The 403,828-nt window shown below is 36.2% G+C and overlaps 12 protein-coding genes across 16 annotated transcripts; 7 read left to right on the forward strand and 5 right to left on the reverse strand.

Annotated features, from left to right (window-relative positions):
- Positions 1 to 442: 442 nt before the first annotated feature.
- Positions 443 to 1,555, reverse strand: LOC134851422 (uncharacterized). The gene has a single exon (XM_063867497.1). The coding sequence runs from the start codon at positions 1,474 to 1,476 to the stop codon at positions 769 to 771; it is 708 nt and encodes a 235-aa protein (XP_063723567.1). The 5' UTR covers positions 1,477 to 1,555; the 3' UTR covers positions 443 to 768.
- Positions 1,556 to 12,158: 10,603 nt separating this feature from the next.
- On the reverse strand, positions 12,159 to 13,141 carry LOC134851287 (uncharacterized). Its single transcript, XM_063867301.1, has one exon. It carries the CDS (start codon positions 13,124 to 13,126, stop codon positions 12,344 to 12,346), a length of 783 nt encoding a protein of 260 aa, XP_063723371.1. The 5' UTR covers positions 13,127 to 13,141; the 3' UTR covers positions 12,159 to 12,343.
- A 27,777-nt stretch (positions 13,142 to 40,918) lies between these two features.
- Positions 40,919 to 41,534, forward strand: LOC134851776 (uncharacterized). The gene has a single exon (XM_063868005.1). It carries the CDS (start codon positions 40,930 to 40,932, stop codon positions 41,515 to 41,517), a length of 588 nt encoding a protein of 195 aa, XP_063724075.1. The 5' UTR covers positions 40,919 to 40,929; the 3' UTR covers positions 41,518 to 41,534.
- Positions 41,535 to 47,050: 5,516 nt separating this feature from the next.
- LOC134851794 (serine protease 41-like) lies at positions 47,051 to 375,958 on the reverse strand. The gene is made up of 3 exons (XM_063868025.1): positions 375,945 to 375,958; positions 48,159 to 48,345; positions 47,051 to 47,360 (listed from the first exon to the last, which is right to left on the reverse strand). The coding sequence occupies exons 2-3, from the start codon at positions 48,307 to 48,309 to the stop codon at positions 47,197 to 47,199; spliced, it is 315 nt and encodes a 104-aa protein (XP_063724095.1). The 5' UTR covers positions 48,310 to 48,345; positions 375,945 to 375,958; the 3' UTR covers positions 47,051 to 47,196.
- On the forward strand, positions 111,852 to 113,463 carry LOC134850891 (protein RCC2-like). The gene has a single exon (XM_063866665.1). It carries the CDS (start codon positions 111,855 to 111,857, stop codon positions 113,307 to 113,309), a length of 1,455 nt encoding a protein of 484 aa, XP_063722735.1. The 5' UTR covers positions 111,852 to 111,854; the 3' UTR covers positions 113,310 to 113,463.
- LOC134850890 (uncharacterized) lies at positions 113,618 to 169,763 on the reverse strand. Of its 4 annotated transcripts, none has more exons than XM_063866664.1 (9): positions 168,646 to 169,763; positions 166,329 to 166,962; positions 165,809 to 165,916; positions 147,452 to 147,679; positions 146,605 to 147,150; positions 146,058 to 146,292; positions 115,483 to 115,604; positions 114,995 to 115,170; positions 113,618 to 114,409 (listed from the first exon to the last, which is right to left on the reverse strand). In XM_063866664.1, exons 2-9 carry the CDS (start codon positions 166,425 to 166,427, stop codon positions 113,902 to 113,904), a joined length of 2,022 nt encoding a protein of 673 aa, XP_063722734.1. In that variant the 5' UTR covers positions 166,428 to 166,962; positions 168,646 to 169,763; the 3' UTR covers positions 113,618 to 113,901. The 4 variants fall into 4 exon arrangements, with proteins under 4 accessions (XP_063722734.1, XP_063722732.1, XP_063722730.1 ...); XM_063866662.1 differs by having other exon boundaries at positions 168,196 to 169,763; XM_063866660.1 differs by having other exon boundaries at positions 166,329 to 166,979; positions 167,900 to 169,763.
- On the forward strand, positions 176,948 to 181,647 carry LOC134851143 (uncharacterized protein DDB_G0283357-like). The gene is made up of 3 exons (XM_063867096.1): positions 176,948 to 178,288; positions 178,516 to 178,684; positions 180,794 to 181,647. Exons 1-3 carry the CDS (start codon positions 177,064 to 177,066, stop codon positions 180,852 to 180,854), a joined length of 1,455 nt encoding a protein of 484 aa, XP_063723166.1. The 5' UTR covers positions 176,948 to 177,063; the 3' UTR covers positions 180,855 to 181,647.
- On the forward strand, positions 246,213 to 256,425 carry LOC134851032 (endoribonuclease ZC3H12A-like). 2 transcript variants are annotated; one of them, XM_063866913.1, is made up of 7 exons: positions 246,213 to 246,379; positions 251,048 to 251,333; positions 251,771 to 251,948; positions 252,455 to 252,576; positions 252,798 to 253,026; positions 253,455 to 253,682; positions 254,204 to 256,425. In XM_063866913.1, the coding sequence occupies exons 2-7, from the start codon at positions 251,066 to 251,068 to the stop codon at positions 255,570 to 255,572; spliced, it is 2,394 nt and encodes a 797-aa protein (XP_063722983.1). In that variant the 5' UTR covers positions 246,213 to 246,379; positions 251,048 to 251,065; the 3' UTR covers positions 255,573 to 256,425. The 2 variants fall into 2 exon arrangements, with proteins under 2 accessions (XP_063722983.1, XP_063722984.1); XM_063866914.1 differs by lacking the exon at positions 246,213 to 246,379 and adding an exon at positions 250,314 to 250,973.
- Positions 296,747 to 309,237, forward strand: LOC134851115 (four and a half LIM domains protein 2-like). The gene is made up of 7 exons (XM_063867051.1): positions 296,747 to 297,116; positions 297,487 to 297,630; positions 298,143 to 298,360; positions 298,796 to 298,932; positions 306,967 to 307,117; positions 307,521 to 307,728; positions 308,745 to 309,237. Exons 1-7 carry the CDS (start codon positions 296,902 to 296,904, stop codon positions 308,917 to 308,919), a joined length of 1,248 nt encoding a protein of 415 aa, XP_063723121.1. The 5' UTR covers positions 296,747 to 296,901; the 3' UTR covers positions 308,920 to 309,237.
- LOC134851283 (calbindin-32-like) lies at positions 322,551 to 354,762 on the forward strand. The gene is made up of 6 exons (XM_063867294.1): positions 322,551 to 322,789; positions 326,672 to 326,910; positions 333,663 to 333,755; positions 334,135 to 334,342; positions 353,377 to 353,474; positions 354,307 to 354,762. The coding sequence occupies exons 2-6, from the start codon at positions 326,701 to 326,703 to the stop codon at positions 354,382 to 354,384; spliced, it is 687 nt and encodes a 228-aa protein (XP_063723364.1). The 5' UTR covers positions 322,551 to 322,789; positions 326,672 to 326,700; the 3' UTR covers positions 354,385 to 354,762.
- On the forward strand, positions 367,363 to 373,921 carry LOC134851881 (uncharacterized). The gene is made up of 4 exons (XM_063868156.1): positions 367,363 to 367,856; positions 371,178 to 371,230; positions 373,550 to 373,585; positions 373,806 to 373,921. Exons 1-4 carry the CDS (start codon positions 367,666 to 367,668, stop codon positions 373,919 to 373,921), a joined length of 396 nt encoding a protein of 131 aa, XP_063724226.1. The 5' UTR covers positions 367,363 to 367,665.
- Positions 375,959 to 382,138: 6,180 nt separating the features above from the next.
- LOC134851418 (uncharacterized) lies at positions 382,139 to 402,873 on the reverse strand. Its single transcript, XM_063867494.1, has 7 exons — positions 402,425 to 402,873; positions 401,902 to 402,013; positions 390,276 to 390,427; positions 389,747 to 389,878; positions 388,593 to 388,726; positions 386,608 to 386,735; positions 382,139 to 382,335 (listed from the first exon to the last, which is right to left on the reverse strand). The coding sequence occupies exons 1-7, from the start codon at positions 402,718 to 402,720 to the stop codon at positions 382,204 to 382,206; spliced, it is 1,086 nt and encodes a 361-aa protein (XP_063723564.1). The 5' UTR covers positions 402,721 to 402,873; the 3' UTR covers positions 382,139 to 382,203.
- Positions 402,874 to 403,828: the final 955 nt, after the last annotated feature.

Genomic DNA, 403,828 nt, shown 5'->3' on the forward strand with positions numbered 1-403,828 from the left:
CCTCAAATTCAACAAATTTTTTGTATGATTTGACTTAAGATTAAATTGAGCCCAAATATCAAAGCATGATGCAAGATACTTGTGTTTGTACAAACAGTCCAATACAAAACATTACGGCCGAAAATAGTCCCAAAAATGATATCGACACTCAAAAAAACAGTTCCGTAAAAACAGTCCTTTAATAAATCCCAAAATCAGCCCAAAAAATTCCACTGATCAAAGTGATAAATGTCTCAGAAATGGAAAGTTCTCTCGGATTGAAAAAATTTTGTTTCTAAAAAACCCAAATGATAAAAGTTAGTACAACATAGAAATTAAAACTACCTAAATAACAGCATCATACACTCAATAAATTCAACAATTCGTGACACAGAAAAATTTAACGCAATTAAAAAATGATCTCTTCGTTTAATTTCCAAAAAGATTTGTGGACCTTGTAATTCTTTCACTAAAATGTCTGCAGTTTCAGAAATTCAAATTAACCAGCAACAGTTTTCTTAAATTGTAAAAGCCAAATAATTTATCCTATTTTCCCATATAAAAAGGGGGATCTTTCACTTTCTTGAAATCCCTTGTATGCTTGAAATGTATCACGTTTTTTAAAATTTACTTTTCTATTTCATTTAGGGTCCTATTAATATTACTAAAAGATTCTAAGGCACGGAACTTGGGATGAATTTATAAATTCAAACTCTGGGCACTTTTTTTAATAAACTCGAAATGGTTCTTGAAAGTGCATCTTCTTAACCATCGTTAAAAGTTATCAGTTTAACTCTCGTAATGAGGGTAATATCCTGGTTGATATCTTTTTCCGATTATGTAATCGGGCATCATTATGTCACTCAACCCTTGTGCCTCCGCCTTCGTAAGAGTGAAATTTACACTGTCCACGTTTTTCTCCAAGTTCTCAATTTTGGCAGTTCCTGGAATTGGAACAATATCATCACCTTGAGCCATAACCCAAGATAGAGCCAGTTTAGAAGCTGTACAACCTCCGCCTTTCCTAGCCGCCATAGCTTCAATTTTTTCGACTCGTTTTGCATTCTGCTGAATTGCTTCTTGTTCGAAGCGAGGGTTATCCAAGCGCCAGTCACCATGTTTTAGCTCTTCCCTCTTTTTAAATTTTCCAGTCAAGAATCCTCGTCCCAAAGGCGAATAGGCGACAATACCGATTCCCAACTCACGACATGTCGGAATAATGTCTTTTTCGACGTCACGTGACCACAATGAATACTCAATTTGGACAGCTGTGATTGGTTGAATTGCATGTGCTTTTCGAATATTCTCGGCCTTTGCCTCACTTAAGCCGACTCCTTTGATGACGCCTTCTTTGATCAACTCTTTCATAGCTTCCATACTTTCTTCAATCGGAGTTGCAGGGTCAAGTCTTTGCATGTATAAAATATCGATATAAGAACCTAGCCTCTCAGCGGCTTTTCGACCTTCGTCCACGAGAAAATCTTTCTTACCGCACATTGCGGGTATGTTGTTCTTGAAAGCAACTCCTGTTTTAGTAGCAATGCAAAGATCTTTCCGCTCTTCCGGCGTCAACTCTATAAGGTGGACAAGTTAGTTTTTAGGCTCCTTGTAGGTAAACATTTTAGAAAATTAAAATATGTATGATACGCGGGCAAAGAAAATGATGGGGGGACGCGAGCAAAAAAGCCACTTTGATATCGGCAGAATTCAGATATAATTCCTTGGTCATGACAACTCTCTCTGTTTCTGAGAATTATTCTCGCTGACGAATATGAAATACCATGTTTAAAATTTTACTTTTTTGGTTTTTAAGTATTTCAAGAATTTCAATAAATTTAATCCGGAATTAAATAATTTCCGGAAGTAAATGTTTCATGAGCCTAAATCTAAACGATTCCTTTTAGGAATTTTCCCAGAAGTGTCTCGTTATGTCCAAACCCGTAAACGAAAGACGAGTCAAACATGGTCACGCCCAGTTCACGTGCCCGCCGAAGAACCTTCAGAGCGTCATTGTCGGAAAAATTAGGGTCGTCCATCTTGTAAATTGATGGCTCTAATGACATGCATCCGTAACCGATTTGTGAACAAGTTGCACCACAGCCCAGTTCAATTTGTTTCATTTTGAATTATCTCTTACTTTTCCAATTAGAGACTGAAAACAGCGCAAAAGGACAGAAATTTGAATTGATCAAAAACGACGAGCGGAATTTGATTCGAATTAGTTCAATGTGCAAATAAAGAATTATATGATTTTGCTTACTTATGCTCCGTTGTTTAAGCTTGAGCAAACTCAAACATGTTCAAATTCTTGCGCTTTTAGTTTGGGCTGAAATGTCAGACCGGTTTAGGCTTTCAGCTCTGGAAACAACGGTACAAGCTTTAGTTTATAACGATTCATAACGAACATATCGATTAAACTATTGAAGATAATGATCGTAAAAGAAATCAGACTGCTTGCATCAGGGCAGAGCCCTGAGTTACCAAATGCGCATTAAGATATCTGAAGTAAGTTTCCCAGTGATAGCCAAAACAAATGATAGCCATCAGTAATACAAAAAATGGCACTAGAATGGCGCCAAACGGTTTTCGAAGAGGGAAAAAAAGTAATCAATACTATTCATGGTACCTGAAATTTTGACTGTTAACACAATAACGACTGCAAAAAAGTGCACCGACGAACTTCATTTTTAATTCATCAAAAACTTCAATCTCAACAAGATTGCTCGTATCGCGGAGAAGCACTTGGCTCTGAAATTCGTAAATTTCGTTTTAAAAAATGAAAAAAGTTTCATGACTCATGAGTGAAAGAAAAAACCCTTAAATGCTGTTTCAACTGCTAACTGATGAAATTTAGATTTCAGAGACGTTTGAAAACGGACCATTTAGTCTAAAGACGTTTTCTCAGGCTTCACTCTGGGATATACTTGTTACCAATATTGTAAGCTAGTCTACAAATTTGTGATCCTAATAACAATTTCAGCAAATTATTGTTACGACTTTCGTAACAAAAATAACAGAAAATTTGTGCTCGGGTGGTTTTCTTAATCTTTAAACAAACTTTGACTTTTTAATTAAGAATTTTTGACAGAACTTTTTTTATATATATCAGCCAAAAGGTATTGTTGTCTTGAGTTCAAATTTTAAACGATATTTTACTTGTGATCATTTTTCATAATTTATGATTGCTTGAAGATAGCCATTTTTGCAAATTTGGGACAATTAACGCGCCATATAGTTCGCGCTATTAACGTGTAAGCGGAAATATAATCCCTCTTAGAAATCGTTTGGTTGAATTGGTTGAAACAAGGTAGTTACCATAGTTGACTTTCACTTGGAGCAAAAACTATCACTTTGTTTTTTATATGGCGTGTGGTTGGATAATTTTAGTATACTATTTTTTATTTTGTTTCTCGAAAAAAATCATCTTTATTAAAAGCTAACACATAGATTTTAAAAGACAGTCGGAACAATGAGGGCTTTGCCTTGATACGAGCAATTTTGTTGTTATTATTGTTATAAGTCACATGTATAGGCTGTCAAACTCACTGGTAGTGTTTACTGGTTGTCAACTTTATCTTACTATTTATTTTTAAAATTGGATCTATTAAGCCCGCTTGACTGCACGTAGAATGAGCGGAGCTCTTAATAATTTTGAGGTTGTTCTTTGATTGGCTGGTTGTTTTTAAACACTACTAATCTCAAATTATTGTCGAGAAAAAATAGTAGAAATTTCTAAACAAAAAAAGATAAATTATTTCATGGCTTTGGGTCACCCTGAAATTCCCGACTTAAAACAAATGCTTTCACAATCGAGCAAACTTCAAAAAGTAGGCAAATACTTTGACGTTTTTCAATTTCAAGTTCAAAGTTAAGTTTTATTTTAACAAAAATTGAAAAAAGTTGACAAACTAAACTGTGTGATAGAGGGGTCCAAGAAAATAACCGGGTACTTTATGTAAACAGAGAGCCGCAGAATTGTTTCGTTTTTTGCTTCAGGTTAATTACGTTTCAGAAAAAGTTTAAAAACGACCTACTGGTGTGTATTGATTATTTAATTGCTATTTTAGCTTAAAATAGTGTGATTCGGGACACCTTTCTCACATTTGGCTTTTACTGGGACCCCTCTAGTACCGACTTGTACCGACGAACTTTGTCTGTATTTCGAATAAAATGTACACAAGCTCTGTTCAATGTTTTAACTGAAAGCTCCTTATTCCCCGAAAAAACAATATCTATAATAAGAAAAACTGCCTAATTTTTGAACTGTTTAATAAAGAAAACGAAAAGTAATTTCTATTTAAAAAAAAAACTTTTCTTTTGCTTTTGTTTCAAGTGGTGAGATTGTGAGATGGGACTGATTTGGTTATTAAAGTGCGAAAATCGGTGACGGTTCATGGCTAAAACAACCTATTCACGGCTAAAAGAGTGTTGATAAAATTTAACTCTACAGTTTAATTTTACGAGTTTTCTGTGAGTTTGTCAAAAATGGGCGGAAAAAACAGGCTAATCCATAGTTCATTCCCCTCCTGTCTTAAATAATTGGAAAATTAACTCAAAACAAAGAGACAAGTATGACATTTAAGTCTCTGAAAAATGCAAGTATGCAAAATGGGTCCCGCAATTTTTGAAAAAAAAATCAAAACTACCAGCAAACATTGTGTAAACTTGTTTCACAACATTTTAAGCATAAAAAAGTCCTCCAGGGAACTATCTAAAATTTAGGCACTTAGCAAGCAAACTTGTACCAAAGAAAGAACTACACAATTTCACATGATAGCGTTTTAAATGATAACTATCGTTTTCGGAGCTTGCTTTTGATAAGGTTAATAATTAAGTACAGGTATGTAGGTTTCTGTCTTTTTATTATTGCAGGCAGCAATTTAGCAAGCGGTGTCTGATGGTTCGTTTTGCGGAAAATTACCTCATTTTGTTTGCGTATTTGCGTGATTCCGCCCGTTTTTAAATGCAGAATGAAGTTCAGACAATTGAGAAGAGAATTTATCGCAGAGAATTTAAGAAGAGATTGAGAAACATCTGAGAAGAAAATTTAAATAATTACGACTGCCCTTTAATTGGTCTCGGATCGTTTTTGGTAAATTAATTTTAGGCGAAACTATGAATTTTGAGCTGATAGTATCAAAACTTAAGTGTTAAAATTGGAGTCGTGTATGGTTTGAGCTGATAAAATAAATTAGCTGCCTCAATTCAACTTGGAGCGATTTTTCAGTGCTGGATAATCAAACAACCAGTTTTCGGCACAAATATGGCAGTTTACTATCGTTGTGCCCAAACTCGGCTAGCAGCACGCAGAGCAAGAAATCGATCCCCCGTGGAACCAGAATTTTGTAAAAGTGGGCCGAATAAACTACATAGCATAAACATTCCTCACCTTCTTCGAAAATGGTTGCTTCATCCTTGCTTTGTTTTTTTTTCGCTGCTATTTTTGCCCATACGTATTTGCTGGAATCAAATATTTAATTTAGCGTAATCAATTGTAAAATATTACATTTTTCCTAGTTTGAAGAAAACTTTTGAAATATCAAAAAAACCATCAATTTTGAAAATTTTTTATATCTGGTTTTTGTGAAAAATTTTGAAGACATTTTTTCAACTGCCATTTCTCAAGAGTTAAAATCATTTGAGCGGTCTCTTCCAAATACAAAATTAGCAACCCTTTAGATTACTCCGACACTCTCGAACTGGGGTAGGATTTAAATTTTTGTGCAAATTTATAAATCTAAAAACGTCATATCTCGGAAACTGAAATGATTTGAGTAGTCATATTTGGAGACAAAACTTGCAACGCTTGAGAGTATTTCATAAACACCGCTCAGTTTAGAATTTCGAAGTTTTTGTAAATCTAAGTTTTCTAAAAAAAATTTGAAAAAATTACATAAATAATCAAAGTTATATCTCGAAATCTAAAAAAAATGGGAGTCATTTTTGGAAACAAGGTTTGCAAATCCTGGGAAAAATTTAAGAGCGCTTCACTACAGGGTTGGGAGTTTTAGACTTTGTTAATTTGTGTATATCAAAATTTTTTGAAAATTTATGATGAAATCATTTTAAAAAATGCCACATCTCAAAAACTAAAACCATTTTGTGAAATTTTCTAAAACCAAGTTCCAATTTTGTGAAAATCCGAATTTGTGAAATTTTTTAAAACTTGTTTTTTTAAAACTTTTCGAAAAACATCAGAAAAAAAAGATGGGACTGGACCTGTAAAACTTGGATGTTGGACTTGCAATCCCTGAGTTTACCCTGATAGCGCCTCGCGACAAGAATGGGAATTTCACTTTTTGTGAAAATTGTCATATCAAAGTTTTCCGAAAGCTTTTGAAAAAATTACAAAAATTGTCGTATCTTCTAAACTAAAAGGATTTAGGTGTTTTAATATGGAGTCCAAATCTGCAAGCCCTGTTGATTCCTGACCGTATCCAACTATTGTGTTGCTAATTTCAAACTTAAAACCAAACATAAAACCACTGAAAATTCAAACTAGAAAATCGAGAAGTTCTTGAGCATTGGAATACACAATAAAGCTTAAACGTGAAAAAAAACTCTTTCGTTAAACAAGCTAAAATAATACTTTGAATAATATAGGAAAATGCAGTGACACTTTTAACGCCATTTTACTGTCTCGAAATTTCTTTAAATGGGCGAAGTTGTTTAATAAATTTGTCAGTAATTATAAAACAGGGGTTCTCTCATTGGCTTTTACAGCAACAATGCACATACGACGGGAATTCATTTAAACCAAAAACAAAAAATCGATTACGTATGTAACAGATATTCAATAAGTCAAAGACTACGAAGCCGACTATTTTAAACTCTCGTCTAAGTTCGCCAGTGGGCCGTACCCTCTACTGGCATGCTCGCAACACGTTGGCGCAACTGCGGCGGTCACTTTTCTGCTGTATAGTTATATGCTGTTTTAATAGAAGACATTTGGTTTAGACATTCGGTAATATCATAGGCTCTTATTTGGGTTTTTGCTGTGCTCTTGGTTTATTTAGAAACAGTGTGTAGACTTTGTGTTGGTATATATAAGTTTTTAACCTGTATCATTTTCGGGTTCGTTTCGGGTTCGTCTGATCTCTGTTCTCAAAATAGCGGCAACCTTTCAAAATTCGAGATTCTTTCACGCTAGCTGTTTTTGTTTGTTGTTTTTTGATAAATATAAAACCACACAAAAGTGACTCTCATATCCCGTCATCAAAGCTGGTGGAATTTTGAACTGAGTTAATCCACAAAGAGAGTTCATTCAATGAAATAATTCACATGGGGGCTATTGCTAGCAGGGGGTTATTACAAAAAAGCCTAGACGATTAGTTTCGAGTCGATTGGAGTAATCATAGGACCGACTACGTTGCCTCAAATTCATTTGGGTTGATTTTGTGCGTATTTGGAGAGTGTTGTGCCGGTTTTTGAGTTGAATGTCATAGGTAAGTTTCTCCAAGCTTGCTCAAGCTGGACTAAATTTGCCAAACTTACAGTTTTCAAAAACCAATAACCTGTTTAAAATGATTACTGATGAGCTATATTTCTATTCAGGGTATCAGTGTCTTTTCTAAGGTATATAAGTTTCTTGACAACTAATATTTCCAAAAACTGGTCTGTATCACAAAAAAGAGCCAGAACTCTATCATGTTGTTCTACTTTCTTCTAAGATTGATAAAATGTTGACAAAATATATATAGGATTAATTTATTGTCAATTTAATCGTCAGCCAAAAATAAGTTGGTCAAATTGTTCTTCGCCGTCGCTTAATGTTGGGTTGGTGACTGCTATAAAACTAGTTCTGCCAAATTTCAAGTTTGCTTTTTATCCGCGCTTCTTGTTTTTTTTTCATTGAAAATTTACATGGCAGAACATTGTTGAATGAAAATTCTTTTGGCATTACGGTCTTGAGTTTCATCAATAAGTGGTCGTATTTGAAAGTGGTTTGCTCTTTTGACATTTCACTTTGAACTCGCGTGTACGCAACTCCGGTTCTTCAAACAGGCTAATAAGTAAATATATATTTACTCTCAAGTGTGAGAGTAAATATATAAACAAACAATTGAGTTCAACTAGAACAAAATGACGGAATATCCATCAACGCTTTTGGTTTGAAATTTTTTTATATCTGGCTTTTGTGAAAAATTTTGATGAGATTTTTCTAACTGCCATTTCTCAAAAGGTAAAATCACTTGAGCGGTCTCTTCTAAATACAAAATTAGCAACCCTTTAGATTACTCCGACACTCTCGAACTGGGGTAGGATTTTAATTTTTCTGCAAATTTATAAATTTAAAAACGTCATATCTCGGAAGCTGAAATGATTTGAGTAGTTATATTTGGAGCCAAAACTTGCAACGCCTGAGAGTATTCCATAAACACCGCTCGGTTTAGAATATCGAAGCTTTTGTAAATCTAATTTTTCTAAATAAATTTTGAAAAAATTACATAAATCATAAAAGTTATATCTCGAAATCTAAAAACATGGGAGACATATTTGGAAACAAGGTTTGCAAATCGTGGGAATAATTTAAGAGCGCTTCACTACAGGGTTGGGAGTTTTAGATTTTGTTAATTTGTTTATATCAAAACTCTTTGAAAAATTATGATGAAATCATTTTAAAAAATGCCACATCTCAAAAACTAAAACAATTTTGTGAAATTTTCTAAAACCAAGTTCCAATTTTGTGAAATTCCGAATTTGTGAAATTTTCTAAAACCAGTTTTTTTAAAATTTTTAAACTTGACCGTATCCCACTATTTTGTTGCTAATTTCAAACTTAAAACCAAACTTACAACCACTGAAAATTCAAACTAGAAAATCGAGAAGTTCTTGAGCATTGGAATACACAATAAAGCTTAAACGTGAAAAAACTCTTTCGTTAAACAAGCTAAAATAATACTTCGAATAAATTAGGAAAATGCAGTGACAATTTTAACGCCATTTTACTGTCACAACGTAAGCTGTCTCGAAATTTCTTTAAATGGGCGAAGTTGTTTAATAAATTTGTCAGTAATTATAAAACAGCGATTCTCTCATTGGCTTTTACAGCGACAATGCCCATACAACGGGAATTCATTTAAACCAAAAACAAAAAATCGATTACGTATGTAACAAATATTCAATAAGTCAAAGACTACGAAGCCGACTATTTTAAACTCTCGTCTAAGTTCGCCAGCAGGCCGTACCCTCTGTTGGCATGCTCGCAACACGTTGGCGCAACTGCGGCGGTCACTTTTCTGCTGTATAGTTATATGCTGTTTTAATAGAACACATTTGGTTTAATGAATTGTTGGCTACAAATTTAATTTACCGGAAATCGATTTAAAGAATTTGGGTAAAAGTGCGAAGGATTTTTCTTTTTAGCAAGTAAACGCTAGTAAATGGGAACTCAGCTTGCATACCACACATATCAGTGTAGGAGAAAATGAATGGCAGTCAAATTCAGCTCAACTTGAAATTTTTCTCTCTTTTTTTGACCCCACTCCTCTGTTACTCAGGCTAAGAAAGGAGTTTCAATTAGTATTATAACTTGATTTTATTGCAGGATATAACTTGCTGGGTGCTATAATGCTAAAGAGCCAAATATTTATGGTAAATCATCACTGGAACTTCTGTCTGTATTTTTTCTTAGAACAACTTGAGTTTTCTTGAAAGCAAATGCTCAAAATTGCTATTAAAAACAATTGTAACACATTATTTACAAAACCGCATAAGCAGCGAGCATTGTTCTATTAAAGCCGCCACATTAGTGCATGACAATTAATCAACATGCTGAGCATTGAGCTATAAGAAAAAACAAAAACTAAACTACCATTATAATTGTTCCGACTTTCAGAAAACTGAATATTTATGGTTTTTTCATTCAGTCAATTTTTGCCGATCGAAATAAGATTTTTCAACAAAATTTTTTTTATACCTCATTGAAGATCTAGAGAAGCGTAATTAGTCCTTTACTTACAGTACCTTCACACGATTACTCAGTTCTGCCTGCTGAAAAAATAGTGTCTCTACGGGGCACTATTCCTTTGAGGTTCTCTAACTGATCTCGTCAGCTTCAAGAATCACTGTTCTCACTGTGACGAGAACCAATTATCTACTGTCTCTGCTATAACTGTTTTCTTATTCCGAGAACCAACTTTTCAACTCACAAGCAATAAATGTTCTGACTCTTGAAGGCTCTCCGGTATACTCCAAGTCCTTGAATTTCTTCACACCTTGTTTTATTTAGTTCACGCCAGTCCTATCAGTCATTGCATCCGCTTAAATCACTCGTCCTTACATGGTTTATAACTATGTCCCTTCTCGTGTCAGCACTGCTACTTGCCAAGTTCGGTTTCTTTTATCAATCTCTTGGCGCTTATTAGGTACCGGGTGTGCGGTAGTGTCACATTTCTACCAAGCAAACAAATCTCTTATAAACCTACTCAATTATTTCCTGACCTCCGTGAAATTTAATCCTCGAATTCAATTCATCTCTAAACCATGCTAGATTTACTCTGAACCATGCTATGTTTATCTCAAAGTTTTTTTTTTCGTTTTTGTTCTGACCTTCCGGGGATATGGGAAACCCTTTTCATGGGTAGCTTATTCATTTTCGACAATACTCGTTTCAAATGCCGACTGCTTGCTATCAAGGGAACGTAGTTTGACTATTAGGGGTCAAATAAGGTAAAGAAGTCACCCCCGGTAGCCAAGTAAAATTCTTGTCCATTCATTTTAATTAGAAAACTTAATAAATCTCGAGGTCCTACTAATACCAATTTTGTCTGGGACTACTTTTCTTTGAGTTGCTATTAATAGATCATTCGTCATACTCAGCTGAGCCCAATATTAAACAAGTCCACCTTGAATTTATTATGCCTCTCAACGGTTGCTATGTAAAAATATCCTTATCAAATACTGCTTTAGTCTCCAATAGATACATTTCCTCCCAATTATTAGTAAGGTGATCAGGTTCTATTTCCAGGGGTTGGGCGGAAAAATATCCCTTTTTCTGGTGTTAATCCCGGGGTTTTTATTGCAACTTTTGAGTCAAAACGGCCAAAGTTCAACATAAGGTCACCTAGGGTCACCCGGGGTCAATCTTTCATATTTGGTTTCAGAATTGTATGGGGATCCTACCTATCAATTACCATACATATCCCATTAATACTTCCAAGTTAACCATTTTACAAGGTTCGATATCACTTTTCCCAGAAAAAGGTTATTTACACCAGAGGAATTGTCAGAGGGGTTTTACTCGCCAGGTTTTTTTTTCGGATGGTGGGGACTAATATCAATTGTCGCTACAATATCAGTATGACTTTGCAAAGGGTGTTTTGCAAGTTCTAATAGTTTACGAGTCAACCGTTGAAAATAGTTCAAATAATAACACAAGATTTATCTTGCCACTACCAATCATTCCTCCAAGTTTGGGCTCCCTGCATTCTTTGCGGGCCGAGAAACGACTCCCAGAAGTTAGGGTTGGAATTCTTTGTTTTTGGGCATGAACTGGAAATGGGGTCCGGGGTCTGGACTTCTAAACTTAAGTTTCCTCAACTAGGCCTGTAACATACTAAAATTTGAGCCCAATAAAGCCGAATTCCGATAGAAGCACTTAATCTTTTTGGGACTGTTATCACTTGACCCCATGTGTCTGAGTTTTTTTATGCAGGGGTCAAATCATCTCTAGCACCGCCTCTCTGAATTTCATGACATCCGCTTTCTTGGTACCCTTTTGGGGGTGCGGGGGGGGGGGGTTGGACGGTTTTGTTGTTTATCTATTTTCTGGAATAGGATGGACTATGCCTTCGAAGTTTCGAACTATTTGGGGCGTGACCCTTCGTTAGCTGTACTACTTAACTTAATGACTTATCAATCTTCCGCTCAGGTTACTATGGCATGTAATACAGTAAAATCGTTAATTCTGCAGACTTTAGCAAAATTAATTGCCTGTTGCAGAGCTTCAAAACTTTAACTATCCATGAAAAGAGAGATAATTTATAAAAAAAATTAGTTTGTAAAATATAAAGCAATGTCAATTTTTTATAAACTTTTTTTGTGATTTGCGGAGCTTATAACGTTTTTCTGTGAACTGTCGTACAAACTTATGACAAAAGAATCAAGAGTGCTGCCACTGCTCAATTTTCTTCTCACATCGAAAGCGACAGAAAAATTATCCCGAATTGAAAAACAAACATTAACACAATTTCTATTAAATTAGCAGTTGTTGTGAAAGCACTATATAGCTGAATAGGTCAAAAGTAAATAATACTTCTATTGGAAAAAGATTTTAAGCTTCAAATAATTATTTGATTAAGCATTGATAGAGGTATATAATTGCTATATAACCCTGACTACACTTTTGAAGGCAAATATTCCATTAGTTTTCGTCATGAGTGTAATGACCCGCTTCATATCTGCGGCCTATGACGTAATCAGGCTTCATTATTTCACTCAATTCTTGTGCTTCTTCCTTTGTGAGCGAATACTTCACTGCGTCAACGTTTTTGTCCAAGTTCTCAACCTTCGATGTTCCTGGAATGGGAACAATATCCTCGCCTTGGGCCATTACCCAAGCTAAAGCTAGCTTTGAAGCAGTACAACCATCACCCTTTCTAGCTGCCATGGCTTCAATCTTCTCAACCAATTTCGCATTTTGTTTCATCGCTTCCTCTTCGAATCTAGGGTTGTTCAGACGCCAGTCACCCTCTTTCAAATCTTCTCTCTTTTTAAAACTACCAGTCAAAAAGCCTCGGCCTAACGGCGAGTAGGCGACAACTCCTATTCCTAATTCACGGCAAGTCGGAATGATTTCCTCCTCAACATCACGTGACCACAGCGAATACTCAATTTCAACTGCTGTGATTGGCTGAACTGCGTGTGCTTTTCGGATCGTTATGGCCGACGCTTCACTCAAGCCGACTCCTTTGATCACCCCTTCTTTGATCAACACTTTCATAGCCTCCATACTTTCTTCAATCGGTGTCCTGGGGTCGATTCGGTGAATATAGAAAATATCGATATAAGATCCCAATCTCTCTGCCGATTTTCGCCCTTCTTCTACGATGAAGTCTTTCTTGCCGCAGACATCCGGTTTGTTGTCCTTGAAACCAATTCCAGTTTTAGTTGCGATGCAAAGTTTTTCCCGCTCCTCGGGCGTCATTTCTAGAATTTTGTTTTAGACATTTAGTTTCAGGCTCCTATTTCGAAACTGCTCGAGTAAAATAAGTTATACTCGAGCACTTTTGAGTAAAATAAATTATACTCGAACACCGATAAACATTGAATTTCATTCAACGCTGAAATTTTCAATATTTCAAATGAAATAGTTTGACCATGATAACTTACTTTTTGAAAATTGCAAGACTTTGCAAATATTTTTGCAATTTCGGGCAGTTTTTGAAAAGCTTTGGACAAATAAGAGTTTTGAAAAAGTTTTTGGTGTTTTTAAGATTGTACTCGCTTTGGTTTTGATACGATCAGTTTAATGTTTACTTAAGAGTCTAAAACTAAATTAGTTCCTTTCAAAAATTTCCCCATTAGCTTCTCGTTGTGACCGAATCCGTAAATGAAAGCCGAGTCAAACATGGTCACGCCCAGTTGCCGTGCACGACGAAGGACTTTCAGTGCGTCGTCGTCGGTGTAATCCGACTTGTCTGTCTTGTAAATGGCTGGAGATAGCGACATGCATCCGTATCCGAGCTGTGAACAAGTTACACCGCAGCCAAGTTTAGCTTGCTTCATTTTATATTCTTCAGTTTTTTTCTACTTGATCAGACTAATAACGTTGAGCAATTGAGATTAAATGAAAGTTGAAGAAACTCTTGGGCGGAGTTTTTGAACCAAATTGAATTGGCTTGCTAATTTTAAATAGTTAAACAAAAGAGGGTAAATAATATGCCCACTTAAACTCCGTTGTTTGAATTTGATTAACTTTAGAGTCAGCTATACTCTTAAGCCCTGACTATTTTTGGTAAGAATTAGATAGTACGGAAATTTACCGCCGAAAATTTGCATGTCATTTTAAGTCCTATGGCATTTGGTTGCCTACTAGAAATTTGAATGTCATCTTAATATGACTTTAACCTTTAAAAACAGCCCTATAGAATCTTTTTCACGTTCGATCAGGAAATTAAACCATGAACTGTTAAAACTAACACCATCAGGGGTGGATTTCGAAATTTTTCGAGGGACGGTAGATTTAAACAAAACTGGATTTTTTTTGTTGACTAAATGCATTTTCCGAGCTAAACAAAACTAAAGGCAATTTTACGAAAGTGTGCCAAAAAACGCCGTCTATTAGAATTGAAATAATTGTTCCGACTTTCGTAACGAAAGTAATGGAAATTTTGTGCTCGGGGTGGGTTTTTTTTCTTCAGACAAATTTCGGCTTTTTAACTAACCTTTTTTGACGGAATTTTTCTGTATCATTCAAAAGGTATTGTTGTCCTGAGGTTAATTTTGAAAAAATTCACTTTTGATCATTTTTTCGGAATTTGATGATGGTTTAAAGATTGCCATTTTGGCCAATTTGGGACAATTAACGCGCGATATGTTTAGCGCTATTAACGTGTAAGCGGAGATTTAACCCGTCTTAGAAATCGTTCCAAATTCGTTGAAGGAAGCTAATTTTCCGTAATTGATTTGTTACTAGGAAGAAAATCATTCACTTTGTTCTTAATATGGCGTGTGGGGGGTTGATTTTCATAAAAAAATCTCAAATTCTGAATTTTTTTTAAAAAATTTTACGTTTATTTTTTTTTGATGTTAATACTGCTTTTTGAAGACTTTAAAAGGCAGTCGGGACATTCAGGGCTTTGCCCTGATGCGAGCAGTCTTGTTGAAAGTTTTTGACCAATTAAATAGTTGCTACTTTTAACTCGCGCTTTTCCTTAAAAACTACTGTAGTCCAACACTACTTGTTATTCATTGACAGTAACAATTGAACAGGGATATAGGGCTTTGAGAGTTTTTGAACTTTTAATCACTTCTTTTTGATGAGGTTCAGACGTATTTGGTTCAAATAACTATCGAATAAGAGAGGCATTTAAAGATAATAAACAGCGTGCACTCAGCCGATTTTTAAGATTCGAAAGTGCTTTAACTCCCCTACTAACTCAAGTAAAAAAAGTTTTAACTCCCCTACTAACTCAAGTAAAAGGAAATTTTCTCAGGCCACGGAAGGGACAATTTCTATTCAAACTGCTCAAATAAGAGAAGTTAACAGTCTATGAAAAAAATGACTCCACTTTCGATGCAATTGAATGCAAGCAGCAACCAAATACAAACTCGACCGAATAAAAACTTTTCAAAAAGTCTTCACGTCAACCGGAAATTCATTTCAATCGCAAATTTTTGTACCCTATACCTCTACCACTTGTTCAACAATAATTGCTATGAATGTAACTCTTGATTCAGTCCATTCGAATCTAACCTTCTTACTCAGTCAAAGACCTCAAAAGGCAACTGAATTCGGCCAGCTGGATATCGAAGCCACAACCATGGTGGATCTGCAGACGTCGAGATTGTTCAGCTCTTACCTCACAACGCAATTTCTACACCAATTTAGCCGATCTAGAGTCCCTTGCTGAAAGTTATGTCCATATCGAGTTGGAAGGAACAAGCTATCAAGTATGCAAAAACAAAAAAAAACTGAATCGAAAATGACGAAAGTTTGATTTACGAAAAGGACTGACATCGGCGCACGAGCTATTACAACATCAGCTGTAAATCACGCTTTTTCAACCCAGTGAAAGAACCAATTCAACAAAAAAGCGGTTTTTACTATAGATGAGCAATGCTCAAAATTCAAATTTAGTGCATCAAAATTGGACTATTTGGTAAAACTTTAGGGCCAGCTTGGGTTCTTCTAGAGCTGTATAAACAAAATTTTTCTAACGTTTAATTGCAACAAAATTAATCGAGAATAAAAGTAAATGAACCCCAAACTCAAGTATGTACTTAGCAAAGAGAGTAGCAGGTGTCATCACCTCTAAGATTTCAGCATAATCTTAAATTTTAGATCTAACGACATAGCTGTTCTAATCGGTGGTGAAAATAGAACTTTAACAAAACTAAGTGGTACATAGATAATGACCCAAGAACAGAAATAATACATAGTAATTTAACGTTATATGCAGTACACGCTCCCTTGATTCCCTTACAAAGATGTTGACAATGTCAAATTTCTAATTTAAAACCTCTAATTTTGACTTCTATGCTTCGATTTGATTTGCATTTATCAATCTTTTTTTTTCAGTTGGGTAACAAACAATAATGACATACTGTTTGAAATTTTCTCTCGCCTTTAGGGACTTTGTTCACACACAATCACTTTTCTGTAAGCCAGTTCCGCCCACAAGTATCCTGCTAAAAAATTTTCGGAAAATTCCGTGTATGTTTAATTGTCAAATAACACATTCATACATCAAAGCAACCAACAATATGTAGCCATTCCATCGGTAGATCTAGAACTTTCTTGAGGAGGGGGAGGGTCTTCGTATATTTTCAAGATATTTTTTTCGACTTTTTATTGGCCAAACAAATTGTTTTTCCGAGCTCTCTCAAACCACAATGAAGGCCTTTTTTCACTCAAATTTCTTCTTGGAAAGTTTTGACCTAAAAAAAGCGTTTTTCGGCGTGCATATTTACTGCCCACCCCTTCCCAAAATCCGCTCCTAAATGTCTTTAAAACCATGGCTCTTCACAATGTCTAACACTGGTTGACACAATTTTTTACACTCTCGAACTTCAAGTGTACTGGAACCTGATCTAAACTATATTTTATGATTGGATAAATTAGATATTTTACCACTGTAAAGTATTTAATATTAACCAATCATGATCCATCTAACTAACAACCCATTTATTTGTAAGTGCTGAAATTACTTGTAATTTCAGCACCAGAGAGATTTGAATTTAACTTAGAAATTAGTTGCCTCTCCAAGAGAACTTCAGCAGCCGCAATAAACCAGTATACCCTAGATCTATTGAGCCTAGCAGAGATTAGTTAAACAACCTGAGACTAGATAGTATAAAAGTAAGATTAGGATCGGTATTAGACTAAGAAGTTGCACGAATCTATCCGGCCGAAAATAAGATAGCGTGACGAGCAGACGGTGTACCCTATCCGAAATTACTCTATGAGTTAACCACATCGGTCCTAACTCATCTGGTGCGACCATAAGTCTCGAACAAGACCTTAATAGCTTAGAATTAACCAAAAATAGATTAGAATTTAGACAAAACATTTTCAAAATGTTATACGACGATAATTTAATCGAAATGTCTCTACGACTCAATAGATCAGAGCCAATATTCCGAACGATATTAGAACTACCCGGAATTGGAAGAAGACCTCGAACCAGAGACGACATACAAAAAAGTAGAAACTTACCAAATAGTTATATGATAGTACGGCAAAAGCCAACACAAACTTTTATATTTAGAATCTTATTAGCAATGAATTTAGATTTTCATTTGCAAACATAAAATCTTGAAGTCAATATTCATGATCATTTCAGGCGCTAAACAAAATTAGTAATATACAATAACGATTGACAAAAAGATCTCAGATCGTTTTCCTAAATTCTGCAGTATTATATAAAACATGTTTGGAAAATATTTTTTGAAAACCAAAACAAAAATTAGTAGCATGACAATAAATTGTTAGTAATCATAAAATCATCAGTTGTCCCAGTTTCATCACCTAAGCATAACAGCAATCATAAGCTCACTAATATCATTAAAACACTAAATCTTTTTCTTAAACAAATTTAAACCATTTTAAACTTAAATTCACTTAATTTTAAAATCAGATCATCAAGGCTTATCCTTGGATCTTAATTAATTTTCTATTTCACTAAATTTAAAACTTGATCATCAAGGCCTATCCTTGGATCAAAAAGAACAATTTTGTTCTCCCCCACCCACTTAGCAAGTGTCTAACGACCTCAAACGTCGATTCACTATCCAACCCTTTCAAAAAACCTAAGACTAATAGAAATTTTTGAACAAAACTAATCATTCAAATTAGGATAAACAGTGAAGAACTTCGGTTATTCATCCTTCACTTGAACCCTCCTCTTACCAGACCCAGGTTAAATCTTAGACTTAGTAAGTTTGAAATAGTATCTAACGAACTACTTGCGTTCTAATTATACCTGAACCTTGTGGATCGATTTACTATTCTCCAACCCTTGAACACAATCACTACCCCTAAGTAAGATTAAGTAAGTTAACACCTTAGCTTATATTAGCCACGAGAAAGTAAAAAATCATTCTTCGGAATCGATATACTTTTCTCTCCAACCCTGAACAAATAGACCCAGGTTAAGCTAACCAAAAAATCGTAAGGACTAACAGTTTAAGAAAGTAGAAATCATCTAACAGCTTTTTGCATCCCTCATCCTAAACCTTATGTCATTTAAAAATCTAGGAAATAAACAAACAATTGTTTTACACAACTGTGAAATAGATAACAAAAAATACGATCTTGTAATCACACCTCATACACAAACAGTTGGATATATTAGAACAAAACGACTAACAATAAAAAGAAAAATAATAAACAAACAAAGACAAATCACACGAAAAAGATTTTCAAAAAATAGAAACGCATTTTCAGAATCAAAAGCCAGCAATTTAGATGAACTTTGTAAATTAAAAGAATCAATTGATAAAAATTGTCCCATTCACGATCAATTATATTTTTCCGACTCAGAAACAACTTCAAATTCATCAAAAAGAGGAAAAAGAAGAATAAAAAAGCAATATAAACACAAACCAGTACACTTGTATAATTGGAATCAACCAATTAAACACATTGATAGTTACTTATTAACAGTCATTAAACGAAAAAATGAGCCAAACACACACTCCAAGTGAAGATAGTCCAGATGACGACGATATCTACCCCTTCCTCGTAGATGCACCCGATAATAGAGGACAACACGATCTTTGCAAGTACTTACTCCTAAATTTGTTTGAACCCAGAATTAGCCCATGTAAAGCAGAGTTCCCAGATGTAAAAATCAAAAGACAAATTATTGATCATTACCTGAAAGATATATGTAATTTAACACAACAATACCGAATCTACACCATAGAAACCATAGAATTCAGTATACCAAACCCGAATCACCGCAAATATGTAATTCAAACAGACGATCTTGACTTAGAATTTTCAAAAGTATTCTTAGATTATATAAAAAGCATACAATATCATAACTCACAAAGAGCAAACTCCATATTTACTAATGAAGTTTTTGCAATAATATATAGTTATATTTCAATATTAGAAAACGAAATCCCAATCCCAAATGTCTCACCGACAGAGACATCCAAACATACAAAAGTACGACATGAAATCACACTATTTTCAACTTTCCTACATATAATTAAAGAAAATTTCACTAAAGACGAAGTTTCACAACATACAAAACATGACTTACAAAAAATTTTGGCATGGTTTACAATAGATTATTTCACACATAATATAGATTTAATTTCACAAGCAAGAAAAAATTTCAGACCTCAAAATTCAAACGATGATACCGCCATCACAGAACAATCAGACTACGTTTGGGACCCCAAATGGTCTCATCATGCATTCATAAATATCCCACATTCAATCTCAAGTCAAGCAATAAGTACAATATCTTATGCAAGAGATTATGTAAGAGTAGTACCTTTAACCATTGATGCAACACCATTAAACTACAATACATTTTTACCTGATACGCGAAATAACAGTTTAAATTCAACCGTCATACACAATGAAAACCTCAATCGAACTAGGAATCTTACACAACAAGATATTCAAACACCATCACACTTCATAAATGAAGAAATCGTCCAAACAACAACAACTACACAACAAAGTATTTCACCGATACGTCCAAATTTAACAACACCAAAAAATACAAACACTTCACTAGCACAAGTAACCTTACAATCAACCGTTAAACCTTCGGTTGCTCCAAAATATTCACAAATGGATTATCAAACATATAGACCTATGACAGTACCGTCAAAAACACGAAGAACGTTCACAAGAAACACTTTTGCAGAACACAATTATAATTACGCACATTCATCAAAAACAAACTATCCCCCACGAAAAAATAATAATAATCAGATAAGATCTCAATATTGGGATAACCCTATGGCAACAACCAACTCAGTAAATTTTCAAACTAACTCACATCCTCCACAGGATCGTAGTGAAAATTACCCATTCTTTCAACAAAATAAAAATAAAAAGCAAGCACCTCATCATACGGATTATTTATCTTCCGATGATGATTATTTACAACCAGATATATTTGCACCATATACTCAAGAATATCGCGGACAAGGAGTGCAAAAACCACATGCATATCATAGAATTTTTTCTCCATATCCAACAGATACACAAAATCAACAACCAATACAAATGCAAAACCCAACTAATACACAATCTTTTCAACCAATTCAGCCACAAAACCCAATGATCACACACTCGTATCAACCAATTCAAATGCAAAATGAAATACCACTCCCATATTACCTTCAACAACACGAAATAACAAAAAATCAACTTTCAAATTTTTCACAAATGCCAAATGCCGCAGAATCACTACAAATGACAATGAATCCATACCTTATGGGTGGATCATCAATAACATCAAACAAACAATTAATGGTATTCACAGGAACAGACCCTGAATATTCTGTAGAAGATTATTTAAATGCTGTAACAGCAAATTTAATTTTAAATATAGGACCTGAACCAATTAATACACAACTACATCAAAATTGGATACATCGACGCACAGCGTTGATACAAACAACCTTAGATGGCGCAGCCCAAAAATGGTTTTCAGTATTGCCAATAGAAATAAAATCAAATTGGAAAAGATTTACACAAGATTTTTCAAAAATGTTTGACTCCGAAAGAAATAAACAACACCAAAAAGTTTTATGTAATGAAATTCGTAGATTACCAAATGAAACCATCAAACAATTAGCAGTACGTATCGAAACACTAGTTCGAAAAGCATATTCATTAAATACACATGACTACAAAAACACAAAGATGACAGAAATTTTAATGATGACCTTAACACCTCAATTAAGGAAAATAGCAATAAAAAAGAGAGCATCTCATCCTTCCTCAATTCGAGAACCCGATTTAGATTTTCGAAAACTAGTAGACAAACTAGAGCAAGCGGAAATCACAATGAAACTTGAAGAAACAGAAAATCTGAAGTTACAATATGTTAATCGAATTGAAACAAATACCACAAATATCAATAACATACAGGAATCAGGTACAGACCTCGTTGAAAAAATCACTGAAATACTAAATATTTATGAAAAACATCCAAACTTTAAAGGCAAACCATGTTTCAAAAAATGGTGTAATTATTGCCGACGATATGGAAATAGTATTTCTGAATGTAGACAAAAACAACAGGATAACCAAAACAAACCTCAAAAATATAAAGAACCAAATAAATCATTCTATCAATACATGAAGAAAGATCAAAATCTACCAAACAAAAATGTGTACAGCAACAACAGTTCAGGAAAACCACTTCCGAACAATACCAATTACACGAGAAATCAATCACCATATAACTCAAGTTATAGAGGAAGATCACCAGAACGAAGAAATACACAAAATTCTTCACAAAATCATTACAATCGACCAAATAGTCGAAATAACTACTCCAGATCAAATTCAAATACAACAAAATTTGTTTCTAGATCTAATTCTCAATCAAACACAAGAAATAAATACTATCCAAACAATCAATCGCGAAACTCATCATATAATAGAAATAGAAACTATTCAAATAATCGAAATAGAAGTTATTCGAACGACCGAAATCAGAATTACCCGAACAATCGATCAAGAAATAACTCATATAACAGATCAAACTATCACAGATCAAACGATAATTATCAAAACAGATCACGAAACAATTCACAAAATCGACATTCAAGTTATAATAATCGATATAGAAATTATTCTCAATCACCACATAGAAATAATAACCATTATAATAATTCTAAACATCGCCACAGAAGTAGTACACCCAAACATCAAAGACATATTAATCAAGTACAATCAAATGAAGAAACAACATCAGACCCCCCAGGTATTGACGACACAGGAAATAACGAACTACAACTAAATCAAATAAACTGTGGATCATCAGACACAGAAAGTGATACAGAAAACACTCTCTCCATAAATATGATAGCAGTCGAAAACGACTACGAACCTATTATATATGAACAACCTTTTTCATCACATATATATGAAAATCAATTAGAACTCCTTCACAATTATTATATTGAACCCATCCATACTACACAAACGGCACAAGAAGCTAACGAAATCAACACTGTAAATAAAACCAATGAAAATGACAAAACAAAATGCTTGAATACAAATCACATCTACCAAAACGTACAAAAAGAACAACCCAAAGAAAAAATTTGGACAATACCATTTCTTTTAGAAAGTCCAAGAAACAAAGAATTTTAACCACCAGATCTTGAAATTGATTTTTTAATTGATTCAGGAGCAGAATCAAACATAATTAACATTCCCACATGGAATGAAATCAAAACATTACACCCGAAATTAACGCCTCTTGCAACCTCCAGTAAACTAGCAACAGCAGAAAGATCAACATTAGTAAACTATGGAAAAGTTCAATTATTTTTTCTCCCCACAAGAACAATGGAGCAAAATAAAATTTTAAACAAACCATTTAAACAAATATTTCATATCACTGATATTAAACACAATATCATTGGAATACCATTTATTTCTAAATATATACCAACAATCAACATCTTGAATAGTAAAATACTAATCAAAGATAAGTACACAAAAACAAAAAATACAGCCCTAACATTTTTTCAAAGATTAAATAAACAACCACCATTCTTTTCAAAATTTTATCCAATTTATAACCAACAACGAAAACACCTGAAACCACTATCAGGAAACATATATAATTTTTCAATAAAACAAGTTCACAAATATGATAAAAATCAAAATAAACAACAACTCTATATGTCAGACTTTGAATTCAAACCTATCCACAAGTTTTTCAAAATCACAATTTCATCCATAAAATATTTGAAAAATACGAATTCAGATATCATTTCGTTACATGTATACAACAATACACCGTATCAAGTAACATTACCCTTAGGACTTTTAGGATATTGCGAAACCAACGCTACAATATCACCAATACATGAAAAAGCATACCGCGTAAATAATATACTCCAATTATTAGATATTTGTCAATCCACAATTCTTAACGAAGAACTATCCATAAATAATATAATAAGTAATGAAAAAAGAAATACAGATTATTTCACAAAAACCCCATATTTCAAACCTACATTCAACATAAATAACTATACAGAGGATCAACAGAAATTTTTAACAATGTTTAACTTTCAACATTCACAAATAACACAAGACGAATTTGATAAGTTAACCAAACAGCTAATAAAACATTCATCAGTCTATGCAACATCCAAATTTGATGTTGGCAAAATTAGTTCATCCCTATATCTCCCATTAAAACCTGACGCAGTTTTCAAAAAACAAAGAGCAAGTAAAGTACCAATTCATTTACACGATAAAGTGAACAGATTACTCGATATTTTAGAGCAATACAAAATTATCTCACCGGTAAACAAAGAAGAACAACCAAGGGTAACACATTTATCAACCCTGTTATCATCCTAGCAAAAGGAGAATCATTAAAAATAGTTCTAGACGCTAGATATCTTAATTCACTAATAGAAGAATCAAAATGCAATTGGCCTATTGAACCAATACAAGTTATTTTAACAAAAATAAACGGAAAATACTTTACAACCGCAGATATGACTAGTGCATACAATCAAATGCCACTAGATGAACAATCGCGACGCTTAACGCAATTTGTTATTGGAAATCAACAATATGAATTCAACCGCCTATTCTATGGAATATCCATAGGACCAGCAGCATTTTCAGCTTTTATGAGTAAAATTTTTAGACCACTAATACTTAAGAAAAACGCAATCACCTATTTAGACGATGTTTTATGCAATCACAGACAAAAGAAGAAATGTTTACAGTTTTAGAATACTATCACAAAATACTTCAAAACGAAAATCTGAAGGCCGCCCCCGACAAGTCACACTTCTTTTTAACACGAGTTAAATTTTTAGGACATAATATAGAAAAAAAGACAATAACTCCATTAAAATCACGCATTGATGCTATTCAAAAACTTCAACCACCAACAAACAAAAAGAAAATCCAAGAATTCCTTGGAATGTTAAATTTTTTAAGCAAATACGTTTATAAAATACAATTATATTTAAGACCATTCTATAATATCCTCAGACAACAAAATAATTTTGAATGGAATACAGAACATCAAACACGATTTGAAGAAATTAAAAACTTCTGACTGAACAAATTTTAAATACAATTCCAGATCCAAATCAACCATTCTATGCAATGTGCGATGCTTCAAATTTTGGCATCGGCGCAGCATTATTACAATCCCACAATGGTACAAATAAAATGAACCTTATATCAGCAAATTCCCGATTGTTTACTCAAGCAGAGCTACGACTCTCACTTTTAATGAGAGAATGTACAGCTACAATTTATACACTTACAGAATATGAATTTCTGATACTTGGATCAAAACATCCAACAGTTCTATTCACAGATCACAAGCCAATCATTTTTCTCTTTACACAAAAGTCAAACCCAAATCACCGAGTTTATAGATTTCAATTAATTCTAATGAAATTTCCAAACTTACATATAGTTTGGACAGCAGGAAAAAACCTTGCATTACCAGATACATTAAGTCGAAATACACCACCTGAATTACTTACACGTAAAACTACAGTTGAAATACCCAAAAATATAAAATTTTACCTTGCAGAAAACGAAACATCACCCCGACTAGAATGCAAATATGCAGTAAAAACCGACGTTGAACAATCACAGATAAATAACCTACAACACTTCCCACTTTACTTAGATTGCCAAAATAACCACTACGAAATTGATCTACTTGGAATATCAACTTTCAAACCAATTCCATACTCACAATGGATAAAAAATAACACCCAACAAAAAAGAGTAAAACAACACTCGCATAAAAAAGACCTTTTTCCGTTAATTGAAAAAGAAAATTTAACTGATAAAATAAATTTATCAGGACCACAAACAAACGATTCAAAATACACAATAAATCAAGTTTTTGACCTCCATGACCCACTTGACACAATTCCTTTATCTCAATTAGAAATTGAAAACATTTTTCTCCCCCCAACAGATAAAATTACAATTAATACCTTGAAGCAATATCAAAATCTTGACCCAGTAATTAGACAACTATAATCATGGCACAAATATAAAACTAAACCCGTAAAGGCAGATTTTAGGAAATAATTTTAGGAAATAAAACACTCCTCCGATATTTTCGAAAATTTAATAATACAACAATTAATGAAAACACAGACCTTCTAGAATACCAATTAAATGAATCTACAGTTCCTTGTCTCCCCTTAAGTATGATTCTCATAGCTTTTAACATTTCACATACACAAAACATTAAAGGACACTCTGGATCAGAGAAAACATAATCAAATTTTATACAAAATTTCTATTTCCCAAATGCACCAATTTGGATAAAAGTACTATGCAATGATTGTATAGTATGTCAGCTAAATAAACCTTATCCAAATCAAAAACAAATAGCACAAAAACAAGATTTTAAAGGACAAAGTTTATACTTTAACCATCGTATCTCATTCGATACAAAAGGACCAATTTCACCATCATCTGAAGGAAACTCCTACATTATGGTAATTGTTGACGCATTTACACATTATGTAGCACTTAACCCAGTACCACATTGTAACGCTTATTACGCTTACACAACACTTTATGAACACTGGATAGCCAAGTTCGGACCACCCGAAATTTTAGTTACAGACAACGGTACAGAATTCATAAATAATGAAATCATCACACTATGTCATTTATATAACATCAAACACAAACCACGTACATCTCATGCACCTTGGACAAACGAAGGTATGAACCGTTCACTACAAGAATATCTTAGATGTATCATAAATGGAAATGACACAAGATACACCGAATGGTCAGCAGATGTAAAACTATTTCCCTTAGCATATAATTCACAAATCACGACAACTCTAGGAATTTCACCATATGAAATGGTTTTTAATCAAAAGCCACGCAAACCAATTATGTTTAAAGCAAACTCTTATAAAAATGCACAAAGTCATTGTCAACCGAATAAAGACTCAATTTGTTATAACCTACCTTTACACACACATGATGAAGATCTTTTTCATCACCCACAAATTCTTAAATTAGCCTCCGGTACACACACCGAATGGATTTTAAATAGAGATAAAAAACACAGTAAAATTTACCAAAAAGTAACAAAAAATTTGTTACTAAGGCAAAACATTAATGAACAAATAAATTCACGCTTTACACCAGCCTCCGATTTAAAAATTGGAACAATTGTTTTAATAACTAATTTTAACACTCAAAAAGGAATTTCTAAAAAATTACAACCCCTTCGTAAAGGACCATACCAAATAATTGCCAAAACCACTGACGTAACATATAAAATCACCGACTCAGACCAAAAAGAAATTGTTCAGCATCGAAACAATCTATTACCTTATTACCCAAAAGAATACGCACTACGCGAACTAACTCAATTATATTCTTTCACAGGTTTAAAAGTTATTCAAAATAACCCACATACGGAAAATGAAACAAAAGAACAACATGACATTCACCTCGAAAACCAAAATAAAAAATCAACTACAACGAAAATCAATACAAAAAAGCTATTTCAAAATATACATCAAAAAGAAAGAAAAAATAGAAAAATGACAGAAAAAATTATACCCCAAGAACAATTAGAGAAATCAGAACCTAGAGAGTCATCACGACTTAGAAATCAACCACGCAAAAACTACAAAACATTTATTCCACAATCTAAAATATTAAAGAAAGTTGAATTTCAAAAACAACTTTAATTTTACAAATCAATAATCTTTGCGCCTCTGAAACATTTTAAACTTTCATTTTTCAAAGTAACATGCTGACAACCACGCAGCGATTCTAGTTCAAAATTAGCCAATAAGATTCATTCAATCCGTCACCTCCTATAACTCTAACACAAACCAATTAGACGAAAGATATTAAACTCCAGGCATATCTATAACTATAACTTTGCGACCTGCAGGTCAAAAATAAGCAAACCACTCCAACTTGACAAGTAAAATAAATATCACCATAATATCATAACCCTCCCTTATCTAATAACCCAAAGATCAACAATATTTCCCCAACTCAGACCTCAAATACCCCCCAAACAAAAATGTTAAATTAGCCTAAAGTAAAAGAACGACCATAATAAATTAGCCTAAAGTATAAAAACTTCTAAAAATACCCCAGATCACTTGACAAATAAAAATAAAGTAAAAGAAGACCTCCCGAACACCATAAAATTCGCCCCCAACAATTTTTCACAAAACTCAACCCACTTGTCAAAAAACCAATAAATAATTCGACCACACTTGAAAATTGCCCCAAACAACAAAAAATATTCGATCAAGAAGCCATTTCTTCAATGCTCTTCTCTCGATCAGTCAACTTAATACTCAACATTTTCATAAACTTTTTAACAATATTTAAACTTTTATTCATATTTCTTTTTGATACCTTTGAAGCTTTTGTAATAATCATTTTTTGCAATATTTTTTTAATTTTCTATTCCATATTTGAACTATACCTCCAACTCTCAAAAGCCATTGACCATATTCGCAGGTACGAGACACAAAACTTATCTAAATGATACGAACCATTTTTAGTAGAACAGATATTTTTTTACTATTTGTAATTTTTATAACAATTTTATCATCCCTCATCTTGACAATATGCAAATGTATAAAGAAGGCAGTCATAACATTCGCCTTAGCAACAATCCTTTTAATCCTTTTTCTAGAAGAATACTACAATAAACATAAATTGTTTCACTAAAAGAAATCAATAAAAAACCCTCAAAAATTGCTAACCAACAATCACACAGTCAGTCTTCACCGACATCATCCCAAGAAAACCCGACACCACCTACAACTACCCAAAACCCCCAAAAATCTACACGAATTTCTTTCCAAGATAACCCATATACCTTTGAAGAACGACACGCTCGCTTATCTGAACCACTAGAACCAGTTCAACGACAAGCACCTCTAAGTGAACCAACATATAACTTGTACCCAACACTTCCACAAGAATTAAGTAGAATACGAAATCTTAGTCAAAATCAAAATACAGTTGAAATAAATAGACAAATTATACATCCACGGCGAAACAGAAATTTTCAAACCCCCCGAGTTCATTTTGATATACCCCAATCCCCATCACAAAGTACTCCGGAAAACCCAGTTGGTATATTACCAGAAACCCCTACGCTTCTTTCACAGCGTAGCACCTCAAGTCTACCCTCAGATTACTTAGGTTCAACACCAACATCTGAACAAATCCGTGAAAATCCCTTTAACCCTCCAAACCAAACATCACGACTATCATATTGGACAACACAATCATTCACACAAGGTGAACCCAATTTAATAAATGATCCAATAGATATTTCTACCGATACAACAACATCATCATCACTACCAGAAACATTGTCACTACCATCAACACCATCAATAAGCCAAATTTCACCGACTCCTTTCCCTTTAAATTTCCCAAATAATCTCGACGCTAGATATCGAGAACAATCATCAACAAATATCCCTCTAAGATTAGACTGGAATACATTCACAGCACCCCACCATTATTTGGACAGCACCCAGAAAGTAACCGACTCCACAACTGGGCACTTAATAGATTACAATATAGACAAGATATCCACGAAGACATTCGTGATCATAACATCCAAATACTCCAACAGAATAGTCTACAATTAAAATTTGAAATCACAGTTAAATTAAACAACATTGCTCAACATCCTTACCCATTAAACCCACCAAATATAACAGCTCAATCACTACCACCACCATTTATTACAACTGAAGTAATATATAAATACGACAGATATACCAAAAAGACAATTGGTTACATCACATTTTATAACCCATATTCAGGATTATCATACACATGTATATTCTAAAAATATTAATTTTCTCCAACTCTTTTTTCTAGTAATTTCCGATCAGATTATAAATCCCTCTCCCCGCACAAGACCCCAAGAGTTATTAGTCACACATTACGATTGTGAAGAAAATGAACAAAAAACACTACACAAATATGCAATAAATCAAGTATCACAATGCGAAACAGAACCACAAGCTATAGAAACTAAAAATGTAATAGCGACACTCTATTCAAAAGCCCGAGCAACAACAGTTATAGGATACAAATTCACAGCAACATTTTCCGAAAAGAAAGTACATTGTTCACAAGTCTCAAATGGAAATAAAAACCGACTTGACCACGAATCATTCTACCAGAGTAATATCGAACGACTTTTACATCTCAATCCCGAAGATTGTAAAAACGAGTTACTCAGACTAAATATCACAAGAAATAAAAACACCGACAGAAAATTAGTATATTTCCAAGTTTTTTCAGATTCTGTACATCAAGCAGAACTTGAAAGATATCAAGGACATATAAAACTAGATGAAAAATACCCATACAACGGCGCACACGGAAGATTAACTTATGACATACACGATAAACACTGGATACCACACATTGGTATAAATAACCCATCAAACTGCAAAGCAGACACAAAAAATAAAGGATATCAAGAAATAATGTTTTTCGATTGGAAAATACAACTCGAAAAAATACAACTCACACGAGATTTATCTGACAACACAATGAGCTATCAAGGAATTAGATTACCTTGTAAAAGCGATCAAGGCTATTGTGACCCTACAACACGAACACAAGCAACTATTGTTTGGTTTCCCGAAGATACATGTACAACATTTCAAGCAGCAAAAATACACGCTCGAATGATAAAGTTTCACGAGAAATATTTTATACAATCAATTCCATATGAACAAGTAAATCCATCACGAAAGCAAAGTACTGATTTTAGAAACATCCACAAACTAGAAAATAAAATGACACGTTTTCAAATATATCAAGAAACAGAACTTGCAAGCAAATACAGAAACCCACTTTACAAAACAAAATACTCTGAAATATTAGTTGAATACGAAAAAGGTTTCGACATGACCACTGGAAAAATAAAAATTGACCCTTATGCCACAGGTCATCCTCTAAACGAAGGAACATCATATATACCAGTCAATTTTCAAAAAAGTAATGGTCAACCAGGTGGACATCTAAAGCCCCATGACACTAGAAGCACACGTTTACAAGAACTATCACTAATGAATAATTCTTATTTTGTTAATATCCACTATGATATTCACTTAGATATGAAATTATACTACACAATTAGCCGAATTTTCCAGGAAATGTCACTCTCTGAATTAGAAACACTTCACCAACTATGCGAATTAGAACGGACACAAATCCTACAATCACTTGCACTAGCAGTATTAAAAATACCCTACGCAGGATATTTATTATCAGGAAATAGATCAAATTTTTTAGACTACGAAGGAAACATTTTATGGTTTTATACCTGTACCAAAAAAAGTATCACCACTATATGTTTTTGAAGATAAACGATGCTATAAAAGAATCCCTATCTTTTATAAGAATAAAGTAAATTTCGTTGACACACTTTCAAGACGAACCTATTTCTGGGATACCGCAGTCCCATGCGGATCAGAAAATAGCCACAATGTAGTACAACTGAACCCTGATGAAGATAAATATTACCTTCTTACCCCATACCCCACATTAATTCAATCACTCAAAAAATTTTCACCTGAAAGCATTAGAGCTATTGCTCGAAACCCAAATATCGATTTACAATCAATTGGAATATATTCAAAATCCGATATCCAACATCACATTAGAACACTACAATTCCAAGAATTATTAACACAAATGGACACTATACAAAGACAATCAATTGATCAAAACTTACTCAAACTTGCCGAAACCGCAGGATTTGCAGATATCTATACACAAGATTATAGCGGATATTTTAAAGACATCAAAGACTATATATATATCTAAACGGTGAAAAATACCGACCACAAGATATCTCACCCATAAATATTTTTAGCTTTGTCACACTAAAAAATGAAATTCTTGATTTTCTAGGAATGGCCCTATTACATCTTAGAAAAATTAACTATTTTATACGCAATGTTTAACTTTATAGGATTTCTTTTTTCACTTTTAAAAGGAATCTATAATACATGCGCTATACACACACAAGTAAATAGACAAGCAAGTGTAGCACGCATACTATTTGCAGGATTTTTTGGAATTTTTTCATCATCAATAAACAAAATTCTTTTAGACGCACAAATAAAAGAATATAACACAAAAATAGCGACAAGACAGAACACGTACGACGCAGAACATAATAATATAGAAAAAACGCCTACAGCACCACAGTTACCACCCCTACCACATAAACATCCATTATCCCTAGTCCCACGAAATTTTCGAAATTTAGCACTAACACATAATCCAAATTTTAGACCAAACATATCGCAAAGTCCCATACAACATATAATGACACATCATTCACAAGATGAAAATACATATGAACAAATTATCGAACAACCCCATACCACCGCTTTTCAGTCTCAAAATAATAATTTTTTTAGCCCACGATGAGCCGACAACTTGGATCCCTACACCGCTCAAATTCCCATCCAACCAACCTCAACACTCCAATTACAATAATTCCACTTTTTGCTTTCCCGCCACCCGATTTCCCACCTAGTAATATAACATCAGGCATGAATTCAGACACTAATTCAAATATTTCAGTTTTATACTCCATTTCACAACTCAATAACCCTAATATTGAAACCCCTGATGAATTTGCAGACTCCGAACCATCTCCATCCAATAATTTTCAAACCAACTCCTCAGTTTTTTCAAAACCCCCTTTTCAACCAATCCCACCAAGTAACCAACTCCCATCCATTTCTACACCCTCTTATGCTTCACAAGTCACCCCAACCTACTCTTCATTTCATTCAGACCGATCAGCCAATTCTCCAGATATTCCCCAAATCTCCCAAGAAATCGATAATTTTATCACCCTAGAACAACAACTATTACACCCTAACATCCCCACTATAAATCAGATTTCTTCCACAATAGAATCCTCAAACCCACCTACCCCTACACCCTCTTCAGCTTATTCTGCATCATTAGCACAATCATCCACTTCCACCGAATCATCAAAAAGCACTAATAGAGCTTATCGCACTTTTAAAAGTAAAATTCCCAAACCATCCATTCCCAACCAAACCAGGAACAGCCCGTGAATATTTTAATCATCCACATCACATTAACACGAAAGATTTTCTAGCAATCACCTTACCTTCATTTCCAAAATATACAATAAATACACCTAACGACACTAATGACACATGAAGTTTCGTAGATGAACATGTTTTAATGCCCACACTTCATTGGACAGCTTATTATCATTTTACTAACCCACTTTGCCTACCACTATCTAGTACTCATGACGACATAGAAAAGAACAAAAATATGTTATATAGACTCACCGCAACACTAACACCTAGACAATTTACTTATGTAGCATATAAAAAATTACTAAAAACACTCACTGCAACCCGAGCTAACAAATTTACAATAAAAAATTACGACCATAATATCATCCGAACTAATCAAGACCAATTTTTAGATGAAGATCGCTTCGCTATCCCACAACTAACAGAAAAATTCTTCATCAAAACATCATATGTATTCACACTTAAAATGTTTGATAGAAAATATGATCACATCATTTCTGAAGCACTAAATGATATTCAAGCTTACGAAAGTTTCACAGAAAAATTTCAATTATTTTCACTAACCTTCCACTTCCTTGCACCACATGAACGCGATTTGCACTGCTCACACGACATTATGTTACGCACTAAACAAACCCACACATATACATATTATCGCTTCATACAAAATCATTTTGACCTACACACTCCATCAAGACAACCACACCACCGTTTTCAGTTTCTTAACTCTAAATACATTTCACCATTTTTTCTTAATTTCACATATTGCATCAAAAATACTAACCTTCACGGCATCCTCCGCAATTATGATCCCATAACCCAAATGTATATATTTTGTCCCATCACGAAGACCTTTAACGCAGAAGAATCCAGACCCTTCCTTATCCCACATGAATTTATCCAACCTATAGAAATCCCAATATTAGAATTCATCCACAATACTAAATACAATCACAAATTATATAACCTCATTCAAAACACACCTTATGAGTTTGCAGTTGGCACTGAAGAACTAAAAACTATTAAAGCACTTCAATTGCTTTGGCCACTGCTTCAGACTAAAAACATCATTCGCATACTAGCAAAATTACTAACAAACTCCGACATAATACACGACATCTTCCCCCACGGTTTTTTCCCCGACGACTAACAGGTAAGTATAATTTATACATATTTTTCACTAATAAATTTGAAATAAATACTAACCATTCTTTATTCATGTCTCATTTAGATTTTTAGTCTTCATCCCACGATTATCTGCAAAAAACAGAAAAGAAAAATAAAGAAAAATTAACTTGTTAAATTTCTTCTAAAACTCTATTAATATTTTGCACTAGATAAATATAATAAAATTCATACCAATGTAGTAAATTAATTTATAAATTGTTTCCCCAAAAGCAGTAATTTTAATAATGATGAAAATTTGTAACTTAATTTTTCCCCAAAAACTAGCAGTAAAATTAAAATTCTATGTAGTAAATTGATAAAACAAAAATGCAGTACTAACCTTTTGATATTTTCATTCATTCGCACAAGAATTCTATCCAAATTCGCACAGCTCGCCCACGAAGAATTGTTTAAATAATGAATTTCAGTTTCAAGCTTTCACACTCAACAACTCTAACACGCGATAACAAGTTTCAAACTTTCCTTTAACCCGGTTGGAAAGGAATTATATACTAAACAAAACTAACCAACGCAGCTTACTAAACACCACAAATCATAGAATAACAGCATGACTAAGAAAAGAAAACCAACGGTACCCAAACCGGATTAACCCATATTAAAACTGGATAATTTATTCTTTTTAAGACTATTATAAAGTCTAAGAAAGAAATAATAAAACACAAAAAAGTCGAAAGACAAACCCATACCAAAAACAATTTGATTTTTAAAAAAAGGACACAACCAACGAAACATAAGAAAAACCACCATAAACCCAACATAAAATGTTACCACATAACGAGACCTCTCACAGAAACCGCACGAAATCATACTCCCACTCCTGGCCTAACCCACCAGAGAGGACGTCCTGAGCATGCTCTATAGCCGGCCTAACCCACCGCGCTACATCCACGCTTTGTGACCACACTTCTATTTTTAATAAGAGGTACTCAAGGGTGAGTAACTCTTCAAAATAACCGAACTAAAACAAAATGCTTTTGTGAAAACAACTAACCAAAATCATAATTAAAAATTGAACTAATAAAAATTTTTATAAACTATACCTTGCAGTATATAGATCAGCACACAAAAACAAAGACGAACATCCAAAGACAAAATGACCCCACTACACTTAAAAAAGAATGGCCAACCACAAACCGATATGCCGTCCACAATCACAAACTCAAAGGATTTAGAGTACGACTTGACTTCGCAGAAAAGGACTTCATTGAACTAGACCAATGACCACCTCGATGTTCAAGTATACGTACAGATCCGAGTTACAAGGCATTCCCTCCACGCACAATCTCCACGCCATTCCCAGACGAGGTCGAACACAAAAGAAGTTCTCTACAAAAAAAAGAAAAACCCGTCATAGCCAACCATTCTGAAATCAGATTGATTTCATTGGGAAACACCATCGTTGTCATAAGAAGACCAAACGATTGATGCCCCTTACTCCAGCGGCCTGGAACTTCTCTAACAAGAGAAACCGGACAAGAGTACGATGTTCGCCATCATCCGTCCTTTGAATTGCAGAAAGATAATACTAAAAAACTCTGTAAAACCCGGATGGGTGGAACCTGATCTAAACTATATTTTATGATTGGATAAATTAGATATTTTACCACTGTAAAGTATTTAATATTAACCAATCATGATCCATCTAACTAACAACCCACTTATTTGTAAGTGCTGAAATTACTTGTAATTTCAGCACCAGAGAGATTTGAATTTAACTTAGAAATTAGTTGCCTCTCCAAGAGAACTTCAGCAGCCGCAATAAACCAGTATACCCTAGATCTATTGAACTTAGCAGAGACTAGTTAGCAACCTGAGACTAGATAGTATAAGAGTAAGATTAGGATCGGTATTAGACTAAGAAGTTGCACGAATCTATCCGGCCGAAAATAAGATAGCGTGACGAGCAGACGGTGTACCCTATCCGAAATTACTCTATGAGTTAACCACATCGGTCCTAACTCAGTACTTAACATATTCTAAAAATCAAAATCTTCTATTCTTGATTCTGAAATGCCAAAAATTTGTTCGGTCATTGATACTTCTTGTCGTATTCGAGCTCTAAACGAGTAATAATTTGGTCTGTTTTGCGAAATACCAACTGACCATTTCAGCAAACAACGAACCATTGTTATTTTTTTGGGTTGTTTTCTGTTATACGGCACAAAAAGTATTCTTTCAGCAATTTTGAAAGTTTGATCATGATGCTCGAATCTGGTTGTTTGAAATTAATATCCGTCAAAAGAATTCTAAGTGTGTTCAATGAAAACATAAGCTTAATTAACAGTTTGATATTTTAAGCCGTATAACGGAAAAGACCTCCTTTTATATAGTGGCGATTCGAGGAGTAAACTATTGAGCGAGAACTGCGAGTACAAAATCAATCAAATTAGACTTAACAAACAAAATTTGATTTAAATGTTTGCATGTTAGAAAGTTGAAAATTGAGTAATTAAAAGGAAAAAGAACAGTACGATAAAAATAATTTCTCACTCGAACCTAGCTCAAATTGCACAAAATTAAGGGAAACATTTCATGAAAATTACCTGAACAGAGCTCAAATAACGTGAACAAATTGTGATCAAAAACATTAACTGGAGCAAGAACAATGAAATAAAATTTAACAAGGAGAGATAAATCGTAAGAACCAACAAGCAAATGTCAAAACGTACGTATACTTTAGAATGAGTCACTGGTTGAATTCTATATACCTAATTTGGGATTTTTCATGAACATTTTTTTGGAACGATTAAGAGCCAATTTTATTTAAACAAAAACATTTAGCTGACGTAGATTTATACCACTGGTAAAATGTGTCGAGAAGCTCTCCCGTACCGAACTTTTTGGCCATAATCATATCTGATCATTGTAAAATCATGCAAAATTCATGTCTGTAACAGATGTGCAGCATGTCTATATTCGGCATGCACATACCTGCATCAGACCTGCATCAGGTGTGCTAACTGAAGATATGCTCACACCTGCAGCATGCATGATCATGCCTGAACTGAACATGCTCACACCTGCATGATACATGATCATACCTGAACTAAACATGCTCACACCTGCAGGATACATGATCATACCTGAACTAAACATGCTCACATCTGCAGGATACATGGCCATGCCTGAACCGAATATGCTCAAATCGGTATCTTCAGTATTATAAGATAATTAAAGAAATGGTTAAATTGTAACAACATCATAAACTCAGCTTGATAATGTGACACTTTACTTCAAATTTTTAGTTTTTTTTTCAAATTTTTTCTGACATCGGTGAAGTTTTTGTTGAAAATTTACTGTAGTCGTTAGATGCATCTTTCTTTAATTGCCAGCAGGGAGTCGTTAGTAGCGGGGCGTGTGGATACTTTTCTCTGTTTCCTGTCAACATAAAACTAATTGTTAGTCAAAACTTCATCACTTTAAATAAATGCTTAACAAATAAAGTTAGACAAAAATCATGCGTTAAAAAGTAGTCGCATATTTGTTTTTAGTTTTTTCAATGAGATTAATAGTATCAACCAATCAAATCTTTTTAATTTATTTGCAATTATTGCGGCTACTGGTTTGCGAAAATTGAAGGATTATTGGCCAAAAAATTTTGTGACGAATTGCTTCAATTCAATGCTTTATAGTTCAAACCGGGGATTCTTAGTTTTTTCGACTATCCCTCCCGTTGATCCCCTGAAACTAACCTGACGTCCTCTTTTTTGGGATGTAGATGCGACATAATTTTCTTCATTTGAAGATATTTGACTCGAGGAGGTAAATTTGGATAAGCTCATTTCAAAAAAAATCTGAAAAAGTGAATTTTTAACAACAAAGACCAATTATTCAAGATACGAAGTGAATTTGTCAAGTTTTCAGTCAGTCGTTATCATGTCTGCGACAGGTATGAACATGTTTCACTCAGGTCTGATCATGTAAGATCCAGGTACGAACACGTCTGTAGAAAAATACGCATGCTCACTTGTGAACAGCCCTGCATAATGGGGGAACAGTCCTGAGAATATTCTCTCCCCTGCTAAATGGATGATCAGCCGTGAAATGGCACAAAAAGTTCAGTACGGGCTCCATTTTGAAAAAAATCTGAATCTAAACGCTGAATTTTAACATTCTCAGCTGATATCGTATCATTCTCAGCTGTGAAGATCCTGTTTAGTTCTGCAAGAAAACGAAGTCTGAGATGCATATAGTTAAGGCAAAACAGAGGATCATGCCAAATATTTTCAGTTGGTTCTAGACAAAAATGACGACGAGATCAGGAGAAGCCCTCCACCCCAACACTCAGAGATAACTTGCTGTCGGATAACTTGGGAAAAACTATGCACCATTTCAACATACGAATTGTTGCAAATTGTCAGGTATCCTGAGAATGATTCAATTGTCAGGTTACCTGCCATTTTGCAGGAGATCTTCAACAATTCGTGGGTTGGAATGGTGCATGGTTTTCCTCAAGTTATCCAACAGCAAGAAAGCTCAGGGGTTAGGGTGGAGGGCTTCTCCTGATTTTGTCGTCATTTTTGTCCAGAACCAACTGAAAATATTTGGCGTGATCCTCTGTTATGCATTGATTATATGCGTCTCAGACTTCGTTTTCTTGCCGAACTAAACAGGATCTTGTTGATCACTTTCAGATTCAAATTTGTTGTTATAATTAAGCTGACTTTACCGTTTGAATTTTTAAATGTCATTTTTACTTTCCTTAAATCAAATATATTTTTTTCTTTTTTCAGAAGAAAAATATCAAATCATGAAACCGTAAATTTGTCTTCCGGTCCAAAAAAGACGTCGATTTAATTTCAAAACCGGAAAACCCAAAAATCACTCAACTAAATTGTCAAAATTTAAATCTTCTAGTCACTTTGCTTTTCAATCTGAATTGCAATACAAAATTATCCTCCCCACCCTAATTTTTATGACCCTTCATTTTAATTGACCAGGATAAAAACAATTTAGAACTGGAGATTTCGAAAATAACGTCTAGCAAGTCAATTGTGCTCTAAACATAACTAAAACTGAAGACTTGATTCATTATTCTCTTCACCTCAAAAACCACACAATTAAAACAAGGAAATTCCAACAGTCGAGTCATAAAGCTGTGAAATTTTTGTTGATGACGGTGACTATTACATGAGAGTAAAAACGTTTTTCAACAACTTTTCGGCCTATAATAAAAAGAATTAGAAGAACCCCATTTCAAGACAAGTTTTTGCTGAAGAAGACTAAACCTAAGCACAATTGCGTTTTATCCTCTCTATATTCCAGGCAAAATTAGTTTTTTTAATAATGTTTTAATGAAGACTTCTTCATATACAATACTGGAAAAGAGTGAAAACCTGATTGAAGTATATGAGAAACCATGTTTTCTCTTCCGAATGACCTTTTCCTTTTTCCCCTTTTTTCTCTCGGGTATTACATTAGTATTATTTCTACGATGGTACGAGGAGGGGAGAATCATATATAGAGAACAGCGTCCATTTGACTGAACGTTTATTTAGGCGAACGTGAACTTTTTACTACCCTAACAAATCAAGTGGTTTTCGAAACTTTACGAAATATTAGGCTAATTTGTTTTTCATCTGAAATCACTCCCAGTTAAAGCCATTTACGCTTGCTAATAGGCACACAAGCTAATCGCTACTACCCCGTCGTTTGTAGCCTAAACATCGATTCGGCAAACAAGCAAAAAAATCAAAAGGTGTTGCAAACATCCGGAAAACAGCTTAACTAGTGCACATATCCGACTTTTAAAAAAAAAAAAAGTATGGCGAAGATCAGATTTCTACGGTTTGCTTAAAATTTGCTACTGTGGTCGAATGAAGTCTGATCGTCGCGGTCGCACCAACAGGGTGTGGGAAAATTAGAGCGAGTTATCGCCGCGAGAATATACCCATTGACGACCTTAAACCGAGAGTCGGCTAAATTGGAACTGGATAATTGACTACGGATGTTTGGTATAGTAGATGTTTGACATCGAATGTTTTCCCTAGGCCCGCCCAGGTCATACAACGTACTCGTGAGCTATAATGGGAAAAGTCATATTGGAAGAATGCAGGCCCGCTTCTTCACTTCTACAAATCAAAAGTGGTGGAGGGATGACAAGCGACATTCAATCTAGAATTTTAGATTCTGTCCAGACATGGTGCATGTTTCGTTTGGACATGGCCATGTCTGAATCAAGGCTGAGGCAGGTATGGATTTCGTCACGACTGCAGACCTGCTCAAGGCCTGATTCAGTCCTAGAACAGACATGGGTCAGATCTGAACCAGATCTGAGCAGACCTGAAAAATTCTTGTTCCAGGTCTGAATCAGGCCTTAATCAGATCTGCACTTGAGGCACAATCTATACGTGCCTCCGTCCTGATTCAGACATTCCATGTCCAAACGAAAAATACAACATGTCTGGCAGGATCTGAAATAGGCAAGATTTTAAGATGCTCAGATCAGGTTTCCAAGTTTTTGTTAGGTACGAGTTTTTTTATCAGTTTGTTTGGTCAGTAGAAACAAGAAACAAACAGTCAGTGTGAAGGTTTTCTCTATGATTTGTAAAATTTACCGGGAAATATTAAAGTAAATTGTAATATCCTGGTTGACATTTCATAATCCAATACGTTTTATCTTTAAAAACAAGGTTTCTATTCAATTCAACTTTCTTCAAGCGGACCAGGTTCTCTTCAAATTGAGATTGAGCAAATTTGCTTGCCAGGGTTATTTTGTTGTTTACCTTTGCTAAATCTTCAGTGTAGCAGTTCAATTTTTTGTCATAACTTCATTACAATAAATCCGTTTGACTATAGGCTTAATAATCGGAACTACTAAAACAAACGAAAATGCAGAAAGCAAAACTAGGCAATATGACCTGCTCAAAACTTGGGTTCGGATGTATGTCGTTGACTCCGACTTTCTACAAGTTGGACAAACAAGATTTCAGCGAGGAAGACGCTTTGAAAATCCTCCAAAAAGCGAGAGAACTCGGCGTTACTCATTTTGATTCGGCTTTCGTTTACGGGATGGGCAAAAACGAGGAGCTACTTGGAAAATTTCTCAAAGAGCTGAAACCTGAAGAACGGAAAGAATTTTGCATCGCTACAAAAACTGGAGTCCTTTTAAAAAAGGAAGATAGTCGAATTTGCGGCGAGAAAAATTTTATTATCGAGGAAGGTCGGAAATCAGCTGAAAGGTTGGGAACCTACATTGATATTCTATATTTGCACAGAATTGATGTAAAAACGCCGATTGAAGAAAGTATGGAAGGTATGAAAGAGTTGATCAAGGAAGGCGTGATCAAAGGAGTCGGCTTAAGTGAGGCGTCGGCCACGACAATCCGAAAAGCACATGCAGCTCAGCCAATCACAGCAGTCCAAATCGAGTATTCGCTGTGGTCACGTGACGTCGAAAAGGACATTATTCCGACATGTCGTGAGTTGGGAATCGGTATTGTCGCCTATTCGCCTTTGGGACGCGGTTTCCTGGCGGGTAACTTCAAAAAGAGGGATGACTTACAAGAGGGTGATTGGCGTTTGGATAATCCTCGGTTTAGTCCAGATGCCATTGAGCAGAATGCTAAATTGGTCGAAAAAATTGAAGAATTGGCCGCTAGAAAAGGGGACGGTTGCACTGCTTCAAAGCTAGCTTTGGCTTGGGTGCTGACTCAGGGTGATGATATTGTTCCAATTCCAGGAACTTCGAAGCTGGAAAATCTGGAGAAAAATATGGAGTCACTGAAATGCGAACTAAGTCAGGATGAGATTAAAGAGTTAGGCGATGTGATTCCACCCGAGAGTGTTGTTGGTAACAGATATGAAGACGGTCATCACACTTATGACAAGAATTAATTCAGACAAAAAAAAAGATGGTGAAACTTTTCCGATAGATTAGTATAAATTATGTGAAATTGCATTCTTGTCGTTTTTAATTTGAGCGTTTTTATAATTTGAAGTAAGTCATTAAAATTGCAACTGTTAAAAAATGGAGTACAAACACTTTCAATTAAAAAAAAATCATATTTCTTTGAACGATATTTATATAGTTTCCAGTTTTAACTATGATTTTTAATTGTAAACATGGGCAAATTTAGGTGGGTGGGACATTCGTATAAAGGGTCCTCTACCTATAGTACTAATTGATGACGTGTTTTTAATCAAATTACAAATTTTTGTACAGGTATCTATTGCGCAAACAGAGAAAATTTGGCTAAGCATGACGCAAAGCATGACCTTCCAAGATATTTTTTGGCAAAAAATCTTTTTAAAAAAAATAAAAAGAAGCTTTAATTACCGATGCAAGAAAAAACCTTTCCGCAACATTAGTTTTTAGCTTTGAATCAAACTTAACCAGTAAGTTTTTCACATTTAAGTAATTGTCCAAAGTTTCAATTGTCAAATTGTTCCAATGGTCCGATTGTTATTTTTTGAACCATAAGAAACCAGCAATACACTAAGAAGCTCTTCACATCATGGGATTCTCAGACGTAATTTCGAGCAAATAACTCATTCGGATTACATTCGAGTTAGCTGTAGTTACCTGTTGAATTTTTACACATTGCTGAATGAGTCTGCATGAAGATTTCCTTAAAGAGTTGTAATATCATTTTAGGGTACCGTGCAAACATCCGATGTGTCAAATATCCGAAAAACCAAAAAGTGCTGCAAACATTCGAAAACCAGCTTAACTAGGGCAAACATCCAATATTGTTTAAAAAGTAGGGCAAACATCCGATTTCTACTGTTCGCTTAAAAGATGCTGTTTTGGCCGATTTTCAATTACAAACCACAGAAAATTTGGCCAACACTGAACCAATATACGTTTTTTTTTCACTGAACCAATATGAGTTTTTTGTCAATAACACCAGACTAAAATGAGTCTTGTAACTAATATTAAAAACTCTTTGCTAATATTAAAAACTCTTGGTTTTCTTATAACTGTTATCCCAGGTACAAAAGAGATGTTTGACGTTTAGTTAAAAAAAAGCAACATACTTAAATTTGGAGAGGCAACGTGGAAAGTAAAAAGAATTATTTTAACTCATTTGTTTGCTGATTTGTTAAAGGCAAAATGGTCTCTCTCTTGCTTTTGAGATTCTTACGTCATATTATTACAAAACTATTACATCAGTTTGGATGTTTGACATATCGGATGTTTGCACCATCCTTTTACAAGTTGCGAAATACACTTACAACTTCTGTTGCGTTATGAGGTATGAACTTTTAGATTCATTGGTAGGTTTGTAGATGGGTTATGCGGTCTAAAAATTAGACGCCCAGCAAATTAGACCTGAACAAGAAAAACGAACTTAAATTAAAACTACAATTATGAGAATATTTACTGACTATAATTAACTTAGTTCGAGCTTGCTAAAATTTTGAAATGAGGCAATGCATTTCAAAAACATTTTATAATAGTTGGATTATAGTTCTATAAATCATTTTTAAAAAACGCCACCAAATCCATCTCCAAAATTTTTGTATAATCCACAAGCAAATATCTCGAAACGCAATTTTTGTATCCATAATTTATGTTGCGCGGATTGATGGTTATATACCAGCTCCTGATGATTTTATTTCTATTCCTGATTATTTTGTTGTTTCAACCAATCTTGTGGAGTCAAAATTTTTTAAATTTGTTTCCAACCAAATTTGATTAACTCAGGAAAAGCCACAAGGAAGTCAAATGTGGCATCATACTAAATTCCTACTGATCGTGACCTGGATTCTTAAAAAAAAACATAATAAATCTGCCTCAGCTTCGCAAAAAAAAAATTCAGGCTAAATTAAACGAAAATGGACTAATTTAGACAAAACTGGCTGACAATCAAACTCAACTTGGCTACAGACTCAGCAGCTTTATAGCTATCGATATTTCGTTTTTCTTTAACTGTTCTCACTATCACTAATAACAATGACTCAGACACTTCCCAATTTTTTTTCAAAATTCGAAAAATTTTGATCGTTTTGTTTTTCGAAACCTTCTTTTTCAAATATATGTTTTCTTGAATTATCCTTTTTAAAATTATCTGCACTATTTGCACAGCAACCGGCTAATCTTGTCCCAACAGTTGTTAGTTTTTCTCAAGTTTTAACAATTTTAGCACAGTTGGTGATAGTTTTATACACAATTGCTTCTGGTTACAACCAAATTCTTTTCATAGTTTCGTCTTTTTTGACTACCGTCTCATCCTAATGATTGATCGCTGTATTGCTAATTTTTCCCACATAACGATGTTTTTTGTTCCGATCATTGAAAATGGGAAGGAGCTGTGTATTCGCATGTGTTTTAGTTTTTGTTTTCGACGCACAATCAGCTACCATAAATGATCAATGATAGATCATGCTAAATCCCTTTCAGTTGTGATTCGAACGACCTTTAAAAAGTTTTTAAAAATTTTTAATATTGTCGAGAAAAACCGGTTTAAAATTTTTGATCTTTCGTCTAATTTCGAGCGAGTGAGCGGGCTTACATTAGCTTATTTATGTTTCATTTAAGCCTTGAAAACTCAGTTTCACTCAGATGAAATTAGTTCTTAGAATTTTAATCTTCATCTTCATCAAAAACTTTAATCTTCATCAAAAACTCGAATTGAGAACAATTGAATTGAGAACAAGGAGCCAACCCTTGTTTGAGGATTCCAACTAACAATTTTTTTAATACAGTGTAACTGAAATCCTGCAAATGTGTTTCAAAGAAATGTTCAGCGGTTGCGATGAATCTAGGATCTTGTAAAAAATTCTCTGTAAATTGATTAAGGGGGCCCGCAACGGAGCTTAATGGATGACAATCGCATATAATGGATTTTTATTGACAAAAATATTGAACAATATAATCGATTACAGGTGCCACTTTTAAAACTTAAATTCATTTTCAATAGATTATAATCGATTTTTTTAATTAACAGCATATCTTAAATAGGATTTTAAAAAATTTGTGAAGACAATTTTCTCGATCGCCGACAATTGGCGGAATAAAAAACACCACACCGAGCATAAATTTTCCGTTTTTGAAACAAAAAGCGACAAAAACGACAGTGTTATCAAAAAGTTTCAAACCAAAATGATGAGCATGATGCTCAGAGTTGAAACATAGAAAAACATCGAACAGAGATGCATAGAACAACTGGAATGTTTTTTGAAAACCTTTTGATGGTTTTAGAAATGCTAATTTTTTTGTGCGATTGCCGGGAGAATATGCTTGCACTAGATTAAAATGCGGATGGCTTGTTGCTCGAATGATACTTTGATAGTTTCAATACGCCAAAAATTAAAGCGTGGACAATTATCTGTACTCATAAACGATCCAAATTAAATTGAAGCAAGCTAATTGGTCTAATTAATTCCACACACTTTTCAAATTTTAACACTTCAAACTTGATCGTTTCAGCCCAAAAATTGTACTTTGTCAATAATTCAATAACCAAAAACAATTTGAGGCCACCTAATGGGCAGTCAGAGTTTTCAGCGCTTTGTCTTGATACGAGCAGTTGTTTTATATGATTTAAATAGGCAAAAAAATATGAATAGTTGACTAAAAATATAGATAAAAGACTTGAAACAGGATATCATAGTAATAAATTTTCAGAATATAAATGATCGTTCATTTTTAGTTTTGACCTCCCTCATTTTTATTATTTACAGAAAACCTTTTTCATTTGCTTCCCAAGAATGGCACAAATAGAGAACTTAGTTTATTGTTCCAACTTTCGCAACCAAAGCAACGGAATAATTGCGCTCGTGGTGGTTTTTTTTTCAGACAAATTTCTACGTTTCAACTAGCCATTTTTAAACAAAATTTCATTATAAAATTCAAGAAGTATTTTTGTCCTGAGATTAAATTTAAATTTATTTCACCTGTAACCATTTTTTGGAAAATTAGGGGGGTTTAAAGATTGCCATTCTGGCCAATTTGGGACAATTAATCTGAGATTTATTTCGCGCTATAAACACGTGAGCGGATGTTTAATCCGTCTTAGAAATTTTTCCAAATTGATTGAAGAAAGTTTATTTGCCATAGTTGTTTTGGTACTAAACTTAAAAATTGCTTGTACTTTATATGGCGTGTGGAATGATGATTTTCACGAAAAATCTCAAATTGACGAAACAAAACTCATTTAACTTTTATTACATTTAATTTTTTCATGTTATTACTGACTGCCCCATAGACCTTAAAAGGCAATCGGAACGTTCAGAGCTTCGCCCTGATAGGAGCAGTTCTTAATGGAAATAATTTGCTTGCAAGCTTTGCGCAAAACTTATGAATTGAGATTATGATTGCTTGGTATTTGAAGAGCAGCAGTTTCAGCTGACATTGGATGCTTTTTAATTCATTACAACCCCCCGCGATCAAACTTCAGCGTTATCACCAACTCCTGTCAGTGTAAAAGAAACAAGACTGTTCGTATCAGGTTGAAGCCCTCAATGTTCCGACTGTCTTATGAGGTCTATGAAGCAGTAATCGTTTTAAGAAAAATGATTAATTTGTCGGAAAAAAAAGAAAACACACAAAATTTTTTTCGAAGCATCACCCCACACGCCATGTAAAGTACAGAGTGATAGATGCTCCTAGCAACGTAGAAATTGTGACAATTAGCCTGTTTTAACCATTTTGGAACGATTTCTACGAGGGATTAAATCTCCGCTTGCGCGTTAAATGTCCCAAATTGGCCATAATGGCAATAATTAAACCCACATAACTTTTGGAAAATGATCGCAGGTAATACATCTTTTCAAACTTGCGCTCAAGACAACAATATCTTTCGGCTGATATAACAAAAATTTCATCAAATTCCGCTTAGTTAAAAAGTCGAAATTTGTCTGAAGAAAAAAAAAATCACCCCGAGCTCAAATATTCAGTTTCTTTCGTTATGAAAGTCGGAACAATAACAAATAATATCAAACATTTCTTAATACGGCTTTCATATAGAGCTCTATAAATCGTTAAATAGTTGAAATACATTGAATTAAAGTATGCACACGAAATATTTAAAGCGAACGAAACAGTGGGCAAATACTAATACCACCAGAAGGCTCCGACCACGAAGACAGTTGCCACAAACGAAAGTCATTCGGGTTTGAGTGATGGATCAAGGAAAAACCCTTTCAGTCGTCATTTGATTGATCTAAAAAGTTTCCAAAAAGTTTTCTCAGTGTCGAGAAAAACTAGTTTGAAAGTTCGAAATGTTGTGTTTGTTTAATTGGTAGCGATTAAAGTCGAGCGAGCAAAAAGCAGTGAAAAAAAACTGTCAAAACTTTTCGTTTCTCGTTTTTATCCGAGAAAAATTTTAGCGCTTCGTTGGTATCACAAATCCAATAACTCAAAAAAAAGAACCTAAAAAAAGAAAAAAATAGATTTATTTTTCAAAAAATAATAATTCTGTCGATGCTTTTTTTTCATTGCGCAAAGATAACAGGCGTTTTCTCTCTATATAATATAGATATATTACTCTGGTCGGAACCTTCTCTGCCAAGTACATTTTAACCAGCAATTCCTTTAAATGTGACCATATGCATTTATAATCGATCCATCTAAGAATATTCAGTCATAGTTGTCTCTATCCATTCTGAGTAGTGTGACACATTGGTGAATACTGCGGGGGAAGATGTACAGCTGTTGTGTCCCCCCATGGCCCTGCTTACAACCCCACACACGTTGAAGGACCCGTCCACGTTGTCACACAGCAGGGGACCACCTTGATGAGAAAAACGAAATGAATAAGTACGAAAACCACTCATTATTAAAAATGCACATTGTTTTTTTCTGTCTCAAAAATTGCCCAATATTTAAAAAAATAGAAAGCATTTAAACAGCTTATTCGGAGGCAAAATTAGGTGCGTTATCTGCTTTAAATATCTCTCAAATAGTTGTAATCTTGCTACAAACTGGGCGTAAAGTCTCGACTCGGGAACATACGTCGACTGAGAATAAACCGCCGAAGTATGAGAATAAACAGCAGACAGCAGCAGAATCAGGGGCGGATCTAGGATTTTCTCGAGGGGGGGGGGGGGCGGCGGATTTTCAAAAAATTTTCGAAACTTTGTCGACCTTTTTTTTAGGTCGACGAAATTGATTTCCCGAGCTCAAAGCACCCTTTCGCCAAAAAGTCCCTGTTTTGGCCAAAAATTTTGGCGCCGCAGACAAAATTTTGAAAAAACATGCCAAAAGGCGGTTTTTAGGCTTTTTTGGAAAGTTCTTCCAAAAAAATCGCATTTTTTCGGCGCGCGCTCCCCCCTTAAATTGAGTATATATTGACGCCGAAGGCACTTTTAGAAAAATTTTAGGGTCCGTCAGACAAAAATGGATTTCTCGAATTAGTTTGGATCGGCAGGGGTCGAATCCTTGAAGGAAGGCGTTGGCGGACGCCTTCCTTCAAGGATTCGACCCCCTGCCGATCCAAACTAATTCGAGATATAAGCGGTTGCAAAATAACAAAAAAGCAAACAAATAAAATCAATATCAAATATTTTTTGGATGTTTGAGAATTTTATACCTGAGTCGCCGCCACAGATGTTGGAACTGGAGTCCCCCGCACAAATCTCCAGACCTGGTTTGTAGAGCAGATTATACTGGGCACAGTCGTGCAGCTGGAGAGCCACCTCATTGAGAACTGGACTGGAAACCCCAGCCGCCGAGTGAGTCATGCCAAAGCCGACCAGAGTGGCGAAGTGGCCATCCTATCCGAAAAAAAATCATTGCTTCTAAAGAAAATTATAAAAAAGTTGGAACGGAAAAAAATTCAAAAGAGCAAATTAGCTATTTCAGACAATTTTTGCATGCAAAAACGATAAAGTGATGTAAATAGTTGAACTGATAGAATTATCTTAGAAGAGCTACACTACAGTCAAGACATCAACAGAAATTACCACTGAAACAAACTAAACGTCGAAAATTATTAAACCAGAGTCTAAGCTCAAACCCAGTAAACACGGTTTGTTAAAAAATTAGGATAACACTCGTAGATGATTAAGAGTGGCAACTTAAACTAAGACTAGATTAAGACTATGGTTGGTTAAGATTCCTACGATAAAATGTAGGCTTTTATTTAAGACTAAATAAAAGACGGTGATGCTATCTAAAGTAAGAGATGTTAAAAAGATTGAATTAGTTTCGGTTGATTAGTTGCATATCATAAAGGATAGTGCGCAAATTCCAAGTCTACCAAAAGCCGTTGCGCTTTTGGCAGGTGTATATAAATTAACAACGTAAATGTCAACGATCAGTATAGAGGTTAAATGATCAAACAATAATACTTTTTACATTCCCCGCGAAAATTTATCTAAAAGCTATTACTTTCGCCTCGCAAGAAGAAAAAAGAAAGTAATTAAGCGCTCGGGTGAATGAACAAGTGGGCTCAATTTCCAAGACCCCCAAAAGTGGATCTGAATTGCTAGAGACATAATCTTGGTAAAGCACCGAGGGCCAAAAGAGCGTATTTCATACTAACAAAAATTTAATACACGGTTACTAGGTCGAAGGAACGGGTGTACGGTTCGGGAAGGACCGTGCGAACAGGCCCGATGGGCCGGAAGACGTATTCTTCAAGTAATAACACAAAAGAACAAAAACAAAGCACCTTAGATCAAATAGCATGATTTCGTCAGGTAACATTAAATATAGGCCAGTTACTGTGGACGAGCAAGGAACTGGAATAGCACTGGGGTGAGTGAGGCAGTAAGGTGGGCAGGGAAATATCCCCGAAGGCAGGCCAAAATAAGAGGCAGTACTAAGATGGATAGATCTAATGGTTATCCAGTGGTAGCACCCAATGGGTCAAAGAGAACTTTAACGACATTCAAGCGAGGTTATGGGGCTCAAATAAAGCTTTAAGTGTTATCAAAGTAATCTAAGTTTTTGGCGTATTATGCGAGCACTGGAAGTTTATAAGACTCTAAAGGCGATGGAATGTTAAGTAACATTCAACAATAAACAGGATACTAGAGTACTAAGAGTTTTTAAGAGTTTATGAAAGTTTATGATAGCATCTAGACTGAAACTCCTACTTCTCATTCGTTTCCCGATTTGCCGCTTTGTTAATTGTCCATCTCCTTAACTCCTCCAGCGTCATTGGCCGTCCTAGGAGTTCTATCGCCGAAATGATAGAGGAAGTGTTCAGCCAGTCGGGGTCAGGTACAATGTGAGCAGATGTTGAAGATGAGGTTTCGGAGGGTAGGCCCGATGGGTCAAATTGAGTGGTACGGACCTCAGGACTAAATTTGACCTTCTTACGAGGAGTATGTTGGTTATCTGCTACCGAGGGCTTTGGATCACTTGGGTAGGCAGAGCTTTCTTCCCGCAAGTGAATTATCGTGGGACGCGAAGATGAGGGTGGTGTTAAGGTTGTCAGGTCTACTAAGTCGACTTGGTGGCTTTCCATTTCTACGGTAGTTGCTTCTATCGTTGTGTAAGCTGGGGCAGGACTAGGTGAATTAAATAATGGGCCGTCCTGATCTTCATTTGTTAAATCGACTACACTGGTAAACACTCTTTCGCCTAGCATCTTGGGAGGCTGTCTAGTTCGCATAGGTCTAGTGTTCTGTCGTGTAAAGATTTCTGACAATTTCTTTGAAGGTGGTGATTTCGTTGGAGATGACACTTTCCTCTTCGCGGTACCGGACAGTTTCGGTTTTTTAGTGGCAAGGTCAGAGTGTAGTTGCTTAGATTCCACCTCCGCCATGGCGATTGGTTCTACACTAATCTCGGTAAATTCCCGTCCAGGGTTCTCCGGAAGAAGCGGCTTTTCTTGATTCGGTTGATTGGCCTCCTCCATAGTGTCCAAGAGAACCAACTGTAGGTCCCTTTCATTATCACCAGAATCCAAGTCGATCAGGGGAATCTTATCCGACTCGACCTTCTGTTCAACATGGTCCGGTTTTTCTGGCTTACGATCTGTTCGGTCGGAGATTAGGTGTTCATCCGATTTTGTAGCTTCGAGTAATGTTTTATCCTTGAGGTCTTTTAGCGAAATTAGGTCGCTAGCATTATCGTCTGAAATCTCTTCATGTGGTTCGATCATCAATCCAGGTTCATTTACGCAACTTTTTCGAAGGTCGGATTTACCCGACGGGCTTGATTCTTGGTCACTTTCAAGGCCTATTGGGATTCTCAATCTCTTCCTCTGTTCTTCTTCCTCTCTGAGAAGAGTTTCTCTAGAGCTGTTCATGGCCGCGTTTCGCCTCGCAATATCAAGCTCTTTGAATTTCCAATGGAGGTTTCTTTTCTTTTGCGTCGTTCTTGAGCTTTTAAATCCGACATTTCTCGGCGGTTTTGTAGTTTTCCTCAGTCCTTTAGTCGCATAGAATCTAACTAGTTGATCTCGTTTTCTCGGGCTGGGTTTCTTCTGGGTGCATTGTCTTTTAATGGCTAAATCAGATTTACGTATTATTTTACCATTTTTTAAGGTAACTGTGTGGTCTGACTCCCTTACAATTTCATCCTTGAGTACTCTATAGAATGGTTCACTTTTCGTTCTATCTTGGACTTTTCGATAAATAATGGTCTTACCCGGCGGGTTATTCAGTATTGAGTCCTTTATGCCCAAGGCATCTCTCTTTTCTGCCCGAGAAAGCACTTTTACTGGGGATCCAGCACTGGTTGGTACGTATCTCACTGCATTTGAGTTATCCTCCGAGGGCGATGAGTTTTCGTCAACATCTCCATCTTCTATATCATCGGGGGCGTCCCAGTCGTATCTTCGCTCTCGGCTCATTAATTTTTTGCCCTTATCTATGCATAACAAAGTTTTATTCCAATCAAGGTTATTCGAAGAGGGTGATTTGACCAAATTATGCCAGATGGTGTTTGGGGATCTACCAAAATGTGCTTCGAAGGGAGAGCAGTTAAGCGACTGTTGAGTTACTGTTCTTAAACATTTTATTATTTTCAAAAGTGCAGATTCTAGCGAAGGTTTTGGACGTTCTTGTGCCATAACCAAGAGTCTTTCCTTAATGGTTCTGATTAGACGTTCCACTAGTCCGGTAGCTCTATGATCACCCACTGGGCTAAATATCACTTTTATATTGTGATCGTGGCAGAATTCTCTGACTTCCTTGGAGATAAAACCAGATCCATGATCTGTTCTAATGCTTCTAGGTATCCCGTGTAAAGCAATGTTTTTACTAAGGAAGTTTATGATAGATTTTGCCGATGTGCTGGATGTTATTTGAGCTGATGGGAATTTTGAAAATCTGTCCACGCACACTAATATGTATTTTTTTGTTCCCCATACTAAAGGTAACGGATCGGCGAAGTCTAATTCCATTTCTTGGTTTGGCTCTTCGACCGTTGGGAGTTTCCCTAGGGTATTGTGTTTTATAAGAGGTTTCAAGTTTTTACCTGCTTTCACGCACTCAATACAGTTTTCGCCGTGGACTTGAATTTCGCGGTAAATTTTCGGCCACCAGATGTATTGAGTTGCCAGACTTTTCATTGCGAACTGGCCAGGGTGAGCTTCGTGTAGTCGGTTGAGCATTTTCGATCTTAGGCATGCTGGGATAACTAACCGATTGTCCAGATAAAGACATCCTCCGCTGACATGCAAATTATTTAAGTACGATTTATAGTAGTTTCCCAGTTGTAGAATATCTTGTTTGCGGTCTTCCTCAATTGCTTTAATTATCTTTTTAAGAACTAGATCTTGTTTTGATAAGAGCGACATAAATTTTGAATCGAATATTTCTGGTCAAGAAAAAGGGAATATACTGACTGTTTTCTTTTTACTAGGTGATCTTTTCACGGGATTATCCGACGGGTTACTGGTGCTTGGTGTTAAAGAGTCCATGTTTTCATTAGCAATAAGTTCTTTCTGTTGGTTAAATTCAATTTGTTCTGCCATTTCTTTCAGGATGTTAAAATTCGTAAAAAAGTCGTTTAATTTGCAAGATGAGTCACACTGTTCTGTACGCGAGTGAGAATTTTGGCACACTGAAATGTTGGAATAGTTAGCTATCACTTGGAACGTTTCAGCGGCATTAGCAATTCATTTCTCACGTTCTATTTCTTGACTGGTCATATGATCTGTTGACTGGCCAATCGTGTTGCAGGAAGTGACGTCATGTGCTAAGAAATGTTGAGAGAATTTATTTCTTATTTGCGACCACGAATTTCTCGGCATTAGGTGATCAAAACCTAGGAGCGTACTAATCTGATTTACTGAAGCGATAACAAATTTTTCGTCATCCAGAGAAACTGGTACGGGTTCACCCGATGGGTGTCGGGATATATAATCAACAAATCCCATATCTTTACCGGGTAAATATTCGACGGTAAAGTCGAACGGTAGTAGTTTGTCCGCCCAACGGGTGAGACGTGATTGGGCCGTTTTAGTATATTTATCGTCTTTCAGTGCTCCTATTAAGGCTTTGTGGTCTGTTAAAATTGAGAATTGTTTGCCCAGTAGGTAATTTTTGAAATGGTCTAGTGCCCACACTAATCCCAGTAGTTCGAGTTCATTAGTGCTGTATTTTAATTCGGCAATATTCAAAAATCTGCTAGCGAACGCTACGATCTTCCAATTCCCCCGATGGTCCTGTTCGATGGACGCGCCCAATCCTAAATGTGAGGCATCGCATTTCACTCGAGTGTCCAGTTTTACATCGAAATGATGGTTCGTCACCGTATTACAAATTTCTTTCTTGATTTTTTCAAACGCTTCCGTGTGTACTGTAGACCACTTAAATGGTTTATTTTTTTGCATAAGTTCTCTAAACGGTGTTGATAGGGACGCTAAGTTTGGTATGAACTTATTAAATTGATTAATCGATCCCATTAATGATCTGATATCTTTGATACAGTTTGGTTCCTTCAGGTTTCTGATTGCGTCAGATTTATGTATTAGTGGTGTCGTCCCTTTTGCGTCGATTTTAAATCCCAACCATTCTATGTTGTGAGTTAAGAATGTGCATTTTTCCCATTTTATGGCTAGTCCCTCGTCATCTAGTGATTTTAACACGTTAATGACTAGCTTTTTATGTTCCTCCTCGCTACCCACGGTGGCGATTAGGATGTCGTCGAGGTAACAATGGGTATTTGGTAATTTTTCCGTCAAACGGTCCATTATGCGTTGAAATTCATTAGGCATATCGCCTAGTCCGTAAAATCCGGTTTTAAAACGGTAGGACCCCGTTACTTCTCCCCCCCCCCCCCCACAATGTTAAAATTACACTGATTACTTTCCTTTTTAGAAAGCGGTATTTGACTGTAGGCGTATTTTAGATCAATCGATGAAAACCAGATGTTTCTTTCATCGTGGCCGCTAATCGTAACTGCTACGTTGTCAATTAGTTCGAATGGGTTCGGCATTTGATATCCATTACGAAATATCTGTTTATTTAATAGTTTTGAGTTCAATGCTAGTTTGATTGATCCGTCCCTTTTTGCTGTAATCACGATGGGGGAGATAAAACAATCTTCAGAGCATCTAAATAATTTTTCGATGTGTCCGTCTCTTAGTAATTGGTCAATACATACTTTGACTTTAGGGAGAAGATGGATCGGGATACGTTTCCCTTTCACCTGTATCGGTTTTAACGGTTCGTTAAAATAAGTATTAACTACGTAGTTTTTTGATCTACCCGTTCTTTTTATGAGATCTGAAAAGTGTTTTGATATGTATATTTTAAACTCACTTTGAGATGGTGTCTCTTGGCTTTGATCCTGTTTGTTATCCGATGCGAATTTTATTTGGTTGACGTTTGTCCCAATGGGTGATGCTTTCTGGTCTTTCCATGACTTTGGCCCATTGGGTGGGGGTTGTTTCTGAAATACTACGATTCCCAGATTCGGTAAGATTTCGTTTCCCAGTAGATTTTTTTCAGCCCCTTCGGTGATGAAAAGTTTTTGGTCATTAGCCTCCCATCCCTTCGATCGGATTCTCACTCGAACTCTTCCAATAATGTTGATTGTACTCCCGAAGCCCTGGTATGCTTTCTTTGTTATTTCGTCCACAGATTCTAGTTTTAAAAATCTATCTCGTATCTTCAATTCGTGTAGTAGATCTTTTTTCATGAAAGAAACTGGACTTGCTGAGTCGATTTGAATTTCAGTATAGTAAGGGTTGAAATTTCCCAGAGATACCTTTAGTGTCTTTTTCAGTTCTAGTCCTTCGTGGTTGAATACTGTTCTCACTCCGCGCTCTATTTTGTCTTCTACAGCATTTATTTGGCTATCTGTGTCTACAGCTAGAACTAAGAAATCGTCTCAGTTGACCTCAACATCGGGATTTTCCTGCGGGTTGGCCCGGGTATTTTCGTTTTCTTGAGGTACTCGATTCTGTTCGACGATGTTCGTTTGTGTTCTTGCTGAACTCCTGCAATGTTTAGCAAAATGTCCTTTGCGTCCGCACGTATTGCAGTTTCTATCTCTGGCAGGGCATGTGGTTAAATGTCCTTTTTTGAATTGCTGACCACAGTTGCGGCATTTGTTATTTTCAACGATGTTTAGGGTTTGTTCATTCTTTACATATTGTGGTCTTGGTACTGCGTTATAAGTTGGGAATTTTAAGTACTGTTGATGGACTTTAGTACCTTTTTCGTGAACTAATACGTAAGATAGTACGTTTTCTGGGGTCAAGTATTCTATGCATAGTTTCTTTTGGATCTCGACATTTCTCATGTTTGTGATGAAAATGTCTCTTACTAATTCTGACTCGAGTTCCCCCAGTTTACAATTTTTTGCTAGTTCAGAATTTATTTCGTGGAATTTTTCTAAGGACTCATGTTCTTTCTGTCTTCGGCCAAAAAATTTAAATCTTTCGTATGTTAAGTTTGTAGTGATCGTGAAGGTAGTTTTTAGTAGTTCCCAAAATTCTGCGAAATTGATATCCAGAATTCTTTTACCAGGGTTTTTATGAGAGAAGCATTTCTGTCCTTCTTTTCCGAGTGCTAGGTATAACTGTGATTTTAGCTTCTTGTCAATATCTCCGATTTGGAGTCCGTTAAATTTTGCGTTATCTTCCGCCCTTCTCCTTCTCACTTCTTCGTTATAATTTTGTACTGCTATTCTGTGGTGTTCTTCTTTTTCGGCCCGACGGGCTTGATCATCGGACGGGTCCTGTGGTTCTGCCGTAGGGAAAGTTAATTCGTTTCTTATCGGTGGGTTAATTACATCTTCGATGTCTACGGAATCTTTCGCAATAATTGTCAATTGAAACTTTTCCGACCACCTTTCCCAGTCGTGTTGATTTTCGTTTGATGAGTTGTTCCAAAAAAACTCTAGTCCTCGTAGGTTCGATTCGTTAGACTGCGCCATGTTAAAAAATTAGGATAACACTCGTAGATGATTAAGAGTGGCAACTTAAACTAAGACTAGATTAAGACTATGGTTGGTTAAGATTCCTACGATAAAATGTAGGCTTTTATTTAAGACTAAATAAAAGACGGTGATGCTATCTAAAGTAAGAGATGTTAAAAAGATTGAATTAGTTTCGGTTGATTTGTTGCATATCATAAAGGATAGTGCGCAAATTCCAAGTCTACCAAAAGCCGTTGCGCTTTTGGCAGGTGTATATAAATTAACAACATAAAGGTCAACGATCAGTATAGAGGTTAAATGATCAAACAATAATACTTTTTACACGGTTGTCAATCACATTCCAATGCCGACAAGGCATACTAGGGGCAATCTTCCAGCAAACAAAGCTAAATATCGGGATTTTTTTTGGTAGCTTCTTTACGAAACTTTGTTAGATCTAGATCCAGTTTTTTCTTAAGGTTTTTATTACAAAACTCTTTCAAAAAGGTTGAGGTCAGGGCTATAGAGGTCATTCGAGCAGAGGAACATTGTTTTCCCGCATTAAATTTTTCGTCGTATGAGGTTTCGAATTGTTTTGTAAAAAACATATGTCTTTCTTGGGAGCAGAAAATTTAGAAAACTTTTTTTGGTGTAAAGTTCGGCAATCATTTTAGAAAGAAAAGTCTCGATACAGCCGCCAAAACCAATGTATGAAAAGCAAAACCAGACTATGAAATTTTCAATCCTCTCAATTTGGGTGTCATCCGATGCTCGGATCTCAAATGGTTCAATTGACCGTATTCAAAAACAGATTTTAAATTTTTTGTATGTTTTCGTTTTCGAAGTTTCTCAAACATTTCCTCGGAAAATATAACAAGGCTGCAGACAAAAATTGAATATCGAATGGCACAGGATCTTCCTTTTTCTTTTTGTTGTGACGTCGAAAAAAGACGTAACTTTCCGTTAACAAAACCCTGCTTTTCGAATGTTTCGTGAAATCGTGATTCTTGAAACCGGAAACTTGTAGTTAAATGTTGCTAATGTTTTTTAGCAACTAGTTTCCACACTTTGTGTTATTTGTTAATCTTCAGTAACGCTTGTTTTTTTGAAGCAGCGAACTTTGTGTTTTTTTTTCGTTTTGAAAACAACTCTTTTTGTCGTTGTAAAACATCATAAACGGTAGATTTTGATTTTATGACAACTTTTCTTTTGTTTGCAGCCAAATCCTGATTTTTATTGCATATTCGTGAAATAAATGACGTCTTCGAAACTTCAGCTTTGTCCGAAAAACTTCAAAGTTGTTCGGCTCCAAGTTTTGCTTGAGTAGAAAGGCACTTTTTGTGTTATTGATTTCTGCTCTACCACTTTTTTAAATTTTTCCACTAATTTTGCATGCATAAGTTGCCCAAAAATTGGAAGATGGCTTTTGAATGGAATTTGTTACAAACTTTGCAATTGTATGAAAGTGGTATAGAGAATTGCAGAAAGTTGAAGCAGATAAAATTAGTTAAAAGAGAAAATGACTTACTTCAGACAATTTTTGGACAATCAACTGTGGAAAAAATTTCTACAGATACGCTGGTTTTTCTCATAAGAAATCAAATTTTTAGGTTTTCTGAAGCACCGAAATTGCATGCAGCAAAACTCTGTCATAATGGTTGCTCTTTTAATTGAATCTGAGTTCTTCAGAGATTTGGTTAAGTTTTTTAAAATTATAATTCAGGACAATTTTGATTATCCCAATTAACATCAAAAACTTAGCAATATCTTTTTGGTCAACAAATTGGAACAAATCTGATTAACAAACAAAACTGCTCATTTGGACTCCAGAAAACAATTTTTTTCTCATACCAGCACGTAAAAATTCTCTAATGAAATATAATAAACCGAGAAATCACGATCGAGGATTAGGGGTACTCCAGATTACCGAAAATGCCAACAGTTTGGAACTAACAATAAAAAACTTTGTCTCTCAGAATAGAAGCATATCCCTCAGTTAACTAATTGGTACTGCATGTCTACTATATCAATCGACGTCAAAAATCAGTCAACAATTTTGATTTGCAAAAATTAGATTTTAGCCGAAAAGACTCAAAAAATAGTAGGTTAAAAGCAATGAACACTCATCTAAAATATACCTTGACAAATGAAGACTGGCTCTGCTGCGGATCTGCTGGACTAATAGACATGCTCCTGGACTTTTGCTGTCCGGCTGTGAAGAAGAGCATTCCCTGTTGCCTCTCAGCTTCTGACGTCAGTCCATCCCAGGTGGAGTCGATTTGCACCAGGGCGATGTCGTTGTCTGAAATTGAGTGAAAAATTGCGCGTTTTGCAAAACTTACACAGCAATAATTACATGAGCGCAGACTCAAAATCATTAAAAACCCTAATCCTAGTTTGAGTTTTGCATCAGAAAATAATTATTCGAGTTGAAAAACCTAAATAGTTTATTAAAAAATTTATAAAGATCTTCCCTGGCAGAAAAGCGATTTTTCACATTTTGCCCAATTTTGAATCATCATACAGGTAACAAACGAATTCTCATTATTCGTACGACTTAGAGTGCAACTTTGACCCGAACGGATTTGACCCGAATATATTTGACCCGAATAGATTTGACCCGAATGGATTTGACCCGAATGGATTTGACCCGAATAGATTTGACGCGAACGGATTTGACCCGAATGGGTTTGAGTGCACTTTTGACCCAAATAACAGAAATTGACGCACACATTTCGTAGGAGTTCTGGACATATTTTGGATGCACGTAGATCCTCTTCACTTTGTACAACTTCCCTGTGAAGTCGGCATACTGGGAGTTCTTGGATGACCCAGTGGCTACGTAGAACATCTGTGGGTTGAACTGCTGGTTCTCGAAACAGTGTCCAGCTGCAAAAAATCACGTGGCTGCTCCTAATTTTCTGTATTACATGTATTTAGGTTTTTTCATTAGCAATTGCAATAAACGCTTTATGTTTTATTTCTAACTTTCTTTTCTAAAGGGTCCAAAATTACTAAATTGCAAACTGATCTGCGTTTTTTGTCATAAAATCTGTTTTCTGCTGCTGGCAACAAACAGATTCGAGCTTTATAATCCAAGTTTCAACTGAAAAGTGAGTATTTTGTGCTCATATGAAAAAGAACTGAAACAAGTTACTTGTAGCATTGAATTTGTATACTAACCGGTAAGAACCCAGAATTGATCCAGCACCACTCCGCCGCACTTGTGATCAAATGACCCCACTTCACAGGTCCCTTTTCGGATCTCATCTACACAAACTTTACTCGAGGGTCCAAACGGCACACAGCCAGACCCGCATCGCCCGATTGAAGCGAAGAAGGGCCACTTGTTCCCACTTTTCACCTCAATTCCCCCTATTACCCGCTCCTCAATTTCTGCTTTCTCTCCGCCATCTGCGAAAGGATTTCTGGAGTGGTTCCAATGGTCGCCAGCATCTACTGACCGGCCTATAAATTGATCAATAAACCAACCCCTAGCTAAATTAGAGCTATTTCTCTTCGAGATGATCTTTTGTCCATTTTGGGAATCTGGTCGGAGAGTGTTGTACGCGGGACAACCGCGTGCGTTGCCGGAGTCTGCAGACACTGACCACGGCGACACGCAAACTTCCGGTTTTTCCAGGCACTCGTCTATAATCGGTTGATCAAAAGTGCAGAGAAACTGTTTCTTGGACTAAAAACAAAGAGAGGAACTAAATCTTTTCGAGTCAATAATCAAATTCAAGAAATTTTTCAATGATTTGTGCCGAAAGCTTTTCCTTATACCTCGAGTTGTATTAAAATTATCAAGAATTTGTATATACTTTCATAAAAATCAAATGTAATTAAACTTTGTCAATGTAATAATAGTTAAAAAAAAACGAATATGCAATAAATGAAGTAAGTAACTAAGTACCACGCAGTTAGGAGTACTCTGCTCCTTCTTGCCATCAAAGTACGTGCAGGTGGTTACAGTGTAACCACCGGTCGATGGTTGCAGTCCAGAACCCTCGAACCAGTATCCCAGCTTACTCTGCAGCAGGACAAACAAACAAATATCGTGTATACACAATGCAAAACTCCAACATACGAAACGCGTTTAACTCTCAACAGTTTTACGGTTTGTCTAACACTCAGTGTTCTATTTGAAAAAAAAAACGTTTTTAAAATTGTCGCGAGGAAGTGAAATTTAGCAAGAAGAAGTTCAGTGTTTTGAACCCATCTGTTTTTTGTGCCTTAAGTCTTAAATCAATGGCAAATTTAGCCAAAATTGTACGTAACAATTCAATAAACAGCTGAAAATGTGTGATGTTTGGGCAAAAAAGCCTTTTTCGCTTGTGAAATTTCTCACATTCAGCACAGCTTCTTGTTTGGCTTGGGCTCTTCCTGCAATCAACACTTGGGAGACAGTTTGGTAGAAGGATGCTTCCTGGGAATTGGCCAGACGACCTCCACACACCTGGCACTTCCTACGAGCCTGGTAGAAATTCACGCCCACTTCAGAATTCGAGTCAGAGTACTTGGAGACTAAAACAAAACTAATAAACTATTCTAATTCTATATCTCTATGTAGAATTACTGTACATAAACTTAAAAAGACTAAAACTATTAAAAGGAAGTATGTGAATTAAGAACGTTAAAAGAACAACTGAACTTCCAAACATATCGACCAATGGTCGTAACTAAATTGGTTAACAGGTACTGTGACCGTGAAAGTAGCCCTGTGAGTGTCGGGTGAAGAGGAGAATACTGAAGGTGACACCCCTGTGTCGTCTTTTTCTAGAACCACGTCTATAAAGCGGCGATTTCCGTAAAACTGTGGGGGCCCACATTTCTGCGTGGTCTAGAATTTCGAGGCTTTATCATCGGGCTGTCCGTAGGCTCCGGAGTATTGTCTACCAGTATTGGGTTGTCTTGCGATCCTTCTGTTGCGGTCGAGTCGTGGATGATAACGATCTCCCGGAGGTCGGTGTTCGCTGGCATTTCTGAGCTCGGGTGTGGAGATTCGACGGTACCTGTAACATTTAGGCCCTGGTTAGATTCCGAATGATGGCTCTGAGGTATATTGTTGTTGGTCAAATCGTCGAAGTAATCATCGATTATCACGTCCCACGAATCTAGGTTTAAAGAAGAAGAGGAACCTGAAGAGATTCTTGAAGAGTCTTGAGTGGCCACGCTCACAGTCGGTGCACTAATCCCTGCTCTGGTGTTGAGCGTTCTTGAGGTGCCTTGACCCGAATGCCCAGAGGGTGTCGATACAGCTTTCTTTGGTGGTGAAAGTTTCCTTTTCCCAGCTAAACTCGAATGGGTATGAAGTTTATGCCCGGTGGGTGTCTGATTCACTATTATCTTTTTGGGCCCAGGGAGTATTTTTCCTTTTAAAGCCAGATCCGACTTACGTAAAACGTGACCGTTGTCAAGGGTTATGGTGTGTTCTGAAGAATCGATGATATCCTTCTTAACCAGATTAAAATATGGATCCCTATTTTTCCTGTTAGACAACTTTCTATATAAGTTACTTCCCATGACTGCTTTTCTTTTTGCAAGAGATTCTGAAGTTTGATTAATGTCGTCCGGGTTTGTATTTAGAGTGATTGTCCTAGATAGTGACAGGTTGTCTTCTGGGTCTGACGTGTTGTCCTTTTCCTCGTCCAGATATCCATCTTCTGCCCTGTCGTGGGGTTCCCAGTTAGTGGCCCAATCTTTGGACATTATAGCTTCCCCTTTATCTAAATGGTCAATATCGGACATAAAATTTTTCCACCTAGTGTTCGCTAATCTATTAAAATGTTTTTCAAAAGGGGTACAGCCGATCGCGGATTGCTTCGAGATTCTTAAATTCCAAATGATTTTACTCGATCGACTCATTTAGTGACGGCTTGGGTAATTCGAAAGTCATTGCCAGTAGTTTCGATTTAATTGTGTAAACTAATCTTTCCACTAGCCCATTGGATCTGTGGTTGCCGACTGTGCAGTAGATAATTTCCAGAAGTTTTTGCAGAAGTTTTTGAAATCATGTGATAAGAAGCATTACCCATGGTCGACTCTAATTTTTCTTGGGAATCCGTGTAGATGACAGTAATCGTTTAAAAATGAAATTACATTTCTCGTAGAAGTGTTGTTAACGATCTTGGTCGAAGGGAACTTTGTATATCGGTCAATGCAAAGAAGGATGTATTTATTGTTACCCCAGAACGCTTCCAACGGTACAGCAAAGTCAAGATTAATTTCTTCGTTCGCGTTCGGGAGTTTCGAAATATTTTGGGTGCCTAGTAAAACTTTAATTTTCTTACCAGTTTTTAGACATTGGCTACATATTCTCCCGTGATGGTAAATCTCCCGATAAATGTGCGGCCACCACAAGTATTCGCCAAGAGATTTCATCCCAAACTGTCCTGGATGAGTCTCATGAAGCATCGAAATAAAAGTTCCCCTGATAGTAGCTGGGACGACTACTTTATTATCGAGGAGAAGTAGATTGTCCTTCACGTGTAGATCTTTGGCATAGTTTTTCATGTATGCTCCGTGTATGCTCATTGGTCGATTCGTCTTTATCGTCTCGATCAAGTCCCACAGCACCTTATCTTCCCTGGTCATAATCTGAAGCAATTTCTTTAAGCAGTGGTTTTCAGGGGAAATTGGTAAGTTTAGGTACGCCTTGTATCTTCTTACGAGGTCTGCGTTATCGGGTGAAAGTCGGTCATCTCTGAATTTGAGGGCGATATTATGTTCTTCGGGGATGATCAGTAGAGGTTCATTCACTTTATCCATTGGAAATTCTAGTCGTTTTTCGCTAGATGGTATAAATTGTCTGTTTACTAAAACAAAATGTAAAAGGACTTTGTCAGTAAAACTTTTAAAAATAAATTTCGAATTATCGACAGGTTGACAACTTGTAGTACAATTTTCTGTCCGAGAATGATGATTGTGACAAATTTTGATCGACTGAGCGATACAAGATACGATAGCAGCAATGATTTTGAGATTAAGTAAAGCTAAAGAGCTATTCAACCGATTCTGACCAATCACGTTGCTTGAATTTTTGTTTCCCGACGGGATTGTAGTAACCCAAGAATTAGTATTTACAGCGACCGCTGGTCTATCTACAGTATTTACAGTAACAATTTTAGAATATTGTTTATTCAATAAAATGTTCTGAATTTTGTCGATTGAAGCGACTACAAATTCGTCGTCATAATGGGAAATTGGGAGGGCTTTGCCCAAAGGAAGTCTAGATAAAAGGTCTGTAAAGCCCATTTCCTTTCCTGGTAATTGCAAAATTTTAAAATTGAATGGTAAAAGTCTGTTCACCCAACGGGTCAATCGACTATGCATCGTTTTGTTTCCGTGGTTTGCCGAAAGGGCTGATAATAATGCTTTATGGTCTGTTACTATTTGAAATTCAGTTCCGTACAGGTAGTTTCTAAAGTGTTTTGTTGCCCATACGACTCCCAGCAACTCAATTCGTTGATAGAGTATTTCATTTCATGGTTATTTAAAAATCTGGATGCAAACGCGATTGTTTTCCACTGGTCGCCCTGTAATTGTTCTAGGGTCGCACCTAATCCGTTGTGTGAAGCATCCGTTTTCAGTCTTGTCTTCTCTTTTATATCAAAGTGGCTGTTTTCTGTGATATTTATAATTTCCGCTTTTAACTTCTCAAACGCTATGGAATGGTTAATTTCCCATTTGTAGACCAATTTTTTGTTTAGTAGAGGTCGAAGGGGAGAACTTAATGTCGATAAGTTAGGAACAAATTTTACGTATTGGTTTATCGAGCCGAAAAATGAGCTGTGCTTCGGGGTTGGTAAATTTTTTATTGCGTCTGCTTTACCGAACAACGGTCGTACTCCATTGCCAGAGATTTGGAAGCCAAGCCATTCGATATTTGATTTTAACAAAATGCGCATTTCCCCCAATTAACTGCCATGTTGTTCTTATCTAATATTGATAAGATTTTATACACTATTGATTTGTGTTCTTCCAAGGATCCACGCGAGGCTACCAGGATGTCGTCTATGTAACAATTTGTGAAAGGAATATTTTTCAACAGTGAGTCCATGACCCGTTGGAACTCATTAGGCGTGTCTCCCAGTCCGTACAATACCGTTAAAAATCGATACGTTCCGGTAGTTTAACCCCCTACTATGCTAAAATTGCACTGTTTACTTGTTTGTTAGCATAGTTTAAGTTGGCTATAAGCGTTTTTCAGGTCTAGATTACTAAACCAAACTCGCCCGTTGGATTTTTCTGAAATTTGAAGAGCCACGTGATCAATCAGTTCATGGATGTTTGGCATTTGATACTTATTTTTAAAAATTTGATCGTTTAATAACTTGTAGTCTAACGCCAGTTTGATCGAAGAATCCTTTCTCCGAGTAATTACAATTGAGTTGATAAAACAATCTTCGTCCCATTTCTCTAGTTTTTTAATGTGACCTTCTTCTGTTTCCATTCTTTTTAATTCTTCGTTCACTCCAGCGAGTAAATGGAGTGGGACTCTTCTCCCCTTGGATTGTATTGGTTTAAGAGGTGAGTGAAAATGAGTTACTTTTCGGTCGTTAGGTTTTTTTTACCACTCTAGTGAATAGATCTTTGAACTCGTTAAAAATCTTGTCAGATAAAGGAGGTAAGTTTTTGTACTCACTCTCGAGTGTGGGTTGGTTGACCATGCAGATTGGTTGAGGGCATTTCCTCTGTGTCACTTCTATGCCCAGCTTGGGTAAATTGTCGTTCCCCAGAATGTTTCGTTCGTTTCCGCCGGTTATGAAGAACGGGGTTTCTTTGCTGATCCACCCGTTGGACTGTGCTCTGGCAATTATTTTTCCCAAGATATTGATCGTGTCGTTGGTGAATCCGCAGTATAAATCTTTTATCCTTTTCTCCAGTGCGTGTATCTTGAGGTTCGGGTATCTCAGTTTAATTTCGTGTAATACATTCTGTTTTAAAAAACTTACGGGGCTTGCTGAATCTACAGGTATGTTCATATTTACAATCATAACCCAGCCGATGCCTAAGTTCAGGAGTTTCTTTGTTTCGAGACCGTTTTTGTCGTAAATAGTCCTAACGCTCAACACCGAGAAATCGTCATCGTCACTCTGTCCGTACTCGTTCCACGCATTTATAACGTGAAACGATTCTTGGTCTTCCGTCCACGAGTTTTCCGGAGGTGTGTATGTACAATTCTCAGTATTTACATAATTATCTGATGCAGTATTTACAGTTGGTCTCTTATTGCGTGATTTACATAACTTGGCAAAGTGTCCTCTATAATTACAATTTTTACAGGTAATGTCCTTCGCTGGGCAAACGTTTAAGTGCCCTTTCGTAAATGTATTCCCACATTTCATGCACGAGTTACTCCGTTCAATGTTTACGCTCGGTTCCTTTTTGATCTGATTGTGATTATTAAAAGATTTAAAAGTTGTCCCGTTGGTCGACGACCGTGACATATTTGTCAATTTCTGGTGATTGAAATATCCCTTTTTCACGATTAAAGCTTGATTAAGTGCTTCCGACGGGCTTATGGTTGCTGATAATAATTTCCTCTGGGTATCTCTGTTCTTCATATTGCAGATGAAGATGTCCCTTATCCATTCCGCCTCTTCAGATTCCTTGATGTTGCACGTGCTAGCCAGGTCCGTAAGGGCTCCCCAAAATTGTTCGTACGACTCGCGGTCTTTCTGCTTCCGATTTAATAATTTATATCTTTCGAACGTAGTGTTAGGCGGTTTGTTAAATGCTGCGTCTAGTAGAGTCCAGAACTCGGAGAAAGTTATTGCTAAAATCTTGACTCTCGGGTTCTTTTGTGTAAATACTGTTTCATCGCGTTTTTGTTCCTGCTCTCTCTCTGTTGGCTCTTTCCGTGTCCGACTCGCTGCCTGTTGCTTGTTCCAAAATTGGTATTTGCGTCTCTGGTATCTCTGGTCCATGCAGACTCTCTAAATCCAGATTTTCTTTGGCAATGATCGCCAATTGGAATTGGTCGCTCCATTGGGTCCAGGCATGCGGTGGCTCTAGTGTATGGTTAGGCCAAAAGGGGGGATTTCCACGCACGTTCGAATCATTTGACTGCGCCATAATAAACTATTCTAATTCTATATCTCTATGTACAATTAATGTACAAAAACTTAAAATGACTAAAACTATTAAAAGAAAGTATGTGAATTAAGAACGTTAAAAGAACAACTGAACTTCCGAACATATCGACCAATGGTCGTAACTAAATTGGTTAACAGGCATTAATTAAATACCGAAGGTCATTTAAGACACTAAAACAAATCACAACAAAAATTACATTCTTGCTATCAGAAAAGTCAAAGAACTTTGAAAACATAAGAAGACTTTGGCGACAAAAAATCTCGACGTACGAACTGTTCCACTCATGAAGATCCTATTTTCCAGAGAATTTTATTTCAAATAATTTTAGGCATTTTTCTTTAAGTTCTTGGCAGAAAATTGCCACTGTGAGGAAACAAAAGGTCAGAATAATCTGTGCTACTTGCCAAGTAAACGGCTATCCCAGTTATTGAATAAATATTGTTACAAAATACGTATTACTCTCACATGCAAGTTCAACTTTAGAGTGTGATTTTTTGCGCCTGGGAAGGCTTTTTTTTTCATTTTAGATTGCAGCTTGTGCTTCGTATCAAAATAATATCGGAGGTTTTGCTCGCAATAATAATCTCAAACAAGCCCAACGGCCATTTTTTCATGCTTCATAGTTTTAGAATAAAAACTCAGAAGTGGAAAACACTTTTTTTTTTAATTTAGTGGTTAAAACTTATAACTTACGGTTCAAAAATCAGGCAAAAATCTCTAAGTTAAAGTCAAATTTGTATCAACAGAAAAAAAAACACTACACTGACCACTGAACATTTCCTTTCTTCTAAGTTGGAGCAAAAACAATTCAACAGTGTAAACGTTATTGTCAGTGATGCTGTTATCCATCTATAAAACTTACCAATCTAAATTGACAACTAACTTCAGCATTTCTCAAAATTTTTAAGATATTAAGTATCTGCTTTTCAAAATCTGCTTTCATTTGGCATTTAAATATCTTATTTTATCGATATACAACAGAAGTTTCAAACTGGGGCGTCTACCGTGTTAAAATGGTTCATTACTTTATAATAACCTTCACTTTTATTAAAAGCCATCATCGTCAGCTCTGTCCTGTTAAACAGCGCATGCATAAAACAAGCAAAACTAATATAGGAGGAGCCCACCAATTAAAAAAGTTTTGGATCAAAGAGTTTTTAGCTTCTCCTGCATTGGTAACTTCCTAGAATCTTTCTAGCATTGGCATTCCTAAATTGGCCAAAGTCATTTTGAAAACTTAAACTTGCTTTAATATTCTCGAGGAGGTAGAAAATTAAGATGTTGACTTAAGACAAAGTAGACAAGTTTGAAAAACCGTCCTCATCCTAGCAAACATCTGAAATGGCCGTGATATTCCTTGTTCCCTGGATCAGCTCTAGTACCCAGAGCTTTCTTAAACTATTGATTTTAATGTAACTTGCATTAGCCTGTTTGCAAAGGATCGCCCGAGATTCAAATATTTAACTCGTTTTTAATGCAGCGCAAAGAATGGAAAGATGATTTAAGTTTTTGGCAGAGTTACCAATATAGGTCAATGACGGAATCTGATTGGCGAATTCTCTGTATAACTCCTTGTAAATTTTCTGCAGTTCAGAGTCAGAGCCAACTTTAGCCGCGTGTCTCACAATTCTCAGTGCTAGCAAGCCACATTGGGCTACGTAAGCTTCCCCGTCTGGCTCGCCTATGAATTGAGAAGATGTCTGCTGGCAAAAGTAAGAGCTTGGAAAATTGGAATCTACATCTTTCAAAGACGGTAAATCGCTCGCAGAACTGAAAATGGCCGAAAACACAACAATTAAAGACGCGGAAAGGATCATTTTGTCAACTTAATTTTTAACGAGAGGCTGAAATTTTGACAAATTTTTTGACTGGTCTCAAACAGAAAAAGCCAATCTGCTATTTCAACGACAGGAGGCGGTGACATTTAGATCGGACATTTTGCGTCTTTTAACTACAAAGACTGCCCAGACAAAAACATATTGTGTCCCAATTAAAAACTCCTGTCTCATAAATGGTTATTTTTTCACTTGAAGGAGAAAAATTTATGTCATCTAAAAATCGATCACATTATGGAATCTATCATACATGGGAAAGACGAAAACTTGGATTCGGTTTAAACGACGATAGCCGCTTGCTGTGCAAATATCACAGAATGTTCCGACCATACTCATGAAAAACTATAAACAAATTTTTTTTAAACTTACTGTAGCTTATTGTGCGTGGTATACTAAAAGCTTCAGAACGAAAAACTGATACAAAGTCATATTCGACACTCTTAGGAAAATAGGCAAGATGGACAACAGTGTTTGCCAAATTATGACCAGAAAACCAAAAAAAAATCATAAAAAATTCAAAAAAACCTTTCTAAAAAACTGTTCTAAAACATTTCTAAAAACATGTAAAACTGAAGTTTTATCCCGAAAATTTCAGGCATTGAATTAAAATTTCATGTTTTGGTCTTCCTTCTATAAAAAATTTATTATTCGCTCGAAATTAGACGCTTTATTTGCTCGAAAATCTAACGGTTTTTCTCGACGTCGGGACAACTTTTGGAAATTTTTCATTTTTGTTGGAATCACGACTGAAAGGGCTTCATTATAATAAATCACTGGACCCAGACAAATTGTTATTAGCGGTACCTGATTTTTTGTGGAAAAAAAAGAAAATTTAAAAAAATATAATACACCCTAATACAAAATTCCTCCCCATTTTCAACGGTCGGAACACTGATAAATCGAGGAGAGCACGCATTATTGTATGAATGGCTGTAATACTAAACTGAACTTTCCATTTTGTCACCAATTCAATCATTTTCCAGATTTCAGCAAAACTTACGAACTTAAACTTGAACAGAATTTTGAAGACATCGGATCTTGCTAACTAATCCTCTCCATTGAAAAGCGAAAGGAGGATTTTTGCTTCAACTTCGACTTCACAAAACACTGTAGAGGTTCAATTTCGATGAATTCATCTGCAACACGAAAACGCCAAGGTGCAGAAAATGCAAAAGTTGATGCTTTTTGTGCTTTTCAAAAAACTCAAATAACAAAAGCAGCCGACGAACTGTTGGTCAGTTCATTAATTTGTCAAGCTCAGATATTTTTCAAAACTCTTGAAATAAAATTTTGGCTATCTTGGCAAGTTCTTGCCGGAGCAGATTTTAAGATATCAAAAGTTTATTGAAAATTTTGAACACTTTCGGAAAAAATGGCGAAAATATTCTTGGATATTTTCGAAGATTTGCAAAAAAGGTGTACAATTTTACTTTTTCAATTTTCTGAAGATTTCAAAATTTGCTACCAAGTTGTTAGAGATTTATCTTAAGTTTTCTTATCTAAAGAATTCAATGAAATAATGTTCCAAACAAAAAAACCATAAGACATTAAATCAACATTGAAAATGAAAACTCTATTGATGGTTATCGGTTCAAAAGCCATGCTACGTCAAGCGATAACATCCATGAATATCAAAAATTGAAACGTATCTGAATCAAAATCTGAATTAATTGATCTGAATAAGAAAAATCAACTCATGAGTTTTTGACAATAAATACGTGCGCAAAGTTTTAGAGTTTCCTGGTTGGTGCTGCAATATTGAAAATTTGCAATTAAAATTTTCAGAATTTCCTGACAAATATCAGATTGAAAGCAACTTTCATCAGGTGGTTGAAATATTTTATTAAATCATTTGAATCATATAGCAATCAAAGGAGCATTTACTTAACAATAATCATAAATTGTTATTGCAAAAATGTTGCCTTAAAGCATAGTGCGAATTCAAAAAAAGTGTGAATTCAAAAAAGCTTTTGTAATTAAAAAATCATTTTGCCAGACTAAAACATAGAATTTCTTGATTAATGTCCGTTTGAATTCGGTTTTAGCTTTTCCGCAGTTTTTGGATGCAGTGGCCGATGCCAAGCACCCCAGACACAAGAAAGTGTTATCATGCGTGAAGCGGAAAATGGGGTACGCTCCAAACGCTCTCCGAAAACAAAATAAGCACCGTGAAATCTATCCGGAGGAATGAAAAACCTTCGGTTTGAGAAACTCTGATGTAGGATTAGTTTGCGTCAAGTTATTTTGACGTTAGCCGCAAGCTTCTCCACGCGGAAACATAAAATGTCTTGAAAATTGAGGTACCCTCCGAACACCCCATAAAAAGAAAAAAGCACCTGGAAATTCATCCGGAGGGATAAGTACCCTCCGATGAGGAACATTTTGAAGTAAATTTTATTCCCTTAGATACCATATGAAGTGCGATTTTTTTTCCTATTACAAAAAAGTAGATCTATGGACCCTCCGATCCGGTTGCCTAGTTTTGACACTTAGGTACACTTCAAAGAGGAACCCTCTGAAGCAACTTAGATATCTCTGAAACCCCCTAGAACTGGAATGGAAGATTGATTACCCTTTGAATGGAAATATTCGGAATACTTAGAAGGATTCACACGGAGACTCATGATAGTTTCTACTTTGGGTGTATCACGAGTACCAGAAAATTTTTTGAATTGTTGGTTTGGTTGTGCAATTGTATTGAGCTATTTAATCACACAAAAGAAAAACTCGATGAGTGTGATAGGTGAGAAAAACTCATTTGAGAAATAAACTTGATTGTCCTGTACTCTCGTGCACCTGGATTGTCCGAAAGTGGAGGAGTTTTTGCGTGGATCAATTTTTGGTGTAATTTTTTGATCAGAAGTTGCTTTGAGGTTTCTAATTTTGGTGTATCAGGAATACCGGAAAATTTTTTCGATTTGTTCATTTGGTCGTGTGATTGCCTTGAGCTACCTAAAAGAACAGCTCGGGCAATCCGCGGACATGTGAAGAAAACCTCGGTGAGTGTGATATGCGCAATTGAGAAATGAATTGATTGTAACCGAATCTTGTGCACTTCTATCTACCTCCCCTTTCAGACACGAATAGACCCGTTGATTCGTCTTAGCTTAGTTTTAGTTTTTCTTTTTCTCTCAAAAAATGTGTTAGTGCTGGTCTTGGGCACTGTTTTCGGGTCAGTTATAATAAAAGCAAAAAATTGATCAAATAAATTGTCTAAGGAGGCATTTAGAATAGCGAAATTTAGCGCGAGTAGTACACGGAAGTTTAAGACGAGACGTAGTCGATCCTCTGTGGTCTGAAGTACTTCTGAAGTTTCCCCTAGAAAAACACCAATTGATGATTGCTATTATCTGTAGTAATGGGGATGAAAATAAGAAGCAAGGGAAGAGTAGATAGCAATCAATGGTAAACCTTTGAGTAAGCCCAACCCAATGCAACCCGTAAGATAAGAATGCTTTTTGCTGGTCCTGTACACTGGCGTCATAAATTTTTTTCGTTATACCAAAAAAATAAAAAGGATCAAACTAAATTTTTTGAGGAGGCTTTCGAGATAGCAAAAATTAGCACTGGTAGTACACGGAAGCTCAAGACGAGACATAGTCAACCTCTGAGATAAGTACCTCTGAATTTTGTCCTGGTAAAACACCAATAGAAGAGTGCAGAGATTTTCTTAAGGATCAGGATGAAACTGAGAAGCAAGGGAAGCGTAGACAGCGATGGATGGCAAAACGGTTGATTAAATCTTACCCAACTCAACCCATTCGAGGGGACGTTGATCCAACCGGAAATTCACAATTTCAACAACATCAAAAAACTTATTGATGACTCTGAGCGAGAAAGTCAAATAATCATGCTACAGAGGGCGCCCTCTGAATGTTCCGGAGGCGATCAAAGAAGTCAAAGCATGAGTGAAGTCGGAACCAGAGAAAACGGGACTTCATGAACAACTGGAAAACGTAGAAACGCCCATGAAGGTAGACGAGGAATACGCACCAAAAAGCAGGGGCTTGGTAATGATTGTGACCTCTGAAACAAGTTTGGAATGACTAGAGAGGGAACCAAAAATTTGTTGCTGATATTTTTTGCAGTACTTCGAGTAGTGAAGAATCTGAGTGAACAATCAGAAGTTTTTTTTGTTCCACTGGACATTTATGCTGATTTAATGAACGAAACTTATCCCAACCAGGAATGGAGAGCAGTAAGGGCATTACACGTGACTTGAGGCACACGGTTGACGAAAGTAGCTGGACAAAACATGGAGGACCACGGCCCTACCCGATCTTGATAATTGCAGATGACATCAACATTAAAACCAACCTCGACTATCACGAGAGCGAAAGATCAAATGGGATAAAACTAATTTAGACAGGAGGAACTGAAAGACGCTACAGTAGAATGCTGTCCATAATGGCTGTGAAGCATGGGCTCCTACTGATCTATTTTGGTGGTGACTAAGATCCGATTAGCAGCACCCAACCAAGAGCTATCTATGTGGCTGGTAGAAACCCGAGCAGTTCAATTCAATAGACATGTTAATCTCTGGATGATTTTCCTAATGGTCGAGAATTTTGACGAGTTCGAACAAATCAACCTGGGGCGCGACATGAAAAATACGAATAATCGACTTGCACGATGGACCCGGAAGGGAAATATGAAAAAATACCAGTTATAAGATCATGCGAAACAAGGCAAGGGTTTCGGTATCATTAGACCGTAAATTTGAATTAAAACCAAATCAAGCTGTAATCGCAGTTTTTAGAATGCGAAATTTAAACGAGCTTTGTAAGAAAAAACAGGAGTGATTAGTTCCCAATCAAAAAGAATAAGCTCAGTGATTTACTTCGAATGCGTTCATGACATCGTCTTTGGTGTAAAAATTGGTGCCATTTTTATCGGGCAGTGGAGGTGGACCTCCATTTTGTGTCGTACCACCATCATTAACCTTGTGCCTCCAATAGCTCTCATGCTATTGTTTTAGGTGGAGCAAGATGATATGTGTTGTTCTAAGTTGCAATTTTCACATAATTTTTTTTTCTGTTCATATCATCTCGTGGCTGATACCAACCGTAAGCCATGCTGGTATTCTCAACACAGCAATTGCCATAATTGCTGGAAGAGCTCCCGATTGGATTAGCATGTACTCTCGCAACTTCATACAAAAATCATCTGACTTGGGAGCACAACACTTTGACAAGGTGAAGTGACTTGCGGGATTGATTTTTAGTTCGTCGCTCTTTGCATCGTCCATAAATTTGGACGTAATAGCTAAAGTTCTCTATGAAATCTTTTCTGCTTTTTCGGGATGAATTTCTTCAGAATTTCAAGGTCGTTAAGTAACTCATCGTCAAATTAGCGCATCTTTCCGATTTTCGCCATTTCTTTGTGTCCTTGTACAGTGGAGCCAAAACAATTCATTAAGATCTCGTTGATCGTCCGTGCACTGTCATGTTTGTTCGCCCTCCTCGATTTCACACTGTTCATGGCCATTTTTTTCGAGGCTACACATAAATGTGCTGCATTTCTGTTCCTTCGATAGGCTCTCCTACTCATTGGAGAACACCTTTACCTGTATTCTTAAGTCGTACAGAAAGTATGATATCAATCTATGGAGGGGGGCTTGACAGTGACTGTACTGTAGTGACCATTCAAAGAGTTGCGAACTTCCGAGTTAAGCACATTAATTCGGACCCAGAAGGGTAAAATACTTTAGGTACTACTATTTATACAACCCGTATCAATATTCCTATACCGTTTTCCAGTAAAAAAGACCCTAAACAGACGACCAGTTTTTAGAGTCAAAAAAGTGATAATTTGACCCCATTCCAAATCGCAACTTTTGAGATATTGAAACTTTTGAAACCGAAAAAAGCGCTAAGTCTTTATTAAAAAATCATCCATCTCTCCCTCTCACCTTAATCTCCGAAAACTAGCTTTTTATTGGAAAACTCGCAATCGAAGGTAATCTTCGTTTTTTATAACGGACGAGCCTAATTTACCTCCCATTAACCTGAGTATAAAAACACATAACCAAAAGATGTGCTGCAATGGTTTCAATGATACCCAAGATTTGTTGTGGATGTTGCTCCCGTCGACTTCTGTTGCGTCTGCAGAACATCAATCCGCTTGTCGCCCAACCCTTCGGTCAGCGACAAATTTATCTTATTGCTCAAACACCATTCTAGATGGCGTAATTAATATACAACTAAAACACTTAATCTCCCAATCAGAAATGATATGATTTGCTCTGAAACAGCAACGAAAAAGACAATCGAGTCTAACCATATCCGAAATCAGTATATAAACCGGCATTTTTTTCAAAACTATTTTTAGTCTTTTTGTTTTTGCTTACTGTTTTTTTGTTCTTTTTTGTTTTCGGAATTTTATAGTTCATATTAAAATTTTGTTAAGTTTTACTTTTTTTAGTTAGCTTTGGTCCCAAAGCTGTCGGAGAATCAATTTTATGACTTGTCGCTTGAGCTTCTGACTCCTGCAATACTAAGTTAGAAAGCTAAAACGGGCTGGTCGGAGAGTCCGAGCCATCTGGATAGCCCAAAATACAACGAAAGAGAGCTTAACTAGAGCATTCGCTCAGAGTGGAGGCTACGTTGCTTAAGCGTTTGCTGATCATGATGATCAAGTGTTTTACCAAGCCCACCCACAAGAGCCAAAAACAACTTATGTAACAATTGCCACGAAAATACACAGCGAGGGAACCTGGAAAAAGTCCCTATTGTCAACTGACGGGAGGTCAAATGCCCTAATTTGATATGTTTCTGACGTCTTCACTTAGCCAGCTGTTTTTGGTATGTTAAAGGGTCAACGAATGCGATCTAATGCTTAGGTTAGAGGTGAACGAATCTTACTTAGCTTTCAACAACACGCAAGTCAGAGTCAAATAGCTGGATTTCGAATCCCCAGACAACGTGTCTATGACTGAAAACAGGGGTAAATACCATTTTTAAAATTATATCTAGTGAAAATTGCATATCGAATCTATTGGAAATGGATTGAAACTTTTCTCGCTCCTAAATACTCATCCGCTGAAAAGAAATCTTGGTTTGGCATTCAATTCTTGCGTTCAGGGCATCACTGTAACTGAAAAGTCTATACAATTTGATTTAAAGTTAGTGGGGTCTCCAAATCGACTACTCACGAATCGTCAAATTAGCGCATCTTTTCGCTTTTTGCGATTTCTTTGTGTCCTTGCACCGTGGAGCCAACTCAATTCATCAAGATCTCGTTGATCTTCCATGCACTATCATGTCTGTTCGCCCTCCTCGATTTGACACTGTTCAAGGCCATTCCCTGGAGTTTACACGTAAAAATTCTGCATTTCTGTTCCTTCGATAGGCTCTCCTACTCATTGGAGAACACCTTCAACTGTTTTCTTAAGTCAATAGGGCCATCTGAGAGTCCTTAGTGATCTTTGTTTACCAGAAGTGGACAAACAAAACAAATGAAAGCGTCCAAGTTCATGGACGGTGTAAAGAGCGATGATCAAAAAACCATGATATACTCGATTGTTGAAATAATAATTATGTCGTACAAGTGTCCACTTTCGGGAAAATTCTTTTCTGTTTAGGTTTTCTGTCTCTCGCTTGATGGTTTCTATCTCTTACTCCACTGGGAGATAAGACTTTACGTCGTATGAATGTTTCATGTCCATATTCAGCTGATAGGCACCGGGGTCTCTAAATCCACTTCTCCTTCCAAATTTCCGTGAATTGAAAGGGTTCGAGTTCATTTCGAATCTGCCACTGAACTTTCCGGCTCCACTCGTTTCTGGGAATAACACTTGTGTCGTAAGTATGTTTCAAGCCCTGAAGCTTCTTTTTATTGGTGTTCAATGTATAACGCTCGCCTGTTTTTTTATTCTATTCGACTGTTCCTTTTCTACGTGATTTTTCTATGCAAATATGGCAACTTCTACTTTCCTGAGAAACATCAGGTCTCAAATCCAGAAGTTTATTTTCCAAATTCTGCAAAACTCCAGATCCTTCTATTTTTCCATTTTCCATTGTTAACGCGTTGTTTGACATTGATGTGATTAAAGTTATACTCGATAAGGGTTACGTTTCTTTAATACAAACAAGTAACTTGGTACGAGAAGAAATTAAATTCTGTAACACTAAAAAAATTCTGTCGAATGTAGTTTTGTCATTTTTGTGCTGAGTAAAAAGCGGCGTTTGTAATATGTATTGTCATAGATATTCTATGTTTTATCAAGCTGCTTGCCCTGGGTTCGACCGTACCCATGCTCAGGTTTTCACAAAGCTTGCCTAGAAAACTTTCCGTTTTCGTGTTGGGGCCCACCGCGCGCTGTGGTTGAAAAAGATAATCATCGTCTACTAAACCTTTTATCCGCTCGTCCGCTTCAGTGGCAACCGTACCATAGTTAAGAATCGATCCCGCACTAGATGTAAGAAGGGGGCTAGGGCTTCTACAAGCGTTACGCTCTACAACAGCTGCTTACCAACAGCCCGTAGAAGGAGCGTCGAACCTTCTGGTCGCTTCTGATGTCCTGTAGGGTTGTCCAGAGATGTTCCAATAACAATTGCAATCCATTTTTGGAGTTATTTCCAAGGCTAATAGTTATTTGTAATGAGGACTTTCTATCAATCAATTGTTGCATTTAGTTGCAATTAACGGGCTTTCTCAATTAAAACATATTTTCAAGAAAATGATTTTTTGTTCTGGATTTTAAAAATTATATATAATTGACTTCCGTTTTTCCCCATAGTCGGATGTTTTACTAGAGGAATAACTGACCTTCCAATCTTAACGGCAAATGTCGGTGTCATTCACACACTGAAAGAACTTCCAGGCTAGGTTAGACCTACAAAACTGTTATAATAAGTATTATCAATACGTGTAATTATTGCCAATTAATTGCTTGCTTTAACATCAATTAATGGGTTAATAAAAAACTGCAGTCAATTACTTGCATCCCATTAATTGCAACTACCTTTTCCCCCTATTAGTTTTTTGAAAACCCCTGGAGGTGTCGTGGTTTTAAAACAGAAGAATTGTAACTAAAAGATAAAATCTGCTCTTTAGGGCATTCAGATTTCAATTCCTAGAGAAAATCCCTGCACGTCGCACCATAATGTCTTTTCCGCACACGCATTTATCCGTTTACAAATTGTGAAGCCTAATTAAAAGCCAATGGCGATTCTGATCATGTAAATTTATCAGTAGTAGTAGTAGTAGTAAAAAACTTAAATCTATATGCGTGGAGTCACAAAAAAGAAAATTACTATGACAAATGGAAAAAAAAGACTACTGAGCGACAAATTTTACAGTGACACCTTATCACTTGATATAGAAAGAACAAAAGTGAGAGTTGTTGAAACGAAAGATTTCAGACAAAAGAAAATTTCGAAGCACCAATTTGAAATTTTCAAAAATTGGATTAAAATCAAGTACTTTACGGCGGATTAAAGCATTAGTTCGAGCGCAACTAACAAAAAATATGACGTTCGATCAGAATGATCCAAATGCGTGTCGTCAGTTTATTTTTGTTCCGAACTTTTCAGTGGGAAGATTTGCTGTTTTGGACGAGTAGTAGTATTAATAGTTGAATTGAGAGAAATTGGAGAAGTTAATTTGGATGACGAAATAATTTCTAAACTGTCGAATTAGACGTGCATGAAACGTAGCGCGAACACTGAAACCGCGAACATCAGACAGCCAATATTCGCTGACATGATAAAGACGTGCGACTAATGAGAGAGACAACAGAAATTATAGTCGAAGAAATTGTCAGAAGAACGTTCCGAGATGTAACGATTGTACAGCTACAATCGTTACGGGGCAATTCCCCAGACAAAATCGGATCCGACCCTCCCTTTTGTTGCTGTTAGATATAAAGTGTTAGAAGTATTTATATCAAACAGAATAGTTACGATCAAAACTGTGGCTTTTCCTGTTGCCTGTACTGTAGGGTTGTTTGAGTATTTAAGCACATTAATGCTAATTTGCGCTCAATCCGGATGGGTCAACTGATAGTAGTAAAAAACTGATCCGCCGACAGTGCAAGGAGCAGCAGGAAAGGTCTCACGGGCAACAACAATCGACTGCTCGGTATCGTTAACAAGTTTTGTATTCCTTTTGGTACAGAAAGTATGATATCAATCTATGGAGGGGGGCTCGACAGTGACTGTACTGTAGTGACAATTCAACGAGTTGCAAATTTCCGAGTTAAGCACACTAATTCGGACCCAGAAGGCTATAATACTTTAGGTACTACTATTTATACAACCAAAAAATTTTCGGACCCAGAAGGGTATAAAAGTTTAGGTACTACTATTTATACAACCAGTATCAATATCCTATACCGTTTTCCAGTAAAAAAGACCCTAAACAGACGACCAGTTTTTAGGGTCAAAAAAGTGATAATTTGACTTCATTACAAATTGCAATTTTTGAGATATTGAAACTTTTGAAACCGAAAAAAGCATTAAGTCTTTATTAAAAAATCATCCATCTCTCCTTCTCACCTTATGAAATGGGCACCTTTGAAGACGAAGGAAAATGCTCTATTCTACTATATGAGAAAGCAGCAGCGTATATGCTAATCCAAAATGAAGAAACTGGATAAAAAAATCGAATTCTACAAATTTAGTTCAAATCGTGACTTTTGTAACATTCGCCCGGAAGTACATACCGACGGAAAACGAAGCTAGGTCCTGAGAAGACTGGCTAGCTTCTAGACACAGCTTCACATGCTTTTAACCGTCTCTACCAAAGTCAGTTCAATGAGTGGTCCATTAACATCGGGTCAATGTTACAACCTAAAGGCTATCGACCAAACCGCGCAAATTAACATAGTTCCATGAAAAAATAGTCACCTTATAGCTGGGTGTGTACCCCCAGACGACGAGGTCACTCCCGGGCTATTGCCACATTATCATATTGTTTTTTTTGTTCAGTAGATAAAAATCATCATATCCATCGGAGATGGATGAAATTTTTCCCTCAACTCCTAGCTTCTCTTACTCTGAAGAATGAATTAGATGTAAATGTGGTTAAAATTAATGTCTAATGTCGCTCCCAAAACCCTTCCGTAATCTCGAATCCGGTCGAAAAGCTTTCTTCTTGACGACCAGGAATGGTAGTATAAGCCTCCCGTCAGCCCTCTTGATTCTCGGAAATTTCACATTAACGATTATAGCTGTAACGATTGGAACGCTCTTCTGATAATATCTTCGGCTATAATTTCTGTCGTCTCTCTTGTTAGTCGTATTATATCAGAGAAAATTGTCTGTCTGATTTTGGTGGTTTCAGTGTTAGCGAAAAATAAAATCGTTTCGTGTCATGCACGCCTAATTCGAAAATCTAAAAATTATTTCGTCACCTCAAATTAACCTCTCCGAATAATTTCAATTCAACGATTAACACTACTACTCGTTTAGAAGAGCAAATTTTCCAACTGATATGTTCCAAGCAAAAGTTCGTTCACGACATGCATTTCGATCATTCTGGTTGAATGCCACATTTTTAGTTAGATAAACTCGAACTGCAAATGCTTTAATCCGCCGTAAAGTATTTGATTTTAAACTAACTTAGGAAACATACAAATTGGTGCTGCAAAATTTTCTTTTGTCTGAAACCTTTCATTTCAACATCTCTCAATGTTAACCTTTCTATATGAAGTGTCACTGTGTAAATTTTGTCGCTCATAAGTCTTTTTGTTTCCTCAATCATAGTGTTTTTTAATAAATGTGTATCCACGCATATGAAATTAAGATTTTTACTACTACTACTACTGATAGATTTTGAAGGTCGGAATTGCCATCGGATTTTGATTAGGCTCTAAAATAAGGGAATGGCATAAATGGATGTGCGGAACAGACAATACCGAAGATGGTTGGCATGGCCATTCTTGCCTCAAAAGTGCAGGGAGATTTTCTATGCATTCAAATTCTTTTTTAAAGCCACGACACCTCCAGGGGTGTTCGAAAACTAATAGGGGGAAATTTAATTGCAATTATTTGGATGCAAGTAATTGACTGCACTTTGTTTTCTTGACTCATTCATTGATGTTAAGGCAAGCAATTAATTGGCAATAATAACACGTATTGATAACACTTATTTTAACAGTATTGTAGGCCTAATGTAGCCTGGAAATTTTTTCAGTGTGTGAATGACATTGACTTATGCCGCTAAGTTTGGAATGTCAGTTAATTCAATTTAAAAAAACATCCGACTATGGGGCAAAAAGACGGGGAAGGTTGTTAAAAATCTATCGTAAAATGCAGAACAATCAATCGTTTTCTTAAAAATATGTTTCAATTGAGAAAGCCCATTAATTGCACTTAATTATATAATTAATTGGCAGAAAAACCTCATTACATTTAACTGATTGCATTGGAAATAACTCAAAAATGGATTGCTAGTAGTTTTTAAACAACCCTGGACACCTCTGCAAGTAATCAGAAGCGACCAGAATGTTCGACTCTCGTTCCACGGGCTGTTGATAAGCAGTTCTTGTAGGGCGTAACTGTTTTAGACACACTAGCCCCCCTTAGTGCGGGATCAGTGGGTAACCCTGGTACGGTTATCGCTGAAACGAACGAGCGGATAAAAGATTTAGAAGATGATGGATATCTTTTTCAACCAGTAGGTTTGGAGATTCAGGGCGCGGTGGGCTCCAATACGGAAATTTTTCGTAGCAAGCTTTGTGAAAATCTAAGTATGGGTACGGTCGAGCCCAGGGCAGGCAGCTTGTTAAAACAGAAAATATAGTTGACAAGGCCCATTGCAAACGCCGCAATTTTACTCGGCACAAAAATGACAAAACAACATTCGACAGAACTTTTTTTAGTAACACATATTTTAATTTTTTTTCTCGTTTCAAGTTACCCCCTCGTATTGAGGAAACGTAATCCGTATCGAGTTTAAAATTAATCACATAAACCTAAAACAACGCGATAGCTATGGAAATTGAATAAATAGAAAGATTTGGAATTTTAAAGAATTTTTTGGAATTTAGGTTTCTAGATTTGAGACTTCATAACTCTCAGGAAAGTAGAAATTGTCTTATTTGGATAGAAAAATCACGTAGGAATGGAACAGCCCAAAAAAATAAAAAAAACAGATGAGTGAGAGACACTAAACACCAATAAAAAGAAGCTTCAGGGCCTTGAACACTCTTACGACATAAGTTTTATTCCCCAAAACGAGTTGAGCCGGAACGTTCAGTGGCAAATTCGAACTCAAGTCGAACCCTTTCAATTTACAGAAATTGGGAGGGAGAAGTGTATTTGGAGGCCCGATGCCTATCAGCTTTATACGAATGTGGAACATTCGTACGACGTAAAGTTTTTTTTCTGCCGGATGAGTAAAAGATAGAAACCAACAAGCGAGAGACAGAAATTTTTACAAAAAGGAAGTTTCCCGGACGTGGACACCTGTACGACACAACTGCTACTCCAAGAATCGAGTGTATTCTGAAGGTTGAGTGGCAGGTTTGGGATCGAGCCGAACGCTCTCGAATCCAGCAACTGGGATGATTTGAAATTAAGATTGAGTAGTAGAATTGAGGCCCGGTCCCCTTAATTTTAGCATGGGCGAGGAAAAGTCGTACGGTTTAACGCTACTGGGATGTGAAACACTCGTACCACACGAGTGTTTTCCCCCGAAGCCAGTCGAGCTGCAAAGTTCAGTTGTAGATTCGTTATCGAAGCGAACCCTTTCAAATGCGGAAATTGGGAGGGAGTAGTGGAGGCCCATTTCCCATTAGTTTTATACGGACGTGAACACTCGCTCAACCTGAAACCTCCCGTAGCCGCAAGTTGGAGGGAGTAGCGGAATTGGAGGTTCGGTGTTAATTAGGTTTGTACGGACGTGGAACATTCGAACGACGTGAGGAAATTTTTTACAACGTGAAGTGTTATCTCCTAGTCAAGTAAGAGATAAAAAACGTGAAGTGAGAGACAGAAAACACAAGTTAAAAAAAAGCCTTCGGACATAAACACCAAAATGTCTCGAGTGCTTTTTCCAAAATGGAGTGTAGCCTGAAAGTTCTGTGGCTAATTAGGGATCGAGTCGAACCCTTACGGACCCGGAAATTGGGAGGATAAGAAATTAAGAGAGAGTAGAGGGTTTGCAGGCCCGGTCATCTTTATTTTATTATGGACGAGGAACAATGGTACGGCTAGAATACTTTTTGTCTTTCGCTCGAAACAATCGAACGAGAGACAAAAAATATTAGTACAAAAAGCTTCCGGACATGGAACACTTGTAAGAGAAGAAGGTTATTTCCGAATCAAGCGGAACCGAAAAAATTAATGACAGCATGGGTTTTGACCTGAACTCTCACAAAATTCTAATTGGAGAAGAGAAGAGTAGTGATTCGTGATTATTGTAGTTGGAAAATTGAGTCGTGATTCGTGAATAGTGGATTTGGAGACCCTGTGCTCACTAGTTTAAACCAAACTGTATAGACTTTTCCGTTACAGAAATGCCCTGAACGCAAGAATTGAATGCCAAACCAAGATTTCTTTTCAGCGGATGAGTATTTAGGAGCGAGAAAAGGTTCAATCCATCTCCAATAGATTCGATATGCAATTTTCACTAGATATAATTTTAAAAATGGTATTTAGCCCTGTTTTCAGTCATAGACACGTTGTCTGGGGATTCGAAATCCAGCTATTTGACTCTGACTTGCGTGTTGTTGAAAGCTAAGTAGGATTCGTTCACTGCTAGATCGCAGTGAACGAATCGTTCACTCACATTAGATCGCATTCGTTGACCCTTTAACATACCAAAAGCAGCTGGCTAAGTGAAGAGGTCAGAAACATATCAAATTAGGGCATTTGACCTCCCGTCAGTTGACAATAGGGACTTTTTCCAGGTTCCCTCGCTGTGTATTTCTCGGCAATTGTTACATAAGTTGTTTTTGGCTCTTGTGGGTGGGCTTGGTAAAACACTTGATCATCATGATCAGCAAACGCTTAAGCAACGTAGCCTCCACTCTGAGCGAATGCTCTAGTTAAGCTCTCTTTTGTTGTATTTTGGGCTATCCAGATGGCTCGGACTCTCAAAACAAAAAGACTAAAAATAGTCTTAAAAAAATGCCGGTAAACCTCCGAAAACTAGCTTTTAATTAGAAAACTCGCAATCGAAGGTAATCTTTGTTTCTTATAACGGACGAGCCTAATTTACCTCCCATTAACCTGAGTATAAAAACACATAACCAAAAGATGTGCTGCAATGGTTCCAATGATACCCAAGATTTATTGTGGATGTTGCTCCCGTCGACTTCTGTTGCGTCTGCAGAACATCAATCCGCTTGTCGCCCAACCCTTTGGTCAGCGACAACTTTATCTTATTGCTCAAACACCATTCTAGATGGCGTAATTAATATACAACTAAAACACTTAATCTCCCAATCAGAAATGATATGATTTGCTCTGAAACAGTTAGTTGACTGGTTTTGTCTCATCGGTTCTTTGTTATTGGTCCCGCTTCAGTTTCAGTTTCTTTTAAATACAAAAGGTTTTGACCAAGATCTGATGAACGTGTTGAACTGACTGCTTTTTTGGGTCTGTACAATTATATATCCCCTACCCATCCACCTCTCCTCGTAGTCTAGTAACAAAAATTCCCATCCACACTCATTTTACTATTCGGCGAGGAGGGGATGTGTGACAGTCGGTCATATTTGGAAGTTTGACCTTGAGAAAACGTTTAGTCTTGATTTTGGGGTGAAATGCAATTTTTCAAAAATTCGAATTGAGCATGTCTCGCTCAAGTTTCTCACGACAACTGAAAATATCAGAATAATAAGATCAGAAGAATCGAACTACAATCGCGGGAAAGTAGTCAAGATAGCAGCGGGAAATTGCTATTTGCATTTTCCGATACATAATTCGAACGAAAGTAGAGCTGTCTTATTCGTCGCAGGAGACAGAAAACAATCGCGAGTGAAAAGAGAGTAAATTCAAGCGGACCAGAGTGAACCTTCGTTGGAAAGGTGGACAACCGAAGTCTCCCAATGGTCCAGACCATAAACTTATTTCTTGAGCTTAAACTAATTCAGTACAAACTTAATTACCCATCATATCTAGAGTTGCTTTATAGTTTAGTTACTCAATTCTAGAGGTCGTGTTGGTATGTGAGTACCAAATTTAACTTTCTTGAGTGTATTTTTTATTGTTATGTTGAATTAGGGAGAGTTTTTAGGTTGATCCATCTGAAATGGATGAAAGGTCCACTGTCTAGTAAAACGTAACTAGGCATAAGGTTCCGACCATTTTTTCAATGGCTCTCGTGTATTTTAGGTATTTTGAGACCTAAGAATTGGGGCGTTCTTATTTTCTAGAGTGGGGGTGTTTTGGTAGTGGCCTTTAAGCTGTAACAACGGTTTTAGTCTCATGTCGCAAATGAACCGAATTGGCTCCGACTGCTTGAGGTAGAAAAACACAAAAGATAGTGTCCCTGACTCTTGAGCCAATGGTTATAGGGCCTATTTTTCTTTAACTTCTTATGTGACTTAAGCAGGCGACTGTTTCATAGTGTTTTTATGGCGCTCCTGGGTGTTTTTACGACATCAAGACTACGGGATCAAACCCACCTGACACAGCTCCGGGCTAGATGCCCATTCTAGAGTACCGGTGGTACGGTTCAAAGAGAACATATTCACCTTCTGGTTGTACCGTGATAGCTTTTTAAGAAAACTTGAGAAAACTTCCCGGTGCGCATTCCGAAGTGAGGCCTAGCTAACCGAGTAAGGGGGGTCACCAGGGGGACAAAAAACGAGTAAAAGGGAAAAAGCGAAATAAAAAAACCAAAAAAGAATAGAAATAGGAACAAAAAACCATAAAACATAAAAAAGACGGTGACTTTGAATTCCAGATTAGGTGGATCAAATCTTTATATTAATTAAAATAGTATATCCATACTGTTTTCCAATAAGACCGATGGTCACGATCAAATCAGCAACGTTTTATAGGTGCCCAAGTGTGGGGCGTTGTAAGGTTTTCAGATAGCTTTTGATAGCAGCGGACCAGTAGGAGACTTGGTTGGAAGAGGTGCCCAGCGAAGTGGTAAAATGGACAACAAGGAGGCTCGACCACTGGGAGACTTGACTGGAACCAGTCAGCAGTGTGATCAAAGTAGAACGGGGCAAACGGAAGAAGGCTTAGAGAGGTTCTGTTTGGTCAAACGGGTATCGTTAAAATCCAATTTACATTTTAGGAAATAGGTGTAAAATTGAATAAGCGAATACCCACTGTTTTGAGGAAACGTTTTTACTTGAGCAGAGCTTGGAAACAGGTTCTACCGTTTTCTCTCGAGAGGTTAAGCACCCATCGCGCTTAGGGTAATTTTCTTTTCGGCTTAAGTGGGGGGCTAGACAGGGGGAAGGTTAGAACGGGGGCTGGTTAAGATAGAGGTTAGTGGTTGAAAATTGTAAAATTGAAAATTGGGGGACACATTATAGTAACTACACAACCGAAACCGTTACATTAGTAAACACAGAGTCTGGAACGATCCCTCTTTAGACTCAGAAGACGCAAGGATATCCAAATTTAAGATCGAATTAAGGTAGGTAACGTGGTCGGATCGGGTAAGGTGATCGGAAATAGACAGTTTTTACAACCCAAGAGGAAAATACCTCATAAGACCGTTAGTAGGGGAAGGACAAACGCGTGACAATCAGGTACCAGACATTTTTTGCGAAAAGACCACATTGGTTGCCTTTGAATTTTGGGTGTACTCACCATATTTTTTAAAATATTTTTTCATTTTTGTTTTTAATTTTTACGTTTTCGGATCAAACTTAATTGGGTTTTAACAAATTGGAAATCAAAAGGCACTTGTTAACAAGTCGTATTTCGACTTGCGTCGGATTAATAAAGGGAAAGTAATTTCAGGGTGGTTAGCAGGTAAAATTTTGATTAACAAGATTGGGTTTTGGGGGCTTTTTAATACTAGAGCTCTAGAGGTGGTACTGGGATAGTGGATCAGAATTTCCAATACTCGACACAAGGTACAGGGGAATTCATCAATCAGACGAAGAAACACTTGAGCTACGAGATTGGAAGATGTGCAAAGAGTCTAGCCGGCGGTCTTGGGATAGTGATCTAAGTGTCCCAACACTCAGTCTTGGGATAGTAATCTAAGTGTCCCAACACTAAGAAACAAGAGATCAGATTGTCCCAACACTCGAGCGAAGTCTCCTAGGGGGATTCAGAAGAGGTCCTGGGACAGTACGAAGTGTCGCAACACCCGAGCGAAGTCTCCTAGGAGGGTTCAGAAGAAGTCCTGGGCCAGTACGAAGTGTCCCAACACTCGAGCGAAGTCTCCTAGGAGGGTTTAGAAGAAGTCGTGGATCAGTACGAAGTGTACTAACACTCGAGCGAAGTATCCTAGGAGGGTTTAGAAGAAGTCCTGGGACAGTAAGAAGTGTCCCAACACTCGAGCGGAGTCTCCTGGGAGGGTTCGGAAAAGTCTTGGGACAGTACGAAGTGTCCCAACACTCGAGCGGAGTCTCCTGGGAGGGTTCGGAAAAGTCTTGGGACAGTACGAAAAGACCCAACACTTGAGCGAAGGGTTCTAGGATGGTTCAGAAAAGTCCTTGGACAGTAACGAAGTGTCCCAACACTTGAGAGAAGGGTCCTAGGAGGGTTCGGAAAAGTCCTGGGACAGTAACGAAGTGTCTCAACACTTGAGTGAAGGGTCCTAGGAGGGTTCAGAATAATCCTGGGACAGAAACGAAGTATACCAACACTTGAGCGAAGGGTCCTAGGAGGGTTCAGAAAAGTCTTGGGACAATAACAATAGTCCCAAAAAGAACACGAAGGGTCCTAGGAGGGTACATAAAAGCACTAGGACCGCACCAAGGTGTACCACGACCCCATCAAAGCATTCCAAAACTAGAACCAAGGGTCCCAAGGACTGAAATTGATTTAGATTTAAAACTTATTTAGACTAATTCGACTGATTTTAGTTTTTAACACATTAGGAAACTTTTTTAAAAATTTTCAATCGGATTTTGCAATAGGGACTTGTAAATATTAAAATTGTAAATAAAGAAAATGTATATAAAAATCATGAAGCGGAATAGGGTATCAATAAATGAAAAAAGAGTACCATGACAAAAGCAAAATCAAACCTCGTCGCAACGGAAAGCCACACTATCAAATCAGAAAGTAATGAGAAATAATATTTCAGTGAACATGGTCAATACAAAAAGCGTAAAGGAACACAAGGTCAAGGAGAAAGCTATGGAAGAACCAACTGTAATGGCTAGAGAAATCAATCTTGAGACACCAGATCAGAGTATTGACCGAGTGGAAAGGAAAACGACGGAATCGATGCCAATGCCAAATGCAGAAGAGCAAGAAAAGAAAACGATAGAGTTCTCACCGATTGACAATGTGGAGGAAACAACAAGCAACACGCCGGAAACGATAAAAGACGATTCTCAAACAAAATGAACGTCGTTCACACAGAGGATTGCAGCGATGGTCGGAATGAAACCAAAAGAGAAAGAGGAGGTGATGCCAACGACCGAGAAAGGCAAAACATTTGGGACAATTTCCGCAATTACAACAGAGGCCAAACAAGACGAAGAGCAGGTCACACATGGAGCAACAGCTAACCAAGAAAAAATAATTTCGCTTGAGCTGGGCGAAGTTGGCGCAAATTTGGCAAATTTGGCAAATTTGGCGAAGTTGATGGCAAAATTGGAGCAAATCGACAAGAAACTGAAATACAGCGAGGAGGCCGCCAAGATCTAAAAAGGAAATACGACATAACAAGAATGAGAACCTAGACAACTGCTTTAACCTGGCAAGGGAGACGGATGAGAAGCTACAACAGATGTCAGTCAAGGTAGAGGCTACCGACAAAGAGCGAGAAAAACATATCAAGAATGATATGGAAGTAATGGAGATACGGTATGACACCGTGAATGAGATGTTGGGGAGTCTAGAGACGAGAATGGATACAATGGGCAAGGATCATGCTGAAAATTCTTGTGCCATACAGTCCAAACTGGTTGCTGTCTTGAGGAATAGCCCAAGATAAATCAGTGGTGGAAAAGCCATCCGGAACTAGAGTTGATTTCATAGAACCACAGCGAAAGAAACGGGAATCCACACCGTTAGCACGGATCGATATTACCATGGCGTCAGGGGGATAAGGAACGCCATGAAGGTGGGAGCCTCAAACTCGACAAGGACGACAGATGAGTCAAAATTACATACGGGTGTACAACCGGATACCATGACGTGGGCCAATACCTGGGAAAGGATGCACAGGACGCTTGAAGCATTCGCAACAAAGAACATAGACTCAAGTGACAGAGGCAGTGTCACATCCCGGAAAACCTTCAAAAAACCCAAGAAATTCAAAGACAATTCGGATGGTTGCATTGATACATGGGTTGAGGTAATGAGACTACATCTAGAACAAGATAACTTGAACGACGAAAGGCAGGCCTGCACGGCAAGATTTAGCAATTTAGAAAGCACCGCACTAAAATGCGTGGTAGCAAAGAAAGAGGAGGAGCGTGATACAGCAGACAAAATTTTCGAGATACTGTTGAACCGATTCGGATCAGGGATGAAGGGTCATCACGCGATGATGAGGTTTGAAAAAAAGACAAAGGGAAGACGAGTCAATCGATCAATTCCTAGATGATCTCGAGAGCTTGAGAAGAAGAAGCGATCAGGAAGAGTCGACGAACAGAAGAAACTTCGGCATTACTTCAAAGTTCATTGACGGGGTGAGAAGTGACGACCTGAGGACGATGCTGGCAACGTTTTAAAAACTATCGAAGGATAATGCACCGACCCCAGAAGAGATGAGACAAAAGTCAAGAGAGTACATGTTAATGAAACCAAAAAAGTACTCATACTTAAGGTTAATGAAGGCAGGAACATAAAAGGGGGGAGCCAGCCACAAAGGTCGTCATGGTACAAGCCTAGAGACGACATGGACAAACGTAGGTCTTGCGCAAATTGTGTTTCAGTGGATCATCATGTGGCGCATTGCACGACATACAAGCAGGGCATGAAGAGCTTGGGATACGCATCGGAAGAAGAGGACAACAATCAAACGAAGGAACATGAGTTTTACAGTGGCTTGATCATCAAGATAGGCGCGAGATGTTTTTCTGCAATCAAGAAGGCCATTTCAGAATGGAATGTCCTTTGTATTGGGAGGCGGTGAATAATCAGAATCAACCGAAACACAAACTAGCACTGGCCGCAGTGCAAAACAATAGGAACAGACAAGCTGAAAATGATTTGAACAACAAAGAAGCAGCAAGTGGTGAATTATCAACAAAGACAGTAAAGGCCGTGACACAAAAAAAAGATGCCACGGGAGCCGAGAAGAGAAATTCTCTGTAGATAAACTACGAGAGAGCAGCTGCAGAGGCGGTTAACAAGGCAAAGCAAGTTTTGGCGACCAAAGAAATCGAACAACGGCTGAAACAGGAAATGGAAAAACAGAGATTGAATGAAACGCTCTGTATGACAAGATCAGAACCATAGACCGGAGAAAACTCGATGAGCAGGGGCAATTGTAACACTTTGAAGATGGTGACTGGACAACCATTTGGCATCACGAAAATAGGGGCAAAAATGATGTCAATAATCACAGTGGGTGGCCACGAAGTAACAAGAAATCTGAGTGAACCGAGTGATCAGACAAAAATGCACATAGATGTGTACGCGGAAAACTTCAGTGCAATAAGCCCGCAAACTCCTTCTAGAGCTTTAAGGGCATTACTCACGAGAGGTGGTAGTAAATCAGTTCGCATAGACAACAGATACGCGGAAGCCTATGGTCCACATGAGGTCATTTTGAATATAGATGGAATAAACATCTACACAAAAACGATGATAACATGTGATGAGCATCTAGCCGGGCAAATCTATGTTGGCGGAGAGGAACTCAAAGTGAGATCCATTGGGCACTGTGCTATTGCTGGGAGAGATGCCATGCATCTGGGAACGGAAGCAGACGTGTCTGCACACTTATTGGACATAAGCGGAAAGAAGACACAACTGCGTGGGTTGTTGGACACGGGAGCTGTCTTGAGTGAAATACCAATTGAGACTTAGAGAAGAATGGGATTCGGTAAAGATGACCTGATTGACTCAAGAATACGGCTGTCAGCGGCAAACAAGGGGGCGCTTCGGGTTATGGGTACGACACCAATAATAGCCCTAAACCTGGGGGAACGCAATTTGTGGATGAGCTTTTTGGTGATGGAGAATATAGATGAGTCTGACCAATTCATTTTATGCAGAGATTTCATCAGGAATTTCGATGCAACAATTGATCGTAACAATGCGATGTTCAGGATTCGGAACCAGGAAAGGAAGTACGTATTTAAACCGGTAAATTTGATAATGGCGAATGAAAATAAGGCTCTAATGTTCTTGAGTAGGAGGGTAATGCTGAAAGCAAATGAGGCGGCAATAGTAAGTTTACGGATGAAAAAATATAATGAACTCAGCGACAATAAACAGTATGTATAAAACGCAATCCAAACAGTCAAAGTGCTGCTATTTTAGGAAGATCCTTCTCGATAACCAGAGTGGCCTCTGCGTCAGTGTCTTGTTGAATACGCTTGCTATACCAATCACAATATAGAGGGGGAGGAAGCTAGGATACACACTGCCCGCAAAAACTAGATATGAAACGATTGAAAATGTGAAAGAAAATTTGTATCTTGAGAAGATTGAAGAAAATAAAAAGTTCATCAGGTCTTGTGAAGTCACTTAAGTCAGAGGCAGACGATGGACTGTCGAGCTCTTCGAAACTTCCAGAAAGACCCACGCTAGAGGAATTGGAAATGGATAAACCAGTATTACCAGAGATTGAACATTTAAGAGGAAAGGTAACAGACGAACAGCTCGAAGCCATCAAGGACGTTCTAGATAGGAATCAGGGTGTTTTTTTGAGACATAAGGCAGACATTGGATACTGCAACTTTGTTGAACATGAAATAGGTACGAGAAGAACCGGCGGTGCCGCATAGGGAGGGGCGAGGCGTATGACCCCAAACAAATCGGATGCTTGTAGAAAAGAGATAGATACCCTACTAGAGTATGACATGATAGAACCATCCCAGCCACCATGGGCGTGTGGAGTAGTGATGGCTAAAAAGAAAGGAGACCAACTTAGGTTTTGTTGTGACTCTCGATATCCGAACTCCGTCACGGTGAAGAATGCATATCCCATAACTAGGATAGATGAAAGTCTCTCAAAATTTGGTGACGCAAAATTTTTATCATTCATGATCTATGGTCGGCCTTTTGGCAGGTACCACTGAGGAAGCAGGACAGAGACAAGACTGGTTTTGCTTGCGAACTGGGATTGTTTCAATGGAAAAGGATGCTTTTTGGCCTCTGCAATGCGACAGCCACCTTCCAACGACTAATGGCACAAGAGCTGACGAGCGTAACAAAGAAATATGGCAATTTAGTAATGTGCTACGTAGATGACGTGGTGATTGCAATACCCACTCTGGAGGACCACATTGAAATACTGGACGAGGTGTTTGCTTGTAAGAAGAGAGCAGGACTGAAGTGCAAGCCATCGAACTATAAAGTTTTCAAGGACTCGATCAAAAAACTGGGAAGAATGGTGGACCAGACCCAGATGCGGTAGAGCAAGTACTAACTTGGAAATTGCCAAAAACAGAACACCAGTTGATGAGCTTCTTAGGTTTCGCAAACAACTACAGGGAGTTCATCAAGGACTAGGCAGACAAAGTATATCCAATGCAACAACTCATGAGGCACAAGGGTAAAAAGTTCACGTGGAATAACGCAGCAGAGGAATCATTTCAAAGAATAAAAACGGAGTTGTGCGAAGCACCAGTGCTGGGTATGACCACGGAAAAGGGAATGTACGTGCTGGACACGGATGCATCGGTGGTAGCGATCTCTGGAATATTCCACCAAGAACAGGAATGGAACGGAAAGACAGTCTTGAGACCGATAGCTTACGGGAGCAAAGTCTTGAGTTATACAAAGATGAAGTACGGAGCATGCAAAGCGGAAATGTTCGCGGTAGTCACCTTTGTTGAAAAATATAGGGCATACCTAGGTAGCAAGCAATTCAAGCTGCGAGTCGACAACAGAGCATTCAGTTGGTTAAAAACGTCCTCAATGGACCAGAGCTACATCGGGAGATGGATAGTGCGCATGGATGGTTACAACTTGATTATTGAGCACAGAACAAGAGACAAACATCAAAATGTCGACAGCTTGAGCAAACAGACGGATTTTTACGAGAGACAGGAGCAAAGGGAGGCCGACAGGCCGAAAATCAAACATGGCTTCTCATTTATGGACAAGGAGACGTATGACAGTCTCTCACTCACAAGGTGGCTTGACAAGTCAGGGAAACCAATAGAGGACCCTCCCGAGCTACCAATAGAAAATGAGACGAAAAAAATTCTCAAGAAGAAATCGGGGATGCTCAAGTCGAAGATAGTGAGGGAAACTCTAAAAGCAAAAAGCTGTGACCTCGATGAAGTGGAGACAAGAAGGGTGACGATAGGAGAAGATCTGAGGAGACTACTCGAGAAACTAGCCGACGATAAACCGGTAGCCCGGAACAATGATGAAGACAAACCAGAAGTCAACATATTGAAAAGAGGGGAAGCGGCTCAAGGCGAGGACTCAACAATATGGCAACTTGGCGACAAGGAAATTTTGCGGACATTAGTTGAGAAGATCCCAGAGGACATTCAAAGACAGACCACGCTTCGGAAGAAGAAAGTGACGTACAAGAAGGAAGCCGAACACCTGGGACCAGATCAAGAATCCTGGGAGTGGTCAAAACCGGAAGGAGACAGTGAGGAAGAGAATTTGTCCGGGGAGTCGGAAGAATGGGAGGATGACTCAGAGAAGAGTGGTGATGATCAAGACAGTCTTTGCATGATATTAGCAGAAGAGAAAACGATGAACCAAGACAGGGAACTGCAAACAGACTCTTCCGCAGGAACTTACAACCTAGAGCAACAAGATGCGAACGGAGGAGAAGAGCTTGAGAAGATAGCGGTGTCGAGGAACCATTCAAGGAGCTATCGTGCAACTCAAACGTCAGGACAAACCTGGAACCGGATGATGACAGGGAAGTCCTGAGAAAGACAGTTTGCGATAAGCTAAAAAAACGACATCCACAGTCCCCGGAGAACTGAATGGTCAAATGATGGTATTAAGGGAACAGGTCAAAGCGAGATACAGACTATCGGATCTGATACGAGCCCAGAAGAATGACAAGATGACGAGCAATCTCTCCAAATGGATCTGGACTGGGGACAAGGAGAAAGGAGTAGTTACAAGATCTTGTGCCAGTTCTACAAGGAGAGAAGGGATTTACTCTATCATACAGCTGATAGTGTGGTAGCCTGCAAGAGGAAAGATGAGGAAAAGATATTGCACAAGCATAATCTCATCATATTACCACAGCTACACCAGACGGAAGTGTTGTTCAGATCGCACGACCAGATGGCAAGTTACCAGTGCAGTCACTGGTTCCTAGCCTGTCTCCTAATAAGCTAATACCTTTTACTATTTGCTTTCTTATATCCACTTAAGTTTTTGGCAAAAATAGTACCCCTCCGGTTCGACAAAAACAGGACCCCTCCGGATTGGCAAAAATAGTACCCCTCCGGATTGGCAAAAACAAGACCCCTCCGGATTGGCAAAATTGAGACCCCTCCGGATTGGCAAAAATAGTACCCCTCCGGATTGGCAAAAAAAGGACCCCTCCAGATTGGCAAAATTGGGACCTATCCGGATTACCAAAATTGGGACCCTCCGGATTGGCAAAAACAAGACCCCACCGGATTGGCAAAATTGGGACCCCTCCGGATTGGCAAAAACAGGACCCCTCCGGATTGGCATAAACAGCTTTTCCGGGACTTTTAAAATATTCATCCTATACCCTTCCGGGTAAGTTCTCCGATGCTGTTATGCTGTAGGAACTAACTAGGAAGGATGTATTTTCTGTCCAAAGACCATTCCGGATTAAAGCTAAACCTCCTATTTGACAATTCACCTTAACTGTGAAGGGTCTTATAAATAGCCTAATATCGACTCGACTATGGTTTTCTGCTTTCCTTAGCCTTCCCTTTTTGTCTAGAACAGCGTAAAATTGCCATAATCAACCGTAACTACCCTTTGGTAGGGATGTGAGGGCTTTCCAAAAATTTTTTTTAAAAACGTGAAGGGTCTACATTCCCGAATTAGTGAGTTTGCTAAAAACAGTCTTAAAAATTTTTCACGGTTATTTTTTGAATAATTGATAGTTCTATGAGTAAGCTCACCTAATTTTTGATCTAATGGTACTAAAATCAACTGGATTTGTCCAGCTGTTCCAAAGTTTTTAACCAAAACGTCTTTTTTCTAAAATCAAAAAAATTTTCTCTCTTATAAGTTCCGCCTAACTTTTTTTCGCAATTTTGTTCTTTTCGACCTAAAAATTATTGATCCGAGCTCAAAAGGCCTCTACTTGTCTAGTTCAATGCGAAAAACCCGATCTTAAACGTTCCAGCTGAAAAAATTTTCCAAAAAAAATGCTATTTGGACCCTTCCGGATTGATGAATCCACTAAATCAAACACGTTAAGTTCGATTTCACTGTAACCCAGAAGGTTATTGGCAAACCGGTTTTAAAACCTGTTGATTCCTTTGTGAAAGTTATCAGCAAAACATTTTTTACTGTCCTAACTCAAAAATTTCAAAAAAAAATTTCTTATTTTGTAGTGTTTTTTTTTCAAACCTCAAGAAACTTCGGTTTTTGGTACCCAATTAGTTCCAACCACTTCTGAACAAAACCTCATCGGTTCTACCTATTATACTAGCACAATTTCAATGTACCTCACTACTTCAGCGCTTTTTTTTTGTTTCAAAAAAGATCGATATCTCAAAAATCGCGATTTGTGGGGGGTCAAATTATCGCTATTTTGACACTAAAAACCGGTCTGCTTACTGTGTTTTTCACTGACAAAAGGTATAAGAGTATTAATATAGGCTGCATAAATAGTAAGACTAGTATTATTTTACCCGTCTGGGTTTGTTCAATACCCGAATTAAGGTGTTTAACTCGAAAATTCGCAGTTCGGTGAAGGGTCACTACAGTGCAGTCACTGTCGAGCCCCCCACAGATTAATATCATACTTTGTGTACCAAAAGGGATATAAAACTTGTTAACGATACGCAACAGTCGATTGTTGTTGCCCGTGAGACCTTGCCGGCTGCTCCTTGCACTGCTCGGCGGATCAGTTTTTTACTCCTATCAATTGAACCATCCGGATTGAGCGCAAATTAGCATTAATGTGCTTAAACACTCAAACGACCCTACAGTACAAGCAACAGAAAAAGCCACGGTTTTGATCGTAACTATTCTGTTTGATATAAATGCCTCTAATACTTATGACAGACTTATAACACTAATGAGAAAGTTCCAGTCATAAACAAGGGCATTGCGCAAAAACGATACAGAAATGTTTTAAGCTCCGATCTGTGACTTAAATTTTGTTGTTTGGTTGTATTATGGTGATTTTTGATTTGTTAGAGTAGTTTTGATGAAATACCGTTTTTGACAGCACATTTCAGGTAATGGGAAACAGCTGCGCATACTTCGATCACATTTATCAATACAACTGGTGGAAAGCGAGACTGAATTCAATCTTTGTTCCTGGTTTGAATTTTGGTTTCCTTCTATGTTCAATCGTAGTTCATTTGGTAAAAGGGAGGCTTTACGCTTTATAATAACAAATTGGTTCAAAGAATTTTAGTTGTTAGATTTCCCAGCAGGATGAAAAAAAACCAGTGATCCAGTTTTTTCAAAATGGGTAGTGTTATTTCGCTTGCGATCAGCAAGCGTTATCAAATCGGAATTTAGACTTTTTATTGGGTTCACAACTAGCTAAACAAAATCACCTCGAAATCATAAAGTTTAAATTGAACTACTGGCTACTAGTTACTACTGAGTACTGGTACATGTTATATCTAAAACTAAAACCCATAAGATAATTAATTTTAATATCATTTTTATATTAGTTTTTTTAATTAATTTTTGTATTACTTTTCTGCTCAGGATTTTTGGCTTCATGCTGGTCGACTTAATCTCCGTCGGTTCAGTGTCCGATTTGTGTAGTCCTAGTTTGTTCAATACCCGAACTAAGGTGCTTAACTCGGATATTCGCAGTTCCGTGAAGGGTCACTACAGTGCAGTCACTGTCGAGCCCCCCACAGATTAATATCTTAATTTTTGAACCAAAAGGGATACAAAACTTGTTAACAATACGCAACAGTCGATTGTTGTTGCCCGTGAGACCTTGCCTGCTGCTCCTTGCACTGTTCGGCGGATCAGGTTTTTACTCCTATCAGTTGACCCATCCGGATTGAGCGCAAATTAGCATTAATGTGCTTAAACACTCAAACAACCCTACAGTACAGGCAACAGAAAAAACCACGGTTTTGATCGTAACTATTCTGTTTGATATAAATGCCTCTAACACTTATGACAGACTTATAACACTAATGAGAAAGTTCCAGTCAAAAACAGGGGCATTGCGCAAAAACGATACAGAAATGTTTTTGGATAGAAGCTCCGATCGGTGACTTAAATTTTGTTGTTTGGATGTATTATGGTGATTATTGATTTGTTAGGGTAGTTTTGATGAAATACCGATTTTGACAGCACATTTCAGGTAATGGGAAACAGCTGCGCATACTTCGATCACATCATTCTATACAACTGGTGGAAAGCGAGGCTGAATTCAGTCTTTTTTCCTGGTTTGAATTTTGGTTTCCTTCTAAGTTCAATCGTAGTTCATTTGGTAAAAGGGAGGCTTTATGCTCTATAATAACAAAGTGGTTCAAAGAATTTTAGTTCTTAGATTTCCCAGCAGGATGAAAAAAAAACCAGTGATCCGGTTTTCTCAAAATGGGTAGTATTACTTCGCTTGCGATCAGCAAGCGTTATCAAATCGGAATTTAGACTTTTTATTGGGTTCACAACTAGCTCAACAAAATCAGCTCAAAATCATGAAAGTTTTAATTGAGCTTCTGGCTACTAGTTACTACTGAGTATTGGTACATGTTATATCTAAAACTAAAACCCATAAGATAATTAATTTTAATATCATTTTTATATTAGTTTTTTTAATTAATTTTTGTAATACTTTTCTGCTCAGGTTTTTTGGCATCATGCTTGTCGACTTAATCTCCGTCGGTTCAGTTTCCGATTTTTGTAGCCCTAGTTTGTTCAATACCCGATCTAAGGTGCTCATCTCGGATATTCGCAGTTCCGTGAAGGGTCACTACAGTGCAGTCACTGTCGAGCCCCACACAGATTACTATCTTACTTTTTGTACCAAAAGGGATAAAAACTTGTTAACGAAACCCAACAGTCAATTGTTGTTGTCCTTGAGCCGCTTCTTGTCGCTCCTCGCACTGCTTGCCGGATTAGTCTTCTTTTCTAATCCCAAGACCCTTCCGGATTGAGCGCAAATTAACATTAACGTGCCTGAATACTCAAACAACCCTGGAGTACAAGCAACACAAACTGGCCACAAAGTTTGATCGTAAAGATCCTGACTGAAATAAACGCCTGTAACAACAATATATCTAACAGCAACAAACGGAAGGGTCGGGTCACATCTCATCTGGAGGGATGATTTCTACTGATTTTATACTTTTTTTACTTTTATTGTTTTTTTCGTTCATTTATTTGTTTTTTCTTAGGTACTATACTACTTTTTGTTTGGTTTCCTGTATATCGTTAATTGTTTTTGGTCACAAACCTCTCAGGGAACGACGGGACGGCCAATCCCCCACCCTTCCTGGAACGTGAATTTTCGGTCTTAACTAGGTTAAAACGCTATTAACGGGAATCCGGAAGGCTTCCGCGTTCCAAACTACCCTTCCGCCCCGTTGATTAGGGCCTTGTTATGAGCATCCCCTCGGCGCGGAGTGCTCGTCAATGGTTCTGCCGGTCATGAAGTTAAAAAGAATTACACCCAGGAGCGCCATAAAAACATCTATGTAAAATTCGCCCGGAAGTCATATCGACGGAAAATAAAGCGAGGTTCTAAAACGACTGGCCAGCGTCTGAACAAAGCTCGTAGTTGTTGCCGCTGAGACTACTGTTGTTCTGATTTCGCAGTTTCAGTGTGTGCGAAATAATAAAAGGTTACGTGTCTTTCACGTCCAAATCGATTAGCATGTCAGTCAAAACTAACCCCTCCCGATTTGTCTGATCGTTGAATTAACGTCACTAATTCATCAAAACCATAAATTTTCCCAGTTAGATGTTCCAATATAAATCGGAATGCGAAATTGCATTTTGACCATTCTGGTCTTTTGTCACAATAATGTCTTTGGGGGTCGAGCCTCCGATTCCGTGCTTTTTCAGTAATAACGTCGTTATTACTCCCAATTCGTGGCACGGGAGGGTTCTGCTCCTTCCTTCCACACTGAAGCCTCCTTTCAGTCTATGGTCTCCAATTAGTTGTCTTATCGTGCGCGATTGTCACGATAAGAGGCTTTGTTTTTTATATCGTTCTCGTTCGACTATCTCTCACTAATTCGGTTGTTGTTGTGTTTTTTGTCCTTTTTTAGTCAAAAATAGACATTTCCGCATTTCTCAGAATCACATCTCGTCTGGAGGGATGATTTCTATTGATTTTACACTTTTTTAATGTTTTTGGTTTTTTCGTTCATTTATTTGTTTTTTCTTAGGTACTATACTACTTTTTGTTTGGTTTCCTGTATATCGTTAATTGTTTTTGGTCACAAACCTCTCAGGGAACGACGGGACGGCCAATCCCCCACCCTTCCTGGAACGTGAATTTTCGGTCTTAACTAGGTTAAAACGCTATTAACGGGAATCCGGAAGGCTTCCGCGTTCCAAACTACCCTTCCGCCCCGTTGATTAGGGCCTTGTTATGAGCATCCCCTCGGCGCGGAGTGCTCGTCAATGGTTCTGCCGGTCATGAAGTTAAAAAGAATTACACCCAGGAGCGCCATAAAAACATCTATGTAAAATTCGCCCGGAAGTCATATAGGATACACACTGCCCGCAAAAACTAGATATGAAACGATTGAAAATGTGAAAGAAAATTTGTATCTTGAGAAGATTGAAGAAAATAAAAAGTTCATCAGGTCTTGTGAAGTCACTTAAGTCAGAGGCAGACGATGGACTGTCGAGCTCTTCGAAACTTCCAGAAAGACCCACGCTAGAGGAATTGGAAATGGATAAACCAGTATTACCAGAGATTGAACATTTAAGAGGAAAGGTAACAGACGAACAGCTCGAAGCCATCAAGGACGTTCTAGATAGGAATCAGGGTGTTTTTTTGAGACATAAGGCAGACATTGGATACTGCAACTTTGTTGAACATGAAATAGGTACGAGAAGAACCGGCGGTGCCGCATAGGGAGGGGCGAGGCGTATGACCCCAAACAAATCGGATGCTTGTAGAAAAGAGATAGATACCCTACTAGAGTATGACATGATAGAACCATCCCAGCCACCATGGGCGTGTGGAGTAGTGATGGCTAAAAAGAAAGGAGACCAACTTAGGTTTTGTTGTGACTCTCGATATCCGAACTCCGTCACGGTGAAGAATGCATATCCCATAACTAGGATAGATGAAAGTCTCTCAAAATTTGGTGACGCAAAATTTTTATCATTCATGATCTATGGTCGGCCTTTTGGCAGGTACCACTGAGGAAGCAGGACAGAGACAAGACTGGTTTTGCTTGCGAACTGGGATTGTTTCAATGGAAAAGGATGCTTTTTGGCCTCTGCAATGCGACAGCCACCTTCCAACGACTAATGGCACAAGAGCTGACGAGCGTAACAAAGAAATATGGCAATTTAGTAATGTGCTACGTAGATGACGTGGTGATTGCAATACCCACTCTGGAGGACCACATTGAAATACTGGACGAGGTGTTTGCTTGTAAGAAGAGAGCAGGACTGAAGTGCAAGCCATCGAACTATAAAGTTTTCAAGGACTCGATCAAAAAACTGGGAAGAATGGTGGACCAGACCCAGATGCGGTAGAGCAAGTACTAACTTGGAAATTGCCAAAAACAGAACACCAGTTGATGAGCTTCTTAGGTTTCGCAAACAACTACAGGGAGTTCATCAAGGACTAGGCAGACAAAGTATATCCAATGCAACAACTCATGAGGCACAAGGGTAAAAAGTTCACGTGGAATAACGCAGCAGAGGAATCATTTCAAAGAATAAAAACGGAGTTGTGCGAAGCACCAGTGCTGGGTATGACCACGGAAAAGGGAATGTACGTGCTGGACACGGATGCATCGCTGGTAGCGATCTCTGGAATATTCCACCAAGAACAGGAATGGAACGGAAAGACAGTCTTGAGACCGATAGCTTACGGGAGCAAAGTCTTGAGTTATACAAAGATGAAGTACGGAGCATGCAAAGCGGAAATGTTCGCGGTAGTCACCTTTGTTGAAAAACATAGGGCATACCTAGGTAGCAAGCAATTCAAGCTGCGAGTCGACAACAGAGCATTCAGTTGGTTAAAAACGTCCTCAATGGACCAGAGCTACATCGGGAGATGGATAGTGCGCATGGATGGTTACAACTTGATTATTGAGCACAGAACAAGAGACAAACATCAAAATGTCGACAGCTTGAGCAAACAGACGGATTTTTACGAGAGACAGGAGCAAAGGGAGGCCGACAGGCCGAAAATCAAACATGGCGTCTCATTTATGGACAAGGAGACGTATGACAGTCTCTCACTCACAAGGTGGCTTGACAAGTCAGGGAAACCAATAGAGGACCCTCCCGAGCTACCAATAGAAAATGAGACGAAAAAAATTCTCAAGAAGAAATCGGGGATGCTCAAGTCGAAGATAGTGAGGGAAACTCTAAAAGCAAAAAGCTGTGACCTCGATGAAGTGGAGACAAGAAGGGTGACGATAGGAGAAGATCTGAGGAGACTACTCGAGAAACTAGCCGACGATAAACCGGTAGCCCGGAACAATGATGAAGACAAACCAGAAGTCAACATATTGAAAAGAGGGGAAGCGGCTCAAGGCGAGGACTCAACAATATGGCAACTTGGCGACAAGGAAATTTTGCGGACATTAGTTGAGAAGATCCCAGAGGACATTCAAAGACAGACCACGCTTCGGAAGAAGAAAGTGACGTACAAGAAGGAAGCCGAACACCTGGGACCAGATCAAGAATCCTGGGAGTGGTCAAAACCGGAAGGAGACAGTGAGGAAGAGAATTTGTCCGGGGAGTCGGAAGAATGGGAGGATGACTCAGAGAAGAGTGGTGATGATCAAGACAGTCTTTGCATGATATTAGCAGAAGAGAAAACGATGAACCAAGACAGGGAACTGCAAACAGACTCTTCCGCAGGAACTTACAACCTAGAGCAACAAGATGCGAACGGAGGAGAAGAGCTTGAGAAGATAGCGGTGTCGAGGAACCATTCAAGGAGCTATCGTGCAACTCAAACGTCAGGACAAACCTGGAACCGGATGATGACAGGGAAGTCCTGAGAAAGACAGTTTGCGATAAGCTAAAAAAACGACATCCACAGTCCCCGGAGAACTGAATGGTCAAATGATGGTATTAAGGGAACAGGTCAAAGCGAGATACAGACTATCGGATCTGATACGAGCCCAGAAGAATGACAAGATGACGAGCAATCTCTCCAAATGGATCTGGACTGGGGACAAGGAGAAAGGAGTAGTTACAAGATCTTGTGCCAGTTCTACAAGGAGAGAAGGGATTTACTCTATCATACAGCTGATAGTGTGGTAGCCTGCAAGAGGAAAGATGAGGAAAAGATATTGCACAAGCATAATCTCATCATATTACCACAGCTACACCAGACGGAAGTGTTGTTCAGATCGCACGACCAGATGGCAAGTTACCAGTGCAGTCACTGGTTCCTAGCCTGTCTCCTAATAAGCTAATACCTTTTACTATTTGCTTTCTTATATCCACTTAAGTTTTTGGCAAAAATAGTACCCCTCCGGTTCGACAAAAACAGGACCCCTCCGGATTGGCAAAAATAGTACCCCTCCGGATTGGCAAAAACAAGACCCCTCCGGATTGGCAAAATTGAGACCCCTCCGGATTGGCAAAAATAGTACCCCTCCGGATTGGCAAAAAAAGGACCCCTCCAGATTGGCAAAATTGGGACCTATCCGGATTACCAAAATTGGGACCCTCCGGATTGGCAAAAACAAGACCCCACCGGATTGGCAAAATTGGGACCCCTCCGGATTGGCAAAAACAGGACCCCTCCGGATTGGCATAAACAGCTTTTCCGGGACTTTTAAAATATTCATCCTATACCCTTCCGGGTAAGTTCTCCGATGCTGTTATGCTGTAGGAACTAACTAGGAAGGATGTATTTTCTGTCCAAAGACCATTCCGGATTAAAGCTAAACCTCCTATTTGACAATTCACCTTAACTGTGAAGGGTCTTATAAATAGCCTAATATCGACTCGACTATGGTTTTCTGCTTTCCTTAGCCTTCCCTTTTTGTCTAGAACAGCGTAAAATTGCCATAATCAACCGTAACTACCCTTTGGTAGGGATGTGAGGGCTTTCCAAAAATTTTTTTTAAAAACGTGAAGGGTCTACATTCCCGAATTAGTGAGTTTGCTAAAAACAGTCTTAAAAATTTTTCACGGTTATTTTTTGAATAATTGATAGTTCTATGAGTAAGCTCACCTAATTTTTGATCTAATGGTACTAAAATCAACTGGATTTGTCCAGCTGTTCCAAAGTTTTTAACCAAAACGTCTTTTTTCTAAAATCAAAAAAATTTTCTCTCTTATAAGTTCCGCCTAACTTTTTTTCGCAATTTTGTTCTTTTCGACCTAAAAATTATTGATCCGAGCTCAAAAGGCCTCTACTTGTCTAGTTCAATGCGAAAAACCCGATCTTAAACGTTCCAGCTGAAAAAATTTTCCAAAAAAAATGCTATTTGGACCCTTCCGGATTGATGAATCCACTAAATCAAACACGTTAAGTTCGATTTCACTGTAACCCAGAAGGTTATTGGCAAACCGGTTTTAAAACCTGTTGATTCCTTTGTGAAAGTTATCAGCAAAACATTTTTTACTGTCCTAACTCAAAAATTTCAAAAAAAATTTCTTATTTTGTAGTGTTTTTTTTTCAAACCTCAAGAAACTTCGGTTTTTGGTACCCAATTAGTTCCAACCACTTCTGAACAAAACCTCATCGGTTCTACCTATTATACTAGCACAATTTCAATGTACCTCACTACTTCAGCGCTTTTTTTTTGTTTCAAAAAAGATCGATATCTCAAAAATCGCGATTTGTGGGGGGTCAAATTATCGCTATTTTGACACTAAAAACCGGTCTGCTTACTGTGTTTTTCACTGACAAAAGGTATAAGAGTATTAATATAGGCTGCATAAATAGTAAGACTAGTATTATTTTACCCGTCTGGGTTTGTTCAATACCCGAATTAAGGTGTTTAACTCGAAAATTCGCAGTTCGGTGAAGGGTCACTACAGTGCAGTCACTGTCGAGCCCCCCACAGATTAATATCATACTTTGTGTACCAAAAGGGATATAAAACTTGTTAACGATACGCAACAGTCGATTGTTGTTGCCCGTGAGACCTTGCCGGCTGCTCCTTGCACTGCTCGGCGGATCAGTTTTTTACTCCTATCAATTGAACCATCCGGATTGAGCGCAAATTAGCATTAATGTGCTTAAACACTCAAACGACCCTACAGTACAAGCAACAGAAAAAGCCACGGTTTTGATCGTAACTATTCTGTTTGATATAAATGCCTCTAATACTTATGACAGACTTATAACACTAATGAGAAAGTTCCAGTCATAAACAAGGGCATTGCGCAAAAACGATACAGAAATGTTTTAAGCTCCGATCTGTGACTTAAATTTTGTTGTTTGGTTGTATTATGGTGATTTTTGATTTGTTAGAGTAGTTTTGATGAAATACCGTTTTTGACAGCACATTTCAGGTAATGGGAAACAGCTGCGCATACTTCGATCACATTTATCAATACAACTGGTGGAAAGCGAGACTGAATTCAATCTTTGTTCCTGGTTTGAATTTTGGTTTCCTTCTATGTTCAATCGTAGTTCATTTGGTAAAAGGGAGGCTTTACGCTTTATAATAACAAATTGGTTCAAAGAATTTTAGTTGTTAGATTTCCCAGCAGGATGAAAAAAAAACCAGTGATCCAGTTTTTTCAAAATGGGTAGTGTTATTTCGCTTGCGATCAGCAAGCGTTATCAAATCGGAATTTAGACTTTTTATTGGGTTCACAACTAGCTAAACAAAATCACCTCGAAATCATAAAGTTTAAATTGAACTACTGGCTACTAGTTACTACTGAGTACTGGTACATGTTATATCTAAAACTAAAACCCATAAGATAATTAATTTTAATATCATTTTTATATTAGTTTTTTTAATTAATTTTTGTATTACTTTTCTGCTCAGGATTTTTGGCTTCATGCTGGTCGACTTAATCTCCGTCGGTTCAGTGTCCGATTTGTGTAGTCCTAGTTTGTTCAATACCCGAACTAAGGTGCTTAACTCGGATATTCGCAGTTCCGTGAAGGGTCACTACAGTGCAGTCACTGTCGAGCCCCCCACAGATTAATATCTTAATTTTTGTACCAAAAGGGATACAAAACTTGTTAACAATACGCAACAGTCGATTGTTGTTGCCCGTGAGACCTTGCCTGCTGCTCCTTGCACTGTTCGGCGGATCAGGTTTTTACTCCTATCAGTTGACCCATCCGGATTGAGCGCAAATTAGCATTAATGTGCTTAAACACTCAAACAACCCTACAGTACAGGCAACAGAAAAAACCACGGTTTTGATCGTAACTATTCTGTTTGATATAAATGCCTCTAACACTTATGACAGACTTATAACACTAATGAGAAAGTTCCAGTCAAAAACAGGGGCATTGCGCAAAAACGATACAGAAATGTTTTTGGATAGAAGCTCCGATCGGTGACTTAAATTTTGTTGTTTGGATGTATTATGGTGATTATTGATTTGTTAGGGTAGTTTTGATGAAATACCGATTTTGACAGCACATTTCAGGTAATGGGAAACAGCTGCGCATACTTCGATCACATCATTCTATACAACTGGTGGAAAGCGAGGCTGAATTCAGTCTTTTTTCCGGGTTTGAATTTTGGTTTCCTTCTAAGTTCAATCGTAGTTCATTTGGTAAAAGGGAGGCTTTATGCTCTATAATAACAAAGTGGTTCAAAGAATTTTAGTTCTTAGATTTCCCAGCAGGATGAAAAAAAACCAGTGATCCGGTTTTCTCAAAATGGGTAGTATTACTTCGCTTGCGATCAGCAAGCGTTATCAAATCGGAATTTAGACTTTTTATTGGGTTCACAACTAGCTCAACAAAATCAGCTCAAAATCATGAAAGTTTTTATTGAGCTTCTGGCTACTAGTTACTACTGAGTATTGGTACATGTTATATCTAAAACTAAAACCCATAAGATAATTAATTTTAATATCATTTTTATATTAGTTTTTTTAATTAATTTTTGTAATACTTTTCTGCTCAGGTTTTTTGGCATCATGCTTGTCGACTTAATCTCCGTCGGTTCAGTTTCCGATTTTTGTAGCCCTAGTTTGTTCAATACCCGATCTAAGGTGCTCATCTCGGATATTCGCAGTTCCGTGAAGGGTCACTACAGTGCAGTCACTGTCGAGCCCCACACAGATTACTATCTTACTTTTTGTACCAAAAGGGATAAAAACTTGTTAACGAAACCCAACAGTCAATTGTTGTTGTCCTTGAGCCGCTTCTTGTCGCTCCTCGCACTGCTTGCCGGATTAGTCTTCTTTTCTAATCCCAAGACCCTTCCGGATTGAGCGCAAATTAACATTAACGTGCCTGAATACTCAAACAACCCTGGAGTACAAGCAACACAAACTGGCCACAAAGTTTGATCGTAAAGATCCTGACTGAAATAAACGCCTGTAACAACAATATATCTAACAGCAACAAACGGAAGGGTCGGGTCACATCTCATCTGGAGGGATGATTTCTACTGATTTTATACTTTTTTTACTGTTATTGTTTTTTTCGTTCATTTATTTGTTTTTTCTTAGGTACTATACTACTTTTTGTTTGGTTTCCTGTATATCGTTAATTGTTTTTGGTCACAAACCTCTCAGGGAACGACGGGACGGCCAATCCCCCACCCTTCCTGGAACGTGAATTTTCGGTCTTAACTAGGTTAAAACGCTATTAACGGGAATCCGGAAGGCTTCCGCGTTCCAAACTACCCTTCCGCCCCGTTGATTAGGGCCTTGTTATGAGCATCCCCTCGGCGCGGAGTGCTCGTCAATGGTTCTGCCGGTCATGAAGTTAAAAAGAATTACACCCAGGAGCGCCATAAAAACATCTATGTAAAATTCGCCCGGAAGTCATATCGACGGAAAATAAAGCGAGGTTCTAAAACGACTGGCCAGCGTCTGAACAAAGCTCGTAGTTGTTGCCGCTGAGACTACTGTTGTTCTGATTTCGCAGTTTCAGTGTGTGCGAAATAATAAAAGGTTACGTGTCTTTCACGTCCAAATCGATTAGCATGTCAGTCAAAACTAACCCCTCCCGATTTGTCTGATCGTTGAATTAACGTCACTAATTCATCAAAACCATAAATTTTCCCAGTTAGATGTTCCAATATAAATCGGAATGCGAAATTGCATTTTGACCATTCTGGTCTTTTGTCACAATAATGTCTTTGGGGGTCGAGCCTCCGATTCCGTGCTTTTTCAGTAATAACGTCGTTATTACTCCCAATTCGTGGCACGGGAGGGTTCTGCTCCTTCCTTCCACACTGAAGCCTCCTTTCAGTCTATGGTCTCCAATTAGTTGTCTTATCGTGCGCGATTGTCACGATAAGAGGCTTTGTTTTTTATATCGTTCTCGTTCGACTATCTCTCACTAATTCGGTTGTTGTTGTGTTTTTTGTCCTTTTTTAGTCAAAAATAGACATTTCCGCATTTCTCAGAATCACATCTCGTCTGGAGGGATGATTTCTATTGATTTTACACTTTTTTAATGTTTTTGGTTTTTTCGTTTATTTGTTTGTTTTTTCTTAGGTACTATACTACTTTTTGTTTGGTTTCCTGTATATCTTTAAGTGTTTTTGTTCACAAACCACTCAGGGAACGACGGGACGGCCAATCCCCCACCCTTCCTGGAACGTGAATTTTTGGTCTTAACAAGGTTAAAAAGCTATTCACGGGAATCCGGAAGGCTTCCGCGTTCCAAACTACCCTTCCGCCCCGGTGGTTAGGCCCTTATTATGAGCATCCGCTCGGCGCGGAATGCTCGTCAACGGTTCTGCCGGTCATGATGTTAAAAAGAACAATACCCAGGAGCGCCATAAAATCATCTATGTAACATTCGCCCGGAAGAACATATCGACGGAAAATAGTGCTAGGTTCTAAAACGACTGGCCATTGTCTAAACACAGCTCTACATGCTTTTCACCGTCTCTGCCAAAGCCAGTTCTTTCGGTGGTCTTCCTAATATGGGGTCAACAAAAAACTTTACTGTTTCCGGCTTCGATCAGAACGGCCTAATTAACTTAATTATATGCAAAAATAGTGAGCTCATGCTTGGTCTCAGTATCCCCAGACCACAAGGTCACTCCTAAAAACAGGGTTGCTACTCATTTATCATATTACTAATGTTTTTGTTCAGTAGATAAAAATCAACATCTCCGTCGAAGATGGATCAACCCTTTCCCTTATTTCCTAGCTTCTCACAATCTGAAAACGAATTTAGATGTTAATTAAATTCAACTCAGGACATTCAGGGAAGCTAAAAATTTGTATAAAACAGTTCAAGTTCCAATCCCGAGACCCTTACAGATTCTGGAATCCGGAGAAACAACACTCTTATTTCTTTCCGGAAGGCTGGACACGTCGTTCCAACACCCTTCCAGTTTCTTGTGAACTTCACCGTAACGATTGTAGCGGCACAACCGTTACAACTCGGAGTGGTTTCTGACAATTTCTAACCACAGTTTCAATCTTCTGCCGTTTTTTCGTAGTTGTTGTCGCTGAGACTACTGTGGTTCTGATTTCGCAGTTTCAGTGTGTGCGAAATGATAAAAGGTTACGTGTCTTTCACGTCCAAATCGATTAGCATGTCAGTCAAAACTAACCCCTCCCGATTCGTCCAATCGTTCAATTAACGTCACTAATTCATCAAAACCATAAATCTTCCCAGGTAGACGTTCCAATATAAATTGGAATACGAAATTGCATTTTGACCATTCTGGTCGATTGTCACAATGTTGTCTCTAGGGGGTCGAGCCTCCGATTCCGTGCTTTTTCAGTAATAACGTCGTTATTACTCCCAATTCGTGACACGAGAGGGTACTGCTCCTTCCTTCCACACTGAAGCCTCCTGTCAGTCAATGGTCTCCAATTAGTTGTCTTATCGTGCGCGATCGTCACGATAAGAGGCTTCGTTTTTTATATCGTTCTCGTCCGACTATCTCTCACTAATTCGGTTGTTGTTGTGTTTTTCGTCACTTTTTTGTCAAAATTGGACATTTCCCGCATTTCTCAGAAATAGACTGTCTGCAATCGAACTTTCGAAAATAAAAGATTCCAGAATATTCTAGCCTCCTTTTCAATCATACACGATCACTAAGGCCTCTTATGTCTTTTTCGTGCTGCGAAGGAAGGTTCCGCTGTGCCAATCCGGTGGAATATCACATATTTTAAAACCTAAGTATGGGGGCGTTCTTATTTTCTAGAGTGGGGGGGGGGGGGGTATTTTGGTGGTGGCCTTAAAGCTGCAACAAGGGTTTTAGTCTCATGTCGCTTGGCTCCGACCGCTTGAGGTAGAAAAACACAAGAGATAGTTTTTCTGACTCCTGAGCCAATGGTTATAGGGCCTATGTTTCTTTAACCTCATATGTGACTTAAGTAGGCGACTGTTACAATGGTGATTTAGTGGGATTATTCAAAGAAGTTTTTAAGAGGCCAATTAATGAAACTTTCCAGTTGCGGTAATGCCTGTACCTTTAAAAGCCAAGCAGAACCATCCAGGAGTTGAAAATCATGCAATAGCCCGAATTCGACGCTCATCCTCATTTAAATCAAAGACTAAAGTTAAAACAGCGGTGGCAATTTTGTCTGTTGAAAAGAAACAAAAGCCAGCAATTCACTTGGGGACTCCTTTCCGAAAGACTAAACTGAAGGTAACTAAATGCAAACCATTTACTTTCGAACATGGAGTTGAGGCCGAGCCAAAAACTATGAAAGCTAAAACGATAACAGTGGATATAAAACAAGATGCTACAAGTTCAGTTCAACGAGATAAATTAATTTCGATGGAAGTCGACTCAAAAGAAAACAGTAATCATACTGCAAGTACAAATGAGAAAGTTCCAGTCAAAAAAAGGGACATTGCGCAAAAACGATACAGAAATCTATTTGGATAGAAGCTCCGATCTGTGACTTAAATTTTGTTGTTTGGTTGTATTATGGTGATTTTTGATTTGTTAGAATAGTTTTGCTGAAATACCGTTTTTGACAGCACATTTCAGGCAATGGGAAACAGCTGCGCATACTTCGATCACATTATTCAATACAACTGGTGGAAAGCGAGGCTGAATTCAATCTTTTTTCCTGGTTTGAATTTTGGTTTCCTTCTAAGTTCAATCGTAGTTCATTTGGTAAGAGGGAGGCTTTACGCTTTATAATAACAAAGTGGTTCAAAGAATTTTAGTTGTTAGATTTCCCAGCAGGATGAAAAACAACTGTGATCCAGTTTTCTCAAAATGGGTAGTGTTATTTCGCTTGCGATCAGCAAGCGTTGTCAAATCGCAATTTAGACTTTTTATTGGGTTCACAACTAGCTCAACAAAATCAGCTCAAAATCATGAAAGTTTAAATTGAACTACTGGCTACTAGTTGCTACTGAGTACTGGTACATGTTATATCTAGAACTAAAACCCATAAGATAATTAATTTGAATATCATTTTTATATTAGTTTTTTTAATTAATTTTTCTATTACTTTTCTGCTCAGGATTTTTTGGCATCATGCTTGTCGACTTAATCTCCGTCGGTTCAGTTTCCGATTTGTGTAGTCCTTAGCCTACACTACTTATATACAGCTATCGTGTGCGTTACATGTAATTTTACCAGCATAATTTTTTGCCGAAAATTACATGAAAAAATCTTCGTTGTAACATCGTTCGAAGTTCTTTTTGCTACTTTTGAGCGTTGCGGTCTTTCATCCTACAAGTGGAGCTTCGCCTCTGTGTTAAAAATTATTTATGATAAAATCTATTATCTATTTACTTATCTACTTCCACTATATATTCAAATGCGGGCTTCACTATCTCGCCATGTTTATGCTTTTTCAACGTATTGTTTTTGCATGTTTAACGAAAGAATTTTTGCACGTTGAAGCTATACCGTATTTTGCAATGGTTAAGAATTTGTCTTGCAATTTTCCAGCTTGACTTCAATGTTTTGTTTTTGTCAAGTTTGAAATTAGCAACCCTAAAGCGAGATGCTGCCAAGGTTACCCTAGGGGCTGCAAATCTTGCATCCAAGTGTGACTGCTGTCAGTTGTCAGTTGCTGCCGAGGTACTCTTAGGGGCTGCACAGCTTGACCGCAAAAGTGACTGCTCAAATGCTTTTTCTTTTCGAGATTTGAATTTTTTCAATGTTTTTTTTTCAAAAAAAAAAAACGAATTGTAAAAAGTGTTCTTTGGCTACTCTTAGAGGTTGCAAAGATTGTCCCCTAGTTTGGATGTTCAAAATTATCTTAATTTCTGAGATATGCTGTTTTAAATCTTTTTTCAAACATTTTCTGCAAACTAACGATCTAAAAAAGTTTCTAAGCTCGAAATACTCAACTTTATCTTCTTTGAAAATTGCAATTTTTCAAATATATACTTTTTAAATTTTGAAATTGTTGACCCTTTGTGTGGTGATGTCAGGTTTCTATCAGAGGATGCATTTGTGGCCTCTCCTCGTAATATTATGGCTCAAATTTTTTTAAGGATTTTTTCTGATATTTGAAAATTTATTGCGATGGATTATGAAACCCATTTATGAATTTGATGATTTTGCAATTGAGCTTGTTTTAATTTTTGTTTAAAATGGAACGTGCAGTTGTATGTTGTCGACTATTTTAGATTTTCCCTTTCTAAGATCTGACACCCAATAGTTTTGGTGATTTGACCATTTTAGTTAAGAAGACCTTTAAGTAAAAAAAAATTTTTTTTTGTTCAAATTTTGAAATTAAAAGCGTTGTCGGATTGCCACTGGATGTCTTTTTTTTGGCCGAGAGGGCAGGTCGTGAGACTCAAGGTTTCGAGATTGCAGTTTCGAAGCCCATACGTCGCAAAGCTTGTCTAATTCGAGACTTATTTCTGTTTTTTCTTATGTCACTTTATAAAGCTGCTTTTTTGTCGTGTTCTCGCTAGTGTGTGCGACGCGCAGCTTCGCTTCTGTCATTTATTGTTATTCTTTATTATTGTTCCTACAACTGAAAATGGGAAGAAACTTAGTTCAGCTTTTTTTTGAAAGTCAAAAATTGCATTTTTTCATGAAAAAGGTTTTTTGGATACCTTGTTCAATGAGCGATGAATCATTAGTTCACGCATCAAAAAAAACTTTGGTGTATGATTGATACCTCAATAGGGTACAAGAAAGTGGTAATGTCAAATTCGTAGAGCACAAATAGGGGTGATCCGCTGAAAATGTATCTGAAAGACGGACGGATATGCTTGGATCAGCCTTTCCCGATACTGCGATAATTTTTCTGAAGTTTTTTTTTGGAATACAACAATACAAATCATGATGGTAATCTGAAGTGCGTTAAAATGTGTTATTGTTCGTTCCCAATTCGCGAAGTGGTCGGGGAGCAATAATTAAAGAGCCGGCCTGGAATTTGAGTTTTAGTACTTTGTGTAAAAATATCTTCAGATATAAAATGCCGGCGCCGAAGCGAAAGTCCGAGAACGGGAAAACAGCTGCAGTTGGTAAAAAGGCGAAGGGTGGGAAGGAAAAAGCCGAAGCAGAAGAAACTAAAGTCTACACTTTGCAAATTAGCAAAGGCAAAGGGGACCCGAATCAATCAGAAACTGGAATTTTAATATCCGGTTTGATGGTGTCTGAGCATATTGGTCGCGTAAGAGATGGAGTAAGCAGCCAATGTCTATTTTTACCTCACAGAATTTCTGGATTAAATTCAGTTAAAATTGACCAAATCGTATCTCATTGTTCTGCGGCTCACGCTGTGTTAATATCGAGCAATAACGAAGTGTTTGTGATGGGAAGAAACGAAAATGGTCAGCTTGGCATTGGAAAAGAAGGAAAGGGAACAGATGTTCAGTTGCCTACCAAACTTGATCAGAAGTTGTTTGATGACCAGAAGATATCAAATGCAGCTTGTGGTAAAGGACACACTTTGTTTCTGTCAACAGAAGGAAATGTTTTCGCGTGTGGCGATAATTCTCAAGGTCAGCTTGGGATAGGCGGTTCCCTTACAAGTATGACTCGGCCAAAGAAACTGAGTTTTGAGCCGACAGTTAAAATCGTCGCTTGTGGTCAAGCATTTAGCATGATCGTAGATATTGCAGGCGGTCTTTATTCGTTCGGTTTCTCGGAGTACGGGCAACTGGGCAATGGTTCAGATGGAAAAACTCTCGGAAAAGCGAACAAGTATGTTTTCAACAACGCACTGAAGCCAGAAAGAGTGATCAGATTTGTCATGAAAGGTGAGAACGTCAAAGAAATTCGGGATGTTGAAGACGTATCGATCAAAATGGTTGCTTGTGGCTACAATCATACGATTGCGTTGGACACTGAAGGACGCATATTTACCTGGGGATGTGGCTTTTACGGCCGGTTGGGACATAACAGCACTGTTGACGAGTACTATCCTAGACAAATCATCAGCTTCTTACATTTCAAGACATGTGAAATAACAGGTATTCAAGCTAGTTCAACGTACACTCTTGTAAGTATGGCCCACAAAATGATGTATTTGTGTGGTCAAATAAAATCTTCATCGAGCGCAGCTGAAATGTACTTCAAACCTGTCATGGATATTTCTGGATGGCGAGTGGACAGTATTGGCTGTGCGAATAAATCGATCCTAATTGTTGCCGACGAGAAAGCAATTGCATGGGGTCCTTCGCCTGTATACGGCGAACTGGCCCTGGGCGATGGAACCGACGGAAACACGAAGTCTTCGGCTAATCCCAAAATCATTCCAACTTTGGAGAGGTTCGTGAACAAAAAAGTGGCTTGTGGAAATATGTTCACGATTTTCATGGTCGACTTGAGCAGCAAAAAGGAAAACGAAGAGGAAAAAAGGAAAGAATTTGAAGAAAATGTGAAAAAGTTTAACGAATTTCCGCTGTATTGCGGCTTTAAAGAATAGCTGACTGTTTTTATCGTATGATTTCAATTGTCGTTTTATTGTTGAAAGTCTCGTAATAATTCCGATTTGATCTCGTGAATTTGAATTTGTGCAATAGATCTTTTCTCAAGAGAATTTTACCAGTGACCTCTATTTATTTCGTCTACAATTGTAATGAGTTCAATAAGAATTTTAATCTGTCTTTTTTGTGTGTTTTTGATGCTATTTATTGATGTCTGAATTACAGAATTTTGTCTGATGCGTAAATTATGAGTTTTTGTTTCATCGTTTTCTCAAAATTGCTTATTCGAACCAATAGATGGAGACTTTTTGCTCTGTATTTCTTCAAAAATATCAATATAGAATTATGTGCAGATTATCGCTGTTGTCATTGAAACAGCTGAAACACGCTTTTACGAAAACAGAGTTTTGGATATTTGCTGACCAATTTTTTATTGAATACTCCTTAACTAAAAAAACTTGATTGTTCAAATTGATTTAAAGGGAGTGAAAGTGATCAAAGATTGAAAAATATGAATAATTATAAGCATTACATAGCACCATCTAAGTGAATTTCAAACAGTTACATTTTTCGAGCTTTCAACTACTATTTTCATTCTATAACTTCGTAGAAATTACTGGCACTGTCGTCATTAGGAGAATGAGTATTATGTTGGCTCAGCCGTTTTCCGGTGCCAGTGAAACATTGAACGCTTCGTGGGGCTATTATGTACCTCGAGTAATATTCTTCCTGACTCATATTAGACACCGCTTCTTCTGATTCGGTCGTGACGTCATTGCTATCGTAAGTTACGATGTGCATATTGGCCAAACATATCTCTCTGTCTCTTTTGAAGTTCCGGTAATCATAATTAGTCATCACAGGTCGACCATTTTGAGGAGTTTCAAAATCGGTAGCTTTTGAAGTGACGCTACCCGAAGGAAAACAGTGAGGATATTTTTCGTGCATTCGTCGTTTGAGTAACATGACGCGAAGTTTGTCATCGTTGTCATTTGAATCGCTGTTTCCGCAAGAGCGAATTGAGGATTTTTCCTCACTTTCAGAAGTGTCACGTTGACTGAAGATTGAAGAGCAGTCGTTGATTTCTTTCTCTTTCAGTCTAAACAGCAGCCAGTCAATTCTGAACTGAATAAGTTGCGCAGTTTTGACTACCGAGATCCAACGCATTAATTTGTAAAATTTCAGTGCATTTTAAGTTATATATATAGAACTCGATTCATTTTATGAGGAATTTCATCTCGACTTTGGTAGGAAATATTTTCATCCTTTTCTTTTCTTTCGAAATTACATGTTAGGAAAATGGTTGTTTGGTTAGTGTTTCTGATGGATGATATCGTTAAAGCATTTAATTTGAATGTATTTTTTGTTTTTCAAAATGTACACCTCAACTATCGTGTGAACCTTAGCAAACACGAAAGACGCTCATTAGCCTTCTTGGTTGTAACTCTTTTCGCTTCCCCCCCCCTTCCCCCACATTCCAAAATGTTCTATTTTTTTTTAGTTGTCTGTGTTATTATGGCTGAGTGCATTATACTACAAGAACAAATATTTTCATAAAAGCTTAGTTGTTCACCATGCATAATTTCATTAGATTACGACAACGTAAAAATAGTTTTTCAAAGCTGAAATTCAAATTGTGGGAGTGGAAAAGAGCCGCAATGTGCAACGTCAAGTTAGTTAGTACCTAATGTAGAAGTTTCGTGGAAGTGACGAAGTGCAGTTCTCTTCCATGTCTCTATAGGCAGCCTTTCCTTGTCCCTCAATTCCCATTTTGTCCCCAACTCCTCCCCCTCCCAAATCCGGATACTCTCTAGTGTACTTCTGGAGCAGTCTGTACTTCCTACGCATCGGCACTGGACTCTGTAAAATGGAAGTGATTTTATATCCGTCAAATGAAATAGAAAATGAGAGCTTAATCTTTCAGTTATTTCGATAAAATAACATGAATATTGATATAAATATTGTCTCGACATGGTTATGTAAATGTCTACCAAAATGGCCAAAGTGTCTTCCAAATTCAGTTCCTAATTTTTCAAGATAGTCTATATATTTAGGATGAATGTGTATTCTATTGAGGGGGCATCAATGACTATAAATTTAGGGCGAATTGTTATTGTTTTGAGGGTTGGTATGAATGAAACATGTGACTTGGGTCCCTCTCTTTTGCTGTACCTGTATGGGTGTGGTGTGCATGCTGGCACTTCGCTCCACACACCTGTTGAGTCTATCCAGACTACCACTCACCTCCCCCAACATCCCATTCACAATACTCAGCAGGTCCCCAACCGACACTTCTGAAAGGTCAAAAACAATATGAATTATCATTAAGAGTCGATGAACTTAGTTCACACTCTTATATAGGTCGCGATGATTTTTTTTGTTTTTTTTAGGAAAAGTATTAAAATTTGTTCACGCTCAAAATTTACTTCTTTGCTGTTTGACTTGTGATTTCTTTTCAAGTTCAATGCATTTCGACTGTTAAAAGAAAGGCAAACTCCACTATTGTACAGCGGAAGTGTAAAGGTCACGACGAAAAAGGTGATCGACTTCTACTTTCGAAAGTGGAATTTTACCAGCGAAATAAAAAAAATCACCTATTTAACTGTCTGTTGGCTATGTTCTTAGAGTTTTTTCTGAAAAGGAAATCATCTTATGTTTGAAGGAAATGAAATAAAAAGCGATGAAATAAAAAGCGAATAAATTATTCTAGCGATTGGTCATTGTCGGTTGAAGATCCTATTTCCTCAACCCCTCTGAAAAATCTGTTCTACTCTCACACCAACCGATTGTTTTTTTTTTTCATGCTTCTATATTTCATGGGTTTTAGCAAATAAATCAAATTCAATGATTTCTCATAACTTCCGCTCAATTTTTTGTAAGAGTTAGTTGCTCAAAATTTGTCTAATGGGTTTTTCGCCTAATGTAAATGTGGAAGTATTAAAATGAATTGTTGGAAGCAAATTTTCCATCCATGGTTTCGCTTTTAGTTTTATTTCAGGTCCACTTGTATGGTATAACAACTAAATTGTGATGGATTTCTACGGCGGTCGAAGCAACTCAAGGCATCTAGACGGTGCCATGGGAATGCATTCGGCAGTCGACAATTCCTCCCCTCTACGACGAAAAGCAACGGATCCTTCGCGTCTCGGACCCATGTCGATTATAAATAAAACTGAACCTTCATTCAATGGTCATGTTCCGCGTTCGTCGACTTTTCATGACATTGAGTTCGAACCGAGAGCAATAATGACTCGAGAAGTCGAATATAGTCATGAAACTCCGATTCGAGAAAATTATTCAAAAATGCGTCGTATTCGGAGTCCCGAACCAACTCGAAGCATCGGCGAAGTTATGGCTGGAGTTTACTACAACACACTGTCGGATAAGGAATTATCGTCGGAAAAACGTATCTTCAAACTTGTTTCGATTCTCAAAAAACGAGCGACATCGTTTTCTCTTGACGCTAAGCAATTGCAAATGTTAGTTGAAAAGTTTCTCGATAAATTGATAGCAGATAAAAATTGGTCTGCGATGACTGTTGAGAAAGCATTGCTTTTATGTGCTACTTTAGATGAAGATTTTGATGAAAACGTCGAACTGTGTGATTGGTTCGAGTGCAAATTTTGCGAATTAGCTCACCCTCCTGGAAAATACATTTGCACTATGTGCGGTGAAAAGTTTCAACACGAAGTTTTCCTACAAGCCCATAAAATGACATCTCATAATAGCGCTGCAGTGATCACAGGAATTGCTTTGGTATGTCAGGCATGTAATGTTAATTTCAACGAAGATCCGAGGCAACTTGCGATTCATATACGAGAAAAGCATATGTGTCCCTATAATCATATTGAGTGTCCGAAAAAGTGCGGCGAGTTAGTTGTTGAAAGACATATCGAATCGGTTTCGGATCATATAGCTGAGAAGCATGAATGTTCGGTGTGTCATGATCCGATCACGAGGAAAAACAGTGATCAACATAGATTCACATTTCACGGAATTTCTCCGGATTTAGTTAAAAGTGTCAATAAAATTTTGTCAAGTTCAAGAAAAGTTGACATTGTTGAAAATGCGCCAAAAGGTCAAGAGTTGGTCATTCAAAGGGAAATTCCGAAGCACGAAATCAATCAAGCTGTTCTGGAACAACTTGACGATACAGAAGATGAAGATCCGGATAGAGGAAAGTTCTCGAAATGTTTGGATTGCAGTTTAAGAGTCCCGTTTGGAGGTTATAAATGTCCTGATTGTTCTCAAATGTTCATGTACAGAGTGCAGCTTTTCTTACATTTTCGAGATTTTCATCGAAAAATGTCGAGTTTCTCGTTGTCATGTGAAATTTGCGGAGATCTTGCAATGTCTCTTAATGCGCTTTTAGTTCACGTTATCAAAGAAGAACATGCATGCAAAAGTGAACATTTGCAGTGTTCTTACGGATGCGTGAACTTATTTGCAAACTTGAGTGACCTTGCGATGCATAACGATGAACAACACGAATTCTTTTGCCCTCATTGCAAAAATGTTGTAGCTGTGCAAAGCAAATCGACGCATACTAAAAACTGCGTCCGAGGAATTAGAACGATAACTGACGAATCAGAGACCCCGCCGGAAAACTTGATGGAAAAATGTGTAGCTTGCTTGTTTCAATGTCCGCAATCAGTTGCTTACATGTGTGAAATTTGTGCAAGTTCAACAACAACCGGTAAAGTGGCTGAATTTGTCGATGAAATAGAATGGATGGCTCATATTTTAAAAGAGCATAAAGAGCAAAGTGCGGCGTTTAGGCAGAGAACTCTAACTTGCGCTTTGTGTCCGGAAACTTCTAATGATGATGCTTTTGACATTTTGTCCTTTTTGCACCACAGAAAAATGTTTCACTCTATTTGTGACACACATCGGAGATGTCCCAACCGACCATGTAGTGCAATACTGCCCGAAAAGGACTCAGAATGTTCCGAGCACTTTAAAAGTGGATGTATTTTCAAATTTGATCTTAGTAAAGCTCGAAGAATTGAATTTGAGAATCCTACTTGGAAAAGTTGCAGAAACTGCACTTATGTTGTGAATGTTAAAGCATTAATGTTCTGTGATTTGTGCACGGATGCACCGTGCGCACCTTTCGTAACTTCAACTGAATTCGCACTGCATATGGTCAAAACGCACGGAATGATGACTGACCGCTCGTATAACTGTGCGCTTTGTCGAACAGAGTTTGGCAATATCGATGATTTTGCTCAACACAGAGCTATTTTTCATAAGTTTTGCGTTCATCATTTAGTATGCCCGAAAACTGAATCGTGCGCATTTTTATTCGGGCTGGAGTTTGACGGAACTTTCCATGCGAGAAATGATAACTTTTGTGCAGTTCAAATCCCGCACGGACGCAAAAACCGAACCAAGTATTGCAATGTGTGCTCGGCTTTTTACAAGATGACCCTCATCAATGTGTGTTATTTCTGTTCTGACCGACCATCTTTTGTCTCGGATAACGAGTACCTTTTTCATCTGCTAGAGGTACATGGTCGAAAGTTAGCGGGGAAAATTGCTTGTGCTGATTGCAGTATGACATTCGATGAACCTTTAAGTTGGAACCAGCATTCAGTAGCAATTCACCAACGGTGTATTATGCATAAGTTCTGTCCAAATAGCACAGAATGTTTCACGGTTTTCCCAAGGAGTGAAATATCGTTTGAGCATGCGTGTAGCTATGAAAACGTAGTTCAAACCCCGATGATACCTCTAGTTAGACCTTCGAGACCTCCGTTGCGACCGACAGTCACGAGACGTCAGATGTTGCCGGAGCCCTCAGTGAGAGTCACTCAAATGGAAATTCCAAGCGCAAATAGCAGATCGATGATGAGTTTTCCCCCGCCTCAAGCTTTGTTCGGACCCTTAAATGTCAGGCCTCCGCAGCCAATTGTTCATAACCCGCCTGCTATGGTTCCTTCGAAAAAACCCATTCCCCAGAAATCAACCAGCAGTCCGCCAAAAACTGATGCTAAAGTGAAACAATCATCAGTGGCTCCAAAAGATGACAAAATGTCGTACACTGATAAGCAAAAAGCGTACACGAATTTGTTGAAAACAGCCAAAACTGTGTTTTACTTCTCGCGAGCAAACTACGAAGCGCAAGCTGACCGAAGCGTGAACGCGAAATGCAGCACATGCAAAGATGCTTGGTTTTTGCATGTCTACGACGCCCATGTGCATGCTGATGCAGTACATGGTATTGAGCACGATGAAAATGACATGTTCGAATGTGATGTTTGCTCTGAGAATAATAAGTTTCGAACCAAAACTGCAAAAGCAATGACTGAGCATCGAAAACAGTTCCATGAATTACCAATGCTCTTGCTGTGTCCTAATTTAGAGTGCACTAAGTTATTCGAATCTATAGAAAACGTGAGCCAGCACAAAGGCATGTCAAATCGTTGCATGCAGTTTTTTGACGAGGTTTTCACGTGGACTCATAAAACAAAACGAGGTACAGCAATAAGACCGATTTCTCAATTTAGAAAACAACAGTTTATTGTCAGCTGTGACAAGTGTCCATTGGAGTATAAAGTGTCTGATGCTACGAATTTTGCACATTGCAAAATTTGTAAAATAAGGCCTGTTTTTCTAATGGACGATGAAAGGTTCTGGCACATGGCCACGAAACATCAAAAAGAGAGAACTCATCAAAGTCGATGCCAACTTTGTCCGAGCTCAGATGAAAAGTATGGGGCCAAAGAAAAAGGTGATCATGTTTTGTCTCATCACGGAATCTGTTCGGAGCATTTTGTCTGTCAAATGAATAATTGCTTTTTTATCACCTCGGATCTTGCGGAGTATGAAGCTCACATGAATGGCTGCATGGATCACACTGAGCCTCACAATTGCAGGTTATTTGAACCCGGAAAATGGAAATCTGTGCTGAATTCTTTAAATTCAACTGATCTTGGTTCGCATGTAAAGGCGATGCCATCTTCGCAAACTGATTCTAAAACGAATGTAGTTGCTCTAAGGTCGTTAGTTGATTACGAAGATGAATTGACAATTGAAGAAGAAATTGATGGAAATAGCGATCAAAATGAGGTCAAAAGGTCAAACTGGGACGATATGATGAGTGATATGATTATGTACACTGATGAATTGATGGAGAATAAAGAATCGGATTCGAAAGTTCTAGAAGGTTCTGGAAGTGTGATCAAACACGAAGAGATTGAAAAAGCTGGTGATGCAAACAATGCTGAAATTGGGACCAACGAAAGTAACGAAACCAGAATGAAAAATTCGGCAGCAACAACAGATGAAACTAACAGTCAATTAAAAACAGAAGAAACAGTCGAGAATAATATGGACGAAGAAGCAGAACCTTTTGCTGATTTTGACGAAAATGAAGGGCAAATCAACGAATCAATTGAAGAAACCATAGAATCTTTTGTTGAAAATTCTTGCAGTGAGAACGAGCATAATGAAGCAAGATGCTCTGAAGAACTAGATTCAGCTCTGGACGGCGCGCTAGAAGCTGATGGTACAAATCAAAACACAGCTGAAGACGATGAAAATGAAAGAGTATATTCACCAAATGTGAAAAGAGAAACTTTAGAACAAGAAAATCAGGAGGCTTGACGAGAATTTATGTGAAACCTCTAAGAGGCCTAATATCCTCGAAAGATCTTGCTTATTGCAAGTAAACTTCATGTTTTTGCATGTAAAGACTGCATTACTAATTAGTTTAACTATTAAATATTACTAGTTAATGTAGTGTGATGATTAGCAAATGAGGATATCCTCGCACGGCGTATCGCCTATGCTAATTATATTCAACTTCTTCATATTAAAATCTGATTCGGGAAATTTTGGCAATTTTTAATGAAGGAAAGTTTCGAATTTTTAAAGCTGAAATCTATGTTGCCAATCTTTCATAAATCGGAAATTTCCTGAGCTCATTTTGTTAATATATGCGTAGTTTTGTATCATTCATTCACTCGAATAGTTTTGTTGAAACTGGTTTTCAAAGTCATATAAACTAATAATAGCGATTATAACCAACTAGCGTCCTCGCTAGCGATCTATTATTTTTTTATTTTTCATTTTTTTTGAATGTTGATTATTATAGGTGAAGAGGTTTGATTGCTTTTGTAATCAAATTTTTATGCTTTCGGACGATAGCTGAGTAGCCCGTTCTTCGCAAAAAGCGCTTTATTGTGTCCGATAAAAACTTCTACTGTTTCCGATTAAGAAAAAGGTTCAGCGATTAAAAGCTCAAGTATTTGAATTACGGTTCTTCTGGTTTCGTTTTATTTGCTTATGGGATCACATCTAACCAATTTACGTTTTAGCAGTGGACAAGTATGCTGGTCCGTTTTTTTTGAATTGGTAAGTAAAATTGAGCGTTATTTTTAGAGCTGGAACTGCATCCGCGCCTGATATTTATTATATAATCATATGGTAAAAGTCTAGTACAACATAATATGTTTTTCAATCAGTGGGCTTGGTTTTAAATCTCCTCTTTTGATTTTAAGTACAATTGAACGAAAGGTTTTTTTTCAGGAAAAAGTCTTTGAATCGTACAAATCGGAATATATACTTTTTTTAGGGTTAACAGCTTGTTTAAAAGAATCACCAGTTCATAATGAATTAAAATTTCCTAGCGTCTCCGACACGCTAAGTCTGAAGGTAACGAATTTGCCTTGGACAACAAAGGCCCTGGGTTCGAATTTTACCTGACGTGTTTTGTCGGCTTAGTTGCCATGTCTTAGATATTTTTGCTGCTCGCTTTTTTCATTGTTGTTGCTTTTAGTGTTTTGATTACTCCTGCAATTTGTAATTTCACTAACCTTGACGTATGCTTTCCTTTTTTATTTTTTTTTCGCCTAAAAACTTCATTCTGCCAAAAAACTTCGACTTAAATTTTATCGAGTTAGTTGCTTAATGTTGGGTTTTTTCAAAAGCAACAGTTTTATGCTCCCATCCGGATCGCTCAAAATGCTGCAAATTGTAAAATACATTTTATTTGAAAAAGTTTTTCATGAAAAAAATTTTTTGTATCCGGTTCTACTTCCGCTCGATATTTTTTTCAGTTTTCATTAAACGTCTTTTATTATGTTTCTAGACGTGTTTAATTCTAAAAGATTATCATTCCAGACAGTTGTGGTTTTTCGAATTTTTTTTTTCGTTTCTCGGACTGTTTTTCAAATTTTTTATATGATACTGAAAGTAGTGCGAAGCTAGGCTTCGTCTCTGTGTGTAAAAGTCAGTTTATATATTTTTTATTATTTTCTGATTTATTTTCAAATTTACGTCGAATTCATTTGTTTAATTATGGGTGAAGTACGCAGCACTGAGTTTTCCAGCCATATTCTTGAAAAATTAAAAAAAAAGTTTTAAATTATTAATTTCATTTTTTCATATGAAAGGCTCTCAACTAAAGACTAGGTTTTAAGGTTTTCCTATATTTATAGTAAAAAAGGCATATTGGAAATATTTTTCGAAAAATGACTAATAAAAAACAAAAATTACAAAAAAAAATATATATTTTTTTCAATTTGCAGAAATTTTGAATTCCCAAGATGGCGCTAAAAGAACTTTGAAAACTTAGTTTACCAGATTTTTTATGGCTTATTCATAGCTCAGTTACTACTAAGTTGCTACCCTTCTTTTGTTTTAAGCCTGATTGCTCGCTTTACTTGCTTGAAAATAGACGGTAAATCATAAATTTCAAATCGGTTTTTCTCGACAATGGGACAATTTTTTGGAAATTTTAAAATGTTCGAATTATGACTGAAAGGGTTTTAATATGATTTATCACTGGTCGGAACAGTAAATAAATAGAGCTTATAATCAATCAATAATTTTACTCTTGCGATTAGCAAGGGTGTTGCAACGGGGTCTTTGACTTTTTGCCCGTAATTTACTTTGTTCACGGGATGACTGAAAATGTTGGTCATCTCCTTCTGTTCTTTTTTCAACGAACATACAATTTTTGAGCACGTCTGATTTTCAAATTCACTTTCTATATAAAATTTATTTTTAGAACTCTATGAACGTAGTGAAGAATTGTATATATAGGTCGTTGTGGTTTTCTTTCAGGAAAAAATTACTCTTGAGTTTGATTTTTCGGGGTTTTTTTTTTAAATTCATTTCATTTTTTTGTTAAAAGAAAGGCAAATTCCACTATCGAACAGCAAAAGTGTTACAGTCACAAAATATAATTTATATATAGTTTCGAAAGTGGATTTCAATTTTCAGATTTCCCAGCGGAAAAAAAATAAATTCCCAGTGTTCAAGTCATGGCTGGACTACTAATTTTTCCAGCCCTTTTCAAATCGACGAAAAAAATTTTGGGACAAATTGAATTGACTGATTTTCGTAGTTTTAAGTTGTTTTAATTTTTTATTCGGTTAATAATTACAGCTGATGTTTTATCGGCTTAGTCAACTTATTTCGTGACGTCTGACCGGCGAAAATATATATTTTTTCTAAAAACATTGCTTGTAGTGTAATTATTTCAAGTTTTTAAAACCCAATCAATCAAATTTTTGATTCAGTTTCTAGGTTTTGAGCTCAATTTTCTACCCACTTACCCTCGGTTTGGTGGCGAATTGATGAATATGAAATTCTTATTTTATGCTTGTGTCCCTTAATCAACTTGTACAAATCACTTCATAATTTACACTTGCGAGGTCAAGTGTCTTATAATTGTGAATTAGACTTTTCTCCGTAAACATTTTTTCTTACACTTTTGTAATTGAAATGAATCTTGCTTTAGTATCGATTCTTAGCAATTTACACTCCCCTTCTCACTTGACCTGGAGGTTAAGTGGTTGTATATGCAACTTATGTTTTCGGCTGGACCTTTATTTTTCAGTGTCTGAAATTGATTTTTTTTGCAACGTAAGCAGTTTTGTTTCGTATTGTCAAGTGTCGTTGATTAACTTCTGTAGTTTTTAAATTTTCTATCCCTGACTGATATGTTTTCCGTCTTTTTTTGCTTACAAATTTTATTCGGCCTAAATGGTTTCGGCTAATTTTTTGTTAACTTAATGAACCTGTTTGGCATCGATTTAAGGATTAAAATGATTATTTTTAATTTGAATAAATCAAGTTGGTTGGTATTATAAAAGTGATTATTATTAAAAGTTAGTATTGTAAGTAACTTATTAAATGCTCAAAATTTCTTTTTTGAGCAGTTTTCTGTGGCATCTCTTGTTTTCGGATCAATTGGCGTCAAACCACATGTTGTCTGATTACTGAACGCTCATAATCTATTTACACCTGCGATCAGCTTAGTGTATTTTTACGAACCTTCTTGTTTTCTAGCCTAACTCGCAAAAACGGCGCAAATACGGTATTCACTTATTTGGAAATTTCACTGTAGCATTGGAAATTGCATTGCATCTTTTCTCTGCTTTATTTGTTGTGGCTAGTGTTTGGCGTCAAATAAGTTTCCGTGGCGGAGTGGCTAGTGAATGAGTCTTTTAACCTGTAGTTCGTAGGTTATAATCTCAGAGGTAGACGACTTTTTGCTAATTTACTTATTTTAATTTTTTTGTTGAACTTTATAGAGCTGCTTCGTGTTCTCGCAAGTGTTTGCGAAGCGAAGCTTCGTCTCTGTGTGAAAGCTTGCTTAATGCTAGTGTTTGAGTTTCTCGTCAAATTTTCGGGGATTGAAGTTTTAATTTTTAAAAATGATTATTTATGACAAAATTTCTCTCTTGGTATTTTTTGTTTTCGGATCATTTGGATTCTAATCAGGTCTTGTTGGCTTATTAAACACTCGGGAAATAACCTCAGATTGTTTAATGCATGTGGTTGTGTTTCTTGTCTGTGTTTTTGAGATAGAATTTATCGTATCTCCAAACAAAATGTTTATATTTTTATAACAATAATTTTTGGGGACATTTTTTTGTTTTCGGATCAGTTGTCGTCTAACCACGTGTTGTTGGCTTGGTGAACGCTCATAAAATTTTAAAAACTTGTTTAATGCAAGTGGTTGTGCCTCGTCTGTTTTTTTTTTGAGATTGAGCTTTTCGTAATTCCAAAAAACTGTTGATTTCCTTCAAGTTTGTTTTTCGACTTTGCTCTTTCCATCTCACACTCTTATTGGTAGCTTGCAATGCGATGCTTTCGTTGTATTGCAAGTGAGATGAAGCTCCGCATCTGTGTAAACCTCTGTGTTGCATCTGTGTGAACCTTAAAAGCTCTAGGCCCCCTTCCCAGTTGGTCTGAAGGTAACGAGATTGTCTTGCCCCTTAAATTTTGGGTTCCAGTCCCGCTCGGATTTTTTTCTTTGAAGTTGAAATGTTGAAAGTTTTTGCGGGAAAAATTGAACGTTCGGCTTTTCGCTTGATTGCTTTTGTTTTGTCGGTTTAGTTCTGACAATATGGGTTTTTGTCCTGTAAGCAATTTTCACGATAGTGGCAATTGCTGTTGAAAAACTCCTGTTATTTGTATATTTACTTAGACTGACTTGTATATTTTCTCTTTTTTTACGCGCGGCCTCGCAAATTTTGACTTGTTTTGTCGGCGTAGTTAATTTATTTTGATTTGTTTGAAGTGCAGAAATAGATTATTATTATCTGGAAGAATTCAGGTTCTTTTGTGGTATTAAATGGGCGTCTACTCACATATTGTCGGCTTAATGACCGCTCGGTAACGATATAAAGATTATTTAATGCTGTTGGTTGTGTGTCTCGACCGTTTCTCTAAAATAAAAGTTTTCATTTTTCAAAAAATCCTCGACTTTTGTTATCCGTTGGTTTGTTTTGTTTCTTTGAAAAACAAAAGATGAACAGTGCTCCAAAAAAATTAATAGTTCCGGTTTCTTTGGGTACATTGACGCTTTTCATTTGTCTGTTGGCTATGTTTTTAATTAAAACGTTGTTTTGAACCCTATCTGTTACTTTTAAGTCAATTAGTTGACCTTTTTCCGACCACAAAGGTATTTTAGTTTTTTTTTTTTCGAACGCAAGTGAGTAATATTACAATAGGAAACGCTATTATACAAGTCGTGAAAAACTTAGTTTTACTCCAGCAAATATAGAGTTTTATATAGCGCATTTCATAATGCTTTACATAGCGTTTTCTTTGCAAAAACAGTTGAAAATTGAAAAAAAAAAGAATAATCTGCTAAAATATCTTGAGTTAGGACCGAGTTGGTTAACTCATAGAGTAATTTCGGATAGGGTACACCGTCTGCTCGTCACGCTATCTTATTTTCGGCCGGATAGATTCGTGCAACTTCTTAGTCTAATACCGATCCTAATCTTACTCTTATACTATCTAGTCTCAGGTTGTTTAACTAGTCTATGCTAGGCTCAATAGATCTAGGGTATACTGGTTTATTGCGGTTGCTGAAGTGCTCGGGAGAGTCCAACTAATTTCTAAGTTAAATTCAAATCTCTCTGGTGCTGAAATTACAAGTAACTTCAGCACTTACAAATAAGTGGGTTGTTAGTTAGATGGATCATGATTGGTTAATATTAAATACTTTACATTGGTAAAATATCTAAATTATCCAATCATAAAATGTAGTTTAGATCAGGTTCCACCCATCCGGGTTTTACAGAGTTTTTTAGAATAGTTCTTCTGCAATTCGAAGGATGGATGATGGAAGTTGGTGTTTGGCGAACATCTTATTTCTTCTGTTTCCTTTTTGTTAAAGAAGTTCCAGGAAGCTGGAGTTAGAGACATAAGACGTTGTGTCTTCTAGTGACAACGACTAAGTCTTCGCAACAAACTCAAATCTGATTTCAGAATGGTTGGCTATGTCAGGTTTTTCTGTTCTGCGTGGAGAACTTCTTTTGTGTCTGGTCTAGTTTGGGAATGGCGTGGAGATTGTGCGTGGAGGGGATGCCTGGTTACTCGGATCTGTACGTATACTTGAACATCGAGGTGGTCATTGGTCTAGTTCAATGAAGTCCTTTTCTGCGAAGTCAAGTCGTACTCTAAATCCTTTGAGTTGTGATTGTGAGTGGCATATTGATTGTGGTTGGTCATTCTCTCTCGAGTGTAGTGGGGTCGTTTTGTCTTTAGATGTTCGTCCTTGGTGTTGTATTCTGATCTATGTATTGCATAATGTAATTTACATTTTATAAAACATTTATTAGTTTAATATTTTTTAATTATGATTTTAGTTAGTTGTTTTCACAAAAGCTTTTTGTTTTAGTTCGGTTATTTTGAAGAGTTACTCACACTTGAGTAGCTCTTATTAAAAATAGTGGTGTGGTCACAAAGCGTGGATGTAGCGCGGTGGGTTAGGCCGGCTATAGAGCATGCTCAGGACGTCCTTCCTGGTGGGTTAGGCCAGGAGTGGGAGTATGATTTCATGCGGTTTTTGTGAGGGGTCCTGTTATGTGACAACGTTTTATGTTGGGTTTGTTGTGGTTTTTCTTATGTCTTGTTGGTTATGTCCTTTTTCCAAAAAGCAAATTGTTCGTGGTATGGGTTTGTCTTTCGACTTTTTTGTGTTTTATTATTTCTTTCTTAGACTTTATAATAGTCTTCAAAAGAATAAATTATCCAGTTTTAAACTGGGTTAATCCGGTTTGGGTACCGTTGGTTTCCTTTTCTTAGTCATGCTGTTATTCTATGATTTGTGGTATTTAGTAAGCTGCGTTGGTTAGTTTTGTTTAGTATATGATTCCTTTCCAACCGGGTTAAAGGAAAGTTTGAAACATGTTATTATATGTTAGAGTTGTTGAGTGTGAAAACTTGAAACTGAAATTCATTATTTTAAACAATTCTTCGTGGGCGAGCTGTGCGAGTGTGGATAGAATTTCTGTGCGAATGAATGAAAATATCAAAAGGTTAGTACTGCAATTGCATTTTATTAATTTACTGCATAGAATTTGGAAATTTACTGCTAGTTATGGGGGAATTTTAAGTTACAAATTTTCATCATAATTAAATTTACTGCTTGTGGGGAAAATTTTAGAAATGAATTTACTGCATTGGTATTAAATTTATAAATTTATAAGTGTAAGAGATTAATAGAATTGTTGAAGTCTGTTTGATGAAATTTGCGATCTTTATTTGTTTTTTGTGGTTTTTGTAGGTGATCGTCGGATGAAGGCTAAAAATCTAAGGAAAACATGGATAAAGTATGGTGAGTTTTTTAATATTTCAATTAGTTAGTTATATTCATTTAATTCATACTTACCTGTTAGTCGTCGGGGAAAAAACCGTGGGGGAAGATGTCGTGAATTAGTTCTGAAGTTGTTAGTAGTTTAGCTAAGATGCGGATGATATTTTTAGTCTGAAGCAGTGGCCAAAGCAATTGAAGTGCCTTAATAGTGGTTAGTTCTTCAGTGCCAACTGCAAACTCATAAGGTGTGTTTTGGATTAGATTATATAATTTGTGATTGAATTTAGTGTTGTGGATGAATTCTAAAATTGGGATTTCTATAGGTTGTACAAACTCGTGCGGGATAAGGAAGGGTCGGGATTCTTCGGCGTTGAAGGTCTTGGTGATGGGACAGAAGATGTACATTTGGGTTATGGGGTCATAATTACGAAGAATACCATGGAGGTTAGTGTCTTTAATACAATATGTGAAATTTAGGAAAAATGGTGAAGTGTATTTGGAATTAATGAATTGAAAACGATGGTGTGGTTGTCTAGAGGGTGTGTGTAGGTCAAAGTGATTTTGGATGAAGCGATAATAACTATATGTGTGGGTTTGTTTAGTGCGCAACATAATATCGTGTGAGCAGTGTAAATCTCTTTCGTGTGGTGCAAGGAAATGAAAGGTTAGTGAAAATATTTGGAAGCGTTCTTTGAAACTTTCGTATGCTTGTGTGTCTGTTAGTGCTTCTGAAATAATGTGATCAAACTTTCGGTCGAAGATGTTTAGTGTAAATATATATGGTGTCTTGATGAAAAATTTCTCGGTAATTTGTGGATTAGCGAAGCGATCGTCGTCTAAGAATTGATCTTGGTTAGCTCTGATGATGTTGTGATCATAGTATTCGAGTGTATATTCGTTAGCTCTAGGTGCAGTGTGTGTTTTTAGTGATTTTTTATATCCAACGTAAGTAAATTGTCTAGCGGTTAGTGGTGTAGTGAGTCGATATAGCATGTCCGTATTTCGCTCTATATCGATGTGAGTGTTAGATAATGGTAAGCAAAGAGGGTTAGTAAAATGATAATATGAGGTCCAAGAGAGAGTGGGCATTAAAACGTATTCATCTACGAAGTTGCGTGTTTCGTTAGTGTCGTGGGGGGTGTTTAAGGTGTATTGTGGGAATGAGGGTAAGGTGATGGCTAAAAATTCTTTTGTGTTAGTATGCTTGGGGTGGTTGATGTATTCACGGGCTGTTCCTGGTTTTGCTGGGAAAGGATGGTTGGGGAACTTTCTTTTAAAAGTGCGGTAAGCTCTATTAGTATTGAGTGAAGATTCAGTTGATGTGGATGATGGTGCTAATGATTCAGTATAATTTGAAGAGGGTGTAGGGGTAGGGGGGTTGGATGAATTTATTGTGGAGGAGATTTGGTTTATGGTTGGGGTATTAAGGTGGTAGGGTTGTTGTTGAAGGGTAATAAAATTATCTAGCTCTGGGGAGATTCGGGGGGTGTCTGGAGAATGAGGTGATTGGTCAGAATGGTATGAGGAGTAGGTTGGGGTAACTTGGGAAGCATAAGAGGGTGTGGGGGTGATTGGGTCAGGGTTATTGGATAATATGGGTTGAAAAGGGGGTTGAGAAAAATTAGAAGAGTTATGAAAATTATTGGATGGGGATGGTTCTGAGTCGGCAAATTCATCGGGGGTTTCAATATTCGGGTTATTGAGTTGTGAGATGGAATATAAAACTGAGATGTGTGAATTAGTGTCGGAATTCATGCCTGATGTTACATTACTAGATGGAAAATCGGGTGGCGGAAAAGCAAAAAGTGGTATTATTGGGATTGGAGAGGTAAGATTGGTTGGGTGGGAATTTGATCGGTGTAGTGATCCAAGTTGGCGGCTCATCGTGGGCTAAAAAAATGATTATTTTGAGACTGAAAAGCGGTGGTATGGGGTTGTTCAATAATTTGTTCATAAGTATTATCATCTTGTGACTGGTGTGTCATTATATGTTGGATGGGACTTTGTGATGTGGTGAGTCGAAAATTTGGATTATGTGTGATGGCTAAATTTCGAAAATTTCGTGGGACTAGGGATAGTGGATGGTTATTTGGTAGGGGTGGTAATTGTGGTGCCGTTGGCGTTATGTCTACATTGTTATGTTCTTCGTCGTATGTATTTTGTCGTGTTGCTATTTTTGTGTTATATTCCTTTATTTGTGCGTCTAAAAGAATTTTGTTTATAGATGTAGAAAAGATTCCAAAAAATCCTGCAAAGAGTATGCGTGCTACGCTTGCTTGTCTGTTTACTTGTGTGTGTATAGCACATGTGTTGTAGATTCCTTTTAAGAGTGAGAAAAGAAATCCAATAAAGTTAAACATTGCGTATAAAATAGTCAATTTTTCTAAGATGTAGTAGGGCCATCCTAGAAAATCGAGGATCTCATTTTTGAGTGTAACAAAGCTAAAAATGTTAATTGGTGATATATCTTGGGGACGGTATTTTTCACCGTTTAGATATATATAATCTTTAATGTCTTTAAAATATCCGCTATAGTCTTGCGTGTAGATATCGGCAAATCCTGCGGTTTCTGCAAGTTTGCGTAAATTTTGGTCTATTGATTGTCTTTGTATAGTGTCCATTTGTGTTAATAATTCTTGGAATTGTTGTGTTCTAATGTGATGTTGAATATCTGATTTTGAATAGATTCCTATTGATTGTAAGTCTATATTTGGGTTTCGAGCAATAGCGCGAATGCTTTCTGGTGAAAATTTTTTGAGTGATTGCATTAATGTGGGATATGGAGTGAGAAGATAATATTTATTTTCATCAGGGTTTAGTTGTACTACATTGTGGCTGTTTTCTGATCCACATGGGACTGCGGTATCCCAGAAATAGGTTCTTCGTGAAAGTGTATCCACGAAATGTACTTTATTCTTATAAAAGATAGGGATTCTTTTATAACATCGTTTATCTTCAAAAACGTATAGTGGTGATACTTTTTTAGTACAAGTATAAAACCATAAGATGTTTCCTTCATAGTCTAAAAAATTTGATCTATTTCCAGATAATAAGTATCCTGCATAGGGTATTTTTAATACTGCTAGTGCAAGTGATTGTAATATTTGTGTTCGTTCTAATTCGCATAGGTGGTGTAGTGTTTCTAATTCGGAGAGTGACATTTCTTGAAAAATTCGGCTAATTGTATAATCTAGTTTCATATCTAAATGAATATCATAGTGGATATTACCGAAATATGTAGTATTCATTAGTGATAATTCTTGTAAGCGTGTGCTTCTGGTGTCATGGGGTTTTAGATGTCCACCAGGTTGTCCGTTGCTTTTTTCAAAATTAACTGGTATATAGGATGTTCCTTCGTTTAGAGGATGACCTGTGGCATATGGGTCGATTTTTACTTTTCCAGTGGTCATGTCGAATCCTTTTTCGTATTCAACTAATATTTCAGAGTATTGTGTTCTGTGAAGTGGATTCCTGTATTTACATGCAAGTTCTGTTTCTTGATATATTTGAAAACGTGTCAATTTATTTTCTATATTGTCTATGTTTCTAAAATTTGAACTTAGTTTTCGTGATGGATGGACTTGTTCATATGGAATTGATTGTATAAAATATTTTTCGTGAAATTTTATCATACGAGCGTGTATTTTTGCTACTTGAAATGTTGTACATGTATCTTCGGGGAACCAAACAATTGTTGCTTGTGTTCTCGTTGTAGGGTCGCAATAACCTTGATCATTTTTACAAGGTAATCGGATTCCTTGATAGATCATTGTATTATCTGATAAATCTCGTGTTAGTTGTATTTTTTCGAGTTGTATTTTCCAATCAAAAAACATTATTTCTTGGTATCCTTTATTTTTTGTGTCTGCTTTGCAGTTTGATGGGTCATTTATACCAATGTGTGGTATCCAATGTTTATCGTGTAGGTCATAGGTTAATCGTCCGTGTGCGCCGTTATACGGGTATTTTTCGTCTAGTTTTATATGTCCTTGGTGTCTTTCAAGTTGTGATTGATGTACAGAGTCTGAAAAAACTTGAAAATTAACTAATTTTCTTTGGGAGTTTTTATTTTGTGTGATGTTTAGTCTAAGTAATTCATTTTTACAATCGTCGGGATTGAGATGTAAAAGACGTTCTATATTACTTTGATAGAATGATTCATGGTCAAGTCGGTTTTTGTTTCCGTTCGAGACTTGTGAACAATGTACTTTCTTTTCGGAAAATGTTGCTGTGAATTTATAACCTGTAACTGTTGTTGCTCGGGCTTTTGAATAGAGTGTTGCTATTACATCTGTGGTTTCTATAGCTTGTGGTTCTGTTTCACATTGTGATACTTGATTTATTGCATATTTATGTAGTGTTTTTTGTTCATTTTCTTCACAATCGTAATGTGTTACTAATAAATCTTGTGGTCCTGTACGAGGAGAAGGGTTTATGTTTTGATTTGAGATTACTAGAAAAAGGAGTTGGAGAAAAATTAATAATTTTAGAATATACATGTGTATGATAATCCTGAGTATGGATTATAAAATGTAATGTAGCCAATTGTGTTTTTGGTATATCTGTCGTATTTGTATATTACTTCAGTAGTTATAAACGGTGGTGGTAGTGATTGAGCTGTTATGTTAGGTGGATTTAATGGGTAGGGATGTTGGGTAATATTGTTTAACTTAACTGTGATTTCAAACTTTAATTGTAAACTGTTTTGTTGGAGTATTTGAATATTGTGATCACGGATATCGTTGTGAATATCTTGGCGATATTGTAATCTATTAAGTGCCCAGTTATGAAGGCGGTTACTTTCCTGATGTTGTCCAAATAATGGTGGAGGTGCTGTGAATGTATTCCAATCTAGTCTTAAAGGAATATTTGTTGTTGATTGTTCTCGATATCTGGCGTCGAGATTATTTGGAAAATTTAAGTTAAAAGGTGGTGGTGAAATCTGGCTTATTGATGGTGTTGATGGTAGTGATAATGTTTCTGGTAGTGATGAGGATGTTGTTGTATCCGTAGAAATATCTATGGGGTCATTGACTAAATTTGGTTCACCTTGTGTAAATGAATGTGTAGTCCAATATGGAAATCGTGATGTTTGGTTTGTGGGGTTGAAAGGATTTTCACGTATTTGCTCAGATGTTGGTGTTGAACCTAAGTAATCTGATGGTAGGCTTGAGGTGCTACGTTGTGAAAGAAGCGTAGGGGTTTCTGGTAATATACCAATGGGGTTTTCTGGAGTGTTTTGTGATGGGGATTGAGGTATATCAAAATGAACTCGTGGAGTTTGAAAATTTCTGTTTCGTCGAGGATGTATAATTTGTCTATTTATTTCGACTGTATTTTGGTTTTGACTAGGATTTCTTATTCTACTTAGTTTTTGTGGTAGTGTTGGGTATAGGTTATATGTTGGTTCGCTTAAAGGTGCTTGTCGTTGAACTGGTTCTAGTGGTTCTGATAAACGAGCATGTCGTTCTTCAAAAGTGTATGGATTGTCTTGAAAAGAAATTCGTGTAGATGTTTGAGGATTTTGAGTAGTTGAAGGTGGTGTTGGGTTATCTTGGGATGATGTCGGTGAAGACTGATTCTGTGACTGTTGGGTAGCAATTTTTGATGGATTTTTGAATTGTTACTTTAGTGGGAAGGTTTATGTTTATTATAGTATTCTTCCAAAAAAAGAATTAGAAGGATTGTTGCTAGGGCAAATGTGAAGATTGCTTTTTTTATACATTTACATATTGTCAAAATGAGGGATGATAAAAATGTTATGAAAATTACAAACAATAAAAAAATATCGGTTCTACTGAAAATTGTTCGTATCATTTAGACAAGTTATATGACTCGTACCTGTGGATGTAATCAAGGGTTTTGGAAAGTTGGAGGAATAGTTCGAGTATAGTGTAGAAAATTAAAAAAATGTTACAAAAAATGATTAGGATTATTAGAAAAGATTCAAGTATATCAAAAAGAAATATTATAAAGGTTTCAAGTATTGTAAAAAAATGTTTCAGATTTATGAGTATTTGAGTAACTGATTGAGAGAAGAGCATTTAAGAAATGATCTCTTGGTCGAATATTTTTTGCTGTTTGAGGCGATTTTTCTAGTGTGGTCGGATTATTTATTAGTTTTTTGACAAGTGGGTTGAGTTTTGTAAAAAATTGTTGGGGGCAATTTTCATGGTGACTGGGAGGTCGTCTTTTTCTTTATTTTTGTTTGTCAAATGATCCGGGGTATGGTGAGATTTTTATACTTTAGGCTAATTAAAATGTTCATTTTGTTACTTTAGGCTAAGTTAACAAATTTGCTTTGGGGGTATTCGTGGTCTGAGTTGGGGAAATATTGTTGATCTTTGGGTTATTAGATAAGGGAGGGGTACGGTATTATGGTGATATTTATTTTAGTTGTCAAGTTGGAGTGGTTTGCTTATTTTTGACCTGGAGGTCGTAAAGTTATAGTTATAGATGTGCCTGGAGTTCTATATGATTCGTCTAATTGGTCTTAGTTTGAGTTAGAGAAAGTGACGGATTGGATGAATCCTATTGGTCTATTTTGAACTAGAATTATTACGTACTTGTCAGCATGTTATTTTGAAAAATGTAAATGAAAAATGTTTCGAAGGTTTCAAGATAGTGAAGTATAATGTTGAAATTACTTTTGAAATTCCACTTTCTTTAAAATTTTAGATTGGGGGATGAATATTTTATAGTTTTTACGTGGTTGATTTCGGAGTCTTGTTGTTTTTCTATTTTCTGATTTGTCGATTTGTTCTTGGGGTATTATTTGTTCGGTCATTTTTCTATTTTTTCTTTGTTTTGGTGATTCTTTATGGTTTTGTGTATTGATTTTGGTGGCGATTGGTTTTGTGTTTTGATTTTCGGTGGGGTTATCATTTTGTTCTGTGTTTTTCAGATGTGGTTCATTTTGAATGATTTTTAATCCTGTGAAAGAATATAATTGAGTTAATTCGCGGAGTGCGTATTCTTTTGGGTAATAAGGTAATAGGTTGTTTCGATGTTGAACGATTTCTTTTTTGTTTGAGTCGGTAATTTTATATGTGACATCAGTGGGTTTTGCAATTATTTGGTATGGTCCTTTTCGAAGGGGTTGTAATTTTTTAGAAATTCCTTTTTGTGTATTAAAATTAGGTATTAAAACAAATGTTCCAATTTTTAATTCGGAGGCTGGTGTAAAACGTGAATTGATTTGTTCATTAATGTTTTGTCTTTGTAATAACTTTTTTGTTATTTTTTGATAAATTTCATTGTGTTTTTTATCTCTATTTAGAATCCATTCGGTGTGTGTACCGGAGGCTAGTTTAAGAATTTGTGGGTGATGAAAATGATCTTCATCGTGTGTATGTAAAGGTAGGTTATAACAAATTGAGTCTTTATTTGGTTGACAATAACCTTGTGCGTTTTTATGAGAATTCGCTGTAAACATTATTGGTTTGCGTGGCTTTTGGTTAAAAACCATTTCGTATGGTGACATTCCTAAAGTTGTCGTAATTTGTGAATTATACGCTAAGGGAAATAATTTTACATCTGCTGACCATTCGGTATATTTTGTATCATTTCCGTTGATGATACATCTAAGATATTCTTGTAATGAACGGTTCATACCTTCGACTAAGCCGTTTGTCCAAGGTGCATGAGATGTACGTGGTTTGTGTTTAATGTTATATAAATGACATAGTGTGATAATTTCATTATTTATGAATTCTGTACCGTTGTCTGTAACTAAAATTTCTGGTAGTCCGAATTTTGCTATCCAGTGTTCATAGAGTGTTGTGTAAGCGTAATAAGCGTTACAATGTGGTACTGGGTTAAGTGCTACATAATGTGTAAATGCGTCAACAATTACCATAATGTAGGAGTTTCCTTCTGATGAGGGTGAAATTGGTCCTTTAGTATCAAATGAGATACGATGATTAAAGTACAAACTTTGTCCTTTAAAATCTTGTTTTTGTGCTATTTGTTTTTGATTTGGGTAAGGTTTATTTAGTTGACATACTATACAGTCATTGCATAGTACTTTTATCCAAATTGGTGCATTTGGGAAATAAAAGTTTTGTATAAAATTTGAATATGTTTTCTCTGATCCAGAGTGTCCTTTAATATTTTGTGTATGTGAAATATTAAAAGCTATAAGAATCATACTTAAAGGGAGACATAGAACTGTAGATTCATTCAGGTTATACTCTAAAAGGTCTGTATTTTCGTTAATTGTTGTGTTGTTAAATTTGCGAAAGTATCGGAGGAGTGTTTTGTTTCCTAGAATGGTTGAATCTGCCTTGACAGGTTTAGTTTTATATTTGTGCCATGATTTTAGTTGTCTAATTATCGGGTCAAGATTTTGATATTGTTTCAGTGTTGAAATTGTAATCGTTTCTGTTGGAGGGAGAAAAATGTTTTCAATTTCGAATTTAGATAAGGGTATTGTATCAAGTGGGTCGTGAAGGTCAAAAACTTGATTTATTGTGTATTTTGAATCATTTGTTTGTGGTCCTGATAAATTTATTTTATCAGTTAAATCTTCTTTTTCAATTAGTGGAAAATGGTCTTTCTTAGGCAGGTGTTGTTTTGTTCGTTTTTGTTGGGTGTTATTTTTTATCCATTGAGAATATGGGATTGGTTTGAAAGTTGATGTTCCAAGTAGATCAACTTCATAATGATTATTTTGACAATCTAAATAAAGTGGGAAATGTTGTAAATTATTTATTTGTGATTGTTCAATATCAGTTTTTACTGCATATTTGCATTCCAATCGGGGTGATGTTTCGTTTTCTGCAAGGTAGAATTTTATGTTTTTGGGTATTTCAACTGTTGTTTTTCGTGTAAGTAATTCAGGTGGTGTATTTCGACTTAAGGTGTCTGGTAATGCAAGATTTTTTCCTGCAGTCCAAACTATATGTAAGTTTGGAAATTTCATTAGAATTAGTTGAAATCTGTAAACTCGGTGGTTTGGGTTAGATTTTTGTGTAAAGAGAAAGATGATTGGTTTATGGTCTGTGAATAGAACTGTTGGATGTTTTGATCCAAGTATCAGAAATTCATATTCTGTCAGTGTATATATTATGGCTGTACATTCTCTCATTAGAGTTGAGAGTCGTAGCTCTGCTTGAGTGAATAATCGAGAATTTGCTGATATGAGGTTCATTTTATTTGTACCATTATGTGATTGTAATAGTGCTGCACCGATGCCAAAGTTCGAAGCATCGCACATTGCATAAAATGGTTGATTTGAATCTGGAATTGTGTTTGAAATTTGTTCAGTTAAAAGTTTCTTTATTTCTTCAAATCGTGTTTGATGTTCTATGTTCCATTCAAAGTTATTTTGTTGTCTAAGGATGTTATAAAATGGTCGTAGATATAATTGCATTTTATAAACATATGTACTTAAAAAGTTTAACATTCCAAGAAATTCTTGGATTTTCTTTTTATTTGTTGGTGGTTGAAGTTTTTGAATAGCGTCAATGCGTGATTTCAATGGAGTGATTGTTTTTCTTTCTATATTATGTCCTAAGAATTTAACTCTTGTCAAAAAGAAGTGTGATTTATCGGGGGCGGCCTTCAGATTTTCGTTCTGAAGTATTTGGTGATATTTTTCTAAAACATTGAACATCTCGTCTTTTGTTTGTGATTGCATAAAAACATCGTCTAGATAGGTGATTGCGTTTTTCTTGAGTATTAGTGGTCTAAAAATTTTGCTCATAAAAGCTGAAAATGCTGCTGGTCCTATGGATATTCCATAGAATAAGCGGTTGAATTCATCTTGTTGGTTTCCGATAACAAATTGTGTTAAACGTCGTGATTGTTCATCTAGTGGCATTTGATTGTATGCACTATTCATATCGGCGGTTGTAAAGTATTTGCCGTTTATTTTTGTTAAAATAACTTGTATTGGTTCAATGGGCCAATTACATTTTGATTCATCTATAAGTGAATTGAGGTATCTAGCATCGAGAACGATTTTCAATGATTCTCCTTTAGCTAGTATGATAACAGGGTTGATAAATGTGTTGCCTTTTGGTTGTTCTTCTTTGTTTACTGGTGATATAATGTTGTATTGTTCTAAAATGTCGAGTAATCTGTTCACTTTATCATGTAAGTGAATTGGTACTTTACTTGCTCTCTGTTTTTTGAAAACTGCGTCTGGTTTTAACGGGAGATGTAGTGATGAACTGATTTTCCCAACATCGAATTTTGATGTTGCATAGACTGATGAATATTTAATTAGCTGTTTGGCTAATTTTTCGAATTCGTCTTGTGTTATTTGTGAATGTTGGAAATTAAACATTGTTAAAAATTTTTGTTGGTCCTCTGTGTAGTTACTTATGTTGAATGTAGGTTTGAAATATGGAGTTTTTGTGAAATAATCCGTATTTCTGTTTTCGTTATTTATTATATTATTTATAGATAATTCTTCATTAAGAATTGTAGATTGGCAAATATCTAGTAATTGGAGTATATTATTTACGCGATAGGCTTTTTCGTGTATTGGTGATATTGTAGCGTTGGTTTCACAATATCCTAAAAGTCCTAAAGGTAATGTTACTTGGTAAGGTGTGTTGTTATAGACATGTAAGGAAATGATATCTGAATTCGAATTTTTCAAATATTTTATGGATGATATTGTGATTTTGAAAAATTTGTGAATAGGTTTGAATTCAAATTCTGACATATAAAATTTTTGTTTGTTTTGTTCTTTATCATATTGGTGAACTTGTTTGATTGAAAAATTATAGATATTTCCTGATAGTGGTTTCAAGTGTTTTCTTTGTTGGTTAAATATCGGGTAGAATTTTGAAAAGAATGGTGGTTGTTTATTTAATCTTTGAAAAAATGTTAAGGATGTTTCTTTTGTTTTTGTATATTTATCTTTGATTAATATTTTACTATTTAGTATGTTAATTGTTGGTATATACTTCGAAATAAATGGTATTCCAATGATATTATATTTAATGTCAGTGATATGGAATATTTGTTTAAATGGCTTATTTAAAATTTTGCTTTGTTCCATTGTTCTGGTGGGGAGGAGAAATTATTGGATTTTTCCGTAGTTTATCAATGTTGATCCTTGTGCTGTTGCTAGTTTGCTGGAGGTTTCAAGAGGTGTTAGCTTTGGGTGTAAGGTTTTTATTTCATTCCATGTGGGGATGTTTATTATGTTTGATTCTGCTCCTGAATCAATTAAAAAATCTATTTCAAGGTCTGGTGGTTGAAATTCTTTATTTCTTGGGCTTTCTAAGAGAAATGGTATTGTCCAAATTTTTTCTTTGGGTTGTTCTTTTTGTATATTTTGATAAATATGGTTTGTATTCAAGCATTTTGTTTTGGTATTTTTATTGGTTTGATCTGTAGTGTTAATCTCATTTGTTTCTTGCGTCGTTGGTGTGGAATTTATGGGTGTAGTGTAATAATTTTGAAGAAATTCTGATTGATTTTCATATATGTGTGATGAAAAGGGTTGTTCATATATGACAGATTCATAGTCATTTTCGACTTTTATCATATTGATAGAAAGAGTGTTTTCAGTATCACTTTCTGAATCTGATGATGTACAGTTTATTTGATTGAGTTGTAACGTATCAGTTACTGTGTCATCAATACCTGGAGGGTCTGATGTTGTTTCTGGGTTAGACTGTACTTGATTGATTTGTCTTTGATGTTTAGGTGTACTACTTCTGTGGCGATTATTAGAATTATTATAGTTATTATTATTCCGGTGTGGTGATTGGGAATAATTTCTATAACGATTATTATAACTTGAGTGTCGATTTTGTGAATTATTTCGCGATCTGTTTTGGTAATTATTGTTTGGTCTGTTATAGTTCGATCTATTATATGAGTTATTCCTTGATTGACTGTTCGGGTAATTCTGGTTTCGGTTGTTTGAATAACTTCTATTTCGATTATAGGAGTAGTTTCTATTCCTATTGTATGATGAATTTCGTGATTGGTTGTTTGGATAGTAGTTATTTCTTGATTGGGAATTAGATCTAGAAACAAATCGTTGTGTATTTGAATTTGATCTGGAGTAGTTATTTCGACTATTTGGTCTATTGTAGTGATTTTGTGATGAATTGTTCGTGTTTCTTCGTTCTGGTGATCTTCCTCTATAACTTGAGTTATATGGTGATTGATTTCTTGTATAATTTGTATTGTTCGGGAGTGGTTTTCCTGAACTGTTGTTGCTGTGGACTGTTTTGTTCGGTAGATTTTGATCTTTTTTCATGTATTGATAGAATGATTTATTTGGTTCTTTATATTTTTGAGGTTTATTTTGATTGTCTTGCTGTTTTTGTCTACATTCGGAAATACTATGTCCGTATCGTCGGCAATAATTACACCATTTTTTGAAAGATGGTTTGCCTTTAAAGTTCGGGTTCTTTTCGTAAATATTGAGTATTTCAGTGATTTTTTCAACGAGGTCTGTCTCTGATTCCTGTATATTATTAATATTAGTGGGAGTCGTTTCAATTCTATTAACGTATTGTAGTTTCAGATTTTCCGTTTCTTCTAGTTTCATCGTGATTTCTGCTTGTTCTAATTTGTCTACTAGTTTTCGAAAATCTAAATCGGGTTCTCGAATTGAAGAAGGATGGGATGCTCTCTTTTTTATTGCTATTTTCCTTAATTGTGGTGTTAAGGTCATCATTAAGATTTCTGTCATCTTTGTGTTTTTATAGTCATGTGTATTTAATGAATATGCTTTTCGAACTAGTGTTTCGATTCGTACTGCTATTTGCTTGATGGTTTCGTTTGGTAATCTGCGAATTTCATTACATAAAACTCTTTGTTGTTGTTTGTTTCTTTCGGAGTCAAACATTTTTGAAAATTCTTGTGTAAACCTTTTCCAGTTTGATTTTATTTCTAGAGGTAGTACTGAAAACCATTTTTGGGCTGCGCCATCTAAGGTTGTTTGTATTAACGCTGTGCGTCGATGTATCCAGTTTTGATGTAGTGGCGTATTAATTGGTTCAGGTCCAATATTTAAAATCAGGTTTGCTGTTACTGCATTTAAATAATCTTCTACAGAGTATTCAGGGTCTGTTCCTGTGAAAACCATTAAAGGTTTGTTTGATGTTATTGATGATCCACCCATAAGGTATGGATTCATTGTCATTTGTAATGATTCTGCTGCATTTGGCATTTGAGAAAAATTCGAAAGTTGGTTTCTTGTTATTTCATGTTGTTGGAGATAATATGAGAGTGGTATTTCATTTTGCATTTGTGATGCTTGATACGAGTGTGCAGTCATTGGATTTTGTTGTTGAATTGGTTGAAAAGATTGTGTATTAATTAGATTTTGTTGTTGAATTGGTTGTTGATGTTGTGCATCTATTGGTTGTGGAGAAAAATTTCTATGATTTGTACGTGTTCTCTGTATTCCTTGTCTACGATATTCTTGAGTATTTGGTGCAAATATATCTGGTTGTAAGAAATCATCATCTGAGGATAAATAATCCATTTGATAAGATGTCTGTTTTTTATTTTTATTTTGTTGAAAAAATGGGTAATTTTCACTGTGATCCTGTGGAGGATTTGTTTGGAAATTTATTGAATTAGGTTGGGTCATTGGGTTATCCCAATTTCGAGATCTTGTATATTGGTTAAAATTTCTTTGTGGTTGGTTATATGTTTTTGATGGATGTGTATAATTATAATTATGGTCTGTAAAGTTGTTTCTAGTGAATGTTTTGCGTGTTTTTGATGGTATTGTCATGGGTCTGTATGTTTGGTAATCCATATGTGAATATTTAGGGGCAACCGAAGGTTTAACGGTTGATTGTAAGGTTACCTGTGTTTGTGAAGGATTTGTATTTCTTGGTGTTGTTAAATTTGGGCGTATTGGTGAAATACTTTGTTGTGTAGTTGTTGTGTGTACAATTTCTTCATTTATGAAGTGTGATGGTGTCTGGATATCTTGTTGAGTAAGATTCCTAGTTCCATTGAGGTTTTCATTGTGTATAACTGTAGAGTTTAAACTATTATTTTGTGTATCGGGCAAAAATGTATTATAGTTTAATGGTGTTGCATCAATGGTTAATGGTATTACTTTTACATAATCTCTTATGTAAGATATCGTACTTATTGCTTGACTTGAGATTGATTGTGGGAAGCTTATAAATGCGGGATGAGACCATTCGGGGTCCCAAACATAATCTGATTGTTCTGTGATAGCGGTATCATCGTTCGAGTTTTGGGGTCTAAAATTTTTTCTTGCTTGTGCAATTAAATCAATATTGTGTGTGAAATAATCTATTATGAACCATGCCAAAATTTTTTGTAGATCGTGTTTTGTATGTTGTGAAACGTCGTCTTTCGTGAACTTTTCTTTAATGATGTTTAAATAACTAGAGAGTAGTGTGATTTCATGTCGTACTCTTAAATGTTTAGATGTTTCTGTCGGTGAGACATTTGTTATTGGGATTTCGTTTTCTAATATCGAAATATAACTATATATTATTGCGAAAACTTCATTGGTGAATATGGAGTTTGCTCTTTGTGAGTTATGATATTGGATGCTTTTTATATATTCTGAAAAAACTTTTGAAAATTCTAAATCAAGATCGTCTGTTTGAATTGTATATTTTCTATTATTATGGTTTGGTGAGGTGAATTCTATGGAGTAGATTCCATACTGTTGTGTTATGTTGCATATATCTTTTAAGTAGTGGTCTATGATTTGTCTTTTGATTTTTACATCTGGGAACTCTGTTTTACATGGACTAATTCCGGGTTCAAATAAATTTACGAGTAAATTTTGACAAAATATGTGTTGTCCTATCAGTATCTGCGTCTACTATAAAAGGAAAGATTTCATCATCATCTGGACTTTCTTCACCTGGGGTGTGCGTTGAGCTCATTTTTTCGTTCGATGACTGTTAATATGTAATTATCAATGTGTCTAATTGGTTGATTCCAATTGTATAAATGTACTGGTTTGTGTTTATACTGCTTTTTTATTCTTCTTTTTCCTCTTTTTGATGAATTTGAAGTTGTTTCTGAGTCAGAAAAATATAATTGATCGTGAAGTGGGTAATTTTTATCTATTGATTCTTTTAGTTTGTAAAGTTCGTCTAAACTGTTGGTTTCTGATTCTGAAAATGCGTTTCGATTTTTTGAAAATCTTTTTCGTGTTATTTGTCTTTGTTTCGTTATTATTTTTCTTTTTAGTGTTTGTCGTTTTGTTCGAATGTATCCAACTGTTTGTGTATGAGGTGTGATTACAAGGTCGTATTTTTTGTTATCTATTTCACAATTGTGTAAAACGATTGTTTGTTTATTTCCTAGGTTTTTAAATGACATAAGGTTTAGAATGACGGATGCAAAGGGTTGTTAAATGGTTTCTATTTTCTTAAACTGTTAGTTCTTACGATTTTTTGGTTAGCTTAACCTGGGTCTGTTTGTTCAGGGTTGGAGAGAAAAGTATATCGATTCCGAAGAATGATTTTTTACTTTCTCGTGGCTAGTATAAGTTAAGGTGTTAACTTACTTAATCTTACTTAGGGGTAGTGATTGTGTTCAAGGGTTGGAGAATAGTAAATCGATCCACAAGGTTCAGGTATAATTAGAACGCGAGTAGTTCGTTAGATACTATTTTAAACTTACTAAGTCTAAGATTTATCCTGGGTCTGGTAAGAGGGGGGGTCAAGTGAAGGATGAATAACCGAAGTTCTTCACTGTTTATCCTAATTTGAATGATTAGTTTTGTTTAAAAATTTCTATTAGTCTTAGGTCTTTAGAAAGGGTTGGGTAGTGAATCGACGTTTGAGGTCGTTAGACACTAATTAAGTGGGTGGGGGAGAACAAAGTTGTTCTGTTTGATCCAAGGATAAGCCTTGATGATCAAATTTGAAATTTAATTAAGTAGAAAATGATTTAAGATCCAAGGATAAGCCTTGATGATCTGGTTTTAAAATTAAGTGAATTTAAGTTTTAATAAAATTTTAAATGTGTGTAAAGGAAAGATTTAGTGTTTTGATGATATTAGTGGGTTTTTGATTGCTGTTATGTTTTAGGTGATGGAGCTGGAACAACAGGATGATTTATGATTACTAACCATTTATTGTCATGCTACTAATTTTTATTTTTATTTTTCAATAAATATTTTTCAAACATGTTTTGTATATTACTGCAGAATTTTAGGAAAACGATCTTAGATCTTTTTATCAATCGTTATTGTATATTAATAATTTTGTTTAGCGCCTGAAATGATTTTGAAGATTAACTTCAAGATTTTATGTTTGCAAATGAAAATCTAAATTCATTGCCAGTAGTATTCTAAATATAAAAGTTTGTTCTGGTTTTTGCCTAACTATCATATAGCTATATGGCAAGTTTCTACTTTGTCGTATGTCGTCTCTGGTTCGAGGTCTTCTTCCAATTCCGGGTAGTTCTGTTATGGTTCGGAATATTGGCTCTGATCTATTGAGTCGTAGAGACATTTCGATTAAATTATTGTCGTATAACATTTTGTAAATGTTTTTGTCTAATTTCTAATCTATTTTGGTTAATTCTAAGCTATTAAGGTCTTGTTCGAGACTTATGGTCGCACCAGATGAGTTAGGACCGAGTTGGTTAACTCATAGAGTAATTTCGGATAGGGTACACCGTCTGCTCGTCACGCTATCTTATTTTCGGCCGGATAGATTCGTGCAACTTCTTAGTCTAATACCGATCCTAATCTTACTCTTATACTATCTAGTCTCAGGTTGTTTAACTAGTCTCTGCTAGGCTCAATAGATCTAGGGTATACTGGTTTATTGCGGTTGCTGAAGTGCTCGGGAGAGTCCAACTAATTTCTAAGTTAAATTCAAATCTCTCTGGTGCTGAAATTACAAGTAACTTCAGCACTTACAAATAAGTGGGTTGTTAGTTAGATGGATCATGATTGGTTAATATTAAATACTTTACATTGGTAAAATATCTAAATTATCCAATCATAAAATGTAGTTTAGATCAGGTTCCAATCTGTTGATTTTTTTCTTTTTCTGTTAGTCACTTTTGAGGACAACTGTAGTCGATTTCTCTTTGGATGTGGTCGGACTTTTCTATTCTACTTGCACAGCTACTGGCTTATCTTGTTTTCTATTGCAAGTGATTTTAAAAATGTCTGTCAACCCTTTCCGCCAATTTATCTTAATCTGTTTTTTTCGACGGAACATGTCCCCTAGGAATGGTAAGTTGTTTGGTTTCGGATGTGTTTTATGAACTCATGAATAGCTTTTTAGCATATTGGATCTTTCTCATATATTTAAACAATTCAATTTGCTGCATGTTTCTTCCATAAGATGAATAACGTTCTAGCATAAATGTTTCAACCAGAAATAGCTAAGAATAAATTTGGTAGTCAAATTTAAATATCATATTAAAGACCTTTTTTCCGTAATTTCGGATTCTTATAGAGGATGTCTGTTTCGACAAAAAAATTCTAATTCTTTTTATGTTTCCAGACTATATAGACAAATTAAACAGAGGCTTAACTCTAAATTTTTCTACTACTATTTTAACGTTATTTAAGTTATTATAACCAATCATTCTTGCGTTTTTACACCTTAATAGTCATTTCTAGTAAAAAGTAACAGAAAAATAGACAAAAAAAAACTTTTTAAAATCAGTGTAGTCGGATAATTCTTTGCTGTTTGCACAGTCTCCGGCTATCCATAATACCCCATAATACCTTTTCTCTTCTGATTTTGATTTTCGGTGTTCTTCAGTTCCATTTTGGCGTCTCTCAGTTGCTCGTTAGTCCTACTGTTGTACTGCTGCTCTCTCTTCTTAATTAGACCCTTTCTCGTTTTCATTACAGATAGTGAGTCTTCTTCGGCCACTTCCTCATAGATGCCACTGCTGCTATCTTCACTGATCTCGGGTGATCTTACAGTCCAAATTGGAGGATCCAAGTTTTGTCCATGCTGAAATGAAGGAGCTTGAGCTTAAAACTTGGTACTTTCATTTTTTCTTTTTTAGAACTCCATGTCATAAGTTATCGGAAATGAAGCTGCTTTTTTGATGACCAAATATAAGTTTGAAAATCAAAAGTCCAAAACTGAAGTTTTGAACGGTTTATTGTTTTTTTTTGTCATGGCTTCAATTTAACTGTATCAATTTCAGTGGATCGCCACAAATCACTTGGCTGCAATTTGTTTGAGATGGTTCAACTAGCCTAATTGGGAAAAATTGATTCAAAAGTTTGCTCATCAAATAAAAGCGCATAGTTTCCATACCTCTGCCGACAAGGGCAAAATACACTCTTGTTTGGGTTCATCCATTTTCATGTCTTGCATCTTCTTAAAAGACCTCCTGGCCGGCTCGTATCGCATCACAGGCTTCAGGTTCTGACGTTTGTCTTGTTTAGGAGTAGTCTGAGTTGTTCTGTCTGTCTTTTCAAACGAGGCACTCGAATCGCAATTTGGATTCGGACCTATAGCCTCTTTGTGTACTTCGACCTCGGTTGTATTATGTTCGGTTACCACAATCGAAGCACGTCGCTCAGTGTTTTCAGGATTTAGTTTTATCTTCTCTGAGATTTGCGTTGTCATTTTTTTGGTCGGCGGATTCGAAGATGTCCTCCGACTGACCATGTGTTCGCTTTGAGTATCATACTCAGAGCTGGAACTGTCCTCGCGTGCGGGATAGACCGGATCTATCACGGCACTGGCTCTGATAATGACCGGCTTAGGCGGACCAATTAGGACGATCTCGTCGGAGATGTCTGATTCTTCGTCCTCTGTCGTTGGAAACTGGGAACATGACACGAGTCTTCTGATTTCCTAGAATATATGCATGAACTCTTTCCTGAATATGATAAAGTATAAATTATTAGGGGGTAAGTTTTATTTAAATAGTTTATGCAACTCTTAGGCCTCTAGTAAGGAAAATTTGAATCAAAATTCACTTAATCTCTTTTTTGGCTCTGTATAAAGTGATATGAGCCAATCCACTGAGTCACACTAAAATGATTCCTGTTTCTAGCGGAAGCCATTCATCAGGTTTCGTAAACTTTTTGGAGTTGGCACTGAGTTCCAATTTTAATTTTTTGGACGATTATGTTGGTTATTGTTAGCTAGTTACCTGTGAGCAACCCTTGGTTAGAACCATAGCAGCTGTCTGGAAGTTTTTGATCTTCAAAGGGGGCGTGGCCACATATTTGTCCGCTATTTCATTTCCCAACACCTCTGTATCCTTGACCTCAATTGAACCTTTGATCTCGTCGATAGACGATGGTTCGTTCTCGTCTGAAGATTCGTAACTGTCATCATTGGTAGAAAACGAACTGCAAGTAACCAGTTTTCCCAGCTCCTGAAGCGGGCAATTATGGCCAACTGATTTTTGAATTCTCATCTACGCATTAGGAGTTTGAGTTCCATTTAAATATGAATAAAGGTTTGGGTTTGACGCATATTTTCATTTGTGTGAACTTGTGTTTATTTCAAAAATGCATTCAACGTTTTTGTTCCGACCATAGAAAATGGGGAAAAACTTTGTATTCGGTTGTGTTATAGTTTTTCCACGCAGAATCAGGTACCACTTATAATCATCGGAGTGGGTTGAGGGTTGAGTGATATATCATAATAAAAGCATTTCAGTCGTGTGTCGAACAAAAAATTTCCAAATCGAGAAAAACCCGTTTGATTTTAATCTTATTGTTATTTTCACCCTTGCGATAAGCAAGGGTATTGCAATCTTGTATTATATTTTTTCCCGTAGATAACTTTGTTCACTGGATCTCTACTTGTAAAAGATTTCCACTTCTAGCCAAGTTGAGTTTTTAACAGCTTTTTGTTGTAGTTCTGGGTCTAAAGCTGAAAAAGTTTTCAGATTTTAATACAGTTCTGGGTCAAAGCTGACAAAGTTTTCAGATTTCAATACATGTTTTGTAGGCTTTATGTAATTCGTTCCAGTTTATGTCGGCTTATTTGCCGGTTTTTTTTTTTATTTATGTAAAGTTTTTAATAATTTTTTTAAATACTTTTTCGATTCAATTTGAAGAGTGTTAATATCGTTTATTGTAGCGTACCCATAAATGGCACGCTATTGATAGCCATGAAATAAGTGCTATATTAGAAATTGATGTCATAAATTATTAATGTTAAAATCCCAAGCATGCAGTTGAACAAGTTAGTGTTTATTAAAAGTAAATAGTGAGTTATTAGTTGGGACATAATATTGAATATCGAGCTAGCTGAAAGTAATAAAGTTTACTAACCAAAAAAAAAAAAAAAAAAAAAAAAAAAAAAAAAGTTTACTAACCAAAGTTAAATTCAAACAGCTGAGAAAGTGATAGAGATAGAATCCATGCTGTCGGGGCCCATGCGTCCGTATTGAGATACTGCTAAATCAACTCCAGTTAATACCATTCAATAACATCTAGAAACCATGCGGGTTAATTAATAAAAGCAGTGCATTACATGGTGATAGTTCGCGAACGACAGTACAGTGACAATCTCCACTCATCCAGCTAGACGAAATCCAGCTAGACGACATCTTGAGGGCGAGCTGAAACAGTAGATCAAGCGCAGCAACTGTGTCAAATCAGAAATGTGAACTTACTAATGAGTGTTTTGTGATTCTGTCAATTGAGGAAACTACATTCAAGTGAAGTAACTGGAAAACTCGAGAACTTTCGTCTCTACAAACTTGTAGGTCAAACTATTAAGACTCTTGTGCTATATATTAGTGAGAAGTATTAAATTGGTGTGCGCTCAAATCAAAAAACATTGAAATCAATCATGATCATTGGAAATCATTGAAAATTGGAGGAGCGTAAATGCAGTAGATTGAAGCTTAAAGACGGAAAACTCTAAAATCGAAATCAGCATTAGCATTGAATTAGCCTTACTAACAATTTTAACCGCGCTGTGCTAAAATATCAGCTTTTTCGTGATAAAACCAACCCAGTTCGTTCATATAAATTTTATAAATTGTTCAAACCTAACTGAAAACAGACTGAAAATCATAAAACTGTAAATGGCGCACGCTCAAATCTCAGTTAACCCGTACGGAGGGACGGATACCGAAGATTTTTCACAATTCGAACAACTCTTCAACGGATTCATCGGAGTCGCAGGCGTATTACCGGCTCAACAAGCGAATTTTCTACAACTCCACTTGCGTGATAATGCACTTCGTTTCTACCAGACATTACCAGATGCGACTAGAGCAAACGTAGTCGACAGCTTAACAGCGTTGCGCGATCATTTCAGTAATCCGCAACTCCAAGAAGTCCATGTCTTGAAATTGGAACAGCAAAAATGCGACTTAAAGAAGGATACGCCAGAAAACTTCTTGGTGACCTTACAGAAAAAAGCGCAAAAAGCGTACCCAACGCCAGAAATACCAATTCCTGACCCAATTGATGCAGCAGCTGTCAATGCCGCATTAGAAGCAGCACGACATGCCAGAGAAACTGCACATCGTCAAGAACGGTTGGACGCAGTAAGGGATCATCGAGACGCACAAATTCGAAGACTGTTTGTAAAAGCTATGCCTGGATGGCTTCGTGCAAAGCTCATGGAACAGCCTGCGGGTAACACGGTACAAGACCTTTGTATGTATGCAAGGAGACAGCTGGTCATCCGAGATATGTGCAGAAAAGAAGATTATCCAGAGGATGGATTTAACGAAATAAGTGAGACTGTGTCTGATAATCTTATCAGCGCCTTATCGAAGCTTACTGCGACGCAAGAAGCTATGGAGAAGCAAGTGAACGAAATTCGAACTCAAATGAACGATAGAGATCGTCAAGAAGCATCGACATCCGCACAGCGATCAACAAATCAGCAAACGCAACAACAACAACAAGAACAGCAGCATCAGCAGAATCGTTTCCCAAATAATAATAGTGGTTTCCAACGAGGATTTCGTGGAGGAGGTAGAGGTTACCAGCCGAGACAACCCTACTCCGGACAATACACGAACGAATACTCACCCAGAAATCATTATAGTAGAGGGAATAATAACTTTAGAGGTCAGTACCTTTATCAAAACAACTTCAGATCCGGATACCAAGGAAGAGGAGGAAACTTCCGAAGTCCTTACCCATTCCCCCCTGGGAATCAGCAGCAATGGCCTAGGAGACCATCGAATTACCAGAATCAGAATTACCAGAATCAGAATTACCAGAATCAGAACTACCAGAACCAGTACCCACAATCGAACCACTTCCAACAGCAGTCAGTCAACCAACAGCAAGCAACAAACGTTGACATTCAAGCCCCAAACGGCCCGTATATGCCCGTAATTCGATCAACCCCTGTGCTCTGCGATACATGTGGTTACCCTAACCATACCGCCAGTCAATGTTATATGAGACCAAAACCTCAAGGAAGGGGACAATCCTTCCCATTCCAAAATCAGTCAAAAAACTAATAGCGCCACCGAGTCAAGAGTCAGAACGAAAAACCGAAATAAACGATACCAAGCAAAAAACACCTAACGCTAAACCGAAAAGACGCCAAAAAAACATAAAAACTTCAAAACGTTCACGATTGAATAAATTGGGGAAAAATGAAGCCGAAAATAGTAATTCCAATAAAAAGCTATCAAATGCATTTCCACACGAAATACTTGATTTATATGCTGTTATACCGGAAAGCGACAAAACACTTTCTTATGTCAAACTTCAATTCGCACCCAAAACCTTTAGGCGCGCCCTGGTCGATACAGGAGCGTGTGCAAATGTTATATCACAGACAAATTTCAACGACCTCAAAACGGATAAATTCTTATATCAAGAAATAGTGACACAAAAGTCGAAATTGAAACGAGTACGAATGGCCGGAGGTCAACTTGTACCAATAGAGATCGAAGCAACAATATGTTTCAAAATTGCAGCAAAAACGTTCACGGAAATTTTCCTTGTGTTACCAACAGCGAATTCAATGATACTAGGAAACTGTTTTTATAAAAAACACGACGTACAAATTTGTCCGAAATATGATCTTTTGAAATTTCCCGATGTAACAACTCAAATAAATGAAATCAAAACCCCAAGTTCTAAACGACATAAAAAACAAGCGCTCCGAGTACCAGTAATCCTTTCGAAGAAATACGTTATTCCGCCGCAGAAAACGGTGCTTTTAGAGTGTTTTACCGAGATCGACATTAAAAATACTATCGGAACAGTTGTACCAGTCCCCGAATTTGAAGACGAATCCAATATTGCGCTAATGTCATCAATCAGTGAGACTACAGATGATAGCAAACTGTATATTTCAGCACTTAATGTAACCGATCATGTAATAACTTTGCCGAACAAGAGCACAATCGCAAATTTTTCGATCTTAACATCAACAGACATGAAAAATATCATCCCAATTGACCCACAAACGTTGGCTTTAGCAAAAATGACCAACCCGGAAAATGTGAAACATGAAATCAATCAGCTCATTCAAGTGAATAAATCAAATGACGTGAAACCTATCAAACCAAAGCCAGAGTATGAAAAATTTTGGTTCCCGACACCGGAAACGTGTGAAAACCCTAACATTCTTACCCCAATTCAACGGGAGATCTATGACCAGATCCTCCATTTTAAGAATCTTGAACTTTGTGAACCGAAATCAAGTGACCATGATAGATTGACATTTCTAGATCAATTCAATTGGGAAAATTCCGTGTTGACAAATGAGCAAAGGTCACAAGTGGAACATTTACTTGTTAAATACTCGGATATATTTGCCAAACATCGATTTGATGTCGGATACAACTCGGAATTGCAAATCAAACTAACACCGGAACACCAACGACCTCTGTACACACAAGGTCCGCCTACGCCTATCCACCTACGAAAAGAATTAACAATTGAACTTGCACTTATGCATTACTTTGGCCTTATAACGACATTATCACAATCAAAGTACAGTAGCCCATTGTTTGCTCACCGAAAGCCATCAGGAAAACTCCGCATGCTTATTGATCTAAGAAGAATAAACCATTCGCTCAAGAATGATTATTTAAACACGAACTTTCCAATCTCAAATATGACAGATGCCTCAAATCATTTTGCCGGAAAGAACTTGTTTACAAAACTTGATTGCTCACAAGCATACCATTGTGTACAAATGGCAGATGACATTTCGGTTCAATTGTTGGCATTTAACTTTTCATCACGAACTTATGCATACAAATGCCTAGCGCAAGGTCTAAATAAGTCAGTAACGGGTTTCAGTTCATTTATTCGGCACTACTTAGATCCATGCCTAGCAGGGGATATGTGTACACAGTTCATGGATGATATAGGAAGTGCAGTGCACACGTTTGATGAACTAATTCCGAACTTGTCAAAAATCTTTGAATGTATTCGAAAATCAGGACTCAAATTGTCCCCAAGTAAATGTGAAATAGGTACGCAAAAAATGAAATTTCTAGGAAACATCGTAACACCAGCAGGAGTCTCACCAGAAGAGACCAAAATCCAAAAATTTCTACGTAATATCAGAATGCCACAAACAGCGAAGCAAGTTAAGAGACTAATCGGCTTTGTACAGTTCTTTAGGAACTATATGCCTAGCCTTGGTGATAAATTGCTACCGTTTTACAAGCTACTAAAGCAAGATGTTGAATTTCGAATTTTAGATGAACATCGCAAAGGTCTCGAAGTTCTTAAACACGATCTTTTGCAAGCAACAACCATAACGTTAAGACTACCAAAACCTGACTTACAATATGTGATCCTTTGTGACGCGAGTTGCCATGGAACAGGATTCGTCCTCATGGTCGAAGATTATGTAAATACAGAAAATAAAGGCAAAACAAAGACGTATGCACCTGTTTCTTTTGGATCACGACTTTTTAACGAACCACAGCTCAAATTCTCGATTTACTATAAAGAATTCCTAGCCTTATATTTTGCCCTAGATCATTTTGCACATTTCATATGGGGCGCCTCAAAACCCGTTATAGTTTTGACAGACAACAGAAGTCTAACGTCATTTTTTCAATCGAAATCAATACCACCATCAGTTTGGAACTTCCTAGATCGAGTTTTAGCATTTAATATTGTCATAGCACATATACCAGGCAAAGCAAATTATGCAGCCGACTTTTTATCACGCATGCAGACTGACCCGAATGCATCTCTTTCCCTACGCTTAACAGATAAAATACCGGTCCGCGAAATACATATTGATTCAACGGCAAAATTACCGGATGCATCACTCAATTCGATAGAGATAAAAGAGGCATTCTCCGACCAAGTAGTAATGACCAATGAAATACGCCAACAATTAGAGTCGCTGGGTCTTCTTGAGACTTACATGCTAAAACAAAATAAAATCGAAAATTCTGACGAACTGGAGGCGCAAGCGTTTGTACGATTAGTCGGACCAACAATATCAGCAATTGATTACCCAGACCCTGCAGACTTATTTTCGGATTTGAGTGACAGAAGCGAACCACTGGATCTCAAACTTGAGCAAGAAAAAGACCCTGATATTCAGGAGGTCAAGAACTGGATAACCGAAAACAAGATACCAGATCTGAAGTATGCTAGTAGCCGACGGAAAAAATATGCTAAACAAATCAACCGACTCGAACTCAAAGACGCAATTCTTTATAGAAAATTTTTCAATGACACTGGACAAGTTAAGTACCTGCAATACTGTCTACCGAAGCACCTGTGGCAAGAAGTTGTGTATCGCCTACACAATTCGCCTAGTGGTGGACATATTGGCATGGGAAGAACATTGGAGGAATTTAGAAAACGATTCTACTTTCCAGGATTCACAGAATTTTTCGTGAACATAATAAGGAATTGTCTCACTTGCTTACAATTGAAAAAATCTTCGAGCAGGTACCAAACACCGCCGTTGCAACCGATATCTTCATTGCAGTCATTTCCAGGAGAAATGATGCAAATTGATATCGTAGGACCATTCCAGTCACCAGTGTATAAATTTGTCCTAACGGGAATCGACGTATTCTCTAAATACCTTTTCGCAATGCCACTTACGAATGTGTCAGCCGATACGGTTGCAAGAGAACTGAACAAAATCTTCTTTACTCATAGTTACGTACCGAAACGAATTCTAGCAGACCTCGGAACAACGTTCACGTCGAAATTGATGCACGAACTTGCATCGCTGTTGGAAATCCAAGTGAGCCATGCTACCTTAAAGCATCCACAGACAATTGGACTTGTTGAAAAATACCATGGAGCACTCAAAAGGATCCTTAAACTCAATACAAACGAACAATGGTCTGATTGGCATAAGTACGTTCCATTAGCAACATTTATTCACAATACATCGTACTATTCATCAATTGGATGTAGCCCTAGTGCAATCTTCCATGGACGAGACCCAATCAAACCTTTAGATCTTCGATTTTCAACCAAAGCACTAGAAGCAATCTCAGTCGAATCAGATTTTGTAACCGCTCTGCAGGATGCAATGTTAGAGAAGTTCAAAGAGACTAAACAAAATATAATTGATGCATACCAACGCTATCGTGGATATTACGACCAAAAAGCATTAGCACAACCACTCAATCTTCACGCATTCTGTTTACTTCTTAACCCGAAACTGACAACTCAATCCGAATTCGGAAGCCATTCCAAACAAGTCTGGATACCACTTTATCGAGTCGAAAAAGTACTGACAAATTCGAATTATCTTATAAGAAAAGTTGGAACTATTTATACACAATGTGTTCACCGAATTCGATTGAAACCAATCGTGCCTCAGCAAGCACCAGATGATTTGGACAATCTTGACCCGACCACGTTTATGACAGACCCCTCGCTGGGAAAGTATCGAGGCGAACCGGAACTTTTTGACGAATGCATACCACAATTACTCGAAGATTTTCATAACCCTACAACGGAGGAGCCGTCGCAGATTCAAGGTCCATCAAGTGTACAGCTATCCGTGCCACTAGGAGCAGCACCAGGTCCTGTAGTACCACCACCACCACCACCGCCGCCACCAGTTGTTCCTGCGCCACACCCAGTGGTAGCACCAGCGATACCCATCGTGGCACCACCACCTGCAGACGAAGCTAACGAGCAGATCGATAATGAAGATCCACACCGCGATATCCAGTTTCCAGACCCGGATGCACAGCCAAACAATGATGATACGCTCAATCTTGATTTGCTCTTCCAAGAACAGGAGCCTATACAAACAGAAAACCAGAGACCTCAACGACAGGCCGCGTTTGAAGCACGTGACAGAATTCACGCCCAACAAGTACAATTTAATAAACGTGTCCAGCAACGTGAAATCACACCACCACCGTTAATAGTACGACGATACGGAATGCGAACGCTCGGAGGACATGAAAAGGCACCAACCACATTTACGTCACGACATAACGCAGCGGCGCGAAAAAAGTCGATCCAAGAACAAGCCGCTATCGCAAACGAAAACCTAAGTTTAAATCGCGAAGAAAAAGGAAACGTGATAAAAAATAGTGTGAAGCGTGCGAAGCAGTCATTATTAGGACACCGACGTAGCGAAAACCGTAATGACCAAACAGAGGATGGACAAGGACCATCTACTCTAAATTCAATCGAAACACCGACGAACATTGTCATCGGAAGTGGTGATATCCTCAGATTCCCTGGCCCAATTGCACATTGCGTATCGAGCGATTTCGCGATGGGTAAAGGATTAGCAAAACAGATAGCAGCGGCCTACCCTGAAATCAAATCATCGCTTTTGTCTATCGAAAACCCCCAAATAGGATCCTCGATCGCATATTTCGAACCAACCAACAAGAAATTCATCTATAATTTGATCACAAAAAATCTGTATTTTGAAAAACCAATGTATTATCACATGTCAGTCAGCTTGTGTCAACTACGAGCGCAGCTAAATCGTCACGGAATAAAGGAAATTGCATTACCAAAACTCGGATGCGGACTTGACGGACTCAGTTTTGAAATAGTTTATCAGATGATAGCGGACGTCTTTTACAACACGGATATCAAAGTATATCTCTACATGTAACCACAAACCTAACCTGCTTAATACGCTACTTCAACAGTGATCTGATAGCAAAATCTGAACGACCTGATGAAGAAGACGACACAGCCATGATGAAACTGATGAAAGTGATGAATATGAGTAGTCGTCTCCTCTAGAAATCTAGAACAAAAACGTAGAATTAACACGATTTTGTGTATGCCGTATAAAGATCATGTTACAGCACATTGGATGACACCATCTCCATGGCATCACTCCAAAAACCACCACTCAAACAGTTCATTGAAGAGTTATAATGAATGAAAAAAGCGTTTTACTGCGAAATTTATGGAAAATTCTCAAAATATCTTGAATTGATGCGCAAAAAACTTAACAAAATACCTGAGCAGCCCGTATACACTCCCCCCGTTCACTTGGGTGGTTACTGGGACAGCAGCAACATTCACCGAGATAAAAAAACGGAAAAAACTAGATAAAAACGCTAAAAAATGAAAATTTGAGAAAAAGTGACTGAATAAAAATAGTCGTAAAGTCCTTAAAAATAAAATCAGACACGCTTACTGGGGCCGTACGCTCACACTGCACAGCGACCAAACGGACATTGCGAAAATGAGTGCAGGAAAGCGAATTTTGACAACACCTAATGCCCAGAATATCGGAAAAACCGGAAAAAACACGAAAATCCCCGACTTTGAAAATCGATAACTTCCGAAAAAATAACTTTAGGCCGAAAAACTCTTCAACAACGGTAGGTTATCGACCCTTCCCCGTCGATCTAGCATGGTTAGAACAAAACTGAGAAAGAAAAATTTTTTTTCCGCTCCCATGCATATGACCATATTTTGAAAAAATATCCGCAAAAAACACACATGCTGACTATCGTAGACCAAGCCTAACAGTCTGAGATCGCGTACGGGAGCTCTAGAAACCCTCACGAAGCAATTAGAGCAACATAAAGACTAAATTATACACAAATAAAATGAAAATGGCAGTTTGAATCTGATATGCGAAAATTTACGGGAATGAGTTTTTACTCAGAGTCCTCTGCGGACCCATAGTCGACCAACGGGCCACCACGGAGCCTTTTACGAGCCTTGGGCTCAATCTCGCCGCCCACTTTGGACGCGTTAAACTTGCCAGCCGAACTAAACGAGATATATGGAAAAAAAAAATTTGAACGAAAAAAGACGATAATCACGCAAAACGAAAACGCTAAAGACCATTAACGCACCTGTTTTCGGGCACATCGATTAGGGGCTCAGTATGGTAAGGAGCGCCAATTCTCTTACATGACGCTTGCAAGAAAATGCACCCTCTCGAACCAGCGACTTCATCGCTGCAGGCGTACCGGAACCAAGCACCGTCATCTTCATATTTCCAATACACCATGATGTCTACTTCGAGAAAGACGGCGGCACCAAGAAACTATAAAAACGATTCACTACTAAAAAGGAGCAAAATGAAGGAACCAATGCCCAATTAACGAACACATGAAGTATATCTACCCAGTGATCGCCTACAGCCAGTTCATTGTTCATGTAGTAGGTGATCTCGAATATGTTCGGGACATATCCGATTCGGGCCTCGCAAATATCACGGAAATCCGACTGCAACATTCGCCTCCCAATCAGCTTACGGATTGGCCGACACTTATCCTTTGCTGATGAATTTTCTGAAACATGAATATCAAGAAAAAATTTCGAAACAAAATTACATTTTCCGAAAAACAATGTGTTGAAACTATGATATTACTTGATTTTGTCCCTACTATCGCGTAAAACAATGAGGAGAACACACAGCGGCCGGCGCCCTCCGCATTAAGGGACGATTCGGGGCCGTTCGGGATGCCAGGGACGAACATCACAGTCGGCAGCCCGACCATTTTGTTGCCACGGAACTTATAGCCAAGTTCCTCGCACAGGCTTCTTTTGCGTTCTGTGCCAAGTGCCCTACACTTAACGTTCCCGGCTGAATAGTACTTGATAAAGCATTCGTGACAATTACGCAGAAATCTAAATCCAAGAATTCAAATTTGAAAAAAAAAAAAAAAATCGGAAGGAGAACATTGTTTTTCGCGATACTAACTCTTTCACACCAGCCGCCATCCCACCTAGATGCATTGGCACGAAAAGACCCTTTTTCCTCGCACATGTAACCAAGGTTTCAATATCCTTCACGTGCTCGGGCTTCGACCAATGTAATCGGTGAAGGGCACGTGCGATATCCTCCGGAGTCGCCAACTTTAAGCTCGTCTTACGGTCCACTACTCTCCCATCATCATCTAGTCGAAGGGATCGACTAACTGACCGCAAATACTCCATTTCCTGGCCAGTGTATTTCGTTAGCGCATTGCGATCATTATTTAAGAAAAATTGCAAAGCCTCCAACTGTAATGATTCCATTGTTCAATTAATCTGAAGAACAATTTTGTTGATTAGATTGAGCATTTTGTAAATTTTGATCTAAATGGCACATCGTCAAACGAAGCACCAGTTCGCACTTCATCAAATTCAGCCATTTACCAAGGAGTGTCACTAGTTTTAACCGGTGGCACCTGAAGGTACCTTTGGAAAAAACTAGAAACTTTTCTTACAGTAGTTACTAATCATTTGAGAAAAGTCACCTATAGCCGTAAAAGCCATCAGATGCCCTCTCAAACGAATAACCGGTCAACTCAAGCACAACACCCTGTGGTTCCTGAGAAGGAGCCCTGCGGATGTTCTACTCAAGTATACGACCGATCACGAAAATCGAATTTTAATTTGAAATGAACGAGTCAACATGAAATCATGAAATGACGAATGATGTATACTTGCCAAAACAGAAGAAAAGTTATCTAAAGCAAAAAACCTAGGTTGAACGCACACCAATATATATATTAGAGTTCGGAAGTTTAAAATTCGAAAAGTAAGCAAAGAAGTAAATTAAACTAAACTAAAACAAAAACAACCTGCCTATACGGCTAATTCTATTGAGAGTTCACGTAACTCAGTTTTATTTTGTTTGTACTTCACCGCCGGCGAAAGAGCACACACCCGACAACAAAAAGCAGCACCCAGGCTACGAAGACGGCCACACACACAAGCCAGGGCCCAGCAGCCTCACTCTCCGCCAAGGGAGGGCACAGAGCAGAACGCTGGGACCACAAAGGCCCAGCGGCAGAAACAACGTAACTGCCATTACGGCAACAAAACACAGAAGTGTTGCCAAAAGCAACAACAAAGCACATTTTTCAACAACTGAAAAAATATCTTAGTTAACATTCAGACCAACTCAAGTACATTTTACCTGTTGACACTCAATTTAAAAGAGTTTAAAGCTAAAACAAACAGAAAGCAGTTATTCACTTATTGTCTACTTATACAAACTTACACATGCATGACTTGAATTTTGACACTTGTACCATTCTTAACCCTCTAACACCTGCTCCACAGCGGACATCACTTCGGCCGGTACGCGCGAACTTAGGGATGTTATCAACATATTGTTGAGATCGGCGAAGAACAACGTCACGTGTTGAACTCCGTATGACGTCAAGGATGCATAAAACACCCAATCGTCCAAATACCTAGCCAACACATTTGCCAACCTAACTTCTAAATCCCATATCTTGTCCATAATCAAATCTTCAACGGCCTCAGACACATTTTTTGGAAGATCGTCCACCCAAAAATCAATTATGAACTGGGCACGAAGTTCTAGAGCCAATTGGAGCTGCATTTTTATTTTCAGTCAAAGCGGCGATGTTAAGTTCAATCAAACTGGCGATATTCAAATATAAAGTTCAAGATATATTTACAAACAACCAAACAAATAAACCCGATAAACCATTGTTAAAGTAAATGTCACCGAAAACCATATTTCTACCAATTTGGAACGATCACCAAACATCCTGTTCATTTGGTACAATTTGGCACAAAGTAAATGCCACGACACCCACCAAATGGATTCGACAAACGAATTATATTTTGACAAGTTTGACCTGACGACAACCGAACAAAATATAAGCCTTCAGAAATTACCATTTTAAACAACTTCATGAATAGCGAAGAATTTCAAAATCTAGTGCACTCAATTCAGAATTCAGAATTATTGTCGGAAATTCCCTACAACATTGATCTAATCGGTTTTGGCGAACCCCATCTGAATTACTCAGGTGAAGTTCACTCAGTGTACTCTTGTGAAGATCATTTAATCCTGATTATCATTGCCTACTCAGTGGGTGATTCGCGTATGATAGTTACTTGCCGATTCAATACGATCTCAGAATTCGAAAACATCAACTTTGAATTACAGACAAACGCCTTCCTGGGACTCCAAAACACCAACTACTCAATAGTTTATGAAACATCATCCTAGCTGTAAGTCTACGTCAATAGTCATGATCGAAGCCACCACCCTCATTGTTCTTGTATTTCTTGCCAACACATCTTATGCGAGCGAATATGAAGATGCTTTGAAGACGGGAATAATTTTTCATAAAGATAGTCAGATCTTACTAGCCGAAAAGTTTATCAACGCAGAATTCCTAATTCCATTCCCAAGTTACAATTTCACGATCCAAGATAATGTAACGCAACTTCTTTCCATCTTGTCAACGAAATGGAAATCCAAATCAACAGATTGTAAACTCAGTTTCGCGAAGACATTCAACGCCAGTGTTGATTCTTTCAATGTCGACTGGATGCTCCGAAAGCTCCAGGTTGAAATACAACTAGCACAAAAAGAAGTTTCGACTATCAAAGTTGAGACCTCTCATTTCCTATTCAACGAAAATGACGAAGATCAATCACGAAAAAGACGAGGAATAATGTCAAAACTTGCCGCCATCGCAGGAATCGGACTTTTCGGACCAGGAATCTTCATGGACGATTCATCAAGTTGCGGACTATTGGGAATCTTTGGCACTTGTCAAGACAACAGCCGCGCCAATGCACAGAACATCAAGGAACTACATGAGTTCACTACTCGACTGACAGACCACGTAGTCGAATTTGAAGAACAGGTCAATGAAAAATTCTTTCTGGTTGCTGACAAACTCGCGGAAGTTAATGCCATCCAGCAGGAAATGATCCAAAATCAGCAGGAAAATTGGAAAGTGATCGAAGACCAGTTTAAGGTCATACAGCACAACTTCGAAATCTTGCGCGATTGTGATCAGTACCTGTTCTCGAATCAACAATTGAATTTCAATTTTGATACTGCAGCCTCTCTCCTCTCTCTTCTGTACTCAGATGTCAAGAGTTACAGGGCAGCGCTGTACGCTTTTAAGACGAACATTATGAATGCCATCCCTACGCTTTTAGACAAGAGACTCACGATGTCATTGGTCCCCAGAGACTCTCTGATAGCAATCCTGAATTCAGTTTACGACAGCCAAAAAGACGCAACGGACAGACTGACTCTAGCCATCCCAACAACCGAGCTTCACTCGTACTATGACGCAAAACTGCTTCGAGATGTTGTAACAGTTGATGAAGGCCTGCTAATGACACTAGCGATACCGATGTCGTCCAGTCTAACTGTCTTTTCGGTTTATCGAGCTCATTTAATCCCGATGCCACAGCCGGGACAGAAGGATGCAATCAGATGGAAGACCGAGGGAGACTACTTCGCAGTCTCTGAGAACGGAATGGAAACCTCAGTGCTCACACGAGAGCAGTATGAGAAATGCCTCGGTTCATCAAGGTATAGGATCTGTCATCAAACCATGCAGACACAGATGAGCAGATCCTCTTGTCTATCTAACTTATTCTGGCCAAACCCTGTAGCAGCCTTGACGGTCTGTGAGACGGAAAAAGTCATTCTGCCTACGCCGGAACGAGCCACGAATTTGGGATACGGTATCTGGCTAATCACATCAGCCTCTTCGTCATTCTCTTTGTGGGAGTACAACCTGCATGAGGTTCATACTCCATCCCGCAGAGAGCATTCAGGATGCAACATTTGCATCATTACTTTGGATTGCAGGACGCAATTAACAACTAGAAATATCAAGATCAGACCAGATCTGGAAAGTTGTGACAAAATTCCAGCAAGACGAATCAATGTCACACTGTCTGATCCATTGGAACACCTACTCTCTACAATTCCGGAAATTAATGAGTTACCATACTTCGAATCAAAAACGGACGCCGGAATTAGACTTTTGGAACAAGTGAAAATAAAACTTATTGACAGCCCAATAGTCACGAACATGGAACAATTGGACGAGATTTCAAAACCAATCGCCGACGGAATGAAACTTTTGAAACCAACCTTAACAGAGAAACTCGAAAGCTATGTACCAATAAAACTTTCACTGACACTGACCGTCATAGTTTTCATCGGAAGCACACTACTCCAGTGTTTGTGCACTTATCTTTTTCATCGATTCAAAGCAGTTCGAGACATAACCCCACAATTTCTAAAGACCGCTTATGGAGATATACGAATAAAGCCAGTAGTCGCAATGGACATTGATGAACGCGACAGAGATGAAAAAACAGCTAGACTTATGGAAACACGAGCGGAATGGCAGAATAAATACACGATTCTAGACGTAATTGACGACACGATTGCAGTACCACAACATCACAGACAGATGGAGGATGCAGTACTAAACGACGAGACACTATCAATGCAGGGAAGCAGAATAGACATGAATAGAACGAGATCAATGGGCGAAATCTCAACGACATCACACCAAGGAAAGACTTCACGAAACTACAGCGGAGGAATGAAACTGACTCCTAATACAGGAATCTTAGGTGTGAAACCTCCTTCTATCCAAATAGGAGCTCAATACAACGAGGAGACGACCTGAAGTATAGGAAGACTGAGATGCGAATAAGTTGCCATTTCATCTTTCATTACTGACACTGATTATATCATTTAATTGACCATGACGTTCCCAAACATTGATTCTATGACTCAAGTGGTGGCTTAATTGTAACCTGAATCTCATAAGTGCTAGCAGCACTATTTATTTTCCCTGAACTCAAGTTCTAATTTAAACTTACCTGTTTAACCTTAATTTTATACATTTGTGAAGTTAAAATTTCTTTAATACACAATTCGTGTATGTAAATTTGATAACAGAACCAATCCATTTGAGTGTATATAGTTTAAAACCTTTATTTTATGCACATTTGGTGTACATCAACCAGCTTTAACCCTGTGCCTAACCTAATTTAAAGCCGGTTTAGTTTGTTATTTACCCATTTATAAAAGTAAATTTATAGAAAATTTATTCAGTTAAATTGATTTAAAATTATTGAAATTGAATTATACCGTATAACTTTTAATTCGTTCCTAAAATTTATTATGCTTTTAACATTGCAGTTTCCCTTTGAAATGCAACTAAATGAAATTACTACAGTTTGAAGTTAGAAACTCACCAAATTTTATGTAGATACTGTATTTAAATTGTAACCCCGATGCTAATAACAGTCGCCAGGAAATAATTCGACAGTGTAAGTGTAGCGTACCCATAAATGGCACGCTATTGATAGCCATGAAATAAGTGCTATATTAGAAATTGATGTCATAAATTATTAATGTTAAAATCCCAAGCATGCAGTTGAACAAGTTAGTGTTTATTAAAAGTAAATAGTGAGTTATTAGTTGGGACATAATATTGAATATCGAGCTAGCTGAAAGTAATAAAGTTTACTAACCAAAAAAAAAAAAAAAAAAAAAAAAAAAAAAAAAGTTTACTAACCAAAGTTAAATTCAAACAGCTGAGAAAGTGATAGAGATAGAATCCATGCTGTCGGGGCCCATGCGTCCGTATTGAGATACTGCTAAATCAACTCCAGTTAATACCATTCAATAACATCTAGAAACCATGCGGGTTAATTAATAAAAGCAGTGCATTACATTTATGGGTGTTTTGTTTTCATACACGCAAACGATTTTTTTGAAAAGCAAATTTCTGTTTGAAAAGACAAAGTTTGAAGTGGTTTTTGAAAAAAAAATTGCATTAGTAAAAAGTTGGTTTTTTCGGTGTCTGTTTTCTGATTTATTTTTTTGCTTTCCAGCATCTTGGCGTCATGAATAGGTTCAGGCAATATTTTAAAAACTAAAAGTGTTTCAAACAAAGCTTAATTCCCGGAAAGTTTTTGGTTGCAATTTGACTAGCTTTTTTGGTCTATTAAGGTACTTGGCGAGTAATGCACAAGATGGATGCAAGATTGCGGTAGTTTCTGGCTGAAATTTTTTGAAATGTTTTTTTTTTCTATTCGGCGTCGTCTTGTATTGTTATCTATTTTTTGTTGCGATTCAGCTCTTTTACCATTGCGTATTAACTTAATGATTTCCTAATAGTAATACAGTCTCTAGGTAGTATAGTAATTTCATTTCAGGGTTTTTTTAGGTTTTCTAGAAATTCTTTTCTGTGGCAATAGTTTTACAGTTTGGTATTCTATGATTTTCAGTTTTGTTATTTGATTTTGTTTTAGTTAATAGCAAACCTTTGATAATGCTTTTTGAGAAATCCGTTTTTTTCTTACGGTCATACACTTCCGTTAGTTCCAAGATTTTTAGCCAAGTTTTGTTTGGATCATTATTGTTTTTTGACCTAAATTTCATTTTTATCTGTTATTAATGAAGGAATTGAATTTAGTTTGAGGAGCATGAATTATTGCTGGAAAAATGAATTGTTGGTTTTCTGTTTGTTCGCTTAAGTTTTGTCGGCTAAATTGTCATAACTGATTTTGCTTGTACTGTGGACGATTTTCATTGTAGTTGCAAGTGCAAGTGTTGTTCGTTCTAGTTTCAGGGGAGACTTGAAGTAAATTTTAAAAATCATAAAATCGTTTTTCGGTTCAGTTGTTGTCTGCTGAAAGATTGTCGGCTTAGTTGCCACATCACTGATTTTTCTTTGCTGTAAACAACTTTCATTGTAATTGCAAGTGCAACTGTTGTCCATTGTTGTTTAAGGTGGGACTTTATTTGTAAAATCTTTTTTTTTCGGCTCAACTTGTGTCTGCACAAAGATTGTCGGCTTTGTTTCTTTTCGTAAATTTTGTTCCGTTGTTGCTGTTTGAAAATCAAGTTGTCTGGCATGTTTGCATGGAATGAACTGCTGTCGAGACCCATGAAAGCTTATATGACCTAGTTTTTTTTTCAAAATTTCAAATTTTTCGTCTTATGTTTTTTTTTAATTTTTGTGTTGTATCGCAAGTGGAGCGAAGCTCCGCTTCGCCCCTGTGTGTAAGATTATGGTCGTAACATTCTGTGCTACTTGCTCAGCAATCGGTTATCCTTGTTCAAGTTATTTATTTTATTTTGACCATTATACTTCGTAGTGTAAAACTTGCCCAAAGTGTTGTGTTTGGCGTTATAAGCTGTCTGTTGACTCGTCTTTTAGATCAACTATCATTTTTACTGGCCTCTCTGAGCCGCTTAATGATACATTTTCAATATGTATTTTTTGCTAAACTTTCTCTTTTTGTTAATATTTTGTCTCCAAGCTCACGTTTTGTAGCGAGCATCAAGTAAATGTATGTCGTTGATTTACCTGTGCTGCTTCTCCGGCGATGGATACCAACACTGACTCAGATGGCGGGTCCTCCCCATCTTCGTCATTCACCGCGAACTCACTGCAAGTCAAGATACGGCAAAACTCCTGAAGCAGCAAAGATAATTTTCGATCATTGGAAAGGAGATACATTCTTGATTTTTCAGTTGAGATTTTTTTGTAATGATTGTTGTTTGACCTTTTTATTACTATTGGCTAGGGTTGGTTTGATATAGCAATTCAAACACTGATAATGATTGTCGGAAGCAAGCTAAGTAGTTTATCTAACAAATCACATTTTTCTCGGAAAGTAAATACTTGAATGTCGGTATTTTTTGCCATCTTTGTTAAAATCTAGCTTCTCCAGAAAACTGTCAGAATAAATTTGTGTGTGCTTGAACTTTTTTGAGAACAAAACTCATATATGCCTATCTGTGTTGGTTGTTTGGCATGGGACAATATATTTGGATTTCAATGCAGAATTTTATGGAATTTACTTAAATGTATTTTGAGTACTAACCTTTGCAGCGCCGGAAGACAAGACAGCAGTTGCATTTTTCATGTCATTGAGGGAAACAGTTTTGGGTATTTTGTCTTTTCCTGTCTTGCTTTTTTTCATATTATCCCGTGTAATTCTTTAATTTTCTTTCCAGATCGCAATGATAAAAGTAAAGATGTTCTTGTATAATGATGTTTATGGATAAGTCAGTCGGAATTCCTTCTTTTTGTTACTAGTTGACGGCTGGATGAAGTCTCTAATGTCAACGAAACGACTGAATCAAGTGATTAATCCAACAAGGGATAATTGACCCTTTCAAAGTTTTTCCCGAAAAATAAATAATTCTAATTCTTTTTATATATAACGAGCAAAATTGTTTCTTTTTTTAAACCTTTATAGGTAACACGTGACTGTAATAGGAAGTGAATCGTTATTTTTTATTCTGTGGAAAGCTTAAGCTTTCTTTCTTTGAAGTAATGATTTATAGAGATTGTTTTTGAAGACAAAACAGGTTCAATTATTTCTGTATCTTTGTCTGAATGGCGGTGTTGGTCTGAAAATAATAATAATAATAATATCTATGTTAAGAATGTTCAGTCATCAAAGCCAACAAGAAGTAGCGAATTGGATGAAATAGTTATGGCGTAAACAAGATCTAGACCAATTTAGCTGCTAGGGATAAAACTCTAGTCGGGCGGAACGTTTGCACCCAAATAAACATGCGCCCTTGTCCGTTTCAACTTATAGACTTTAATATATAAGATCCTTCCTTAAAGCACTTTGAAGTTTACAGTTGAAAAGCCTCTTTCTCAGTGAAAAATTTCAGTTGTTTTTTTTTGAAAAGGCATCTCAAATTTGTAAATTACTAAATAAGTGATAGCCGGTCGGTGTGCGAATTGCACAGAAAGTTCCCAGCACAATAATAATAAAAAAAAAACTGTTTCTTTTTCCAAAATTTGTTTTTTATTCGTGATGCGATGAGAGGATCTGAGCAAAGCCTAGAACATGTGCGTAATCAATATTAAAAGTAAATTAGGCTTATTCGTACAAAAACATAGGACAGTCTTCCTCAAACAATGAATTTAAAAAAAAAACAATAAAAAACTTAATCTGGTTTTTGGAACGTTGTTGATTGTTTCAAAAAAATCTCTGAAAATGGCGCTAGAAAAAACTTCGAAAACTAAATTAATTGAAGCAGAGGCGGATTTAGGGGGGAGGGCATACGCCCTCCCTCCCTCAGGGATTCGACCCCCTGCCGACCCAAAGGGTCTCCTCTTTGTATTATTTTGAAATATCCATTTTTGGTGACGGACCCCAAAAGTTTTCTAAAGGCGTCTTCGGCGCCAATATATACTAATTTTGAGGAAGGAGCGCGCGCCGAAAAAACGCAGTTTTTTGTCCAATTTTTCCAAAAAGTGGCCAAAAACGTCTTTTTTGACCTGTTTTTTCAAAATTTTGCCGAATACCAAATTACTCCCCATTTTCACTGGTACAACAAAAACTAATTTTGGTTCCTTGTAAAATTAGTAAATTCACCTTTTTCTTAGGAATCCTCGCTAATTTTTCCAAATTAATTTTTGTCGCATATTTACTTTGAATAGCATGAAACGAAAATTCAGCAATTGATGCATAAGCGTCAATCCAGATTAAATCTTATCAGGAAAAATTTTTTTACGATTGGGGCGAATTCGCAAATGGTGTTTTCTGTAAATGAGAATTTCTACTGTATGAAAAGTGAATTTTCCCTTCTAATCTGTTTGCCTTTTATCTGGGGGCTGGTGTAAATTCTGTTCAACACTTCTCACCAAATTCAGTTTAGCATGTGCTGCATTTTTGTGGGATCTAATTGCATGGCTCCTCGGGGTGTTTTACGACAACGTTTGTTTACATAAGTGGCTCTGGCGTAAACATAACGAAATCAAGTGAATATGTTTGTTTGTGTAGGAAACCTAACTCTTTTTTATTTCAATCCCAACGGTAAAGCATGATACTGGTAATTACTATATTTTTTCAAGAAGGAGGAATTAATTAATTTAATCAGATTTCCAAGTGGTCCGAGATATCTCTGAAATAAATAAGCCTTCTCCGTAGCGATCGAAAATTATCGCATTTCTTTGTTTGCAACGCCCTTTTGAAATGTTATTTATACTTCTGAAGAAAAAAACTGTTTGATATTCTCGCGTTTGATCAATTTTATGTTGACCGATTATCAAAACAAAATTACTCCATTATAATCATAGAACAAGACTGCTCGTATATCAGGGCAATGCCCTGAACGTTTAGACTGTCCCTTAGCTAGCTGGTCTCGAATAATTTTAAATAAAAAATGATGAATTACAAATTTTGGACTGCCAATAGGAACAATGTTGAGTGCGGGATGATTCGCGTTGAACTTAAATAAAAATTGAGCACTTCCAATCGCATTTAGGCTAGTGGCAAGCATACTTGCATTGCTAACCCAAAAATTCCCGGGTCGATACTTATACGCAGTCAAGTTTTGTAAAATTGGACTGAATAAAAACACCAAGCATATATTCCTCGCTTTCTTCTAAAGTCAGAAAATAGCAATGATATCCGTGCTGTGCGAGTATCACACTATTTTCCGTCGAAATTGATTTGGAAAAAAAGTTAAAAATCGAGAAGTATAAATTTTAGTTTTGCAGTTTTTTGTTGTTACTTCCTGTTGTTTTTTTCTACAAAGGGCGATTGATTAAGGTGAAAAATGCAGAAAGAGGGGTTACTATAATTAAATGAACTTGAAATATAGCGTTTAAGTTCTAGTAGAATTAATGTTGGGAGGTCGTATAATTTCGTCGAATTAATTTGTATAATTTAATCTGAAAAACGAATTATTTAGTTAAAACGAATTATCTGAGGTCGAATTATTTCGAATAATTTAATTTGAAAAACGAATTAACTTTCTCAACACTGAGAGAACTTTTTATGAAACGGGTGTTGTACCGAAAAGAAACTCGGATGGCAATTTATTGCTTTTGAAACTCCGTTAAGTTTTAGGACTTTGAACAGACATTGAAATTGGCGTAACATTCAATCTACTTTTTATGCTTTTGTATTTATAATTTGAACACATGATGAAATAATTCAGCTCAGTTAGGTCATTCTTCAGACCAATTTCGATAATCGAAGTTATGATTTTTAGCGGACATCTACGCCTCGAGCTCTCAATTTAAGATATTTTGTGCCTGTATGATATTGTTCCGACCGTTGGTTGCCTGTATGTTATTAATCTGAACGGTATTCGGGTGTTTTATTTGTTTTCCACGCAATATCAGGTACCACAAAGAATTATTGGACTGGGTTGAGTTATATATCATATTGAAACTCTTTCAGTCGTGATTCGAGAAACTTTTAAAAATTCCCAAAAATTTTCCTAGTATTGAGAAAACTCGGTTTGAAATTTAATGTTTTTCGTCTGTTTTTGAGCGAGTAAAACGATCGAGTAACGTTTATTATATATGAAAATTGACAGTTAACGCTGAACAAAAATCTGATTTTACTAAAAAGAAAACGTATAGTTTTATAAGATTCATTTTGCGCGTCTATAGTAAAAAAAAATCAAAAATCTTTGATATTTTTAGTGCAAAAAATTGAAAAAAAAGTTGTAATGGCTCATGCCTAATTGACTAAATTTCTACGTGTTCTCATAGTTCTTTCAGATAAGACACCAACTTGAAAAAAATTTAGTTTTGAGAAGGTTGTCGGAACATTTTTTTGTGCTATTTGCGCAGCTACCGGCTATCCTTGTTATTTCTCTAATTTTGCATAAATGAGTTTCTTAAAATTATCAGATTGTACTAATTTTTGCGCACTTTATCTTCTATTCCTGTGGTTTCTATGCATAAGCGTGATTGCAGCAACTAACAAGCGCTCAAGAATATTCCAAATTGAATCGAAACATGTTAAATTGTCCAAATGGTTCTTCACTAGATGCAAATTACATCAATTAGAACTCGAATCGAATGTAAGTCTAGACATTCCGCAAGTGAAATGACTTTTAAAAAAGTGTCGAAAAAACTCGAAAATATCAGGCAGGGAAAACGTCATAAGGGTCAATCGAAATATTCCAGGCTTGGCCGTGAGACAAAAAGATGTTTTATTAATTAAAAATTTTGTTCTATTCTATCAAAGAAGGTGAAATTTCACGTTTCAAGTTTTTCCAAGTATTTTTGAATATTAGGTATAAGCTCTTAATTAAAGTAAAATCTTTAATTTTTTGCGCCTCGCATTTCTTGTAATTATAAATCTGCTCAGAAAATGCTCTTTATTTTTGGTTTCAAGAGTAAAGATAGTTTCCCGATTTATAATGGCTTTATGGAATATGGTTAGATTAATAGTTATCAATATATAAAAAATAGAAAAGTGTCAAATGAAATAATTTTTGCATGATTCATTATGGTTTTTTGTCTAGCTCGTACGCAGCGGGTTACTCGTAAAATCATTCCCAGTGAAATTGAAGCAATTTGAACAATTTGCTGTTTTTTTTTGCTCTTCAGAATGTATAGTGCACTTTTTGACATTGCAAGGGCTATCTTTTCCTTAGATATTGCGGTGTAATTTTTGAGCTAGGCAAGATTTTTTGATGCAGTATTTTTTCGACTAATTATCAGCTCTCGTTGCATACTTTCTTGTCAAGTATTTATGGTGTTTTTTGTCTTAAGATTTTCTAACCGTTCTGATAGCTAGGTATTTTAAAGTCTCTTGTAATCGAATATCTTGATAAAAACTTGAGAAAAGACCATACTTTTTTGTAGTTTTTGAAAAATCTTGTTATTTCGATTAAAGTAGAAGTAACTCACCCCTTTCACAATTATATTTTAGTTGCTCTGCTAAGTTTTCTCTCATTCAGTTCATTAAATTTTTCAGCTCACTAAATTTTAATAATCAAGCAAACAGACAAACTATTGCCGTTAAGTACTTTTATTTATGAAAAAAGCTATTTGAGATCGTCTATTGATTTCTAGATCTTGCTGAAGTGAGTTTCTCCCTGTAATTAGGGTTAACAAAAGACGGTCGATAATAAACGCCAGAAGAGAGAGAATCAAATGGGGATAACTTAGTTTCTGTAGATTAACTTCAAATCAGCAGTGCATTAAATTAGGTTACACTCCATAAAATGGGGGCTGTTTTTTCTACTTGAATTTCAATTTGGAGTAACTTTTCTACGTGAATTGGGAGGTGACTTGGGTAAAATGGGTAATCCCCCTCGGTTTGACTTTTAGCTGGCTGAAAATTGACAATTGTGATAGATTAAAAATGATGGATTTAAGTTGGGAGGGTCTAGCTAGGGATTGTTAGTCGAAAGTTGAAGTTTCTCAAGTTAGTAGCCAGAAGTATTTAGGAGGAAGTCTCTTTGATGAATTTTATTTTTTTATTCTACTATTTGAATAGTGTGAGATACATGCGAATGATTAATCGATAACCTCAACAAAAAAAAACAATTTTAAAATACGTTTTGTGCAAAGTGATTTTTCGCGTTTTAGATCAGCTCAAACTATTTGGTATCTTGTTTCTAGAAAAAAAAGAGGAAAGTTGCTTGCCAGAATATTGATTGAGCTTCTCTGGAAAAGAGTAAGCGATTTGAAATCTGAGGTTGCGTTTTCAGGAGTGTAATGTAGATAAGAAGACATGGAGAAGTCATGACGTAAATCTTAGCTGATTAAGAAGGAAGCAGTAACTTTTCCAATTTAGAAGTTAATAAAACACCTAATCCTGTTAAATCCTTGCTGAAATGGTGATTTGAATCGATAAGGCAGATAATATTCAGCGTAATGTAGCTCTATAGTGTGCTCTCATAGGAGACAAAAATCTATTTTGTATTTTGAGGGCGTGAAGTTGGATTGACCTAATAATACTAGAGTGATCCTATCCTAGGCTTCTAATATTTCGGTCATGTTCTTAAATCAATTTTCAACTTGTGGCAAAGCTGCTAAAATATCGTTTTATGGAGATGATGATATCACTGATTATATTTTGATTATATTTAATGCTACATTCCTGTCATGGTATTCGTTTTTTGTATAGCGGCAATTTGTTTTTGTGTAATCGTTTTGCGGTCACGGAAAGTGAAGTTTTCGTGCTTATTTTCAGTTTGGTTGGTAATTTAAATGCATCTCCCTTGCCAAAAGTTGGAAGACTTGAGAAGATCTTACTGTTATCTCAGTCTTCAAGACATCTTAGAAAACAAAGCATTAAAGAAAATTGTTCGTTTAGTGGGTCCAACTTATGATTATTTTCATAGTTTTCGACTTAAAAGGGAATTTATCTACATGAATAAATTGTTTAAGTAAGAAGTTGCTTTTATCAAGAAGCCTTTTGCGATCGTCAAATTCATCTCTAAAATTGAAATTATGTTTCAAATTGTTCAAAAACACTTTTTTCGGTGCGGGAAGACTGATTATTTTAAATAAGCAATTGAACGGTTGTCGAGCTGTTGAACAAATAAAATTCCGTTGATCAAATAAATCTTTATTTTCAGGGACGTAATAATCCAGTCCAGTTTTTGAAAAGGCGTAATCAACCATCGTATCAAATTAAAATTGAATTTTTCAGCTGCTTAATTCGAGTTTTGCTGATATTTTATTTTGATTCATTTCGCGGTTTTTATCTAGTTCTAATGTCTATAATTAAATTTCTTCGTAATGCACATGCAATATTTTCCATTGGGAAGAAGATACGGTCGTTCAATTTTGCCGCTAGGTGTTCAGTTATGCTAAGGGATCGGTGTCGGTTATTCAATTTCCTTTTAATAAATAGAGCAAGCAGCACAGTATGCCTGTCAATTTTTGCAGAGGTAAAACAATATAAAATGGTTGTTTTTAGTATTAAGTGACAATGAACGTAGTGAAGACGCTTATATGGGTCGTGATGGTGTTTCTTTTTTTCCAGAAAAATTTGATCTTTCGTGTTTGGACTTTTTTTCTAATGTTCAATTCATAAATTTTGTCAAAAGGAAATTTCCACGTGTAATGATTTATTTTATATAGAATTATTTTAATACAAATTGAACTATTTTGTTCTGAAACAAAGTTTTTCGGTTCTTGTATATAGGCATTTTTAACTTTGTCTCTTGCATTTTGTTTTTGTTGAATATCAAGTACCACAGGGAAAGCTTCATTTCCCTATATTTTATTTTGTGCTACTCAGTCCTTCTAAAAAAGTAAGTTGGTGAGGTATTATTTTAAATAAGCAATTGAACGGTTGTCGAGCTGTTGAACAAATAAAATTCCGTTGATCAAATAAATCTTTATTTTCAGGGACGTAATAATCCAGTCCAGTTTTTGAAAAGACGTAATCAACCATCGTATCAAATTAAAATTGAATTTTTCAGCTGCTTAATTCGAGTTTTGCTGATATTTTATTTTGATTCATTTCGCGGTTTTTATCTAGTTCTAATGTCTATAATTAAATTTCTTCGTAATGCACATGCAATATTTTCCATTGGGAAGAAGATACGGTCGTTCAATTTTGCCGCTAGGTGTTCAGTTATGCTAAGGGATCGGTGTCGGTTATTCAATTTCCTTTTAATAAATAGAGCAAGCAGCACAGTATGCCTGTCAATTTTTGCAGAGGTAAAACAATATAAAATGGTTGTTTTTAGTATTAAGTGACAATGAACGTAGTGAAGACGCTTATATGGGTCGTGATGGTGTTTCTTTTTTTCCAGCAAAATTTGATCTTTCGTGTTTGGACTTTTTTTTCTAATGTTCAATTCATAAATTTTGTCAAAAGGAAATTTCCACGTGTAATGATTTATTTTATATAGAATTATTTTAATACAAATTGAACTATTTTGTTCTGAAACAAAGTTTTTCGGTTCTTGTACATAGGCATTTTTAACTTTGTCTCTTGCATTTTGTGTTTGTTGAATATCAAGTACCACAGGGAAAGCTTCATTTCCCTATATTTTATTTTGTGCTACTCAGTCCTTCTAAAAAAGTAAGTTGCTGAGGTATTTTGCAAGGTGCTAAAATGTATTACCCGGACAAAAAAAAACTAGTTGAAATTTTTAAACTCATTTTTCTCATTTTACGATGAAATCAGACAAAAGTTATGAGAAAAGTGGGTTATCGTTTTACCAGTTTTTATGGTAAAGTTTCTTTTGAGAAAACGGAACCAATTTTTTTACCCCTAAAGCGTGTTATTTTGGATCCAGTCAAAGTTCACGCTAAAAGTACTTTGTCAATTGATGAGCAAGTTATGTCAAAGTGAGCTTTGTATGTAATGCAACAAGTTTCTAGACGGGTATAAGCTTTAAAAATCTGTCCAATTATATAAAAATTTTAAATAAATAAAATGGCATTTTACAATATAAAATTTCATTTCTAGGATTTGAAACATTTCAACGTTTTGCGCAAGCTTTTACGAAAATTTGTTAAACCTTTGTTAGGCTACAAAAGAAGCTCAATTTGACAGAACTTTCTCATCAATTGACTTGGTAGTTCTCGCGTAATTTTTAAATAACTCGAGATTTTGGTGTTAATGTGTTCTTTATGGTTGTTTTTTAACCTATCATTAACCTATCATTAATTTAATCGAATTTGTATAAACTGGACGATGACTTACAGGAGGCTGAAAATAACGTTGAAGTTGGTTAATATTAATAGAATTGCGAAAATAATGAACTTTGTTCACTCACATTGCAGGTTCAATTTCAATTTTTTGTGCCATCGATTGTCATGAGTAACAAAATGCTTCAGAAAAAGCTTTTAATCAACAGCAGACGAGATGAAATCTGACTATCGAAATTTAATACTTGAAATTTTATACGGATGAAGATGGTTACCGGAATAAGGGATTGTCTAACGAAGAGCTTTTGCCGATTTATAACAAAGCGAATTGAATTAAAGCTGAAGAAATCGACTTTACTTGTAAATCTAATTTCAAAAATGTTCCCTCGGGATTTTGTAAGTCAAAGAAGGCGCGATTTGACTAGTTGACCGTCAGCTAAAATAGTAAATAAAACAACGCCAATTACAATTCCCTCACCTCGCTTGGGAAGATTAATTTTAAAACGCCGCAGTTGTCTTTTGTGTACAACTGTCTTTGATTAAAAAGTAATGGTCAGTGTTTTTAAAGCCCTTTTTGTTCTCATGATTTTAGCTACTCCAGAAAACATGAACAGAAAACGCGTGAAATGCAAGCACACTTATATCACAGCAGAAATACTGCTACAATCATATAAACTTTCTGTTTTTCCTGTTTAAAAAAATATGTTCTTGAAACTCGTTGAGCCCGGAAGAGCACAAAATCTCAAAAACAAACTTTTGTTTAAAAGACCAAAAACTTTTTTTGATAGATTTCTTGCCCTTTTTATGCTCGCTATCACAACTCCAAGAACATTTTTTGATAAAGTTAAGTCGCTGTAATTTGAATTTCTTTTTATCTCAAGGACGTTCGTCTAATCCCGATTCTGCTACATGTGACATTGAAGAAACCTGTTCCCAGAGGCGTTTTGAGGTCCTGTCCAAGTGATCTTGGGCTAGATAGAAGTTGAATGGAATGTTAAATTGAAGCACAAAAAGCAGATGCTAATTTACCGTAACTTCCACGTGCCTCGGGACTCGCCATTGTCTTATTCAGAAGGAAATGAGGTCCATTAAGTTAGGTTTTAAAAAGAACATTACTTATGGAGTAACTTAAAGTGGGTGAACAAAATCGAATAACTTGGATTAACTTAAAATATAGGTCTGTCTTCATCTTATAAAATAGGATATTTGTGGGGTCGAAATCAGTTTTTCGTGGTTTGGAAGATGTTTCCTGTCTTTACTGTGTCTTTAGGCCCGAAAGTTTTCACTACATTTGGTAATAATTGCCATGAATAAATATCTTTATTTTTTTCATGGCAATTATTACATGAAAAAAAAATTTATTGCTGTAAGACACGCCTAGAATTCGATGTTGATTTTTTCGTTAGTCTGAAATCAAGTTATTTTTTTCAAAGGTTTGACTAAAAAAGGTCTACGAGTTGTGTCTCCCTAATTTTTAGGTCTACGTGTAGTGGAAACTGAAACAGATGGGTTATAATAAAATGATAATATTATAGGTGATAATAATATTATAACCATTATTAGCAACGCTTCTTAAACCATATCTTTTAAATGGTACATGACTATGGCAATGATTTCGCCCCCCCTAAAATTCCAGAGGTTGATTTTAGCTTAATATATCCTCATCAGTAATTACTGGGCTGTTTTCAGATCAGATTCGACTTTAAGATCTTAGTTCTACTAGGCTTTATGCTGATTAATTAACCGAATTAATTAAGTGCGGACAGACCAGAATTTTGAAAGATTATAGAGAGTTGCAAAAAGTTCGGACAGACCTTATTAATTAAAAAGAGCAATCGTACCAGTTTGACAGATTTTTGCATGCAATTTTTTTTTTCATACAACCTTGAGACACAAAATCGGACTGAAAACTTAGATTTTGCTTGCAAAATATTTCCAAAAGAGATCAATTGCTCTTTTTAATTAATTTTGTCTGTCCGAACTTTTTGCTTCTAATTATATGTAGTATACCAGTCTAATCGGTCAAACTAATTTGATTGTTCTTTTTTTCATTCCGTTTTTCAAATACCGAAATTAAAATTTTGACTTTTGTTTCTTTGTTGCCTACTTTTTCGTACAAAAACAATTTGCTTAGATTTTTTGAAGGTTTCCCAAAACGCATAAATATTCCTGATATTTTTTTGATAGTTATTAGATTACCGATTAAACTACCGTCTTTCAGTGTTATAATGTCTGATTCCATTGTTACTGAGATCGACCAGCAATCGCTATCTGCCCCCAATGACAAATGCGACTTGAACGGAAATATTCTCCCAGAGACTGACAACTCAAATAACGACGACAATCATTTGGAGAACTTAAAGAATAAATTTTTTCAAAGCGAACAACTGCATTGCGGTGGAGATGTGAAAAGCGTGAAAACTACCCAAGAAGCTGTGAAAAGTCACGTGACCGATAATGGAAATGTTGAAAACAAAGCGCCGAATGGAGAACATGTGAGCAAGAGTAAAAACGAAGATGAATTGGTCGAAGAAAAATTGGACGCTTCTGAAACCGAAGTTGAAGATAAAGATCAACAAGCTGGCGCTTCGGGAGGAGGCGGTTCAAGTGGAATCGAAGGAACGTCGGATATCTCGGACACCCCGCTGACCGACACGACTACAAACAAAGACGACAACGAGGTTGCGACGAAAGAGACATCGGCGGCGAAGAAAAAGAAGATCCGAGTTAAAGTTACAGGTCGACCTCACTCGGCGAACAGTTCGCACAGGTACCGAAACGACAGAAACGGATATGGTAGTGATCGACGAGATAACGGGCACCAATACAACAATTGGCACCATGGATCCAATGTTCCAGGCGCGCTTGGAGGTTTTATAAGGTCTTTCCAAAGACAAAACGGTAATTACAATGGATACTCGAACCAAATGAGCTTCAACAACCGAGTGCCTAGAAATAATTTCAACGGGGGATATCCTAATCATGGACCACGATACGATCATGGACCGCAGCGTATTAACTCACACGGTTATTACAATAACAACCGATTTGAAAATGACAAGCGTTTTGATAATAACCGATATGATAACGGCAGTATGAATAGAAGTTTCCAGAACTCGGGTTACCAGGGACCGAAGCCGTACGTCTCAAATCCGCCATTTCCAGTGCTTAGACCTATCGGGTTTAACAATAACAACAACCGAGGCGCGAATGGTGAACGTGATTCGGATCGTTGCGAGGAGCTAGTCAAGACAATTGACTATAACGACAACGGAAATGTGATTAACATTAAGGCTTCTTTGGCGCCGTCGGCTCTGACTAAATTGAAAGAGCAGAGCTCGTTTCAACTGAAGGTGCGTCTGCCTGCTACAACTCCCTTGTCAGTCGTAAAGCGAGTGTTGTGTGCAAAGTTCTACTTGACCAAGATGATGTATGCGGCCAAAAACTCGACTGGTTAGTAAATTACTTGTGGTTTAACGGCGGACGTTCAGCATATTTCGATAGGAATTATTCGATAGGAAACATTCGGTTCTTTTTAGGCAAGTGCAATTGTCGTTTTGAATAAGACCTAACAATTTTTATTCTGACAGGCAAATTTCGCCACTGGCACGCTTTCATAATTCGAATAGGGCTCAGGATCAGTTATCGTAACTGCCCAGTATTTGATTTTGTTGTTTCAGACCGGAACGCGATGTTCTTCCAGGACAGTGGCTCCATCTTCATGGAGAGCAGAGGGAGGAAAGTGGACCTGTTGTCCACGTTGAGTGTGGAGGAGTTCCAGTTGAGGTGTCAGAACCAACCTGCTCTGTTCCTCTCGGAGTCGGAAACACTTCACACCATGTTGTACAGGTGAGGAGGAGAGAAACTGAAATCCAATTTCAAACGAAATCAAAGAATATTTCATTAAGTGGCTTATTTTTTTCTGAAAGCTTTTCAAAATTAATCGGCATATTGAACTAAATATGGAAACTTGGCAATTATTCTGTTAAATTTTGAGGCTTGAAAGTTGGCATTTTGTTTGACTCAATTATGCTGTTGCCGTTTTGTTTGTGGTTACGAAGTGAAGCTTCGCTTGTGTCCATGGAAAACATGGGTACACTCTTTGACAATAAATATCAAATTTTAATGATGTCAACCAAGATTACCAATTCGGTTATTTAGCCATACGGTTTTATGATTGGAGGGATTGCTTGTTTCAGACACAAAATATGTGTTTTACGGTAGAACTGAAAAACTCGAGGAATAGGGCAATTTTCTACCATTATGAGGTGTCCGTCAAAAAAGAGCAAGAAAAAAACATAACTTAGATTGTATGTTTTTGTTGTTTGATGGAAAATTTTTGTTCACGCTCAAATTTACGAATGTTGACTTCTGAGTTCATGCCTAAGTTCAGACTCTTACACAGGTCGCGATGATTTTTCGTTCTGGAAAAGTCTTAGAATTTAATCAGGCTCAAATTTATTTTCACGGTTTGACTTTCGATTTCTTAAGTTCAGTTTATTTCTTTTAAAAGGAAGGCAAACTCCACGATTTAACAGCGGAAGTGTAACGTTCTTGAAAAACGTGATCTACCTTTCATTTCGAAAAGGATTAAAATAATCAGATTTCTCAGCGAATCAACAGCTTAACCTTTTGATCCAATTTCTCAAGTTGGGTTTTTATCAGAAAAATGTCAATCATAAATTTTTCTAGTTAGAAGGTCATCTATTCTTTTTGAAATTCGAAAGTTGAAGTTTATTCATTCAATAGGTCAATTTTTTTGTTCTGCGCTCATTAATATTTTCCGACTGTCAGTTGGCTTTGTTCTTACCACGTTTTATTTCAGCTTAATTATTGACACTTTTTTGCTTAGTAGCTCCATAATGCATTAAAAAAGGAACCGCTTGCATAACAACGTGACTAGCGAGGAAAATCATAGCAAATTAATGCGACGCCTTATGCTTTTCCACTGTCAATGGACGTAGTGAAGACACTTATAAAGGTCGTGATGATTTTTCTGGAAATTCTTTCGTTTTCTTCACGTTTAATTTGATCTTTAGCGGACAGACTTATGGAAGTTAAATTCCAGTTTATTTGCTGAAAGGAAGGAAAATAACGCTCTGCGGTTAAAAAACCGGAAATCACACAAAAAATTTGAATGATTTAAATGTGAATTTTTGAGTTATAGATTTAACAGCATGATTTTGATGAGTTTTCTCACTTTTGATTCAAAGCGCACTAAAGTAATATATATTTTTGAAATTCGAAAGTGCATTTCTCCAAATGTCTGTTGCCTCTTTTTCAAATGCTGCTTATTGTTCCGACCATTGAAAATGGGGAGGATCTTTGTCTTCGGGTGTATTTTAGTTTTTTTTCAGGTACCTCAAATAGTCATCGAAATGGGTCGACTGATATATCATATAAAAGCCCTTTTAGTCGTGATTCGAATGACTGACGAGCTTGGTCGGAAATTTAAAAATTTAGAATATTTTCAGAGTTGAGAAAAACCGGTTTGAAATTTTTGATTTTTGGTCTAATTTCGATCTAATAAGGTCACTAAGGCTCACAATGGCTTAGTTAAGATTAATTTAAGCCGTGAAAACATAGTTTTACTTTTGTGAAGGTAATTTTTGTGGAGTTTTTTAGTGCAATTTTATGGAAGAGTTTCAAATTTTTTGTTTTTTCGTTTTTCTCATCATTTTTCCAAAAAAATTGTTTAATTGATGTATTTTACTGAATCTCAAATATGCCTAAGTTCTTTCAGATCTTTTAATCACAGCATGAAGAAAAAAAACGACAATTCGAAAAAATTTGTATTTTTTTAAGACTGGTCGGAAAATTCTGTGCTACTTGCACAGTAATCGGCTATCCTTGTTATCAGTTGCTAAGGGTTGTCGCCTCACTTGAATATTTCAAGAAAATTATGCCCTGCCTCCTTTTCCAAAACGTGTCAACTGATTCTCTGGATCACTGTTCTAGATATCCCTACCTGCAAAGAGGAACTCCAAATGGGGGAGAAGTGAGTTTTGTGTTGCGATGAAGAGCAGCGTGAAAATTTGATGATTGCCGATGAGTGGACGAAGAATCAGATATTTTGAACTTCAAAGATGTAATGAACTTTTTGGTTGTTTTTCGGCGCTATTGTTTGTTTTTTTGAATACTTAGGTACTTACAAATACCTACCCGTGAATTAGAAATTGATGTGCAATGATGCAAATAAAATTGAAATAGAAATACAGTCATAGTGCTCTAGAATTAGAAAAAAAAATACTTTGGTTTATTAATACAGTTGAATGAAATACTGAGTTCGAGGATTTCATGTATACGCTACTTGGAAGTCGTTAAATTGTCACGAGATATTGATTGCTATGCGACAGTTTTGTTGTAGGCTGTAACATTGAATTATAGTTTTTAGGGTTTTAATCAGTTTTTTTTTGCAGCAGCGAAGTTTAAAACTGTACTTGAAATAATTGACTGCTTGATTAATTGAAATTAAATTGAATTGTTATTGAACCTTGTAACTGGATTTAATGTGCTAAATTTGACTCGATGTTTTGGAATTTAGTCGAAGACACATTCCAATTTATCGAAGTGTTACCTTAGTGTGTTTTTTATATCAGTTGCCTATTAATGTTTAGTTATGATACAGTCATACTTGAGAATTGTGCAATAAGTTAATGCGAATTATAGTGCTAAAGCAAAACTTTGACGAATACCAAATAAATTTGAAGCAGTAACTTGTGTTAATACCAAGATTTGAATTTTATAGCATTCTGAGTAACAAAGATGAAAAGATGTTAACTTTTTATTGGTTTTCAAATATGAGCTTGAAAAAAGATTCCTGTGAAAGTGCCATGGCCGACTCTTGATGTCAAAGCAGCTTCGTTGAAGTGCTTCTTAATTAATCGGTTGCAGTTCACGAGACAGTACGTAGATTTCACATTTTCAGCAAAGTAATAGTTAATTCTCTTGGCATTAAATCCTTCAATTCGTTAAATACCATTTTTCTGACAATGAAGTGGGAAGAAAATTGTTCATGAAGTTTTTAGTTGTATCTTTTTGCGATGGAATACTTAATAGCACAAATGACGTCAAATGGTCAAACATTTTCCAGACGCTTAATCTACTTGCATGCATCTTAAATATCTTCAAAACATTCTTGGCGTTGCGAAAAACCGCTTCGCAAACAAAAGAATGAATCTTCGAGTAAAACGCGGGCAGAGCAAACAATATTTACACTTGCGATCAGCCGTTTTTTCAAACCTAACTCGCAAATAAGTGTTCATTGATAGTAGAAAGTGTTCACTTATTTGGTGGCAGTTTTGCATTAATCTATAATCTAGCATTGGAGATGTCGAAGCATCTTTTCTGCTATATTTGTGGCGGCTAGTGTTTGTGATGTGTTAAGTGTGAGAGGTTAGTGCGTGAGACTCATAATTTCTAAGGCGCAGATCGAATCCGAGACCTAGCCGAATTTTACTAATTTTAGGCCTATTGCTACTTTTTCCTGTCTTTTATAGAGCAATTTTAGGTCGTGTTCTCGCTAGATTTCCGAAGCGAAGCTTCGCCTCTAATAAACAAAAACTTCAAAGCTTAGAAATATCAGTTTTGAGAAATTTTCAGGACAATATTTTTTTGGTTATCGATTTTACTAGCGTTTACTAAAAATTTCAGGCTGTGTTTTTGTCTCCTTTCTATACAAGCACTTAATAAACAAGACAGGAAATAGTTCTAAATTTCCAGAGCAAATATTTTGATCTAAAAACATTCAAAGTAGGCGCTGTATTTTGAGGAGCTGTATTTTCAAACCCGTGTTTCTTGACTTTAGGAATTTGGATATTTTTAAGAAATAGTTTTAATATGGTCTATAACTCGACCCTTTCGGATGATTGTTCGTGATACCTGATTTTACATGCTAAACCACTCGAAGACGAATTTCCTAAATTTCAAATGTCAAAGTTTTTAAAACTTGATACTTTTTGAAATTTGGATTTCGCTTAAAAACAAAAATCCCTCAAGAAAATATAAACGGAGAAAAAGAGGCAACGTAACGCAATCGCGACAAGACAACTCTATTCATTGTTTCGGTGTCGTGCGTTCCTACTCACTGATAAAGAGAATAAACTTAGTACAAGCTGAGACAAAGTCTATCTCCATCACGACAATTGTAGAAATCAACCAACTTAGATTGCCACATTTTGAATAGCTGAAAATAGTTTCAGAATATTTACTAACTATTTAGAAATAAATATTCTGAAACTATTTTAAGCTGTTCAAAATGTGGCCATCAAAGTTGGTTGATTTCTACAATTGTCGTGATGGAGATGAACTTTGTCTCAGCTTGTACTTAAGTTTATTCAAAAGTGCAACAACCCAATTGATAGTTTATTTTTTATTGCTTATTTAATAAAGAACTGATAGTCAAATCCAGAAATAGGGGCGGGTTAATTAACAAAATTTTATATAGAGGGTATCTTTTCGGCTTTTTTTCTCTTCACCTCACAAAAGATTGTTGTAATGGTGTAAGAGTAGTTTTTATAAAGTTAAATACACAACCAAAAAAGTTATTTTTAGCCTAATTAGTCCCCATGCTAAGTTTTTGAACAATCCGAAAGTGTGATTGATAATTTTATTGTGAAATGTCCAGGTGGAGCGGGAAAACCCCTTCCCCCTTAAGTGACCTACCGTAAATTTTTCCTCGAGATTCATATTGTTTTTGAAGTTTGAAAATTGATTACGCATAAAAATGTTGATAACCTCAAGCTTAAATACCGGATTTTTATCCTCTAAATCGAATGGGGGATTGCACGGTTGTTCCTTTTTGTCCTTGCTGAGTGGTTTCATTATCTCACAAATCACAGAAAGAAGATGCGTCCACAGAAAGAAGATGCGAAGAAACGGTTATCATGGCGTTCAAGAGTGACGAAGCTCAACAGTACTGAATGTGCGAGCGTTCGACACTGCCAAAAACATTGTCGAACATGTAAGCGTACTACACAAAATGTTTAAACCATTTTTTTCAGTTTTAAATTTATACATAGATACTTGTCAAATTGACATACTCATCAAAAGTGTGTTAGAACGGGTTGAATTGAGCTAAATTTGTATGATTAGTATCGCGTCTTACATTTCTTTTATAGATTGATATGGTTCGCATAGTGAATACACGGCTTGCCATTTTTTGAAATCAAATTAGTCAACTTGAAGAAATTTCGTATCGAATTATTTCAATTATGTGATAACAATTCTTGAAAGAATTTCGGTTCTTTTGAATAAACATTTTTTTTGGACTGTTGCAAACTGGCATTCGAAAACTGCCCCAGCGGCTAGTAAGTGACTCGAAATTGCACTATTTGATCGAACTACAATTTGATCGGATTAAAGCAAAAGTTTTTAACAAAGGGTCTTAAACAGCTCCTCCTCTATGTAGTTGTAGATGCAACCAAATGTAGTTCTAACAGTCGGCAAATGATAGACAAGGATAACCGATTACTAAGCAAGTAGCTCAGAGTTTTCTGACCACATTCATAAAAATCTATAGAAAAAATGTTTTTAGTTTTTGTTGTCACGTTTGGAACAACAGTGCATTAGACATAATTAACTACAATTTTGTTTTAAAACTGTGTAATGAACATAAAATCAAGAAGTTTTTATCTGTAAACTAGGTTCGAAAGACAGGCAAAAGTAAATTTTCACTACTCAGAGTAAAACTTTTAGTCTAATTTTGGACAAATAGGTCTTTTTAAGGCCTACACGCAAGCTTTAATTGCTGGAAAAAAAACTAAAACTCAAAAACTTAAAACCAGTTTTTCTCAACCATGGGACAACAGTTTATTTTGTTAACGAATAAAAACGCTTTAATATAATATATCACTCGACCCATTGCAATTTTTACTTGTGGTACTTGGTTTTGCGGCTGAAACAAAACAAAAAGAGATAAAAAACTTAAACCTTAAACACTCACAGACAAAAGAAGACATAAAGTGAAGAGTGCTAGACAATGTCAAAAATCTCAAATGAACTAAGAAAATGAACTCACGAACTAAGAAGTCAAAAATCTCGTCAAAAATCTCAAGTGAACTAAGAAAATGAACTCACACACTAAGAAAATGAACTCAAATTTCGTGCAAAAAGAACTGCAAATTTATTAATAAAAAAAAGTTTTTTTTTATAAATTTAATTATACCAGGACCAGCACAAACTGTTCTCAATTTTTTTAGTTGAGCTAATTTACTGACCTCGCGTGCCCTTGCTTTAACACTGTCTGTTTTTTTTTCTAAGGATCGAAAAACTTATAATATGAAATGTATTAATATACATTTCAGAGGATCAGATTTCTGATCTAAGGATCAAAAAACGGATAAAAATTATTAATGAACAAATCGTTTCAAATTGAATTGAGGCAAATTTTTGGTCTTGTTGGTAAAACTACGAGACGATGAAACCAGCATTGTGTGAGATGGGATGAAATGTGGAAAAAAAAATGAAAACGAAATGTTTTTTTTTTATAGATTATGTGAGCATTTTTTCAATCAAAACTTTTGAATTGGTCTGAAAACGCTGATGTCAGAAATTTCATAACGTTTTCTTGTCTCCACTTTTCAAAAAAATGTTGAATAATTAAGCTTGATTGTTTTTTTATTGATTCAAACCTCGCAATGATAGTTTTACCAATAAAATATGCACCATTGAAGATATCGACTCCAAATTAAAAAAGAGTTTTTAATTATTGTTTTTGTTTGTAAATTTCTAGGGGTTCAGAATGCGTTGGGCTAATCTATACGTGCTTTGAAGATTGTACATATGATGCTGATAGCATAACGCAATTTATTTATGCATGGCGATTATTTTGCTCAATAAAATCGCTTCAAATTGAATTGAGGCAAGCTAATCAGTCGTAATCATTTTGCACTTCCCAAATTTTGACATTTGATTTTCGATACTGTCAAAATTTTATGGTATTCAAAAATTCTTTGACTAAAAGTTTTTCAATACCGATTAAGGAGCAGTTTTTATATAGGAGCAGATGATCTTATTCTGTCTGTTCTTTCGTTCTACGCTCTTTTGTTTTTGGCTGATCAGTAGTATTGTATCGTGTCCCGGATCCTAAGGGGGGGTCCTTCCTAAGGGGGGGGGGGGTCCTCACGTAAAGCAAAATCCTAGGAAAGGGGTCCTTAATTTTTTGGAGGACCCCTATCCTAGGATTTTGTAAATGATCGCAAGTTCCCACCCCTAAAGTAAAAGACCCCCTCCTTAGAATCTTGTTAAGCTGAGCTCAACAACCGGGACGCGATACAATAATTCCTTCTAATTCCTTTGAAAGCGGTCCCTTTTCCCGCGATAATTAAAATTAATCGTCCTAATTCCTGAACTTTTCTTTTTTCGTCCTAGTTTCATGTGGATATCATTTCCTGGCTTTCTTTCTTTTCGTCAAAGATTTGTCATGCTATTAAAGTTTGTTATTCAAAACAAGCCTAAGGATTTCACACATTTGTTTGAATTAACACTTGGTTTGCGTCTACTAGTTTATTTGCCTGAAGCTATTTATGTTAAAACAGTGATTGAGCTCAATACGAGTATTTATTAGTTGTAAATTGGTAAAAACCAAAACATATACAAGTCGAAGTATAAAAAGGACGAACAGTAAAAATCATCTGAAAATATATGTTTCAGACTTTAATGTTTATTGTTTTGGTTTTCTTTGCGCTGTTTTTTAGATGGTCGTTCTTCTGAAGCTTCAGATAAAATAAATGGGTTTTTTATAGGGGGACGTTCACGGACTCGGCTACTAGAAGCTTCTTCTTCTTCTTGCAGCTCTGCTTCTGAGTAGGGCCGCTGTAAAAATCCCCAATCCGGAAGTGTAAAATCGGGAGAACTGTTATCAGTTTCATTGTATGAGTTGGCCCACTCGGTGTCCATGTAAATGTCTTCTAGAAAAGCATTTTCTTCAGCGGCTTTATGGACAAAGGGCACTGTCGAAATTCCGTCGAAAAGTAGAAAACGTTTTGAGTCGAATGGTGATAATGCAAGTTTGTTTTGTTTCACTGTCATATTGGTGTGACCTTTCGAAACTATATTATAGTTGTACACTCTCATTGTTTTTCCAGTGAATAATGTGTCCCTGAAGGTTTGGTGGACCAGTTCTCTCTGTGCACTCCGTTTAATTCCTTTGGCACTCAATTTTTGAGTGCCTTCTAAACAGAAGCAAAATTATTATTCTTTTCTACAACGTTGGGGATAGCTTCATTTCACTTCAGCAACTCAATTTATACCGAACAAAATTTGATTCATTTTACCAAAAAAGAGGAGAAGACTCTAAGTTATGATTAAAAAAGAGGAAAAAAGAGGGAATATGTTGTCAGATAAATCAACGTTTAGGCAACATTGTATAATGTTGCCTAAATCAGCTAAATGCCCATAGTTTAATGCAACAAATTAAGGGGTGTAGGTAGGTTGGTGGTGGTATTTTTGTTCTGTAAAAGGTAGGAATGGGGGGTGGAAGGGTGGCATAAATTTTATTTACCATTAAGGACGACCGAGTATAGTTTCGGTTTTAGGGCGATGAATTCTCTGATCGGCTTCCCACCAGTCTCGTCTTTGAACTTCAGCACAACTTTCTTGTTGGTATCCTCGAACAAGAAATGGTCCTTATCGTAATTTGAAAAGTCGAAATCAGCTTTTATTTTCTCCAAGTCTCGGTAAACGTCATCAGTTTTTATAGCGTAAATAAAGCTATCCGTGTCGGAGTAAAGGAGTTCCAAGTTTAGATTTGGTTTCATTTTTTGATAATGAAACTGAAACATGAAACGCTTGGCGAGGTCTAGGATGGTCGCACCAACTATCATAGGTTTATCCCACAATATTTTTGTTACTGAAAAGCTAATTGTGGCTAATTGATCGTCAATGATTTGAAAGCTTTTCATTGTGCTCAGAGCTGTTTTTTGTAAAAGTTCTCTCTCATTCCTTACAATCTCCAGCTTCTTTCTTCCTAACTTAGACTCCATTGTCTTACCGAAAGCTGAATTAACAATTAGCTTGTAGAAGTTCTCCTGGAGTTTATTTACCGCGGCTTTTCGTAGGCGGGTGTTGAGGTCGACAAAGGGTGCCATCCAGTGACTTTGGCGGAACTGAAGAACTTTTCCGAGGTGAGTTATTTTCATTCCCAGCTCATGGTACAATTTTAGGGTAAGGTAGTGCAAAACATAACCTTCTTTAGGATGCAAGGTCTGTAGAAACATTGGCACTTTTGGCAGTGTGGTGATTCCCAATTTTCCCAACATGTCGACTTGCTCGTTGCTCATTGCACCGATGTCCACTACTTCACGAGAGGGGGCAAGGGGGTAATCAGCAAAGAAGTCGTGAAGCTCTTCGGGTATGGTTAAATTGACTTCAACTATATAACCCCACTCTGAGGTTTCGCTGGTGAGCAGTATGTCTGCCAGACTTTTTTCAACTATTGAAAAATCGTTTAAGGGCAAAGGGCAGTGTTTCATTATCCCCCCGTACAAAATGTTTGCATCAATATTGAGGATGTAGCTTGATGGTTCTGAGGGCGAAAAATCGTCGAGGTATTTATTGTTTGCTTTGTAAAATCGGCGCGCGTAAACCGACGACATGCCTCCTCGTATCATTCGCTGCACAAGGTCTAGATGTTCACGGTCCGTTAAGAGTTTCAGTTCGGGCTGACAAACTTATAGAAAGGCGTCCCCGGAAAGGTTACTTGCCGTGAAGTAACAGGCGCAATCCAGCCCGTATGTTTGATAGCAAACTTCACGAAAAGCTTCGAAAACGGAAGCAAGCAATAGCACATCTGTAGTCAAGTACAAGTCGTGGTAATCACCAAGTGAGCCACACTTCAGTTCGGTGAAAACTTTAAGGGCATGATTGTACTCGCTTCTTGAAACACTCACATCCCCTCCTGTTAGACTATTTTTCCACATTGCTCGTGGGGGAAGGCGAGTTTCTCGGAATTTTTCGAATGAGTTGAATTATGAGTAGGGGTAATGCCCTTTCTGTTTCAACAGACTGACTTTTTCACGTGAGTGGCCGAGTTTTTCAAAATAGTTCTCCAGCAGAAAAAACTTTTCGTTGGGCAAACTATTGACAAGTTTTGCCAACGATGCTAGCATGAACCTATACGAATCGATTAATCTCAGATTTTCGTAGAGTTTTTTGATTTTTCCGTTTTTGTCCGTGTACGTTTTTATGTAGACTGAGATTGTCAAGGATATATATTTTTCTTCAGATGCGGGTATTACGGAAAAAAGTGTTTTCCGAATCGCTTTTTGCCAGCGCTTTGATTATAAAGTGTAAATCATAATTTGACAAATTATGAGCTACCACTGGAATGTAATTTGTTGTTTTTCTATTAACGTTACACTCATTGTGTGCCCAACCCAGAAACTTGTTGGTGTAATGGCAATGATCAAGTACCACTTGATCATTAGCGGAAAAATCATTCTCGCATATCCAACAAATTGTAGCATCTTCCCGTTCCTGGTCTGTTATACCAGTGAAAGTGTAATATTTCCTTTTTTTTACGTAAATTTGTCTCGCTAACGATTCAAGGGAGCTAATTAGCTCTTCCATCACATTCGGTCCTCTTTTAAGCTCAAACTTTAACAGGCATATTTTCCCAAATTCGATTACTGCTAACGCGTAGCCGCACGGTTGATGGATTTCAATTGTTTGCGTGCTAGATTTTTGCGGATCAGGTTGCGGTCCGTATACTGGTAAGAGCAGTGACTCCAAATCAAAGTAGATTACTCTGGGTACGTACCAACGAGCTGTTAAGTTTTTGAACTTGTGGTCATCTTTTCCCGAATTGGGCATTGTTATGACAACATCTTCGTCTTGGTAGCACAGTTCTTGATGTCTTCTCAGAGTTTCGAATGAAGCGCATGTGTGGAAACATTTGCGACAAATCTCAGACTGAAATCGGTGCACTTTGTGCCGCACGTACTCGACCAGTTTCTGGAGATCACTTATCAACACATAGTGATATTTTGATCCATCTGTCAGCAGCAACAAGTCCACAATCAGGCTAGTAGTGAATTTGCTCGATACTCTTATGGGCAACAATTCGCCATCGTTGTACCTGAACAGAAAAATAATTTTTATACCTAGGTTTGGAATGAAATAAAAAGGGTGTTTGAATAGGTGAAGAACATTATTGAAGGAATTTTAAAATTTTTAGAAGGCAATTAGAATTTTCTTACCGGAAGACGTTGATTTGACAATTGTTCAACTTTTCAAATCTGTCCATATCCATCAGACCCATTGGCAATTCGTATTCCCCATTGATTTTCACAATTCCTTCTTTGTCGAGATTGTAGGTTGAGACTTTGTTTTTCTCCAGCCACCGTCTAGATGTGGGGTAGAGGGCCGGCTCATTCACATTGTGATATGCGGCAACAAAGCAGTAGAGAAAGCCACGGTCATCATCTTTAGTGTTGATATTTGTGAGCAGAGTAGATGCTGCGCTGAGTGCATCAGGTAGCTCGAGGTAGGATCCTGCTCTTATTGGTGAGAAGGCCGCGAAACTGATTTGCAATTTTTCAATTCTGTCAAGAATCCATCCGCTACCATGAGAAGAGAACGAATTGATTTGGTTGACCATATGTTCAATCAGTTCCAAGAATTGAACCCCAGCTATTCCCTCGAAGTACACTGTCAATGTCTTAGTGTTCAGAAACAGCATGGTCCTTTCGAAGTTTCCACTGTCCCCGTCTTGCACAGTGGGAATTTTGATCAATCCCACTTTCACGTGGAATTGCACCTTGTTCGGACCCTCTTTGACCCTTTCCAGTATAAGAGCATCTATTTCCTCCTTGTTTTGCATCATGACTTGAAGCAAATCCATTTCTTTTTCACCAACTTTGAGATCGTATCGACGCAATTTGCCTCTGAACGCGCTTTCCGTTGGGGCAGCGGAAGACGTCGTCTCAATGCCGTCCCAAACTGGCAATGCGTGCTTCTTCAGCAAGTGTTGTCCATAGCTTTCCGCGGTGAGAAATATTGTATGGCAATAGATACAATGACTATTCGAAGTCATGTCATGTACCAGCTCGACGTGCTCTCGGGCTTCCGACAAATTCTCGAATGACTCGAGACACTCATCGCAAACAGTTTGAGGAGGAGGGGGAGGAAGGATCTTGTGAACTTTTTGCTCATGTCTTCTCAAGTTCCTTTTAGAGCTCAGTATTTTTCCGCACTGCTGGCAAGGAACAGGTGTCGCGATAGAAGTAGAGTTCGGCATTGTTTGTTGAAGTTACAAACTTGTTGAAGAATTCAGGAAAATTTCAAGAAGTAGAACTGGTTATGAAAAAGCAAAAGCGAGAAGTGACTAGCACCAAAAAACTTTGCGAGTAAGGGCAAGTAGAAGCCATTAACGAGAGTTATACTTCGCCGTCTTGACAATAAGTACTTTCCTTTCCAAAAACAGGGTTTATTCTAGCTTTAAGCTCTATATGTCTCATCACCCTGCTCAAGTGCAGAGGTTTTGTATACTAAAAACTGATTCATTTACAGCCTCAAACTTTTGCTGTTAATTTTAAGGGTTAGCGATAAAGTTTTGGCTTTTTTTAGGGGACTGGTTTAGACTTTCAATTAACATTTCAGCACTAAATTACAAAATTTAAAGCTTAGAATGATTCAGATAGAGCCTAAAACTTTTTCTGACTAATTTTAACCGTGAAACAGTAATTTCCTAATGATTTCAAGCCCACTTCTTGGTTTGCGTAAATAGGTATAATAAAAAGTAGAAACATGATATAAAAGTATTCAGAAAGTGAAGCCCTCAACTAACTAATTAAGTTGAAATAAACTAGTAAACTTAAAAAATGAAAATTTTGCAAATTTGACACCTTGATAGTTACCGATGCATGATAAGCATAGATTGTCATTTGAATGTGTAAAAGATATCGGAATCAAAGTTTCCTTCATGTCATTCAGTGTCCCGTGAAACATTTCATATCATGTCCTTCGAAATATTAAGGCATGGCCGTTTGGTTTAAGGGGCAATAGCTAACCCGGCGTTGCTCGTCGCTACGCTCCTCGGGAACGCCTCCCGTTCTGTAATTTCAAGTGAATTTTTTTTTTCAAAATAAAGGAAAACCTCAAACTTTTTATGTTGTGAAAAAAGGAAAAGTAATGTTTAAAAAAGTGTCTTTTAAATCTATCAACAAAAAACCAGTAAGTTTTGTGGGACCTCGAGCACAGTTCTACTGGTCAAGTTCGAAATTTAAAAAACATAATTTTTTAACTTCTTTTTTCCTTCATTTTTAGCTTGAATTATTCGTTCTCGTTTTAAATTCAAGTGAATGTGGTTTGAAATTTTTAGGAGCTATCTGATACGTAATTAGGACAAGCGTAGAAATTTAAAAAAAACAATTATAGCCCAATCAATGAGAGTAGACGCTTAAAAATTTGTGATTTTTTGAGAAAATCTGATTTTTGTGAAAATATTGAAAAAAAAAATTGGGAAAAATTTTTTTCTCTCCAAATCCATTGAAACTACCCTCAATCAATTTGCCATGAATTTCTGAGCAGTGTTAAGGGTCATGTTCATTTTTCGAAAAAAAAAACATAATTTTTTTTTTTCACATTTTTACCAAAAAATTGTCCGTTTTACACCCAAAACATGTATATGAATGTAATATAATGCAGATTTATGGCTTAAAACACTCTCTGTTACTTTGCGTAAGACCTGGCTAACCCCACCGGGCACAAAGTTTGATGAGAGAGAGGACAGAGAGTGTTTGATAAAAAAGCCAAATAAATATGGTTGGACTACCAACAAGAAAATGTTGGACCCTTCCATATTTATCTTTCTTTTGAAAAGAAAGCAATATCCCGAAAAGGATATTCCAAATGGGGTTCACTACTGAGCAAGTGTATTTATCTCTCTCTCTCTCTCTCTCTCTCTCTCTCTCTCATTCTTTCTCAAACAACAATTTTAGCGTAAAATTATTCTCGATTTGTGATTTTTTTCTAGTTTTTCTCTAACATTTTGCTGAAAACTTTACGGGGCAAACTTTAATTGATCTATTAAACAAAATAAAAACTGAGACAAAAAATATACACACAGTAATGTTAAAACAGCTTAGAAGTCAAATCAAACAAAAATGAAAATATAAAACCTTGGAATAATATTTGAAACAAAGGAAAGTTTTTTGTTTAAGTTATTAGAAACCTCGAAACTGTAGTTTTCTCTTTTTTGGCGCATAGCAAGCTGCATTTGGAGGAGTGCCTTGAATGAGATCTGGGGTGACTAGATCAATTGTCTCCGCACTAGATGAAACCCGAGCATCCGAATAGGAAGTTGATTGTTCTGGAGTTGAAACTGCTCCCCTAACAAACGACTCGGGAGACATTGCTGTCGGAATATCCCAGTACGCTTCGCGCTCTGCATAATCACGAATACATCCCTCCTGATTTTCATACAACGGCATTGAATCGCAGTCATACGCGAAGAGAATTTTTCTTGGAGACTGCTCGAGCGAGGTTGTGTCGTTTATCTCCGTCTTTTCTAATGCCGGATAGCTCTCGTGAATAGTGCAACTCTCGTACATTCGTTTTCGATTCTGTCTAAGTAGATCGATGTGATCAAGGAGGTAGTTCGGTAGCATGATTTGACTTTTTGTAGTCCATTCCTCGTTTTGATTCTCGTCGTTTTTTCGGGGAGCCAAGTCATTGAACGGACTTGCTGTAGACGGAGAGACTCTCTCTTTCTGTTGATGGATGACTGCAATCGACTCTCTCGTGTATGTTTGGTAAATAATTGTTCTTTCTCGATCAGACACTGAGATTATTTGTAAAGGACTAGTCATGACTTGAAGAGGTTTAAAGTTTTGTTAAAATGAAATGACTGAACTACCGAAATGAAATTGAGAGAATGAAAAGTATGAAAAGTTTATTAATGAGAATGAGATCAGGAAAGGGGTGGCATAGTTCAATTAGGTCAAAGCTAATAACTTTTTAGGCGAGGCTATCAAATTTTATTCATTCTTTTAAGCATGACGCCTGAGGTCATGTTAGGAATGAATGTGAAAACCCGATTTTTTAGATTTATGTGATAGCTTTATTATAGTGGCTACGGGCGAAAGCACTCAAAATCAAGTTTTCATGATAGTTTGCCAGACATTCTTTGTTATGCTGTTAGAAATTCATTACCATGATTCATAACAGTCATTAAAATAACCGTCACAATAAATAACACTAGAAGATTTTTAGACAATAGCCGGGGGAAAAGTAACTAAATACCCATATGAAAAGAGGTTTATCGTTAAAGAAATTATATCCTTGGTGATTAAGTCTTATCAATATGGCTTAGGGCGCTCGTAAACGTTATCACCTAAATTTTTACTTTGGGAGCGCATGATCTGTCTCGTATACTGTGATCAGTCATTCTTCAACGTTCCACACTAAAAACTAGTTGGTTGTTATTCATTTATAATGTACGCTTCTCTTGACACGGATGTAGACTATTTCGATGATTTTAGGGATATATCTTCGAATGATAAACGTTTAGTTAGAGTCGGTGCAAAAACATTCGCACAGACCGGTACTTACATAACTATCAAATTGTACAAAAAAGACGAAGAGGGAACTTTCAAGTATCGACAAGGAATAACTTTGTCAACTGGTGAATTCGAGTTCTTGGCGGACAATTATACAAAAATCAAAAGGTTGACGAAAGCAAAAAACTGCGACGTGACTGAAAAACTTAGAAAAAAGCGAAACAAATCTAAAAAATCTTCATGCTCTGAAAAGGAATGCGAAAGTGAAAACGATGATAACTGTCGGGTTGTGTAACATCAACTCGTTATTCGATTGAAACTTCAAAGCAATGGTTGAAGCAATGTATGAGCAATCCCCTGATTATTTCAAACAGTTCCGTAAAAATTACAAATTTTTCATCCTGAATCATGAACCCAACTTTTCAGGCTTCGCTTCAAAAGCAAATTTTGCAGTATCCTCCCATTCGAATAAATTAGATTTTTTGCAACCATTCGATTGACAACGAAAAACATTATCATGTGCTGGTCGAATTTACGAAAGAGTCTACCGATTTACTTAACAAGATGACTTCAAAAGCCTTCGTTGTTCCTTGTCTTCTCTCTACATTCAAATATTTAATTTTGGGTTGCTCTAACTATAAATTGTCTGGCCCTCTGATGGAAAAACTGAAAATAGCTGTGAATTATAACTCCATCAACAACTTAGATGTTAGTGGTGTTCCAGTTCGCAGACGATTGCCTCAAGTTTGCTTCGGCTCGCAGACTAAATCTGTTCAAACTCAAACTGACCTGATTACTAACGTAACAATTGAACGCTTTACTAATATTTTGAATGGTGAAAACGCTGCTGAGTTTTCTAAAATAATTGACATAATTTTAAGTGGGTATGGTTGTATGGAAATTGATTCAAACACTTTGTTTGTGAAATTTATCATGGAGAAGAAATTCAAGTTTTAAATATTGGTTTTCTTTCGCTCTTGTATATCAAAAAAAAAAATGTTACTACACAAGCGGTAGGCGTTCCCGAGGAGCGTAGCGACGAGCAACGCCGGGTTAGCTATTGCCCCTTAAACCAAACGGCCATGCCTTAATATTTCGAAGGACTTGATATGAAACTTTTCGCGGTTCACATAAACTTGCAGAAAAAAACTTTGTTGTTAATAAGAATGAATTGAAAAAAATACGAATTTATAAATTTTACAAAAACATCAATAAATTAATTTAGAATAACATATGTTTGAAAAATCTTATCAAATCATGATCATTAAGTTTGAAACCTATTGGAAATTTGTTTGTAATTATAACATCAGCAACATAAATACAATAAAGTCCGCATAGCACTGAATCAGCTGATTGTATTGGTTTTTTCAACAGTAGTTGATTTCCCTCGTGAATTGTACGTCGCATATTCTTGTACACGAGGGGATAATCACATAATCGTTTACCTAGAGGATCTGCGAAGAATATCTGTCCTCCAGCTTGAGCAAAAAGCAACCAGTGGGTTCCAGGTTGATCCGATGGTGAGGCATCCATAATCATGAACGTATTATCGTTTTTCAGTACTGAAGAGCATGGCAAATCTGCTGGAAAAACACCTCTGAAGCGATGTTTCAAATGTTTACAACGGTTAATAATTTCTACTAGTTGAAGATTATCCATGTCTATCTTAGGTCATAAGAGTGTTTTTGGTAATTTTTCTATCTGAACGCACATAAACTGTTGATGCACGCTCTCCCATAAACAATAACTCGACGTTATTACCGAGACCTGCGTCAAACTTGAGTTCGAGCGAAATAGTGCAATTGGTCAAATCAGGATGAATAAAATCGTGTGAAGCCTCCTGAGTAGACGTGGGATCAAAAGCCATAATATAATGATTATCATAATTAGCGAGACTGATTCCATGACTAGTGTTTAAAACAAAATCAAGAGCCTCAAGCGTATTGTAATAAATTCTTTTATTGTCTGATGTTGAGATGGGAGTTCCGGCAATGGGTAGACCGTTTCTGTACACAATGATCTCATTCAACCCAAATTTCTGGTAATGAAAATGGTTTGTTCTATTAGTACCCAAATATGCTTCGTTTATGCTCATTGCTACTATCATTCTTCGAACAGGTTCTTTTGCAAAAACATCCTCTTGTCGCCAGCTTTGTACTCCTGCAGTTGCGAGAAACGTTTTTGGTACTACTTCGATGTAATTGTAAATTGCCGGGTTCTTCAACAAAGTTGTTTATATTGATGAGAGAACATAGTCAGTCACAGTCATCTTTCTGACATAGAGGTTAGCTTCGATTATTTGGACCTTGTAGTGTTTAGCTGCATCTTCAGATATGACAACAAAATCAATAGGAGAACGTCTAAGAGACAATCTTATTGTCACACCGCTAAGTAGATGCTTGTCACACGACAAAAAGTCGCAAGCAATTTTACCAAATAGCTTCAGCTCGCTCGAGGCCGCAACGAGACCTTTACGCTCCGTAACATCATCAGCTCTCCTTCCAGCACCGTCAATGGCTGATGGATTTTCTTCATAATAATAACCTTGACAAGCCAACCATGTTTTCTTGGCATCATTACCGTATGAAAACTCGGTCTCAATAAAGCTTTTATGGGCAAAATTAGCATTGGTAGTTGATATTTTTTCACCATTCAGAGACAGTGTACACTCAGAAAAAAATGAAGATAAAGGATTGTTAACAAAACACGGCGTATCTCTGTTTGCCGCCTCTGTAGCATGCGTTCGAAGCACGTTTCAATTGCTTCGAACAATTCGTGCAACTATTTCCAAACGAGTACGTTGAAGATCGATGAAATTATTTCTGTCGCCGAGTACTTCAAACTCGAGCATAGGACCATCAGGAGAGTAGGAAGGTCCAATTTTTTGGGTAAATGTATTTTCAAAAGTGACAAGTAAAGGCGGTTTCTCAAATAAGTCCAAGGAGCTGCGAGTTGCTTCACTCGGGATTAAATTAGAAATCATTTTTAACCCTTGTAAAGAAATCGGAGCGACTTCTCTGTGCAGTTCGTTTTCTGGGAATGACGCGTATCGTTTTTCGTTTAAACGCCGTCGTTCTTTTCGGATGACTTTTCCGAGATCTACTTCCTCCTCCTACTTGCTTTTTGATTGTTTTTCTAACGGTGCTTTTGAGTGCCTGCTTAGGGCTTTTTCTTTTTGTTGCAACTTCTATCAGTTCTGGAGCTGCCTGAAGAAGTAGTTCTTTTCCGATTTTTTTAGCCGCGGGTATCACAAATTTTCGAGCCAGTGGAAGTGCGACTCTTCCTATTCCCAAGGCTAATGCACCGAAGCCACTGCCTCGTTGTCTATAATGCCCCGAGAAATGTGGTAGGTTTGCTTGGTTGTGGTAATATGAATCCATTTTGATCAATTGCTATACTTTTGAAATTTCAAAGTCAGAACAACTTTTCCCCCTCCAGCGAAAGGAACAAGTCCTCCAGTTTCTGTGCGCAAGTTCACAGAAATATTGGAAATATTATTGATCAAAAGTTTTTTAAAATCCAAATTACTAAACACTTTACGATGATTCGGTTCAATTGTACATGCGTAACCGTTTTTCACTCGACGATTTGTATCAATGACTCGTAAAAGGGGTGCTTTTGTGTCTCCGACTATTTGATAATGAATTATGTCCAGATAAATAAACATAAGCTGAGTACCAGCGCATACATCAACTGGATAGTCAGCAATAAGATCTTGGGTAGAGAATGTGCTATGTTTCGTGCTTCCTTGTTTGTAACCTATATGATAACCAGTTCCATCTCTGACGCCTTTGAATCCAAGTAGGCTAGGAATTTGCGGGCTTGAAAAAGTTATACCTTCCCAATAATGCAGCCATAAGGAAAGATGTTTGGTTATTGGATCTATTACGTAATCTAATTTCTCTAATTCTGTCTTTCGACGAATCTCGTCCAGTATTTGATCAATGCTCGTATATTCTCCTTTTGTTATTTTTGCTGTTTCTCCAAGGTAAGGTCTGGAGATCTTGTCTTTCTCAACTTTCATGCTTGCTATAACCCGATCTTTTTTGTAGTACACAATGATGTTGTCAGTTACGTTGTTTATCTGAGTAGGGAAGGTAATTTCTGTAACTGCTACTCTCCATTCACCTTGCAAATTTATTTCTTCACTCAGGAGATTTTTGAAGTTGGCCAGAGTGTTATCTTTAAAAACGTTCATTGATGCAGATGAAACTAGGGTAATTGTGAAGGAAGGGGGAACATTATGGGTGAAAAGGCTGTTGGAAGTGCCCTCAGTCATGATTGTCCTTCTCCAGAACGCGAATTAGTTCAGACTCGTAAAATTTTCCCTCAATCGGTTCTCTGTTAGAATCAATCAAATTGTATGTTGGGGGATTTCGTGTTGGTATGTCAAAAACTTCAAACACTTCATCGGTGAACGATTGTTTGTAACCCTTGCGAAAACGTATGTCTACTTTGGCAAGTCTAACATAATCACCAACATAAAGCTTTTGACGTCGAACTAACTTCAAAGACTGTTCTGCTCTTAATGAAATCAGGCGAGGAACATCTTTTTTAGTTACTTTATTTGGTGCAAGATTTGTGACACGATTTGTTCTCGAATTAATTGCATTGACAAAATCTTGCAATTTGTCAATGTATGAGTAAGTCCATTTATCCTCCAAGTACTTATAAATAAGATTTTTCAAGGAACGGATATTTCTCTCAGCGAATGCGGACTTTTTCTCGCTCTCTGTGCTATATGTGTTTATGCCTTTCTTTTTACATAATGCTTCGAAGGACCCTTTAAACTCTGTGCCCTTGTCCACCCATACTTTTTCCGGTTGTTTTGTCGTTATCATTAGTTTGAACGCTTCTGCTGTTGTAGTAGCATACTTTGATTTCAAGGGTTGCACTCTGAGATAGCGGGACATGCAGTCAACGGCAACAAGCAGATACTTAACATCATGGTTGTTCTGGGCAAGTTTATCAACAAAGGCCAGATCTAATGACCAGATTTCGTCGATATCGTAAACTATGACCTTGAGTCGCGGCCTTTTTCGGATCACAGTTCGATATTTGGTGTAAGCAGGTTCAGTATGAAGGAAATGTTTAACTTTCTTTCGCGACAAATTGCTTGCTTTTATCAAGTTGTTCACACTACCAAATAACGCGGGACCTTTGTCACTTTATTTAGTTTTCAACAATTTTTCTTCAATCTTGGTAATTTTCCCATTGTTTTGTTTGCGCCTTTGTCTTTTCTGACGTTGGAGAATCTGAATCGTTATGGGGCGTTCCGTATGAGTCAGAGCCTTCTTCTGACTCTTTTTCACGTTTTTGGTTTTGGGTTTTTCTATTACCGCTGAGACTTTTTCGTTTGTGTTTTTTACTTCTCTTAAGGTTTGCACTACTTTTTTCCTGCCAAGTGGGCGACGTTGAGCGGGTTCTTGAGAGTCCGGGTTCTCGTTTCTCTTGAGCGTTAATAGGCGCTGACTGAACCGCGTGTTTGGCATTTCGATTTATTACCAGGTTTTCATTCAAGTTGAGAGCAGTTAAAATGTTAATGAACGCCGGATTGTGTAATTTTTTCGTTGGTTGTTGTATGTCGTATAAAAATATTGTAGCTTTAAGTCCTGTTGGTATTTTATCTACATATATCACCTCATTGTCACGGTTTATGGTTACTCTTTCTGAATTTTCTATGATTTCAAGTACGGTTTTTGCTCTAACAAATTTTTTGTCTTCTAAAACTTGTAACTGTCCTAAAATGCTTTCGGTCTGTCTATTGTGTTTCTCTTCTAGTATTTCGTCTTTAACACGTTCGACCGGTACTTCTTCATCGTCCGTTAACAGTTTAAGCTGTTCTTGTTGGGGCTCAACATTATCCGTAAATGTTTCCTTCGTTGCAGTAGTCTTACTAGTTTGTGGAGGTAATTGGGGTCTAAGCCGGTTAAGATAGGACAGTTGAGCATTTTTATGTTTAATATTATTATCATGAAGAACACGTGCAGCATGTGGCTGCTCTTTAACATATAAGTGTTTCGGAATTAGAATGAATTCTTCAGCAGTCATCATTAAGTTGTGAGGTACTTGTAACAAAAATAAAGTATTTGTCGAACTAAATGGAAGCCTTCTTTACTTAAAATAATCGCACTTTTTTTGACAGCACTGGTTTTTGGAGTTATTAAGTATTTGTATGCTGTCTCGAATCGTTCGATGTTTGCGATTTTAACGGGTACGTTTCCATTGACTACATTGAGCAAACATTCACAAATAAGTGTTATGATCTCACGATTTGAAGTTTTTCTAATTAATCTTCTTAGCTGGTCAGGTTTCAGTTGTACCATATGCCGCAGAATAGATAAGTTTTTCTTTTTCATTTGTGATTGGAGTAGTTTCTGCTTCAGATAAGGGTAAATAAAAAACTGTTGGCCCAGGTGGTGTGATATTTGAACAATATCTCAAACAATCTGATGTACGGGGGTCCAAGTCGATTAGAAGATGTCCAAAAGAGTCTCTGGTAGCTAATTCGTAACAGTTTCTCAAAAATTTTGATACATTCAATTGTCTTCCTAATAGATCTAGTTGCTGAACGTCGCGAGGCGATTTGAAGAGAATGATGTGTGAAGTGTTCAAATCAATCGTACGCGACCATCGACTTTGTTGAAACAAGTTATGCTTAACATATATTACATCTATCCCTCTTTGTCTACCCGCTGTCGCTAACCTAACAAATTCCTTGTCATTATAGATGTCTTCACATGAATCATCGAAAACTAGAAGAACGTTTTCTAATTTTCTCACAGATTCGAATCCGTCGAATTTCATGAACTCCACATTCACTTCGCGAGAAGACACTTTTTCTGAGAATGCAGGTTGCATCTCTTTGTAAAGATATAGAACGGTTCCAAATTTAGGGTAAAAAGTATTTCCCATCAGAAGTTTCAAAATTAACTCAGTTTTCCCGGATCCTGAAGGTCCCACTATCGCCATAAAAATTCTTGTCGAAGTATCAATCACTTTATTCATAATCTTGGGTTTGGTAGTACGTAACCAACCAAGCCTGATAAAATCGAGAACCAAACTGACGTTTCTTCGCAACTTAATTTAGTGAAAGAAAGTTTGAGAATGCAGAAAATTAGTAAAATTAGAATTACTACCATTTGCGCAACAAAAACTACTTCAGACCTTGGCAAAGTTACATTGTTACAAAACTTCCATGATTTTTTTCACTGTTTGTCTCGTTATAAACAAACTCTGTTACTAATGTTGCGTCAGGTTCATCTACTGCTGTTGTTGCTTCTGACATTTGAGAAACTATTTATTCTACAGACTGTGTTAGTTTTTTTCTCTCTGTGAATGAAGCTTGTAAAAAATTAAATTACTTTTGAGAACAGTAAAAAATTTCATAACGTGTGAAATCTCGATCATTTATGTCATGCATTTCTAAAACAAAGTTTGCTGGGATATTTGCAGTTTTTTTGTAGTACATTATTTTCTTCACAGTATCCTCTTTCACAATCGTCTTAATCTCATCTGGCAATTCACTGCTGTTTAGATCCATCTGAACTCCTGGCTGACGTTTGGGTACTAAGACTAGTTCGGGAAGATATACTCCTCGCTTGCTGGCTAACATTTCTGATAAACTTGAATCTCTGGAAGTATACAAATTGATCAATAACTGGAAAAAACCTCTTCAACGTAGACAACTCTTCTTCGGAAATTATTATTTGCTCCTTCCTCTGAACAATTTGGCCACTGCAATCAATACGCTCTATTCTCGTTAATGAAAATTTAATATCACCCTCTGGAGTCATCCACGCACAAAGCATTGAATTTGGTGATAGGTATGTCTCCACTTTCGCTGATCTCTCGCTGTTGTTCATTTTTCAACCAATCATAAAAAACCTTGGTTTTCTTCAGGGCACAATGATTCCTGGAGTTGTAATGTGGAATATGTTTATTGCAACTTGGATAATTTTTAAAATATAAGTTTTCAACCCGAGGACAGCCCAAATCATCTAGGTTTTCAATCTTTCGGTCCAAGTACTTGGCTAAAAATTATGTCTTTTCTTTTCCTTTAGCGTAAAAAACGGCACCGGGATTTCTCAGCACAAAACTCTGAAGTATTTGATTCAAGTTTATATAAAGATAATCACCGTTTTCCCAATGGAGACCGTGTAAATAATTTGTTAACCAGTTGTAAGCTTTTTGATCAAGCTTTGGTAGTATATTGAAATTCACTGGAGGTAGGAAAATGAGTCGATCGCTGTAGTCTGAAGTTGTTATTGCTAATTCTTTAACCACAAAGGCGTTTTTCTTGTAACGAAAGCCTTCCACGTCAAGCACAACTGATCTCTCGCCTAGCATTCTAGTAAATGATAAACTTCTGGTTTTTTCAACTTAATGAAAAGGCAGAACGCTATTCCACTCAAATGTCCCAATAAGCTGTTGTTACAGTTCCAGGGCAACATGTAACAGTACGTGGGACCCTGTTGATAAAATTCGTGTATAAATCCGGCCGCATCGTGCAAAATAGCGTGCAATCGTAAAATTTTGGAATTTTTCAAGTATTTGTCCAAGGAAGAGTTATCAATACCAATCAAGCCACCATAAGGTCTCAACTTAATTAAAATGTCGTAGTTAAGGTTATCAGAACTAACAAAAAACAGAGAACATGCAGCTAGAAAATAGTTGCGTCGGTTAGAATTATCAGGATAAGTTTGTTTCAAAGACGTATAAATTTCGTGAATTATTTTCAAATCAATAGGAGTTACTCTGCTTTTTTGCAATTTCATTATTTATTTTTTCCAACACCTCTCCAACCTGCTGAATTTCAAGCCAGTGGAAATAAAAGTGACCTTGCAAATACCATTTAGTCTCATTAAGATAACGGTGGTAAATAATTAAATAAACCACCGGAAGTTTTTTGTATTTTGATAGCTTGTTGAAACATAGACGGATTTTTCTCTCCAAGTCTTTATCAACCCTTTTTGAGGTAAAATCGAACGAATAGTCGAATACGTTTTCATAATCAGCAAAATTCAAATCGCTCACAGTACCATACTGTTGTTTTGTAGAAATGCACCAAGAGATTTGTTGAAGCTCACTCAAATAAAATTGTTCTTTGAAAATTAACTCGTATTCTTTCTTTGAAATTTCCTTTGCCCTTTCGAGGAAGACGACGTAGCGTTCATTACTAAATTTGAAAAATGAGTTTTTTTCTGCGGTTGAAAACACTCTTAATTGTAAATGTTCATTATCAATATCTTCAGTACACCAAGTTCCCTCTAATTTCATTTTTCTTATTTCAAAATTTGTCAAATTTATCATTTGGTATATTTTGCCCAGAAACGGCCGCCGCCTTTTGAGAGTAATTTCAATTTACTGCCTTTTCACCATAAAATTTAGGTCAAGTTAAGGAATTAGTTTACTGCTGCCAACAGTTAAGCTAACGCTGCCAAATTGGCCGGCGCATTTTTATTATATACCATAAAAGTCAATTCCCCGTTCACTAACAAATTTCAACTAGGTCGAAAGTTCATTTGCCCGAAACAAATATAACAATTAATATGATTCATATAATTAACCAGGACCAATAATTAGGACCCCAAAAATTGGAATTAGAAAGAATTTTGTATCGTGTCCCTTGTTGTTAAGCTAAACTTAGCAAGATCCTAAGTAGGGGGTCTTCTGCTTTTTGGGTGGAAAATTTCTTTCGTTTACAAAATCCTAGGATAGGGGTCCTCCAAAAAATTAAGGACCCCTTTCCTAGGATTTTGCTTTACGTGAGGACCCCCCCCCTTAGGAAGGACCCCCCCTTAGGATCCGGGACACGATACAATACTACTCTGATCTAACTACCCATCTTTCATTTGGCTGTTTCTCGGAAGTTTTTTTAAATTTTTTTATTATTAGTCCTTCGGTGTGGATAAACACTAAGTCCTCTTCCCGGACAAATTCCCTGTCGCTGTCCATCCATGGTTTTGTGCATGTCGCGTCCTCTCTCCAATGAGAGTCCAGGTCAAACAGTACCTACCAAACTCCGTTCGCAATTGTGGGAGGCATCTCAATCAATTTCTTTTTCACCTCATCCAAATTGATTGAATCAATTATGAAATCGTCCCCTATCGGTTTTATGTCATACAGTTTTTGGTATATTCGGAGTTTCTGATCTTCACCGTGAATGGCTTGTCTGGCTTGACCGACACTGGCACTTCCGTCTGATCCGGGTCTCCCTAATCATCTTTGACATGAGAATTGTCCCGTGAATCAGTCTCAATCAGTTCAAAAATTTGGACATTTAATGCTGAATCACCATTGCTCTTATCTCATTTGCCTTTCGCGCTCACTCCACTCGCAGGTCCGTTTTTAGACAGTTTCTCTCTGCGATGGCCCAAGAAGCGCACCGATACTCCAGTGAAGCATTGCGTTTTCTCAGATTTTCGAGTTAAAAGAGAACTTGCCCTTTTGGTGCTCTTCGGCCATCCAAACTGATCCCCTCTATTTCATCAAAAGCTTCCTTGATCCTTTGGGCAAGGATAACTTTTTGTAAAACCAACACCTGCATGTGGTTTGACACGATTTACCTGCTCGTCATACTTCTTCCGTTGTGAAATTAGAGCTTGTGCCGTGTTCCTGTGACACAAAATGCTGTGCTCTCGCTTTCTAGCTATCAATTCCCTTACTATGTTTTTGGAGACATTTTCCACCCTCATACGTCTCGAAACTGACTGAGTTGAAATGCTCGGAGCAAGAAATTTTGTCCCTGGAGACAGGCACATATAACGCGGCAGATGACTTGGAGATGATAACTGTGTCGAAACGTTCAATGAGCCTATTACTGCAAAAGGAAGCAGTAAGGATTCACCCAGGACCATTCAAAGAGGAGACTAAGCCATTTACAAAGATTTGTTGTGCCACGATGGAAGGACGCACATCAGTCTAATGAGCTGAACAGTCATCTTAGGGTCATGAAGACATACTGGAACGCAAGATACAGACTCTCAGACTTACTAAGAGCGCAGAGAAATGACTGTATGACGAGTAGCTTGAAAAGGTGGATCGAAGACGGGGCACCAGACAAAAGAAATCTGGAGCAAGATAGTTACCTGATCTTGAGGTAGTTTTATATGTAAAAGGAGAAACGGTTGTATCTCAACAAGGCTGGGATCATTGCCTTCAAAAGGAGAGAAAAGGGTAAAGTTCTGTACAAATATAACGCTATGGTGTTCCCGAAACTCTATCAAACGGAGCTATTATTCAGGTCACATGATCAGATGGGGCATCAAGGGATTGATAAAGTATACCAGAGGATGTTGAAACGCTTCGAATGAACTGGGATAAAAAAAAACGGCATCAAAATTTAAAAAGGGGTCACGGCATGTCAGTCGTGCCCACAGATGAAAGATCCTAGGAAATTGAAATTCCCATTGCCGTCAATCGAGTCGTCCGAGTTTAATGACGTGGTGCAAATTGATCATCAAAAAATATATAGAACAGAAAGTGGTTACAATCAGGTCTTTGTGATGATCGACCACTTCACCAAGTACGCAAAGGCATTGCCCTGCAAAACGGCCTCAGCCGAGGAGACTTGCAATCAGCTGATCAACACTTGGATAGCTAGACATGTATTCCCGATGACATTCCAGACAAATATTGGAACTGCTATTGTAGGTGAGCTTACTAAGGAGCTCATGAGACGTTCGCAGGTAGCACAGCCTCACTCTAGGACTTATCATCCCCAGACAAATAGTTTAGTGGGAAAACAAAGGGTGCTGAAAGTGTTTTGTTCCCCATACATGAATGGTTGGGATATAAATTTGTCACAAGTAATGAGAGCCTACAACAGTACGCATCACTCTATTACAGGAATTAGTCCGCACATGATGCTGATGAGGCATGAAAAGGCTCTGCCCTTGACATTGACATTCTCTTACCCCGAATATGAAGCCAAGAAGACATCGCCGCAAGTCTATGTAAGAGTTAAGATATGACGGCAGCAGGGGATCAATGACTTGTGTAGACGCAATATGCAACCAGCTCAGGCGAGGCAGAGGACAAAGTTTGACAAGAAAGCAGCCGGTGCATAAACTTACTCAGTAAAAGACTACGTGTGCGTTTTTCAGAACGTGATCCCACTGAAAGGTACTAACAAACTCCTAAAAAATTGGAGGGCGCCGTTGATGATCACGGAAGTACATCAAGAGGGATTGATGTTACAATCCTAAAGAGGACGACAGGATAAACCTGAACAGGAGAATGGACAATCCTGTGGGTCTAAAATAAAAAAACCGCATCACAGGAATCAGACATTGTCGATCATCATGAAAATCATGGCTTGACGACCGTTCGAAACCAGAAATTGAGTTGGATGAAGAACAACACCTGTCATACCAGCAAAAAATGACGAACCTGCGCTTCTTGCAGTGGTCGAACGAAATGACGTCAGACCCCAAAGAGACCAGTGTCTCGATTCAGGACGTAAGCCGCGAAAGCATGAACTACATAAAGAATGAGAAACCTGATCCTTGCTGGGCAGCCCAGGAAGGGCCATTGTTCAACTCTGCGTCCAACCTCAACTTTATATCCGGTATGCGATCGACGGGCACCTCGATGGATATTTTTGTCCAAGGAGTGGTTGTAGGAATGACCCACACTGAAAAACTGTTTAAAAAAATTAAAAACTGCAGGAGAAACAGGAGGTTTAGAAACAGAAACAGATGAGGGCTCTGAGAAATCAGATATAGGGAGAGCAGTAGAGTCATTTTTAACTTGCCGTGTGAATACTATAGTAGCATGATACTAACAGATAGCAATTTAAGTTTACGGATAAGACGTGTGCGATAGCTATCACCGCAGAAACGCGTTTTAGAACAGCATTATCAGCTGACTCTAGGAGGGAATACAAGAACAAAGAAAGTTATGCAAGCAAAGTAGGGGGTGTAGCATCTTCGCCACCAGCGGCTTCGCAGAGACCAGCGAAGTATTTATGCTTCTTGGTGACGAGGGCGGTGGCGAAACAATAAGTAGACCCCGAAGATTTTGTTTTATCCCCAAAAAAGACTGAGAGAATTTTTGTGGAGAGGGGAGTAAAAGAACTCTCGCTTCCTGTGTATGACCCAAACAAAGAGAGACTGCATCCTCGGGAGCTGTACGCGCTAATGCACGTGTTCTTTTCGGATACTAACATAGAAGTGTATCTACACAAGAAATTTTATTTAGGCATAGGTTTAGTGTATATTGTATCTATGTGTTATGTGCTATCATAATAGGATTATAGGTTTGGAAGGGTTAGTGACCACGAATGCTCAAAAAACACTTCCAGGAAAATATCTAAAGCGTGAATTGTTCACTTGTAGGTCAGTTTCCAAGATTTTAGATTTAATTGAACTTTAATACATCTTAAGACCAAAAACTTTTTAATCTGACTGTTTCAACATAATCCTTTCAATGTGAAGTTGGAGCAATATTGACAGATGTGACAGTCATGACCTTGTTTCTAAATCCTGATTGATCGAACTTAATTTCTGATTTCAACCTTTGCATCGGAAAATTAAATCAACTTAGCCAATTCAAACAACTGAACGAGCTGAATCATGGACATTCTTGACGAATTAATGGGTTTAGCCGAGGCCTACGTAGCTCCAAATATAGACGAGCTCTATCGTCGGCTAATGGAAAGAAACAACGCCCAGGATGACATACAGAAGTAGTCATGTTAACAGCTGCTCTGACGAACATCCTAGGGCATGATAACCGTGGAGACCATCCCACGGAAGTCTTGCTCATGGCAGCTTGGGGCCAGCAGAAAGTGTTGCACCGCCCAAGCCTGCGGATCATGAGGTTGAGAAACGGAGCGCTCTCTGGAAGCGACCTAGCGAAGGAACCTGGGTTGGGTACTGCAAGAACGTACCAGCCTGGAGAGATGCTTCTCCCAACCAGGCCTAGGCCCGGCTTGCAGAGCAGACATCTAGCTTTTCGCCTTTTCGAAATTTTGTTTATTGTTTTTGGAGACACTTACTATTCATTTAGAAAGGCTTGAATGGAGAAAATATTTGAAGTTTTCCAGCCTGAATAATTACTTTTAAACAACTAAGGGGATTGTTCACGTTGTGGAGCCAAGAAAGACTTGGATAATCTCTCGAAGAGGGAGATTGTTTTATTTTTCCTTCTAACCAGTGATTCCTAATTTTAATATTCAGGACCAATAACATCTAGAATTTCTGAAGGGAAGAAACATGGTAGGATAAATTTAGTTTGTTGGTAGGCAGGACTGTCATGCGTCCCAACACATTTTATCCCAACCCTAGGAGACAAAGATATTTTATCCCAACCCTAGGAGACAAATCAGAAAAGATATTTTATCTTGGGTCGTATCCTCTGAGTGCAGATTAGTGAAAGTGTTGGAGGGCTATAGCGATGTAGTATGATGCCATTTGTGGTACGTAGTGAGTCGATATGATGTGGATGAAATTCGTTTGGTGCATGATGTAAATTCCGTCCGATGGCACTTTACCACTCTGATGAGTTACTCTAAGTTCAATGAGGACATTGAGACCGGACAGTCTGGGGAATATGTGCGATTCGAACAGAAAGATTTCGAAAAATGCATGTCATTTACGTCATTAACGGCAATTTTTGGAGCAGTCCAGCGGGAAAATTTACTGTTTTGGAAGATTAACAGTGTGGTTCGTTGACTTGAGCGAATTCAGAGTGTAGTCAATTTGGATTGATGAATTTAATTTTAAAATTCCGATTTAGGCGTGCATGACACGTAACAGTTTTTATTTTCGCAGCAACTAAAACCGCGAAAACCAGACAGAAGATTTTTGCTAGTCAGAATTAGACGTGTGAGAAATACAGCGAACAGGAATAATTACCTTCATCAAAATTTGAAGAAGAGCGCTCCGAGTTGTAAGGATTGTAGCTGCACAATCGTTACAGAGCAGTTCACAAAAATCAAAAGGGCAGACGGTAAGATTTGCTACCCTTCCTGATAGTGAAGAAGACGTTTCTTCACTCAGACACAAGAATTCTGAAGGGTATCGGAGAACAACTTTAGACTGTGTTTTAACAATATTCATCTTCCTGGATTGTCCTAAATTGAATTAAGTTAACTTCAAAATCTTTTTTCAGAGTATGAGAAGCTATGAGATGAGGGAAAGGGTTGAACCCGTTAAAGAAAGTACTCCGCGCCAAGCGGATGCTCTAACTTAGGCCCTTAACCAAGAGCCGGAAATATGGTTAGGAGCGCGGAAGCCTTCCAGATTCCCCGATTTATCTTTTTAACGTACTTAAGTGCGAAAATTCACGTATCGTGAAGGGTGGGGAGATCGCCCGTCCCGTCATTCCCTGAGCAGTATATGAACAAAACATTAAAAAATATACCAGCAACCAAACAAAAAGTAGTATAGTACCCAACAAAAAACAATTTGTTCAACAAATAACCGAAAAAAAGTTGAAAATAGTAAAAAATTTTAATATAGTAGAAATCATACCCACAGACGAGATGCGATCCGACCTTCCCGTTTGTTGTTGTTAGATATATTGCACCTATCCATTTCGAATTTTTTGGGAAGATCTTCTAATAAGTTTCTGACATGTCAGTCTTTTTTAATCTTGGATAACTGTTTTTTTTTGAATATCGAATAAAGATGTTGATCAGTGCTGGGCATCTAACAAAAAGTTCAGCATTGGTCTTCGTTAAACAAGCTTTTGAAACTTGAAATTATTTTTCATCGGTTTGTCTGCTTTAACTTTGGATGCATATGGCATATTGGTTGATGTCAGTTTCATAATTGTTCCGAATAATGGATATGAAAAGCAGAAGGTCGTGTGCTTTTCGATGTATAAAGACAAGCGGAGAAGTCTAAGTTTTAACAGTCCTTTCGTGTATGGATTATACGAGTAAACATCCATTTCGTCGGTGTCCGCTAGATTTTTTCTTAAGTTTAAGGTTAGATTTGGTGTGGTGTGTTACTGACGCCCCATAAACTCCCGTCGGTACAACATATCATGTGCAGGCGTTGAGCCTCGACGTAATTGGACCTTTTTGAACAGAGTACGTTTCAATCAGTAAAAGACCGATAATAACTTATGACACAGCTTCGATGCAATAGCTTTACATGAAAAAGTTGTGGTAGCAAATATTCCTAAATCTTTTTGTTCAGTTTCATTTATCAGGAGGTTTCCTTTGATATGGCCCTCTTACTCGTTTCTAAAATTAACCAGAGTGTTTTCTCCAGCATTGAGACGCATTAGGTTGTTATTACACCAACGTTTGGTTGACGCAGTAGCATTATCTAATTCCCTTTTGCTTGTAGCAATAACCTTGAAGTCATTGTATCCGAAAGATTTCTTTGAGTTAATATTTTTCTGTAGATGATTGATGGGTATTATTAATGATAAAGGTTAGTAGTAGTAGTAGTAGTAGTAATAAAAGACTTGAATTCACAGTTAAGGAAGTATAATAAATACTAGGTGGAATTTATAGATCAACGATTATAACAACACAGAACAAGATAATAGAAAATTATGATCGGCAATTCAAACAAAAACATTTAATTAAAAAAGTACACAAACTGCTTGGGTTAGAAGAAAATCGTTTTCAAACCATAAATTTTAAAGTCTCTCGAGAAAATGGGTACGGTAGACTCAAAATTTCAGATTTTCAGTTTTATAAGTTCGTTTGCAGTACGGACAGCTCTGATGAAGAAGTTATTGTCAGATTTGAACTGTCTTGTATGTTTAAATGCAAACTGAATTACACTAGCAGAATGAGTGCAGTTTGTGGACTTAGTCTGTTCCGATTCAACCGTGATGTTGACTTTTTGGTGCCGAACTTTCCATAACAAAATGACATCAGTACAAATAAGCAGATAGGAAGAATGTTGAGCATCTGTAGGAAGCATGTTGATAGCGTTTTTGAGTCTGCGAAGGCTGTTTTTGAACGTGACCATGCAATAGAGGTGAGCTAAAAAGTAACAGGGATAGAATTAATAATCGATAGAGTAAAAGTTTACGTTGCTGTTCAACTTGAAAAGGCATATTTATCAGTGGAAAACTAAAGGTTTTGTTGCTTTTGGCAAGTTTGAGGTCAATCTACAAATTACAATTGAGTTCGTTAATGATAATCAGGCGCAAATGTTCAATTTCCTCGACAAACTCAAAGGAAGCGTTATCCAAAGAAAAAGTGTATTGTGGATGGCCAAAACACAAAGTCTTTTTTACTGAAGGATGAAACGAAAGTCCATTTAACTTTGCCCATTCAGGAAAGTAGTAGAAGAGTGAGCTGATCAGGGGGGGGGGGGGGATGGTTGCTGACCCCCATGTATTAACACAAGATATAGAGTATCCAGTCAACGACCTATGTATTAAGATAGGAAATAGATTTCGCTATGTATTAAGATTGGGAATAGGTTTCCCAATGTATTAAGATAGCAGGTTTCAGATGGTAAGTTTCAGAAAAATATTTGGCGTCGGAATTTTTTTAGCCCGATTTTGCCGATACTTGCGTTTCTTAGCTAGCTTCTACGGTTTAGATGTTTTGTTTTATAGGTTTGATTCAACGAGAAAACTATCTAAAGCGATAGTGAACCCTAACGAAACTTCGAGAAAAAAATCAAATTTTATGAAAAAAAAAGTTATATTCAAAAGATGAAGTATATAAATCACTGCTTCGTTTAATCATTTTACCACAACTTTACAGTTAGTTAATCAATACTGAATTGAATGCTATTACACTATCAGTTATTTACAAGTTCAAAGGTCTTGTGTGTATTCCGTCGTCCTGAACTTGTCTTCTAGGGTAAAAGTAGCTCAATCTCTTCTTTGTTTGCTCGATTGTAGCAACCATATGATTAATGGTTCTAAATCTTCTGTTTGTTGAGATCAAGTTGATTGCTTTGTCGAGTACTTTCCTGTATTTTTCCATAGGACCATCACCGGATTCCTCTAGATTTCTTTTATTCCATCCTTTGCTGCTAAACTTCATTTTGTCTGATTTGTTGTCTTAGCAATAATAAGTCTTGCTGCATAAACATAGCATCTCCGTACACCTAAACTTTTCTTTGAACAGACCAGCTCTCGTTTATCCTGCTTCTTGTGAACGCTACAATATGTTCGTGGAAAAAAAATTGTTTTTGAATCTGCTTTGATTGAATCTCGGCAATCTCTCTCTCTCAATATTTCCCAGTCACCTTTTTTCTCCGGACGAATACAATCATACAAATTTTCCTCAGCAAGAGCAAAATACAGCGAATCCGTGTCCAATTCTAATTCGTCGAACTTATTTATATCACAAAATTTGTCGAAAAACTGCAGAATGAAAAATCCGACTATTATAGGTTCTTTGTGCTCAATTGTTGACTTTAATAACTCAATCTTGTACAAGTCTTTCTGAACGGTGTTCAATCGTTTGAAGAGTGATTCATCAATTGCTTTGTGTGTTTTCTCATCATTCAAATACTTTGTGATCGTATGTCTTGATCTGTCCATTATCTGGTTAACGTAGGATGAATTACCTAAAAGCTTCATAGTCTCTGCAACAACACCGGATAAAGGGTTCTCATCTCCTTCCCTTCTAGCATCAACAACCGACTGAACAAGCTTGTTGAAGCATTTTCGAGGGAGATACTGTACAAAGCGGTAAACTTTTGTACACTGTAAGCCAAGTTCCATGTAGAAATTGAAAAGAGGAGTAATGATAGAACCATTTTCTAGTTTGAAAGATATTAGCATTCGCTGGGGATGCTTAAGAAGATCATTTTCAATGGCATAATTTTGTATATATTCCCCAATGTCATTTCTTCCAACTTCAGTGTTTTTAAAAATTGGAGGAAAATTAGAAAATAAAGAATCAGTAGAGAGAGTTCTTTTTTAGGGAAATTTGGATATGATTCTTTATTTTTTCGTTCGTTTTGAAGTTTTGCCATCATTTACATTCCCACATCTCTTCGATTTTGTATCCTTTTTTGCAAATATACTCACGTCTCCAGTCATTCATCTCTCTCTTTTTGTTTCCTCTCTCAATATCTTCATCGCTAAGTGAGGGACGAGTCTCCTGGCAAGGAAAAAAATGGCAATAGCATCCCATTGCTTCAAACACTGTTTTGCAGTGATGGCAATACCCATCTACATTGAAACAGTCAATTTTTTTTTATTTCCAGATGTGTGGAAGCTCTCAATTCTGCATTCTGGTCTGGTTTCTTGGTAGTAAGACATGACCATGTTCTCAAAATTGCGAGATCGGTTATGTCTAGCCTTGATTTTGGCATATCGGAATCAAACTCCTATCTTGTGTACAATCCTGTTGGCATGTCTTGGCACATTGAATAGGGATAGAGCTGGCTCGCATCAATTCCAACAATTGATATGCAGACAATTGATGAATCCCTGATAAAGGTTTTGTCCACAACAGCTTTTTGCGTAAACACAATTCATGGTCCACCCGTCATATCCTCTCTAATTTTCTCGCACAAATCCCTATCCCTTTCGCAAAAAGGGTAGAATTTTTTATTGGTTGATTTGTGCAGACAAATATTTGCCAGATTTGTAAGAGTAAATCCAAGTTTTAACATATCAATTTCTTTCTGATGATAAAACTGAACCATTTTTTGCATTGCTTCAAGGGTTGGAACAACATCTTTGTTGTTGTACCACTGCAAAAAATCTTTAAATGTAGTCTTTCCAGGTTTCTGCCAAATCTCTTGTAAATATTTCTAATTATCCGATCAAGATGCGGGTACTGACTTGATTTGAAATTTCTTTAGTGCTTGCTGCTCATCAAGTCCACTTGACTTTAGGTTCTGGTAATCCTTAAAGTCTTAAATCCTTAACTATCAAGAGGGTTGTTGTTTCTCAGTTTACTGAAAAAGGCTTCGTATGGAGGCAATTCTCATTCTCGAGCTTGTCTGAACTGTCAAACCACTCATATTGGAAAAAGCCTTTTGTCTCACTGGCTTTGTAAGCTTTAAGAAAGGAGTCTAGAGATGTTGCTCCACCCAAAAACTCTATGATATCGAGAAAATGCATATCTCCAAACTTGAAGGATATGAAATCGTTAGCTTTTTTGATAACCATTGGTTCAGCTTCTTTATCGTTGATTAGGCAGGAGGAAATCAGATAGCTATTGATCAAGTTCAGATCATATCTTCCACTGGTAAACCCAAATACAGGTAAAGTGTTAACATATCTCTCCAGATTTTGTTTCAAATCAATCAGCTGATTTTTCTGCATTCTCAAAAACTGATTTGACATATCAGTTTCCTCTCTATCCTCAATACATTCATCTTCGTATTCAAAATTTTCAGTTGGATGATTTTGACATCCTTTATTCAACTCTTGGAAATTGTTTGACATCCGCTCAATCACTTCTTTTTCATTATCTTGAAATTTAGTTCTCATTTCGAGCTTACCTTTCTCACACGAAAGTTCGAGTTTGATTACAAAATCGATAATAAGCTTTTGCGGATCCTTGTCAGAAAGAAAAATTGGTTCATCTATCAGGTTCGAGGATATTGATACAGAAATTGGAACGTGTTTTCCAATCCAGGTTGTTTGGGTAGCTTTCAGTTCATCTGATGGAACACATATCGACTCAAAATCAATATTGGCTAGGTTGTTGAATAGTGTGTTATCTTTCGAAACTGGGATATTGAAACCTTCCCACTTTTCAAATAGCGTTTCTCGAATTGTACATACATTTTTTGGATGAATGTGTCGCACTCTATCTTTACAAGTCATAAGATGTCTGTTGAAGTTGTTTGATCTGTTGAAGAAACAGTCACAGCTAGGACATCGAAAGCATTTGAAGAAAGAATCAATATCATTGATCACAATAACAATTTGACTGTTTTTTTTCCGAATTTTCCAATACTTCGCCTGGCTAATTCTCCAACATATTCTCCTTCCTGAATATCAAAATCGTAAAGGAATATGTTACGTTCAACTATTCCCTCTACAAGAGGTAAATCATCAATGGCAACTCCGCGAAAATTCTTCGGATCGTATCCAGATTTTGATATAAACTCTGTAAATAGCTGAGAAGTATGAATATCGAGGTTACTATGGCCATGCAAAAACATTGTTAACGCACAGAAATTGCAAAGATGATCTTTGTATGGTTGTTTATATTTATCCGATAAAAGACAGTTTATTGAATGGTTTTTCAGTAAAGGTTCAGGCAAGACAGAGTCTGGACATCCCATTGGGGTGTTTTTCAGTAGTGCAGCAAAAATAGTAACATTTGTGATCAACTTGAACCTCCATTTTGTGTTCTGATGTTCTTGGGTGCATTGCTCCACGATATCAAACTTTTCAACTTTTCCCGGGATTGTAATCAAATCCGCTTTCGTACACAGTAAATGCAATTTTTCGAACAAAGTATTGTTTTCGTGTGCATAATATTACCGATATTCTCCCGTTTCGGTATTACGGAGAACAAATCCAGGAGCAATATTGATTTTTGCAGCGGAATCCAGCTTGTTGAAGACTTCTTCAAGCTTCTCGTTGATAATCTTGGTATCTAACTTTGACATTTGAAAGTTAAATGCCTTATGCCTCCTATTCTCCATCTCAGTGTCAACCAGGAAGTATTGACAAGCACTCGACTCCTCTTTGAGTTTCTCTCCGTCATCCCCTTCCTCCTCCGCAATCTTGTTCAAGTCTGCCACCGTATCACTTGGTTTCCGTTGTTTCGCTCCATGTTCTTTTCTCCGATGTTGTTGGAGCGAATAGTAACTCAGAAACTCCTTCTCGCAAGATGAGCAAACCGTTGATTGCTTGGAAGTTGATGGAGCATGTTTTTTGGCCACCTGATAACTCATTTCTTGTTTACTGTAAGAGAAATACCTACATTCGGAACAAGAAATAACTCCTCGCGCGCAATTTTTCCTATGTCGAGTCGCATCGGACCTCCTGTACTCTTTGTCACAGTCCTCACATTTCACTTTCTCATTCCTGTTGAGTGAAGGCATCCGAAAAAAAGTGGGAGATTTAGCTTGTAGCAAAATTAAATAAAAGTACATGGTACCTACAAACTTGGGAGATTTAAAATGTCCCAAAAAATTTAATAAATTATTTACTCTTCCTTTGAATTGTTAAAAATGATTGAAAGTAATTTTAAGTAGTTATACAAAATATAGAGCGATTGCTTTTAACGTAAAGAAAATAAGAATGAAATAAATTTATTCACTATTACTTAGAGAAAATCAATCAATCGCAATTGAGTATTCTTTGAGTAACACTGTTTGCTGGAAATTAATCAATCAGAATCCAGCATTTTCTAAAAGTGAACTAATTTTATTTTCAAAAAAACCTTAGTCATTATTTGAAAAATGTCTATCGAAAAACATTTGAGCTTCCTCGAGTTACTTTACAAGAAAAAGGAAAAAATTCCAATTGATTTTCTTATTGTTGAAATAGATGTTGACTCTTTTTTTTTCATAATTTTTTGGACGTCTTTATTGTACAAAATAGAGTTATCCGACTTAGTAACGGTCTCTTCAGAGAAACCTACTCAATCAAAGAGTTTACTTTTGATCCACAAATTGCGTATCAAAGATTTAAACTTACGGCTGAATTACACCTCACAAGGAAAGAAATTTTGTTTATTCTCAAGAATTTGAAAATAATCAAAAAGTCGTACGATAAAATATCAAAAACTTTTTTGTCCCCCTATCCAATTCCCAAGTTTGTAAAAACTCCCCAGCAAAATTCTTTATTCCTTCATTTATTTAAGGATTTTCAAAGTTCAAAGTCCTGCTTGATTCGGTTTGGAATCAGATTTCCAGAGGTTTGCCTTGAAAAATTCGTCAACTTTGAGTTATCCTCCCAAATTTTTATAAAAATTAAAGAACTTGACTATCTACTCAAAAATTAGCCATTTCTCATTTATTACATACAAAAAATTCAATTACCTTGATGAAAAAAATCGCAGAGATGTTACTTTTATTAATTTTCTTTCTTTTGCTACTTATATCAGCAATATTTCCTATTTTTACTGCAAACAACTTTTGATCTTTTTTTGCAATTGCTTTTGTGTATATTCTTACTTATTTGGAAGATTTAAGTCCTTAAAAAATTCTCTGATTGGATACGACATCAAGAACAAAAATGAAAATTTTTGTGATTGGAAACGGCAATACTCAAAATGGAGCTCTGTTTCCGATTGGACACGACTTTTATCCAAGAATACCATAAAAGGAAGCTGAAATGCGATTGGACACAACTACGATCCAAATAAGGAGAATCAATTCTGATTGGTCAAACCCACACATTCGAGTTGAAGGTACCCCTAACTCCTAACTAAAAATCATTTTATTTTCAACTTAACTGCCGTCAACTACCTCCTCTCTCAGCTCTAAATACCTTAATTTCAACTTATCTTCCGTCAGCTACCCCTCTCTCAGCTCTTTCTTTTTTTTACTCTTTAATTCAGTTTATTGCTAAAAATGATCTTTTCAGTGCAAAACAGCAACCTCGTGTACTCGCCTGATCTAGTACAAATTCTCGCCTGATCTAGTACAAATTCAAGTGCGAGAAACAGTCTCTGGAGCTTTTCTGGCATGAATGGACCTAACAATCCAAGTCTGGCACACGGTGGAAGTGATGCGAAGGGATTTCAACGAACATCATATGATGCAAGTTCCCATCACAGAGAACCAACTTGGAACAATGCAAATGATGGAGGAAGTTTCTGATCATGTGGGAATGAATTACCCCGAGATTCATGACTCAAGATTTGTAGCTCAACCATTCGACGACTTCTTCTTTCCGTGGGATGAAGCAGGATCAGCCGAAAACCCCATCACAATAGATGAAGATGAGGGTTTCTCAGAAACAATGACGCCTCAAAACACTCCTCCACAACAACCACCAGCAATGGAACCTCGTCCAGCTCTGCGTTCTATAGAGAACCCCGATAAATCTTCTGCTGCGCGACAGCTCTTTGATTAATTGTTTTTGTAAATAATTGTTGTTTGGTATTGACTTCGTTTTCTGTAATTAATTAATTTCTTCATTTTAATTATGAGAATAGATAAGAGGTTCAGGGTAAACCATTGAAAAACAAATAGAATTTAATTTAGTGCTCCGAACTCGCTTATATGTTAAGAAACTCGAATAATTTTTGCACACATATTCGGAAAAAAACTAGAAAAATTGTACCCAAGTAAAAAGTTACCTATTCTATATCTTGTCAAAAAACGCACACACTTTTAGCACTTTGTAGAAAAAATTGAATCACTTTTCGCATTTTATCGAAAAAAGTAAAACACTTTTCGCATTTTGTCGAAAAAAAAACGAAACACTTCTCGCATTTGTAGGAAAAAAATGAAACACTTTTCGCATCTTGTTCAAAAAAGTGAAACACTTTTCGCATCTTGTCAAAAAAGTTGAAACACTTTTCGCATTTTATCGAGAAAAGTTAAACACTTTTGGCATTTTGTCGAAAAAAGTTAAACAATTTTCGCATTTGTACGAAAAAAATGAAACGCTTTTTGCATCTTGTTAAAAAAGTGAAACACTTTTTGCGTCTTGCCAAAAAAACTGGAACACTTTTCGCATTTTGTCAAAGAAATTGATACACTTTTCGCATTTTGTCAAAAAAATTGAAACTCTTTTTATAATTTGTTTAAAAAATTGAAACGTTTCTTGCAACTTCTTGAAACTCAAAAGAAATATTACATCTTTCTTACATGTTTTAAAAAATTTTTGCAAATTTTTTGACATTGTTAATCGCATTTTGTCAAAAAAATTGAAACTCTTTTTATAATTTGTTTAAAAAATTGAAACGTTTCTTGCAACTTCTTGAAACTCAAAAGAAATATTACATCTTTCTTACATGTTTTAAAAAATGTTTGCAAATTTTTTGACATTGTTGAGTTTTTTTTCTCCGAAGTTTTTGGTAACATATGAGAGAAAATAGATGGATTATCAAAAGTTTTTTATTGAAAAACTGGCATGATCACTATTTACAAATCCATAAACATCAATAAAACAGTTAATTATTTTTAACAAATCATGTTTATCTTTTTAGTTTTGTACTTTACGAACTCTTTTTAGAAAAGCTGAACCAATAGTTTGTGTGGAAGCTAGTTTCTGGTTAGAACATAAATAGTGACGTTTGAATTTTTTGCGTACAGTCTTTTCTTTGCTACACTTGGCATTTTTTCTGCTCCTTTCGATTTCAAATTGTGATGAACAGCGCGGTCAAGCTGATTGAAAACTTCGCCAGTTGATGAAATAACATTCGAATAAAATCTGTAATTGCCCAGAGTGTAGAGACATTTAATAATTTGGTATGTGAAATGAAAATTACTCAATCGTTGTAAAATTTGATGTGGAAGTTGCAATTTTCCAAAGAACAGTAAGAATTGTGCGTAGAGACGCAAAAATAATTGGTTACTATATATTTTTCGTAACGGAAATAAATAGCGATTTTTGACAATAATCTGAATAAAAGCTGGGCAGAGCTTGACACATAGCTGCAGCCATCTGAAACAATGATTTTTTCTGAGAACTGTGGATTTATATAGGAACATTAACACCTACACAATTTCATATTTGGAAATTTCACTCTAAAATTCCAATTTTAGTTCATTTTCCTTTTATTGTTATGTGAATGACTCATATTGCTTACTTCCAATTTCATTTATTCTCAAAATCATTTATCTCATTTCTCTTCATCTGATCAGTCTGTTCTTCAAAAATGTACTCAAGAAAAGACACTAATCCCAATTACATTGAATTCTCAAAAAATCAAACAAGAATTGGGAGATTTGCTTGGTCCCAAATATCCTACAAGGGGAAAATTTATTTTGAACCCTGCTTTCAACTATTCAAGAAAAAATGAATTGGGACAACTCGAAAAAAGACAGCAAGTCTATCTTGGTGAAAAAGAAGGAGAAGCAACCTCGGCAATTAGAAATACTGTTATCCACGATGCTGAAAATCTTGGACTCGTTCCTATTTTGGAACTCACTTCTTACAAGGAGTCAACTATGGATCAGGAGCTTTCCAACTGCAAAAAAATGTATGACGTAGCAACTTATAATAGAAGTCAAGTTTGTGTCACGATCAAGAAGTACAATGTTAACAAACATCCCTACATTCAGATTCGACTGTTCACCGCAAAAGAGAATGAAGCAATGAAACAAGTTGCCTATGTCAACTATACTATGAACGAATTCAAAGAACTGTCCCAAATTTTGGGAGACCTTATGTTTGTTGAGAACTGTAATGTACAATAAACTGTGTTATTTATGTTTTTTGTCTTGTAATTTAACTATTTATCCTCAAAATCATTTTTCAAGTAGTATTGGTGTTGAACAGTGTGAGTTGGAATATTGGTTTTTCAAGAAATTTAATCTTAAAACTTCACAATAAATTGGGACTTTTTAATATTGTTCTTGAAGAAAAGTCCCAAAAAATTTCACTAACAATTATAGAATCCCAAAATTAACCAAACTTGCAGAATTTGGACGTAGACTCGCAAATATCTCGTTTTGAGTGGATTCTGCATAATGGTAGAAGAAAAATTCACATAGGATACAAATCAATACCAAAAAAATAGAACTTGTAGAATATCGTAGAAATGGTAATCAATGGAAAAACTATCAATCTTTACAACTACAAAGAGAAGAATATGATAAACTACTTGATATGCTTCCTTCAAAACTAGGTTATGTAGAGACCTTCAAAAAATCTTGCATCATTATTGACGAATGCACTGTAGAAAAGAAACGTACAGAAATTGAATGAAATTCTAAGAATTTTTCGAGATTTTTAGGCAAGATTTCTCATCAAATACGAAAAGAAAAAATTTATTTCTTTGTACCTGTATTGTTTTGGACACGGAAATCAATTTAGAAAAATGGACCAAAAATTTCCTTTTGGAGGTCTTATTGGATACAGAAATTCCTGTATGGATTACTTTTCTGCAAACTCTTTTTTGCAAACTCTACATGCAAACTGTAGGATATTCCTTCCTTCCTCCCAAAAAACTCAAACCAACATCCCAATCTTTTTGGTGTACAAAGCATCTTCACGGAATCAATTGGAGCAGTGGTTACAAAAAATATAGTGAACTTGAAAAATTAGAAGCCAAAGAAATGGAATTTTTTGCAAAAGGTTATGAAAAATGTAAGATTCTGTCAGAATTTTTGGAAACAAAGATCATTAATTTGGATGACTACGCTTGCCCTAAAGTTCAGTTTTTGATATTGAAAGATGAAGAATATGATTGAAGGTGTAGCAAGTACCCATTTCGTCATGCAAAAACTCTTTACTGTGCAGAAAGAAAAGGATTAGCATACGGAACATGGACTCGATGTTTTTTAACAAATTGTAAATTATAATAATCTTAATGTACTACCATTTTCAAATTTTTATTGAATCTCATTGTCAATTTTTTCTTTTTAGAGTTAAGATGGTCGATCAATGTGGCAATAATTTTAGGAAATTTCGTTTATGATGAAGAAATTCATAAACGAAAATCATGGAAATTGTTTCGACGTACATATAATAGATCTCTTTTAGTTTTTTGTGCCATTTTTTTGTTATAGTTTTGATGCTAGTATGTTAAATCGTTCGAATTATGTTATCCACAACATGTTAAGAAACAACCGATTGGGTAGCTATCTTATCAAGTACAGTCGGTTATATTCTACCTTCTCCAAAGCTATGAATAAAATAATACCTCCCAAAGAACAAATTTTTATTTCTCTAGTTGGACCAAGTGGATCTGGAAAATTTCATCTTGTTTTTGACTGGTTGAAAATTGGTACTTTTCAACCAGCATTCGAATAAATTTTTAATTTTTATCAACATTATCAACCTCTTTATGGTCAAATGCAAAGAAAAAACCATAAATTTATCCAAGGAGTAGATTTTTACTTGATTGAAAATCTTCCCAAAAACGGGAGTAAGTATTTGCTTATATTTGATGATTCTTGTGAAGAAATTTCAAACTCCAAACAATTTGTAAAAATTTCCACTGCTGGGAGACACAGGGGACTGAATACGATATACATCAAACACAATTTATTTCATCAAAGCAAATTAGGAAGAGATGTAGAGTTACAAAATACACACATAGTCTTGTTCAAGTCGCCGAGGGATATTTTACATATCAATACATTAAGTCAACAACTAGGTCTAGGGTCTCAATTCAAAGAGTGGTATTAAGATGCAACATCCGTTCCTTATGGTCATTTACTTATTGATTTAACCCCAAAAACTGTTGATTCACTTAGGTTTTGCTCTAATAGTGGCTCAGTTCCAACAAAATTTTACTTACCAGCTGGAATAGAGACAAAGGTTTTGGAAGATGAGTACACAATACGTCTCTATTCTCCCAATATTTCAAAAATTTTCCCTAAAGCTTCGAAAACAATTGTCAATTGTCCAAAAGATTTCATTCAGTTTCTGAGCGAGTGTTTAGTAAACCTATTAGGAGGAGAGTTTCGAAATCGTCGGAAAGAAGACGTAGTAAAATATCGAAAAAAAAATATCAGAATTAACACAAAAAAGAACTCCTCTACACAAAAGAAGAATTATTTTAATTTCAACTAAAGGGTTACAATTGATATCTATCATCACCCCTTTTGTCATTAAACGATTGACATAGTATGGAACAGTTTGTTTCAATTCCCTACTCAGTTTATCAACCACAAAGTTCACTTCCAAGAAAACAAAAATTGGAAAAAAATCAGAAAAAAGAGGAGATTGTATCAAAAAATTTTGATTCAATTTACAGTGCTGTAAATGCGAGGTTGAAAACGAGCAACAATAAGCACATTATTGATTTATTTTTGAATCTCCTAGAATTAAACTCAGCCAGTCAGACAACATTACATTAGATAATCGAGATACAAAAGAATCTATTGTAGACTTTGTGTGTGCACTAAAGCAAAAAAACACCAATTTTCCAGATAATTACTTTAATATTTTGGAAGCAACTCAACTTCCTCCTAAACTTGTTATTAACAAGAATGTCAAAGCAAAAGATAGAGGAACTTGGATCTCTTTCAAAATCTGAAAAGGTAAGACTAAACAGATTGTATTCTAGAGGCAGAGCTGCGTACGATTCTATTCAAAACTTGAGTAAAGCGAGTAAAAAGAAAGTAGAAAACTTTTTACAAACCAAGACATCGTATACAAAATTTGGTGCACCAATCAGGTGTTTCCGAAGACTTCAAGCTTTCTAAATTTGGAATGAAATCTGGTGTATGGACTTGGTTTTTGTAGACAAGTTAGCTAGTCAAAACAATGGAATCAAGTTTTTATTAGTTGCTGTAGATAATTTTTCGAGATTTGTCAGAGTTCAAACAAAGAAAACAAAGTATGCCAAAGACACTTTACAAGCTTTCAGAAAATTGATCCTGAAAAACTCTGGGTTGATAAAGGAACAGAATATGGGGGAACTTTTAAAAAAAATTTGCGAGGAGAAAGAAATTGAAGTTTACTCAACAATGAGTGAAACAAAAGCTGCATTTGCAGAGAGAGCAATTCACTCTTTAAAACATATAATATATCGTTACATTGAAGATCATGGTGAAAAATTTGTCCCCAAATTGCAGCAATTTGTTTCTACATTGAACTGTCGCAAAAATCAATCAATTTGAAAATCTCCCAGAGATGTGAAAAACAGTGATTTTTTATCAATATTGTATAACAAATTGTTCAAGAAATATACTAAACCAAAATTCAAATTTGGTGATAGAGTTTGAATTTCGAAAAATGATATTCCGTTCCGAAAAGGATACAAACCACAGTTTACAGATGAAACTTTTGAAATTTCGGAAATATCTACAAAAAACTTCCTACATACATCATCAAAGATCTCGAAAAAGAAAAAATTCTGGGAAAAATTTATGAAAAAGAGCTGAGAAAATTTTCAGATTATAAATAAGTCATTTTTAAATTGATTTTCTATTGATCAATTGTCATGGATTCTTTTACTATTGAGCTAGTTTCTAATGCTTCTTTTAATTGTTATCCAAATAATAGTCTTAGTTCCTTTTCAAATTTTCTACCGGAGCAAATACATCTAAAAGGAGAATTGGAGTATGCTATTTCAGAAATATTGTACCCTTCATTGTACCAAAACGTTACAGAGGGAAAGTTTACTTTCATAGATGGACAAGAAAGTCCTGAGGAAAAAAGAAAGGTTCATTCGATGCATATTGAACCTGGATTGTATCCAAGTATTGTTGATATAGTTGTAGCCATGAATGACAAAATTCGAAAACGTGGAGGCGCACAAAAATGTGAATAAAACGGAATTTGTGTATCAGTAGATAAAATTACACAAAAAATTGCCATTCATTTACCTGAGGATCAATCAGTGTTTATAATTCAAAGTGCTGATTTGAGTTACATTTTTGGTTGTGATTTAGAACAAAATCAGACAATCAGACAAGTGTTATAATGAAAGGAAAAAGACCACATTATCCTCAGTATTCTTACGACATTATAAGAATACATTCCCTAATGAGTTATAGTGATATTTTAGAATATAATATAGAAGGCGATACAAAAACTCCTTTACTGCGTTGTTTTCCTTTCATTTCCAAAGTAAAAAACGGAGACATAACATCTACAGGACAGTAAATGAATTATCAATCCTTTACGAATCTACAATTTAAACAATAATTAAAAAAATCTTTTCATAGCATGAAAAAAGAACTAGGGGATACTACAGGTGAAAAAACTCCTGTTGTGTCCGTAGGAATTACACGAGTTGTTCTCTTGTTTCGCAAGATTTCGGATAATCATTTTTGATTTATGCTTCATACAAAAAGGTTGCTCAAAGTTCAGCTAATTTTCCTATTTTTCGCGGACATGCAAGACAGCGTGGAAGAGGTTTTGGTGCTCTTGCACAAACTCTTGGGAGAACTGCAATTCCCTTTATTAAAAAAAATATAGTCCCAGCTGCAAAAAAGAATCGGAGCAGATTTATTTGAAATTGCTGCTCCAGAGATTAGAGAAGTTGTCAGTGGACGAAAAAACTCAAAACATTTGCAAAGGATGTTGGAACAAAAACAGTTCGAAAACATGTGGGAGGTGGAAAAAAGAAATCTAGGCATAGAACAAGAAGAGCCATTTCTCGAAAAGTAGTTCAAAAATCAGTCGCTCTCGAAGAGACATTTTTGACAAGATCAAACGAGTGTAAATCAAACTAGTCATTTTCGGTACGGAGCTTTTACAAATTGTTCTTTGGAGATTGTTGATAAAGTCCTTAATTTGGAAACAATAATTTCAACATACATACAAAAAGTATTTGCCAGTATTTCTATAGATGAAAGCAGTATTGAGTTTGAATTTGAGACGAACCGTACTCTTTATTTGCTGATGCGTGATACCCACGTCAGTTAAAATCTTTAATTATTCACAGGAAGATTGTTTGAAGCTTTCAAAAAGAAAAAGCAGAACATAAAACAAAACCGGAGGAAGATTTAGACGAGGAACCACAAACTTACTTAACTTATGTAAACAATCTACTACCTTCTCTATTCTCCAATTGTGAAGTTCATTGTAATAATACAATGGTTTACAACGCCAATGGATCATATCCTCATAAAGCACAAATATCGAACGAATTCAACTCGTCGGCAGTGAGCAATAAAGGAATACTCGCTTGTCACGGGTTTAGTTTTGAAGAAAATCCGGAAGCATTTGATATGTATCCGTTCACTGATAGAGCAATTTCTTTAGGATCAGGATAAATTGTTTACTTTATGGCAGGCTAGCCCTTGACTTGTTTACTTCTGAAAAATTATTACTACCAAAAACCAAAGTTCGAATTAAACTAACTCGAGCTAGACCTAATTTTTACATGCTGTCTGATAATCCCAATGTTAGTCTGAAAATGGTTGATTGTTCACTGTTTACAAGAAGAATTTTAGTAGCTGAACTTAATCATCAATATTTGCAATGGAATCTGGGAAGGGAACCTGCTCATTACAATTACATGGAAACTATAGCAAGAACCTTTATCATTCCATCTCATCGAAACCAGTTTATTCAGTAAAACATTTTCAATAATACCCCAATCACAAGAATAGTTGTTGCAATGAATACAAATTCGGCTGTTGCGGGATCATTTCATGAAAATCCTTTCAATTATCAACAATTTCATTTGAGAGAGCTTCGAATTATTCGGGGCGGAAGAGCAACTATTTCATTAGATACCACTTCTCCTTGTCGTCCCTATGTTACAACAATGAAAGCAATGCAGTTTAACGAAGACTTTCCAGCTCTTCCTATAGACGATTTTCAAAATCACTATATTCTAGTTTTCGACTTGATTCCACTACAGGATGCAGCTGAACAATTGCATTATCCAGAACTTAGTGGAGAAAGCTTGAGGTTAGAAATGTTTTTCCAATTTCCCTTGGAGCAAGTAACGGAAGTGATAGTTTTGGGAGAAAGACTATCAAACATTCAAATTGGCAAATTCGGAGCAGTCCTTAAAAATGTTTAAATTTTTTGAGTTTTCAGGTTCCTATAAAAATTTTGTAATTTTTTGGGACTTTTCTTTATTATTATCTCTGTACTATCTATTTTGTTTTTCTTCAGACCTAAAGCTCCAGAAAAAATAGAGAAGGAATGCTGTTTAGTTGAAAACCCCGAGACACTTCTTCAAACTAGACTGTAAAACAGTGTTCAATAAACTTTGCCCACTACATAAGGCTTGTGTATGGTACTTTGTTGATTCAATTCCTAAATGTGTGTAAGTCGTTATTCTTTCTTGTTTTTATCCTAAAGTACACTATCAAACTATCAACTTCTTTTTTAGCTGTAAATCAGCCTACAATTGCAAAGATGGATAGTTTTTCACTTTTGCAAATTATTGTAAGAATTCAAGAGCTCAGGTTTAAGTACATGGGATCATACCCTTCTGATACAGTACCTCAACTAACAAAATACTATTTTGCAATTATTAACTCAGCCCCAAGTAATGATAGAGGAGAACACTGGATTATGATTGCTCGACTGGATAAAAACTACTACTTTGCTGATTGTTTGGTAAGAAAGAGATCGACTTACCCCTTTTTAACAAAAGAGTTTCGACGAAAGGTTCCTCGAAAGCTACAAAAGACTGACAATTTGTGTAGATTTTACGCAATTTATTCAGCATTTCTTCTTTTTAACTTCTTCCAGAAGAACTTGAATAATGTTCTTGATGTGCATGTTTTGAATTTTATCAGTAATTTTATGTAAAAGTGCTTTTTTTATGTGTAAGTGTAAATTTTTGCGGTCATTTTAATATACGAAGTAGTGAAATGTTTGATTATTTATGTAATTTAACTCTCTAAATTCCTTAATTAATTTACAAAATAGCATCTTAAAAAGCATCTTAACAACAAATCTTTTGATGAAATACGGAGAACGATGATGGAATATGGATGTTTTAGTCCCTCAATTGAAATAATTAACGATAGAGTAGATAAATTCACGAAAATTGTAACCAACTTCTAGTAAATTGTTTAATTTTCTTAAAAGTTTACTCTAAGAAAGATAAAAAAATTTTTATAAAAAAATATCAGACACAAAAAAACTATGATTTTACGTTTTTCTCAGTGTAAACTTTTACCGTGGCAGAGCAATTGACAAATTTGGATAATAATTTTTTGGAAAGTTTGGACATTTCAAAGAAGTTTTTTAAAGATTAAAGACAAGGTGAGAAAAGAGAACTGAAACGAATCGTAGCAAAAAATATGACAGAATAAATAAACTAGTTGAGGTAAAAACAAGAACTAGATGAAAACATCTGATTTTTGCATATTTTTATGTTAGTTCCAATGAAAAGTTCATGCAATTTTGATTGGATGTATTTCAATTTTTTATGAGAATTTAAGATTTTAATCTCTCAAGAAAGTAATTCACGCTTCATTATTTCTGTGGGGAACTGCTAATATGCATTTGTCATATACTCGTGGGATAATTAAGTGAAAAAAGATAAAATAAGTCATAAAATTATTAAGTATAATGAACCTGTCATCCATTCTCCAGATAACCTGGGGAATAAAAGAGTAAGTGGGATATAAAAGTAATCAACCGTGAGGAGCTTTCAAGCTTCCCCTGATATCTCGTGGAGTGGAATAATTAACCTGTCAAAGATAATCCCCTCTTGACAATTTTTCTCAGATAACCTGAAGGAATATAAATAAGATGAAATAAGAATTTAAAATATATTAGTTTATGATCCCATACTCTAAATCGGAACTTAATTGTTGTCAAAACTTACCATTTGAAACATACAATCCAATTTTTTTTTTCGAACTTTAATATAAAAATGTTTTTTTCAAAATAAAAATGTATTTGCAAGTAAAACTTCAAAAATATTCAAAATTTTCTCAAACTTACCTTCTGAAACTTACCATACCGAGTTTTTGTAAGACATGATAGCCTTTACATATCAAAAATCGTAGAAGTTGGCTAAGAAACGCAAGTATCGATAAAATCGACCTCAAAAAATTTGGGCGCCAAAAATTTTTCTGAAACTTACCATCTTACCATCTGAAACTTTACCATCTGAAACCTGCTATCTTAATACATTGGGAAACCTATTTCCTATCTTAACACATAGGGAAATCTATTCCCTATCTTAATACATAGGTTGCTGACCGGATACTCTATAGCCTATGTTAACACATGGGGGTCAGCAACCACCCCCCCCCCCCCCTGATCAGCTCACTCTTCTACTACTCAGGAAGTCACGATCAAGAAGTACAATGTTAACAAACCTCCCTACATTCAGATTCGACTGTTCAACGCAAAAGAGAATGAAGCAATGAAACAAGTTGCCTATGTCAACTATACTATGAACGAATTCAAAGAACTGTCCCAAATTTTGGGAGACCTTATGTTTGTTGAGAACTGTAATGTACAATAAACTGTGTTATTTATGTTTTTTGTCTTGTAATTTAATTATTTATCCTCAAAATCATTTTTCATGTAGTATTGGTGTTGAACAGTGTGAGTTGGAATATTGGTTTTTCAAGAAATTTAATCTTAAAACTTCACAAAAAATTGGGACTTTTTAATATTGTTCTAGAAGAAAAGTCCCAAAAAATTTCACTAACAATTATAGAATCCCAAAATTTACCAAACTTGCAGAATTTGGACGTAGACTTGCAAATATCTCATTTTGAGTGGATTCTGCATAATAGTAGAAGAAAAATTCACATAGGATACAAATCGATACCAAAAAAATAGAACTCGTAGAATATCGTAGAAATGGTAATCAATGGAAAAATTATCAATCTTTACAAGTACAAAGAGAAGAATATGATAAATTACTCGATATGTTTCCTTCAAAACTAGGTTATGTAGAGACCTTTAAAAAATCTTGCATCATTATTGACGAATGCACTGTAGAAAAGAAACGTACAGAAATTGAATGAAATTCTAAGAATTTTTCGAGATTTTTAAGCAAGATTTCTCATCAAATACAAAAAGAAAAAATTTATTTCTTTGTACCTGTATTGTTTTGGACCCGGACATCAATTTAGAAAAATGGACCAAAAATTTCCTTTTGGAGGTCTTATTGGATACAGAAACTCCTGTATGGATTACTTTTCTGCAAACTCTTTTTTGCAAACTCTACATGCAAACTCTTGCATGTAGTCTAAAATTTTTAGACTACATGCAATTCTACATAATTCTGCTGGATCTGTGAAATCTACTACGAAAAAGAGTCCTGGGTATTGTTATGTTGCACCTAGTCTCCCCAGTTCATGCTTTCTTGGTCACGTGACTGGATTTTTTTCTGTTTATATGTTAAAGTATTTGCTTCATCAGTATATGCATTGTTTGATTGCTAATCTTATTAACCAAAAAACTCCAGATAAAACAGTTAACAGAATGAGTCTGGTTGTTTTGGCGATTGAATGTATTGAAAACAATATAGTGAAAGAGTTAGAAGTTTATAAGGATGGACAAACTGTAGGATATTCCTTCCTTCCTCCCAAAAAATTCAAACCAACATCCCAATCTTTTTGGTGTACAAAGCATCTTCATGGAATCAATTGGAGCAGTGGTTACAAAAAATATAGTGAACTTGAAAAAGTATTGAAAAATTAGAAGCCACAGAAATGGAATTTTTTGCAAAAGGCTATGAAAAATGTAAGATTCTGTCAGAATTTTTGGAAACAAAGATTATTAATTTGGATGACTACGCTTGCCCTAAAGTTCAGTTTTTGATATTCTAAGATGAGGAATATGATTGAAGGTGTAGCAACTACCCATTTCGTCATGCAAAAACTCTTCACTGTGCAGAAAGAAAAGCATTTGCATACGGAACATGGACTCGGTGTTTTTTAACAAATTGTAAATTATAATAATCTTAATGTACTACCATTTTCAAATTGTATTTAAATCTCATTGTCAATTTTTTCTTTTTAGAGTTAAGATGGTCGATCAATGTGGCGATAATTTTAGGAAATTTCGTTTTTGATGAAAAAAATCATGAACGAAAATCATGGAAATTGTTTGGACGTACATGTAATAGATCTCTTTTAGTTTTTAGTGCCATTTTTTGTTATAGTTTTGATGCTAGTTTGTGAAATCGTTCGAATTATGTTATCCACAACATGTGAAGAAACAACAGATTGGGTAGCTATCTTATCAAGTACAGTCGGTTATATTCTACCTTCTCCAAAACTATGAATAAAATAATATCTACCAAAGAACGAATTTTCATTTTTTTAGTTGGACCAAGTGGATCTGGAAAATCTCATCTTGTTTTTGACTGGTTGAAAATTGGTACTTTTCAACCATCATTCGAATAAATTTTTAATTTTTTTCAACATTATCAACCTCTTTATAGTCAAATGCAAAGAAAAAACCATAAATTTATCCAAGGAGTAGATTTTTACTTGATTGAAAATCTTCCCAAAAACGGGAGTAAGTATTTGCTTATATTTGATGATTCTTGTGAAGAAATTTCAAACTCCAAACAATTTGTAAAAATTTCCGCTGCTGGGAGACACAGGGGACTGAATACGATATACATCAAACACAATTTATTTCATCAAAGAAAATTAGGAAGAGATGTAGAGTTACAAAATACACACATAGTCTTATTCAAGTCGCCGAGGGATATTTTACAAATCAATACATTAAGTCAACAACTAGGTCTAGGGTCTCAATAGAAAGAGTGGTATCAAGATGCAACATCCGTTCCTTATGGTTGTTCATTTGCTTATTGATTTAACCCCAAAAACTGTTGATTCACTTAGGTATTGCTCTAATAGTGGCTCAGTTCCAACAAAGTTATACTTAACAGCTGGAATAGAGACAAAGTTTTAGGACGATGAGTACACAATACGTCTCTATTCTCCCAATATTTCAAAAATTTTCCCTAAAGCTTCGAAAACAAACCATTCTCAATTGTCCCAAAAAATTCATTCAGTTTCTGAGCGCGTGTTTAGTAAACCTATTAGGAGGACGGCTTTGAAATCGCCGGAAAGAAGAGGTAGTAAAATATCGAAAAAAAATATCAGAATTAATACAAAAACAACTCCTCTACACAAAAAAAGAATTATTTTAATTTCAAATAAAGGGTTACAATTGATATCTATCATCACCCCTTTTGTCATTAAACGATTGACATAGTATGGAACAGTTTGTTTCAATTCCGTACTCAGTTTATCAATCACAAAGTACACTTCCAAGAAAAAAAATTGGAACAAAATCAGAAAAAAGAGGAGATTGTACCAAACAATTTTGATTCAATTTACAGTGCTGTAAATGCGAGGTTGAAAACGAGCAACAATAAGCACATTATTGAGTTATTTTTGAATCTCCAAGAATTAAACTCAGCCAGTCAGACAACATTATATTAGATAATCGAGATACAAAAGAATCTATTGTAGACTTTGTGTGTGCACTAAAGCGAAAAAACACCGATTTTCCAGATTTTTACTTTAATAATTTGGAAGCAACTCAACTTCCTCCTAAACTTGTTATTAACAAGAATGTCAAAACAAAAGATAGAGGAACTTGGATCCCTTTCAAAATCTGAGAAGGTAAAACTAAACAGATTGTATTCTAGAGGCAGAGCTGCGTACGATTCTATTCAAAACTTGAGTAAAGCGAGTAAAAAGAATGTAGAAAACTTTTTACAAAACAAGACATCGTATACAAAATCATGTGTTTCCGAAGACATCAAGCTTTTTATAAATATAGTAATGAAATCTGGTGTATGGACTTGGTTTTTGTAGACAAGTTAGCTAGTCAAAACAATGGAGTCAAGTTTTTATTAGTTGCTGTAGATAATTTTTCGAGATTTGTCAGAGTTCAAACAAAGAAAACAAAGTATGCCAAAGACACTTTACAAGCTTTCAGAAAATTGATTTCTCAAAAAAACACTCCTGAAAAACTCTGGGTTGATAAAAGAACAGAATATGGGGGAACTTTAAAAAAAATTTTGCGAGGAGAAAGAAATTGAAGTTTACTCAACAATGAATGAAACAAAAGCTGCATTTGCAGAGAGAGCAATTCACTCTTTAAAACATATAATATATCGTTACATTGAAGATCATGGTGAAAAATTTGTCCCCAAATTGCAGCAATTTGTTTCTACATTGAACTGTCGCAAAAATCAATCAATTTGAAAATCTCCCAGAGATGTGAAAAACAGTGATTTTTTATCAATATTGTATAACAAATTGTTCAAGAAATATACTAAACCAAAATTCAAATTTGGTGATAGAGTTAGAATTCGAAAAATGATAATCCGTTCCGAAAAGGATACAAACCACAGTTTACAGATGAAACTTTTGAAATTTCGGCAATATCTACAAAAAACCTCCTACATACATCATCAAAGATCTCGAAAAAGAAGAAATTCTGGGAAAAATTTATGAAAAAGAGCTGAGAAAATGTTCAGATTGAATGTAAGTCATTTTTAAATTGATTTTCTATTGATCAATTGTCATGGATTCTTTTACTATTGAGCTAGTTTCTAATGCTTCTTTTAATTGTTATCCAAATAATAGTCTTAGTTCCTTTTCAAATTTTCTACCGGTGCAAATACATCTAAAAAGAGAATTGGAGTATGCTATTTCAGAAATATCGCACCCTTCATTGTACCAAAACGTTACAGAGGGAAAGTTTACTTTCATAGATGGACAAGAAAGTCCTGAGGAAAAAAGAAAGGTTCATTTGATGCATATTGAGCCTGGATTGTGTCCAAGTATTGTTGATATAGTTGTAGCCATGAATGACAAAGTTCGAAAACGTGAAGGCGCACAAAAATGTGAATAAAACGGAATTTGAGTATCAGTAGATAAGATTACACAAAAAATTGCCATTCATTTACCTGAGGATCAAGCAGTGTTTATAATTCAAAGTGCTGATTTGAGTTACATTTTTGGTTGTGATTTAGAACAAAATCAAACAGAGGTTATAATGACAGGAAAAGGGCCACATTATCCTCAGTATTCTTACGACATTATAAGAATACATTCCCTAATGATTTATAGTCATATTATAGAATATAAAATAGTAGGCGATACAAAAACTCCTTTACTGCATTGTATTCCTTTCATTTCCAAACTAAAAAATGGAGACACAAAATCTACAGGACAGTACATGAATTATCAATCCTTTACAAATCTACAATTTAAACAATAATTAAAAAAATCTTTTCATAGCATGAAAAAAGAACTAGGGGATACTACAGGTGAAAAAATTCCTGTTGTGTCCGTAGAAATTACACGAGTTTTTCTCTTGTTTCGCAAGATTTCGGATAATCATTTTTGATTTATACTTCGTACAAAATGGTTGCTCAAAGTTCAGCTAATTTTCCTATTTTTTGTGGACAGTTAAGACAGCGTGGAAGAGGTTTTGGTGCTCTTGCACAAACTCTTGGGAGAACTGCAATTCCCTTTATTAAAAAATATATCGTCCCAGCTGCAAAAAGAATCGGAGCAGATTTATTTGAAATTGCTGCTCCAGAGATTGGAGAAAGTGTCAGCGGACAAAAAAACTCAAAACATTTGCAAAGGATGTTGGAACAAAAACAGTTCGAAAACATTTGGGAGGTGGAAAAAAGAAATCCAAGCATAGAACAAGAAGAGCCATTTCTCGAAAAGTAGTTCAAAATCAGTCGCTCTCGCAGAGACATTTTTGACAAGATAAAAAGAGTGTAAATCAAACCAGTCATTTTCGGTACGGAGCTTTTACATATTCTTCTTTGGAGATTGTTGATAAAGTCCTTGTTTTGGAAACAATAATTTCAACATACATACAAAAAGTATTTCACAGTACTTCTATAGATGGAAGCAGTATTGAGTTTGAATTTGAGACGGACCGTACTCTTTATTTGGATATGCGTGATACCCACGTCAGTTTAAATCTTTAATTATTCACAGGAAGATTGTTTGAAGCTTTGAAAAAGAAAAAGCAGAACATAAAGCAAAATCGGAGGAAGATTTAGATGAGGAACCACAAACCTACTTAACTTACGTAAACAGTCTACTACATTCTCTATTCTCCAATTGTGAAGTTCATTTTAATAATACAATGGTTTACAATGCCAATGGATTATATCCTCATAAAGCACAAATATCGAACGAATTCAACTCGTCGGCAGTGAGCAATAAAGGAATACTCGCTTGTCACGGGTTTAGTTTTGAAGATTATCCGGAAGCATTTGATATGTATCCGTTCACTGATTGAGCAAATTCTTTACAATCAGGGGTAACTTTTTCACTTTATGGCAGGCTAGCCCTTGACTTGTTTACTTGTGAAAAATTATTACTACCAAAAACCAAAGTTCGAATTAAACTAACTCGAGCTAGACCTAATTTTTACATGCTGTCTGATAATCCCAATGTGTTAGGCTGAAAATGGTTGATTGTTCACTGTTTACAAGAAGAATTTTAGTAGCTGAACTTAATCATCAATATTTGCAATGGAATCTGGAAAGGGAACCTGCTCATTACAATTACATGGAAACTATAGCAAGAACCTTTATCATTCCATCTCATCAAAACCAGTTTATTCAGGAAAACGTTTTCAATAATGCCCCAATCAGAAAAATAGCTGTTGCAATGAATACAAATTCGGCTGTTGCGGGATCTTTTCATGAAAATCCTTTCAATTATCAACAATTTCATTTGAGAGAGCTTAGAATTATTCGGGGCGGAAGAGCAACTATTTCATTAGATACCACTTCTCCTTGTCGTCCCTATGTTACAACAATGAAAGCAATGCAGTTTAACGGGGATTTTCCAGCTCTTCCTATAGACGATTTTCAAAATCACTATATTCTAGTTTTCGACTTGATTCCACTACAGGATGCAGCTGAACAATTGCATTATCCAGAACTTAGTGGAGAAAGCTTGAGGTTAGAAATGTTTTTTGCAATTTCCCTTGGAGCAAGTAACGGAAGTGATAGTCTTGGGAGAAAGACTATCAAACATTCAATTTGGCAAATTCGGAGCAGTCGCTAAAAATGTTTAATTTTTTTGAGTTTTCAGGTTCCTATAAAAATATTGTAATTTTTTTGGGACTTTTCTTTATTATTATCTCTGTACTATCTATTTATTTTTTTTCAGACCTAGAGCTCCAGAAAAAATAGAGAACGAATGCTGTTTAGTTGAAAACCCCGAGACACTTCTTCAACCTAGACTGTAAAACAGTGTTCAATAAACTTTGCCCACTACATAAGGCTTGTGTATGGTAGTTTGTTGATTCAATTCCTAAATGTGTGTAAGTCGTTATTCTTTCTTGTTTTTATCCTAAAGCACACTATCAAACTATCAACTTCTGTTTTAGCTGTAAATCAGCCTACAATTGCAAAGATGGATAATTTTTCACTTTTGCAAATTATTGAAAGAATTCAAGAGCTCAGGTTTAAGTACATGGGATCATACCCTTCTGATACAGTACCTCAACTAACAAAATACTCTTTTGCAATTATTGACTCAGCCCCAAGCAATGATAGAGGAGAAAACTGGATTATGATTGCTCGACTGGATAAAAGCTACTACTTTGCTGATTCTTTGGTAAGAAAGAGATCAACTTACCCCTTTTTGACAAAAGTTCGAAATGGTTCCTCGAAAGCTACAAAAGACTGACAATTTGTGTGGATTTTATGCAATTTATTCAGCATTTCTTCTTTTTAATTTCTTCCAGAAGAACTTGATTAATGTTCTTGATATGCATGTTTTGATTTTTATCATTAGTTTTATGTAAAAGTGCTTTTTTATGTGTAAGTGTAAATTTTTGCGGTAATTTTATTATACGAAGTAGTGAATTGTTTGATTATTTATGTAATTTAACTCTTTAAATTCCTTAATTAATTTACAAAAAGCATCTTAACAACAAATCTTTTGATGAAATACGGAGAATGATGATGGAATATGGATGTTGTAGTCCCCCAATTGCAATAATTAACGATAGAGTGGATAAATTCACGAAAATTGTAACCAACTTCTAGTAAATTGTTTAATTTTCTTAAAAGCTTACTCTGAGAAAGATAGAAAAATTTTTATAAAAAATATCAGACACAAAAAAACTATGATTTTGCATTTTTCTCAGTGTAAACTTTTACCGTGGCAGAGCAATTGACAAATTTGGATAATAATTTTTTGGAAAGTTTGGAAATTTCAAAGAATTTTTTAAAGATTAAAGACAAGGTGATAAAAGAGAGCTGAAATGAATTGTAGCAAGAAATGTGACAGAATAAATTAACTAGTTGAGGTAAAAACAAGAAATAGATAAAAAAAATCTGATTTTTGCATATTTTTATCTTAGTTCCAATGAAAAGTTCATGCAATTTTGATTGGATGTATTTCAATTTTTTATGAAAATTTAAGATTTTAATCTCTCAAGAAAGTAATTCACGCTTCATTAACTCTGTGGGGAACTGCTAATATGCATCTGTCATATAATCGTGGGATAATTATGTGAAAAAGATAAAATAAGTCATAAAATTAATAAGTATAATGAACCTGTCATCCATTCTCCAGATAACCTGGGGAATAAAAGATTAAGTGGGATATAAAAGTAATCAACCGTGAGGAGTTTTCAAGCTTCCCCTGATATCTCGTGGAGCGGAATAATTAACCTGTCGAAGATAATCCCCTCTTGACCATTTTTCCCAGATAACCTGAAGGAATATAAATAAGATGAAATAAGAATTTAAAAGATTCTTTCGAGATAAAATATTCTGTGATATATTAGTTTATGATCCCATACTCTAAATCGGAACTTAATTGTTGTCGAAACTTACCATCTGAAACATACCATCCAATTTCTCTTTCGAACTTTAGTTTAAAAATGTTTTTTTTTAAGATAAAAATGTATTTGCAAGTAAAACTTAAAAAATTTTCAAATATTTTCTCAAACTTACCTTCTGAAACTTACTATACCAACTTTTTGTAAGACATGATAGCCTTTACATATCAGAAATTGTAGAAGTTGGCTAAGAAGCGCAAGTATTGACAAAATCGACCTCAAAAAATTCGGGCGCCAAAAATTTTTCTGAAATTTACCATCTTACCATCTGAAACTTTACCATCTGAAACCTGCTATCTCAATACATTGATAAACCTATTCCCTATCTTAACACATAGGGGAAATCTATTCCCAATCTTAATACATAGGTTGCTGACCGGATACTCTCTAGCCTATGTTAACACATGGGGGTCAGCAACCACTCCCCCCCCCCCTGATCAGCTCACTCTTCTACTACTCAGGAAGTATGTCAATATCACGTTGAATATGTTCAGGCGATGAGCTTGCGTGTAGTTTTAAGTGATCGCAACATAAAAAAAATAAACCTTATGAACAAACTTTATCAGGAAGATCATCAATAATTAACAAAAAGAAGAGAGGACCCAGAACGCTACCCTGAGGGACACCAGAAGTAACATCAATAACGTTGAATAGGAGTTCTCTAACTTAATGAATTAGCATCTGTCATCAAGATAAGATGTAAACAGATAAAAGAAATCAAAATCAAAGTCAAGGGTACAGAGTTTTGTTAGGTTAAACGATGGGGCACTGAACTAAATGCCTTTTGCATGTCGAAATAGATAGATAAAGCTGGAAGGTTGTAATCAAGGTTGGCATAAATAAGATCCAAAGAAGTTCTTATCTGCAATACAGTACTTTGGAATTTCATGAATCCATGTTGCTGTGGTTTATTGATCTTCATAGCTTTAGGATAAAAGCAGTCAAACAAGATGCGCTCAAAAATAAGCAACAATTTTGGTAAAATACTTATTGGTCGATAGTTTGTGATATCATTTGATGATCTGGACTTTTAAAAGGGAGTAATATGTGAGAGTTTCCTTTCAGATGGCCAGAAACAGCTTGAAAAAAGATTGAACAAAACAAAATGCATATAGCGGGGGACAGAATATCGGAGCAATGTTTAATGACAAAAGATGGTACGGCATCAGATTCCATTTAGCAGCTTTTATCACAAGCTTCTAGACGTCTCTTAACATCAGCGTTTGTAATCAAATTATCTTCCAGATGGAAGATTTCAAGGGAAGGAAACATAATATCAGCGATAACTTTCGGACCAAAGACTGATCCAAAAAACTCGTTAAATAATTGTGCCTTGGATTCGGGCGTTGTAGCAGTTTATTCACCAAATTTTTTGACAGAGGGATATGAAGACGCTTGGAGTAATGATCTAAGAGACTAAAAACAATGGTTCGAGTCTCGAGTATTGAAATTTTTCTCGTAAATTATTTTATCCGGCTCAATAGAGTCAGATAGATCAAAATTTATTTTCATTTGTCCTAGAGGTAAACTTAAACTATAATTTTGCTTAAGTCTTCTTTCGTTTGAAGCGCTCATATTTATGAGTTGCCTTGTGTGAGATGAATAATAATCTGGTATTAGTAAACGTTTTTGACGTTTACGTTTGGAAAAGGATGAAAGAGCTGTGTGTAATAGAAAAAACCAATGAGAAGAAAAGTTAGAGATTGCTGGGTTGCTGAATGAGTTATATAAATGGTTCAAATTTGCAATAAAGATTGGAGAAAATGGATTTGGAAAAAATATCAGTATTACTGACTGACTGGATGGACGAAAAAATTTCATTTAAAAAAAACAGGAAACTGATCCGACAATCTAATGATGTAGATATTGAATGGAATAGAATCAACTGTCACAAAAAGTAGAACAAGACAGTTTCCTTTCATGTTAGATTGTACATTTATAAATCGGTTTAGCCCAAAGTCGCTGACCATATCTAAGAAAGCTCTTTCGAATGTCGTTGTTCCGGTATTTGTTTACCAATTAATACCAGGTAAATTAAAATCACCCAAAATGGAAACATCAGAATTTGCACCATAGTTGTGAGACGTAGAATACGATTTATAGGAATGACTGTAAGCTGGAAGGCATGCCGTAAGTGTACCAAACGACTCATGATAACGGGATTTAGAATCAGGATTATAGATTACGAGGAAGAACACCAGACAAATTTTTTGGTCTATCCGTTTGAGGCGGTTCTGAAATAAAAAACAAAGACGATAGAATATTCTCATATGAAAGAAATCCTTATCCTTGATCAATCCAATTACTTATCAAAAATGTAGACCATCAGGCAAATAAACTTGAGTTTTTTTTCAAAAATACATTTCGTCAAATAAAAAAAATGGAAGAAATGGAATATACAAATTGGAAAAAAATGTAAGGTCAAATATAAAAAATGAAATTTTCTGAGATGGATGGAATTTTTCATTTGGATTGGGTTGTTGCCAAAGTCACTTCTCAAATTGGAAATGGAATTGGCCAAAAATGATTGGAAGTGGGTTTTTGGGGAATTGGAGTTCGAATTGAGAATTGGGATTGGAACTGAAAACCCTGGTACAGGGAATGGAAAATCGGGGGAGAACCTTGAGGGACACCACTTGAGGGAACCTTGAGTTACAATAGAGCATCTTGAAGGACACCATGTGTGACATAACTTGTTGTAGAGTGCTTTGTCAACTCGAATATTCTGTTTTCGTGGAGTGAAATATGAAGCATTGAGTTGAATCAGTTTTCCACCAAAATCAAAAATTTTTCGGTGTATATTCAGTAGGAGAGTTAGGGATTTTATCATATTAGTTTGTAACCAAATAATAGTTTAATGAATGCTGAATTTTTCATTTGGTTGTTCCTCATTGAGGTTACAGTTTATATCCCTGAAAGTCGTCCAGAAAATTGTAATCTTGCTTTTAGTAATCAGTCCATTGCTATTTTCATGAGAGAAAGAACTAGAAAGAGTCAGTGAGATATCATATCAAAGTCTTATTAGTTGTGATATGAAGTCTACAGAAAAACTGGGTTGATTGATTTTGGTTTTCAGACTAAATTAGAAAATAATCGATGAGAGGCTGACCTCCAACTACAATTTTATTTTAGCACTAATTTGTAATTTTCTTTATGCGGCGTTACCTCTCATCATTGCAGTTTTTCATCTAAAGCAGTCGCCCTCTGCTAAAAAAGTTTACCCGAATATGAAAATAAATTTCAGTTATTATTAGTTAGAAATTTTTCTTGATTTTTTGGATTTAGTTTCAAAATCAGTGGTCGAAACAATATATGCTACTAGCAAACATTTGTTTTTTTTTTGTTTAAAATACCTCGATGTTTGCTTTACATAGCTGCAAGAAATGATAGAGTTTGCTGATATATATGCATTTTTATGTAACTTGTGCATTTACAGTAACTAAACGGAAGGGCCCCTTTTGTAACTTAGTTTTTTTTTAATTGTATAGCGTAATTTAGTAGTTTTGGAGGCATTTATTTTGAATTTCTTAAGTTTTATTTTTTTTTACAAAATGAGCCCTTCCGTCATGCGACGGTACGTGCACAGGTTGGACAGGGCCGTACCAACGCTATATAAATAAATCGGCAAAATTTTATGAATAAATCAAGTCGATATTAATGCATCAAAAGAATTGTCAATTAAAATCTACCCTCTCGATTGTGGCAGAGATAGAATTGTCTATGTTGGATATATTTTTAAGATATTTGCACCCCCTAAGGCAGAGGATTGCACTCCTCAGAAGTGCAAAACTTATTTTTGTTCTTATAAAATTTATTGTGTCCGAGTATGATTCGTTCCGTTTTTCGCTAAGTTTCTCTGCTAGTTTCTGGATGGTTTCGTAGAGCCTGGTGCTGCTCCTCCGGTACACGCAAAGTTAATGGAACAAAGCTGCTGGGGTCCACATCCAGAATTCTTTGTTGGTATTTTGATAATTTGACACTCTCATGATATTTGTAGGCGTCAGATATAGTTTTAGGGCAGAACTTAGCATGGGGCTGAAAAATTTACATCGAAAAAATTTCGGCTGAATCGGCCTCCCCAGAGTCCATTTGCCTTGATGTCAAGTCGAGCGTCATCTTCAGTAGTGGTTGTTTTGTTGTGAAAGCTTTCGCGTTCCAACGATTGAAGTTTCGGCTCTATTTCAACATTATGGCATACTTCTTCCAGGAGTGTCACAAAGGAATCGCGAATTTCATTAGGTCTTAGGTGAATGTATCCACCTTTGGGACAATGTATAGAGTGGGTCAGTGTGAATGGTTGTCCACATGGGCCTTTATGCGGGGTGTTTGGTGGTTCCTATCCATATCTCAGTTGTAATCCATCTTTAAACTCTGATTTGTTGAGGGAAAAATTGTTTTTTTAAGGGTAGCACGAGGCTCTTTTCTGTGACGCTGGATTTATTGTCATTCTTTTTGTGATGTGCAATTTTCCATAATTTAAGCCTTTTTTGAGAGTGTGATGTTCTGTCTCTCAGTTTTTAATGCTTCTATTTATCAGAGTTTGTTCCGTTTCAGCTATTTCTGGATCACTGTTTCCTAATGGATCACATATGTCTTGTGACCACTCATAATTTCTGAAAAAGTCCGTGTTACTGCGGAGGTCTAATCCTCCCGTTCTTAGTGGTTGTGCAAAAAGGTTGCGATCTTCATCGGTTATATCGTTTTTATCAGTATACTAGGAAGTAGCTGCTGTCTTACGTTTTTCTAAATTTCAACCATTTTCTCAAATGCTTCCGGAGTTGTTCTGGTTAAAAAGCTTAATTTATTTTGAACTCTATTTTGATTATATAGCTGGAGTACGCGTTTTGTGGTAATGTTTTAGTTATTTTGGAAAGCTTTTCAGATAGGGTGGCTGTCTTTCCAATTTCGATTTCCATGTATTTATCGCATGCTAATGGTGTTCCTATAACCGATCCAAGGACTCTAAAGCCGTCTACCATTGAAATATTTGTGCCTCGAATACTTTTATGGCGCTGTCACGACTGTTTTCCTTTGTTATGAGTTGACACTTGGAAGGCTTCACATTGTATCCGAAAGCCTTTCCGTGCACATCCAGGTTGTCCTGTATTGCGCGGAGACTCTTAAGATCAACTGCAGCGCTTCCATCATCTGCGTACCATATTTGGGTGACATTTGCTTAAATGAAAATGTCTTTCCTTTTCTTAGCTCAAAAATCTGTTCTTTGACTTGTAAGCAATTGTACTTGTAATCAGGAGCAACGCTTGAAAATTAAACATCTCTTATACAGCTGCAAGAAATGGACGTTTTATCAGGAAATCTCAATAAGTTCCAGACCCCTTCCCGCATGTTCTAATGGTAAAGAGCTTGCATTGGGATCCTAACTCGTAACTTAAGTTTCTTAGTTTTTTTGGTTTGGTAGACGAACATTTTCTGGTTGAAAATTTTTTAGAAAATGAAAAAATGCCTTTTCTGGTTGCATAAATTCTAGTTACTTTCGTATTAGTTTGTTTGGGGTTAGTCTCCAGGATCTTAACGCCTTGAATCTCATTGTTTTTTAGAATTTTGATTGTATATTGATTCGAGGTAGTAGCATATCAAATTTTGCGAGTTATCGCCTTAATGTAAATTTAATGAAGTTATGTTCTTCTGCTTGCCGTTGCGATAAGCAAGGGTATTGCAACCGAGTACTAGGCTTTATTCATGTAAACAACTCTGTCCAGAATTGCCAAAATTAGAAATGATTAATGTTTTCATGTACTACTCTTACCTCTTTCGTGCTTGCTTGTTTAAAAATTACGTGCTTGCTGTGTATCTTGCAATGTCAATTTTTTTCTTGGCGCTGCCACAAATTTTCATTTAAACTTCAGCTTATTGGGTGTCGGTTTCTTTTCTGTCGGCTTGCTTACCTTAAACTTTTTGGTTACAATTTCTGACCAAATAAGATTATATTGATTTAACTCAGACAAAATAATTTCTTGTGCTTTTTTCTTCTTGCCCTTCTGCAATACTCAATTATTTCGTCTACATGTTTTTTTTTATTTTCAGTACTGTTAGTCTAGTATTTTTTAGTACTGTTAGTCTGAAACGATAGAATGTGAAGCAATTGAATGGAGTTGAGGAATCCCTAAGTGATCTTATAAAATCCTTTTGTTCAAATTTTAGAGAATTTGTCGGTTTGAAAAGCCAGATTTTGTTTGTTGGACCATTTTTTCTGATAAACTGGTGTTAGCTTTCTTGTCCTCTATAGTTTCTGTACTTTTTTTTTTACAAATAACGTAATTTAAAATAAGGATTTTGATTTTAATACGCTTCAATTTCCTGTATGACGAAAAAACTGAAACTGGTATCGGTTTTTCGACTGCATGGCTTCTGGTTACTTTATCTTCGCCTTAGTTTGCTTGTAATTAGTTTCAAGCAATTTAGCTTCTTAGTTCTGGTTTAACTTGATCTAATTTATATTTAGTTTCAAATAAATGGAAAATTTGAAATTTCCCAAAATTTTTAGTAATTCCCAAAAGTTTCTTTAATAGAAGCTATTTTTCAGTTTAAATTGTCTTTTTCTGTCTACAAAATTAGATTTGAACATTCAAAAATTTTATTGGAGAGTTTTGTAAAAAAAAAAATTGGCAGTTTTTTTACGGCTTAATGGGCGTCTACCCAAGTTTCGTCTGCGAATTTACTGCCCGGTTAAATTGCCTCCGAACATGGATTTTTTCCCACAGAATCAGCAAATGATTTGGTCACTTGGTTTAGTTTAATTACAATCTGGCTCGGTTAGCCTAGAGGTAACAAACAGTCTTGGGAAGACATAGGCCAGGTGTGAGATCTGGCAGAACTTGTTTTTTGCGCAGTGGAAGTTTTCGTCTTTTTTAAATCACATTTTCGGATTATCGTATATTTTACTATTATTGTCGGCTTATTATTAATTTCCGCGACACGCTTTTTTCAAACTTTCATTTATTTATAGCATTTTAGAATACCATGTCAAGCATTTGAAAGGTGCAAATAACTGCAGTTACAATATTTTCTAGAATCTTCCTTTCAAATTTTTTCTCGTTTACTATTTCTCCGACTTCTGTTATGTTGGTTTCGTGGCTTCATATTACGTCGTTTGAAGGGTGGAAATAGATTTTCATGCTTGTGTGCTTCGAGAGATTGTAAGTTTTCATGTCTCCAAAAATCATTGATCATTTTTTCCGCCTTAACAGGCACCTCACCATTTTTTAATGTCTTGTCACTCAGTTTTTCAAGACTTGTCACTCAGTCTTTCTTGTCACTCCGTTAGTTTTATCTTACTGTTTATTTAACTCTGGAAATCGAGTTTCTTGACAGGGTTCATTAAAGAAAAGTTTATAAAAATTTTGGGTTTTAACGTTTTTTTTTGGCATTTTTCATATTTTAAACTAGTTTTCATATGACCTTCTTTCGACTAGCTGCCATGCTATGTTTGTTTTCTAGCGCGAGTTGACACCACTCCTATAATATCGCTCTTTCAAACTTTTTTTGGGGGAAAGATAACTGAAAAGCACCAATCAAAAATTTTCATTGCAATAGAGTTTGTATCCGAGGTATCAAAAAAGCCGTTTTTAGGAGCCCCAAATTGATAAGTTGATTAAAAAAAACTAATTAAAAGCATTATGAAAGTTTGGCATTAGTTAATTTGGGTCTTTTCGGTTATTTCCCCCCAAATGATTAAAAAAATTTAACGAAGTTTGACTGATTTTCCTTAAAAATGCAGGGCTGATATCACGAGCGTTAAATAAAACTAGAAACTGGCAAAAAATGCGAAATTAACCACAATTAAAAACGCATTTAGCATCCTTTTAATGAAATTTATGCTCAGAAAATTGGATTAAAAAGTCAGTTTGAGGTTTAATTAAGTTAAAATAGTCCGTTTTTGCCTGCAGTCCCATAATAATATAGTGCATTTCCTAGTAACAGTGTCGCAATTATATAAGAATTTTCATTTCCTTTTTTTTATAATTTAGAGGGCGTATAACCGTAAAGACCCGTTAACTTTTCTAAAGAGTTTATGCCGATTTTGCGATTCAAAACAATTGTATGCTCCTTTTTACAAGATTTCAATCAAAGTGGCCGGAATCCTCTGAAATTTAATCACAGTCCAATCCCCTCTCAAACTGTTGAACCATGTGAATTCAGATTTGCAGATGAATGGCTGTTTGGATCTTGTTAACTATTTCCCTCCCTCCCTATGGTACCTTGTTACGCACCCCCCTTATAAAGAAAGAAAGTTAAGCAGTAGGGGGGGGGGGGGGAATCTTTAAAAGATCCGGCTTTTTTAACAGTTCTAGACCAAATGTTCAAAATGCCATCATACTTCAGACTTGCTGTTGAATTTTTGTCATGAGTAGAGCTAATTCTAATAATTAATTTGTCAAAAAAACGAGTCATTTTGTTAAATCCATAATAGCCTATAAAATTGATTTCTGAGAAATGTACGTCGTTTGTTTTTACGCGCGCTTGCTAGCAAAATGAATAAACTAACAAATATATCATCACCATCAGTACTAGCAAAAGATTTATTTTGATCTTACGCACTGCAGATTTTATATTGACAAATATATATATATATAAAATGACGTTGAATATCTTAAGCCAGATGATGCAATCTCTGTCGACAGAGTTGTAACATTGTTTTGGTTATTTACTAATATTAATCATTTCAGCAGAATCCAGATTCAAAGTTGGTTAATTTCCTGAAAAACAATTCGAAGAGTTCTTTTGTTCTTATTCATCAATCAATCAGTTTTGGCATAGAATATCAACTGTTCTTTTCAGATTTAAGGTTAGTTTTTCTTAGTTTTTATTTTATGTTAGTCTTTTCTTACCAAATAATAAGGGATACTAAATTAGATAATTATATTCTGTTAACCAATCGGATCAAGTGATGTTTAAGCAACTAATGCTTTTCTATTTTAGTGAAATAAAACAGGACTTAGAATAAAACAAAACTCAATAACCTTGATCTAGGGGCAGATCTAGGATTTTCTTGAAGGTGTGGATTTTCAACAAGTTTTCGAAAATTTTGTCGACCTTTTTTTAGACCGACTAAATTGATTTTCCCAGAAAATTAGGAAGGGGCAGTACAACAGTGCCGAAGTACAACAGTTCCGAAAATGAAAACTTTGTTCAACAGTGCCGAAAAAGAAAACTTTGTTCAACAGTGCCGAAAATTTGTACTTGTTGTACTTCGGCACTGTTGAACGCCCTCATTAGGAAGACCCAATTTTGACACAATTTTCTGTGCAGCAGGCAAGTAAAAAAACAGGTCTGAAGAAACATATGTTGACACTTGGAATTTTTTTAAACCAAAAATTGCGTTTTTTCGGCGCCCGCTCCCCTTCCAAATTTATCGGCGTCTCAGAAAAAATTTGGGGTCAGTCGACGAAAATGGAAGTAATAAAATCATACCAAAGGGGATAACCCTTTGGTTGGTGAGGTGGTCGAATCCCTGAGGGGGGTGTCCGCCCTCATCCTTAAATCTGCCCCTGCTGCCATGTAACATGTTTAAGCAAACTATTGAATTTTTTCCTGGGTTACCAGCTGAAAATTTTCTATTAGTGCCGGTTTTTTTCGGAAGATCTTTTTGGAATATGATTAAGATATTTACAGTATTCGAGCCGTAATGCGATTTCTTTCGAGGATACTTCTAAGAATTCTTGTTCCGACCATTGGAAATGGTAGGAATTTTGTGTTTTTTTCTTTTCCTCGCAAAATCAGCTACTGCAAATAATCATCACTGGGTTGAATGATATATCATATTAAAGCCCTTTCAGTCGTGATTTGAACGACATTAAAAAACTTGCAAAATTTTTTACCAGTGTCGAGAAAAACCGGTTTGAATTTTTTTTTAATTTTTCGTCTTATTTCGAGCGAGTTAGCAGGTTTACATTAGCTTATTTCTGAATGTTCAATTTGGAGGTAAAGCAGTTGCCTTTGTACCCTTAGGTCGGGGGTTCGAGTCGTGGCTGGATCTTGTTTTTTTTTCAGTATCAAGGAAATCGAAAAAAAATAGTTCCGAGAAAAATGAATGGTTGTTTTGGTTTTTGTTCGCTCAGGTTTTTTCGGCTTAATTGCCTTGACAGATTTTGCTTGTGCTTTAAAACAATTTTCCTTGTAGCTGCAAGTGCAAATGTTGTTCATTCTAATTTCAAGGGAGGACTTGAAAGATTTTTGAAACATTTTTCATAAACTTTCAGTTGGTGTCTGCTCAAAGATGGTCGGCTTATTTGCCACATCACGTTTTTTTTTGCTGTAAGCAACAATCATTGTAGTTGTAGGTGCAAATGCTGTTCATTCTAGCTTACAGGGGGACTTGAAAGATTTAAAAAAAAAACGAAAAATCATTTTTTTTTTTTTCGGTTCAAGTGATTTTAGCTCAAAGATTGTTGGCTTAGTAGCCACATCAATGTTTTATCTTGTGCTGTAAGCAACTTTCATTTTTGTTGCAAGTGCAATTGTTCAAGGTGGGACTTTAAAGTGAATATGCATTGAATATGCATTTCACACAAACGCGCAAATAAAATTGGTATTTACATTTTTATGCAGGATTGCATTTTGATTGTTAATTACTTAAATTAGTGTTTTAATTCATTTTTTAGTAATACGGTTATTTTTAAACGAACCTAGGCTATACTCAAAGCTAGTGCTTGAAAAATCCATATTTTCTCCCCTAAATCATTTTTTGGGGGGGGGGGGGGTTTAACGGTTGATCTAATTATTATATCTTTTGGAAACTATTAACCATAACTATAGTAGAGTGCCGATTTAACTTAACCAGACACAACGAGCAAAAACGCAAAATTCAAGCGCGTTTTCTCAAATTGGATTGATATTAGACAACAAGTGAAAAGAACAAAAGCTGCTTAAAGTTTCACCAGATTCAATGTCCTTGGTTCGTCAAACGTCCTTGGTTCGAACCTGGACATGATCTGTGTTTTAAACGGAAAAAATTCCGTGTAAGAAAAGTTGTGTGCCTCTTGTTTGTCAGTTATTTTTTTGACGGCTTAGTTACGACGTGGATTTTTTTTGCTGTAAGTGATGTTCATTGTGATTGAAAGTGTTTGTTTTATTCTTCACTAAATCTGATTGTTTTTGTTTTTTCCTTTTTTCGCTAGAATTTTGGAGTATTCGGCCTCAAATTACTCAATTTTTGTTTTATCCTTTTAGTGACTTAAAAATGGGTCTTTCGAAGTTAAAAATAGGTTCATCCTTTTGTGTATTTTCAGATGGGAGAGCGTAAAATTCAGAATTTCAGAACTTGCTAACTTTTTTCATAGCAACTTTATTTGTGACTCAACGGGAGTTTAATTAACGTTGGTTCGCCTACTTCCGCTCGATACATGATTCTGAATACTTTGGACGAATTTTCTCTTTCAAATTCAACATCATTGCAGACAAAACTTTGAAATTTTTGTAGTTGTGATTTTTTCTTTTTTTTTCGACTGGCTATTTTTGTTTTTCTGTAAGCTATCTGGTAGTGCTATGTATCATTGAGTGATATAGCAAAAGCCGCGAAACTCCGCTTTGCTTGTGTTGAAAATTCGATTTTTCCCGTAAAAATGATTCTTTTGCATGATTTGGTTTTGTGAAATGTGCTTTTACGGATCATCAGCGTGCTAAAGATTGGCTTGACTTGAAAAATGTCGCGTTGTTGTACAGTCATTTACAAATTACACAATTGGACTTTTGGGGAGAAAATACAAATTACACAGAAGGACTTTTGGGGAGAATTTACAAATTACAAATAGAACAATTTACAAATTATACTATAGGACTATTTAGGAGAGAAAAATTCCCAAAAAACAATAATTTTTTTCGTTTAAAATTTTATTTTAGTTTTTTTTATTTCAAACGTATTCGAAATGTATTTCAAAATATTTAGTGTTACTTGGACAGCACAGCAGCCGGTTATCTTTGTTTGTTTTAAGAATATCGCATTACAGTAAAATAAGCAAGAAGGTACAAAAGTTGTAAATCTGGCGAACGCCAGTAGTTCTCCGTAACTCGTGTTTTGTTCATGTCTGATGTGGACACGTGAAAAGTTGGAACGTACTTAACGCCAAAATTTTTGGAGCAGAAACGAAATTTTGCTGTTCTTTTGCGATTCAAATGAAATTGCGGAATGTGAAATAGTGATTTAATAATTAATCTTGGAGAAATTTTAAATTAAGTCGCTTTGAAAACTACACACTTGCAAAACGCCTTCAGTAAATTTTATCGAGCTCCTTTGGCATGCTATTGTTTTAAATCGCAATCCTTTTAAAGCTGAAGAACCTTTGAGTTTCTTGTCACTTTTGAGTAAACAAAGATATACATTTAAAAAAAGTTATAGCGGATTTAGGATGTGCAGCTACTGTTGACAAACAAATAAGAATTCGTCTGCTTCCTTTTTGTCACATTTTTAAGGCGTGGAATGGGACTTTTAGCGTACTTACACAATCACTTATTTTGGGTAAATAGTAATCATTTATGAGCTTTTTGTATCGTGCGCAGCTAAATGTCTATTTTTAGTATTTTTTGAAAGATACACTCAGTGTTTACTTGATTTTTTGCTCTATTCTTTTTTTCAGATTACATTGTCAGCCACTCAAAATGAAATCAAATGTTGTAGATTCTTTCTTCTGCTTTTAGCTTAATGAAAAATTGTTTTTTTTTTTCAGTTTTGAATCTCATCTATAAACTCAATGGAGTATGTGCTTGTTGTTAGTTGACTTCTGGCGCCAAATAAGCAAGCCTTTCTAGCGACGCGTCCATTCATTAATAATAACGCATAGTAGTTGTTTCCAACTGACCATTTTTAATCTGCGTTGAAAACAAAACGAAAGCTGCAAAATTTGGCTGACACAGCTAATTGAAATGGTCGATTGACCAAATTTTTAATTTAGCTTGAACCATCATAACTTCAGATATCGTATTTACTCGCAGTTTAAACTTAATTACTCGGCTTCATTTTCTCCTCGTGCTATCAGATGTTACCTTAACATTGGTTTGAATTCTTTCAACTGTTCCTGCGGTGTCTCAGTATCGTTGGTTGTTATCGCAGTAAATATTGGTATTATGTTCTTGAGTGTTATTGAGCGAAGTGGGTTTTCACTTAATTAAGTCCGTTTGTTTTTTTGAAAGTTTTAAAGATTGTATGACCCATTAATTTTTTTCGAACTATTTTTTCAATTTTGGCTTGGTTGTAATAAAAAAGTGTCAATCATGAAAGATTCTGGAAATGAAAAGAGCCGTAAGTTGATGTAATTTATTTTATTTGTATCTCGGTATTTTAAAGAAAGGTTTTCTGTGTGATGGCTGTTTCACATTATTCAAGCTATTGATTGGGGAAGCCGACTTTCAAAGCCTCAACCTGTCTCTCTTCTGTATGATTGATGGTTAGGTGTAACTTGTTAGTTGTTTGCTTTGTGATTGGATTGGATTGGGTGGCAAAAGTGGTTTGTTATTTCAGAACTTTCGTAAATGAGAGATGACAGAAAATTGTCCAGGCAATGCATCAATTGTGGTCTTGCACTCCTCCCCCTCCTCTCCTCTCTCTCCCCCCTCCCCGCCCTCCCACCGCAGCAGTGGCAGTTGCAGTGAAGCGGTCACTTTTGACCTGAAGCAGCCCCAGTATGTGCCCCTGTTCCGCCGCCTGTTGGCGGGACTGGAAGCGACGTTCAGAAATGTGTTGTTTGACCTCTGCCCTGACACGTGCTGCCTCAAGATGAGCTCTCTCGACTGGAACTCTTTCACAGGTACCCTTATTGTTGTTTGTTTTGATGTTTTTTAAAGCTGGATGACTCTTAATGTGCGTTCGAAAGTTCAAATGGAACTTCTTTGTTAGTTTTCAATCATTTTTATCGAACTCAAATTTGATCAGTCGTTCACTTAGCTATTTTTTTTAAAGTTGGATTATTTTTAATGAACTTCCTTGTTAGTTTTCAATATTTTTTTAATTTCAAAGTTGATCCGTCGAACAGCAAAACTTTCTCGCAGAAAATGGCGATTATGAGATTTATGAGATCAGCTCTTGAGATATGTATACTCATTAGGAACGTGATACCATGCAACGGATTGCCTACTAGATTCGAACTAGGGTTGAAAATTCTGAGTTAGAGGGGGGGGGGGGGGGGATGGTGGTTGCAGTTTTCAATCAATTATGATGACATCATTTGTTCGCCTTTCTTCTCAGGTGCACAGAGTGTTGTGGGTCGTCTTGTGGGTCTCACTGTGGACAGGGGATTGAGTTGGAGCAGTGGGGAGTATGAGGATCTGGTGAATGAGGAGTTGAGTAGGGCGAAAGTGCCCAAGAAACACCTGCTGGGCAAACTGCGAGACGTATTCATCGACTGCAACAATGTCGCTACAGCGTAAGTTAACAAGACACTCTAAAAAATTTTACTTTAATTGATGTTGCGACCACTGAAGAAGTGGACAAAATCCGAGGTCGGATATATTGCTTAAAGCAAAACAGGATCAAAAGAACCGCTCTTAAGTAATTATTTAAAGACCTTAGAGCTTTATTTATTTAATTGATACATACATTTCATTATTATTCATTTAATTATTTATTTAAACATTATTTATGTAATTGCTACATACATTTATTTATTTTTTATTTAGTTATTTATTTAAACATTATTTATTTAATTGTTTCCTCCAATATTTTTCAAATTGCTATCTTGAAACCAATCATTAATTCTGTAGAAGTTTTTCTTCAACCTGAAGATACCATTTTGTCGGAAATTGTCTGAGAATTGGCCAACAAAAATTGTTTTTCAAGTGAATGGTGAAATTTTTTAAGTGGGACGGAGGCTGATTGCTTTTTCCAACTTTCCAAGATATTTTGTATGAGCTAGTTGTGTTGTGGCTTTAGACATGGTCATGGGAAGTTTTCGTGGGCTGGCGTGAAGATAGCTTGTGAGTTCTTTGAAGGCCACGGACACAACGTAGTCATGATTGTGCCCACTCATCGCAAGAAACAAATCGCCACTCCAGGTAATTCTAATTTTGATTTTGTATTAATGAATTTTTTCGAAATAAAAATAGTCAGCAGTTTTTATCAGACAAATTTCTGGAAACTTGTCGTCAACTTAAACCTTGTACATTTTTTTGTACAAAGTAAATTACCAAAATTTTTGTAAGATTTTGTATTTTTTGAGCTTAAAAAGATTAAATTTTTATTGGTTGTTTGTAATTATAATTCTGAATATTTGAAGCGGAGCGTGAGTTTGTGGAGAACAAAGAAAAGTGTGGGGAACTGAAATACGTTTCCTCACAGAGTTCCGACAGGCGACTCCCGTTCGACGATGGGTTCCTGTTGCAGTCATGTGCCGAGTTGGACGGGGTGCTCTTGTCAAATGACAGGTTCCAGGACTTCGCCGATGATCTGAAACTGAGACATGTAATCCAGAACAGAGTTATTCCATACTTGTTCATCAAAGACACGTGAGTAGTGTACCATCTTGTTGCTTTTTCAATTTTATGCGACATATGAGAAAAAAACAGCATGAAAAGTATTCTGGTATGCACATATGGAATTGAATGGAGCTCAATAAATTCAAATGGTGTCTTGCAAATGCAAGTTACGGAATATTAATTCCACATGTGTTAAATGGACATGTATTAAATTGCAAAAGTATTCGCATATTTCATGTTTTTTGAAAATGCAAATCAGCTTTTCATTTTTCAAAGCTTTTTTTGTTCTTCAAAGATTGTCTTTTTACAAATTCTTCAGTTCGTTAGTATTATCTACAAAAGATTGTGCCTTGATTTAGTCCTAATCAGGGGGTACAACTGTGGATCTCTCAAGCTATTTTATGTGAGTTCTTCGTCTCGTAAAGTAATTATTTTTTTATCGTGTGTGTGTGTTCTAGACTGATAATTGGGAGTGACACATTCAACAAGAGGAAAGTGGACTGTGACAGACTTCTTGTGAGGACCAGTCCCTACCAGGAGGAGGTGGAGAGGATGAGTGCGATGCCCTGTCCTTACGGCGAGAGGTGCAACTATGGGAAAAAGTGCAAGTACCTCCACCAACAGCAGCAAGAGTCCAGAGGCGCCAGGGCCAGACGACTCAACCGCACCCTCGGATCCAAGACCAGGTGAGACTATGCCTTTTCTAACTTATCTGGAGTTCACGTTCATGATCTGCTGAAGTAAAATCAGTGTCTCTTTTGAAAATAGTCCTGATAAAATTGTCGCCAACTTGATGTTTAAGAGTCGATAAGCGTATTTTTTTCAGGAAAATTATTTGAATGCTCTAATTACAAAAGAAGTGCATTCATACTTATAAATTCACATATGAATGCCCTTAGGTATACATGAACTTTTTGTGTTCAATTCGAGTTCATTTGGCAGAAGATAGTCAAAATGCACTCACAATTATGAAAGCTGAAATGGCGCGAAAAAACGTGATCGATTTCTGTTTTGTGGGCATTTGCTCTTGAAATTCAGAGAGCTTGAAGGCCATATATTTTTTGTTGAAGATCGAAATTTTTTCCGAAAAAAAGTAGTTTTTTGTTTGCACTCATTGACTCGTTTCCAACTCTCTGTTGGCTTCTTTTTTTCGTTAGAAGCTTACTGACGAGTGAATTTCGCCAACTTAGGCTTACTCTAATTTAAGGTTTGAGCGAGGTCGTCAATTTGGCGATCAATCGTCAGGAGGATTCTTTCGAGGGTCCGACAGTCGAGATGGATCTTATTGTGAGAACCGGTTCCAGAAGCTGTCGGATGTCAACCCGGTATCGACTACTGCTAACGCCAATATCTTTTCGCCAAACTCATTCTGGCGTCGAGATGGCGAAAATGCCGTCGCGTATAACCGAGAAGAATCAGAAGCAACACCGGTTCGAAAATTCTCCGGGTTACCGAATTCTGACAGCCTGCTTCCGAATCATTTTTCACCGGAAAGAAAATCACCCGAATGGAACAAGAGCTCTTCCTCGTTCGGTGAAGGAAACGTAGATGACGGTCAATTTGATATGGAGTTTCAAAATCCACTGGCGTTTCAAGGGAATGCGAAGCCTCCGGCTTATAACTTGTGGAGTGGGCCGAACTTTGAGCTCAGTCCTTCGAAGAGTCCCTACAAGGACGCGACTGTTTGTGGCACCTCGCACTGGTTAGCTGGTAATGGAGTTGCAAAAGAGCAGCATTTCAGCTACTTCAGTGACTCAGGGTCCAGTTGCGATGACTTCATGTCCCACAGTTTGGAATTGTCTCCAGGCTCTTCTGTGGCAATGCTCCACCAGAAACGAGGCAGTGAGGAAATGGAAAGTGCGCCGGCATTCATAACCGTGGACTGTCGCAGGAGGTGGTCAGATGGCCGTGGGGATATTTCTGAGAAAAGTCAAGGAATACAGGCGAAACCAGCCAGTAATTCTGCCGAAGTGGACGGAGCTTCATTCGCAACCGTCGTAGGGTCCAGTCAGTTGAACGGGAACGAAACCGAGAGGACAGTAAGTAAGAGCTCATGTTCGTCCGACTGTGAATCGTCGGGAGGATTACCTGCCCGAAACTGGGCAAACGTGAGCCACAGTGAGCCTCGAAATAACGAGGAGTTCGCACCGAAGACTACAGATATCGTGAATGGATCCGAAAATTCTGGTGAGAGGCAGGATTTGGTCAAAGCGAAATTGGAAGATTATCAATCGGTGATGCAGATTCTTCTGGACAAATCAAAACAGGCTCACGTGCTGGCGGTCATGAAGCGACACCCGGAGTTCACACGTGAACAAATTCTGGTTCACATTTGGAATATTGGCAGTGGCAACTGCGAAGGCGCAGAAGGGAAGGAGCAATGTTGCGCATCCCTGATTAACGAAGCAAGAGAGTTCATACCATCTTGCTACCGATTGGTAGGCTGTGAGAATGATTGCAGACTAGCGAGTGCATTTTTCTCAGTGCACCAGCAACATACAAATGCTCCTCGGCTGTCGGGACGACTCCTGTGGCAGGAAGTCATTAAGAGAATGGCGTTCGATCCCGAGCAATGACAGGTAGAAAAGAAAGTGTTGTATCAAATAAAGCGAGAAGCGATGCTGAAATGCTAGAAAAATATACTTATCCCTGAAGATTATGAACTCTTTCAAAACATTCTTTGATAGACAGTTGCTGCAACCTAGAAAGAGTCTAAACGTGATCTTTCAAAATTCCTGAACTTCTGATTTTGTACTTTGAATTGCCCCTAACTCACATTTATTGTAGAAGATGAGTGTAAAACATGCAAAGTTTGTATGAACTGAACATTGATTGAATTGTCCGACAAGGTGTTTTGTCTTGATGATGTTGAATAGCTACTTTGTGATTAATGCGGGAGTAAACTGTAGTTCACAGTGGATAAGTTCTATTTTGCGAGTCGCCCAGAAATTACCCGAACTCATTGCCACCTCCAAGTTCATATCTCAATTTAGACTCTGCCGAAATCGGTTCTATTTTTATGCAATTTTCACATATTGATTACATCATTCTGTCGCGATTACCACGTGATGATTGCATAGTATGTTTGCAAGTGTCACGTGATTGCATAATACTGTTGCAATGGTCACAAACTTCGACGTAGTGCACTTTGAATGTAGTGCGGCTATGATGTAACACCACGTGATTGTGACCTTTCTGAGTTTTCTGACTTGGCTGAAAGTGTTTATCGAAGCGTATTTTGATGCTATTTAGAGAGCATGAAAGGCTAGTTGCTCAGAGCTTTCAGCTATTTTGGTTTTCATACCTGTGTGCGTGAGTTATTTTTCAAAATGTATCAGTTTATAGAGGGGGACAGTTTTACCTCTCAATTATGATGGTCGTTAAATACTTTTCTCTAAGTGACGTGAATTATGTCTTAGTTTATAAGCCGAGCGAACACTTTGGTTTTAATGTGATTTATAAAGCTTTAACTTGTGAAGAAAACTTTTAATGATCGAACAATGGTCATAAAAATCCAATAGTCGTTTGGTGAAGTAATTTGAAAAATTTGCGGCTGAACAAAAGCATTAGTTTAGTGAACAAAAATGAATGATTTTGACTATATTGTTGTCTAGCAAATTCAACGAAAACTTGAATTAGTCTAATCTAATTAAAATGCTCTGTGATTTTGTATTCTTATTGTCCCTTTTTAAAACTCAAAACAATGTTCTTAAATAGACTAGCAAAACATCGTATTTTTGGCTGTAAAAAAAATTCCTTGTGATGTATCTTATGACGAATATATTATTTTGCCTGATGCATTCATATTTCACTACTTTTTCTGGTCAGTTCAAAAAAATGGAATCTGATAAAAGCAAAATTGCAGCCATTCCAATCAGAAACATTTTTTTTCGGAAAAAAATTGGAGAAATTATATATGGGCTTTCCAATAAGAACGAAGTGACCATAAAACGATGTAAGATACAAATGTTTCATCTCGTGTGCTCGGTTCTTGACTCAATATTTCTATGACGATACTATAAGTGTGATGTAGTTTGGAATCAGTCCCACCTAAGGCCATAAACTAACGTTTGGCCAAATTTTTGGAGCCTTCTTAACATCGAAGCACTCTAGATAGTTGACTTACTTATTGACATGATTTTGATATTTTTTACTGATTTTTGTTAAGTCAAATGTAAACTTTGATGGAGTTTGAACTACATCAATTTTTGATTTCATCCATGTGTAATATGATTTCATCCGTGATAAGGACCTTAGTTGGGAAAGATTCTATCGATTTGGGTTAGTTTAATTGTAGTGCATGTAGTGGTAATTAATTATATTTGAACCGCACTGATTAGTATATAGCACTGTTCGTTCTGCTGGCCATGAAATGAATTGTTTTTTCTTTCTATTCAATCGATTGTGTTTGATTGATTGCATCAGTTTGCCAGTTGATTGAGTATGAAGAATATTATTACGCAATAATCTATTGCCAGATGTTTGTGAAGAGTTGTAACTACTCCCCTGCCAAATGAGCAACAGAATCCAATATTTTTACAATTCTTTTCTCTAATCAGCTTAAGAATTGGTACGACGATGCTGATCTAGTGTTTCAAGAGGGTGTAATGATTTGGCTCTAAGGGTCTATTGAGATCAAAAATCAATCTAGGTAGTGATTTCAATCTAGACTAACTAGTTACTTCTACTCTTGTACATCACTTCCGTATACTCCGATATGCTTTACTTTCGAATTAATAACCCGAAAAGAAAAAAAACATGTTTTGTTTAAAAATGAGATTTTTTAAGTTAGTGAAAAGTGTGGACGCCAGCTGCGGATTTAGGGTGGGAGGCAGACGCCAAAAAAGTATCTTTATGGTGTTTTAAGAGAGCTAGCTCTAAAAATTAATTCGGTCGACATAATCCCCCCCCCCCCCCCTCCCATCGAGAAGATTTAAAGAGATCTACTAAACTCCCCCGCCCCCCCCCCCCCCCCTTATCAAGAAGATTTAGAGCGATCCACTTAACATCCCCTCCACCCCTGTAAATCTTCATTGATCAACCTGATTGATTTTCCTTAATTGGGAACTCGTAAGCAGCTTTGGCCTGGAGTGTACCATCCGTTTGAGCTATCGGAGCGAGCACTTGTCATTGATTGTCTGATTCTATTGTTTTTTATCCGGAAGCAGTTTGTGAATTTCTTAACTGAATAGCCATGCTTACATTTCAAAGTAAGAAAGACAGAAATCTTACACAGCAAGTATCCATAATAACATAATAACTAATATTGACGTTGAAGGGATGGACGAAAGGAATATTTCATGCCTAAATATTGTCTACCCTGGGTAATTTAAACAAAGATTGACAGTAAACAGCATTTTTATTGCAATACAGAAACAATAAAACACATTTATTTTTCCCCTATCTTCGACATGCGTCGTACGAGAAAAATCATTTGGGTTAAATAAGCAAGCACACAAGTTTGATAGCAAACATCCTTTTCAAGCAAACGATGATACAAGAATATTAATAATCATAATAGTGAAAGAAAAATTTCTCATTGTTTGTTTTTCCAAGGAAAAAATTCAATTTTTTAACACCGTGAAGGGATTCTTAGTTTATACTAGGAGTTTGATTTCCTAAACTCGAAATGAGGCTGATTATATTTGATTTTTCAAGGAAGGGGGTTCACAGAATCTGAAAAAAAATTATTGCTTTTCCTGCTTTCACGTAAAAGATGCAAAATTTACATGAAAGATGCAAAATGTACTCTTCGTTCACTTTCTTTTAAAAAAGTTTTTGAAGTAAATTATGAATACTAAGTATACAGTTGTCCTTAAACTTGTAAACGAAACAATTTCATCACGCTGAGACAGGTTTCCAATATCAACTAGTCACAATTTATAGTTTATAAAAAAAATCGAAAATTTTGACCCTATATCATATATCAGAGTGCAAGCTTGAGTTTGATTTATTTTGCAAAAAGAGGGAACAAATGTACAGACAATGGATTCTTTGCGTGATATAATAAACTTAAGAGCGAAATATAGAATGTAGAAAAAACTTCGATGTCTCTGTTTGAGTGCACGCAAGCTGCACTTGAACAAGTTATATGCATAACTCAAAAGGTTCATGAACGGACAGAACTTTGTTAACTAAGATTGGTAAGTTGAAACTTTCATACTTCATAAATCATGCGCAAATTTTTGAAACAACACGACAATGCCTTCTTAGTTGCTTTTGAATATGAAGAAAAACGACAAATTTTCATCTTTCATATCTAGATACTGACAAGAAGTCTTGAGTTTAACACAATTTTATCGAGACAACATTAAGGTTGGAAGTTTTTCAGTTTTTCTTCGAAATTGATGAAGGTCGATTTATCAAATTGTAATGATAACTCAAACTTCAGACAGATATAAATCTTTTCTATATCTGACTGAAAACATTCAAACATAATGCTATTGCACGCAGTTTTTTTTTGCAAAATGAAAGACGATCAAAATTGATGCTTCATGATGAATATCATTTATGTGAAAACAAAAAAGTGTTAATTCAAGTACAGATCCTTCTGGCACACCAGTTGCAACACTTATTGCCACGAACTCATAATTTTCCAGTTTATCTAATGAAATTGTATGAATTATTTTGGTGCTTAAGGCGACTTCAGAAAAATTTTAGGGTCAACCAGCCAAAAAGGGAGGTTTTAATACTGTACGAAAGCGGGGACCCCTTGCGTAGTCATGCGGTGGCTCCCCATCTAAATCCGCAACTGCTACAAATATCCATCTTCAAAAGATTGTCGGCCTAATTTTTGTCTTAGTGTTTTACCGACTTAAATCCCCCATCACCGATTGTTTTTGTGCTGTCGATTATAAATCTATGATTTTCTCGAGGGGTGGGGGCAGGTTTTCAAAAAAAATCGAAAATTTTGTCGATCTTTTTTTTATGTCGAGCAAATGATTGAAAAAACAGGCCTAAAAAAACCGTTTTTAGGCACATATAGAAAAATTTTGACTAAGAAAATTGCTTTTTTTCGGCGCGCGCTCCCCTTCACACTTAGTACATTTTGGCGCCCAGGGCGCTGTAAGATCATGTTGAGGGTCAGTCAGTCAAAAAGGGAGAGATATCTCAAAATAAAACAAAGGGGGACCCTATGGGTCAGCAGAGGGTCGAATCCCTAAGGAGGGTCGTCCGCCTCACCCCCCTCTCAAAAATCCACTGGTGATTACACTCTTTGGAATTGATTTGTATAAATATTTCTTGTTTTTTTCTAGTAAAGGCTTTATTCGAACTGAATTGTTGTTCCGACTTTCGATACGAAAGTAACGGAATATTTGTGCTCGGGGTGGGTTTTTTTCTTCAGACAAATTTCGACTTTTTAACTAGCCATTTTTGACGGATTTTTTTTATGGTTCAAAAGATATTGTTATCCTGAGTTTAAATTTGAAAGGATATTTTACCTGTGATCATTTTTCGTAAAGTTATTGGGGTTTAGAGACTGGCATTTTGGCCAAATTGGGACAATTACTGCGCGATATATTTCGCGCTTTTAACGCGTAAGCGGAGATTTAATCCGTTCTAGAAATCGTTCTAAATTGGTTCAAATAAGCTTATTTGCCATAATTGATTGTTACTAGCAGCGAAACTGCTAGTAACAATTTTTGTTATCATTTTTGTTTTATTACATTCAATTTTTTTATGTTATTACTGCTCCATAAACCTTAAAAGGCAATCGGAACATTCAGGGTTTCGCCCTGATACGAGCAGTCTTGTTTCAGTTTAGGTTTTATCGGAATTGTGACCTAGTTTTGCGTCGATTGTATAAAATTATAGCTATTACGTCCCTTCACTCTCACTGAAAACATATAAAAAAGATTAGAAAATTATGGAATTTCAGACCTTGGGCCTTCGATTATACCTCCACCCCCTAAATCCCTAAATGGATGATATATATTTATATATATGGAAATTCAGTTTTCGTGCTGAAATTGAAAGCGCGAAAGCGAGTGAAAAAAACAATTAAATAGCACTCGCGTGCAATTAGCAGCTGTTCGCTTAGGAAAAAAAGTATATGGCGAATTTATTTTTAGGTTTCCTAATGGAGCAGCTGCTTATTGCACGCGAGTGATATTTAATTGTTTATTTCACTCGCTTTCACGCTTTCAATTTCAACTCGAAATTTGAATTGCCAAATTTATTCATTTAGGGGGGGGGGGGGCATAACCGAAAAGCCTCCCGACGTTTATAGCGCAAAGTTTTTAATCACAACAATTTTCTTCTCGGGTCAGCGGGTGTTAACCTACGTTTTGTAGTTTTAGTTGCCGATTGATAAATATTGCTGGATTTTTGTTTTGCGCCGGCAATTGTATTGCAACGTTTTTTCCTGTCGAAATTTGTTTCGACTAAGTGCCTTTTATTATATTTTTGTCTGCTAGCTTGTTATGCTATGTTTGCGTGGAATCGCAAGCAGTGTGAAGATCTGCTTCGCCTCTCTTAAATTTATTTAAAGAGGGCGATTAATAGAATCGTCCAGAAAAATGGTCCATGAGCAGAAACAGCCCAGGATCCGGACAAAATAGATCTTATTGGTCAACTCTTAATAAATTCACCACCGCCAACTGCGTACATTTATTACGCAAATAGAAGGACCATCTTTAAGAAGAATCATATTAAGTTAATAACATTTTTAGGCCATGTATTCATTGGAAATGTTTCGCAGCGCTTGTATTCATTGTAAAGTCGGTGAAAAACGGGGTATTTTTTATAGCTTCGATTAATTAGTTTGTTATGCTGTTGGTCGGTTTCTGCTCTTCGAACATTCTGCTTTCAGTCCCAATTGGTAGACCCATATTTAGGATTTTGTTTATTCACTAGTTTTGGCCGACTTTAAACAACTTGAAAGAGCGTTGAATTCCCGAACTTAGCCTAGTTTAATGGATACTTCGAGTTTCGAATAAATTTCATGCGTTTTGGGGGACAAAAAGTTAACCTTTAGACCAAGAGCTCTGAATAAACAATTTTTGTTGGTCCGATTTGAGAATCAATTTTATTTGATGTAATTGTTCCGACTTTCGAAGACAACAGAAATTAATGCTCGGCGTAGTTTTTTTATTCAGTCAATTTTCACCGATCGAAATAAAGGTTTTCAACAAAAAAATTTTATACTCTATAGAAGATATCAACTTCCTGAGTTCAAATGTTAAAAAAATATTTCACCTCCAATTATTTTTTGTAAAGTTCTGGGGGTTTGAAAATTGCCAAATTTTCCATATTCTGGACTAAATTATGCGCTCTTTGAAGAGTTAATTCATAGTGCTGAGAGCGTAACGCGAATCATTTATGCGTGGCGAATCAACCCGCACAACAAAATCGTTCCATATAGAATTGAGGCTAGCTAATTGGTCGTATTAATTTCGTACGACTCAAAATTTCACACTTTGATAAAATGTCCAAAAATTAAAGATTTTCAATATTTTCTTTTCCCAAAAACTATACGATATAAATTAAGGGGCAGTCGGAACATTCAGGGCTTTGCCCTGATACACGAGCAGTCTTGTTGTTGTTCCGACTTTCGCTACGAAAGTAACGGAATATTTGTGGTCGAGGTGAGTTTTTTTAACTTCAGACAAATTTCGACTTTTTAACTAGCCATTTTTGACGGAAGTTTTTTTTATATCATTCAAAAAGTATTGTTGTCCTGGGCCTAAATTTGAAAAGATATTTTACCTGTGACCATTTTTTGTAAAGTCATGGGGATTTAACGATTACCATTTTGGCCAATTTGGGACAATTAACGAGCGATATACTTTGCGCTATTACCGCGTAAGCGGAGATGTAATCCGTCTCAAAAATCGTTCCAAATTAGTTGAAGGAATTTTATTTGCCCTAATTGATTTGTTAAAAGGATCGAAAGCTAACCTTTTGTACTTTATATGGCGTGTGGGGTGATGATTTTCACAAGAAATCTTAAATTTTAGAAAAACAATTTCGTACTTATCTATTACATTTAATTTTTTCATGTTACTACCACCCCATAGACTTTAAAAGGCAGTCGAAACATTCAAGGCTTCGCCTTTATACGAGCAGTCTTGTGTTATATTACTGTCAATTGGCTGAGAATTTTTGTCACGAGATAGTTCAAGGTAGAAGTCTCGATACTGCTTCGATGAACATTTGTTACGTCTTTAGTAATTGTTGTTCCGACTTTCGTAACGAAAGTAACGGAATATTTGTGCTCGGGGTGGGTTTTTTCTTCAGACAAATTTCGACTTTTTAACTAGCCATTTTGACGGAATTTTTTTATATCATTCGAAACGTATAGTTGCCTTGAGCTTAAATTTGAAAAGATATTTCACCTGTGATCATTTTTCGTAAAGTTGGGGGGGGGTTTAAAGATTGCCATTTTGGTCAATTTGGGACAATTAACGCTCGATATAAAGAGCGAATTTTATCACTCTGTACTATATATGGATGGCGTGTGGGGGGATGATTATCACCAAAAAACTCAAAATAAAAAAAAAAATTCATTTTTTTTTACATTTAATTTTTTTAGTGTTACTATTGCTTCATAGACCTTTAAATTTCATCGGAACATTCAGGGCTTCGGTTGAATTTTGAAAATGGAAGTCAAACAGAAAAGGAAATAAAAAAATACGACAAGTCTTTGACTAATAACTAATTGAGGTTACGGAAAAAATGTCCGGAGTTTATACATCAAAATTTGAGACATTCAATAAATATGTTCTTGTTCCGACTTTCGATACGAAAGTAACGGAATATTTGTGCTCGGTGGGTTTTTTTTTTTCTTCAGACAAATTTCGACTTTTTAACTAGCCATTTTTGACGGAATTTTTATATATCATTCGAAAGCTATTGTTGTCCTGAGCCTAAATTTGAAAAGATATTTCACCTGTGATCATTTTTCGTAAAGTAATGAGGGTTTAAAGATTGCCATTTTGACCAATTTGGGACAAATAACGCGCGATATAATTCGCGCTATTAACGCGTAAGCGGAGATTTAATCCGTCCTAGAAATCGTTCCAAATTGGTTAAAAGAAGCTTATTTGCCATAATTGATTTGTTACAAGGAGCGAAATCTATTGTTTTGTACTTTATATGGCGTGTGGGGGGATGATTTTCATCAAAAAAAATTTCAAATTTTAGAAAAAAAAATTTTCATTTTATTTTATTTCATTTATTTTTCTTATGTTTTTTTTTGTTATTACTGCTCCATAAACGTTAAAAGCAGTCGGAACTTTCAGGGCTTCGCCCTGATACGAGCAGTCTTGTTAACTATATTGGCCTGTAACGTATGACTTCTAAAAGCAAAATGCTTTATTCTTAACTATTTTTGTTCCGACTTTCGATACGAAAGTAACGGAATATTTGTGCTCGGGGTGGGTTTTTTTTCTTCAGACAAATTTCGACTTCTTAACTAGCCATTTTTGACGGAATTTTTTTAATCTTTCAAAAGCTATTGTTGTTCTGAACTTAAATTCGAAAAGATATTTCACCTGTGATCATTTTTCGTAAAGCTGTGAGGGTTTAAAGATTGTCATTTTGACCAATTTGGGACAATTAGGGACAATTAACTCGCGATATAATTCGCGCTATTAACGCGTAAGCGGAGATTCAATCCGTCTTATAAATCGTTCCAAATTGGTTGAGCGAAGCTTATTTGCCATAATTGATTTGTTACAAGGAACGAAATCTATCTTTTTGTGTTTTATATTGCGTGTGGGAGGATGATTTTCATAAAAAATTTCAAAAAAAAAAATTTCGTTTTTATTTTATTTCATTTAATTTTTTTATGTTTTTACTGCTGCTCCATAAACCTTAAAAGGCAGTCGGAACATTTAGGGCTTCGCCCTGATACGAGCAGTCCTGTTGTACTTTAATGATGGTTTAAGATTCAATCATCGACTGATAACGAAGTTAATATTCATTCTCGCTTCATAATCTGAATTTTGACCTAATTGGGCTGATAACTTTGAATTTCATCTAATATCACAACACCGACGAGAAGGGAAGACGGAATTTCGTTGCTTGAACTAGTTCTTATTTAAAGGCCACCTTTGTACCGCAAATCTTTACATTGCATACACAGGAAATCAATGGTAAACTGTCAAGTACCAAAAAGCAGACCATCTAACAAGAAGAAAAAAATTTCGATTAAATATTCTAATATAATAGTACTTTTTGAGCTAAGAATTTTATCTAGGACGAAACTTGTTGAGCAAATATTCCGAAGACCCGAATATCTTTCAATAAATAATAATGGTTGGCAAATTTATGGAGTTTGTTACCTTTCGGCTTTGAAATGCATCTGCTTCGTAAAAACAACGACACCAATAGAGGCAAAAGAAAAACGGATATGACTGAATAAAAGCGAAGTAGCACTAAGGGATAAAAGAAACTGTTACCTAGCATTTTGGTACCAGTTTGGATCTAATTTGGTTCAAATTTATTCTCAAAATGAAATTCATTCCCTTTATCGTTGTCATGCTTTGAATCAAATAATCGACCCAATTTAACATGAAAACATGTGTGAAATTTTACGATCAGAATTAAATTTGTTGTAAAGATAGTAGTAAGTTTGTGTAATATTTTAAGTGGCATTTCAATTCGAAACAGATTAAGTTAAATTTTTGGTAAGAAAATATAGATTAAAAAGGTTCAAATTTTACTGAATTTAAGAGAAAATTGCTTAGAAAAAAAACGAAATTCATCAATTTGAAATCGGTAAAAACTTAAAAAAACTAGAGGTTAAGTATATTGAATGTTTGCGTAGAAAGATATGAAGAAAAAGCAGTATAATTTCAGCTTTTTTGCATTTCTTCGTTTTGGTACGCAATCACAGATTTGTGACGTCAAAATTTTCACACTTAGCTGACAGTTTTCACAAGAAGTTGGATTACATGTAAATTGTGAACAAATTCGGATTGCATGGGTGGATTTGATTAAAGGTAAGAAAAACTCAGGGAAAACACCTACGCGCTTTTTAAATAACAATGTGCTTGTTCTATATCCGAAAATGCTATGTTTTATTTTTCACAAAATTCGACTGTTTTCCACCAAATAGGAAGTTATCCGTCAAAACTCAATTTGAAACATTAAATAGTAGCAATAGCATCAAAAAAACTACCTCTCATGAAGTTTGGATGCTACATGTGTGCGACTTGCATGCGTGCCGCTTGGTGACCGCTCAACTAGCATAAAGCTCGACTAGCATAAAAGTTTAAAAACATGAAAATGTATCGACTAGCATAATTTTGATAACTTTATATCCCAGAAACACAACCCGGGTTGACCAAAACTTCATATCATACAATTTCCATATATGAGAAATTTCTGCTTGTCATACAATTTCATACAATTCCATGCGTACAGAAAATTGTATGAAAACTCGGATCAAGTTAACATCCTCCCCCCCAAAATAGACCAAGTTAAGATCGTCCACCCCAGCGCTGAATTTAAATTAAATTTGTTAAGCGCTGCATGTAAAATGCTCGATTCTGATTGGCTGAAAATTCCCAACTTAGAACCAAGTTAACATCCTCCCCCCTAAACGTGTTTAGGGGGGAGGATGTTAACTTGGTCCGAAAACTCTATGATACACATTTTTCCATATATGAAAATTGTATGATAGATGTTTTTCCATAAACAAAAAAATTGATTTTTTGTTTCTAAACCTAATTTTTGAAAAATTTTGGTTGTGTTTTTAACCAAACACAAGTGACAAAGACCTTGGTTTACTCAAAGCACCAAAGTTTGGAGGCTCATGCATTTACAATGCATAGAAAACGACCTGAATTGTCTTCGAGCTGTCTTTCACAAGTGATGTAACAAAAATATAACAAAACGACGATTATTTTAAAAATCTGATATTTTTAAATTATCAGACATTGATCAAGGCATACATAAACACGCCATACAAAAGAAATTGGAATTTTCAGCGTTTTTGAAAAAAAAAAATTAAAGTGAAAAGGAAAAAAATGCCAACATTAGTGTATCCAGGACTACGTTATGCACACAAAAAATAGAATTTTGCATGCAAAAAAAAAATTGGAAAAGTTTGCTTTTGTACAACAACCGATTTGCTGTACAACAACTGAAAAAATTATGGGGCAAACTCAAAAATACTTTTGTGTCGCCATCAAAAAAATGCCAGTCATACAATTTCCATATGTGGGAATTGTATGATAAGCATTTTTTTCAAAAAACAAAAACCTCGGTTTTTTATCACCAGACTGTTTTATAAGAATCAAACAGCCGTAGAAATTAGTTTTTATCTTTTTCAGCCATTTTTAGAAATTGTATGAAAATTGTTTGACAAGCGTTTTTCCACACTTGATTTATGGAATTGTATGATAAGCATTTTAGGTGTATGGAGGTCAACCCGGGAAAACAAGAAGCATAATTGATTTGAGTCTTGCTTTTTTGAGAAATAGAAATGTGAGAGCAAACAAGCAATTGAAATTTTTCTACCACCTTAACATCCCTGGGGTAGAGGATCGGATCTCCTAAAACTATCCCCCATGGTACCTAGTAACGAATCCCCTCATAATTAAATCATTCAACGGTTAAGAATAGGGTTTAGGGGGATTGGGGGAGAGATTATTTAGGTAGAGAGGAAGACAAGTGGAAAAAAGACAAGTAGAAAACAATACCACGTAGTGCTAACGTTAGAAACGTTATAAAAATTGCAATAATGGGAGGAACAAATGATCTAGTTTAACGGAATGGCTCTAATGGGAGTTTAATTGAAACAGAAGAAAAATGAAGAGACTGGTAAATTTACATAAGAATGAAGTATTGATGAAAAAAGCTGCACTAAAGCTTGAAATTGCTTAGCATGAAACTAATTTTGGAACGAATTTTTTGTCCTCAGATGGGTTGCACCCGAAACCTGAAAGGCTACATGGGACCAAGTTAGCATCCTCGCCCCCTCCCAGAGCCGTTTATTCTGCTCTTAAGCTCCACTGCTAATGTACCCATTCGTGGGTCGACTTGTACCCATTCGAGGAGAGCAGAAAAGATCTGATGTTTTCAACTGGCTCGAGCCTTTTATGGCGATGAATATACGGTGAAGTGCAATGTAAGAAAGCATAAAAAAGAACAATAAGAAACAACGCATCCCGTGGAATAGGGGAAACAGCAGACGAAACTACTCAAAAAATAAACTCAAAGATATAATAACTAACACCTCTGAGAACAAGAAGAGATGTCTAAATAAAAAAGCATGATGATGATGATGATGATAATGATATAGCCAATTAAAAAATACAACTTAGCAATTGCACACTCAAGTTTTGATTATTTGTTTCAAGATTTTGGAAATTCAAGGCTCTTACTCATAAAAATCTTTTATAGTCCATTATAATCGATTATACTGAATTGAAATGTTGGATACCTTATTTGCTTTATAATTGCTCATTAATCCATTATAACAGATTTTTAAAACAATTTTGTGGAGACAGACGTTGAAAATATAATATAACTGATTATTATCCTATCATTCATGGAATTTTATTGTGGGGGGGGGGGCGTGAGATTCAGGGACTATTCTGTTATACGGCCCAAAATTTATCTTTTTCAACTTTTTAATCATTGAACCATAAGGCTCGAATCTGATTGGTTCAAAACAATTTCTGTAAGAAAAGTGTGAATACCCAATAAAAAATGAAGCTCTACCAACAAATTGACAAATATGGGCCATCGTATTACAGAAAAGACCCGAATTTCATTGGGGCTGAAGAGGAGTGCTCAGGTAGATACAGTGAAGTGATGTCCCGCTTTGGATCATTTTTAAAGCAACAGTTGAAATCTGATCAGATGGAAGAGTCCTAATAAATAAGGATCCACTTAACCAGCTCTACACAAAGAACCAGAAGAAGTTTTCAATTTGGCTACGTTGCGTCTTTGCACGACTCAAATATTAGCTATGTTGCGACTTTGCTTGACCCAAATTTGCTATGTTGCCACTTTACTTGACCCAAATTTGCTATGTCGCGACTTTGCTTGACCCAAATTAGCTATGTTGCCACTTTACTTGACCCAAATTTGCTATGTTGCGACTTTGCTTGACTCAAATTAGCTATGTTGCGACTTTACTTGACCCAAATTTGCTATGTGGCGACTTTGCTTGACCCAAATTAGCTATGTTGCGACTTTGCTTGACCCAAATTTGCTATGTTGCGACTTTACTTGACCCAAATTTGCTATGTCGCGACTTTGCTTGACCCAAATTAGCTATGTTGGGACTTTGCTTGACCCAAAATTGCTATGTTGCGACTTTACTTGACCCAAATTAGCTATGTTGCGACTCTGCTTGACCCAAATTAGCTATGTTGCGACTTTACTTGACCCAAATTTGCTATGTCGCGACTTTGCGCGACTCAAATTAGCTATGTTGAGACTTTGCGCGACTCAAATTAGCTATGTTGCGACTTTGCTTGACCCAAATTTGCTATATTGCGACTTTGCGCGACTCAAATTAGCAATGTTGCGACTTTGCTTGTCCCAAATTTGCATGTTGCGACTTTGCGCGACTCAAATTAGCTATGATGCGACTTTGTTTGACCCAAATTTGCTATGTTGCGACTTTGCGCTACTCAAATATTAGCTGCAACAGTTGAAATCTGATCAGATGGAAGAGTCCTAATAAATAAGGATCCACTTAACCAGCTCTACACAAAGAACCAGAAGAAGTTTTCAATTTGGCTACGTTGCGTCTTTGCACGACTCAAATATTAGCTATGTTGCGACTTTGCTTGACCCAAATTTGCTATGTTGCCACTTTACTTGACCCAAATTTGCTATGTCGCGACTTTGCTTGACCCAAATTAGCTATGTTGCCACTTTACTTGACCCAAATTTGCTATGTTGCGACTTTGCTTGACTCAAATTAGCTATGTTGCGACTTTACTTGACCCAAATTTGCTATGTGGCGACTTTGCTTGACCCAAATTAGCTATGTTGCGACTTTGCTTGACCCAAATTTGCTATGTTGCGACTTTACTTGACCCAAATTTGCTATGTCGCGACTTTGCTTGACCCAAATTAGCTATGTTGGGACTTTGCTTGACCCAAAATTGCTATGTTGCGACTTTACTTGACCCAAATTAGCTATGTTGCGACTCTGCTTGACCCAAATTAGCTATGTTGCGACTTTACTTGACCCAAATTTGCTATGTCGCGACTTTGCGCGACTCAAATTAGCTATGTTGAGACTTTGCGCGACTCAAATTAGCTATGTTGCGACTTTGCTTGACCCAAATTTGCTATATTGCGACTTTGCGCGACTCAAATTAGCAATGTTGCGACTTTGCTTGTCCCAAATTTGCATGTTGCGACTTTGCGCGACTCAAATTAGCTATGATGCGACTTTGTTTGACCCAAATTTGCTATGTTGCGACTTTGCGCTACTCAAATATTAGCTATGTTGCGACTATGCTTGAACCAATTTTGCTAAGTTGCGACTTTGCTTGACCCAAATTAGCTATGTTGCGACTTTACTTGACCCAAATTTGCTATGTTGCGACACTGCGCGACTCAAATTATCTATGTTGCGACTTCGCGCGACTCAAATTAGCTATGTTGCGACTTTGCTTGACCCAAACTTGCTATGTTGCGACTTTGCTTGACCCAAATTTGCTATGTTGCGACTTTGAGCGACTCAAATTAGCTATGTTGCGACTTTGCTTGACCCAAATTTGCATGTTGCGACTTTGCGCGACTCAAATTAGCTATGATGCGACTTTGTTTGACCCAAATTTGCTATAATGCGACTTTGCGTTACTCAAATATTAGCTATGTTGCGACTATGCTTGAACCAATTTTGCTAAGTTGCGACTTTGCTTGACCCAAATTAGCTATGTTGCGACTTTACTTGACCCAAATTTGCTATGTTGCGACTTTGAGCGACTCAAATTAGCTATGTTGCGACTTTGCTTGACCCAAATTTGCTATATTGCGACTTTGCGCGACTCAAATTAGCAATGTTGCGACTTTGCTTGTCCCAAATTTGCATGTTGCGACTTTGCGCGACTCAAATTAGCTATGATGCGACTTTGTTTGACCCAAATTTGCTATGTTGCGACTTTGCGCTACTCAAATATTAGCTATGTTGCGACTATGCTCAACCAAATTTGCTTTATTGCGACTTTGCGCGACTCAAATTAGCAATGTTGCGACTTTGCTTGTCCCAAATTTGCATGTTGCGACTTTGCGCGAATCAAATTAGCTATGATGCGACTTTGTTTGACCCAAATTTGCTATGTTGCGACTTTGCGCTACTCAAATATTAGCTATGTTGCGACTATGCTTGAACCAATTTTGCTAAGTTGCGACTTTGCTTGACCCAAATTAGCTATGTTGCGACTTTACTTGACCCAAATTTGCTATGTTGCGACACTGCGCGAATCAAATTAGCTATGTTGCGACTTCGCGCGACTCAAATTAGCTATGTTGCGACTTTGCTTGACCCAAACTTGCTATGTTGCGACTTTGCTTGACCCAAATTTGCTATGTTGCGACTTTGAGCGACTCAAATTAGCTATGTTGCGACTTTGCTTGACCCAAATTTGCTATTTTGCGACTGCGACTTTGCCCGACCCAAATTAGCTATGTTGCGACTTTACTTGACCCAAATTAGCTAAGTTGGGACTTTGCTTGACCCAAATTTGCTATGTTGCGACTTTACTTGACCCAAATTAGCTATGTTGCGACTCTGCTTGACCCAAATTAGCTATGTTGCGACTTTACTTGACCCAAATTTGCTATGTCGCGACTTTGCGCGACTCAAATTAGCTATGTTGAGACCTTGCGCGACTCAAATTAGCTATGTTGCGACTTTGCTTGACCCAAATTTGCTATGTTGCGACTTTGCGCTACTCAAATATTAGCTATGTTGCGACTATGCTTGAACCAATTTTGCTAAGTTGCGACTTTGCTTGACCCAAATTAGCTATGTTGCGACTTTACTTGACCCAAATTTGCTATGTTGCGACACTGCGCGACTCAAATTAGCTATGTTGCGACTTCGCGCGACTCAAATTAGCTATGTTGCGACTTTGCTTGACCCAAACTTGCTATGTTGCGACTTTGCTTGACCCAAATTTGCTATGTTGCAACTTTGAGCGACTCAAATTAGCTATGTTGCGACTTTGCTCGACCCAAATTTGCTATTTTGCGACTTTGCGCGACTCAAATTAACTATGTTACGACTTTTCTTGACCCTAATTTGCTATGTTGCGACTGCGACTTTGCACGACTCAAATTAGCTATGTTGCGACCTTGTGCGACTCAAGCTTCTTACGGGATGATGGAACTGCGGTCGCAGAAAGTCCATTTCGGCGACCCATTTCGGTCGCAACATGAGTAGTGGACCTCGCCCCGGGTGGCAACACGTGGTTCAGGAAGATACACTTCGCTATGTTCTATAAGAGAGCGCCGTGTCAGGACATTTGTGTCCCAGACAAACAGTCCAAAATGCAAAAAGTGTCGAAGACATTTGGTTCTCAGACAAAATTGTCCTAAAATTGTCTGGGCTGTTGCCAAACTAGTTAATGACCAGATTAATTTGATAAGCTCTCAATAGAAAGGAGTAAATCGATAAGGCCACGCAACTGAGCAATTAGACCAGAAATTACTTTGTGCAGCATATAAGAAACAAAATTAACACAGGACTCAATTCATTTACACATACCTACACAATTATTGCTAGATTGATAATGTTGCCAAACGTTGACATGAGAGATCATAATTTCATTGTTATTGCTCTCTAGTTCGTGTTGACAATGGAAATTCTTATGACAAATAAAAACAACGAAATGCTAGTTTATGATGCATACGCATACTTCAAACATCGGATCCTAACAGACACCTCAAATTCGTGGCGATGTGTTTTTTATCTAAATGCAATGGCCGTGTGCGCACTTTCCAAGATAACGTCACTATCATAAATGATCACAGTCATTTTCCCGAGCAGCAACATCAAACTATAATTCAAAGTCAATTTATTTTCAAAATTTGATATGGTTAATTGGTACGCAAAGAATCTAATTAAAGAACGACCAAAAAACCTCAAAAGAACAAAGAATTAAAGATCACAAGGTTAAATCAAAGAAAATTTGCAGAACAGTTTCGGACAATTTTGTCTGGGACATAAATGTCTGGTACAATTTTTTGATTTCGGACTGTTTTGTCAAGGACACAAATGTCTGGGACACAAATGTCTATGCACCAAGAGAGCGAATGCAGGAAACGAGGTCCAAAGCAAAAGACAAAAGTAGATGTATACGACTATTGTGCTTCGAAGGCCAGCATGGATTTTTGTAGATACGTAAGAAGACAACGATAAAAAGAACATGGGAAAAATGAAAGTTTTTTGTAAGAGACTAAGTACGAACTAATTGATTGAATTAAGTTTTTTAATTTGAGGAAATTAGCTTACACTCCTATCCAGTTTAAGATGGTGGTTGACGTTACCAAATATACTCAGGATATGTTAAACATGTGAGGAAAGATGTTAACTTCGAAAGAAGGCGCTCTTCCACACGATCCTTTAAAACCGATACAGATCGAGAGCAATAAAATATCAATTCAATCCCTCTTTAAATTGGAAAAAGCAGCACCAAATTTGCCAAGCGATAGTCAAATCAAAGTCTCAAAAAAGTGTAATCAAGTGTAAAAAAAAGTGTTTTTTTTTGGTTAGCAAATAGTTTAAGAGAATCACTTGAATCATGTTACCTTTGGTCGAGGGGAATTTTTTACGAACCCTTGGTACTAATGGGTATCCACCATATGTCGAAGGGCTAACGCACCTGCCTATAATTAAAAAAGTCAATGGTTCGAACCCGGCCAGGCCCTGTTTTTGATTTGTGAGCGGTAAATTGTCTGTTTGCCTGCTTTTTTGTCGGCTTAGTTGCCGCAGCACCTAATTCGTCTAGAAGCTGGGCATTTTAACGTAAATTGAAAAACGGTTCAATGTTTGTTTTGCGGTTTTGGGCAGGTAATTGATTTCCAAGAAGTTTTACCTAAATTTTTGCTATTTTTTAAATTATTTTTTCATGATGTTTGTTGAAATTTTTTTGGTAATTGTTTTCTTTATAAGTTCAACGAGTGTTCTATGCGTTTGTTGCAGTAGTAACACTCATGCTTGAGACGAGAAATCCCAGAAACTCGATTATCGCCGGGACCTGTTTTTTTTTTGTAGAAACTGAAAATTTTGAATATTTTAGACTTTCACATCTGCTAATTTTTGTCGGCTTACGTCCGGCAGAAAGCTTTGGTTTCTTCGTAGCATTTGGAAAGTCCTTCTTAAAGTTTCTAATGGTGCAGGTAATTTTGTTTCATGAGTTTTTTGTCCTTTTTTGCAGTTTTTATAATTTTTTTTGCCAAAAAAAAAACAATTTTCAAAGTTTTTTTTTCAAATTTTGATTTGTCTTTTCATTTGCTGATAAACATAGTCATTCATTTTTGTATCGCAAATAATGCGAAGTGTGAAATTTTGCAGAGTAGGCAAGGAATTCGAAGGTATTTGAAAAGAAGATATAGTGGATACTTCACTAATGCCCCAAAAAAACTAGACGATAGATAGTGTGATGACCATAATAATTTGGGTGATAGAGAAGGACATTTTGTTCTTCGTAACCAAATTTTGCTACGCATGTATAGTCGTCACCTTTATCCAGCGAAAAGACAACGGGGAAGAACAAATTCAGCTTGGAATGTGGCTTCTCATCACGGGGAGATACCGAATCGCGAAATGATTCTACGGACACAAATACCTAGATGATGTTTTAGTAGTACCATGGGCAGTGCAGATATTCACCCGTGCGAAGCGGAGAAATTGCTGCATTTAAGGTAGCTGGATAAATTTAACAAAATTTGAAATAAAGGTCAAGATTAGACAAAAAGTGAAGAGAGCAAAGGTTGCTTAAATTTCAACAGAAGTGGTATGGTGCAGTTTTTCCCCGAGATTGATAACCAAAATTTTACCCCAAAAAGGGATTATGTTGGCTTTTTATTAATGAAGAATTACGCTGAAACTACCGAGTTAACTGATGAGAAATTTGTATCAAAAGAAGTCTCACAGTCCAAAAAACTCTAAAAGTTAAAACTTCAAAAAGTTTGCGTAACACGTATTTTCAGCCAAAATTGTAGTTCGTTGTGTCCGGTTATTTTAATCTGCACTGAATAAGCTTTAATGAAAACCAATGTGGCAGTGAATTGGATGAGAAATGCGTTTTTGTCCATCAAATTGAGTGCCCTGGATTCATTAATATCTCACGAAGGGTAGCGCCAGTGCATCGAATTGTCGAATCAGTCAAAAAACAAAGGCAGCCTCAAATTGTATCGGAATTCAGATCATTGATGGTTTCAAAAAACCATCATCCTTCCATTTTTTTTAAAATTAGCAACCCATAGGAAGTCGTTTAGGTTGTTGAGCTTAAGAAACTCCCTTAAATCAGTTGGCACAAAAACATGAGAAAGATTTTCCTCACTGTAAAAATTAGGCAAAATTTTTTTTGATGAAGATGACTGTTTATGTTGAATACCAAACGCACCATAAATGGGATGCTTGACACCAGCAGTTGGCATCTATACTGGAACAAATAAACATGACGAGTACTGGTTCGCAGTGCGTCAAGATTAATGAACCAAGTGAAAAAAGTAACGATCTAGAGTTGATGACTGATTAATGAAAGGATTTAGAGTTGATGAAAGACTAATGAAAGGATCTAGAGACGATGAGTGTGGTATGGGCAGCCGCAGCGGAGAACTTCAAATTATACTATATCTATACTACATAAGCATAAGATCAGAGAAATTTGAGTTAGGTTCGAGGTGTAACTCATAGAGTAATTTCGGATAGGGTACACCGTCTGCTCGTCATGCTACCTCATTTTCGGCCGGATAGATTCGTGCAACTTCTTAGTCTTATACCGATCCTAGTCTACTTATATCTACTAGTCTCAGGGTGTTTAACTACTCTCTGCTAGGCTCAATATATCTAGAGTATACTGGCTTATTGCGATTGCTAAAGGTCTCTTGGAGAGGTAACTAATTTCTAAGTTAAATTCAAATCTCTCTGGTGCTGAAATTACAAGTAATTTCAGCACTTACAGATAAGTGGGTTGTTAGTTAGATGAATCATGATTGGTTAATATTAAATAATTTATAGAGATAAAATATCCAATTTATAACCAATAATAAATATAGTTTATATCTGGTTCCACCCATCCGGGGTTTACAGAGTTTTTTAATCTTGTATCTTCTATCTGTAATGGAGGATGGAGGATGACCTTTGATATTTGGCGAGCATCATTTATTGTTTTGTTCTTGGAGAAGAAAGCTCCAGGAAGCTGGAGTCGTCGATATGAAGTTGTTAGTTATCGTTTGACAAAGACTATGGCCGCCAACGAAGTCAATCTGATTTCAAGATGGTTTGTTATGATCGTCTGTTCTTGATTGGTTGTAGAGAACTATGTTTCGATCTGGTTTGGGAATTGCGTGAAACTCGAGTTTGGAGGGAATGCCTGGTAGCTCAGATTTGTACGTATACTTGAACATCGAGGTGGTCATTGGTCTGGTTCAATGAAGTCCTTTTCTGCGAAGTCAAGTCGTACTCTAAATCTTTTTTGAGTCGTGTTTGTGGGCGGCATATCGGTTGTGTTTATCCATTCTGTAAGTTGAGTGTGATGGGGTCGTCTAGTCTTCGGATGCTCGTTTTTGTGGTTGTGTGTAATCTATATACTGCATACTATGATTTACATTTTATAAAATTCAAATTTTTAGTTATAATTTTGGTTAATTGTTTTCGCAAAAGCGGTTTAGTTTTAGTTCAACTATTTTTAAGAGTTACTCACACTTGAGTACCTCTTGTCAAAAATATGATGTGGTCACAAAGTGTGGGTGTAGCACGGTGGGTTAGGCCGGCTATAGAGCATGCTCAGGACGTCCTCTCTGGTGGGTTAGGCCAGGAGTGGGAGTATAATTTCGTGCTGGTTTTTTAAGGGGTTCTGTTTTGTGTTAACTTTTGATGTTATATTATTTCTGGTTCTCCTTTTGTTTCGTTGGTTGTGTCCTTTTCTCAAAAATCTAATTGTTTTTAGTTTGGGTTTGTCTTGCGACTTTTTGATGTTTTATGATTTCTTTTTTAGACTTGGTAATAGTCTTCAAAAGAAGAAATTATCCAGTTTTAAGCTGGTTTAATCCGGTTTGTGTACCGTAGGTTTTCTTTTCTTAGTCGTGCTGTTAGTTTATGGTTTATGGTGTTTAGTAAGCTGCGTTGGTTAGTTTGGTTATAATATAATTCCATTCCAACCGGGTTAAAGGAAAAGTGGAAACTTGTTATTGCTTGTTTGAGTTGTTGTTAGTGCAAACTTAAAACTTGAATTCATTATTTTAAACAATTCTTCGTGGGCGAGCTGTGCGATTGTGGATAGAATTTCTGTGCGTTTGAACAGAAGTTATAGAAAAGGTTAGTACTGCATTTCATTGTATGAATTTACTGCTTTTAAGACTAAATTTTACTGCTTATGGGGTTGAAAAATATAAATTGATTATCATCGTACTTCAAGTTACTACATTTAGGGAAATAATTTAGAAATGAGTTTACTGCTGTGAATTGACTTTTACTGCATCATTTAGTGCTGTTGGTTTTATAGAGTTTAATAAGAAAAATAGAGTTTGTATTTTTATTTGTTTTTTCTTGTTTGTAGGTGATCGTGGTGTGAAGACTAAAGAAAATGTAAATTACTGAATAGAATGGTTAGTTTTTTTTAAATTAGTTAGTTGTAAAATTATTAAATTCATAGTTACCTTAGTCGTAGGGAAAGAAGCCATGAGGGAAAACATCGTGAATAGCATCTGATGTGGTTAGTAATTTTGCTAGTATGCGTATGATGCTTTTAGTTTGTAGCAGTGGCCAGAGTAATTGAAGTGTTTTGATTGTTTTTAGTTCTTTGGTGCCTACTGCAAACTCGTGAGGTGTGTTTTGAATTAGGTTGTAAATTTTGTGATTGTATTTAGTGTTATGGATGAAATCTAAAATGGGTACTTCTATAGGTTGAATATATTCATGCGGAATGATCAGGGGTTGGGATTCTTCGTCGTTGAAGGTCTTCGTGAGGGGACAAAATATATACATTTGAGTGATTGGGTCATAATTCCGGAGGATGCCTTGAAAGTTAGTATTTTTAATGCAATACGTGAAGTTTAGAAAAAACGGTGAGGTGTATTTGGAATTTATGAATTCAAATCTTTTGTCAGGTTGTCGTGATGGTGTGTGTGTATGAAAATGATTTTGAATGAAACGATAATAAGTGAGGGTGTGTGTTTGCTTAGTTCTCAACATGATGTCATGTGAGCAGTGCAAATCACGTTTTTTTTTGGTGTGAGGAAATGAAAGGTTAGTGAAAATGTTTGAAATTTTTCGTGAAATGATTCGTATGCTTGAATGTCTGATAGTGCTTCTGAAACAATGTGATCATGCTTTTTATCGAGTATGTTCGGTGTGAATAAGTAGGATGTTTTAATGAAAAATTTTTCTGTTAATTGTGGATTTGCGATTTGATCGTCGTCAAGAAATTGATCTTGATTAGATCGGATGATGTTATGATCATAATATTCAATTGAAAAGTCGTTAGCGCGGGGTGCAGTTAATGTTTTCAGTAATTTTTTATATCCTACGTATGTAAATTGTCTGGATGTTAGTGATGTGGTTAGACTAAATAATTAGTTCTTATTTCTTTCTATATCTTTTGTGGTGTTGAGGAGTGGTAGCGTACGGGGGTTAGTGAAAATATAATAAGCTGTTCAATGAAGTGTGGGTAATAATACAGGTTCGTCTACGAAATGATGTGGTTCAAGGTTAGGGTCGGATTGATTTAAGGTGTTTTGGGGAAAGAAAGGCAGGGTTATTTGATGGTAATTTGGAGTATTGGTGTGGTCTGGATGATAACGTATTCTCGGGCGGTTCCGGGTTTGAATGGGAACGGGTGATTTGGGAATTTCCGTTTAAAAGTTCTATAAGCACGATTAGTACTAGTGGATGTTTCTGTTGATGTGGATGAATGAGCTAATGATGGGGTATAATCTGAAATTGGTGTAGGTGTTGTTGGATTTGATGATGTTTTTGTTGATGATAGTTGGTGAATAGCGAGAGTATGGGGAGATAGCAACAGTTGTTGGAGTGTTATAGAATTATCTAATTCTTCGGAAATTTGAATATTAGCTGGGGAATTGTTGGCGGAGCGTTCGTTATTGAATGGGGAGTAGGTTGGGGTTACTTGAGAAGGAGTGTAGGGAGATCTACATTGGTTTTGCGGTTGAATAGGTCAGAAGGGAGGTTTTGAGAAGGTTGAAGAGCTGGTCGGGGTATGAGTAGAAGGGGATGGTTCGGAATCTGCGAACTCATCGGGAGTTTCTATATCGGAGTTATTGAATTGTGATATTGTTTTATAAATTGTGATATCTGAGTTAGTGTCAGAATTCATGCCTGATGATGTATTAGTTTGTGGTGAATCAAGTGGCGGAAAAGCAAAAAGTGGGATAATAGGGAGTGGATTTTGGAGGTTGGCAGGGTGGGAGTTTGATTGATGGAGTGATCCAATTTGTCTGCTCATCATGGGCTGAAAAAAATGATTACTTTGAGACTGAAAAGTGGTGGTATAGGGCTGTTCAATGATTTGTTCGTATGTATCGTCAATTGGAGGGTGTTGTGTCACTGTATGTTGAATGGGGCTTTGTATGTGGCTGGGTCTTAAATTTGGAGGGTTTATGATTGCTAGGTTTCGAAAATTTCGTGAAACTAATGATAATGGATGGTTATGATGTAGATTTGGCAAATGGGGTGCTGTAGGTAATGCATTTGTGTTATTGTTTGACTCGTCGTACGTGTTGGGGTTTGTTGATAGTTTTGTATTATATTCCCTGATTTGTGCATCTAAGAGGATTTTATTTATTGATAATGAAAATATTCCAAAAAATCCTGCAAATAATATGCGTGCTACGCTGGCTTGTCGGTTTACCTGTGTATGTAATGCGCATGTACTATAGATTCTTTTTAGTAGTCAGAAAAGAAGTCCAATAAAGTTAAACATGGCGTATAAGATTGTCAATCTTTCTAAGATGTAGTATGGCCATCCTAGAAAGGCTAAAACTTCGTTCTTGAGAATTACAAAACTAAAAATATTGATTGGTGGTCGATACTTTTTACCGTTTAGGTAATTGTAATCTTTTATTTCTTTAAAATATCCGCTGTAACCTTGTGTGTAAATATCTGAAAATCCTACTGTTTCTGCAAGTTTTCGTAAGTTTTGATCTATTGATTGTCGTTGTATTGTGTCCTTTTACGTAAGTAGTTCTTGAAATTGCTGTGTACGTATATGGTGTTGTATGTCTGATTTAGAATAGATACCTATCGATTGTAAATCAATATTTGGATTGCGGGCTATAGCTCTAATGCTTTCAGGTGAAAACTTTTTTAATGGTGGCATTAATGTTGGGTATGGTGTCAGTAGATAGTATTTATCTTCGTCGGGATTTTATTGTACAACGTTTTGGCTATTTTCTGATCCACATGGTACTGCTGTATCCCAAAAATATGTTCGTCTTGAGAGTGTATCAACAAAATATACTTTATTTTTGTAGAATATGTGGATTCTTTTGTAACATCTTTTATCTTCAAAAACGTATAAAGGTGATACTTTTTGGAACAAGTGTAATACCATAAGATGATTCCTTCATAATAAAATAAATAAAATTTGATCTATTTCCGGATAACAATTATCCTGCATATGGTATTTTGAGAACTGCTAGTGCTAGTGACTGTAGAATTTGTGTTCTTTCAAGTTCACATAATTGATGTAGTGTTTCTAATTCTGAGAATGACATTTCTTGAAAAATTCTGCTTATTGTGTAATCTAGTTTCATATTCAAATGTATATCATAATGAATTGCGCCAAAATATGTGCGGTTCATAAGTGATAGTTCTTATAACCGTGTACTATCTGCGTCTTGTGGTTTTAATTTTCCACCGATTTGTCCTATGTTTTTCTGAAATTTTACTGAAACATAAGAGTTTCCGTCGGTAAGTGAATGAGATGTGGCCATGAGGTTTATAATTAGATGTCCTGTAATCATGTCTAAACTATGTTCGTATTCGACAAGGATTTCTGAATACTGTGTTTTGTAAATTGGCTTTTTAGATTTACATGCTAGTTCTGTTTCTGGGTATATTTGAAATCGTGTTAGTTTATTATCTCTATTGTGGAGGTTCGTAAATTTATCGTTAATATTTCTATTTTGATCGGGGTTTACTTCTTCAAATAGAATTGATTCAATAAAACATTTTTGGTGAAATTTTATCATTCTAGCGTGTTTTTTTGCTACTTGAAAAACTGTGCAGGTTTCTTCAGGAAACCATACAATGGTTGATTGCGTTCGTGTTGTAGGATCGCAATATCCTTGGTCATTTTTGCAAGGGAGTCGAATGCCTTGGTAAAGAATTGTGTCGTCTTTTAAATCTGCTGTAAGTTGTACTTTTTCAAGTTGTATTTTACAGTCAAAAAACATTATTTCTTGATGTCCTTTATGTTTTGTGTCTGCTTTGCAATTTGAGGGATCAATTATACCTATATGTGGAATCCAGTGTTTATCATGTAGATCGTATGTCAATCTTCCGTGTGTTCCACGAAAAGGGAAACTTGTGTCTAGTCTCACGTGACCTTGGTGTTTTTTTTCAAGTTCTGCTTGATGTGCTAAGTCTGGGAAAACTTGAAAATTTACAAGTTTTCTATTTGTGCCAAGGTTTTGTGTTAAGTTTAATCGTTTAAGTTCGTTTATACAATCTTGAGGGCTAAGGTGTAGTAATCTTTCTATATTACTCTGATAGAAAGATTCGTGATCTAATCGGTTTTTATTTCCGTTTGAGACTTGCGAGCAATGTACTTTCTTTTCGGAAAATGTTGCTATAAATTTGTATCCTGTTAATGTTGTTGATCGGGCTTTTGAGTATAGTGTGGCTACTACATTTGTTGTTTCTATAGCTTGTGGTTCGGATTCACATTGTGTGACTTGGTTTATAGCATATTTGTGTAGCGTTTTTTTTGTTCGTTTTCTTCACAATCATAGTGTGTTACTAATAAATCCTGAGGTCCTGTGCGAGGAGATGGATTTGTATTTTGTTCAAAAATAATTAGAAAAAGTAGGTGTTGAAATGTAAATACTTTTAGAATATACATGTGTATGATAATCCTGAGTATGGGTTATAAAAAATAATATATCCAATTGTGTTTTTGCTATATCTATCGTATTTATATATAACTTCAGTTGTTATAAATGGGGGAGGTAGTAATTGAGCTTTTATTTTTGGTGGGCTCAGGGGAAAGGGGTGTTGAACAATATTATTTAGTCTGATTGTGATTTCAAATTTTAATTGGAGACTATTTTGTTGAAGTATTTGAATGTTGTGTTCTTGAATATCTTTGTGAATATCTTGTCTATATTGTAATCTACTTAGTGCCCAACTGTGGAGTCGGCTACTTTCTTGATAATGTCCAAATAGTGGGGGAGGTGCTACGAAGGTATTCCAATCAATTCGTAGAGGAGTGTTTGTCGATGATTGTTCTTGGTATCTAGCGTCAAGGTTGGTGGGGAAATTAAGAGGGAAGAGTGTTGGTGATATTTGACTTAAAGATGGTGTTGATGGGAGTGAAAGTGTTTCTGGCAGGGATAATAGCGTTGTATCAGAAGAAATATCTATTAGTTCATTTACTATATTTGGTTCGCCTTGGGTATATGAGTGTGCTATTCAATATGGTGGTCGTTCGGTGGTGTCTGGGGGGTTAAAATGGTTTTCTCGGATTTGTTGTGATGTTGGGGTTGAACCTAGATAGTCTGAGGGAATATTTGAGGTGCTATGTTGTGAAAGAAGTGTGGGAGTTTCTGGTAATGTACTGCTTGAAAGTTCTGAGGTAGTTGGTGTTGGTGATTGGGGTATATTAAAACGAACTCAGGGGGTTTGAAAATTTCTATTTCGTCGCGGATGTATAATTTTTTATGTATTTCAGGTGTATTTTGATTTTGGCTAATGCGTATGACTCGATTGAGATCTTGTTGCAAGGTGGGATATAAATTATATGTTGGTTCGCTTAAAGATGCTTGGCAATTAACTGGTTCTAATGGTTCAGATAGGAAGTATATTTCAAATAGGGAATAGAAAATTAAAAAAAGATTGCAAAAAATTATAGAAAGGATTATGAGGGGTTCAAAAGTTTCAATGAAAAAAAATAGCAAAAATTTGAATATTGTAGAAAATTTTGTGAAAAGGTTTGAAAGTTTTTGTCTTAGGTTATCGACTGTTATAGAAAGAATTTTTTATAACTTTTTGGGCGAAATTCAAGTGTGGTCGGATTATTTATTGATTTTTTGACAAGTGGGTTGAGTTTTGTCAAAATTTGTTGAGGGCTATTTTTTCGGTGCTCGGGAGGTCTTCATAGTATTGTTTTCATTTGTTATATAAATGGGGGTATCTTTGGAATATTTGTTCTTTAGGCCAAATGATCATGAATCTTTTTTACTTTAGACTAATTTGCCTTTTTTTGGTTAGAGGGTTTTTGGGGGTCTGGATTGGGAAAATATTATTGATTTTTGCATAATATAATAGGGGAGGGTTGTAATATTGAAGTGGTGTTTATTTTATTTGTCAAGTTTTAGCAAGTTGCTTATTTTTGACCTGGAGGTCTTAAAGTTATAGTTATAGATATGCCTGGAGATTGATATCGGTCGGCTAATGAGTTTGTGTTAGAGATAGTATGGTGACAAATTTGAATGATTTCTATTGGCTGAATTTGAACTAGAATTTATTGAGTTTATTTTCAGCATGTTAATACGGAAATGTGAAAAATGAAAGTGATTAAAAAGAATATTGACGTTAATCAAAATTAAAGTTGTTTTTGGAATTCAACTTTCTTCAACTTTCTTCAATATTTTAGAATGTAGAATGAATGTCTTATAATTTTTTCGTGGTTGACTTCTAAGTCGTGATGATTCTCTATGTTCGGATTTTTGTTGCTGATCCTAAGGTTTTTTCTGTCATTTTTCTATTTTTTTTCTTTATAAGATGTTTTTGGTTGTAGTATGTTTAATATTTGAGGGTTTGCATTTTGCTGTTGGATTGTTTTTTGATTGTTTTGGGTATTAACGGTTTGATTTTTTTCCGTTTGTGGGTTTTTTTGAACGATGTGTAAACCTGTGAAAGAATATCATTGAGTTAATTCGCGGAGTGCGTATTCTATTGGGTAATAAGGTAATAAGTTTCTGCGGTTTTGAACGACTTCTTTTTTATTTGAATCAGTAAGTTTGTTTGTTTTTTCAGTAGGTTTATCAATTATTTGGTAGGGTCCTTTTCGAACTGGTTGTAATTTTTTGGAGATTCCTTTTTGTGTATTAAAATTAGGTATTAAAACAAATGTTCAAATTTTTAAGTCTGTAGCTGGCATGAAGCGTGAATTAATTTGCTTATTTATATTTTGCCTTTGAAACAATTTCTTTGTTACTTTTTGGTATATTTCATTGTGTTTTTATCTCTGGTTAAAATCCATTCGGTATGTGTATCGGAAGCTAATTTAAAAATTTGTGGATGATGAAAGTGGTCTTCATCATGTGTATGTAAGGGTAGATTATAACAAATTGAATCTTTATTTGGTTGGCAATATCCTTGCTGATTTTTATGGGCATTTGCTGTAAACATAATTGGTTTTCGTGGCTTTTGATTGAAAACCATTTCATAAATTGACATTCCTAGAGTTGTTGTGATTTGTGAATTATAGGATAATGGGAATAATTTGACATCTGTTGACCATTCAGTGTATCGTGTATCATTTCCATTAATGATACATCGAAGATATTCTTGTAGTGAACGGTTCATACCTTCGACTAATCCATTTGTCCAAGAAGCATGAGATGTACGTGGTTTATGCTTAATATTATACAGGTGGCATGATGTGATAATTTCATTATTAATGAAGTCTGTTCCATTATCTGTAACTAGTATTTCGGGTAGTCCGAATTTAGCTATCCAATATTCGTAAATCATTGTATATGCGTAATAAGCATTACAATGTGGTACTGGGTTGAGTGCTACGTAGTGTGTAAACGCATCAATAATTGCCATAATATAAGAATTTTCTTCGGAGGATGGTGAAATTGGTCCTTTTGTGTCAAATGAAATTCTATGATTGAAATATAGACTTTGTCCTTTAAAATCTTGTTTTGGTGATATTTGTTTTTGATTTGGATAAGGTTTTTTAAATGACATATTATGCAATTGTTGCATAATACTTTAATCCAAATTGGTGCATTTGGGAAGTAAAAGCTTTGTGTAAAATTTGAATGTCTTCTCTGATCCTGAGTGTCCTTTTGTATGTTGTACGTGTGATATGTTGAATGCTATCAGCATCATACTGAGGGGGAGACAGGGTACTTTAAAATCAAGTGTCTGATATTCTAAGAGGTCTGTGATTTCATTAATGGTTGTTTTATTATATTTTCTAAAGTATCGGAGGAGTGTTTTATTTCGTAATGTTATTGCATCAGCTTTTGCTGGCTTAGTTTTATACTTGTGCCATGATTTGAGTTGTCTGATTACGGGATCAAAAATTTGGTATTTTTGTAATAATTGTAGTGTTATTCTTTCTGTTGGTGGTAGAGAAATGTTTTCGACTTCTAATTTTGATAAGGGGATTGTGGCGAGTCGGTCATGAAGGTCAAAAACTTGATTTATTGTGTAATTTAAATCATTTAGTGGTGGTCCTGATAAATTTATTTTGTCAGTTAAATTTTCTTTTTCTATCAATGGGAAGGGGTCTTTTTTGTGTGGTTGTTGTTTGATTGTCTTTTGTTGGGTATTAATTTTCATCCAATGTGAATAAGGAATTGGTTTAAATGTGGATGTTCCTAATAAATCTACTTCATAGTGAATATTTTGACAATCTAAATAGAGTGGGAAATGTCGTAAATTTTTTTTGTGACTGATCTATATCCGTTTTTACTGCATATTTGCATTCTAATCTTGGTGATGTTTAATTTTTTGCAAGATAGAATTTAATATTCTGTGGTATTTCAACTGTAGTTTTTCGTGTAAGTAGTTCAGGTGTTGTATTTCTACTTAATGTATCTGGTAGTGCAAGATTTTTACCTGCTGTCCAAACTATATGTAAGTTTGGGAATTTCATTAAAATTATTTGAAATCTGTAAACTCTATGGCTTGGATTTGATTTCTGTGTAAAAAGAAATATTATTGGTTTGTGATCTGTAAATAAAACTGTTGGATGTTTTGTTCCAAGTATCAGAAATTCATATTCTGTAAGTGTGTATATTATAGCTGTGCATTCTCTCATGAGAATAGAGAGTCGTAGTTCAGCTTGTGTAAATAAGCGAGAGTTTGCTGATATAAGATTCATTTTATTTGTTCCTTTGTGTGATTATAGTAATGCTGCGCCGATTCCAAAATTTGAAGCATCGCACATTGCGTAAAATGGTTGATTTGGATCTGGGATTGTATTTTGATATTTGTTCTGTTAACAATTTTTTAATTTCTTCGAATCTTGTTTGATGTTCGTTCAAAGTTGATGTTCGTTGAAGTATTCAAAGTTATTTTGTAATTGAATTTTGTATACATATTTACTTAGGAAGTTTAACATTCCATGAAATTCTTGGATTTTCTTTTTATTTGTGGGTGGTTGATGTTTCTGAATTGCATGTATTCGTGATTTTAATGGAGTTATAGTGTTTTTTTCAATAATGTGGCTAGGAAAATTTACGCGTGTTAGGAAAAAATAAAAACTGAAAAAGCTGCTGGTCCTATGGAGATTCCATAGAATAATCTGTTAAATTCGTAATGTTGATTTCCAATAACGAATTGTGTTAACCGTCGTGATTGTTCATCTAGTGGCATTTGATTGTATGCACTATTCATATCTGCGGTTGTGAAATATTTACCATTTATTTTTGTTAGAATTACTTGAATAGGTTCTATGGGCCAATTGCATTTAAATTCGTCAATTAGTGAATTGAGATATCAAGCATCTAGAACGATTTTTAGTGATTCTCCTTTAGCTAGGATGATAACTGGATTGATAAAGGTAATACCTTTTGGTTGTTCTTCTTTCTTTACTGGTGATATAATTTCATATTGTTCTAAAATGTCAAGTAGTCTGTTTACTTTATCTTGTAAGTGTATTGGTACTTTACTTGCTCTTTGCTTTCTGAAAACTGCGTCAGGTTTTAAAGGTAAATATAGTGGTGAACTAATTTTTCCAACATCGAATTTTGATGTTGCATAAACTGTTGGATATTTTAATAATAGTTCGGCAAATTTGTCGGATTCGTTTTGTGTTATTTGAGAATGTTGAAAATTAAACATTGTTAGAAATTTTTGTTGTTCTTCCGTATAATGTGATATTTTAATTGTTGGTTTAAAATATGGTGTTTTTGTGAAATAGTCGGTGTTTCTTTTTTTGTTGCTTATTATATTGTTTATTGATAATTCTTCATCAAGAATTGTGGGTTGGCATAAATCTAATAATTGTAATATATTATTGACTCGATATGCTACTTCGTTTGTGGGTAAAGTTGTGGCATTGGTTTCACAGTATCCCAAGAGTCCTAAGGGTAGTGTTATCTGGTATGGTGAATTGCTACACACGTGTAATGAAATAATTTTTGAGTTTGAATGTTTCATGTATTTTATGGATGAAATTGTGATTCGAAAAAGTTTATGGATGGGTTTAAATTCAAGATCTGACATAACGAGATGTTGTTTGTTTTGGTCTTTATCGTACTGGTGAACTTGTTTGATTGAAAAGTTATATACATTTCCTGATAGTGATTTCAGTTATTTTGGTTCCTGGTTGTATATAGGATAAATTTTGGACAAAATTGTTGGTTGTTTGTTTAATCTTTGAAAGAATATTAAGGATGTATTTTTCATTCTTGTGTACTTATCTTTTATATGGAATTTGCTATTTAAAATGTTAATTGTGGGAATTTGCTTGGTTATAAATGGTATGCCAATGATATTGTGTTTTATATCTGTAATGTGGAATATTTGTTTAAATGGTTTGTTTAATATTTTGTTTTGTTCCATTGTTCTAGTGGGAACAAGGAAAAGTTGGATTTTTCCATAATTTATTAATGTTGAGCCTTGTGCTGTTGCTAATTTGCTGGCTGTTTTTATAGGTGTTAAGATTGGGTGTAGCGTTTCGATTTCATTCCAAGTAGTGATGTTAATAATATTCGATTCTGCTCCTGAGTCAATTAAAAAATCTATTTCAAGATCTGGTTGTTGAAATTCTTTACTTTTTGGGCTTTCTAAGAGAAATAGAATTGTCCAAACTTTTTTTCTTGGCTGTTCTTTTTGTATATCTTGGTAAATGTGGTTTGTACTTGAGCGTTGTATTTCGTCAATGATTACTGTGTTGATTTCATTTACGTTCTGTTCAACTGGTACATTGTTACTTATAGGTCTAGTTTAGTAGTCTTGAAGAAGTTCCAATTGATTTTCGTAAATGTGTGAAGTGAAGGGTTGTTCGAATACAATGGGTTCATAGTCGTTTTTGACTGTGATCATAATAACTGAGATGGTATTATTTGTATCACTTTCGCTGTCTGTCGATTCACAATTAATGTGATTTAATTGTAATTCGTTACTTTCTGTATTGTCGATACCAGGGGATCTGAAGTTGTTTCTTCAGTTGCTTGTACCTGATTAAGTTGTCGTTGATGTTTCGGTGTGTTACTTCTATATTGGTGTTGGGAATCGGGGGGTTGAGAATAATTTAGTTGTTGATTGTTATAATTAGGATTCCTATTTTGTGAATTGTTCCGTGATCTATTATAGTATTTGTTATTGGTTCGTTGATAACTAGATCTGTTGTATGAATAGTTTCTTGATCTACGGTTTTGGTAACGTCGATTTCTATTGTTTGAATAACTTTTATTCCTATTATTTGCTATTTCTATTGTATGATGAATTTCGTGATCTAACGTTTGAGTAGTGTCTATTCCTAGAATTTGAATGGGAATTGGTATTAGATGAAAATTACCTTCTGTTTGAATTTGAACGTGAATAGTTGTTTCTATACTGATTATTTTGACTATTTGATCGACTATATCTACTTTGTGAGAAATTTCGCAAATTTCTTTGTTCTGGTGATCTACCTCTATAACTAGAGTTATAAGGTGATTGATTTCTCGAATAATTTGAATTATTTGGGATTGGTTTACCAGAGCTGTTATTACCATGTATATTTTTGTTTGATAAATTTTGATCTTTTTTGATGTATTGATGGAATGATTTATTTGGTTCTTTGTACTTTTGTGGTTTGTTTTGGTTATCTTTTTGTTTTTGTCTACATTCGGCAATGCTGTGTCCGTATCTTCGTCAATAATTACACCATTTTTTGAAAGATGATTTACCTTTGAAGTTGGGTTTTTTCTCATATATGTTTAAAATTTCAGTAGTTTTTTCAGTTAGATCTACATCTGAATCTTGTATGTTGCTTATGTGTGTAGTATTTGTTTCGATTCTATTAACGTATTGTAGTTTGAGATTCTCTGTTTCTTCAAGTTTCAGTGTGATTTCTGCTTGTTCTAGTTTATCAACTAGTTTTCTAAAATTTAAATCTGGTTCTTGAATTGATGAGGGATGTGATGCTCTCTTTTTAGTAGCTAATTTTCTTAATTGAGGTGTTAGAGTCATCATTTAAATTTCTGTCATTTTCGTGTTTTTATAATCATGAGTGTTAAGTGAATATGCTTTTCGAACTAGTGTTTCGATTCTAACTGCCAATTGTTAATTGTTTCGTTTGGTAGTCTGCGAATTTCATTACATAAAACTCTCTGTTGTTGTTTATTTCTTTCAGAATCAAACATTTTTGAAAATTTTTGTGTAAATCTTTTCCAATCTGTTTTTATGTCTATTGGTAAAACTGAAAACCATTTCTGGGCTGCGCCATATGTATCCAATTTTGATGGAGTGATGTATTAATTGGTTCAGGTCCTATAGTTAATATTAAATTTGCTGTGATTGCATTTAAATAGTCTTCTACAGAATATTCAGGGTCTTTGTCTGTAAATACCGTCAATGATTTATTTGATGTTATTGATGATCAATCCATGAGGTATGGATTCATAGTCATCTGTAGTGATTCTGCGGCATTTGGCATTTGTGAAAAGTTTGTCAGTTGATTTTTTGTTATTTCATGTTGTTGTAAATCTTATGGTAGTGGTATTTCATTTTGCATTTGCGTTGATTGGTAATAATCTGTATTTGTTGGGTTTTGTGAGTAAAAATTATTATTTTGAGATGCGTGATTAGTTTTAGGTTGTCGCATATGTTGTTCTCGTGTATATGGTTCAAAAATATCTGATTGGTTTATGTGATAAGAGTGGAGTCTTTGGTTTTGAAAATTTTGTTGTTGGTTTTGGTCGTAAAAATTGTCATCATCTGATGAAAGATAATTTGGTATATATTAAGGTAGTTTTTGTTTATTTTGGTATGGCTGCTTACTGTTTTTATTCTGTTGAAAAAATGGGTAATTTCCACTTGGGTCTTTTGGAATTCGTGGGTTATCATTAAAATTTACTAAGTTTGACGTTGGTTGTTGGAATTTTTGTCGTTGTGAAAATAAATGATTTTGCGGGTTTGTTTGAGAAGGTTTAGATGTTTGTGATTTATTTACGTAGTTATAATTGTGTTCTGCAAAATTACTTCTTGTGAATGATCTTTGTTTTTGTGTTGGTTTTGTCATTGGTCTAAATGTTTGGTAATCCATATGTGAATATTTTGGAGCAACCGAGGGTTTAACCGTAGATTGCAATGTTACTTGTGGTAATATTGAAGTTTTAGGTTTTGGCGTTGTAAGGTTTGGATGTATTGGTGAAATACTTTGCTGTGTAGTTGTTACAATTGTTCCAACTATTTCTTCATTTACAGAATGTGATGGTGTTTGAATATCCTGTTGTGTAAGATTTCTAGTTCCAGTCAAATTTTCCTGTTGGACAAGAGTTGAATTTAAGCTATTATTTTGTCTTCTATCGGGTAAAAATGAATTATAGTTTAAAGGTGTTGCATCTTTTCTAAGTGGAAATACGTTTACAGAGTCTTTATGAATAGAAATTGTACTGATTGCTTGACTTGAGATGTCTATTGGAATGTTCAGGAATAATGGATGAGACCAATCAGGGTCCCAAATATAATCTGATTGTTCGGCAATGACAGTGTCATCATTTGTACTTTGAGGTCTAAAATTTTTTCTTGCTTGTGCAATTAACTCAATACGTCTTTTTTGATAACATGTTTGCCAAGAAATTTACCTGCTGTACTGAGTTCTATGGTGCAAATTCCATATTGTTGTGTTAAGTTACATATTCCTTTTTTATAATGATCGACAATTTGTCTTTTGATTTTTACTTCTGGGAACTCTGCTTTACATGGGCTAATTCCTTGTTCGAATAAATTTGCGATTAGGTTATGGCAAAATTGTATTTCTCCTCTATCTTCAGTGAGTGAATTGATGAGAAATGGGAAAACAGAGTTTTCGTCTGGACTTTCGTAACTTGGGCTTTGGCTCATTTTTTCGTTTTATGACTGTCAGTGCGTAATGTTCAATGTGTCTGATTGGTTGGTTCCAACTGTATAAACGTACTGGTTTATTTTTGTATATCTTTTTTATTCTTCTTTTTCCTTGTTTTGATGAATGTGGTGTGGCTTCTGAATCGGAAAAATATAATTGGTCGTGAACTGGGTAGTTTTTATTTACTGTTTCTTTTAGTTTGCAAAGTGCATCTAAATTGCTGAGTTCTGATTCAGAGACTGCGTTTCTACGCTTTGAAAATCTCTTTCGTGTGATTTGTCTTTGATTACTTTAAATTTTTCTTTTTATTGTTTGTTGTTTTGTTCTAATATATCCGATTGTTTGTTTGTGCGGTGTAATTAAAAGATCGTATGCTTCGTTATTTGTTTCACAACTGTGTAGTACGATTGTTTGTTTATTTCCTAAATTGTTCAGTGACATAAGGTTTAGGATGAAGGGTGCAAGGTTGTTGTTAGTGAATTTAATATCCTAGACTGTTGGTCCTTACGATTTTTTGGTTAGCCTAACTTGGGTCTTTTATTCAGGGTTGAAGAGAAAATTATATATCGATTCCGAAGAATGATTGTTATTTTCTCGTGGCTATTCTAAGTTAAGGTGTTAACTTACTTAATCTTACTTAGGGGTAGTGATTGTGTTCAAGGGTTGGAGAATAGTAAATGGATCCACAAGGTTCAGGTATAATTAGATCACAGGTAGTTCGTTAGGTACTGTTTTAATACTTACTAAGATTTCAGATTTAGCCTGGGTCAGGTAAAAGGGGGGATTAAGTAAAGGATGAATAACCGAAGTTCTTCACTGCTTAGCCTAATTTGAATGGTTAGAGTGATTGAAAAATTTCTATTCGTCCTGACTGTTTGAAAGGTTTGGGTAGTGAATCGACGTTTGAGGTCGTAAGACACTTTATTTATTGGGTTGGGTAGAACAAAACAGGATAGGCCTTGATGATCAGGATATAAATTTTTATGGTACAAAATGGATTGAATTTAATTATTTAATGGAGATCCAAGGAAAGCCTTGATGATCTAATTTAAGATTGAACAAGTTGAAGTTAAATAGGGGTAAAAATTTGGATAAGCCTTTAAAGATCATTTAAATTTAATTGATAGAAAGGTTTAGTGTTATATGATGTTAGTGGTTAAATGATTGCTGTTATGTTTAGGTGATGAAGCTGGGGATACCAGGATGATTTATAAATACTAATAATTTATGATCATGTTATTAATTTTTATTTTTTATTTTCAATAAATATATTTTTCAGATATCTTTTTGAATTTTACTGCAGTTTTGAAGGAAACAATTTGAGGTATTTTTATAAATCGTTATTGTACAATAGTAAATTTAGTTTAGCGCCTGACATAATCATTGAAGATTTTTCCTCAAGGTTTCTATGTTTGCAAATGAAAATCTAAATTCATTGCTAGTAAAACTCTAAATATAAAAGTTTGTGTTGGCTTTTGCCGTACGACCATGAAACTTAATGGTAAGTTTCTTTGTAGTCGTAGATCGTCTCTCGTCCGAGGTCTTCTTCCAATACCGGGTAGTTCTCGTATTGTACGGAATAGCGGCTCTGATCTATTGAGTCGTAGAGATATTTCAATTAAGTTATTGACATATAACATTTTGAAAATGTTTTTGTCTATTTCTAATGTATCTGTTAGTTCAAAGCTAATTTGTTTTTTAAGGTCTTGTTCGAGACTTATGGTCGCACCAGATGAGTTAGGTTCGAGGTGTAACTCATAGAGTAATGTTTTGGCCGGATACGCTATCTAATTTTTGGCCGGATAGATTCGTGCAACTTCTTAGTCTAATACCGATCCTAGTCTTACTCTTATATCTACTAGTCTCAGGGTGTTTAATTAGTCTCTGCTAGGCTCAATAGATCTAGAGTATACTGGCTTATTGCGATTGCTAAAGGTCTCTTGGAGAGGTAACTAATTTCTAAGTTAAATTCAAATCTCTCTGGTGCTGAAATTACAAGTAATTTCAGCACTTACAAATAAGTGGGTTGTTAGTTAGATGGATCATGATTGGTTAATATTAAATATTTTATAGAGATAAAATATCTAATTTATAACCAATAATAAATATAGTTTATATCTGGTTCCAAATTACAACTGCAAAACAATTTTTTTTCTGTCTTCGGGCGCCCGAAAACATGCAACTGTAGCCTAATGGCGTCCTCCCAATCTATGAAAAATCTATTATTGTATACGAGTACATAAAAATCTTGTGATTATAATGGTAACATTTGGTTGGAAACAATTTACAATGATTATTATTATACTAATACTGCTGCGTCATCGTTCAACACTTTAGCCGACCTAAAGGCGTTGATATCGATGAAAAAAACATAAAACACCATCGAGTGGAATAGTACGGAGTGGATTAAATACTAACAGAAACTGAGTAGATTTCGAAAAATACTGTTTAACGGGAAAAACACATGGGCTGATAGACTATTTATAAATAGGTGAATTATTGCGTGCATAAGCAGTTCCCATAAATTGTGTGGACTTTGAAATGGTTCTTTCAGCATGAAAAACATTCAATAACTTCTGGTTGAACATCTATCGAAGTCTTAGATATGAAAATTTTGATAAAATTAAGAAAACGCAATAAAATTGTGATAAAGGTTTTTAAAACGCTGTCTACAATTCTAAATTGGGTGGACTGGGATAGGTTTTCGAACTCATTGAAGAGCTTCAACTGGATTCTGCCAGACCAACACCAATCACAGGGGGTGTTCTTGAAAAAATTTGATATGTAGATATAGATTAGGCACTATTTCAAACAGCCAATATTGTGAAGCAGGGGCGGAACTAGAAAATTTTCGGGGAAGGGAATATTTTCTAAAGTTTTGTCGTTCTTTTTTTCAAAATTAGAAACCAAAAAGACTCGCCGAGCTCTCCAAAAACACAAAAATACTCTATTTCTGTAGCGGATTTAGGGTGGGCGGACGCCCCCTTCTCAGGGATTCGACCCCCTGCCGACATAAAGGGTCCCCTCTTTGTACTATCTGATATTTGACTGACTGACATTGAAGTTTTTCTAAAGGTGCTTTTGGCGCCAATCTATACTAATTTTGAGGAGGGAACGCGCGCCGAAAAAAAAACGCAAAGTTTCGGTCGAAGTATTCTAAAAACTGCCTAAAAACCCTTATTTGGCCTTTTTTTTAAAAAAATTTGGTCATTTTAGGGTCTTTATAGTAATTTGGGCAAGCTCTGAAAATCAATTTGTTCGACCTAAAAAAAGTCGACAAAATTTTCAAAAATTTTTTGAAAATCCGCTTCACCCTCGAGAAACTCCTAGATCCGCGCCTGCCCTATTTTCAAAAAAAAAATCTGCGCCGGATGCAAATACTTAAACAAATTTGCTTCTATGCCAGGGCAAAATCCTGAAAAGTTTGACTGTCTTACAAGGTCGATGGTGTAGTGTTCATTTCAAAAATGGATAAATTTTTTGAAAAACGAAAAGTTTTTATTTGGAGATTTTTTTATCACCCCACACGCTGCGTAAAAGCTTACGTGATTTACTTTGCATAAAGAACGAAACTGCTCGTATCAAGCCAAAGCCTTGAAGGTTCCGACAGCCTTTTAGGATCTATGGAGCAGTAATAACGTGAAAAAAATCAATTGTAATCAGGCAAAACGATTTTTTTTAATTGAAATTTTTTGTGGAAAACATCTTACCACGCGCCATATAAAGTACAAAGTGAAAGATTTCTTTCCTAATATCAAATCAATTATGGCAAATAAGCTTCCTTCAACCAATTTGGAACAATTTTCAAGTCTGATTAAGTGTCCGCTAATACGTTAATAGCGCGAAATATCGCGTATTAATTGTCTCAAATTGGCCAAAATGGCAATATTTAAACACCCCATAACTGTACAATAAATGATCACTGGTAAAAAAAAATTAATTTTGAGCTCAGGACAAAAATACCATTCGGATGATAAAAAAAAGTCTGTCAAAAGTGGCTAGCTAAAAAATCGAAATTTGTCTGAAGAAAAATACCACCTCGAGCACAAATATTCCGTCACTTTATTCGAGAAGAATCCTATATACACCAAATAGCGTGCATCAATTCAACTTCGGAACGATTTCTAGAATGGATTTAATATTCACTTTTAACTTAAAAGCACGAAATATATCGCGCGTTATTTTTCCACAATGGGCCGAATTGGCAATTTTTGAACGCCATAACTTTATGAGATATGATCACAAGTGGAAATATTATTTTAAATTTGAACAAACGATAAAAAGACTTTTTTGAATAGTAGAAAGAAAATCTCGTAAAAAATTGCTAGTTAAAACATTACGAGGCCAAACTGTGCATTCTGTGCATTGTAAATGGATTCCGCAACAGGCCAAAATCAGATTTGTTGCGGAAACCGCAACATTTCTATTTTTCTTTGATGTTCTTTGCTGTTTTGGATTCCACAAACAATTACCTAAAATACTATGACGCTCAAAATTGCTCCAAAACTAGGCGAATTTGCGGAATCCACAACCGTATCTGCGGAATCCAGAACAGTTTGTGGAATCCACAAACGAATAATAAGACATGTGTTTAGTTACATTGAGCTGTTGCGGAATCCGCAACTGTAAGCGGAACCCACAAATTGTAAGTGCAGTCCGCAAATTGTAAGTGGGATCTGCATTTGTTTGCGGATTCCACTTATCTTTGCGAATTCCACTTACATTTTGCGGATTCCGTTTACATTTTGCGGAATCCACTTACAGTCCACTTTTCTCTAACTTTTTTTGGAAAATCGGAACAATGTTTGGGTCAAAATCCCGATTATGGGCCTGAGGCGCCTTTCGAAAAACTTAAGTGACTGACGGCCAGAAATGGATGTCCTAAATTAGTACTAAAGTGATCTTTTTGGTTGGTGGCGAGGGGTCGATTGCTTGAGGGGGTGATTTCTTGACCAGTGCAGAATTTTTTTTCTCAAAATTGCCCTAGAAAAAAATGATAGCAAGTTTTTTGAGCTAAGGTTGTTTATTTTTTTTTCATTTGCACACCATATTAAGCTGTTAAAATCTATTTAATCTCATTAAATTTAACATGCATAAAATAAAACTCATATACGGTATGGTATAATCAAAAGATAATAGTTGAAAGAGCTTCTACGGTTTAAAAGCACACGGTCACAGAAAATTGTAAAACTATACAAAACATAAGTCTATAGAGTTTGCATACTACATCGCTTAAAGTTTGAGGCAAACGAGCCGAAAAAACTGAGCAGCCGAAATGACATCAAAGCAGAAAAGTGAAACAACGGGTGACGTGGACGGTTTCAAGTTCCGACCGGGTCGAGGTCAAGTGGAGCGTCCCGAAGACATGTTCCACCGGGAGATAGAAGATACTGTGGGGGCGTTGGCGGGGACTTCAAAGAGCAGCGGAAGTGGAGCGGCAAAAGGAGCCGGCGCTAAAAAGACTTCAGTGGAAGAAAGACGAGACAGACGGTAAAACAATTTTATTGCAGTTGTAACCAAAAAATGCAAATTGGCAAATTCGGTACCTTTATATCGAAAGGCTTATATCTCTGAACAAAAACCACGCGTCTACCTATAATGATAACGCATAATTTTTATGCAGCTGAAAATTTTTAAACTTACGTGGGGGTAGAAAAAAGCCGAAAATTGTAATTGTTCTATTTTTTTTTTTCTATAAACTCGAAGGTTAAATATTTAAGGTCAACTAAGCTATGGCTATCTTACAAGAGCTCACCTTGTAAATTGCAGTGCGTCTGCGATTTGAACCCGCAATCATATGATTGCTGAGCACCATCACTACCGTTGCGCCACAACGCCTTTGTTTTGTGTTGCATTGTAGGTTCAGTGCGATGAAGAAGAGTGGGGACTACATGAACATCTTCGTGTGTTTCCAGTGCAGGGACTCCCTCTTCGGCAAGAGATTCGTCAAGATAGAGCGGAAGCCGTGGTGTGTCACGTGCTACAATAAAAACTTCACCACCATGTACGTATAGATTGCAGAAAAAACTCATTGTTAGTTTCTGAGAAGGAGGAGACTTAGCTATGTCTCCGTTTCTCAATCGACAGGTCGGATGTTCCAAGCCGACCATGATCCGTGTTCGTTGCCTGTAGCTCTGAAATGTTGTCAAAAACTAGTCTCTCATTCTTCCCTCTTGCGGTCTCATTTTTTAAACAAACATAAAATTTTGAAGTTGAGAATAGAATGGTTTGATATAGGTTTTTTTTTACTGCTGTTTTGCAAGTTTGGGCGCTTTTAGCAATTTTTTAACTAGAAAATGAATTTTCTCTTCTCTGAGAAGAAGAAGGAAGATAGCTTGGCTCCAGTTGAAGCAGTGTCATGAATAGTGGGTCTTCAGCCCCACCGAATTTTGATTGATAAGATGAGTATAACTACTAGACTATCGCTGGGGGGGGGGGGGGGGGGGGGCTCTCTCTTTCTCGCTCCATCTTCGGCACACTAATGCTGTAGTGTTCAAGTGCATATTTTTGTTGCAGCTGCACTCTGTGTACGGGTCAGATCAACGTGGACTCTGAGGACATTCTGTACGGGAACTCACACTGGCACCTGTCCTGTTTCAAGTGCTCCTCATGCGAGGTGTCCCTCTTCCAGAAGACATTCGGGGCCACCCAGGACAACATCCTTTTCTGCTCCGACTGCTACTTCCGCATGCACAAGAAGTGGTGTGTACACTGCGACAAGCCATTCAAAGGGGGTACGTAATGGCCACTGCAGTTAGCTATAGTTATTACTACGTATAATGATAATATATTATTTCCAAGCTATATAAACTAATAACTGAAAACGCTTAATTGGCGCTTTACAATTGAGCTTTAAAACATTCAGAAAATTAGTTTGCGAAAGTATGATCTCACAATCCTCGTAAATTTTCTTAAATTCCATATTTAAGCTCTTCTTTGTCCACCCCAACATGCCAATAATTGTACAAATAAGGCATCATTTTTACAATGTAATCATTAATTTTAGGAAGTTGTATATGAAAACAAAAGTGTTTTTGTAATTTTTTGAAGCTGCCATTTGCCAATTATCATGGCAATTGGAGTACATGAAAAAAAAACACTGAAGACCCCATTTTTGTTGGTTGAAATTTGGTTCTGAATCACTGAATTCTGTTGTTTTTTTTCTGTAGGACAGAAGATGGTGACATTTCGGGAGGAGTTGTACCACAAGGAGTGTTTTGCCTGCAGCTCCTGCCACACCCTCCTCCAGGTGGACCAGTTCAGGTGTCACGGGGACGACAGATACTGCGGGCCATGCTTCGCCAAGGTCAGCTCGGTTCATCTTCAGTTCGAATTAGATGAAGAAGATTCAATGCTCATTTCCTATTTAGGATTAATCAAATATATGGGAAGATCCACCAGTGCGATAGTCTCACTGCAAATTTAGTCCGAAGTCTCCTTGTCATTGAGTTAAACGTTCGTCGTTTGAGTTTGGATTGAAACTATAAGACAGGTGGAAATTCCCTCAAGTTTGTTGCTTTTGTCCCTCAAAACTCAAAACCTTTCCCAATTTTCCAAAACTGCTAATTTGGCACATTTGCCCGCGAAGATTTAACAGAGCTCGGACAATCAACTGGTTTCCCATCAGTTTTTTGCTTGATTGAAAAGAACCGAGCAGTAATTAGAATGCCTCGATAAAATTGATCATGAGTTTCTGCGTTAAGCCGTTCGAAATTATTATCATGTTTTCAAAAAAACCTTTCAGTGAGACATCTTTTGCACGCGTTATGTTGCGAGCATCTCAACAAAAAATGCTCTAGTCCCAAACCTTTCCGTGTTGTGTTCCTACATTTTCGATTTTTGGGATCCGTAAAATAATATGGGATTTTGCTTTGTTCAGTTTATCAATTTTATTCAAAAAGTTTTGAAATTGGTTGGAGCTACCAATTAATGATCTAATTCTTTTTCATAAGTCTTCGTGTATAGTTTTTTGCCTTGATTGTAATCGGCTCAATTTCGATTATTCAGCGCTTTCTTTGAAATAGTGTGAAATATTTTCTTCTATCCTATCTTGTTTCAAACTTTATTGAAATAAAACTTTGATTTTGGACTATATAAGTAATTTCATGTTTGTTTTTTAAATTTGTCTCGCCATGAACTGATCAACGTCTAAACCAGACGCGTATCTAGGATTTTCTCGAGGGGGGGTCGGATTTTCAAAAATAAAAATTCAGAAAAAGTTTGTCGACCTTTTTTTTAGGTCGACCAAATTGATCTTCTGAGTTCTCCCCAAACACTATAAAGATCGTAATTTGACCAAATTTTCTGCGCCGCAGGCAAGTTTTAAAGAAGGCCAAAAAAGGCGTTTAGACAGTTTTTGGAAAATTTCGACCAAAAAATTGCGTTTTTTCGGCGCGCTCCCCCCTCAAAATTAGTATACATTGGCGCCAAAGGCGCCTTTAGACAAAATTTAAGGTCAGTCAGCCAAAAAGAGATGTCTCAAAATAGTACAAAAGGGGACCCTTTGGGTCGGCAGGGGGTCGAATCCCTGAGGGGGGCGTCCGGCCTGTGGAGGTATACACATTGAAGGTATGTGTATGTCTAAGTTATCGTAAAGAGAGCTTAAAAAGAACAACTTAATTTCTCTAACAACACTAGCGCCAATGGCAACACGCATAGTCAGCAACTCTATACGCAGCAAAACTAGGTATAATCAGTTTATAAAACAGTTTAATTAGAGAGCAATAAAAGAGTAGTAAATCAACTTCTAAATATATGGAAAATTAACCGCCTGTTGAGATCTGATCTCGTAATATGACATCGCGCGATATCGCGTGACATCGTGCGATATCTAATCATGTTCTTATTTTGAACCAAAAAGTGGGAAATGACTTCTCTATAAAGTGAGAGGTAATTTCTCCGAAACTTAACACTTGATACCATACCAATATAATACATAATGCGTAATAATCATATGTTAATTAATAAATTTCGCCACACGCCAAACCGCCCCCCCCTAAATCCGTTACTGCCCGGGTTGACCAAAAATGCTTATCATACAATTCTCATAAATGTGAAATTTCTTTTCATGCAATTCCATACGTACAGAAAATTGTATAAAAACTCTATGATATACATTTTCCCATAAATGGAAACTGTATGATAGGGATTATCTGCATAAACCAAAAAGTTGGTTTTTGTTGCTACATTTATTTTCTGACAAATTTTCGGCTGTGTTTGCAACCGAGCACAAGTGACAAAGACCGTGGTTACTCAAAGCAACAAAGGTTGGACGGTCTTGCATTTACAATGCATGAAAAACGACCTGAATTGTCTTCGAGCTGTCTTTCACAAATTATTTAACAAACTTTTAATTTTTGGCGAATTTTTTCAATGATGATTATTTTAAATTTTTAAATTTTCAAATTATCAGACATTGATCAAGGCATACAAAAACACGCCATACAAAAGAAATAGGAATTTTCAGTGTTTTTGAAAAAAAAAATTTGAGTGAAAAGAAAAAAAGCCATTTTTATCGTATCTAGGACTACGTTATGCACACAAAAAAAATTAATTTTGCCTGCAAAAATTTTTATCGGAAAATGTTTGTTTGCGTACAAAATTAGATTTGCGGTTGAAAAAAAAACAAAAAAAAATTTTTGGGGAAAGTTTTCAAAATTACTTCTGAAATTTTTTTTGTCGTATTTGGAAATTGTATGGTAAGCATTTTTTTCAAAAAAAAATTTCAAATCAGTTTTTTTTGTCACCACTCTGTTCAACTGCTCTCAAAAAGCCGCAGAAATGGTTGAATTTTTTTTCTTTTGTTTTTTGAAAATGTATGAAAATTGTATGGTAAGCATTTTCTCCTTACACTTGATGTATGGAATTGTATGATAATGATTTTTGCTGTATGGAATTGTATGATAAGCTTTTTCGGTGTATGGAGGTCAACCCGGGTGGTCTAAACCTTGATTTTTCTCGCGCGTTCTTGGAATATATATAATCTTTTCTCTAGTTTCAAAAAGGCTGTAAGCTTCTCAGACTAAGTGTATGAAATTGTATGATTAGCATTTTCGGTTTATGGAGGTCATCCCGGGATGAGAGTCTTTTCGAAGTGTGTACAACTGTAGACTGACTGACTTAATACATCAAATTGAAAAATTGAATTCAAACCATTTTCCAGACCGCTATTAGATAACTGTTCCAACTGTGACGCTAAGCTGGAGAAAGGTAATTAGGTCGCAGCATTAAAGCAATAGTTTCTTTCATTCTTTCAGGCGAGCATTTTAATAAGGCGACAAACCTTGAAGCGCATTATGCCTCTCGTGTCGCGTGTTGACGTATTGTAGGGAAGCATTTCAAGCGCTCGCTATTTGCCATTGGCGCGTTTGAGTTTGGCGTTTCAATTTTTTCATTGTTTTGTGGTCTGGTAACAAAAGTATCAGAAAAACTTCGGCATGGTAAAGAGCATATCCTCTTTGAACTTATCGAACAAAGTCTGAAAACAAAACGATTAGCAATTTGTCTGATTAGGATTTTTCATATAACTCTATTTTTTTAAAACTTTTGTTCGTGATCCATATTCATATAACAAACAAGACTGCTCGTATCAGGGCGAAGCTTTGAATGTTCCGACTGCCTTTTAAGGTCTAGGGAGCAGTAATAACATGAACAAATTAAATGTAATAAAAAAGATTTTTTTTTATGAATTTCAGGTTTTTTTTTGAAATCATCCCCCCCACACGCCATATAAAGCACAAAGTGATAGATTTCGCTCCTAGTAACAAATCAGTTCTGGCAAATAAACTTCCTTCAACCAATTTGGAACGGTTTCTACGACGGATTAAAATGTCGCGCGATAATTTCCAAAATTGGCCACAACGTCAATTTTTAAACCCCTTTAACATTACGAAAAATCATCACCGTTGAAAAATCTTTTTAAATTTAAGTTCAGGACAACAAAATTTTTTGAATGATATCAAAAAATTCCGTCAATATTGGCTAGTTAAAAAGTCGAATTTTGTCTGAAGAAAGAAACCACCCCGAGCACAAACATTCCGTTTTTTTTCGTTACGAAAGCCCGAACGATAATCAAAAAACCAGCTGATTTGAACAAATTGTAAGAAAATAAGACTGCTCGTATATCAGCGCAAAGCCCTGAATGTTTCTGAAAGCCATTTGAATTTTTTTTTGTTTGAGTGATTGACAACATAATAGAGAAAAAAAGAAAAACTTTTTTCTTTTTTCACTTTATCCCCCCCACACGGTATGTAAATTACTACGGGTTTTTTTAGCGCCTCGTATTGTGATAATACGATTAAATGTCTGGCCTCAAAAAAATTTTGAAGGCATTAGTTTGCTTCTTACGCGTGTTATAAGAACGCAATTTATCGCATTTTAATTAGCCCAAATTAGTCAAATTTGCATTTTAAAACGCCCGTAATTATACGCTTGTTAACAAGTCGGAAAATGACTGAATAAAATACCACACCGAGCATAAATATTCCGAACTTTCTTCAAAAGTCGGAACAATTAACCATTTTTTTCAAAATTTCAAAGTGGTCATTGAAAACTTTTTGGTTGGCAAAAATTACTAAAGTTTTAAAAAATTTATCACATAAATTTCAGTCTGCCTCTTTACGGTGCGAAATAATTATTGTAAACACAACACTGCTGGCATTGGCTGGAACTCTGGAGGTTTTCGGTTGCCTACGAAGCAATTTTTAGTTCAAATAAAAAAACTAATTTCATTGAGGCTAAACTCGATCAAAACTGCTTTAAAAATTAGTTTTAATTTAAAGAAGTCTGTCGCCCGTTTATACCTCAAACTATGGCCAATTGACATTTTTCAAACCCCATAGATACACAACAAATCATTGAAATCATTGCATAATAAACAGTTTTTTAACTACGGTAATGGTACAAAATCTTTCTAATGGTACTAAATATTTTGTGAAAACGTGGTTGTGTTAAATCAAACTTTGTCTGTCGGGCAACTAGCGCGACGCGTTATTTCTATCGAGGCCTTATTGTTTCGACTTTCGTAACGAAAGTAACGGAATATTTGTGCTCGGGCTGGGGTTTTTTTTCTTCAGACAAGTTTCGACTTTTTAACTAGCCATTTTTGACGGATATTTTTTTATCATTCAAAAGATATAGTAGTCCTGAGCTTAAATTTGAATTTTTTTCGATCATTTTTCGTTAAGTTATGGGGGTTCAAAGATTGCCATTTTGGCCAATTTGGGACAATTAACGCGTAAGCAGATATTTAATCCGTCGTAGAAATTGTTCCAAATTGGTTGAAGGAAGTTTCTTTGCTATAAATGATTTTTTTTAATAGGAGCGACTTTGTACTTTAAATGGCGCGTGGGGGATGAAAATTCTCAAATTCTAAAAGATTTTTTCCTTTCATATTATACATTTTTGTTCTATGTTATTACTGCTCCATAAACCTTAAAAGGCAGTCGGAACCTTCAGGGCTTCGCCCTGATACGAGCAGTCTTGTTATTTTACTACACAAAACACTGAATATAAAGTCGTTTTTTTTTCATGAATTGATTATACTTAAAGCAGGTAATCATTTTTAGGAATAATCTAGATTTAACTAAATAATATATGGCCCAATGATAATAGGTTCCAATCAGCAGTTTAATTTTGCTAACAGACCAAGTTTCCATGTGGATTTCCTGAAAGTTCATTCTTATTGGAGTCATTAGTTTTGGTTTCAAGTGGCAAAGATGCAGGCAAAAATTTAGCAGCTGATTTCAGTTTCAAAAAACTAGTAGCGGCTACAGCTCCCAAAGCAGGAACTAATCCGATCCACGGAACAACTAGACTCCACCCAACACTTCCGCCTTCTGAATCAGAGAGGAATTCAGTCATAAGTGAGTTCGCGGTCAACAGCAAAACTGCATTTGCAGAAGTCGCACCGATCGCAAAGAGTTCGATTATTGTGTGTTCGGGTTTCAAAATCATGAATACGAGAACTCCAATGGTTGCTACAGCGAATACGTAGTCAATAATGAAGAAAGCTTGTGCAGCTTTTATTTTTGATAAATTAGGCGTGGCTTCTTTAGGTAACTTGGGCGTTGCTCCAAAATAGTAATTATTGTGCTTTATTGCTTCGAGCGTTTGCAATAATTGTGAGGTCTTCTGATGAGAGTTACAGCCATTGAACTGGGCTAAATATAAGCTTGCTGCAGTGTAACGAGTTTTTATGCAACACTTCCAAAGTCCGCAATTAATCGATATTTTCCCGTCATTTTTAAAAGCAGCGTAATTAGCGTTTGCCAAAAGAGCCATAAGCAGACTAGCACTCACTGACGCAATGGCCACAAAAACGCAGATGGTTCGAAGTCCAACCATTATAACTTCAAAATGCTAGATTTTGTTAATTCTGAAAACGCGGCACACTTTACTTGTTTTTGTTTTTTGTTTTTTTTTGACCGAAATAAATAAGGCAGAGGAATATCTACAGCTTTAGGCTTAAAATAAAATCTGTAAAACTTTGTCAAAAACAATGAGCAGTCTTCAAACAAAGAGATTCCATGACAACTAAATTCTTTGTATAGACTGGATTCTTATTGTTGTTCTGTCAAACTAGTTGCAGTTAGAAATAAATAATAAGTGATTGCAATTTTATTGTGAGAAAATGTTTCAGAGAAAAATTGTTATGATAAGAGATGTAGCAATGATTTGCCTGTTTTGTTCTTTCACGTGCATTTTGTCTGTCTCGTCCGGAATTGGGTATCTTCTATTAGCCCAGTTTCATTTTTTGCTTCGTTTGGGGTCAAAATACTCTAAACAGTGATTAAGATACAGAAACTACTTTTTTACAGAGAGAAAACTAATTTTCCTAATTTCTACAGTCGCGAGACGGAGAAATTGCGACTTTTTGTGTCCAACTATTAAAACGAACCAAGTGTTCCTTCAATTGGCTCCAGGTCTACTTTGCTTTGAATAATTAACTGGATCAAATTAAAATTTTTCTATTTCAAGTATATCGGCACGAACACGATCTCAAGAGGCTGCAAATCAAAACCATATCTCAGAAAATTATTTTTAAAAAAACACGACAAAACACTGAAAAATTTCCTATCAATAATTAAATGACGTGTAATTTGAAATGATTAATCAATTGAAAATAAACTGTAGGTGGCATAAAAAGTATCTGATTCCACGTACTTTGTTACCAAAAATTGGTTTTAATCAGCCAAACTCTATCCGCGAAATTCAAGATTTTCAATTTTATTTTGACAGTTGATAGCCTAAAAGTTTTCTCAGATATAGATAAACTTGGATCGATAGCCCTAATGATTGTTTCTGGGCAGAGATGCTTTTATTTGATTAATATAAGGTGCTATTTAAAAAAAAGTTTTTCGGAAGACAATTTTTTTTTTCAGTCTTTCGTAACGAAAGTAACGATATATGTGCTCGAGGTGGTTTGTTTCAGATATATTTCGACTTTTTAACAAGCCAATTTTGACGTAATCTGCTAAAACGAAAATGTCTGCTAGGTCAAAAAAAACCATAACAAAAGTGCTCGTATCAGGGCAAAGCCCTGAATGTTCCGACTGCCTTTTACGGTCTATAGCGCAGTATTACATGAAAAACTAAATGTTATAAAAAATGAAGAAAAAAAAAGAAAAAAAACGATATATAAAGTACAAATTGATAGATTTCGCGCCTAGTAACAAATCAATCATGGCCCATAAGCTTCCTTCAACCAATTTGGAACGATTACTGACACGGATCAAATCTCCGCTTACGCGTTATTAGCGCGATTTAAAGGGCGCTTTAATAGTCCCAAATTGGCCAAAATGGCAATCTTTAAACCTCCATAGTTTTACGAACAACAATAACAGGTAAAAAACTTTTTCAAATTTAAGTTCAGGGTAACAATACCTTTTGAAAGATTTTAAAATTTTCCGTCAAAAATGGCTAGTTAAAAATTCGAAATTTGTCTGAAGAAGAAAAAACCACCCCGAGCACAAGTACTCCGTTACTTCCGTTTCGAAAGTCGGAAAAAAATGTTCGAGCTGTTATGAAAAAAAAAATCTATTGCTACATTTTAACTAATTTTTCATACATAACCCCGATGAAATTTTTAATTTCGGTCGCGGAAATTGGTCTGGGAAAAAACCAACTCAAGCACATCTATTCCGTGTCATCGAAAGTCGGAACAACAAGCTGTTAATAACCAGCCTTGGGAAATTAAATCTTCAACCCATCTTCAACGTTGCTAGAAATAATCGCATTTTTTAAAAACGTTTTACAAATATATAGCTGTGGTCGGAACTCTCTGCACTAATTGCACATGAACCGGGTAGCGGGTGAATGAGTTTGCTTTATTATGTTATAGATATTTGCCCCCCACTGTAGCGAGTGTGGGGACATTATAGCGGAGCAGAAAGAGGGGGTGCAGCACAAGGGGAGAGACTATCACAGGGGGTGTCTGAAGTGTGCCACTTGTGAGGGTCAACTGGCCGACCAGAGATACTACAACTTCAAAGGTCAGCTGCTATTTCACCATCTAATCGAACTGAGAGTTTATCAATTTTTACTACCTTTCTAACTATGGTGATAGTTATACTCACAACTTAACGACACTATTTATTTTTTTGTCAAATTAAGAATAAAAAAACAATTGGAAAAATTGTGGATGCTTATAATGTTTTCTGTTTGAGCATGCTGATGCTATAAGAGCGTTGCTGAAATTACTTTTACGAAATTCACAAAAGTTTTTGAGCTATTAAGGCTTGGTTATTCAAATCTAACTGATTTGTGCGCTATTCCAATAACACTCTGATAACTTTCCATGTAGTTTTTAATTGACATTCAAGGCGACGTCAAAGCCGACTGATAGGTTCTCTGCGATTCGCAGGAACCACAATTACATTCGGTTATTTTTTGCAGACCAGTTGCACTGCTACTCGTGTTTCGAGAGTGAGCGAGTGATGGGTAAGAAGTGTGTTCAGTGTGGACTCAGTGTGTCAGACAGCATAGCCACCCCCACCCCAACTACAACAGGCGAACATGAGGGGGAGGGGGAGGAGTTGAGGAGTCGCTTCTACTCGGTGGACTATGACTCATTCTGGCACCCCAGGTGCTTCAACTGCACAAGGTCATACATGCCAGATATCTATCAACACATCTTCACTCCAGATATTCCACATAAAGCTGAAAATTCACCAAAACTCAAGACATCCGCTCAACGGAAATCACTGAACCATCTAAGCAAAACTTATTTCAACGCAGCTACTCTGAATTAGGGGAGAATTTTCTCGAAGGGTGGCGGATTTTCAAAATGTTTCAAAAATTTTGTCGATTTTTTTTAGGTCGGCCTAATTGATTTTCCGAGCGCTCCTACAACACTATAAAGACCCTAGTTTGAGCAAAAATTTCCAAAAAACTGGTTTTTAATCAAAATTTTTGAAAAAACAGGTTAAAAATGCCGTCTTTAGGCACTTTTTGGGAAATTTTGACCAAAAAAACTTCTTTTTTTTTGGCGCGCGCTCCCGTTCAAAATTATTATATATTGGCACCGAAGGCGATTTAGACAAAAATAGGGTTGTTCGGCCTAAAATGGATGTCATAAAATATTACCAACGGGGACCCTTTGGTATGTGAGGGGATCGAATCCCTGAGAGGGGGAGCGTCCGCCCACCGCCCAAAATCCGCCCTTGCTCTGAATACAACTTTTTTTTAGAAATCTCTATGTAGATTAAAAATAAATGCTAGTTTATTACCGTTAATTTTTTCCATTATTTAATTCCAAAATTTTGTAGAAGGGTGTTTTTGTCAAGCAAAGTCACGTAAGACCTGAATTAAACGTCAGATGAGCTCGCAATGTTGCGTCATGAAAACTTACTCTATCTTTGCAATCATTTCATTCTCAGTGTCTCGGGAACAACTGGGTTGATTTTTTTAGAGAAACTTAACCCTTCACCCAACTCTCCACTCTTCTTCTCATTTTGAAAAAAAAATTCTGCAAAATCTTTTTTTTTTCCGAATTTTTGATTTTTGTATTTTTTGTATAACACTTTTTTGCGATAAAACTTTTTTGGCAATGATAACTGGGATCGGTCTTTTCGATTGCATTTTTTGTATAGCATTTATGTGTGAATTGGTATGTTTCAGGTGTCTGCAGCCCCTGGACCCTGACGAATCCTTCGTATGTCCCCCCTCGAACATAGAGGGGGCGGAGGGGGATCATGCTTCCCCGCAGGCCTACTGCAAGCCATGTGGATTGGAGAGTATTGTAGATGTACAGGCACTGGTCTTTGCCAAGTTTGAAGTTCCGGACTTGGAATGAAGATATCCAGTCAAGTGAAGATCAAAATGTTCTGCTATAGGACCCAAATATGTTCTGCTGTTCTGTTATATGTACTATGGTCCAGATATGCGTTCTGTTATATCACACAAAAACATAAAATAGTTACTAATGATAACTATTTTTACGGCTTTATTTGAGTTTAACCATTCAGAATAAGTATTATGATCAAACCTGAAAAAAAACCCGAAACGCAAAACATAGGCCATATAACAGAAAAGACCCGATGAACACTAGACTGACAGGCGGGTCTGAAAATTTCCATAATATATCCAGGACTGATTTTATACTAAAAGATAACATGGATAATCATACCTTGAAAGTTAGAAAAAAATTATTAAGGAGAAAGAGAATAACTTTTGTACAATCATAATTTACATGTGTATAAATGCTTAAGCACCCGTAATCAGATTGACGATACGCGAATTTTTTTCATGTGGTTTCTACAGAATCATTTCTCACAAACTAAATAGTTGATGAGACCCAAGCTTAATTCAGGTATCATGCATAAATGAAATCTAGATTTAGCAGCGGATTTAAGGGAAGCGTCCCCTTACTTCAGATTTTCAACGTGACCACCCAAAGAGTCCGCCTTAGGTACTTTCCAGGCTCTTTTCCAGTGGTCCCCCACCTTTCAATTTAAATTTTGAAAACCTATTTTAACATTGTCCTTATGCAATGAAATTTGACCTGGTGAACAAACTAACAATTGTGAACAGATTTGTTCTAATAATTTACATTGTAACATTGCGCGTTTACCATAATAACACGTACAACAACTAAAAAAAATCAAAAAATTGAAAAGTGGGGGAAGTTGCTATGTTGCGACTTTGCTTGACCCAAATTTGCTTTGTTGCTTTGTCGGCGTAGTTGTCAGATCACTTGTGCTGTAAGCAAATTTTGCTTGTGCTGATGATTTTGCTTGTGCTGTAGGCAAATTTGATTGCCGTTGCAAGCGCAAGTGTTGTTCATTTTAGTTTCAGCGGATAATTTTTTTGGCTCAACTGGTGTCTACTCAAAGATTTTCGGCCTATTCGCAAAACCAAGGATTTTTTTCGTCCTGTAATCAACGTTCATTTTAGTTGAAAACGAAATATTGTTCATGGTAGTTTCAAGCGGGAGTTTTTAAAGAAATCTTATTTTTTTTCGGCTCAAATTGGGTCTGTTTAGAAATGTTTGGTTTTGTTTGCTCTTGGTAAGTCTTGCTAAAATTCTAGTTTGATATTCAGATGTTTCACTTGTTTGCCTAAACTGAACTTAAATCGAGACATACGAAAATTTAATTTTTGGTAGATTTAGTTTTTATATCATCTTTTCTTTTTTTTTTACTTTTAGTATATTTTTATGTTAGTGCTGTATGGCATGAGATGCAAGGTTCCGCTCTGTCTCTGTGTAGAACGCTAAATTCTCATTGTTTTGCAAAACTTTTTAAGCGTAAATTTTAACTGTTGATTTTCTTAAATAAGAAGTAAGTGGTTGAGATTTATCCGAACTTTCATAATAACTATAGGTAGAACACAAAAAAGTTTCAAAAAAATACTGTTTATGAATGCGAAACTTTGAAAACTTTTTGGCCGATCTTTTTTTCAACAAATTTTTGTTGATGTTGAAGCTGTTTTTTTTGGATCCCAAATTTCATTCAAATTTTGATTCTTCCACTTCATCAAAAAAATGTTTTTCACTGTCTACAAATTTGACTTGGTTGCCGTTTCGTTTAATTAAAAAAATTTGCTGTAAGCGTGTTCAAAATTTTTGATATTTGAACAAACAGAGACAAACAAGCCGTTAAAAATTGATTCATTCAACAAAATTGTGGGTTGTTTGCTACAGTTTGTAAGAGGAATTATGTAGAACTTACACTTATATTAAAACACAATTGCCACGGGAATTTGTTTATCGAGATCTGCAATATCAAAAAAAAACACATGGAATTTCAAGCACGAAGACTTTTAAAACGCTGTTTTCATATTTCAAACAAATATTTTTGAAGTTTTTTTGTTGAGCCTCATTTTCAATTTGGCTTTTACAAACGACGCATCATTTTTCTGAAAAGAAATTATGATCTTGACGCGTGAAGTTTTCTTGAGGCAAAGGTTGCTCATATCTCAAACGATATCAAATTTCGGCTGTTCAATCTCTGCGTTGTGTATTGTTCACAAGTTGTGTTGCAAATGTGTTAACTTTTTTTATTTGGTTAAGTTTTTAAATCATTGTTTCAAAAAAAAAATAGTGAAAATAGCGCAAAATAAAAATTGCTTACAAAACTGTAATTCGAAAAAATGAAATGTATTTGTACGAATAAACAAGCAATTTTCTTCGAATTTTTAAAAATTGCCGTTGAAATTGTAGCTGGAGCACTTGCAGAAAAAGGAGCCAGAATTATTCAATCACATGGATGTTTTTTAATTGAACTTTTGCTCGTATTTTTGTTATGATTAATAGATACTGAGCTCTTTTGATATTAAGACAAAACACACTAAAGTCAATTCAAGAAATTCCCAATGTAAAAGTAGTTTTCAGCACCTCAGAAAAAAAACTAATTTTCCTAGTCAAAGGTGTAATAGGTCGAACAAGTTGGGGAAAACTTATAATGTTAGCTGCCTTGCTCTAAAAACAACTGAAATGGTCTGAAAATGAACACCAATTGATGTTCATCATAGCAAGACTGCTTTTATCAGGGCGAAGCCCTTAATGTTCCGACTGCTTTTTAAGGTCTATGGAGCAGTACTAACATGAAAAATGAAATGTAAGAAAATAAAATGAGTTTTTTTTTCAAATTTGAGATTTTTTCTGAAATTTATCACCCCACACGCTATATAAACTACCTAGTGATAAATTTTGCTCCTAGTAACAAATCAATTATGGCAAATCAGCTTCCTTGAACCAATTTGGAGCTACTTTTAAGATTAAAACTCCGCTTACGCGTTAATAGCGAGAAATATATCGCGCGTTAATTGTCCCAAATTGGTCAAAATGGCCAAAATGGCAATCTTTAAACCCTCATAACTTTACGAAAAATGATCACAGGTAAAATATCCTTTCAAATTTAAGCTCAGGACAACAATACTTTTTGAATGATATAAAAAAATTCCGTCAAAAATGGCTAGTTAAAAAGTCGAAATTTGTCTAAAGAAAAAAAACCCACCCCGAGCACAAATATTCCGTTACTTTCGTATCGAAAGTCGGAACAATAAATCGATATTTCTTCAGATATTCTACCATATGAAAATTGATTTACGCTAGCCCATTTAGATACGAAAAAAATTTTAGCTACATTTTCGTATCAAACTAGTCGATTTAATATAAATGAAAATAAATTTGTTTTAGGTCTTTGCTACATTATCTAAATAAAATCGATTGCAATCCATTTCTTGTCAATACGGTACAGTAAAGAAAGCAGTGTACATATGGCTTAGTACATGACTTAGAATGCGATTAAAATACTTTCATTATGATTTTATACGCAGTAAAATACAAACACTGAGGGTCTGTCCTCATGTTTCATCAGATTTCTATTAATTTGACAAAAACAATCAAGTGGCCATTTTTTGCAGCAGCCCAAAATTTATAATTCAGAAGACTGCATATGAGTTGTATATCTTGTCCCTAGTGAAAAACTCTAATCAAAGAACTATTCTTCTAATCAAATTCCATTTTATCGACAACGAGAAGATTTTCACACAAAAAGCAATTCAGATGGCGACCAAAAATAAATCATAAAAATTAACAAATACCCAATGCGCCGCTTAACAAGAATCTGATTCTGGCAACTCATTTAATGTAGAAAAAATTATGAGTGGATGGCTTCTTAGCTAGCCTATAAGTTGCATCTATTACTATTACGCTAGAAAAGATACGAATTAATGTATCGCGCGTTAATTGTCCCAAACTGGCCAAAATGGCAATCTTTAAGCACCCATAACTTTACAAAAAATGATCACAAGTGAAATATTTTTTCATATTTAAGCTCAAGACAACAATAGCTTTCGGATGATATAGAAATTTCCGTCAAAAATGGCTAGTTTGAAAGTCGAATTTTGTCTAAAGAAAAAAAAAAACCACCTCGAGCACAATTATTCCGTTACTTTCGTTATGAAAGTCGGAACAATAACTTATAGAAATTGATCACAGCTGAATACTTTTTCAAATTTAAGCTCAAGACAACAATAGTTGTTGAATGACATAAAAAATTTTTGTCAAAATTGGCTAGTTAAAAAGTCGAAATTCATCTGAAAAAAAAACACCCAGAGCACAAATATTCCATTACTTTCGTTATGAAAGTCGGAACAATGAAGATCTTTTTGTACCAAGTAGTTTAGATTTGAATTTCAAAGTGCTATAGATAGATTTGTCTTCAAAGGATCTCAACAAGGATTGCTTCCGTATCTTTCATCTGACAACTATCTCAAGTTTATTCTTCTATCTACGTTTTCATAACTTTAGTTTTGAAAGCAAACTTTTCTAAGCAATTTATAGCACGTATGAATGCATACTATAAAACTGATAAATTTTATCAGTTTGCTACTTTTCTTCGATTTTCTTGTGCCGATTTCAATGATTGCGGGATTGCAAAAAACCATTTTAATTATGATTGTCAAAATTGAATGATTTAGAGCTAAACTGCTTTGAGTTTCCAGAGCAGTTCATAACTTTACGCCTACAAATGAAACGGAAATCCAACTATTAATCAGTAGATCACCGGTACTTTGCACTAACTACCGTCACGTAATTTGTTCCGACTTTCGAAGAAAACGGAATATTTATGCTTGGCGTGGTTTTTTTATTCAGTCACTTTTTGGCGATCAAATTAATAGTTTTTTAACAAAAATTTTTTATGCCCATTGATGAAATTGACTCCCTAAAGTCAATTTTAAAAACATGTTTAATCTCCGATTAGTTTTTGCAAAGTTTTGGGAGTTCGAAAATAGCCGATTTGGCCATGGTCTAGTTTATGCGCACTTTGAAGATTTTTTCCATAATCTTGAAAGAGTAACGAGAATTATTCATATGTGGCGAATTATTCCGCACAATAAAATTGTTCCAATTTGATTTGAGGCTAGATAATTGGTCGTATTAATTTCGCATTACTCTATGAATTAATAGTTTTTCAATTATTTCTTTTCCCAAAAATCTATTCGATAGGAATTTAGGGGCCGTCGGAACATTCATGGATTTGACCTAATATACGAGCAGTCTTGTTGTAAAAATGTATTCCTTAGCATACAGAAAAAGATAGAAAATTAATTGTTTGAAAATAGATAAACGAATATTATCTTTAACCTTATCTCGTTTTCCACATCAATTGCTGAAAAAATGAATCAATGGGTTCAGGGGCGGATCTAGAATGTTTTGGGCACTCCCAGAAAACTACAAATACCAAAATTTGTGACCAAAACTTTTGCGCAGCAGGGGAAAATTCTGCAGAGGAAAATTCGCTCCCCTTCAAATTGAGTATCCATTGGCGCCAACACATCAGACTATCCATGAACACTATTACGAGGACAAACTGTGCATTCTGTGCGTTCTAAGCGGATTCTGCAACAGGCCAAAATCAGATTTATCGCGGAATCGGCAATTTGGCTACTTTTTTTCTCTTTTTTGCTGTTTTGGTTTCCACAAACAAATATCTAAAACACTGTACCGCTCAAAATCGCTTCAAAAAGAGGCAATTTTGTGGAATTGCAACCGTATTCGGGCAATCTAGAAACGTTTGTAGAATCCAAAAAAAATAATAAAACATTTGTATAGTTATATGGAGCTGTTGCGGATTCCGCAACTGCAAGCGGAATCCGCAAATTGTAAGTGGAATACGCAAATTGTAAGTAGAATCCTTATTTTGTGGGCGGATTCCGTTTACATATATGTGTAAGTGTAGTATAGCGTTTAAAGTTACATCTTTTATTTACTAGATGGTCACCAGAAAAATCAGTCTCAATTACTACATTGATCAACTACCTGTTGAAATACCAAACTTTTGGTCTCAGTTCCTGTCCACCGAACTTCGATCTCAATTCCTGTCAACTTGGATCTTAGCTTCGCACTCAAAATCGGAATCTACAAGATCATCAGTATTTGGGATTGATGGAATCCCAAATGCTGACCAGAATTTGAGATTTATGCAACCCCAAAAATTGATCTAATTTGGCGATATGCTGTGTGTTGTGTTTCCGTACACTCTCAACCCAATGACTACAAATATTGAATTTATTCAGCGTTTTGCTTCCAAAATCAGTATTTGGGATTGACGAAATTCCAAATGCTGACCTAATTTGGCGATATGCTGTCTGTTGTATTTACTTACACTATGAACCCAATGACTCCAAATATTGAAATTATTCGGTGTTGTTTTTCCAAAATACTAAGAGGTTACATCCACTTAACAAGTTACGTTTAGTTAACAAATTTTAACAAATATCAACCGTATTCGGGCAATCTAGAAACGTTTGTAGAATCCAAAAAAAAACATTTGTATAGTTTGGTATTTTAACAAATATCAAACGTTTGGTCTCAGTTCCTGTCCACCGAACTTCGATCTCAATTCCTGTCAACTTGGATCTTAACTTCGCACTCAGAATCGGAATCTACAAGATCATCAGTTTTTGGGATTGATGGAATCCCAAATGCTGACCAGAATTTGAGATTTATGCAACCCAAAAAATTGATCTAATTTGGCGATATGCTGTGTGTTGCATTTCCATACACTCTCAACCCAATGACTCCAAATATTGAATTTATTCGATGTTGTGTTTCCAAAATCAGTATATGGTACTGACGCAATCCCAAATACTGGCCTTTTTTCGCCATATGCTGTCTGTTGTATTTCCTTACACTCTGAACCCAATGACTCCAAAAATAATGAAATTATTCGGTGTTGCTTTTCCAAATTACTAAGAGGTTACATCCACTTAACAAGTTACGTTTAGTTAACAAATTTTTCAAGATTTTTTCGTGGATTCCGCTGGCAATGGTTAAGTCCTTGCCTTTAAAATCCGCATTGCTAGATGAAAATTCAAGCTCTAGTTTTTAATTGTTCATATGAAAGTTCAGTAAAAAAAAACAAATTTTGCGGATTCCACTTACATTTGCGGGTTCCTCTTACATTTTGTGGAATCCACTTACGGTTGCGGAATCCAGAAAAACTAGCAATATTCGCTTGTTTTGGAATCCGAGGCACAACAAATTTTCCGACAAAATTTACGTTACAGGTATTTGTACGAGGAATCCACGGAAGTTTTGTAAGTGGAATCCACTTACATTTTGGAACATGTTTGAAAGTTTCCAGGAACATACAGACACAAAACTGCGCGCCTCTACAGTGCAGAATTTGGCCTCGTAATGACAAACTTTCTTTATATGACAACATGTAATTTGGGTTCCCAGAAGCAAAAAGAGAGACATCTTTTTAAAATTGATCACTCCCCATAGCTTTAGCGTTATGTTTCTATATTGAAGATGTTTTAGGATTTATTTTCTATATTCAGATCAGAGGTCAATTCAATTTGTTATTCCATGTAACTGTCCAGCAAACCCATCTACCCTATTAAAAATTAAAAATATCTTAAAATATCTTGAAGTTTTTGTCATTTTCAACCCTATGTGTGTGTGACACTTTACCATTCTGACGTTGCTCATAGTATCAAAAATATCTCTTAACAAAATTTTTTTTGCTCAGTGTTTTGTGTTTACTTTTGCCTAGTTCACTGTAACTTACGGTAGTTCAATTCATCAGTATAGTCGGTGGACAAAAAAAAACTTTTTAATTTCAAAGCAGTAAATTAAATTACCATTTGCCTCGCGTTTCAATTAACAGTCTACAGCTGAAATATACGAAAAAAAAACAATAATATCTAATCAGGCCGTCATCCACTTTGTTTTTCATCCACTCACTCGTCTTAATTTGGTTTGGAAAAAGCGAAAATCTTTGAAACACCTCTAAAATGGTTTTGATCATCTTCGGGAGCTATTTTTGAAGCACCCGAAATGACACGGCGAAAAACTCACCCCCACCTTGGGGTCAACGTTTTTTCCTATCGCGAATCGATTTTTCCCCATAGAGAGAATGATCAGAACTTTTTTACAAATACTTAAATATGGTCATTTGGTTTCTATAATTGGTTCTTTAAACTGTAATCGCGTTTCTACGCCGACGACAAGGATTTTAAACTGCAGTAGAAGATTACACTTTTTACAGCCTTTAAGCGGACACTAAATAGATAAAACACGATCAATAAAGTCTTATCTGATTTATAATGGACAGAAGTTTTGGTTCTATGAATTCAACCGCCCGAATTTTGATCCGTGTTTTTTTTTCAAAGATAATTGTTTCTATTTTTTAAAATGTTTGCTGAACTGACTTTTCGATTGAGTTTAGGTTTCGTGACTAATTTGATTGTTGACATTTTCAGTTTTATAGCTTAAAAAATGGTTTTTAAGGTTAGGTTATGAAGACTAATGATTTTGGGAGTAGCTCAATTAGTCCGCAGGCCAAGTTTCATAACAGCCGGACATTACGAACAAAATATTAAAGGGTAAAATTTGCAGGCTGGGTGTGATTGTAAGCCTTCTAACTTTGTTCTAAATGCCATTATATTTAGAACTAGTTTTTTCAGTTTTATCAATTTAGTTCGGATCAGGTCAATTCAATTACCTGTTTTGTTATTCCATATAGCTCTCCAACAAACCCATCTACCCTATTAAAAATCCAAATGAACTGATTATGGAATATTCATTTTGAATTCACCGCCCCGGCCAGCCCGTATTAGCTGAATTATCAAATCATTTTGCCCCCGAGCCTTGTCCATATTAACTATCCTTGTAATTCTAAATATAGGCCCAACCGATGATTCAAAAAATGAGCAAGGCGGTCTAACACTGACTAACTCAGTCTAACAATTAGTGAAAATATGGCAACAAGCTGATACTCATCCAATAAAAAATTTTGTTGACACGGAACGAGATAAAATTAAATGTTTTTGAAAAAACTCGTTGTAAAAAGTCGTTGTAAGTAACAAAAATGCCGCTTGTTAAGTGTTTTCTTTTTTCTTTTCGTTTTTTACATGCAAAACAGGTAACGTGATCCATTCCTTCACGTTTTTTGACTGATATAATTTTTTTTTTATTCCGTGGCCTTTTGGTCATCTCAGACAGACTAGACTGTGCATAATGTTTGCTGAGATTAAGATTACTGTCACGTCATTGATTTCACCTGATAAGACAGTAAAGTAACAGATTAAGGAATATGAGGCTTGATTGAATGCCACCCCTACCTTTAAGTATCAAAACTGCTGAACATGTAGCATTGCATTAGTTTTTCAAGCGAAAAAATTCATTGAAAAAAATTTACACAAAAAAAAAACGTTTCTAAGAAACAATAAAAAATTTTCAATTGGTTTTAAAAAGTTCCAATTTGTAGTTTCGATCAATTCTTATAAGCAAATTGACGGTCTGACACGCTTATTAACCAAAATTAATTATTCAAATTGTAAGCTGAGCGATTAGCGGTTGAGAATTTTCAATAAGCGATCGATCGTCGAAGATAAAGATTTTTTGCCCCAGAAACCTAGAAGTATACTTATCTTTATCTATATCAAATTACTTCAGGAAAATTGATTAGTAGCCGGCTCAAGGTTGATTTAAGAATGATTGACTTGTGACAGTTTTAGAAAATGTTATATAGATGCATGAAGCGCATGAACTAAAAGAAATATCTTCAATTTAGTGTCGGAAAATTTTCCACATGTGCATACATTACTTTTCAGAGCACTGGCGTTGTCATTGTAAGTCTTTAGGGGGTGGCGCTCGATTTTAAAAAAATTATTTAGACACGCGAGCACTCCTAAAATGTCAAAAAAATCCTAATTGAAAAAAAAAACAATTTTCTGCACCCCAGGCATGCATTTGAAAAATACATGTTTTTGCAGTTTTTTGAGGGTTTTGACTAAACATCATCATTTTTTGGCATGTGTTGAATCCCTAAAATTATAATAACCTTTGTGCTCCGAAGGCGCTTCCAGACAACTGTAAAAGTGGTATGTCAAAAATTGAGTCCCTGAACACTACCAAAGGGGTTCGAATAGCTGAAGGGCGGCGGGCGTCTAACGTGCCTCTTCTAATTTCTAACTGGTTTTGTAACAACTGCCCGTTTTCTTCATGCGTTTTCTACTTTCTATTTTTTGCATCCAGTTTTTAGTCAAGACAAACTTCGATCCCAAAAAAACACATAAAAAAACAAAAAATGAACAAATTTAGGCCACTTCATACTTTCGTTGATCAAAAACATGGGTTAGTTAAAAATTTGCAAACAAAAGGCCTTAAAATTTGGTTTTCATTGTAAAAAATTTACGGTTAAAATTAAAATTGTAGTCATTAATTGATTAGTTTTGATTTCATAGCAAATTAATTTAATACTCACTAATTGATTAACTTTGATTTCATAGCACAAATAGAAATCCCAAAATTTAACAAGATTGCTCGTATCAGGGCGAAGCCCTGAATGTTCCGACTGCCTTTTAAGGTTTTATGGAAAAAAATGAAAAATTGTAAAAACATTGAAAAATTAAATGTAATAAAATTTTTTTAATTTTTGTTTTAAATTTGAAATTTTTTATGAAAATCATCCCCCCACACGCCATTTAAAGTACAAAAAGATAGATTTAGCTCCTTGTAACCAATCAATTATGGCAAATAAGCTTCTTTTAACCAATTTGGAACGATTTTAAGACGGATTAACTTTCCGCTTACGCGTTCATAGCGCGAAATATATCGCGCGTTAATTGTCTTAAATTCGCCAAAAGGGCAATCTTTAAACCCTCATAACTTTACGAAAAATGATCACAGGTAAAATATTTTTTCAAATTAGAGCTCAAGACAACAATACCTTTAGAATGATATAAAAAAATTCCGTCAAAAATGGCTAGTTAAAAAGTCGAAATTTGTCTGAAGAAAAAAAAACCCACCCCGAGCACAAATATTCCATTACTTTCGTATCGAAAGTCGGGACAAAAACTTTACTTAATGGACATATAGAAAAATTGGAAAAATTACGTACAAACGGATCAAGTCATACTCGCACAAAAAATTTTTTTTTGTGACGCTCGATATTTTTCCTTGTTATTTTTTTCGCTCGTTTTTTCAAAAAAAATAAACCTTCACATTCAACAGATATAAAAATGATTGATACGAATTTAATATGAGAAACCAGAGTTTTAATAAAGAACGCAAGAAAAATCAAAAAACCAAGAAGAATAGTTCTTGTTTCAACTTTCGTAGAAAAAAGGAACTTTAGGTCTCGGCCAATATGAAATATTTCACTCTCAATTTATTTCCTTGCACCAAATGGAGTCAACTTGAAACGACGCAAGCTATTCACTGTAACTGTGACAATATGGTGCATCTTTACAAAATTTGAAAAGCCAAACAATTTTTTTAAACAATAAATACAGCATAGACTTATTGCGCAGTCACAACTTTCAGAGCTTCGATCTGATACGAGCAGTCTTGATTTATTCAAACTGTAAAAAATACTTGCTGAAATTGTATGACTAGCGGCGTTTTACCATAGAAAATTTTGTCTGTCTAGCATAGTTTGTAGGATTTTTTTTGTACACGAATTGCATTTTTCTTCAACATTTTTTGATAAACTAGCATTTTTCCAAAGAAATTTATATTGGACGAGCGTTTTTCTTTAAATATTTACTGCGGGCCACAATTTTGTCTTGAATTGATTGTTGCCCCAGCAGTTTCCCAAAGACAACTTTTTGTTGAAATATCATTTTTCTGCATAAATGTTTTGTTTGAATAGTTTTTTTCTGCTGTTTCTTGATTGACTAGCTTTTTCATAAAGAAATGTTTTGATGAAGCGTCTTTTTCTGAAGAATTTTTTTTTGAAGCGCTAGCATTTTTCATTTGAAAAACCAGCCTGATATTCGTTTTAAAAACACCAGCCTGATACTCGATTTCTCTGAAGAGCGTATATTGCTTCAAAAAAATTTATACTGAAAATCAATCATGTATAGAATTATCATTTTTTGGTTTTCCGCAAAGGTCAAAAATTTTTTCCTTTACCACATTCCTTTTGCTAACATTTCAGTTATGTCAATAATTTAATTACTGCATAAAAGAAAATGGGCTGTCTTGTAAGATCTTGTACAAACCTTTCAAAAACCTTGCAAATAATTGCAGATTTCATTACAAGGCATCGAATTTTTCTCTCAAATAAAATTGTTGCCTTTTTAAAACCAACAAGATTGCTCGTATCAGGGCACAGCCCTGAATGTTTGAAATATATCGCGCGTTAAATGTCACAAATTGGACAAAACGGCAATATTTAATTCTCATAACTTTAAGAAAAATGATCACAGGAAAAAAATCTTTTCAAGTTTAAGCTCAGGACAACAATACCTTGTGATATATATTTTAAAAAACCGTAAAAAATGGCTTGTTAAAAAAAAAAACACCGCGAGCACAAATATTCTGTTACTTTTGTTACAAAAGTCGGAACAATAAAGTCGGAAAGTCGTTCACTCTTATAAACTGATTTTATTCGTAATTTTTTGATGGCATGAAAACGAAACTATTTAGCTATGAGTGACAATCGAAAGCAATGCCTTAGCAGGCGAAGGGTTTGCTGGAGCGTTTCATACGCCTCGCAACATTTTAAGCCCAATTACATTTACTTGCAATGATTATTTTTCGAGATTTATTCTTATGACAAAAAACCCGAATGTCAGAACTATTCCAACCACTCAAAGGCTATAAATTGACCCAAACTCTGGCAGAGTTTATACGGTTTTTTAGTTTTGCGTATAACACTCAATGATAATTGGCTCACGTCAATTTTTTCATTTTTTGTCTCTTGGTCTCGACAACCCCCGCCCCTTGATGATTATTTTGAGATTGGAACCGCTTCCATTTGATGATCGTCGCCGTCTATGGTATTATGAGACGTCGCCTTTCTTTATGTAACAGCAATAGCGACCAGTTCCATTTGTGGTCAGGTAAAAAGCCCTAAAATAACCATCGATGGTACATTTGCGGAACTGGGGGGTATTTTGGAGGTGTTGAGAGATTAAAACGGAGATTGCCCCTTGAAGCTCCAGCGACTTCTTTGAACACTTATGCATTCAGCAGATTGTTGTAATTAGACGAAGGCTATAGAAGCAAATGCCAGCGAAAAGTATTGAAAATTAGCCCAAAAGTGTATGTAAGATCTAATCGAGAAATCAACAGAGTATTACTGTTTGAAAGGGCGCAAACAGATTGCACTTTGAATCAAATCGTGGATTCGCACTCAAGCTTAAAAAATATGTGTATATATAAAATTTTTATATGCATTTTTTCAGTTTTTTTCTCATAAATTAAGAAGACCCTACAGTGAATCAAAAAAAATACGAGCTTTATTAGTCTTTAGAAATATCTTGAATACTTTGAATACATTTATCTTGAATATATTTCTGACTTTCTCAGTAAATTTTTCGCATCAGCAAAAAGGTCAAAAAATTGTTCGGCTCAATATAATTTTTTCACTTTTTCGAATCAAAGTAATGATTGGAGAACGATTTGTCGTATCTTTATTGGCGGATTTATTTGCATAATACAATCTACCTCAGCGGTTTTTTTCATCACTCTGTTCTGCCGCATATCAAACCACAGCCAATAATCTAACTGCATTCCAGAGAGCCACCTTCAATTCAATTTAGTCCGCCTCGCTCTAACATCTTCATCTGCGACAGAAAAAAACAGTTAGCCTTCCTGGTCCAAATATCATCATCAATTCTTCTGCTCTCTTTATCCTACTTGAATCACCAAAACAACCAAAGAATCAGAGAAAACTCCGGGTTACCAAAAACAACAGGTAAACTTAGATTAATCAAAGCCTTTATACATCAGTTCTTTAGGAAGCTAGCAGTTTTTTTCAGATTTAGTTTTAATTGCTTATTGCCTTAATTTGAGGAAAAAAATTCTGCTAAAAAATTTCCCATGGTCTAGTCATTGCTTTAAGCTTATTTGCTGTGATTTTTGCTGCTGAAATTTTTAGATTGTTTTTTTTTTAATTTTCAGATTGTCTGAATTTTAATTGTTGCAAAGTGATTTTACGCTCTTATTTTGTCACCAAGAATTGATTTTCTCAGTTTTGCCACAAATATGGCAGCCCAGAGTGATCTTGTGTTTACGCTGGTCAAATGGTGATACAGCCCGTACACATCAATTATCCAGGACTGTGGAATTTTTATTCGGGTTCAGAACTGTCTGCTTAACCTACGTAACGTTTCTGCAGTTCTAAGCATTGCGGTATCAACATTGTTTATCGCTTATAAACACAAAAAAATTGTTTTGCATCATAGTCTCTAACTATCTCAATATGTAATATATGAAGTTTTGCGCAAATGAAGTTTTGCCAAATGAAGATTCAAAAACAAAAAAACTTAAACGTTTTTTAGTTCTCTAAAAATTAATAATTTAAAAAATGGGACCAAGGAATATTCAAAATCAGATTTGGTGTAGTGTGAAAATTGAATAAAAATGCTTTGAGATTTTTCGACCGGCGTACCCGCATCCAGTTTCAAGCGTTAATAATCAATTATAGTATGATTTTGGTAACAGTCTTACAAAAATTAAGAAGAAATTGATTTAATTAAAAAATAATCGATTATAATCTCTCTTTTTAAAATCAAATATATTCAATTATAATACATTAGAATCAATCATAATTGATTATTTTTTATCCGAATTTTCAATTCATTAGTTTTGCAGAAAAAATTCATTTTAATACATTATAATTGTTTATAATCCCTTTTGTTTGCCCATTTGTTACCTTGCATATGAAATTCTTATTTTTTTGCTTTTCGTAGACGTAGTTGAGGTAACACATGAGAAAAGTGTTTTTACCAGTTTTCAAATTAATTTAAATTTAAAACGTGTTTGTTTTTTCATTCTTCTTGATTATAGTTGTTTCATGATGTACATTTTAAGTTTTTTTTTACCACCAAAATATCAACACATTGTTTTAGTTTCATGGTTTATAAAGATGATTTATTTATCAACTACCGCGGGATTTTTTCAACTAAAATGAAGAGATTTCTATGAAACTTTTATCTCGTGGTAAGATTTTGTGTTCAGATGAGCCAAAGAGTGACAAGAAACCTCACTTTTAAAGATTTTTGACAGAAAAAAGAAATATAATCTATTATAATATATTATAATAGAAATATAAGAAATATATAAGAGATTATAAGAGATTTAATGTCTTTTTAATGCTCTGGGAATCACAATTGATCATAACAATTTCAAAACTCGATAAATTTAAAATAAGTTAGCGGGATGCAGTTTTTTGAATCAGCATATGGTCAATGCTGCTCTAGTTACCTTTATTATAGAGGTATGCACAGGGAAATTTTGATGTGGCTTTTTTAATTTTGCCATTTTGGTTTTTGAAATCTGCCTAGACTCTCAAAAAGCTCTAACTGTGCAGTTTTTTGAATGAAAATTGCAGATGTGGTTTTTGTTGAAGACTAAGATTTTTTTTAAAAAAATGCTTTTTTGGCGTGTTATTCTCCATCAAAGTTTTATAAACTTATATGGCCATCTTAAGAAATGCAGTTAATGTTGATACAAATAATTTTGAAAATCATCGCATGTCGAAAGTTTCACCAAAGCATTTAAGTTGTCTAGCTAACGTAGGTTTTAAGACAGATTTTAAGTGCCATTAACAAGAGAACCATGAAGCTAAGTAATCTGAAGTAGTGGATAAAAATCCCGTTGAAATTTTTCCTTGCTTGTATTGCTTCGCATTGTTACTGTTCTGCCTTTCAAAGCAGGAGACGTAATTTTTATGCTTGGTGAGGTTTTTTGTTCAGACAGATTTCGACGTTTATTCATGCATTTTTGACAGCAATTGTTTTATAACGTCTCGAAGATTTTAATGGCTTGAGGCCAAATTTAAAAAGAAATTTTCCTTGTGATGCTTTTTTAATGAAATTATAAGGGTTTGAATTTTAGTCTACTTTGATCAAATTGGGATCATGAAAGTGCTTGAAGCTTCCGATAATTCAGTACTGCATTAACAAACTATCAATATGTATTTCGGCCAACCAACCCAAAGATTTTTTCCGAAGTAACGTTCGGGGTCAATCTATACTAATTTTCGAAGGATTATCCCCTGCAATTCGTCACTTTAAAACTTTACATATTTGAGTTTTTCTACTAAAAAAATTTGCATCTGTAACGGCAGATTTGCCCTCAAAAATTCTGGCTTTTCTGACCATTAAAAAGCATGATCAAAAACTGCATCAAAAATAAGGGTTCTCAGATTAATTGTGCATCGATGTTTTTCACTGTGAGACCAACACGCGATGAACAATTCTAATGGAGGTTGCCTGTTTTATCATGGACTCTTCGGTACTCAGATTTAGTAAAATCAACCAAAACTTGTCAAATTAGGTCAGTGAACCGTTAAATTAAGTTGCTATATTTGTTTTGCTTTTTTTGAATCCCACGTTGCGTATAATTATCTTTTCATCGAATACTGTCTCTTGATGATAACTTACACTTCAATGTATGTGTCAATTGCTTGCCTAAAAATTCAATATACACCAACATGGGAGGAATTTAGGAGGAAAAACTGGGCAAGGGGACTCCCCTCCGCTCTCAAGGTTCTTTCGCCCTCGCCGCCAAGAATGTCCCCTTTAGTATAAAACTTTACGACATCCATTTTTGTCTGACCAACCCCAAAGTTTTTTTTAAAGTCGCATTCACCACCAATTTATACTAACTTGGATCAATAATAATTAACTCTACTTACTAGAGTTGACTATTTAGAGCAGGGGCTGATCTATGATTTTCTCGAGGGGGGGGGGGGGGGGGCGGTTTTTCAAAAAAATTTCGAAAATTTTGTCGACCTTTTTTTTAGATCGACCAAAATGCAATTCTGAGCTCTCCCAAAGCTCTCGTTTTTAGGCACTTTTTGGAGCTCTCGTTTTTAGGCACTTCTTGGAAAATTTTGACTCAGAAAAAAAGCGATCGCCCCACCCACCCCCTCCCTAAATCCGCCCATGAGTTAGAGTATAGTTAACTCTACTTGTCAATAAAAACAAGGAATTATAAGTTTTGATGTGAAAATAAAAATAAAATTATTATAAAACAAGGAATTTACAATTAATTATCACCTAATTTATAAAACTGATTTCCACAATTTCTGGCCTATATTCTGGTTTCAGCGCCGTAAACATAAACCTCCTTTTTCTCCACTCCCCTATTGGTCAAATCAAGAAAACGTCACTGTAAATGTTTCCACGATACCCACATTTTTTTCTGAGCAACTCGAAAAAGGGTTGTTTTTAGCGTTTTTACAAAATCTTTTTCATAATAATGTTTTAACATGGGATAGCTCGGAACATCAACTTGGTCAAAAAAAGCAGATGCTATGGTGTTAAAGATGATATCTTATTTCAGAATACACTAAATTTTCGGACTACAGGGTGTTTTCAAAACGTAGTTTTCTATAAATCATCTCTCATTTCACAAGATTTTGGGTTTTTGAAGTGTTTTTTTTGCAGTAAGAACACTTGTGAAATGAAAGATGATTTATAACAAACACATTTCGAAAACACTCTGTACGCTAAAAAAAATGTCAACTAAAACTTTTGAGAAGCAGCAGCGGCTGAAATAACAGCAGTTTTGTTTATTTTCGACCTCATTTTTTTCCAATAACACCTTTTAAAAACATTCCGGTGTTTAGATTAATTCATACCACCCACAAAAGGAACAATGGCATCAGAAAGTACCAACAACACTAACAGCAGCAACAGCGACTCATACCCGTTTCTGAGTAAGTTCGGTGGGGTTCAGACTCTTTCCATTGTGGACTTCATGAAGATCTGGAGACACTATGACTCAGACAAGAGTGGCTTCATAGAAACAGAAGACAAGGAAGACGGGTCAAATGAGTTCAGAGACTTCATCTCCGATTTCCTCAAGGTCAGTGACTAGATTAGTTATATAGTTAATGCCAAATTGTTGGTTACATCGGTGACCTTGAGGATCTAAATTGATGGTGGCGTCCCGCATGATGGATGGACCGAATGTTGGAATTTTGTTCGGTCAATTTCAACCAATCAGATTTGAGTATGGAAAAAAACCTAAAGAACCGCGAAAACCTCAAAATAAGCAAATAAATCCAGGCCATAAAAAATAATACTGACCATGACAAAATTAGCAGATTGCAGATAAACGAATTTTCAAACATTGCCAGATCAAAGACACTAGGAAAAATCTAATTTTCGACAGATACTGATTTAAGAAAATTTAAAAAAAAAACACCAAAAATGTTGCATCAGCAAAGACTGTGCATGCTTTATTTCATTTTCTGCAAATTTTGGTATCGATTCAATGCCAAAACTATTCAGCCAATCCGATCTTCTACAGATTTTGATTAGTTGAAACTTTTCCATCGTTCGGTCCCTCCATCATGAGAGGATCACCCTAAACTGGCCATAAATAGTGCTTTTAAAAAAAGTTTTTAGACTTTTTTACAGGGTTTCTAAGTGCTGAAATGAGTGAAAAATGAAACCCGACGTCAAAATGAGCAACCTAAGATAAATTATTTTGTTTCAAATTTGTTGACCGAAAAGGATATTGCAAAAAATTAAAAATTAACAATACACCTTGTATCAGGGCGAAACCTTGAATGTCCAACTTTCTTTTCAGGACTTTGAAGTAGCCTAAAAGTTTCGCCTAAAAATAATTGATGAATTTTTCAAAAAAGTGAAAAAAAGTGTTTAAAAAAGTTTGTCCCACCACACACCGTACAAAATACAAAGTGATAAATTTCATTTCTAGTAACCTATCAATTATGACGAATAGCCTGCTTCAAACAATTTGGAACAATTTCCAAGGGTGATTAAATTGCTGATTACGCACTGATAGCGTTTATTGTACCAAATGACAAATTGGCAGTCTTTAAACCCCATAACTTTACGAAAAAATATCACAGGTGAAATGTATATTTTTTCGAATTTGAGCTCAAGGCAACAATATTTTTTGGCTGATATTATAAAAATTTGTCAAAAATGGCTGATTAAAAAATCGAAATTTGCCTGGAGAAAAAAAGGGTCTTTTTACTTATTCCAACCAAAAATCAACTTTTCAACATCTTGAATTAAAACTATTTGTTTCAACCAGATTGATAAGAATTAGCCAATCAAATTTTAGCACCGTCTCAAAATGTATTATTCGCAATTTTCTTTCGACATATAATTAAGCCAAATTGATTGACTAAATTACAGAATTTTTGGTTAGGAATTTAATTTTATTTAGCAAAAAGGGCGCAGATCAGAAACAAACACAAAAAATGGCAGACCACAAAAAAAAACAGCACAGGAAAAATGACCACCTTCATTCCTGTTCGTTAGAAATCAGCTAAAAAAGTCACAATTGTGTCAACCAAACCAATCAGTGCTAACAGTGCTTTGCTCTTTGGATTCATACATTGAATAAACCAAAATAGCAAAATTGAGAAACTTATTGAGCAACTTTTTTTAGCAATTTCTCCAACTGGCGGCTGTTTTTATTTATTAATTTTTGGCGCTCACATTTAACATGATGTAATGATGCGTTGATTCATATTAACCATTTTCTAATGACGCTTTGCTTATTTAATTTGTATTTGTCATTATTTTTGACCTTCAGTTTTTGGTATTTTTAAAAATTTTTGGAGCTGAATAGCTTCAAAAGTTTCACAGGGACTTCAATGGTAAAAGCGCAGCAACCAAGTATATTTGGTGGGCTTAATACAGTTTTTGAATGTCGCCTAAAAGTTTGAATGCCAGTTTTAAGGTTTTTCTGAAGTGTTTTGTTTGATCTGAGAAATTTTTAACAGCTTTTGCTCAAACAAAATTACTCATTGTAAAAAAACAAAGATTGTGACAAAATTTTTGGCTCGTTTTGGTTCTTAGGTAGATCGGTTTCGGGTAGCAAGTTGATTGAAAACATTTCATTTCATATGTAAATTAACCGTAATGATCGGAAATCACAAGTCAACAGACAATAACGAACTGCCATAAATTTCGGTATTTAAAAGCAAAGTTCAATGTCATAAAATACGTAAAATGAAAACATTGGTTAATCAAATTTAAAACAGCGCCTCAAAAACTTGTGAACTTTGTTTCGATCTTTCAGCTTTCGACTTTTCTCACGCACTCTTCTTTGTTCACCAGGAAGTTCATTAAACACGACCTTGATTTTTTCTAGCTTAAATTCTAGCGAGAACAGACAGCAATCCTTTCCTATAACAAAAACAGTACTTTTAAAGATTAAAACGTCTAAAAGATACTAAGCGATCCCATTGAAACATTTTTTACTACCATTCTTTTGCTCTGAGATGGGTCCGAATAGTCCTTCTCCAAGAGTATTTTATGATACTTTACACCACCGTATACCTGTCATTTTTTTCGGCCGGGTACAATCATTGATCCAATATAGCGATTTATGATTTTCTCATTTCTTTAACCTCAATAGATGTACGGAAAAGTACCTATTTTACTAATTCAGTGTGCGAATAGGAGTTTTCTATCTAGAAAAGCTAGAGCTCTGAAGGAAATTCCACAAATTTAAGTTAGGGTTCAGCGGGATTCCGTACCTAAAAAAAGCAAAAAATGCCTACCTTGATTGCGATTTAAAAAAAACTACATAAAATAAATAGAAAGGCTTGAGGCAAGAGTTCTTATCTGGTTCCAGTTCCAATCACCGGACTCGAGAAAGATTTCCACACAAAGTCAGATATAGCAAGAACAAGTTCATTTTAGTTTTGATGATTTGGGCTGCCTTGTAATGATTTTAAATTTCTCCCCGTGGTCAAAAAAACATGGTCTAGAATTTTCAATTTATTTTTTAGACCGCGCTTCCTTGCAATTTTCTGTTCGTCGCCGTGTTTTAAGTCAAGGGCAAAAAAGTTATAAAATAGTTAATTGAGTTTTTTTCATAACCTCATGACCAATGGTGTAGATTTCCTTATCTAAAAAAAGCAAAAAAAAATGCCTACCATGATAGGAAAAAAAATAAAGCAAGTTAATCATCATGCTTTTTGCGTATTGTGCTCTAGTTTCAGGAAAAACTGCTTTCGTTGTTTTAGTGATTGCAAGCTGTTGTTTTGAATAATCTCAGGAAGTTAATTCTAAATGTTTTATCATTAATTCTTGGCACCATTAACTTCATTGTGGAAATCCTTTAAAGCACTTGTATCAAGTGCCGAAATTCGCGATCGAAAAATATAGCTGGCAGTAGTAGTTTTTCCAACTTTTTTTACAACTTTTGGGACAAAAAGGATATTATTTTGATCTAGATGCTGCCAATTAGTCTGATTCGCTGTCAAACATACTCCACCAATTGTTGACCTCTTTTCCAGAAGCACGCCCTCATTTTCAATTTTAATTTGGTAGCAATCAAAATTTGCGCCCAACTATACCGATAGCCGATCTTTTTAACTCTACAAATGCCATTCATTTCATACCACAGTCTGAACAACTTGATCATTTTTTCACGCCTTTCTCGTTGAACAAATAAAATTTATTCAGGCTGAAAATTTTAGTTTGCATTTTACAATCTATTCGCCGAAATAAAATAAAAAATAGTGTGGAATTTTCTTAACTTCCTGATTAGACGCCCATCTTTTGTTGGTGCTAAAAGGTCCCCAGGGCAATTTGAGCTTACATAAGTACCCTTCGGGGAAAATCAGGGGCGGGTTTTAATGCCCTGATTGTGGGCCGCTATTTGATTTGTGTGAGCTTAAATGGCCGTTTTGCTTATGTAATGAGGCTAAAAGTTCAAAGATATGATAAAGTAAAGAAATTTGTTGAATAAATGTAAGTTAGAACCAATTTAGATGATATTTGTTACCAATTAAAGTGATGGATATTTTAGATATCCCAGATTTTAGCCCATAATTGACCCACATTCTTTCATTTATTTCTGGTCTGATGGTTATAAGGGCGGGGTAGAACACTCATTTTTTCTCTTCGATTTTACCCATGGGTTGAAATAAGAAGGAAGACGGTTGAAATTTGGTGGCATGGGATTGATTAATAGGGTCGAGTTATCCGGATTAATTGTCTGCATTCAGCTAAGTTTTTTCCGCAGGCGCTCAGGTCGAGAAAAATACGAAATTAAAAATAATTGCCGAAGTTCGATGCTCTATCTTTTATAGTGCGCTGTTAAGATTTTATAAATCTCTTTTGTTTATCATAGTAAAAAAATTGATAAAAAATGTCGATATTTTTCAAAGACAATTTCGAAACATCACTTTCTGAGAATTACTTAGAAATAGACTACTCGCATTTAGAGCAAAAAAATTTCGGATAACTTCCCCAATTTCCTGAATCAGTAAGCAATGTCAAAAAATTGAAATCATTATGGTTCAAATAGCATTCCGGGCAAATATCTTTCACTCTTGGGGAAAAAACGTGTCATTCTTTTATTAATATGTTCAATTCTCATTCAACATATTAGCCACTGGCCTTCAAAAATATTCCTCTGTATGCCGCACGTTTAGTGAATAGTACACAAATGAAACTAATTATATATAAAAAACCCTGCTTGCTCAAGAATCTCCATCGAGCCATTTTTTGCATCGACTTAAAAATACAAGTTATGATTTTCCATAAAGTTCAGTTCGTAGAACAAAATCCATTTGGCATATTCAATTACTTTAAATTTTTTTGAGTTTTAAGTCTTTTTTGGTTCGTTCAATGGACTAACTTGCGCACTGGACTAAATTACGCGCGCTTTGAAGACTTTATATTAAAAGCTCAAAGCGTAAGGCGATATAATGCTGAAACTATAAAAAGATAGCTCGTATCAGGGCGAAGCCCTGATTGTTCCGACTGCCTTTTAAGGTCTATGGAGCAGTAATAGCATGAAAAAATTCACTGAAAAAAAAAACCAAAAAGGAAAAAAAAATTTCTAAAATTTGAATTTTTTTAAATGAAAATCATCCCCCCACACAACATATAAAGAACAAAAGGATAGATTTCGCTCCTTGTAACAAATCAATTATGGCAATTAAGCTTCGTTCAACCATTTTGGAACGATTTCTAAGACGGATTAACTCTCCGCTTACGCGTTAATAGCGCGAAATATATCGCGCGTTAATTGTACCAATTTGGCCAAAATGGCAATCTTTAAACCCCCATAACTTTACGAAAAATAATCACAGGTGAAATATCTTTTCAATTTTGAGCTCAGGACAACAATACCTTTCGAATGATATTTAAAAAATTCCGTCAAAAATGGCTAGTTAAAAAGTCGAAATTTGTCTGAAGAAAAAAAAACCCACCCCGAGCACAAATATTCCGTTACTTTCGTATCGAAAGTCGGAACAAGACTGCTCGTATCAGGGCGAAGCCCTGAATGTTCCGACCACCTTTTAAGGTTTATTGAGCAGCAGTAATACATAAAAAAAAATTAAATAAAATAAATGAAAATGCAAATTTTTTTTTCTAAAATTTGAATTTTTTTATGAAAATCATCCCCCCACACGCCAAATAAAGTACAAAAAGATAGATTTTGTTCCTTTTAACAAATCAATTATGGCAAATAAGCTTCGTTCAACCAATTTGGAACGATTTATAATACGGATTAAATCTCGCTTACGCGTTAATAGCGCGAATTATATTGCGCGTTAATTGTCCCAAATTGGCCAAAATGGCCAAAATGGCAATCTTTAAACCCTCATAACTTTACGAAAAATGATCACAGGTGAAATATCTTTTCAAATTTAAGCTCAGGACAACACTACCTTTTGAATGATATAAAAAAAATTCCGTCAATAATGGCTAGTTAAAAAGTCGAAATTTGTCTGAAGAAAAAAAAACCCACCCCGAGCACAAATATTCCGTTACTTTCGTATCGAAAGTCGGAACAACAACAATTTTTGTGCGTGGCAAACTATAATTTTTCCGCACTACAATATCATTCCAAATTAAATTGAGCCAAAATAGTTGGTCGTATTGTTTTTGAAAACTCGAGTTTTCACACTTATTGTTTGGTATTGTTCAAGATGTAAGGTTCTCCAAATTTTTATAAAAAACTATTCGATACTGATTAAAGGGCAGTAAGAACACTTAGGGCTTTACCCTGATATAGGAGTAGCTTTGTTTCAGCTATATTTGTTTTTCCTTCTTGTGTTTTTTTTCAGTTTAATCGCGTTCTACAAAAATAAAGTTTTAGAATCAGCATATTTAAAAAAAGTTGTTTATCTGGGCCTGGCCCTGAATATTTTGACTGCATTTTAAGGCCAATTAAAAATTGTTTTGTTGAAAATTGATTAAAAAGTTTTTAAAAGCGTCTCGTATCCTAATAATAAAACCAGGTGACCTGTCGCAACTCAATTTTGAATTGTTTGAGTCGCTGCTTACGCGTGTTATACTATAACATTGCAATAGATCGGCGTTAATTATCCAAATTTGGGCAAATTAGAATATTTGAAACCCCCTTTTCAGTTTTACAAAATCTTTCACAGGTAAAATATATATTTAAGAATATAACATTAACGCACTGAACAACAACATTTTTCAAATGGTAAAAAAGTTTCTGTCAAAAAACGCTTAGTAAAAACGAAAAATGACTGAAGAAGAAAAATGGATGAGAAATTATCTAAAATTTGCTGAATTGTGATCAAATGTTACATAAGATCCGCAGTGAAGTGTGTGATTGAAAATTGCGTAATCTTTGTTCAGGTGTGTGTGGGCCAGTGTGACTCCGAGACTGTGAAGGAGACTATGGAGTACTGCATAGAGACCTATGACGTCAACAACGACGGAAAATTCCAGGTGACATCACCGATGCTTCATAAGTTTCCACAATTTTGACCTTTTCTTTCGATCACCACTCTAGCCAAAACTCAACATTTTCTGAATACGGCTTTGGCACCATTATCTACTTATTTTGAGAGAGAGGATTTCTAGCCACAATGCAGATTTTTTGGGGAATAATCAAGAGTTCGCAAAAATAGTTTGGTAAAAAAAGAGTCATGATCAAAGCTTAAAACAAATCGGATAATCATTGAATCAAGAAGATTATATCGGGATTGAGATTAAAAGTCGAACTTGGGTCTATTTTCAATCAACAATCATTGATTTTCAAATTCAAAATAAAAATGTTCCCTTACATTCAAAAATTTTACAAAGTAAACAATTTTTTTATTTTCAGCTGGGAGAGATGATCAAACTGCTTCCTGTAGAGGACAACTTCATGAGTCAGTTCCACTCCTCCCCCTCCTCTTCTTCTGCTGCTGCTGGTGGTGGGGGTGGGGGTGCAGGTGGGGTGAAGAGGGGTCCGATCGCGAAGGAGGACTTTGAGCGCATCTTCAAACACTACGACCAGGACAACTCCGGAAAAGTAGAGGGCGAGGAAATAGGTGAGTCATGGGCGCGTATAGGATTTTCTCGGTTCCTCGGGGGCTGGTGGACTTTCAAAAAAGTTTAGAACACTTCGTCTACCTTTTTTAGGCCGACGAAATTGATTTTCCGAGACCTCCCAAATCACTATAAAGACCCTATTTTGGCCGAATTTGCTGCGCCGCAAGCAATTATTTGAAGAAAAAAAACGGTTCATAAAAGGCGTTTTTGTCATTTTTTAGAAGATAATTTCAGATAAGATAAGCTATCTTATTTTCGGCCGGATAGATTCGTGCAACTTCTTAGTCTAAAACCGATCTTAGTCTTACTCTGATATCTCCTAGTCTCAATAGATCTAGTGTATACTGGTTTATGCGGTTAGTTGCCAGAAGGAGAACAACTGTATTCTAAGTTTAATTCAAATTGCTCTGGTGATGAAAGTACAAGTAGTTTCAGCATTTACAAATAAGTGTAATTGTTAGAGATGGAATATGGTTGGTTAGCTTAGAAACATTTTACAGGAAGAGAGAATTATATTTATAACCAATTATAAAGTATAGTTTAGAACTGGTTCCACCCGTTCGGGGTTTAGAAAGTTTTTAGTTTTTGAATTGTTTAATGTAGTGAAGGACGGGTGATGTAGTTTCTTTTTGAAGTTGCGAGCATTGACTTCCTGGAGAAAGGAGAAGTGTGGCTGTTTGTGTTTGACGGAGGAAGATTGTTATGTTCGTATCTCTAGATGGGTCTCGTTGATCGTGGTGGTCATGGGTGATTGTGTCAAGGCTTCTGATCGATGCAATGATGTATTGAATTCGTTAAGTTTAGAGCGAGACTACGTGCAGGGTGAAGTTTGACTTTTCCGTGTGAAGTGCCAAGTGACTAGGATCGGTACGTGTAATCAACATCGAGATGGTTATTGGTCTGGTTCAATGGTTTTCCTTTGCTGCGATGTTGAGTCCATACTTTGAATCCTTTGAGGGTACTGACTTTAGGCAGCAAATCGATTAGATTTGCCATTCCAAAGTTGGAATATGATTGGATTTTCGTCTCCTTCGCTGCTCGTCTTTTGGGCTTTACGGATTACGTTTACGAATTACGTTTCTATACACACTGCATTTTACGTTTTAATGTAAAATTTCCTTTGTTAATTTAGTTTTAGTTATGATTTGTGATTAATGGTTGTCACAAAAGCGTTTTTATATTAGTTCAGTTATTTTAAAGAGTTGCTCACTCTGGAGCCACTCTTTTCAAGAGTAGAGTATCGGAGTGCCGTAGTGCATGATGTGGACACGTACTTCGAGCGACGTCTCTCTGGTGGGTTAGGTCAGAAGTGGGTTAATTTTTATGGTCTCTTTGTGTAGAGTCTCTTTTTGTGTTCAACCTTTTGTTTCGTTTTTATTACTTGTTTTTCTCTTTTTGTTTTGGTTGTAACCTTTTCTCAAAAATCGAACCTTTTGATTTGTTTGACTTTTTGACTTTTTTGTGTTTTATTTGTTTGTTGCAAGACTTGAAAGTGGTCTTCAAAAGAATAGTTGATCCAGTTTTATTCTGGTTTTAATCTGGTTTGGGTACCATGGGTTCTTCTTTCTTAGTCATGCTATTAGTTTGTGGTTTTGTGACGTTTGTAAGCTTCGTTGGTTATTTTGATTTACTATATAATTCCTTCCCACCGGGTTAAAGGAAAGTTTTAAACGTGTGAAAACTGGTTAGAGTTGTTATCAGTGAGATTTAAAACTTAAAATTCATCATTTTTACAATTCTTCGTGCACGAGGTGTGCGGTTGTGGAACGAGTTTTATGGGCGAGTGAATGATTCAAATCTATAAGAGAAGCGCTTTGTAAAAAGATTAGTATTTTTTAAATTTATCTGCAATTTTTGTGAATTTACTGCCTTGAAATAAAAATTTTACTGCTTTTGGGGAATTTAATTTATGACTTTACTGCTTGGTAAAAAGAATTATATTGCGTTGAGGATTTTTTATTAATTTACTGCTTTTTGGGGGAAGTTTTACTGCTTTACAATTTTACTGCGATTTGTTAATACGAGTTTAGATTTCAATTTTTTATTTGTTTTTTGTTTGTTTTAGATGATTGTGTGATGAGATCTAAAATAGAAAGTGAAAACTTTATCAAGAATGGTTAGTTGTGTTTTGAATTTATTAGAGTACGATACTTATTTATTCGTCAGCAAAAAATCCATTTGGGAAAAAATCGTGAATGACGAGCGATGTTGTCAGAAGTTTGGCAAGCAAACGGGTGATATATTTAGTTTGCAGTAGAGGCCAAAGCAGTTCAAGTGCTTTGATGATCTTGTGCTCTTCACTACTCGGTGAGAATTCATGCGGTGTGTTTTGGTTCAGGTTATAAAGCTTATATTTATGTTTAGTGTTGTAAATGTATTATAGGATTGGGATTTCAACGGGCTGTATTTATTCGTGAGGGACAATTAGTAGACGGGATTTCATCAACGTTAAAAGTTCTGATTGTCGGATAGGGTCGTAGTTTCTAAGGATTCCTTGCATGTTAGTGTCTTTAATACAATAAGTGAAGTTTAAGAAAAATGGCGAAGTGTATTTGGATTTAATAAATTGAAATCGATGTTGTGGGTATCGTGATGGTGTATTAGTTGTCTAATGGTGTTGTATGAATTTATAATAAGTGTATGTGTGAGTTTGCTTTGTGCGTAACAATAATTGATGTGGGCAGTGTAAGTCACGTTCCTTTGGTGTTAGGAAATTAAAGAAAAAGGAAAAATGGTTAAATTTACTGAAATAGGAGTCGTAGGCTTTTGTGTCGCGAAGTGCTGTGGATAAAGTATGATCATATTTTTTATTCATGCAGTTGATAATAAATACATATTGTGATATGACGAAAAAATTTTCAGTTAGTTGGGGGTTAGCGTTAGTGTCGTCATCTGCAAGGGTATCTTGCGTCTAAAACAATTTTTAATGATTCTCCTTTAGCTAAAATAATAACGGGATTTAAGAATGTGTTTCCTTTTGGTTGTTCTTCTTCATTTACCGGGTATATAATTTCAAATTTTTCTTGTATGTCTAGTAATCTATTGACTTCATCTTGCAAGTGAAACGGGACTTCACTTACTCGTTGCTTTTTGAAAATTGCGTCAGGTTTCAGAGGTAGCTGTAGTGGTGAATTTACGTGTCCAACATCAAATTTAGATGTGGCGTAAGCCATTGGATGTTTTGTTAGCAATTCGGCTAGTTGTTCAAATTCTTTTTGTTTAATTTGAGAGTGTTGAAAATTGAACTTTGTAGGGAATTTTCATTGTTCAGTGGTATATTTTGATATCTAAAATGTTGGTTTAAAATAAAGTGTTTTTGTAAAATAGTCCGTGTTTCGTTTTTATGACTATTATATGATTAATTGATAGTTCTTCCTTAAGAATTTTTGATTGACATATATCTATTTTCTGTTTCTTCCAGTTTAATAGTAATTTCGGCTTGTTATAGTTTATCTACTAGTTTCGTGAAGTCTATAATGGGTTCTCGAATTGAATATGGATGTGATGCTCTCTTTTTTGTTGCTATTTTCCGTAATTGAGGTGTTGGAGTCATCATTAAATTTTCTGTCAACTTTGTGTTCTTATAATCATGCGTATTAGAGGAATATGCTTTTTTTTACTAGTGTTTCAATTCTTACTGCAAGTTGTTTAACGGTTTCGTTTGGGATTCTACGAATTTCATTGCATAAGACTCTTTGGCGCTGTTTGTTTCTTCCAGAGTCGAACATTTCTGAAAAATCTTGTGTGAATCTTTTTCAATCTGACTTATTACCTTTAGGTGAAACTGAAAACCATTTTTGGGCTGCGCCGTCAAGTGTGGTTTGGATTGGAGCTGTGCGTTTATGTATCTAATTTTGATGAAGTGGTGTTTTTACTGGTTCGGGTCCTGTGTTTAAAATCAAATTGGCTGTGACTGCATTTGTATAATCTTCTACTGAGTATCCGGGATCTGTTCCTGTGAATACGATTAGTGGCTTATCTGAAGATATAGAGGATCCACCCATAAGTTATGGATTCATAGTCATTTGTAGTGATTCTGTGGCATTTGGTATTTGAGAAAGTATTTTAGGTTGGGTTTTCGTTATTTCGTGTTGTTGTAGAAATATGCTAGTGGGATTTCATTGCGCATTTGAGTTGGTTGGTATTTTTGTGTACTTTCTGGGTTTTGTAATTGAAAATTATTATTGTATGACATTGGGTGATGTTTTGTTTGTCTCTGTTCGTTTCAACAAATTTATTTCTTCGTTTATGAAATGTGATGGAAATTGAATATCTTGTTGTGTAAGATTTCTTGTTCCGTTTAATTTTTCTTGAATAATAAATGTAGAATTTAAACTATTATTTCCTGTTCTGTCGGTGAATAGTGAATTGTAACTTAAAGGTGTTGTTGTATCAACAGTAAGTGGAGTTAACTTAACATAATCTCTAATGATGGAAACTGTGGTAATTGCTTGACTTGATATATCAGTTGGTATATTAAAAAATAATGGATGAGAACATTCAGAGTTCCAAACATATTATGTTTCATCAGCCAGTATAGTTTCGACTTCTGAATTTTGTGGTTGAAAACTTTTTCTTGCTAGAGATATAAGATCAATGTTATGGACAAAATTATCAATTATAAACCATGCTAGTATCTTTTGTAGATCGTGTTTAACATTTTGTGCTATATCATTATTGATGAGGTTTTGGCGGATTGTATTTTAAAATTTTGAGAAATTACTTATTTCTTGTCTTACAGTTGTATTTCTCGTAATTCTAGTATGGATAGATAGCTATAGATGATTGAAAATACATCGTTTGTGAATATTGAATTTGCTCTTTGTGACTTTTGGTGTTGTATGTTTTTTATGTAATCTGTAAAAGTTTTTGAGAATTCTATATCTATATCGTCTGTTGTTATTTGGTGTTTTATGTGATTTGGTTTTGGTGATGCAATTTTGATTGTAATTATAACATAATATGATGTGATATTACATGTATTTTTGAGATAGTGGTCACGGATTTGTCGTTTTATTTTTACTTCAGGAATTTTTTTCTACTTGGGCTATTTTCTTTTTTGAATAGATTTGCAATTAAGTTGTAACAAAATTGTATTTGTCCTCGGGAGGGATCATTTTGTGGTTCCTATGTAAAATGAGCGTATCGAGTTATCGTCGAAATTTTCGTTGTACTCGATCAAGTTTTATATTGTAAAACTGTTAGTGTGTAACATTCAATATGTCTTATTGGTTGATTCCAATTATATTGACGTATTGGTTTGTTAATTTATGACTTTTTCATTTTGCGTTTTCCTTTTATTGATGATGGTGTTGTGGCTTCTGAGTCGGAAAAATAAATTTAATCGTCGATCGGGTTATTTTTGTTGATTGAGACTTTTAAATCTTGAAGTTCCTGTATTGTGTTTGTGTCTGATTCTGAGACTGCGTTTCTACCTTTTGAAAATCGTTTTCTGATAATCTGTTTTGTTTTGTTATGATTGTCTTTTTTTCGTGTTTGTCTTTTTGGTCTAATGTACCCTATTGTTTGTCTATGTGTTGTGATTATAAGGTCGTATCTTTTATTTTAATTAAAGAATTATGTAATACGATTGTTTAATTGCTACCTAGATTATCTCTTGACATAAGGTTTAGAATGATCGATACAATATTTGGTTTAGAGGTTTTTAATTTCTTAAAATGTTGATCCTTACAAGTTTTGTTTGGTTATCTTAAATTGAGGCATAGATTGTCGTGGTTTGACGGGTCGGAGAGAGAGTAGTATATCAATTCGTGAGAATGATCTTTTACTTTCTCGTGACTAAGTTCTAATTTAAGATAGACTTACCTAATCTTACTTTGGGGTTGTGATTTGTGATCAAGTGTTGGAGAATAGTGAATCAATCCACAAGGTTCAGGTATAATTAGAGCACAAATAGATCATTAGATACTATTTTTTTACTGACTAAGTTTAAGTGTTTTAGCCTGGGTCATGTAAGAGGAAGGGATCAAGTGATTTGTTCACTATTTATCTTAATTAAAATGGTTAGTTCTTTCAAAAATTTCTATTAGTCCTGGGTCATTTATAAGGGTTTGAGGTCGTTAGACACTTTAAAAATGTGGAAAGTGGAGAACAAAAAAGTTCTGTTTGATCCAAGGGAAGCCTTGATGATCAGAAGTTAAAGAAATTTAATTTAAGTGACTTTAAAGATCCAAGGAAAGCCTTGATGATCTGTTATTTAAGTTAAAATAAATTTACAGAAAACAAGGTTAAGCCTTGATAAGATTAGGTGATGAAGCTGGGATGAAAAAATGGTGTGTATAGATTAATAAAATTAACAATTTTTTTATACTATTTAGTTTTTTGAAATTTTTTTTCAATAATTTATTTTGTTCAAAGGGTTTTAATTTACTGCAGATTTTTTGGGGAGAACGACTTTTGTTGTTTTTATCAGTCTTTTTTGTATAAACTGTAGGTTTAGCAACATTAAAGTTTCTGAAGGATTTCTTCAAACTTCATGTCAGCAATTGAAAATTTAAATTTACTGCGGAAAAGATTCTGAATACATATGTTTTGTTTCCGGTTTCCGTCGAACTATCATGAAGTCAATCGTTAGATTTCTTCTTAATCGTAGATCGTGCGTTGTCTTTGGTCTTCTCGCAGTACCTGGTATTTCTCGTATTGTTTGGAAAATTGGCGGCAATCTATTGAGACTTAGAGACATTTCTAATAAATTCTCTATTCCGCCTAACATTTTTGCAATTTTGCAATTGTCTAATTCTAAAATCTATTTTTTCTAAATCCAATTTAGTTAAGGTCTTGTTCGAGACTTTTGGTCGCATCAGATGAGTTATGACCTCTTTGTTTATACTCATAAAGTAATTAGTAATTTCAGATAAAGTACACCGTCTGCGCGTCACGCTATCTTACTTTAGGCCGGATAGATTCGTGCAAATTCTTAGTCTAATACCGATCTTAATCTTACTCTTATATCTCCTAGTCTCAATAGATCTAGTGTATACTGGTTTATTCGAGTTAGTTGCCAGAAAGAGAACAACTGTATTCTAAGTTTAATTCATATTGCTTTGTTGCTGAAACTACAAGTAGTTTCAGCACTTATAAATAAGTGTAATTGTTAGAGATGGATTATGATTGGTTAGCTTAGGAATATTCTACAGGAAAAGTGAATTAAATTTATAACCAATTATAAATTCTATTTTAGAACTGGTTCCAATAAGTTAAATGGATAAAAACTCTGAATCAAAGAAAGCAGTACGGAATTTAGGTGGGGCGGGGGCGGACGCCCCCCCCCCCTCAGGGATTCGAACCCTTGCCGACTCAAAGGGCCCCCTTTGTTCTATTTTGGGATATCCAGTTTTGGCTGACTGACCTTGAAATTTTTCCAAAGGCCCCTTTGGCGCCAATTTATACTAATTTTGAGGGGGGAGCGCGCGCCGAAAAAACGCAATTTTATGGTCGAAACTTTCCACAAAAAGTGCCCAAAATTTAATTAAAGGCAATTTATGGCAATTCGAATCCGTAAGTCGCGTATCGATTCTGTTTTTTTTGTTTTTTTTGTTTGAAAATTTTATCGACCTTTATCTAGATCGACCAAGTTTTAGAGCGCCCCAGAACCCTGGCAGATCGTACGACCGTATTTTGACTTTAAAAATTTTGTACCGCAAAAAAACAGGTCAAAACAGCCAATGCGTTTTTTTGGCGTTCGCTCCCCCTCGAAATTAGTATATATTGGCGCCGAAAGTTCTCTTAGAAAAGTTTTAGGGTCGCTTAGCCAAAAATACCCCAGCATATATATATATATATATATATATATATATATATATATATATATATATATATATATATCAGGGGCGGATTTAGGGATGGGACGGAGGGGGGGGGGGGGTGGGGCGGTTGCCTTTCTTCTCTCAGGGATTCGACCCCCTGCCGACTCAAAGGGTCTCCCCTTTGGTACTTTTTAAGAAATCCATTTTTGGCCGACCGACCCTAAAATTTTTTTAAAGGCGCCAATATATACTAACTTTGAGGGGGAGCGCGCGCCAAAAAAACTTGATTTTGTTGTCAAAATTTTCCAAAAAGTGCTCAAAAACGGCTTTTGTGGCCTGTTTTGTTTTTAAACTTGGAAAATTTGGCCAAAACAGCATCTTTTTGGTGCTTTAGGAGAGCTCGGAAAATCAATTTGGTCGACCTAAAAAACAGGTCGTCAAAATTTTCGAAAATATATAGCGCAGTAGAGGAAAAGCACAAAAGTCATATCGGGAACAGGAATAGTTTAGAGCAGATTTACCGCTTCTGCTTTAAAAGGACAAAGAAATGTGCATTGAGTTTCAATTAATCCGTTTTGGCGAAATTTTCAATCATCCGCAATTCTAGAAAAAAATCACAAATGTAAAATGTTTTTTTTTTTAAATTTGAGCCAGCTTTTCATTAACTTTCAGATAATATAAAAAATTTTGACGAAATATGGCGAAACTTGCCTGAAGAAAAACCATAAAGACGGAACAATATAACTGTAAGCATTCAAAAGGGCCCTCCTTATCTGTTAAAAGTCCATCTTCTTTCCCAACTAACAGATCATTTCTTACTTGATTTCATTTTCAATGCAGTGAGCTACGTTCTATTCAATGGGCGAAACCGACCATTAACCAATTTCAAATATAGCCTAAAATTAAATGTCACAAAAAAATTTACTGGTGTATAAATTCAGCCTCATTCGGAATTGATTAGCAAAACATTGTTAAGTGTATTTCGAAATGTCATTCGAAATGCCATTTCGAAATGTCAATAATCAATGTTCATTCAATTCAATGATGTTAGATGATGCTTATCATAGTCCATACTAGACCAGTTCCGTTGCTTCTTCCATTTTTTCTCGAGGATTCCAAAATGTGGGCTAATCACCTCTTAGACTGTGCGACTGGCCGAAAATTTTCAAGCAATGGTTCTTTTTAACTAGTTCAAAATTCTGGCTAAAGGATATTACAATTGCAGTTATTCATTTTGTTCAGAGTTTGAAATGCTGATTGGTTATTTTTACATTTATGTCATTCGCTCCGTCTGCCAGGAGAGATCCCCTTTTAAATGTCCAGCTATCTCTTCAATAACTCTAATTGCCTCTAACCTTTTTACAATACAAGGCTCATATCTTCAAATGTGTCTTTCTTGGGGCCCAATTTTGTTAAAAGCATTGTGGGTTGATAACTGAGCCCTCTTGGGAATTTGTAAAATGTCAGTTCGAGATGCTTACTATTGTACCAGATCTGCAAAACTGCTTCGAATAAGACTTGTATTGTGTGTCTAAATCGTACCCAGGGCATTTTTCTGTCCAAAACTGGCTAAATTTTTGTCATGTTTATTTTTTCGTCCGGATTTGAACAAAATTGGGGCATTTAATGTGTCAGAATTACATTCGCCGTTTTTTTCGGGAATAGATTTGCAAATGTGTTTGGACATTTTTTGGAAGTGCTGAAATCATTGAATGAGCTATTCAACAAAAATAATGTTTTTTTTTGTTGTGTTTTATGTTTAAAAATTTTGTAATCTGCAAATAAAATAGGCGTTTTGGGCATTCCTTCCGAAAAAATATGGAACGAAGTTCAAATGGTACAATTTATCAAAATGTTTCACACAGCTTTTTTTGATAGAATATAAATGCTAGTTTTAAGGTCAACTAAAACACACAAAAAAGAAACCATTTGATCGAGTTTTTGCGCCTTTTGTTTTGCAAGCGAATAATTTATTAAACGTGGCTGCCAGATTATCCGAATAACTGTCAAGTAAATAAAAGTCCTATTAGGGGATTAAAAAGGCTTAATTAGAAGGTAAAAAATATAAGACACTCAATTTTCAGACAAACAGTCTTAACGAATATCTTATTTTTGTCACTTACCCATAATGAAGTTTTTATGGGGTGCTAAATTAAATCAAAATTACGATAATTCCAGATGCTCATCTTATGAATGTTTTTGGACAAGCGAGTTATGAGTTGATTTAGTCTTAAAGTTGATTTTATTTGATGTTCTGTCAGTTTGAAAAATCATTTGATGGGTAAAACTAGGCTCGAGGTTCCCGTGACTCGTGATCATTGCAATATGGGATGAATATTGCTCAAACCAGCTAAAGTTGCTTTAATATCCAAAAAATGCTATTAGTTCCAAAAAGTTTGCATGTAGCTGTTAAGCAGTGACAGCATTTTTTTTTTCAAATTAGCTAGTCAATTCGTATGATGGGGTTTTGGAAGAGATAATAGTTTGATACAAAAATTTAAGTTTGATGCAAAAATTTGATTCGTTTTAGTTTGATCCAAAAAAGTAGCCTATGAAATCAATTTTAATTAATTCAAATCGATTCAAATCGGATCATAGACAAGGGGTACTAGACTAGTTTTTTGGATTGGTTTGCGAGTCGAACCTGCTGACCAAAATTTTCCGAAAAATTTTGGGAAAAAACTAAGAAATTTCCAAAAAAAATCGTCAAAACGTCCCCATAATTCTGCGAAACTGTGCTGTAACATGACACCAACCTTATGGTAAGTGGTCTGGTAGCGAAATATCAGGCAAATTAAGATGAGTTTTTTCATCCTCAGGTTTGCTCCGCGTGTGTTGTTGGTTTTCAACCGACTTGCTTAATTCCCAAACCTCTTGGTAATTCGTCGAGCTACTAGCCGATTAGTAGTGACGCACCGTCGTACGATCGTTCAACAAATTTCGTAGGCCGTAACATCATCCTAAGTGGTCAGGGAGGTGATATTAAGTAAGTTAAATTGGTTTTATTCATCCTCAGGTTTACTCCGTGTGTGTTGTTTGATATCAACCGACTTACTTAATCCCCAGCCCCATTGGTAACTTTACTCACCGAAAACCGTTCCGAATCGCCCCGCAAACGCCCGATAACGTTAAGTATAGTTTGAGTTAAGTATAGACCCTAGAGCCATGGATGAGAACTTTCAGAAGAGGGTTCAAAGGTTATTTGCGAAGCGAACCAAGCTTGAAAATGAACTGTACAAGTGCCATGAGATTATAATTGAGAACATTGAAAATCAGAGTCGCTCATCAAAGATTGACACTCAGATTCAGAATTGCAAGAGCCTGATAGAGACTGCAGTTGAAATAAATGAGGAATTGATTAAGTTAGCTTCTAAAAGTGTTGATCCTGATAAATTGATACCAGCGCAGGATATGTGGCTTCATACGGTTACATCAAGAAACGATAAAGTAATGCACGAAGCTCAGAGTTACAAGATGAGCCTTGAACCTTCGTCATTTCCAGCAGCCGGCATTACAGGGAGCAAGGGATCTTTACAACAAACTAGGTCTGAGACATCCTCACACTCGCACAAAACAAGTGATTCAGCAGCACGAGTATCTGAAAACAGGTCTAAGGTCTCTAATAAGTCTAAGGATAGTAGAAAGCTTGACTCACATAAGTCTGATAAATCTGCTTCCACTCGTCATACGTCGACTGTTCGCACTATGTCATCAAGTGAGAAACGGCATGAGTTAGCTTTAGTAAAACGACGCCATGAGGAGCTGGAAAGGCAGTATCAAGTATCTTTAAGACTTAAAGAGCAAGAGAACCGTCTTAAGTTTGAACAAAGTCAGCTGGAACTAGAGCAATTGGCTGAAAATCATAAAAAGCAACTAATTGAAATGGAATTGAAAGCGTTTGAACTTGAGGACAGTTCATCTGAGGTTAGCGAGAAGGTAGCGGAAAGTAACTTAACAGGAGTAAGTCAACCTATTTCAAAGGTAGCAACCGATCGAACTAATGATTGGGTAGACTCTGTTAGTTCACAAGCACCTCCCGACGTTGCTAGTGCGCCAGGTTTGCAGGCCTTCACTCATGTACCCGTTTCGTCAGGACCGACGACTTCCGCCCTCCTTGCTCATGCAATTCACACCAGTAATAGTCATAACCATGAGCACACAGCATTGAGTGACCCTGGAATCCATAGTTATGGACATCGGGCTATGCCTCAATTTGGCAGTGCAAGCCGTTTGCCATTGCAAGCTTCTGTTTCATTCCCAGCCTCTGTTCCATTCCCAGTTAACAATATGCATTCTAGTGCACACGTGCTACCACCACCGTCTGCTGTTCCTTTACAGACCATGAGTTCAAACATAACTAATGGTAGTTTTGCCATCGCGCAACCGGAATCATTACCTGTCCCAATGTTACCGGCCCAACCCGGTTCTGGTTTTGTTTCTTTGTCGCCTGCATTTGCTGGCGGTGGCTTCTCATCTTCTGGAGTAAACCCAACGCCGGTTTTCTTTTCGGCACCTAATTGCCATGCAGCGCCAGTCCAGACGCAACATAATCTTCCCTTTGTTCCGCATACTGTGTCACCTAGTATCAACGATTACTACACAAGTGATGCAAACTTATGGCGATTGGCAGCTACAACTCCAATCGTCACGCCTGCTCAGTGTTGTAATGCTGGAAACATTTTTTCTAATGTGACAACTATTGTCCCATCGTGTAACACCGCCTCTCCGTATACTAGTGGTGGGACTGTGTATTTTAATACTCCCCCAGTTCATCCACAACATGTTCCGCATTTTGTCAATCAAACTAATACTGGTTATCAGCCAGTCAACGAGGACTACGCACCGTCTCCCGCTTATCCGAACCAAGGTTGTTCATCGGATCGACCTCTCTCCGCTCGTGAATTGGCGGAATTATTGATGCATAGCCGCAAAGATCATCTTCCTGAATGGAAGTTAGCCCAGTTTGACGGCAACCCGTTAAACTGGCACGAATGGTTTGGTCAGTTTAAGTCCACCGTTGATTCCGCTGTTCTCACCGATGATACGAAATTGACATACTTAAAAACGCTCGTCACAGGCAAAGCAAAAACCGCAATTGCGGAGTTTAGTTATAGTGGCGTTATGTACAAGGATGCACTGGCCACCTTGCAACGGAAGTTTGGGCAACCACATGCCATTGTTGGTGCGCATCTTGATAAGCTGAATACTTTTCCTCCACTTAAGATGCACAATTCGGAAAATGTCATTAGTTTCTCCTCTGCCATATCTGGCCTCGTAGCAGTTTTCAAATCATTGTCTTTCAACGATGATCTAAAGAGTGTTAACCTGTTAAACCAAGCTGTTAGTAAACTTCCGCCTAACCTCAAGGAGGCTTGGTCGATGCATACTGTTAGACATAATTGGCAGCGACCAACACTCTTAGACTTTAACAACTGGTTGAAAGAAAAGGCCGAGGGGCATGAAAGATTACGTTTACTCAGCTCTAAGGCAAAAAATGAAGAACCGGTTAAACCAAAAACAACCAAAGTTTTTGCAGCCAATAGCCAGGTAACTAGTAAGGCTCAGGATAAGTCTCAGGATAAGTCTAAGTTTCCGCCGTGCGTTTTGTGTAAGGGTAGTCATGCATTGTGGAATTGTGCTGTTTTTAAGGAAAAGAATGCTACTCAGCGAGCAAAATACGTAGCTGAACAGAAACTTTGCTTCGCTTGCCTCAATGGCAATCATAGTTTCCGGCAATGTTCTAGAGCAAAAAAGTGCCCGAAGCCAGAGTGTGATAGCACACATAATGTCTTGCTCCATGGAGCCGAAAGAATATTTCCTCGGAAGGAAAATTCAAATGTCTCGAATAAGGCTGGAACAAACAAATCCAAGGAGAATACAAACACTTCCACCCATGCCGCTGTTAGTGATGTACTTGACATTGAATCTTCTAAAGGGTTGTTGCCAATTGCAACACTTGGTGTATCCTCGGATGTAACCAGTCTCCTGACGTTGGTTCTTTGTGATAGTGCATCGACTCACTCCTGGGTGTCTTCGTCACTCGTAAAGCGTCTCGGCTTAGTAGGGGAGCCCGTTAACTTGTCAATTAGTGGTTTCAATTCGACCACCGTTGTTGAGACTCAGAGAGTCAAGTTTACAGTTTCCTCCGAGCCGAATAATAGTGATTTCGTATTTTCTCTCTGTGCATATGTTAAAGACAGTATTCGGATTGGTTCCGAATTAATCAATATTGCTGATTTGCAGAATAAATATCCACAATTAGCACCTATTAAGCCCATTCAATATACTTATGAGGACGTTGAAATTATTATCGGACAAGACTACTACCACGCCGTTAGACCCATTGAGTTCATCTTGGGAGATGATAAAAACTCACCGTGTTCCGTTCGCCTACCGATAGGTTGGGTCTTAAGTGGTCCGTTGCCGCCGTCCGGTAATTCTACTTCTTCGTGTTTCAAGTGTGTTGTTGAAGATTCTTCTCTGACCGACCAGATAAAATCCTGGTACGAGTTGGAATCGTATGGTGCTTTCAAACAAGTCGATGCCCGTTCCGCCGCGGATAAACATGCTTTATCCATCCTCAATTCTGAAACCGTTCACAATGGCGAAAGATACATTGTGCCTATGCTTTGGATTGATAGTAATGTCAGTCTACCAAACAATTATTACTCGTCACTCGCCCAATTTAAATCATTGGAGAGAAGGTTAAGTAAAGACCCTGAGCTGCGCGAAAGATACGCAGAAACAATTAGAGAGGACATTAGGAAAGGCTATGTCGTTACCGTCGAACCGCATGATCCACGTAAGCGTTCCGATCGCGAGTGGTATCTTCCGCACCATCCCGTCGTAAATCCGAATAAGCCGGGTAAGGTGCGCCGAGTCCTTAATGGGGCTTCTAAGTTTCACGGCACATCCTTAAATAAGTCCTTATTGGTGGGTCCTGACCTACTCCAAAATTTAATTTTTGTGCTTTTGCGATTCCGTCAACATAAGTACGCCGTCTCCGCGGATATAGAGGGTATGTTCCTCCAGGTAGGAGTCCTTGCCCGCGATCAAATTTCGCTCCGTTTTTTGTGGCGGGAGGATACCACTTCCGATGTGGTAGTTCATCAGTACACTCGCCATATATTCGGCGCACGGGATTCACCTACGTGCGCCAATTTCGCGTTGCAAAAAACAGCAACTGATAATATGTCCACATACCCTGAGGCCGCCTCAGTCGTAAATGAAAAGTTTTACATGGACGATTACTTGGATTCATTCGAGAACGTTACCCAAGCAATTAAAACTAGTCGCGATTTGGTTTCCTTACTAAAATTGGGAGGATTTAATTTGACTAAATTTGTCAGTAATGCTGATGAAATCACTTCAGCAATGAACCCCGAGGAATCCGAAACCTCATCTTCACCCATCAAGGAAATATGTAACGGTGCCGAACGATCATCACACGTCTTAGGTCTTAAGTGGGACCATGTGAAAGACACATTGGTTGTTAGCAGAGGCGTGGATCGTCCTCTCGATAAAGCAATAACTCAACGAACCGTCTTGAGTTTCGTCTCTTCTGTGTTTGACCCTGTTGGGTTAGTAGCTCCATACACAGTTAGGGCCCGTCTTTTACTGAAAGATATTTGGAAAATCAGTGGTCAAAGTTGGGACGACGAATTGCCAGAAGACATAAGAGATAAGTTTCTCGAGTGGCACTCCGGTCTCCCTCTCTTAGGGCAATTGACTATTCCCCGTTGTTACTTCACAGAGCCTGTTGATCAAATTGAGCTCCACATGTTCGGTGATAGCTCGCAGGACGTTTTCTGTGCTGTTGGTTTTTTGCGTGCGCGACTCGCGAGCTCGCATAAAACTCAAATATCCTTCATCTTTGGTAAAGCTCGCGTTGCGCCCATGAAAGCGCTATCGATACCGAAGCTAGAGCTTCAAGCTGCTCTGCTCGCCACACGACTAAAAGATGATATACTGACCGCCCTTACCGTCTCTATTAATCATGTCTTTATGTGGACAGATAGTACAACAGTTTTGCAGTGGCTAAACTCCACTGAAAAATTACCTGTATTCGTCGCTAATCGTGTCGGCGAAATCCTCGAGTCGACCACTATTGATGAGTGGCACCATGTTCTGAGCGGCGATAATCCAGCTGATACCGGTACGCGGGGGATTTCTTCGGAAGCCCTCAAGGATAGCAGCTGGGTTATTGGTCCGAGCATTCTCAGGACTACTGATTGGCCGTTTTTACCCGACGAACGTGTAATCAATAAAATTCGTTTGAAGGGTCCTTCTTGTGATGTTGATAATTGCTTGGAGACATCATCTTCCTTCGTCACCGATGTCACATCAATAAAACATCCCGAACACGGGTTCAATTGGGAAAGGTTCAGTTCCTTTACAAGATATAAACGAGTAGTCGCTTTTATGTTGAGGGTTTTGCCTTCACATAAGCATTTTCGTGGTAAAGACTTACGAATCACCGACCCCACTGAACTTGATATTGCAGAAAGCAAACTGATTCATCTTGCTCAGATGGAATCCTTTCCCGTTGAGTTAAAAACACTCACCGCTGGCAAACCTATTAAGAATAGTAGTAAAATTGCCACATACTCGCCATTTATTGGTCCCGCTGGAATCATTCGTTCCACCGGACGGATTGTGCGCTTAGTGGATACCGAGTTTGATACTAAGCACCCAATAATACTCGATGCCCGACATACCTTAGTTCGTTTGTTGGCCCGCAGCCTCCACCATAAGCATTTTCATCAAGGATTAGATTACATGCGCTCCGTTTTAAATATGAAATTTGCAATACTTGGGTTGCGTCGACTACTTCGGTCTGTCGAAAATCAATGTGTGACATGCCGTAAACGCAAAGCAAGTACCATCCAGCCAATTATGTCCGATTTACCGGTCGAACGTCTCGGATACAAGCAACCACCCTTCAATCATACGGGTGTGGATTACTTTGGACCGCTTTACGTTCCGGTTCGCAGAAGCACGGAAAAAAGATGGGGATTCCTTTTTACTTGCCTCACCACCAGGGCTGTACACCTTGAGATTGTACCGTCTCTGGACACCAGTTCGTGTGTCATGGGCATTGAACGGTTCGTTGCGCGCCGTGGTACGCCAAGCACAATCTGGTCGGATAATGGCACGAACTTCGTTGGTGCGGAAAAGCAATTACTTGCCTGCATCAAGAGCTGGAATGGCATGGCTCCGACCATTTTTGCACACAAAGGTGTTACTTGGAAATTTAACCCGCCAGGCGCACCCCATCATGGCGGCTCCTGGGAACGCCTCGTCCGAAGCGTGAAGCGCGTGCTGTACGATATCCTAGGCAGTAGGCGAGTCACTGAAGAGGTGTTAGGAACAACACTCTGCTTAGTTGAACAGGCTTTGAATTCGAGGCCAATCACTCCCGTTAGTACCGATTCACGTGAGTTAGAAGCGTTAACCCCAAACCATTTTTTGCTTGGACAACATGCCACAAGCTTTCCTTCGCTTTTACCCGGGGAGCACTTCGATCACAAGAAAAGGTACGTGCGAGCGCAGTCATATGCTAACGCGATTTGGTCTCGTTGGCTTCGAGAATATGTTCCCTCGCTGAATAAGCGTGTCAAGTGGCACACTCATTCTGACTTCACTCTTAAAACAGGCGATCTCGTGTGGGTGATTGAGCCCGATAGTCCGCGTGGGTACTACCCTCTCGCCCGAATCGTCAAGCTAAACTACGGACAGGACGGTTGCGCCCGATCCGCCCTTGTCAGGACCGCAACCCGTGAAGTCACGCGGCCGACCGTTAAGCTCGCTCCGGTTCTTCCTTCTTCAGGGGGGGAGGATGTTGCAATGCAAATGTAGAGTATAGAATGTAGAGTATAGATGCATATAAAACTGAACCAAAATGTAACAACAATAAGCACAGTTGGCCGAGTGGCCTAAGCTAACGCCGATTATACAGGTTAACAGTTGACGTAGGTTCGAGTCCCCCACCTGCCCATGTATTAGTATACTAAAAACGGGGGTTACATCCTATTTTAACTGTTTTTTGGTTCTAATTCGGTTCAGCCTTGATTAAGGTTGACCGCCAAAAAGAGCAATTTGTCTCAAGGACATTACCGACCGGTTCTTGTGGCTAGCTTGCGCCGTTTTGTACAAAAAACGCTCAGATGCAAAAAATGTTATATGATGTTCTGATCAATAGAAAAATGCCGAAATTATTTTATTGACCGAGTTATTTGCCGAGAAATATCTCTTACTAATTTACGGATTTGGAACAGTTTTTTTTGGAGATTAGCGAGCACAATTTTGTCAACTTTTTCTGGGTTCGTTTTCATACGGAGTTTGAGTAACAATAAAATTGATTTGGATCTTTTTAAATCAATTTTTGTCCACTTTTTCCAATATTTCTTTGACACAGATTCTTTACAGATTATATTCAGGTTTTCTCTGTTATCAAACAGTAAAGAAATTTGGAAATAAATTTTCAAGGCACGCTTTTTAATTTCGTGTTCAGGTTTGGCCTGAAAAAGACTTTCCCTCAGAACAAAAAAAAATAGTTACATTGAATCAAGTTTGATTGAAATTAACTTTTAAGCCCTTGATTTTTTTCTTCCGTAAATTTACATACAATACCATAGTAAGTCATTTCACGTATCAAAATGGGCAGTCGTAAATTGATTTCAGCCAGTTATCTGTAGAAAATTAATTTAAATCGATTTCAACCTCAAGGGTGTCAGTGCGCGTAGACTCTGTCCAAAATCCTTTATTATAATTATGATTAGCAGGCGCGGATTTAGCTATTTCTCGAGGGGGGATTTTCAAAAAAATTTGGAACATTTTGTCGAACTTTTTTTTAAGTTCGACCAAATTGATTTTCTGAGCTCTCCCAAACCACAATAAAGACCCTAATTTGAACAAATTTTCTGCGCCGCAGGAAAATTTTTGAAAAAACAGGCCATAAAAAGCTTTTTAGGCACTTTCTGGAAAATTGCGTTTTTTCGGCGCGCGCTCCCCCTTCAAAATTAGTATAGATTGCGCCTTTAGAAAAACTTTTGGTCAGTCGGCCAACAATGGAAATCTCAAAATAAAACAAAGGGGTGACCCTTTGGGTCGGCAGGGGTCAAATCTCTGAGGAGGGAAAATCTGATGCGTCCATAACCCCCCCGCCCACCCCCTATATCCGCTATTAATGATTAGTATTGTTATTAAAATTGTCTACCAAAGTTTTTGGAAGTTGTTACATTAGCGACTATTTTGTTTTGTTTCAGACGGACTAATCCGGGACTTAGTGAGTGTGGACGATGAGGAGGCTGGGAGGGAACTGACGATGGCGAAACTGGCATCAATTAGGGAGGAGCTACTTCAGGTTAGAGCCTTTAATTGGGTCGGAGCTATTCTCACGACAGAAGAACCAAATGTGGGAAGTTCTCAATTATTTAAAGTGCTTTAGGCTGTCTAAAAGTGACATTTTTTACGGCTGAATTCATTCAGATTGTGAATGCTGAATCATAATTGGCTACCCTAATTTTTGGGCGTTCCGGTTCTTCTGGCACCCAGAATTCGCCCCTTTTTTGTGATTATTCAGCATGAGTAATCAGAGTGACCCAACAAACTTGCGGATAAAGAATTTTAGAAGGGTTTCATTGCATATTTTTGGCATGGCATCAATAGCAATAGCAGGACCTTCGCCTTTGTTTTCCCAGTCGCTAGAAATTTTTAGCGTTTTTCCATGGCTCCTCTTTTCAGTTCTCTTACAGAACATAAATCTTTAGTCACACTGTACCAAACTTATTCTTACGCCCTGACCGGATCCGTTCACTTCTTGCGAAGTGAACGGATTTTGAAAGCAGCTCGAAAACTTATTACCTATTTTATTGTACAAACCTCCTTCCGACTTCCTTTTTCAGTGTCTTTTTACATGCCATAATTGCTAAATGCGCGGTTTTCCCTCTAGGTATCAACAACAAATTAATTCAAAATTGTTAAAATTTGCTGACCATACAAAGTTGTATTGCCTTAAAATTTGATGAAATTTGTTTTCAAAGTTTAAATTCGAATGGGGCAATAATGCAAAGAACCTCTATAATTCATAATCGTTATAATTAGTTTTTCAATATCATGCTGAATCGTTGAACTTCATGAAAAAAATTGAGTACGCTTCATTGAGTTCAATTTTCTGGCAATGGCTTTTGTTTCAGGTAGCAGATTTGGATGGAGACGGACAGCTGGACAAGTCAGAGCTGGAGTACTTCCTATCTGTGGGCAAGAAATTCTAGAACATTCCACTCCTTAGATTGAGAATATTATGAGTATTCTACAAGGTGAAACGCAAAAAAATTGAGAAGAATTCTACAGCAATAAGGGACTCAGTATCACGGAAAACACGAATTGTCACTTTATAATTCATCAGCTAAGAAAAAAACGCTTTCGAAATATTTCAATATTCAGCATCGTCTCAATTTATTCAATTTATTACTGCACAATTTACATTTCTGACGCTCAATTAATAACTTATGAAAAGTTACCGAGAGAGCACTGTATGCATAACGACTTGTCAACTTATTCGCTCATCAAATGAACATTTTGAGGAACTGAAACACTAAATCAAAAGTACCAAAGCAAGATCAGATTAATATGAAAGCGAAAAGAGTTGCAGTCACAGTTTGCAATTTAAAAATTGAGTGCTTCCAAAAACGTTTGAATTCACACAATAAAAACCATGTTCTTATAGTCTTGTTTTCAAATTGATAGAGTCTTCTTCAATTAGTTGGATGGAATATTTCTAAGATGAAAGTGCGAAGGAGAGCCAGGGTTGACAGAAAAGGCTAAACATGCAATTCCATAAAATAAGTCTATGAAAAATATTAATTATACAAATTTCATACATTTTGCTAAAATGGAGTAATCGAATTTTCAAAGAACTTTTTTCTTGTTTTGACATAAAAGTCGGTTTATCGCATATATCAATTAAATTACAAACTCTACATCAGGAATGCTATACGGTCCAAGTCACCTAAAAAACAATAAATAGCACTGAAAAAAAAATTTACCGAAAATAAAACAGAAAAAACATCCTTTGATTATCGCAAACATAATGTTACAACTCAATTTCAGTCATAAAGAGAACTTCTTTGCGAATCATATTGGTATCAACCAAAAACTTTGCATCCATTGAAACCTAGTTTTTCATTTTTGTAGTTTGACAGCAGGTATAATATTATTATTTGCAATTTTGCTCTGACTTTTCTTGCGTTCATCGGTCTGCAAAACCAACCGGGGCGTTCTGTGTATACGCTCGACTACTGTCCCTGTATGCAACTATAGTTAAAATTTTTTATAATCAACTATAGTTCGAACGTGTAATTACACTAGCTCAGCAACATCCTCACCCCGAAGAGGCGAGAAGGAGGAACTTTAACGAGAGGTCTTACTAGCTGGCCCCACAGGATCTTAACTGTTGCGGAGCGAACGACGTTATCTTTGCCGTAGTGCGAAACATTTACTCGACCTAAACGGTAGTGCCCACGAGGGCTGCTGGGATCGACAATCGAGACGAGATCACCAGTTCATAAATCGCTGTTCGAATCGGCATGCCACTTTAAGCGCTTGTTCAAAGAGGAGGCGTACTCCTTCAGCCAACGCCGCCGAATAGCTTTTGCATAAGCTTGTGCTCTCAAATAGCGTTTTCGGTGGTCGAAACTTTCATCAAGTGCTAGCGATGGACAGCTAACAGAGTGCTCTTTCAAGATAAAATGGTTAGGCGTTAATGCTTCTAATTCAGTTGTATCGGGACCAACAGGCATGATTGGACGGGAATTTAATGATTGCTCCACTAAGAAAAACTTTATCGACAACACCTCATCCGTTAACTTGCGAGTTTCAATGACTGCGTAGAAAACGCATTTGCAACTTCCCAAGACCCACCCTGATGCGGCGCGCCAGCAGGGTTGTATTTCCATTTAATTCCCTTGTGCACTAACAATGCGGGAGCCTGTCTGTTTCAACTTTGTACGCAAAGCAGAAGTTCTTGCTGAGCTCCATAGAAATTGGTACCTTTGTCAGACCAAACAACACTTGGTGTACTACGGTAGGCAAATAATCTTTCAATCCCCATGACGCAAGAGCCGATGTACATGGGCGGAACAATTTCGATGTGCACGGCACGGGTAGTCAAGCAGCTGAACAGAAAAGCCCACCTTTTTACACTGCGCGAATTGTCACGTAAAATGGACCAAAATAATCCATCCAAACCACAGTTAATAAAAGGCCGATGGTTGTAACCAAGCCGTTTGACAGGGAGGTCTGACATCATAGGCTGTAACGTGCTTGCCTTGCGTTTTCTGCAATTAAAACAATATCTTTCGATCGCACGCAGGACCGCTCGCAGACCCAACACCACAAACCCCATTTGTACTATGGACCGCAAATTATCCAAGTGTTGGTGATTGTGGAAAGTAAAAATGTCTGAGAATCAATTTCACCGAGAATTTAAGATGATGGGATGCTTAGTTTCAAAGCTTATTTCGGCTAAGTTTTTAAACCGTAGTATGGAACGAATGATGCTACCATTGCCAATAAACGGTGAGTATCCTGCAATGCGACAAGAATTTTTTATGGGTAAGCCAGATTAAAGTTGTTTGAAATCAATCCGAAACACTTCAGATTGAGCCAAAACTAAAAATTTATCTTTCACAATTACTAATTCGTTCGAATCGGTTATTTGAGCGGTAGACCCGCGGAAGTGCCTGTGTTTCGGCAATGACCTCAACATAAAGCAAATGTTATGCTGCAGTTTCGAAAGACTACTATAGTTCTACCAAACAAAAATGGGCCCTGGCCGATTAGAAGTACTTGTGAGAGCATGTGTCGACTTGTCTATGGTAACGTCTTCTCTGAAAGGATTTTACTAACAATATCCAAATTTGGTTTGAAAGGCCACTCGTTGCCTAAAAGCGAGCTTGGAACGCTCACACAACTGCTGTCTTTGAGGCATTCCGCGGTATTATCTCCACTATTCACTTGGAACCATTGATCCACATTGGTCCCTTCCTTTATTTCACTAACATGGTTTGCGACAAATGTGGATAATTTATCGATGGAGTGAAGCCATTGTAGCACCGTGGTGCAATCGCTCCGCAAAAAGGTGCGGCTTGCATCGAATGAAAGTGTCCGAAGTGTATCGTCCTTCAAATTAGATGCCAGTAAGGCTGCCTTCAATTCCAGCTTCGGAATGGACAAAACCTTCCTTGGTGCTACCCTTGCTTTATCAAAATCAAACACAATTTCTGTTTTTTGAGTCTCCGCGCAAAAAGGAAACCAACCGCGCAAAACACATCTTGCGAGCTATCCCCAAACATATGGAGCTCACCTTGATCAAACGGATATTACTGAAGTAGCACCGGGTAACGACTAGTTCTCCTAAGACAAACAGGCGTGAATGACACTCAAAGAATTGCTTCCTGGAGCACTTCTGGTAAGGGATCATCCCGTTGTTGCCCAGTTATGCTCCAACGATTTTTAAGAACTAGGCGGGCCCTTACCGTGTAGGGAGCCACCAAATCAATAGGGTCGATTACCGTTGAAACAAAACTGAGAACAATGCGTTGTGTAACGGATGTTTGTAGCTCACGGTTAACTCCACGACAAACAACAAGAGAGTCACTTCCATGGATCCACTTTAAACCTTATATACTAGAGTTTAAATGGTCATTACCAACGCAATGTCCTTTACATTTGCAGTTTCATCAATTGTAGGGTTTAAATTTTCTTTAATTGTAGGAACATTACTAACAAACTAGGTGAGACTTAATCCTCCTAATTTAAGAAGATTCAGAAGGAGGTGCATTGCGTCATTGCGGTTTTTGAATGAATCCAAGTAATCATCCTCGTAGAACCTAGTAAATACTGCTCTAGATGCTTCAGGAAAAAATTCAATGTTATCCCTGGCGGTTTGCTGAAGTGTGAATTTGGTGGACTTGTTGGAGAGTCCCGAGCACCGAAAAAAAGCCGGGTACATTGGAGAACTTCCACATACGATGTGGCATCCTTGCGCCACAAAAAACGCAAAGAAGGTTGATCACAAGGGGGTACCCCAACCTGGAGGAATACACCCTCGATGTCCGCGGAGACGGCAAATTGATGTTGGCGGAAGCGCATTTACACGTGAAACAAATTTGGCATTAAATTAGGCCCAACGAGCAAAAATTTGTTTAGAGATTGGCCCGGAAGTTTTGACGCGCCATTTAAAATCCGACGAACCTGACCTGGCTTGTTTGGAATTAGGACAAGATAGTGGGGTAAATACCACTCACGGGCGGAGCGGAGCTGCAGATCGTGCGGTTTAACCGGAATGACAAAATCTTTATCGAGGTCCTCTTTTGATGTCTCAAAATATTTACTCTTTAAACCACTATCTTTGTCGAGCCATTTTTGAAGCGTCTTGAAATGTGTCACCTGTGAGTAGTAATTATTGTGTAAAAAATTGCTATCATCAGCCCATAACATTTCTACCCAAAGCAGTTAACCGTTATGTTGTTGATTCAAGACGGTTATGCACTCGCTGATCGGCTGCAGATCGAGCATCAGCTTGGTTGTATTTACCTGGGCTTTCTAACACTTACCACGTTTTAACTTAGCTAATAAATTCCGGCATTGCACTTCTTGAAACTTGTTGACAACAACCCAGATGATGAAGGGAGTGGGCCACTCAAAACCAATCATACAGGCAGACGAACAGCCATTGGATTTTCCTATCTGCATCATGAATGTAATCGAGCGTGCGTATGTGGTGATAAAAGTCCTGATGAGTTACCACTTCGATATTCGAATAAAAACACCGAACCGGCTTTATTAGTTCCAGGTATATATATTTTTCTTGAAGGGCCGGAGCATCAACCTCCGGCCCAAAAAGCAGGCCTTTGAGACCAAAAGTTAATTGCATCCTTTAGATAAGCGGTTATATTGAAGGTATAATCGGTGTTACTCATGTCAGCGGATAGTGTCACCTCGACTAACTCAGTCGAAATAATATCCGTTGAATTAAAACTATTTAGGTCAAATCAATTTTTTCCCTGACAAGCTCGGACAGCGGGCCAAGCCTGCGGAAAGCCAGGAGTGATTGCTCGCGGAATCACACAACGACGATTAAATTATTGGTTTTTGACTTAGATGAAACACTTAACTCAATATTCCGGAGAATACCTTTAACGACTGCACGGATGCGGAAAAAGAGGAGAATGTTTTATCCGCCGGTTATTTCCCAGAAGAAGACTTGTTTCGTTCCTTATGAGGAGCAAAATCGTGGTATGCACCATGCAAGAGGACATTGTGTGTTTTTTCGAACTCAGGTTTAGTGCATTCTCGTTGAAATCAAGGAGATTAGGGCAATACCAATTGCGCTTGACCGTGCAAGACGACCAAGAAAATTGGAGGCAATTCACACAAAACTGGATTCAAGATGGCGGTTTCTTTCAGAGCGTCCTCATATGACAACGATCGAAACACATCAACGAGATTTGAAATAACACAAGCAAAATTATTCATGCTTTCAGAACTGTGCATTTTGACTGGGAGAACGCTTTTAAGTTTTCGAGGTGGGCGCTCATAACGATTCGAAGTTGTCCAAATTTTCGTTTAAGAACCCTTACTTGATCCCTGTACATTCGACCTGAATACGTGAAGTCCGCTGTTGCCAAATTAGTTTTCACAACTTACCTTTGCCAATTTAGCTTACGAGTGTTTTAAGGTACGTCAGCTCAACGTCATCCAAAAAAGTTGAATGCGAATCAACGGCACTTCAAAACAGACCTATCCATACAGGCCATTCCATCGGATTACTTTCATACTTGGAAAGTTTCCATTCGGGTAATGAATCTTTCCTGTTCGATGCCAAACGGATATCGATTCCGATGGCAGAAGGACATAATTTGGGACAGGTTACTATACGCACGATGCCGCCGGATTCGAGAAATATGGCTGATGAACGGGCGAGCCAGGAATATCCGATGCAATCGGTAATTGCAAGGGTACTTGCTCGTGTGGGATAGTGAAATTGTAAATTGCTTCACCGTTATTGTAGATGAACTTTACGAATTTTTGAGGGGCAACAGATGTTACTGCCTCAAATACGTGCGATGATTTGTTCAAAACTAAAGGGTTGCAAACTGCGTGGGTCGGCGTTGCATTTACAGGGAACCACGATGCGAGGTTCGGGTTATAGAAGTAGGCGGTATGACCTACAGAGATTACTGCCGAAGCAGTTGCAGTATGAGGAGATAACTTTATATACGAAGGTGATGGAACGTTTTGAAACTTAGCTGAGGTGGCAGGCTCAGCATTAACCCACTGATTTGCAGCTGAAAGCCGGTGTGGTTTTGTTACATCTTGATTTAAGTTTGACCCAGATTTGCCGATATTTTGCTGAGGGTTAGTGCCGGCAGCAATCTTCGTAAGCTATTTAAGAACCATGGAAGGTACTTCAGTCCCAAATATCATTGTAGAAGACAAGCCACCTTACTTGGGCGTTACACACACAGGAATGACATCCACAGGGGCGTTATAGAGAACCGTCTTCAACCCAGAAGTGTATGCGGTCGATTCGGTTACCGTCACTCTGGATTTACATTCGGCGCATTCTCCACCCAGATTCCTGTGCGGTTATTTACTGTTTGCCTGTGCGAGCTTGCCAAGCTAGCAAACAAGTCAATATAGTCGGAGTCTTCCTCGAATTCAGTTTCAGCTTTTGTGGCTTTAATTCTCTGTGGCCTCAATTTTCCGCGATTTGTCATACCTCATCATTTTGATTTAAAAAAAAAAACAGTTTTCCAGGAAAACAGTTGCATTTTTGATGTAACTGTCAAGTATCACCTCTTGTTTTTTGCTCTCTATGGCTCCTTGAATGTATTTATGAACCTTAAGGAGTTCAATTTCCAAGTTACGAGGTGATTCAAGAAGTTTTGTACTTTCCAGCCTAATTCTTGATTCATTGTGCCAAACTGTTACGATGTGCTTTTACATTCAAAGAGAAGGTCGTATCAAAACTTATTCAAATCAAAAACTAACGAAACGGCTTAAGCACTGTAACATAATAGCAACAATTTATACAAACACTACAAGACCAAGCTTCTAAGCTAAAGACATATATACCTAGTCTAGGTGCTCCTGCATCGTGACTAAGATTAGATAGTGCGATGGTTAGAGAGCGACGGTTGCTTCTTGTTCAGACTGTTTTTCCTAAGTTTTGATTTCCAATTTATGGGGCTGGTGTTATGTCAAGTAATGTATGTGCAAACGCTTATCCTTAGCTGGACGTTCCGTTATCAAATGATTGACTATACTGATGATTGGAGTATCTAAACTTTCAATTTCTCAATTTTTTCCTCAGTTCCGGCGCGTTGGCTATACACGATGGCACTAATTTCCGCTCGATAGCGTTTAAGGATGGCTACAAGTTTATCAACGGACAAAGGGTTGAAATTATTGCTGTGACGTATATCAATGACGTCGTGCCAAACCACGATATTTGAGTGATGGTATAAAATTGACTCAAATTAGTGTCGTACAGTTTTACGGGGTTAAAAGCGTTCGGATTAAACTTAGACCGGGTATAGCTAAGTAAGTATCAACAAATTAATTACGGCGTGACGTGGGCAGCTTTTCTATTGCAAGGAGCTTGCACCAAAAAAAACCATTAATGATTTTAAACAAAAAAAACGGGTGCGTCGGACTTATTAACTCCACAAAAGTTATTGCTTTCCGGTCTAGATTTAGGGGTAGATTTAACGGTCGTCTTATAAATTAAGTAAAAAAACCTTTAACCACTCGGAGTAAACCTGCGGTCACCGGAGTTATCAATCTAATTTATACGGTTGAGGTTTTTGAATTGATATAGATTAGACTGAAATTTTCGAGCGTTCCGGTCGAGGGCGTTACATTTTGTTAAAAGTCTACTTTTGACTGAAATTTATTTTTTTTGCAGTTTTTTGATAACGGGACGCGTACCAGGTTCGAACAAATTGGGTTCAAAATTGTGACCCAAAATGTCAAAAAAACTATATCGCTCGTTTTTATACTAGGGTCCACAATTTCACAAAAAAAACCAGTCTCACTATTTGATGACAAGATTTTACCAAAAAATAGTGTAGCACCTGCAACCGTGTTTAGCCATTAAGTCATTAAGCAAAGCATCAAAATATAAATCAACGTCACGACTCTACCACATGTATTGACAGCAAACATTAAGAACAAAGAACGCTTTTTTGGTAAGTTTTGATTCTCTCGACGAGATCACACGAAAACGGGGTATGGGAGTTTCTTACAGTTTTTTGTCTTTACTCAGCATTGGCAACTGCTTTATGGCTCTCCTTCCCACACTGGGTACTTGCCCCAAAACACTGCACTGGTGTAGTCACCCGAAGAGGAAGCCGTCCCAACACAGGTAGTCAGTCACCCACACACTGCACTGGGTAGTCACCCGAACATGTAAACAAAACCAACACAGGGTAGTTGTCCCATTACAGGTAGTCACTCACACACAAACTGCACTGGTGTAGTCACCCGAACATGTAGTCACCCCAACACAGGGTAGTCGTACCGACAAAGGAAACTGGAAACAGCCTCCGAATTGATGCCACCGAGGTTCCCTTACAAAAAGCCAACTGTTTGCAATCTGGTCCCGATTTTCTTTGTACTGTTGGTCGCAATTCTCTGTGGACTCTGAGTTTCACCCTTCATGCAATATGCAAGTGGTACAAGGCTCAATTAACTAAGCCGGTCTCCGCTCTGTTTCGGTGCAACCCTTTCAACTGATATGGTTGGCAATTTGAAGTTGGGTTGGTTAGAATACATATAAAGCTGTTCCAGTTATACTGATCAGGACATCATTTTTTAATAGCGGTCACACCAAAGAAGTAGAATAGACTTTTAGAACAGTCAGAAAGTTGTTTAGGAAGTAGAACGTTTTACTGGCTCATTTTTTTTTTGCTCCACAGCTTTGTGTAACTTTTTTGACTTGTTTGCTAGTCTGTACAATCCTGCGAAAGACCTGTAATTTTCAGTCGCTTTTATCCCAACAAGGATGAAACTACATCGTTTCTCTGTTTCTGCAGCTAGTTTGAATTAGTTGTGTCAGAGATTTGAAACTGTAAAAACAAATTACCTTCTTTCCTCGTTAGAAAAATGGCTACACTGTCTATAAATTGCGAGCATTTGTTAGTTTTTCAATGTAATTTTTCTAGTTTTTTGTTGTAATTTTGTTTTTATTGTTATCACAATCAATGTGATGAAGCGATGACGTGTACTCATCGAATAATTTTGATATCCTTCTTTTTCAAGTTTTCTATTTCTTTATCGACAAGATTTTTCTGAATTGGACATAGAAAGAACTTAAGTTTTGATGTCACTAACTAATTTTTCTATATTCCCTGTTTATTGAACATGTTTTTAAATTTCGTAGGGAACAAGTTTTTCTACATTTTATCAACCCAAACCCAAAAAAAAACACTTTTTTAGCCATTCTTCCAGAAGTTGTGATATCTAGGTATTTTGTATGTCTAAGCCTGAAATGCAACTTGTTCCTCGTTCAGTTATCAGCAAGCTAACTCTAACCGTTAAATTTATTTTTTGTTTTCAAAGCTTTGCATTTTTATCAATTTTCTGGTAATCCTCAAATTGTGCTTTCATATTTAGCTTTTTGCCCATTTTGAATGCAACAAACTGTGATATATTTATTGGCTGTCATCCAGTTTTCTGACTTTTTGAATCTATCGTCATACGTAGAGTTTGGTCATCGAGCCTTACCCCAGTTTTGATTGTTTTTCGTTTCCCTCGTTTCGGGTCTCTTCATATTTCCATTTATTAATAGTGAAATTGGGCTGCTGTTACAGTTTATTTGTTTTGTTTTTCTACAGTATGTTTTCTTTGTTCTTTTTCGTTCAAGTTCTTTTTTCTAACACTCGGATCCGGATATTTTTGAATGGTTTTACTGTTAGCTTTTTTTTATTTGAACATTTTCCCCTTAGCTTGAAACAAAAATACCTCTGTAGTCTCTTTTCTGGAATCCTTTTCTGGAATCCTTTTTTGTGGAATTTTGTCCTCTTTCGACTACTTCCGGGACAGTTTTTCAAATTACGATGTTATGTTCTGATTTTCTGAGATGATTAGATCCCAAATCGCTTCGGTTTCCAGAAATCCGATTCCGATTTAGCTACTTGTGCTGCGTGAAATATTTCCAATGACTCGTCTTTTCTTGTGCTTTCATAAATAATTTATACTTCTCGTATAATACACAAATGGTTTTTTTCGAAAGTGGATGTTACTAGGTCATGAATGTCAAAGTAACTAATTTTTGTTGTACTTCCAATTTATTTTCAAGTCCTCTTAAATTCATTCTGTTTTGTTTTTGCGCTCAACTTTGACTTTTGCTAGTCTATCTAGTTCTTTTTTGGCTGCTTCTGTAGTTATTGACTCTGAGGTCCTCAGTGATGGCGGTCTAGGTAGTCGTTCTAATATTACTTCAGGCTCGTTTCACTATCATTGCAGTCAAGAATAATTATAGCCTTGTTTTTATCAGTCTTGGTAGGTCTAATGAAGCCTTTGCCCATTACACCGGGATTCGCAATTCCGTTTGCTTTTTGATTTGCAAGTGCTGCTGGCTGCGCCAAAGGTTATCCACTGGTTTGATTTGAATAATTTCAGTGATCGAATAACTGAATCAAAAAGTTTACAAACAGTCATTTTTAAAAAAGTGTGCATTTGGTACATAGACTGTTATCGATGGTAAAAATTAAGGAATCTAACCATGTATCTTGGTTCTGAATTGCATACTGACCTTCATCTTGCGGGCAATTACTTTATATTAGTATGGACTCTTCAGATCAGTTATGACTACTGCCACAGCAATACCTCAAGGTTTTTCAGAAAAGTCCGATTTGATGAAGTTATTTTCGCAAAAGAGTCAATGTCAAAAATAAACAGCTGTAGTTTAGTTTTGAGTGTTTTTGATGTTCAGACTAATCTATTTTTTAGCTGATTAGAATACTGACAACAAATGGATTCGGCTATTTGCATTGTTTTAGTTATTTGTAGCTTTTTGTACGCAGCAATCTTCTTTGCCATTTTTTTTAGAAGACGGATGCTAAACGTCTTTATTCTTCTATGATTTTTTTGGTAGTAGAAAAAATTGTCCCAAAGTTTTTTTGCTATTTTTTGCTGAAAATATTTGTGATAGCCACTAAAAGTAGCAATCGGGTCCGAAATGAGCACAAATCAAAAGGCTGAATTAAAATTATTAAGTCATTTTGAAGTTTCCGAGGGGATAACGAACAACGATAAAAACTTCTTCTTTTATCCGTTCAGTAACTACCCCAAATGATCTTGAATTCGCTCAGAAAACAGCGTTGTTTTAAACAAGAGGTTGTTTTTTGAGTACCCGACAGAGGCCGTTTTTCCTAATAGAAAGTTTGTAGATTATCTAGCCGAGTTTTCGCTCATTTTCTGTGCAAAAATGATCTAATTCTTTTCTAGTGGGGGATTCGAGCCCCAAAAAGGTACTTCTTTTTCGCTAGAAATAGCCTAGATTTAACAAATTTCTGATCAGATATAAGATGAGAAATAAAAAGTTCTGAAAAAATCCTTGCCTTATTTAAACATTTCACAAGGAATTTCTGACCAGAAATTTAGATTAGATATCGAATATTTCAGGTCAGAAATATAGAGCTTTCTCGGTACGGGTAAAATACAGTCGGTATTCGAGATCGTTGTTTCTTTTGTAGGCAACTGCTGTTATGTTCAATCGCCGTGGTAATGTTTTCACTGATGTTACTAATTTTTGACCTTTTAACGAAGTTGTTGATCCCCAGTTATCATTTCATGAGAACATGAAAAGAAAATATTTGATTTTAGGGAATATTTTTTCATTAGTAAGGAGATCTTTTTCAGGCTTCATGTTAAAAAAATTGACAATTTTTTTGCAAAAAAAAACATCTTTAATTGAGCTGTAAAAATGCAGCCAGTAACAGAGAAACGGTTTTCATCATGTGTTCATAATGATGCACCGACTCGATTTCTTGAAGCAAAGTAAAAATATCAGTTATGCGTTTTCAATGAATTTATTTCAAGTGCGATAACTTCAGTTTTAATTGGATAACATTTTTGTTTTATCTTCTTTTTTAAACAAAAAATCTTCTAATTGGCGTTAAAACAATCTTCACCAAAAATAGTGCATTCTAAAGTTTAGCTTCTCATTTTTTGTGGTAAATCGTTTTAATTAATAAACTAACATAATTTCAAAGCTTCCAAGATTTGCAAACATTTGAAATCAAACAGTTCTGCCCACTGATTTGCAAAAAAAAATTTATGCACACAATAACAGTATTGGTTTTATTTTTAACATAAAGTTATATAGATTTAATTTTAATGAACAGCTGATGGATTTTTCTGGTTCAGTCGCTTCGGAAAAGCTGACGCCGTCAACTTCTGGTATAAACAACAAAAACAATAAAAACAACAATAAAAACAACATGAGCAGTGATGTGAAACACGACAGGGGCACGAGAGACGCCGCATCAGTCATGAAAGTTACTGAGGGAGCGAAAGAAAGAGTGACTGCCCACGAAGGTCAGTGAACATCGGAGTATCCCGGGTTTACAAAAAATGATTATCATATATTTTGGAGCCAGTTCAAAACAAGTATTTTATATATCCAATTATATTGTTGATAACTATCACTGTAAAATACTTAGAACTAAGTATGAAAATTAAAAATTGTATGATTAGCATGTTTCCATACATTTGATGCAGGCAATTGTATGATAAGCTTTTTCGGTGTGGGGAAATTTAAAATAAGCATTTTCGGTTTATGGAGGTCAACCCGGGGTCAGATTACCTTTCCAGGCCTTTTTGTTGGTTTTAACCGGTTTTCTTTATAAGACCGCTCAAAAACCGCTCAAAAACTGCTCAAATTTTGCTTGAAAAACCGTTCAAAAATCACCGCAAAAAATGAGCGGTTTTTGAGCGGTTTTTAAAGCAAGATTTGAGCGGTTTGAGCGATTTTTCCAAAAAAAAACGCCCAAACCGCCCAAACCGCTCAAACCGCTCAAATCTTGCTGAAAAACCGCTCAAACCGCTCATATCTTGAGCGGTTTTTGAGCGGGATCTCGACCCGGGATCCCGAAAGCAGTTGATCTTTCGGGATCAACTTCAGTTGATCTTTCGGGATCAATTTAATTTCGAAAGCAGTTGATCTTCCTCTCCTTTAACCTCGCAAGATTACCAGTATACACTAGATCTATTGAGACTAGTAGATATAAGAGTAAGATTAGGATCGGTATTAGACTAAGAAGTTGCACGAATCTATCCGGCCGAAAATAAGATAGCGTGACGAACAGACGGTGTACTTTATCCCAAATTACTCTTTGAGAAAGCCGCCCTGGAACTAAACTCAAATTCTATATTTTGGAAAAAATAGAACTAATTTTTATTTCCTTCATTGGTTGATTTTGGGTGGCGTGTCAACAAGTGAGCCAAATGAGAGCCAAGAAAAATCGGATGAAGAGAATGAGATGGTGGAAGACATGTTGATGAACTACATGTTCTACGGGAGTGGAGACACCAATCCAGTGGATGTACAGGAGTGCAAGGAGAACATGAAGAGGGTGAAGTACATACTGCTGACCATAGTTCTAGTGGCCCTAGTCGTGGCCCAGGTCATGGCCCACTCCAATGTGAAACTAGTGGAGACACACATCGACCAGTGAGTTTAATTTGGCATTACTAGGCAAGAGTGGCGCAGCGGTAATGACGATGTCTAACAATCATATGATTACGGGCTCAAATCGCTCGTGCGCTGCAATTTGCAGGGCGAACTCTTGTCTAGTAAGATAGCCATAGCCTAGTTAACCTTAAATAATTAAGTTTCGGGAGAAGGCGCTGGCTGGTTAGTAGAAAAAAAATGTGGCTTTTTTGTAAGAAGCCATCTTTGCCATCTACGCCAGTTGAATAAATTCAGCCGATTTCAAATACAGACAATTCAGCCAACAACCTCGGACAATTCAGCCGAAGACAACTCGGACAAAAAAGATCAAAGAGACTAAATCATTTTCTTATTTGATTAGAGTCGGAAGGCTTTCAACTCTTTAATAATAAAATGTGAAACATCAAATAACAAATTTCAAAAATCAGAACAAATTTGCTATGCATAAAGTTTTAGGATTTAAAGTACAAGGAATTAAATAAATCTGTTCATGATCTCGATTGTAATTATTTTCTATTGGCGATTGAAAATTTGGGCTTCGTTTTTCTGACGATATCGCAGGCCAGCAGTCTTTCTAGATAAATTTCGGCATTTTTTGCTCGTCTTTGAGACGTTTGATGAGGTTGGGAAAGTCTGGGTGCTTTGTTTACACGAAATTATTGAACATGCAATTCCATGCATCCAATGCATTATTCATACGAGGTTGATCGCTGAGCACCCGATTAAAAACCTTCCAATCGGCAAAGTGAATCTTTGATTTGACGCGTCTGTTTCCTCGACAGGCACCATTATAGGTGTCTTCAAAGTAGTCTGCTAGACTCTGAAATTCTTCCGAAGGGTTTTCTTTTCGCAGCTCCTCAATTGCGAATGTTACATCGTCAACGGGAACGAGTACCAATCAAATCATTTTGCTTTGACCTTTAGGTGAAATTCATCATCTTCCATCATCCGTCATCCATCATGCGTGTACTTGCACGCAAATGCAAGTTTTTGTAAATTGCACCATACAGCCTGGCCCAAGTGTATCAGGCTGCAGTTTCTTAATGGCGTTGCAAACAGCGGTTTCAAAGTCGATGTTCGCTTTTCTTACCATTTGCTGTAAGCAGCCGAGAAGTTTTTATATGTGTCATGAGTCTTCTTGGGTAGCAGAGCATACACCAAGACTGGAAATTGGTTTTCAATCGCACCATGTATAAGTTATGGTTGTATAACGCTCTATTAAGTTTTGATACTTTTGATTTTTTAAAGTCATTTGTTTCATGTGCATTTGCAAGGATTAATTATACGTCTTCCAATTAAAGTTCTAATGTACTGCCGCATGTGAAAAGTTTTTGCGCAAACGTTTCAAGATTTTAATTTTTCTGAATAGTTTTTGACTAAATTTTCTCACTCATTTTGACTGAATTGTCTGAACTCAAAACTGGCTGAAGTGTCTGTGACCGAATTGTCTGAACGCGGAATACAATAAAAAGACAGTCCGTTTTCTTGCTCCGATACCTTCTTGCTACATTGTGATTTTGCGGCGGAATTTACTGTCTAATTGACATCATGTCATTTGTAAAAACAAATCGATTTCGAGAACGAAAAAAATGTGTCTTGAGTTTTGTTGGGCAACAGAGCACACACCAAGAGTGATTTTTTTTTTCAATTGCACCATGTCTAACTTATGGTTTGTATAAAAATCTTATATGTTTCGATACTTTTGATTCTTTTAATTTTATTTGTTTCATGTTCATTTGCAAGAATTCATTATAAAATTTTTATTTAAAATCTAATTCTTTGCGGCAAGTGAAAAGTTTTTGCGCAAACGTTTTAAAACTTTAAAGTTATCTGAATAGTTTTTGACTAAATCGTCTCACTCATTTTGACTGAATTGTCTGAATTCGAAACTGGCTGAATTGTCTGAGACCGAATTGTCTGAACTTGGAATACAATACAAAAAAAGTCAATTTTCGTGCTGCGTTATCACGCTACATTGCGATTTTGCGAAGAAATTTACTTTATAATTGACATCTTGTCTTGTGTAAAAAAACCCTTCGGTTTCAAGAACAAAAAAAAATATCAGACTTTTTTAAAACTTTTCAAGACATTTTTAGGATAGATTTCATTTTTCATCGATATATAGAATCAGTTTTATGCATTAACTAACCCGATAAGTTCATTTCATGTGATAGCATAAGTTTTCCCGCTAAAATTAAGCTGCGATCATTTCGACTATCCTTTGGAGTGTTTGATTTAACTTTTGGCACAAAATTCTCAAGCATTTTAACAATTGCACTATTTGTTTTTTGATTTGAAAAGTCTTAACCTACACTCGCTGCCCCTCAATTGAAACAAACAATAATTCATTTTGAAAATATAAATGAAAAATTGAATGAAACCAATAGCCAAAATCAACTTGGATTTTAAAACTAATTCCCCTTTTTGCAAAGTGGAGAGATTCGTTATTAGGTATAAAAACTATATATGTTTAATTGTTGAATTTTATTTTATAGTGATTGCAGTTCGTTATTAGGTACCCCAGTGAAAAAATAAGTAAGGAGATCCCTCAATTTAAATGGATTTTTGGGGTGCTAACCAAAGTATTTGACCGACACCGCCATGCGTTTGTAGAAGCTTTGAAATTTTGTGCGCAAGAATCATTCCGCTTAAAAGGAAAACTTTTATATTAATGAAAGTTTTCGTTTAATTGTATAAAATTTTTCTTCAAAAAATGGGTAATCGAAAAATGAAGCTTGCCTGATAAAAAAAAGCAGCAATCAGTCATGTTTTATTGTTTCTACGGAAGATGGAAAAACAATGAATAACAAAGAGTTCTTGATCGTTCTTGTTCTGATTTTTCAAAAAATTACGGCATATTAGTGCTCGGTGTGTTTTTACGAGAAAAAAGTCATTGTTTCAAATTAGAGATACCCGCTGACAGAATTTGGGATCCTGAGGGGAAAAAATGAAAAACAAAAACACTTACATTTAGGAACGTTTTTAAAGATTTGTCGCTGGAATCACTGAGATCTTTTGTTTTGGAAAGTTATGAGAGCTTCAAAACAGCCATTTTAGCCATCTGATGTAACTTATGCGCTAAATTTTTTATTAGTTTGTTTTTAAATATACTGCAGTGAAACTCAAATCGAGCTAAGCTGATGCAAACCAATTGATTCAAATCTTGCTTTAATAGACGCAAAGTTTATCTAAGCTTTCAATATATTTTGTTTTTTTTTCCAAAAACTTAACAGTGTCTTCAGTAATTGTTATGTGAAAAACCTTAAGAGGCTGTCAAATTCTTTAGATTTTTATCCAATTACTAACAGTCCTGTTTTTTAGATTGAACGAGGACTCACAATTCTTCAAACGAGAACAAATCAACATGCGAGCAGGTAGCAATTATATTCATTTTTTGTTCTAGACGATACTTTTAAAATGGCTACTTTTGAACAATATATCTCTTAAAAACCTCCAGATGTCTTATTGTTCCGACCATTGAAAATGGGGAGAAGCTTTGGATTCAGGGGTGTTTTATTTTTTCTTCCAAGCAAAATCAGGTACCTCAAAAAATTATCGAGCTGGGTTGAGTGATTTAACATGTCAAAATCCTTTCAAGCGTGGTTCAAAAGACATTTAAAAACGTCCGAAAAAATCACAGTACCGTAAAATTGCTTTAACATTTTTCATTCTTTTAGTCGATTTTCGAGCGAGTAAAGCGATCGAGTTAAGTTCGTTATGTATGAAAATTACCAATTTCGGCTGAAAATTGATGATTTTACTAGAAGATATATTGTCTTTGAGGTCTTCTATAGCAGTTTTCTGGCAGAAAAATCTTCAAAAATTTTTAAGTTTTTTGTGCAAAAAAAGAAAAAACTTATTTTGAAAAAATTTCCAAGTTTTTTTTTTTTTTTGAAAACATTTGTAGTCGTTTATGCCTAACTAACCAAATTGATACGCGTTTGTTTGGCTCTCTCCTCACACAGTGTACGGAAAAGACACCAACTTGAAAAAATTCTGTGAACATGGTCGGAACTTTCTGTGCTACTTGCACAACAGCCGGCTATCCTTGTTAAAATCATGAAAAGAATTATTTCTGAAACAATTGTCGACTCAAATTATAGTTCCAAGTTTTCTATAACGCAAAAAAGTCGATTGGGTGGTTCTGATTTCAAAAATCAATATTTTTTCAGTTGTTCACGGAGGCTCCTAAAAAGTGCAAAATAGAAAAAATGCTTTCTTTGGCTTTGCAAAATATGAAGAAATTGAAATTCATCAACAAAGATATTGTTTGATATATATTATAGCTTTCTTTTCTTTTCGTAAAAACTGCTGCAATAATACTAAGGCAAAATTAGTTGCTCTGCATAGTCGAATAGTAATTTTTCTCGACGATTATCTGCATTTCGAGATTTGCCAACTAAGTTTTTTGCCAGGTGTTTTTTGTTATGGCTAGAATGCTCATATTTTCAAAGCTCCTTTTTTCTAAGATTCATTATTTTTTCATGTTGGTAGAAATGTGTTATTGAATGCAAAGAAGTTTGTTGTTTCACACCAGGGGCGGTTCTAGAATTTTCTCGAAGCGGGGGGAGGTGGAATGGGGGTTACGGATTTTCAAAAGATTATCGAAAATTTTCTTAACATTTTTTTTCTAGGTCGACCGTTCTGATTTTCCGAGCTCTCCCAAAGCAGTAAAAATACCCTGTTTTGGTTGTTTAAGTTTTCTGCGCCGCAGGCAAAACTTTGAAAAAAGGCCAAAAAAAAGGCGTTTTTTAAGCACTTTTTGGAAAGTATTGCGCTCCCCCCTCAAAGTAAGTATATATTGGCACCAAATGCGCCTTTAGGAAATTTTTAGGGCCCGTCACCAAAATGGATATCTCAAAATTGTACGAAGGGGGGGGGGGCCTTTGGGTTGGCAAGGGGTCCAATCCCTGAGGGGGGGGAGTCCCCCCCCCCCTAAATCCGCCCCTGTTTCACACAAAACATTTGTTATGGTTTTTGATTCTATCATTGTGTGAAAGGATTGCATCAGGGCTCAATTATAGAAAAAACATTTAAAAAAGCGCGCAACTTTGCTTGAGTAAGTGTTTAATTCGGCATAGAGAAAATTTTAATACCAACAAAAAAAACTCAAAACTTTCCCTATTTTTGGAGTTTTTAGTAATGTAAAAATACACATTCATAGAATTTATATATTATCAATTTTTTGGAAAAGTTTTTTAAGCATTTTCTATAACCATCAAATTTTTCATAATAATTATAATCATAATAATCATAAGAACCATAATAATAAATTGTTTCCATATCAGAGATAATTAAACAGACATTTGTCAATTTACATAATTCTGATATGCAACGACATCAAAAGGCCCGATAGGCCTAGTCAGGGGATGCCATAATTAAGCATTACAATTTCTAAGAAGTTTTAAGAAGTACTAAGAAGTTTCTACTGAAACCTACTATCAGTTGTCCATTTAACAAAATGGTGTAATAAGCGTTCTCTCCATAGAATGTAGACCAGGAATTTTGATAAGCTTTTTCAGCCTGTTGAGGTCAACCTGAAAGTCTACTGTCGGTACATGACATCTTTTTTTAGCGTTGGTGACTTACACTCAAGTACTAGTTCATGCGACTAATGGCTCTATTCTAAAACTGGAAAGTATTAGATTTTCACCAATGTTATCAATTTGATGTTTAGCCAGTTTTTGTTCCAGGTCTGCACGATGTTTGTCCGAAGTCATGGAGTGATGGTAACGACCCAATATTCAAATTAATGTTAAGTATTTTTTTTTCAACTTCAAAACAGCTGAAGTTTGACATCACATGGAAATTTGATATTACATAGATATCACATTTTCACATAGAAGCATCGTTTATACTAGTCACAGAAATTGGGGCTACAATTGAAAAAAAATGCTTTTAAATGTCCTCTTTTTTATTGTTTTTTTGTTCGATTTTGTTTGTTTCCAGCTGAGATTAAAGATCGCAATATATGTGAGCGGGAGGGTGGATATCCCAGTTCTTATTTCGACAAGTGCTACTGGGTCGTGTCGAGGAACAAATATGATAGATGGAACCCAAAATAAAATGACCTATGATCTTAGCAAAAAGAAACGCTTTTTCCATTCCTCAAATTGATTCATACTTAAGCATCAGTAATAGCCAAAAGTGCAAAAATCAGTTTATTTACAATAATTTCTTTCTATGGGGGCAGATTTAGGACTAGTAAAATGCAGTTCAAAATGTATTTTATTTTATTTTTGGGTTGGCCGGATAGACTTTTCTTAATGGATCATTTTCTAGGGAGCCCAGACGAAGTTTTTTTCTTTTCTCCGCAAAAAAACGTGAACTCTGGAAAAAATTAAAGCCAGTACAACGGACTAGGCCTTAAAAAATAAGTAAGAACAACGTTTTTGGTCTTTTTTATTGAATCTCTCGACCCGCTATTGCTAGAACCCGTCTAGTTTTTCGAGTTTCATCTACCGTACTTGTTCTGTCTGAAATGAGGGAAAAACTACCCTGGAAGAACTGACTGCACTATGTGCACAGTAGGGATCGTAATATCGACGACAACTTATTGTCACTTATTCAGAACACCTTATTAAGACATTAGAGTGGACTTAAACTCAGTCACTATATCCGAATTGAATATTAAAAATTCGGCAGCCCAAATGGACTCAGGTCGGGCTGACTATTTTTTTTTAGTATAATTTCATCTGAAACAAAGCATTTAACTTTTTCAGTAATGTAATTTTTATGAAATTTTGAAATCCAAAATTGCCAGACTCGGCTTTTTAAACGAAGTATTGTTCTTACTCTATCAAGGGTGTTTATTCTCACGCAATCAACTGCAGATGATGTGCTACTCATGTTCAAAGGGTACACCAACTGACAGCAACAAATGCACAAAATGTTTCAAAAAACATAGCATAAAATCACTATCATTATGATAGCTTTATTTATATCAATATTTAATTAGGCAAATTAGCAGGTTTTTAATAACGTAGCACAGAACGCAGAAACTCCACTATTTGTAAGAAAAATATATGAAAAATATATGAACATTTTTCCTTTATTTTTCATATATTTTTCTTTCAAATAGTTTCGATCTTCGGCCTTGAGATCAATAAAAATTAAGAACTATTTAGGTAATAATAGCTGAATAAATCAGAAAATCAATTAACAGAGTTATTCTGATTCTTCAAGATTTTCATTAATATTCGGGAAATAACGAAAAAACACATTATTCGCTTAAAGAAGTGATTACATCAGAATATCATGGTTTTTCAGAAAAGTTAAACTGGTCACCGGAGATGAAAAATAATCAAAACAACTTTAAAACTTGAGATTTAAAACTAAGTTTATCACTTGATGATGGATGAAAACATTTTTAGAAACTTCAACGGAAGAATTATCTCAGTTTCTTGGTAGTTTTTGGCTGTTCTACCAAAAATCGTGATAGAAAAAATTCTATGTGATATATCCCTAAATGAGATTTCTATAGGGTGAGATATCCCTAAAAAAGTTCCATTTCAAAATTATCCAAAAGGCAAAAGTAATTTGTAAATTGATATGGATATCGAATTGGTTGCGAATTAGAATAAATAGTATCGACTGTTACCTTTCAACAGTGATGAGAGAATGTCGAAAAAAAATGTGATTAGTTCACTAGCACTGGCAGGTAACAACACAGTAGAAACTTAGACTGCAAACGATCAACACCAACCTTTAAATTGGATACTACGCCGTATGACACTTCCCTTATTTAAAAATTTTGGTCTATTGGGTAAAATTAAACAATAAACAAAAACAAATTTCAAACCATTGCTCTCGGTCGTTTTTTGTCCGGTTCCTCGGGGTACCATGGCTCAAATCATTTCTCAGACTGACAAATGACAGCTAGGCCCTCCCATTAAATTCTTTTAATATAAGAAAGAATTTGAAACAACTGCGCTTTTACACGATTTTTTTGAGACAAAAATTTTCTTAGCATGAAAAGAAACTTGACAACTTTTTAATTTTGAGGCTAAATTTTTGTCTAAGTTTACCAAAATATAAGAAGGAACTTGAATATGTATTATGCTTCTACACGAAAATTTTTGCAAAACGTTTAATAAGTTTATTAATTCTGAGTTAGATTTTGTTTGCTGCCGAGTAATTTTTTTTCTTTTAAGGTTGAAGGAAAATTATGTGTGGCCATACTAAGAGAAAAATTGTCAAGAAAAATTTTTAAGGGTTTTTTGGGCATCTAGCCAGTCAGGTCAGCGTCCCACCCTCCTTACCTTGGCATGATTTTTGCGTAATTTTAGTCTTAATATGCGCACAATCCCGCAATTTTGAATGGATGGCAGGGCGGATGGTAGGGCGGACAATTTTTGGATACTTCCTAGTCGGATGCTCCTCTATTTGGCCCTAAGGGGCCCACAGAGCATCCCACAAAATCTGCAAAAAAAAACTTTTTAAAAATTTCTTTTGACTTTTTTCAGCTTTTTTTTCGTATTAGCTTCAGCAATTTCATTATTTTTCACAACAAATCATAAAGACTTGCGGCAGCTTACAATGAATGCTAGTAGTTCAAGCTTTCCATCTGGTTATATATGACCTAAACTAAAGAAGCTAATGTAAGACATCTGAATTAAAATTTCTTTTTTCTAACACAAAATTTCGGTTAAACGACCAAATAAGAAAGTTATAAAGGCAAAAAAACTCCAAAAAAAAGAAGTTTTCAGCGTTTTTGCCTCGTTAGCTGACATATTTACCAACGGGAAACTCGTTTTTGATATCAGAATCCATTATTTTCAACTTACAAAATTTTTCATTTTTCGACTCTCAGATGACCCTCTTAAAAAGTGAAATTTTATGCTTTCGCGAAAGCAAAACAAAATATGCCGAACAGTTTAAAGCATCATACAACATTTCTTAGGCACTAATAGAAAGTTCTTCTTGACCAACGCCAAAAAATTTACTGATTTAGAGAAAAATGAAAAATTCACTTTTTGGGGTCGTTGGGAAAAGAGCAAAAATCACCAAAACCCATCTCAGAAATAAAACCACCAAAAAGTGGCATAAACAAACTGCAATTATTTCCCGGGTCTAGGGAAAAAATTAGGGAATTCTAGCGGGTAGTATTTGAGCATCCGACTAATTTTTTTTTTAAAAAAAGTAGGAACGTTCAACTGGCCAAATGTCAAATGTTCCGAGGGGGGCCCTACCCCCTCTCAGTGGGTTTATATAGCGTCGTAGGCACGCGCCCATCCAGAACATTTCTCCAACCAGTTCCGATTGAAGAGCCAAAAAACACATCTAGAAATCGACATTAGTTTATCTGGCTGTACCGTTTTAGTTAGTTTGGCTCATTCAATCTCAATATTATAGCTTTGAATACGAATTAGTTTCACAGAAAATTGCAAGGCTACGTTGTGCGTGAAGTTTTTCTTTTTCAGTTCTTTAGTTGCAAAAAAGAAATTCTATCTTTTTGTCAGGTGACTGTAAAGGCTCATAACAAAAGTTTAGCATTGAAAATCTGTCTATTATTTTTTGCCCATCAGGGATAATAAAAGAAGTAGCCTCTTAGAATAAAGCCAAAGATCAATTTCTCTGAATTAATCTTGATTCCGGTGGAATATCAGAGTCGGAACGTGATGTATGTTTTCAATTTCTCATGTTCCTTGACCAGTTTCTTGCTTCTTCGAATAGGTCACCAGATGAACGATTTTAAGCGCATATCATACTATAGCTGTTCAAATCATGAAGCAAAAATAAAAATAAAAGAGCAACCTTCTTTCCTTTTACCCTTCTTTGTGTTATAAACTATTTTTGTCTTTTTACGCATTATTTTCTTAATCTCAGAAACGCGGTGTTCAGTTCTCATTGTGATGAAGTTTTTGTCATTCTTTTAATTTTTCAGACTCCGAAGGTTCAAAAAAAGATTTTGATTCTAAAAAATCTATTTTTCCAAATGGCGATAAGTGTTTAGCATTGTATATCATTAAGTTGGTGATAACTTCTGATAAAACTTTGAATTTTGAATTTGAAACACTTATGTATATAAACGAATGAGAAACTTATGAAACAATTTGTTCAAAAAAAAGATCATATTCCTCACATAAATGATATCAAAAATGATATCAAACAATGATATCAACAATTTATCATAAAGGGCAATTAATATTAACTCGCATTGATGTTACGATCCCTCAAACCCTCCCTTGCTAGTTCTATCTCCAGTTCTATCATTGCTCACTCCACTACACGCTCAGAGATGCATCTCATTTCCGATGTAGTCTCAGGTGAATAAAAACGTTACTTTTCTAGTTTATTAATTGCGCGTACACTCGTTTCTATGTAAGATCAAATTTCAGTTCAATTAATATTTTAGGTTCACTTCAATTAATAAGGTTAACACTTTTGACTCCTTTAAAAGAGTTTTTAGCAATCTGAAATCAAACAAAACTTCATTTCAAAGGGTTGAAATCTTTTTCAGTTTTTTTTGCTGAGGCGGATCTAGATTTTCCTGATGATCTATAAAAACTGTATTTTGTCAAAATTTACTGCGCCGCATGCTATCTCTGGTTAGTTTATGGAAGCTTTTGACCAAAAATCGCATTTTTGGCGTGTGCTCCCCCTTAAAATTTAGTATATAATAGCGCATTTAGAAAAAACTTAGGGTCGGTGTGTGAAAATGGGTGTCTTAAACCAGTTCCAAAAGGCGTACGCCTCCACCCCTTAAACCGGTTCCTGTATTTAAGCGCGGCGAGGATCATCTAGCTTCAAAGTTTATTTAGTTTCTAATTGTTCTAAGCTGACGTTATTAATGATTTTATATTATCTCATACGCCTAAATGAGTTCAAAATCATAAACTATTTGAATTCTTAAGCATCCACCGGCGCCATTTCAAGCCATACTTTCTTGGTCGGTCTCCCAAAAAGGAACCAATGGAAACTTCCGAGGACTTGACGCGACTAGTCCGCCAATCTCATCTACCAGCTCCACATTTCTCCAACCAGTTCCGATTGAAGAGCCAAAAAACACATCTAGAAATCGACATTAGTTTATCTGGCTGTACCGTTTTAGTTAGTTTGGCTCATTCAATCTCAATATTATAGCTTTGAATACGAATTAGTTTCACAGAAAATTGCAAGGCTACGTTGTGCGTGAAGTTTTTCTTTTTCAGTTCTTTAGTTGCAAAAAAGAAATTCTATCTTTTTGTCAGGTGACTGTAAAGGCTCATAACAAAAGTTTAGCATTGAAAATCTGTCTATTATTTTTTGCCCATCAGGGATAATAAAAGAAGTAGCCTCTTAGAATAAAGCCAAAGATCAATTTCTCTGAATTAATCTTGATTCCGGTGGAATATCAGAGTCGGAACGTGATGTATGTTTTCAATTTCTCATGTTCCTTGACCAGTTTCTTGCTTCTTCGAATAGGTCACCAGCTGAACGATTTTAAGCGCATATCATACTATAGCTGTTCAAATCATGAAGCAAAAATAAAAATAAAAGAGCAACCTTCTTTCCTTTTACCCTTCTTTGTGTTATAAACTATTTTTGTCTTTTTACGCATTATTTTCTTAATCTCAGAAACGCCGTGTTCAGTTCTCATTGTGATGAAGTTTTTGTCATTCTTTTAATTTTTCAGACTCCGAAGGTTCAAAAAAAGATTTTGATTCTAAAAAATCTATTTTTCCAAATGGCGATAAGTGTTTAGCATTGTATATCATTAAGTTGGTGATAACTTCTGATAAAACTTTGAATTTTGAATTTGAAACACTTATGTATATAAACGAATGAGAAACTTATGAAACAATCACCACATTTTTTCAAAATTTGTTCAAAAAAAAGATCATATTCCTCACATAAATGATATCAAAAATGATATCAAACAATGATATCAACAATTTATCATAAAGAGCAATTAATATTAACTCGCATTGATGTTACGATCCCTCAAACCCTCCCTTGCTAGTTCTATCTCCAGTTCTATCATTGCACACTCCGCTACACGCTCAGAGATGCATCTCATTTCCGATATATTCTCAGGTTAATAAAAACCTTACTTTTCTAGTTTATTAATTGCGCGTACACTCGTTTCTATGTAAGATCAAATTTCAGTTCAATTAATTTTTTAGGTTCACTTCAATTAATAAGGTTAACACTTTTGACTCCTTTAAAAGAGTTTTTAGCAATCTGAAATCAAACAAAACTTCATTTCAAAGGGTTGAAATCTTATTCAGTTTTTTTTTGCTGAGGCGGATCTAGATTTTCCTGAAGAGCCGTCGGATGAGCTATAAAAACTGTATTTTGTCAAAGTTTAATGCACCGCATGCTAGCTCTCTGGTTAGTTTATGGAAGCTTTTGACCAAAAAGTCACATTTGTGGCGTTGTGCTCCCCCTTAAAAATTAGTATGTAATGGCGCCTTTAGAAAAATTTTAGGGTCGGTGTGTGAAAATGGGTGTCTTAAACCAGTTCCAAAACGCGTACGCCTCCACCCTTTAAATCGGTTCCTGTATTTTAGCGAGGCGAGGCCTATCTAGCTTCAAAGTTTATTTAGTTTCTAATTGTTCTAAGCTGACGTTATTAATGATTTTATATTAACTCATACGCCTAAATGAGTTCAAAATAATAAACTATTTGATTTCTTAAATACCGGCGCCATTTCAAGTCATACTTTCTTGGTCGGTCTCCAAAAAGGAACCAATGGACTAGTCCGCCAATCTCATCTACCAGCTCCATGTGGCGAGATGGTCACCCGAAAACTAACCAGGTTAATTTAAACTACTCGTTCGATAATCAATAGTTTGTTTTACTCAATCATTGTTTTTTTTCTGCTTTTCTCTCAAATTTGTATGACTATTAGTGCGTAATTTTAAATTGTTTTTATGACTCATATTTATTCAGCAAACTAAAAGCCTTTTTTTGCAAACTAAAACTTCATTAAGTTAAGCAAACTGAAAAAACTTTTAAAATCACCCGCGTTTTTCTTTAGAGTGAGATGGGGTTTCTAGGCGGGCACAGAAAAATTATTAAAACGAAAAGTAATTCGGATTTGCGACCCGAGGTGTATAAATTAACTTTTCACCAGGCCACTGTGTGTATCAGCCGTCTAAATGGGGAAACCGAGTTGATTTCCTGTGACGAGGACAGTCGTGATGATCACCACGTGTGTTCTCATACTCTAACAGGCTACTCGGATTTGTTCCCGTACTGAAATGAAAGAGGGATACTGATTACGGACACGGATACTTTTGATGCAATTTAACTTCCTGCATATTGTCTTACTGCTGTTCCTTCTACTGGTTTTAACCTTGTCTGATTTTGATAGAATTTCGTTTCTCAAATGAAAATCAAAATGAAGCTAAAGTTATTTAGAATCATCCTGAGAACTTATTGTCGGAACAAATAGAACAAATCTTCCTGAATATTAATGTTTTCCTAGATATATTCTCTAACTAGATTCCCAGATAAATCTTTTTCTTAAATATTGCCCAAAAGTATGACAACTTTTGACTGCTATTTTAAATTCTGTTTCCGAATTGGTTTCAGGTTTCAAAATGGTTTCAAATAACCTAAATATGAAAAATCAGCATTTAACTGCAAAGTGAGGTGGCCTCTGTTTGTGCTATTTCATTTAGAAGTTTTTCTTCTATCATTAACTGCTCTCAACGTAAACTTGAAATTAAGTTTGAGTTCTGCATCAAAATTTAAGAGAATTAATTGCCAGTCGCAACAACAAAATAAGCCAGAATATATAATCACTCCCAGTACAAATTTTGAGTTTCACTTATTGAATTTTTATTAAATCAATTATCCATTACGGTAAAATACAGGTCTAATATGGCATAAAATAGTTCTGTATTCGATTTCTATACTTCAGGCCAGGGGCGGATCTAAGATTTTCTCGAGGGGGCGGATTTTCCAAAAATTATCAAAAATTTTGTCGACCTTTGTTTTAGGTCGACCAAATTGATTTTCTGAGCTCTCCCAAAGTACTAAAGGCCCTGTTTTGGCCAAATTTTCTGAGCCACAGGCAAATGTTTGAAATAGCATTTTTTGGCGCGTGCTACTCCTTCAAAATTAATATACGTTGGCGCCAACGGTCCGCCATAGTCCGTCAGCCAAAAATGGATATCTCAAAATAGCACAAAAGGGGACCCTCTGGGTCGGCAGGGGGTCGAATTCCCGAGGAAAAGGGGCGTACGCCCCCCTCCAAATCCGCCCCTGCTTCAAGCAAGGCGTGCACAAAACTTTTTGACATTGTGGTGTGGGATGTTTTGTTGAAGTCAGCTTTTGCTATCGAGCTCGGTAAAATGACTATTAAATTAATCATTGAACAATTGAATTTTAAACTGCTATGCTGCCCATTTGTCTTCATGGTTTTTCTCCTCTGAAACCATTTTTTCCGAGGTTTTCGCAGCTGATGACGAAGTTGGAGTGGTTCTCTACTGTGATTGGACAATACTTTCGGGCTACTTGTGCAACATGGTGGTCAGACGTTTTCACCTATAAAACAAAGAGTTGACTCAACATAATTGGTTACTGGGTATAAAAAATTTCTGCTAATACCTAATTATAAATTATACAAGATTATGTTTCCCAACCACAACATTTCTTTCTCAATAAAATCTCAAGTTAAGAGGTTTGTAGAAATCATTCTCATAATACACCGTCTTACTGACAAAACAATTTAGTTTAACGATTTAGTCTAAAATAAAAACTTATTTCTTTTTCCCTGGTATCACTCGATCTGAAAAATATTGGATGTGTTTGAATATAATTGTGAGTGATCTTACCGTTAAAACTTGTATCGTAGTAATTTATATTACATTAACAGCAATCTACTAAGGAAAACATACATCTTGAGCGCTGTGAAGAGTTACTTGCTTGAAATCCCATTTTAAAAAAAAATCAGCAAGCATCAGAACAAACTACTAAATAATGACCTCTGTTACAAACCATTAGAAACAAATTATTTGTTTGGCTGACATTATGAAATTGGCAAATTTTCCCTCCTAAACGAAAATTGGTTTTTCAGAACAATAGAAAAAACTAAAACATAAACAAACATAACAAAGACAAGACTGCTCGTATATCAATGCGAAGCCCTGATTGTTCCAACTTCACTTTGAGGTCAATTAAAAAAAACTTGGCTGAAAAATGACGAAATATCCGAAAAAAAATTGAAAAAGCTATGTTTTCATTTTTTCTTCATTTTATCACCACACACGCTATGTTAAAAATAAAGATGGTGTTCGTATTGTTTTAATGAGACTAAATTGCTGGCCTCATTTTAATTTGGAACTCAATAATTTGCCGCTTGCGCGTGTTACAAGAACGCAGTTTATCGCGGGTTAATTATACTAATTAGCATTTTTCAAAATCCCGTAATTTTACGAAAAATGAGCAAAAACAAATTAAATTTTTAAAATTGACACTAAGATGATAATAATTTTCAGTAGTTGAAAAGTTTGTCAAAAACGCTTAGTTAAACAGCCGCAAATTGACTGAATAGGAAAAACCAACGCAAGTGCAAATGATCCTTACTTTCTTTGAAAAACGGAACAAAAACACGGATGAACTCAGCAAAGTTTGATACACTTCAAACGGAGGCGGAGCAAAAAGCAGAATGGTATAAGAGCCGAATAAATAAAAAATCAGAAAAGCAGAAAAATGTCAACTTTTACAGATTTATACGGGCTAATTAAAAAAAACAATTAATTAATCGCACATAAAACTAAGAAAATGCATAAAAATGCATGAAATGAGTAATTTTATCATTTTTTAAACTGAGTTTATAAAAAAAATCTCGATTAAGTTATTCAAACTTTGCATAAAATAATGCTTTTTCGAAAATATTGAAAATTCTTAAAATATCTATTCTTCTGCTCTTGGACCCATTCTGCTTAACGACTGGCCACTATTTCAAACAGAGGAGACAAATCGATTTTCAGATGCTCTGCTTGAGTTTCATTTGCGTTTGAATTTCTATGCTCATCTTGTTTGTGTGTTCTTTTGTCTTTTTCTTTTCATTTTACATGCTTTTTTGGAACTTGGTTTGGAGTTGTATTATTCGCAGGCCGAATTTTTCTATCGATTCACGGATTCCCACATAGATGTATCCAGTTTTAGTCTTGAATAAAAAACGGGTCTATTAGCAAAAAAATGCTGAAAATTGCCGGTGGAACCAATTCAGGAATTTGACACCGACGCAACCCAAAAGGCCCCCCTCTGTTTTTTTTCGAATTTTTTTTAAAAGGGCGCTATCGGCGCCTGTCTATTTGTAGTAGAGGTCCGAAAGTACTAGAGGTCTGAAAAATTTTGGGTGCCCCCATTCTGGTGTTCTAAAATCTTCCTCACTGGACATCACATTGCACTCTGGGCTGAACTTCCAAGGCTTGTGACTTCAAAATGCTCAAGGCCTTCTTCACCAGTGGACCCAAGAAGTCACCACCCCCATCCAGAGATTCTACTCCCGAGCCTCGCAACCCTGTGTCACCAAGTTCTGATACGCCCATACCTGAACCTTCGAGGCTCCTAGAGCCACTGGAACCTTTGGCCACAATAAAAGAAGATTTTTTTTCACCGATTTGTTCTATATCTCCGCTCTCTGTGCAAGCCGTGAAGTCTCCAGCTTGCATAGACATAGAAGTCTACAACTTCAACTCGCTGGAGATGGACCGTGGTGTTTACGTTTGCTTTTTTGGACATTCAAAACAGACCCCCACTGCAAAACTGGCCATTTGAAGTTGTCACGAAGGAGGAGGAAAGCTGACATCGAGGAGGAAAGCTGGCGGTTTTTCCGAAGTACAACTTGTCAACAAGCCTTTCCTGAAGTTTGCACGCTTGTCAAACTACTTGGATCCTCATAAGATGAAATCCTATCACAAAAAGACTTTGGAGAAAGTGCAGGCTTTCCTGGATTCATTCAAGCACCCAGAGCGGCACATCGATGTTTCCCTCGGCCAAGCGGTTGCCAAAGAAATGGAGAGAAACATGCAGTTTTTGGTGCCGACCATCAGTACAATTGTATTTAATACTCGACTTGGACTATTCTTCCGAGGCCACAGAGATGACAGAGTTCCCCTGATCCTAGCCTTGACTGAGTCCACTGAGTCCATTGACATAAAGGACTTGCGTCTTCTCTTCCAGCAATGGCGGAATGGTGAAGGTAGTGGTTGCTATCAAAGGATCCATGCCGACGCTATCAAAATTGGTGACGTCCAACTAGAGGGTCGGAGAGGCCGGCGTGCTACAGCTAAATGAGCCTACGATCGTTTCCGTCAGACTGTCTACCTGCCTTTCATCGACTTCGTGATGTTAGACTTGCAGGAAAGGTTCTTAGCGGCTGCCGCGTTTTGCTTCAAAATGTGCAAGCTCCTTCTTCGCGGTATTTCGGACAAATATGCAAGCAACTGAAGAACATTTTGATGACTTGGTCGACCAGTATAAAAAGGTACTGCCGGATGGCGACTTTGGGAGCGAGTTCCAAGTCTGGAGGATTAGAGCGAAATACCAAAAATTTTCACTGATGACCTAAAAATCTGTCAAAATATGGATGTAGATCGCTTGTCAAGTTTAGCTTTGATATATATTCACAAAGAAGTGGAAATAAAAGTTCATCATGTCATAGACAGATTTGCCTCAGAAAATTGCAGACTCACTTTTTATAACTTTGTTTAGGCTTTGTTGAGTTCCGCCCCTCCCCCCTCGCAAAAATCCTAGATTCGCGCCGGTCATAGGAGAAAATTAGACAAACAAAGAACGCCTTTTGGCTCGTAATTGAAAAAATAGACACAAATGGACGGCAAGTTAGCGTAAGCAATTAACGTTTCACTTTTGCTCCAAATGATTTTTTACTGAAAATGAGTTTAACAGACTTAATCCAATTTAATAAATCTGATTTAAAAGTCGACATTTTATTACATTCTCGTTTTACTTATCTATTGATGGGCATTGGGAGCCCGTTTAAAAACTGAACCCATTCAACAGGTATTTCCGTCAGCCAAATTTAGGATCCGTCAGCCAAAAATGGATATCTCAAAATAATACAAAGGTGGATCTTTGGGTCGGCAGGGGTTCGAAACCCTGAAAGGGGGCATCCGCCCTCATCACACTAAATCCGCTTTTGCCCATAATTCTTGATAATTTTATGTAGAAAGAGCTTACAAAATCAACACCTTGGAAAAATTTAATCAATTTTTTCTCTAGTAAAAACTTATCATAAAGTTTCGGCTAAATAAATTAGCTAAAAAGTACTTTATGGTTTTCTGTTATCATTGATTTAATTTTTAATTACCGAAAATTGAGAATTATCAAGCTTGGAATAAACCAAAAATCAAGCTTGTAACTTCAATCAATAATAGCAGAAGTTCATTAGAAATTTCTTACAACAGAAGTGAAATGAGTTAATTGTATCCAATGTGTTGATTTTGTAGCGCTCTCTCCTCATAAAATGATCAAGGTACTACGGGTCTAGTTAAAAATAGAGCCCAAACATGTACGCTTGTCATTCACCGGTATGTATTTAAACATCAGAATTGTAATCTCAAAAATTAGCATGGCTTCTGATTTTTATTTGTACGAGAAACAAAATTGTATTAAGATAAAAAAAACATGGCCGTTTATTTGATCATCAGTTCTTCATTTGTTCATCCCTTGCTCCTCTGTTTCAAACACCCCCTGTTTTAAAAGCTACTCCAATTTCTAAAAGAATGACTGCTTGAACTTGGCCTTTTTCTTTATGAAATTATTTGAAATTATTTATGAAAACTATACCTGTAAATCAGTGTCTTTGTTTTTGTGGTTGAGACAGAGGAACGATCTGGCGTAGTGGTAGAATGTGCCACCAGCTTTCTCCGCCTGATCCAGACTCATTTCACGGCCGCTGTGGCCCAAAGCACTGGCTGAAAACAATTGTCATTTGATCATTTTTTGTTAATTTTTAGAGGTTCTGAGAATTTAATAATTATTACCCGGGTAGAGGTTTGCGAGTTATGTTTTGACCGACTCGACCAAAAATTGGTATGTTTTCACCGTCTTGACCCAAACTGCCTTTGTTTCGATTATATTCAACCGAGGAAAAACATTTCGACCGAATTGGATCGAGTAAAAATGTTTCGACTAATTTCGACCGAGGAAAAACGTTTCAGCTGAGATCGACTAGTTTTTTGGCCGAGAAGAGTTTCGGCAGAGAGAAATAATTTCGAATGTGTTTCGACTGAGTTCGACCCAGGATTTTTCAACAAAAAGCGTTTCGACCGAGAAAAAAACCTTTGGGCTTTGTTTGAGTAGTCAATTGAGGAAAAACGGATGAGTTCGATTCAGGAGTTTTTTGATCGAGAAAAAAAGCATTTTGACAGTGTTTGACAGTCATGTAGATTTTGTACGCTAAAATAGTTTTCACGGTAAACAATTTGATGTATCCAGGAAGTTGTCTCCTACCAGGGTCCAGGTTGGGGACTTTTGTTCAGACAATTGAGACTCAAAATGTGTACGATGCGACCAATGCGACGCAAAATAGGTGTTCTGCGAATTTGCGCAACCGATGAAATTTTGTGCGACTTTGAGCGAACCTAAAACATATATTGCACTTTTGCGTAACCTAAAGTAGGTATTACTTTGGTGTTACTTTGCGCATTTTTGCATAGTGTTTTCCCCCACATTTTTGCCGAATAACAGTAAAAACTCGGACAATTCTTGAAACATAGCAAAAAGACTGGCTGCTACCCTTTATCATCTGTTAAAAATGTTATGATAATAAAAATTTGTAAAAAACCGTAAAAAATTTAAAATCCCTTTAAAAATTTTCTCACTCGCAAAATAGAAATTGAGATAACCACACACTTAAATAAATGTGTTTCTTTCGTTCATTGATATTTAAAGTTCTTGTGATATATCTTGATGGAGAACTGTCTCAACTAAGTTTGCGCATTTTTTAAATATCTCCAATCAAATATGAATTCACATTTCATGCAAAGTTGAGGCTTCGTGTTTCGTGTTTGATGACAGACTCCAATTTTTGGAAGCTATCTATAAAACTCACAATCAACTTCTTCTTGAAATCTCTATGACGCACAGACAATTCGGCCAAAGACAATTCAGCCTATTTAAAATTCAGACAATGGATTCATCCAGTTTTACAAAACGCTAGATTCGAAAGAAAAAAATTGGAATGAAGTTATTTCTCGGTTTAAGGTCGCCGATGGGCACCGCCTTCTGGCGACACCCGGCTCTAAATTTTGCATAGAGTTCTACCCTCTGTTGGCAAGCTCGCAACACATTGGCGGGAGTGCGGCGGTCACTACTATTGGCTCAATTGTCTCTAGCTGAGTTATCTGCATACGTTTGGCTGAATTGTCTGAATTTCAAATCGGCTGAATTGTCTACGGTGGAAAATGGATGTTTAGGTTATTTTTTTCCACGAAAGAAAATATCAACATAGGACAACTTATTTCAGAAAATTCAAGCAAAAAGCATGGATCGTCTTGGTCCTCACGTCATTGAATGTTTGAGCCGAAAAAAACTTAACCGAATTGTCTGGACGCGAAATTTCAGTTGTCTGGACGCATCAATATTTTTTGCTAATATGAAAATTCCGTAAAAAATATTTAGTTGGAAAGTCGAACACTTTTGAAATTGGTGTAAATAAAAAAGCACCCCTGCATAATAATTAGTCTCTTCGAAAGTCAGATCAGTCTCTTCGAAAGCTGAATCAGCAATTGGGCTATTCCAAACCAGAAAAAAGACTGGCGGATTCTTACCGACTATTTGCATGTCACAGCACATGAAGCTGGTCTTGTTGTCATAGAGCCTCTTTTGGCTGATTCCACACTGTGTCCGGCAGAAGTTCTGCACTCTTTTGTGATAGTGAATGGACACGCCAGTGTACGCGTTGCTATTGAACATATTTTACTGTTTTTATTTCTAAATTTATGAGTGGGTTTCAGCAGAGTGAAACCATTTTTTTCAGACTGAGAAGAGGCCTCCCCGATTGCCAAGACCGAAGAAAAAACCTTGAATAAGGCCTTTGAATATTTGATACAGTTTAAAAATTTTTGCTATCGCCATGAGCTTCTTTCCGATTACTTAACAAATATCAGTTTTACCAACAATCGTTTTTCCAAAAACCGCTTTTCGGTGTCAGTGGGAGTATTCCAAAAGGATTTTTTTTTCCCGATTTGTTTGAAGTTCGAGCTTATTCCAATGTGACAGGTTTTGCCTCAGAGGCCAATGTTTCTATCGCCGCTTCTGGTACTTTTTTATATCAAATTAAGTCTACTTCATCGTTCTGACCATAATTTTTTAACATATGTTCAGACATTCGCTACCAATTTTTAGTCTATCGAGACCAATTTTCCAGACACTTGCAAAAATTAAATACTTTCAGACATTTAATAAAATTATTTGTTGACTTAGCTAATCTAAACTTATTTATTATAAATAAAAAGTAAAGAATCGAATTCATTTAAAATGTGTGTTCTTTCAAACTAAACGCAATAACACTGATTCGTTCGCTCCGAAGGAGTTCCGCTAGCAATATCTGAAGGTCAGACATGAACCTTCAAAGAAACTCATTAAAGCCGTTCTATATTTTTCTTTTTCGTATATATTAAAAAATGTGTGACATGGTCTTGTAACGGTTTTTCATATTAAAATTAAGCTACTATTTGGAAAACTTACGACCAGCGCTTCCCACTGGTTCAAAAAATTAAGATTTTTCGGATTTCGGCTTTTTCTTTATAATGAGGTAATTTTCAAATGGTTGGCAAAATTTTTCAAAGTACTCACGCTCGTCAATTAAAAACTTTTTGAACACACAGTGCTATCATTTTTAAGTTTGATAAAGTCAAACTGGCGAAACTGTTAGGTTTTTAATTCATAAATTAGACAGTAAAATATGAATTGTTTGGTTTGCCTTTCGTAGTTTGCAGCTATGGCCTCGAGTGCTGAAAGTAGAAGGGGGTCGTGTTTCGGGTGGGCGAAGATGGCGAACATTAAGGTGGGGGAGGAGGCACTGCGAGTTAGAAATTTGGGACCGAAGGTGGGTCTGCAAAAAAAAACAACAACAGTGATGAAATGAAGAGAAGAAGAAGCATTTATTCCTCTGAACTTGCAAAAAAAGTAAATCCCCGCCAGTATAATTCAACAAATCTAAATATACACATTTTAGTTTGAGACATGGTCACATAACGGTCTCACATGCTTGAAATCATAAGTTATAATAATTTAAAACAAAACGACCGTTCTATTAATTATAACCCCCGAAACAATTTACGCTAATTTTGTTGATGCCAAAGTTGCTCTCATTAAACAAAAACTGCCACAAATTTGAGTGAAAAAATGCTTATTATACATTTTCCTATGCAGTTTCCATAGTCCCCAAACATGAAAATGTATGGTCGATGTTATTCTTGAAATGACGGCAACCCGGGTTAAACACTGACCGTCTCATAAGTATGACGTCTGAGTCGGTGTACATGCCTCCGAACTTGTACAGAAGCACTACTCTGGCAGCGGCGGCCAGGTGGACAGGACTGAATCTGGATCCACTCATTTTCGGCCAAATCAATGCAATCGGGGTGTCCCTGAAGAGGTCCTACGAACAAACAAACGAAATTTTTCCATAATAAAAACGAGTATTCGGATTCTGAGTAGGCAAATAAATCAATGATTCCGACCTTGTTTTCATAAATAAACTGCAGATTAAATTCAAAATTTGTTACAGTAAATTTGAACCTTTTTTAAATTAGATAGTGCGATGGATAAGGTAAAATTTTATATTCCACGAAAACATTTTGTGGAAATAATGTTCAAATAAATTACAGCTTATGCCGTTGTCGATCATGAACAGTAAACCTTCAATAGTCACTAAAAAACCTATTTTCCCGCAATTTTTGCAGACACTTTATATATGTATCATGTTGATTTTTTAAAGCACTCGCCAATTAATAATAAAAGTCAAACAAGCGAAATAGAGAGACGTTCAAATGAACTGTAGTTTTTGAAAAGCTTGTCACTTCGTAACCGTTGACAAGTTTGGTTTCAAATCCGGCGAGAACAAGCAAAACTGACAGATAGTTAGTTCATACAAAGACAAAAATTTAATGAACTCATCGAAGTGTTGAAAAAATCCTCGCTTTTAGGGGGTCATTCAACAGTGCCAAAGAACAACAGTGCCGAATCTGAGAACGGGCTCAACAGTGCCGAAAGTTGATGGTATTTGACATTTTTGATCTCTGTTTGTGAATTGCTGGCAACTTGGCGTGATTAATGCTTTGTTTTCGATGCACTATGTGTTTTGTGAATGGTAAGTGATATCCGCAACAGGCCAAAAACAGAACTGTTGCGGAATCCGCATAATTGCTAATTTTCTGTGATATTCTCTGCTATTTTAGATTCCACGGAAAAATAGCTAAAACACTGCATTGCTCAAGATCACTCTAAAAACAGGCAACTTTGCGGAATCCGCAACAAAATGTGTGGAATCCGCAATTAAATTTGCGGAATCCGGTACAGTTTGTAAAATCCAAAAACAAATAAAAATATATGTAAGCTTAAGCTGTCATGGAATCCGCATTTGTAAGCTGAATCTGCAGATTGTAAGCGGATTCAGCAAATTGAAAGCGGAATCCGTGAAATTGTGAGCGGAATCTGAAAAAACTTGCGGAATCCAGTTACGTTTGCGGAATCCGTAACAACTATCTATATTCACTCGTTGCAGAATCAGCAACATAGCTAATGAGCCGACAAATTTTAAGTTACAGGTATTTTTACGCGGAATCTTTGGACATTTTGTAAGTCGAGTCCTTTATTTTTGGATTAAATTTAAAGATTTGTCTCTTGAATCTAAGAACATACAGACTATAGGGTGCATAGTTTGGCCTCGTAATGGAGCAACAATCATTTTCAAAAGATTTTAACTGAAAAAAGTATATCACTGATCTTTTTTTCTGGTGTCCCCAGTGCATTTAAATTTCCCCTTGCACTTTAAAAAAACTCGTTTTCAAACTGTTTCGTAACTATGGCAAACTGGTTTGTTTGAAGAGTTGATGCTGAACAAGGGGCAATTATAAAACTTGAAAGAAATTAATATAGTTTTGATGGCCTTCATAAATAGCAAAGACTCAAACAAAGCAATTTCTGCTTCATTAATGAAAATTAATTGAGTGTTTTTACTCAACTATAAAAAAAATTTATGAAAAAAAGTTTCGGAGCTGGAAAACGTAAAACAGATGGAAACAAAAAAATAAATATACAGTGCTGATTTAAGTTAACCGGACAAAACGCGTTAAACTTGAAATTTAAAACGCGTTTTTCTCAAATTGGGTTGAGTTTAGGTGAAAACTTATGAAGACAAAACTTGCTTAAAATTTTAGCAGAGTTAAAAGTTGTAATTTGTTCTGCAAAATTCGGGCCCAAAATTTTACCCCAAAAATGGGTCATTTTGGCTTTTCTTAGTTAATCCAAAATTACGCCGAAAATACCCAGTCGATCACAGACATAATTTGATCAAAATGAGCCCCTTACGTAGCCCAACAAACTTTAAGAAGGGTATATTCTCCAAAAAAACTGCAAATTGTTCAAAAATTGTTTTTAAATAAATAGTTGGTATGGTATATAGTAAAAACGACCTTTTTTGTCTATCAAACAAAATAAATTAACTTACAAAATGTTTTTGAGAATATACTCTTCTTAAAATTTGTTGAGCTACGTAGGAGGCTCAGTTTGATATAAGTATGTCTGTGATCGACTGGGTAGTTTTGGCGTAATTTTTGAATAACTAAAAAAAACCAAAATGACCCATTTTTGGGGTAAAATTTTGGGCCCGAATTTCGCAAAACACATTACACCATATTAATTCTGCTAAAATTTTAAGCAAGTTTTGTCTTAATAAGTTTTCACCTAAACTCAACCCAATTAGAGAAAAACGCGTTTTAAATTTCAAGTTTAACGCGTTTTAACCGGTTAATTTGAATCTGCACTGTATATTCAGATTTCATTAAAAAACACCCTTCTTGATTAAATGCGAATTTACTATGTTTGCCAAAGGTTTAGATTAGTATTTTTGGAGCGCACAACAAAAATCTTTGCGTAGATAAAAAATCTTGATGATTCCCTCAATGTGTGATGCGAGTAAAGGTTTTTTCATATTTATTTGGTTTTCAAAAGCAGGGTCTGGGAATCGAAAAAAATAGTCTATGTTTTTAAATCTAATATCTAAGCCTAAAGTTGGCATATACTTTGTTCAAATAAAACTGAAACAATTTACGTTAAGTTAAGGGTTGGCTTGATTGTTTTTCACTGAAATATTGAAAAAAGCTAATGTTGAAATTTTAGGAAGCTAATGTTGAAAAAAAAAATGGGTTCGCTGTTGAAATCTTGTGAAGAATCTTATGTTGCAAAAGTTTGACAGAGAATTATATGTCAAATGATTATTGAGAAAAAAAATCTTTTTTTTTCTCGTTTAAGCTCGTTAAGTTCGTATTAACGTTATGTCTGCGGTTTGATTGCTACTAACGCTCAATTGCCAATGGAATGGAATAAAAAGTAGATAATAAATCCCAAGTCATCAAATGGGTTTGCTGCTCTAAAAATCAAATTTCTGATGGAAAAAATGGCCCCGACTAAATCTGCCCTTGCTTATACTCAACTGATTTATTTATTAAGGCGGCAGAAACAACCTGCCATTGTAAGAGAAAATATCCAAATTCAAATAAAAAAGAATAACTTCGGTGAGTATATTATCATTTCGGGTCTAATTCACGCCAGTTTTTGATTAATTTTGTTACTATTTGATCAACCACCTATCGGTTTTTTTAATAAGTATTTCGCAGTATTTGGGAAGGGTCCATTTAATTTTCATTTTGTGCCGAAAGTGTTTAGTGTTTGTTTTCTTCAAACCAAAATTTCTTTGAACGAGCTTCAAGGAAAACTGCCAAAAGAAATGATGGTTTGCTGAAGATTCTTTCGCGTTTGTTTCAGCTCGAAATTGTCATGGTAAATTGTTAACTGTTGAATGAAATTGGGTTGAATTCATTTTCGACTGGGAAAGTTATGTTTTTTTCCCTGTAAAGTTTCCCTCTACTGATTAATTTGTTAGAACTTTTATGGAAACTTAAAGTAACCATAACATTTTTTGCGCCCTGTAAATTTTTAAGCAGCCTACTTTCACCTCATTTTGTGTGTCACCACTGCTGCAAAGCTCTGCTGAGAAAACCTGCTAACTAGCATTTTGCCCGTATCACTGATTTAGGTGAAAGAAAAAAGTACCTAATTCAGTACCTACGATAATTCAATATCTACTTAATTGTTTCGAACCCTATTTAGTAGAACCGATATTTTTCTAATATTCATAATTTTTCTCACATTTTTAACATCACTCATAATGACAATGTGCAAATTTATAAGAAAGGCAATCATCACTTTTGCTTTAGCAACCATTCTTTTATTTCTTTTTATTGAATAATACTATAGTAAACATAAAAATTCTTCATAAAAAAATTCAATTCTGTAATTTTTTCTAAAATTGCTAATCAGCAACCCCCACACCAGTCCCCACCGACAACATCCCAAGAAAATCCTAAAAAGTAAGTACCTAAAAAGTACCCTAAAAAAGTAGAATAATCATGCTCAGAAGAATTAAGTCTAGTAGCGCTAGTTCTTTTTTTTTCAACCTTACAAATTAGTGAAATATCTCAAGTCATGAACATGTACTTGGAAAGAGTGTTAATCTGATCCATTGTTTACTTATTGTTCCGTCTTTCGTAACGGAATATTTGTGCTCGGGTGGGTTTTTTCTTCAGACAAATTTCGACTTTAGCCAGCCATTTTTTACGGAATTTTCTAATATCATTCAAAAGATATTGTTGTCGTTAAGTTGACGGGGCTGTCGTACAGTTATTACCATTCAAAAGGTATCATTTATAATAAAGTTATGGGAGTTAGAAGATTGCCATTTCGGCCCATTTGCGACAATTAACGCGGGATATATTTCGGGCTATTAACGCGTAAGCGAAGATTTAATCCACCATAGAAGTCGTTCCAAATTGGTTGAACTAAGCGTACTTGCCATACTTGAGTTGTTACTAGGAGCGAAATCTATCACAATTTATACGGCGTGCGGGGGGATGGTTTTGCAAAAAATCTCAAATTTTAATTTTTTCATGTTATTACTTCTCCATACAACTCAAAAGGCAGTCGGAACAATCAGGGCTTCGGCCTGATACGAGCAGTCTTGTTTTTGTTTTTAGGAACCATTTAAAGAAAGTCATAATAATTTTACCGCTAATCGAATCACTAATTTTTCATAAAAAATAAGTTTTACATTTCAATTTGAAAATGCTGACAGTGCAAAGCTTAACTTTTCAAGAAACATGCTGAAAAAACTCAAATGATCAAATTATTTGAAACTGAACAAAAATTAAACAGCAAGCTGTTTTTTATGTTAATTATTCAAATAACTACGCTGATGTCATGGTACAAAATCATTTAGACTTTTAAAAAAACTGCTAAAAAACTATATGAAATGACTACCATTATCACTATCCAGATAATTCTTGCACGATTTCAGTGAATAATGGAATCGAAATATGGCCTATGCTATCTGGCTTATGCTTTAAGTAGAATTGGTGATTCTACTGTATTACATACTATAGTAACTTGAGCGTAGGATTAATAATTCATGATGAAAATGGTTGAAAGTTGCGAACTTTGATTTTAACGTGAACCGACTGTATGAACTTGTAGCAGGGAAATTCAGTGATAGATAAGCTTAGTTTGAGAGCAAACAATCGTAATCGGACTTTGCACCTTGAATTTGACCTCTAGGGCCAAGAATTGGAAAAGCGCTAAAAATCTGGAAACCCCCCCTCCGGATTGGGAACCACTGGTCCGATCCTTATGAAAATTGGTGGGTGATTTTAGCCGGGCATGCAAATTTCCAGACCCCTGGGACCACTGGGGCGCGAGTGATAAGGATTCCCGAAAATTCAATTAGCACTTTTTTGTAAACCGGTAACTAATGGTCAGAATGACTTCATATTGCAATATATTGTAGCCCTAGGCAAGGGAAGTTCACCACCGGGATTTTGAACGCATCCGGTTATTACTTCCGGTTTTACGCCCTATGTAAACAAAACCCACTTTTTGATATTTCTCGACCCCTGATAATGCTAGGAGGCAGAAACTTGTGGGGATGGTAGGTTGGGGGGAGACCTATGATGAATTAATGTTTGGACCCAATCCGGCTGCTACGTCAGAAGCTATTAGCACTTGAAAATTGAATTAGGCTATTAAAACCTGATAACGATAATTGACTTGTGATTTCAATGCACCAATGTGAAGGGGGGCCCAACCCAGTAGGGGGAACCCTAGTGACTCAATTTTCTCCGGAACTTCCTATGGGGTGAAAATGGCAAATTTAGGGAAAAGTGTTTATTGACCCAAATGTTTCGAAAATATGGGAAGGGATGGTCCGATATGAATGAAACTTAGTGGGAATGATCTTCCATCAAAAATAAGACGTTTGGACGCGTTTGACCTCATTTGACCTCGGATGACCTCTAAGGGGTCATTTGGCAAGTTTGACCCCAAGACCCCTGGAACCACCTGAAAAGCGGTAAATTAGCATTGTAAGGATCCGTAAGTGTTGAAGACGGCCAGATCACGTTCGATCGGTGCACGACGTTCACGACCTGACGACTGAGGCTGGTGGAGACAGTTACTTACTGACTGCCGAGACTCAACAGATACGGACGGAGCTGACGAGATTGCAGATGCACACTGACCAGAGGCTGGACCAAATGATGAAGGCTCAGAGCAACCTGGCGAAGCAGATTGATATCCAGAGTTCTAGTTATGTTGAGGTGAGATTGCAGATGCAGATGCAGGAATCACGCCAGAACGATCTGGCGGCTCAAATGATGGCCCAGATGCAGAACTTAACGACAATGATAGGTAGGTTCGTTGATCCTTGTAACCCCAAGCCAGAGAGTCACACCCGACGGGAAGAGAATCAGCAACGCGACTCTGCGAATCCAATTGGGCGACAGAGTGGAAACAACCCATAGACCCAGGGTGGTTGTTTTAATTGTGGACAGGTGGGCCACATTGCAAAAGGATGTCCCCAAAGAAGCGCGAACCATTTAAACTAGCAAGGGACGGGACAGTAGGCGAGTTCGCTTGTGGTCCCAAAACTGAAAGCCGAGATGGTCCTAGGACTACGATCGATGAAAGAGTATCAGTGCTCTTTGGTTATTAGTCGCGGAGAAGATTTCTTGTGGACGGGGGCGAGAGAAGGTTCAATGGTACCCATACGGCACTTGACTCATGGGCATTCTCCGGAACAGAGGCCCTCTCTGCCACATGAACCAGGCGGACAGATTAAAGGAAACCATATTCCAAGATCAGACAAGCGGAAGAGGTTGGTTGCGAATATAACAGCGGCAGTGGAGTCTCCCGACAAAATCTTGGAAGGGTGGCCGACGAGTTATGACGATCACAGCATAAATGTGGTTCAAGAAACGAAAGTGGAGGAATACGAAATGTACGGGTGCCCAAAGCCTGTTTCATTAGATGAAGCTTTGAGACGACCTCGTGGAGGAGGCCGAACGGAGAGAGAGAGTTGCAGTGGTTCCAGTGACAGAGGTGGACGAAGTAGTCGACAGCGACGCGATTCGATGGGACGAACGTCAAAATCTGCTTGCGAGTAGCTGATCAGAAGGTTTCTTCAGGTCATCCAAGCGATTCCAAATAAACGATGATCGAGAGTGGCTCGGCGGTAGAAAGGAAGTGGAGCTTAGAGATGTAGGGTCCGCCTACTTCCACAATTAGATCGATCGATGGAAAAAGCTGTCTTTGTTCGGTGAAGATGAAGTTGACCGGGGCTCGGCCGCATTGGAGGGCGAGGTCCCGAAGCAGTGTTGGCGTCCTCCAGATGCTATGGGGGAGTCGGATAACTGGACTGTGCCGCAGCAGGACTATCGGCACCTCGTAGACAGATGGAAACGACAGGAGCAGCGATGAAAGAGACTTGAAACAAGAAGTCGGTGAACTAGTACGGGGTTTAATTCAGTTCAGTGAGTAAAACTAAAAACTCTTTCTCCCTCTCTCACATTCTAATCTCGTTTGCGATATTTATAAGTGCTTTAGAAACATCTCCACCAGTAAGACGGAGAGAAACTCAGTAAAAATCTTGGTAGTATAATTTATTGTTTCGATAGAATGGTGGAGGTATTTCACAACGCGTGTAAAATCTTTCTTAGACTCTTAGTTGCTTCACTCAAGGAAGCAACCCTTGGTGCTATCATAGATAAATTTATTATGTAAGAGTCTATGGAAACTGAAGCCCGCGGTTCACTGCGTCCCAACACGTAAACGATGGTGCATATAAGTTGTGTCGAAAACTGGAGAGTAGTACAAGGCGGTGTAGTATAGCAACAAAAAAAAACGAAAGTCTAGTTTAGAAGAAAAAAATGGTGTTAAAAGAGGGATTAGATATTACACAAAGAGTCGAGTTGAGGTGTTAGATTAGTTATTTGTCTTAGTAGAGAGACGGTAAAAAAAACACTTTGTTAGTAGCATTATTCGGGAGAATAATAGACTAGACGGGAAGACTGTAGAATTGGTGATTCTACTGTATTACATACTATAGTAACCTGAGCGTAGGATTAATAATTCATGATGAAAATGGTTGAAAATTGCGAACTTTGATTTTAACGTGAACAGACTGTATGAACTTGTAGCAGGGAAGTTCAGTGATAGATAAGCTTATTTTGAGAGCAAACAATCGTAATCGGACTTTGCGCCTTGAATTTGACCTCTAGGGCGAAAAATTGGAAAAGCGCTAAAAATCTGGAAACCCCCCCCCCCCTCCGGATTGGGAACCACTGGTCCGATCCTTATGAAAATTGGTGGGTGATTTTAGCCGGGCATGCAAATTTCCAGACCCCTGGGACCACTGGGGCGCGAGTGATAAGGATTCCCGAAAATGCAATTAGCACTTTTTGTAAACCGGTAACTAATGGTCAGAATGACTTCATATTGCAATATATTGTAGCCCTAGGCAAGGAAAGTTCACCACCGGGATTTTGAACGCGTCCGGTTATTACTTCCGGTTTTACGCCCTATGTAAACAAAACCCACTTTTTGATATTTCTCGACCCCTGATAATGCTAGGAGGCAGAAACTTGTGGGGATGGTAGGTTGGGGGGAGACCTATGATGAATTAATGTTTGGACCCAATCCGGCGGCTACGTCAGAAGCTATTAGCACTTGAAAATTGAATTAGGCTATTAAAACCTGATAGCGATAATTGACTTGTGATTTTAATGCAACAATGTGAAGGAGGGCCCAACCCAGTAGGGGGAACCCTAGTGACCCTATTCCCTCCGGAACTTCCTATGGGGTGAAAATGGCAAATTTAGAGAAAAGTGTTAATTGACCCAAATTTTTCGAAAATATGGGAAGGGATGGTCCGATATGAATGAAACTTAGTGGGAATGATCTCCCATCGAAAATAAGACGTTTGGACGCGTTTGACCTCATTTGACCTAGGATGACCTCTAAGAGGTCATTTGGCAAGTTTGACCCCAAGACCCCTGGAACCAACTGAAAAGCGGTAAATTAGCATTGTAAGGATCCGTAACGGGTGCCTACCCACCTGGGGAGGTAAGGGGAGGCACCTAAATCGAGTATTTTTGGTTTTGACCTTTGTACGCGAGCGAAAGTGATTTTCTGTTATTAGCAAACATTGGGGTCAGCTTAACCCACTCCACTTGGACTTTCGATAAGAACGACAAACAAGTAAAAATACAGCCCCGGAAAAAAATTGAGAACATCTATGGGGGGAAATGGGAATTTCGGGATGAAGATTTTATGAACAGCCCTAGCATATTAAATAAATTTTTATGGTGTTTTTTCGGATCAAAACGGACAGGGGGAAGGGAATTACCCAGCCCTTGGACTTCGGGGAATAAAATTAAAGATGACCAAAAATGGAAACTTTTCAAGTATCACGGATGTTAAATTCCCGGTGGTGTGAGAACCACCCAATTCATACTAAAGGGAAAAAGTTAGGAAGAACCAAAATAAAATCATGCAAGGGGCATTTGTCAAATACAATTGGGAGCTGATTTTTTAGTTGAACCCAATGTTTGCTCAGTATGTCCTGATTAACTAAGTGCCACCCCGATGTTTAATTAAAGCTGACCTAATGGTTGATTCAGCTGATAAGTCCTGAGTGGCAGCTAGTTAAGTGAATGTTAGTAGGGATAGGGAACTGTACGCCTCTGACCGAACCTAAAGTAAATAAAGATAACGATATGCAATTCAGGCACAATCACCGAACTGGACAGAACAGTTGATAACTACTAGAGAGAGTAGTGGGTTCTCAGTTACTTAGAGAACAGTGGTTAACTACTATTAAGAGTAGTTGGCTCTCAATCAGAGTAGAGAGAACAATTGTGCTGTGAGAGCGAGTGGTTGGTTCTCAGTTAGTTAGAGAACAAGATTGAGACTTATAGAATTCAGACGGGTCCTGAGAGTGACTCGTAAAATTTTTAAAGTGAGTTCTCGACGCAAAATTTTTAGTGAAGCTTTGTAAAGCAAGTTGAAGAGTTGTTTAGAATTGTTTTTAAAGTGATTTGCAAGGGGCAGTTTTCGGGAACTTATCGCAGATTAAATTCATTGATACTTAATAAATTGTATTCAGGCCACTTAGCGGCCCTTATACTCAGCAATTCACGTATTTATTTCTGAATTCAATTACTATCCAGTTTCTTGCGATTCTTTCCGAGGAAAAGAACAGTCGAGAGCAATTGAGTAAAGGGTACGCAACCCAGTGTAGTACATCGATCGACCACCAAACTCAACTTTTCAACCGATGGGATTGTCGCCAAATACCGGATCATACCTCACACCTTGCTGGTTCTGGTATTTAGGGAAGGGACTCAGCGGACAATATAGAAGGGATATATTGGGTCTAAACAGTCAAATTTCCCAAAGACGACACTTTAATTTTCGCGTAAATTTAATTCGTATTATATAATTTGAATGACAATGTGTCCATTTAGGACAATGGGACAAAAATATTGTTCCGACTTTCGAAGAAAACGGAAAATATATGCTCAGTGTGGTGTTTTTTTTTCAGTTGATTTCTGCAATCCAAATAATAATTTTCAACACAAAATTTTTCGTACTCCATTGAAGATATCGACTTTCTGAGTTCAAATATAAAAAAATTTTTAACCCGATTATTTTTTGTAAAGTTCTGGGGTTTGAAAATTGTAAATGTTCTGCACTAAATTTTGGACAGTGAAGTAAATGACAGTCGGAAAATTCAGGGCTTCACTCTGATATACGAGCAATCTTGTTTGATACTAAATACCTTGAATATCACGAAAACAACCCGTACTAATACTTCACAGACATGTAAATTCTAAATAACGACTTGGTTAAATATGCCATGCTGCTAGTAAAAGAAATTTTGATTCTGAGTGAAAATCAACAATGATAACTGCATGCAATATCACAATTAACACCTAATTTACCAAAGAATAAAACAATACTAATTTTAAATATTAAATTTTGTTGAAAATTAACTTTTCTTAGCTTCACGTTTCAGTTGTTCCATTTATTACAACTTTTGTTTTATTCAGCCCATATTTCCCATTTAAAATGTCTTTTTAGTCTGTTAAATTGAGAAACGGGTAGATTTTGGAAAAAACTCTGAGTTACAAGATATTAGTGCACTGCAACCTTTAACTTCAATTTTTTCTGGTTCAACAAACTTGTCAATGGAACCACCTGATTGCTGCTTCAGAGCAACAAAACAAAAATAGTATTAAGATCACTAATAGCATAAAGAGTCTGCAATCTCACGTGAACCCCCTTATACAAAAAAAAACACGGTAGACCAAAAAAACACAAATATTGCCACTTTTTTCAATCAAAATCTTAGCTACGGTCAATTTTTTTAACAGGGAGAAATCAAGTAGCAAGGTTCGAATTCCTATTGATTTAAACATTTTACTTAGATAAAATAAAAAACAGTAGTTCGACAAAAATTTGTACCTCTGCTGACATATGGACCATGTGAAAAGTGCTGGTGAGGTCCCTTCCGAGTACTGAGTGGACTTCGGACATAAGTTGAGGAATGTTATTCGAGGGGTCAATGAGCAACAATCTGAAACCACAATCATAACCACTAAATTAATAACAACCGAACTCATTTATATTGTCTCGGTGTGCTATTTCATGACTTCGGTTTTTTGTGGACCCCCTCCATCAATTGCCCCCCCCCCCCTCCTCCTCATTCAATCCCCCCCCCCCCATTGAATGATTTCTCCTCATTAAATTTTTTGAGAGGAGGCTGTGGGCTCCTCTATGTAACCACTTTTGTAGGGGGAGTTTATATGCTGAATAAGCTTGATTTCAGCGCCTTATCTTCAAGCCTTGTGAAATTCAGATCTTTTTAGTGTTTTGAAAGAGCCTGGATAATCATTTTGATCGACATAAAAGAAACTGGCAAGATGGAAGAAATTAATTTTTGATTGAAAATCCGTTTCCTTTTGCGCAGTAATTAATATTTTCTCACCTTAAGCAAACTTCTGGCATCAATTTGACATAACTCTCAATCTCACATTGTATGAGTGGCTTAACCGTTTCTAAATACTTGGTCTCGATCATCCATACTGTATTTCCCGAGCTCCAACTCTCATTGCAGGGGTTCGAATCCCGACCTACACCAGTTTTCGCAATCTTTTCATATAGCCCTTCAAATTTTTCAGTGCCAAAAAAATAATTTGCAATTGCATAAAAAATAATAACAATTAAAATAATCCACAAAATAATTAATCTGGTTTTTCTGAGCTGAACTGCGGCAAAGTACATTATATCAGCGATTCTAATGATTTTTGTACTCAAACTTTTTCAACGATGAAAAAAATCAAAACTGTGACTAATAATCATTCACGGTTTAGAAGTGTTCAGCTTCATGTGCATTGGTGGTACAATAATGTACATTTATCAAAAATTATATGCGCGTCAAATACTAAGCAAACAAAACAAAACATTAAAGTAAAATTTTATTTGTGAAGCGGCACTGAATTAAGTTGCTTTTTTAAATTCATTTCAAGTGAAACAAATATATTTGGTCTGTTTTGTCGACCTGTTTTGTGAATCCCCTATCATTCAACATATCTAGGGCCTTATTCAGCATTGAAGCAAGCCCCGTGGAACTCTGCTGCTTCATGTAAGAATGTCAGCTTTTTTTCTTCCCCATAGTTTTTGATGCTACGTGGCTGGAGTGACTGGCAGGAAACTTTCGAAATTTTTGATCGTTCTAGTCTAACAAAAAATGGTCTCAAGTTTCTGCGAAAAGCTGGTGCTTATACAATAACTTTGATTTTTATAAATAATTTTCTCAGAAAGTACTAACTTCTGCTCAATACATCACACTCTACTGTCTCAGCTGCTCTTTAAAACTTTCTGCCCTAAAATTTATACTTCAGATTCAAACAGTGCCTGGTATTGTGGCAAGTTTCAAGCTTTTTTTGCAACACGAGAAACGAACTGTAACGTCAATTGAGACAAACTAAAAGGCAAAATAAGCGCAAATTATTTTGTAATAAATATAGGAGATTCAATAAATCAAAAGTTGCGAATGAGAATAACCAATTCTTGTGATTAACCAGGTTTGTCGGCATTTATTTTGAAATTTTTTATTTCGCCCGATGCGAATACACTTCTTGAACCCAAGGTATTTATAATAACTTATATTGCAGATTCACTTGGTTCGACTAACATAATTGACATGATTATTCTCCGTAAATTGATCAACAAAAGCTCAAATTACATTAGCTTAACGCGGTTTTTACTGCTGAAAATCAATAATCTTTGCTTCTTAATCACGAGTGAATTTTAGTTTCAAACAGAGTATTTCAAATCAAAAATCCAAAAGAGAGATGTAATACAATTTAAAATCAGTGTTATAAGACCC

This window comes from Symsagittifera roscoffensis, chromosome 7 (assembly GCF_963678635.1).
Source record: "Symsagittifera roscoffensis chromosome 7, txSymRosc1.1, whole genome shotgun sequence".
NCBI classification, from domain to species: Eukaryota; Metazoa; Xenacoelomorpha; order Acoela; family Convolutidae; genus Symsagittifera; species Symsagittifera roscoffensis.

Excerpts from the sequence above, each read along its gene's own strand:
- LOC134851881 (XM_063868156.1), top strand. The coding sequence starts at position 367,666 with ATGGTGGAAGACATGTTGATGAACTACATGTTCTACGGGAGTGGAGAC. Across the intron at positions 371,231-373,549 it reads ACAAATCAACATGCGAGCAG|GTCTGCACGATGTTTGTCCG; the intron begins GTAGCAATTATA and ends TTTTTGTTCCAG. Across the intron at positions 373,586-373,805 it reads TCCGAAGTCATGGAGTGATG|CTGAGATTAAAGATCGCAAT; the intron begins GTAACGACCCAA and ends GTTTGTTTCCAG.
- LOC134851794 (XM_063868025.1), bottom strand. The coding sequence starts at position 48,309 with ATGACTCACTCGGCGGCTGGGGTTTCCAGTCCAGTTCTCAATGAGGTG. Across the intron at positions 47,361-48,158 it reads CATCTGTGGCGGCGACTCAG|GTGGTCCCCTGCTGTGTGAC; the intron begins GTATAAAATTCT and ends TTTCTCATCAAG.
- LOC134851032 (XM_063866913.1), top strand. The coding sequence starts at position 251,066 with ATGACAGAAAATTGTCCAGGCAATGCATCAATTGTGGTCTTGCACTCC. Across the intron at positions 251,334-251,770 it reads CGACTGGAACTCTTTCACAG|GTGCACAGAGTGTTGTGGGT; the intron begins GTACCCTTATTG and ends CTTTCTTCTCAG. Across the intron at positions 252,577-252,797 it reads GAAACAAATCGCCACTCCAG|CGGAGCGTGAGTTTGTGGAG; the intron begins GTAATTCTAATT and ends GAATATTTGAAG.
- LOC134851287 (XM_063867301.1), bottom strand. The coding sequence starts at position 13,126 with ATGACGCCCGAGGAGCGGGAAAAACTTTGCATCGCAACTAAAACTGGA.
- LOC134851776 (XM_063868005.1), top strand. The coding sequence starts at position 40,930 with ATGGAAGGTATGAAAGAGTTGATCAAGGAAGGCGTGATCAAAGGAGTC.
- LOC134851422 (XM_063867497.1), bottom strand. The coding sequence starts at position 1,476 with ATGTGCGGTAAGAAAGATTTTCTCGTGGACGAAGGTCGAAAAGCCGCT.
- LOC134851283 (XM_063867294.1), top strand. The coding sequence starts at position 326,701 with ATGGCATCAGAAAGTACCAACAACACTAACAGCAGCAACAGCGACTCA. Across the intron at positions 326,911-333,662 it reads TCATCTCCGATTTCCTCAAG|GTGTGTGTGGGCCAGTGTGA; the intron begins GTCAGTGACTAG and ends ATCTTTGTTCAG. Across the intron at positions 334,343-353,376 it reads AGTAGAGGGCGAGGAAATAG|ACGGACTAATCCGGGACTTA; the intron begins GTGAGTCATGGG and ends GTTTTGTTTCAG.
- LOC134851143 (XM_063867096.1), top strand. The coding sequence starts at position 177,064 with ATGTCTGATTCCATTGTTACTGAGATCGACCAGCAATCGCTATCTGCC. Across the intron at positions 178,289-178,515 it reads TGCGGCCAAAAACTCGACTG|ACCGGAACGCGATGTTCTTC; the intron begins GTTAGTAAATTA and ends TTGTTGTTTCAG. Across the intron at positions 178,685-180,793 it reads CTTCACACCATGTTGTACAG|ATATCCCTACCTGCAAAGAG; the intron begins GTGAGGAGGAGA and ends TCACTGTTCTAG.
- LOC134850890 (XM_063866664.1), bottom strand. The coding sequence starts at position 166,427 with ATGAAAAAAAGCAAGACAGGAAAAGACAAAATACCCAAAACTGTTTCC. Across the intron at positions 147,680-165,808 it reads TCGCCGGAGAAGCAGCACAG|GAGCTGGGAAAACTGGTTAC; the intron begins GTAAATCAACGA and ends TGCCCGCTTCAG. Across the intron at positions 115,171-115,482 it reads TGCACACCACACCCATACAG|AGTCCAGTGCCGATGCGTAG; the intron begins GTACAGCAAAAG and ends TCCATTTTACAG.
- LOC134851115 (XM_063867051.1), top strand. The coding sequence starts at position 296,902 with ATGACATCAAAGCAGAAAAGTGAAACAACGGGTGACGTGGACGGTTTC. Across the intron at positions 297,117-297,486 it reads GAAGAAAGACGAGACAGACG|GTTCAGTGCGATGAAGAAGA; the intron begins GTAAAACAATTT and ends GTTGCATTGTAG. Across the intron at positions 297,631-298,142 it reads AATAAAAACTTCACCACCAT|CTGCACTCTGTGTACGGGTC; the intron begins GTACGTATAGAT and ends TTTTTGTTGCAG.
- LOC134851418 (XM_063867494.1), bottom strand. The coding sequence starts at position 402,720 with ATGTACTTTGCCGCAGTTCAGCTCAGAAAAACCAGATTAATTATTTTG. Across the intron at positions 402,014-402,424 it reads ATGCCAGAAGTTTGCTTAAG|ATTGTTGCTCATTGACCCCT; the intron begins GTGAGAAAATAT and ends TTGTGGTTTCAG. Across the intron at positions 382,336-386,607 it reads ACAAAGACACTGATTTACAG|GTGAAAACGTCTGACCACCA; the intron begins GTATAGTTTTCA and ends TTTGTTTTATAG.
- LOC134850891 (XM_063866665.1), top strand. The coding sequence starts at position 111,855 with ATGCCGGCGCCGAAGCGAAAGTCCGAGAACGGGAAAACAGCTGCAGTT.